This window comes from Corvus cornix, chromosome Z, assembly GCF_000738735.6.
Source record: "Corvus cornix cornix isolate S_Up_H32 chromosome Z, ASM73873v5, whole genome shotgun sequence".
NCBI lineage: Eukaryota > Metazoa > Chordata > Aves > Passeriformes > Corvidae > Corvus > Corvus cornix.
Window position 1 is genome coordinate 12,729,793 of NC_046357.1, and position 476,088 is coordinate 13,205,880.

Genomic DNA, 476,088 nt, shown 5'->3' on the forward strand with positions numbered 1-476,088 from the left:
AAAAAAGTCACAATGCCAAAAAATTAAAAAACTTAAAAATAAAATAACATTTAAAAGAAAGAACCCCAACAAACCAAAAACATCTCCTGGCAAATTATAAGTTGCTTTAAAAAAAAGGAATTAGGACTTGTGATCACTGGCAGGATCCACGACATTCCATCTATCTTCCTATGTTGGATGTTGCTTAAGAACATGGCCTGTCCAAATTCATAGTATTTGTGTGCAGTCACAGCCATTGGGAATAATGCTAGTCAACAAACATGGTCAGCCCAGCCTCTGGCCTGGAAAGCACTTAAGCTACACTAATGCTTGCATAAGAGCTGCAGAAAAAGACAGCATCATGCAATTTACAGCCCTAATTCAGCTTCTAGGAAGAGAAAGGACTTTGCTTCACACAGTTTGTACATGAAATACTGAATATTAGCAGAAGTACCTGTGGATCCTCTAACTGGCTTAAGTGCAGATCTCTACCAATAGCAAAAAGTAGTGGCATTTAGGGTTTGCTTTGTTTTAATTTGTGTCTCACAAAAAACCCTCAGAAATTTAAATCTATCTCAGGAAATATCTCCCTAAAGTGTAAAGTTTTTGCTGGGCACTCAGCTGCCACTCATTGTGGTGCTCAGGCTTGTGAATCCCCAGGCACCTAATGCTGAATAGCAACTCTAATTTACTGTCTTTTTGCAAACTCATGGACTTAGACTGACTGGGGGGGAGTTAGTCTTGACCCACCAGTGTTTAGAAGAGATTGGGCTCTATTTAAGTGGAATTTATTGCCATATTTCTTGCTAGGGCATTAATAAGAGCTTAATTCTGTAACCAAGAGGGTAACAAAAGAGTTCATTAACTTCTTTGAGACATGCTGTGATCCTCAGCTGGGACTGCATTGTCACTGCTCTGGATTAATCACATTTGAAGATCAAAATCAAAATTCAATTTCTGCTGCAGTGAGACTGCTAGCAGCATACTGAGTGCCAAGATAGGCTCCTTCTCACTGGAATGTAGGAGAACCCACTTCCTTGCAGGTATAGCATTTCACTGTGAGCAGAGTGTGTGAGGGAGATGGGAACTCACAGGATATAGGGAAACAAAACAAGAAGGCTTCAGCATCCTGCTTGTATTGGAGAAAAAAAGACATTCTGTAATTCTTGTGAGATTTACTGAATTTTGTAGAAGTTGGACATTGTGACATAGGCTTCCTCATTGTTTGGTGATCTCATGTCACTGTTAGGCAGCATCTGGGAGATGGTGTCGTCATTTAGGGGCTCTGGATGGGTCTGGCCAGAAGGATCCAGGGAAGGTGTGGAGAAAAGGTTGAAACCATCATTGTGCAGAGGCACCCTGTTGCTGAGGCAAACCTCGTAGGTGCTGGAGCTGCAGCTGCCCTCGGTGACTGCAAACTGGTTGGTGCCCAGGAGCCTGTGCAGGGCTTCAGCTGGCCAGACTCCTCCATAAGACATGGGTGGGTTTAGGTTGTTTTTGTCTGCCATTGCAGGGATCATCTTCAGGTCTGATCCACTCCTGAATTTTTCTTGAATGCTTGTCTCTGGAGCAGTTGATGGCTGAAGAAAATTTTCCAGTTCAGCTTTTGCCCAAAGGCCATCCACTTTATGGATATGAACATAACCAAAACTGTCTGGGTTAAAGCTTATATCAAAATTCTGTGTGGCAAAGGGAATAGCACAATTAATCAAAAGTGGGTAGTAGCTTAAGAGAAAAGGTTCTTTGATAATTTATTTGATTTTAGAAGGGTGTTTATTATTTCTTTAACTCTAGAGGTAACCCTGAGCAGGCTGAACAATAGGTTAGCACAGAATAAGCTATCATATGGCTGAAAATCCCTTTCCCTATTAACTTGGATCTATCCTGTGTCCTCCTCTGGGCAGTACCCCTGGAGAGTGTTTTATGCTCTATACAATGTTTCAGGGACTTTTCTGAGACACCATGCCTGCCATTTCACAGGAAGGAGTGTGCCCACCCAGGTGGTTTCTTTCAGTTTTACCTTCCTAATTTAGCAGCAAGGGAAGTAAAAATTTGCAATGACTTTCTGAAACATATTAGGAATCCCTGAACTGGGGAGCCCAGGGGCTGGGAGAGCTGTGTTAGGTCTCCTATTAAATAAAGAACATACTAATAATGTACCTGGAGTGAACAGCACTAATTACTTTCTTTGTGAAAAAAAATGAACTAGGTATATAGTTTTAAGACAACAAGTTAAGCCCACATCTTATGGTTTTTAGCCTTTGTCCATCTGGCTTTTAACTGGCAAAGCAGTTCATATACTGCATGATGTATGAACAATGCTGCTGGCCAGGTCAGGGTGCACGGACATCACCAGGGATGCTAGCGAAAGTTCCCCATCCAGACCCATGATCACAGTTTCATCAAATCACCAAAGCATCTTGGTTGGAAAGGAGCTGTGGAGTCCAACATTCTGCCAGAAGCAGGACCTGGATTAGGCTATTCAGGGCTCCATCAAGACAAGCCTTAAACATTTTCCCAAAGGAGAGCCTACTTTGTCTTTGGGCAGGCTACACAATTTTAAATTATTTTTACAAGGAAGATTCTTTCCTCATATCCAGAAGAAGTTTGCCCTGAAGCGACACATGCTTGTTGCCTCTGGTCCTGTCACCATACAGCCTTGTGGTGAGAGCACCTCCCCCAGCTCTCTACACACACCTTAGGTATTGGAAGTATAGTAGGTAGTATTCCCCATCCTGAGCTTCTTTTTCTTCTATAAACAACCTTAATTCCCTCAGCCTTTCTTCATACGTCAACTTCACAAGACCTCTGTAGTTACTTTGCACAAGTCAAACCTCAGGCACCAGTTCAATTGTGTGTTATTTCCATACCCTTGGCTGACATCTGCATGAGAAAATGTGGGCTCTCTTCAGTGAAATGTAGAATTTCTGAAACATGTCCTAGTTCATGCAGAAAATGTACATAGTGCCTCTCATGAGCATTAGTTTTGTCCCCAAGAATCTATACTCAGGTGGAAAGAACAGAGGAAGAACATACGTTTTTTGGCTTCCTGCATAGTTGCTCCAGGGTTTTTTTGTGGTCAGGAAGGTTTGGCCATACAGCAGGCTTGATCCTGAAACAGCAACAATAGACAAAAAGCAGCATAAGAGGGCTGTGTTGAGGTATCAGAGGTTCATTTTGCATCATTTGTACAAGTTCTCACAAAGCCTTAGGGCTAGCTGAGATTACCCAGAATAAAGACAGAGAAGTCTCAGAATAAAACAGAGGAGAGAAAAGGAGTTGTAAAGGTCACCAAAAAGTCATTCTTGAGTACACAAATTGTTACAGTCAAAAGAAGACACTTCACTAAGTACTGGAAAGGCAGCAAATTATGCTGGCAAAGAGCTTTTTGTTTGTTTTCATCTGGCTGTGTTAACAGGGTTCTGCATGATGAAACTGGTTTCTGCAAGCGCAAGAAGATGCTGTGGTTAAAGTGGAAATTTTCTGACACTTGCTTCTGTGTGTTAAATTAATTCAAAGAATGGCATATTGTCCCATTCCTTGGCCAGGAATTTGGGCTTCAGACATCTGTCCTGTAACCTTCCACAGGTCTCATTTTTACTGCCTTGATTAGCAAAGTGCTCATGCTGTGCTGCCTGCTACCCTCAGCTGTGATGCATCTAGAGAATATTGTCCAACTGATATTCAATCATTGCATTGATAGAAATATAATTCTACATGTATATGAATATGCATTTCATTTTATTTATGTGTCTGTTTGGCTGTATATACACACACATGTATAAATCCCTCTTCTTTTTAAAATGGAAATATCTGGGATCAAAAAGTCTGAGCTGTTTTTGCTGCAGTTTTCTATAGCAATACTTGTAGAAAAGTTAGAGAACTGCAGGTTCCCAGCAACAGTAAAACACAAGAACTAGAAATCTCAAGTTATCTCTATACTTGTGAACAAAGTAGCACCAGGGCAGATAACTCCAGTGGTCTAAAATGTTCCATTATTAAAATTGTTTGTGGCATGGGTTGGCTGAGGTCAACTAGCACTAGCCAGGTAATCCCCATGTTTAACATTGCCAGGTAATCCCCATGTGTAACTCTGGAGTTAGCACAGCCCAAGCATTGTCCCAAAAAAGCAGCTCACACACAGCTACCTCTCTTGATCTGGGTGTCATGGACAGGCTGCTCTGAATGTCATTGAACAGTTCTGGGCTTTCTGTCTTACAAGGGGTACATCTTCTATTGTTAAACTAGGATTTTTTCCCATCAGATCCTAGTTTCATAAGATTATCTACATATCTGTTCATTTTCTTAAGCTTGTCAGCTCTAGTGAGCCATGTCATTAAAAACATACCTACAGTTATCTATCTACTGCTGTGTAGCAAATATATGAAAAAACCCTAATGCAGACCAATGACTGCTTTGGTAATGAATGTATCCCTAGTCCCACTTCTGCCTGATCTCACCTCATGACTGGCTGGATTTGGCCAGGCTGGTGTCTGACACCATCAAGCCTCTGTTGCAGAGGGCTCTGCCCTGCTGCTTCTGAAAGTACTGCAGAGCAAACACCCCTCTGACTTAGCCTGTGAAAGGGAAAGAGGTCATCACTCTGGAATGCTGTTTCCACACTTCTTGGGTCTTCACCGAAACCCACAGGTCCCTTTCTTTTCTGGATTTTGGTTGAAGTTTGTGAGCCAAATTTGCCTCCAGTGGGACACTGAGTTTGTAAGCATTTTGTGGTGACTTTGGCTCGCCAAAGGTCCCAATGTTTTGAGCCCAAGACTGAAAACTGCTCCGAGTGGCAGGTCATCTTCTGCCTGCCAACACTGTCTCTTGTATTGCCCATTTGCTTACCATCAGCTTGATACAGAACTCCAGAGATGGAGAGAGAATAGTTCACAAGTATAACAGGGAAAGCAATAAGACTGTCAGAACAGTATTGGGTTCCAATACCTTTTCTGATACAAAGAGATTACCTGTTTTCCCAAAAAATTATGATCAGTGCAATCATAACAATAGACAGTATGAATCCCAGGATGGAGAATATAATCATGGCCACAGTGCTATCTAAAGGAAAACAAAGAACATGAGCCAATGCATGTAAATGTCTCACTGTTAAGCCACCACAACTGTGATGTCTTTTCAGACGATAAATTAGGAATTAACACCAAGCATTGCACTTGCTTGTCACTGGGCTGGTGCAATGGCTCATTTCTCCTGCCTCTGTGAAGGAGGTAAAAGACAGGCTGCCAGAGCATCAGCACGTGGCTGAGTTTTTAGCTGGGTTCACAGACTGGATTAAAGCAGCTTGAAATGTGCTGTCACCTCCAGTGCGTTGAAACCAGCACTCACTGTGTCCTCACAGCAGTACAGAGATGACTTCTAACACAGGTAATGCTGAGGTGCCCCTGGGGACTGAAGGGACCCAAGCACCACAAATATTATTCATGTGCAGTGATGAGATTTTATCCTGTGTTGCATTTGTGATTCAAGTGCCACATTCACACACAAACCCAGGCTACTGAAATGGTTTATGTTTCACAGCTCCTTGTGCCTTACCCAAAATGCCTGGTGCAAGCTCTTCCTTCTCCTTGTAAGCCAGCCAGCAGCAAGCAGTGAGTCAGCCTTCATCTCCCTCTGCACCCACGCCCTCATGCTCTCATAGCAGCATTTCCTCTGACCTTATTGCCCTCCAGAGAGATTTAAATTTTCGTGGAGAGCCAGCCCCAGACCAGTGCAATCCAGCTGTTCTGTGAGTCACCTCCTTGGAGTGCCTGTGTCTGTGAGGACTGACCCTGCTGTGGCTGCGGGCTGTTCCCTCCCCAGTCTCTCATCCCTGCTGCTGCCGACACTGGTCAGGGAGCCCAGGCCCCCAGCTCTGCTTTCCTCCAGGTAGACTAAAGTGTTTTCAGCACTTACAGCTCTCCATGGAGTCATGCTCTCTTTTTGTCTTGAAGCTCTTGGAAGTGCTCCATTCACTCCATGTGCCCTTAAAATAATCTCCGTCGGGCTGAGAACGTACTTTCACCTCATACGATGCTTCACTTTCAAGGTTTCTCCCCAGCAATTTTATCTGAAGGTATGGTGACTCTATTGTCTAAACACACACACACACAAAATCCAGTTATTTTTCCAGCAGACAGTGGAGAATTATCCTCGAGTTCAGCAAAATATGTGAGATCAGGTGCATCCCTGAAATGCTGTGCTCTTTACTCCATCTCTCTAGCTATGACACAGGTGCTTATGAGGGCATCAGCCTAGTTAAACAGAGGCGTAGTCCAGATAGTATTGAAAAGAGAGACAAATGCCGGGTAAAGGCTTTTTGGAGAACAGCTGCAAGTATTAACTGTGCTTTGCAGCAGCTGACACTGCAGTAGGAAATATATACTTCCCTGGAAAGGCTCAGAAGAGAGGTGTGGAAAAAATACATTTCTGCAGCATAAAAAGACAATGTCTGAAAGGGCAGTTACAGGGAAGGAGCTGAAATCCTGCAGTGCAGCTCCAGTGCTCTCCATTTCAATGTATTTGGCTGCCTGAGTCCATTTTTTTACCCTTGAGTTCTTTGATGTTTGATCTTTGTATATTTTCAAGCCTACTCAACAAGGAGGGAAATTTAATCTGTGAAATAGAGAGCAGTTAATAAGCAAGTGATGTCCAGCTGTTCGAAAAAAAATTACTTGTGGGTAGAATTGCCTTGTTAAGGTTTGGGTCTTGGCATGCTTTGATGATCTGAGACCTGGGGGAGGTTAACAAAGCTTGGGAAGAAGGATGTAGCACTGGTAATGGACACAAAGTGTGCAGAATTTATGGGCCATAATAGAGGACATTTGGCAGAACCCCCAAGATAAGGAAGAAACAAATAAAAACAACTCAGTGACTGTGCTGAATCAGCTCAGACTGCGTAGAAGGTAATTCTGGCAGGAGCAGATCACGACTGCTGACTCATGGCCCACCAGATCACAAGAGCCACTAACTCAAGAGAAGACAAAACTGAGCCTGCGGGCTAATTAGCATGAGGCATGAGAGAATCATTAACTGATAGAACACTAATTAATAAGAGAACTATGTACCTTGTAGCCAACAAACACTAATTAGTTTATTTGCTAAAATGTATAAATAGGAAAAAGTTTCTGCAGCTGGTGTGCTTGATTTGTGGAATACCACTGAGCACCCAGGCTGGAACAATCAATGTCTCTTTCAAGTGTGTAATTACTGGGTTGGTGCACTTCAGGTAAATAATCTGATTTTTGTGGACAACACTGTGTTCCCTCTGTAAAACCCAGGTGTAGTCCAGGCTTTCAAACATCGTGACTAGCTTTTGCATGGCTGCCCTGGTGACAGAGGACACAGAGATCCCTGTGGCCGGGCAGCCCAAATCAGACCCAGGTCACAGGCAGCTGCAGCCTCAGATAGCCTGCAGGGCTGCACTGGAAGCCTGGAAGGACTGAGAGAAAAAGGAGACTTGAGGAAACTTGCTAAATAAGTAAAGAGGTCACACATTTTGCTGACTGATGAGCACAGAAAAAACCAGCAAAATCACCGTAGCAAAGAGCAAACTTAGAATGGTTCAACACATTATGTCTTCTCTTCCCACTCAAATGAAGGAAACCTCTTTTGACTGATGAAATATCCAAATACCAATTATTGCACCTTTCCAAATTTTCAGATGGAGATCTGCAGAAGTGCAGATGTGACCATTTTTGCATGGTACAGGTAATTATCATAATGCTTAATTTTGGAAATTAGTGCAAGCACACCAGTACATCACCACTTACCTTCCAAGTACCTTCTTTCTGCCGATAGGCTACTTGGTGTACTAATTTGTCCTTTAAGTATTTCTTCCTTGAGTGTGGTGTACAGTAACGAATAAGATACTCATTTGCCTCCCTTTCATATGTGATGTTTATAGCGAAAGGAACTTCGGGCTTAACTGCAAATGACAACAAACCAGTATATAACAGGAGCAGAATAATGGTACTAGAAAATAAACAGGCTTTGAAATGTAAAAAAAGTCTACTTCAAGTTACAGCCCTGCAGGGTGACCTATCTTGAGCAAGAGCTGTCCTGAGCTGGGCAATCCTCATGCTGAATCTCAGCTCATCCTTACACCCTGATCCTGAGAGGGGCTTGGTTTTGTTATGCTAGAGAAGTTTGACCAGCAGGGGAGGTGCCTGTGAGGGATAAGGCATTTAGTCTTGGAAAGCAGTTCCTGAGCACGTCCACCCCTATGGCAGCTAGAAAGCCTGAAATTCAGTCCCTCTAGCTAGTGCTCTGCGATGGAGGTCCCCTGGCAAAACCCATCTGGGAGAAGGCACTGGGAAACAAACTGGGCTCAGGTACCACTGAGGCTGGCTGTCAGGGCAGTGGGACAGAGGAAGGGACAAAGTCTGACAATGATAGATAGAGCAGAGGGGGCTGTGGCTCTAGACCATTGCTATGAGCCCACACCTGACCTGGTCTGCAGGAGACTGTGCCAAAGACTATCCGTGCAAGTACATCAAATCTGAAATGCAGCCGTCAGGGCTCTCCCCAAGCTGAGCCTCAGCTGGATGTGCTTGAGACCTGCAGGGACTTGTGGCTGTGACACTGAGGTTTCCTGAATTCACCGTGTGTAAGTACATCAACTCTCACAACAACAGACAGCCCACGCCTCTCTCCTCTCTGGATAACACATTTAGCTATAAATTGTTCTCACTCCTTCTACAACCCCTAAACACTTAGTCCTTCCACAGTTTTTAGAGTAGTGACTGCCAGAGATGGTTCAGGTTCCCTTGTAAACTGAAAGGTAGTGTAAGGTTATTACAAAACTACTGGACTGTGGCAGAAATGCTTCACAACAGAGGGATGTTGCAGTGCCTACTGCCAACATGAGACAAAGCAATGTGGCACCAGAGAAGAACAGAGAAGAATCTGTCCTACATAGGCTTTTCTGCCACCTTTGAATGAGACTGGTTACCAAGAACAGTAGGTTCTGTGGATGCCCTCTTCCCCTGGAGTCTCCTATTCCCTGGCTCAGGCAGGTCCCTGGTGTGTCTTTGACTGGCCTGTTCACAGTCATCAGTGCAGGATGCACCTTCTTCAGACTACAGGATACACCACGATGTGAAGTGAGATCTTGCAACCTTGTGTTCCCAGTGCTACTGGGCTCATGCTGTCCATGGGGTGGCCAGTCCCTAAACTGCATTGTCCCTAGTCAGAGATGAACAAAATGTCCCTGCTTGACAGTTCATCCATACACAGGAACAGCTGCTTCAGCCATGGATGGATTCAGTCTATGTCCCAGTCTGGGCAGAGTGTCACAATAAGCCAGAATTCAGCTACGCATTTTGAATGGAGGTTAATCATGTTTGGCTTTGAAACACCACAGCCTGGTAACACCCCAGTCCAGGCTACACATCCTGCTAAGACACTATTTTATGGTGCCTCTACGTCATCCAAATTGGCACTTAGGCTTTCTGCTGGGCTATTTTTTCCCCAGTAACCCCTATAACTCAAAAACATCCAAAATGTTATGTGTCTCACCAATGTCAGTTACAACCAGACTCCTGCAGACCCTTCTCTTTGTCTCAGAGTACATGCAAACATCTCTGTTTGAGAGTATATCATTGAACTGTAAGAAGAATGCATCTTCCTGTTTCTTCATGTTGGAGCAGGCGTAATTGTTGTCTTCCTTGGTACTGTTGGCCAAAGTGACACAACATTAATTTCTTCTCAGCCTTATTATAACTTGACTACTTACCACAAAGGATGAATCCTGCTTGCTGATTTCACTTTCTCTGAAGTGGGACTCCATGTGAAATAAGAAATAATGCAATGCAAATAAGGAGTTTGAGAGACTGATAGTGTTTTTCCTTCTGGTCTTTGAGCACAAAAATAAAGAGATGTGAATCACATTAAGCATCATGGAGCTCTCCATGTCATGGAGAAAAAAGTGCAATTATTTAATTGGAGGTATATGTGTTAAAACATTTGTACCTTTAAAAACTACCTTACTGCTGCTATTTTTAAGTACAGGGCAATAGGTTTTGACGCTCTTTGAAGATAAGAGAAATTCCTCACTGACTTAAGTGGTAGCAAATGAGGGTCAACAGTCAGCCTGGCCATGAAGGAATCACATGGCAGTTTCAGAACTTTTTTTTCCATTTCTGTGGCTCTCATGTTTGAGAACTGCCATAAAACTTCAGTCAAAACCTATAATAAGTCCCATGAAAATAGAAAAATTCTACTAAACTATGAGGAAAAAAAGGAAATAATTAGTGATTAGTATATAAAGATTTTTTAAAAAAATATCCACTTCTTTTTTTGGCTGCCACATAACTTTGAGTTTCAGGAAAAACAGAAAAAGAGAAAAGCGTCAGTATGCTCAAGAAACAAAATTTGATTTTCAGCTTGGTGCAACAGTGAAAAGAAAAGGTGGAAAGAGTTTCACAGCCTTGATAGGAAGTGAAGATGACTGATGTGTTTGGTAGCTGTTGGGGGTTTGTGTACTTGTTCTAGTGTATTTCTTGCATGTCTGTGTGTGCAAAGGCAATACCTGAATTTTTGTCTTAACCTAGATAAAGGCATTTTCTCTGATGTGGAAAATGAACCTTCTGCTAAAGAATTTTCTGTGGCCAGGATCTCTGTCTTCAAAAATATTTTTTTAAAATACTATTTAATTTAAAGTAAAAAGTTCTCTGTTCATGCTGGGCTACATCCATATTACAGGTGTTCTGGAGCCACAGAGGCAAGATCAGAACTATTGGAGACATTATAGTCCTCTTTAAAAATCCTTCCAGCTTTTTTTTCTCATTAGGCGGCTATGTTCTGCTTCAGTGAACTCTTCTCCTTTGCTGAATATAGTAGTCAAACTTGGCAAGACACTCTGAAGTAGGATTTTGTCTAGCTTTGTTGCCCCTGTTTCCTTGCATGTGGCAACGTGACTCACTAGTGCTCAGCATTTCCCTTCCCAGGTGTTTACTGAGGGACAGACTGACAGCACTTACCACAGAGACAGGGTATAGTTAGTGTTGTAAGGAGGCAGCTCGGTGAAATTGCAGGTCAGGCTGCTAAAGGAGTCCTTAATTTCCAGCTGGCTGAAGCAATCAATGTCAAAATTGTCTGGCTCATCATCCCCGAGAGTCCCTAAGGAGATATTCACAAGATGTTACTGAAGTAGACCTGTGAGTGTATTGATTGGCAGCTCCATTGTATGGGATGCTTTTTCTTCATGTGGTTGCCTGAAAGAAAGAGGATCAACCCACCTGTTTTGTAAGAAGCAAAGAAACTTTGTCCAAAATGAAGTTAAAAGCCGTTTGCACCTTTCAAGGTTGCTCTCCCTGCATGCCAGGATGAAGTTCCCCGACTTGCAAGAGTATATGTGTGCCATGAGGAAGCTAAGCCACATTTTGGTTGTACTGAAAAGCTTTCTGAAATGTCAAGAATTTGGGCTGAGGAGGGAAATATAAGACCTTCTGCCAGAATGCATGGCTTCTTGCAAATTTGCTTCAATGACTAATAACACAATCATGATTTGACTAAGGGCGTAATTCTAAAATCCCACACTTGGCAGGTATGTGGCCAGCGACGCAAAAACTGATGCTTCTGAGAGGCATCCTCTCTGGCAGAAACTGTCATGAAACCTCACCCACTATAGCCAAGTGGATGGGGAAACGGTTATTGTCATGACTCCTTGAATGGATCTCAGGGGCAGGAATGCCTCTGACTCCTTTCACCAATGGTTAAGGGTAGCTGTCACGTTACATAAGCCTCTTTCCTGAGTCAAGGAATTATCCTCGATCCCCTGCTCAGTCCTCTGCTACTCATTCCTCAGACAGGTCCTTGCCATGTAGGGCACCTGATGCACTGAGAAAAGTAATCATGGAATCAAAGAAAGCTTTGGGTTGGAAGGGATCTTAGAGATGATTTACTTTCACCCACCTTGGGCAGGAATGACAGCCACTGGATCAGTTTACTCGGGGCTCATTCAAACTGCCCTTGAACACTTTCAGGGATGGGGCATCTGCAACTTCTTGGGGCAGCTTGTTCCAGAGCTTCACTGCCCTCTAAGTACAGAATTTCTTCCTAACATCTAATCTAAATCTCTCTTTTCACAGTTAAAAACTGTTCCTCCTTGTCCTATTGCTATCTGCCGTGGGGCATCAGTGACTCAGACTCGCAAATGGAGTGGAGAAATGCCTGTTGAAAAATTTCCAATGGAAAATCCCTCCCAGAAAAAATAATGGTCAACTCTCTCATCTGTAGTCAGATTTTGAGTAAGAGAAGAAGTCCAGAAGTCAGTCAGAAATGCAGAGAAAAACACAAAAGAAGTGCAGGCAGAGGCTAGGAAGGGGACTGCTGCCACCAGCACCTGTGATGGGATAGGAGCATCTGATGCTGTGCTAATCCACGGGCAGATCTCTTCCCCCATGAGCTAAGACTCAGTGGCCATTTGTCACCATGAACAACTGGTGCTAAGAAATTATCACTGGTCTTTTCAGCATAACTCAGGGACCCCAGATCTCCCTGAAGGACCACAAATACAGTGTCCTGTACCAGCATTGCTGCTTTGAGGGGAGAACCTGTGCAGCACAGACACAGACACAACAGATCCTGTACAAATCTGCTGCATTTAACCATCACATTCAAGACAGAGACACAGAGGTCAGCCCAACTCTCGTACAAGCCCTGCAGCAGTTTCACAGAGGTGACAGTCTTGTCCAGTGCAGCCGTGTGCCATAAGGGCAGACATACTTGTACAGAAATACATACCACATAGCGTTGCATATTTGTGGGTAAAAGTGCGTACATAAAAATGTAAGTGTTTTCAAAATTTGAGGGATACCAAGTAAGCTGAAATGAATCTGTTTAAAATAGAAAAAACCAATGTACCATATTTTGTATAGATATATACACCCAAAGCTGACATGCACAGATATGTCATGTTCTAAGCCTCTCTTAACATTTTACTTGCAACTACCAGGGACTTGCTTTATGCTCAAGGCAATACTAAAACTTAAAGATTAGGATGACTAATCTTCCTTTGTATAAGACTGCTTGGTGATCTCCATATATGCAAATTACATATACTGGATTTTTCATCAACACAAAAACCTGACAATCATCCTATTAATAAATGGCTTATATAAAAAAAAATGCAATTATTCACTACTGATTTGCTGAAAAGTTACACAGATTATAATTAATTTTCTATCAGTCTAGTTGCAAAATAAAAAGAAAGAAAAAGTTTAGTCTTGCAGTTCAAACAGCCATTCAAGGTTTAACCAATACAGCGCAGCTCTGGTGCCACACTGGAAGGAAAGCTGACTTTACCTCTTAGAACATTCACATTGTGATTATATGGTTCCTTATTCATAGAAATAACATAATAACCATAGAATATATGATAATTAAACCTCAGGAACAGTGTTAAGCAAGCAACTTGAAATGCTATTTTTTCTGTGGTTTTTCCATGGGCTGACTAATTTTTGTCTGACATAAGTATGCACATAGTCTCAGCCTCACTTCTGCCCTAAACCTCAGAACCACCACGCACAAATGTGTTTGCTATATAAATGGTTTTTGTGAGTCTGACATGACTCACACTGCTAAGAACTCTTCACTCAGTTAAAAATTTACAAGGCCATTGTAATATTTGCCTTGAGAAGCCTAGACCAGGCAGAGTCATGAACCTGGCTCTGGTGGAATCAAGGCAGGGCTTGGGAAGGAGTGATTCTAAAGTGGGATAAAAACTGCTTTCATAGCTACAGCCGTGGCAGATCCTTCACAGAAATTATTCTCTGTTGGGTTTGGGCAGCATCCAGCAGGATGGTTCAAACCACAGCAGGAATCTCAGGAACCTTTATGAAGAGTGTTACCAGAGGCTAAGGACGTGCTTCAGCTTTATGCTCTAAAGCCACCAGGACTGACGACAACATGTGACACTGAGGGCACAACTAAGCACTGACAGTCTCCATGGACAGAGTAATGTGAGACCTTTAGCACTGATGTGTTTCAGGCAGAACCTGTTTTAGTTTAGATGTGGGCTGAACAAACCGTACAAGTGTGGGTAGGAGGACCACTGAAGGTGTCCTGCCCATGAGACCCCACAGCCTCTTGTGCCTGCCTGCACCCTCCCTGCCTGCCCCTCCTTAGCTCTGTCTGTAGCTCTCTGAGGCCTTTTGGGGGTCTCCACCTCTTCTGCCTGGCTGGGGGACAGCAGCTGGGAGGCAGTCTGATGCTCAGAAGAGAAGAGGAGATGGAGGCAAGTGCTGCAATTAGCTCTTCCCTCGTCCGCCCATATGAGTGCCCGTAAGGGCAACTTCATGCCTGAGTTGGCTAGGGACACTTTGTCAGGAGGCAGAGTGAGTCAGAGTGGCAAACAGTGAAAGTCAAACATCCGTCATGGGTGATTTTACCCCGAGTTACTTAGTTTGTTGGCCAAACCCAGGAGATTGATGAAGAAATCATAAAAGCTTCTAATTGCTCAGTGGGGACTTTTTTTAATCTGTTTGTCTAAGGAAATTATGATTTACTCACGTTAGTGAGAAAGCAAGCAAAGGTCTGATCATATCTGGTTTTGGGAAGCCCTGAAGATTTCAGTGACACTGAACATTCATCACCATAGGTGCTTTCCAAAGCTGGCTCTAAGCAGCTGCCAGTTGTATGAATAAATGACAAATAAAACCCACAGGGTGGTTAGATGCAGTTCTGAGCCAGTCCCTGTTTTCTCTGAATTAAAAAACTTATCATGCATATCCTATGTACACACATAGGTATGTACAACTGTCTAGATACATGTATTAAAATAAACACAGGGAAAACTGAGATTCCCTGAGACATAGCATAAGAACACAACCATTCTGCTAAAAACTGAAAACTCTTTTGCTCCCAAACAATGGAGCTCTAAACTACCAGTGTCTGAGTGATAGCCCATGTCCTTCAGGCATAGTGCACACTCTTGTCATTGCTGTTTGTTTAGTATCAGACAAATAAGAATTTAACAGATTTGGGACTGAATCTCTAAATCAAATTTTTCATCTCCCTCTTGAGAAAAGGAATGGCAGCCTGAAACAGTGGTTTTATTTCTGCTTATTATGTTTTTATATTTGATCTTGATGCTGCTAAATAATTTTCACTTCTCTGAATGAGATCATAAAACCTACAGAAAGGCTAAATTTAAACTGTTATTAATTTATTATTATTTGCTGAGTAGGGGATGAATGCTGTTAGTGATGAGCTGTGAGAACCCCATGGCTGAGTTGTTGCATCAGCCATTCTACAAGGGAGACTGGGACTATATCCCAGATACAGCTGATGAAACTGCTTAAAGAAAACATAAAAATTTGGCTTTTGATGTGGAACAGTTTGGAACAAGTTTGAGTTACATCAAAACATTTTACTTGGAGGAGACTCGGCACATCACTCCTCTCTAATGGCAGCTCAGAGCGACCACTGGCTGCAGAAGGGTGAAGTTATCCCTGTACCCAGGCATAACTCCCCACAGGAACATTAGCTACAACAAGGTCTAATAGGTCTGGCCCTGCATGCCCTGTGCATATAGCTGTGGTCTCCCTTATTTCATATGGATTTGAATGTTACAAGGACAGCAGATTAGGGGATTAAATTAAATAGGTATCCCCCAGCTCCACCTCAGGCACTGGCACTAAAGAGAGACTGGAAGTTAAAACACTAATGTATTTAACCAGACAGTTGCATTTTGGAGCTCCTAACTGAGGATTTTCAAGATGATATGTGAGCGGAAAGATGAAGACGAAATGACTCACCATCACCGTCTGCTGAGGTGCAACCACTTTCCCCAAAAGTGGTGTGGAGGAACATGGCGAAAATGCTCAGTACTGTACTGGGCTGTGTCATCCTGAGCACGCTGCATGTGTGCAGTGGGGGTGTGTGCGAAACCCGCGCCGCTCCTTTATAGCTGGCCCCGAGCAGCCCCGCAGCCTGCCAGCGGGACCTCAGCGAGGGGAAATGTAAACATGCCTACGCACAGCAGGCTGGTGGTAGCGGGCAGGAAGCCAAGGTAAAGATAATTGCTGAGCTTTTACTGTGAAACAGCTTCCCGCTTCAGCACTGAGCACGTTCTGATCAGCCCCGCCAGCTCGTTTGGGCAAACCTGGTAAAGCCCATTGGGAAAGGGAGCACGTTTCATGGGCTGTGCTCCTGACTCGGCTCATGTGATTTGTGCTGCTGGTTTCCCTAAGAGCATGGCTTAGTCCTGGCATCCCCTTGGCTCCCAGGAGAGGCGCACAGGTCCAAGGGAGAAAAATCTTCCAGGTATGAACTATTAAGTATGATTGCTTTTGCTTATTCTTTAACTACCAGCATCAAAAGCAGCACTGCCAGCAGTTTTCTTTATTCTTGTGAGACCCTCCCTCCATTCAGCCCCAACATTAGAAGGACACAGACATGTTGAATCAAGTCCAGAGGAAGCCAGTAAGATGAGGAGTGGGCTGGAACACATCTCCTGCACAGAGAGGCTGAGAGAGTTGGGGTTGTTATCCCAGAGAAGAGAAAGCTCTGGGGACACTTTATCATGGTCTTTCAGTATGTAAAGGATGCTTTTAAGAAAGATGGAGAGAAATTATTTACCAAGGCCTGTAGTGACAGGACAAGAGGCAATGCTTTTAAATTAAAAGAGGGTGGATTTAGATTGGATATACAGAAGAAATTCTTCCCTGTGAGGGTGGTGAAGCTCCGGTACAGGTTGCCCAGAGAAACTGTGCCTGCCCCATCACTGGAAGTGTTCAAGGCCAGGCTGAATGGAGTTCTGAGTAACATGGCCTAGTGGAAGGTGTCCCTGCCCATAGCAGGGGGGTTGGGACAAGCTGATCCTCAAACCCTTCTGTGACTCTATGAAGTCCTGCACAGGCAATGCTGACCCAGAAAAACCTGTGATTTAAAAGACTAATCCTGCAAAACCTGGCTCCTGAGAGCAAAGTGGCACATCTCGCATTTTTTCAGGCTTTGGACAAAGCAAAGGTGGAAAACAAAAGATAAAGAGGTGTTAAATATTTCCTTTGCACACTTTCTGTGGCTGAATACACCGACGCACACTGGAGCGTAAAGCAGGGCCGTGCACAGGGCTGACAGATGTGGCTAACTACAGGTGAGCTGAGGGCCTGAAACAGAAGAGCAAGCTCTGGCACAGCCCTGGCTGCACCAAAAAAAGCTTCAGGTTGGAGGTGTAAAGGAAACTGAGGGCAAAATTGGTAACAGGGCCCGAGCAAACAGAAAAAATGATGACACTATAATAATGAGGCTCAATATGGAAGCTGCATCAGCTTTTTTGTTTGCAAGGAAATAATTCAAAGTGCTCACCAAAGTGAAGAAAGCTCAGGTCTCACAGCTAGAAAAGCGTCCTTCATTCCAGGACATCAGCGACTGTCCTGCAGTGTCTCTTGCTGCCCTAGGCAAGGGGCAGTGGGTAGTCAAGCACTGTTTCTGGGCTCCCCTGCCCAGTTTTTTTAGGAAGAAATGGTCCCCTTTCCACAAGAGTTCAGCAAGGCTGACTGGAAGATGGACATCTCCAAAATCTGTATCAAGGACCCCTTGTGGAACCTCCCCTGGGACGCCCACCAAAGCATTCCCTGCAGGTGCACTAAGCCTCAGCAGGTACAGAAGGGTGGGTCTGGGCTCTTTGGCCAGTGTGTAGGCATTTACAGAGTGTATTGCTGTGTCAGGACTCTCCACGCTTCGCTTCTGTCTGGCCAGGGAGGAGCACGATTCATCTCGTCCTAACACAGACATTAAAAAGATGAATACAAACCCCTAAAGGCATTTATTTCTCTCCACTGAGTTCAGAGAGAGCCCAGGGTGAGGCAGGATAGATATTTGCTGAGCAGACCTCTATGATACCTTCCACCCACCAATAGGAGAGGGACCTGCCTGGCCACCCAGGCAAAGCAGGAGCTGGACTCGGTGCAGGGGCCTTGGAGCCACTGGAGGTGGCACCACAATGGGCTGACTGACCCTCACTTAAGAGCTTGACTTCTTTTACAGGACTGTTTGTGTCACTGCCAAATTCACACAGTATCCCTTCAAGAAACTCCCTCTTTCTGAGGCAGCTTGGGGGGATGTTAGCAGTTATTTGTCCTCATCTCTCATGACAAGCTTTCTGTGCTTGACCAAAGTACATAGCAGGCAAATTTTAATTAGTGAAATTGAGTCCTGGTGATTTCTCATCCCTAAGGCCTACCCCTTGCTTGCTTTAGAAAGGACTATTTGAGAATGTCAATATTTTCCTTAATAATCTTGCCTCTCATATTATTCTAAAAACCCTCAAGGTAATTTCTACCTCATTTTCAGCCAGAAATGTCATTAAAGAAGGGCTCTCCTGTGCAAATTGGTCACTACCCAGAAATGACACCTTCTCACTTTAAATTTGTCTTGTTTATAATTGAGTGGGCTATCACTTTGATCTTCTTCTTTTTTCTTTTTTCCTGTTTCAGTTGGAGCAAACCAAAAGAAAAAGTCTGTCTTTTCAGACATAATATTTTTGTTGAACATGAATAATCTTATTATCAGAGACGTGCTGCTCAGGGGATTTCCATGTTGTCATGACTGCATTTTGTCTGGGTGGGGAAATGAGGGACCACAATGAAAAGAAAAAAAACTAGTATTGAGAAAACCCTGAAGCAAAAGTACATTTTGTTTTACTTCTGCACCTCTGCTTCAGAAGCTGTTTGATTTCTAGGAGATATTTGAGTCTATTTGTCTCACGTTGTTGCCTTCCTCTAATGTCTGGGGCATACGAAATGAAATCTATGAGTCTAAATCATAGGACAGCTGAAGGGTTACTACCCAGGAGAGGCTAAAAGAGATAGGATTACTTTGCATTAAATTTATACTGTTTCTGCCTCCTCGTTGAAGATTCCATGAAAAACCCCCAACAAACCAATAACAAAACCAACCCACAACGAAAAACCCCTCCAGTTTAAACAGGTAACCTTTAAAGGTCCAGCAAAAATGTACTTCACTGTGCTTCACTGGTATGGCAGCTATCTTTGGGTCCCAGCACTCTGTTTTGGGGCTTCTGCATCATCCTACACTGTCTTACATTTTTAGTCATTAACAAAGTCCCAGTTACAACCTCAATGACTGTGAAAAGAAGTGCTTTCAGTGGCCTGTGGTGCGTAAGTGTGTGCTGTCCATACAGCGTATCAGCCCCTCAGCACTTTCTGCTGAGGCCTACATATCCTCCAGTGCTTTCTTGGATTATCACTTTTGTTGCAGCTATTGACTAACCAGGCAAGTCATCCACAAGTTAGCATCTATCTTTGCCTCTTACACTGTTTCTTCACTCACGTTTCTTTTTCTCCTGAGGACACGAAAGTATTTTTTGATTCTGCTTTGACTTCAAAAATTGCAGAAGGCTTCTGCACACATGCTAAATTTAAATCTGCTATCAGTATCTGTTCAGAAAGATGACGTGAGTAAATCCCTTCCTTCTATTAACAACACTTTTCAAAGGCTCCAGTTCAGGGAACTCCCAGAGCCTCTGTGAGAGATGAGTGGAGTGGATCCTCCAGACACATCCCAGCCTGCAGCACTGGAGACAGGACGTGTACACTGATGGATGAGGATACAGACATCCTTGTGTTTGAGGAGCCCAGCTGGTGTATCCTGGTCAGATACCCATGGGTACCCATGGTCCAACATGGGACTGGGGGGGGCAGGGGGAGGGGGCAGTTTTTCAAATGTTGGTCATAGTTGGGCTTCTTGACCGTCTCTAAGGCATGGGGGTTCCTCTGTTCCCTGGGCTGTTAATAAATCATCTCATTATATCATAGAGTTTCATTAGAAATTGTATTATGTAAATGCTCAAAGAGACTTCACACTTAGACTTTTATTTTTTTAACCAGATATGCCAGGAACCAGAAATCTTCCATCCAGCCTCAGATGTGAAGAGGAGGACTTCTACATTAAAAAAAAAAAAAAAAGGGTCCAGAATTTTCTTTTTTTTTTTTTGTTGCTTCCTGACATTTCTTGCCCTTACCTGCTTCATAAACCTTGTTCCATGTATCTTCTCCCTGGCAGAGGTATCTCCCAACAGCTCCTCCACTGAAGGTCTGTGGGTTAGCCTCAGGCTGCTCTGGAAGTGTTTTGCTGGCCCAAGAGCAGGGGCATGTGGGAGCCAGTCTTGATTAAGGCAACACAGTCATGAGCATACTTTGAAGCCTTGGGTGAAGAACAAAACCCTTGAGATTAAATGGATTTACTCTGCAAGACATTGTGTTCCACTTATCACCAAATTACTTCAGTCTGCAGAATGTGAGAGCAATGCAGAGTGGAAGACACACAGTTTGTCACCTCATGGTCCTGAAGAATGGAGCCCTGTGTGACAAAGAGAAGAAAATTTTGAAAGTTTTTTTGAACTGTCTTTGAGGTTTTGCCACTTGAAATTGCTTTGAACTTCCTTCCCCAGGACTCACAAATTGGCACCATATAAAAAAGAGGACTGTTATACTGAGAGGAAAATACAGATAAACTGGAAAACCACTGCTGGTTGAAGTGTAAAGCAGGAGGAACTGAGATGCACTTTGGTGAGGCATTCATATATTCTGAGATCAGACTAAAAAACAACAGGATAGGCTGAAAAAGGCGAACTTTTTTTTCTCCTCTCCTTACGTAACAGATACAGCAATAGCAGAAACAAGAACAGTCATATTAACACTTCTGTGCTTCTTTTATTTACTTGCTTGTTTCTAAGTCTTCAGGGAGCTGAGGATATTATTTTCAGCTATCCTCTACAACAACCAGAGTTCAAGCATAAAGACATGAAAGCTTAAACTGTTTCTCCATTGCTTGTTTTAGGTCTAAAAGAGTATCTGTGAGCTGTATTACTCACTTTTGAGATCTGGTAGGAGAGCATCTGCCATATGAGAGCACCTGTACTTGCTCATTTTTCAGACAGTGTTGGGCCAAAACCTTGTCATTTTGGTGACAATGAGACAGTTTGTGAATGTACTTTAATTCTGTAAAATGCTTCATTCTGACCCCTGCAGCTTTTAATTTAAAGGTTTGTATTTTCATTCTTTTTAATGAATTTGGTTTTAGAATTGCCTTGAGTTTCAAAATGTGAATTACAAAAAACTGATTTGGTTTCATCTGAATTCTTTCTTTAAGGATCTGTCCACACCAGCTGTGGTTGCTTTTGGATACTTAATACCTCACCATAGCCTTCCTGCATGCAGACCCCATTCCAGAAATAAATGCCAAGGGAATGTAGGAGACACAATTCCAATATATGACTAGTTCATGACTCAGAGCAGAACTCTTTTATAAGCTTCAGATTAAAAACAGGCGTAGACCTCAGCAAAGAAGAAAATGAGAAGGAGCAAAGAGAGGCAACATGATGGCACGCCCCTGTAAAACAGAACAGATGGACAGAAATCATCTTGAGGAAGCTGAGCCTGGTGGCATTTGTGAAAGAGCAAGAGGAACCTGAAATAGTGTTTTTAATATTTATGTTTATTGTGCTCTGGATGTGGGGCTTCCCCACCCCCAGATAAGAGGGAGGGAGGCAGGGACGGTGTGCACACACCAGGAGTGGCAGCACTTCCTTGCGGCTCCCCTTTGCCACCTGGGCGGGCACAGGATCCACTCTGCCTGGCACAGTCCAGCATGTGAGTACTGCCATCAGTAGCTCCTGCAGTTGTGGAGGTGAACAACAGTGGGAACTGAAACTCCAGGGAAAACAACTGGTGTCAAGAGCAGGTGTTGTGGCAAAGCCAGGGTGCCCACGGCCTCCAAGGGAGCTGGGGACAGGTGGGATGGGAAGGACGATGGCTGCTGTGCTGAGTGCCCTGATGAGAGGCTGACCCTCTTAGCATTTGTCCTCTTACACCATTTCCATGGGTTTTGTGCTGCAGCTCTCAGATGCCAACCCCACCGTGTCCAGGTCCTCATCCCTGCTCCCAGAGAGAACTCATGGAGAGGTAAATCCTCCAGGGATGGGCTGAGGGGGGTGATGGCTTTCTAAACCAAGTTTTGTGCGGTTTAGGTGAATGTGAAGAGGACTTGGATAGCAACTTGGGTGGATCATGCTTCCGAAGGCAACCTTGAATATCTGCATATGTTCCCTTTGCTTCTCCTTGCTCATCTTAGCACATCCCAGTCTTCCAGTTGCTCAGCAAGCAGCACTGAAGAGGCAGCTACAGCTATGCTCACTGTTAACCACAGGGGTAACTGAATTTACTGGTTAAATATACCATGGTTGAATATAGCTTTGTTGGTAAGGTTAGAGTCACTAAAATATTTTTAAGACTGTTTTTTTAATAAAACATTTACCTTAAGCAGATGAGCATTAGATAAACATTAGACAACAAAAGATCACAAGGGAGACTAATAATTTAAATGCTTTTACACTTGAATGTGTTTAAAAAATCTCTTCCCTGGTATAAAACCAACTTAAAAGTAGAGGACCTGAGAAGATCAGACAAGAAAATGAAATCACAACTGATTGTAAAGAAATATTGTCAAAGGTAACAAAGAGGTATATAATTCATGTGATTTGGTTTGGCCCAAGTTTTATGCACTGAAATGTTTAGATGTTCAAAATTAATTACATTTATGTTGTACCAATTATATAGAAGTAATGTTTGAGATATCATTAAATTGATGTCTGTAAGCCACAGGAAAAGATATGTGATCTACCTAAAAGATTATCCTCCTTTTAAATTATGAATATGGGGGTAGGGAAATCTCCATAACAGGAAAAAATAGTTACACATTTCCTCCCCATTCAAATGCCAGGTTAACGAGAAGAAAAAGAAATATGCTGATAAGGCATTGATTTCAGAGGTCTGTGACAGGACCCCATCTGGCAGAGTTGGCACAAGGATGTGCTGTCATTTTGTCATAACAGAGAGCATTCAAAAGCCACACAGAGATGGTTTCACATTTGGAAATGCACAAACTCCATCAGATTTCAAGGCTGTCCAGGATAACACAGATGCATTCTTTAGTCTGGCTCTCAGCCCAGCTACGCAGCAAGAGGCTCTACTCTTCCCTCGGTGCCCTTTGGGAAACATCTTTTAATCTCTGTTAAAGCCTGCTCCTGGCTCCTTTTGGCTGTCTACATTCCTGCTGCAAAATACCCATTCGCTCTCTCACTCCCACTCCTCCCATCCCCTCCTGCTCCTCACACTCCACATTTCTCTTTGGTGAGGCTCAGGGGCAGAACCTCTCTCCCCATAACCCCCAAAGCAGGGTTTCACAACCACCACCACAAGGCAAACAGGCAATGCCTTGCCCTGCTTCTGCCAGGGCAGGGAACAAAAAATTTTATTCAATCACTGACAAGAAAGTGATGAGCCATGGAGAAAATGTAGACCGGGTGGACACCTCCTGTTGGGGTCCCTCCCCTGCCGTGTAGCCCTGGCAGAGGGGCCCTGAGGGCACAGACACGGGGTTTCCCTGCCCCTGCTCAGCCTCGTTCCCATTGGTTGGTTTGTGTTCCCTGCGCGGGCAGAAGGACCCTTGGTCCCGTGACTGGAACAGTTCCTCAGCAGAGCTCCGGCCATGCGGCTGGAGAAATAAACATCTCTGAAACATCTAGCAAGAATCTGTCTGTCCATATATATTTCCTTTCCACGGGACTCCTGGTTTGGTGCATTGTGTTACAGTAATCCCTGCTGTAACAACCTCCCTAATCCTGAGGGACACATTATTTGCTGTCAGGTTTTTGCGTGCTAGCTCAAGGACAGGCCGGAGGTCCAGCCGCACCCGACTGCCCTGCGGCAGGCACACACACACAGAAGCGCAGGCAGATGAGGGTGCGCTCCTCACCCAAGGGAGCCTTCCCTGAACAGGGTGTGAAGGCACGCAGGCAGAGACAAAAAACAAAAGAGAGAGGGGACTCTCCGTGTTAATTTCTGCGCAGAAGGTTCATTGAAGGGAGACACTGGGGGGGAGGAGATGGAAAGCCAAGGATCTGAAAAGGGTCCAGGGATTTTATAGTGGGGATTGGAAAGGCGGGGGATAAGGGATACGGCACATGGGATACTTGACAGGAGGCAGGGCTGTGTGCAAGGGAACCAATGGAAATAACACAAAGGAGGGATTTAGGGAAGGAACCAATGGGGCATCGAGGAACAAAGAACTTTCTAGAGCTGATACATATTAAACTTGGGAAATGAATATATACAACCTCATACATAAAGCAAGGAGGGAAAAACAAACATTAACCAATCAGGGGAAAACATGGAAACAGCAGAACAAAGGAATCATGGGTTCTCACCATGACTGAAGTTACATGCTAAACTTGGGTTGCTGACTACCAGAGCTGGTTGTCTGAGTTTTCCTCAGGAGACAGAGCAGCTGGAGCTACCTGCACTGCCACAATTTGTTGCATATTTTTTGTTTCATTTTTAACTGTCTCCTTCTCCATGCTGATCAAAGCAGGTGAGACCCCCAACCTGAGAATGAATAGTCTTTCTTTCTCTAGAGGATTAAATTGATTTGTATTAGTAATGTAAAAAAAAGAAAAATGGCCCAGGACTGAAATCTAGAGCACAGTGTCTGCTCAACAGAAATCTTCAGTTGTGGGGTCTAGCAGGTCTGCGTAGGACAGCAGAACACTGTTTGACATATTATTTTTAATTATTATTATTGTTACTGTTATCATCATCATCATCACCATTATTATCCTCACCATTATTATTCTCATTATTATGATTATCATCTGCATGGCATTTCTTTATGAGAGATTGCTGTGACAGTGTCTAATGTGTGGTCATATGGGACTAACAAGCCTTTCCAGCACTCCACTGCTTCACACTGAAGTATATCAGCAGAGTGACCAAAGATATACAGGGAATTTCACTACATCAATGCAGAAAATGTAAGAAAGAATATAATCTGATTAAGTGAGAATTTCATATTATCTGAATGGGAGAACTGAGTGAATAAATGGTACAGCCAAAAAATCTGCACCCAAATATGCTGAGCTTTCAATGCAATGTGTAAACTGGCCCAGCAATACTCTTGGTCCAGTGAAGGCTGGTGGTACAGACACCACCTCAGAGGCTGTACACCTGTAGTTATGAAAGCTGGTTGCTAAACAGCATTATTAGCACACAGCTCTGATTCACCTAATATGCTGTACTGAGAGGTGGGCTCAGAGCACTCTGTGTCAGCACAGCTGCATCACCGCTGCTGTTCACTCCCTGCATCCGGACAAGACGTGCTCCACCGTGTGCTGTGAATGTAACCTGAGATTTTTCAAGGTAGAACAGACTGTCCTGATGCGGTCTGTCCTGCAGCACAACATTGTCCTAAGAATATTACTCCCTGTCAGTTCTAACTGTGATGCCTGACTTATTACATTGCTTCTTCTCAAGACCTGAAGTGAAATAGGAATTAATGCGTACCTGTAAATTTGTCTAAACATAACTTTCAGACAGCAGACCTTGCCTACTTTGGTTTATAAAAATAAGTTATCAGAAATTCCTGCTCACACAGTTAATTGCAATCAACAATGAAATTATCATTTTATCATGTTTTTGAACACATAAGCTAAATTGTAAGACTTTAAACTTCTCACTCAGTAAAACAGGTCTTCCTGACATGAAATTTTCCTTCAGCTTTTTGCTGAAGTGCCCAGAGCCAGACACAACACTCTCAATAAGAGTCTCACTAATCTTTGTGTGGAGGGATATTGTCACCACTGCAGTTCTCTACGTTCTAGTGCTTATAGGCTTGCTCTGCATTTACTGGTAACACCTGCTGAATTACATGTCCACAGCCTTACCTAACTTCATTTTGGAACCATTAGCCCCATAAACTCAGCGCTTTATCTAAAAAAAAGGGTTGAGAGAGCGCAGACATTCACCAGATGGCATACAAAATCTGACTTCTGGGAATGTGAGGCTGCTGCTTGGCACCTGCTTTAGTCAGGTCCACTTGGGACAGTACTTGCTTAATTTCATGGGGCTGTTGCTTGCCTTGCTCACATGCCTTCCCTACAAACTGAAATTAACCTTCCTGCTGCTTGGTCTGCCTCTCTGGGGTGTCCAGCATGGGCTGGACAGACATCACCACAGTTAAATTTGTGTCATTAGGAAACACATTACCCAAAGATGTTCTGATGACCAAAGAAAGGGTCATTATTCTGTATAATTCCAGCACTATAGTTTAAGAGATATATTGCCTATATAGGGGGAGTAGAAGAACAAAATTGAAAGGAGAGTTATAAATTGTAGTGTAAAACAGCTCTCAGTGCCTGCACAGGCAGCAAAAGCAGGAGAAGGTGACCTAAAGTGGGATGTCCTACCCATCTTACAACTTCTGAGTGACCAGCTTGGTGCTTGTGGAGAGGTCTGTCAGGAACTGTATAGTGTCAGCATCACATGAGTGGGAGGCAGAGTCACAGAGAGAAGGAACAACAAAAAGACTGACCAATTTTTGGGTCTCTGCACACAGGCATAGTGCAAAATGCACTGGCCCTGAAGCTATGGCTTCTTGTAAATTAAGGGATGATCCCACCTGCAGCATTACAGGGCTTGTTCCTTGCTCTGGGTAGAGTGTAGGCCAAGAAGGAGCTTTTGGTTTGCTGTTCACCTCACTGAACAATAGTACAGAATCACAGAATCAATAAGGTTGGAAAACACCTTCAAGATCATTGAGTCCAATATTTGACAGAACACCTTTGTGCCAACTAAACTACAGCACCAAGTACCATGTGTTTCTTGAACACCTCCAGTAGTGTTTACTCCACTACCTCCCTGGGCAGCCCATTCCAATGCTTAAGCACCCTTTTCATGAAAAAATTATTCCTGATAGCCAGCCTGAACCTCCCCTGGCACAGCTTGAGGCCATTTGCTCTAGCTGCCTGGGGCTGATACCCTCCTAGCTATACCCTCCTTTCAGGGAGTTGTAGAATTATAAGGTCTCCCCCGAGCCTCCTTTCCTCCAGCTCCCTCAGGTTCTTCTCATCAAACCTGTGCTCCAGACATTTCCCCAACACCTCAGTGTCCTTCTTGCTGTGAGGGGCACAACTGGACACAGTGTTTAAGGTCTGGCCTCACCAGTATCCAGGACAGGGGTATGGTCACTGCCCCGGTCCTGCTGACTGCACCACTGCTGACACAGGCCAGGATGTCATTGGCCTTCTTGGCCACCTGGGAACACAGTGGCTCATGTTCAGCCACTGTTGACCAGCACCCCATGGTTTTTTTCCACCCAGCAGCTTTCCAGCCACTCTGCCCCAGCCTGGAGCTGCAAGGGGTTGTCATGACCAAGGGGACCTTCCTGCCCTCCAGCGATCAACACTCCCACCCAACTTGGTGCCATCTGCAAACTGACTGAGGGTGTTCTTGAGCCCCTCATCCAGATCTTTGATAAAGGTACTGAACAGGACTGGGCCCAGTGTTGAGCCTTGGGAAACCCCACAAGTGACTGGCCAACAACTGGATGCAAATATTGACTTTGCTGGCAAGATCTCTTTGCAGTCAGCAGAGGTGCATGTGCTGCAGGAGGAGCCAGCCATGTGCAGACCCTCAGAGGGGCCAGGCAGCTCCCCTTCCATCCTAGCATGTACTCTCTCTTTCACAGGATTAGCCAGAATTTTCTGTTACTACACAGAGCTGATTTCTCTCCACTATAATGCATACATATGTATATGCTGGTTCTTACTGTCTACCACAGTATGAATTAAAATCATGTACTGCTGTCTGACTTGCAGGAATGGCACCGAGTTTTGTATGAGACATAGTTTTAAACTTTGCTTTCCCTCCACAATAGTTTAAATGCCTTGAAAGTCAAGGAAAATGTCAAAACCAAGTCAGAAATTGGTAAGTCATATGAGCCTGTTCCCTCATATGAAAAGGAAGCAATGCTGGTAAAAGCAATAAACATGGATTGCTTGCAGGTTTTGCAGGCTGCCCAAACCTTTTGGTGACCTTGGCCTGAGGTTTGTTTGTTTGAACATTAAAACACACCTACATCCCCTGGTTTCACTTTTGAAGGCAAACACAAGCCCAGCCGCAGAGCAGCTGAAGTATGACTTCCATGGCACCCATCAGGTCAAGATGTCTCTGTTCAAAGCCAAAATGTTCTTCTGCTAAACTAAGCCTGCATGAAATCAGCTCACCTTGGAAAGGAAAAAAGGAAAAAAAAAATGGGGAGTGAAGTAAAATGTTGAATGTTGAGCAGCCAAAGGAAAAAACCAAGCCACAACAGACAGCAGCTGCTGAAATGCACAATCGTTAGAGCCCAAGATGAAGTGATCAGTGAGGTACTAAGTGCAGGTACAGTAGGAAAGGATGGCACTGACCACGGACTTAGGGGTGGAGAAGTGGTACTGTTAGTGTCCTCCATTTCTTCCTGTAATCAAGTAGAAAGGGAATTCATGAGGTGCATACTTTGTTTCTCAAGGAGACAGCGGTGAAAACTGTGGAAGGGTTGAGGAGTTGATGGTCTGGGGCGTCAGCTCTCCACTCTCCACAACTCAGCTGGAGGAGCCAAGCTGCTGCAGTGAAGGAAGCCGTCTGCTTCTGGGCATAGAAGAGAGCAGGTTCCTGCTCCTGTGAGGAGTAGGAAAGGCCAGGCAAGACACAGGGACACTGAGACAAAGGGCTCTGGCACCCAGCATTGCTACCTGACCTGAGGCAAGCCAGAAGGCAGGGTGCTGGAGTGCCTCATGGCTTGCAGCCTGCTCTGGTAGCAGTACAGTAAACTCACTAACTAGAGTGCAATATCCGTGTTCAGATATTTCCCCATGTCGCAGAATCATAGAACCACAGAATTATAGGATCACAGAATCCTTACGTTTGGAAAGGCTCTCCAAGATCATTGAGTCCAACCACCAGTGCAGCACTGCCAAGCCCACCACAAAACCGTATCTCAAAGAGCCACACCCTCATCTCTTAAATACCTCCAGGCATACTTCATGACAAATGCCATCTCTCCTTCCCAGAAACGGTGCAGTGTGACCAGGCCTTCACTTGGGCAAACTGAGGTCAACTAAAGCATTTGCATTCCCTTCCTTGAATGTTTCCACAACTATCAGATCCAGTAAATTTTAATAAACCATCCTCCATGGGCTAAGCCACACTTGGAGGAAAACCAGAAACTTTAAGCACTGGATGCTCTAATCAGTGAGAATCAGGAGTGTATAGTGACATCCTCCACAACCACAGATACATCACTTTGTGGTTCAAGACAATTTGTGAATGTTTACAGGGTAATGTTATAATTCTCTATAACTCCATCTCACCATTAAAAATTTTTAGTGCTTGCCAATGTTTCACTAATTGGCTTCTCCTGTCAACACCCTTTCTTGCATGCTAAAGCACTCATCATTTGTGTGTGTTTATGTGAAGTGAACTTTGCAGGGAAAAGGGAGTTGCATTGCAAATGGACAGGAATCACATCTTCACACCTTCTCAGCTGTTACATTTAAATTTCTCAGCTTTCTGATTATTACAGGGAAAAAAGTTCAAAGTGGTATTATCCAGTTTAACTCCCACTCAAGGAAAATATTTTCAAAGTAATTAAGTAAAAGAGAGGGGAAAAAGCAATTTCAGTGGGATTTGTGCTTTCATTGGGAAGCTTTCAAAACTCCCATGATAAATGTTTTGTTACCAGAAGTTTATAGTGATTTTCATAGCTGATCAACACCTTACATTTATCTGTTACAAGTTGATAAATACCTCTAAGCAGTTGACCATATATCTGAGTAACTACAAATGGATTTCTGTCCCTGAATTTTAGGAACTATTTTGAGAAGGACTGTTCATAGTTTCTAACACAGAATGATGTTCCTTCCATTTCACAGCCCCTTTGCCTAAGTGTGGGGCTACATGGGGCAGTTTTATTTACTGTGGATTATTATTCTGCAGTTAAAGGAAAACGTATGTAAAATATTTTGGAGAAATGCCCAAAATTGGGAGTAATTTTATGTTGACTCACTCAGGGCTTAGACTATGCACAAGGACTACTGATTTCTGTCTGCAGTCTGATGCAGTTGCCGTCAGCCTCACAGCAAAGAGGATGTAGACACCATCACAAGCATGGTTTGAAAAAACAAAGTGGAATCAAGCTATTTACAGCACACTGATTTGGAGCTATTGATAACAAACCCCACAAAATCTTACTTTTTAAGATAAGTAAACACTAACTTCATTTCACAGAGAGGAAACTCTGCAATGTGAACTATGAATCCTGCCAGCATCCTGATCCTTTAGCAACCCTATTTTTCTTTTGTTCACTTGTCTATCAAATTCAAATACCTGAAAAGGATGAGGAATTGAACATTGTTGGTTAGGAAAGCAGATTGGAAATGGCACCAACATTTGAACAGAATCACATGGTTTGGAATACTTCGTACTTCTGCCCTACTGGAGACTTAATGAAGACAATCTTCTTAACAGGAATTAGTAGCTAAAGGCACTAAAACGAATAAGCATTTCCAGTGAATTCATGGTAGCGGTCAAACAACATTTGGGAAAGTCTGTTACTTAGAAAGTAATAACAAAAATAAACCCTTTCATTTCTGCTCCTTTCTGAAACCACAGAAAGACCATACAAAAAAGAAAGAAGTGCTTTCTTGATCATGAGAACTTTTCATTTGCACTTTTGTATCAGTTTGACTTTATTTTCTCTGAAATTCCTCATGTAAGTAAAACCATGATGAGAACTCTGGATCTCACTACGTAACCAAGCCCAGCAACATGGGATGTAGTGTGGAAAATGCATTGTGAATCAGAACAGCACATGGCCATATTATGTCTCTGCCACAAATATGCAGCCTTGAGTCCTATATAGATGTACTCTATATACCCCAGGCACCTTTGCTATCTAACAGTGGTTTAGGCTGTCACAGAAGTGTTATTTTAACAAACACATGAAGAATCTAGAAGTTTCCTGACAATTGACTCACATGCACATGCAAACAAGAAAATGGTGTTCAGATAGGAAGTTATCAAAAAACTATGCTTTCCTGTTTATGTAGTGGGGCCAATACTTAGAGCTTGAAAAATTTATTGTAGTCCTGAATACTCTTAGAATGTTCTTACTAATATAAAAATTTCCAACCCTTCATGTGCACTGAACACCTGAACTTTTCTATTCCAAGGTAAGAATAGGCAGCTGATGAAACAGAGGGTTCAACATTAGCTAGAAGCTGAGAAGATACCAGCCCTGGGGACAGTGGAGAGTTAAACAACTTCAACTGGTTTGAACTCATTATTTAGTTGGGCTGGAATTCTTCAGAACAGAGATTCTGGAAAGAGAAACAGACTTGATAACTGATTAGTTGTTGGTGATCCAGGTCCATAAGTGTTGCTTCCGGTGCTCAGAGGCAGTGGAACCCTGAGGTGAGGGGGTGGCTTCCTGTGCAAGGGATTTTGTCATAGACACCAGTGAGGCAAAGATAGCTTCCAGCAGCTAATCCATGTAGCTTTCTACCTGTCTTCATCTATTATTAACAAATATTTTAGGAGGAGTGTTATTTTTATATAACTACTTGAAAATTGATGTCTAGTTTCCTTGCTACAAACAAGTGCATTATCCACACAAATTACTAAAAATATGTAGGACTGATACATACAAACTTAAAATTCGTATTCCAAAACCTAAATTAAGTTTATGAGTCATGAGTACATTGCAACATCTCAGTTTATGAATGCCTGGCAAAGATGAAAGGAGCTAAGTGAGCTTTTTTTCAAAAAATATTTGAAAAGAATAGTTTCAATAACTACAAACAGTGATGAATTTGATAGGTCTGCTAATGATGTTTGTCATGCAATTTACTCTGAAAGTCTTCCATCTACTATAAAACCACAAAAATCTAGTGCCTTCAAATCTGCTGCAAGAATTTACTACATTTGAAAGGACAGTCTATGACTGCTATTTTAGACAGCAAGCTCCAGATTCTTACCTTAATTAAAACTCAGCTCTCTTATTAGGTTTCCCATCCTAAAAGAGATACAGCAACTTGTGTTAGCATGTTTTGTTCCATGTCTTTATTTAAACACTAACAGTCTAATAGACTGTTTTGTTGTGTAAAAATAAACAAAAGTATTTCTGAAGAAAACATTTGCCTAGGTAGATTTTTTTTATTTACCCTACAGAAGCAGAAGTGGTTCATATAGGTGTGGGTGCGACGTGACACTTTTGCCTGTGGTTTTTGTGCTAGAACTGTTTTATCTAATGAGCCACTAGCGTGCAAGCAACCTGCTGCTGGCTGTACGTGTTGGGAATGAATGATTGTGGTCTGCATGTTTCTCATAGAGCAGCACTAAATTACTTAATTGCGTAAGAAAAACTCTGTCTTTTGAAGAAGTTTCACTTCTCACAGGTGATAATGGAAAAATCTAATGCTTGGCACAGTCCTTCTCCCTTCCCCTTCCTTAGCCCTTCCTTTCCCTTGCTTAACCCTTCTCTTTCATTCCTTAAACATTCCCTTCCTTTCCTTACCCCTTCCCATTCCCTTTTGCTTTCTCTCCCTTCCTTAACCTTTCCCTTCCTTAACCCTTTCCTTGCCTTCTCCAGAGCTGAAGAGAAAAAAAAATCATAGCTTCCCACTACAATGCCATCACCACTTTTAAAAAGCCATTTTTAACAGAAAAGGTTAACTACACCAACTTCATGCCCTCTCTAATCCTCCACAGCCACAGACCCTCTTAAGAGGCAGAGAGATACTTGCCCTTTCTGACTACACAAAGGCAAGAATCTGTGACAAAAAATAAAACCAACAAAAAAACCCAAGCAACCCTAATTAATGCTATTGATTCCACATTTGAAAACCACACAAGACTTTGAAAGGAGGATGAAGAGGTCCTCCAGCTGTGCACTGGTCTGACAATGTGTATCTTTGCCATTTTTTCAGGTAGGAGGAAGAAAACGGACCTGATATGGAGTTTCCTGATGACATTTCAAATGTTTAAAACATGGGTTAAACTCAAATATGTAAATTATTATATCTGAGTTTCTGCTGCTGTGGCAATTAGTGAGACAGTAATTTCATTTGTTTTGTCTATCTGAAAAGTTTGCAAAGCCCTTCACTTTTAAACGAACATGGCAATCAATTTAATGCAGGGACCTTTTAACCACAGTAATGCATGATGACCTAAATTAGGTCAGCTTATGTTTGTGAGTTTGTTAGAAGTGCAGCCTACTCAGATCAAATTAGGTCAGCTCACAGTGTCCTGCTTAGTGAAATGTGGCTCTAGAGCAGGAGGTGCAAAACCTGTCAAAACAATAACTGAGAAAGCCAGAGCAATCTGGGAGTCCATCACCTTGTCTTTCAGGCCAGCATACCACATCTGGTTCTTAAAAATGGGAGTGAGAAAACATACACCAAATGCCTTTCCTCAGAAATGTTATTATGTATCTCCTCCAATACCATTTACCTTTTTACTTCAATTGTATGTCTGCCTGAATGCAATTGCTTTTTCAGACAGGTAAGTATCATCCAGGAAATTCTACAATATATTTTCTGTTTGCACAGAAAAAATCCCCAGCAATAAAGAACTTGCTCTTTCTTCTTAATTCCACAAAAGTATTCCAGTCTTTACAAGAGTTATTTTTTTCATGTTCATGCATTCTTTGGCTAAGGAGAAGCAATAAGATAAGATATAGTGACATTTTCTTTTTGGGTATACAGGTTCTTCCCTCATTAAGCCCTTAAACATGTTTTTTTTCCCCCAATCATCTGTTTGTAATATGTGCCTACTGGCTATTTACATTCCTTCATTGATTAATACCTCTTTAATAATACAATTCTACCAGGATAAGATTGATTTTTTATCCTACAGCTGCTGCTTAACTACATTAATTCCCTATCAATAATGCTGACACATACAAATCTTTAGCTTGTAAACAGAGGAATGCATTTCTCTACAGAAAATGGGGCACTCCTTTAGATGAAGGCAAAGTATCTGATGTGCAAAACATTTTATGCTACTAGAAATTGACAAAACTTCTAGCCAGTCATCCTCAAAACCTGCCTGGCCTCTGTATTGTGTATTCTACTCTCAGTTGTCCTAAATAGCCTTTTCAAGAGCAGTAGTTTAACAGAGTCAGCTCCATTAAAACATCAATGCAAGAATGTAATCTTGAAAATCTCTGACAAAATATCTCTAATATACTGTGCAACTCCTGCCAAGCAAGTCTAATTCTACTTGATTTAATGGATGGATTTGTAAATCTTTGTTATGGGAGTCGAGTTTGCAGTTCTAAATATAGAGCAGGTAACTGTTCAGAACTGGTATCAGCACTTACCTGTAGATTAAAAAGGACAAGTGAATTGATCTGAAAACCCAATTTGCAATGCCTAACTCCATGTAAGCACTTAGCTTGTTCTCCCACTCTGAGAATGCGTAGATCATTTACATTCATATATAAATCTAACCTAGACGTGAGCTCAGTGTTTCATAATTAAGCTTACAAGAGCTTTAATGTGACCAAGATCAGCTGTAGAACTCACCAGCAAAGAATTAAACATTAGTTTGCCTTCAAGTGTTCTGTAGTGAAGTGCTAAGAATAATGGTCTCAAAATACATTCCTGTATTTATAAGCTAGACTTGTATGCGTCAGCATCAAAAGTCTTCATTGGGAATTAGAGAAGCTGCAGCTGCCAAGATACTCAATCAATCTTATTCTAGTTATATTGCATTATTTGACAGGCATTAATAGATAAAGGAACCTATGGTATGACATAAATACCCAAAATGGCACTTCCCCTGAATCCCCCCCACCCAGTCCAAGCAAAGCATATCTGCTGTCAGTAGAATATTTTAAAGAAAATTGCATCCTTATTCTGCAATAATATGGGCTTACTAATTTTCTAAGGGCATTTTTAGACCTTTGTAACACCTTTGTTTGAAACTAGCCTTTTCTACTTGAAAAACACATCAGAAATCTTTGTTAGCTATTTACTGGGGAGACAGAACAGAAGGTGGAAGAAGAATTGCTAACAGCTGATTTCTTGATGGGCTTAACATAACTGAAACTGTAAAGCCTGACCAGATACCTAGGATGCTTTATTACAGAATGTGAACTCATTAATGCAGAGAAAAGTCTGTACAGACATATGGGGAGAGGCATCAGAACTCCTGGTTTTCGCCTATAAAAGAAAGATTAATAAAACATGTGGTCATTTTATCTAGCTTCCAAAAGAAAAAAGGCTTTTCAACTCAGAAAAAAAAGCATAGCAAAGCTGCTGGACTATGGAGTTAGAATTCAACCTGAACAAGAGGGGAATGTTTTCTAGAATTGGAGTGTTAAAATAAATCAGTGTCTGATGTTCTGCATGTTCTTTTTCATATTCTCTTGCAATTGTAAATGAACACTTTATTAAAAACTGCCAAGAGTAATTACTAGGCATTTTGCTGAGAGCTTTGGGATGAACTTTCTTGCAGTCAAAGGTCAATCTCCAGATGTAAACTTGGTTTAGTTTGAAATCAGAATAAAACAGTCCACTGATTTTAGTCAAGAGAAAAATTCACCTTTTGAATATAAATACTCCAAAACAAACTCTTGATAGGAAACAGTCTTTGATTTTATCTGTGTATCAGCTCTTTTTTTTTCTCTTTTTTGAGTTTGTCCTCATTTTGTTCCTTGCCTTACCATTGTTTTTGTTGTTTGTATGTTCAGATGTGGGTAGTGGTAGAGAAGAGGAAACCTGTGTCTTCTAATTCATCTGTTTCTGAGAAGCCACCCTAGCCCTTCCTTTGCTCAGTTTTGGATCTTTCAAGGAGACCTGCTTTTTAGCCATTTGGGTTTACAACTGAGCATGAAAAGAAAGAAGTAACAGAGATTTTTCTTCTTTTCCTTAGAACCAGATTGAAGAAAGATCAATTCACACTAGAGTTGTTTGCTTGGGGAAAAAAATAAAGCTGTGCTGATTTCCACATAGCCTGTATAATTCAGATAATCAGAGGTGAAGATATGCCATGGGCTAAGCTTCAGAGTGCTCATTAAATTAAACCAATTTTAAAGGAAGTGGTGGGGGAGGAAAAAAGCCAAATAGGCTGAGGTACTGCAGATACATTTATTTTGAAGAAAAAGTCAATTGTTGCTAAAAGTGTTAAGCAGAAAACATGAAGAGGTTAATGTTAATCTCAATCTGAAAATTAGGAAAATAAGATTCTATGGGTCCTTTGAGATTCTTTAGAAAAGAAGCTTCTATTCCCTGTTCCATTTGCCAATGGCAGAGCACAAAAGGGCATTTTTTTGAAAACTGTATTTTGTCTCCTAAGGATGTATGTATGCTGCAGAAAAATTGCCAGCCTTTGATTGTTTCAGCAAGATTACAGTGTCTGAACTAGGTTATTAAGCTGCAACCAGTTGTGACACTCCCGTATTACATTTCACTTGACTTGGCTCCATCTCAGGCCCAGTTCCCTTCAACATCTCCATAAATGACTTGGATACAGGACTCAAAAGGATATTAAGTAAGTTTGCAAATGATACAAAACTAGGAGGAGGTGTTGACTCCCTCGAATGCAGAGAGGCCTTGCAGAGAAGCCTCAACAAATCACAGAGATGGCCAACCACCAACCATATGAAATTCAACAATGGGAAGTGCCAGATTCTGCACCTGGAATGGGGCAACCCTGGATGTACTGACAGACTGGGGAATGAGAGGCTGGAGAGCACCACTGCAGAAAGGGACCTGGGGCTCTGGGTCGATGGCAAGTTGAACACGAGTCAGCAGTGCCGTGGCAGCCAGGAGGGCCAACCCTGTCCTGGGGGCATCAGGCACAGCATCGCCAGCCGGGCAAGGGAGGGGATTGTCCTGCTCTGCTCTGAGCTGGGGCAGCCTCACCTCCAGTGCTGGGGCAGTTTTGGGTGCCACAGTGTAAGAAAGGCATTAAACCATTAGAGAGTAACCAAATGATGGCCAGGAGGATGGTGAAGGGTCTGGAAGGGAAACCGTGTGAGAAGTTGCTGAGGTCACTTGGTCTGTTCAGCCTGGAGGAGAGGAGACTGAGGGGAGACCTCATTGCAGTTAAAACTTCCTGATGAGGGGAAACAAAGGGGCAGGCACTGATCTCTTCTCTGTGGTGACAGTGACAGGACTCTTGAGGGAATGGCCTGAAGTTGTGTCAGGGGACGTTTGGGCTGGGTATCAGGAGAAGGTTCTTCACCAGAGGGTGGCTGGGCACTGCAATGGTCTCCCCAGGGAAGTGGTCACAGCACCAGCCTGACAGAGCTAAAGAAGCATTTGGACAATGCTCTCAGGCACAGGGTGTGATTCTTGGGGTGTGAGGTGCAGGGCCAGGAGTTGATGATCCCTGTGGATCCCTTCCAATTCAGGATATTCTATGATTCTATTAGACCTCACTGCAGAACTCTAACCACAAGATCTTGCTTCTCTTTTAGGCTTCCTCCCTGAAACAATGTAAATGACATGTCCAGTTTAAAAACATTCTGGTTTCATTGTGTCACTAGTAATCATTAGCAGATTAAAGAGGAAAACATGATACTAAATCAATTGCAATATGTACTATCTGAGTGTCAGCTGTTACAGTATTGCAAGGTTTTATGTTTAATCGAGGCCTGAGTATACTGAACCTTGACTTCCAAGAAATTTCAGCACATGCAGTTTTTAAAATAATGAAAATGCTTATTTGATTTTTGTACATGCTGTTATTTCCATTAACAAATTAAAATGTCCAATGAAAATCCTACACTGACAGAATTAAATATTATTTATCTGAAAGTAGTAACATTTCCACAGGACAAACTATAATAAAGATCTTCTCCTAAACTTGCTTTATCATAGCTACAGTATACGTGAAGGTCTGCAGTGGATCAGATTATGTGTTCAGCAGTTAAAACATTGCAAATTAAAAAAAAAAAAAAATTCAAAAGTCATCCTGAGCACTGGATGTCATTTGCTGGAAAAGCAGCAATTCACGGTTAACCAGGATGTAATTAAACTTCCTCATGTGAAAATGCACTCTTATCTGTAATTAAGCAAGAAAAGCTTTAGTTTTCTGTACATACATATGTATGTATATATGTGTAGATATATATTGACATATGTATGTATAGATGAGTACATGTATACCTGTATGCATGCATATATATACATATATATATATATATGTATTGGAAACAAGGATAAGATGAACCTCTGTCATGAGAAAAGTGAGGAAAAATGAAGGTTTTGCCTAATTTAAACAATTAATCATGCATGGGCACACTCTTTCTTACTGACAAGTACTGCCGCTACTTTTTAATTAACAGGTATGACATTCATAGTGTAAGAAAAGTACAAGTTTTTCACAAAGTACAGACAACCACTTTTGTTAACGTATCACGGTCATGAACTAGAAGCTTGTCAAGCCTTTACGTTACTGAATCAAAACTCTGCTATTATGAAGTGTAAGAATGTCCAAAGCATTGCTCCTGAAGCCAAGAAGTTGAGAAGTCTTTAACATGAAATCTTGGATGCAAGTGAGAAGCATCCTACATGTAAGTGTTGATGTCTTCCTGGTATTGGGAGGTCCAGAACTGTAGTCATCACTGTAAATGAGTGCTAATTGCTTGAGGCCAATGACTTTTCTCCATCTACTGCAAGCTGTGTTCCTGTTAACACATGCCAAGACTGCTCTTGCTGCCAGGGCACACTGCTGGCTCGTGTTCAGCTTGATGTCCACCAACATCCCCAAGTTCTTTTCAGCACAGCTGCTCTCAGCAATTATCATTGTGAGAGGCTACCCCTTTCAGAGGGCAACCTTTTTGCACCTTCCTTCTTGAATTTGCAGGGATATTCTATGATGAGATGTTGAACTGCAGAATTTTCATTACACATTATATTTAAAATAAACTGTAAAGAAAATGGTTTTTTTCCCACTGTCAAGGACATTTTGTAAAACTGGGAATTAAATTCAATTGCTTTTCTACTTACAAATAAGCATAGTTGTTATAGAATCTCTTAAAGATAATAAAAGCAGTATCAACCTAGGTAATTTTTACTGATAATCTGAACAATACTACAACTTTTGAAATTTTCTGATTAATGTTTCTTTGATTTCATAACTATAACATTGCAAAGAAGTTTGTGTAGTGTGCTTGATTTTCAGATTGCATTTATCACTCTGTTCTTTCAATGGTTTGGAGAGCTTCTCTTAAGCTGTCTTCACACACTTAGAAATTTCAGCAGAGCTAAGAGGCTTTCAACAAAACAGCTGGCTTCACTTATGAAGAATAAAAAAAGAAAGCATGTCTGAACCTCATGCTCAGTGGAAATTTTGAGGTAAGGACCACAGAGCAGATTGAGAAACTTTTCTTGCTATTATGGTGACAATGTGACAACACTCAGCCATTTTCAAGCAAAATAAAAGTGTTCTGGTTACTTGCAAAATTTTGAATCTTCCTGTACCAGAGTTTGCTTTCTGAGGAAAGAATCTGGAAGTATTCTACTTCCTGTATCTCTGTAAAAGAATGGATCATAGCCCTGAAACAGACTAATAATGGTGCCTGAATTCTACAGAGAATGAAATGTTGAGATTGATTTATGCAGGGAGATTGTATACAAATTAATAAAAGTATATAAAACATCCTAATTCAGCAGTAACTTTTGGTTTGTAGGTTTTTTTGAAAGAAGATTTTTGCAGGGATGAAATACAATTAATTTTAATTATTATGAGAGTATTGGTAATATAAGCTTCGTTGCATCTTTTCTAAAGCGTGCAAGGCATTTTCTATGCAGCATAGACAAGAATATCTGACATAAGTCAAGTTAAGGAGTAAATAAAACATTAAAAGATAGCAGGCTGTGAAAACAGGATTGAGCATGTTGCATACAATTAACTGAAAGCCAGATTAGTCTTTCAGGTTTAGTTTTTAACTCCATATGTTAATATCAAATGGGCAGTTATTCTTCTTTTAGTTCCTGTCACAAACTGTGTCTAAAAGAATTACTCATCTTGATTTTACAACACTGTGTTGAGGAAATTGGCATATTTAGCTAGTTGCTTCAACATTTCATCTACTTCCCTATTAAAAATCTGCATTTTATTTTGAAGCCAAGGGTTCCAGCCATTGAATCTAGATGGTGTCTACCAGAATGAAGATGGGTTCTTGTAGAAATGGTATTTGAAATGCCATTAAATTTTCCCTTAGTGAAGTAAAGAGACCAAGTTCCTCACACTTTCTTATACAAAACATGATTTCCTATCATTCTTGACATTATTCTCTGAATACGTTTTAGTTTCAAATATCCTGCTTGAAGTGTAGCTATAAAAGCTGAACATGATATAACTGTAACTCTCCTCCTACATCTGAATGCAAAACTACTCAGCATTCCCCCTTCATAAAAACAAGGACCTCTTTCCTATCTGGGTCACAGCTGGGCTGGGAACTCAAAATCTCTTGAATAACTCTTGAGATACTCAGCTATACTCAAGTAGTAACTGTTGAGAAAATACATTGCAATTGTCAGGGTGCACATTCTTTGCTTTGTATATTATACCTTTACTTTCCCATGGAGGAGTACGTGCTCACTGCATGAAGCTTGACACTTCATACAACCCACTTCACTTTCTACTCTTTGACACTGTTCTGCAATCTGCACTTAATTTCAAACTTTATCAGTAATGATTTTATGTCCCGTTCTAAGCCACAGGTAAAATATATAAACAGTGTATGAGAAAGGTGTAATACTTGAAGAATGTTACTTAAATAGCAATTTATCATTTCCAGTAGCTGAAGCTTCTTCTTCCTTCACTTGGGTTTATGAACTGTAGGGAAGGCTTTTTGAAAATAATACCTTTTTTATTTTCTCATGGAGATCTCCAGTATGCTAAGTCAGAATTAAACACTTACTAATTAAAGCTGTTTTTAAATAAGAAACTAAGAGTGTAACAAAAGAAACAATTTAAAGATTATGAAACATGCAAAAGGCAGAGAAATAGATTGCAATTCTTTTCTATCCATGTAATATTTTAATATGGAAAGTAAAAAGCCAAATTCTTGTATGAATATATACATGTGATGTTTAAAACATATTGGGGATGAAACTAACCAAATTGTACATGTTATGTAAAGAAATGATTCTGGTAACAAAGCAGATTAATTTGTATGCATATCATAAAGTCTGTTGTCACAAGCAGAACGAGGATGTTGAGGTTTTACCATGGCTTGCGGGGGCACAACAAAGTTACATCTGTTTCTGTGCTGGTGTGGTTAGCACAAACTATGTAGAGTGAAGAGACATACCATTTTTTGCCTGAAGTGATAAGCTGACTGGGTTCTATTCTGAGATTCATGTATCACATATAGATGCTTTGATCTGCTACCCCTAGACTCTCCTTTCAAAATGTGACTGTCTTTAATCAACAAAGAAATAAACCTGCCATTATTGACATCAGGTTCTAAAAATCTGAAAAAATATTTACTGCCAGATAAATTTTTTATCTGGTTTGTTAGTTGTTGTCTAACTGTAACTATGCCAGTTCCTCTGTTTTTGTATGCTGCTATTGTTTTTTTGATACAGAATTGTTTTATACCTCAAGAAGGTAATCTAGAAACCTTGTAGGGAACATCATCAAATGTTATGTGGGTACTATACTGTGTCATGCATACTTGGCTAAAAAGTAATAAAGATATATTAAAATATAAAAAATATTCTGTGCAGATAGCATTCTCAGCAAAGGGTAAAGGTTTGTGGTTCCCTAGGGGTTATATGACTTTGATGGGATTATTTGTATTCTTAAATAGCATCATATGTTTGAATACTTTGCTGAATCAAACCAGGGAAAAGAACCTTTAAACATTTTGTGCAATTTTTATGAGGGTAATGCTGAATGCAGAAAAAATATACTCCAGAATGAAGGAGCAGTGTTCAGATATGAGCTACTAAGGCAGGGTAGAATGCTGAAGGTATGCTAATATCTTGGGCAGCTGACAGACTACAAATAGACTATACTGAGTTCAGATAATCATAGTTACCAGTTTTCCTGTATTTAGTCTTCAGGGAACTTGACACTGTAGATCAGACTAATACCAGAATACCACTGAAAACTGAGAATTTATTAGGCATCTCCATTTTTAATTCCAGGGGAATTATTTACAAAGAGCGTTCTGGAATGTATGTCACAAAGGCTGATAAAAAAAATAGTTCCTATCGACTTATAGCAGCCATCAATAGACACAAGAGAAAGGAAAAATTGGATAAAACTACATTTAAACACAAACATCCTAGTAACAACTTCCATGAAAGCCAGTAGACTCAGACTTCATATAGAAAAAGAAACAACCACTTCAGCTGTAAGTAAGGAGAATATTTGAGCAGGACTCTGCTTAATCTGCCTCAGAAATCAACAGTCTCTAGGTGTCATGGTGTGCCATAGGTATTTTTAGACAAGCACCTATCACACATGAAAATCTGCAGCATGCATCTGGAGTATATGGTGCCCTTGAATGCACCGAGTGAATAAAAAAAGGACTCTTGTTGGATAACTGAGAAGGTTTGTGCGGAACCTCGCTGTGAATTTCAGCCAATGATGTGATGCTCAGATTCAGCAGTGGAGCCACAAACACTGCAGTGCTTGCTTGCCTACCCTGCTGCTTCACGTCAGGGCCTGCTTGGGGCCACATGCTGGGAGGGGACATGGCCAGGGAGCAGCACCTGTGACACCCACACCTGCAGGGGAGAGAGAGCCTGCAGGTTTTTAGCAGGTGGTAGAGCTGAGATATAATGCAAGGGTAGAAATAGAAAGGTTGAATGGCAAAGATTAATCATCTCCACTGTCAACAAACAATCCGTTTTCATGTACATGATGCCCCGTTTATCCTGATCTTAGAGAAAACACTGTTTTCATTTATTTTATTAGCTACAAATTGCAACATGTTTTCAAAGATTAACTGATTACAGCATTTAATTAATTAAAAAATTAATTAATTAATTATCTAACAAAAGCTGAATAGATATCTTAGTGCACTTGGAAGAATTGGACACATTCTTTTCTTAAACCAAATCTTAATGAACACACTACCATCTCTAATAAAGTTCAGAAACTGGTTTAATTTTATTTAAAAATATCATCAGACTGTTTAAGATGAGCAAACCATAACTTTCCCTGTTGGTGGTTTTGTTGGTTTTTTTTTATTTAAAGTAACAGAAAATGTGTAGTTGTAATGGGATTTTGCTCTTGCAACAATAAACAAAAAACCTTTTCTCATAGAAGAGAGGACTGGACTTGTAAGACACTTCTTACAGACTTTGAGAAAAAAGATTTCTTAATGTTCATGAACAACATTTCATACATTGATGTCTTCATATGTGTTTTTTTCCCCATCAGTTGATTGTGCTTCTTTGAATCTTTGGAGAAAGACTGTAATATCCTATGAAAAGGAAAAAAAGAAATTTTAAAAGATCATTTCATGTTGTAGCCTGAAAACTGCAGTAATGACACCTTAAAACTTGCGGTAGTAACACCTGTCTATCCATGGGGTGAGCTTTCCAGTGACTAGATTATGGTGAAAAACTAGCTTTGGTGGAGGTAAATTACACATTCCCCACATTACAGATAATGTCTTCCAGCAGGGCACTAGAACTCATTCAGCTGAGGTGCTGTAATATCACTGAGATGATATTTTCATGTTACCCACAGGAATTCATTGCTTTTGGAGGTTTTACAAAACGACACTGTGTTAAAATGCAACTCTTAAACAGAGATCTTAAACATCAGCTTAAAATTATTGGTAAAGAGAGGTATGAAGACTGTTGTGTAAACCAGTAAATGTTATTCAGAACATACAAAGGCAAATTCTTCAATTAAGGGTTCTTTTAAAAATATGTCATATTTCAGGCTGAACTTTAACAGTTCCAGGAAATAGATATAAAAGAAAATAAGTAACTAACACTTGGAATAATATATACCCATAACAGATTAATTTTCTGCTTAGTTCTTTGTACCATATTATCTGAATTGTTAATTTTCAATAATTTTGTATTAGCAGAATCTTTCCCATTTCCCATTTCAGCAATACTATCCATTGTAGGATGTGTAAGTAGGATGAACAAGGAATGTCTGGTTTAAAAAAATAACATGCTGAGTGTTCAATATAAAGATAAATATTTAACTTTCTAGCATTTTCTGATATTGTCAGAATATGCTTTTTTTTCCTTTTGGAGAATAAATAACAGTCAGACTTTTTATATATATATATAGTAGTTTTATATACATATTGTCCTATATATATATTTTGTGCATATTTTGAAGATACAGCCTTTTTTCAAAAGCAGGAGCTGCCTGAATGTAATGATGCCTCACAAACTTGCAAAATATCAGAAGCATTTCAGTGAATACAAAACTATGCTAAAAGAAAATTTTACCAGTCCCTAGTTTTAGAAGGTTTCACTAATATTTATCTTTGACTCAAGGAAATACTTCACTATAAGAAGGCCTTTTTCAGCAAATTGAGTCAGAAAAAGTAGTTTCAATCCTAGTTTGACAAAAATAAATGTTATCAAATGTTATACTAAATACTGTCAAAAACCAGGAGATAGAGAGATTTTATACGATTTTACTATTTACTATAAACAGATTTACTATGTCTGTCTTTAATGAAGGAAACTTACTTTTTTTTAACATGAACACATATAATTTATATTTCTTTAATATAAGAAACAACATCTTTTCTGTACCATTAAATTTTCTAAGACTATTTAGGGATGGGATACATGCTCAAGAGAAGCATAACATAGGTCTCTTTTTTTAATGAGGTATTTAAACACTGAGTTAGATTTTCCTTTTCTTCCACACTGGGACATTTAAAACACCACATGAAAAAAGCTTCTTGGGTTTCACAAGTATTACAATTACAGGTTATGACTAGACAGTGATACAGCAGTCCTCTTTTTATGTCAAAGCATTGATACATGGTCCAGTTCATAATTTGCATTTAGTATAATCTGCATGAACTCTCCCTATGACAAGAAGCACTTTCACTTTGTGAAATGATACATGGAGTTCTGAATATTCATTGAATTGTGTAATATTAAATGGCTGCTGTGGGTATAAACAGGTTTTGTAATTATTCTTCAACATACTAATAAGTGTTATTTGATAAAGACATGTTAACTATACATTAACAGCAATCCTGCTTCAATGGAACTGCTCTCTGAAAGAATATCTGAATTATATTACTGAAATGATTAACAAAATGACCAACAGTAACAGCAATAACCATATGACTATGACAATTAATTTAGAAAGAACAAGCATAATGCAAGGGCCTGTGCTAAATGTATTCAAAACAGAAACACGTAGAAATGTGATGTGACATCCCTATCTCCAAAACCAGAGCTTTTTAAAAAGGGCTATTCAGGATTTGAAAGCAGAATAAGAAATGTAACACAATTTATCCAATGCATAATATTTTTGATATAAACAAACTGAATTATCAAACTACCTTATCTTCAGTAATTATAAGAATGTAGTCCACCCAAATTAAAAAATATTGCATTAAGAAATATAGAAGCAGAATATATCCCTAACTTTTCCTTTAAATTAATCACTATCAAAATGTAGAATTACTAAAATATATGGTTGTTTCTGTATTACCATATCTGTGACAGTAAATAATGAGCCCTGTAGATAACCCCTTAATTGACCAAACCAAATAGACAAACACACGCAGCAGAAAAAGCAGATTGCTTCCTTTTCCCATCTGAATCAGCTGATCTAATAAAAATCTTCTCTCATTTTTTATTAAATTTATTTAAAGAAAATTTAATTGAGCATGTAATGAAATGCCTTCATGAACATACGTTTATGTGTCAGCTGCCTATTCTCAAGGAATAAATTTCATCTGATAAATGAAAAAAATGTGTTGATAATGGTAAACACTTGAAAGTTCTAGATAGGACCAGAAAACTTTGTAATCAGAACAGAAAAGACAAGATGAAAAAGTAATAGAATTCCTGGGCTTATTTATTTCTAGAAATTTTTACTAAGGCTGACAGAAAGATCATCATCATGTAGTATGTTGCCAGCCCCCTGGCAGAGAAAACAAAATCCCTGCAAAAGACAATATCTCTCACACGGAAAAAATATTTTTTGAGATATGACAGATAATAATGGTTGAAATTGAACAGGTCATCAAGATTCAAAAGAATCAGGTATCCTAACTCAAATTTAAAAATTTGTAAGCTAGATATTCCCTTTATAGTTTTCAGCAAAACATTTTACTTTCTGCTGTTTATGACTGCATTAGTAGAAACATTTTAACTTTTAGAAACCACACCCTAACTTGCTATATTTATCTTGTAAAAGATCTCAAAATAACAGCACTTTGGTTGACTTTCATTTTTATAGACATCTCTGAGGAGAATTTCTGCAAAAATAATTGATGCTAAAAATACTGTCTTGGAAAGAAAAAAGTTCACCTGTTCCCCAAATATGGAATTGATACAGGAAAAATCATCCTGGAGTCTGTATGCTTTAGACCAGAATTGTAACCTACTCAAAAGAATGGCCCCTTGGTCTCTATGCCTGTTTGCTGGAGAATATAACACTTTTTTTATAAACCTGAGTGTTGATTTCATGAATAAAACAAAAGTCTGTATTTAACAGTACGGTCAAGGAATGAAATATTCTGGGTTAAATACAGAAACCATAGAGTACTGTATTTGAGATACAGTCAGTATAAGCCTTTTCAAGAGGAAATGTTAAGTATTGCAAATGAGAAGTGAAGCTCTGTATCATCTAACTGTTGAGTCAGGAGATACAGGCATCAATGGAACCTGCCAAATAAGTGGAAAGATGTCTTATTTAAGTGGAATGATACCAATATATAAATAAGATGGGGAAACTCCTCTGGGATAGAAACTTGTGCACTGAAACCCTCAGTTACTGCCAAGATTCATATACACTATCCTACAGGTTTTCTCATAGGCTGACAATTTTTATAACTGTACTGCCCTGAATATCTCCTACCAGCCAGAAATAACACAGGTGATTGATGGTAGTAATCAAATTTAAACATGTACTACAGTCTACTCTTTAAGCTATGTAACAAAGCTCCTCCTAGAAATGGTAAGGGAAGATTAGAAATTTTAATAAAGAATAGACATTGTGAGTTTGATTTTCAGCTATTGGCCAGTGCGAAAAAGTTTTAACAGAGTCCCTGTAAATTGCCAAGCATGTAGATATGGCTTTACTCTGATTACACCCTAATCAAGCTTTAATTTAGGTTTCATCACGTTTGTTCTTCATGAAGAGGTTGCATCATGTTAAATGTTACGAAGTCAGTGAGGGTTTGTGTAAACAACAGTTCTTGATGTGGAACACATCTAGAGAGCTGGTTTAAAAACACTTTGGTCTACAAGAAGTTCAGTGAGGTTGGAAAAAAATCAAATCTGAAAATTCAGTATTCAATTAAATAAAAGGAGTCAGGAAGAAAGAATGCAGAAGGGAAGAGAGGAATGACCTAACATTACATGGCATCTGTCTTCCCAAATTGGCTGAGACATCAACATAGACAGGATGGATACCCATGTGTAGTTATAATCTTCGATTGTATTGTCTTTGTCTTACATTTTCTATAACTTTCTACTGTAGCAAATGAATTTTTAACCCTCATTTTACTGACTAAATACATTCTTTTATTCTTTTATCTTTTACTAACAAAGCTTATGAGTGATGTAGTAAATGCTGGGCAATTCACATCCTACAAGTGAGGAATATAATTAAGAAATAGCAAGTTACTCCTGAAGTATCATGTATCTTACTCAGATTTACATTTTGCGGGACACTATGGTGGTGATCATCTAAAATCTATGAAGACTTTATATCTGATGTGGGACATGCACATGCAAGAATCCTCTCATCTTCTCATGCTAGTTTCTTACACCATGTATATTGAGTACTTTTGCCATAGCTTGTTATCTTAAATAGGGTGATTCTCTGGCCCAAATCTGCCTTTTGTGCAACTGTTTTAAAGCATGTTTAAAGATAAGTGTGGGCAGCAGGGAAGCACTAGAGAATGACAGGGAAGAATACCTGGACCTGTACTACCTCTGCATGCCCTTTTCTGCTGCCTGGTTGGCCTAGGATGGAACAGGATCTACCGCATATCCTACAGTGTCCTGCAATACGATCCTGTTGGGAGGATAATTCAACCAGACTCCTTTCTACAGATAGGGAGACAGGCAAATCCTCATTGGACAAAGCAAGTGGAAAACCTGTAGGCAGCTCCAGGCCAGCAAGACTCGTAAAAAGAACAGGTCAGAATGCAGCACAGTCTTTGATGGATGGAATTTTCATGGGACACAAAACATCTGATCTACCCTACAGCTGCTGGGCTGTATAGCTGATCTATATGGCAAATTGGCAGTACCTGTATTAATTACATGTACATTTCTGGGATAATGCAAATTTAAGCATGTGTGCTTACAAAGTCTTTGGTCCCAGAAAGCAATACTTACAGGAAGTTTGTATTCTTGGCATGTGTTGATCAAATTTTCCATGAAAGGGTGCTTCAAAAGGAGTTCAACTGCAATGGGTGTCAGATCTTCAGCACCTAATTCTTGGTACATCTTGATGAAATGCTTTAAGTAAAAATAATACGTGGTCAATTTGTTGTTTAAAAGAATTGTGGAAAAGCAAATATTACAAAATATTTTTTTAACATATGATGCAAGCTACAAAACCTTTCTCGAATCACTCTTCCTACCTTATCATAGCTGTCTGCCTTCTCTAGAGGGCTAAATCTATGATTATTTTCATCTTTACTTCCTCCAGTATGAAACATTTTGAGTAGAGATGTCACTGAAATAATTTCTTCAGCTGTGTAATTCAAGACTTCTTTTTCATCTTCTATTAAAGTCTTGTCATTTGACAGTATGTTGGGGCTTGAAGAATCCTAAAAAATTAAGCACAGGTATCATGCTTGGGAATAAACAGTCTGTCAGTAGATGATCTGTTTAGGTTAAACACTCATGAGAACCAGTGGATTACACTTCCAGACTTCAGTTCTTACAAAACAAAAATCATCAACTCACACAAAATTATCTACTACACTGTAGGAAAGAGGAATAGATCCTGAGAGTCCAGAAATATCCATAATAGTGGCATTACCAGAAATTTAATAAACAGCTTTTTCCAGGAAATGTGGCCAACATTGCACAGAAAAACTAGTATTTCTCAGAGCAACAAAACATAAAAATATTTAATAGTTAAAACTACAATACCAAAAACTTTGTGTTTATTTAAGGAGCAAACTGGGTAATTCTGGATGTTATCATGAAAAAAACAGTATGAATTTTCTAGTCCAAATTAAGGAGTCACTGCAAGAACTGTGCTTTGGCCAACAGTTAACCATCTCTCCACAGAAACATATATTTTCTAGTTTATGCAGAAAAATTAAGTTTACTTTAAGCAAGCAATTAGGTAATTTTGTGGTGATATTAGAGCTCAAAGAGAAAAAAACCCAAAAACTAAACAAAAAACCTGCTGTAGAGATTTGTGAGCACAAAGATGAGAAAGGACCTCACGAAGGTGAGCAATGCTTTGACTAGGTTATGCCACCGTGTAGACTAGCCAGTAACAACAGGAAATTGCATTTAATTGAACAAACCATTTCTTTCCCCATTAGGAGGGAGAGACTGCTGAGGTTCAGTCACACCTGTGCTATGTGCCTTGGGCCTTAATGTATTTTATTTTGAGCACAGGAGGACCAGAGTCATTCATACAGTCTTTTTAATACACAGTAGTCAGCACTGAAGTTGCTCTGTCTCTCACAGCATTGTTTACACTGAACTGTGAGACCCACACAAGCGATAACAACATTGTTTAGACTTAGAACAAAGTGAGCAAAAGAAGTCTCAAGAATGTGTGTCTGAGCTTCTCTTAACAACATGAAGGCTTCAGTTGTATTTCTGTAGACAGATACCAATGAGAAGTGGTTACAATTATAAGCACAGAACAAAAAAAAGAGAAGAGACAAATTAGGTGCAGTTCTGTTAAGTGCCTACGTATGAGCCAGCTACTTAGGATGTAAAACTTCTTAGAGATGAGCTGGATAGCTCTTTATATTTCACAGATGAATGTTCCACTGACAACATTTACTAAATTTCCAGTACCTGGAGTGAGAATACTTAGTTCACATGTAAACAGCCACAGAGAAACAATGGTTTGGGTTCTTAATTTGATCCTGAAAACCACTTTGGATGCCTTCAGGACTCTGTGTATTTGATGGAGCTTCGCTCAAACATGACATGATATCAATGCACAGTTTAGTTTTTGCCCCCTTAATGAAATGCTGGCTCTACTAAAGCCTATAGAGAAACTCATTCACTTCAGTGGAATGGGATTTCTTTTCTTGTCTTTTGTCTGTATTCAACATTATTGTTTAGGTGCATAGGCAAGGAACACAAGGCAGAAGAAAAAAGAAAATATTAAAATTATGTTCCATCAGTCCTGTCATTCTGAGCACCAGCTTAGACAACTATAAAGTCAAAGAGAATCCACATAAGCAAGATTAATTTAACATCTACTTCTTGGATATTCCTCGGTTTCCGAGGGGACACTCCAAGGTGAATTAGGCACACAATCTATCTGTTTAATACACTGTGAGACATGTATCAGACATAGCACAGATTCACAGAGCCAACGCCTCCAGTGAGAAAGAAGGCATGAGGAAATTCTCAGGTTAGATGGGACATCTCTTTCTTCTCAGAGATGCAGTTAATTCTGGCTGAAGGTAAATGCTCCCCATCATTCGAGACTCGCAGCCTTAAGAAGTTGTTGACACACAGATGATAATGACAGTGCTATTACTTATATATTACAAAACTTCCAACAAAACAGATTAAACCAAGCAGAAAGTGAAAAAAAGGAGAACAGGTGTAGCTTTATATCCAGTGAGATGAAAGTTAGAACTTTCCACTGAAATATGGGAAATTAGGCACTGGTCCATAATATCTAACTGGGAGCATTCTGTGCTCTCCTTCCTAGAAAACGTGGAAAGGAATTTGTCTTATTCAGTCTCTTCAGTGTACAAAAACTCTGTTGTGCCAAATAAAAGACAGGGAAGCATAATAACTTCTGTCATTTGAAATGATAAAATGCTATTTTGCAGATGTATATGATTATCCTGTGTAGTAAAATAATGCCTTTTCTGTACTGTTTCTAGAGATCCGAACCATACTTTAAGTTCTGGGCAAATGCTAGTCACTGTGGTTGCGACAGGGCAATGAATCATTTTATAATCTGGAGCAGCAACCTCTTTACAAGGTGTGTACAGGTAAATAATTTAAGTCTCAAAAAATGACTTTTACTTCAATATTAAGTAATTGATGCATGCATTGGACTAATTGCAGTTTTAAGACTTTAACAATAACAACAGACTCCAGAAATACTCATAATGTTCAAAAGACAAGTTTAATTTGATGTGACAATACATTCATCATGTTTGAAAAAATAATTTAAAAATTATTTTGTATAAAACTATTATTAATCCTTCTGGTTTATAGATAAACCTAAATACTTGGAAATAACACTACAAAGATGTGTCTGAGTATCCCAATTAGTGGGTAACACAGTGGAAAATAAAGTAAGACCACCAATAATATCAGGTTTTGTATCTTGAGATAATATTACTGTAAGTCACACTACAGGGAATGACAGCTGGCCTAAGATTAAGCAAAAGAATTACTACCATTCGTAAGTACAAGAAGTAGTCACCAGTAAGTATCTTAAACTTTCATTATTATTTGGCAAGCAAATTTCCAGACTTTTGAAAGAGTCCTTCTGAGTATTATTACCAATGCAATGTTCCCATGAATTCAGTGAGATTACTTGTAAGGACTAGAGATACTCAGGATAAGCAAATATAGAGAAACTTATTTCATTTATAATTTGGCAGCACTACTATTATTCTCTAGTATTTTTCTGTAATATTTTACCACACATGGAAGGGAAGCTTCTTTTTTTCTGCGAATATATGTTCCAGTAGCAATGCTAAATGCTCTGTATACACCTTCAACTGGATCAGAGTGGGAGGCAAAATAAAGCAGCATCTCAGTATAGTTCAGCAGAGCAGGGTCTTTTCTGGTATCCGCAAATAAACTGAAGAAAAGCTATAAAGGGCAAAAATACACTAATTAATTTCTATAAGTGGAATTAAGCAAAATGCAAATCAAGGACTGTAGGGAAAAGGATGAAATACAGTAATTACTGCTAATAAGAGCCAACTATACTTAAAAACATGTTGAGGCTCTACAAATCAAGGCTGTGATAAATCATAAATATGTGTTAAGTAATTCAAGGAAACAGAAATTGAATTTCACAGAAAAGGGAGAAATCAATAAAGCCTTGTATCATGACAAATACGTTGAAAGCATTTTTTGTACTCAGATTATTATTAGTCCCCTCTTTCATGGAAAATTCTATGAGCTCAGATGCAGTGATCATTTGCCTCCCATTCTTAACAAAGCTGGTTGTTTTGCAGCAAAATTAATGTCATTCAAATAAAAAGAGGAATAATTAAGTCTTTCTGAGCAGACTATGATTTAGAATACTCAAGGATGATTCTTGGATTCCTTCCTACATTATCCTGAAGCACCACTTAACCTGAAAAAAAAATCGAAAAAAAAATCAAAATATGCAGCACTTACTGAAAAACAGAGACCCAAAAACCTCTGAAATGAGACCTCTCATGTTTGAATAGTTATCTTTTCAAAACACCTATGTTTTCAGTTACCTTTTTGAGGTATTTCAGCCTATCTAAAGGCACAGGTTCCTTGCAACTTTCTGTTATGCTTAGATCTTCATTTCCATTAAACCATAAGCCAGCCTGATTTAAAAAAATAAATAAATAAAAAGAAGTTTGTTTATTTTCACACATTGAAACAAGGTGGTCTTTATACTCTCACTGTTCAACAGAGAGCCTAATTTCTGGACTTAATCAAATTGAATTTGTTATTAATATACAATGACATGAGAATAATTAAGCTGCTGTTTATACATCATAATGGATACTTGAGAAATTACTGAAAATCAAGTAGGATACAAGTGAATATATAATTTTGAAAAAAGTGAAAATTGACTACGTAGTTTTAAGTCTATGCTGCCAAAGCAGCTGAATATGATATGGAGTTTCTATGCAAGTATAGGTGCAGAGAGAGAGGACAGCTGAAGCAGCTCAAATTCCCAGTGGAAGGTTATTCCTGCTATTCTCAGTGAACATTCCTTGTCATTATTCTTGTAATGGCAGTAGGACCTCAAAACAATTGCCATAAATTGCTCAAAAAGAATACAACAAAGATTGCAATAAAACCAATTCAGATTTCCTAATCAATCCAGTAATTTGAAATTAGAGGGCTAAACTTAAGTGTGACAATTTCTGTTCCTGTTCTTCTCATAACTGCATATGCAAGAGTTCCAAACCAGAATACTATCAGTAACACAAACTGCAGGCCATCACATACAGCAGATACACAGGCAGTATGAATCAGCTGCAGACCAAACTCTTCAGAGCAATGCAGGTGGTTGAACTGAGTCACTTTGGACAGTCTCTGGACATTGCCAAAACGTTCTCTAGAGCACATATCTTATGTGCCTACCTATACAGTTCTATTCTGAAAAAGGAGCTTCAGCTGTGTTCATATGTGCGTTCATGAACTTTTAAAGTTCTTCTCAGTCTTAAAGTGAGACTGTAGATTCAGAATTAACGCTCTCATGGAAGTTTGGAAGAACCAACAGGGAGTATAGATCTAGAAACAAATTAGTTGTTTACTGCATGTTTACTACCTTGTAATACTGAAGCAATGAAATTAATTGCTTGGTTATTATTATATTTGAAATAGGATCCTGTGCTAGAAAGAACATTTCTGGTCTGTATGTCTTGTAACGGTTAGTTTATTTGCAAGCTCTCACACTTCAGTAAAACTTAATAGAAAAATAAATGCACAAAGATCTGCACTTTTTGTGGGTTTTCTGGCTTTGCAGAGTTGTTTCTTGGAAAGTCTGTGGTAGGCAGGGATTGGCAGGTGCAGCTAGAGTTTTAGATGAACCAAAGAAGTTCTGAAAATGACAAGCCTCAAGATGAACACAGCCTTTAGTATTTTTTTTAAAAACCAACACTAGGTGATTGGAAAAAAATTACAATAGAGTGTCTATGAAATTTATTCAAAACAGTTTGAAAATTATTTTTAGTATCACCAAAAAAATCTAGAAACTGGCAAGACTGTGTAGAATACACACATAGATATGTTGTAGTGGGTTCAGTTTGTAACCAGGCAGAAACACCAATTTAGCGCAGTGGTTTGGTCCAAAATACTCATTACTATTTACCTTCAGTGACATAAGAATTAGGAGAAACGCAAAGCAGGCACCAAACTTGAAAGAACAAAAAAGAAATTTATTAACAGACCTAAAAGAGGGAAAAAGAAAAAAAAAAAATAATACTACACCTTCAGAACTCTTCTCCTCCCCCCACCTTCCTCCCTTCTCCCACTGACAATGTGAAAAAAAACAACCCTTGAGATGTTCAGTCTGTTTACCACTTCCATAATAACCTTCTTCAGTCCATTTAGGAAGAGGAGTCTCTCTTATCCATGCTATGAAAACATTATCACAATCAGCCAGCCACCCAGGCTGGTTCTCTGCTCGCATGTGAGTCCCTTCCCCCGACTTGCAGCTTTTCCCACAACTGCTTTCGAGGGCCCACTCTTGAATTACTGGGGTACAATTTTAAGGCTGAGCCCTTCAGAAACGAAAGCTCTCTTCACCCATCTCTGGGAGCATTTCACTGCTAAGAATAGAGGCCCTTCTCCTTCCCTGGGAGCAAAGGGTCCTCCTCATCTTCATCTCCAGGACTATCTCTGGAAGCATCTCTAGGAACTGAGGTCTTCTTTTCCATTTGGAGCAAAAGTCCTCATCGCTTCCATCTCTCCCTGTTCAAACTTCTCATTAAATTAAGCTGTGTCAGCATCTGCCTATCTCAGTGCAGGTGCTTTTGCTCACAAGTACAAGTTGAACGCTCCACCCCCCATGCCTTCATGAAATTACAGCAGGTACTCTGATATATCATAGCTTTACAACAGAATTTCAGCTTTAAGCATCTCCTCTTTCTTCTCCCTCAGGTTTTCAGCTCTTCACAGCACTAAAAGGGTTAATCCCACCTGGGCCTTGCAGCTGGAATTTCGCTTATCACTGTTGGTCACATGATCTCTGCTGGACAGTGGTGCAGTTTCAGCTGAATTTTGGCTGCACTGGAGAGGGGGAGCCAAGCGGCTCTGGCTGCCCACAGCAGGGCTGTGGGGGGGTTCCGTGGGTGGAACAGGGCCCATCGGCTCCAGGATGGCCGTGGCCTGGCCTGGCCTGGCCCAAGCAGGGGCCTGCAGCCACCTGTCCCAGCACTGGAAACGAGAGAGAGCTCTGCCTGGGGTTTCTCTATTCTTAAGTGTGGATCACAGAGGCGGTCAGAATTTAAATGGCTAAAAAACTTGTCCATATTCAAACAGGCCAGCTGATAGGTTCTGTCAGATCACAGAGGAAGATGTAAGCACCCCTTAGCAAGAACATCACTTCCGGGACTATGCTTGCTAACCCATGACAGATGTGCATCTATAGACAATTATATGTGCATATATATGATACTTACAGCTATTATGGCCTACGAGAGAGAACCAGCAGTCATTCTAAGTATGATTAAAAATGCAAAGTAAAAGTAAGTGAAAATGAGCAGAATCTTGCTTAAAGAACAAAAATGTATTCATTTACATTTGTTATGTAAATGTAAATATACTCTTTTACAAAACTACCTTCCTGAAAAATCTTGCAGAACTATGTGACAATTCAAATAGAAGTTGTCTTCAGAGAAATGATCGAAGAATTTTATAATTTTCCATGTATTCAAGGTTTGAGGAATGATCTTAACTTGAGAAAATTAATTATTGGAAAAAATCTAGAAATATTTAATTAAAATGCAGCTGATGAGATGAAACTGAAATCCTTATTTTTGCTTGGAGCAAATGATCTTATTCAGTGTCAAGTAAGTTAATAGTCATCAAAGTGCACATGGAATGGTTTCTTTAAAACAGAAGGGATTTTCACTTGAGATTAATTTATGGGAAAAGTAGGAAAATCAAGTAAAAAGTAAGTTTACTTAGCCTGATTTGTGGAACTGGGGACAAGACACATACTAGGCTATCAATTTCCTGAAAACACTTTTCAGTAGAAAGCTCCCTCAAACCCGAAGCATTTAAAATTCAGACTGAGTTTCTCAAAGTGAATAAACCAAACAACATATCATTTACCAGAAAAAAACTTGCTAGAAAAGATAAAAGGATTATAACCTGCATATAGTGCTCCTCTGTAACAAAGCCTGATCCGGTGACATCAACAGACTGGAAGCCATGCAGTGTTTTGAGGAGTTGTGTCACAGAAGGCACTGGCCAAGGCTGTGCTGCTGCCAGCAAGAATCTGCGCCAGTCAGTAAGTTCTGAGTTCACTGTGAATTCACGTGCCAAATTTTGGAACTATAAAACCAAAATAATAAATATTGTCAAATACATGTGCATAAACACACTCTTTCAATATGCTATGTATCCTTAGGTCTTTTCCTGGATAAGATAGACAAGGTTCTGCAGTGCCATTTCATATTTCTAAAATGGGCATGTATAGCTAAACGAAATAGGGCATGGGCCACTGTGTGTCAACTGTCATGTGCAGTTGGTATTCTCTAAATAAATACCCTAAACAGGCATCTAAACTGCCTATGAGATATCATTCCTTAGAACATGCTAACCCCTGAACCATGCTCTGTTTTGTGAGAGTACCAAGAGTACCAAGAACTGAACCGACAATTCAGCAGCATGAGCACAAAATCCTTGGTCCTGTGCCCTGGCCCTGTTACTCTTACAGGTGTCCACCAAGCAGCTTTTCTCTGCTCCAGCATTATTTATAGTTGGAAAAAAGCCATGCTAGAAAAGCTGCTTTGCAGCTTGCTGTGTATGTCTTTGCACCAATGAAGTTGTTGCATGTATGCAGCAGAGGAGAACGCATGCAGAGGCTGTGTCTGAGAGGGGGAACCAAATCAGCGAAGGTCAATACTGCCCTGTGTCATGTCTGCACGGCCTTCTGCCCCACACCCAGATCTCTCTGTCAAGGGAAGTGTCTGGGTTGCTCCAGACTGCAGTCCGAGAGGAAGCAATGTGTTCACAAGAAGAAGGGCCTGGGGCAGCACAGAGTGACACAATTTGGTGACATTGTGGATAACATCTGTCCTAACATTGGCCAGAACAGCACTGATTATTATTTATTGAAAATTTGTTTGAGATTCTATTAAGTCACACAGTGATGAAATGGTGAGTTCAGCTCAGAATATCTTGTGCAAAATAAATATATACCTTAGCTTATGCTTTGTGAGTTCCCTTTTGTAAGTAAGCTTGTGCTTCCACAATAAATTTCAAAGTCTAATTCAAAAATGGTTAAGGAAAGAAAATTCTATTATTAAAATAAAGTTAGGATTTATAAGCACTAAAAGTTCTCAAAGAATACAGAACATGAGATACATGCACATTTGGTCTATTAGTAGACAATATTTGATGGATAGCTTTCCTTGTATAATTAATTTATTGTACTAAGATTAGGTTTTTATATAGTCAACATGACAGATGGGACTAGTTTTCACTAAACTCACTGGAACTACACAACTTTAAACTTTAACTGTAAAATGTTTTACTCATGCAGTTCATCTGTGTGAAGAATATATGAATAATGCTGTGAAATGATGTGGAATCCAATTAAAATTTTAATGTGAATCACAGTTTACTGTCAGAAATAGTTATCAAAACTGGCTGAAACAAGTAAAGATTTCCACTCCATAGGCTTACCAGCAACATCTGACAGAAAAATTGACTCAGTATGGAAGATCTGGAAAGACTAAATTCTAAGTTTTTGTGTTCCTAAATCTGAAAACCTTGGACGATGTCTTAAGAACTGATATAATTTGAAAATTCTAAATAAATACACTCCTGACAAAATTTCTGGTACAGTGACTTCCATAATCCTTCTCTAGGGAAACAGAAGAATTTTAAAGAAAAACTGATCCTGTCCTATAATATTATAATCTTCATTTTATCATAATAAGGACACTGCTGCATCTTCTACACAAACCAATACTCCAGGTGAAGAGAATATAGGGGTTAACTTACATCTGGAAGTGTTAAGCTCTTCCATGCATCAGGAAAGCAATTTATTCCAAGATTCAAATTAACCAAGCCACTAAGAGTTTCAATAAATAATTTCTTTGGTATAAAACCTAATAAAAAATCAATATAGAAATATGTTTAGCCTTCTAAATAGACTTCCTCTGTTAAAAAAAAAAAAACAAACTATTTTTTCATTTTAATGCTCATATGAAAAAGTTGTTTATTTTCCTATTATGTACTACTGATAATGCTAATATCTTCCAAACCAAACATAAAATCTCCTCATTTATAATTAATCATGCGTGACCTATCTAATAGCAAAATTTCAAATATTTTTCCGCACTGCAATTCTTCTCGTACTTGTCCTGATCTGAATTAAGACCACTAATCCATCCTCACACAGTCTACACTGACAATTAATGAGCTCTTCACAGACACCAATCACACAGAGTTCTGTGTATGGAATACCTACCAACCTTTTCTTCCACTCTGCTCTTTCTAATTAATCATAAATCTATCTTCACTCTTTAAAGCAAGTGCATGCTAGACAATGGGCTGAAAAACATGCACTGTTGAACTCTGAAACAAACTTTAACTGTTTGAAAAGCTTCTCAGAACTGATGTGTGTGAGTTAAAAACAGCTCCATTAATTTTATTTTAAATAAATCCTAAGAAAAAAATAAATAAGTGCAGTAAATCCTATTTGTTTCTTAACCAGGAATAGATTTGCTTATGAGCAAACAGAAACTTCAAACTTCATGTATAGTATTAAAAACCAAAATTATGTATAAAAAAATTTAGCAGACAGATATGAGTCTTTTCTTTCAGAAATGCACTTTGCTGGCTCAATGAGAGTTCACTGCAAAACAAAAACATTAGCAACAAAAATGTAAAATAAGTTTCAAGTTCTTTAAATTTTTAGAGATAAAGCTGATTTGGTCAGGTTGTGATCAATTCCATTGCATCAAAACAGGAGTTTTCAGATTACCTTTAAAAGCAAACACAATCACTGGAAAGACTTCTTTTTTTCCTTTTTCTAGTAAAACTTCCTGTTCTTTTGAAAAGGCATAGCTGTGCACATTCTATGGCTAAGACAATTTGTTTGAAGTGAAACAGTGAAGTAAAATTTAAGTTTATGAAAAAGATATGTGGTAGGAATATAAAGAATGTGTTTGAATACTAATTTCATCACATCATTTATTCAAAATCGAGTTGCCAATCTGAATGAATGGTCTGCATCTCTGTAGACCGGTTTACCTCCAATCAGGATTACCTCCAAATCCAGGACTAATGCTCTCAGCATCTTAAAAAGCAGAGAAATCCTACACATATATAAGCTTGGAGAGAAGAGGACGAAAACAGATTTGGAAAGCTCAAAGTCTGTTGGAAGAGAAAGAAGGAAGGGAGAAACACCTGGACTTGAAGCCTTAGTATCCTCCCACATATTTCAGCATGAAACCAAAAGCTGGGGAAAAAATACCGTCAAACTATAACAGTGTTCTGATGTGACATCTTGAAAAGTTTTTGAGTTATCTACATTGAGAAAGAACATCTTCTAAAAATCGTGATAAATCATGTCCTGTTTACTGAAGCACACTGGATTGCTAATATAATAATATATATATATAATATAATATAATATAATATAATATAATATAATATAATATAAAAATCAGAAATTTGGGTTCTTTTATGAAAACTTCAAGCTTCACGAATCAGATCATTTTCATATGGCACAATGAAGCCTACATCACAGAAGCAAAATTACTGGGACACTTCATATAAGGTTCAATAAGCCAGGTAACATTTTAGTGGTTCATGGGGAAAACAGGCTACGGTCCATGAAGGAGCCAATGAACAACAAAAAGCAATAGGGGAAATTTTTACATCTTCTTTGAAGACTCAGATTTTTTAGTGCTTTACCATGAAGATCCCAGCTATGATAATTTTTATTTCATTTTTTGCTAAACATTTCCCTTTCCACATTTGATCACTGGCAATCTAACTTCGCTTTCTGTCACACTATCTTATGTTTTAAACTGTTCAACTCCTACTATGATTTCCCTTTATGACAATAAAAAATGTAGTTCCTGTATTTCTTAGGAGTTTCTGACTTCCTGAAATAAAATTTGGTTTTATGCACAAAATTTTAAAAGGATACTAATATTGTCATATCCCTTTTTGTGAGGCTACATGACTTCAGAAACATACATGAAAAGTATCTGAGGTGTTGGGGTTCCTCCGGGGGGGAGGGGGGGGAACCCTCAACACATGGAATTTAAAGAACTTGCATCAAAACTAATGTCTGAAATGGGATTAAAGGATTGCAATTTCAACTCTACTCACAATTTATATAAACTATATAATTGTTTATATTAACTATAGAATTGCTGATGTGCTGTACGGCAATTACTTTTACTTTACTACCTCCTCATGAAACATCTGATGAGGGACAATTCCAAAGTTATAGTAGTTCAAAGTCTTCAGATGGACTGTGACTTAATTCCTCCTGATATACATAGGAGGAATGAGGGAGTCTCTGAGAAATGGAGGAAATCCCTCATAAACAAGAAAACAAGACATGAAATACTTTCCTCACTGTGTTTTTAGATATTTTGTCTAGATTTCATGGATTTAGGTATATAGTACAGAGCACAGAACTGTTTTTGAGTATCTGATTATAATGCCAAGCAAGAGGTGACTCATCATTTCAGCTCAAGGGCTGTCAGTGCTTCATAGTCACGGAGAGACGCTGAGAGTGGGCAGCTACACAGATGATAACCAATAAAGAATACTGGTGTCTGCAAATGGTACTCTGCAAGCAGTGAAAGAAAATAATGTCCTCTATGAAGGAAAAAGGAAAACAATTCCCAGAACTGGCTTTTTTCCACTTAGCAAGACTCATTCCAAAACAGGTATGCGCTTTACAAAATCCTTTTGTAAGTACAAAATAAAAGGACCCAAACCTAATAAGTTTTAGTTTAATAATGTAGGAGACTAAAGAGAAAATTAAACATTTTTAATTAGAAGGAGTAGCAAGCATCTTGTAAAAAGAATCAGTATTCATGAAGATTTTGAAAAACTGGAGGGATGGTCAGGATCAGTAAGTAAGTTTCACCAGCAACAGACCAAAGTGCTTTTTCGAAACGGACTGCGCAAATTGATGCATTTATTACATTGCAGATAAAACAATTCAGGAACAGACTTCAAGCACATTGGAGAACAGGATTAGAATCCAAAGTGAACTTTAAAAATTGTAGATAAAATCTAGAATAAAAGGAGAGTATCCAATAAAGATAAATGTCAAGTGCCCCACTGGGCTGAAATAGTGAACTGAATAAATATCACAATGGGAATCTTACTGCAAAAGTAAAATTTCTATAGAAAAGTCTCTAGGGATTATGGCAGATCACAATATCATCAGAAAGTACATGAGAAGTCATCAGAAATAACGCTTTTTTTTTTTTCCCCAGACATTAAGGCTTCTGCTATAGTATGATTTTGGAATCTCTAGATCAAGAAGGATGTATGTAAACTAAAGACTACCCAAAACAAAGCAGCAAGAATCATCACAGGCTTAGAAAGCATGTCCTGAGAAGTGAGGTTGAAGGAATTCTGCTGGTTTAATGGATGAAAAGAAGATGATGAGAAAACATGCCCCCTCCCTCCATCATGGAAGTGGCCTCAGTGTTACAGATACAAACCCACCATTTTTTGGTTTTTCTTTCTTTTTTTGTTTTCACCTGCTGGACATCCTCGGGACATATTTTCAAGCTTTTTCTAATCTGAACATAGTTAAAAACCTCCATTTGACAACTCTGAGGGAAAAGAACCCTCTCGGTAATATGTGATTCAAGAGAAAACCCTTAGAATTAACGATTCTAATATATAATAAGCCTCATATCTAATAAGGCACCCCATGAAATATATATCCTGTTGCTTATTAGGCAAACTATATCTAAACATTTTTCTTTTTTTTTTTTTTGCCTGAGAAATCACAAGTTCAGATATTTTATATAACGCACAGTACTGATCTCTTTTTCTGACCCCTACAGATTAACTCTCCTGGAGCGGACTAATATCCTTTAATGAGGCATTCCTTCAAAACCTACTACTTCACAACCTACTCCATTTCTGACACACTGTTTATACACAGAAGTAGCATGAACATCTATGCAAAACACCAAAAAGAGACTGTATGTGTACATCTATCTATCTATCTATCTATCTATCTATCTATCTATCTATCTGTATGTTTGTGTGGTATAGCATGGCAGAGTACAGAGCAGAGCTGTAGTACAGTAGGGTGTGGGGTACTGGGTATCTTCTGCTGTTACTACATTATGTTTTAAATTGAAAGTAGAGAGCTTCTTGATTTAGAAGAAGGTTGATTCAAAGGTGAATGACCTCATATTAATTTCTCCCAGATTACCTGTAGTACATCTTCATTTTCTGTTGGAGGAACTAATAAGGGTCTTTAACAATTTAATTTTAGCTATCTTTTGATAAAAATCATTGCTAATTCCTTGATGGTAGAAATATATGCTGCTGGTATGCTTCACCTTTTGAAATGTCAAGTAGAAACGTGCATTCAGAATATTTAGGATTATGAGAATATATATTCTCTAAGCCATACTCATTCTCAGCTCCTAGATTAAAAATCAAGATACAGCATTCTTATTGCAACCCTCACAAATATTCTTACAGGTAAACAAAAAGTAGTTCAAGCTGTGAACTGTATTAGTAATATCCTGTCTGTAAGAGTACTTGTTATGGAAAGACTAATCTGTGCAATCAATAATCAGCACTGGAAAAAAGGATCGGTTCTGCCTTTGTAGGGAAGTTTTCAGAAGGACAAGTCTGAGAAAGGTCATGTTAAAGTTTATCTGGTTTGCACATTCCATCAGGGTCTGTATGGGGACAGCCAGATTTAGCAATAGCATGGTATCTTCTAAAAATATTTTCTACTCTACCCAATGTTATGGAGTTCATGCTCTTCAACATCTGCTCAGCAGAAGCTGTATCTGGTGAAGCAGAACTGGCAGCTTCCATGCAGGTAGCCCAGGCATGAGCTTCACTACTCTGGTGTGTATTTATAAGTTCAAGTTTGAAGTCATCAGTGCCAGAACAAAAATTATTAATATTTTCCCCCAAATCCACGTTATGTTTACGACATGGTACACAAAACATTATTCCCCTTTCATCATCATATTTTAACCAGGAGTATTTCGTTAGCCATATTTTTGGAAACTGGTGATTCCTCTTTGTTTTCTGACGTTCCAAATCTTTCTTCTCTTTCACTCTGTCACCAACTTCTCTGTTGCTAGAAGAATTATTCTTGCTTTTAAATTGCTTCAGTGCTCTTATGGCTATAATTTAAAAAGAAACAACTAAATATAAGATAGTTTTTACCTGATAAAATATCAATTGTATGTTTTCTTTTTTTATCCATATTTATCTTGTTAATTTGGAACTAGACTGTGACTTGAAATGAACAGCCATGAAAGAGAACAAGGAAAACAGATCTGCTCTTAAATAATTTGAAGGCTACCCAGGATTCTTGTAAGACATGGTCAGTTTTAAATTTTGACTATCAGAAGTTTGTCAGTATGCAACCCGTGAAGTGCAGCAGCATCAATGCTATTTTTGAAACAGAGAAGAGCAAAGTTAGGAATTCAGAATGGTCTTATAGGCAAAACGCCTCCAGAAAATACTGCTGAAGTCACAAACTTACTACAATGTCCATTATACCTGGCATTGGCAAAAATGTTAACTTGGAGCAAGTCTGGAAATATATAATCAAAAACCTGAAACAGAATGCCTAAGATGCATATGCAGTAGCTGACATGATCGTCTTAAAATTTATTTACCTGCAAATGGTATTATTACTGCTTTCAGAACTGTATAAGCACTCTTAATGCACTGAGATTGTTCTCAGCTTTTCCCCAATTTTTCTGAAGATGGTCACTCTTGTATTTTGTAGGAGCAAATCCCATAAGCAGACATTTTTGAAAATTTTATTTCTAGACCTAATTTATCTCCTACTTTTGGCCTGTAATTTAATGATTCTTTTAATACACATTCACCATACTTTTAGGACTTTGAAAAGAAAACAATCAAATAAGCAAGAGAAATTTCATGCAGAATGGAGGCAATAAAACTAGAAATCTATTTTTTCACTGGGAAATCACAAAAGTAACACCCAGCAAATGACCTAAAATCTGACTCTCCTTATTGTGATGTGTACATCAAGAAACAAAATTAATGAGTACATTAAGCTAATCATAGAGAGAAATGCCATTTCTGGTGCTTTAAAAGGTCTTGAGAAAAAGAGTTTTTGTATGCCACTCTTCTCTATTTTAGAAGAAGGAGCAAATTTTTATATATATATATATACACTATACAATTTGTGAGAACTGTTTGTTCCCACTGTTAAAAAAAGTGACAAGTTTGTTCCATTCTATTCTAAGCATCCTGAAAGGCCATAATATTAATAAAAGAAGTTTGGAACATGCAGTTTAAATACATTTCCAGTATGAATGATTCTTGTAAAGAACTTAAAATCTGAGGTAGCAGCTGTGATCCACATGGTCAGCAAAACAAACTGTCACAGGAGGTTTTTCTGACATGTGCCCAGGTACCATACCCAGAATTGAAAAGAGGAAGAGAAATATTCTTAACACACAGTAAACATCTTCATTAGGCAGACACAAAACTACAAAGAAAGGTGAAAAAGAGGTGGAGGGCTGGATAGCTGGATCTACAACTTCAGAAGTCAAAAAGGTGTAAAGGACAAAAACATTTAAACACCTCTACAGTGCCTACTGCTCCTTTAGGCATATGGAAACCTGTGGAAATTTTCTGGTGATTATATAAATAGGGATTGGAGAAGACCTGTGATCCACTATCAGGGATAATATTCCATATAAAATGGGCCTTCAGTGTTACCAACAGTTTTTCAATTCACATGGAGAAACTGGGAACATAGAAAAAGATGGGATCTGTCACAGAGGTACCTTGGAAAGAAGAGAGGATACAAAAAGAAGCCAGCCTTTACTACTTGTGAAGCAACTTCTTCACATAAAGTTTGTTATCAAATGAAATAAGGAAGAAAACTAATGTAGGAAAAGCTACACTAGGTAGGATTGTTTTTCATTAAAATGTTCTTAAAAGGCAGTATCATTCTCTGACACACATGGTGACTGGCAAGCCTTTACATGTTTCAATAAGCAGCGCAGAAACTTCATAAACAAATGCAAAAAAATTAATTAGTGAAGAAATTAAGATTATGACCACTAGTGAAACTGAAAACAGAAAAAATAAATATTTTAAAAGGAACATTATGAATGACAGCAGCATAAGTTTACACTACATCCTGTGAACCAGGACCATGACATTTTAAATGGAACCTGTTACATTTAAATAAAGAGCAATCACCATGCCTCAGTTATAAGGCAGATACACAAAAGAGACTATTTCTTAATGATACACCAGTCAGTAAAGTATTTTCTATAGGCACAGTATAAAAATATCTCCATAAACTAGTAGTAAATCTCTACTAAAGATTCTGATTATAAATTTACAGATGCAACAAAATATGAAGAGATTGTAAACTTATACTAGAGATGAGAATTATGTTAACATTTATTATTATCATCAAATTTTCCAAAACATTTGAACAGATTCATATTCCCTTCTATTTTCACTGAGAAAACTGTTTCCATAGCAATTCCTGACTAGAGGTTTGGATAATGATCCATTGCAAATTACACACCAAACTCTGTAGCAATTTTACAAGGATGAATGAGTAAAATAAACCCCAAGGCTGAATTATATTCTTTTAACTTCAGGACTCTAAAAGGTAGTAATATGGGATACTTCTACCCTTAGATGAAAAAGATGGGAGTCTCAAAAATGTGGTATTTTCATCCAAGTTGTTGATAGGCTCCTCACTCCCTACAGGTCAATTTCACTGTAAATATTTACATAATTTATTCATTAATTATTACTGGTGCTGCTATATGTGTGATCTTCATTAAGTAGCAAGAATTGGGATTTTAAACTTAGAACTACTGTGAGTTAAGGTTCTTTCGTTGCTGCAGAGATGCAGTGAGGGGAGAGGTCCTCTGCCATGCTGAGTGAAATTTTAAAATTATATATATATATATGTATTTTCAAATGCACAGAAACATATACAAGCATATTAAATACATTCCACAAATTTCTGAACTTAAATAACATACATGACATAGTAAGAGACATAACAGGAGGTGGAAATGGAACTATTGGTAGAATTACTAAGTTTTCGCCTCCTCTGTCCACAAACTTACAAGCTTTCTTATTTCCAAGTTTTAAAAAAACACATTGAAGATAAATAGTCTTTAAAAGATGTAAGTTAGAGATGATGAAGTTATTCCTATGCTCTCATATGGACTTCAATCTCCATTTGCATCAAAGGCAGGCAATTACTGTTCTAAAACCTTGAATTGTTTCTACAAAAGTGGTTGTGGAAAGAAAGCATAATCTATAGACATTATCCAGGGTAAGCATATAATTCTGATTCAACAAAATATTTAATTAAAAAGGCAACATTTCAGCTGAGTCGGCTCAAAATCTATCAGTTGTGGAATTTAATTGACAAGTCCACAATTTGAAAACAAACTGCACTGCAAGATGGTCATAGGTTGTCCCTTACGTTTACATCTTAGCAGACTATTTAACAGTTTTATAAATAAGATTTTAAACATTTTTTGGTTACTAGGTATAGAACTTTTTAAAACCTGACTGATTTCTATCTGTTCTATCTAACTATAGAATAATTTCTATAATTAAACTGGAATGGTTCATGACTGTGAAAAAGAAAATAACATTTAAAATTCTCTTGTGCGATTCAGTAATAAGATGGAGAACAATGTTGTGATAGAATCTGCTTTGATCTGCTTGCTAATGCAAAACCACACCCAAACTGCATTCTCTGAAACAGCTTTAGACGAAAATGAAGACATTCTATATGTGTGCTAATTGAAATTACAAGAGATAGGGTCACAAAAGATCACAGTGTTGAAGAGAATCAAAGGGATGAGATCTAATAAATAATATAATTTTGTTGATAAGAAAAGCATACATTCAAAAAGACTGTAAGAGAGAAAATAAAAAAGTGAATGTTATTAGCTCCATTTAAGACTTGTCACAGCTCTTCCTACGAAAAAGGACTCCCAAGGTAATATATTAGAGCACTGTTAACAACTTGATCAAAGAGTTAGTGAAATTAGTCAGTGCAGACTCATGTTGACTTTAGGCAATAGCACTTTGGATAATAATAAAACAAAAAATAAATTTCTTTCTAAAATGAAAGACCGTCAGTAGGTAGGAAGGTCCAGCACAGACTGGTTTTTTGTCCACTGGTGCTTAGAATAAAGAGTAATGTGCTTCCATGGAGAACCAAGTGTGCAGGACAGCACAAAGTTGTCTGTGAAGAATCCGCAGTTCTTTAAAACTTTAGATTCCTAGGAAATACAAAACTGTTTCATAAGAATTCTTCCATGAATATCAAACATTTTTTAAGTACACTGCCACTCCCACTTTGATTTTGGCAATTTGTTAAACATATCTTGAAAATACTTCCTTCTGACATTTACCAAATATCTTGTTAGAAACCTGTTTATGTATCATTTCTTCTACTATAATCAGCTCTCCATTGTTACTCTTCGTTTGCTTGCATTTCTAAGCAAAAACTGCTTCTTTTAATCTCCATGATGCTTTAGAAAAGCCTAATTTCCAATTTTCAGAACAACTTTAGGAAATTTATTATTAACTACTACTTCTACTACAAGGAGATTGGTAGATTTATTCAATTTAGACTTGCCCAATAACCTACGCACCATGTGCTTACTTATGTGGATTTCCACTATGAATGCTGAGAGATCTGTTGGGGTGGATAAGAATAAGGAAAAAAAAGATGTTTGTCAGGAAATCTAGATCTGTTTGGAGGTTTTCCAAGGTTGGGATTTGTCTGTTACTTTTTGGTATCTCCTTTAGAGATACTGTTCATCAACTTCATTGCCACTGTGCTGGGTGTTTTAGTGTTTTTCCCTCTTTTGTTTAGTGAGAGACTAACCACTGAGATAATATTTTCTGTTGACCATTCTATTGAACAAGGGGAGACAGAAGGCTATGAAAAATTTTCCTGATGTTTTAGGAAAGAAAGGAGTCTATAATGAAGGGAAGTGGTTGCCTTAGGAAACCTACGATGTGATTTATGTTGTCTTAAAATGTGTAAGAGAATGGGAGGAAGTATTTTAAAGGTGACTTGCACAGCTTTTGCTTTCCATCCTAATTCAGCTATCCAAAACCAGTAAGCATCTTAACTTAATAGTCACCAAACAGAAGATAAATGCATGGGGTTTGGGACCTTGTTTTAAACAATTCTTTCCCGTTGTCTTAGAGAACAAGAAACAACATTCTTTTACTGTCTCAAGACTGCTAAGCCAAGAAATTTCCTTTTTTGGATAGTCATGCAAGTCATGTTGGGTCCTTTTAGTGAATATAATACTATCAAAAGGGAAATACTGTAGAATGACAAAGATTTAAGTTGTTTTCTTGCTAATTATTACACATTTACAAATAAAATAGTTGTTCTGCCTTAAAAATGTCAAGAATATTAAAGTTTGTAATAGACAAAATTTTTTAGTTTTAAATATCTTAATGATGAATGATCTAAAACCATAAAAACCTTTTCAACTGGAAGTACCAATCAAAGTGGTGTCTCTATTTCACTTCTATGGCACTGTAATGATTAAAAACATACAGATTTTTAGTTCCATGTGCCATTATATATGCAATACTATCTGCAGAATAGGTCTCTACAGAAGATTTTGAAATGCTTACACACACATCCACACTCCTACACCAGAGATAAGATGATATGCATCTCTCTAAGGGAAAACTGTATACATCTTTCTCCCTAAAATGGTTTTATATTCAAAAGAAAATTGGAATTGCTCTATACAGATATATGAAAAGCATTTCCGAAGAAAGAATTAAACTCAACTTCATTGTGCCTTTGTGGCCTTATTACACCGGAAGAATTAGATCTTAAATTGTAAGCACTTTTTTACACATTGTATTTCACAACCTTAGTGGCAATAATACTAAAATTATAGTTATAATATGGAACACTGGTAATGAAACACTCTGCAAATACATGTGTAACTACTTTCCATCTCAGTTTAAAACTGCCTTACCTAAATTACTTTGTAATATTTATACAGTCTCAGGAACTTTTGCAAGTAAGTCTTTTTAGGCATCCTAAGCCTTAAGTTCCCATAATTAGAGGGTAGACATACAGTAAATGCATGTTTAAAGGTAAAAAAGAAATTACATCTCTGAGTTAATGCTTGCAAATCACCCAAACAACAGGCACACGTTGACCTGAAGAATATAATAGTTATAATAGATCCTACAAAACAGTTTCATGAAAATACTGATCATTTAAAAATTGTGTTTTAAAATAATATAGCCTGAGTGTTCACTGAGCTCTCAGTTAGTAACAAGTTAAAGACTTGCATCTTTAAGCAAAGTAAGCATGATGCATATTGTACTAAAAACCTATTACAGAGACACTTGTCAGAGGAATACTAAACATGTGGTCTTAATGATGAAAAGCCCATAGTAAAGTCATTAAAATCTTTCAAGTGGTCTGTTATTTCATATTTTCAATATTCCCCACAACAACTTTGCTTTTCTATGTAGCAGGATCTTTAACTGTAGTACAATCTTTAACAATATCAATAACTAATGTTTAGCAGTTCCCAGTTACTCTAGATTTTAAGTATGTAACCAACAGTTCCTTGGGAGTTAAAAGAAAAAAAAATTCTTACCTTTAGGTGCCAGCTGTAGAAACTGCTTATGAAGTGTAGTAAGCTGTGAAATAGTTAGAGTATTACTTCCAGAGTTTTCTATGCGTTGAAATTCTGGTGGAGGAACAGGGTCAGGAACAGGGTCAGGAACCATTTTTACATCGCCATTGATGAAGAAATCTGTTTCTTCTAAAGTCATTTCATATTGGATTCTGCTAGAACTCTCAATATGATGTCGTGCAACCTCTACCAGCTTTTCAACACTGAAAGTATAAATGCAGAAACCCATGAGTACTTATAATACACAGTGTTAATAACAGAGCTTTAAATTTTAATGTGCTTCCGCTTTTAAAGCTCTACTAAAGTAAGCATTATGAACCCTCTGTGAGAATTCTGTAACTACCAAAATCATAATGATGTCTACTTTTCCTCTGGGTGCAAGAAATCTTTTGACTGTAGTCAGAAATTTATATAAAGTCAGATCTAAGGCACAGAAGAGACTTGATGGAAAAACATGAAAGTACTTTCTAGGCTAGCATAGTGGAGAGGCATATGAACTCCTGTTTCAAGTGCAATGAGTACAATTTATACAGGGAAATACATCAGCTGTCTATAATGTTCAACTAGACATAGCTTTGGCTTGGAGTGTCAGGTCAAAGGATATGATATTCTGTAAATACTGTGTCTGTCAAGAGAGCAAATAAAACTGGCTGGAAGGAAGAGGCTTTTTCTCTTTGAGCTATTGCCCATTAAAACTTTCACATCCCCCACTTATGCCTTTCTTCTCGAACACACCCTGACACGGATCGAGTAGCACTGTCCCAGGTATGATTCAAAAGTTAGTATAGGCCAGACTTGCAAAGCGCAAAGTGACCCCTTTCCTTTAGAGAGGAAAAGCCCTTTAATGATAAGGACATTGGTCATTCTGTGCCAGATAGTCTAATGTGCTGTAGTGATGCCAAGTACATTTTATTTACTAGGACAGAAAAATTGTGAAGGCGGACTTCTTTTTTTTTAACAGTTCTTGAAATAATTTTGGGAAATGCAGTATGTGGTGATAAGAACAATAAGGTAGATTTTTCCAGTGTGTGTAATAATCCCACACTCCAAAGTGACAGAAGCTACTGAAATGATACAGTGCTTTCTACTAAATGGAGTAACTGATTGCTCATTAATCTGCTAAACCTGTAGTCTAGAAAAATAGCATAGCATGATAATCACCTTTACAGCTACAAGCAGAACCTTTTAATCAGCCAAGAAATGAGTTATTAGCATTCAGGATTTTAAGATAAAACTAAATGAAATTATTATTTTCCAATTTTTTTTCCAAATTACTTCTTTCTATGTAAACAACTATATTTACTACCACAGTCTAGGTTAAAAAAAGAGAAAAAAAAATCCTATTTAAAATTGATATACATTACCAGGATACTTCTGCCAAGAAGGTGGATCCAAGCCATTTTTCCATATCTTTATAAGCCTCTTCTGCTTTACATTTTAGATCCTCAAGAAATGCTAAAGCTTTTTCTTTTATGAGTTCTAGTCGAGATTTTGTGGCTGCCTCTGTTTAAATGGTAAAGTCGTAATGAATACTATTTATAAAATGTGAGGCATGCTCTCATGTCTAAGCACCTGAAGTTCAGCATATTTAACTGTTTTTAGCAAAAAGTACCTTAGAGAATACTTGGTGCCTGGCTAGTCATCTTTCTGTAGTACAGTTAAGGCTGCTTTAATTGTGGCTTCTCTACATGTTCTTAGACTAGCTGCTATCAGGGTGTTAGGTAAGTGTATGACAATTTTTGTCTCCCTGTATTTTCAGAAGTAGGTACTGCATAGACCACTGATAAAGCTGTTCTCTTAACACTAACAGAATAAAAGGCAAGGTACATTGATGCAACAGAGAAATTACAAATGAAACCAATGTTAAAAACTTAGCAACTATACACAACTAGTGCCTTTGCTAGATTCAATGTACCTGTATAATGAAAACCAGAAGTTACCAAAAGGTAACTGGATAACAAAGCTGCAAGTGAAACAATGATTCTCAAATACCAGCTATGTGCCTGTGCAAATAGGAAATAGAGCTCAACATGTTCAGCCTTCCTTAGGTTCCTGGCTTTTTTTCTTAAATATAGGAATAAAATGAAGTAATGTCAAGGGGGAAAAAAAACCATGTTAATGAATCCCTAAAATTTATCTTCTATCTATTAGGATCTTCAAAGTTATTACTGTTCTTCTCATTACCCCAAAATCTTAGAATATTTATTCTTGAACTGCTTTTGTATTAAACCACATTGAAAGTTCTAAGTGTCCAAGGTTCACAAGCATTTGGCCTGATTGGATCTAAAGAAGCCTTATGAGTTTTTGGTTTGTTCAATAACTGCTGTCTGCCCTCTACCTTTCATAATAAAATACTATGCAATAGTTAGCCCACCAAAGAGGTACCATATTAGGAAGGGCTTGCCAACTGTTGCCAAATAGAATCTATAAAAGCTGTGTTCTATCTTCCCTTTAGTGACAAAACAGCCTTTCTCTAGTCTAAACCTATCTCAAAAAAAAATTTTCAAACCGTTTTCAGTTTGGGACTTCCTTTTTTCAAACATCTACTTTTGGCTTAAATGAACCACTTGGTTTGGAAGTTACTGGGTGAGACACACAGAGACAGAATGACTGAACAACACGTAGGTTTTGGAAGAGTCTGTCCAGAAAGCAATTTGGAACAACAAACAAAATCTACGTCCTCCTGCTTGAATCCCATGTTGCTTGATGAGGGGGGAATCAGAGAAAAACATCAATGAAATATAAAACTGCCAACAAATTCTTTCCCAGAACATTTCAAATACAGAATCCAATTCAATTAAATATTGAAGTGTGAGTAACAATATTTTCTCTCAGGCTGAATATTTGCTTAGTCATGACAAATTAGATTCGATGAAATGAAACAGAAGACAAAAGGAATGAAAATCACATTACTTGCTTAAGTATATTTACCACAGAATCACTGTTGATTACCACACTAAAAAAAATTCCTGATTTCTCCAGACATGACTCTCTCTCCTTCTTTTTCTTTTTATCCATCCATTTTCCCTAGAGTCTCTGGTTAGTATTGACTAGCACACTAATCAAATTAGGAATAACAATCACCTACCAAGGTAAGTAACCAAATAGTAACATACCCTCGTGTTTCAAGGCACTGAAATATTCTTGCTTTATTTTAAGTGCCAGTTCTTGTTTCCTTAATTCTTCTGGGTCTATAGGAACTGGACTGGCTTTTGGTCCTGCAGGAAAACAGGCTTCTCAGTATTTGGACTTTGCTTGTAAATTTGTGTATCATGAAAAGCTACACTTTCCACCTTACTTGGTGTGACCATTTATGAGAATACAAAGGTGAATACTCAGCTGTCAAATGTGATTTACATCTGCAAGCCATGCTAAGATTAACACTGCATAAAAATATCCCAGCAGATACAACTGTATTAAAGTTGGTTAAACAGCATCCTAAAACGTATTTCTGAATGGAAAATCATGACTAAGTGTGCCTCTTGTTTGATTCTAGATAGTCAGAATGTCCTGTCTGACCTTCGTATCTACAAATTTATCACAATCAGAACATAAATAAATGTCTTTTGAATGATATTCATTTCTTCTGGAATAAATTCAAGTTTAACAAACTATAGTAAAAATGTTATGGTAGTAGTTACCATCAAAGTAGCGAAAAGAAATACGCTATTAAAAAAAAAGGAAAAAAAAAGAGATCTGTTATTTCATGCCTCTTCAAACCTACATTTCCACCTTGTTTTGACTTACTTATCTATGAACTGATACTGTAAAGGTATTTTATCATGTTTTCAGAGGTTGCATGGAATTCTGTAGCCACGCCATTTTGACTATTACTCAAAAATATTAAAATATTTGTAATTGCTTTATCCTAGAAGAACAGCAGATGGAAATGTTACAGAAAAAAAAAAAAAAGACATCTTCATGATACATAAGGTCAACATAAAACAAATGGTCAATTCTAGAAGTTATAAAACTACATGTGGTAAGTTGTATCACTCTGTTAGTAGCCCATAGCTCTCCCCTAGGGAGTTCTTGTGCTACTGGAACTCTACAGTAACACTGTATTTGAAACTAAATCAAAGTCAAAACATCAGCTACAAATCCATCAGTTCATAATTCATCTTCTACTAGGAAGAATGCACAGCTGACTTGTAGCTGCAGTTCTGGTTTTGTGATTTCAGGTAATTCACCTTGTACCAGGTCTGAACAAAAATTTCATTGCAAGAAGCAATCCACAAATTCCAAACTAGCCACTTAGCATACAACAGCTGCTAATTTTTTAACACAAAACTTTTCTAGAAGTCTGAAAATCTGCTACTCTCTCGGCTGAATTGAGATGCTAAACTAAGCCTAAGGCTCCCTGGGGCTCACAGCTGGCTAAGTATTTGCAAGGCTATGCTTTTGTTCACTCTATATGGACAGAAATAACCAGAGAGAGAACCAAGCACAGTGCAAATAAAACATCTGTCGAAGAAAAAAGTCAACTGTGTTATGCACAGTAACTCTGCAGTTACAGCCTTCTCATTTAGAAATGAAGTACCCAGATTTCAGGCTATCCTACACCCACCACAGGGCTTGAACCTCTCTCTTGCTACATAGAATGTCTTAACAAAAGATACAAAGATTTAGGCTACAGGCCTCACTTCCTAATGAAGTTATGACACATTGCAGACAAAAGGCGAACATTATATAAACTACAACCTGCACAAGGAAATAGTTGTGAGAAAATGTATAAACAGCCTTGTATTCCACAAACTCTTCCAGCACACTGCCTGTTTTTCTCTCCTGCAAACAAATTTTGTATTTTCACCTGGTGGGAGAGGCCTACCTCAATAGGAGTCCACTCTTTTTTAGGACTTCAGCTGTCAGGCAGAATTTAATAGAATTTTATTTAACTTGATAAACTAGTTCTAACTGTTCCATTCCAATATTGAATATGAAGAAAAAAAATAATATTTACTTTCAATTTAGAATATTTATTTCTACATGTAATGACTACACATGTTTAAATAAACGCAATTGCCATTCAAAAGCCTTTCCCCTTCTTTATCACTACCAGCTTTTCATACTGCTGTCACACTTGACATTTTAAAAGAGAAATTAAATCCAAATTAAATGTCTTGGGTTACTCATTTCTGTATTACTCATATATTTACATTTCAGTAATTTCAAGCACTGCTAAAACAAAGCCTGCATTTTAAATACCTTTTTTTTTAGTCGGTGATTTGGTAGATGCCTTTTTGACACCTTTGGTATCTTTCCCAGCCGCTTTGCCTGGTTTTTTCTGCGCAGCTTTTGAAGCTTTCGGTTTTAGCTGACGTTCTTTTTCTTCCTCCATTTCTCTAGACTCGATTTCAGCTGTTACCTTGACACCACAGTCACACATAGTACAGTACATAGTATCAGCTCTGTGCAACTACTGTTTAAAATAGCATATACTTGCTGAAAGTACTTGATGAGTAGTAGGCACATAAAAAAAAATAAAAGAGACACTTCAACTAATTGATTAAATTTTGATTATTTCTCAAAAATAAAATTCTGCAGCAAAAATGCAAGACAGACATATTTGGTTTAATACTTACAGCCATTTTCTCTGCTTGAGGAAAACACTGGAAATGCAAGAATCAACAGTATACAAAGCAAGTCTAGAGTTACATGGTAAGGGTGCAGAAATTCTTTTATTTTTAAACGATCAAAAAGAAAACAAAAATTTAACTAGAAACCAACCATTTGAAAAGCTCACCTAACTTACTTTTAGCTATATAGAAAAAAGAATGTAACCATGGGCTCTGAACTTGTGAAAGGTTTGAGCAAACACTGTATCACAGGATTAAACTTGTCCATCTTCTCACATTTTTATTGAGGGATAAGAGAAGAGTTTATCGTGGAAGAAGAAGATACATAGATGCAACATTTGAAATATTTCTCTCAGTAATGGCATGAAAGGCTCAGCTATAAATAGGGAGGTGCTGAAAATACAGAGATTCCAGAATTTTCCTCATAGAACTACAAATATATTCAATGGAAGTATCAATGGGGGAGCAAGACACATGAAACGGAGATACACAGTGCAAAGATGATTTGTTTAGGCTGCCTACTAAATGGGGGCTTTGCCTGCCCAATCCAGAAATGTTTGAGTAAATTAAACATTCCTTACCATATCTGATACTGCTGTTACTGCTGTTTGCCATGTATCAATAACAAGATTTTCATCATTGCTGCAAGTGGCCACTCCATTTTCTGAATTCTTATCCTTGGAACACTCCTGTGGAGTTCCACTGCTTCTTGATTTGGTATTACCTGGTGAAGGCAGTTTCCAAGAAACTAGAGGAATCCTCAAAATAAAATATAAAGAATAATTTACATACCCCTTTATAAAAAGTGTTAATAACTACATTGGAGAATGTGCTGAAAGAATGAAAATGTTATTTTCAAAATTTGCAATAAAAAAAAAAAGGGAGGAACTTTCCTCATGATAAAAGTGATGAAGTGTGTGCATGGCAAGAAAACTGTCCAGTTTAACTGTAACTAAGAAATAATAACAGATGGATAAAACTACATCAAATGACTGTGATCTGCTGATGAATTCCACATGGGTTAGACACAGTTTCATTACTCAGATAATTTCTAAATGCACTATAATTAAGTTAAAAAAGCAGTTGTTATTACTGATGGCATTTTCTATATTGTGAAAGTATCAGGTGGTAACCCTTATCTTTTAACATGGCATTCAGTTTGGTTTGTCTTTGTAGATTGCTTTGATTTACATTTGTTATTACATAACAATTAATTATATTCATATTTACATAAAATTTATAACATTTAATTATATTTATTGGCTCAAATTTTAAACCTGCTAATGTTCCACAACAATACTTTAACTTACTTATGTGAGGATTGTGCTGTAAACTACCAGCAACACAGAGGAAAGTAGGAAACATTTCTATAATAGTAGATTTCCTCCTAAGGCAGTTTTTAAAATGTTTTGCAATTCAGAGATGCATAAATGAATATGCTACAGGTGAATAAGTAAAAAATGAGGGATAAATGTAACTGCTAAAATGATTTAAGAGTCATCATTTCACCATAATCCCTGGTTAAAAAATTCTTATGTCTCCATCCTTTGAAATATGCACACATATAATTCCACATATACCAAAAATCTATCAGTGCATTGTATTTGTTCATATTTGTATAATTTCATAATGCATTTCTACCTTCTTGATTCCTCTTGATCATCCTTCTGCTCTCCATTAATAATATCTAACAATGGGATTCTAGTAAAATCTGGAGTGTCTTCTGTTGGGATTTTTCCTTCCATTGCCCTATAATATTCATGAAGAAGACTCTTTGTATCTTGGAAACGATCCAGTTCAACCTCAAGAAGAAAGGACAAAGAGACTGCCGTTCAACATAGGGCAGAACAAGTTCTTGTTATCACATGTTAGCAGAAGCAATTCCAAATCCTAAGATTTTGAGGGAGAGTAAGAAATACAGCCATATTTGTTTTAAAATTTATAGTATACTGAATGCATACTTCTACTTGCATCTATAATGTAATCACACTGCCATTTCTAAGCAGTAAAAAGAATCTTAATTGTTAAAATAGGAAAAACTATTTATAATAAATAATGATCAATGCATTAAATTTAATTACATTTTGATGTATATATATTTCTATAGTAGCAAATATGCTAGTGCCAAGAAATTATATGGATCATCTTTTTCAAAAGAAATAAAACCATAAAAGCATAAAATAAAAAGGGTTATGAAAAGGAGAAAATTTTAGAAGTCATACAGTTTTTCTGGACTTAAGTAATCAACAGACTTTAAACACCTAAGTATTTTGAAGATCTTTTTGTGTGAATCATCTCAGGAGAAATCAAGTAAGATTCAAGAAACATTTAACACCTGTCATGTTTTGATTTATTGATACAGTATGGTGTTAGTTTCTAACTGACAAAACAGTACTAAATATTCATGGGAAAATGCACAAAACCACATTCACAAAACAAAGGATAAAACCTTTGTGGTGTAAACCAGCATTTATCCATAAGTTAAGGAGGAAATATCTTCTAGTATAACTGTGTACACAGAAAGAAGGAATGAAATCTGATAAACGGCATTTATACAAATCTATGTGTTTACACAGTCACAGAGCCACCTGGGGAATACATGTAACTTCCAACAGAAAAACCCACAAATGGAGAACTCAATACCAAAGAAGCCTATTTTTGGCTGCTTCTAAAAAGGTCATTACATAAAGTTATAGTTTTTATTTTTTTAGTTCTGTAGTTTTAGGATTAATAATTAATTTATTTGGGGGAATATGTACAATGTAAAGCAAGAAGTAATGTTTTCTATTAAACCTCCCTTTATGAAAACAAAAGCTTATATACAGTTAATACATGTTAGTAATTTTAAACAGTTATTGTGCATATCCACACAAGACAGATCAAATTAGATTCATAGTGAATCTCCACTAAACTCCATCATACATGCCCATAAAATCCTGTTAGAACTAGGATTGTAAAGATATAACTGAATATAAAAGGAGAATAATAAAATATTTAAGCTCTGTAATGTAAGTTTGTCTCCTTTATGCATATAATTCAAGATGTATTTTTTAAATATTCAGGACTATAAATACCCTAATTACAGGACCAATGTGGTTCAGATAGTCAGCAATTATTTGACATTTTGACCTCTCTCTTTAGTCAGTCACCCAAAATCTTTATTTAGGGCATTATTTAGACTCTTTGAAAACAAAGTTAACAATTTCCTTACTATAGTACTATTTCACAAACTTTGCTTGAATTACCACAACACTCATATGATATAGGAGAGTGGTTCCCTTGTTTATTAAACATATAAAAATAGCACAGAGAATTAAAGGGCTGGAAGCCCACCCTAAACTGCTTAGGCCTGGCTTTTTCAGCTAAATCAGCATCACAAGGCATGTGTTTAAAACACTGTTTTCATTGTCTTCTTTAAATTTGCCAAGACTTTCACAGGATGTGAAAGCTTACAGAAAAGCCTGTCTAGCCTAGTCTAGTCCAGAATACTCCATTCCAGTTCTAAACTAAATGTATGCACCTAGAACAGCGGTAATAGGGAAATCTTACTTTACTGCAGGACTGAATGGACTCTTGAAAACCTTTAGGTTACATATCTGAAAGCTGGGTCATATTTAAGAGGTTTCCTTAATAGCAAAAAATGACATCTCATTCTCAAAAACGTCAGTTGATTTTTTGGGGTTTCTTTTTGTTGGTCTGTTGGTAAAATTTCAAGACATATTTGTGAAGTTACAACTGAAATAAATTTGAAGTATGGGAAATACTGTAACATCAAGCAGGTTTACAACAGTTGTGAATGATGTAATTCATAAATTAAAAGGAGATGTCAATATGATCACTGAAGAATAAAGACCTGTAACATCTCTGTCACAGAACTCAAGAAGATTCATTGGAGCAATAAAACTGCAAAAAGCAGCAGTTTATAATAGAGATTGAAAGTTTTGGGGGTTGAACAAGAATGGTATTTTTCTTAATCTTTCCTGTCTGCCAAAGTTAAATGTATGGAATGTCATCTACTTTTTGTCTCTTAACTTTCTCTACAAATTCAGAAAACACATGAATATTTGCTTAATTAATTTTTAATCCTTCACATTTTTGGAGCCAACCATATGAAATTCCTCTCATGCTCAGTGTCTTCCAAATCTAATTCATTGTTCCCTTCCATTTCAGACTCTGTAGCAGTCCATACCTGCATAAGTGTAAAGAAATGGTTCATTGCAAGCCCCCTATGATCTGGTAGCCACTCTTCATTCATGATATTAATACGTTCCTGCTCTGCTTCTTCCCTTCTGCTGTCACAGATATCCCACAGAAGATCTTTGAGGTTCTAAAGCACAAAATCAAATATGATAATTAATTATGAAAGAAAACTTTTTTTTTTTTTTTTTTTTTGCCTGTGTATAGGGCATCTTTCTATCTGTGACTTTTTCTATATTGCTATAAATATCAACAGCTGGTCAGGTCATATGCCTACAGAGTGCTGACAGAAAATTTCTTTACAAATGTGGTGGAGAGAATGCAAAGATATGAGTTCAGTGTGCAAGCTGCCTTGCTTTCCTTAGGCAGAGATGATCTACCTAAGCTAGACAAATAGGAATAGCTAAGCTCCCAACTGCACCTACAACTTTCCACTTGAATGGTTTGCTAGTTAATACACTAAGAATAGTTGTCTAACATCTAAAGGGATGTGCAATATGAAAAATACTGAGAAAATTGTGTCAGATTTCAAGTGCTTTTCAAATTTGGGTAGCTTCCACACCACTTTTCTCTGATGTTCTTTTAATTAAGGGCTCTTCAGCTGGTGACTATGTCAAATAGCAGCACTAAGTGGCTCACTGGCAGCACTGAGGACCTACTAAGCATGCAACATTATGCAAACCCTTTGTTCCCTATTGCAATCTCTGCATGGAAATAGTGTGACAGGCCACTATGTGTACGAGGCCATGGGAGGAGAGTGCTGTTAAATACAGTGCCAAGGTAGGACAAGATGAGCTGTCTCTTTGGCTCCAGGCAGCTCTACCCCACTTGACCTGTTCTGAGACAGAAGAAAAGGAGAGGAGCTTAGGCTTCCGGTGAGGTGATTCCATATTCAACAGGTCTTGGTTGCAGCCTATTATGTTAGATTCTATTTCTCTCCCCCGTCTAAAGACCAGATAAATCCACTTGTCCTCTGTTGGACAAAAGCCACAGGGAAGTCCCTGGGCCACCTAACACATCAGTGGTGGCTAAAAGGTAGCCAAGGTGCAGGCAATCAGATATTCAGGGCTGTTCACATTGTAGAGTATGTACATAAGGATATGCTGCTGGATGAAAAATACATGAGCATACAACTTATCTATTGGCAGTGGTGGGTTGCTCTTGGCTGGTTGCCAGCTGTCCAATAAACTGCTCTATCACTCTTCCTCACAGGAAAGAGAGAGAGAATATGATGGAAGAGTTCATGCATCAAGATAATGATGAGAAGATCACTCACCTATTACTAGCATATGCAAAATGGACTTGATTTGGGGCAATTAATTTAATTTAATATCAATTAATAACACAGCAGAATAATGAGAAATAAAACAAAATTAAAATACCATTCACCCACCCATTGTTCTTCCCAGGCTTAACTTCACTCCTGACTCTTCTACCTCCTACCTCCTAAATGGCACAGGAAAAACGGGGAATGGATGATTGTGATGAGTTCATTATACATTTTATCTGCTGCTCCTTTCCCCTCATACTCTTTCCCTGCTCCAGAGTGAGGTTCCTCCCATGGAATACAGTCCTCCATGGATTTTTCCAATGCGGGTCCTTCCCACAGGCTTCAGTTCTTCAACAACTACTCCAGTGTGGATCCTCTCTGTGTGTGCAGCCCTTCAGGACTGTACTGCTCCATCATGTGTACCCCATCGGCCACAGCTCCTGCCAGGAACCTGCTCTGGTTGGGCTCTCCACAGGCTGTTGTTCCTTCACAGCATGTCCACCTGATACTGCCTGGGTGGACCGCATGGACTGCAGGGTGGAGATCTGCTTCCCTGAGGTCCTCCATGGGCTTCAGTGGAACAACCTGCATCACCGTGGCCTTCTCCACAGGCCACAGGGGAATCTCTGCTCTGGTGCCTGGAGCACCTCCTCTTCTTCCTTCTTCACCGTCCTTGGTGACCACAGAGCTGTTTCTCACATTTTCTCACTCCTCTCTCACAGCTGCCACACTTTCTTACAGAAGCCACCTCTGCAGACCCTTTGCCACAAAAAACTTTCACATAAACCCAATACCACACCAAAAAACACACTAATGTTTTGTACAAATTGATGTACAGCTCCTTCCAGTACTTTTCTTAAACATGTAAGAAGAAGAATTTTCCTTTTTGCCCTCATATTATTTAAATCACAGTTTTGATTAACTGTAAGCCTTGGAGAAAATTGGAGAGGAATACAGTGAGTTATATTCCTCTGGCAGAAGCTAAAAGCATGTTTTATGATTATCTTCTTTTTCTTCCCCACTGCTCTTCTTTTCACAGTGAAGCAGCTTCTCTCTCCTTCTTTTCTTGTAGTCAGGTGGTGAAAAAAACTAAAAAATGGATGCATTTGCTAAGTCCTCTCCTATTTGGAACAAGAGAAGTAGTGATAGCAATCATATTCAATGATAGCAATGCAGTGAGAGCAAAGTTGGAGAAATTGCTGGAAGACAGACAGAGATGTGCTGCTGAAGTGTATTTTACCCACAGTAATTCTGTGTTTGGATATTTAGGATGTGTGCTGGTTTTGGCTTGGAAGAGTTAACTTTCTTCAGAGTGGTGACTATGGGTTATGGTTTGGGTTTGTGCTGGAAACAGTGCTGATAACACAAGAATGATTTTGTTACTGCTAAGCAGCACGTGCACAGAGCCAAGGTCTTTTCTGCTCCTCACCCCACCCCACCAGAGAGGGAGCTGGGGGTGCACAAGGAATTGGGAAAGGACACAGCTGGGACAGCTGACTCCAGATTACCAACAGGACATTCCACACCACATGGCACGATGCTCAATATATAAAGCAGAGGGAGAAGAAGGAAGCAGGGGGGATATTGGGAGTGGCTGTGTTTGTCTTCCCAAGTTGCCATTTTGTGTGATGGCACCCGGCTCTCCTGGGGATGGCCAAACACCTGCCTGCCCAGGGGGAGTGGTGGAGGAATTCCTTGTTCTGCTTTACTTCTGTGCACTGCTTTTTCTTTGCCTGTTGAACTGTCTTTACCTCTGCCCAGGAGTTTTCTCAATTTTACTCTTCTGATTCTCTCCCCCATCCCACTGGTGGGAGTGAGTGGCTGCATGGGGCTTAAGTGCTGGCTGGGGTTAAGCTGCAACAACAGGCCAAAATCTTCACTGCCCTCTGGGCTTTGGACCTTTAAGGAATTTCACATACTTCACAAAATGGGGTGGGTTTTTACATTTCCCAGTTGACACCAGAGAAATTTGTTTTTCAGGTATTACAGCTGGCGCTTTCCAGTGTTTTAGAAAGGGTCCAGCTGAGATGACAGTGCTGAGCAGTCTGTGAGTTTGAGGAAAAACATTTTGAAGATTATCACTCTTCTCATTTCCTCTTTTTTCCTAGCAGCAAGGAAGGATGGCTGACAGAATTCATACATTCAGGGAGATGCAGTGAGCATGCCTTTAAAAGCATAGAGGCAGATCATCTTCACAATCACCCACAGGTTCGGGATTCACAAGGAATAGAATGGGTTATTAAAAAAAGTTCTGAAAATCCTATGTTTACTCCAAACAGCTTAGGCTTATCACAGTATCTGAGTCTCAGTGCAAAATATGGGAGTATAACCTCCTCTTCACGTAACTTGAATTGGATAATGTCAAGTATGTTTTGAGCAAAAGGTTAGATATTTTAATTTTATCTGTCTAAAATGTAGGACAGAGTGATTCCAGTCTTTTTATATTCCATTTAGTAGAAATTAGGAATATAGATGATGATCTTTCAATCCTTTACTCCATTCTCTTGGAATATTTCTATGGAAAAGGAGGTCCAATGCCTTTTCCATCTTAGCTGGATTAATCCATTATTCCTCAAATGTTCCTTTCAACTAACAGTGTTGTCTGTATTCTTCTTCTCTTTTTTGGGGAATGTTCCTGATACGACTCAACTAAAAATCAGGTCTGTTCTGAAATGGAGTCTGATGAATACAAAGATAGCTCTACTGTTGGCTTACGCTAAATCTAGCTCTGAACTTGTTAGGACCTTTACTGTTACGGATTTTTGTGAAAAAGAACTCCCAGGACATGTATGACCTAGAAAAGATCTACCTGAATCAAAACATCCCAAGAAATTCTCTGTACTTTGTAATGATCAGTTTTGGAAAACATATATTATCATACATAATTTACAGAAAAACTAAAATACTGCCAAGATTTGTTAGATTGTGATAGGAGCATCCAACTTGTAAAATCTCTGAAAACCACAAAATGTAAAGAAAAAGAGAGCAGAAAAATATTTATTTTACAGTGTACCACAGTGTAACCGAAAAACCAAAGCAAGATGTAAGAAAATTATGGCCAAACAACAGAGGAATAATTTTAAAGGACACTTTATACACAAGAGGAAATTAAATAGCTTAAGAAGAACAATAAAGAGGGGAAAAAAAAGTAAATAATAATATCATTCATGTTGTATCAAGCTTGTATACAATGAAATACAAGCTTGTATACAATGGTATATTGTAATTTCTACCATTTACTTACAGTAACTCTTTGGTGTAGTTCAGCTTTTGTTTCCTCATCATCTTGCAGGTCATCAGCAATTGAATTAAAATCTGTTTGCCACTGAGATACAAACTCCTGCTTAAGATGTGGACGTTTCAAATAATCTTGAAATTTTTTTCTGTAAATTATGGTAAAAATAACTTTGGGGTTAAAAGACATACAGAAAGCCATATGAAAAATACAAAACACTAATATTAATGTAATAAGATACTATTTCTACTTACCTAATATCTGCTGTGTAATGAATTATAGTGTATTGTTCATCCCTTAGACATCTAAGTACAGTTTTGATAGTATTCATATATGTATTTTCTACCACTTCCCAGTAACATACTAAAAAATCAATTATCTCCTGTGAATTAAAAAAAAAATCAAAATTAATTGATAAATTTCTTGGTAACTCATTTATCTGTAGCATTAGCAAATACACAAAAAAATATTTCATTAAATCATATTACTGATTTTTTTTTTAATATGCATTTCTTTTGGTTTACAGCTGATTACAGACATTGTACCAACATATAATTTTATCCTGTGAATTTCTTTTGGAAAAAGTGGTAGGTGTCTAAAGGAACAGGAAATTCCAGCAGAATACTCTAGAATCTGTTGTTTTGGATATGCTCGTAAAATACGTAGTGCTACAGAGAGGGCACTGAAGTATGAAAATTTGGTCATTCATAAATGTTTGAGCTTGTAAAAATCTAAACTGACTGTCTAGTGTTGCAAGAGTGATGTTTGACTGACTGACTGTCATGAAATGTAAATAAAGACCATGGCCAGAGGAAACCCAGCATATGTGAGCTGACTGCAGTCAAGAAGGAAAACTGCTAAACATTAGGAAAGCAATTACAGAACAAAATTCAAACCATCATTGTCTGCCCTTAAAAAATCTGCATCTCAAAAACTGCATGCAGTCCTAGCTTGTCATCTGAAAAAATTTACAGAAGAACTAGAAAAATTATAACTGGATTGGAGAATAAAAGCGACATGAAATAAAATGAACATTTAAGAGATGCTTGTCACATTTTAAATACCTTCAGAGGTTGATTATAGAATTATTATTCATTGTATCTCTCAATATGAATTAGGGTCACCAAATGATCCAAGCAAAGATCACAGTTTAAAGCAAAGAAACAGAAATACTTTTTCAGAATTAACATAATTATACAAGCTATGTCATAGAGAACAAAAACTAAATTACTTCAAAAAAGCTACTAAAGCAACCAAAAAACACACTCATGGAAGAAAAGTCCATTCAAAGCTACTAAACACAAGATGCAGATATACAGCCATTTCAGAAAACCCCTAAATTTCAGATCACTACAATCTGAGAAGACCTACTTGGGGAAAACATATTAGGACAAAAAATATACTAGGAGAAAGATTAGTGCACACTGTTATTACTCTTTGTATGAGACCCACAACTTACCCTTGTCAGAGAAAGAAAAGTGATCTAGTAAGTTTGTGTTAGTATTTAATAATAGTAAAAAGTATTATTATTTTGAATGCTGTGTTTTTCATCATAATTGCAAAGAATTTAAAAAAATCTAAATTTGAAAGCATGATTCCTTATTTTATGTATTTTAGTAGCAACTGTTCTTTGCATATTTATTAAAAAGTAATAGCATACCTTTTATTAAAAAATATTGAAGAAAACAACATGCAATGATGCAAAAGGTTTAGGTAGGACATGCATAAAATAATAATAAAAATACATACTTTGATATTAAGATTTTCTGTCATGAATTAATGTACCTGGGGAAGTGGTTCATCTACATAAATCCATTCATCTGATCCTGGTTCAATCGGTTGTGGTGTCTCAGGAGAGGGAGAAGGCTGACTTATAACTGGTAAAACCTTTTCTTCTTCTCTAGCTGGTAAAACCTCTTCTTCATCTGTAACTGGTAAAACCTCTTCTTCTGGCGCTATTTCTTCCACAGGCCCTTGATATAAATGTAGAATTAGTACTTTCAAATGTATTTTAAGTCTCAATAAATAGATTAGATATCTATGCTACTCTGACAGTTCAAAAAAATGGAACAGATCCACTGTTTCATTGCTTAGGTGTTGTCCATCAAAATATATTCATGGAATCAGCAATGCTCAAGGAAGATTGGATCAGTTAACCCCTAAACAAATTCGACATCCATAAATGCATGGGCCCTGACAGGATGCATTCCCGAATACTGAGGGAACTGTGGGGCACCATAGCCAGGGGGCTCATGGTTATCTTTGAAAGGTCATGGAGACCAGGAGAGGTGCCTGAGGACTGGAAGAAAGCAAATGCCACCTTGGTCTTCAAAACAGGTAAGAAAGAGGACACAGGGAACTACCAGTCAGTCAGCCTCACTTAAATCCCTAGAAAGGTGATGGAGCACCTCATTCTAGAGACTATCTCCACCCACATGGAAGACAAGAAGCTGATCAGGAGTAGTCAGCATGGATTCACCAAAGGGAGAACATGCTTGACCAACCTGATTCTCTATTCTGCTTATATGAACCTAATAGTGAAGGACAGTTTGGAAGCTATCAACATAAGTATTAAATTAAACTTTATTAATTGACCCCAGGTATTATTTCTTCTTAGGGAGTAAATAACCCTTATAGTACTTCTATACAACAGCTGGATTCTAACTAGAAAATCTCCAATCCATTTGCAACAATAGAAATTTTGCTATTGACTCTAGCAGTGCCATAAATTATATACCAAGCACATAAAAAAACCCCTCCATCCAATTTTCTCTCAGGTGTGGTATTTCCAAGAATTTTTCACGAACTAGAAACCTTGCACAGAAGTAGTGGGATAAACTTTTACTGTTAAGAGTGCTTTTCGAGTTTGGGGTTTTCTTTCTTTTGGTGGTAGAAGACACATGAAGATTTTCTCATAATAATTATGAAAAAAACTGATTATTTAGAGGTCACTATTGCTGGTTTACTTGATGCATTTTTCCCCCTGGATGCTTCATCTTTTTTCTTTTTTTTTATTATTTTAAACGATTCTTTCCTTCTGGGTGATAAGAAGGAAAAATCAAATAAACATGTACCAAAATTAAATGTCAAAACCACTTCTACTTATCCAAATTTTTATGCTGTTACTGATAAAGCCCTCTATGTTGATAACGGCGAGTTAGACTTTCTTGTACAATTATGCTATCCCATATGATGAAGATGCTAGCTGTAATTTTTAAACCAGGAAGAAAGGACTGAATCTAATGCTTTAGTTTTTATGTGAAATTAGCCCATACACTCTGAAAAGGTAAAAACACAACAGAAAAGTTCAGGGCTCTGGTGCAGTTATCACCAACTAGCGCATCCTCAGATTTTTTCAGGGGCAGCAAAAATGTAGGTTGCCATGTAGTTTTATATAGTAATTACTAATGTTAAATATAAAAAACAAAGTCTTTTATTACTGACTTCTAGCAAGTAAGAATACGAAAACTTACTTGTCCTCTGCTTTTTCACAATTTCTTCTATTATAATTTCCTTCACTCTTTCACACACGAGACTTTCTTCTGTCTCTGCATTTACTTTCACTAGAGTGTTTTGATGGACTGAAAACCATTTCTCTAATTTTGGCCATGTCTTTAGAAAGCCTGCAATTCTACAAAAATCATATCAATGTATAAAATTAAAATCTAACTAATGGAAAATCAGACATTTTCTAAAATTAATAAATGAAAGAAAAAGCAGACCATCTAATTTAATACTTAACTCCATCCATATCAAACCCCTCATTTTAAATATAGGAAAAAATTCAAAATTCTATTGTTAGCTAATCATGTATTTCTTACTCTTTCATGTCACGACCTATATTTAATTTCTAATATCAGAATTAAACCAATAATAATAGGTAATGTAATAGTCTGAAACAGTTAATAGTATTGAATATTCAGAAACAAGAATTGTTGTTCTTGATTTTGCTCTTTGTATAAAGTTAAACATCTAGTGGTTCAATTAAAATTAGAAAACTAAGGGTTTTTTGTAAATGTAGAGGTGGAAAATACCATTTTATAAAATTTCTAACTCAAATCAACTGTATTTCACTCAAGGGCAGTCACATCATATGTGACACACCTCAGATATATGTGTACACATAGAGACACACATATGTATACACAGAATATATACATATAGTTAATGTAATATATACCTGAAAACTAAATTCTCCTTGGAACAATATCTTGGAAAACCAAAACATATGAATTCTTATTTTCAAGGATGATTTATATTGTGCAGAAAATGAAAATACCCTTTAGGCCCCACATTATAGAAAGGTCTAAGTAAATTCTTAACATTAAGCGTATCAGTATTGGCCTGGACCACATATGAGATTCAGATCAGTTAAATGTCTAAATGCCTGGCTGAAGCAACTTTTTTGTACTTCATATAACATACCTGTGCAGCACCTGCTCCCTGGCTAAGTCAATCTTCTCTTCTAAGATTTCAGCTTCTGAGTTTTGATCGCTGCTCTGTTCAGCCCGAGATGCCTTTCTTTTATCTACTGTGTGGAAAAACGCATATATAAGCATATACTGAGCAAGGATCAGACAGTTATTCACCCAAACTAAGATAATCATAAGAACAAATTCAGTGTTCCTTGATCTTAAATTTCTTCACTTAAATGCTGGGTACCAAACTGCCTAAAAGAAAGGAAAAGTCAGAGAACATCACAGAAATATAGAATTAAGCTGCAAAGTACCTAAGACACTGACTTGCCTCTTCCTCTGTTTAAGTGCATAGCCAATTATAGCACTAACATTTCCTGATGAATGCTTTTCAGGTATAGAAGCCTCCATTTGAAGAGATGAAGTATTCCTGTGGGCAGACTATTTCAGGCCTACCTACTCTACCAGTTAGAAGATATTTTACCAATTTCATACAAAGTATCTACTTTTCACAACAAGCAGACATTTCAGTTCATGAAAAGACAAGGTATTGTCTCCTCTGAGTCTTCTCTAAATTTTAAAAAGCCTTTAATTCATTAGAAATATGCCATTTTAAAAGAATTCTGATTTTTAATTGTTTTTTTGACTCTATCATCACATTTGCATCTTATGAAATAAATTCCATTTGTATTTCTGAGATTATATTAAATGTCACCACATGTTCCAAGTGTTTTGGCAGCACAAGGTCTTAAAATTAGCAAGAGTTTCAATTGTCTATATATTTATCCTCACCAGACTTTTAGCAAAAGCTCTAAAGATTTTGTCCCTTCCTTACGCCTCCCTGTACTTAAAAGCTAAATGAAAATGGTGCTTTAATTCAAGCTATTTGCCATCTATGCACTGCAGTGAAAACAACGAAGAAGAATCTCCTCATAATCTGGATAATACACGACATACTCATTAAAAAAACTTCTGTTTCACCAAGGTCTTAAAATGTGTGGTCTGGAAGTGAAGCAGCTGTCAAAAAGCCTTTGATGCCTTTGCCTTGGCTGGTCAGAACTGACTTTGATGCCTGATCATTCACTAACTGAAGACAAGACAAAGGCAGTACAAATTTATGCTGGCACTCTCAGGGAATTAATATTGGCACATCCCTCTGTTCATGATTTCCTTTTTTCCAAGTGTGTATCCTGAAGAAAAATACTATTTACAGACACTCGTTTGCAATACAGCATATTCTGTATCTGTTACAACTTGTGCTTTTTCCAGCTGCTGTTTTGTGTAATATCTAACACCACCCACTGTGCCATCTCAGCTGTAGTGAGAATTCAGTACAAATACTAAAAAGCATATACACATGCACTTGCACACTGCTGATGTGCCTTAGACTGAAACAAACAGAAGTATCTGAAATAACTTGGAAGTAATCAAGGCACAATTAACAAAAGTGATACTGTGATATATACAGATGTTGCCCAGTAATGTTATTTTGCATTAATAAGTACAACTTACAGATACCTGCTTGTCATTTTACTTTGTTAATAGTAGTTGTAAACTTACATTTCACATTAGCTGCGCGTTTCAGTACCACACTGTCTGAAAGATCCAATAATATAGAAACATCAAATGCAGGTGAGGTAGGAGCAGGCTTGTTAGGGACTCTGGGATCTATAGCAAGGGACGCCTTTTCAGAAATTGGATGCTTTTCTTCTACATCAATCCCTGTATAGGATTTTTCAAATAGCTTTGCCTGATTAATTGTCATTGGAAACCCTTCCACAATCCACCCCTTCTCTGGTGGTATTTGGCTAAAAGGAAATGAAGAACCAAAATTACACAGTGAATTGATAGCCTAATAATAAAACCTAAAGAACAGTTTGCTCTAGCCATCATTCATTCTTATTTCAGTATATTAAATTTCCTGATGAATAAAGAATATGACAGACATTATTAAACTGTGAAGTAATGGATTTTAAATCAGAAAAAATAACATCAAGTCTAATCAAAGTGAAAAAAAATCAGAAAAAAACCCAATCTTTGCTGATAAATAAAGTTTTCAAAACCACTCTATAGAGACTGCTCAGAGCTATAATTTCAGTTTTCTCAAATAACTTTTGTGCTAAAGTAATAAATAGGTCAATCTATCTTATAACTTACAGTATACTAATGGGAGTAATACAACTTAAATGATATTCATGTAGGAACTTAAGTGCTAACTGCACATCAGGGTAGTTGAGACACTTTTCTGTCAAACAAGAGTAGATAAAACCAAGTATCTACACAATTTCATACGTAATGGCTTCCAAAAGGATGTCAACTAGTAATTCATCAGGAACACTTTTTCCTTTCTTCAACCATTTCTGGGATGCAGCACCAAGCTGGGCACGTACAGATAGCTGTGGAAGAGTGCAATATATGCTCAGAATGTTCATAACAGCCATTGTTGAAATTACTCCACATTTTATATTAAGTACTATTTATTTATTTATATTGGGGGTGGTGGCTTTTATTTATTAATATTCAATATTTGGGGGGTCTATTAAGGAGAATAGTTTGAATACTAAAAATTCCTAGTTCAATTGAAATCTCCAGATGATTTCCATGATTACACTCTTAAAAATGATGAAAGAAACAAGATAAAGAAATGAAGGATATGAAGGCCAGAAATTAAAATTAAGTGTTCTGGTTCTAAGCTTATTCTGATTTCCACTACCACTGATGATTTCATACAGCAGCATATAAATTCATTACTTTTACAGGGATTCTTTTATATCTTAGCTTTGGAAGTAAGCCAAAGAAATCACTGCAGAATTAAACATTTTTAACATAAAAAAATGGAACCTTGTCATGGGATGAATTAGCTGCTTGGCAGCAGCAAGCAGGAATACATTTTTGCTAACGCAGAAATGTCATTGAAAATACCACATCTTATGTAAATGTGGTATTTCACAAGAAAATATAGAATTTTAACAAAATGTACAACTCTAAACAACATACAGAGGAATAAATTTTCAGAATAAGCTCTTTTCATATTTCATACAGAAAATACTTGCATTGAGGTCAGTAATTCAGAATGATGAAAAACCGGCACCATTTAATTAACTTAACCATTTTAACTAACGTCTTTTTATAAAGTAGAAACTAAAACTGGACTACTAACCTTGGGTAGGTCATCCTGACTGTCATCCAATTCAAATTCTTCCTGAGATGGATCCTTCTCAACAGGACAACTGTCTAAAATAGATTCTAAAATACAGTTTAATGATTCTATTACTATAAAATTTATTACTATAGATAAAGAATAAAAGTACACATCTTGATGTTCTTTGAACAAATCAATACAGAAGGTACATAAAATTGTTAGGATCATAGGACCATTAGGTAATTCAGATTAGAAGCAACTTCTGGATGTTATCTAGTTAAAGTTACAAGGTAAAGTTACAACCTTCTGCTCAAAGTGGCATCAGTTTTAAGGCCAGACCAGGTTTCTCAGCTGTTTACCCTGTGTGACCTGAATAACCTACAAAGATGGAGACAACACTACCTCTACAGGAAATTTGTTTCAGTACTTGACTGTCCTCATGGGGAAAAGGCCTTGTCTTATGTCTAGGGTAACAAGAAGGGCTTATACAGGTATCTCCACAGCAAAAGGAAGGCTGGGGAAAATGTCTGCTGGGACATGCAAAGACTGAGGTATCCCAAGGCCCTGACACACACAGGAAAATCTGTGGCAAGAAAGATTTACCTGTGGTGGTTTCTGTTTGGAGTTCCTCTAGAAGATTTGGTGGTGAATTTGGTAACTTCTCCTGGACCTTGTATCAATTATGACAGGAAGTGGATTAGAATGAAAACTACATATTACAGGAAAAAACAAGCTGTCAATTCAAGATGACTCTTGCAGTCTTACCTGTCAAAACTTAGAATTAAGTTTGAAATTGAGTAAAAAAAATGAAACATGTTTTCTTTCTTACATGTTTCATTCCCATCTACCTGTTAGAGCCAAGATCAAAATTTGGAAATATACTTACCTCACTCTGTTCTCCAGAACTCTCTGGTTCCTCTGAAATCACGTGGTGTTCAGTTTCCATTTCATTTTGAAGAAAAGCTTCAATGGCCTCCTGAACCAGAGTACCAACAGATAGTACCTGAATATTGCAAACTAATACACAAAAATATTAGATAGCTACAATTTGAGTTGAACATACATACAGAGCAACTATTACAAGCAGTTAAATTAATTATTTCATTGGGGCTTCTAATGTACATTGTTTCTACTATGTCTTCTCCATAACTACTTCATAATATGTATCAACAATCACCTAGCTGTCTTGCTAGTCTCCTCTAAAACAAACTATCTCCAAAGAAGTTTACCAAAAGCATTTTCAAATTCTGAATGAAGAAGTATTAACATTACAATACAATATTAATATTACTTTCAAGTTCCAGTGTTTCTAATCTTATTTTGGAATATAACAAAGGAATGACATGCAACCAACCACAGCAAAATACAGAGGCATCTGAGGTTCAAGAATTAGTCATGCAAGGATTTGCCCAAGCAATTTTCATTGTAAGAGTGGGATTTTAAAACAAATAAAAATTTTAAAGAATTTTAGGCAAAGAAACAAACAAACAACCTCTACCTTTTCCAAGAAACTTTGCACAGGTAGTTTTTCCACTAAACATTTTTCCCAAAATACATCCCTTGATGGGAAATGAAGGAAATTCAGGTGAAGATTTGGGTTTTGGAGGATAAAACTTCTCCATCAGTCTACGAAGCACATGACCCAGTATGTTATTATTAAGAGGAGGTTTGTTTTCACTGTTCTCTTCAGTTGGGCTCCATTCCCCTGTCATACTCTGTAAAAATGACAAATTAGCAAATCTCAATATGTCTTGTCTTCCATCTTTCTAAATATATGCACTTAAACACAATACATAAAATAATGAAATTTGAATAGTATTAAGTAATAACACAGTTTTTAGAATAGAACCTAGTTAAAACCTTTAATTATGTCATAATCATTAAACATTTATAGATATTCTCTAATAACTAGTTGAGAGACAAGTATTTATACAAACATTTTCATAGATTCCGTGGTAGTTTACCTCTGGATGGATGTCATAGAGAAAATATAACAAAAGGTTCACGATCTGAGATAAGAACAGGGAGGGATCACTCACCAGTTATCATAATGGCCAAAACAGACTCGACTTGGGGATATCAGTTGAATTTATTATGAATCAAAATCAGAGCAGGATAAGGAGAACTAAAACAAATCCTACAAACACCTTCCCCCCACCCCTCCCTCCTTCCCAGGCTAAACTTTATTCCAAATTCTGTAGCTCCTCCTGCCCAGCAGAGCAGGAGAGCAGGGAATGGGGGTTATGACCATTTCCTCATGATGCTTCTGCTGCTGGTGCTTCCTCCTCAGAGAGAGGAACCTTCCCCTGCCCCAGCATGCAGTCTTTCCCGCAGGAGCCAGTCCTCTACCAATATATCCAACCTGAGTCCTTCTCATGGGCTACAGTTCATCAGCTGTTCCAGCTGGGTCCCTTCCATGGGGTACAGTCCCCCATGAACAGACTGCTCCAGTGTGGTTCCCTTGTGTCTTGGGGTGACTTTATGATGCGTATCCCATATCGCTGCCTATGCCCAGAAATTAATTCCTGTGCCTTTCTATGCCTCTAAACTGAGCCTGAGAGGGGGAAGGAAAAAACTGAGCAAAACTTATTCAAAGCAGTTTGCAGCTTGTTCAAGGTCACACACAGATAGCAATTGGTTTCCCAGCTGTGGCAGGGGAGGGAGGAAGCACCCGGCTTGCTGCTCCTAGGACAGTTTTTTTTGGCCAGTGGTTCAGCTGCTTTGTTCTCGGGAGAGAGACTGAGAGTTGAATTTTTCCTTCCCTGGAATTTCGGATTTTCTCTCTTTTCTACTGGACTGCTTGATTGCTGTAACATCAGAGCACATTGGGAGGACTTTCCACCGGGCACAGAGGGCCTGGCCCTGGGCCAAGCCCCAGCTCCAAGGAGACCAAAGGGAGGACTCTAACACTTTCCCAGGTTTTTCCTCCACAGCGAAAGATTTCATTATTTAGCATTATTTTCCTTTTCCCGTGTGTTTGTTAAATAAATAGTTTTATCTTCTTCACTTTCCTTCGAGGAAAATTTTTTTTTCCTGAACCTGGTGGGGGAGAGGTGGTTGTGCCTTCTCTCAGAGGATATATTTCTAAATTTGGCCAAACCGGAACACCTTGTGGGGTCACAAGTCCAGCCAGTAAACCTGCTCTCTCGAGGGGCCACAGGTTCTGCCAGGAGCCTGCTCCCACAGGATTATAGCCTTCTTTTGGGCACCCATCTGCTCCGGTGTGAGGTCCTCCATAGGCTGCAGATGGATTTCTGCATCACCATGAGCTTCCATGGGCTGCAGGAGAACCTCAGCAACAGTGCATGGAGCACCTCCTCATCTCACCACTGACCTTGGTATATGCAGAGTTGTTCCTCTCACATTGTCTCACTCCTCTCTTCTCTGAGGTCTGCGTAAAAACCTTTTTTCTTCTTAAATACGTTATCACGGAGGTGTCACTGCCATCACTGGTTGGCGCAGCCTGGGCCAGTGATGGGACCATCTTGGAGCCAGCTGGCATTGGCTAGTTGGACATGGGGGGGGAAGCTTCCAGCAGCCCCCTGCCACCAGAACTTTGCTGTGCAAATTTAATACAGATTCCTATAACCCCTTTTCTAATTCCATAAACATGAAAAATAATTTCACCAATACTATAGAATTGATCAGTAGCAGATTTTTGTATTAGAAATCCACTATCCTAATATTCTGTGTTCTAAAACTGGGCAACATTATTGCCCAGTACCACACTTAAATCTCCGAAAATTTCATGAGCAAAGATTTCAAATATATGTATTTGCCTAACACACATTCAATAGAGAGAAAAAAAAAATCAAACCAAAGCCAACAACTCAAACCAATCCAAATATCTTTAAGGGAAGGAGATACTGAGTAGAAACTTCCAGTTCATGTACCCTGAGATCAACAGAAATTTATCAGTTGTACGATTTACTAGGTTTTACTAGTAAAGATGATTTTACTGAAAATCACACTGGAAGAAAGATAAGAATGAAAGGATGTAGTCAAAAGAACGGAACACAGAATTGTACTTTCGCTCTCCCAGTTTTGCATCTTATAGCACTAGGAAAGTCCTGATGTCCTGAAGTTTATGCTGTGAGAAGCTAAAAGACATTTTAGTACACAGAAAAATACTAGTCCTGCACTAATATTTATTTGGTTGAAGGATATTATACAGCTGTTTGAAAGATGTGTAGACTAATACTATTTCCAATTAGAAATAGTCACTTCATTTTGGGTGCACAACAGTGTTGACAGCGAAGTCAAATGTTTCAACAAGGAACATTCCAAGCAGGACAAAAAGGAAGAAAAAAAAAGTTCACAATGAGACTGGTAAAGCATGGGAACTGATTGCACAGAGTCTCTGGAATCTCTATCCTTGGAACACTTGAAAGTTGACCAGACAAGGTGCCAAGCAACCTGACCTGACTCAGAAGCTGGCCCTGCTTAATGCAAATGACCTTCACAAACCTTTAAACCCAAACAATTGTGTCATTCTCTATATTGAATATTTCATCACCATCAACAGAAGTGGACAATTCTAAAGTTCTATTGAAAGACAAGGTTTTGAACTCATTCTAGGCAGCATATGCAACCTCTCCCTGAATTTACTACCTGAATCATGTATTGCAATAGCATCCATTCTACTAGTAGAATTTGATCAATATTGATTTTGAACACATGCATATTAGACAGAAAAACACAATTTAATTATCAGCCTAAAATAAATTTAAAGTCACTTATTTTTAATCGGTAAAAACAAATAAAGAAAATATTTTTGAGTTGCGCAACATCCCCTCTCTAACATATCTCAGAAAACATACTTTATGTGCAATTGAACAGACATCCTTAAAAAGCCCCAATCTTTGCACTATCTGAATAACTTTTCTTTAAACATACAGGTAGGGATGGATCAGTTGTTTTAAATTCTATTAGACCCCTAGGAAAAATTAATTCCAAGTGGAATGGGTTCCCCCACCCTTCAACTATCTTCCTCTTTCAACCAGAAGATTGCTAGACTGTATCTGTCATGAGGTAAAATAGTTTACCTGTTAGAAACAAATTTTCTGGCCTCCAGGTGGGAGTTATATAACTCCTGGTCAAAATTTTTGGATGAAGCTGGAAATTAATAATGCTATGCTTGGTTTTGGGTTATTCCATGAACTTATTAAGTGATTAGGCACATCTTATAACATGGCAGTTTCAAAAAATATTCTAAAAATAAAATGTAATAAGTAATGTGCAATGGACTGATCACATGGAATTTTCTTGTATTTTATCAAATATATTTGACACTTGTAGCTGGTATTACTAATGTAAGCACGGTATTCTTGAGAGATGCCAAATTGCCTGTCCTGAGCTTTTTTCAAAAGCACTAAGAATATCAGCATAAATGTTGTCAGAATGGCCTGTCAATAAACTTTAATCTAGAAGTAATACTTTGAAAGAATTAGATGTTCACTTAGGTTTTTAGAAGACGTAAGTATGAACTGGTGCCAACAATTTTACATGTCATATGATGCCAGCTTTTGATGAATAATTCAGAAAGGCATAAGACTAACAGCATCTGGGAATAAATCAACTATTAAATAATTTGAAATAGCCTGGAAGGAAAAAAGAGGTTTTAAATGTGTCAATAAATTTTTGTGACCTTCAGTGATGTTACAGTTAGAGAAGACTACTGAGGCTTCATAATATAAACAAAAATATGACTGAAAAACTTAATTTTTCATTAGTGCTCTCCACTGTTTCCTGCCTGTTTTTTATGTCCTCCCTGTTGACTTTGTGTATAGCCCTTTTTTCACCTAAGAAAATAATCACAAAATTCATACATGAGTTGGTATGCTGTGAATCAGAACCTTATAAAGAGATAAATCAGAAAAGTATGTGTTAAAATTGAAGCCACAGTAAATTGAGCTGTCAGGCATTCATCACAGAAACTTAAAATGAACATCTAGACTCATGGCAAAAGAAAAGGTACCAATTGGCTCAGGCTGTGTATAAAAAGCGAATATATATTGTAGTTATAAATTCCCAACAAGACAAAGACTGGGTATTTGCCATGATTTTGCCACATTCTACTCACCAGGTTATTTGAGAAGTCTAAATATGTAATGGGATTTAACTAATATAATCATTAATATAATTTTGAAAAAATTGAACAATACATATTAACAGGGAAATGTCAATCCTTAATCTTTCAATTTTGAAATTACATCAAAGTATTGAAAAGTTGAAGTAAAGTTTTAATGTACCCTGAAAAATATTTACTTGTATTCTAACAGAAGATTAAGAAAAATGTCAGCCATTATTAATAATTTGAAAAAACATTACTATCTTAAAACAAATGGATCATTCAAACCAATAAATCTTGTTAGAGAACTTTTACTCCAAGTTGCTGAAATCAAGAATTCAGGTTTTGTAACATACACACTATTTAATTTTACTGCTTTTACTGGTTACTTTTTGTTGCATTTTCAAATCTGGTATTATTAATTGTACCTTCAAATTTCAGTTAGCTGAAAATTCATTGCATTGTAATTAACATGATGATCCTACAACTCAAGAAATATAATTAAGGTTATATATAAGAATGGAATTATAATTGCTACTAACATCAAATATAGTTTTCATATAAACAAGCAATGAAAAGAAAATGTGTGTCTAAATTTGACATTAGAAACCAGTAATAGAACAAAGTGCAAGATCACAACATAAAGTTTATGATTATGAAAAAGCAAGGTGTATTATCTTCCATTATGCCTTATCAGTTTGGTGTACCTTGTATTCACCATAATCTTTTTCATCTAACAGACTCATTTTATTCAGCTCTACAAGTTGTTCTGGGCTAGGTTCATCTGGCAAAGGCTGAATTGAGGCTTGTTCATATATTGGTTTTCCATTTAAAAAAAGTTCCTTCCAATCCAGCATCAGTTTTAACGGAACACGGCTGCAGAAAAAAGGAAAAAAAAAAAAGAGGTTTCAACCAAAAATTAGAGTGTTGGATATTTGACACTAGTGTATTCAAATTTACAAGAATCCCAATCATGAAACAAGCATATGCTAAACTAGTTATAGTTTATAATGCATCCTGTAATTATTACAGCCATTATAAGTGCTTGCTTAGTTTTATGACAGCTGTAGGCACTTGTAGGCTTCAGTGTTTTCACAAATGTGTCATCACACAATATTTGGCTGGCAGAGCTGTGCCAAAACTGTGTGTAACAGTTTCGCTACAGCTACTTTTCCCTGCCCCAAAATATTCTTTCCTTTTCTGGTGTAAGGCCTCCTCTTGCCAAAAATCTATAGAATATTTTTCCTCAAAGTTAAAATTAATTCAGAATTATATGAATTAAACCTTTTCTTTAGCTAGTAATTTCACTAAACTGTGCCTAGGCTGACCATTTTACCACATCCTAAATAAGCCGAAATGATATAATTTCCATGAAATATAACCATGTGTATTTCACATGGTTACAATTTTATTATTTTAACATACAATTACACTAAAAAGCAATAAGATTTTGGCATACTTTCTAACACTGTAAGTCTAACCCCATAGTCAAATCACTGAATACTAATGAAAGAACCACAGCAATAAAGCCCCATTCCATGGTTTTTTAAACACTTCTACTGTAGAGGCACTTGGAGATTACTGCCTTTATAGGACCATCTCAGAAATCCTGTGCAATTAGGGCATGTCAGAAGATGGAATCACAGCATGTAGAACTCAGAAGAATTTGGGCTCAGTTGCTAAGCTTTGGACAGTCCAGGCAGGTTTATCTATCCTGAGAAATTCATCCTGTTTGTATTACTCTGACAAAGTGTTAGTGGAACGGTCTAGAATGAGATGAGCACCATTCAGTTTTTAAATTCTAACTAAGGAATTTGGTAACAAGAAAGGAAATCAGCAGTTTTAAAAGCCGTAGCACTAGTGGATTTTGGTCTCCTAAGAATTCAAGTTAGTTGCGTTTTCAAGAAATTACGCTAAGGCTGTAGCATTTGTTCACCCTGTACTACACACCAGTGAATCCTCACATGAAAGTAATGTCACCATTCTCGCATACAAACTAATTGCAGCTGCCATGTAAAATATCTGAGAAACTACATAATTTGCTATAATGCTTACACCAGCCTGAATGACGCAGCCTAACAGCTACCTAACAGCTGTTATTTTTGCCTAGCAGCTACATACTCACTTGTTTGTCAGTTGACAATATTCTCCTACTTTTGCCGACAAATCAATGATTTGGTCTATCATTTCCCAACATATAGAATAATGCTTTTTATAGCGTGCCTGAGCTCTTTCAGCAGCAATTTTCTTATGGTGTTCTCTTTCTCTGATTATTTGTTCTTCATTATAAATATTTTCTTGTTTTGCAAGAGCCTAGAATTGTTTTTAAGGAGAAAATTTGAGACAGCAATGAAAATGGAAGGGCAGAGGTACACAGTCCTGAAAATGAAAATTAACTTGTTCATTTAACTCAAGAAACAAAAACAGCTTGATCCTCATCAGAGTTGCACAGCCAGAAGGCAGACTAACGCATAAACGAGTCTAAAAATTTTTATTCACTCTATAAATTCCCACTCATTTGCTTTCTAAAACAGAATAAAATAAAGGAGAAACCCATTACTTCTTTTATGACAAACAGATTAAGACATATTCAGTCCTTGAGGGCAGTGAAATTGCAGCTTTCAGTGTAACAACCCATTTAGAACATGTAATTTATATTACTAGATTCTGATCTTCAAATAATTTCATATTATTGGTGTTGTTCAATCTTTAAAAGATTTCTGGTCATGGTAGAAAATTACCAGTAGTTCCTGTGGTGGTGTGCTCCATCACCACCTCCTGTGGTGGTGGCTGAAAGCATACTTAAAGAGGTGATGTAATCAATAGCTATAGCTGCTGATTACACAGGACTCCAGCTGCATTGGAGGATTTGGAGCTGCTGACTGTTTTTGACAGGACAAAAATAAAATTTCTAATATTACATTATGGCCTACTATGAGCATAGCACTTGGCAGTTTTCCACAGAATTATAAGTCCTTTTAATCAACTTAAAGCTTCAAAATAGGAATTAGCACTCATGAGTGAAACTACTCCAGCATTTGTCCAAAACAGACCTTAACACATCATATCTAAATGAAATTATGAACATGAATTTCAAAACAAGACCTTAGGTTATTGTCCTGCTGCCTCTGCAAGACTGTGCCTTTTAAACTAAGCACACAGAGATGTTTTTCTACAAAGTTAAAATCAGTATGGAAGAAAAAATCAAAATCAGACTTTAAGTTGCTCAGCTTTATCCCTTATTACAGGACCATGGAACAATAGAATGGTTTGAGATGGGAAGGGACCTTTAAAGGCCATCTAGTTCAAGCCCCCTGCCATCGCAGGCACACCTTGCACTAGATCAGGTAGATTAGCTGTTCTTTCCCCCTGCAAAATCCCCCTAAACTTCTAACACAGTACAAAATGCACTCAGTCCTACAGTTACAGTTACATGCTTATTGCTTATAGCTGTACCTTTGAACTCAGATAAAAGAATATATTTATCACAAAGTCATCCTGTCCCTAGGAAAGTCCTGCAGTCTAACAGTTGACAACACAGATTCTATTTTGTAACATGAGGGTATTCTAGCACTCCTGCAGCAATTCAGAGATCAAACAATCTTTTACCGCTTCTCTGTCAAGAGCTTCCTGGAACTCCTTCTGTCGTCTTTCTTCATATTGCTTTTCCCTGAAAATTCTGTTTTGCCTTAGCACCTCTTTTTCATGCCGAACATGCATGAGTTGAGCAGCAATCCTCTGCTCATGCTGAGATTGTTTCATTAGTCTGTAAATGAGCTGCTCCTCCCGGTAAGCCTTCTAAAAGATAAAAAAATAATGGCACAAAGCACAATTTATAAACTATTCCCTAGAAAACTCATCAGTGCTAATATGAGAAATAGGACTGCTGTCATATGACAGCACTCACCTGCTTATACAGGACATAAATTCAGAACAACGTTCGTATCTGTTTATTAGTACAATTTTCACAAACTATGTAAGAATTCAAAATATGTCTTAACTGAGATACCCAGTAAAAATATATCTGGTCAGACTAACTCCATTTTAATGTGGTTATTTCCTGTGTGTAAAGAAACTGCAGCATATTTCAAATAACAGCTTCTTGTCTGAAGATATACCCTTTCCTCAAATCATTAATTTAACCCTGTTATTCACCAGTCCCCATTCTCAAAAAAAAATCTACAGGACCCTCAAGCAGTCTATTTTCTACAGATTTGAAATTTGTCCTTCTTTTTGGAGAATTGGGCAATTATCTTCTCCATTCTTCCCTATTCAGCAGATTAGGACTATGAGGAAGAACTCAGAACAGAGCAAAATACAGGACCTCTGGGTAATAGTTCCAGTGTTCTCACTGGGACATGAATATAATACACTATGCAGTACTAAAAGAAAATCATTCTGAATCATTGCTTGAGACATGGTCTGTGTGCACAGACACTTGGAAGGCTGTGAATTGTTATTTTTCAAAGTATTCTTGAAACATAATAGTATCTTCTCACTGCTACACTTCTCCAGACTGTTCTTGGTATCTAAACTAATGCTTAATCTAACTAAAAGTTTTGCCTCACTATCGCAGCCCAAAACTCCTTTTGAGTCCTAAGCAAAAACACCGGCTTGCCTTACAAGCCTCATTCCAAAGACGAATGCTACAGCAGAATTCTAGAGGAAATATTTGCTTCAGATGCATCAAAACTGCTATGAAATGTATTCAAATTTAAGGACTTAAATTGGGATCCGATTTGAAGATTTCAAATTCATTTTTCTAAAAACAGAGGCACAAGTAAAGTCAGTTAGTAGTAATTTAAAAAAATGAAAAACAAAACACACCAATATGAAGTATCACTTCTATTTTCTATCAGCTGTCTGTGACGGAGAGGGCAAAACACATTATGTAACTTCACGTATAAATGGAAAATCCAACTTGATTGCATATGATATATACATTATGATGATAAATATAAAGAGGTCTAGATCTGTCCTACACAATGCAACCAGGACACTTGTAATAGAATTCTAATGCACAGGATGACTATTGTAATTGCAACACTAAGAGCAAGAACTTTCTAAATAATTTAGATATTTAATGCTGATGTTGGGGTGAAGCCAATTTAAAACAAACAAACAAACAAATAAATCTCTTTCCATATTTTTTAAGTTCCTTTCCCTTCACAATTGCTGGGAAGAAAGTACATTCCAATTAAATTCTGGTGACTTGAAAATATTAGGCTGATATAAAAATGTCTTAACATTTTTCTTATTTTAGCCAAAATATGGGCTTTGAACTCCCCTTTCCTAGCACTGAATCTCATGACACTGCATGATAGTCCTAGTGACAAATGTGCACTCATCTTGGGCCTTAATCATAGAGTCCTTCACCTGGATGCTATATTATCTCTCTAGAAAGCTTTTCACTAAATGAGGATCTAATTTCAAATGTGTCTTGTTTTGTTCTTTATCCGTAGTATACTGTTTGTAAATAATTTTTCTATGGAGGGAATTATCATCATACATACAACTGAAATGGAAAACAATGCAATCACAACAATTTCATTCTAAGTGTCATTTGATATAGCTCAGGTGATAAAATTTTCCAATAGTACTGCCTAATGAAGAGTTAATCTGTCCATTTCCTCTTACATTCATGAACTCAAGACAATAACAAGAGGTATGGTACCCTTTGCTGCCTCAGTTCCAGACACTGTTTCCTTATACTTGGTATTTCAATTAAGATTTCAAAGAAGAGCAGAAGTTACACAATTTACTTCTTATTGCAAGTAAAAATCCTTCATTTTTTTCATTAGTTGCTGCTTACCCTCAGCCATGAATTACTGCAGCAGTAATAACCCTTCACCAGCAGAAAATGGATGTTAAAATCCTTATTCACAGAGAACTGAATGAGCCACCCTAAAAGTGGTGATTTGTCAAACCATCAACTGTGTGGTGCAAACAGTTGGTCCAGTGAGAAATTAAAACACCTTTTCTAGGTGAATTTGCTCTTCAAAAAGGAAATTGGAAGAGTCACTTCACATCAGCCATAACAGATCTTCTCTTTTTAAAAGAATAGAGAACTTCGGTATTTTAAGTGATCAAATACTTTGGCATGCTAACTAGGCCTAAAAACAGCCAGCAGGAAATTTTTGAGGAACAAGAAATAGTGAGAAGGCAATTCAACCTACACATCAGATAAGGAAGGATTCAGAACACCAAACTCCAAACACATAGTTTCAAAAAGGATCCTCATTGGATGGTTGGATGGGGGAGTGAAGCATTAGTAGCTATTCTTTCATACAAAAAGGAATGCACAAAGCACTCAAGCCAAAGGCTGGTAAGTTTTGAAACTTCTGAACTTACAAAGACACAAAATAAAACTTGTAGTAAAAGGTTTTGACCTAACATTTTATGTAAACATCTTCACAGTGAACTTTGAAGTGCTTGAAGAAATCATAAATATGACAAATGGGACATCTTAGTAATACTTCGAAAAATTACTATTGAGAAAGCATAATAGACACCTTTTTTTTAGTTTACCTACTTAAGACAACAGTGGCATCCAGTGGCCAAACATTAACGTGTTTATGTTTCATGTTGTTCATACATAGTTACTATATCACGTTCTTCTATTTTTCTGTTTCCTTGTTTGATTTACATACAAGTGAAAAAATCCTGTGCTGTTGTGTGGTCATAAATTTTATGACCAAAACTTAGAGCTTAGCATACATAAATCTACTTGATTGACAAGTAATAAGCTACTAACAATTAGTTTCTCCTCCCACTTTCAATTTCTTGATTTATTGCTGATAGTAGCTTACATCTGATAACTTTTTAACTCAGAGAGATAAAATCTGAACAGAGCATTGAAAATAACAAGTACAAATCGCCAATAATGTGTTGAAATGGTGGAGATAAAGATTCAGAAGCCATACAACTGTCAAATACTTTCAACACCTGCCTATGAAAATCTGACTTCCATCATGCTGTGCTCCACCTAGAGTACTGTCATGTAATTGTAAAGTATTGTCTCTCCCAAGCTCCAACTTGTAGTGTACCAAAAAAAGAGAGTTTGAACAAGATTCTTTTAATAAACGTTTGCAAGTATGGATACAAAACACAGCACTCTAAAGGGATGAAATTCCTTTGACTCTAAATGATCCCATGCTGTGTTCAAGGTTTATGCAGTATAGGTAAGAAACCAGACCCAAATGCATATAAACTGCTGCAATTTCAGTCAGCAAACCCTTTCCAGTTCAATATCTAATGGAAGAAAAAAGCGATTTTGAACTAATTTGTAAACTCATTCATTTTTAAAGAAAATACCTCAGTTTGCTTCCCACTTCTCTTAAGTCAACTAACATCTAATTTCTGAAATCCCATGAAGTCCCAACAAAACAGGTTTTCCTCTGCTAATTTAGAACCAAATTACCACTAAATAGATTCTCTGATATGGTCACATTACTGTTTCAGTCAAATGCTCATTTGTCTTTCCTTCTAGTCCCTGCAGTCTGTGATTTCAGTTGTTCCTACATCAAAGCTGATTTTTCTTCCTGGGAAGCTAGGAACACTATTGCTAGTTTTTACTTGATTTGGAGCTGCTCTGGAACTCAGCTGCTGTATCCACCAAGTGCTCTGCAGACTGGTAGCTGTGGCTTTTGGAACCACTGGTCCACACTGCTGGGGCTGCAAGAGCTGAGAGTGCCTAAAGAGCAAGTTCGGGGTCTGCAGTGATTTCAGGTAAGTGGGTTGCAAAACTTCTTCATGGCCTATGCATATCAACAAGAACATAATGTAAAATCTCTTTGAATGAGACCTCAGAGACAGGATATATGAGAAATGGACTTTTGGTCTTAGCCACTACAGGCGTTTTTCAAAAACAGAGGTCTGACATAGACACTGAGAAGCATCTAACTTCTAGATGTTTACCCCAACAAATTAAACTTTTTCTTAATATTTCCAAAAATCTCCAGACATTAGATGTCAAGGCTTAAATAAATAAATAAATAAATAAATGCAATAGTCACATTTTCAGAGATGCTACACATCTGAAATGCTATTATTATGCAATATTATTATTATTACTACTATAGTTAGTATTATTATTACTAGCAGTGGAAATAGGATCAGCTATGTAATGTTCGACACATATGATCTAAACTAAGGACTCACAGGGAAATACTAAAATAAAAAATAACCAAAAATAAAAAAAACCCGAGTAAGTTGTAAGGTTGTATTTTGATAGAACCATTCTAAAAAACAGAAGATCTGTGAAATCAGTAATCTAAAAGCTGCTCTTTAAAGGAAGAATCTATGAAGAGGAATCCTAAAATCCTTGTGCTTTATGGGACAGGATTAAAACAGAATAACCTGCAACATTCATTTTTGGACACAACGCAGACATTCTTCAGAGACATATCTTTTATTCAATAACACATCAGACACCAAAGCTCTGACCTGAAAATTAAATTTTGATTCTTCATATCACCCAGCACAACCATTTCAAAATTCATCAGTCCAGACCAAAACCATCATATGACACATTTGTAAATACAGGTATTCAAACAAGGACTGCCATGTTTTCTGGTTTTAAATGTGTCTTCTTTAGAACCAGTATACATTTTGATACCATAGGATGTTCAACTTTTGAGGGAAGGGGCAGGGAAAAGAAGGCAGGTCTACAACGGATTTTTAATAATCTTTGTTCTGCTGCCTTAATTTCATCCTTTAAAGTTTATAAGTATGACATAAGGGCGGTGATGAAGAAAGTCAACCTTCCATATTTTTCAGGGGTTGACACAAAAGAGGTATTCAGACATAAGTGTATGTAAGTCCCTTTATCCCCTTCAAATTTTATTCAGCCTTCCAGAAGTACTCATTTTATATTTATAAGCACATTTTAGATTACTAATTAATTGCACATAGACTATGTACTTCAGCATACAATTTCCCACCTCCTGTGCTTCATGTGCTGCTAACTGATCCACAAGCATTTTTTGTCGTCTCTTTGCTCGTTGTTCTCTAGCAAATGTATCTTCCTCTACATGTTTTTGAATTTTCCTTATATATTCATCATCTGAATAAATACTTAACAGCTCAGTTCTCATCTCTGGTATAGTTTCTAGAGTTGTTTCTTGAAACTTCTGTGTTTGCAATAATTCTTGCATATCACTGATTGAAAAAAGAAAGATAGGAATTAATGTTCTTAAGCGTCTTTTCATAGAGATGCCTGTATACTTATGTGCAAGTCTAACAAATGTAGAACATCATTCTGTGGGCACTGTGGCTACTTCTTGATGCTCTTGTGCCCCACAGTGTCCACTAGGTCCAGAGAAAGGTTCCAGCACTGACTTGAGCCAACTAATCATTAGTTTCTTTGTCAATATGAAGCCAAATTCTGCAGAAACAGGAAGTCAGAATGGCTCACAAAATGCCAAAGAAAGATGGGTCACTCCTGAATATAGCGATACACTCTGAGTAGTTTTGCAGCTATTAATCACAGGTTTTACACCCAGAAATATCCATAGCAGTATGTATGAGTGTCACATCTTCTGAGTAGGGATGCATATCACTAAGGGTGACAGAATGAAAATTACTTGCAACTATTCACAAATAAATCAACATGCAGATAAGTTTCAGGAGAAAAGTTACTTCTTTTCCCTTTGAAATATATTACTGTGTACGTACATTCACAACCATTCCCATTTTGCTGCAAGGCTAGCTGACCCTACAGACCCTATGACTAAAACGAACAGAAAAAAAGATGCATTTTGAGCCTTGCTGCATACATGGCAAAAACTATTGAAGGAAGTTTGAGCCATCACTACTACAACTAAAGGTAAGTTAAAGACACTGCAACTGTGTTGGAGCTGAAATCATAGCTAGTGCAGTACTCATTCAAAGGATAATCACAGTTTAAACTAAATGAGATATTACTCTTTTTTCAAGTAGCTGTGTACATAGCAGACACCTGAGGTAGGATCCTGCCTATTCTTAACAATTTAATATTCAAATGTTACCTGTCAGTCACCTGGCCGTGTACTGCAGAGGCACTTCCTGCCACTTGAGACTTCTCAAACTGTTCTATCTCCCTGTATACATTCTGAAGAAGTAACACAAAATTTTATGTTTCCTTTCTCTTCACAAAGCAACGTAAAGAAGGTTCAACAGAGCAAGTACTAGGGAATTACTTTCATGTCAGGTTAGTACAACAGAAATGCTTACACTGAAAATATTGTAAGCATCAGCCAACCAAGAATAAAGGCAAGATGATTTCTTACACTTTTCACTTCCTTTCCCTCTTCCCTCTTCCTAGCTACACCTACTTCCACCAGCCAGAAAATCCTAGAATTTTGCAGCAGTTCATTCTGCAGGATAATTCTGATTTTGCATAGGGCTCTAGCAGAGTATATAATTCTCATCATGTGGGTATTTGAAACAAAATATTCTGAACTATGATCTGCTTTAGATTTAGTAGCTTGAATGTATCCCTGATAGTTTTTTCAAGCAACTATGCTCCTATAGGTTACTATACATTTAAATGCATCTGTTACTGTTGCCCCGTTGCAAAAACTGGTAATAGTTGCACCCCTAAGGACAATACAATCCATGAACTTGAATTACAATCCAAGAATTTTTTGGTACCAGATAATGCAGATTTTTTTTTTTAATTGCTGCATGTCTTGATTTGATTTAAGATTACTGTCAATTTTAGTTGTTACTAACATTTAATAAGCAGACAGTTTCATAGTGTGTTACAGAACAATTCAAACATTACGGTGCAAAATGTCATCATGCACAAATCAGAAAGGAACATTAATGTTTTTATTTAATTTATTCTTTTTAGTAGACTTGTATCTACTTTCAGCAACCAAATTGCTACCTATCTATGGTATTTATTCAGTATGAAATTTCTCTTAACATCAAAGCGATTCTTATTAAAAACCAACTGCAAAATCATAATCATGCAAATATTCAGCCCAATTTTCACTGGTTGAACTGATATCAGTTTGCCAGTCAGCAGCTTTTGGATGGTGCAAGTACAACATTTGTAACTATAAATGTTCCCAGAAATTATGGGATTTGCGTTAATGTAATTAGCATTAAACCAACAGAGATGGTAATTACCTCTGCTTCCCTTTTCTTCTTTAAGAATCTTTTGGCTTCAACAGATTTTATGGTGGGTCTTGATGGTTGTTTTTGAATCTGTGTAACAGCTGCTTGAATCCTGGCCATTATTTCATTTTGTCTCCTTCTTCCTATGTAATGCTGGTATGAAGCAAATATAATTAAGCCGAAAATTATCTTCCAAGAAGAAACTAGAAGAGATTATCAGGCTCCAGATTTGAGCAAATGTCGGAGACTGAAACCTTATAGTTTATGACTTAAACATCTTCATGAAGGACCTTTGCTTATTATAGCAAAACTGTACGACAAAAGCTGCAGAGAAGACCACCACGCCCTGAATGGAGCCCTGACTGAGGTCCTGAACTGCTTGCTGATGAGCATAGATAAAGTAACAACTCAGGGCTGGGGGAGAGGAATACATTCACAGAGCACAAGCTTAACACCTTCAGAGTGGAGACCGGAATGGAGACCGCAGCCCAAGGGCTATCAGCTGCCAGGCTTTGCACAGACCCTCACACCAAAGGGTGGGGGGAAAGAGGCTTTGGGTGTTGGAGAAGTCTCTGGTTCAAGGCAGTGAACACCCATCCTCCGCTGTACAGAGGAGCACAGCTGCAGGACCCCTTCACCCTGGGGAAAAAGCCTCACCCATGTGAAGGACAGCAGCGGAGGTGTCATGGCCCATCAAAGGCCCCCCCCAAAGGGGTCCCCAGACCCTGCACCAGAGCACCAGAGATGATGCAACAGATCCACTGTGTAGCAAGGGACTGTGTCAAACTGGCCCCCTGCAAGGGAAGCACATGGGTGTTCCCACATGACCCAAAGGTGTATTAATCCACTGGATTTGATACATTTGGCGTCGCATGATGGCGCAGAAGTGGTGGGGGACCCTCACCACCAGAAGATCCGATGGAGGGGAGCAACGAGACGTTGTTGGGGCTCTCAGATGGGTGATATGCTTCCTTATTTAACCTCTGTCACACCATCCCCATGCACAACTCTTTTTCTATTTCTTTCTTTCTTTCTTTTATTTTTCTTTCTCTTTGCCTATTTTACCATGAAATAAAACATCAATTTTTTGGCACCAACATCTAATCTCATTTGGTTTTAATCACATTTTTGGGTATATTTTGAACCTCTCTGGGTCTGATCCATTTTATTTACAGAGGCTTAGTTTCCTCTGGTTTTCTGTGTTAAACTAGTTCATAACATCAGATAAACAGTGTTTAATAGGCTTTAAAGGGCTTTCATTGAATTCTAGTTCTAGTACAGTACCTGTTTCAGGTCTGATTACAGCACAGAAAATGAGAATACCAGTTTCCTGGCACAGAAACTGAGAATACCATTAGGTAACACATTAGGTAAAACTAGCTCAAATGATCGAGAAGTAACAAACATATAGATTACACTCATTTAAAGTGCACCAGATACACATGCAGGTAAAGGTGGAACAAAGAAGAAAAATACTTTTTACACAAAGAAGTCAAAGATATTTAAAAACATATAATACATCAAAAGAGATATTCAAAATTTCTCTTTCAAAATGTTATTTTGAATATTTAGTATATTGCTTGCATTTTGTTTTCTAGACACATCTAGTCCCTTCTAGATGAAGGGACTTCTTTTCATTCTTGTTCATGCAGTGGCAATAGAACAGCTAAATAACCACAGCAAGACTCTCTTCCTTCATTAGCCATATAAAATATACATCAAATTAGTCAACTACTTTGTCAATGTGGTTCAACACCCCCTGAATACCAGGCCATTTCCTCTATATAAACTATGAACTCTGCTTTGGATGAGTGTTTCCATGTCTAAAGAAATTTCTTCCTCCTTTTTTACCTCATCAGAATAGCTACACAGAAGTACAAGATGTTCTGAGGCCATACCCACTATAGGTGCCCTTCTGTCATTTTCCTGCTTTTGTACAGCGCTTCACCTTTTCTTCACAGAAGAAGAATGACACAGACCTCTTTTACAAGGACATCTCAAACCATACAAGGTGTGAAACGTGCACTTTGTCTTCAAATCTATAAATATTTTCCATGCTTGACAATATGCAAATACTCTCAACTTAACATCAAGTGATGCTTAAATACGTTTTTAAGGTCTCACAAGAGTACATTGGCTTTATTTCCATGCACACCACTTTTCTTTGTTCTTAGATAAATGTGAGTGTGTAGCACAGAATCAAGAAGCCTTCACACTGGCTTTAACTAACTCATTAAGCACATAACCTTCAGGAAATACTTCTTCAGAAGTCTATAAAAATAAGTAGTCACTTTTAAGTATCTTGGGCTCTTTGCTCTTCTTGGAAGTTCTGAGCTCTCAGCTGCTCTGCAACATGCACATGAGCTCTCTTATCTGTTATCATCTTGGATTTTGGTTCAGAAGGCTCTGAAATCTGCTGTAGTTGCAAGTCATTCTGATGTCGTACTACAGTTTTCAAATGCTAAAGCTAAAGATCAAGCAATGAAGAGTCAGAAATAGTAATAAACATATTAAAATATGATCATTTTGAGACCACTGCTTCAAACTGTGTTTTTCTGTGTTAATCTACACAGAAAAACCTCTAAACATGTTCAAACTGAAAATCAGAACTAGGTCCATTAAAAAGAACTCAGAGATTTGAGCTTGAATGATGCCAAGCTTTGTTTAGTTGAGAGAAAAGGACACCTCATTGCTCTGTACAGCTTCCTCTGGAGGTGAAGTGCAGAGGAAGTGCTGTGCTCTTGTCCCTGGTATCCAGTGAGAGGACATGTGGGAACAGAATCACAGGATGGTTTGGTTTGGAAGGGACTTTAAAGATCACCTAGTTCCAAGCCTCCTGCTCCGGGCAGGGACAGCTTCAACTAGACCAGGTTACTTAAAGTCCCATCCAGCCTGGACTTTAACACTTCCAGGGATGGGGCATCCACAACTTTTCTGGGCAACCTGTGCCAGTGCCTCACCACTCTCACAGTAAAGAATTTTTCCTAATATCTAGTCTAAACTACTTTCTTCAGTATGAAGGCATTCCCCCTTTCCCTGTTGCTCCATGCCCTTGTAGAAAGTCTCTCTGCATCTTTCTTGTAGGCTCCCTTCAGTTCCTGGACGGCTGCAATTAGGTCACTCTGAAGCCTTCCCTTCTCCAGGCTGAACAATCCCATTTTTCTAAGTTTGGCTCCTCATAGCAGAGGTGCTCTATCACTCTAATAATTTTGATGGCCTCCTCTGGACTCACCCCAGCAGGTCCCTGTCCTTCCTGTGCTGGGACCCCAGAGCTGGATGCAGTGCTCCAGGTGGGTCTCAGCAGAGCGGAGCAGAGGGGCACAATCCCTCCCTCCCCTGCTGCCCACGGGCTCTGGGTGCAGCCCAGGACACGTTTGGCTCTCTGGGCTGTGAGTGCCATGGCCGGGGGCATGTCAGCCTCTCCACCCACAGCACCCCAAGTCCTTCTGGGCAGGGCTGCTCTGGTCTGTTCATGCCCAGCCTGTGCTGATACCAGGGGTTGTCCCAACCCAGGTGCAGCACCAGAACTTGGTCTTGTTAAATCTCATCATGTTCCCATGGGCCCACTACTTGAGCCTGTCCCCCAGTCTCCATCCTGCTGTTTATCCACTCAAGCGGTGTGGATTGAGAAGTGAAGACTGAGGCAAAAAAGTTGAGTATCTCAGCCTTCTCCTCCTCTGTTGTTACCAGTTTTCCAGCATTGTTTATTGACCTTCCTTTTCTGCTTAACATACCTGTAGAAGCTCTTCCTGTTATTTTTTGTGTCCCTTGCCAGGTTCATTTCCAGCTTTGCCTTGGCTTTCATCACTCCATCCCTACACAACCATACTTCATCTCTATACCCTTACCAGCTCACCTTCCCCAGCTTCAGCTGCCTGTGTGTTTGCTTTCCCAGCAGTTCCCTAACTCAGCCATGCCAGTCTCTTGTCTTCCTTGCCTGATTTCTTGCTCCTGGGGATTGCTACCTTTTGCTCACTATGGAAGAATTCCTTAAAGATCTGCCACCTCTGTTCTCCTCCCTTGTCCCTGAGGGCAGCCTCCCAGGTGATTTATCTTCCCAAAGAGCTGGAAGTCTGCTTTCCTGAAGTTCAGGGGCCTACCTTTACTCCTTACCTGATCCCTCAGGACTAAAACTCCATGAATGCATGGTCACTGCAGCCCAGGCTGCCTCCAGTCTTGATGTCTCCAGTTATCTTGTTTGCATTAACAGATCCAGTATCACATCCCCTCTGTCTATTACCTGGCTCAATCCTCCATGCATTCCAGGAGTCTCCTGGATTGCCTACAGCTCCCTGTGCTACTTTCCCAGCAGATGCTGGGGAGGATGAAGTCCCCCAGCAGGACAAGAGCCTGTGAGCGCGACGCCTCCTGTAGCTGGAGCAACACTTTGTCAATAGGCTCCCCTTAGTCAGGCAGACTGCAGTAAATACACAGGGCTCCCTTTTTTGTTTTGGTCTCTGATTCTTATCCACAGGCTTTCAACCTTCTCATGTCAATCCCTGAGACAACTCTTCACCCTGAATCAACCTCTTGATTTAGAGGGCAACCCCTCAGCCTCTCGTTCCCCTCCTGTCCTTTCTGAACAGCCTGTAGCCATCCATCAGTCACAGCATTTGTCCCAGGCTGCACCAGGGGAGGTAAGGAAGCAATTCTTTACTGAAAGTCTCCAGCTTTGTAGATATTCAAACCCCACTGAACAAGGTCCTGAGGAACCTGCTCTAGCTGGCTTTGCTTGGAGCAGGGGGGTTAAAATAAGTGAGTTCCAGAGGCCCTTTCCAACCTCAACCATTCCATGACTCAAATGCCATTCGGAACTTGTCTAAAGACAGGACCTCCTCTCAGTTGCTCAATTTCTTTAAGCTGTCTCTCTACAGGTGAAGAGATATTTCAACTTTCCAGTACTATCTTTGTACTTGTTGGTAAACTTTCTGCTTGTAGACTGTTTTTCAGAAATAGAGCCAGAAAAAAAAAAAAGTGAAATTTCTCCCAGCTGAATATAATCAGTGATATATATCTTCTTAAAAACTCCTCATCCTGATAACAAATAATGGTCTGGACATACTGAATATTACCACTGAAAACAAGAAGGAAGTCTTTAACAGAACCTACCACATCAACACTGACTTCCTCTTAGACATTCCCTTTTCCCTTTATTTTTCTCTCTTTGTATTTCTCAGCATGTGGTTATTACAGAATGGAGTGCAGTATAAATATATGGAGAGACATGCAACAGAATGAACCAAACCACTGTGGCACAGAGTTCAACATAGTTATAAATAGGTTTCCTGGAGGGGAAATTAGTCTGAGTTGATATCTAGACCGCAATGCAGTCTACAACCTGTACTCATCAAAAGAGTAAAAAGGCAGCTGCTGAACAACTACTAGCCTTTGTTGTTACAATATTTTAAGTCTGGAGAAAGCTTGAAACTAGAGCAGGTAACACAGAATGAACCAAAACAAACACAGAACACAGAAGATCAATATCCTATTGGGCTCCTGATAAGCTGTGCAAACACACCGTATAACAAAGGACTGCTTCTTTTCCTTATAAGTACTGGGTTTTGAATAGGATATTTACAAAGTAGAGAGGGAAAGCACACAACATGCTTGAAAGGTACATGTAAATATGCTACCTTTTTTGTATTTATTCGAAAGGGGCATAGTTAGTTACCTCTCGATTTCCACTTTCAGTAGACTTAAGCTTTACAGTTGCTGCAGGTCTCATTGCTTCCATGGCTACTCCAGTGAACTTTGCCTTCCTCTTTTTTTCTAAAGCAATATACAATTCATATAAAAGATTTGTTGCAGCCCCATGCTGTCCTGTCATGATGTCTTGGGCCATATTCGCATTAAACTGCACACCAAGGAGGTGAAGTGTGGGCTCCAGGCGAGAAAAATTGTTAATTTTTGCATCTGCAACTCTATATAATTAAAAACAACAACAAAAAAAAACCAGAACATAAACTTATTTTCAAATTCAACTTGCTGCATTAAGCATGGTCATGACATTTATCTCATACCAAGATAGGAGAAGAAAAAAACCAACCCACAGAGGACTTCCTTAAATAATGTGATACACACTTTGGCTTAAATTTTATGCTGCTGTACAGGTAACTGCATTGATTACTAGGCAAAACTTTTTGAAAAGACAAAGACCACATTGGATTATATAAATCCTGGTACATGTGCACACAAAGTGCATCTAACAGCAAAAGCTAATCTGGATTGCAGCTAATGGTATACCATCCACCAAACACACAAGGAGTTTGAATGAAGTTTCTGTATTAGCTGTACCAGTCACTTGAGCTCTCACCAGTTAAAACATAAGGAAGTACAAAAAAAGTCAGTATTATCTATTAACCCTTACAACACTTCAACATATTTTTTCTCCAATAAAAAGAAATGGACACACAGGTTAAAGCAGTGTTGAAAACAAAGTCTATGTTCTAAATGAACAATTTACATTTGAAACTAAAATAGTGGCTTGCAGGCTAATATTTCTCTTGATAAGTACATTCTCATGAAGAAACACTCGGGATCAACAGATACACAGGGCAAAACCAAAGAACAATAAATTATCAGTTTATAACAATTAACACATCAAATTTCATCAAACAAATCCATAACTTCAGTCTGAGTCAGAAGATCATGCTTTCTACTGCTCTACTGCTCTACTGCTTAGCAACAGTTCCCTCACATGGACCAACAAGCTTTTGAGGTCAGCCAAGATCCAGCATAATTCTACAGAAATGCCTAATTTTAGCTGAAGACCTTCTGCTATGTAGTGGTTTGGTCCAAAATACTCATTACTGTTTATCTGCTGTGAGATAAGAATTAGGAGAAATGCAAAGCAGGCACCAAACTTGAAAGAATATAAAGAAGTTTATTAACAGACCTAAAAGAGGAAAGAAAAAAATTATACCACCTTCAGAACTCTCCTCCTCCCCCCACCTTCCTCCCTTCTCCCACTGACAATGTAAAAAGACAACCCTTGAGATGTTCAGTCTGTTTACCACTTCCATAATAACCTTGTTTAGTCCATTTAGAAAGAGAAGTCTCTTCTTGCTCATGCTATGAAAACATTATCACAACGAGACAGCCACCCACTTCCAAATATTGTTCAGTCCATTCAGGAAGAGGAGTCTCTGCTCACGTGTGAGTCCTTTCCCCCGACTTGCAGCTTTTCCCGCAACTGCTTTCAAGGGTCCACTCTTGAAGTTTTTTGGGGTACAATTTTAAGGTTGAGCCGTTCAGAAACAAAAACAGAGGCCCTTCTCCTTCCCTGGGAGCAAAGGGTCTTCATCATCTTCATCTTTAGGACTATCTCTGGGAGCATCTCTAGGAACTGAGGTTTTCTCCTTTCCCGTTTGGAGCAAAAGTCCTCACCTGGTCCATCTCTCCCTGTCCAAACTTCTCATGAAATTACAGCTGCGTTAGCATCTGCCTATCTCAGCACAGGTGCTTTTGCTTACGAGTTGAACACTCCAGCCCCCATATCTTCATGAAATTACAACGGGTACTCTGATATATCATAGCTTCACAACAGAATTTCAGCTTTAAGCATCTCCTCTCTCTCTTCCCTCAGGTTTTCAGCTCTTCACAGCAGTAAAAGGGTTAATCCCACCTCGGCCTTGCAGCTTTGCAGCTGGAATGTTGAATCTTTCTTATCGAAGTGGAGAGGGGGGAGAGCCGAGCCACTCCGGCTGCCCATGGCAAGGCAGTGGGGGGGGGTTCCACGGGTGGAACAGGTCCATCGACTCCAGGATGGCCGTAGCCCGGCCCGGCCTGGCCCAAGCAGGGCCTGGCCGGGCCCGCTGGCCCCCACACGGGCCCCGCAGCCACCTGTCCCAGCGCCGGAAACGAGAGAGAGCTTGGGGGGGAGTTTGCCTATTCTTAAATGTGGATAACAGAGGTGATCACAACTTTAAGTGGCTTAGAGAATTGTCCATATTCAAACTGGCCAGCTGATAGGTTCTATCAGTTCCCAGAGGAAACTGTAAGCACCCCTTAGCAAGGACGTCCCTTCCGGGACTATGCTTGCTAACCTATGACATGCTAACACAGTATTTATCTTATTTCTACATGAAACTGTCCAGGAGCTCATGATTGTCACTCTAATTATTCCCTACGCACCTATACTGAACTGAAGCTTGCAATTATGGAGCATTTCTCTGCTATTGATTCAAGGTTAAGATGAGCCCTCTCACCAGAAGTCATCTGACATGCATTGAGAAGCTCTTTTCATTCTGTGAGGCTGACTGGCTTGTACATCTCCACTTCTCCTTTCTTGTACTCCTTGAAGAGAACAGCAGCAGTTGCAGTCTTCTGGTCCGTGGGACTCCTTCCCTCACCACAACCTTTCAAAGATTATTGAGTGGCCCAGCAATGGTATTGGCCAGGTCACACAGCCCGGGTGAATATGTGCCATCAGGTTCCACGGATTTGCACATTTCCAGTTTATTTAAATGTTCCTTAAACGGTTCCTGCTCCATGGGTAAATCTTTCTTGCTGCAGACTTTCCTGTACATCTCACGGCCTTGGGATACCTCAGTCTTTTGCATGTCCCAGCAGGCCCACATTTTCCCCAGCCTTCCTTTTGCTGTGGAGATACCTGTAAAAGCCCTTCTTGTTGCCCTTCTGCCTAGACACAAGACAAGACCTTTTCTTCATGAGGGCAATCATGTATATTGAAATAAACTGCCTGGACAGGTAGTGAGTGTAGTCTCCATCCTTGGAGGTTTTCCAGACCACACAAGGTAAAGTTCCAGATCACACAGGTGCAGACTTCCCTGTTAGCTTTTCAGGCACTTGGGATTTCAGAGTGTGAGTTTTATTTATGATAGGCATTAAGTATCTCAGCCTCAGCATGGCAGATATTCATTTGGGAATCTGAGAGGGAGGCTGATGAATGGAGCCATAGTCTGCCATCTTTTTGATGCAGGAAGACAACTAAGAATGGCCACCACTGAGGCAGGTCTTGGATCTTCCCTGCTCTCTCACTTAGAGGGCAGCTCCTCTTTGTCCTCACCTTCCCAGCCTGTTGCAGTGGGGATACTGCAACACGCATATATCAAACCAGGAGTCCCGTGGAAAGGAAATATATACGGACAGACAGATTCTTGATAGCTGTTTCAGAGATGTTTATTTCTCCAGCCGCATGGCCGGAGCTCTGCCCAGGAACTGTTCCAGTCATGGGACCAAGGGTCCTTCTGCCCGCGCAGGGAACACAAACCAACCAGTGGGAACGAGGCTGAGCAGGGGCAGGGAAACCCCGTGTCTGTGCCCTCAGGGCCCCTCTCCCAGGGCTACATGGCAGGGGAGGGACCCCAACACCAGCCTGTCCCTCCTAAGGAGCCTAGACCAAGCACGGCAGTGCACCAGTCCTGGGACCTATCCCACTGCCTCTCTGTGATCACAATGATTACCCAGCAACTGCTTAGAGGCCTCTAATTTCTTCTGTTTGATCCCCATGCTGCATGCATTAGTATATAGGCACTTCAGAGAGGCAGCCAGTTGTGTGATTTAAAAAAACTTTAGAATAATTCAGAGATGTGAATGCTTCTCCCATAATCCCGTCTTCTCAGCACTTCCTTAATTGCATGCATACATTTGGGGTGGGCAGCCTTCTGCACTGTTTTGATGCTCTTATTCACGCCACCTTCCTCTTGCTTGCCAGTCTAGGCCACCACTTCCTCTTGTTTGAAACTGATTCTCTCCATCACCTTCATTCCTAGTTTAAAGCTATCTTCACCAGGTTTGCCAGGCTGTTAGCAATGATTTCCTTGTCCAGCTTGGTCAGGTGTATCCCACCTCTTCCTAGAAGTCTTCCCTCTCAAAAGAGGATCCTATGACTATGAAAAGCAAATCCCTGCAGTGGACAGCAGATGCACAACCACTTGTTGACCTGTAGGACCTATCCACTCCTCATCAAGCCCATCCACCAGCACAAGCAAGGAAAACAAATACTTCAGCCCTCATGCTTTTGGTTCCAGGTCTCTGGCAGTATCTTTGGTGCCCACAGAGAAGAAAAGCAGGGATATCAGTGCAAGGGCTGGACAAGTCTCTGTAGACCTGGACTGAACCCCCAGCATGCAGCAAACCTCCCTGGCTAGCATGTGAGGTCAGCAGATGGCACTTCCATCTTGTGCAGGAGAAAGTCTCCCACTGCTATCCCCTACCTGTTCCTCATGGTGCTCCGGTGTGGTTTAAACTTCACCTGCTCAGATGTTTTGTTACACAGTGCCACCAGCACTCATCTGCTACCACCGCAATGAACCTGTTCTGCAGCAGTGTTCAGCAGGTGGAGAGGACACCGACCTTTCCCTCACAGAAGTCACGAGCTGTGTTTTCCTAACACAATTCTGCCTGCCTCTCCCTCAGTGCAGCTGTGGGTCCAGGTTCATGTATCTGCAGTGCCTCAGAGAAGATCTAGTGTACGGACCTCATTCTGCAGCAGCGTGACTTGATAACACAGCTCCTCCATGAGCACATGCCTCTGCAGGCAAAGCCACCATGTCACCCTGATGAAAGCACTCCCATCAGTCTGAGACTGGGAGAATTGACTCCTTTCACCAGAGGTAAATTCGAGTTGAGGCCTCTGACACTGAGTAGTTGCTCCAGTGGGTCTGGCTATCATGCCCTGTCATGCATCACCGTCTTCGCTTAGCACACATACACTGTCTCAGCAGAGTTTCTAATCATTTCTTGCACCTACTGAAGTGCATCTTCACTAAATGCACCTCCCTAATCAGCAGGGAACAAGATCTCAAAGCACCCTTTTACTAGGAACAATTGGGAGAACTTTTAGAAGCTGCCAGAGCTTGCTAGAAGAAATAAAAGCCTCCTGAAGCTATTTTTCCCAGCAACAGCAGGCACTCTGAGAGTTACAAGGGGTTCTCCAATGATCCCAGAAATTTCTGAGAGATCTAGAAGTCCTGCAAGCAGAGTTCAAAAACTGCTGTGCAAAACTGCTTTTTGTTGGCTGCTTTTATTAGCTGTGCTCAACCTGCTCTCCTACAATTTGGTGGGACTTGGGATAGAATAGGGTATGAATACACAACAAGTTCAAAGAACATAAAAGCAGAGGTTCAGAAGAAACAGGAAAATTTTGTACAGCCTGGAACTCTTGATGTACGTGTGTACCATGGTCTGACAAAACACAGCATAAGCCAGCCTCAGGAATTGCATCATCAATGTACCAAAGCTCAAGATGTCTCAGCTTCCCATTTTACACTTCTTCTTGATTATAGATATTACACCAGATTACTTCTAAACATAAATTCTTACATGATCTTCTGCCAGAGCTCCACTCAGAGCCTCATGTTTCTCCAATATTTTCATTTTAGTGAAGGTGCAATGGTCACCACCAAAACACAGCTCTGTATTCCTGGCTCTACACAGCTTATAGGCAGAGTGCCACTATTCCCAATCTTAGAGACATACTTGAAAGGCTTTTTGAACCTTTGGTCTAACCTGGTACTTTTGTAGTTACAATCAAAATGCATAATTATCTTGAAGAAGTATGATCAATTTCTCTGGAAATACTAAATCAATTCATGCATCAGACACATTCAGCTTTTGATTACTTAATGTTTTAAATCTCAGTAAGTTCTACATGTTTTTTCCACTTTGCATTAGCAAATCCTAGCTGATTTGTATTTTGTCTACTTTATGTAAGAGACCTGTTACTTTATATACTTTATATAGTACATATGTACTAACCTGCTCTTTGAAAATTGTTTAAAGTCATCCTGAAGACCGTATTTGTGAAGGAGTTCTCCTAGAAGGTAGCCAGTAGAAAATGCTTCTGGAAATGATCCTGGAACTAAATTTGGGGTTTTCTTGTTTGTTATGTTTTGGGGTTTTTTTTAATCAGATAATTAAAAGAATACAAATGTTAATCTTAAGAAAACTTGTTATTTGTTTATAACAAAACTAAATCCAAACTTTATTAAATAATTCAGAGGAATTTTAGGAGATTGATCTAGCAGTAATAGTTTTCAACTCACAAATAAATATACTTTCTGTGTAGCCATTTTGCAACATCAGCTTTAGATAGTAATTTCTAATTTGCAGTGGTAAAATGCAAGCATTGTCAAAATTGTCACTGAGATTGTGAAAATATCTATAAACTATAATTACTAAATTTTCCATACAAAATGTAAAGGAAAAAAAAAGCTAGCTCTAATGTGCTCCTCTTCAAACAATCACAGAACCATAGAATAAGCTGAGTTGGAAGGGACCCATCAGAATCATCGAGTCCAACTCCTGGCCCTGCACAGTGCACCCCAAGAATCACACCCTGTGCCTGAGAGCATTGTCCGAATGCTTCTTGAGCTCTGTCGGGCTGTGACACTTCCCCAGGGACCCTGTTCCAGTGCCCAACCACTCTCTGGGTGAAGAATCTTCTGATATCCAACCTAAGCCGCCCCTGACACAACTTCAGACCATTTCCTCGGATCCTGTCACTGTCACCACCGAGATCAGTGTCTGACCCTGCATTTCCCCTCGTGAGGGAGCCGTAGCTGCAATGAGGTCTCCCCTCAGTCTCAGCCACTCCTCACACAGCTTCTCCTCCAGACCCTTCACCATCCTCCTGGCCATCATTTGGTTACTCTCTAATGGTTTAATGCCTTTCTTACACTGTGGCACCCAAAACTGCCCCCAGCACTCGAGGTGAGGCTGCCCCAGCTCAGAGCAGAGCAGGACAATCCCCTCCCTTGCCCGGCTGGCGATGCTGTGCCTGATGCCCCCAGGACAGGGTTGGCCCTCCTGGCTGCCAGGGCACTGCTGACTTGTGTTCAACTTGCCATCGACCCAGAGCCCCAGGTCCCTTTCTGCAGTGGTGCTCTCCAGCCTCTCATTCCCCAGTCTGTCAGTACATCCAGGGTTGCCCCATTCCAAGTGCAGAATCTGGCACCTGACCTTCCCAGAGCTAGTGATTGCCCATCTCTCTAATTTCCTGAGGGTTTTGCTCCCTCCTTGCAGTGCCAGCACAACCCTTGCCATTCAAAACAAAGCACTACTTTCCAAACATATTAAAGTATTTTTTATTCTCTAGAGTCCTTATTAGCAGGTTGCGTTTGAGCACATTGCATCTCCCGAGAGCACCTGCCCCTTGAGGAGAATTAACTTCAGCTCGAAAATTTTCAGGCATTGGAATATATTGTCCAGGAAGGTGAAGGAATCACCATCCCTGGAGGTGTTCAAGAATTCTCTGGATCTGGCGCTGGGTCATGTGGTTTAGTGGTTCAAGGGTTACAGGGGCACTGCCGGGTACGCGCGTGGACTGGATGGTCCTGAAGGTCCCCTCCAACCCTGACGAACCTACGATTTTGTGGTCCCCGCCTTGCACACGAAGATTAAGAATGTACCTGCGGAGGCACGTGGCCGCGGGAGGCGGGCGGACCCGTCAGGGGAGTGGCCGCGGGCGGACCCCTGGCACAATGGCCCGATCCCGACCTCGGCCCCGCTGACCCCGCTGACCCCGCTGCCCTCGCGGCCAGGGACTGCCCGTCCCCGCCCAGCGGGGCCGCACTTACCGATGCGGCGGGAGAGCTTCACGTCCCGGTTCAGCCACTCGCACAGGATCTCGGACATGGCGTGAGGCGCCGCGGCCGCCGCCGCCGCCCGGCTCCGCGTCCCGTTGCCGCGGCGACCACGGGCGGTGCCCGCGCGGCGGGGGCGGGGCGCGCGGCGCGGGCGCGCAGGCGCGGGCGGGAGGGCGGGCGCGCGGGTGTCCCCGGGCGCGGAGGAAGGTGAGCGCGCGGCGGGGCGGGGCGGCCCCGGGGGAGGCGCTGGGCGGGCGGGGGCTGAGGCGGGGTCGGCGCGGCGGGGCCGGGCCCGGCCGAGCCCGGCGAGAGGGGGCGCGCCGCGGGCCCGGGTGTTGGTCCGCTTTCTGCCCGCTGGTCTCACGCCCTGCGGGGCTGCAGGCGCGGAGCTGCCGCCCCGGGAGCGCTGCCTGCCCCAGGGTCGCGTCCCACGTGTGTTTGTTTAAACAGCTACTTCCCTGTTCCGCCTCGATCCCGGCGCGGTCCGTGTTTGCTCGTGAGCTGGTGCGGGTGGTGCGGGGCAGAGACCAAAAGGTTGGAAATCAGGAGGAATTTCTTCGCAGAAATGGTGACTAGACGCTGGAGTGGGCTGCCCAGGGAGGTGGTGGAATCACCGTTCCTGGAGGTGTCTAAGGAAAGACTGGATGTGGCACTCAGTGCCATGGTCTGGTTGACCACGGTGATGCTGGGTCACAGATTGGACTCGATCACCTCAAAGATCTTTTCGAACCTGATTGATTCTTGTGATTCTGCGAAACGCAGCCTGGCGGGAGAAAGGGAATTAATCCAGAGTGATTTTCGCATATCGTTCTCATAAGAGCACACATTATTACTGTGTTGGCGCCGTGTGGAAAGGGGGAGGGAGAGCGAAGGAGTGCCGAGAAGAGCTCTGGCAGTCCAAATGCGCGCCGCACTTGCAGAGGGGTGTTTTCCAGCAGCTCTGTCGGTGTGCGGCTCGGGAGCGTCCCTGTGCCAGACAGCTGCTCGTCCGGGAGCCCAGCCGGCTGTGGAGCGAGGCTCGCCGAGAGACTCTTTGCTCTGCTTTTGTTTCCGTTGTCATCTTTGTTTTAGAGTCACACTCAAACAACCGTACGTGGTTCCAGTGCTTCTCTTTGAAGCGTGTGTAATAAAACTGTAGAGCATAGGGAAGAGAACTACATCTGGGAAATGCAGTGCGCGGTGTTGGTATTTAAATTGGCTTTTTTTTTTTTTTGTCACGGAAAAGATATTTTAGCTACTCAAGTTTTCAAGTGCCTTTCAGCGCACTCTAGAATTGTGAAGGATTCTTTTTGCTACAAAAGGCAGGAACAAGATGATCTATTGACTAATGACAGACAACAAGCTAATCGTAATTTTCAAGTGACAATTATCAACAGTGGGCATAACTTGGAATGTTACAGATTCTGTTCCTAGAGAACAAACAGAATTCCTCAGATTAAATCTGTGTACTTTGACAGAGGAAGTGCTTTAAATCAAATTAAATCCTTGAGAATAAGAATATAAATGTATAACTGACCAGGTGCTTATGCATCTTGAGAAGGTCAGTGTAGAGTTAGTGGCATATGAATGAGTGAAGTAACAGGAAACCTCAAGAAAGAGGAAGTACTTTTAGGACAGATATTTCAATTAATATTTATATTCTTTTAAAGATTCAAAGTTTTGCATATATATGAAGTTATAAAGATGCACATACTTCGGGGGAATAAAAAAGCTCGAATTTTTTATATTTTTATGATTGTATTTGTGGTGTGTGAATCTACTACCAGAGTGTTTTTCTGGTATGTCAGGGAGGAAAGAACAAACATTTTAGCTTCATCATGGAATTTTTCCCATGGCTCCAGCAACCAATGTATATGTATTTATGTTTATATACAGTTAGGTGTTGCTGCAAGTAGTCATTAACAAAGCTTACGTTGATTTAAAACATGCAAACCACAATTGATTTATATTACGTATAGAATTTCTTTCTGTTATCACCTCTTGATTGTGAAAGGCTGGTACTTCCTGTGTCTTTAGATATTTTTTTTAATAGAATGTATTCCTTCAAATTCATGATCTTATTCAGTGAATTTCTAAACTCCTGATTTTGTTTAAAACGAGAACGAGTTTTTCTGTCTGCTGGGATGACGTAATAAAATCTTACTCAGATAAGCTAGAATTATAAGATGTGACATTTCATATTTAAATTCAGTAGTGGGTCGCTGTTCATCTGTTTTAACTTAACAAATTAATGTAACTTTCTTTATTCTGAGAAGTGACGGGATAATGTATTAATGAAATTTTACTTCATTCTTCCCTTGAATTTAAGAACTTGGAAAGATGTCTGTGTTCTGCACTGTGAAAGCTGAGTCCAGAGAGCAGTTAAAGGAAAATAATTACAGATAACAGATAAAGTAAGTGTATGCCTTCTTCTACTCCTGCTGAAAACACCAGTATTTTTAAATAATAAGGTTGTTTATTTACAGTGCTCTCAATTTTTTACTTTTCTGCTAGGAATGCCACTGGGAATATCCTGGAGATTCCAAACTGATTTTTCACAGGACTTTGTACTTTGGAAAATGTAGATTTTTAAACAGTAATAAGGGGTTGTGGAATACATATAAATTTTTCACCTAAAAATCTGTCTTTATTTTAAACTTCATGCATCTTCTTGTGGACTTGCTTTGAAAGAGAAGAGGATTGTTTACAAGCTGAATTTGTAATAGTCACAGGAATAGAAGACATCAGGCAGCAATTGAATTGTCAGAAACTGAAATGTCAGGGATCATCTGTTACATTTCATTCCTTTTGCTTCCCTGAAAGAAACTGCACATATGATGAACAAAAAATCTATGATGTGACCAAGCCCATGGCTTTTTTGGACATTAGTTTTGAATAACATGGACATAATAGTGCTATAGAATAAAATGGGAAAATCCAGCTTTGAAGGTGAATATCAATAAACTGTTTATCACAAAAGGACAATCAAAATACTTCTAAATGTTGAAGATAATAAACTGAAGGGGGAATTAAGTAGAAGGAATTACTGCAACTTAATGCAAATAAGATGAAGAAAAGTCAAATAAAGCAGTACCTGAATTCTCAAATTAAATTGCATTTAGATTGAAGTTGTGCAGACAGTAATAGCAGTAAACTGATATAGAGTAATTAAAGAATATGTGGGTTCAGGAGTGCACCAAAATTTGTTTTTTCCTATATCAACAAGATTGTTTTTAAAAATACTAAAGTATAGTTTTTTTACTTGTGATGTTCTGGTTTATATTGTTTGTTTGGTTTTTTTTCTTTCCTGGGAAGTTACAAAGAGGCTAAATAGCCTCCACGTCTCCTAGGGCTTCTTGCCACTCTTCCCTCTCTAGTTTATTATTCATTTTACTTGATTTTATTTGAATCACAGAATCACAGAATATTCTGATTTGGAAGTTGGATCCACAAGCATCATCAAGTCCAACTCTTCAGCAAATAGACCATACTGGGATTGAATCTGCAACCTTGGCATTATTAGCACAATGCTTTAACCACCTGAGGTAATCTCAGGGTGTTTATCCACGCTGACATGAGCAAATGATCATGTCCTCTTTGAAACTTAGTTTTCACTTCATTTATTCTTCACAGATACTCCCCTCTGGTTATTTCTGGGTCCTCATGTCTGTACTGAGGACAGAAAAGGATCAAGCTCTAAACAAAAAAATCGTGATCTTGAGGTTTGTGCTTACCACATGTTTCCACAGGTGCTTGCTCCGTGCATTTCTCAGCTCCATGGCCCCTACTGGCTCTTAGAATAGCACTATGGAAACTCGTCCTGACTTCCAACTTGGTTTTCTCTGTTGCCACAAGACAGCAGTTATATTGAGTCACACCCCATGTAGGTCTAGTCTGGTCTCCTATCTCTAACAATGATCAATAACAAATTTAGGGGAAGAAATGGGGAGAAATCATAAACTAAGATCTGTTAGCATGTACTCCATTCCCATACAGAACATTCTCCCTGCCACCATTGAATGTGGCAAAGGACTTTATGCATTGACATAAGTTGATACAATTAACTTTTCCTTCCATGAACACATGCAGACTGTTCTGAATCTCTGTAAATGTTTAATATTGACAGTGGTCTGTGGTAAGGAAATCCATAATTTAACCTGGTTTTGTGTGAAAAAGTTAGATTATCCTTCGTTATACAAAGAATTTCATTGTTTTGTGTAGAGATTGCATCCTCTGCTTATTTTGTTTTCTTCAAACCTCTACCTGCTCAGTTTTTTTTAAACAAGGACTTTGGGCATCTGACTTGCAGGTTGAACTGATGCTTCAAGTGCTATCTTGCTTCCAGTAGTCGTTTAAAAGATGCATTTTATGTTAACATTTGCTGCCCATCTTTATTTTGTCTCAGTCTTGGTTGTGGGGTTGTGTCTCTGGAGAACTGTGGTTCCTATGGCATATTCTAATATTTTTATTATCTACACAAAGAATGCTAGGATGTGAATGTGCTGCACCAGTCCTGCAAAAAAAAAAGTCCTCCACTTCAAGCAGTTGCAGAGCTAACACTTGGCAATTCTAAAGTGGCTGCATACAATAGATATGCAAGATCTGCTTTTACTGGTTAAATAATCTCTTTATATTTTAAACAAGCATATTCAAATACTGATAAGAATATGTAATGAAGTCTGGAAAGTTACAGGTGTGCTGTGTGCAGGAGAATGTTGTGACTGGGTGCGTTGTTTTCTGTACTGCAAAATGGATTATTAGTATGTAGGTTCAGCTTGAGTAAATCTCAGTAAACTACTGGGCAAGATTAAAGCAGGAGAAGTGCAGAGAAGTTCTGGCACTATTAAGAGACAGGGCAAAGTCCTTCCAGTGTGAGCCAGTTCTATGGCTGACCGTTGTTATGATTCTTTTTTCTACTGGTACCCAAGTAATGAAAAAGACAATTCGATCTTCTTAAGCAAGATCCATAACTTTCTGGTTGTATCTGAGACAGTATGGTTCCATTTAGTTCAGTTATAGAAATTGCACATTTAAATCAAGGATTGAAGGATTTTTCAGCTTCAAGTATGAATTCACTATCTCCAGTATGATGTGCTTGGCAGAGTTACAATCTACTATGGCAGATAGTGGAATATGATACTGAATAACATTTGAAATATCGATGCCATCTGGCTTAAATTGTGAGACTACTTAGAGACTTATGAAAGCAGAGGGGGGTTTCATTTGTTTTTTGTTTGTTTGTTAGTTTGTTTGGTTTTTTAAAAAGCCACTACTGACTTTGACTGAAAGTATTTGGAGACATTTTGTAGCTCTAAGGTAGACAGTGCTTCTTAACCATTTCAAGCATCAAAACAGTAAAATAAAGCATCAAAACAGTAAAAGCTGAGTGTAAATGGTGGAAAGAAGAACCAAACTGCCAGACATATTAAAAATTCACATAAGCAAAACGAAAGGAGGTAGTAGGCTCATTAGAACCTCTCTGAGTAATGAGTACACACATGTCTTAAGGACACAGTAAATTACGTGAGAAATAGAGACTGGCATGTCGATACAGCTTTAAACAAGTGTGTGAAACAAAGAAATGGGGAATTAAAGACATTTTTATTTTGGAGAAGTTGCTGTTATGCCACTGAATTTCTTTACCCATTTCTGAGCATCTTGTTCTTAATAGGTTATTTTTGGGTTTATTACCACTTTCTTTACAGTAGTTTTTTTCTGTCAGAAAGTTGGGCATTTTGGGTTGAGGATTCTGTGCTTCCTTAGTGGGATAACAGCAGTTTAGCTGGGAAAGCAGTAGGCAAGGGGTAAAAAAAGTTGATGATTAGAGACTGGAATTGCACAAAGGTTCATTGAGGAATGTGACTGGTACAGGTAGCTAGCCAAGTAGAGGGTTCCATTAGGGCTGGAACAAAGAAGATAAAGGCAACACAATTTGCCTTAGTTCTATCGCTTAAACAGAGTCTTGAAATTCTGAGTCACTATTTCTCTGCCTTAGGAAATTGTATGTAAAACACACTGTCAGAAGATGGGTTTAGTCAACCCCAGTAATTACATATATCCACTCACATCTGTGTCACAATACAGTCAGAACTGAAATGATGTGAACATTTTTCCTGTAATCATTCTTTTATGTATAGAATAGTTGTATGCTTGGTGTAGATGAATGAAAGCTCTCTCCAGTTGTTTTTTTTTTTTCAAAAAATAAAGCAGTGAAGTAGTGAGTAAAGTTCAAATGGTTCGTTTTTGTCATGCACAGCTTAATTCATTTTTTGGCGTAGTGTTTCTGCATGATAAAAATCCAGTTAATAAATCAGATTTTTCTAGGCAGCTACAAATTGTAAGTATATAATTTTATGGATGGATTACTTTATATACAATGGTCTGAAATATTTTGAGTAGTACTTAGAATACTCTCAAGGTGTCATCAGCTATTATTTTATCTTTTTCATTCAAGAAATGCTCATTAATTGTGCACATTTGTCCTACATTCTTTTACTGTGGTTTTTGTCTAGCATTATTAAAGAATGTGTGTAATGTAACTAGAATCCTCTTGGAGGTTACTGAAATAAAACTGCTTTTTCTTTCAGAAACAGTATGGCTATTGTGTACTAACAATTCTGTTCAGTTATGTTTTTAGAGTATAACAGTAAGAATAGTGTGTCTGTTTTTGGAGTAGAGAAGGAATGCAAGTAAGCATAATGTAACCAAGTGATCTGGAATTTGGCTAGCGTTCTAGGAACGAATGCCAGCACTTAAAAGCCTTGGATAGCTCTTTCTTGTTATGTTGAATGAGAACACTGGTCAAGCATACTCTACATTAGAAGTATTCCTGGTAAAACATCAGGTTTTCAAAATTGTTCTTTAATCCACAGTACTTAGCTAATTAGGGTAAAACTGATGATGTGAATAGTTGAAATCAAAGTGATTTTGATGTAGCTAAACAAAGGAGAGACTGTGGGCTAACATGCCCAGTTGCTTCTTTTAACAAAAAATTAATGGTACATCATGGCACAGTAATGCTAGTACACAGAATATAACTTCTTTTCTATAATAATGATTTATCTTTCAAGTTGTTCATTTTTCTCCTCTTATGCCAGTATAATTTTGTTCTCAGGCTGATTCCAATAGATGTTTTCTTTTCTTCTTGATCCAGTAGATGTTTTCTTTGCTTCATGAGCGTAGGAGTTGCTGATAATGACAGGGATATTATTACGGTTCTGCTTAATGGCTATGGAAATACAGTTTTAATAAAACTTTGAATTATTCATAAGCAGTTTCTTATTTGATTACATGTGCTCTGACTAGAAGATTTAAACAGGAATAAACAGTCTGTCTTAAAATAAGTAAAATTCTGTAAAAAAAGTTTAATTTAATGTAGAGACTGAAAACAGGCCCTAGTGAAAGATGCAAAAAAAAAGTCATCCAATTGTTCATACTTTAAGCTGTAGCACAGATAAGCATTTTAAACAAATGACAGAAATTTTGCGACTTGTGTGTTGAAGCATTGACTGCCTTACTGTTACTGATGGATCACTTCAAATCATGAAACAATGTAGAAAATTCTGTGATTAAACCAGTAGTAAGCCTCTGAAACAGTGTGCTACTCTGCCTCTGATTTTCTCCAGCTGTTTTACTTATTCCCATTTCCAGGTCTTTTTGCTCTGTTGGTTCCTATTCTCTCCTGCAATCAGAATTATTCTTACCCATATATTTCTGTTTATTTCCTACTTCATATTTCTCAGGTCTTCACATCTGATGATGTGTCTTTCTTCTCCTTTACATCTAATGCTCCAACCCTTCTGTCCGATCAAGGTTTATACATGCATTTTGTTTTGAAAGTAATTTACACACATTCTGAATTATGTGTTACGTCAGGTTTCTAAAGTAGCGACTCTAATCATTCCCTTTTCATTCTCCAGAGTGATGGTAGATACTGTTAGAATTGTTCTTTAGGTTCAAATGGCAAAAATTTATCTCTTTTGTCCATTTGAGTCATGTGGAGGGAGGTAGGTCAAAATCCTTTCAGTGCCTTTTCTGCAGGCACTTTGTAAACTCTTTGGCCTATGTGTGTTTGGCACCTGCCATCTGGACAGATCAATCTCTTTGCCGATTACAGTTTTGAAATTCCTTCCCCAGAGGCATGATAGATATCCTGCTTCATCCCAGAGAAATGTTGTATGAATGAGATTTGAAATTAAAACCCAAGAAAATCATGGTTGGGCTGTCAAGCATCCATAAAAGCGGTTGGTGAATACACCAGCTTTAAAAAAACCTTATGACTAGACAGAATATCTGTTTGCTAAATACCTTGGGAAACCATTGATCATGTACATTCAAATTTGCATAATTATGCCCATGTTCATATGTAGCTTGTGCCTTATTCTGAACATATGCTTTAAGTTCTAACTCATCATACACAGTTTATGTTCTAAGTCTAGCACATCATGTGTTGCCTGGGTTTCAGAAGCTGTTTTTTCACCTTAGGATCAGCTCGTTGTCAGTGTGTTTATCTTTTTATGCAGAATGAGTGCTCCCAAAGAAATTGTATCGATTACAAGTTCTTTTTTAGCAGCAGAGGAGCATCATTTGTCAGAATGAATCATTAACAATAGTCGGAATGCACTCTTCCTGCCTCTTCTGGAAACCTTACTGAATTTGAAGTATCATTAATCTGGGTATATGCCTAGGTAGATGCATTTTTGTTGTCAGTGAGGAGGTGACTCTTTCTTCTTTTCAGTGGTAGTTACTGACAGTAAAGCTCATTCTGCCCTTTGTGTTTTTGTACCTCTCACGATACTCTTACTTCTCTTTGGCAATAACAGATGCGGATGCTAGGCTGCGCTATTCAAAACAGCTGTTTCAGCTGCAGTTACAATAGTGAGTACCTGCTGGTATTAGATGTTTTCTTATACAAACACTGCTAAGTTACTAGTAGAATTTCTTCTTTATTTGTAATTCTGTTCAGCAGAGGATTTGAAAATTTACTATTGCCTTGAATAGAATTCTTGCTCTTTGTAACAATTTAATAACTTCTTCTTTTCCATTCTAAAAATTAGAATTTTCATGTTTTCTGTGACAAGAATTCTCTTGCATGGTAATTAATAAGATATGTAAGTGGAGTCGATTTAATCTATGTTTTGGTCAGTTTGCCACTGGATAGCAGCATAAAATTCTTTCATTAAAGCTGATACCTGTTGCAGATACATGATCAATACATGCTGCACACATCAGAAGAATCTTACTGGAACAGAGTAGCCCTTATCCTCCACTTTGAGAAAGGTGCCTTTCTAAGATTTAAGTATACATTTTTGTTTTCTATGAGTATATGATTCTTTATTATCGTATTTGGAATAAGAAAGCTGTAAAAGGCAAGCGCAACTAAACTTATTTTAAACCAAATAAATTCTGTCCTTTGGTTTGAATTTTTTTTTTTTTTAACCGATTAATGCATGATATTGATTGAATGGGCCAGGTAAAGCACAGAAAAATAGTTCTAATTTTGAAACAAGAAATAAGCGTATCTCACAGACCTTACAGCTGATACAGTGTCAAATTAATCCTATAATTGTGTATAGGTTACGTAAATAAAATTTAATGGTATACTGTGTAGTATGAGACGTGGAACCTAAGGTGCACATAATTCTGTTTATGGAGTTACACAGCTGCTGCTTGTGATTAGCTGCCTAGGGAACCTGTGTTCAACAATCCTTTTTAATGAGTGTTTTTAACAGTTTGGGTTCCGTGGTAAAAGAAGAACCAGATATAGAATGTCAAATATAACTAAAATAAAAATAAATGAGGATTCATAATGTAATTTAGGTATAGATTATGTATGTGTGTGCAAGCACATGTGTATATGCTTTTAAATATTTTTTTGAAAACATTCAGTGATTTTGAAAGCTCTTTTACAAACAGTGTTCAGTGTTTCAAATGATAAAGAAAAAAGTAGTGATTGCTTTCTTACTGCTGCAGTTAGTTTCTTTCCCATAAAGTTACTTATTGCAATAAAAAATAAAATAAAATAATCACATTTTCCCCCTGAATTTTAAATGTAATTCATTGTTTTAATGATGTTTTTCTTCCATCATGACATTATTCGAAGTCAAATAACTATAGAAATACAACTTCTTTAAACGTTTTGTTGGTCCCTTCTAACTGAAATACCTTATTCTATTCTTTTCTGTTGTCCAGTGCTATGCATCTTTTGGATTTGTTTGTGCAAAAGGAAGAGAATGACTATAGCATTTTTATTAAATATCTCTTTTTATTAAATATCTTTGAAGTAGAGGAAGTAAAATTGTTTTCCTCGTGTGAGTTTTTGATACTTAGATAATTTGTTTCTTTTGTCCACTTCACTTCTGTTTTTGTGAGCTACTACTTCCAGTGTTTTTGTAAGATTAAAGTAGGTATTTCCATCCTGTGTATGATGTCAGCATGTAGAACAGCCTCTGCTAGAAGTAGTTTTTCAGTAATTGTAACTTCTGGTTTTGTTGAACCTTGTAATTTATTATACTCTGTGTCTCAATTACACAACAGAAACTTTTAAATATGGTTAGTTTTCCCCCTTTGTCTTGATAGCTTTTGTTTTCTCTATGATGAACATATCCTCAACAGGGAAGAAGACTTTATTGTTGATCATTCATTTTCAGGGAGGATCCCTTAGAGTGTTCAGAGTATGCAGGTGTGGTTCAGCCATGGTTTATGATGCCATAAATTGTAATGTGGATTTTAACAAGCAGAAAAAACCCGCATGTTTTGCAATGTGATAAACTACAGGAAATTCAGGACAAATAATGGAATAAATGATGTAATTACTAAATAATGGAGATGTCAAATCTGTATAAGGAGTTCATTAACTGCAATTACAGTTTGGCTTAGCAACAGATATTTGGAAGTATTTGTGTTATTTAAAGGAGGAAACTGTTTGGAGTTGAGGGACATTTTGGTTTTAATCCAAGTCCAGTCATAATCAGTAAAATACATATGATAGAGATATAAGATGAATGATAATGCTTAGCAGAAATTCTTACAGAATTCTGTTAATCTATTGAGAGTTCACTTGTCCACTCACTGTGTAATGGTCTGGGCTGAGGTACAGTGGCCATAACCTTTAAGCAGACCATTTAGAAATTTATGCTGACTTGTAGTGGTGATCCATATTTTATTTTTTTGAAAATTAATCCTATCACAAGGTATTGCTGTTTCCCAGTTACCCTGGTGAGAAAGTTATAGTTGTCCTCTTCATCCACAATGAGATGTTGACCCTGTCTGGCTGCTGTCTTGTCACCATTTGGAATCTGGGTTATTTTCATGTAGTTGAAGGACTTGTCTCAGTTTCTAAGCTCGTTGTCAGAGTTGAAGCATAAAGCATTAAAAGGGAGAAATGGAGAGAGAGAGAGCAAAAATCTAAATTATTTAATTTTTTCTTTTGCATGTATTGTCCTTGTATGGATCAAGAAGTTCTTAAGACAACCGTAGATACTACACCATATTATTCCTTTTGCAAGCCTTATTTACCCTTATGTTTTAGATAATCGGGTGTAGTGTATATTCCACATACATTCTATTTACATTCTTAATGCTGTAATTGTAGTTCTCTGGAATAGTATTTCAGAAATAAATGGAGTACTAATTCAAGCCCTGTGGTGTGAAAGTGCAAAATTGCTAAAAATAAAAATAATAGAAAACCCACTGTCCTTCCTACAGGAGCTCCATTTCAGGCCCTAGCTGAATCTTATTAGTATTTCTCCAGCCTCTGCTTCTCTTATGATCCTGACTTCCTCATCATCAACTGATGTTACTGTAATTTTTACTGATGTAAGTACTCAGGAAGCATACTAGCTTTATTTCTACAAAATTTATTCTTGTTTTCTCTTATGCAAAGCCTGCTTATTGTCCTTTGCATTTCTTCCTGCTATCCCTCATCTTTGTAAATTGTCTATTTTCTCAGTGAAGAGAGGATTTTTTTCCACTTTACTCAGTTGAGATTCCATTTCTTTTCTTATGCATTTAATGCTTCAGAAATACTAGAAGACCAAAAATTCTTATATATCTTAATCGGTCTGTAAAAGTCACTTATTTTCCACAAGGGTTCCATATTAGAGGCACCTGGATATGGCACTTGGGGTGATGATGGTGGTACTCTGTTGACAGTTGGACTGAATGATCTTGAAGGTCTCTTCCAACCCTGAGGTTTCTGTGATTCTGTGATGTTAGAATGAGTTTTACATCAGGTCTTGGCAATGTAAATCCTAATCTGAATATATAGGATACCTCCACAAAAGAAAGAAGGCAATGTGTGAGTTTAGGAGAAATAATTTTACCCTACAATTATAGAGGGTAGCAAATCCTATCAGCAGCTCTTTAGCAATCTGCTGATCTACAGTAGCTGGAAAAAAAATACTTACAGGGAAAATATTATGTGTAAAGTTTAACTGGTGATCAAAGAAGTTGAGCTTAAGGCTCTAAAATGTCATGCTTACGATTTTGTGAAGTATTTTTATAACTGACAGCTTAAAAATGCAGGTATATCGCAGTTACAATTTTGTTAAGGTAAACAGAAATTTGCTAGCAAGTGGCTTAGTGGACCTGGATTTATCATGATGTTCTCAAAAACTACCAATGTATGATAAGCACATTCATTATGTAATATGAAACACATGCATTCTGTATTGCTGGCACGCTGAAAGCTTGGAAACATTTCAACAGCTTCAAGGCAGCAAGTATGTAAAGCAGTAAGATAAAATCATTGATAATCAAGTTCTAGACAGAGGTTACACCACTGTTAATGAAGCAATTCTCATTAAAGCAGTTTTTCTGCATAGGACGTGCCTCACAGAATAGGAATGACTCTTTCCCAGAGAATGTAAGCAGTGACTAGTAACCCTGAATGTGAGCAAATTGGAGGAAGAGGTTCTGATTAATTCTCTTTGGGGAAAAAAAATCAGCATTTTCACTACAATCTTAGGTGTGAAACTGTGTGAAAAAAACCCAATAGAATAATAAAATAGATGAAAAACAGGCGTTTTAGTTCAGAGTCCATTCATAAGCAATAAGAAAGTGTATTGAGAGAGAAAAGAGAATTAAAGGAAGTGAGGTCTATTTGTTCAGCTGGAGAATGTTGATATATTTCCTTGCTCAGTCCTTAAACTGACACTAACCTAAGAAGGATTTTATGATGAGGTATTTTAATGGAAAAATAACCATATTTGCTATACCTATATCCCAGTCACATAGACTTAGAGGCTTAAAGTGACCATGTTTTTCGTGCCCCAGTAAGATACCTGTTTATACTGTTACAGCTTCTGTGCAGAACAGATATATAGTAATTGATTGTTGAGATACAGTGTAATCTACTTAAAGTATTTCTATTTTCTTCTAATATTTTGGCTAGAGTACTGTAATACTGAACGTGAAGATTTGCTTTCAGTCAAGTTGTAAACTTGGGAAATTTTTTTCATATATGTGAACAGTTTTATTTTTATTCTTATACAATTTAATTTTTTTTAATTTACAATTTAAAATCAGGTATAATATGAAATTCTGACTTTTTGAATTGTGGGGGTTTTTCCCCCTAATTCAGGAGCTTGTTTGTTATTTAATCCATTTCATGCTCAGTTTTTAAAGAAAAGAAAATCAAATGGTATGACACAAAACAGTAGTCCTTGCAACAAAATGCCAGCTGTTAAATCATTAGGAACCAGTCTGACTTGACATTATGATCAATATGCTGGATCTCATTTGTGACAGGTGTGGTCCTTTTGTGGCTTGCATAGGAGATTATATGTTTAAATGAAGTAGAAAATTATACATTGTAATTTATAGCTATTGCTAGTAATTACTGTTTATTGCATTGCTGTGACTCAGAAATCTATTTATGATAGGAGTTAAATACAGAAGATGCTGATGCCTGAGAACATGTGTGAGGTGAAGGTCAAACCATATTTTCTAATTTGTTGTTTCTTTTTTAGTTTAGCATTTGACTTTAAACATGTTTTATCTGTAGCAGCTCATCAGTTGATGTAACTTGGGATTAATTCTCAGTGTTCTATGCACAGCTGGATACTGAACTATCCATTCATTTTATTGTCCCTACAAAAATAGGGTGCAGTCTATCTTTTAACTGAGGGACAATCTCTGAAATCACAACAGCTTAAACTAGCACTTGTAGCAGACGAAGACCATATATTTGTTGTTGCCTAAACTGTGCTGCTTTGGTGGTCTTGCCAAGCAGCCTTTTCATTGGTCTAAAGCCTAGTTTGTTTGTTACAATTTCCTAGAACCATAGAACAGTTTGGGTTGGAAGGGACCTTAAAGACCATCTAGTTGCAGCCCACCTGCAATTGAATTTTTACATCATTCGATGTGGATATGGTGTTACCATCTTTCAAAGCTGTATTCTTTCATTTTAAGTTAGACTGCAAGATGTTTTCATAAAAGAAGTTAAGCTATAAGAGAATCATCAGTCTAGTTCTCTCCTGTTACTTTTTGTGTATTATCTCACTTTGATCCTATTCTGGTCAGTCTAAAAGAGTATTTTTACTGTATACAGCCTTTAAAATTTTACCTGTGCTTTTGCTGTTAAGTTACTTTTTAAATATATCTTAGTTTCTTAATTTCCTTTGAATGTTTTCAGATGAAGTGCTGAATTAAATATTATTATGAATAGATATAGTTTTATATATTTTTGGTATGGTTTTTCTTGGTTGCTTTTTGTTTGCTTTTCTGAAATGAACTCTCCGTTTTTTTTTAAGAATATGAGCTTTTTTGCACACATACCATTAAATTTTGGAAGCAGATGATGTGATTATAAAGACAAATGCATGTTTACGTCATGGTGGGATTTTTTTTAACATTGGTAGATCACATGTGTAAATGTTTTCAGTATTTCAGAATAAATCTCAGTGAATATATCTATTTTTATGTATATATGTATCTGTGTCTATGTAAGCATATATAACTCGTATATACATACATAGTGTTACACATTTTATGTTAAGCTGTCTCTTTATAAAATGTAGCTTAGTGTTGTGAGAAAATGCTCACCATTAACAATTTGCTGTCGCAAATGAGTATTTTATATCACTCAAAGAATCGCCAGCAAAGGTGCTGGCCCAAGCAGGTTTAATATTTAAGTGAAAATGTAACAAAGTTCATGGGCAAGGTTCATTCTACTTACTCAATGATTAAAGCACACACAGGAAAAATTGAACTAGAACCTAAAATCAATCAACCTAAAACTAAAACTAACCAAAAAGCATCTACGTGTAAGCTGGGAAAGGAAAAAGGGCAAGGATAGGAAAGGATTAAGGATAAAAATGAGTAAAGGAGACACTCCTATAGAGTCACAAGATTTTGACTAAACCACTTGGCCCAGACTTGACCAATGGTTTAGGCCTAAAGGTTTTAACAGCACTTAAACGTAACAGCACACTTACTAGATATTTAAACAATCTATCAAAAGATTCTATAGAATTTACTGTAAGCATAACAATATTTCACCTCAGGCCTAACTTACAAATCTAAGTTACTTAACAATCTAAGAGAGCAACATTCGTAGTACCTCTGCTTTAGCTTATTCACACTTGTACACACGCCGACCTGAAGGTGTATGTACAAGGTAATCGCTTGTGAAAAACTTCCCTCAAGGTCAGGGAAATACTCACATTGGATACTTTTGCATCTTCTCAAGAGGTGAAGGGCTGGGCCTTGAGGAGTGGGGGTATCAGCCCAGGATCCATTGTCATTGTTCACTGGTCCTCCGAGTACAGCAAACGTGCTGAGAGGTGCTCCACTCAGAGGAAGATGCGATCGCAGACCACTGCAGGCCAGGAGAGCGGAGAATCATTTATGAGGTTGCAAAAGATCTAAGATCATCAAGTTCAACCTCTGACTGATCACCACCTTGTCTACTAGACCATGGCACTGAGTGCCGTGTCCAGTTGTTTCTTGAAGAGCTTCAGGGATAGTGACTCTACTACCTCCCTGGACAGTTCAATCTAATGAATTCCAGTCAAACAATCCGTTCTGAGAAGAAATTCCTTCTGAAGAAAGGTTATGCTTAGGACCACTGTATCTAGGATCACAAAAGAATTGGCTTAAGTTATAATAATCTTCCATCTTGGCCACAATTCAGGTTGGTAACTTCAGTGACAAAAACGTTGTTTGACTTAAGTTGTTATTCAGGCAAGAAAAATAAGTTTCTAAAGTGGTTTGTGTTAGACAGCACAAGTTCCTGGGAGCAGACAGTATTTCTAATAATCTCAAGAGCTTAGTCCAGGTGCTGTTTGTCAAGGCTGAGGCCTAATGAGCATTTCTGAGATCACAGTGCAGCCCAAGGGGCAGGGAGCGAGGGGAATGCACCATCACACTTATTCAATGTTTTTGCTTCCTGCATAAGACATCCTTAAAAAGATACATTTAAAGAAATGAAAATGGGAATGACATGCAACTTGCAATTACTTTTCTTGGCCCTGGGAGAAAATCTTTATCTTCAATTCAGCAGTAGTCACTGTCAAAAGAGGAAAGAACAATAATATTGGAAAGGGAAAATTAATTTTGAACTGGCATAAGAATCTGCTTATTTTCCAACTAGTTGAGGGTTTTTTTAATAATACTCTATTGATGTTGGGAAAGAAATAATGGCTTCTACTGTCTTTTAAATATTTTGAGCTATTAAGCTGGTACGAGAACGACTTGGTACTGCGTAATTTAACTGTGTATGAGGAGAACAACCTGCTCTAAGAGATTATGTGCTGTCTGTTAATTACTTCTTCCTAAAGTGAGGTATATGATTTTAAAATCAAGGGGAAACTTGATGCAGACACAGCCATAAAAAGTGATGATTTTCTAAATTAGTAGTGAATAGTATACCTGTAAGACTACTGGGTTAGCCTCTGAGGAACACGAAAAGCATTAGTAGTATGTCTTAAACACTGAGCAAAATGTATTTCCTGCCCTCCATGCACACCCTCCCCCAATCACTGGAAGTAATATTCCTGTCAGACAAACACAGCCATGCAGTCCAGAATGACTAGATAAATAATTGGATACAGAAATACAAGTCAATACAATGAGTTGCTATTGACTCCCTTTACTCCTTATTCGCATGAACAAAGTAGATGGCGATTTTGTATTCTAGTGGTCAGATCTAAATGGCTTTGAGTGATGTTTTATTTATAGAGCACTTGGTTGCCTATAAGGTGAGTTGAAGTGCAAATTGTGATCAGGATTAAGACTGACTTTTTCATAGCTGGTAAAATAGCATCAGTAGCCAGGTCTGGATGCGTGAATAAAGTATAGACTAGTAAGAGGAGTTTTGCTGCTGTACTTCAGACTGTCCCCCATATGTGATGAGTCAGAATTTGTTCTTGGAATCTGAAGAAGTTATGTTTGTAATTCTGGAGTCAAAAACAAATTGGAGAGCATCATGACAAAATCTCAATCCATTAAGTATTTGGTCTTGATTTTGAACAGATGTATCAATGTGTGAGTGGACCATGTTCTAGGCAGCTGCCTCTTAAGACTTAGGAGCATTTTTGGAGTATGATCTATATGATGAACACTGAAAGCTGAAGAGGCGTATGTAAAATCAACAGCGATTTTGGTATATGTGATGCACTTTTTATGTTACACATGAGGTTTACTTTCTATAACCATAGCTTTTTTCCTAAATTAGTCACTTTCTTTTTGCTTTATTTAATTCTACTTGCGGTAACAACAGAACCAAATACGGAACATGAAACAATTGTATCATTAACTAATCCTCTCCAGCAATATTAGTACAAGTTATTGATATGTTAATCACATCAATAGTGATCTGTAGATAATGCCAATTGCTCTCCAGACATTAATTGGGCTAAGGCTTTGTGGCAGTTAATATTAGAACTAATTCATGTTAGTTTAAATCCTCAATTGCATTTAATTATAGATTTGTTTGTGAAAAAAACAGCTGCACCTTTTCCTCATCACTGTTAGTCTGCCAATTGAAATATGCAGCAGAAGTTTTCTGCACTGGGCAGAGTTATCAAAAGTTTTACACATGTAATCACACAATCTTTGATTATTTGTTGGCCACTGAATTATCTTCTCCGATCTTTGAGACAGTAGTGAGAAAAACTATGTATCTCTATCTTTGCAGATAGTATTATTTGTATTCATAATTATCACAATAGATAGTTTGTGGGTGAATTACAGATCCATCATCATTACAATTCCAAGATTGTATGATTGGGACAGAAATTTGGCTGCTAGCCATCACAATGACATGGCTTAACTAATGTAATCAGTCTTGAAGCAGATTGAATCAGAATTTTCTTTCCTCAGGGAACAGAAGTCCCAAGGTATGTTCTAGCCAGCTGATATCATAAATTACTAATTTTTTTTGTTCTAACCAGGGATGGCAAATATGCAATTTTGTACCTTTCACAGAAAGAGATCTAAGGAGCAGCTTGTTCATTTTTTCCTTCTTTGTTTTTTTCCATTAATGTATCTTCTCCAAGACAGTGAGTGCTAATTCCAGTAAAATGATCCTTATGAAAGGGAAGCCAACTCTTCTGGAAGTGCAGTTTTGTTGAGTTGAACTTTGCTACAAACCTTTGCAAAATTCAGGTCTGCTGAAAACTGAACTGAACCTCTTCTTACTGCTAAATAAAGAAGAAATAGTATGAAAAGGACCTGTACTGCAAGAGTACAGTATATGTATTGCATATATGAAATAGACGATGTGGGAGGTATCCTGCCACTTTATATTAAAAAAGGTAAAAGTTAAGCCACTTTCCATTAAAAGCATAGCATTTCTGTCTCAAAAACAGGTTCCATGTAATGGAGATGATGAGTTTAAGAATGAAGTGAATGGGGAGCATAGGGCTGGGAGCCATGCAAGGGACAAGAAACAGCAAGGAAGCTACGGCATGATAGACAGTCACTTGGTTTAAGGGGATGGCAGTACTGACAGAATTTGGAAGAATGTAGCTTGCTAGTCAGAGTGAAAGGAATAGACAACAATAACTGAGGTGTGATGACAGAAAGGAATGTAAGAGACAGATTTGTATTATTGTGGAGGTTGAAATAGAACAGCCTAGGCAAAGCAAACTTGAAAATAATGTTTCCTTATGATACTTATTGTGATTAACTTGTGCAAGTAACCAGAGTTTCTTTTTCTTAACTATCATTAAAATTTAATTTTTTCCTCATGTTGAGAATCCTGTATTTCTTATTACATTATATACTTTATCACCGTGTGTCTTGCCTTTAGGCCCACCCAGCATCTTACAGATGAGATCGCTACTGATTGGTTGTAAATATATTTATCCCTCTGCTTAGGAAAGGATGAGTCTCTTTCAGAAGAACTGACATAGGAAAAAATACATTGTTGGAAGATATATTAGCTCACATCTTTCTGGTTCTATCACTATTTTACAGATAGTAAGAAGATCAAGATTGCAAAAAATCTACACAGCAAAATAGAAAAAAACTGTTTGTGGATTGGTTGTTTTGGGGTTTTTTTAGTCATTCGTATGGGCTTCTATTTTTCATTAGGAGATCTTTACATAACTTCTGATCATTGAACACTACATTCTTGTTCTTTCTAAACATTGACTACTGCGTAATTAATAACTTCAATATAACCTATTTGGCTTTTAAGTTAGCAGCACTGAAATTACTAGAAGAAATTTTATGGCATGGAGTTCATTGTGTTATTTAATTCTGAAAGTGAGAAAAAGAAACAAAATGTTTAATACTGTTTAAACTTCCTCTTAATAGGAAAATGCAATAGATCTTCTGCCCTATGTTGAAATATATTCACTGTATAAACAATATTTTCTTTTAAAAACAGCTCTAGAAGAGTCTCTAACTCTTCAGCAATGGAATATGCCATTTAAAATTTGTAAAATTTTAGCAGCCTTCTCAATGCAAATAGAGAAACGAAGTCTACACAAAGTCTTTGTTTTGTTTTAATCAGTTGCTAGCATTGAGTTTGTAATGTTCTCTGAAATGATTAATTTTATCAACCAGAGACAATCACTCGATCTGTCACATTTTACAGACTGTGTCAGACTTTGTGTAGATTATCTTTCTCCATTTGCATCTAGAAGGATGATGAAATTTGAAAAGTTCTAAATGGCATATACCTTTGATGAAGAGTTTGAGACTCAGCTAGGACTGTTTTTAAAACAAGACCGGTTTTATAAAGCTTACTCTACTGGGAGAAAGGTGAGTCAAAAATATCATTGTATGTCCATGCTTCCTTGTATGACGTACTGACCACAAAATCAACTTCATTCCTTTATTGAAAAGGGGCAAATTATGCCATGCCTTTCTAACTCCGCAATCCAAAAAATATTCTCTTGAAGGAAAAGTATAAACAACAAATATATAGACAAGCAGGTAGTTAAACATGAATTACTACTGTAAAACAGTTAAGTTTAGTGCAGATTTCCTGTATGTCTTCAAGTAGGTGCTGTAATGAACAGTAATTATAACAGAAAAATCAAAACTGGAACTGCAGTGATTGAAAACTTTTATGACAGATACATGGAAATGCTGGCAATTTAGGTTGTTTTGGTTTGCTATTTTGTCTGATAATTACCTCAGCACACTTGAAAAGGCATCATTAATATTACAAAAAGAAAAATCTGTCATCATCACATTAAAGTTTACATTCTCTAATGCTGAAAGCTACATCCCTTTTTAGGAAATAGAAAATTTTATGTCTGATTTTAGTGTCTGTGTCTAGTGGTCCCTTTTTAACCTGTGCTTAACTTTCCTTTCAGGAAAAGGAGCCTGAAAGAATACAGAGATTTTGAAACAAGAAGTGTGAAACAAATCCTTCTCCTGCCCAGGCCCCCAGCTGTGCTACATGATGTAAGTTATTTAAACATTTTGTCTCTGTTTTTTTCCTTTGTAGACAATGAAAAGATACTATTTTCTGTATGTTTAATAATGCTTCGTTTTGATTAAATTCTTTAAAAATCATGGTGAAAATTTTAATTTAATTTTAAAATTTAAGTTAATTTAGTAGATATAAAAGATGTTGAAAGACATAAAAGATGTTTTGGAAAAAAATATAAATTGAAGCCTTACTTCATTACTTTTTCAGCTAAAACTGTTAATTAGACTTGTAATACTTTCACAAATTACTCCAGCTGACCTAACCCTGAGGTATGTGAGACTGCTTATTACTACTTTCTTTGCATTGTTACTGTGTGCTTTTATAATGTTTTGAGCATTTAGAAAGTAAATGTTGTTATTGGTTGAAGTTCTATAATCTTGTTGTGTGGTTTAAATAATTTAATTCTTTTGTAGCTGTTAAAAAAATATTTCAGTGTTTCAGTCCCAATGGTCTGGAAGGATCTATTCACTAGTGTATCCAGGAAAAGAAGTGATCTCATAGGAAAGAGATCAACAAATTCCGATATATAAGTTATAGAGAATATGGGGAGGTATCAGAGAACTTAAAAGAAAATAAATATTTAATTCTCTGTATGAATCAAAAAAGTCTGACAAGTTTCAGTTCAGTATCCGTGTTAACACAGTATTAGCACACAATCTGTCTTGCAAATCTTTCAACTGATTTGTGCTACAGTATGATTAACATACATCCATAGTAACTTAAGGATAGAGGCAATAAAATTTTAGAGGAATTTCTTGGCTACCTAGATTGGTAGAACCCACTCTGCAAAAGTGAAGAAATAAGTAAGTTGTTTAAGAAAAAGAAGTGGGAACTTGGAATCCTGAGTAGCCTGTATTTGAAGGAAATGTTCATAGCTCTAATGATTCTCAGTTAACTGACAAGACGTGTTACTTCCGTATGTCTTAGAAAAGCCATTCACTGAAGTCCTCACTGTAATTATCACAGTGGGGATACTGCAACACGCGTATCAATCAACGAGGCCCGTGGAAAAGGAATATATATATGGACTGATTCTTGATAGATGTTTCAGAGATGTTTATTTCTCCAGCCACATGGCCGGGGCTCTGCTGAGGAGCTGCGGCAATCACGGGACCCGAGGGTCCCTGCCCGCGCAGGGGAACACAAAACAACCAATGGGGAACGAGGCTGACCAGGGGCAGGGAAACCCCGTGCCTCCCCCCAGGGCCCCTCTCCCAGGACCACATGGCAGGGGGAGAGACCCAACGTGTAATGAAATATCAGTTGTGATCAATATGTTATTTTATTTGGAACCTGATTTTTAGTGTAGCTTTGGTTTGTTTTCCATACATTAGTACAAATATATTTTAACATAATTTCTATCTTCATTCTTACATGACTTGTAGGAACATAAGGACGCAGGGTTCCTCTAGAGTGGGTGTAAACATGAACTACCATGTGAGAATCTTGATTTTAGTCATGAACTAACCTTGAGTGTGCTTGTGTTCTTTTTGATCAGTGTCTTTTCCTATTTCTTATTCCTTCTTCTGTTGCAGAAAGCCCTATGTCCTTTTAACCTTTGATTTTATCTTGCCCAGTATTCCTCCAAAAGGAATGAACTTGAAATCTTTGTTGTTTATTCACTAGTAATTCTTTTAAAAGAATTTTAAGTTTAGATTTGTCACATCAGTCATTATTGTTTTCTAAGCATTTGTAGTTATTTCTTTCTTTGTTTTGCAGCTGAAAAGGTACTTACAAAAATTAAGTAATTAATTAAATTTTAAGGTAGTTGTGAAAATTAGCTTCCTTTCCTAACTATAGTCCTATTCTTTTCTTTTATACAGATGTAAAATACATGATGTCAGCACAACTGTGTTTGCAACTGTCACTTGTTTCAAAGTTGCTAAGAATTAATGCTGGGGGTTTGCTGTAAGTGCTTTGTCTAATAACATCAGCTGTCCTTCTAAATGTGGTTGTATTTCCTATAAAAGTCTAACTCCTAGATTAAACTCCTTCATCATTAAGGTTTAAAATGTCTAATTAATGGTTTGGTTGTGCATTAACATTATTTTTAAAATGTGTAAAATATTTTATAACAGTGATTTCACAGAGCATTGATAATGCAAGATGCTTGTAGTCTTTATAGACTGAACACTCTTTTAAAAAATAATTTAAACAGTCTGTCATTTTCCAAAAGCCCCTTAGTTTCTTTTCAATGTATTTTCAATGTGCACATTTTGTGTGGTTCAGTCACCTGTGTAAATAACAGCTTTCTCAGAACTGAAATGAGCAAATAATTACTAACAATTTTGCATAAGCATTATTTTATTAAAAATAACTTTTCACAAGTTTACTCAACAACACAAACCATGAGGAGACTAAAGTACAAAGAGTATACAACAAATGCTCTTACTTTTTTTAACTGTGGTTGTGCTACTACACCTACTACATCTTGCTGATCACTGTACTATCTTAGCATATAAGGAAATTGATGCTGTCTCCCTTATTGCATTCTTTCAATCTGGTTTACTTTATTATTTATTTATTTATTTATTTAGGATGTAGTCTGTAGGAAAATAAGTCAAACTATACATTCTACTTTTTTTCTGAAAGTAATAGAATTTATAGTTTTTCCAACTTCCCAGGGCTAAATTGACCAATGTGGGCCAGTCAGATGAACTCTTCATCATTGTTTGTTGGGAGTTTAAAAACCAAACTAAGCAAAGCCAAAAAGACCCCCCAAATCCCACAATAATTTTCTTTACATTTTAAGCCACTGTTCCTGAAGATGGAAGGTCAGTGTCACGGGAAATTGTCTTCATAGTTGTGCTAACCTGATCTTTTTTGTCATCTAAGCTTGTGCACTTGAGGTATTTGAAAAGGAAAATTGAAAACTGATGTATAACCATATTCAATAGGAAAACAATTATATGAGTGGAGTGATGTATTCTTGGTGACCTGTGTTGCTTAGAAACAAACTACTGTCTTGTCAATTGATTAAATGCTTGTCTTCTAATTGTTTTTTACTGGAAAGTCCATTGCAATGCCTGACTCAGGCTCAGACATTCCTCCATTAACCACGAGGTCAAGCTACTATCTGCTGCTTTCCTTTTCTTCAATCTCACTTCATCTCAACTAAAATCACTCAGACACCTCTCAGTGAGCATTTCTTACATAAAGTTACAGTTATTAGTACTGAATTTACCTGGTGCAAGTTGGGTTAGAACACACATGATCACATAGTGCATTTCTGTTACATTAGCCAGTGCACACAAGAAAGGATTTTAAACAGTATTTTATTAATATTAAATTAGTTTATATGTGGCCAGGTAAATAATCTGCCACTAGAAAGTTACCCTGTCAACATTGTTTGAACAAATTTAAACCAATGAAGTAATTTGATACAAGATCTATTCTATGTGTTGTAGTACTGCATGCTTTTGGTGAAGTACAAGAACTTATCTGGCTGGACTTAGAGTTTCAGTTGTTTTGGTTTTTTTTTCTATTAGTTACTGAAGAATGTTTCTAGAATCACAGCTTCCTTATTCAGCTACAGATCTGATATGTTTCTTTTCTTTTGTTTCACCCTTTATCTTAATTATTGTAAAATCCTTCTTTTGAACTGAAAAACATAGCTGTCTTCTGTATATATTTATGTAAAATATTGCTGCAGTGTGTAGTTTCTCACCATCTCATTTCTATATCTACCTTTAAACTTGTTCCCAAACTTCTCACTTTAGACCCCAAATGCCTCCCTTTCTACGCTAGCCATTATTGTCCACTTTTTAAATTTTCAAGTGGTGTTTTTTTTGCTTTCTCTCATTTTGTATTTCCCACTTGGTAGGAATTTATGCAAACATTCAGTAATTCCCTTACATTCCATGGCTTCTTACTGTGACTTTTGGTCCATGTGCTCATTAATTCAAGAACTGAGTTTCAGAAGTGTTCAACCTGCTTAGGGAATGTCCTTGAAGTAAGTAATAGTAACAAGCTCAGTAGAATTAAGAGCATACAAGAAGATCTTCACAGCTTTTATTCTTTTCCTTACAATGACCTATAGAAAATAGCATTAAATAATCTATTTTCAGGTGAGATATACCTTAAACCTGGACATCATATGCGTTTCTGGATACTGTGGTAACTGCTGTTGTGTTGTCAGGGAAACAGCCTTGTGCTGTAGGCAAAACCAATGAGGATTAAGCAAAGCTATAATATAGCTAAGTCCCTGTGACCTTATCAGGATCAAGATCTGTCAGTTCTTCACTTTGCAAGTGTCCCTCAGGAGTGAGAGAGATATACACAAGTAAAAGCATACCTGCAGTATGCCTGATATAAGTATCAGTCTTGGAGTATTCTAAGAGGTGAAAGCATTTCTCAGTTAGATGGATTAAAAGACTCCGTTTGTGTAAGTAAAATCTTTATAAACTAAATGATAGAAAAGTTTTCATGTGAGCTATGAATGTGGATGAGATAACTGAAATATGATGAACTCTGGAGTCTCATCTTTGTTGAAAATTCACACAAAAATATACCAATATAAAAGTAAATTAAAGTCGCAGTGATAAGAAACAAAGTTTATAGCACTCTGGGATGCAGAGTAGTTGCCAACAGTTTTCAGCACAGTGTTCTTCTTTAGTAGTAAATATTGATGCATGTGTCACTAAAGTAAACTCACACTCCAATATAAATGTATTATTTAATCCCAGTTTTTTTGTATTAAAAGAAGTTAAACATTTCTGTGTAAGTGTTAAATTATTTTTGGTGTTTGTTTCTAATGCAAAATAGAATGTTACACATTAGCTGAATTTTCATAAAAAATACGAATGAGTGAAGGAGCAACTCCATTTTACATGCTTTGGCAGAGTCTCTGGAGTTTATTGTGCTTTTCTTTCTTGTATTGTTGTGTAACATCAAACATGATTTAATGTCTTTCTTAATTAGCCCTAAGTTTTAATTATTAATCTGCATTTATCAACCATTGTATTTTCTTTTCAAGTATCTCTTGTGTTACATGTCCATTATAAAAAAAAAATTAAATTCAGTGTTAGTTCATCTGGCAGAAAATGCCATATGAATCTTTTTCATTAGTGATACTGTCCCATGTCTTGTGCTGAGAAGGGAGCATCTGAGGCAAAGTGTGAAATGAGATGTCTGATATGATAATGGCTTGACTTCTAACATTACCTTGTGATATATTTTCTTTCTTAGTGATTTGTTTTTTTCCTTCAGGTTAATCTAAACCTCTGGCCAAAGACAGTGGATTCTGTTGATTTTGATTATTCCTTTCTGCCATCCCAGTCCTTTTTCTCAGTGGTCCTATATTTCATTCTTTTTAATATCTGATTATTTAAAATACCTGGGTGTTTGGCTCAGAATGATTGTCTTTACCATTTCATCAAAGTTACAGAAAATTTCTGTGTATAAGAAAGCAAGTGTATTATCAAAATAATTGTATTATCAAAGCAAGTTCAGGCATTTTGCATCATGTTTAAAGCCATTATAGAAAACTTGAAATTGCCCTGATTTTATTGTCTCATTTCTGAGAGCAGCCACTTTCCTGATAAGGTATTTCTATCAGAACATCAGGGGAATAAATTAAGCAAGAGGACAGTGAAGATTTGGCCACTGCTGTGAGTTCAATATGATATCAGCCTTCTTAACTATGTAAAATGAGCTGTAGAAAAGTTAGAGATGAGACCATATTCAATACTTTAAATATTTAATGCTTACATATTTAAGAACAGAACAACATCAAAGTTTTTAGAATACATGCAGCAGTTGACTTAGACTGCAGCTTATTTTTTGGAAGAAAAATGCACTGTGATGAAAAACAGAACATTAATTTGCAAAGTTAAAGGATTAGGAAACATGTTGTACCTTTCTCCTTCCTGCTTCCTCTTTTATTATTAATTTTTTACTTTTAGTTTTCAAATTAAGTACAGAACTGCATACTTTTCTTAACGTATTATCTACATCTCAGACTTTTTTCCCTTCTTGCATTTTTTTTCTAATTTTGTACAAATAAATCTGTCCTTATTTTCTCTTGGTCCACCCTGTATTAGAGCTCACTAATATGAATGACCTTGACCAGTAATGACTAAATTAGAAAACAATAAGTAGAATCCAACTTTTTCTTTTTCTTTTCTTTAAACCAACTAACTAGTTCAACAGTGTTCCAGTAAATTACTGCAAGTTGTCTACTACCCTGCTGGTTTCTGGGATAATCTGCAATCCTGAACAATAGTGATAGCAGCAGCAGTCTCTCCAGTTGTTTTGTTTGTGGACAAAGAGGCAGATCAGCCTTTCCCAGCTCATGGAGTGCATTAGGTGAATCCAGGACATGTCATCCTCCCTGTGCATGTGCTGTGCAACTGATCCATGAGTGCATAACAGGTCTAAGATATTTCTGAAGCTGTCGATTTACAGCAGGCCATCTGTGCATGGCCCAAGGCCATGTGTCCAGGTGTTCCAACTTGTTTAGCAGATATCTGTTCTTCCATGTGAAATGCTGGCAAATACAGTTTTCTCTGTAATTTTAAATTACTGGTGTAACTTTGGTCCATCTATTCAAAATACCATGTACCATGGACATTTAATTTTTTGGATCAAATTCAGACATGAATTCAGAACTAGTCATTGGAAAAATGTTATGGTGAAGTCAGCTTAATTCTGTAATATCAATATGGAGGAAACCAGAACTAGACTTACAGTACTCTACTCATGTCTGATTTTTTCTTCCTCTTTTATCTTATATGGCTACGGACAGTGCTGTAAAATACAAGAACAGTTTACAAAATCAAAATATTCACATTTGTCATATATTGACAACACAACCCCAGAGAAAAATGAGGTTATGGAAGACCTCAGGTGTTTAGGTTGCTGTTTTCAAAAGACTGAACAGAGAACTGTAGGTTTAATTGAAATAAAGAAAAGCATAATGTCCAAGCTCTGATTTAGTCCAAAGATCTCCTCAAATCTAATTCTTGTGAATTATATCTCCAAAGATTACGGAACATTAATTCCATGATTTTTATGAGATTGTGTGTTTATAGGAATAGACTGCATTCATTATTTCTGCACTGCATTGTAATATGTTGAATTTGGTGCACTATACATAACACAAGTATACAAATCTGTAGGTTGGATGGGTTTTTTTCCTATGCTTATTGTTTTCTAATTTACTTTTAGACTTCTGATGTACATGTTTAAGAGTTAAATTTCTCATGAAGGTAACTTAGTAGCCATAAATCACCTTCTGAATAGGTTTGTATGAGTGAAACACTCAGCCTTGGAACACACTTATTCAAGTTATGAAATACAGATGCTATGGTGGGTATATTAATTAAGTAATGTGTGGTTTCTTAAAAGAAGGACATATAACAATATGCTGTTGTCTATCAGTTTCAAGTGAAAGACTGCCAGCCACAGCAGCTATCTGTGAACAACTGAATGTATTTGTAGTAGCTGTCTTTGTGTCACTGCAATAATAAGTAGCAATAGATAGATAATCCTAACAGAAATCAAAGACACTAACAACTAACCAGGAGTATCTCATGCTTTTGCAAATTCCTTGCCCTATCTTTTTTATATGGAAGATGATGCAAAATGCTTATATCAGCATATTCATATTCGTCTGCATACTTGACTGCATGTTTTATCATTTGCTCCATTAGTATTTATTTTACTTGTGTTTTGTGTACAAAAATAATCAAACAAATAGAAAAATAGGTAGCGGTAGGCTTTAGATCTATGGATATTCTTTACAAACAACTCACTGTGGGTGTGTTTTTGTGTGTGTGTGTGTTTTATACATTGATTTTCTGTTTGCAAACCAGTTTAAACTTAGAGAGAGGATCAACCCAAAACTTCAGTTATAAGGCTGTTATCACTATGTTTGACTTTATATCCTCCTTAAAATCAAACTATTTGACAGCAGCAGTAGTTAATCATGCCGCCTTGAGGCTTACTGTGATCCAACAAGCAGCATGCAAGCTAGACAGTGCTTAAGGGTGCTCCCTTATGGCTCACTTCATCTTTCAGGAGACAACAAATGAATTCAAGTAGGGAGTAGTAGCTAAATGCCTCCTCTCATGCCTGTCCACATCCTAACTCAGAGAGCAAGGAGGCTGCTGCAGAGGTACAGAACAGTGAAGTCATAGCTCTGCACTGAAGGAAAGTGAAGTGTGGCTTTCACAGCTGTCCTCTCTCTGTAAAAGGGAAGGTGTTTCATTTCAGAATCAAAGTCGTTTGGCTTAATTACCTGTGAAAACTGTGTAATACTTGACAGCAATATGTGGCATGCTACCCTGTAATTTCATTTTCAAACTGTTTAAAAAGGGAAAGTTTGGGGAAGCCTCAATGCTTCTTGGGCTTTTTGATCTCTTGGTAAGTGTTGTGCACATTTGCAGATTATTTATTAAAACAATATAAAACATGCATGTTTTCCACTATTACTTTTATTTGAAGCACCAGTGTTTCAGTTTAATGTTTCAGAAGTGATAGAATCAAGTCCAGAAAATAGGAAAATCAAGAAAAATTCAACTGCTTTGCTAACATTCTTTGTTGTCCCCATTTTGAGTCTGCAATTTAGGTAAAACTTGAGTAAATGCTGGTGTAAATATCTCTGAGAGATATTACATTCTTCGGAAGCAATAATATTCAGCCTACTTCAGTCTAAGAAAAACACACAGAGGATCATTTAGCTTAACAGTTCTGTTTTTTAAGGGTATTAACAGGCCCACATCCAAGAAAGTGATTATTTCAGTGCTTGTTGCTTAGGATTTATATTAAGGCACATGGTTGCTAACATAAAACCGTTCTGCTTCCTTAGGAAAAGGTATTTAAGTCCTCTCAGGCACGAAAACACGGAAGTGGCTGCAGTGGATCACAGCTGTTCATTTTTCCTATATTCAGCCTGTGGTTGAAGTTCATAACCCGTTCTACAGAGAAAAAGGAAAGAATATTGCATTTACAGAATAATCATCTTAATAAAGAAAATTTCATGTTAGATTCTTGCTGCTTGTGAGGCTTGATTTATATGCAAAGACTGCTCAGTTGAGTAAAATGGAGAAAATGAAGAAATGGTGAAAGTTACTTCTCAGTTTTCTTGAGTAAAGGAGAACAGTATGACAAATAGAAGGAAAAAAACCAGAGAGGCCCACAAATTGACAGTGACACAAGTAGCTGACTGTCTTCTGAATAGTCAGTATTTGATGGATATTGCCTGACCAAGTACAACAAAGAAATTGGGTAAAATTCAGGACAAAATTTTAGGGAGGGGATATGATTGTCTGTCAAGAACATAGTGAGAACGTTGGATATATCATAAAGAAACTTTTGGGCTATTGAGTGATGTTAATTACATGTCCTGATACATAGGTTAGATAACAGTTGTAAGAGTTCTGATATGAGATGTCTGAAAAGCTCCATGTTCAGCCTCTGATAGCAAACAAGACAAGCACTGCAATGCTGCCTTTTAGCATTTCTTTCTGCACTTTGGTATTTACAGTTTCTGAGTCATAGAAGCCCAGTATATTTTCATTGCATCATTTGTTGTTTTATAAGCCCACATTGTCATCTCCTTTCTAAGTTACACAGTCCAGGTCTTTTTTCTCTTTTGTATGGGTTGTTTGTTTTTTTTCTTACATCTTTCCTTGTATTTTTAACGTTATATTAAAATTCCTGTCTGAATTCCTTCTGTTATTTCCTGTGGTTTTTTTCTTTTTTGATAGAGTATGTTTTAAACTGAAATCAGTAATACTAATATATAGATACGGCTTTGATTTCTGTAGTCCATATGAACACTGATAATACTGTCCAACATTCTATTCTTAGAGCATCTGTATAAAAGAGAGGGATTTTTTTGTTAGTAGGTTTCTTTCTTAGTACATCCATTTGATTTCATCTTCATTATAGGTACAACTACTTGGGTTTTTTTCTTTCAGTGTTCACTGAGTTTGTAGGTACCAAGAAAATTGTATTTGCTAATGTGATTTTCAAAGTGGAAATGAAATCTATGCATGTTCTCTTGGTTATAGAGCAGAGCTCAGATACAAACCACAGTCAACTTGCATGTCTTATACGCTGGTGCTTGTGGAGATTGGACTAGAGTTTCCTGCTGTTATCTCAGTAGTCATTTGAAATAATAGAACTTCTAAGAGTTGAGGTTACAAACACCCTGTTTAACAGAGCGATATGGTGTTTGGACAACCAGAATCACAGTTAGGCAAGCAGATACTTTTCATCCAGTCGTCGCTTTTATCAGGTGTCTGATATGTTCTTAAGTGTTCAGGATCTTGGGTTTCAAGCCTATTGAATTCCTTAGCCTATGATATTAGGTGTAGTTTATAGGTCCCACACTGTCTAGCAGGGCACATTCATTTTGCACAGGGTAAATGTCACCCTGGAACTTCATCCAAGAATTTTCAGCTTATGTATCTTTTAAATCTTCTAAAAATATAATATACAAGCTTCAGTAGAACCCAGCAGAAAAAACCTAATTTCTTGCATATTTTACACAGTACTAGACAAAAGTGATACTTACCCTACTTCTACAAGTCAAACATATGCTTTTTCCTTTAAAACTCCTTTCAAATATCAGACTTCAGTTTTGGATAAGGCAGAAACTTAGACTGGTTATAACAGGTATTGGGTCTGCAGGAACAACAGGTATTAGATACATAAGTTTCTGTTTTACTGACCATGTGAACCACACATAAACCTTTAATATAATCTGGCATGTGTACATGACTGCTGCATTACATTTTCTTAACAAGGTTCTGTTTAAATTTCCCATTTATTCACTGGCATTTTGACAACTCCAGAAACAGGTCTGGCAGGATTTTTAAAAATAAATATTCTAATCTGTTTTACAATGCTACAATTTTATTTTTTTCATAGTAGTATTCAACTTGGCTTTCCCATACAGCTGCGTTAATGTCTTTGATTACTTCATTTCAGGTAAAAATTCCCTCTAAATTTTCTTTTCCTTGGCATGTCTGCAGTAGATACCTCCTATACACTATCTTCATGAAAGGAATTGGGTATGACTCTAATGGCCTGTGAATATTTGCCAGTACATGATCAAAAATGTAAACAGAACTGTGTTTCAAGTTCTGCAATTCTTGGATTGAGTAGCTCAGTTGGAAGGGACCTACAATGATCATCTGGTCCACCTTATTATCACAGAATCATAGAATAGTTTGGTTTGGAAGGGACCTTAAATATCACCTAGTTCCAAACCCCTTGTCATGGGCAGGGACACTTTTCACTAGACCAGATTTCTCAAAGTCTCTTCCAGTCTGGCCTTGAACAGCTTCAGGAACAGGGCGTCCACAGCTTCCCTGGGCAACCTGTTCCAATGCCTCATGACACTCCCAGTAAAGAATTTCACCCTAATGTGTAATATAAACTTACACTCTGTCAGTTTAATGACACTCTGCCACGTCCTGTCACTATACGCCCATGTAAAAAGTTCTTCTCCATCTTTCCACATATTATGTATTGGAAGCCTGCTCTAAGGTCTCCCCAGACCCTACTCCTCTCCAGGCTGAATATACCCAACTCTCTCAGCTTGGCTCCAACAGGTCTGTGTCCTTATGTTGGCGGCCCCAGAGCTGGATGCACCACTCCAGGTGGAGTCTCACAAGACCAGAGTAGAGGAAGAGAACCACTTCCTTTGATCTGCTGGTCACATCATTCTTTGGATGCAGCCCAGGACACAACTGAGTTTCTGGGCTTGCAAGCACATGTCACTAGGTCATGTTGAACTCCTCATCCACTTATAGCCCCGAGCCCTTATCCCTAGGTCTGCTCTCAATCCTTTCTCGTCCCGGCCTGTACGTGTGCTTGGGATCGCCATGACCCAGGTGCAGGACCTTGCACTTGACCTTGTTGAACTTCACAAGGTTCACACAGACCTACCTCTCAAGACTGTCATGTACATGTCCAGTCCCTCTGGATGCCATCCCTTCCCTCCAGTGTGGTGACCACACCACACAGCTCAGTGTCATCAGTGAGGGTGCCCTCAATCCCCCTGTCCATGTCACCAGCAAAGATGCTGAACAGTGCTGGTCCCAGCACTGAGCCCTGAGGGACACCACTTGCTGCTGGTGGTGTCCCTTACTTGGACATCAAGCTATTGACTACAACTCATTGAGTTCAACCATCCAGCCCATCAAGATATTCAAGACTGATTCCTGTTCTTAGGACTCTCCAATGGTTCCTGTGCCCCCATGAAATTTGTTCCTTAGGATTTGGGGATTTTCCTAAGCATAAACCATCTACTGATCATACTGATTTGCTTACCCTTTATAATTGCAGTCTTTACTGATAATTTTAAGTTTTCATAGAGTCTAATATAACCAACTTGTATGCAGTATTATTTAAATACACGATGAATTTTACTTTTTCTGAAGAAGTTGAGTTGGTAAGCCCTCAGGTTTGTGGTCTTTTTTAACAACTCTCTGGGTCTTGAGAGGATATGATTAAAACTTTCATTCATTTTTTTCTAACTTGGAGTATTATTAGAAGATAGTGTAAATTTATAAGTCTGAATTTTCATCTGCTTAAAATCATCATAAGTCACTTTGAAACAATGCAGCCAATTACCCTGTTGGGTTTTAAAAAAGAAAAATAAAACCTTACAAAAAGTATGTCTATTTTTGGAAGATATTTAAATATAGAATAGTTGGCTTTCTCAGGTATGAAAAACCTGTATTTAGTAGAATCATAACTTTTTGAAAATATATTATTAGTTATTTATTATTGTGGCTTCTTGATGGCTTCTTTAAAGAATAATTCTGTATTCTTTGTCCAACTATATTTATCATAGTTTTTCCATTCTTTTCCACGATTAAAAAATACTTGTATTTTCTTTTATTCTTTATCTTTCTTATCTCTCTTAAATTCCTTGTGTTCCATTCTGTGGATTACTTCACATGTATAAGTTACTTGTTAAACTGTCCCTCTCAGAAATCTAGGGAAGGGTGATACAAGTCAAATGTTGTTATTGATGCCAAAACAAAATACATTGCTATTGAATTGATTCTAATAGTTAAGCTAGGGGCACAGTGTTGTAGATACAGACTCATGGACTCATTTTCGTTGGAAATAACCTTTAAGTTCAAAGAGTGCATTAAGTCAGCCTGAACCAGCAGCAAAAGCAGTAGCTGTGAGAGAATGAGAGAACATCAGGATAACATTGATTCAGTGTTTCTTTTGTGTATGATTTGTTATTTTTCTAAGATACTGCAGAAATTGATTTAATAAATTGTCTGCTTAGTTGGCATTTAATATTCACTTATCTTGCATTGCCGTGGCTGTTCTGTTCTGCAGTTTTTCCCACGGTGAACCGAACTAATTTACAATGTTGTCAGGCTGCAAATGAGTAGGAAAGAGAACTAGTGCTTATCTTACATTCAGGGCTAAAGGAGGTGAACCTAGGCATGTACACTAGCAAAGTGCTTTGGAAAATGCTGTAAATAAGATGGGTTGCATATCAACACTAATAATTTAGTGACTTTGGAGTCATGTCCCTTCAACACTACTGAGTCCTTTTCATTTAGTTTTGACAATTTGCAATAGTTCATTTTATTATTCTGTTCCAGATCTTGTACTGTTATGTGCATTTGAAACAGGTTTTCCAATATATCCTCTGTAAGGAAAGCTCTTTCTGGTTTGGTTTTTTTTCTGACAGCCTCTCATGGTGCCACTGAAAACTCTTCATGACACTTACAAGTCAATACTTTTTAACAAGGTCACTCATTTAATTTTTTTCTTGAAAGTAAACCCTGGATTGGTGGATATATGAATTTTTTTTTTTGTGTTGGACATGAAGTAAAGAATATGATGGATACAGTTGCAGATTAGTTCCTTAATAATATAAATTTGGACGTAAATGATGTCCTGTCCTTTGCTGAGAACTAACTGAGGACCTTTTTCACCTCTTGTGGGTTTACTGACTGGATTCACGGAAATAATCCATTATAATATTGTAAACTTTTACCTCAGCAATGCACCCCTGTGTAATTTACCTGGTTTACATTATTGTTTGCTTCTTGCTCCTAGGTTTCTTGGTCTCTCATAGTATGTCACAGGCACTGTCATCATCCTAGTCCCCCTGTCAGTATTACAGTCTTAAAAATCCTGTGCTTTCCTACTTAGGTGAGAAATCCCAATCCACACTGATCCTATTTTCCTTATTAATCCTGAGAACTCATTTATCTGATTTGATTCAGGTATTTTAGTGTTTAACACTACTCCTCTGTTGCAGTGAACAGTTTTTCCGATGTTTTGTGTACTGAGCACAATAAGCTTTTAATTTATTATTTTCTTTCACTGTGTTTTTATGTGTTTACAATGTTATTAAAGCAATTTAAACCCAGCCATTTTGGTTCCCCCATTTTATTTCTTGTACTGTGCTTTGTATGTGTTTTCCTACCTTTGGTAGTACTTTTTGAGTTACCATACCAGGTTTAAGTGCAACTCTATTCTTAATCAACCAAATCCTCACATATCTGCAAAACAATACAAGTAAGTAATTTCTTAACTTCTTTACTTGCCCTTCATTTCCACCAGTACAATATAAACTTTATAACATTACTGTCTTAAAATTGAGTATGCCTAAAAAAATTTTACTTGATCACTATGAGATTAGGAAAAAAGGGAAATACAGAAGTTAAAGAAAAGCAATCAAATCTGAATTCCAGAGTCTAAGTGGAGAACCACATAGGTATGAATATGAAATGTTTATGGACTAATATATGTTTTATGGGAGGAGGCTGAAATTTTCATCATGCACAGTAGTAGGGACAAATTATTTTTGAGATCCGCTAAGAAATGCACTTATGCAATAGATCATACATGATTCTACACTTTCCTGATATCTTGAGTCACTGTTCTACACTTTCAAGAGACTGAGAAGGTTATGAAATAATAGGATTTCCAGTATTAAATAATAGAAGGTCTGTACAAAAAGTTAGAGGAAATTGCAGGATTTTTTGTTTTGTTTCTTAAATATTAATTTCCTACTTTAAACCTTTTCTAATTTTCTAGGTATTGTAGAAGCCATTTTAATTGAGACTGTGAGATTATTTGCATTAAATGCTACAGTGGTTTTCATTCTCAGTCTTCTTTTGCATGCTTGACAGTACTTCAGATTTGAAGTAATGATGAACTGCACAGTTACTGTTTTGTTGTTTCAAACTCAGAATATCTTGGAAAGACAACTTAGATTTTAGCCTGGTTCTGGATGCATGAAACTCTCCTTTTCCATCACATTCAAGCATGAAGTTTATTTTTATGTTGCACTCTTTGGCTATAGCCTCCTGGAAATTATTTTGATTTGCTTTTTTTATTCAGTGCAAAGGAAAGGGCATTCAGAGAAGGAGTTTTGGTTGTATTTTTGGTCTGTTTAATAGCAGGAGAAAACATCAAAACAAGACATTTGATCATGACAGAAATAGAAAAAAAAATCAAATTAGAAGAATTTTCAGTATAAATAGATGTATAATTGCAATGCCATAGCCCTTGAATTTCTGTAATTACACATACTCAAAAAAACCTCTATGTCATTGCCATAATGAAAAAGCCATCATTTCTCTTCAAAAGCACTTCAGAAAGCAAAATTCAGACAGTCTGCCAGCATATTCAATTTGCCCATCTCTCACAAAAATCGTACACTATCTTCAGTAAGGAAATTGGTCTTCTGTCAAAAGCAAAGTAATTACAAGAATTTCTCAGAAAAAAAAGCGTTGCTCTCATCACTTCTTGGAATTAAAATTTTAACTATTTCTCTTCCCCTTGCTCCCTCATCTGTTTAATTTCATGAGTATATAGGTCCCTGACCTTGGCCTGATTGACAAGGGAAGTTAAAACTGCAAGCACTTACTATTCCTTTCCACACATCAGTGAAATGATGTTAGGAATATTAAATGGATGAACACAGCTTAACTAATATTTAAATTATGGAAGGTATAATGTATGCCATTTCATAGTAAACAGTTTACTTTATAATATGATTTTTTTTTCAGTCAGTAAAAATCTGAAATACTATGATTAGAAGAAAAATGGATTAATTGTTTTTATGTATGATAAACATGTCAGTATATTGTGTACTTCCTGCTAGAATTTACTTTATTTGTTTACAATTATACAATTAGCAAATATTAGTAAACATGAACCTACAGACTGGTTATGCCCTCCATGATCCCTGAACTGCTCCTTTCAAACACAATTTTACTCTCTCTCATCTTTTCCCAGCCTCCAGATAGTAACAACAAGGCTGCTGTTTGATCAGCAGTTGTGTACATTCCATATGTCAGGTTATGAATTCTATTAGAGAAGTAAAATTGAACAGAATGTGGAAGTTGCCAAAAATTATTAATAAAAATTGTCAGCAAAGCTAAGATTGCTTTCAAATTGGGCATGAAGTGTTCTGTAGATACACTCACAGTTTTGGTTTTTTTTAGAGACCTCAATATTCATACTAAGATCCCAGAACCCACAATAAAATGTGTTGGAAGAAGAAGACTAAAGGAGAGTTAAATTATCAGGCCGTATTGCCTAGCAGTGATTTCTTTAATTCTCATTTGAACTTCTCTTTCTAGCTTCTGTGTTCTTTGAAGACTCTCACTCATAAACCATAAAAAGTGTGTTGATATTACAGCTTGTATTTCTTCCCTACTACAATATATAATTCTTCATCCTTTCTCAGTCCTTCATTACTATTTTATTCGAAGAATGTATAACCCAGCATCTCATTCAGAGTTCAGTTCCAAGGCTTAAGTTCATCAAGATGAACAAGATTCTCACATTATTTTTATGCTGGTCATGGGAGAAGATTGAAAAGAGATGAAGGGATGAAAAGAAGGCTGGGTATCCCACTGGACACAAGTGAAGTCTTCGTAGTCCATTGGACCTGATGATATGCGTCCCAGAGTCCTGAAGGTATTGACTGATGAAGTTCCTAAGCTGCTCTCCATGATATTTGAAAGCTTATGGCAGTCAGTTGATGTTCTAGGCAACTGGAAAAAGGGAAATGTACCCATTTTTAAAAAGAGAAGAAAGAACAGCCCTGGAAACTACTAACCTGTCAGCCTCACCTCTGTCCCTGGGAAGATCAGGGAACAGATTCTCCTAGAAACTGTGCTGAGGCATTTGGAGCTCTATTCGGGACAACCTGCACAGCTCCACCAAGGGAAGTCCTGCGTAACCAAACTGTTGACTTTCCATGATGGAGTGACCACATCAGTGGATGAGGAGTGGGTTACAGATTTCATTTATCTGGCCTTCTGTAAAGCCTTTGATATGATCCACCACACATCCTTCTCTTGAAATTGGAGAGACATGGGTTTGATGAGTGGACTGTTTTGTAGGTAAGGAATGGGTTTGACGGTCATATCCAGTGGTCAACTAATGGACATCAGTGACAACTGCTGTCCCTCAGGGGTCCATGCTGGGACAAGGGTAATTTGATATCTTCATTAATGACATAGACAAAGGGATCCAGTGAACCCTCAGCAAGTTTGCAGGTGACACCAAGCTGAGAGATGTGTTTGACACACTTGAAGGACAGGATGCCATCCAGAGGGACCTGAACAAGCTGGAAGAGTGGGCTTATGGGAATCTCATGAGGTTTAACTAGACCAAGTGCTGGTGCTACATCTGAATTGACACAACCCCTGCAATCAACCCAGTTTGCGGATGAACAGACCCAAGAGCAGCCCTGCCCAGAAAGACTTGGAGGTGCTAGTAGGTGAGAGGCTGGACATGCCCCAGGCATGCCACTCACAGCCCAGAGAGCCAAACGTGTCCTGGGCTGCATCCAGAGCCCCGTGGGCAGCAGGGGAGGGAGGGGATTGTGCCCTCTGCTCCGCTCTGCTGAGACCCACCTGGAGCACTGCATCCAGCTCTGGGGTCCCAGCACAGGAAGGACAGGGACCTGCTGGGGTGAGTCCAGAGGAGGCACATCGATTTGTTCAGAGGGCTGGAGCACCTCTGCTATGAGGAAAGACTGAGAGAATTGGGATTGTTCAGCATGAAGAACAAAAGGCTTCAGGGCTACCTAATTGTGGCCTTCCAGTACCTGAGGGGAGCCTACAAGAAAGATGGAGAGCAGCTATTTACAAAAGCATATGTCTTAGTTTAAGACAATTTAAAGGGGAACACTCTAAAATGAGTTGCCCACCCCAACAGGTTTAGCCAATCCCTTTCCACCAATAAGGAGAAAATGAATACGGGCAGGTGTAAGTGAAAAAATTAGTTTGCCAACAAATGAAACTGCAACAGGCAAAAAATAACAGTAAATAATCACTAGATACAAAATTTCTAAAACATACTCCCTGAGAACGAAGAGAAACTCAAAATGCCAGAAATGCCTTTTTCGGGGCTGGTGTCTGCCACAGGCAACTGGGTGAGGGGAGACAAAGGGAAAAGATGGCAGCAAACTCTCCCCCCAAGATGGCGGCAAACCCTCCCCCAAGATGGCGGCCTTTGCACAGCCCAGGAGACAAAGGGAAATTATGGTGGCAAACCCTGACAAGAAGGTAGGAGATATGGAGCAGTTCTAGTGGCAGATGGAGACCTGCTGGTTTGTGTGGGGTTAGCTCTGCTGCCCACCGCCTCTTCCTGCCACATCCAGGACTCCACCACTGTCGGTGGTGCTGCTGTCTGCCAAGCCACTGTGTGGGGTTAAAACTGGCCTGTTGGCACTGACCTGGCCCCAGGGACCAGCTCAAGCTCCATGCTGCTCATAGGGTTTGCGAAGTTCACTTCAAAACAGTTTTTGCTTGTGAAAGCCCAGAAAAAACCCAACCACCTGAAGCAACCCTCTCCAAAGCGGAGCCTCCACCTTCTGCAAATGCTTCCATGAAAGAGAGGGCTCCTTGCTTCCAGGCTCCAACTTAAAAAGGATCTGAGCAACACCACTCTTCCCTTCCCCCCACCTCAGTATCCTGTTCTGGCTGCGATACTGGATCATAAGGAGACAGTAAGGATTTTCTGGGACACAGACAGTTACGGAATACAAAAACGTTTTGGGTTACCCATGACAACATGGAGTGGCAGGACAAGGGGGCGTGGCTTCAAATTGATAGAGAGTAGGTTTGGATTAGATTTTGGGAATATATTCTTTACTATGAGACTGGTACCTGAACAGGTAGCTCAGAGAAATTGTGGATGCACCATCACTGTGAGTGTTCACGTCCAGGCTGGATGGGACTTCAAACAACCTGGTCTAGTTGAAGGTGTCCCTGCCCAAGGCAGGATGCTTGGAACTATGGGATTGTTAAGGTCCCTTCCAACCTAAGACATTCTATAGTTCTATGGTTCTATTCCCACATGTCCTCTCACTGGATACCAGGGACAAGAGCACTGCACCTCCCTCTGCACTTCACCTCCAGAGGAAGCTGTACAGAGCAATGCATTTCTCTCAACTAAACAAAGCTTGGCATCATTCAAGCTCAAATCTCTGAGTTCTTTTTAATGGACTTAGTTCTGATTTTCAGTTTGAACATGTTTAGAGGTTTTTCTGTGTAGATTAACACAGAAAAACACAGTTTGAAGCAGTGGTCTCAAAATGATCATATTTTAATATGTTTATTACTATTTCTGACTCTTCATTGCTTGATCTTTAGCTTTAGCATTTGAAAACTGTAGTACGACATCAGAATGACTTGCAACTACAGCAGATTTCAGAGCCTTCTGAACCAAAATCCAAGATGATAACAGATAAGAGAGCTCATGTGCATGTTGCAGAGCAGCTGAGAGCTCAGAACTTCCAAGAAGAGCAAAGAGCCCAAGATACTTAAAAGTGACTACTTATTTTTATAGACTTCTGAAGAAGTATTTCCTGAAGGTTATGTGCTTAATGAGTTAGTTAAAGCCAGTGTGAAGGCTTCTTGATTCTGTGCTACACACTCACATTTATCTAAGAACAAAGAAAAGTGGTGTGCATGGAAATAAAGCCAATGTACTCTTATGAGACCTTAAAAACGTATTTAAGCATCACTTGATGTTGAGAGTATTTGCATATTGTCAAGCATGGAAAATATTTATAGATTTGAAGACAAAGTGCACGTTTCACACCTTGTATGGGTTTGAGATGTCCTTGTAAAAGAGGTCTGTGTCATTCTTCTTTTGTGAAGAAAAGATGAAGCGCTGTACAAAAGCAGGAAAATGACAGAAGGGCACCTATAGTGGGTATGGCCTCAGAACATCTTGTACTTCTGTGTAGCTATTCCGATGAGGTAAAAAAGGAGGAAGAAATTTCTTTAGACATGGAAACACTCATCCAAAGCAGAGTTCATAGTTTATATAGAGGAAATGGCCTGGTATTCAGGGGGTGTTGAACCACATTGACAAAGTAGTTGACTAATTTGATGTGTATTTTATATGGCTAATGAAGGAAGAGAGTCTTGCTGTGGTTATTTAGCTGTTCTATTGCCACTGCATGAACAAGAATGGCAAAAAAATGTCCCTTCATGTATCTAGAAAAGAAAATGCAATCAATATGCAAAATACCCAAAAATTTTAAAGAAGATTTCTTAATATCTTATATGATATATATTTTATATGGTTTTGACTTTATGTATAAAAAACATTTTTCTATGCCACGCCACCTTTACCTACATGTATTTGTAGTGCCGTTTAAATGAGTGTAATTTGTATGCCTGTTACTTCTGATGATCTGAGACTCACTATTCAGCAGTACTGTTCCCTCCTGGTATTCCCAGTTTCTGTGCTGTATTCAGACCTGAAGTATGTGAAACATACTGGAACTAGAATTCAACGAAAGCCCTTAAAGGCACTGAGCAAAAACTCTTTTTCTTTAAGGATGTTCTTCTATTGCACCACATTATTTGTTAATGCAGACAAAGCATATAAAGATATACCATTTTCTGATAATTATAATTAAAAGATACATGTTCATCCTCAAATATTGAAAATCTACTAGGATATTGATAAGCTGTCAAAATATTTACAGTTTATGGTGATACTCTAAATGAATTCTACAACATCTACTTCCTGATATAAAAATTGTGATTTATGGGTACAGTGGCTGAAAATATTTTAGGTCAAGTTTTAACTATGGACAAAAGGGAGAGAATTTTTTTTTCTTTCACAACTTTTAGTGATCCTCTTAAAAAAAAGAGAAGAAAAAATAAAAGAAAGAAGGAAAAGTAATTTGCTGAAGACTATAGCCTGATAATCTCTTCTACTTTCTTCCTGGAAGATTGTTTTCCTTCTTGCTTAATTACATTTGCTTCATATATATATACGTAGTGTATTACTTCAGACTTATTAAATAGTTTATTGGGGCCATGTGTTGTCTTTTGTTTCAACATACATATTTGAACACAAGATGTTGAATATTCAGCACTGCTTAGGAAAAAGGAGACAAAATTAAATAATAACCAAGATTCAAACAGCAATTATAGGGGTTACAAAGCCACCATCAAGACCCATATAAAAGCTAGTGAAGCCAAAAAATTCGTACACAAGAAAAGAGAAGCAAAGGCAATTTTCATCTATAATCTTTTAATGTTAATTATATCAACTCAAAAAACATGATTTTAGCGAGCATTTACTCCTACAAATGCTGCAGTTGTACCATCCAAAAGCTGCCATTAAAATGATATAGTAGACTCAACCAGCAAAGATTGGGCTGACGATTTATATGATTATGATTCTGCATTTGTTTTTTAATAGGAATTGCTTTGATGTAAGAAGAAGTTCTTACTGAATAAATACCATAGGCAGGTCTAATTTGATTGCTGAAACTATTTTAGCTTCTAGTCTACCAAGTACAATATATGAAATAAAAACATTTGTGTTGCATTCTGATTTGTGCGTGGTGAAGTTTTGCACCGTAAGGTTTGAACTGTTCTGTTACACACTATGAAACTTTCTGCTCTACCATTTTTTACAAATGGGCAACAGTAACAGATACATTGAAATGTAGACTATACTAACATAGTTGCTTGATTAATTATCTGGGGTATATAAAGCAGATCATAGTCCAGAATATCTTGTTTCAAGTCTTTGCAGGGTGAGGATTATACACTGTGCTAGAGCCTTATGCAAAATCAGAATTATCCTGCAGAATGAACTGCTGCAAAATTCTAGGATTTTCTGGCTGGTGGAAGTAGGTGTAGCTAGGAAGAGGGAAGAGGGAAAGGAAGTGAAAAGTGTCAGAAATCATCTTGCCTTTATTCTTGGTTGGCTGATGCTTACAATATTTTCAGTGTAAGCATTTCTGTTGTACTAACCTGACATGAAAGTAATTCCCTAGTACTTGCTCTGTTGAACCTTCTTTACGTTGCTTTGTGAAGAGAAAGGAAACATAAAATTTTGTGTTACTTCTTCAGAATGTATACAGGGAGATAGAACAATTTGAGAAGTCTCAAGTGGTAGGAAGTACCTCTGCAGTACACGGCCAGGTGACTGACAGGTAAATTTGAATATTAAATTGTTAAGAAAAGACGGGGATCTAGATCTAGAGATCTAGATCAGCCCTGCCCAGAAAGACTTGGGGGTGCTAGTAGGTGAGAGGCTGGACATGCCCCAGGCATGCCACTCACAGCCCAGAGAGCCAAACGTGTCCTGGGCTGCATCCAGAGCCCCGTGGGCAGCAGGGGAGGGAGGGGATTGTGCCCCTCTGCTCCGCTCTGCTGAGACCCACCTGGAGCACTGCATCCAGCTCTGGGGTCCCAGCACAGGAAGGACAGGGACCTGCTGGGGTGAGTCCAGAGGAGGCACATCGATTTGTTCAGAGGGCTGGAGCACCTCTGCTATGAGGAAAGACTGAGAGAATTGGGATTGTTCAGCATGAAGAACAAAAGGCTTCAGGGCTACCTAATTGTGGCCTTCCAGTACCTGAGGGGAGCCTACAAGAAAGATGGAGAGCAGCTATTTACAAGAGTGTGTTTTGACAGGACAAGGGGGAATGGCTTCAAACTGATCGAGAGTAGGTTTAGACTAAATATTAGAAAGAAGTTCTTTACTGTGGGAGTGGTAACTGGATTGAGTTGCCCAGAGAAGTTTGGATACCCCATCCCTGGAAGTCTTTCAGGCCAGGCTGGATGGAGCTCTGACCAACCTGGTCTAGTGAAAGATGTCCCTGGCCATCGCAGTGGCATTGGTGATCTTTAAGGTCCCTTGCAATTCAGGCCATTCTATGATTTATTCTCCATAGATATGCCTGTACAGGGTGTTGGCAGTTGTCTGTCATGAGTGAAAAAAGTTACTATCTCTTTTTCCTTTTTTTTTTTTCTGACTTTTTGTTGTTTGACTCTCAAGGCCATCCCACCTATTGCTGTGATTGCAGTTCTTCAAAGTGTGGGCGCTTAAAACAGCTGGTTTCTTCATAGGCTCTTTCTTCATAGTCAGTAAGAAGTAGGCACTTGTCACAGAAATCCTTTATTTAAAACAAGTAAAGACATTCTTTAAGAGCCAGTTTCTCTTCATTGACCATATAGAGACCCCATAGAACTCAGCTACAAGCTCAGCTATAGGCATCTGGTAAAGTGAGGTGAAATTTGTCATTTTGAAAGTGTCATCTGATGGGGAATACACAATCAACTCAAAGTTCAGCTCAGTTGGACCCGTTAAGAAGAGAACATTACTTCCTTGTCCCAAAATGGCCATGTTACAGTGACTTTTCTAGCGTGCAGTTTACTTGGCAGAGTTGAATGTTTTGCTGTTATCTAGTTCCCAGTAGTACTTTCAGGATTGCTTCTTCAAATTACAGATTTCTCTAAATCTCCAGGTTTTCTTTTCTTAAATTTATTAAACAAAAATCCTTTGCCTTCATGTGGCAAATATTAATAGGTCCTGGAACTGGACCTAATAGGTCCTGGAACTGGAACAAATATTAATAGGTCCCTGCAGATATTAATAGGTCCTGGAACTTCAATACAGGCTATGAGTTAATTAATAAAGAGTGTATTTTTTAAAATACGCTAATAAGACACAGCGTGATGTAGACACATTAACAACTTTCACAACAACAATAACAACTTTCCGGGGCAGGAATGGGAAATCCTCTAACTTGTTTCTATTTTCCGAGCTCACTAAAATATCAGAAAACTATCTCGGGAAATGTCTTGGTTTGAAAGACAGGTGTCTGCTAAGGAAGGCAGAAGCCTCCCGTGGAATGGCAGATGTAACCCCTTTCCCTCCGAGTTATTATAATTTTGAAATCAAGAGCTTTTAGGCAAAGATGTGGGAAATAGGAATAACGGTTCTTTACTATTATATATCTCTATGTGTATAACCAGTCAAACAAACAGCAATAACCATGGCAGTACCAGCAAACAACCACAAACCCAGTGCCAGCCTTCTCGGCTGTCGGGCCCTTTCCCCTCGGGTGCAGTTCCGCTCGCAGCCGGCAGGGGCGCTGGCGGCTCCCGGTGAGCAGGGCAGGTGCGATGGTTCCCCCGCGGCTGCAGGGGGCGCTCCGGAGCGAGCTCGGGGAGCACGCGGCACCGGTGCCCTGGGATCCTGGGAAGGGATGGGACAAAGGCTTCACAAACCCCTGGGCAGCTGATCCCAGTGTCCGGCCGGACCCTCGGGAACAGCAGGCTGGAACGGCAGGCTGGAGCGGCAAGGACGAGCACAAATCCCGGGTGGCAGATGGGATGTATCCAAACGGGGAACCCCCCCGGAGGTCTGGGCAGGCAGGGCAAGCACGGCTACAGCGCAGCAAAGGCTCGAAGCAGCGGCGGGGCAGGGCGGCCACGGCCCTGCTCTGAGCGGGACAGGGAAGGCGGCTTTGGGATCCCGGGGCTTCTCCAGCAGAAGGAAAAGCAGCCGAAGAGAAAAAGCCTCCCTCTCTGTCCGAATGCTGGAGACTGAACTGCCCACACACCCAGGTGAAACAAAAAGGCTAGCGAACTCTTTTGTTTTTCTTAAGTGCCCAGCCATTTCCTTCCGTAGCAACATGTATGGGGGAAATTCCTTTAACAGAAGAAAAACTAAGAGAGCTCCTAAAACTCCAACACAGTGACTACATGTAATGAAATACTTGTACAAAATCATCTTGATGTTTTAAAGAGCATATATCTGTCTTTCATTTCTGGTACTGTCTTGGGGCCCTATTGATGGTCACAGATGTTGCACAAAACCAGTGTGTTTTCACAGTAATGAAGTTTTTGACTACCAGAGGCTTTGGCTGGGAAAAAAAAAAGTGTTGGACATGTTGCTGTAGTCTTTTGCACTATAATTTCTGTATTCCATAGTGGTCTTGCTCTGTGACTCAAACAGGAAATTTGGCTGCAATGATGCTAGAAAGTTAGACATGTTTGCAATTGATTCCACTTCTTATCTATCCAGAAACTTCATGCATGATTCTTAACTCATGGAAAAAATATTTGTTCTAGCTAGCTGTGAGAGAAATTGAATTAATAGGTTAATCAGAAAAGAAAAAAAGGAAAAAGAAAAGGAAAAAAAAGGTAAATAGCAGGAAAGAAAAAGAAGCAAGCTTGGAAATTCATCAGTGCACTGTCTGGTGCATAGAGGGTATACTTATTCTCATAAGCAAAGTTATTCTCAGAGAAGTAAGCTAAACACAGGGAAAGTGAAGTCAATAGGAAGGGACCTGAAGGTTAAGAATAACTCAGGAGTTCAACATTTATTTCCATTAAGTGATTTCATGATTGATTGGAATTAAAATCAGAGCTGCTGTGTATGTTGATGAGAAGATGATTACATGTAAATGTTCTTGAGATATTGTCGATGCTAATGGTTAATTATGTCTGAGAAGGGTTGAGTTCTAGTAGCTGTCTTTAAGTATCGAGATCATAACTCAATTTCTGTTTCAAAAGAGCTTTCCGTCTAATTCTAAGAATTAAGTGAGAATCAAAATTATTATTTGTGTGTGTATATATATATATATATATATATGTATATGTATATCTAAAAGTAAGGATTCATGTAAATTGGTGTTTCTGGCTCATTCCTTCCAAGGCAAATGGGTTATTTTTGAAGGAGGTAGCATTTTAACCATCCAAAATTACTTTATACACCCTTTTAATTAAGGGGGTTGTGATCAATGAAAGGTGGAATGTCTCAAGTCTTTCAATGCTTAGAGCTTACTTTGGTTCACTCAACTTTGAATGCACACATGGATGTTGAATCTATTGTCTAGACTATAACTCTGGGGTGTGGATAATTGAGTAGCCAGAGATCAAACGACAATCAGCAACATAATGGACAATTATTTACTGGCTGCATATATAACTATGCAAAACTCACCAGTGATGTATAATTCCTGTTAACAAGTTCTTGCCTCTGTTCCCTAAATGTCCTATGAGTCTGGACAACTTAGAAATCATGTAGCTTAGAAGTACACTTAGCTTTTCTTTTTTCTGTGTGTTCCCAGGTTTGCTGTTCTGATCACTTTCTGTAATTTTCCCAGTTCTTTGTCACTTAATTCAGCAGTTGCTCTACTTCTTTGAGGTGTTACGCTATTTTGTTTATCTCCTCCAGTTTTACTTAAGAAGTCATAAGTCTCAGTGGCAGCTGCTCATTTTCTTGTTAGATTCTGGATTTGCTTTGGTTACTTATACTAACTGCCAGCTACTTGACCGGCAAGAAGCCAGGTGGCAAAATCAGCTTTTGCTTGGGAGTGAATTATCTGTGATTGTCTGTCAGTGACAGTTATTCACTAAGGTAAAAACTGTCACCTAACTTCCTCCAATTTTTGTATTCAAATACAACTTTTTTTCTTGGTTTTGTTACTCTTCCTTTTGACTGTGTGTGCATTTCATGTGCATGGCTATTCTTATTTTGGCTATATTAAGATACAATTGGACACCCAAATAAAAAAATAAAAGCAGACTACAAATGAAGAAATTACAATGAATAGCCAAAATCAAAACTTCCCTTTCTATTTCTTTGTTCGGCATTTGGTTTGAATGTATCTCAAGGTCTTGGGTTTGTAATGTTTCTACATACTTTTCTATTTCAACAAGCTAAAACTGTTAAGATTTCTAATACAGAATTTGGGTTAGACTCTGCATTAGTAATTTTAAAGGCATTTTTCTATTTCACATTGCCCAGCTGAAGTAAAAAGTTACTTTAACAAAATTGTTAGTGTCAGTGTCAGACAACCCCTTGTATACTCTAGGAGTTTGACTCGAGGGAGGTTTTTTTAATCCAAAGACGACATTATTGGAAGTTTTGACTTCACTGAGAAAGAGTTTAACCTTTTAAGTAATCTGATTGAAACCAAAGCTCCCTGATGTTTATCTTAATTAGTTAATACGTGTTAAATGACACGTTGTCTGGCGTATGTCAGCTAATATGTCAGGTTGGGATTCTTTAAATATCGCCAGCTCACCTAATGTCATAGGACAAACATTTTCTTTCAGTTCCCTGACTTCGATTGTCTCATGATACCATGATTTCCAAGTGACATTTGAGACTGCATGCAATTTTACCTTTAATGTTAAGCTGAAAGAAAAGATCTTCTTAATTCCTCAATAAATCATAAAGAGCCAAAATAAAACCTGATCCCAAATCTTTTTCTCTTAAAAAAAAATCATAAAATTCATCTCTCAGAGATATAGCAGTGCGGGTAAAGAAGCCCAGATCCAGTTATATCCACACTGCACCTGGTAATAGACTGACCAACACTTTTACATATATTATACATTTGTCATTTGCCACAGCCTTTCCTATTCCTAACAGGATGCATACTTAATAAGTAGGTTTTCCAGTGATTTTCTGCTTAAAGAAATTAGTCAGATTTTCCTTACATAAATACAAGTAAGTATTGATTCTTTCCTAGAACATTATTTTGGTACTTGAAACAATTTTAAATGAAGATGAGTGTGCTCAGCTCCTTTTAGTATTTTGTTCACTTCAATGTTGAAATGGTTTATGCTTGTAATGTATGTTTGTGGTTGCATGACCAAAATTAGATAGGATTCATTACGGTCTTGTTTTTCTTTTTCCAGTGGACAGTGTAGTATGTTTGTCAGACCCAAAGAATTTTTAGGGAAAAATAAGAATATTTTAGTAATAGACTAGGCTGCTAATAAGTGGTATCATAAGTACTGACACAGTTTTTCTGATGATGATATGCATTCATACTGTGTTCACTGAGTGTGTCTTGAGCAGTGCACAGCTCATTCTGTAATGGGATTATTAGTTCAATTTTATTAGAGTACTTTATACTCTGAGGGTATTCCCTTATTCCCATTCCTTTAGCATGCAGAGAAATGGCAAATAGCAGTAATAGCCATTAGGGTCAAGTAATAGTCCCTTGCTCTCCCCCCCCCCCATTTCTGCAGCTATAGAATTAAAAAGACTTTGCTTGAGTATACAGGAGGAAGAAACGAAAGCCAAACACTGACACTTAAAATTCAGTTTTCTGTCCTGCACTCGTAACTGTTGAGACCTACTTTACCAAATAACCATTTGGACACATAGGAAAGTTACATTAATGGAATCATAGAATCATTACAGTTGGAAAAGACCTCCAAGATCATCAAGTCAGACTTTTGACCAAATACCACCATGCCCACAGAACCATATCAGGAAGTGCCACATGTACTCATTTTATGAATGCCTCCAAAAATGGTTACTCCACCTCTTCACTGAGCAGCCTAGTCCGGCACTTAACCGATCCCCCAGTGAAGAAATTTTTTCTTCTACCCAACCCGAGCTTCCTTTGGCACAATTTGAGATCATTTCCTTTTGTTCTGTCACTTGTTGCCTGGGAGAAGAGACTGACCCCCACCTAGTTACACCCTCCTTTGAGGTTGTTGCAGAGAGTGATAAGGTCTCCCTTGAGCCTTCTTTTCTCCAGGCTGAACACCCCCAGCTCCCTGAGGCACAATAATAATAATTTCATAATATAATGTTTATAGTAATATAATTATGATTACATAATAATATTTATAATAATATAAACTCATAGCATTTCTATTACAGACCCATCATCAGCTCCATTGGCCTTCTCTGGACATGCCCCAGCTCCTGCAGTGAGGGGGCCAGAACCGGACACAGAATTTGAGGTGTGGCCTCACCAGTGCTGAAGACAAGGTGATCCCTGCCCTTGTCCTGCTGGGCACACTATTTCTGATATAACTCAGGACATATATATTTTACATACAATATTGGTAGACTACTTCCTATGCATATTAAAAAGTTTCAGCCTTTCTGGCAAGCAGTCATTATGGCTGCATTTTTTTTAATAAAATAAATGTGCCGAGGAATATTGTCATGGAGGCCAGCTGGCATAAAATACCAGGTTCATACTTTTAATTTCTCTTGCCCTCAAAAACATTGTAGTTGCATGCAGACAACCTACTGGGAGTATTACATATTACAGATATTACAGATTTGTATTCAGATCTGCAGTTCTTTGGGAGATTGGCAGATGGTTTGGACCAAATCTGTATCAGGAACCATTCAAAAAATTTAACAGTATAGACAATCAGGTTCCAATGCCTGGGAAAGTTTCTAGATTTAAAGACAAGTATGTAGTCATTACATGTAGCACAAAGTAGTTTCAGACTATAAAAATTCAAAGTGACCTTGTTAGTATATGAGTAATATCTGTGGGCACTTTCTGGATGCTGTTGCTGTCTCTATTGAATTCTCCAATAGTTTGATGTTCTGAGGAAATAATAATTTCATAGATTCCATTTGCTACCTTCAACATGAATCAAATTGACCACTTTTACTGATGCATTTAGAAAAAAAAAATACAGCACCTGATTTTCTTTGTGTATGCTTTTTACATTTCAGTGGGTGTGAATGAATTTACATACCCATGATGCTGTCATATATATTAACAAATGTATTGTGAAATGTTTTGATTGTTGCAGTGGGGATCCTGCAACACGCATATATCAAACCAGGAGTCCCGTGGAAAGGAAATATATATGGACAGACAGATCCTTGATAGCTGTTTCAGAGAGATGTTTATTTCTCCAGCCGCATGGCCGGGGCTCTGCCCAGGAACTGTTCCAGTCAGGGGACCAAGGGTCCTTCTGCCCGCGCAGGGAACACAAACCAACCAATGGGAACGAGGCTGAGCCGGGGCAGGGAAACCCCGTGTCTGTGCCCTCAGGGCCCCTCTCCCAGGGCTACACGGCAGGGGAGGGACCCCAACACCTCACCCGTTTTATTTTAATAAAAGGAGAATGAAAACAACTGGATAAACATAACAAGAACAGTTTCAAAACAAAACAAGCCACCCTCCTGAGTCTTTAAATGTCCAAACAGATTCTGTGGAACATCTTAGGGCTGACAGAAGGGAGACAGAACTCTCTGAGCATGCTTTGTGGGGAAACTGAGGCAGGAGAGGGTTTAACTTCTTCCCTCCCCCTTTTCATCCCCCACTCGGCATTGGAAAGGGATTTTTGGGGAAACAATTGGCAAAAGCATGGTTTTGTGAGGGAAACCATGGATGAAAAAACGGATTGGGAATACACTGATTTCATCATCATCTCAGTAGTTGAGCACCATGTCACAATTTCTGCTGATCTTGACTGAGAAACAAAGTTTTACCTCTCAGTTTGGCAGTACTTATTTTAAAAGGTTTGCACATTAAAAAAGTGAATGTTAAGCAGTCTTCTAACAAGTACCAGACAGGATTTAGTGAAGGATAGATACCTGTCAGCTTACAGGGAATATTCCTGTTAAATGCTTTAACCCTTGGACAATCCTTTTTTGCAGATCTGTAATGAAAATTACCTACTTTAAAAACAGTAACTTCTCCAGTCCACGAACTGCAGAATTCCATCATGGCATCAACAACCACTTCAAAACCATGAAAGTGTAACATATAAATAGATTTTATGAATTTTTTATTCATGAAGAGACAGTGGCAGACAAGAATGTAAACAATTATAATGGTGAGAGTCTAGTGAACACAGTTAAGCTAGAAAGGTAAAGAAAAACAAACTTCTGGTGAGCAGCTAGTAGAATAATCTACTATCACTGGTGATACTGAACCATTTTGAGTTCTCAGATATATTTTGATGATAGGAATGCAGCAAAATAAAACCACCAAATTCCAAATTAGCAGACTTCAGCTCTGAAAATTATTATATAATATTTCACAGGAGGGGTGCCTAAGAAAAAATTAAAGTATGTATCACCTTTAATAAGGTACACTATTACAGTAACTACACACTCCTCTGATGTAAGAGATATACAGTGTATAAATCAACAGCCCAGACAAAGCAGAAGTTCTTGTGTGATCTCAAATATAAGAAGTAAGCACTAAGAAAGCAGAAGCTAGGTCAAATGGCAAATATTGAGTAGAAAAGAATTGTAAAAATCTCAAACCAATCCAGAATATTTGGAGCAATCGAAATAGAAGAAACCACTGATTAATTAGACAGGAGTTAGTGGCAGTGGATAGACAGTCACTGTATGTATATTGGTGCATAAAATGAACCAGTGACAATTCTGTAGCCCCAAGAACGTGTGGTACCACACATTCAATATCCATATAATTAAATTCTCTCTCTTTTCTCCGAAACAGTATGGCCTTGTCCCAGTCTGTCTGTAAGGAACAGTAAGTGGTTCATGCTTCTTCCCAAACACTCCTGTGCACCCCCTGGAAGAGTGCTGTTTTGAACAGGCTAAAAGTGGACCAGAAGTGTGCTAACTGTTAAGTAGTATGGACAGATGAATGCTTGAGCCTGAGCTTGTGCCATGACTGTGTTTTGTTTACCACAGTAAATATTGCTGGCAAGTCCTGTTCACATTTTAGTTTCGAGTGTATTTGTTTTCCTTAGGGACATCCTTACATGCTTTGCTATCCTATCCCCGAAGGACCATTTTAATACAGCACATTTATCAGCATGGGTTTAGTCCCTGTTTAAACCCTTTGAATAGGAATAAATCTTCCCCCACTTAACAACATCAAATCTTGGTTTTCTTATAAATCAAGCTTTCCCAAGCTCAAGACACTACATGAGAAGTGACTAAAGTGGGACAATTTTGAAAATATAGAATGTGTCTCTAGTACTGTAAGAGCAGTAAGAGAAACAACAACAGAATTTTTGTTCTCTAGCAAGTGAAAAGGCCAAAGATGCGAATTATCTTTAATGAAAGAAGTCAATTTCTATGAGTTGCTGGATGCTGTTAATACCAAGCTGAAGAGCTAATGGTACTTTTAAATTCTGAAGGAGAGAAGTAAAACAACATAATCAACTACTTGACTATAAACATTACAAAGGGCACCAAGGAGATGAGTAACGTGACTGCATTGTCATAAACAAATTATGTCATCCCAGCTTTATTTCTTTCTCTAAGAGGACAGCAGGCCTTTGAGATAGAGACCATTAACTATTAAATACCTTTATTTAATAAAGCCTGTAGGGAATAGGTTGTATCCTTTTATGCTGTATGGCATGCCATTTTCATAGACCACCAGGGTAATTCGATCAGGATTAATTTATATTAGAGTAAAACCAAAACTAGTAGGAAAATCAGACCAGAGGTAGTTATCAATAGTTCAGCATCAAAAGTTTGTAACAACTGGAGTTCTATATGCATCTGTCCTCTATCCAGTACTATTCAGGATTTTTATTAACATCCTTAAACATTGACTTGAAATTAAAGAAATTAAAGAAAACTGGTGTGGTGGAGCTGCAAAGGTAGATAATACAGAATATATTTCAAAAATTGAAATTATGCTAGGAAAAAAAAGAGATGATATAAGAAGAAAGGGTGGAGACTTTCAAATTTATGTAGGAAAAAATAGCCACACGATAATAAGATGAGATACAACTAAATACCAATTCTGCAAAAGTAAAAGGGTCTCTAGACTACAGCAGCTCACAAGATGAGAGTGTTAAGCCTGTTGAATGCAGTTTGGTGTTTATCCCTTCAAGTATCTGGATATGAAATTCATTTCCACATTGAAACCCTACTTCGTTTGCAAAAGAAAGACTTTGTGTTTTGCCGTATGTTTCAGTTATTCTTTGCAGATAAGCATATTTTATCAGAGTTAGACGTATGGCTACTTCCTGGTTTACTAGAGAAAAACTACCTCTATTTGTGAGAAGGACAAGTATCATGTCACATATTAGGACGAGTATAGTTCTTGAGATGGGTATTTTTCCTTCAGCATTTACTCTTCAGCAATGCTAATGTCTAAATTGAAGTACTTAATCCATTTTTTGGAGTGTTTCGCTTGAAGAACAGATAGAATAATTTTGGAGAAACTGCGAGAAAGCAACAAGCTTTGCCAGAAATTCAGAGATATCTATGACAAGGGAAAAACTTGAAACGTTTGATCTTGAGAAGATAAGAGAGGAGGATGAGAGTGGAGGCATACGGTAACAATTGTCGCATATTTTAAAACTGTTGCATAAAGGAGCAGGTTGATCTGTTCCCTACCTCTGGTGCATAGAATAATAGGTCCAATTCACAGAACAGGCTATTTCTTTTATGGTAAAGTATTTAAAACCATCTGGCTTTTGCTGCATTACACAGTTAAACCCTCTGGGTTTACCACAATGGAGACTTCCTGTGATTCCTACCTTCCTTGTGCTATAGCATTTAGATAATTTCTCTTTAGCACCTGTGCCATGGTGTCTTAATTTGAATTTATCTTCCTTTTATCTGTGATTGCCACCTCTGTCTCACAGCTTTCTGTTTCAGTGAGTTTCAGGGCAAAAGAATCTTCTATCACAAGCTGCTGGAAGTGCTCAATAAGATGGATTTTGAATAAACAGAATTTATTAGTTCTTGTATGCTGAGGCAGCCTTCCTTTCTGTCTCTTCAGAAAGTGTATTTACGTCTGTTGGTGCACTCCAAACTAATGTGCTCCTGCTTCACTGCTCTTTGTGCGTAAAATTCTTGTTTCCTAAGAATGTTTCTTCAACTTACCATTCAAATGATTTCCTCCAAATGTAACTAACTGATGGTTGCATTGTTTCCATGCCAGACTCCATGGTTTCTTCATGATCTGGTTTGAACCATCAGGCCCCTGCAGTAGCCAACTCTCAGATCTCTATGGTCTCTCTGGTATCCAGCCCAGACTTCGGAACAGTCCAGTACCTGATTCCCCAGATTTTTATCATAAAACAAAACTTCAGAAAAATTCCCATCAACTATATGAAATGTCTTGACTTGAAGCAGAAAATTAGGGAAATTTGAATTGAAGTAAAATGCAGCAAGAAGTGCTGTTGTCCACAGAAGTGCAGAGAGTTACACTTGCAATATTCTGAACATTTTGGTTACCTTAGACTATAAAAGAATACAAGTACCATGTGCCTTTATTTTTCATGTTTTCTATGATCTCTTTGAATTTCAGTACTCTGTAGCTTTGGTTTATTTCAAATTTTAATTTTCTCTGTGTTTACTCAGTATTCAGTTGTTTCAGTTAAAATTCTGTCCGGGGCATGATTGATGTTTTTTTGTTCAACAATGACTGTATTACTGTGCAAAAGTTGCAAACTACTAAATACTGATTGAAGCAAAAAGGTAGATATTGCATCACTTTTACTAAACTTGTGAATTGCAAGATTTGCTTTTAAGCAGACAAGGATTATGCAAGGAAACAAAGATACACAAAAGTAAATACATGCAAGGATCACTTATTAAAATAGAGCCCAAATATCAGGAATTTGCTGTAGGCATTGGTAGTACCACCAGTGTGCAAGTACCACCATCATTTGATGAAATTCATCCCCTTGTGACGCTCAAACACACAGTTGCACAAAAACAAGCTGAGCTTCACAGACCTCACACAATATGCTGGGAAAGTCCAGCAAGGCAGAATTACAGCCCAGTACTACCAGCATAAGAATGAGAGCTCCCACCAATTTTTGTCCATGCAGAAAGCTGAAGGATGAGACAGGCTATTAGTTTGTTTTCACATTCAGACAGAAGTACTCTTTAATAACTGCAGCTTAAGAAAGTTGGCAGTCTCCTAAAGGAACAAGATGAAGGCACCCACGCAAATTACTCTTGAGCAAAAGAAAGAGAGGCAGTTCAATGAAGTACCAAATTGGCTAAATTGTGAGTTCTTCAATGAAATGAAGAACCTGACAAGTGACCTGAGAGTCACATAAAAGACAGAAGATAGGTGAAAGGCTAAATTGAAAATTAAGAGCATATGCATATACCTCCAACATAACAAGGTGCAGAATGATATACAGATAGGTTTTATTTTCTCTGACCCATTTTCTGAGAAGACAATTATCTACCAAAGTATTTCTATTAATGTAAATCCTCCTTGTAAAAGTTGGTGTTTTTTTCTTGAAAATTGCATTAGAAGTACAAAATAATTCTCAGCAAGTACATTTCAAAGAAAGTAAAAATGTGAGCCTGACATCCTGAGAGGGAAAATTAATCAAAGGGTGGGGTTTAAAAGTATTTTTTGGTTAGTATGTTCTGATGTGTTTCACAAATGTTTTTCTTGTAATAAAAATTAATTATTATTAAACAAGTGTTCTACATGGACACCTCTAAATCATTCTAAACTATTTACTGAAAACCAGTATATTAAATAGTCACTTTCGACAATATGCAGAAAATGAGAAAACCATGAGGAGAAATTATGGGATTATGCCTTGGAACTGAACAGTGATTTAAAAGAACCTGAGAATATCAGCTTCACACTGTGCCTAATTGTGTAAAATTGAAAACTTTATTACACAGATTGGCTTTTTGCTTTAAGAAGCAAGATAAAAACTCAGCATTCTCAAAAAGCTTGGTAGATGCTAATTTCCTCCCACAAGGTGACTTGTCCTTAGATCACCCATTTCAGAAGCATTTCCTGTCTCTTGTACATATGGGTAAGAGAAGGCAGCCGATTTCGTACATCAATAACTTCAATACTTTCACTTAATCATCCCCTGCTAATGAAGTGGAGTGCATATGTCAAATGCTGTGCATCAAATTGTAAAGGGTGCCGGGAACAGAATGCATTGCAGTCTTTCAAAACTACTGTAAGACTATGAACATAAAGCTGTGGTTTTTAACAAAGGAACAAACCTATCACAAAACCACCTTTGTGTCTTTGCCTCTGATTAGTGATCAGTGCATATCAGCAAATTAATAATAACAGAGTTTTGCTAAGAAGCCAGCATTTTAATTTTCCTTAACTAAAGTACCTTCTGCAGCAGATAAGCTCTTTACAAGGGATCTCACTTAGTTTTTTAAGAAAGCTTCTGATCTCACAATAATAAAAGATGATGTAGAGCTGGAAAAAACAACGTCATCTACTATAAACAGGTACTGAGGAGTGGAATTTGAGATGCCAAAATGTATTTGAAAGTGAATGTTTCCCTACGTAATTACAATTTGTTTTCCTCTGCCATTTTGACGTACACAGAATGAAAATCTCTTCTCTTGTTTGTGCAACAGGCTTACTGAAATGGAGATCAGGCTATTAGACTGTTAGCTTTACTATGCTGAAGGGAGTAGCTATAAAAAAGGTTTTAAGAAGCAAGAGTTGTTCTCAAGACAAGAATCATTACTAAAAAATAATCGTATTTTGTAACAATAAACTACAATTGTAGAAATCTGAAGTTTGTGCATAATGATAAAACACTGCTTTAAATTTTTACCATCTGTTAAGCACCTAAATCCTGTCTAAGTCATGTGAGTTGGTCATATACTGCCACTTGCTGTGTCTGAGCACCTGGGAATTATTCTTCTAGATCCTCATGCCCATTCGTGGAATGCTGTCAGCTGGACTCTAAACTAGGGCATCAGCTCCTGTAGCTCATCCAAATCCCAGCAAGGAGTGTGGCTGTCTGCTTTTCATCATCCTCATGTGTCAGTGCCTACCTTCTGTGCTGGACATTCTCCCAGCACACAGCTGTGCACACCCAAACATGTTCAGGAGTGTTTGTTCTGCAGAGCCAGACTCTTCTAAAAAGAGAACAACGAGAGCACACTGTGGTCATAAGTTACAACAAGGGAAATTTGGGTTGAAATAAGGAAAATTATTCAACAGACAGTGATTAAACTCTGAATTGGTTTAGCTAAAGGGGCCATTGAAATCTCCATCTTCAAAATCCTCAAAGGCACCGCTCCCCACTGGATTATGAGGAATAGGAACTTGTCCTGAACATTCTTTTCCTAAGGTCAGAAGTTTGATTTCAGGTTTTATTTATTAGAGAAGCAGTACCTCAAATGGATTCTTAAATTAAGCAGAGCATGTTTGGCCTTAGGGAAATGTAGTAATCATTTAATTTGAAGAAACTGCTTTTTCTGCCCTTACAGTTTATTTTCTGTGCACTACATTTTCTTTAATTTTGTGATGGTAGTTCATTACCCTTTGCTAGGAATATCTCCGTGAGAAACAGCGTGAACAGACAAAATTAGCATTATTTTTTCTATTTGTTTCTAATTGAGGATGATTCATAAATAGTCTTATAAGTGTTTGTATTTTTAATGATTATGCCCAGATTTTTTTGAAGTCTTTATAGAGGTTTTTTTCAAATATGTAGTTCTATTGAAAAGGCCATTTATGTTATGCTGAAAGAGCAAGGCATGTACATTCAATAAAAATTCTTATTTTAGTTTAAAGAAAACAAAAATAAATAAATGAAATAAATAAATGAAATAAATAAAAAACAGCTGCTGTCCTTGCAGATAGGCAGACTTACTGGGCTATTAAAGATCAAGTACCAAGAAAACAAGCATAAGTTCTGCTTGTCAGAATTCTTAGAGTGTGCATTATACTATTAATTTGCATATGTTTTATTTTCAATTTTGCCTTCCATGGAAGTACTTCTGATTAGTGTGCTGTGTGCTGTATCTCACAGATGACCTGAGGAAATTATGTGAAGTTTCTGTTTTTCCAGTCCCCAGAATTTCTCTCTTCAGGTGGTATCATTGTGAAGTTCCACGTGTTGGTTCCTTCTTTTCAGTCTGTGGCTTGTAAGAAACTGTCGCAAACATTTCCATTGCTAGGTTTCTACTGTGTGGCTGCCTTTTTTCTCTTTGCAGAACTTAGATCTTTGTGTTAGTGTACAGATAAAAAAGCTTCAAGTCAAAGTAGGGATATCCCACTGCTAAAACACTCTTCTGGTTTTGAAAGATGATAATAGAACAGCGTCAGTTAGAAGCATGGCTTATTCATTGTAACTATTTGTTTCTTGTTAACAAACTATCACATGCAGAACTGGATTGCGTCCTAGAGAGAAAAGTTGTTTTCTCTTGCACTTTTGTCCATGACTCACAGCGCAAAGGGAAAAAAAACAAACCTGAAACACAACAGAGAAAAGGAGAGCTAAGTAAAGATTAATTATTAGTAATTATGTCAGTATTAAACTGATAGTCTAGAATGCTTTTAATGTACTAGTGGTCTTTATGTGGTTTCATCCAACTAAAAGATATCATTCTGATTAAAAGGCAAATCAGTGCCCCCAGATGATTCTGAGTAGCAATTAAATTATCTTGGTAGAAAATAATTAAGTGGAAAATTGCATAGTCTTGATGGGAGGGAACTATTTCAAAATTTCCTGTTTAGGACCCAGCTGGTTTTTTTCTCTAGTTTCTGAAAGATCAGGTAGTTAATGATGGCAAAGACATCTTCCTTCAGGTTATCTCCATGGATTAGGCTTAAGAACGTTCATGTTGGAGGAAAAGATGCCTCATACCTCCTGTTGTTGTAATTTCTTGATTTAAACTGTGTTAAATAAATACTATTAGAAAAGCAGTCATGCTGGGTCATATGAAAGGTCCATCACTGTCTCTTCTCCAACTGTGGCCAGTAAGAGTTACTTGAGGGAGTATGGCAAAACTTTACAGCTTTCTGGTTAATCTAAAGAATACTAAATAAGTGATGAAATACATTTTTCTACACAGTGATTATTCAAATGTTAAGTAAGAGAGCATGTAGTGGGTTGATCCTGGCTGCATGCCAGGTGCCCTCCAAAGCTGCTCTGTCAACTCCCCTCTTCAGCTTGACAAGGAGGAGATAATATATGAAAAGCTCACGGTCGAGATAAGGACAGGGGCAGATCACTCAGTGATTATTATCGTGGGCAAAACAGACTCAACTTGTGGAAAATTAGTTTATTACCAATCAAATGAGAGAAGAATAAAGAGAAATAAAAGGAAATCTTAAAATGCTTTCCCCCAACAACTCTCATCTATCCAGGCTCCACTTCACTCCTAATTTCTCTTCTTCTTACCCCCAGCAGATCAGGGGCGTGGAGAATGGGGGTTCTGGTGAGTTCATCACACATTGTCTCTTCTGCTCCTTCCTCCTCACAGGAAGGACTCCTCACACTCTTCCCCTGCTCCAGTGTGAGGTCTCTCCCACGAGAGACAGTCCTCCACAAACCTCTCCAATATGAATCCCCTCCATGGGCTGCAGTGCTCCATGAACTGCTCCAGGTGGTTCCCTTCCATGGGCTACAGTCAGAAAGGCTGCTCCAACACAGGTCCCTTGTGGGCTCACAAGTCCTGCCAGCAAACCTGCTCCAGTGTGGGCTCCTCTCTCCATGGACCACAGGTCCTGCTGGGAGCCTGCTCCAGCACAGGCTTCCCATGGGGTCACAGCCTCCTTTGATGGCATCCCCCTGCTCCAGTTTGGGGTCCTTCCCGGGCTGCAGGTGGATCTCTGCTCCCCTGTGGACCTCCAAGGGCTTCAGGAGCACAACTGCCTCACCATGGGCTGCACCAGGGGCTGCAGGGCAATCTCTGCTCCTGCACCTGGAGCAGCTCCTGCCCTTCCTCCTTCACTGACCTTGTGTCTGTAGAGCTGTTCTTCCCACACTCTCACTCCTCTCTTCAGCAGAGAAATTGCTTGTCAGTAATTTTTCCACCTTCTTAAATACGTTATCCCAGAGGCACTGCCACTGGCACTGTCACGGGTGGGCTCAGCCGTGGCCGGCATTAGATCCATCTTGGCTGTCTCTGTTGGACATGGGGAAAGGTCCTGGCAACTGCTCACAGATGCCACCCCTGTAGCCCCCACCAGCAAACCCTTGCCGTGCAAAGGCGTACAACAGTATGATTCTTAAGGACCTTATAACGTGATTTTGAATAGCAATATATTTTTTGGAAGAGAGTATTAATTTCTCTTTCATAATGGTATTAATACACTTACTGGAAAAAATTCTTAAGGAAGAGTTTTCTTCTAATATAGATACATCTCATAACTGAGTAGCCAGCCATTCTACTCTTAATTTGTTTATGCTTATGATTAAACATCACTCAGAGGCACCGCCATCAGTGGCCATCAGTAGAATGGCATGCCATGTACATTAGGCTAGGTTCGTATCTGAATGGAGTCAAAAGGAGTATTATCATCATTGTATAATTCTGCTTCCTACATATTGCATACTTTATTGATTTAATATGTCCTCATCTACTACAATTTCTGATTGATTTAAGGAGCAAAAAACTCAATGGAGTTCTAATATTTTTGCATTCAAAGAGGATAAAATGTAAGAATATATGGCAGTATATAAAATATACTTTTGCAGCTAATGCTCATAAGGCAATCGTGTAAGTTAGCAACTTGGTATCATTTGTGTTTAGTGTCTTTTAAAAAGCTGTATCTGCCCTACAAAAATGGATGAGACCATTTCCTAGAATATATTAAGAGATGAATCAGTTTGAAATATAAATAACTAGGAGACAAGTCCTCTGAAAGCCTGTTTTTGTAACCACCTCTTTTACTATTTGTCTTTTTGGACAATATGAGATTCTGTGGGACATAACTGTGCTAATTAGATGTAGGTTTTTGTGGAAATGCGTCCTGGTTTAGAAATGCAAATAGGCTTTCTGTAACAGTACAAATATCCAGTAAGAAATGGCTTGTTGTATGATAGTGTAACTTCACTTACAGATTAGAGAAAGGAAAACATTTAAACTCTGAAAAGGTTGGCTGGTTTCTCATTTAACTACCAATACAGAGAGACCTTGTTATTGGATAAATACTACTCTGTGTTCATAGCATAACTGTTTATCAGTTACATCTCAGGTTGTTAACCCAGTATTTGTATATATATATATCTCACATCAACCAAGCTGTTGTGATACAGAAATTGTTTTGGTTATAATTTAAGCAAAAATTTCAGTCAGGATGAAAGTTACAGTTATTTAATGAATGTTCTTACAAGAAGAAAATGTATTTCTAGAAAATAAATAGGGTTCATGGTTTTTCTCCTCCTCTGTGTGATTAAATTGGTCAGTGAGAACTTTTGGCACAGACACATAAGAAATAATGAATTTAAATACAAGTAGAGGATGCAGTCTGCATTTCTTCCACTATGTTCCAATTTTGTTTTGATAATAACCATAATTAAACTATGTGCCAGCTGCGAGAGAATGAGACACTCAGTGAAGGCGTCCATGAAAGCTATGGGTTTGTTACAAATCCACAATTAAAGGAAATAGGAACATTTCATTAATTTCTTTAGGAAGTAGTCAAGTGATCAAGCATGGTTTAATAAAGTAGAAAGTTGTCACATTCTACAGTAATCCCAGCCTAGATAAGAGTTATCTGTATTAACATATAAACTCAACTGAATGCGCCAGCCTTGTACACAAGAATTTACAGACATTTATAGGGCAAGGGATACAAGGCTGAATTAGCAAATGTTAATTTCGTATACAGTCTATACCAAAAAAAAATTTTCGAACTATTTTGTATGTATATTGGAAATCATAAGACAAGGATGATTTCTGAAGAGCAGCTCTCAGTGATGGCAGCTATATTCCTTATAGTTATGTAAATTCCAGAGATGTGCTTAACATTACTTTTTATTTCAAAACAAAAGTAAACAGATAGAGATAACTTCTGTAAAACTAGAAGACTTGGTTAATTCATTTGTTCATTAATTCATTCAGGTCTTATAAAATTTTCAGTTTTCTTCAGCACAGTTGGAGGTAGCTTTGAATATCCCTCACCTACTAGGAGACCCATTTTCTCCATTATACCAACACAGATCACAAGTTGCACTGGCTACAGGCTTGAGCAAGTGTGGTAGTAGATGGAATATTTTTCACTAGTTGATGGACAACTTTTACACAAGATGTGTTCTCACTCCTGGCAGAAATCCTGCATGCCACGGTTGCATGGCAGGCTCACCCAGAGAGTGCCAGGTCCTTCAGGACCAAGCAGTCTCCCTTCCTTTGCTTCTCTCAGCCTCCGCATTGCCACCCTCAGTCACACACTCTGATCTTGAAGCTTGCCATGGCTGCCTGCCTCCTGGAGCCATGCCTGCTTGCCAGTGTGGTCCATGCAGACGGAGGTCACACTGACTGAGATCTTTCTGGGGGCATCTGCTGCATGTTAGTGTAAAGATCACCAGCCTGATGGTGGTCTTTTACCTGAGGGTAAAAGGACTGGGGATTTCTGCAGCAAATGGCAGTCTCGCACATCCAAAGAAAAGGAGTGCAAGAATAAAGTACCGTAAGTGGAGACTGCTGTGGAGGGCTGGGGAAGGGTTACAGTGTCACACAGCCCTGGCTGCTACAGTGGTTGTGTTTGTCTGTAAGAGGCACAAAGGATATGTGGAGAAGAGTCATAAACATAATGACTGGAAATGTGGTACATGTTAAGAACAGAATTTGGAAATAAACCGCATCAGTGAATTGTGACCATGACCAAAACTACAGGAACAAGGAAGGAGTATATTTCTGATAACACGGAATACATGCAGAGTGTCCTGGACTTGCTGGCCCACGAGCACATATGGGTGAGCAAGAACTTTACAGGTGTATGGGTGAGCAAGAACTTTACAGGTGCCAGCCATTGTTAGGCCTTTCTCAGACAGCATTAGCTACAGCTGTGTCGAAAGGATGATCGCCACGTTCTAAGGACATCCTGGTCCTGCAGGTCCTTGCTGTACTTCTTGGGTGAACTTTCTGTGTGATGAAAGGGGCAGGACTTTAGAGGCACACTGCTCATGTGAGGGGAATTGAGCAGCCATGGCACCTGCCATGTGTTCTCTTATGTAACAAATGTCCTGAAAGTAAATTTTGTCTTTCTCCAAGGACACATCAGATGTTTTGGTGGCTGCTTCTTCAGAGGAGGTCATTGTAGAGAAAACAGACAGCAGCAGAAAAAATACTGTTCTCTCTGTAGTTCCATAGCTTCTTATTTTGTTTCTTAGAGTATTTCTACATTTTAAAATAGAGAGTTGCCCTGTTTTCCTGTTTGATTTCCTCTCCTGCCTTTTACTTTTTTTTCTTCTTGAATTAGTGGGAGGGTGAGGAATGGCGGGGGCAAACTGCCACAACTTCTCAACAGTGACTCTCCAAGGAAGGCTGGGCATTTTTGATAGATAAGGGCTGTGGGAGAGATAAAATCAAGACTGCAGTCTTCTCTCTGTACTCCTCTGAAGTACATGCCCCTCACTACCTGCATGCTCCTTTTTGCTCTTTTCCCAACTGTAAAGTCCTTTCCTTATTGATTCCTTTGACTAGATCTTCCAGCTTTTATCTTCTTTCCTGCCTTTCTCCCAGTCCTACGTGCTTCCTTTTCTGCCTAGATGTCAGAAGTCTGATGGAGCTCCTATGCAGAGTAACTTCAGGTTAGTGCAGTTGTATTGATACGAGTGTCGTTATATTCAAAATAAAGTTAGGCCCTTGCACTTTAATTTACTAAATCTTGCTTTCCATAAATGATCTGTTGGTGTTAAGGACTGTTTTTTAGAATGTAGTAGGTTATTTTAACAGATTCCAAGCCTACAAACTCTTCTCAATGAATCATTCTCTAGAAATGAAATTATTATGCTTCTAGATCAGCCACAGAGGAATCTTTCTCTCTTGATGATAGGGCAGGTTAAAATCCTGACCTAAACCGGATTTCTGAAGTTGATACACCAGTTACATGAGATGGGATGAGTCAAGCTGATAATCTCCTCAGAGACTGGCTGAGATCTATTCCAGAAGTAGCTGTGCTTTTTTATACCCTACTGAAAATCTGCTTCAATTTTTCATACTTTAGTGGTCAGTATCCTTGTAGTTTACTGTCTGGTTTTATGTGTGTTCTGTTTCTACCTGTTGTTTTTGCTCCAGAATTGTTCGTTAGCCTAACTGCTCTTCACTTGTCCAGTGTTTACTCTCTTTTGTATTTATAGACATAGATTACCTTTATAGGGACACGTAAGTGCCTGTTCCATTTTCTGCCTCAACCTTTACTTTGCCACACTAGCCCAGCCAAGTTCTATCAATCATCTTTTAATAGATAGGCTTTAGAGCCTTTACATCATCCTGGTGACCTTTCTTTTCTTCTGTCCTAATTTGAAAGAATCTTTCTTGAATGTGGGTGAGCTGTCTTCTGTGCATAAGAGATTTTACTACTACCTTAAAATATTCTCCTTAATCCAGTGCTCCTAGGATCAGAGTTGCCTTTTCTTGGCAGTATTCCACCAGAGGCTGAGTGTGCTTGTATTGACTTGCCTGACTGGCTTAAATCTTGCTAGTAGTGTAGCCACAGGCACACAGTGTTCATTAAAAGCTGAAAAAGCTAATTCAAAATCATGGGGAAATATTTAAGAGCTATCTCACGGACCTCTCCCTGCTGCCACAGTTACTAGGGCTGCATTACGTCAGCTGGCTATAAACTGGATAGTGCAGGTATAAATGTCTAAAGTTATCATTTTTACAGATCCCAGTGATAGTTCTTCACTATTACCCCTCATCTTTCACTGCTGATCTGTTAGTGATTTAGTTTTTGTTCTCTTTTCCCAATCATCCAGACTCTGGGGCTATAAAGCCTGTTTTGATTAGGGCCAAAACTGTACATGCAGACCTTAACAATACATACTTCTCTTACAGAAATTAACATAGTGATGGTGTGAACAGTACTGCTTGGTTCACCTTCATTTTGGAAGTTTCCTTCCTAGGCAAATCTTAGCTTTCTCATCCCTTCTTCCATGTTTTGATCTCCTTGTGTTTAGCAGAGTCAAGCAGATACAGAAATAAGAGAACTGGGCACAGCCTGCTACAAGGCTGGTTAAATACATATTGGGTTCTATCTTGCGTTCCTTTTCTTATTTTTGAGGTGATAGCATCTGTTCAAGCACACATTCCATATTTATCAGGAGCAATTTTATCCCTTTCAACACAGAGAGTCACTGGTAGAATTTGTTCAGAGATGGCTGAATGCTATGGGCATGTGCTGAATCTTCTCTGCCAGCTATACATTCTGTTCCCCTGCATGCTGTCCCTAGCATTTGTTTGATCTCAGAGTGAGCCTGTTCAGAAATTTACAAATAATAATAAAAAAAAAAGAGAATTGTCTTCCAGTACCAGCTGAGCTCCCTAACCTGTCTTAACATGGAGTCAAATGGGTAACACAGCACACATGGTGGGAGCAATGCAGGCAGAGGTGCAGTCTGACACTGATCCTCTGAACAGCAGCTGGTACTTAGCACAGCCAAACCACACTGAAGGAGCACACCTGAAGTTTTGTGATTTCTGTGTGGATAGATCACAAGGCACATACTCCTTACCTGAAAGTGTTTTTCAAGAAACACAAATGTTTGACGCTGTTCCTATGATTACTGTTTTGAATAGTCTGTGGACTGTCCGTTTGGTCACAAGATGTGAGCAATGCTGACCTGGATTGGAGAGACTTGTCTCTAGTAACAACTTAGCATCTGCATGCCTGAAATCTCGTTTTGTTATGAAAAAGAGCCTTCTTGCTCAGTCTATTTCATTAAAAGAATCTTCACTATACATGCATACATTTAATTTTATATTCAGTTCACTGGCTTGAATACAGAGAAGATAAAAATGTGATTCAGTTGAATCATTAATAAGAATATGTAAAAATGTTTTTACTTAAGTAGAGATAGATGAGTAGTGAATAGTTATGTTAGTAAAATTCACAGCCTCATTGCATAATGTGAAACTCTCTTCAAGTCACAGGAAATACCTCTCAAAATTACCCAAAAAAACTCCTTTTTTCTTTCCTTCTGTTTAATCAGCTTTTTGATGTAAAGCCAGCACCTTTCACTCCATTGTAAATGTTTTTTCTGTTTTTCTAGAATATAAAACATGGGCTACTGGTACACAAAAACTATTATGGGTGCAGTTTATGTTGAAGGGGTATTAGATTTCCCTTGGAAAAAAAAAATAATGGGCAATAAGCATTCAAAAGGAGCCACAACAACCTGTAGAGTATGTAGCTGATGCTTCCAATTATTCTTTTTCTGCTGCAGCATTCCTACACTCCAGAGCACACCTCTCACCTTTATAGCCATCACAATCCAAACATTGCTTGCACTGAAGAGAATCACTGTTTTGCCTGAAGCAAGGAACATAAGTGTTGCAAAACTGACTCCTCCTCTAATGGGGTGAGCATGTACAAGTACACAGAGTTGTATTTCTCCCAGAGCTACCAGGCTGAATATTTTGCAGTCAGAGCTCTAAAGCTTACAGGCTTTTTCTTTGTTTATCTTTCTTTTGGGTCTTTCCCCTTCTTTCTTTCTGGATTTTTTCCTTTTTTAAATATATGAGAAACTCCTTGAAACGCTGGATTTTCAAGTCCTTTTTCAGGAAGCATTCATAAGCTGGCATGGGTCAACATACATTTCATTACCAGGCAAAAGTAAGTACTGCAGTAAAATCTGTTCCTACTGTATGTGTACCTTACTATAAAGGGTTTGGTGTTGTATGAAGGACAAAGTAGACTGTAGTTCTGTTAGCAGAAATTAAAAACTTACAGAAATAGGTAAAACTAGGTCAGCTTAATATGGTATGCTAAATATCATGTGGCTCACAGTCAGAGAAAGAAAAAAAGCATTTTTACTTGTAAGTCAGTGATCTTTTGAAATACTGAAATAAGCTGTGGACACAGGGATGCCACTCCTTCTGTATGTTTTTTTGTAAGTGACAGTTGGCCTGTGTTTATTATTTTGAAGCAGTTTTAAGCCACTTGGTAGTACTAATCTCATTATATTACTGCTTTATATCATTTGCATTCACTAAATATACATTATTTTTGTTTTTCATTAATGTAAATATCCTCCTGGAACTCTCATAACTGCCATCATATTTTCCACTATCTCATGTTCCCTAGCTATTATTTTTTTCAACCTGTGTTACCTTCTCCTGTGTCTGCACATACATTCACTAGTTATCAGATTCTGCTTTGTGTTATTATCTTCATAATGTGTTGTAGTGGCATGGATTGGGAGGGAAAGGCTGAGGGGAAATGGATCTCAAAAAGAAGAGAGAGAAAGGCTGGTAAATGATGTAGCAAGGAATAAAGAAAACAATGTGCTTTGATCCAAAAAGCATTTTTTAGCCAATTTTTCATGCGTTTTATTGAAACGCTGTACCGTCAACATATGTAATATTTTCACTGTTCCAGCAGTCACCTGGGAATTCATTAGTACCCTGGGAATGAATACAGTTTCCCTTGCTATGAGTTCCCTCTAGAGAGCGCAGCAGCCTGCGAGACAGTTGTGCGGATTCTGTGTCTGTGTTCCCGGCGTAAGACTTCAGCTGCGGAAATGCTGTGCTGCAGCTCTCAGTCTTTTCCTCTTTTGAGAGTTGGCTTGCTTTTGTTGAGCTGCACTACGCGCTCCCACAAGGCAGGCAGATGGATTGCCCAGGCAGCGAGCAAGTTTAGCAACAAGTAATGCTCGAATGCCTGTGTACGAAAAGCAGCCATTTACCATACGCACATTTCGCAGCTCCAGGCACCCACAGCGAGTCTGCAGCGTGAATGCACGTCAGGCTCCTGTGACAAAGTGCAGCCTAGTCAAAGTCCTGCACAAGGACTAACCTAAATCCCTACTGTGGCTTGGAGCACGCAGACCATGGAGGGAAACAAAATCTGGAGAAATACAGTTATCATAAAGCGAACAAGGAGCAAAAAACTGGTGGGTAATCCTAGCATTTTTGTTGTTGTTGTTGTTAAAATTGACCTGGAAATCTGCCAGACTAAATTTTTATGTCTAAGATGTGGTGCTTTGAAATGGCAGGTTTTCCAGTGGACTAAACTGAGTAGGATAGTTCAGTCTCAGAATTTTCCTCTTTGTTTTTCAGAAGGGCTTTAAAGTTTTTAAGCTATTTCCATTGTTCTATCATTTTTTATTGCTCAGCAAAATATACTCTTTTAATGTGTCAAGTGTTCACGGCTCCAGCTGCAATTACCACCCACAGCAAGTGAAGCTCAGCTATCAGAAACAGGGTGCTTGGGAACAAAGGGGGCTTTTGAAAGCTCTGGCCTTCGTTTAGAGATTGAGGAAGTTTGACTTCCACACATTCCTTATGGCAGTGAAGCAAATGGAGTTTGGCCACTTAATTCAGCTATATCACAGTTTGAGTTGAAACCTTTATTCTCCCAGGTGGTTTTCTTCTCCAGAATCAGACACAGGTTAATTGCAGACTCAAAGAACTAGAAATGCTTTGTTCCTACTGCCTCTTTTGTTTGTCTTGTTTGAAACTAATATTCTGGTCTTTCCAGACACTCAAATTTACAAGCTCCAAGTTTTATATATGTACCTGCATGTACATATCAATACACTTTTTATTCTTCAGGCAGGATTTTTTAGGGTGTTGTCACAAACTCTTGCTATGTAATACCCTTCTTTCGAAGTTCTACTCCTCCCTGAAAACCTTAGTTTTCTATGGTTTCAGCACCACTTTTGGTTCCCATTTATTTCTTCAGTACAGCTCCCTTTCAGAGAGGTTGTAGGGTTGCTTCACAAGGTAAGATAAAAGGGCAGCTCAATCTATACCTTAAGTTTTTGGTTGTACTCATAAATTGGACTAATCTAATTCTCTAATAACTTCACTTACAAAGACTTCCTGATTGAACTTTTCCTGATTGTTCTACAGTTTGGGGGAGATGCATTGTTTGGTCTCCACTCTTGTTTATCTGTGCTTGCTATCACATTTCTCCTCAGCCTAGCTCTGAATTTAAAATCTCCGATCACATGAGTGTATACTTAGGCTGCATAGACTTAGTTCATTTGAGGCTGATCTTAACCCTTTTGAAGAACCAACCCATGTTATTTTAATATAATTTATTCATTGGTCAGCTGTAGCTGTACCTATTCTGCAATCTTCACTCTCACTGTGGATCAATTTAATTAAACATTATGAAGTCAAGGTTGCAGGTTTTTTTACAAGCTAAATGATGAGAGAAGGATGGTTTCTATTGTCTTTCCTATCTTTTATATTGCCTGGTCTCACTGAAGAGGTGATGACCTCGTTCTGAGACCTTGCTTTATCTATCACAGATAGATACAGGTTGGTAATGGTTCTATTTAACATGAATTTTAATCGTAAAAACTTACTTGTTAAAAAACTTTCATACCCAATACATTATATTTACAGCCACTTTTTAGGCCTAAAACTTTATAGCTTCCAGTAGAGCCACTGGTAATTCCCCTCCTTGCACCATGTGCCTGCCAAGTGCAGCTGTGGCTCTGCCTGACCCTTCCTTTACTGCATGTACCCCATACCTAGCAGCAGCATATGACCAAGAAAGCAGAGTTGTTTTCTTTTCCTGCCCCACTCTAAATTAGTGAATTAAAAATAAGGAAAGAATGAATGTTCAAAATAAACACTAAAATATCTTTGCTGCTTAGAATTGCATTTAGGTTGAGTCCTCTTGCCATTGTATATAGGTTAGAGTATCATTATGATCCCTTCAGATTTACAGGTAATTATCTCTGAAAAGATCTCATTCAGCATATTTATTACATCTGGCATAATTTATTTTCCTTGTCTTGAGAAATTTTCTAATCTCCTGAATTTCAAACCCCTTACAACCTCAGGTAACCCGAGATTTTTGGCATGGCAGTTCTCTTTCCAAATTCATTGTTCCCTCAGGGCAAAGTCATTCCATATTAACAGTACTTTTAAATTGTCACATTTCCACTTCTGGTGAACGTGTGATCCATAACATTCCCTGTGAGCAAGCATGGACTGGTTCATAAAAAGAGTCAATAAACTTGGCAATGATAATTTCTGAAAACTTTCAGACCTCTAACTGGAGCAAGAACAATCAGGACTAATCATGATATAAAAACAGAGGGTTTAGAATTCACAACAGATCATCTGTTTGATGAATAGCACATTTTGGATGCTGCTATATGGTGTGACCCTTTTTTCTTGGACAAAACAGGAGATGGTCTTTGGAAAAGCAAAGATGACTTGTAGCCAAATCTACATCTGCTCTCAACCTCATCCAAAAATTGGATTGCTGCTGTTGCTGTTTCTTCACCCCTAAACATTTGCTGGTAAATAATGAGAGTTCAAGAAAGCCAATCCAAAAGGAGTAGGCTTTTCGTTCGGAAGATTCCTTTTACTTAATCATGATACAAAGAGAAAATAAAGAACAATTCGCTTCAGTGATTATAGGGCAAATTCCACCTACCTTTGGAAAGGTAGGTGGATCATGGTTTTGTGAATACAGAATAAAAATAGGAAAAAATAGAAGGTATGTACTTTAAGTGAAGAATAAAGATTAGTCTTTAAAACATCAATATATAAATTACTTATTTAGATGGAAGTGTTAACTAAATTACCTTGTTTAACTAAACTACTAAGCTACCAGGTTCAGTGGTAAAGTCTGGTCATCTGAAGTTAGGATCCTCATGTGGCCCCTTTGTTTTAAGTAATAATACAAAGTATTTTTGTTTAGACAAGGTAATTGGGTATGATCATCCTATTTTGTCTTAATATAAAGAAGACAAAAAATAGTTTCTTGTCTGTTTGTCACTCAAGGTATGTCTTCTAATCTTCTCTTCCAGAAAAGCCCTACCTCACATGACTTGTATCATCTCTTTATCCTAATCATCATATATCTGCTTAGTCTAAGTAATGCCAAATTACCCCAAACTCCCTGTAATTGTTACTGTTGTATGTTAAAATAGTATTCATACAGAAGTTCACTCTCTAATTATCATTATATACTGTTTCCTAGTTATTTTATGTCTAGCCTCTCTTCATTCCTCGTTTGAGTGACAGCAATGTAGATTTCTATTGTGATTTAGAAAAATGAGGAGAAGATGAGAAAAGGCTACAGCCAAGGGAGATGTCATTGGTCACAGTTAAAGAACAACTTTGGGGCCAGATGGTGCAGGCTCCATTCCTCCAACTCCCGCTGGAAACCTGACCCTCAAAAGTCTCATGACCTTTGTCACTAGAAGCCCTTACCCCTGTTCCAGCCATATGACCCACTTAGCCCAAAAATGTATCCGATCCATGAGGTCTCAGAAGTCCCCCCTTTGTCCACAGGAGTCACCATTTTGTCATGGTCATGGGCATACCCCATGTGATCTCTAAACCCCCTGTACTTGCTGAAAACCTTGCCTTTTTCTTTGCCACAGAAGTATGTTAAAGACCCCCACACATACACACACCTATAGACATTTTTGTGTATTTACAAAGACAGAAGTGGAAGTGTATGAAGTTTATAAATGTATGTTTATACATAGTTATACTTCTTCATACTATACAACGATTTTATTAATAAAGTGTGTGTATAAAATGTTTAGTAAAAGATAGTGAAATTAAGTGAAAATTTAATGGGAGTAGAAAGAAAACAAAATAAAAGGAAAGTACAGTTAAATGGTGTGGGAATATGTCAAAGGGAGTGGGGGGGCCATGAAAAGATCTGAATATGCATTGGGCGAAGGGGTGAGCGTGTGAAGCTGTCCAGGAGGCTGTCACCCAGCCCCAGGTCATCCAAACAACAGACCAGACCTGTGAATCTGACCAAGAGGCCCTCTTCACCTACCTTCAAACCAACCAGGTCACTTTGTGGGGTTGTCCTGCAGCTTTGTCCTATTCTAGAAAATATAGTTAATATTACTTACTAGAGTTGAAGGCCAGAAGGAAAAAATAACTTCATGGGAGCATGTTTGTAGGGACACCTATATCCCAAAATGTTTTCCTAAAAAGACCATGTACATTGGAGATGGTTGGGCTGGGATTATGAAAACAAAAGTTTGTGTAAGGGGAGACGAGGCAACTCTTTTCTACATCTCAGTGTTCCAACAGCTACTTGTAATACCATGACAGGGATTATGCTCTGTATATTCCCTTATCCTTATGTTGATGTGGGGTTCATAGCACTTTCTGAAAACAGAGTCCTGGCTGAATACGCAAAGACACAATTTTTCTGTGAATTGTTTTTGTTCCTGCTTAGAACCACAGTATTTAAAAAAAAAATAAACCAGCCAAAAATCCCAGCTTTGAAAGAAATGAAATGGTAACAATGGGAAACCGGTCACCATCACCCCAGTGATCAATTAATAAATAAAGTTACATTGAACGTGACTGAAATGTTGCCTAATGTTTGTTTCTCTGTGGGCGTGTAGTAGTGGCATGTTAATAGACCGCAGCTTCTGTTAAAAGGCATCTTCTGTGCTCCTGGAGAACTGGGAAGCTTTGGGAGTTTAAGGCCCTTTTCTGCAACAAGCAATACTGTTGATCGGAACATAAAACAGGTGGCCTCACATCATGTAAATCAAGACTCGGGATATACATAAGGCTGTGAAAAAGTCTTTTAGAAGTAACAGGTATTTGTGGCCTATTCTAAGCACAATAATGACAGCATTAAGTTCGTTTTAATGGTGGTGAACATATTATCCAAGTGTGCCTGGACTGTGTGTCTGAAAGGCAGAATGGGTTCTCAAGTAGCTGAAGTTTTAAAACCATTTTTCCTGCCTCAGTAATTACAGACCAAGCAGGGAATGGATGTTCTTAAATCAGCCTTCACACAAGCTGTTAAATTAAAATAATTTTCATGTCTTTGTTACTAGTAATGAAGTAGATGCCTCTGTCACAGATTGCTTTAACAGGGTGCTCCAAACCAAGACATGGAGATGTTTTACAGCACACAGTTACCATTTGCTACATTGATATGTTACTGGAGTTTATAATAAAGAACAACAACCACAGCTTCTTCGTTACTGTCAGAGCCGGACCTGTATGTGAAACATTCCGGCTGTGCAAGGAATTGGAAAACTATGTCTGGTAATTGGTGTAAAATTAGACTAAATATACTGCCACTCAGAAAGGAAGACCATTAGGATGTTTAGGACAAAAGAAAGATTTTACAGTGTTTATGAACAGATGTTCACAGGTATTAGTTGAAAATGTGAGAAAGGGTCAGATGTACTGTTTAACAGACTACACCAAGGTATCAAGTCACATTCTATTCCAATGAGCTTTAAAAAGTGAACACTACTGAGGGCAAAATTAAAAAGTTTCTAGCGGTAAAAAGATGAGGGAAGAAACAGCTGTTTGTAAAGGGGTGTTGCTTGCCCTAGAAATTTAACAGCTGGATAAAAGTCTCTCAAGTCCATGATGTTTAGCAGTTGGAGCCAGAGTGGGAGAAAAAGAAGGATAGTAAACCGCAGTTTTTACATCATGCTCCCCAACAAAGCTTGCACCGAAATATCCCCACAAAACACCAGTTTGAACTTTACCAAACAGCCATTCAAAGCCCCTGGAAGCTGTCAGACCAGTGGGAGGTGTGGTTAGCAGAAATACAATACCCAGACAGCTGGAATAATATTAATAGTGCTGCTGGGTAAGACATGGCATTATTCTTTGTGGCAAGTCCATTATTCATCCATATGCATATTGCTGGAATTTATAAGCACTTACTGGCTCCAACAACAGAACTATAACTGTTGACCAGCCTTGGACCTGGTCTTCAGTCCTGCAATTAGGAAAACAAAGCTTAAAATGGATGAAAATTCTTGTACTTTTTCTACAGCTGGAAAACTAGCAAGGTTTTTGGAAACAACTTCTGAGGTTGCCAGTGACAGTTTCCTTTTTCATTGACATGCCTGGAAGGTTTTTATCTCCATCTACCTCTACACAAAACATTGTTGAATACCAGCTGGTTTGAGATTTATTAGTCCCATTCTTATGCTGAGTTCTGGAAAAAGGTAATACCAGTGAGCACATTGCAACAACACAGTACAAACTGGATTATGTGCTATTGAACCAACCTCATATTGATAGAGAAAGCACTGAAATAAATACAGATGAAAGCAAGCATGTTGTATTTCACAGTGGAAAGGAGGTTGTGAATTTTATCTGTTGACCTGAAAGGTTCTGGTATTTCAACAAAGCCACCAAATAGTAAAGAATAAGTAGAAAAGGGAGTAATAAAATAATTAAAAGGACCCCTCCTTGTACATTAATTATTAGACATCCCAAGTGGAGTGGAAGCTGGATTCTACAGCCTCTTTTCAAAAGTGATACGATTTTTCTCAAAGAGTTTGGGAATTATTAAGCCACATGTTAAAAGCATGTCTAGAAACATGGCCAGAGATGTGATCAGATATGTCTCCAAAGCAGTTGTGGCCACGTTGAACTCTGGCAGAGCAGAAGGTCTCTAGGGCTGTTGAGAGACACGTCACAGCCCCAAAGGGCTGTCCTTTCTCAAATCCTCGAAAGAAAAGGATGGGTAGTGCTCTGTATTCCAGCCACCAGAGGAAGTAAAAGCTGTAACTACTGACTTCAGAGTATGGTTTCATTTGCACCTTAATCTGGGCAGAGGGACCTCTTTAATAATTTAAATAATTGGATCTGAACAGGTAAAAATTAGGGGTTTAATACTACAGAAGAGGAACAGGAGTCAATACTGTCATCCTGCTGTGCAAAAAGTAAATACCATGCCAGGATTTACAAATGGGAGTGTGGTTTGCGTTGTGAAAAATGTTTCTCTTATTCCCTGTCAATATTTTCAAGGCCTCAGCTACAATACTTTGTATTTCAGCGGCACAGTGCTTCAGAAAAGATAGACGGGGAGTCAGCAGCAGAGTAAGAAGATTTAGAGAGCTGGAGAATGTGGTACATGAGAAAATTCATCAAGACTGTTACATCTAAATAAGAGAAGATATATTTGAAGTGTTCAAAGTAGTGTCTCAGCTCTGCAGTGAAATGGGAGCAGTTTGGGTTTTTTTTGCTTTTAGGCTGCAAAAGAAGTGCTTGGATTAAGTTGTAGCAGGCAAGATATAGAACAGATATTAAGATCATTTTATTAACAAAGGTACTAAATCAGTAGTCTACATTGCCTAAGGAGGTTTCAAAATTCCCCTAGTTGGAAGTTTTTAAGAATAGATTAAGCAAATCTAAGGTATTATATTGCCATTGTTGAACTCTTCTTGGAGCTCTTGGGGTCTAGATGACCTCCTGAAACCTCTTCTAGTCTGAATTACTGGGAAGCTTTTATGCATGAAATTATGAGGTTTCACATTCTCTGGAAACAGAAATATAGCTCTGATGTTTGTACAGTGCCCAGCAAAGCAATTAGACCTAGAGAGTCTGGTCATCATAGAAACTGTACAGTAATAATGATGTCTAATTAGCATGCTGTGTTGAAGTGTAACTGTAAAACTGTGATTCCCTGTGCTATCAGTGATGTGGTGGCTTGACCTTGACTGGCTGCCAGGTGCCCACCTAAGCCATGCTGTCACTCCCCTCCTCAGCGGGGCAGGGGAGAGAAAATAGCAGAAGGCTTATGGGTCAAGACAAGGACAGGGAGAGAATCAGTCATCAATTACCATCACAAGCACTTTGGGAAAATTAATTTATTGCTTAATATCACAAGAGTAGAGAAATAAGAATAATAATGAGAAAACAAATCTAAAAGAAAAAATCTCCCTATTCCATTCTACTTCTTAGGCTCAACTCCACTCTTTATTTCTCTCTCTTCCCCCAAGCTATACAGGGGACCTGGGATGGAGGTTGTGGTCAGCTGATCACGCATTTTCTCTGCTGCTCCTTCCTCCGCATGCTCTTTGTCTGCTCCAGCAAGGGGTCCCTCCCACGGGAGACAGTCTTCCATGTATTTCTCCAGTGTGAGTACTTCCCACGGGTTGCGGCTCTCCACAAACTGCTCCATTTTGGGTCCCCTCCACAGCGTACAGTCCCTCAGGAAGGCTGCACCAGTGTGGGCCCCTTGTGGGGTCACAAGTCCTGCCAGCAAACCTGCTCCTCTCTCCACAGGCCACAGGTCCTGCCAGGAGCCTGCTTCAGCCCAGGCTTCCTATGGGGTCACAGCCTCCTTTGATGGCATCCCCTGCTCCAGTGTGGGGTCCTCCGGGGGCTGCAGGGGCAGCTGCCTCACCATCCACCTCCTTCACTGACCTTGGTGCAGAGCTGTTGCTCTCATACATTCTCATTCCTCTCTCTGGCTGGAGGCGCTGGGGTTTTTGTTCTGTCTTTATAAATCCATTTTCCCAGAGGTGCTACTGCCATCACTGATCCTGGCACTCAGCTGTGGCCAGGACCGGGTCCATCCTGGATCCATCTGGTATTGGCTCTGTAGGACATGGGGAAAGCTCCTGGCAGTTGCTCACAGAGCACCCCCTGTAGCCACTCTGCTACCAAACCCTTGCCACACAAACCCAGTACAACCATATTTCAGAATTACCTGGCATCATTCAAATTATCTTGGCTGGTTTGAGCTTTATTGGAAACTCTGGCAGTGACTAGTATAGGTAAAAATCATTTTTTGGAACTAGTACATTATCTATACTAGGAGTCAACCATGATAACCTTTAGCTTATAATTTTAATATGTTCTTGTCACAGTAGTCACAAACGAAATTTAAGTCTAGAATGGTTGTAATCTGTATCATACTTGTGGGGCCTTTAGTGTTTCCTTTCAGAGTGCTGAGAAGGAGGTACTCAGCTCATCTGATTGGTGATAGTGTATCCTATTAAACTCAGGGAGCTCATGATGTCCAATCTGTTGTGAAATGCCTTCATTAAAATGAATTTTTTTAGGCACTCTTTTAGACTCTTAACTAGAAAGAATGTATTAAGTATAGCCTTTAGTGCCACTGCCTCTGCTAATGCCAGTTACTGGAAGCCATAGCCCAGAAGAAATTACAACAAGGCTAACAAATGCTTTATGCTGAAGAATTTCAAAACAAAAACTTTGCAAACCAGAGCAGTTTAGAGCAGACAGCAGATGGAAGTGGGAAGCTATTTACAGTACACAGTGATGTTACACAACAGTTTTTGGAAGAAAATGTGGAAAAGAATCTTTCGTTAACTGAAATTGTAAGGGGAATTGGCTACATTATACAACACTAAAAACCAGCATATATTGGCCCCTGTGGATGGTTATATTAATGCAGTAATACTAATTTAAATGCTCAAGCTAATTGATTCAGAACTATATGGTTTATATGTGAATGGCACTGATACTGGCAGAAACATTTTATGTTTCAGACACAAAAAATCTGAGTATTATTTCACAGCAGCAGTGTAACCCAGAGGTGCAGCTGATGAAGTAAAGAGGTGCTTTTAAAGCAGATGGTGTTTTATGACACTCAGGTCTTTTGAAAGCATCACCTGACCCCATAAAAAGCATGAAGGGGATAGTGCAGCTATTGAATTAGTGTGTTTAATATCTGGTTTGATAAACAAGTTCTGAACTTAGTTACAAGTTATTTTCATTAAAAAAAAAAAATACTAGCCTATTTAAATGAGTTTATAATTCTCCTAAGATTGAACTCTTTTGTTTTTAGAACAAACTTCCGTGTTTCTTTGTCTAATCCTTGTGGTTCTTAATATAATTTTTAACCAGAAATTTTAGCCAAAGTAGTTGAGAAACTAGGACATTCATTCTCATGGATTTTTAGAGATTCAGTTCCAGGTCCTTGCTTTCTTTCAGCTTTAGCCTATATCTTTAATAATCTATCCAGTAGAATAAAAGTACTATGATATCATTTTTTTCTAGTTTGAAAGAAATCTGAATAGCTACTCTGGAATCATTTTACTTCACATCACCAAGCAGTTAACAGGTGTTAATATCTAGTATTAATGAAAATGAAATAGTTTCATTTCTTCTGTCAGTAGTTTAATTCTTCATAAATGATACAGTGTTAACTATAGCAAGTATCCTGGCTGTCCAGTATTGCAGATGAATGTTTTTGCTGCTGTACTATGCTCTCTGGTTCATTTAATGTTTAATAACTCTTCAAGGAGGAATAGTTCGAACAGGCTAAGTTGAGATACAGAAGTTGAGGCTTGTCCATAACTCAGTAGTAACGACATTGGATGGGGTCTGAGAGATGATCAGAGGGGTCCCTGGTATTTTTAATCTAATCATATCTATTCTTGATGCAGGCCATGAGTAGAGTCCTGTAAAGAGAGGTAGAGAAAGTGTGGACATACATAATTAGCTGACTAATTAGTCTGACTTCATTTCTGCAGTGCATTCTGTGACAAGTAAGGAGTAGCATAAGGAGAAAAATGTATTGAATTTAGGAAGGACAGGTTGTTTTGCTGCTGTATTGTAGAAAATTAACTGTAATTGGTGTAAGAGCCTAATAATAAGAGAAAGGCTCCAAAAAGTGCTTCATCATTATGACCGCTCAACACCTGAAAGGCTTCAAAAATGCTCTGTCATTTTGACTGCTCAAAACCTGAAAAGCTCCAAAATGCCTCATCATTTTGTCTGCTTGTCATAATACGGGCGGTTTGGACCCTGGCTAGCCCGGATTGAGGCCCATAAAAAGGAAGGTGAAACTGGTGCAAGTCGGAGGGAAAAGCCAGGGGCAGAGTCCCTGACCTTTGCCTCTCCCCCCCCACCACCATCGCCTGCTGCAAGACTCTCTGAGGCCTCCTGGAGCCGACGCTGCCCGCCTGAGGAGAACCCCCCGAACCTGCACCCCTGGAGCGGAACCACGAGTGAGTTGTGGAACCCCTGCCCTGCTGCTGCATCCCGTGCTGGGAGCACCGCGAGTGGGCCAAGGCTCGGCTGCAGGACCAGGCACCGCGCCTGCAGCTCGGAGGACGGGAGGCCGCATTCCAGCCCAACTGCTCCAGAGATTGGAGACGGCAGAAAAGATGCTTCGAACAGCAGCAAAAAAGGGCAAAGACTGTTTTGCTCCCCCCACCCCATCTTGGCAGCACTAAAGGTAGCACAGTGTGGTGGTGACCTATCCTATGATTTTATTTGTAGTTACCTTGGCTTTTTCTTACTTTTCTGTACTTTTCTCTTTGCCTCTTTTACTATTAAATAAAATATATCAATTTTTTGGCACCAACATTTAATGTTGTTTGGTTTTAATCTCTTTTCTGGGAATATTTAGAACCTTCTAAGTTCTTTCTGATTTATGCACAGAGACTTAGCTTTCTTTGCGTTTCTGTGTTTAAACCGGATCATAACAATGGGCTCTTTAAATCTCAAGAAGACCTGGATTCCTGTGTAAGGTTGTTAGGAGTGAGATACGCTCGTGATGCGGCCCAGAGATGCATTAAAATCATAGTGTATTATGGAAGTAGGACAAGCATTGTTGTGAACATTTGGGAGGAACAGGGACGGAAATACAAAAAGATTTTTTTAAAATTACACTTAAGTGAGTTTTAGAAATTGCTGCAAGGAAAGCAGTCCAGAAAACCTGGGAGATAGAAATGGGTATGGCTTGGGGATTTTTATGCCTGATAAAAATTGGGTAGTCTAAGTCTGGAGGATGGAAGCAACAAGGAACCACCAGAAAGGTTTCAGAAGATTGCTAATGCATAGGGAGGAGTGTTTTCATTTTTCTTTTTGTGGAATGAAGGGACAGTACAAAAGTATTGTGTCAGGGCAATACAGAACTGTTGAAGGAAAAACTTTGATGGAGCAACATACCTAGATTATGTTCAAAGAAGCAGGGACAGGACATACCAGAGGACCTCCCATTCAAGTGTTCATATATGATATAGAAGATTAAGTAAGGCATCATCAGAACAAGATGGATTTTCTTATAAAAAGGTGGACACAACTATTCCACCAAAGCCAGGAGCTCTGTAGTTGAGGAAAAGAAGACTTACATTCAGGTTCTTGATCTGAATCAAGAAACAGAAAGCCTTGAGCCTGTATTTTCTATAATCTATTATGCTATTTGAATATTTGGAAAAAATGTTTTCTTAAACAGAACAAACTTGTAATGATCCTTGTTTTCCTTCTTCAAAGCTGAATTTATCGAAGGGCAATGAAAGCTCTGCTTCATGCTGCAGCCTTGCCAAAGAATCTCGCTTCTTTACATCTGTTAACATTGTTCCTCCCATGTCAGAACTCAGGTTTGAGTTCCATTCCACAGTATCCCAAAATACAACTCTGAATTCTCCAGTGCCAAAGTCTTGAAACATGGTCCTTTACAGTATACAAATTGACAGATCAGTTTCCAACAAAATACACCATTCACTGTCACAGAATCACAGAATCAATTAGGTTGGAAAAGACCTCTGAGATCATAGAGTCTGTAGCAGGGCATCTCATCCCACAACAAGAGCTTATCAGTTGTTTGTTAACAGTCAGATAACTCAAACAGGACAAGCTGTCTTGTAGTGAGGTATTTTAGTGCCGTGGGGTTAACAGCGATCTGGCATCTCCCAGCTGCCAATAAACATCTTACTGTTGGAGAGAAATCTGGAAGATAAGGTGGACTTCTGACTGTCAGACACCTCACTTTACAAAAGCTACACCAAAATTTTCACGAAGCAGAAATATTCTACACATTCCCTGGAAATGTGTGGACTTTCTCACCTGAGCAGGGATGCCTGCTTTGCAGTTACTCCTCTGGAGGCTGAGTGAAGAAATCTGTGTACATTATTATTCCTATTATTATTATTATTATTATTATTATTATTATTATTATTATTTTGGTGGTAAGTTACATTTGGCCCCTAATCAGTACTATTTCTTTTTCTAGCTTTAATATAGGTGCAACCTTGATGTTGTGCACTGTTTTATGTTATGCAGTAATCTACGAATAGTGCTTTCTACTTTTATACTTTGCAGTAAGTGACTCTGATTATTTTATCTATCTATGGTCTGTTTAATAAATAATTAATTTTATAAATAGACCTGATCTACCATCCCTTCGAATCTGCGTACCAGAGTGATTTCTTAAATTTAAGCAGTTGCCAAAAATCCAAGGCTAAGGCGGGGCTTGTCTGAAGCTCCCTCTCATCCTGTGACAGGGTCCAACCTATGACCCAACATCATTATGTCAACCAGACCTTGGCACTGAGTGCCACATCCAGTCTTTCCTTAAGCACCTGCAGGGACAGTGGCTCCACCATCTTCCTGGGCAGCCCATTCTAATAGCTAATCACAGTGCTGTGAAGAATTTCTTCTTAACATTCAGCTTAAACCTCATCTGGAACAACTTTAGACTGTGTCCTCTTGTCCTGCCACCAGCTGCCTGGTTGATGATGCTGACCCCCCACGTGGATACACCCTCCTTTCAGGGAGCTGTAGAGAGTCATAAGGTCTCCCCTGGGCCTCTTCTTCTCCAAACTGCTACCTCCAGCTCCCACAGCTGGTCCTGATAGGACATGTGCTCCAGACCCTTCCCCAGCTCCATTGCCCTTCTCTGTCACTGCTGAGTGGATCCTGGAAGCAAAGGAATGGTGACGTGATTGCTCTTTCCTGACTCATGTAAAAATTAATTTACAAGCTCAGACCAGGACTCTGGAATGCTCCAGAAGGAGGAGGAAAGCAACTTTTTTCCTCCCTTTTCCTGGCCCTGCAGTGCAGGGCCAGCTAAACAGCTGTATTGGTGTTCATCATTGTGTTGTAGAATTAAACCTCTAGCATTTGGAAGAGAGGTCACTGTAACCTACACTCCTTGTGTAAACAGTGTCTGCATTGACTGTGACCCTGTTGCTGGGGAGCTGCTGCTCAGTTCTGACCACTGATAGTGGATAGTGCTTAACACAAACCTGAAATTTTAATTTTCTACGTATGAGGAATCACAACTTTATGTGGACTATGCATCCAAAGACAGTGTAGAGTGTATGGGCTAGATTCTACAAATAGAAGATAATTTTTACTGGATCTGTAGGACTTTGTCCCCCCTGAAATTTTTTCCACCTGGCCTTAAAACTTTCTTTTTCTGACTATGGGAAGACCAGTAGCCATAGCTTAAGAATCAACACCATGTTCCCAATTTTTTTCTTCTCAGACTTTTGTCTTGTTATCCCATTGCGTGGGGATCCTTTCAGCTACTTGATAAAAGTTTCTCTTTATGTCTTTAGCTGATTTGAATACTCACAGCAAAATCTCTCTATGATTCCCTCAAATAACATCTATGTTTTCCCGTCTCAAGGAGGAGTGTGTGGCTAACTTCTGTGATTCAGATAGCTGAGCCAAAGGTCATCCAGGCTTAGAAGCTCTTCAGTTATGTGATGGATGCTTTTTACGACTCTTGTCTAGTAAATCCATGGAAGTCTGGTTATGTCATCACAGTTGTACTGGGATTTATAGCATCAGCTGTTTTCATTCAAAGAGGCATGAGGGATTATTGTTGCAGGTAATAACCAATACTCATGAGTACCTGAAAAATGTTTTTACTGTATTTCCACTCTTGTTTTGCTTTTCAGCTCGTTGCTGTCAAGAGACTGCTGCTTACTGAGTTCAACAGGTCACTCACTATGTAGGGACAGCCTTAATGGATATAAACAATCAATTTTCTGTTTGAAGAGACATATTTTAATAGTACTTTGATAGCAGGCAGTAAAAAACTAGTTTTTCATTGGCTTTGACATTTTTACCTTTTAGCTACGTCCTCATAGCTGAACCAAAACTTCACAGGGATTATCTTTAGCGTTTGCCTGAAACAAAGTGGATTTAATTGTTATTGCATAAGAATTCAAACCATCTCCACTTCCACTCTTGTTCTTTGACTGATATTAATCTGATTTGTTCAAGGAGATAAAAAACCAACGAAAATAATTAGCTCTGCAAAAAGAAAAGCAATTAGTTTTAGTTCCTTGAGCTGATTCTTTGTGGATTCATGGGAGTACAGGAAATGATGCTAAGAGAAGTAAAAATATCTGGAGTTTATTGGTCAGGACTGCTGAAATTAGTTTAAGAACCGTACTGTATAAACTGACTTTACTGTTCAGCACCACCAAAAAAGACTAGAACAAAATCACCCCCTACTCCAAAATAGGAACTTTTTTTTCCCATGGGTTGACATCTGTAATTTATGAGTAGGCTGAACTTTATTCTAGTAATCACTGTCTGTAGAGAGAAATTTCTTTTGAAGGTGGATGTCCATTAGCTGTGTTGACCCCCTTCTGTTTTAGAGTTGGAGTAATTCTGAGTGTTGAAAACCTGTGCCCTATTTTGGTTTATACCTCAAATCATGCTTTAGGTGTTTTAACTTTGTTCTAATCCAAATAAAGAAAAAGTTAATATTATATTTTTATGAGAATAGCTTCAGACTGGTATAACTAGAATGATTGCCTCTCCTCTGCTCAAAATGTCTGATCTCTTTCCTAACTAATAATCTCAATCCTGTTGTGCTGCCAGAATGAAATAAGCACCTATATTGTTTAATCAGCCTCTTGAATGTGGATTGCTCAGTATCCAATGATGAATGGCAGCTCATTAACTGCCTTATTAACTGCTTCATGGGAAAAATTAAAAGAGATTAAATCAACAAATTAAGGAGTTTGTTGCCATTTATTAATTTCTTTATTTCAGCTGCATAATTTTAATGAGTTAGTTATTTCCTTTTCCTTCCAGTTCACATCCTCCTGCTATAGGCACTGGTGTGGATTAAGCTGAAGTGAGAAACATTTTAGTAAATCAGTGTCATGCTAAGAAAAGTTTCATCAGGTTTGATACAGAACTGATAGATTAAAATCTCCCTCTGGTCTCCTCAGTTCTGCTGCTTTCCCCCTGGGAAGCCTCCCATGTTTATCTTGGCGGGAGGCTGGCTTTCCATGCGCCCTGAGAGCCAGGCCCAGGTGTCCTGGCTGGCAGGATGGGCTGCAGATCTGGCAGCGCAGTCCTGCTCAGCTGCAGAGCAGCATAAGGGTTAGCTCTCAGCTTTGGTTGAGGGCCCAAACCCTGCATGAGCGTTTCCCAGTGGTTGGGACATGAGCACAATGCAGGGCAGCAGCCACCAGCCTGCCAAGCGCACTGTTCCACGTGGGGCAGATGACGCATGTGCCCCTCTCCGCCTTTTGTTTCCCCGTTGCCTTGGTCCCCAGCTGTGCTGAAGGGATTTGCCTCAAGAACTTGGTCATATTTTTTCATTAGAGAGGCTCTCTTAATGCAAACATTCTGGGGCATTTTACAAAGCAAATACCTTACCCTGTAACACATAAACTGAAATCAAATGGCATGACTTGCACTGAAGCTCTCTTCTGTGTTGCCTAAAATAGATGACCAGAGTTAAAAAATACACAGACTGTGTTTCTCTGTGTAAATTTTAAAGTCAGGCAGAGGCTGTATCTTTGTGTAGCTAGTTGGAGAATGCCACAGGCAAGGTACATGGTACAGTAAACCACCATGCCAGCAAAAAATGAAGATTGCAGGTGCAGGAAAAGTGCAGTTTGTTCAAAAGTCCAGTTACAGCTGAACATAGAGATCCCCTGAAGACATGCCAAAATAATACTGATTTACAAGTATGCTTTCTGCTAGAAAACTATTAACTTACATAATCTTCAATTTCTAAAGCTTAAAAATATCCTGAGACTGTTACCACTGACCAGAAGTCAAAAGTAAATTTGGTCAGATGAATGGATATTTAAACAACTGCATTGTTCTTTAAAAAAAGACATATCATGATGACCCTTACAGGCTAGCTCTGAGGTCTGATCTTGTTCTAGTTACAGAGAAAAATAAAACGAAAAATCATTCTAATCTGAAGATTTTTGGTTGTTCCTAAAATTTTCCACTGGGCATTTTTATAAGAAATAACTGATTTTCTTCTTAATCTAAGTATATTTACGATTTTTTTAGTAGAAGAAATGGCTTTTCACAAGCTTTTAAGAGGGCCCAGTACTAGTAAAGTTTCGTCTTGTCTGCATCCTTGAGTGGTTTCAAATATATTGTTGTTTCTGGATTACATTCTCTAGTCCTCTCAGCTCCCACAAAAATTGGACATGATCTAGCAAGCAGAAGCATTAGATGAAGGTGTAGTTCTTTTGAGTTCAGTGTAAGAACAGAGACAAGCCAGTTGTTTTTTGGCGGAATCAGGCTTTTCTGGATCAGAATAGGCTACGGTATCTAACGCAGAAGACCTGAAATTTAGATTACATTGGTTGTGTCTCAATTTGATTTTGTTAAACCGTAACAAATACAGATTGGAAAAGAATACTAAAGCTCTTCTTAAGCTATAGGGACCACTTTAAATCCCAAAGCACTATCTCTTTGTAATGGTTCTTGAAGTTTTGAGTTACATTAATGATGTTAAGTTCAGAAAAAATACACAGTGAATCTTCAAAGACTATAGGGTTTCTTAGAGGTGTTCCCAAAAGATCACTGGAGAGAGCAGTACTACTTTTGCCTCTGCCTGGTTAAATCTTCAAGATGAAAGAGAAAACAAAATCACATGGAGTTAACTGGCCAACAATTGTCATGAAGTTAAATAAAGGTGGGAAGGAGGTAATCCTGTGTGGTAGTTTGGGTCGCACCATGGCTTAGAGGTCTTTGTACAGGAGATGAAGCCCCTGGTTACATACAAACCAGTAGGTAGAAAGTAGTGAGTAATGAAGGTAATCTTTACAGAGAGGAGACTATCACTGACTCAGAACTGCTGAGAAAATGAGCAGCTTCCAGGATAGCAACACCCTTTCAGTGCTGAGCATGATTCTTCCCGCCAGATGGGTTAACAGGGATGATGATAAGGACTGCATGGTAGGCATCCATAGGGAAAAGAAGGGCACAGGCTGACTACTCACATGGCATATTCTTTGTGCCAATTGACAGGGGGAAAGCCACAACACTGCACTTCAGCCAGGAGATTTGGAATCAAAGAAGGTTTCTGAAACCAGTGGAGACTGCCTCAGAAGAGACCGTGGTAAAATCAGTTACTTCTGACTTTTCTGTGGATGAAACAGATTATCTTGAGTTACTTGATTAAGTGCATGAAATGTATTAGCCTCAAATGTGCAAATGGTACTGCATGTTCCGATGTTTTTCCTTTTGTCCTTGAACTTTGTGTCTGGAAATAACTTGGGATTTGCTTACGTAATAAGAACCAGGGTATGTGGAGTTATTGGATAGAGCCCTACTGTGAGTACCCCATTAGAAACTTAAGCTGTGGGCAAACTACTGCTGACATGAAATTCATATTAGCCTAGAGTTACAAAATATTTCTGTATCATGCTATTACCAAAAATTTGTATAATCTTGGAAATTAGTTTTAAATGGAGCATTACCCCAAGAAAATTAATTTCTCATGTTTTAAATTAAACTGTGAGGCAGGTAATTATTTGAGTATTGGAATAAACAACCTAGATGTTAGTAAGTATCCACTAGGTTTTGCGTTTATTGAAAAGAAACACCGAGTTGAAAGGAAAGACTTCAGTGGAAACTCTTGAAAAACACTTCAGACTTTGTTAATAAGCAGATTTAGGTCAAGTCCACTTAAATTATTTGCAAGTAAATTTTGTTCGATATAATGGAATTCCCTGTGGGTTTGAACAGGATGTGTTATTTTGCTATTTTATTATTTGGTCTTTTTTCTTTCAGGTAAACACAGGACTAAATCTTTGTAGGCAATTTCTTTCTAAGTATTTCCCTCAGGTTTATGTAATGAAGTTGAACAAACAAAACCGGAAAGGCCATCTGAAAACTTCGTATTTCTTTAGAAACTACTATCAGCAGACAAAAAGCTATTTTTTTACAATAACCTGTTCTCAAAAAAGCTGTGTGTGTTGGCTTGGCATTGTCATTTTGATGTAAATGTATATAACTTTGTGGGTTTTGTGAGAATTTTATTCCTTGAACAGAAGAAACAAACCTGAGTATATAACTTGAATCTTTATGTGAAAAATCAGATATTTCAATTTTAAAAAAAACCCCAAACATTTGCTTTTAAAATTGAGGAAGATTTTTGAAGGAGCTGAAATGATGAGTTGATAAACATCTGGGCTAAAGCCAGCTTTTGTAAGACAATATGAGATCTGAGAACCACAAAACCAAGAGTGTTGTAGACACTGTGACAGAAAACCAGGCTGCTAATACAAAATATACTGCCTACAGATCTTAGAACAATGCCCCAAATTGCTAACACACAGCAACACACTGAGTTTGGTTTCAACATTGTTTTTCATTTCATAAAAGCATACAGTTTTTAGTAGATGTTTAACTTTTCTCCAGCATTGGTTTGCACAGTTATTAATTACTTGCAGTCTGTATTTTTCAAGGTTTTTGCACAAGATTTCTTTTCACAGATGATTTGGTGAGTTCCGAAGTCGTCTACTAATGTTGGGTAATGGGGAATCTCCATCACATAATTGTATGGAAGTGTTATACAAAAACAGAGCATGTAAGGATAAAATCTTTTCTCAGATATTACAAGATGACTCAAGAATGTTGTGTACATAAAATATATATTAAAGGAGATGTTGGAGAGAATTAAGCAGACAGCTTTGTAGTGGCTAGAGAAATTTAGAAAATATGGGGAACTTCAAAACAGCTCTGAGTAGAATGAAGTGTTGAAGCAATGTGAGCTAGACTGATAGCTGTCTATCCAGAAGTGCAGTAAATCTCATCCATCTTCAGTGAAACACCTTTCCTTAATAGATAGGAAACTACAAAATTGAGAAGTGGGATTTAGAAAACATTTGTAGGACTGTCTCTCTGTACATAATAACACTAGCAATGAAAGGAAAGCTCTTGTGTAGGAGAGGGTTAGCTCTGGAATTCCTCAGGATAAGTGCTGGATCTGAATATTTAATATTTGTTTGAATCAATGACTGAGACTGGACTAATAACAAAAATTACTGTTTCAGCCAGCAGCTCATTAGTTGGAAAAACAGACTAATTACTTTGACACTCACAGATCTAGGAGTGTCTGCCTGATGTAGCTGAATTATTTCTAGTGGAATTAGAGGAGTGTTAATGATGCTATTCAAAGTTTTAGTGAAAATGTCAAAGTAATTTGTGAAGTTCTGCTCATTCTCATTCAAGGAACATGAATTAAAATTCGATCAGGTGCAAAGAAAGCTTCTATTCTTGGTATTGAAGTAGCTTTTCTTACAAGAAAATATCACAAAAATAATCTTTTTAGCCTAGCAAGAAATACAAGGGACAAAATCATAGAATGGTTGGTGTGGAAAGGGACCTTTTAAGATCACCAATCCTCTGTACCATGGGCAGGAATATCAAAGCCCCATCCATCCAATTGTCTGCCATCTGTAAGGGGGTATTATATCTCTCCATAACATGTCGTAGAGGGCAGAAAGAATGCCAGGAGAAGGCTGTAACACTAAAGACAGGGAAGAAATGAAAATGTAAAACTCTGATGTGAACTATAAACAAGCAGACGTAAAACAGAGAATAAATTTTAGGGAAAAATAGGAAGATTATTCTTTTCCATTAAAGGAATTAGAGACCAGATCACTTCCCAGTAACAACAGTCAGAGCCAAAGAAATAGCTGCTTAAAAAAATTCTTGAGTAGCTAATTAAGAAGCTTATGCAATATGATTATTCATAATAGCAGGTGATTTGGGTGACTCGGGTGCTTTTGTCCAGCAACTGCTCCCAGTTGTTGTCTCTGTGAGGGTGGATCTACAGAGAAGCCTGTGGATGACAAATCACAGATACTACAGATCTACCTTAACTCAAAAAAAAATTTTTTGAGGACTGAACCATGATGCCAGTGTCAGCTCTTTGTAATTGTGTGGTTCAGCTATTATTTTGGTTGCCTTAGCACATACTTTCATTGCAGGTTTAGGCAGTGGTCAGAGATGATTCTTGTATGCAGGAGTATTAGATTATCTCACTTTAGAGCCTTTGACGCATCAGGAAAAAATATGAAAGGCTGAACTATAGTTTTGTGAAGTTAAGGTGCTGCCTGTTGTGGGAAGAAGATAGTTTCTGGCAGCTGGGGAGGCTGCGATGCCCTCAAGCACTTCCTGCTGCTACAGTGGCTGGGCAACACCTGCAGGACAGGTCTGGCCAGTGTTCCTGCTGCTTTCTTGACTGCATTTACCAACGTGTATGCAAGCGAGGGGGGATCCTTGGGAAAAAAAGTGAAAAAAGGAAAAAGGCACAGGGTTATAATCACCTTTCAGATACCCCTTCTTAGTCAGCATTGGCCATGTTAGGGATAACTGTTGCTGAGTTTCTAAAGCCCTGTTTGGTTGACCTCTTGCTCAGGTCGGTACAGGCTACCACACTGATAAGTGGCGCAATTGCCTTGAACTTGCACTTTCCTTTTTATGCACTATTGCTTTTCTTCCATGCGTTAACCCATGCTAAATGTTTTGGGAGCTTTGTTTAGAGAATGTGCCTGTCTCACTGCCGAAATAAATAGAGGGTTATGAAGAAGAAATGTTATATATACATATATATATATTTTCTGCAACCCAGATCTGTGCAATGGAGATGGGCTTTTCACATTATTCTCTTAGTTTCTTATCCCGTTCTTTTAATCAGGTATCCAGCAACATTCCTGACCATGTCCAAAACAGTGGAAATTTGCAGTGTGCACTCAAGGGGGAGTAGTGATTACATAAACACTTCTGGGGTTTACACGCTTCCCACAGAACTCTTGGATCCCTTGAGTAATAATCTTTTTTCCATAAGGAGAACTGTATAAGCATTAATCATCCAGCATAGCAATATCCTATACTTCAGTGGGACAGGCAGCTTGCCTGGCCTCTGCAGAGTGCCATTTGACATTTTTTTGGCATTGGCAAGTTCAGGAAGGGTTGGCTTGGGTGACTTTCCCCATAGCAGCCCTCACAGTGCTGTGCTGTGTATTGGTAGCTAGAAAGGTGCTGGTAACACATTGGTGTTTAGGCTACCACTGGGCAGCCTCACTCAGCATCAAGGCTATTTCTCCAACATTCCCCCTCCACATTCTGGGCATGGCCAAGAGCTTGGGAGAGGACACAGACAGGACCCCTGAACCATGCTAACCAAGGAGATATTCTATACAGTGTTTTCTGCTTGGCAATAAAGCTAAGGAAAAGGAGAAGAGGAGGGAACAATAATTGTTAAAGCATTTATCTTCCAGAGAAACCTCCATGTATAGTGAGGACCTGCTTCCTAGAAGGTAGCTGGACATCACCTTCTGATGGGAAGTACAGAATTAATCTGCTTGTTTTCCCTTCCTTCTGTGTGTAGACTTTGCTTTTGCTTTACTAAAATACTAAAGCTAGTGGCTTATTTAAGTGGGCAGCCTGGTGAGAACAAACACAATTATGTATTATATTCAAGAAGCTGAGCTACTTCTTCTGTATTGTCTGCTGTCTCCATTCATAAACCCTCAGAGAAATGTAGCAGAGCACAGTTTGAATTCAGAGTGATCAGTCATATAATTTGCTGGGTTTGACACTGTGACTGAGTTCAGCTAGCAAATGCTTCTGTAAAAGGGAGGTTCACCCACTCCTCCCTCCACTTCTTTATTCCTACCTACCTGTGAGCTATCACCTTTGCACCATCTTTGGTGTTCACTGTACCTCTTATGAAGCTGATTTAACTTGTTAGCCTGACAGAAGTCCTTTGCCAAGGTAGTTTGTCGGTGTGGATCTCAGCTGGCACACGGAGAAGTGGGAGCACATGTCCAGGAGCAAGGTGTGTGAGGGAAGGGAAACCCCCATTTCATTTATCCACTCTTCCACATTGTCAAGAATGTAGTTTGTAGTCTCAAACACAAAATAGGCTGCCCAGAAAGGAACTAGCTGGAGACAAAAGTTTGTCATGGTGTCAGACATATGTATGTTCATAATTTGTGTCAGGGCACAGCCCACAGTGCCCAAATAGGCCTAGTGACAGTAGCCAGGTTCAGCCATGATGCCAGACAGCCAGACAATCCATAGAAATGAGGCACACCAGGGATCAAGCTGGGAGCTCAAGTTGAAGGGTCAGGATCCAGATTAATGGGGCACCTGGCGCAGCACAGGTGAGCCAGAATGAGGCCTTGGTTTATAGCCACTGCAGAGAGAAATGGGAGAGACCACCCATGGACACTTCTCAGGAGATTATTCTGGAAGATCTGTTTTCAAAGCTGGGCCCTTAGACCCTTACTGAAGCTGAGCCTGAGCTCAGGCACCCAACAGCCCATCTAGGGGGAAGGGAGAAAGGGAGTGCTCGGAGCTCTGGAAGCTTTCACAGAACACCCATTAGCTCAGAGCTAGAACTGTAGTGAGGAAAAGTTTTGATGGGTCAGGGGACAGAGTCTGCAGTACATTTTATCCTCCAGTACCTACAGTATCTGCATTTTCTCTTCTCCATAGTGTAGAGAAGTAAACAGTACAGTAACTCTAAACAATGTTTGCTTTCATCCAGAAGAGGATGGTGTGTTTGGAGAAAGATAGTCACCTACAGTTGAATTTACCCACAGCATCATTTATGGTAGCTCCTTTCCCACACAGTTGATAGAAAGTTCCCATAGATGGGTTGTTCTGTGTATTCAAAGTGAGCAGTCTTGTTCTTTGCTGTGCATCAGCCAGGAGTGGAACAGCTGGGCCATAGGATCCAGGATCTCCCTTTCACATATTCATTTACCAGCCATAAACAAACACCACAGTATTTACATGTGTTCATAAGGGACTGTGGTTCTCTTTCAGATTCATAAAGCCTTTAAAAAACCCCACATGTATGAAAAAAGAGATCACTGTTACGACCCACCCACATAAAGGAGAGTAACCCAGCTTCTTGCTGATAGATCCCTTGGGGCAGATTAGAGTGGTTTATTAGATTGGTTTATAATAAACATGTAGGATTTATTTTAGAACAATTTGCTTGCAATTGAAGGTAGGGATGTACCCTTTTGGTTATTATTACCTATAGTAATATGATAACATAAAAGCATAAAAATACCACTTAAGAAAACATATATGGAAAAGAAAGAGAAGGAAAGGATAAGAGTAGATGATCTCACCACCTGAAGGCCTCGCAACCAGTCTTGGTTGTTGCAATTTCCGTATCTGTTTGTCGCAGTCTTGCCAGGGATGATTGCAGACTGGATTTGTTGGGTGGTGGGAGTAATTCCAAGAAAAATCCACAGAACACAAAATCTACTGGGTTTATATCTGCTCGGGTTCAGGTGAGAACACCCACGTACCTCCTCTGGGGCAGGGAGTTTCACACTTGAGGGATATAATGTTCTGGGTCATGGGACACTTCGGGAGTCTTTGACACCTTCTAAGATGTTACAGTGCCTATGATGTCAGCACAGTTGAGTCCATCATGGCCCATCAGCAGAGATCAATACCTTTACGCTACAGTGTCCTGGTACTTCCCTGGCAGGGGAGTTATCACAGTTGAGTTCCCTTGAGTAAGGACAAAGAGACAGGCCCACTTCACGGGTTTGCCTCTTTCTGTGTCTCATTCAACAGCCAGCTGTAGCCTGAGGTGGGCTGTGCTGCCCTCTCTACCGGGGTGGTTACTTTGCACAGTATCACTTGTGGATACCCTCTTCTCCTCAGCCCTGGGCTGATTGGACAGTAGTACACTCCCTTTATCTTATCTCAGGTCCAAAGTCCACTTAGTAGGTGTATCTGGGAAAGAGTGGGCTTCAGTGGTCGCAGATAAAGAGCTGCTTTGCAGTTTGCAAATGATTTTAGCAATGTTTTAGCCATTAACCATTTCAGTCTCTCACAAACACAAAGGTTGATAAATTCCTGTTCTATCTTTCACTCAATTAGCACATACATGGTTATTACACGGTTAACCAACGATGCACAATGTATTATGATATTTAAAGAAATATGTGGTCTAAAACAAGCTTACATTTAAAATGTTCTGGCCTTTCAAAAGAAAGTACTTGTCATCATAACACAGTGGAATTATTCTCTTAAGTAAATTGAAATAATATACTTGGTCTTTAGAAATGTCTTTGGGTGATCAGAGCTCTCTGTTGAATTAATTTTACAAAAGATTTTCTTATATTTATTCTGCTTTAATGTATTAAAACTGTATTTGGTCCACATTGAAAAAGAGCAAAGTTTTAAAATCCCAGTATCGTCACTTAGTAAATAATTGTGCCTCTCCATCAACAGTCTTGACCTAGTTTTAGAGAACATCCCTGATGTAATTCTTACTTCATGGTGCCTGCCATCCTGAGTCAGTAAGATTGATTCCAGAACAATGTTCTGTTCCAATATCCTGCAAGTCAGCCAAGGCTAGATGGTGATGGGAGAACAAAAAGGTCATACTTGAGTCATTCTTTTCAGACTACAAGTATAGGTGATCGATCCTTTTTCACTGCAATCAGAAAACACCTAATTTTTCTGTTACACAGGAATAAAATAAAAATACGTCTATAAGGAAGACATATTTGTAAGGTTTCATAATCTTTTAAAGTTTATAAACTATGTGTCTCTTACTAGATCATATTTAATAAGTAATATGTGAATGTGTGTAATTCAAAAGAATTCTCACTCAGATCCAATCTAAAATTATGTTAGCTGCTAGAGGTAGAGCAGTAAGACAAGATTAGTAGTGGCTGCTTTAAGTCTATCAGACATTTTAAATGAAATTTATATCATAGGTTCACTTTTTTGTAATGCTTCTAAGGATGAAAATATACTTATTTCTTCAAATTCACTGTCTCTGTACATGAGATTTGAATATATGGGCAAAGGTAACTTGATAGTCTCGATTTTGTAAGATTCCTGCAAGACTTAAATTTAGAAGACCTGAATGTGGTGAAGATGACTGCCTCCATTTCCATAGGAACACCTCTAATTAGAGGTATACTAATCTCTAAGTGTTTTTATGCAATTTTCTCTCTGTTCCTCTTCCCCCTCAGAGTAAGTAAGAAGTAAGTAAGAATCAAAGGGTTTTGATCATCATCTCTCATTGTCTGACTCAACTCACCCCATTCTACAGTGATGAAATAACTTCTCACTTTGAAGTACAAAGTCTTTGATTTTGCTTTTGTCAGTTAGGATCAAATCATCTTTCATAATCTTTATATAGCCTTTCTAAACCAATTGCAAATACCTGTTGATAGCTGCCTCTAAATTGTTCTTCTCAATTGACAATCAGATTTGACACGACCTTATCATGGTACTCATGACCATTTTTGCCTGAGTCAGGAGCAAGTGTTCTAGCCACACCACACAGGCTGCAAAAGGCAAAGGCAGGGACTGGGAGAATGAAGAACCATGTGCTGTAGAAGAAGATGGGGTTCAAGAACATCTAAGGAACCTGAAGGTGCACAAGTCCATGGGGCCTGAGGAGATGCATCTGTGGGTCCTGAGGGAGCTGACAGATGAAGTGTCTAAGCCATTAACCACCAAATTGGAGAAGTTGAGACAGTTCAGTTAAATTCCCACTGACTGGAAAAAAAGATAAGCATAACGCAAAGGGGTCAAAAAAGGGAAACTACAGGCCAGCCAGTCTCACCTCAGTGGCCAGCAAAATCATGGAGCAGATCCTCCTGTAAGTTGTGCTAAAGTGCATGGAAAGTATGGAGGGGATCGGTGACAGCCAGCAAGGCTTCACTAAAGGCAAATCACACCTGATTAATTTGGTGGCCTTCTACAATGGGGTTATAATGTTGGTGGGTAAGGGAAGAGTGACTGGCAAAACATCATTTACCTGGAGTTGTGCAAAGCATTTGACACTGTCCCCCACAACATTCTTGTCTCCGAACTGGAGAGACATGGATTTGGTAGACGGACCATTTGGTGGATAAGGAATTGGCAGGATCAACAGCTCAACATCCAAATGGAGACCAGTGACAAGTGGTGTCCTTCAGGGGTCAGTGTTTGGACCAGCAATGTTCAACATCTTTGCTGGTGACGTGGACAGGGGGACTGAGGGCACCCTCAGCAGTTTCGCTGATGACACTGCGCTGGGAGGTGCAGTCACACTCTGGAGGGCAGGGATGCCATCCAGAGGGATCTGGACAGGCTGGAGAGGTGGGACTGTGAGAACCTCATGAAGTTCAACAAGGCCAAGTGCAAGGTCCTGCACCTGCATTGGGAAAATGCCAAGCACAAGTACAGGCTGGGTGGAGAATGAATTTGGGCAGCCCTGCCCAGCAGGACGTGGGGGTGCTGTGGGTGAGAGGCTGGGCATGCCCCGGCCATGGCACTCACAGCCCAGAGAGCCAAACGTGTCCTGGGCTGCATCCAGAGCCCCGTGGGCAGCAGGGGAGGGAGGAGATTCTGCCCCTCTGCTCCGCTCTGCTGAGACCCACCTGGAGCACTGCATCCAGCTCTGGGGTCCCAGCACAGGAGGGACAGGGACCTGCTGGAGCGAGTCCAGAGGAGGCCACCAAGATATTTAGGGGGATGGAACCACTCTTATGAAGACAAGCTGAAAGAGTTGAGGTTTTTCAGCTGGGAGAAGAGAAGGCTCCAGAGAGACCTGATAGAATATTTCAGTACATAAAGGGGCTATAAGGAAGCTGGAGAAGGACTTTTCACAAGTGTCTGTAGTGACAGGACAAGGAAGAATGGCTTCAAACTGAGAGAGGGTTGCTTTGGATTACATATGAGAAGAACTTCTTTACTGTGAAGACAGTGAAAACACTGGCACAGGTTGCCCAGAGAAGTTGTGGATGCCCCATCAGTGGCAATGTTCAAGGCCAGTTTGGATGGGGCTTTGAGTAACCTGGTCTAGTGGAAGGTGTCCCTGCCCATGGCAGAGGGTTGGAACAGGATGATCTATGATCAGCAACCCTTGCCATGTCTGCATTTGTTCCTCTTTTCTGTAAGTATGAGTTGTCCCAGTTTTTAATTTCATTGGGTCAGGAAAAGAGGGTGGTATATAGAGGGCTGTTGAACAATGATCTGGGAAGAATGTACTGACTTTATGAAGACTGCATATACTTATGCCTGTGAAGTGCAATTATTACAGATTGGGTTTTGTGAATTTACTGTGTGCATTCATCAAGCTTTAAAGGAGCTGTGAGAAGAGTAAACCTGAAGACAATCAAGTGTCTTAACATCTTTCAACAAAGCTTTGGAGGATTTTGCTTTCTCTATAACAATGCACTTCAAAGATTCTGCCAGAGTGACACACTTGTGTAGTTAGGTCTTGGAATTAAATAAGAAAAAAGAGCACTAAAGAAAAAAACCTTTTTTGGATTGAGGAAAGGGGAGTGTGTACTTGTCAGGTGGTGTTCTCATTGGAGCAGTTGCAGGTCCTGAAGTGTTGTCTGAGAGAAGTTGAGGCCTTCACTTGCTCTCAGGGAATGACAGGGCTTAGGGAAAGGGAGTGTGTAAATGGACTTTTTAGGAGGAGGCAATCTAAGAACCATTGCTTTCAGAGCATGCCGATGCTGTCCCAGTGCTTAAGAGGAAAAGCTGAAGCCATGGAAAGCCATGGAAAGACTTAAGTCAAGGAAAGAACATTTCCTTGGATTCAGTCTCCTGTACTTGAGCACACTGTTTTGGGGAACCTAATAACATCTGCAGATAGACCACACAATTTTTCAGGTGTTGGAATATTAGTAATGGAGTATTAATTTGGGAATGTGAAAGGTCCTTCTGGGCCTTATTTCATGCATTCTGAATTAGCTAGTCTGTCTTTTTAGAGATGTTTCTGGGTGTTCCTACTGACCCAGAAGTCAATCGGCATCATTTGACTACAAGGTACTCATTAAAGATTTGGAGATATTTTACCACTGGCAAACTCTGACCCTGTAGACTTTCCTGTACCAATCCTGCTCAAGTTCATCCACTAGCTCTGCATTTCTGTGATCATTGCTGTCCTAGCATCACTCCTTTTTCCACAGAGGGACCATTACCAGCTGTGCCAGAAATTTTGTTAAGAAATACATAACTATAGCTGTTCTCTGGAGAAGTCCTGACAACATAGTGTCATAATCTGGTAATTTACAAGCTGATCTGAACAGTTTGTGTTCAGCTTTATTATATACTCCATGAAGCAGTGTGATTCACATATTTCAGGACTTCAGAGTCTTCCTGTAGGCTGTGATGCTAGCTTGTTCCCATGCAAAGGTTTACAGTCAAGAAGTTAATGTTCTGACCTCGATTGTTACTGCATGTGCTCAGCTCTGCTCTGATAGGGAATGACCCCATAAATCAGGTTGGCACAAGCCTGAATAAAATACTGGAAAGCAGGTGAATGTTTTGCAGTCTGTGAAAGGACAGCAAAGAGCAATGGCCCTGGCTGTTTGTGTCTCCTGGCCCACATCTAAGCTGTTGCCAAGCCTGAGACTAACTTCGGTTACAAAGCCAGGAGTCTATGAGGAAAAGATCATGCTTCAGTTTTGCAGCACCATGACTGTTCTTGCCTTGGCTTTTACCTAGTCTTGAGACTTTAAGTCTACTCTTCACCCCTAGCAAACCTTTTTCATCTTCCTTCTCATACCCATATTTTCATAGTTACAGACAGAAAAGAGATAGAGCCAGAAAGCCAGCTCAGACTTTACTGCCTTCACATCCCAAAAGCCAGAGGATGGTGTAGGTGTCCAGGTGTCAGCATCAGGGGTGGCTTCTGTGAGAAGTGGTCCAGGACTGCCCTGTGCCAAATGCAGCTGGTTCCAGCTGGCTCCACAACAGCCCCACTGTAGGACACCACTGAGCCCATCAGCCAAGCTGGTGGCACCTCTGTGAAAGCATATTTAAGAGAGGGTAAAACATTGCATGGCAGCATGAGGAGTAATGGAAAAAAACCATGAGAAAACAGCAGTGTGAGCACCAGCATGTGAGAAGAAGGGAGGAGGCGCTTTGGGCATCAGAGCAAGTGTTCTTTTGCATCTTGTGGGAGGGACTGTGTTGGGACAGATACCCACACAGCAGCCAGAGGAGAGACCTGTGCTGCCACAGGTTGGCTTTTCCTGAAGGAACCACACTGGAGCAGGTCTTGAGGGACTGCAGTGCTAGGGCAGAACCTATGCTAGAGCAGGGGAACAGTACAGGGGAAAAATACAGGAAGGAAGGAGTAACAGAGATGAACTAGTGTGTATTGACCACAACCCCTCCTTCCCCAATTCCCCCTGGTCCAATTTAGTGGTGAGGAGTAAAGGACTCCACGAGTGAAGGAGTGAAGTTGAGGCTGGGAAAAAGAGATATGAGGAAGAAGGTATTATTTTAATTTTGTCTTTGTTTCTTCTCATCATCCAAATCTACTAAATTTGCAATAAATTAAATTAAATTACCCATATTTAATATTTTTTACCTGAGATGTTAATTGGTGGGTGTTTTCCCTGTCTTTATCTCCATTTACCAGTTTTTTTAATTTTGTCTCCTGTCTTGTTGAAGAGGGGCTTAAGAGTGGATGTCTGGTTGTTTGGCAACTGACAAAGGTCACCCACCTCTTTTAAAAAAGGGCTTTTTCATTGGTTTGATTTCAGTCTTTTTATGATAAGCAAGAGGGCTTGCTTGGATTTGACAATAATGCTTAGATAATGCTTAGGTAGCCTTCATTTCTGTATGAGCTCAGAAGATTCTCTGCATCAGGTGCAGTCTAATGGGGCACACAGGACATTTGGCCATATCTAAATGAGATTTTGCCTCCAATAGCTTGTTGCAGCAGGGCTTTTTGGTTTTATAGTTTTCTTTATTTTTCCCCTTTTTTTATTGCTGCCCAGACTTTTTCTGTTAGAGTATTTTTTCTGTCAAGACCAAATGAGCAGCTTCCGTAATAGCTGGCAAGTTATTAGAGACCCAAGAATGACATCCGTATTTCCCCTTTTTCAGTTGTTACGCTATGTAATCCAGTTCTACTGCCCTGCATCTTGCTCTGCTATTTCTGGCATAAACAATTGGTGCTGCCCAGTCTTCTATAGGACACTGCTGGCCTGCCTTTAAAGCAGCTCATGACGCACTGACTCAGAGCGAGGACTGCCTTTCCCAGGCAGTGTAATAGTAGTGTTTGAGTGAAGAGTTTATGCTTGCAGTGTGGAATGCCTTAGAAGAAAAGATGGCATGATATGACAGGGTCCCTGGCCATCATCTGAAATAATTCTTTGGAGAAAGCACAGGGCAAAGCTGCCAGTCCTTGTTGTTCTAATCAGCCTCCTCCAATTGGCCGGAGCATCTCTGACAGCCTTGCATGTGTCTGCTTGCTAGCACACGTGTTTTTCCACCGTGACTCAAAACACATTCAGGAAGCCTTGCAGTGGAGATTTCACTGTGAGAGCATGACTAGGCATGGTGCTAGCACTGATCAGGTGCTCAGGAACCACTGGCTCAGGAGGGTGCCCCATCCCTTGCGGCATCCTTAAAGGTGCCTTTTTTCCCGAGCTGTAATCGATCACACTGTCTTGAATTTTTGTCCTTCATATTGGGTGATAATGAAACAGACTCCCTGCAGCTCTGCGTCTTTTCGTGTTTGGCTGAAGTTTGTCAGACTGATCATTCCAGAGGGAAGGGAATTTCTTTATGTGTGAGGCAAAGGATGGGTGGGAGCCAATAAGCTCAGTAGCATTCATAGGCCTTGCCAGAAGGAGGAAGGAGTGTCCCAGCTGGATGGATTTAGCTGGTAATTGTACCTCACTGTTTTTGAATTGCAAACCTAGAGGAATTGATGTCCGTGGAAGATTTATTTGAAACACAGTAAAAAGATACCAGGAGCTATGTGAATAGAAGTTTTGCCTCTGCTCTCTGGGTAGGTATCTACAGACCTTTTCGTATTCTTCTCCATCACATTGTGGTGATGAATTCGTGCACAGTTATAGGCTCGAGGATATTTAACTAGAATTATTCTTCTCCACTCCTCTCCCCTCCCAGTTGTCCCTGTACTGAGATTTGTTATACTCCCTTTTTATAGTCCCTTTGCTTTAGTTTTGCAATTTTGCCCAGTCCATTTATGGCACTGATGTTCATGTAGTAGGTGGCATTTTCAAAACTTCAACCTACCTGCACAGACATCTTAAAAAAAATAAGGCGGATGCTGTAGTACAGCTGGATTCATGTTGTCTTTGTCTCCAGCCCCGAAATGATGTATTACAGCATGTTTTCTCTCCATTGTGCAGGAGGATGCTGTGGAAAGTAGAATAAGCATTGGGCACTCAAGAGGCTTCACTGTTTGGTGCTCTCAGGGAGTGTGTTGGACGTGCAGAATCTTGTCTCTCTTCTGAATATGAGTGCCAGAAACCCTCTGGTACTTCAGATGCAGAAAAAGACTGGGCATTCCCCATTGCTTACAGATTTTCTCCTCTTGTTGGCAGTACAAAATGTTCTCTTTTTACATAATTATGAAACTCTCTTGTGTTTATACATAAGCAAAAAATTACACTCTTTTTGACAATGAGCAGCAGGCCTAGCCACTCTATAGATTGTTTTACTGGGTTTTTTCCTTCTCCTTTTTTCTTAAATCAAAACCTTATCCACTAAGCTTCCATTTTAGCCTGACAGACTTAGGTCATTAATCTTCCTGCTGTGGTCTGGAAAATATTCCCAGACTCATTCCCAGATGTTTTGTTCACTTTCTTATCCAAAATGTGCACCCTGTTGGTGAATCTAAAATTTTAACCCAATCATGGGTAATTTCTATTCACAGTGACATTACAAAGTGCATGTTTTTGAGATCACTTTCAAACTCAATGCATAAATAACTTCACTAAATAATGAAATTTGCCAATTTGAATTTTCCCAATTTGTCTGCTAAATTTATCCATCACCACCACTAATACCACACAAACACACACTGGTTTCATTTTTATATTCGTTTGTGTCTCTGCGGGGAGGATGAGAGATAATTAGCTGGTCTTGGTGACCAAGACTGCTTTAATGAAGACACATGTATTTGCTGAGGAGGTCCGCTGGAGGAAGACCAAGCCCCCATTTTGAAATCCTCTCAAGCTTTCATTCAGAGTAGCTGTTTTCCTATGTGCAACACAGGGTCTGCAAAAAATATCTGCATACTATGATGTGGGCCACGAACACTCACTCCTTAGAAATCTGAAGTAAAAAGTCTAATGTTTGTCCGTGATCTAGAAATGTGTTCTTCTGGCAACTGGACCCTGAGAAGCGCTTGTTAAAAGTGAAGACTCTCTTATTTTCAAATTCTTCACTATTATTTGTGCTGTTTATGACTTTGATTTACCTTCCTAGTCCTTCAGAAAAATGGAAAATATTTTAGAATGCTTTAAAATATCCTTGTCTTCTCCATCACAGCACCTCTCTCTGGTTAATGGCTTTCAGAAAACTGTATGTTCTAAGTAATGTGTAAATGATATATGACATGTAATTTCATCTTTTTAGTTGCTATAGCAACATCACACTAAACTATGCATTAGTCAGTAGTCCAGACCAGCAAATGTCTTGTTTCTAATGGATGGCTTACACATTATGAAGACCATTAGAAATGAATGCTGAAACAGATAATTGACTATATAAGCAATTCCAGCAGAAGAATGTGCACATGAGAAAGCATTACATTGAATAGGTTTAGAACTGAATCTGTGTGCTGAGCTCCACATATAAATCTTACAAACATCTCTCACCTCCTCTTTTTTCATGGAAGTACATATACCAGTTCTATATGCATGCAATGGAAAAACCCCATGCTTCAAAGGCAGGCAAATAAAGCCCAAGACCCAGAAGTTCTTTGTGATGACGTGTGTATCTCTGTCCCATAACTGGAATACTCAGTTACATGATGCCACTGTGTTTGCCTTGGTCTTTCTGCTCCTGTGTACAGCATGATGGCATGATCTGGTCTGCCTCAGGCAGAGGTGAAAGGGGAGCAGTGCAGCAGACAGTCAGTGCTTCAGATCTTTCAGAAGAGTGAAATATTGATGCTGTGGTCACTTGCTGTTTTCCACTAGGAGGAATAGGTTATTGCTTTCTTCATTCCCTTCCCCTAGGATAAACTTTGAGCCATTTTTCTACGTTTGCTAATCTTCTGCACCTTGCTATTTACTCATTGGTCTGATGGTTTACATTACATCAAGGTTTACTTTTGGGATTTATGTATCTCAGATATTGTTCTTTGTAACTTTGATTTCGTTCAGCTCATTGTGGGGATTCATTAACAAGCTGTTGGTAAGTAGTTTACAGACCTTGGATTGGGTCAGTTTGTCCCCCATTTCTTACAATTCCTTCTCATGCCTGACTTTGCTCTGCACCCTCTGTCCTTATTCACGCATCAGACCAGGCTTGTATTCTTCTAGATTGGGTCATTGTGCCATTATTAAACATTTCATCATATCAGAATAACTGCATGTTACTTTTCTATATAAAATTATAATCATAACATACAAAAAAAGACAAGCAAAAACTGAAATAAATTCAAAAGATTAATTCTTCACCTAAACAAGCCCCCTAAAATGTGCAGGTAGACTAAGAAAATTTCAAAGTAAGCCTGAGAAGCCTCCATCTGCAGACTTGCAATGTCAGGACACTCTGCTGCCTGTTGTCACCAATGGCTATAGTGTGTTTACAGAGCCACAGGGCTGCAGTAGAAGACAGCTATACCTTTAGAGAAAAATGGAATTGAATTGGAGGTGCAATTTGATCCTAGACCACAGGTGCTGTGATGTAAAGTATCTGTAAACACAAATAAATAGGAAGCCTAACATTAAATTAATATGTGGAAACCAAGTACTGACATGAATTGTTCAGTTTGCTTGTCAAGTAAATGCAAGATAGCTATGGCAATTATTCAAAGCATGACCATTCTTGAAAGAAAATTATTGAAGCTGTTGTTCCCTTGGTAAGCCTTTACACAAATAATTGCTCCATAGTTAACTTTCGTGAGTTACCATTCTTTAGAATGACAAAGAGGTTGAAGATTTGAAAAGAACTTGGTTAGCTTAAAATCTTGCTTGAAATTCTGTTCTAATTAACAAATACTTAACAGTTCTGTTTTCAAGGATGATATTGAATGTGTTATTATGTGTGCAGTTTTCACATGGTTTGTTTCATAATTTGTGAGGCATTTTCTTGCATCACATTCTTCCTCTTCTTTGAAGATGTGCTGCTACTTATTACGCTAGAATCATTTCAATTAATGTTGGCATAAGTGGCAGTGAGATCGGGGGATAGCCTTGATCTTCTGTCAAACTGTAATTTTGTTTTTCTTTATTTGTGCAAGGTTTTCAGGCATTCTGTTTCATTGAAAACTGTTAATTTGAGTTTTGTGGGGTTTTTACATTTTGCCCAATGAAGTAGAAAACTGTGTAGACATCAGATGTCAGATGCGTATCTTCTGCTAATGCTAAATCCAGTGAGATTTGTCTACACTATACTGAGTGTAGACAATGCAGAAAAGAAAAGATTACTGTATCCATGGGGTTGATATAGCAGGTGAAATTATTTAACTTAGATGACTGCTTTCCATATTCTTATTACTGGCCATGGTTAGAGAGAAGGTAATGGTCAGAGAAAGTGCAGTAATTTGCAAAAAGAAGGATGTATATTAATTTTTTTCCTGCAACATAGTAGTATTAAGGGATAGATTAAAAACAAAGTTCATTATTGCTGTTTCTTTATGTGATAATTGCAAAGTTTAGTTGACTTAATTTCCTGTGTTTGCCAACCACCCCTGTCGTTTCTCTATCCTTCTTTCAATGGAAAAATCATGGGCTTTCACTCACAGACACTGAAAGATTGAATTAAAACATAAATAAATCAAATCAAGGTTTTGCACTATACGGGGGAAAATGACGGCACCAATGTCTTTTTCTTTTGGAATTCATTTTATTTTATGATTCAAAGCTGGCAATCTTTTCCAGGATTCATGGAAAATTTTAGTACTGAATTTGGTGTTCAGCATTAAGAGTGGATCCTGGCAATGTCATGGAAGGAGTAAATCTGTAATTAATAGAATTTCATTAATAGAGTCAGGTCTAAAGAAACTGAATATATGTGTTCACTGTGTATATTCCTGGTAAAAATTTTTCCTATTTCATTTAGAGTTGTCATTTTTTATTGTCAGTAACACTGATTTTAACAGCAATAGCTGCTGCAGACACTTTTGCACATTATATACATAGTTTTACAGGCAACTTGGGCTTCTTGCAGTGTCATTGTTAGAGTGTGTCTGAGCTCCAGTTGGTGCAGCCACTCTTCTGGTGTAAGAGTACTTCAAATCCAATGCTTCTTTTGTCACACAGGGTTGCAATATCTAGCTTAATAGTAAAGAGAGTGGGTGAGAAGGAGAATCTCTGTTCTTAGTACAGAACCAGGAAGTAAATGTTATTCACTGTTTAAATGTACTATTAATAAACAGCTGTTGCTCTATCTCTCAAAAAAAAGATACTTATATAAACTTTAAGACACTTTAAAGGTGTGTATTTAAGCCAAACCTTATCAAAATCAAAATTTTTCTCCTTCAAATATCCATCTAAGATCAGATCTATTGATCTTGCATCACACCAGTCTTAATTATAAGTATTTTAGATAAGATCCATATTTTTCCTGGTAGTCTCATTATTAGGTATCACTATAATCAAGCAGAATAGAAGAGGATGACTTTTTAAATAACGACCTGGAATGTCTGGAAAGACTGGCTCTATTTCGCATGCTGAAAACATGGCTAGTTCATATCAGCAGTACAGCTCCTCTTTTCCCAGTTCCAAAATACGTTCATTATTTAGGAGTGCTCCTGACCCAAAGTGATTTCTTATCATGTTCTTGAGGTTTGCAGATCAAACACTGGGACCTGTATCATAGAATCACTGAGGTTAGAAAAGAACTCCAGGATCATCAAGTCCAACCATACAAAAAAGTGTACCAGGAATAGAGCACGTATCTCCCCCTTATATGCCAGTCTCCTTGAGCTCTTGCCTAACAAGCTGGAGACCTCTTCTCTCTGGACAGCATTCACAGCAGGAGCTGCAGGCGGGACTTGATCTGTGCCTGTGCCCACCTGCTGAGCCTCTGTTCCCTGCCTTTGCTGCAGCTCTTCCTCCTACGTGCACAACCTGTAACACAGTGGAATAAAATCAGTACTTGGGATCTGAAGTCGACAAAATTTTTGGGCAAGTGAAAACAAACCTAATTCATATCTCTTCCTTTTCAGGACTGTATAAGATATGCCTTATCAGGCAACAAAAGCTATTTGTTTCATCACTGTATAAGTAGTTGTTATTTTAATTGGAGCTCAGTTACCTATCTTTCTGTGTATGTTCATAGATAAACATATCTTCATCTAAGATCAGATATCCTGATCTTGCATCACAGCAATCTTAATAATAAGTATTTTATAATAAGTATTTTACGTAAGATCCTTATTTTTCCTGGTAGTCTAATAAGAGTATCAGTATATTTGAGCAGAATAGAAGAGGATGACTTTTTAAATAATTACCTGGAATGTCTAGAATCATGCATATCATATTTATGTATTTATCAATACACACATATTGTGTAAGTCCTAGTTCATCCCTTATTTCTAGTCTTGCTTAAATAAAACCATTGTTAACAGGATCCTGGTGTTTCCAAGGATTTTGGGAACATGAGGTATCCAGTGACTTAAGTACTTTGTCTCTAATGATACCACCTTTATTTTAAAGTAACCTTTTTTTTCCTCTTAGCAGCTTGCCCATGGCTTGTTCATATTTTCTGTGTGCCAGCTCTCTGTATAGGAAAAAAAAAATGCTTGAAGTTTCACATATCATGGTAATAAAAATGAAATATATTATAGCAAGTTTGTTCATAGGTATTTTATGTGGTTTCAGGATCACTTGTTTGGCAAACATCTCGATTCAGAAAGAAAGAGTTCCTGCACTAAGACAGTATTTCTCTGCATAATCTTCAGTGATTTTTTGAGGAAAAAATAGATTAAGCTGAATGGATCAATGCTTTTGTGACCCAGTCCCATATTTGCTGCATAAAACCTAAAACAGTAATTTGAAAATTTGAAACCCCCAACAATTATCACCTCTAGTATCTGTCATTTTTTCAACAGAACATTTTTCAGTTCTGTGCTTTAGGCAACAGTCTTCTTTTCTCTTGTGGGAAGGGCTGAAGTTTCCATCTACAGTGCAGAATTCTGGGCTGCTGAGATTTACCTTTTCATGTCATTTTTTTAGGCTACAATCAATCTCAGTTCTTAGTGTCATGTATACCTTTTTATCTACATCTACCTTCTACATGTCTTTTCTAACTAACTTTCTTGCTGCTTTTCCCCATAACTTCCTTAATTTGATCTGCTGTTTTGCTTTCAGTATTGTCTGCATGGTCTCTTTTAGCTTATTGGGTGTTGGGATAACCAAGACAAGCTGGTGGTTTCTTCTGGTTCTTACCTGGTTGATGCACATTATCCTGTGATGGAGCAGGGCTGCTTGCTTTCCTGTAAGGCAGCTCAGATTGGTGAGAGCAGGCATGCTACAGCGGGGATTACTGTAACACGCATATATCAAACCAGGAGTCCCGTGGAAAGGAAATATATATGGACAGACAGATTCTTGCTAGATGTTTCAGAGATGTTTATTTCTCCAGCCGCATGGCCGGGGCTCTGCTCAGGAACTGTTCCAGTCACGGGACCAAGGGTCCTTCTGCCCGCGCAGGGAACACAAACCAACCCATGGGAACGAGGCTGAGCAGGGGCAGGGAAACCCCGTGTCTGTGCCCTCAGGGCCCCTCTCCCAGGGCTACACGGCGGGGGAGGGACCCCAATATCTCACCTGTTTTATTTTAATAAAAGGAGAATGAAAATGACTGGATAAACGTAACAAGAACGGTTTCAAGACAAAACAAGCCATCCTCTTGAGTCCTTAAATGTCCAAACAGATTCTGTGGAACATCTTAGGGCTGACAGAAGGGAGACAGAACTCTCTGGGCATGCTTTGTGGGGAAACTGAGGCAGGAGAAGGTTTAATTTCTTCCCCTTTTCATTCCCCCCTCGGCATTGGAGAGGAATTGTAGGGAAAGGGAATTGTATAGGGAAGCCATGGGGTGAAAAACAGATTAGGAATAAACTGGGGATGGGGTAAACTTAGGAAGGGGCTCATATTGGGTATAGGGTAAAAGGGGAAAGTAGGTTGTGGGTAGGGAAGTTGCTGGGATGGATGTTGTTTATAATTTTGTGCATAACGGCTGCCTTTGACTGGAATACCTCCAGGCCCAGTAACATTTGCTGCTTGAAAACCCTTCTTTCCTTGCACTACATCAAATTGTACAACTTCCCCATCTCCTACACTTTGCAGGTAATTTTTAGGGTTATTCCTTTTAATAGCAGTTCTATGGATGAATAAATCTTCCCCTGTATCATCTCGTGTTATAAATCCATAGTTGCTTTTTACATTGTACCATTTCACAGTTCCTGTGACTTTCGTGGCTACAACTTCTCCTATCACGTGCTTGCGTGTTCGTCGTGGCTGCTTGTCCCACGTGGCTGCTGCCTCCCCTGTTCCAATGTCTCGGCCGGGCCCCCATGCTGTGGCTGCTCCGCGCTCTCCGAGCGGCGCTGCTCCGGCGCGTGTCTGGGCTCTGCGCGGCCCCGCGTTGCCATCGCCGCTGGCTCCGTGCCCTGTGAGCGGTTCCGCTCCGCAAACTCCACGCTGCTTTGAGTGCGGCCCCGTTCCAGCTCGGTGCTGCGCTGCGCGGCTTCTCGTGTCGCTGTGGAAACCGCCTCTTCTCCCTCCGCAGGGCTCTCTGAGCCGTGTGCTCAGAGCGGGCTGCCACGCCGATGCCCGGTTCCTGGCTGCTCGTGGCCGTCGCTCCCTCACTCGCAGCCGCGTGGCCGGGGACCCCGAGACAGGGATGGGGTCCGCGATAAGGCGCGCGCTCCTGAGGGGGCCGGGTGGATCCAGCACAGGCACCCCCGCCGGCACAGCTGCAGTCACACCCTCCTGGGATGGCGGCTGTGCGGCCTCGGCCACGGGATTAGTATGATCCTCTGCTTTAGGGGTAATGGGACCATACAAATGCTCGTCAAGAGCTTCACTGATTACAAGGGATGCACAGAGAGCTTCTATCTCTAGTCCATGTTCTGTTTGATCCCTTACCTTATCCCAGATCTCGTCCCAAAAACACCCATGACAAGTTCCAGGAGGTTCAATATCAAAAAGTAAGTCTTGAGAAATATAGGAGAAACTTTTGAAAAGCCAGTTTAAAAAATGTTCTAGATCTCCCGGTTCCAATACTTTTTTGTTTTGTTGTTCAAGGATTCCTTTAACTTCTAGATACATTTTTTTTCTGTGGCTCAGAGAGCCACATTTCCCACGATTCTTCCATAGTCCAGAGAGAATATCCAAACCAAGATGAGAAGAGAGAGATCTAGAGTGGTTTTTACTCATGAATTTTCTGTCCTTAGGGATCGGTGTCTTGCCGGCAATTCCCCACTATTTGCTACAGCGGGGATTACTGTAACACGCATATATCAAACCAGGAGTCCCGTGGAAAAGAAATATATATGGACAGATTCTTGGTAGATGTTTCAGAGATGTTTATTTCTCCAGCCACATGGCCGGAGCTCTGCTCAGGAACTCCCCCAGTCACAGGACCGAGGGTCCTTGCCCACACAGGGGAACACAAACCAACCAATCGGGAATGAGGCTGACCAGGGACTCAGGAAACCCCCTGCCTCCCCTCAGGGCCCCTCTCCCAGGGCTGCATGGCAGGGGGAGGAGACCCCAACACAGGCAGACAAATGTTTTGTGGCTGAGCAGGGTTTTGGTGCTTCTGTATAGAGTAACAGAGTGAAAGAAAATACTTTTTTTGTTACCTTATGGCTGCAGAATTTATCGCAGATTTGCTTTACAGAGCTGATGTACATATATCTGAGGGCTTCCTTTCTGTGTAAATCATTAACAGAACTGTGTGTGTAGTCAGTATTCAGCTTATGGTTTAAGTAAATAGTGCTTACTTTTATCTAGGGCATGTGGATAGAACAAAGCATAACACTGTTGAAGGTTTGAATTCATCAATGCCTCCTCTCTAGTTGCAAAAATGACGCCTGGAATTTTATCTTTTATGCATACAGTAGTGGTTCAAAATACGAAGACTCCTTTTCCTCACAGAAAAATCCAGCTACTGAAAACAGTTCCTGCATATAATCTGCTTAAACTAAGCTTCTTCTCCGACTTCCCCCTCTTCTCCTGGAGTCAGTGCACTCAGGCCCTTTATTTTCTTGAAGAGCGTTTAAACACCTTGTCCTCACCATTGAGGATTATTCAGCCCTGCTGCAGTTACTCACAAATCCCCTCCCTGACCTGTGGCTCTACTCTTTTGTGCTATCCTGTGTCAGGATTATTGTTACTGTTCTTTCCATCAAATACATTTAGGTCAATAAACTTTGTCTTTCATTTCTTTCCGTAGCATAAAAAACATTTAAAGGAAAAGTTAATATTTCATCTTGCTGGGACAGGCAGTGAAGGCTTAAATCTATAATCTGAGTTTTGTGATATTCAGGTTTATTTCCTTTGTAGAGGTTTTGGTGAAAGACTCAGTGTCATCATTGTTGGCTTCCAAGAATACTTTCATCAACAGTTATTTCTTCTACAGGTTCTTCCAAACTCCTCCTTATTGGTGATTTTCTGCTTGATCCTTCTCAGCTTGTAAGGCGTTAGCTATAGGAATGCATCTCAACCTGAGGTTTGAAAAATAATGTGTAAAAATGCAAAGTTACACAAATTATTTTCGTCAGCAGCTCATTTAAGAATATTATGCTGTGCAAAAACAGTTTGCATGAGTTCACTCTAATTCTTAAAAGTCTAACTGTACATCATCTTAAAAACAGAATGCAAAAGGTAGAAAAAATGCCTGTGAAAGGAAAGATTGTGTTTTTACTTCCTGTATCATTTTTTGAGCAGGAAAAAATACATACAGTATTAAAATAAAAAAATACCTACAGTCATAAAAGCTTTGATAGTGAAATAACCTTCCAAGTTTCATTTTCAGCTGTACTCAATGTATTTCCCTCACTGTGCCATCATAGAACATGGAAATAATGGTAATTTCTGTACAGGTGATGACGTGTGAGAGGAGTTGTGAAGCTTTTGTGAAATTTGGCAGGGAAAATTGTAAGCCGTATTGACATGTTTTATTTTTGTATTGGAATTACCTCCGTGGAGTTGAAACCAGCTGTTTACTATAAGAGATGTACGATTTCTCCACTTATTTATATCAGTAGCTCCTTATTTATCTGAATAAGGGGAAGCATCTGAACAATTAGACCAGCTGATGCAATAAGTGGCTTTTCAGAAAATACAGAGTGGGAAAATGCAACCAGAGAATGGAAAGAACAAGTACATAGTTACTGACATTCAAAAATAGGGAAGGTAGATATTTCAAGAGAGGAATCCCAAGAGTTTTATATATTGGTTTATTTATTGTGAGGAAGGGGACACTTTAAGAACTTGCTTTCAGGTTTTCATTTCAGTTTTTTATGCACGAAAAATAGGGAGATTAATATTTAAAATCAGTTTAATCACTGAAAGTGCTACTGGAGCTCTGCTGGATTATAGTATTAGAAATTTTCTAAGCCCATTTCCAGACTTATTGCATATAAACAGCGTGGTTTTATTTAAAATGAAGATGTTAACTTTTCCTATAACCTAGAATACATTCTGAGTCAGAATGGAACTTGTTTAGTTTTTCCCAAGTATTCACAAGGTACTTATATACTCATGTTTTGTGAGGAAAAGGGCATTGCACTCCCCATACAAACACAAAAATCAGCAGCACTTGCAAGGCTTATGCAACACAACCAAAACCAAAAAGAAAAAAAAGAAAAAAAAAAGAAGTGGGAAAACATATGAGAATTTCAAAACCTTACTGTATTTTCTGTTGCTGAGTGAGGGCAAGGTGATGTCTTTTCTTTACACATCAGCCTTAATTGTATCTATCCTTGAAGAAGTAACATCAGCCTCTTGCCACAGTGAAGAGAATCATGGGTGTGCCCCCAGGGCCGTGGGGAGGTATCTCTAGCCTTAGGATCTTAGAGGTTAAGAACAATGAACTGATAATTAGTTGTTGATATAACTGCATTCATTTCAATAGTTGTAAACCTGACCATTTGTTGTCAGTGATGTTATTGAATAGGCAAACGGTCTTTCTCTAACAGGCCAGTTGGCCACGTGGCATCTCCCCTAACAGGAGACAGTGACATTAACAGGAATGCACTAGAGCTGGGAACATGCAGGTCTCATGAAAATGACAGAGAAAAAATCATTGCTACCTATGCTAAACTTTTTCATCTGGAACAACAGGCAGCTGCATCAGGCCAAGCTCCCTCTAGTCTTGCCGATTTCAGAATTACTTTTTCCCCAAGCACAAAATGTTCTTGAACTGTTTCTTCTGCACACAAAGTTTGAATAGGTTTTGGTTTAGCAGTGGGTTGGCTTTTTTTTTTTTTTTTTGGTGCTGTCTGTTCTTGTGCCGTTTATGGAGTGTTTATCCCAAACTGGCTAGGCAAGGCTGATAATATTAAAACAGTCAAAATATATAGTCCTTTCCTGAGCCTATGAAAAAATCCCTGATTTAAAGGCTGTTTCATTATCAGCTATTTGTCCTGAGTGTGTGAGAGCCTACAGGCTGACTCACAGTCTTTGCTGAACCCCTGGTACTGCTTATCCTCCCTACTGACACCACCCAGTTTATTTGCAACAAAGTGGATTTCTAACTGCCTCCATACACAGACGATATGAACAGAGGGAAGTCAAAATGCACAGTGTAACAAGGCTAATAGTTCAGTGTCAATATATGACTTGGTAATTATCTCACACATTACTGCTTTTAGTATTTTTTGGGGGGGTTAGATCTGTTTGCTGTCCATAGTTGACAGTTCTATGGAAGTTGATGAAATTTCTTTTCTTTAATAAAACTTATTCCAGAAAAATTAAACAAAGTTATCATTTCAAGTTAAGACTGTTTTGGAGAAACAGCAGTAGCTCATTAGAATTCATTTTCATCATCTATTTCAATTTCATTTCCTTTTATAGATATATTGATATTCTTATTAGGCAGGTGCTGGCATACCCTTTTTCATGTAGGTCAAGTGCTTTCTTCTTTTTTCCTTGATTGTTCTGTGACTGAATGAATTGCACTTTTTGTTTCACACTTTTCATTTGCTTCCAAGATGGAGAAAGAGCAACAAACGTCATAGAATTAATATGTAATTACTGTATCACAAAGACAGCCTAAAAGGCAGATAAGTTCTCCAAGAAAGTAAAGGGTTTGGATTACAATGAGACAGTGACAATAGGATGGTGGAGCTGTAAACAGAAGGGAAAAATACAGGCCTCCATTTTGATGGCAGTCTTCCAGTACCTGCAGGGAAGCCACTGGGAGGATGAGGGCAGGCTCTTGCTGCAGTGCATGGTAGGAGGACAAAAGACAACAGGCATATGTTGAAACAAGAGAAGTTCTAACTGAGTATCAGGTACTGCTTGTTCACCCTAAAGACAGTCAGGCAGTGGAACATGTTGCCTCAGAGATGTTGTGCAGTACCCATCCTTTGAGATTTTCACTCTGTGAATAGATAAACCCAGAGCAGCATGTTCTGGTCTCGTGGGTAAGTGCCTTCAGCAGAGGATGGATTAGAGATCCTCCAGCATGAATTATTTTTTAGTTCTGTGGTCTTGTGCTGTTCTGCTAAACCTTAATAGGCCCCATGAAATTTAGGTGGCACTGCTGTGTCTTTCTACTGCTTTTGTTTTCCATTTTTGGTGCATTTTTTTTACAATCTGCTTCCATACAGACACATGGTCTTTTTCTGTGTTCAGCATTTCCTGAATCAAGTTATTCCTGTATGCATGTCCTGCACAGTTACCTCTGCTTTTTTAGTCCTTCGTTAGCAGTGCTCTCAGTAAGATGTAGCTTGTACTTAACTGATCTTTTCAGTCTTGGCAATAAGATTTGCCTGTCATATCTAACTTAGTGTGATTTAACATATGCAGGAGAATATATGGATGTCACTCTTCCTAATCTTGCAGGTTTGTTTACTCAAACATTTAAGCTGCAAATGTTCACAGGATTTCATGGAGTTCTAAACAAACATGTACTTGGTTTTCCACATTCCACATTAAACAGCTGTTGTAAGTCTAGAGTTAAGGTCACCTAGCTTTTTTGACTTTCTTATTTGTGTTCAGGCAAACAGTATTGATTGCTCTTCAAGAACATTTTTAGAACATTTCTTTTGAAAGGAAAGTTAAACAAATACATGCTTCTGCATGTCTAATTTGACAAACAGAAATAGTTGGCTAATTTCAGTCTACCAGGATGGCGACACCACAAGTCCTTGTATGCAAACTTTCGATGTTTAGTATGCAGCTTGTGAAACACCGATTAACTGCAAAGTATTTGATTTCTCTCTTTAAAAAGATTGCAAAGGTAAGTAATTTTGTCCTTTTTCCCCTAGCACAGTGTTGTCTTTCTCAGCCTCCCGTCCCTTTTGCATGCTCACATGTACAGACACACATGACAGGAGACAGTTCTCCTTTCACCTTTGTCTTCCACAATTCTACTACTGCGTGTCCTCTCTCTTCTTTCTCTGCAGGAGTCTGTTCTTGATCCTCTTTCATTCTCCCTCCACATCTTATTCTGCATTTCATCTGAACAGATAACTCCATCTGTGTTCCCTGTAGTAATTGCAATGAATCTACATCTCCAAACCTTTCCTTCTGACTTTTCTCCAAACAAAACTACTGGCCTGTCTCTTTGACATTTCTTTGTGAATTTGTCATCAGCAGAGCAAGCTAGAAAAGGCTCAAGGACAGTTCCTAATCAGTCACACAAACCTCTTTTATTTTATGCTCTTCCTTAACTTTTGCAGCAGTCTCAACCACCCTCCCAGTTAAGCAGCAAGTAATGTTTCACATCTGCGTTCAGATTCAGGCTATCTTGCACATTCTTTTGTATTACTATTCTTAAGTAATGTGTTTCCTTCCCTCAGATCTCTTCATGTATTTTACATTAAGCCGCCACTTTAAAATAAAGAGAAAATTTGAGCAAGGATCAAGCAAACCTCATTCCTTCCCATACAAGTACCTTAAACATGAATCTGTAGTTAAAGTCTGTCCTGGTTATGTTTTTCTGTCACTTTAGCTCTTGCATTTGCAGCCAGAATGGAAACAAAAGGACTAGAGAACAGTTTTAGCATATTTTACTATATGCCATAAGAAATAAGATATTTGTGACTGATTTTCCTAGAATGAGATGATAATTTAACCTATGCCTTCTGATTTCAGGCAAATAATGAAAAAAGTCCATTCATATCCAAGTGAGACAATAATTTGTAGTTCACATGATTTTAAAGGCCTACGCCCTCTTTGCTCTGGTGGCAACATATAAAAAGAGAACTGCATGATCAGAGGGAACAGAAACACTGTTACAGACTTACCAGAAAAATAAAATTAAAAATAATGACCGAAGATTTGGAACATGGAACTGCTATTGGTTTACTAAGGAAGAGAGGCTAACTGATCTCACAATCCATAGGCCCATTCCTTCAAATACTTTATTATACTGTTGCCCAGTACAAATCTTCTATAAAAGTAGGTAAAATTCCCAAAGCTAATACAAATAAATCCTTTTTTCTGAAAATTGTCAAATGAATGGAACAGAGATACTCTAATTACTGTTTCTGCTGATGTGAAAGATTGTACAGAATTTGTTTAATATGGGGGTCTTTTTGGCAAAATCCTTTAAGACTGTCAGCATATGCATGCTGGCCATTTAAGCCAAGTTGTGTAGAAGGCACCCATTGGTGTAAGTTTATCTCCAGCCCAGCCATAGCCTTTCAGTCTCTTGCCCAGTGAAGTATAACAGAGGATATCAGGAAGAAGGAAGCTAGTGTTGAAGTGGCAAGGTGAAATAATTTCTTAGAAAATCAGGCTTTTTTAGTTCCACTGCATGGAAAAACATGTTTTTTCTTCCAGGCTGGTCTCAGCTTTAATCATGTGTTATTGACGAGTTTCAGAGCTTAACTTCTGTTGAGTCAGTATTGCAAAACTGTTACTAAGAAAGCTTTTGTTCTCACAAAATTACAGACTTACTATATTCAAGGGCACAAAGTGTTATCAGTGGCCAAGAAATGTTCAGTGCAGCTGAGGGTGTAAGGGATAAGCAATGTCCAAAGCCACTCATCACACCCTGCCACCATCAACAAAGGCCAACACCACTGTGTAGAATGGAATTATTTGAAAACAATTTTGTTTCATACCAGCTGTCTGTGATTCAAACCTCATCTCCTGGCATGAGAAGAGGGATGGTACATTAATCATTACAAAAACCAGAATGAGTATTTTCTTCCTCTATGCTGCCATGGTAGAGCTGGCAGAGAGCCCATTTCCTCAATTCACAATGTCCTTAGTCAGTGTATTGGTTTCCTGTGAGAAGGGTTTCGTAGCAGGGGATGAGAGGGGTGGCTTCTGTGATAAGCTGCCAGAAGCTTCTCCCACATCTGACAGAGCCAATGCTGGATGGATCCAAGATGGACCCACCAGCGGCCAAGACTGAGCCCACCAGCAACAGTGGCAGCACCTCTGGGATAAAAACTGCTGCACACCCACAGAGGGGAGAGAGGAGTGAGAATGTGTGAGAGGAACAGCTCTGCAGACACAAGGTCAGTGAAGGAGGGGCAGGAGCTCTCCAGGTGCAGGAGCAGAGATTGCCCTGCAGCCCCTGGTGCAGCCCATGGTGAGGCAGCTGTGCCCCTGCAGCCCTTGGAGGTCCATGGGGGACCAGAGATCCACCTGCAGCCCGGGAAGGACCCCAAACTGGAGCAGGGGGATGCCATCAAAGGAGGCTATGACCCCATGGGAAGCCTGTGCTGGAGCAGGCTCCTGGTAGGACCTGTGGCCCATGGAGGGAAGAGCCCACACTGGAGCAGGTTTGCTGGCAGGACTTGTGAGCCCACAAGGGACTCATGTCGGAGCAGCCTTCCTGAGGGACTGTGGAGGGGACCTGTGCTGGAGCAGTTCACGGAGAACTGCAGCCCATGGGAAAGACTCATGCTGGGTAGGAGAAGTTTGTGGAGGACTGTTTCCCATGGGAGAGACCCCACACTGGAGGAGGGGAAGAGTCTGAGGAGTCTTTCCCATGTGATGAACTGACCACAGTCCCCATTCCCCATCTGCCTACTCTGCAGGGGGGGAAAAGTAGAGAAACTGAGAGTGAAGCTGAGCCAGAGTAGAAGGGAGGGGCTGGGGCAAAGTGCTTTAAGATTTGCCTTAATTTCTCATTATCCTACTCTGAATTGATTGTTAATATATTAAACTCATTTCCCTAAGTCAAGTCCATTTTGCCTGTGGCAGTAATTGGTGAGTGATCTCTTCCTGACTTTATCTGGACCCAGGAGTCTTTCCTTGTATTTTCTCTCCCCTGACCAGCCAAGCAGAGGAGTGACAGAGCAGCTTTGGCGGGCACCTGGCATCCAGCCAGGGCCAACCCACCACAGTCAGGTACTCCACACAGACATCATAACCTAGTACTATTTTGATCATAAAAGTAGGGGGCTGTGCTGGGTTTTAGTGTCAAACATAATTGTGTAAGCAAAGCTGCAGGAAAAACCAATCTGCATATTCTGTAGATGCTATAAAGAGCAAAGAATCATGTTCCCCAGCAGTAAGATGTGTGCTGTCAATCTAGGATTTTTATAAAGTGATTATCATTAAGACATTCTGGGATAGTTTCATTGCAATCAGTGAAAATGACACTCAAATAGAAATGCCAGGCATGTAGTTCTTGTTAGGGGTTACCAACCTGAATGTTAATGGAGGGAGAGAAAAAAATACCAAGAAATGACAAAGCTTTTATTTTCCATGCAGTTAGCCAAACACAAACAGATGATCTTTCTGAAGAATGACAGTTTGTTCCCAGGTTGAGAATTTATATGACTTATTTAATGGTTTGGCTGTAAAGTTAAAAATAAAGTGGTTTGTAAAGGAATTCAGTCATTGGCTGATGCCATTGTTATGAGCAGATTTCCTCTAAAAAAGGAATCAGATTTTGACTAATGGAAAAAGATCATATAAAAGTAAATAGGAGATTCAGGATTAGAACCAGAATTTTTTGAACCTCAGTGCCAGTTCTTATATATATATACAAGTGGAAAATGAGCATTGCAAAGCTCTAAAGCAAAGTTCTTCTCAGAGCTGGCCTCACTCTCTCTTGCTTTCTCACTCAATGGAATTAGCTGTATATTTCAGTTTTATTTTTCTAGTATTGTCCTGAAAGGTTAGACAGCCTCAGGTTAAAGCACCTGGAGTTCTATTTGGGGCTCCCTAGTAGAAAAAAAACCATGGGCATCCTGCAGTAAGCCCAGAAAAGGATGTCTAAGATAATAAAGAGATGGAATTGTTCCACCAGGAAACAGAAGTTTCAGGGGAACTTCATCAATGGGTGAATGGGGAAGGTATATTGATGCCTTATGCAGCAGCAGCAGCACCTGTCTGAACTAAGACTCTGGTTTCAAAGGTTTTGAACCCATGAAAGTTCCTACCAATTTCACTTGCAGACTATCTGCAGAATTGCAAATCATTTTAACATTTGCTGTCTGTATTTCTGCACAGGTTTTTAACACAGTTGTTGATACTATCAGTGCAGCAGAGCATCCTACTGGTAGTTTACATCTCCATTTGATGCATTTACCCCATAATTTGTAGTATTTGCCCTGCCATGGTACCAAAAGAACAAATAATTTCCCGTTCCTTTTAGTTTCTAGTAAAGAATTGTTTCTATATATTTAATTCACTGAGTGGCAAAAATGCATGAATTCAGTGACAAAAAACTGATTTCATGTTAAAGTGTACGCTAATGAATTTAATTCCATAGCAAAACAGATATTGAGAACCTGCTACTAAGCCTTCTAATTCCTGAGAATTAGAAGAATAAAGGGTCATACTTTGTATAGCAGTGTGGTTGTTACTGTGTACTTGTTGACGTGGAGATTTGCTGCTTGTCTGTAGTGTTGTATACACATAATTGTGAAACTCTTCTAGATACACACAGGTTAAAAAAGTGAGGACTCTTGCTCACGTCAGAGGTTTTGAGACCTGGAAAAGGGTCCATACCTTTTCCTTTTCTATGCATACGTCAGTGGTTTCAAGTACCTGTTTCACCTTCCAAAGAATGAATTTTGTTTATGTGATTAAAGAGTTGATCAGTGAGAGTGGGAAACTGAAATAGTGGAGCAGATTTTGAAATGCAGAGTGCATCAACAGCTTGCAGAACCACTGTTCTTTTTCACCTCTGGAGGAGGAATGTTGCAGAAATCTCTGTTAAAAGCACTGTCCCCTTGATTTCTCTTTCATATCAAAGACTAAGTGGTCTGTGAGCAGTGGCTAAATGTTGCTGTGTTTATGCAACCTTCAAAAGCTGGGTTCTATTTCTTATCTGGATAGGGCAACATACCATTCTGACTGCACTTACAGCTTCTCAAAGGGCAGCAACATATCCATACATGAGGTTAGTGACTATGTGTTCAGATCTGTATGCCTGTATCTGACTCTCAATCTGTGTAATTTTGGATGACTGCATCCAGAGGAGTTTACACTGTGGTCCAGAATGGAGAACAGAGGTAGGCTGTAGGCTTCTGAAGCAGTTTAAGAACACCACAGAGGTGGCTGCTGAACTGAAATTATTCTTATGTGTTTGTTGCTCAGCAGCATTTAACTCTGAAGAAGAATTGATCCATATTATTGAACAGCTAATAATTTTTGTACCAATCAACATACTATATAGAGCATAGCTATGCAAATGTCTACATGTAGATAGGGCTCTGAAAGTGAAGTAAAAACCAGCTTTAAGAAAGCTGAGTTTAAAAAGCAGAAAAATGGTATTTACAACCCAATGGAATTCCATTACTCAGTCGGTCTACATATTTCTAAAATGTGTGTTTACATGTAAAGATTTCAAAGTGTCTCCATTACCTGTCCGTACTGCCTGCAACAGATTTGCCCTCTTAAGGTTCTGTTGCTATTTGTGCCTTGAAAGACCATCCTGAGCCAACCTTCAAAGCCTGTTCTTCATCCAGACAGCAACTTTGCAAGCTGAGTCCCCTACTCTGTCTCAGCTGCATCTGGGACAAAACTCTGACACAAGGAAAATTTTTCTTCTATGCGCTTTGGTGGCTGTTTCTTAGAGCCTTAGTATTTTCTGGGAGCTCAAGTCCACAGAAGAGCAACAGAGTCAGTGAAGGATCTAGAGAGTAAGTCTTGTGAGGAGTGTCTGAGGGAGCTGGGGATGTTTATCCTGGAGAAAAAGCTCAGGGGGACCTTACCACTCTCTACAACTCCGTGAAAGAAGAGTTTGGCCAAGTGAAGGTCAGCCTCTTCTCCCAGGCAGCAAGTGACAGGACAAGGTAAAATTGTCTCAAGTTGTGCCGGGGGAGGTCCAGGATGGATATCAGGAAGAGTTTCTTCATGGGAAGAGTTGTCAAGCATTGGAACAGGCTGTTCAGGGAGGTGGTGGGGTCACTGTCCCTGGAGTTGCTTACGAAATGACTGGACATGGTGCTCAGTGCCATGGTCTGGTTGACAAGGTGGAAATCAGTCACAGGTTGGACTCAAGGATCTCAGAAATCTTTTCTGATCTGTTTTGCTCTATGTGCTGGTGTACATCACACAAGACAATTGACAGCCTTGTCAGAGGTGTAACCATTTGCAGGATGCAAAAATTTCAAGTGGAAGCAGACCTTAAGGGAGATAGAAACCTGAGCTGTTTGGGTCAAGGTTTCTACCATGCTGTCTTGGGATGACTTTATGATGCTGCATCCCCTATTGTCTGCCTTATGCCAGACATGAGTTCTGTGCCTTTAAAGCTAGGTCCAGGAGAGGGGGAGAAGGCAGTGGAATTCTTTCAGCAGCCTATCCCAAACCGAGACACATGCCCAGTTAAAAAAAATAATCTGAACTGAACTTGAAATACTGGTGCCAGGATTTTAACAGTGTCAGATCATATATTCAACATATTCTCAATGTGGCAAATCAAAGATTAAATTAAAGGAAGGATTTAAAACATGGTTGTGTTAATCTTCAGAGATTTTGCCCTTTAAGTGATATAAAATATGCTGTCACCTAGGGCATGCAGCCATGCAGATTCAGACATATGAACATAAAGGCATCACTGAAAAAGTAACTTGAAAAGATGCAGGTAACAGTAATGGCAAAAGGGTGGATCCAAGTTTCAACAGAAATCACTTTTATATCAACGGAAAAGGTCAGCATTTATGCAAGCAAGGATTTAAAAGCCTTGCTGTTACTACCTAAAGTAATACCACAGTTACAGCGTTTTTCCTCCTGCCATTTCATAAATGTCATCATAAGGTTTTTATTCCAGGGATTGTGGAAGAAATATAGTGGATTACACACAAAATGAATATTTTTACCATTTGAAATACGACTGGGTAACTGGGTGCCTACAAAAACCTAACGATTATGTTGGAATATGAAACAAAATGGGTTGATGGTAATTATAGAGGCTGATAATCGATTTCTAGTGATCTAAATTACCATGTTTAAAATTATATTTTAATTCTTACTAAAGACTCCTAGTTTGCTGCAATGTAACATGAAGTGCATACTACAGAGGGCAAGCATGAATCTGTCTGATGCTTATTCTTTGATCCCTTGTAGATATTAAGTACTTCTAAAATAAACGTCATTGCTATTTCAGATTTATTAACTTCAAATTTAGAAGAGGGGCATAATGATTCTGTGAGATAGCCTTTGTAGGACTAAAACATGCAGATCTGACATTTCAGATGCTTGGGCATTAAAAAAGCTAATCTTTGTCTACCCGCAGTGATTGAAACTTTTAAATTTTGGTTTCAGTTTCATTTAGGTGAAAATCAGATGGTTTCTCTTCCAATTAGCTCTGAAAGGATCACTCCAATACCCCTGCCCCACCTTCCCCTTTGGCCCCTAAATTGATTGTGGTTTTATAACCTTGAATAAGCACGCCATTTCAAAGCCACAGGATGCCAGTGTTGACTCCAGTGTTCCTAGGTTAAGTCATTACACAGTGTAATAAGGCCTATAAAACTTGTACTTACTTTACACACCATAGGTCCAGTCTGAGACTTTGTGCAGATAAGAAATTTCACAGCCACTAAAGCTGTACAATATGCAGTGAATCAAAAACTTTTGTTGAAAAAACAGGTGTAGCCTGATGCATTGATACACGCTCTAGCCAAAATTTCTTCATTTCATTCTTTTTTTCACCAAATAGCAGAAGGGTACTGAAGAGAAGTGATAAAATAGATTTTACTCTGGCGTAGAACATATTTTTTAATCCTTGAAATATTTTCTTCTCCAAACTGTTAATTAGCTATTTCTTCATTTTTTAACCAATAAATGTGCAAACTCCACAGAGGAGCAGGACAAGCTTCTACATTCATGTTAATCTAGTTGGACACATATTTTGTTGCAGCAGAGGTAAGACAGAAGTATTCTTTTGTCTAAAATGAAGCACTATCCATAGTCTGAAACCTAACATCCCATAGGTAGTTGACCTATTTGTGAAGCTATTTATTTCCTTTGTTGCAAAATGAAGCACTTTTTCTTGCAAAATAAATTTTTTCAAATAGATTCTTGACACGTTAATTTATGGTTAGAGACACAAATATTACCATTTGTCAGCAGGAGACACAATGCTGTCATTGCAGTTCCTAAGGAGCTGAGCAAACGAGTTAATGAATGAATGGGTTAATGAATGAATTCATTAATATATTTACCTTTAACCTCCAGAGATTGCAGTGTTAGTCTTTATTCTGTAAACAAGTACATAAAAATCTCCCAGTCTGCAACCTCAGGGTCATTTCCTCATACTTCAAAACCAAGGAAAAGCTTAAACCACAATTCACCATAGCTGAGAATCTCCAAAGCTTAGCAACCTGAGTTGAAGACGAGGAGTAGAGCAGGTTAGTGCTGTACTTCACTCAGTTTATATATTCATCATGAAGAAATCATGAGGGAGATTTGTACTCCTGATCAAAGGGTGAATCCAATTCCTTCAGAATGCATATTGCAGCTTTTAGGAACGTCAGCATTCTTCCACTGCTAAAGTTATTTTTCTTTGTCTGGAAGACAACAATCTGTGTAGAACTTAACAGGGTTGTGATAGAGCAGTATTGTAGAAAATGTAGAAAATGTAGAAAAGCTCACAGTAGCTTGAACATCTGACTTTCTGTAATAAGACTCCCTTCATGAGGACGCTGTGTGTTTTCTACTGATATTAGAGATAAATGCCACCTATCTAAACTCCTGTAGAGAATAATTTGTTTATAAAATTTGTTGAACACATGTCTACTCAGGAGTTAGGTACCCGAGGAAATCTATAAAATGCCACCAAGATTAGAGCTAGGCATGATAAAGATACCTCTCTGCATATCCACGTATTTCAGTATTAAAGGGGGTATAATACTTTAAGAGTGCCAAAAGATAATTATTTTAAGTTCAGTGCACTGAAGGCTGAAGGTTTACTATTGTTGTGTTCCCATTATTGTCAGAAATTTCACTTGAATAATTGGTTTTAGATTTACCAGGATAACATTGTTTCATTCCTTTAGCCAACCAATGTGCCACTTATCTGTACATGGCATCAGTGGTGGTCTTTAGCATGCAACCACAAAGCTCTTTTATCAACAAGTTTGAAGCTCAGGGAATATACTTGAGAAATATTCATGCTCATAAATAATACGACATTGAGTGGTTTTTATCAGTTTGATTGGAGTAGTAATTTTTGGTAATTGTGTTCTTTTACAGAATAACTCTGCAGTTACTTGAATAATTCAAGTGTAAGCATACAGTAAGTACTCATAAAAATACAAAGAAACAGTTACTTTTACAACCTCATACTGAGGATCTCCTGAAAAAAAGAACACTGAAACACAAAACGATTGTTTTTCTCTGCTCCCACTGATACTGTTAATTGCTGAGCATATTTGTGATTGAAGAAGAAAATTCGCTCCCCTGCAGCCAGGCTCTTTCTCGTAGAGTCTTATCACAGTCATAAAGCTTTGAAGAGAGACTCCAGATCCAGACTCAGCCAAAATGGGCTGTCTCACTACAAGGGAATAAAGAAACTGCTCTAGAGCTAGGGTCACAACTTTAGCATTGCCTCACTGATGCTTGCAGGTACTAGGATGCAGGAGATGCTTCACCTCCACCCAACCCCACAGCCTGAGTTCATCAAGAAAAGGCTGTTGGGGGTTGGCATCCAGTGGAAGGAGCTTTGCAACTCACACAGGATCATGCAATACATGCAAAATTACAACTTCGTCTGACCTTCTACTGCCCGGTCCCAACAGATTATTTGATCTTTCCCATTTCTGTGTCACTCCTCATTGTCTTATTCCCACTAACCTCTCACAGTTTTCTCCATTACTGTGTTCCCTTTACTACATTCAAAGTCCTGTTCCTTTGCTTTCTCTAAGGTTTTCATAATTTCTGTCTCTCTGCAATAAATCTCCTCACCTCTACACCAGCATCTTCCCCCAGAAATGTCAAAATAGCAAGATTTTCATGCCATTGCATTACTCATTGAAATTCTGTGTATAATTAAAAATTATCAGAAGTTTTTCATCATAGCATGATTTTATTGGAAAATCGGGAAAAAATGAAAATATTTAATTAGATTTCAGAAAATGTTCTACTGGAAAATTTCAAAACAAAATGCTTTATGTTGATATTTGCTGATACTTGTTCATTTTAGAATTTTGAAAATTTGCATGCATTGGCTTTGGTTGAAAAAGGGTTTGTGACATTCTGAAATGAATTTTCTGAAAGTGATACTTCATAGGCAGTTTCCAATTTATGGGATATTTTGAAAATATTTTACCAATAAAATAATCTTTAGTGTCAAACCAAAAATATGCAAGTTTTGACCTGCTTTTTATATCCCTTTCTTCTACACTGTATTATTAATTTGCTACTTACATTTTCAGTTCTTAAGAGCAGGAACTCTTCTTTGTGCAGTACCTAAGATGGCAGGATTCTGTCTTTGTTCTCAGGACCACCACAATAAATATGATTCGAATAATGATTGTTTGCTGTAGAAGTACTTGGATGAGAGTCATTGGTCTGGTTACTGCAGAAGATTAAGGTTTGCTCTATCATAAGCCTTTTCAAACAGTGATATGATGAAGCCAGTGCTTGTGGCACTGTTGCGACTTTGGTAGAGAACACATTTTACGTCAGTCACATTATGTAGGGACACACCACTCTTCATAATATCACTTCCTGATGAAGGAAGTAATGAAAGCAGAATAAAATTTGCTGAAAGGATAGAATTGTATGTTTTGATGTAGTACCAAGTAGTAGAAGATTCTGTTTAGCCAACCTTGAATCAAACAGTGTTCCCAGCATGCACACTCTCAAACAGATTTCTGTCCTCTCTAAAGCAGGAATCATTTATTGAGCTCTATCTTTAAACTGCATTTCACCTTATGTTGTGGTTGAGTAACTGCAAACACTATTTCTGCCATATTCAGGTGCACATTATTGATGCCCTTTTAAATATGCACATTCAAAAAAAAAAAAAACATTTATGGCCCTCAATTAAACCTGTTGCTCTCTAATGGCATAATGTCTAGCTCCCAAATAACTTCATGGTATTTTTATTGCTCTCGTTAGCTTTACTGAAATGGAACCGAAGAATACCTTGGTAACTAAGTAATATGTCTTCCCACCTTGTCTCTGGGAGATACAGACCATTCTTAATCTTAGCTGGAAAATACTCTGTTTTGTTTCAAATTGTTTACAGAGAGATTTTGTTAGAAATAGTATGATGAAGTTAGTGATTTCATAATTACCTAATGTATAAGCAGGTTTTTTTGCTCTGGCAGATAAGTTGCCCATTGAAGTTCATCCAAATTCTTTCTTCACAGAATAGTGTGGAGTGGATGGCAGAGAGCAGGTGGTTAAACAAAGTAGAGGTCTTTTGGTAAAACATTGCACATCAGTGTGCTAGAGTCAGCTCAATCAGGTACCCCATAGCTGTGAGGCTGCTGTAGGTCTGTATCTTCAGTTTCTGACTGTAGCAAAGCTGAGCATCTGCTCCCAGTGGGTGGGTACATGGACACAAAACCCACACAGAGGCCACGCACATCAACAAAGCCCTAACATATAGATCTACATATGTATGTGTGGATTTGTGCATAAAGAAATGGATTGCTCTAGTAACTGCTTTTAGATGTTTAGCTGACCTAGTAGCTGGTCCCAGCTGTAGGGGAGCTGCATTCGAACCTGGAGGTATGCAGTCTCTTCCTTCACTGGCTAATCCAGTGGAAAGTTCAGTGGCATCCAAAAGTATGACTCAGAGCAGTCTTCCCAGATGGGAGACAGAAATAGGGTTTAATGAGCGTACAGGTAGACTGCACAGTGATCCAGCACACACTTCAGTCTGACAAGCCACCAGTTTATACTGAATACCTTATTCCCCTTATTTTTCATTGTTGTTTCTCCCCAGTCCACTTTGGATCTTTCCTTTTCTCTCCAAAACCTTTCCTCCCACTGCATCCCTTAATGAGTATTCTACCTCTTTCAGTCAATGAGTCACGGGGGGAAGGGCATTAGTTTGGTGGGCTACACACGAGGACAGTGGTCTGACTCTGCTTTGGTAGTTAGGTGTAGCTCATTCCCAGCACCCTATTTTCACTGATAAGGCTGCCAGAGTTCCTCCCCCAGCCCTTTCAGTTTTTATCTGATCATATCCTGGTCTATGCAGATGTTGATTAGCCTTTAATTGAGTAGCCTAGCACAGTCTACAAGTAAATTTAAATTGCATCCAAAGCTCATTGCTACAAAATTTTGTTTGAAATAGATAAAGGAAAGCAAGTACAATATTTTACCACTGTCTCTATTGTTCTCAATGTTTAAGTGTATTTACTTAGAGTGTCAGTATCTACAGTAGCCAATACAAAGAGTGACCTTTTTTCCTCTTTATGTTTTAGGAATAAAGTAGTGATACTTTTGGTAATATATTATTCCTGGATTTTTTTTTTTCAATTTATCAAGTAATCTGACATTCATGAAAGAGAGTCATAAAAAGCTTCCTCACATACATGAATCCTCTGGGTAGAAAATTCAGTTTTATACTTTATGACTATGCTATATAACAAAAATACTTAAAATTACTGCAAGAAGATAATGACTGTGGAGTTCATCTTGGTAGTTGGTAGAGATGAATGTACGTCATATTTCAAGTTCTAATGTAAATTCTAGCTTTCAGTCTCTAAAATTTTACTCTTTAGAAATTATTATTTTCTTTTCTGCAAGAGACTTCTGTAAAAATAAATCCTGAAATTATGGCTAAACATACAAACCACCAGGGAAGAAAATGGAATATTCAGGAGATATGAGACTGGTAGAGAAAGATAACTACTGTTAGCTAAATCATTGGCTTTGTTTTAGTGGGAAAACAAAGGCAGTAGCAGTGGTATAAAGAAAAGAAAAGAAAAGAAAAGAAAAGAAAAGAAAAGAAAAGAAAAGAAAAGAAAAGAAAAGAAAAGAAAAGAAAAGAAAAGAAAAGAAAAGAAAAGAAAAATTGTATAAAATTATCAGGTTTTAGCTTTTGTTACACTTCTACTATGAGTTTGTTGGTCATTCTTTATTTTTGTTCACTCTCTGTAAAGTAGGGATAATGGTAATTTCTTCTCTTGGCTTTTTATTTTTTTGTCAGTTTAGGTAGTGAGAGTTCTTAAGAGAATTTCAGGCTCAGTTCTGTAAAATCAATAGGAATTAAGAGCATAAATACTATGATGGAGATGTAAGGGTCTAAACTGTTTTCAAGAATCTGGGGGTTTGTGATTTTTCTTTTTCAAAATTGACTCAAGTCTTTAGACTGTGGAACATATCTCCATGGGTGAGGAAATTTGTTCCATTCATCATCACATCTTGACTGCTAATCAAAGGAAGGACTCCAAGGGTTGTTAGGAGGTGATTCGTGGAAGAGAGAAATTTAGGAAAAATATATTATAAGCCCATATATAGGCTTTTCAGATGAAATCTAAAAGGCTTTGCCACTGCTCCCATTTTATGCAACACAGAAATACGAAGCCCTTAGTCACAATAAATTAACGGGATATGTAGGTTCATAGCCAGCAGCAGGTACTAAGCTTCCTCACAAAGTACGCCACAAAACCTATGTGCTTAAAGTAGCCAGCTGGAATCAGTCACAAGAAATTCAGATCAGAGACATGCCTGAGCTCCTTATCTTCTCTGGAGCCTGTACATCACCATGAAGGCAGTACTGGGTGCCTGGGGGATTCAGAGACATCCAATTAGGGCTCTTTCAGAGAGGGAAAGCAGAGCTCTGGTCACACTGCACATCTACATCTTTTAATTTGCAGTATAATCCCAACCATCACCGTCAGTCAGAAACACATCTGGCCATGATGCTCAGGCCATGGCTAGGAACATGTATCCAGGTTGGCATCTGTGATCTCTGTGTGGGAGGGCAGACCTCTGCCATGTCCACAGTACACAGTGAATGTTCTGGATGATCTAACAGACCGTCACATTCTTGCTTTACTGAGTTCTTTATTTGTATTTGGTTTCATATATCTGTAGTTCAACCTTTCAAATGGTAATGAACTAGGGTGCTTTGAGAACTCCTTAAACTGCCTTCCCCCAGGCCTGAAAGATGAACATTGTTTATCATCATGACTAATGGAAATGTCAAACTTTTTCAGTAGAGATTGGTAAAGTACTTTTGGCTTTTTATTTCTTTAGCCACAGAAGCAGAACTTGTGTTGGACATAATGTCATTGCCAGTGGGTGATACACAGCTGTTCCTGTTCCTGCAAGCCTGAAAACATTGCAGATAGAAAATTTTTCCATCTGTGCAGAACTGAGTAAAGACTTCTCTGTCAGTCTCAAGAAATTTATCCATCTGCATAGCCAAGAAAGAAAGAAAGAAAAGAATGCAAGAACTAAAAGTCAATTAGGACAAGGACATGTTTCTCTCAACTCTGCTTCACAACACCTCATTTCAGTATTGGTGTTTAGCTTTCATCTTCATCTAGTAGCATTGTCAGCACAGTTTTCAAACCTACAATTTCATCATACTGTTAATTCTAGAGCAGCATTATTTTAGAGGAATATCTAACTCTTCTGTGCATTCTAAAACAACAGTCATAAGTTCCATTTCCATCAAGGAGCACTGTAGTCTGGCATGTGATGTGCAGCTGTTGAATACTATCTAACAGCTGTGTTAAAAGGGAGAAATTCAGCTCGAATGTCAGAATGCAATAACTCGGTTGGAATTAAATCAAAACTTTCAAAAGGAGGCGTATGATCTTTTAATTAACAGTTACTCAATCCTTGGTTTTGGATGACATTCTGGCAAATCAATGTCCACTGTATCCCTTATAAAAAAGTGCATTCAGCCCTAAAAGTGAGACATTACCTCACAGCATCTTCAATAACGCTAATCACCCTTTTATGAAAACATTTTCATGTCATAGATAGGGCAGATGCACTTTAGATACAGTTATGACAAAATGGGCATTACCTTTTTATTAAGCAAGTATTTTCAAAAGAACACGACATCTCTCCAGAAGCCTTTTAAGTTCTATTTGAGTAGCAAATACCTAATAGCAAGCAACCATGGAAACTTTTTACACATTCTTATTTTCCCTCTTTTGGTGCTTATCTCCTGCTATGGTTACAGGTGACAACCATGCTTGCATGGAGTACAAAGCCAATTCTTGAAATCACCATCATGAGACAGTCTGTGTGTCAAGTTCGTAGTCGTGCTCTAAAATCTGTTTGGTTCTTTTTTCCAATATAAGTTACCAGAATTGTACACAGAGCTTAGTCTGTGTCACTGATAGGTCCATATTCTTTCCCTATGTCCCTCTTGTTCTTTTTCACGCAGACACATTACAGAAGTGGTTCACAATCATCTCATTTTCAAATGCTCCAGAAGAAAAATACTTGGGTTTAAATTCATTAATTTCTTCCTCTTGCTATTGATTTAGTTCTTTAGGTCTTCAGTTTCCAAAATCATCCCATTTTCCTTGAAGTGTGCTCTAATAAAGATCTTTCTTGATGATGCTTCTCATCTGTTGTATTAAAAAATTTCATTCTTTCAGCCACTGTAATCAGTTTCTCTTTCTGTCAATTTTTCACATAGAAAGGTACATACATAAAAGTAAAACCAAAAAATCATGGTATTAGTTCCTTATCTGTATGAGTCTTAGCTTGAAAATAACATGTTTTGCAAATGTTCCAACTATTTTTACAAGTAATAAAATATTGTAAATATTATCATATGTACAAGAAATAGTTACTGTTTGTAGTTTCATTATTTCACCTTCACCTGAGAAAAAGGTGCCTTTTTATGACCACAATCATCTGTGTTCCTCATTATATAACCCCAAGTTTTTGGCTAATTTCTGAAGTCAAACACTAATGTTTGTGCCTGTTGTTTGTTTACAGTAATAAAGATTGTGTGTGTTTACACCAAACTGGAGTTTATATTTAAGTGGTTCTCTCTTCACTGTCTGTATATGCACAAAATGCTCTGAGTGAGTTTAAAACTAACCCAGATGCAATTTTCCAGCCTGTAGCTCAGTCACAGGCCTGAAACATGCCTGGATATTCAGAAGTGGCGTATGGGAATGTAGCCAACTGTTGTTCTCTTCCACACTGTCCCCAGTAAACATGTTTTAGACTTAGCTGCATTAACTGACACTTGGCTTTGTGCTTGACAAACATTTGTATGATGATGGATTATAGTTTCTTGATAAAGAAAATGACTTGCATACTGAAAATTCAGTCATCTGATAAACCACAAAGGACTTTTCCTTACCAAGAACACATTTTGTTCCCATGCTGTGCTACATGGAATGGGTTGCAAGCATACAAGTACCTGTAAATGTACTAGGGGTAGGAATGGAAAGCTGAGATAAGGAGCTCCCTATTTAGATAGTAAATTGTTCTTCTTTAGTGTCGAAGAGTGAGGTTGGCTACTGAGACTGCAGTTGTCATCTCCAAGCAGGGAGCATACTGGTGGGAGAAGCAGGAGGTTTGCTTTAAGTCATTATGTTGTTTCTTCAGGCTAAGCGAACAAGATTTAGCAGCAACAGGGACTCCAGAGCACCCCGAGTTGTAACCTGAATTCTGAGGACATCTAGTGGTGTCAGCCCACTTCAGGGACTGGGTCTTGGTCACAACTGGTGAGCTCTCGCACATCTGTATTTCAGCTGAAATTTACTACGAAATCAAATGCAGTAAAGACAATTAGTTGAATGAACTGAAAGAGTAGCATTCTTCAGCTCAAATCCTGAATTCAACATTGACCGTCCCAAATATTGAGAAGTTTTGAGACTGGATCAAAAATCATAAACTTCTAAATATGTATTGGACATTTTCTATTTGCCTGCTGTTTTCAGGACTTTCAGAGTTCAAGTATGTTGACCTCCTCTTTGCATCAGTAGGGATAAAACTATATTTTTGTTACCAAAAGGCTGCTTTCTTAGGTTAATTAATTAATCTAGAAGTTAGAACTCTAAGATAAGAACCAGGATCCCAAGGTGCCAAAGAAATATGCAAGACTTGTTAATGCTAAGAAACTGTAATCCTAGTCCTGCTAACCATTCAAAGACCTCTGGGAAGACCTGCTTGCTTCTCTGTGATTCAGGTTTTCAGCTTCCAAAGTGGAACTGTTGGTGTTGCCTCACCTTTTTGAGAGAGAACAAGAATCAATTAACTGCAATTCAAAAAGGACTTTGATCAAGTCAAGTGATACGTATTACATGCTGAGCATTGTTACTGATTGTTGCATGATGGCGTGTTTTTCAGTGAGCCCTTGATCTGATACTTCTTCCTGAAGAGAGACGGGCATCATGAAACAGAGATTCATTTCATCAGTTCAAATTATTTTGCAGCTTGCTCTGACTACAGTAGGTCTGACAGGTAAGTACAACACTTCTTGAAACACTTGTTTTTCCTTAAGACACTTTCTTTAAAAAAGTCTGAGGCTTTACCCAATCTATCCTGACCACCACAGGAGCATGTACGTATTTAAATTTCTTTCTTCTGAAGTTTGGTATGGCAATTTTGAAAATGCCTGGAGTTCTCTTTTCTTCTTATACTATTAATTTAAAGGTTGTTTGGTGGCAATACTGAAAGGCACTTACTCCACCCCTATACTCACTTTATGCCTGTCACCTTCTTGGGAATTAGCATATGAATAGTTACACTATCTGAGATAATTACGTGAAACTTTAATGTAGCAAAGATAAGCTTAGGTTAAAAGGTCACATGCTTTTCATTTTAAAAATGGTCTGTATTCTTGGTATAAGTTAATGACAAGTAGTCTTAGCAAGAAATATTCTTAAATGTATTTGGATTAACAGGGAATATTTGAATAATTAATTAATATATTCAGGTTGCTAGTACCCAAAAAACTCCATCCAGACCATTGACTTCCTTCTTTTTTTAATTTTCTGACCTATAATTTTCCCCAAATACGCACAAAGAATGGAATTTTAGTTCTGTTGCAAAGTTGAAGGTGAAATTTAATCTTAAAATTATCTGAAGATGAAAAAATTTCATGTTTATGGGGAAGAAGACTAAAGGTCATATATTTACTTCCCATCTCTGCAGTTTAATTTGGAGATAAAGATACAATTTTGAGTTTAGGTAAAAATTAAATTTTCTTGTTAAAAAGAGAAGCAAAATCATTCTACTAGCTGTTTTAAAAGTTTGAGGTAAAATGTACTTTAGAGAATATTTATCCTTTTCCCAGGCAGAGTTATTTGCCCAATTCAGTTTCATGTAATTTTATTGTTTTCGAAAAAGCATTCCATGGTGGACTTATTATTCAACAATAGCATCCAAAATTATTGACCACCACTAATTTAACTAGCTGGGTTTTTGCACTTCCCTAGGACAAACGTATCCTGGAAAACCTCAGATAATAAGATGTCGTTCTCTAGAAAAGGAAACCTTTTCTTGTTGGTGGAAGCCTGGCTCAGATGGAGGACGTCCTAACAATTACACCCTGTTCTACAGCAAGGACAGGTAACAACTGGTGCATATGTATTCTGTAAGTGATCAAGTGATGATTATGACAGACTGAGAGAATGACAACACTAATTTGTAAAGTTGTTTTTATAAATCCATTTTAACCTCAGATTGACAACAAGGGCTGCATAAGATCCATGGCTTCCCTTGTTGGAAGAAAATGTGATCACTGTCAGCCCCAAATCTTCAGCCTGTCCCTCCTGAAACTCATCTACCGAAAATCCCACTTGTCTGAAGATGTGCTGGGAAAAAAGGCACATCTTTTCAGGAAGCACACAGCTTTCAGCTGAACAGGGTCTCCTCTGAGCGGTGGAGCATGAGGGCACCGTGGGGCAGCAGGTCTCCCACCATCCCAGCCATGGAGCAGGGCAGGAGGGGGACAGCCCAGCCCTGGGCATCAGTCACCTCCTTGGGGATGGGGACAGGGACATGCTGAGGCCAGGCTGGGGTGGGACATCAGCCTATGGGTTGGGGGTGTCTTGAGGAGCCTGGGGCTGGGAAGGACAGGGCTCTATGGAGCTGGAGACCAGCTGAACTGGTGACTTGGGAGCCAGGTAGAACATGGAGGGGCTGGGCAGGGGCAGTGAGGGCTGGTGGGGCCCTTGGGGCCATGCCAAGGAGCTTGTCCACTGCCATGCACACCAAAATCCCCATCTGGACTGTAGTCATTGTTCCGCCTTTTGGTTTTGTGGTCAATGGTTCCCAAAACAGAGTGAAATCAGACATGGGTATCGCATCTCAAAAGTTAATATTTTGGTAAGTACTGTGACTGCCTCATTGTGTTCAGGAATAAAGTGCGTATATGTTTGGCAACTTTAATTAACTTGTCCATCTTTGTATAACTGAACTTTCTTCCTAAAAACAAAAGGCCTTTCAACAGGCACAAGTAAGCAGAGAGGCTCAGACACTAAATTTTCTTTTAATAAATCCAGTGAGATTCAGAACAGGCAAGGTAAAGCCTCAGACATCCCTGCTGAAACTAAATATTCCAAATCACTGAGCAGAAAAAGGTGCAGATTTTAATGAAGTTGCCCCACTCAACAGTGATTTGAGAGCTTTGATTTTATGAAAGCCCAGATGTTTCAGTCTTTATCAAAAAGTTTAATTAACATTTTAATTCATACCTGTCACTGCCCAGAGCAGTCCTGCTTAGGGAAAGATAGGGGTCCTTATCCATTTCATCAAATCTGCTGAACCCAGGCTCTGCCAAGCACTTTAGACAACGGCCATGACTGTGTTTCTAGGCTCATTGTCTCTTAGGTACAGTCCCCTTCTCCCATCTTTTCTTTGTCAACTGTGACAAAACTGCCTGGAAACTAAGAAACCTTATTATTGATGATGCATAGAGCATAACTGTGGGACTAAAGTGCATTCTTGCACATGAGCTGATGCTTTGGGTATGTATAGTTCTTCACACCTGGGGTAGGCTGTGAGTACATCACCCAGGCCAGCTTCGACTACAAAACAATCCCCTCTCCTAAAGAAGCCAGAGACCCATATAAAGGCAATAAGTAATCAACTGTGAAGTAAATTTTTTTTTTTTCGAGATAGTTGTGTTGATGATCATGTTAGATAAATTGACATCACGAAGGTCATGGAACAGATTGCCTTGAGTGCAACCACAAAGCACATACAGGAGGGATCAGGCCCAGCTACATGGCTTTCAGAAAGGAAGGCTGCTGCCTGATCTCCTTTTATGACCAGGTGACCCAGTCAGGAGAGGCTGTGGATGTAATCTGCCTGAACTTCAGCAAATCCTTCGATAATGTCTCCCACAGCATTCTCTTGAAAAAGCTGACAGCCCACAGCTTGGACAGGAGCACTCTTTGCTGTGTTAAGAACTGACTGATGACTGGGTGTCCTGGGTTGCAGTGTATTCTTTTACCGTCCTCATGAGCTGTTGAAACCAGATGGGGCAGTGTTTCCTTGCCTCTTCCCTCCGGACTCTCTTTCTGTTAATGGCCCATCAATGCCTTGCCCCATGACTCAGAGATAACTCCCTCCGGACCATCTTCTGTTAATGAGCCCATCAACACCTGGCCTCATGACTCATCACCCCATTGTGAGATGCTCCATGCAGAAGGAGGAACCAAGCATTCCATCCTGGATATAATCTGAGATTCCAAACACCACAGACACCCTTTCCACTGGATTCCCAGAGGACAGGAGCTACACAGCACCACTGGACCTTCCAAGGAAGAGCAGACCCTTCTACAGGATCACTGCTTCAACAGAACCACATCCACCACTTCAGGAGGACTGCAGCCACCATCTTATCGGACTGCTACTGCCACCCTGACTAACAGGGTGTCAGGTTGTATCCTGACTCTGTCAGTCTGAACCAGTGTTTTCTGCCTTTTTTTTGATTTCCCTATTAAATTGTTATTCTGACTTGGTGCCTCCCACTGGTTTGTTTCCAAACTAGTACACTGGACCTAGGGAGTGGTGGTGAATGGAGTTACATCCAGCTGCAGCTGGTCACTAGTGGTGTCCTCCAGGGATCAGTGTTGGGGTCAGTCCTGTTTAATATCTTTATTGGTGATCTGGATGAGAGAATTGAGAGGACCCTCAGTCAGTTTGCAGATGGCACCAAGCTGGGCAGGAGTGTTGATCTGCTGGAGGGCAGGAAGGCTCTGCAGAGGGATCTGGACTGGCTGCATTGATGGGCTGAGGCCAATGGTGTGAGGTTCAACCAGGCCAAGTTCCAGGTCCTGTCCTTGGTTACAAAAACCTCATGCAGCTCCAGCCTGGGGCAGAGTGGCTGGAATGTGGCTCAGCAGAAAGGGACCTGGGGGTGAACATGAGCCAGTGTGTACCCAGGTGACCAAGAAGGCTAATAGCATCCAGCCTGTATCAGCAATAGCGTGGCCAGCAGGACCAGAGCAGTGGTAGTCCCCCTGTACTCAGCACTGGTGAAGCCACACCTTGAGCTCTGCATTCAGTTCTGGGTCCCTGACTACAAGAAGGGCATTGAGGTGCTGGAGTGACTCCAAGGAAGAGCAAAGGAGCTGGGGAAGGGTCTGGAGCACAAGTCCTGGGAGGATCAGCTGAGGGAGCTGGGGGTGTTTAACCTGGAGAAAAAGAGGCTCGGGGGGCAACTTGTCACTCCACAACTTCCTGAAAGGAGGCTGTACTCATATGTGGGTCAGTCTCTTCTCTCAGGGCATACTGATAGGACAAGTGGTTCAGGTTGGACCTCAGGAAGAATTTCTTCACTGAAAGGGTGGGTAAGCACTGGAATGGGCTGCCCAGGGAGGTGGTGGAGTCACCATTCCTGGAGGTGTTCAAGAAATGCCTGGATGTGGCAATTGGTGCCATGGTCTGGCATGGTGGTCAAAGCTTGACTTGACAACCTTAGAGGTCTTTTGCCACCTAAATGGTTCTCTGATCTTTCTGAGAACAAACTAATTCAACAATAAAAGAGATCTCTGCCATAGGGCCCATCAGTTTAATTTCCAGGGCTATTATGCAAAGAAGATATTTAGCAACTTACTGAAGTAAATTTTTCATTTCCCTTTTACTTGCTTATAAATATTGTTAAAATTTCTTTGTTCTGTCTCTGGAACTTTGTTTCTATTCTTTTGTTGCTTTATTCCTATGTATAAAAAAAAGGGGATGAAAGCATTCATCAAAACAATTGCTGTAAAAATATCAATGAAGTGTTTATGGTAATAGCATTTGACACATACCAAAATGTTTCCAAGGGATTATAGATAGTATCATGTAAGATTATAGATATGATTATGTATTTTATATATGTAATTTAAGTTTATATATAAACATTTCAGATTTCTCCTGAACCTAGGCCATTTCTAGAATGTTATCTGCTTTGCTTCATTTCCTAAACTTATAACTTTTAAATCATTTTATTTCAGTGAAGAAAAAGTCTATGAATGTCCAGACTACCTAACATCAGGTCCAAATTCCTGCTACTTCGATAAAAACCACACTAATCCCTGGACAACATATATTATCACTGTAATGGCAACAAATGAGATTGGAAGTAACAGCTCAGATCCTCAGCATGTGGATGTAACTTCCATAGGTAAAAATAAAAGAATGAAATGGAAAACAAACTAGTTGGAGATATATGCAGTTTTGAATCCCAGAACAGGTAGTGGTGAAAGATTTCTTTCCTTATGATGTGAAACTTGCTATTGAGAACTGTTAATTTACAGATGATCTAAAATATGCATATTAAATATATGTGAAAACTACATTTTAATTATAAGTAACTACATACTTGATTGTATGAATTTCATGTATGATTATGTATAAGTTTTAACTTCAGATGAAAATTTTGCTTCAGTTTCTAGTAGTCGGCAATATTTTAATTAGACTCAGTGTAGATTATAAAATTTTCAAATTAGGTCAATCTACATAATATTTCAAATGTAAAAATCATTCTGACTGCTGGCATTGCAGACTTGAAAGGGTAAAAATAACTGCCTGAGCATTATACAGGCTTTTAGTATTTTAGTAGTATTTTATATTCCTGACTCCATTCTACTTTCTGCACGCACATAATATACCCATTTTAATTATAATGTACTTAGTTGTTCTAGCTGTGAAATAGCTGACATTTTAATTTTGCAAGAATGGCCTTATGAAATTATGGTTTGTATTTTCTTAGCCTGACAAATTCAGAGCAAAGTTTAAGATCTGTTGATACTGTTGGAAATCAGTAGCTAGTTAAACTCATTAAGGAGAAAGGAAAAATACAAGACTTCTTTATTATTCTTTTACAGAAGTGCTGAATTATCTGAAATTGATGTGATGACATACAAAACAACAAAGGAGGTGTCTTTTCTGGGAGAAAATTAAGTCATTAACAACATACTTTTCATTCATTTATACAGTTCAGCCAGATGCTCCTGTGAACCTCTCTCTAGAAACAAACGCATCTGCTAACATGTCATACCTTTGGGCAAAATGGTCTCCACCCCCATTAGCTGATGCCAGCTCTAATTCACATGAATATCACTATGAGCTACGACTAAAGCCTGAGGAAAAGGAAGAGTGGGAGGTAAGGGAAAAATATATTTATTTTATAAATGCACTATTCAGTGAAATCTCATCTCAATTTAATTGGTCCTATAAAAATGTTAGTTTGTGTAAGAGTAGAAAAATTAACATAACCAAATCTGATTTAAGAAAGAAAAGTAATGGAGTGGTCTGTAGAGACTGTGAAATTCAACATATTTACATAATCATCCTAATATCGTATATGACAAAACCCAGTTATTGTCATCTTCTTCAACATGATCAGTTAGAGGCAACCTGCCCCTCAGAAATTTTGTTGTGTCCTACTCACACACGCCGTTTCCATTGACATTCCCCACCTGTTGCCATATTTCTAGGAGTCAGCTACAGTACTGCCACAGCTGAGTTTTCAGGACAAAAGATCATTCTTAAAGTTATAGTCATGTGTCCTCAATGCTGCCTAGTTTGTTGATGCCTTAATGATGGAGAAAGCTATGCATTTTGAAATAGTTCTGAGGAGAAATTGGGAAGGTCTGAGAAAGGCACCTAAAGCCACAGAGAAGAATTTCACAGGGGGTTTGTATGCTGGCTGGACTACCTATAACTTTGCTTGCATTGTGGATCTGACAGAGTAGTAGGAAGTCTTCAGTTCATATGTTCTTGAGCATCAGAATCAGCAGTGATTTTTTTCTGCTAAATCACTACTTTTGTTTCTTTGTGATCCATATCGTATCAATACCCAACTTAAATTCCTGACTTTCAGAATTCAGTAACTAATTCACGCCTATTCATTTTTGGTTTGTTTGTTAAATTTGTCCAATTCTTTGTTATTTCCCAGTCCATTTTCTTTTCCAGACAGTATCTGTAGGAATGCAGACACACTATGAGGTGACCAGCCTGCAGGCTGGGGAAAAGTATGTTGTTCAGGTGCGTTGCATGTTAGACCTTGGAAAATGGAGCGAATGGAGCTTGGAAAGAAGCATTCAGATCCCCAAAGGTTAGTGGATGATTGCTGCTCTGTAAACTGCTTTTAAATTGTAGCAGGTTCAATGCTGTGAAGGTGCCTAAATGCCAGTCCTGAAAACATGGCCTCCCACACAGATACTTTGCGGTGCTCAGTGCTTTTTACCATACTTTCTGTGTACTTGCTTTGTTAGTCTTGTTGATCTGCTCAGGATCCTCTGCTGAAACTGGCTATGACAAATAAGGTGGGATTTACTAAGAATATCAGATTTTCTGATACAGGCATGCCTAAATAATTTATTGTCCCTGTCCCTTTATTTAAAAATCATGTTGATTTTATCTGTAGCTATAAATATCAGGTAATATTTTTTGTATGAGGGCCTGGACTGAAAGCATGGATGTATCTAACAGAGCATGGCACTTACAGATGCTATCAAATGGAAGTCACTATCTGTGTTTTCTTGGATTTGAGTAGACACACTAAATATGTATGATATCATGTCTTGTTTCCAGACACTTTAGCCAAGTTGTCTCAAATCTCCTTCTTCTGTTACTAGTTGTATTATTCATTATTTGATGTGGAGATTGCTGAAGTACTGAAAAAATAGAAAAGAAAAATTAAATATCCCATTTTCAGATCTGCCTTAGGCACTTAGGAATTTGGAAAATCAATGTGTCTGCTCTACATAGTAGAAAATACATATTATTGATGTAATATATTTTTGCCACAAATACATAACTGCTAAAGTTTCAATCACTTCAGGGTTTTGACTAGCATCATCCTATTCAAAATTTGAACATTTTTCTCCGCCCAACTCTTAAGAGATGTACTTGAAACTATAAAAACTTTCTCAGGAGCAATCATGCAAGTAGCCTGAGTACTGAACATAATAACACTACAGTGAAATATGAGAGCTGCTGCTTTGTGTATTTGGAGTACTTCAGAAGAAAATTCCTGGCAAGAACACAAACAAATAGACAAACGTTTACATTCTTCATTTTTTTTACCTGAAAGCAAAGCAAATGACAGCGTACCTTTCAAACAATCAGAATCATCTCAAAACACACCTTCTGAAGAAAAAAAAAATTGTTTGTGTATGTAGTGGTTTAAGCCCAGCTGGCAACAAACCATCACACATCTGCTCACTTATATGTGACCATGGTGGAATGAGGGGAAGAATCAAAGGTAAGATCTAAGGGATAAGAACAGTTTAATAATTGAAACTAAGTAAAATATAATAATAATAATAATAGTAGTAGTAGATAATGATGATGATGATAATAAAAAGAAAAAAAAATTATGGACAATACAATTGCTCACCCACTGCTGATCAATGCCAGACCCCATTTCTGAATCCTGATGGGTGGTGGTTCCAGGCAACTCCCAAATTTGTATACTGGAAATGATGTTCTATGGTGTGGAGTATCCCTTTGGTCAGGTCACCTGTCCTTGCTATATTCATTCCCAGCCTGTTTTTTCTGTTTTGTACCTCTTCACTGGCAGAGCAGGAGACACAAAAAGGTCCTTAGTTTAGGATAAACATGACTTAGTGACAAAATATCCCTGTATTATGAAAATTACTCTCATACTGTATCCAAACCACAGCACTATACCAGCTACTGGGAAGAAATTAACCCTATCCCAGCTGAAACCAGGACAGCATAGAAAATAGATTGGATAGTAGAGCATATTTTAAATAATTTTATAGAGCCTGCCATGACAGTATTTCAACATTCCTTATGAGATTTTGGGGCCGAAGAAAGCTACAGGCAGAAAGCTAAAACAGTTCTTCAATGTGGCTGCAGCGAGAGAGTTCTGAATCCAGGTGAAAGTAGCAAGTTGTTGCCCTAACCAGTGAACAGGGCCTCCTTTCCTGTGCTACTAGGAAGCAAAACTTCTTCTTTATTCGTATTTTCCTGTTCTCTGCTTGACATTGTTTTACGAATTCAAGATGGACCTAATGGATTAAACTTACTAATTAGTTCATTTCTTTATCTCTTACAGAACGGTTACCTCCTGAAAAGCCTACGATAATAAAGTGCCGTTCTCCTGAAAAAGAAACATTTACTTGTTGGTGGAAACCTGCTTCAGATGGAGGGCTCTCTACTAACCACACTTTGCTTTACAGCAAAGAGGGGTAATAAACTCTGTGTAGTTATTCAGTGTTTTGTTTGAAGGACCTGAAAAATCAATCCTCATTGGTTTCTTATTTAGGGAGACACCATTTTCTGTAGTCCATGCTTTTGTCCAGTGGCATATTCTGCCATCACAATAAAGCAACAACATATTTAAGATTGAAATCTTAAATCTTGATCTCTTTATAATGTCAGGTGAATTATTGTGAATTCTGTCTTGGAAGTTGCCTTTGCTCAGCAGCTGCACGTTAGTAAGCAATACAAATGCACAGTCCTATAACTCTTCAACCCTGCAGTCTTAGAAATAAAACTTTCCAAAATGACCAGATACTAAAACTTTTATCTTCCAATAAGGCTTATTTTGCACTAGTATTCATAGGCCATGAATGCCTCCTGGTTTATGTAGTAATCTTTCTTTGGAACTCAGATCAAGTGCTAAACATTAATTTTAAAGAAAGAGTCAATATATTTTTTTTAGGTCCTGTGAAACTTTTTTGGTTCTTTTTGGTTCACCTAGTACTGCTCAATCTTGCAATAACCTAACTAGATGCTAAACTCTGTAACTGTCAGCTGAGAGCCCACTTTTAGTGGAAAAAGACAGATACTGCTCCAGCCAGGTATGGCAGAGTAAGAGGTCCACATCTACAGCTGTCTCTTTTGTTACTGTGCATCTAAGAGGAGCATGGAAACAAATACGACATACTCAGCTTTCTCTCCTACCCCTCCTCTGACTTTGGGAAGCTTGAGTACGGATGTGAAGGAGAGGTACAAAGTAGAGGTTTCTTTGATGAACAAGAGGTGAAAGATCAAATACATTCTGAAAGCGTATTAATGTAATATGCAGAACTCCTGTAAGTGTGGTATGGACACTGGAAATAGATAATTTTTAATAGATGGGTTAGAAGGTTTCAGCAATCACTTCTACTCAGTCTCTGGAACATGTAAGGGCTCTGGGCTATGCAGTGCACAGTGGCTTTCAGAGAAGTAAGGGCTGTGCTGTACTAGCCCACAGCTGTATCTACAACCGCCTAAATTCTTCAGGCTTCATGGTGTTTACTTCATGGGGAAAATGTTTAGTATAGTCTCTGGAACTGTCCAATGACTCTTTAGTCTGGAAGCAGTTTTCTAATTTTCTTCACATTTCCAGGTGTGAAAAGTCAGATCCCGGCCTAAATAATGCTGAAGTACTAGGAACCAAAATCAGGTGTTCCAGTCTGTGTAACCTAATCACTGGGATTCTTTCATTTCAGAGAAGAAAAAGTTTATGAATGTCCAGATTACAAAACTGCAGGCCCCAATTCATGCTACTTCGATAAAAAGCACACCTCTTTCTGGACCATATACAATATTACTGTGAGGGCAACTAATGAAATGGGAAGTAATGTCTCTGATCCTCATTATGTGGATGTGACTTACATAGGTAAGAGTTAAAAAGTAGTTTCTGTGGAACCAAATATTTCAGAGTCATGGGTTTTAACACAAGAATTTTAATTCCAGCTCTCCTCCTATATAGTATTATATCCAAGTTAAAAACTTGTACAAATAAGGTATTCCTTCTTGTAATAACAAACCAATATTCATCCCTTTACCATCTTATTTTCAGAAGAAGCCAAAAATGCTAAAAGCTTTAAAATCATGTTCAGATAACCATTTATTGGTTTTCCATATTTCTTGTAGTCAAACCCTAAGAAACATCATCCAGCTAAAATCTTTTTTCCACTGTACAAGCAACTGAAATCAATTTGATCTTTTAATTAATAATACTTAAATATGATTACCTAAAAGTAGTTTCCAGACCAAAGAGAAGCTGCATTAGTGCTTTTAATAGCAGTGTACTGATAATCTCTTTATCAGACCTTTTCTACAGAGTGACTGTGGACAAGTAATTAGGGTTTTATCTAAGGGAACGGAACATTATCTGTGATAACAATTTTGTTGTCAAGGATCTGACTGCCAGGAGTCTGGCAACTGGAAAAGGGCTGCTGAAGAAATGGCTTTGTATTATACGTCCATGCCATGACCTGATGAATCTTTGATCAGACAGTGGTAAAATGCATGCGTAATATGCAGAAGCTCTGACTGTAGCAGAAACCTGTGTTCCATTTTGGTTTCTTTTTGATATATAGACAGAGCTTAATTATGGCTGTTTTGGTTTACTTTTAAATATCCTTACATATGAGTGTAAGGATCATGCTGTTGTGTTTTCTGAATATGAAAGATGGAGGGAGCAATTTTCATTAGCTACATCCATGTTTTCAGTGTTCTTCAATGTTCCTAAGTATTTATGCCAAGCTTTGATAAGATTATAGTAGAACGCAACTTTCAAAACACAATATTAAAGATGTTAACTTTGAAATATAGTTGTGGGGAAATGATTTTGAAAGGGTACAGGTAAGTCACCATTTCACAATTACATGGCATCCAAAATCACAGAAAACTTTTCAAAAATAGACTTCTAATATTTGATTCAATTTCCTACACCAATAAATGGTAATGTAAGAAAAAATGTAAGAAAAAGTATTTTTGATGATAAATGATTAAGGCAAATCTCAACATGAATTCAATATATTTACTACTATTCAGGGTTTTTTAAAAATTCATAGATCCATACTTGTTTTATCTGAAAACTCTTGGTTTCTATATTCTTGCACCAGTTCTAAATTATTAGACACAATGGAGATGGCAACCCTTCCCTCACATAATTTTATATTTCTTCCTAAGATGCAAGGAAAAAATCACTTAGATTCTTATTGACAGTTCTTTTATTTCAACAGTACAGCCAGATCCTCCTGTGAATATAACGCTGGAATTAAGAAAGTCAATAAAGAGAAAACCGTATCTGGTCCTGACATGGTCTCCACCCCCGCTAGCTGATGTCAGGTCTGGGTGGCTTACCCTTGAATATGAATTGCGACTGAAGCCTGAAGAAGGAGAGGAATGGGAGGTAAGGATGTTGCAAGTTTTGTTAGATAGAATTTTCTGACCAGCTATATTTGGCCAGCCAAGTCCCATGCCTGAGTGTAATGAAGCGGACATACTAAATAGTTCATCATTTTTCAAAAGTGCTTGTGTGACCTATGATTTCCTGCTGAGAACACTGGTATCTCAGATGCTGTTGTACAATAGCAGGTGATAAAGTACTTGTTTTTAATTGTGGTCATTATTTATTAATCATATTGGTATTGTAGTTTAAGTTGTTCATTCTCACTTAGGTTTCTTTTGTGATAATTTGTTCTTAACCCCAAGCACTTCTTGGATAACCGATAGCTCAGTGACATTACATAAAATAATTTAAATTTATATAAATAACCATTAGGTTGTAATTGTAGTGGCCACACAACAGTAATAATTTTCTATAGCCAGGATCTACAACTCGAACAACTGAGAGGCAAATTAAAGACTCCAGCTATTGGTATTTGATTCCATCCCCTTCTTGTCTGCAATACTTCCAAACCACCTTTGTGTTTCCTCCTTCCTTCCTCCTCCCATGGCACCTCACAGCCCTCTGACCATTGCAAGATCTACTTTTTACTACCCTGTGCATTTCCACCACTCCACATTCCCTCCTTCTACCCATGTTTTCTTTCTCCACCTCTGTTTCTTGCCTCCTCCTCTTCCTGAACTATCGCAGTTCCCACCATCACCACAGCTCATCCCCTATTTGCCATATGCTCATTATGTGTTTTTACAGCAGTTTAATTTGCACTATAAACCAGAGCCAGATCTCATTCCCACCTGCTAGAAAACTATAAAAATAAAATAAATTACTATTATTCCATGCCTGCTTAACAATTATTAGGAAAAGCTATCCAGACTCATTCTATATTCCCATCTTGATTACCAAAACCTTAGCTGCGACTTTTATTTAATTTCCAGACTATTTTTGTTGGACAGCAAACACAATGTAAAATGTTTAGTTTAAATCCTGGAAAGAGGTACATTGTACAGATTCACTGCAAACCAGACCACCATGGATTGTGGAGTGAGTGGAGCCCAGAAATGTATATTGAGATCCCTACTGGTGAGTGGCCAGGCATCACTTCAGTAATTGTTATTACATGCAAATTCATGCTGTATTTTCGTTTGTTAGCTGTTTGTGGCACCCATGCAGATCCCTTAGTTTCCCTAGGACAGACAAGAACATCATTGCTAAGGTAACCAAATCCTTATCATCCCCACACCATACTCAGTTAACTTCCCCCTTCACTACTTTTTGATAGAGCTAAGAAGGTGAATAACTACTTTGCTTATTTAAAGCGTGTTCTTTCTGTCTATTGCCTCATTTGTTCTCTTTACAGTAATTTTTAATTAAAAGAACCCTGGCAGCTGCATTAAAACTGTGACACAGACAACAAAGTGTGACTGCCTTCAGACAATAACAGCTCTTCATTACTCTTTATCTGGAATTAATATGAAATAAGCACTTCAGTATAAAAAGTGTTACATTACAATAAAAATCCTTAAAAATATCGAAGCCTAGATCACTTTACCCAGCATTTAATTAATTGTATGGTATGTATTTAATAATGAAATGGCTACAGTTTTGGTACAACTGGATTTGAACCCAATCTGTATAATTGGCTGCGACAAAATTTTCCTCTTCATGCATTTTTATATGATTTTTCCAAGACAGTTTATTTCCTGTGCAGTACCATTAGTAAAAATTATATTCATTATTCGATATTACAGGGATTGTTGAGATCCATCTGTGCTGGGGAAGGTCTCTAGGTTCAATACCAAATTTGGCAATTTTGGCCAATTTTAAAAATAAAAGTAATTTGCAACTCTTTTTTGCATGCTGACTATGCATATTCTGGATGCATGTCCTCAAATAATTCTGTTTGTTTCTTAGATTTTAGAGTAAAAGATATGGTTGTGTGGATCATCGTTGGTGTCCTGTCATCCCTTATATGTTTAATCATGAGCTGGATAATGATTTTGAAAGGGTACAGGTAAGTCACCATTTCACAATTACATGGCATCCAAAATCACAGAAAACTTTTCAAAAATAGACTTCTAATATTTGATTCAATTTCCTACACCATTTGTCTTATCTTATGAACTGTTAGTTATAGGTTTTTGACTTAATTTGCAACTGATAAAGCAGTATTTCTGCTCCTTAGGGAAACCAGGCTAAATTCTCAATTGGTAAAGGTCTGTCTTTATTAGATCTGACTAATCTTGGTTAGTCATGTAATATTCAGCAAACATTACTTGGAGTATCCCTGTTCCTGTAGAAGACATGTCTTTGGGTTTTATCGTAATTTCCTAAAGTAAACGAGGTTATATTCTGAGATTGTCTTTCTGCCAACCTCTCTGTCAATTTCCCAGATGACTTCTTACAGTGCTGACTACTTTCAATCAGATGTGAAAGAGAGAAGTGTTGCAAAGATTATTGCTTTTGTAGAAGTCTTGCAAAAAATACTGGCTGATTAGGAGAAAGAGATAGAAACTGTGGTTGGAAAAGCCACATCCTTCACCATGAGTCCTGTTTACCAGTAGTCAGCTGACATTCAAGGGCACACAGGCAGGCCCACTAACCCTCCTGAACTGTGCCCCACTTCACTGTTTCTTGGCAGTGATGAATTTACAGTGGTATTAGAGAACTGGAGGTTAAGGAACAAATGACAGTTAAAAGGACATTAGTAATTTTACTTTTCCAGTTGAATAACTTTTGTACTGCTAGTGTTTTTTGTAAGTAGATCTGAGGGGACCTTATGAGCTGTAACTGGATTTGTGAATTACACAGCTTGAGAGGCAGACAGGAGACAGATGTCCAACTGGGATGCATAAGATATGGGAGAAGTGTTTAAAATCTCAGTCACATGCTGAAGAAATGGGAGAAGTAATAGTGAGATATGGTCTGTATTTACACCTGTTTTGTTTGTTCTGGGTTTTTTTTCTTTAGAATGATGGCCTTTATCCTGCCACCAGTACCAGGACCAAAGATAAAAGGCATAGATACACATCTGCTGGAGGTGAGTACCACAGCTAACAACAAAAGAATTCACCATTACTCGCTTTTCCAGCTTATGTACGAGCAAACACAATTACCATGGTAAAGTGTAAAACTGCTTCAATTAATCAACATTGAAAATAAGCAACACTTTCAGGTAAACATGTGAAGGGTATGTGTGAGTAAGAGTTTTACCTCGAACTTGTAGCTGGAGGGTGTTTAAGAACACAGTTTGTGACTGCCCTGTTTCCTGGGACACGAGGAAATGCCTCTGTGAACTTTCTCGTAGCTCTTACGAAGGATGCTCTCCACAGTCTCTTGCCATGCTGAAGAGGCAGGGCATGTCTGCACTGTCGTTCTCCCCCATTTCCTTCTTGTTAAACTCAGGAGACCCATACCTGCAAAAAGCTCCCTGCTCCTCCCACATTAGAAACATGAATTTTGGGGTTGTGTCTCCCCACCGACGAAACTCAGATTTGGGTCTAGCAATATAAATATCTAAGTGTTTGTATATCAAATATAAAGATTGTTCACAATTGTTCTAATCAGATAAACCTTAAGGTTGACAGTGAAAAATCATATCCTCTTCATTATACCTTCAGACAGGAAAATCTGAAGAATTGCTGAGTGCTCTTGGTTGCCATGGTTTCCCTCCAACATCAGACTGCGAGGAGCTGCTGATAGAATATCTGGAGGTAGAGGACAGTGAGGATCAGCAACTCATGCCAAATCATGACACTCCCAGTAAAAATACAAAAATTATACTCAAGGAAACAGACAGTGACTCAGGCCGAGGGAGCTGTGATAGCCCTTCTCTCCTCCCTGTGAAGTGCAGGGAATCCCGCGGCCTTCCATCTACTCTTCAAACACAGGTTGTAAGAGCCAAACAAAGGAAAGGAGGAAAGGGGAGCTGGGAAGCTCAGTCTATGGCCTCAGAACAGGAAACACTCCCTTGTAACAGTGAGAGTACCAAGTCATGCACGTGGCTGGCAGCTCAGTTACCCAGTAATCAGCCTGTTATGTTTGCCTACCACAGCACTGTGGAGGCATTCAAGATAACACTGAATACCACAAATGTGAACACTGCACCAGTTTTGGTGGAAAATGAAGAAAATCATCAGTCACTATATCCAATTGCTGAAACTGTCTATGATGATGTAGAAAAGATAAGCGATATGGAGAATTCCAAAACTGACCAAACCACAGTGCAGGTCAGACAAAACCAACATAATGACAGGTCACCTTTCCTGAATCCTAAACTAATGGACTATGTAGAAGTTCATAAAGTCAGAAAAGATAAGGAACCAACACTATTACTGAAACATAAAGAAAATAGCGGAAAGACCAAAAAATGCGCTGTTCCAGGAACCAACAAAGAATATACAAAGGTCTCAACTGTTGTGGACCATCACATTTTGGTATTATTGCCAGATCAGCGCACCCAGAACACACCTGTATCTCAAGAACCTGTAGCAGAAACATCTCAGAACCCTCAGCAAAGTCAAGCTGAGAAAAATACGAGCTACAGCACGACAACTCCAAGTGACTCCAGAAGAGACACCAGTGGATCAGACTACATGGACCCATCTTCCTTTATGCCCTCCTTTAAATAACATTTTAGTGCAGCACATACTTAGTAGTTACACACAGTAAAACAAAATCACATAACAAACAGTTCTTTAAAAAAGCCTGGTCTGCAAAAACCTAGCCTCCTGTGTGCATTGTACAGGTAATAAAATAATCTGTGGGATGAGGGAATAGTCATGGGAGTAAGCCCTGGATCATTAGCACACATTTGTGACACAGTGAAATGAGGAAATGGATCTTGTCCATCATGAAAAATACATTGTAAAATAATTATTCAGCTCTGCAAAACTTCTGTTGGTTGATTAAGCCTGAGGAAATACTGCAGATTCAACAAAGATGAAAATTGTTATGGGTCAGTCAGCAAACCATAGTGATTTGAGCAGTTCCTACATTAGATAAATCACTGCACAACAGTATTCTTGCCTACAATGCATTTTCTTCTGAATGCATTCTGACACCCAATTAAGTTTTCTTTATCTTTTTTCTCAATCCTTGAGAAAAACGGAGCTCTTGTATATGACAAATCATGTATAAAAGAGAATATATTCTACAAAAAAAGTAAAGTTTGTTACAGTAAAATAACAAATTCTTCGAAATATATTTTTGCTTTGTTTCAATGTGACAGAAAAATGCATCCCATTCATATCCTAGTCCAGACAAACCAAAATGAAAAAAAAGGATGATATTTGATATACTGCCTTACTGTATATAATATACAATTCTACTTTAATATAAGCCCATATATTTAACAATCTATTTTTAAGGCTATTTTTCTATTACCAAAAAAAGAGCAAAGTAAAATATTTTTTAATTTCCCAATGCTATTTAGCTATCTAGGAACTTTTCTCTTTCCTTCTGCTGAGACAGTAACAAGTAAAGCTATAATTTCTATACAAAGCATAAAATTAAGCTTTATATTAATTAAGAATATGAAGATATTTTAAAACTATATTTCAAATATATTATAGATATATTACTATTTGAATTGTAAATTATTTGTTTCACAGGTTTTTTATTACCTGTAATTATATAATTAAAATAGAATTTAGGTTTTGAGAGCCAAGCATCTTCCCCTTTGAATTTATACTCTGATGCCAATTGCAAATGAAATGGGGTTCTCCTGTATCCTGCACTTTTCTGTGAGCCTGGAAGGAGAGTTTGAAGTCAGACTTTTCATAACAAATTTATGAACACCAGTTTTGGAACCCGGCCTCCAAGGTCTGATTCAGAGCCCCACTGAAAAAGCAGTGGGAATGAGGAGATGAGTCCATGTACTTGGGCGGGCCGTGTGTCCCCGGAAGAGCAGTGGGAACAGTAAGGATCCATTACATCCCACGTAACTGAAGACAGAATCAAAATGATACTGTAGTGGCTGCAAAGTAACCGTGGTCCTTTCTTCCTGAAACAAAAGTTTAATTTACTCCAGAAAAGTGTGACTATGTGATGACTGATTAAGACTGGGCCAAGTATTTAGCCAGCATCACTAGCTTCAGGGGAAACTGGAAACTTAAGGTGCGGGAATGGTCCTGTACCTGTGAAGGAAAGTGTATTTGATAGATGGGCTTGCTTTTGTTAGTCTCCTTCCTGAACAGCTTTACTTTTCTCCATATTTTTATGATTTTATGCACTGAGCCAGCCTTCTTGTGGTATCAGGTACCTGCTGCAGAGCCAGACAAAAGAGAATTTCAGATTTTGAAGGTCCTGGAAGGCCGCATTTGGCAAATCACCCTTTACCTTCAAAGCCATGGAACTGCTCAAGCACAGATTAGTAGATCTGCCTAGCCTTTCCACAGGCAGGACTCTGGAATTTAACTAATTAACTGTGTGTCTATAAATATACGCAGTAGTGTAGACTGTAACATTAGGGTGGCATCAGGTTTAGAGCCTATGTCCTCCGTACAGGCAACTGCCCACCTTCAGAGGCTGATCAGAGCAGTCTTCTCTGAAGGTGTGGGAAGGTATCTCAGTTTCTTAACTCAGCCACTTATTCAACACATGATGACATGAAGGGGCTACCCCAGATATCAGCTGAACATAAAACTCTGTTAAGTTATATTTACCAGAACAATTTTACCATAGAGACACTGTTTGTAGTATAGCTTACAAATTTCTAGAGATGCTAGAAGTACTGCAAAGAAACTACTGTGCTATGAGGAAACGTGTGTGTGTGGAAGTGTGTGAGCTGATAACATACTGTGTCTGACAGTGTTTTATTTACCCTTCAGTTTTCTGACAGAATCTGACAGAGCTAATATGATCAGACACATTCTCTTTCTTTACACAGATAGCTCTAGCTGTGTTGTTTCCTACATCTCATTAGATGCACGAGGATATTCTGCGACAGGCCTTCAGGGATGTATCTCGTGGTGCACAGAAGTTGTAGTACCTTATTAAGCCTTCAGCCTAAAGATGCTCCTTATAGAGTAGGTTTTTTAGGTTAGAACACAGGTGACTAGCCAGATGTAGCACAGCAACAGGCTGTTCCTGTCCTATCTTTTTACCTGAGGTTACTTTTTACCTGAAGCAAGCAGAGACAACATTTAGCAGATTTTAAGTGTGTGATTCATCCTGCCTAACTGTAGGCATGTGTGCCTCCAATAATCCACAGAGAAACAGTCAAGGAGTTTCTCTGTTTTGTCATAAATGAATACTGAAACTGCAAAACAGTTGTAGCCTAAATTACATCGTGTGGTGTTGAGCATCTCCCACCTTTGCTGATGAATGTCTCAATATGCCAAATCATCATGGCTCTCTGTGAAAAGGAAAAGTCAGCCACAGTGGAAAAGGGGTGTTTGCTGGCTGCTTTGAAGTTTTGGGGGATTTGATAGCTAAATGTAATTTGAAAACATTGCCATAAATATATTTAATTCTTGAAGCTGGACAAATATGCCGATAGATTAATTTCCCCTGAGATTTGCTTATATTCTCCAAAACACCTTGTTACTCCCAGTGGCAGAGCTTCTGAAAGCGACCTTAAACATCTGAAAGTACATTAAAAAAGTAAAAAGTCAGGTTCTGTAAAATCAAAATAACCTTCAGCTAAGTGTTTGGTCCTCTGAATGTTCAAATACTTAATTCTTTCTGTTTGCAATAATATTTTTGCTTGCAGGTCTTTAAGCTTTTCATTAGGAAGTACATGAGTTTTTGCATCAGTTCTACACAGTCAATCTGTGCAAAATTATGACACACTGTGGGGAAAAACAGGCTCTTGACACCTCCTTTGATATCCAGAGGGATGAAGTATATAACAGAATTTACCCCAGGAACAGGGATCAGCCCTCTAGCTCTTGTACCATTAGTTGAATTTCTCACTTGGAATAATTACTTCAAGAATGTGAATGATGTTTTCAATGTCAAAGTTATCCATGTGTCATTTATAGTGTGAACTACTTTGTAAAAGCATAAAAGTCCTAAAAGGTAGCATAAAGACTCTTCTACATAATTAATTTTATGAAATTCCTAAAATTGAACATATATACTTTATTTAATTACCTTTCCTTCCAACTCAGACTAATTTTATTAACATTTTTTCTTCAGTATTGGCAAATATGATTCATTATCATAAATTTTTTATTAGATTTTTTTAGTAGAGATGTATTTGATGTACAATTTTGGTATTTCTCTGTAATATTTCAGACTTTAAAAGAAATACAAGCTAATGAACAGTCACACATGCTCACAAAGCTCAATATCACATATGATGAGGACTTAAAATCTGGTCTTGATGATACTATGTAACTATAAAGATAATTTAATAAATATTCAGTGAATTAACCTTATATGATATTAGTAAGAGGATATATGTGTTTATGGAACAATCTGTAAAACAAATATGTAATGATGATTTATGTCAAACCAGTGAACTCTGTAGTCTATCTGTCTGTGTGTCTATGTTTAAATGGCTGAAAAATAGACAGCTGCTTTAAATGTCATTCAAGTATTCAAAGTGTAGTGGCAGCAGGTGCTCAAAATTAATAAGCAGATTTTTTTTTGTGCTCTCTGAAGCATTGTATATGTGGGGTTTACATCATGAAGCCTGTAAGTGTATTTCATGATTTCATGGTAACTGTAAATGATCTGAGGGTGTTGTGCAAGGAAACTGAAGTCATGTAGGCCAATTGATAGACATCAGACATCTTCTACAAAGCCATAAGGACAAATAAAGTAAAAAAAGTGTCACGAGATCAGGCATCACATTCTCAAATAATTGCTACCTCAGATATTTTTTTGTCTCCCTTTAAAAGGCAGGCAAAAGCATTTTGCTTTATGTGTAAATCTGTAACTCGTTCTATCAAGAATTTAAAAATCTTATTTGTAAATTCAAATTATTTTCCTTAACAAACCACTTGTCATAGAATCATCACTTGTGATTCAGTGGTAGTATGAGGATGGGATATTTAAGATGTGTAGCAAAATTAGATGTTTTTAATATGGGAAAAAAAAAGCCTAAAGCAAATTCCATTTTGTAAGAAAGTCCTCCGTGCCCAGATTGGCAGTCAAGCATCAGTCCCATTCCTGACCTGAAAAGTTTTTTGCCACTACTTACATTCCCAGGTCACAAGGATTGAATGAGCCAATTTTCCAGAGATGCTCTCATTCTGGATCACAGCTGTGGAACTTAATATTTATCAATACTTGCTCTTTTGAATTACCTGTTTTCAACTGAGTTCCTAGGAAGCAAACCTTTCAATTCTGTCTCTAAATGAGCAAAAATGGAAAGCCCTGGTCTCAATTATCTCAAACCCTCACGCTAAAATCAGGCTCCAGTTCCTGTGGGTGTGGAAAGATGGACTGAATGACACTAATTTGAACAACCTTGTGGGCCTGCCTTGAAAACCATTTTGAAACAAATCAGGGATTTTCTTCATTTTTCTGCTGTATGTCAAGCAGGAAAATATGGATAAATAGATGCCTAAACACATAAAAATGGGGATATAAAGAGCTTAAGTATCATAGAAGCATAGAATTGTTCAGGTTGAAAAAGACCTGTAAGGTCATAGAGTCCAAAGTCCGGCCAGGTCCACCACTAAGTGACAGGACAAGGAACAAGGTTGCTGCATGTGGCAGAACAGAAAAGGAGCACAGTCACTATGGGATGGTACACAGCAGATGACGAGAGAACAAGTGCATTTTGACTACAGCTGAGAAGGAGGAGAAGAACAGAACATGACAGCAAAAGAATCAAATGTAAGAATAGATAGTAAAAAATGAGAACTAGAACAGAGAGGAGTGATAAATGAGTTAGTGAGGGGGAAAAAAAGGAAGAGAAGAAAATACTTTTATATCAAAAGTGAGAATATGCATAGCTACCTGATAGAGTCCACAAAAGCAGTAAAGCCTTACAAAATGCTAAAGAGTTGGCAAAATGGTGAAATCAGCTACTCTGGATCAGCTGTTACATATGAGCAGAAAAAGTCCTATACATGAGAAGTGGTCATTCACTTTCTACCAGTTATGGGATTTTTCTTCCCCGTATCTGACATTGGTCCCAGGCAAACACACAAAACTTGAAGAGTCAGGCTCAGCATCTGACCTGCAGTTGCATTTCCTACTTTCCTAAGGAGAAAAGGGAGAAATAAAGTGTACCACACTCTCTTTATGAACAACCTTCTGTTTTTCAGACAGGTATACAGGTGAGGTTTATTTATCCATTTACATTGTCCCACACATATGCCTACCATTCTTAAGCATTGTTCTGTTTTTATTTAGTATATGTAATGCAATGACCTAGAAGCTCCAAGAGAAAAAACACTTTGGGGATATTACTAAACAGTCTCTTGGTATTTCTGGGCATTGCTTCAGTTTGTATCATTGACAATGTATCTGTTAATATTTTCCTTAGTCAGACAGTCCCTATCTTGGTGATAAATGCTGAAAATTACCAAGATAGGCTTAAAATGCATCTCTTCAATATGTTACATTTTTAAGAGGCACTATTGTATCTGTTGGAAGTAGTTAAGAAAAATACCTGAATTAGTTGTGTGGTCTCTTACAGTGCTGAAAGCTGATGTTATACTCAAGATGTTGGTGCATAGAGCAGTTAGATACAAAAAAGTCTTTTTTTATATATTCCTCTTTTTGGATGGTTTATTGTCCTTTTCTACTTGGTGATGCTGCTTGTCTCAGATCTTGACATTATTTAACTATTTTTTTTAACAATGCTGCTTTTGGATCTATTTTTCGTGAGCTGCTGAGTACCTTCACCTCATTTTGGCATCAATAAAAACTGAAAGATTTCATTTCAGTTCCTGCAATGGTTAGTTTTAGAGACTTATAGCACTGAGTAAATTTTTAGAGGATGCTGGAAATCATTGTACAAGTCACTTGTAGAAAATATCCCTTTGGTAGGATGGAAAACTATACATGTTTAGAAAAAGGCAGATTTTTATACAGGCAGAACTATAATGATGTCATATCATATTTTTTAATATTCATAATGCTGTAGACTACTCTTAATTCTCATCCCTTTGCCTTTCATTCCTAAAGGGAGAGGAAACTACTGCTCAGCTAAACTCAGAAAGACCTCCTGGGCTGCTTTATTTTTATTTTTCATTTTGGAAAGTAATTTTTTATTCTGACTACAAAAATGGTTCGTCACCTGATATAATACAACCATCAGTCTTATATATGAGTTATATTGCTCAGAGATACTCAGCATTATCTCAGCTTCTGAAAACTTTTTGTTGTGCTTTGTGTATGTTTTAGTCATTGTGTAAGACATAGCAATACAGAGGGCACTGTTACGAAAAAGTAGGTCCAGAAAAAAACATGTTAGCAGCCATTAACTAATTGTTCAAAATTTTGATGTGCTTTTAAGTGAGGGTAGAAGTCTCTGGAACTCCCTTGCCTTTAATTGTGTCAGCAGTCTCTCAAATAAACAAAAATTGCATCTTCTGAATAATATCCAGAATAAACAGTGTATTTTTCGCAGAGAAAGAGATGACCAAATATTTAGAGCAAACTTATTTCCATTTGCATAAACCATTTCATTGGTAGATTTGCAACACTAGCTAGGCATTTTTTCCACTACAATTTCAGAATTTGTATGCAACGTGGAACATGAGAATTATCGCAGTGTCATTACTGTAGCAACAGAATGACTTCAAGCACAATTATTCTATGAACCAGATCCAAATTTTTTTGTAAATTTCTAAAATACAAGAAGTTTTAAGAATTAGATTTCATATGTAGTATGTACATTGTTTGGAGAATACTGGTATAAAAGTAGTTGCTCAGGAATTCTTCATTGTTTCTAAGTATATCTAAAGGAAAGTGCTTTCAAATACATTTTTTAAGTTCTTAATATTGAAAATGCTGGCTTTACTAAAATATTAGTGTTTTCACTCGTAAGATCAATATTATTATGAAGTCTGTAGCTTTCTGATGAATTTTTCGCTCTTTTGTCATTGTAAAATCTCTTTGCAGTGGTGTTCGCATTTCAGTTTAATAAAAGTTCGTGAATAAAAATCCCAAATTGTGTATTTCTTCATGATATGCAGCACTTCTAATATATAATGTATAGAAAGAAAAAGGAAAATCCAGACACACAACACAGTCTGTAGGGCAGAATCCTGCTGTCCTCCATGGGGAAAGCTCCATGATATGTGTGGATTTAACCAACTTCATGTGCATTGAACAATTGAACCAGGTAAGACAGATGGCTCACATACCAGGTCACAACTTTTGTGTTTCTTTATGGCTCATTGTGTTGATGTAAATTATCACTGAAATTCAGGGATTTAAAGTTGGCAGAGGTAAAGTTTGATCAAGAAATTTGAGGGTTTGGGAGAGTCCTACAGTGTGTGAGCACTGTCCTTGTCCATAGAAGGTACAAATCTCTGACCCTATACACCAACACTGGGCAGTTTTCCTGCAAAACTGGGGCAGCCCCTCGGGCTACGTGCAGTCAGCCTTCCTCCTTAGGAGCAGACAGGGTCATCAAAAGCACTGTGAAATACCTCTCATTGGCAACTGTGTCTAGTTACAGCGTGTGCCAGTTACTGTTCCAGCTGTTGAGCCTTTGTAGTTCTTAAGTACTACCAAGGATGCGTTGGTTTTGGCAAGGGCGGAGTTAATTTTCTCCACAGTAGCTGGTATGGGGGTGTGTTTTGGATTTGTGCTTAACATAGTGATGATAATAGAGATGTTTTTGTTGTTGCTGAGCAGAGCTTACACAGAGCCAAGGCCTCGTCTTGGGTCCATGGGAGGCTGGGATAGATGACCCCAGCTGACTGAAGGGATATTCCAGACTATGTGGCATCATGTTCAGTACATATAGTACTGAGTAAAGACAGGACATTTGGAATGATGGTGTTTGCCCTCCCAAGTCACCGTTACACGTGATCAGCCCTGCTCTCCTGGAGATGGCTGAACTCCCGCCTGCCCATGGGAAGTGGAGAATTAATTCTTTTTGCTTTGCTTGTGTGTGCCACTTTTGCTTTTCCTATTAAACTCTCTTTATCTCAACCCTCCCGTTTTCCCACTTTTACCCTTCCCTTCCTCTCCCCAGTCCTGCTCATGGGAGATTGAGTGAGTGGCTGCCTGGGGCTTGGCTGCTGGCAGGTAATGGAAGAAGGCAATAGAGCTTCCCACTTCTCCCATCCCTGTAGGAGGTTGTGCTACACCTCTTCACTGACAAAACAAAACAAAACCAAACCAAAAAAAGGAAAGAAATGGCTCATCAATTTCTCTCAGCATGTCTCAGTTTCTCCTCATCCACCCAGATGTATTTAACATAATAGAATTCACAGAATCGTATACTGGGTCAGGTTGGAAGGGCCCTGGGTCATGTGGCCCAATCTCCCTGCTCAAGCAGCGTCATCCCAGAGCACACAGCACAGGATTGCATCCAGACAGTTCTGTAATATCTTCAATGAGGGAGACAGAGGGAAATCTCTTCCACTTCACAGTCACACACGTAGTAAAGAAGTTTTTTCTCATATTCAGGTGGAATTCCCTGTGCATCGGTTTCTGCCTGTTGTCTCCTGTCCTATTGCTCAGCACCACTGAGCAGAGCCTGCTCCATCCTCTGACCCTTCCCTGCAGACACTGACAGATACCAGTGAGGTCCCCTCTCAGTTATTCCTTCTTGGGGCTGAACAGAATCAATTCTCTCAGACTTTCCTTGTAAGAGAGCTCCTCCAGTCCCTTCATCACCTTTGTAGTTCTCTGCTGGACCCACTCCAGGACCTCCATAATCTCTCTTGTACTGCAGAGACCAGAACTGAGCAGAGACTCCAGGTGAGACCTCACTTGGGCTGAGCAGAGGAGCAGGATCACCTCCCTTGACTGCTGGCATTGCTCTTCCTAATGCATCCCAGGATTCCATTGGCCTGGGGCACTGCTGGCTCATGGCCAGTTTGTTGTCCACCAGGACCCCCAGGTCCTTCTCCACAGAGCTGCTTTCCAGCAGGCTGGCCCCCAGCCTGTGCTGGTACCCAGGGTTGTTCTTCCCCAGGTGCAGGACCCTGCACTTGCCCCTGTAGAATTTCAGACAGTTCTTCTCTGCCCATCTCTCCAGCCTGTTGAGGGCCCTCTGAAGGGCTTCCAGTCAAACCGTGTCAGAAGACTCGGGATGGGACAGCGCAGGGTGACATTAAGGGGACAGCATGCGATGACACCAGGGGCACAGCACAGGATGACACCAGAGGCACAGCACGGGATGACACCGGGAACAGCCCGGGATGAGAGCAGGGGTACAGCACGGGATGAGAGCAGGGGTACAGCACGGGATGACACCAGGGGGACAGCACAGGATGACACCAGGGGCACAGCACGGGATGAGAGCAGGGGTACAGCACAGGATGACACCGGGAACAGCCCGGGATGAGAGCAGGGGCACAGCACGGGATGACACCGGAACAGCCCGGGATGAGAGCAGGGGCACAGCACGGGATGAGAGCAGGGACAGCCCGGGATGAGAGCAGGGGCACAGCACGAGATGACACCGGGGACAGCACGGTGTGTCCGGCCGGCTCGCAGCGCACGTGTCGGGGCGGTGCCGCTTCCCGGGACGGGCGGACATGGCGAGGCGGCTGCGGAGGCTCGGCAGAGGTGAGGGAGCGGCGGGGAGCGGCGCGGGGGGCGCGGTACGGCGGGTGTGCCGGAGCTGGGCTGGCCGAGGCCCGCAGGGGTCCCTGCACCCACTCCGTGCAGATTTGGGATGGATGGCAGCGCCGTGCCTGTACGCGGAGCAGTGCGGGGTAGAAGCCATTTCGGTGTAGCTGCAAATCCCTTGGAAAGAGTTCCAGGGGCAGAACTTCCCTAACTGATGGGTTTTCAACTAGTTTTTTGAGACTGGAATCTTGTAGATTCTTGATTCATTAGTGCTGTAAGTGGTTGTAAGGGAAGTGACATTGTATGTAATTAATTCCAGGAAACTTTGTTCTTCAGTCATTTGCATTTCACATGTGTTTTAGAAATTGGTTAAAACCCTCGACTTTTATAAACAAATGTGTAACTCTCAGCAGACAGTGTTGTAGGTACAGAAAGAGAGTGTTTTCAAATAACTCTTAGCAGAATCACGGAGTCACAGAATGTGTCAAGTAGGAGGAGCCCACAGTGGGTCATCCGGTCCAACCTCCCTGCTCAAGCAGGGCCATCCCAGAGCACACGGCACAGAAATGTGTGCAGATGGATCTTGAATGTCTCCAGTGAGGGAGACTCCACAGCCTCTCTGGGCAATCAGGTATCTCTTTCTGATACCTACTGAATTGCATCTGCAGTTAAATGAAAGGCAGGATGGTGTGCTGTTCCCAGGATTTTGAAGCAACGATGGAGTTGTCAGGGCCCTAAGCAGAGTTTGTGTCCCTTGAGAAGCCTCCCCCAGGGCTGTACCCCCTGCCCAGGAGCTCTGGTTCATCTCTATCCTGAACCTTCAGTCCCTGCCTCAGCTAAGCCATGAGCCTTGCCCTAGTCCAGCCCTGGCTCTGTCTCCTGGATGGACCTTGGACTTCCACTGTAACCTTGTGTCCAGCCCTGTCTCTGGCCCCGTCCGCTACTGCTCGGGCCTGGGTGCCCTGGATGGCCTCTGGACCTGACTCAGCTCTGTTTGTGCGGGGCATTCTCAGTGAACCCTGCTTCGCCCACCTCGTTCAGGTCTGTTGGGCCTCTGCCCCACTCCTGGGAGCACTGCCTGTGCTGCAGTCACCCTGGGCTCCTGACTGTAGAGCATTCACCCACTGCTCCCAGAGAAGAACTTGTATTAGAAACAGTTTTTATTTTTTAAAAAAAATTCTTCTTCTGTCAAAATAGAAGTCCATGTGACACTGAAAACTTGACTTTTAATGGATGAGACATAAACGTCTTTTTTTAAAAATTACATATATTCTGCCTGTTACTTATTTTTCCCCAAAGAAAACTTCTCAGACCAAAAAAACAATCCCTCCAAAACTTTCTGTGGCTGTAGGTTGTGTGTTCTCTGAACAAGCTTATTGAACAAATCTTGTAGATGTATACTTTGCTAAGTGATAATTCTCTTACTCTTTTGTAGTTGCCTTTAGGCAGCAGAAATGGAAAAGTTCTGTCTTCACACAAGCAAAAATGCCTCCTTGTGATTTTGTACCTGAAAAATATGAAGTAAGTCATGGATACTACACTGACTTTAAATAAAACTGCATTACTGGGTTTGAGTGATAGGCTCATCTAATAAATAAGATCACAATATTTGCTTCTTTGGGCACAACCCAACTGCTACAACCAGGATATAAATTGTAGATGTACCTGTGTGACAAATCTGTAATTTCTACGTTGTTAATTTGAAAACATTTTAGAAAGAGGTATGTGCAGAACAGCAGCCTTATTTCAAAAAGCTGAATTTCAGAGGTTTGTAGAACAGCCTTCTATGTGCCAGAATTTGTTACCATCTCAGTCCTGCAGGCAGCTGTGTAGTCTGTGTGCTCCACTACAACTCCATGAGTCTGGATCTTTGGAAGGCACAGAAGGATACTGACTGTTTTATTCCGCTCAGTCCTATCCGTATGAACATATGCAGAAGATCCGTGAACAAAATATTGCTCCTTCACTGAGAACGTATTACAAGAAGCCATTGCTGCTGCACCAGGGACACATGCAGTGGTTGTTTGATTATGAAGGACGAAGATACCTTGATCTCTTTGCTGGGATTGTCACTGTCAGTGTTGGACACTGTCACCCGTAAGTGTGTTGCTTTCTGATTTATGGTATAAAATACAGGAAGAGACACCCGTGTTTGTTTTGCTCTTCATTAATCTGCAGCACTGTGGGCCTAAAACCAGAATATAATTCACTGAATTTTCATGTATCACAGTAGGTTCAATTTCTGCTGCATTTTGAGGAATTCATTAATTCGGTCCATCTGGCACACGGTGCAGCATCTGCATTTGCAGAATCAATAGCACAGAGGTATGTGCATGTATGAGTGTGGAATTCAATCCCTTTGTCTCTCCTTTGCTACACACAGGAAGGTAACTATAGCTACCCAGAAGCAGCTGGCTCGCCTGTGGCATACCACCAATATCTACATGTACCCAGCAATCCACGAGTATGCTGAAAAGCTAACTTCTCTTTTTCCAGATCCACTGAAGGTAAATTGCTTCTGGCTGGAGCTGGGGCTGGTGAAGAGGGTGTCTGTTCATAAGAAGTATTTGTTAAATAATTGAGAGCCATGATATCTCTAGAGAGAAAATCTGTATGGGGAATACAGACTGTCAGTTAAAGAGCATGAGGGCCCTCAGGGCCTTTTCTTTAGACCTAGCTGTAGACAAGCACAATATCCCCAATTCCTATTCTGTTTGTTTTCTCCCCCCACTTGTCACTGTGAAGAGGCATTGCCAGGTTAAAAATTACTGAGAGAAATAAGTAGATGTTTACCATTCTTGTATATATCCAGCTTTAATTTTCTTGATCTCATGAAAATTCACAGTGAGAAGTGTTCGACAGTATTTTGTGTAGTGAGCTTTACTGACATTTAATTAAATAAACCACATAATTGTCATGTTTCATATGCAGCAAAACAGTAAGAAAAATAATTTTTGTTTTCAGGTAAAATAAATTGGTGATAAAATGAAATTGGTCTAGCAGAAGAGTACAAATCTGCTGCAATCCTTAAGATGGAATGAGAGTAAAAAAAAAAATTAAAATGTGGAATGCTTAGGTTTGACCCAACACTTCAATTTATTTCAATCAGAATTCCATCTTAGGAAAACCTGTAAACTGAAACCCTTTGAGATTTTTCTGTACTCTCCCAGAGCACATCAGTTGAATCTTTGTTCTCATTCATAGTGTAAGGCCAACACTAATTTTACTGTGGTGAGGTCACCCTGTGGCAGTGCTAGGTTATAGCTTATTATGTTATTAAGGGACATGGTCTGATGCTGAAGAAAGTGATGTTTTTGTGCCGTATTGATGCCAAGTGTTCTCCCCCAGGTGGTTTATCTCACCAACAGCGGGTCAGAAGCCAATGATTTAGCTATGTTCATGGCAAGGCTGCACACCCGTAACTTTGACATCATCTCTCTCAGGTAATGCCAACAGAGCTTTATAAAACTCCTCTGCGTGTGTGATCACTCTCTACATGCCTAAACCAAGGAAAGACAGAGAACTCTTTCACCCCAGGTCTGCAGAGGAGAATGGTATAAAATTACTTTATTTGACAACCAGGAGCTGAAGTTTTGATGCAGTATGCTAGGATTAGTTTGCAATAAAAATGCAACCTGCAATTTTTGCTTGTGTTACCTAGAAAATGGTCTGATATCTATATTCAGAGTGTGCTTTCGTAGACTTTTGTTCATGGCCAGAGCAAGATCAAGTAACTGCTACATTCTTCCTTTGTTTCCCTTCTGCAGTGCCCCTTTGTGAGGGGTGCAAAGGTACCTCTGGAACAGTGGTGCAGTGAACCTCTGCAGGGAACTGCTGTGGCTGGGAGCTGGTTTTTGTTTTGTTTGCTTTGCTTTGTTTTTCTGTCAGAGCCCTGAACCACAGCTCACTGCACAGGTACACAAACAGCGCTTCTGGCTTAATTCCAGGGATCGAGGTGGGCACCAATGCACCACAGTTCACTTTACTGCTCAGCCCAGGGAGCCTCAGATATTAGAATAAAAGGCTGTGTTAATGAAGAGCTGTATTTTTCTGTTACTGTGTTCAACAGAACATTGGGTACCTACCTTGCTTGTGTTTCTCACTAACCAGTTTTGATTTGTGTATAAAACTGACAGCAAACCACCATTTAGTTTAATGATTGACAGCATCTGTTAAAGACAGCAGCTTTTTCCAAGATTCAAAGGACAGAAATGTTTTCTCTGTAGGGATCAGGTGCTACAGCAGATCTTCACAAGGCGCTGTCTGAATTGCTGTTGGTTCCAGTCATTGTACTCATCTCCTTGCAAACATTTCTTCACAATTTTAATATTTGAAATTGCAGTCAGAGTCAAAGGGCAGAGCAAAAAAATGGTAGTGGGAAACTTCTTAGTTTCAGTACAACAATGCACATTTTTCCCAACAATTCGTAGCTCAGAAGCCTGCCTTCTCAGAACTGATATTGCTCCAGACACTTCTTGGAAATGAGTGATGTTGATCTGCTTTGTTTGTTTGAACAGAGGAGGATACCACGGAGGCAGCCCTTACACGTTGGGTTTGACATCTCTGACTCCTTACAAGCATGGTGTTGCCAATGGCTTTGGCTGTACAGCTGTGAGATTTTTGTTTTTAATTTTTTATTAATATTCTGGGTAACTAACAGCTTATTTGAATATTTCAGCAATTGCTATGTTTTCTGGCCTCAAGTGCTTTATGGTCACTAATCAAAACTGCAGTGTAGCTGTTTCTGCTGCCTAAGTTCAACAAGAGCCAGAATCCCCTTTTCTTCTATGTATAGTTCAATTCCTTAGTTAAAATTTTGAGGTGAGACAGCCATAATGCGAGTGGTCGTGATTTGCAGTTCTTTAGTCATGCTTGATGCTTGCATGGGAGTCTGTGTAAGGAGCAAAATAACTCCTTTCTTCAAGTTTGGTTTGGCAGATCTGTGCAAAGCTGCTTTCAGATGGTCTAGAGCAGATCATTCACTGTAATGAATAGGAACCCTATTTCAGCAAGACAGGAGACATATCTGTTAGGGAAATCCACTGAGGTTAAATGGCAATATGTCATGTCCCGGCCCTAGAGCAGATGGGAGTAACCTTCTGTCTAGAAGCTGGCATTGGTGACCCAATAATTACAGGTGACAGCTTGGCCCCAGTATTAACCATAGGAAGGCTCATTTACAGCCACTTCCCAGCCTGTCTCAATGAGTGGCCGGAAGTCGTGTAGTATTCCGGCAGCAGCACAGATTAGAAAGCCGCAGCTGTCTCTATTAGATCTGCCTGCCTCCCTCTATTTTGCAGATTTTTTCATACTTAAGAGTACTGAAATGCTACCAGCAACTCTTAAAATGCTGGCATTACTCTTTCCTAGCCAATATGCTGACTAAGTTAAAGAACAAGAGAAGACAAAAAATCAGTTAAGTGACTATTGCTGGAATAGTCTAAACTTGTCAGTCCCAAAACTGTCTTTGTTCCACCAATTTGTGAGGGGGAAATTTGGTGTTATTCCCAAGTGTTCTTCAGAAAAGTTCCTTGAACTGTATTTGCCTCTTGACTCTAAGAGATGGGTTTTTTTGTTTTGCCATTAGTCATTAGATCAAAAGATCTCTTAGAAAGGTGTCATCAAATCTGTAGCTATTTCTCTTATATTTGACAGACAATGTTACCAGATGTTTTTCGTGGTCCATGGGGAGGCAGCCATTGTAGAGATTCTCCAGTGCAAACTGTTCGAAAATGCAGCTGTACTGAAGGTTGGTCCATAACAAAAATTTGGCTTTCAGATTACAAAATATTGAGGGCTGTGAAAATAGGTTCTAATTACCTCCTCCAGACAAGCAGATGTCTGGTTAGGTTTTGCAAGGGCAACCAAAGAAAATATTGCAGAGAATCTCACGATCCCACATCCCAACGGGAAAAATTTGGGACAGATGACACCACATTCTCAGATTTCCTCTTGAAATCTCAGTCTTTGTTTCCAGTATTTGTCATGATCAACTCTGGAAGCTGTGGAACTCACTTCAGCACATCTGCAAGAACAGAAGTGTTGATGGTGTTTTCTGCTGTTTCTGAAGTTTAGGCAGCTTTCCAGCTTTTATACTGGAATAAGGCAAATAGTAAGGACAACCTGCAGCCAGCAATAGGAAGAAGTCTTCCATACACAACACAGTGTGAAATCTCCTCTACTGCTCTGCATCTAACAATTCCAATCAGTTTTTCTACTGTTTCAACAAGCACTTTTCAGTATTTTAATTCACATATACACATAACAGAGTGTTTTGGTTTTAGCTTTGCCTTCCCTAGTGAATGGGAGCATTGGCCATACTAATTGCTCTGTTCTTTATTTAAGAACAGACTGTTATGCAGCTGTATTATCCAGAATCTTCCTACCTGCACTAACCACAGAGTACATGTCGTTTAAGAGAAGAGACTCTCTCCTTTAATGTTTAGCCTTCTCCTGTTCATTTGAGAGGTGAATATTTACCATGCAGTCACATAACACTTGTTGCTTTGATATGTAATTTCATGTTTTGAAGCTAGTTTTGTGTCATATTAAGTCCCTTCAAACTGTTTCCTCTGTAAACAGGTGCATGTCATGCAAAAGACCAGTACATTGAACAATTCAAAGATACTCTGAATACCTCCGTGCCCAAGACAGTAGCTGGATTTATTGCTGAACCAATTCAAGTAGGTAGTTTGCTGTTTCTCAGTTGTGATAGCACAAATAGTGTGATTACTCAAATCTGATATTCTTTAGCCAGAACCTGAACATAGACTTTTGGTGGTTTTTACTATGATTTTTTTAATGCTTTAAACACATTAAATGTTTGAAAGATTGGATACACTGCCCTAAAATTTCAGCTTTTATCACTGACTTCAATGGAGCTAGAATTTTTCTCATGAAATTAAACACAGAATCATGATTAAACATACACATTTTTTCTGCATTTAAATAGTGAGTATGATGGATGCTATACTTTGGTTTCTATTATCTCCTTCCAATTTTCATTACTATTTCTGTAAACTTTTAACTCAACCCCCTTCCCCCTCTTTTAGTCATGTTGTCCACTGTACTTTTAACAGCTGTCTAGCAACTGGTGGCCACAGGATTCTTTCTCCTAATGTTCCACCCTATGTTCACAATTGCTGGATATGTGGTTCTTCAACAGGAAAAATGGAGAATTTATCCCAGGCAAAAAAATATGCGAGAACCGTGACAACAAGGAAAACTGGAGCGGTTCTCTGGTTTTGCTGTTTTCTAAGCAGTTATGTACTTGAGTCTAAAAAGCTGTTCTGGTCCAGCTGCAGGGTAGAATTGAATTTCCAATCCAAATGCAAACTGACAAGGTGAAAAGACGTTGAGGAGGCAATGTTCTAAACAAATAAACCAAAGAAGGAATGTGAATTCTCTGGTCAACTCCACCAGGAAACAGAGTTTCTGGGTTTCACTGTGTGTAGATTTTCAAGGTCCTTGTTTTGGCACTTTATTGTTAATTGACTTGGTCTTACAGTGATCATGGCCTCATAAACATTCATGCCAGTACAACTAAAGGAACAGCAGGCAGCAGTGTGGAATGGGAATGAGTGACCTGAGCAGGAGCTTTTTGAAGCAGCTTCATTGCTGGAGCCAGAAGCTTAAAATAGCAGTCTTGCTGTTACCTGAGGGCTGCTAAGTTTTTTCCCCAAGTAGAACTCCTGTTTCCTTGTTTGTTCCTTGAAGACATTGTGTTTCTCTCTTGGCAGGGTGTTAATGGAGCTGTTCAGTACCCAAGAAATTTCTTAAAGGAAGCGTATCAGCTGATACGGGAAAGAGGGGGCCTTTGCATTTCAGATGAAGTGAGTCAGATCTTTTTACCTAAGAATTCTAGAGTGGGGTACCTCTGAAAGTTACCATAAAAGAATCCAAGTGAAGCCTGGAAATAATCTAAGTGAAATGCTATGCAATTCATAGCTTAATTTTAACAAGGTGTTAAACTGCATTTTTCCAAGCATAGGAGCCTCCCAGTTTTTACTGCCTTTATTCTCATTTTGGGCAGAGGTAGTATTTGTAGCAAACTTCAATCCTTACCTTCTGGGAGCAGTAAATTTGCACAAATATGCAACAAATGATACTTGTGGTGGAAATTTGTCAAAATAACCCTTCCTTTTATGAGTATTGTTGACATAAGTAAAATATAGAAGAGTTGATTGCTGTACATCTGCAAATAAGTTTAAGAAATTGAATTTTCTTAGCTAAAACAATATTAAAATAGTATCAAATGCTTCAAATGCCTTTACATTTCCTCTCCACTTTGAAATGGAAGCTGCATCTTATTTGTGGATCTCACCAGGCCTAAGACACGATGACATGTTATCACATGAAAGAAAAACCCAATTACAATAAATAGCATTTTGTGCAGAGCCATTTGAATAAGGATCCTAATACAAGTTGACTTCAGAGGTAGTTGCTCTTTAATGCAAATCAGTAACAATAGAAAGACAAGAAAAGAAACTATATCATAAAGTGTGAGAAAGTGATGGTTATTTCTCTGAATTTTGCCTTTGAAAGGTACAGACAGGATTTGGACGGACAGGTAGCCATTTCTGGGGATTTCAAACACATGGTGTAGTCCCTGACATCGTTACTTTGGCAAAAGGAATTGGTAATGGCTTCCCAATGGCATCTGTTGTTACAACAAAAGGTATAAATGTTCTGTTCCGCTATGATGTAAAACAGAGTAATTCCAAACTATAATACAAAATAATTATTTACTGAGAAATCTGGGTTAAAAAGCTGAGTGTTACTTATAAACTTTATTTCAATCTATCTTTTGACAGATGAATTGGATCCTCATTATATCACTCATTTCACCACGTGTTGTGCTATATCAGTACCAAGCTGTATTTAAATAGGGTTAGTTGCAGAAGTGAAGCAGGAATGAACTTGTGAGTTAGTAGGACGGGTAAAAGAGCCTGGAAATCCTCACTGAAGTCACTGTTTTACTGATAAACATACTGTGAGTAAATAGGGCAGGATGTTACCCAGCTGCTTGATTCCTACAAATGGCTGGTTTAATCTAGTGAGGAAGATCTGTAGCTGTCAGGTAACAGCGTATGTTAGAAGCACACCTTTTAAAAAAAGCTGTGTTTTGGCATCTGCTAGACACTATAGTTTTTGTAAATATTCATATTTTGCACAGACTGCTTTCAGGAAATCTTGCTGTGTTTTCTCCAGTAGAATCAGAGCCGAACCACAGCAAATATAATTGTTGTTACAGTAACAAATGTTAAAGCAATTAAGTACAGTTGCCAAACAAGGCAGACGAGGCCACCAAGATGATCAGAAGGGTGGAGTACCTCTGCTATGAGGAAAGGCTGAGAGAATTGGGATTGTTCAGACTGGAGAAGAGAAGGCTTTGGGGTGACCTATTGTGGCCTTCCAGTGTAAGAAAAATGGAGAAGGACTTCTTACTAGAGCATGGAGTAACAGGACAAGGAGAATGGCTTTAAACTGAAAGAGATTAGGTTTAGATTAGACATTAGGAAAAAATTCTTCCCTGTGAGGGTGGTAAGACATTGGCACAGGTTGCCCAGAGAAGCTGTGGATGCCCCATCCCTGGAAGTGTCCAAGGCCAGGCTGGATGGGGCTTTGAACAACCTGGTCTGGTGGGAGGTGTGCCTTCTCATGGCAGGAGGGTTGGAACTGGATTATCTTTAAGGTCCATTCCAACCCAAACCATTCTGTGCTTCTATGATTCTGTGATTCTATGAAATGATGGAGTAACCAGTGTTGTTCTTTTTCTTTTAGAGATTGCAAATTCCTTGGCTCAAAACCTTCACTTTAATACGTTTGGAGGAAACCCTTTGGCCTGCGTAGTTGGAGCTGCAGTTCTTGATGTAGGGAGAACATAACATAAATTTATCTATACCACAAGTTTTTTGTATCAAAAGATGAAAAATGCATGTATAAATGTCTATGTGGACAATTTAAAAAATAATTAAATAAAGTGCATAAACATACGCATGTATACATGCATGGCCAATGTACCCTATGCACAGGAAACAATCCTGATTAGTTTAATTGCAAAAATTTTCAAATCTCTAGAAAGAGCAGGAGCCCTCTACTTATGATTTCAGAATCATCTTTATCTCCCTTAGGTTATTTACTTTGTTAATAAAATTGTAGGAGAGTACTTTCTCAAAAGAATTAGCTAATTCTTTCATAGCGCTGCACAAATCCACAGCTAAAGCAAACCTATTTTCTGGCACACATGCTTAGAAAAAAATTTTAACTCAACAGCTTTTGCCTTATGCTTAAAAAAACCTTAATGACCAGACAGTTAAAATACCTAAGGTCAAAATTCCTTTTGGGAAAAAAATCCCTCATGAAAAAGAAAATAGAAAAATTTGCAATATATTTCACTTATTATCCAGTAGAAAATCAGTCTATCCCCAGAAAATCAGTGGGTAGTAGGTCACTATTTAATTGTCTTTAATTGATTACGTACAGACTATTAATTCCTGAAGCTCGCTTCATTACAGCAGACAGTGTTTCTATTCATGTTACTTTCCTGAGTGGTTTGGAGGGTTTAAGCTACTAATAAGATGGATGATTGTATAAAGAAGCCATGTTTTGGGGTTTTTCAACTCTAAAGTAACTTGGAGCCTGGCTCTGAAATAATTCCAAGGAGACTGTTAGATTCAGGAAGAATAAAATGGAGTTGAAAGAAAAAAAAAAAGTAGAAACAACTTTATCTTCTGTAATTAATTTTTAAACGTGATTTTTCTAAATGCAGATGTTAAGTCATCTAATGGTTTGTGTGTAGTTGCCAGTATGTGCCTGCAAATAAAAACTTTGATTAAGGAGGACAGAGTAATGAACAAAGAAAAGATTGCTATTAAAAACATGTTGTTGATAAATATAATTAAAGCACTCTAGTTGTTCCTTTCCTAGTACACATAGATAAGCCTTGTCTAATAATATTATTCTCATGATACTAAGAAAGAATTAAAATATTTTGGTAAGATTTTGAAAATAGTCCTTCTGGTCAGGTATTTTCCAGTTACAAGTACATGTGAGCAGGAATTACTGGATTAAATATAAGTAATAAGTAAAATGTGAAAAGTGCCACAGAAACATTAAAGTATTACGTATGATTGTATTCTGATGTCATTAAGAGGATTTTAAGAGAAGGAGAATGTGACCACTGAGGTAGTGAAGGAACATAGTAAGGAAGTGAGATAAATACAGTGTCAAATTCAATGGGGATTAACAGAATGTATTGAAAGCTTTTCCTGCAACACTGTCATGGTACTTCATTTTAACCAGGCTATTGAAGAAGACGGTCTACAAAAAAACAGTGAGGATGTGGGAACATACATGCTGCTGGAGTTGGCTAAACTACGGGATAAATTTGAGATTGTTGGAGATGTCCGTGGCAAGGGACTTATGATTGGAGTAGAAATGGTGACAGATAAGGTTAGTGACTTTTTCAATCCTTTCAATTTACAGTGCCATTGAAAGTTTCATCACATTTTATTTCAGTTGAAATAATAGAAGTATTTCCTGCTAAAAAGCAGACAGTGAAGTGGGAAAACATGGTTCTGGCTAAAAATGAGCCCGAACATTCCATCATTCACCTGTTTCACAAGCTTTGAGTAAACAGTGACACGCACCTTAACTGCACAGACTCATGAGAGCAGATAAGTTATGCAGCTAACATTTTCAACTAGAGGTGGGATTTATTGGAGAGACTGATATATACATCTTTGTCACAGAATTAATTTTGAATATCTAAGTGAAGTTTAATATTTCCTTTCCTTAGGACAGTCGACGCCCTCTTCCAGCTGAAGAAATCAATCAGATCTGGGAGGACTGTAAAGACATGGGGGTTCTGATCGGCAGAGGAGGGCTCTACAGTCAGGTACTGAACCTCTGGTTATAATTAAAGCTTATTTTCTATCCTTATTTTCTATCCCCATTTCCCTCAAGTTAAATTAATTCAGCTTAGTAAATAAACTAGAAAATGTATACTCTTAGGAACTTAGAAAATGTATACTCTTAGGAACTATCTCTGTTTAATGTTGCTTATTTTTTTCAAAGAACTATTTGATTCTTTTCAAGTATTCTGAAAAAGCTCAAAGCTTGGAGTTTTCCTTCAGAGGGACAACTTCCCCTAGAAAAGCAGGGTACTACAGTCTCTGTAAATTAGAAGAACTCAGCAATACTCAGGACCAAGTCTTTGCACAGTTTAGGTTATCACCTGATACATCAGAACAAAACTAGTAGTTCTTTGAGTTTGGGGAGCTGGTAATGTTCTAATTCTATGGTAATTAAAAAAAAAAAGAAAAGATGTTGACAGCAAGTTCAGCACAAAAGAGAAAATTGGATGTGAAGGCCATCAGCCCACACCAGCTGAGGATGTACACCAGAACACTGCACCAGCTCCCTACAGCACTCAGGTAATGGCAGAGAATTGCCTCAGGGCTGGCCAGGTGAGTGAAGCCCTCTGACACAGAGGAGGCAGCTTCTGTGTGAGATGGATGGAGGGCAGCTAAAATAAATCAGACACTGCGGTGCGTCTGTCACCTCATCGGTTCTTCCCCAAATCACAGACCAGGAGGCAGGTAACAAGCTGCAGCTCAGTGCAGTAAAATCTCATTCTGCCTGATGAGAAGGCCGTTTATCTGTGAGTATTTGCTTCAGCGGGGGCTGTGGGTGGGAAAGACCACTATTCCACTCTTGCTGTATTAAGCCCTGTGATGTGATAATAGAAAAAAATCTGAAATTTAAGATTCTTATGGAAGATAAATACTCTTGTAAACATAGATCAAACATTCAGATTTAAGAGCCCATGTTCTTGACAAGTGTAGCTGTATATACATCCCTTCCTGATCAACATGCTTTCCAGCTATAGCACCCTAACTACACGATAGTATTTAGTGATTCATTCATAATGCATTCCCTTAAAAGCCTTTAAAAACAGCTTATAATGAAACAGCAAATCAGCTGACACAATGCAAGAGCCTGCCATTCTCAGCAGATACTACTTTTCCCTGTAGTAGAGCTGCAAGAAAGGAAAATACATCTGTCTGTTCTTTCTTCGTACAAATCCATCTGAGATTTTCCTCTGTCTCTGTCTGCAGTAACAGAGCTGCAGACATGACCTACTCTACTTAGGTCTTTTGTGGTGGCAGTTAGGTTATCAAGAGGGGGTCGTGAGTCAGATGTAATTCAGTGCAGTCAAGTTCAAAATTGCTCCACTTCAGAGTGCATTTATCATAAGCCTCAGTGCCTGCACTGCTGTTCTCCTTTTTTCCATACTTTTTTGGGGCGGAAGGGGAGTGCTGACCCAGATATGCTGCTTTAAACCATATTCTTTCCATATGACTTGAGCATTTATTTTTCTCTTTGTTCTCTCTCCTCAGACATTCAGAATTAAGCCTCCTATGTGCATTACTAAAAGAGATGTCGACTTTGCTGTGGAAGTATTTCATACTGCTTTACAGAGACACATGGAAAGAGCCGCTGCAAAATAGACTTAATTTGTTTCCTTGCATGAGAGGCACACACAATCCCTGATACTTGCAACCCAGACTGGGCACTAATCTACCCTGGAAAATAAAATCAGTGTGATGATTACATGCTTGTTCAGTATCATAAGAGTGTTCTGACAGATGCAGTGTTCAACAAAGGACATGGTCTAATCTCTTTTGTAAATGTACAGTTCAGTTCTACAGTGGTGATTTGTATTAATTGCACACCTATATTGCCATTATCAAAATACCCTGAATGAATTAACTGGTTATCAGATGGAGAGGCAGGCATATGTTCTTCTTTTATCTGGGAAAGTTGTATCAAAATCGGTAATTTTTAGAAAGTGAGAGAAACAGTTGGGGAAGAAGTTTCAGAGTTAAAACTGTTTACCCTGCCTACAAGGATACACTGTAATTAGAGCACTACTAAAAGTCTGCAGACATTTGAGATGTTTCTAATTACAGTGATTATTTTTATCATGGGGATAAGAAATCCAGTCATAACCATCTCCAAAATACACTTCTCTTTTCCTCCTGATGCGTCTGGGAGTGCATGGCACACCCACTCATCATTTTGTAAAGGTGCAGACTCTGGAAGATGGAGTAAGATGTTCTTTCTTTCTTACATAATCACTTTTTAATGTGTAAGGTCATTGCTTCCTTCATTTTCCAATAAAAAACCAGATGTTGTGGACAGCAATAACTGTACATTTATCATTTTACTTTCATTCCAATTTCAATACTTGAAAAATTCCTTGACCCAATAAAGTACGTCAGCTTTGGGGGGAGTATTGTGCAGGTACTTTAGAGGAACTTGGGTAACACAGTATCAGTGCCTCTCCAAATCTTATTCCATGGGTCCTAAACAATATTATACAGCCTTTGCTGAGCACTGCCTTCTCCAACTCCACTGACAACTCCTGTGAACAATCCAATTCCACTCCAAAATCAGGTGTTTGTTTTCGTTTTTTTTCTACTCAATATCAGGTAGATAATCCCTTTAAACAGAAGTGCAGTGTTTTTACTTAGAAATCAGAAAAAAATAATTCATTCATGTCAGGCATTTATTTCTCCCTCACTTATTCCAGCAAGGCTGTTCCACTGGACTTTTTTCCCCAACACCTGCTATGGAGGTAGATGTACAAAACAAATAGGAATTGTGAAAACTGATTAAACAGCTTTGTCATTTTGCTCCTTCCCTTCTGTCTGCTGCTTAATGTAATTAAGTCGTTTGAGGATGGCAGAAGAAAAGCATGTGTCTTGACGGTGTTTCATATTTGATAGAGGATCAAAGAATTAACGGATATTCTGAGCTGGAAGGGATCCACAAGGATCACCAAGCCCAGCTCTTAAGTAAATGGCCCATAGAGGGATTAAACCCATAACCTGGGTGTTATTAGCACCATGTTCTCCCCAGCTGAGCATAGGCCCTGCTACTGGCTACACTCACCCTGAGCTGAGCCCTCTCAAAAGAAAAGCAACAGCACGCATGTCAAAATAATTTATTATTTCCTCTGTGTGGGTACTTCATCCATGCAGGTTTCTACAGGAACACAGGGTGAGTAGCTTTGAGTTACTATTTCCCCACCCATGGTGTGAAAGGTGCTGCAGGGTAAGGGGCTTTAGACAAGGTGGCTCTGCGGAAGCAGCACCTGTGCCATGCCACCAAACCATTTTGTGATTAAAGGAAGGTTGTTAAAAACAGAAGAAAGCACAGATTCCTTCACAAGACAGTATTCCTTTTGTGCATCTTCGTTTTTTTTCCTAAATTGGTACTTCTTTGTTTAACTCCAGACACAGGCAATGTGCATGTTTCAGTTCTGGGAGAGTGTTATTGTACAATTCTGAAGACTGTCACTGTAGCAAAGTTCTATCTGTTTTTACGTTTCTCTTTTTTGTTTCTGGCATTCACCGCTCCATTTACAGTCGGTGTTGTCGTTGCTCTTGCATGTCCTGTGGCTTTTAGGTGTTCAAACAATTTATTTCGGGACGGAAATGTACAATTGCAGGTTACACAGTGGATGGGAACTTCATTCTACAATGAGAAAAGAACCCCAGAATGCTTCACATTTGTACGGAATACACCAATTTCTTGTACGCAGTTTCTCCTTGACAATGAAGCATGAATAAGCTGTTTGTTTCTATCATCAATATTCCATTATGCATTAACAATTAAACACAGACATTTTTAAAAAATAATCACAAATACAACTTCACGAAATTTCAAAGAGCTTTAAGTAAAAACCAAGAATGGAAGCCTTACAGATCTAATTCAAAGTAAAGAATAGTTTTGATCACACCTGACCATACAGGCAATGCTTTGGGCTCTGAGACGTAGTGAATTTATTATGTCTTAGCTGTAGTTACTACAAAGATTCACTCTCCAGCAAGCATCAATATTGGAAAGATGCAAATAGTACTGCCTGTCACCTGCTGGGTGACAACAGCTCTGTCCTCAGCTGTTTAATTTATCTGAACTGCCTTGCATACAGAACTTTACCAACTCTCTTAGAAACTAAGCTTAGTCCTGTGTTTCTCTGTGAGAACAAGAGCTGAAGTTCCAGTTCTATTAAAACCACAGGGGCAGAATTTGTGGACTGCAGGTGCCCAAAAAACCAGCCTTCTTTGTAGTAATATGATCCCCACCTTTTACCCCTCCTATGAAAACAGGCTGAGAGAGGTGAAGAGAAGGCTCCAGGGAATACTCACTGCAGACTTCCAGTGCCTTAAGGGGGCTTATATAAAGCAGGAAGAGTGACTTTTTACACAGGCAGACAGACAGGACAACGGGCAGTGGTCTTAAATTGGCAGAGGGCAGGTTTAGATTACACATTAGGAAGAAATTCTTTACTGTAAGGGTGATAAGGCATTGGCCCAGAGAAGTTGTAGACACCTCATCCCTGGGAAGTGTCCAAGGCCAGGCTGGATGGGTGAGCAATACAGTCTACTGGAACTAGACGATATTTAAGGTCCCTTCCAACCTTAACAATTCTATGATTCTATCTTAAATAGCATAAGTAACTTGACATACCGTTGTTGAGCTCTCTGAAGATGCCTTGGCAGACTTTTTTGCTTCCTTGGCTTTTTTCCCTTTAGGCTTAATGCTGCTAACAGACAAAGAGGAACCAAGATCAGTGCACACGAACATTCAACATCTACAAGCTTCTGATGTTTTTCAGTTATCAATGTCTCTGCTGCTTTCCCCTGTTCTTTCTTCACAAAACAAAATACCAAGTGTTTCCAGGAAAAAAAAATTAATTTATACAATCAATTGTTAATCTCAAGATGTTGAATCAGCTCCTGGGAAGTGATATGGCAGTCTGCAGTCAAATGTCACTTCAAAGAGGTTCCTACACTCTTTGCTTAGTATTGTATTTATTTAAACCTGTTTTGGTGAGCAGCCCCCCCAGAGTCCACATTTGTGAGTATATCTATCCTTGTTTGACAGTATCAACCATGACACAGAAGGATACAGTGACTGCAATCTTGCAATCCAACACACCTTTTTTCTTCACTTTTTGTTTCATTCTCCCGGCTGACATCATCTCTAATGCCTGTGTCTTCTGACACAGCACATCTTTGGCCATCATTTAATAATTCTTCTGTTGAGCCACTGTCCTTCTCCATGCTGGGCACCTCCTTTTGTTCAACTGTTTCTTCATCAGCACTTTGATCAAAAGAGTCCTCATAACCCTGTACAAACAGAAGAAATCCAAGTTAAATATTTTCAGTTCGTTAGTGACTATGTTTATAGTATTATACTCATTTACCTCAAACATGGGTGGGTTGGGAGGAGAGAAAGCCATGGACCCTCTTAATTTTACTGTGTTTTTTCAGTGAGACTGTAACAGGTAAAACTTTAGTTCTCCTGTTTTGAAAGATGAGGCCACCTGTGGTGAAGGGAAGAAACACCAATAAAACAGCCTCTGAAACTACAGAAGAGGAGAATGAAGGTAGCTTTTAATTACGCACGGGATTCATCCTGTTCTGACTACCATTTTTATTTCCCAGATAGTGGCTTGGCTTTTAATCTTTGCAAAAGGTTAATTACTTAGATTACAGTTTTCTTTGCCAGACAACTGCACTAGGACACTTGAGCCAAAATAACTGAGCTGACTGAAATTAGATAGACACACTGTATTTTCCTTCCCTAGCATTACAGATACTGACAGCCTTTTCCATGCGTCAGATTAGACTCAATATACAGAGTTTGGCAAAATATCAACTCCCTGTCTGAAGCAGAACAGCAAAGCTTCCAAAAGCAGGTTAACAAGTTTGACCTAACACCCCATTGTTACAACTTTTATCACCTCTAGTGCACAGTCTCAGCTACTTGAAAAAAAATTTGGCTTATCTCAACTTCAGGAAAAGAAAACAAAACCCACAGAGATTCCCTGTACTCCTGCAGAGGATGGAGGTTAGGATCTCTCAGCACAAGTTTTCAGCTCGTGCAATGCAAGAGTGGCACCTACTGTCCAGCCTGTTCACCAGGCTCTGCGGAACAGAGCCACAGTGACTATGTTCCACCTCTGCAGTGAGAACAAACCTTCTGGTCTCAGACAGAGGAGGGAAGAGGTCACTAAAGCCTCACGGTCTGCACAGAAACATGAAGGTCAAGCCAATACTTGGACTATACAATTGGACCAGCCAATATGAAGCCAGAAAACTTCAGTTGCTTGAAAGTCTCAGGAAAGTTTCTTAAGAACAAGAGAATGATGGAGTGGGAGAGGGCAGAAAAGGTGAACAGAAAATAGGTAATTAGAGGGGAAAGCACAGAAGAGGCAGGACCTGGTACAGACAGGTCATTGGAACAAGGCTAGAACTGAGGAGTAAGTACTTGGAAAGGATAAAGTTTGAGGAAGGCAGACAGAAAAATGTGCTGACTATGACACTCCTGCCACTCAAGCCTGAAACAGCTTGCACTTGGTGAATTTCACCTGTTGCTGTCAGCACAGATCTGTCATATCAAGCACAGACTCAGATCCTGGAGTACAGCAGATTACAAAGTAACAGTGGTATTTGTGTTCAAGAGAAAGGTGGAACTGATGGGCTCATTCCAACTGCTACAGTGTCAGCAGGAAGCCAATACTGTGGCAGCTTTTTCCACTCCCTCTAAATTAGAAATTAACAAACAATGCATTATACCAACTCCTGCAACTAAAGCCAGAAGTGACCACCAAACTGAGCTGTTAATGCCCCAAGGCCACTACTAGTCTTCCTGATCAATTCCTTGCATTCTCCCTATCTGCCTGTTTCCATCTGTTTTTCTTACACTTAAGACTTCAGCCTTTTTAGAGTCAGCACCACGTATTAGCATCTGCACCAACAGAATGAAGTGAGGTCTGTGATGTTATTATCATAAAATATTATTATAATAAGTCTAATAAAAGTTATTCTGAGGCAAAGAAGAATTACAAATATTTTTGAATAGTCTTCAAATTCCATGGAATTTCAAGTTCTCCTATTTTGCAGGACAAAAAAATAATTTGTCGGGAGATAACAAAACTGGGTTGTAAAGTTCCCAGAGTATCATTATGACTACGTACCTTCATTGTTTTCTGTTTCTTCCTTTGTTTCTTTGAGAGTCTGTAAAGATAATTAAAAAATTACTTTTTTTACAGAAAACCCCCAAAAACTAGTAGGACTCCTAAAAAGGTATCAAGCTATACTTTCCCTTATCCTCTTAACATATTAGGTAGCCACAAAAATAGTTACTCATGCCTGAAACTAAAACAATAGGTCTCCCAAACTACTCATTGCATTTAGTAAAACATTTATGCTGCTCAGACTGAACCCAAAGATACTAGTGAGATAGTTGGGATTATGCTTTGGCTATTTAAAAAATGAACTTGTGTAACAATTCTGATTTTGAGCACTCTCATTTTCCATTTATGCCAAAAATCAACTGACAGTACCAAATCAATCAGCACTAGCTCTGTGGAAGCCCCTCTGCTTGAAAAATAACAAACCCTTCTTTTCCTTAACATGTAATTTAAGCAGCAGAGAAAACATGAGTCTGTTGTTCTACAGCACTCAAATGCAGTCATAAAAATGCATGTGTTTTACTGGAACTCTGATACTAAGAAGTATTTCAAATTGCACAACACTGAGAGCAATACAGGGGCAAATCATCAGGAGCTCCCTCTGAAGGCCACTAATACTTAGTAAATCAGGAGTCATGATAAAATTAAAACCAATTTGAAGTACTTCTGTTTGGGCATGTCTTTTGTTTCTTCCTCCTCTTTGGTCTCTATTCCATCTGCATCATCCAAAGACACAGGAAATTTCTCTTCTTCCTCTTCCAGTTGCTGTCGTAAGAGTGATACCATCTCTCGATGCTTCTTTGATTTTTCATGATTCTTCATGCTGTGAAGAGCAGATTGTTACCGCATGTTGCTCTGAGCAAACATCATTATATTTACACGTAAATTAATAACAGGCCCATTATTAAGCTCTACTAAGTACGGAAATTTCTGCACTGACAATGTCTCTACTGGAAAGACCACACTGACCATTATGTGAAGTTAAAAATTCTTTAAAATGCAGTTTTAAAGGACTTAAAAGCCAACACCTCCACCCCAAATCCCCAACCACAAGCACTTACGCTTTCTCAGTTTTTAACAATTTGTCACAAGCAGGGCAGTACAGACCATCAACAAATTCAGCTTCTTCAGCTTCATCATTCAGTTTGTCTGAAGAGATTAATGGGGATCAGAGAGACAAAGTCAGATGAGTAATTTTTGAACAAGCTGCTCTTTAAGCCCCAGAAAATAGTCACAGCACTGACATTCAATTTCTCTAGTACTACTGACACACAGACAGATCAAGATCACCCCACCAAATCAGACATTAGTATAAATTAACAGCTGCAGCTTGTTCAAAGGAAAACACCAGTGAGGAACAGACTCTAGCCCAGCACCCTCAGAGGGAGGCAGTGAGTTGCATCACAGTCAGAACTGTGAATCTGATGCTCTAAGTGAGCCACACTCAGACTGCAGTGACTCAGTAAACATCACCTCCCTACACACCATACCTTCAATGCCTTTTGTCTCCTGTTCTTCTAATTCATCTTCACCACCTGATCCATCTCCAAATTCCTTTTCATATTGTGCCTCCATCTCTTGCAGTTCTCTCTCCAGATCTGACATAGTTATCCAGCTCTGCTCTTTGTACTGCTCAGCAAGTCTGCAAGCAGAATAATACAGTAACTTCTACACTGTGTCTGTGAGATGGGAACTACAGGAACAGTGTTACTTAAAGGTAACTTCTACTTAAAGATAACTGTTCCTCTCGGGCACTTCAGGAGGAAAGTTCTGAACCTACAATGATGGAGCAAACAAGTGGAATTCTGAGCAATCTGAGTTCATTTGTGATGTCAATGGGCACCTCTACACTGCAAGCAGGGATATTAACGCAGGTGGATCCTGGTTGAATTTCAGGCAGAAAGTGCTGCGCAGAATGGTCAGTATCAAGCTGACAGCAGGGAAGTCAGCTCAATCCTGCTCTAAGATCCAAACTCACAAACAACATCGGAAAACAAAATCCACAAGCACATTACTCCTTGACTGTGCGCTATGGGAATGTACCAGCTCAGTTTTCCCAATCTAAGTGTACCCCAACTTATCAAACAGGGCATTACAGGACAGCTGAATTTTGCTCCAGCTGGCCTCTGGCCTCAGAATTATCAAGCCACCTGTCAGTAAATGCATAATTCTTCTTTATTGTCCAAGGGAGAAAGTATATATGTATATATATAAAAACAGTACATAATATACTCCATATATGTTATTACATAATTTTAATCAATATGCCATTATTTTGCAAGTGCACTCTTAATGAGAATTGAAGCTCCTCCCTCATATGTGCAGGCAAACAGTTCTTCCAGTTGAAAAAATAAATTGTGGTTATATCAGGAGACCACCTCTTCCTCTTTTGAGAAAAAAAGCATCAGATACTGCATTTAGTCCAATGAAAGGGTCCTTTCTAAAAATAGGAAAGGTAAAGCTGAGCTCATTTTCCCCTCTTTCTTTTTAGCAGGTACAGCTCCACGCAGATGAAGGTGATCTAAGTCCAGGTTGTTATAGTCCTGTTCGCCCTTATTCTAAAACTTACATTCTTTTTTCTTTAAAGAAACAAAGACAGCTATTAAATTTTACTTCCCCAGCTAAATAAAAGCACACCGGGTTCTGTGCTATTACAGCCATTTACTCACAGCACCCAGATAACCATTCCCCACTTATCTTAGATCTCTACAAGTCAGTACAATGCAGAAAGCTGAGTTTTAAACAGCTCAAGACTTGAGACCAAAATTAATACCTAATATTTTCAAGGATGTTTAAAAGAGTAAGTGGAGCTACTATTAGAATCTACGTCTATACTATATCCTCATGGTTTCTCCAAGTTAAAAAGCAAAGATTTGTTCCACATGTACATACTTGGCTTGTTTGAGCTTCTGTTGCCTCCGAAATTGCTCTGCTTTCCTAGTTTTTTCTGCATTTTGTTCTTCTACAAGTTTTCTGTGAGCCTGTACTCTTTTATCCCTTTTACGAATAAAGGCTACTAGCTGACGGATCAGTTCATTCCTCTCTTTCCTTGCTTTCTCCCTCGTTTTCTTGTTCTCTTTTTCCATAGCTCGTTTCTCCCAGCGGTTTGAGGCTTGTCGTGTGTCATACTCTTCTTTCCAAGCGAAGTTTTTCTGAGTACAAAAACTCTGCCAATATGCATAGAAAGGGTGGACTACCTGTAAGAAAAAAACAAAACTAAGCCGCTTGTTTAGGAGGGGACACAAAAATCATACAAATAATTCAGGACTTTTGTAACAGTTTTGTTCTGAACTTCTATACAGGCCACAGTTTTGCCTCAGAGCAATGAAGGTTTAGAGAAACTTCTAACATCATCCTTGAAGTTTGAAAGTGCGTCAATTCAACAAACTTCTCTAAACTGTTACAAACTGCAACTTCTAAAAATATCCCCCTGTAGGACTGGATCATGCTGACACTAGTGTCTGTTGGGGTCCCTCCCCCTGCCATGGAGCCCTGGGAGAGGGGCCCTGGGGGGGAGACACGGGGTTTCCCTGCCCCTGGTCAGCCTCGTTCCCCTGCGCGGGCAAGGACCCTCGGGTCCCGTGACTGCGGAGTTCCTGAGGAGAGCCCCCGCCATGCGGCTGGGAAAATAAACATCTCTGAAACATCTACCACGAATCTGTCCATATATACTTTGTTTCCACGGGACTCCTGGTTTGAAATATGCTTGTTGCAGTAATCCCCGCTGCAACAAGTGTCCAGTTACTTAGCTGTGCTATATTTCTCCTGTCAAACTGAAAAGCACAATCAGAATCAGACATGCTGCCTGCAAGCTGGTACTTGCACAGACTGCCTAGGAACCTCCACATTAAACCACATGAGAGGTCAGCCATACATTTGCACAGCATAAAAAGAGCAGCAAAATAAATACATAATGTTATTTCTTCCCTGTATATTGTCTGCTTCCTGAGCAAGACAGAAATGAATAGCCCTTGATGATACAACAGCAAGGAGCCGTGACTTCTACAGTTTAACAAGGGGCTATGTGAAGAAACATTTACTCCTGTTTTGTCAGTAAACTAATGACTGTCAGTTAAAATTATGCCCCCTAGCTTTCGCATTAAAAGAAAAAGTAAGTGATCGTTATTTATTCTCCTCTCTTTTCCGATTCATGAGTAAATGCTGGACTAACAACATGGCATCATAATCACTTTGGGTTTGTTCTTTATTTCTCTCCAAATAATTATTATCCTTCTGCATTTTGTATGTTTAGCCATCATGATATGCCCAAACTCCCTTCTTACACTACTTGCCCCACCAATCTTCCTTTTTACTACTCACTCCTATATTCCCTACTGTTCATATTTTAGGATACCTCACAGAAGTATTTAACCTAATGGTTTGATATGTTTTCTTCTAGTGAGTCATCTTCTCCTTCTGCCATTTTTTGTTCACAGGAACTACAACTATCAATTTTTATTCAGAGGAACAACACAACAATAACTTCCAGCAGCCTATCTACATGCAAAATTCATGGCTGTGGCTTCTAGCAGGTAAGTCACTACAGTTTTTCTCTGCTATCACAAAAAATAACCAATAAATCAAATAACCAATATTTCCTCCAATAACTTAAGTAAGATGAGACTAACTACCTCAGATTTCTGCTGCAGAAGAGGATACTTCTGTGCAAAAGGATGCACACCTATCAACTGATAACAGGGATCATCCTCCCCTTCATCAGATGTGTAAGTTGAGACTCTCCCCATTCTCAACAGCTACCTTACCAACCTGCACATCTCTGGCATTCCCCAGCAGCCTGTACAGCAGCCACTGCTTAACTCCCAGGTGGATTTTGTTTTGCCTACTACTCATACTTGGAGCTGATCACTTTTGTTTCTGCACCTAATTGACCTACAAGTGTTCTCTTCCCATGAAGGCTTGTGAACTCATGGCCTTACGAATATCTTTCCTGGCTACCTGGCACTGATCAAGCTGCCTCTCAAGCTTCTTGTGAATTCACAGAGTAGACCAAACCAGAGACTATTCACATCACAGATTTTGAAGCCTTTGTAGAGTTTTTGTAGCTCTCTTCTAAAACTCTTTTCCCATTATATTCCTACTGTGTAGAAAAGTGAGCACTGCAATGCTGGAATCCTCTGACAGTGCTCTGTCTTTGTCTGAATATAAGACAACAAGGAAAATTACCGCTCTATAAACAGAGGCTATTTCATATAAAATATCCCTATGAATCCCCAGGGGGGGAAAAAGTGAGCACTCTGCTTCCAGAACAGCGTGAACAAGGCAGATGTCAAAGTATGTTGGTGCTAGAATTCCAGCCCTTTTTTGCAGTTATTAATTGAGGTAAGCATTAAAGCTATTTTGAGTATATAATCATATTTATCCCATGGCCTCAAAGCAAGCAGTTTTCAAAAGATGCTTCAAGATAACTACATTAAAAGACAGATTTTAGCTGGTTCAGAGATACTATATTTTCCCTGGGAAAGATTTCCACTTGTTAATCAACCCCGTAACTTTTCCCTGCCTCCAAACACCAGTTCTGGCACTTCTTAAGAAGTTTGATTTCTAACTTTTGTTTCCAACTCCAGCCAAGTTTTGTACCACTGAAGCTACTAACTTTTAAAGGATGTATCAATTTAAATTTCATAAATAATTAGCCATACAGAGAAGGTGACAGCGAGAAGTACCAGACTAGAAGCAACATTTGAGTGCACTTCATACTGTGCAGTTATTCCCTAGGGAAAGTGTTATTACCTCATTATTTAATTTCGACACAGACATACTGGTAACTTAAAAAAAAAAATCCTAATTCTGATAGTTTATAACAAATAGTTGGCAAACCAGGTGACAAGAATTCAAGTCATACAAGTCCCCATACACTTTCTCTTCTTGCTTCACAGAGGAAAGCATGCAATGTTTTCCAACTCAAATCTGACTACAGGCTAACTGCGGATGACAGTGCTATCATAGTGGAAGCTCACACTGCAGATCAACACCACATCTATTTTCTAAAGGCTGTGCTATGCACTAAGTGCTATGCAGTTTTCCTATAGGAGGCAAGATACTACATGTTATTGGAAAAAAAAAATTAGCTCAATACCCCTTTCTGTAATGTAAGTTGTGTTAAACACTGGTAAACTACTCTCATCAGAAAGCAAAGAAAACATCCATTATTTTGCTTTATAGGTCTTGCGCTACACTTAAGTTCCACTGGCATAATTGATGGTTAGCCCTGTGAAGTATCTGTCTGACAACTCACCCTATAGGCCTGGCTAATTCTATAGTCCAACAGGAAATACCAATCTTAATTCAGCTAAATATTATGAATCAGAGCACTTCCTTTACAGTAATGGTCTACAACAGCAGAAAACAACCACAGTTACATGGGTTTGTATGCACCTCAGAGATCAGCAGGAGCCTTTCCTCTGGGACAAAGTAATGGTTTAACTCCGTTACCTTCAGTTCCGTTTTACGCTTGCCCTTACCGTATCATAGTCACTATGGGAATATCCAAACATAGGGAATTCTTCAATATCTTCCTGGGTCATATATTCCAACTCTTCCTTCACAATCTTCTCAAAAACTTGTCGATAGACTGTAAAGAATCCCTGAAATCAATCAATCAATCAATCAGTCTTTTGCACAGCTCAATAATAGATGTACAAATGCTTGGGTGCAGTCGTGTATTTTAGAGAAACGTTGCTACTCTGCAAGAGCAACTCAAAACCTGGGTAAAGGCCGTGTAAGCACTTGCTGTAGGTACAAGACCCTTCTTAAAAGTTCCACTATCTCTCCTGCCTTTTATTTTCACCTCCTTCACGCCATCTCTGTCTCTCTCACACCTGTAGTCAAATACAAATTTCAAAAAAGTTTCCACATACTGGAGATGGCGATAAGTTTCTAATTACATGGGATCAAGTTTTGTGAAAGTTCCAGATATAAAATTCACTGTTAAATATCCTATCTTCTTCTAAATGAATATGTTACTGAGTCCTAGTACAGTAACACAAAGACAGGTAAGTATTTTCTCTGGCAGAGGTTCTTCTAATCACCTGGAGCTTTTCCATATATGGTGAGTATTTTAAAATCTAACAGGGAATTGTAAATGCCAATAGGGAATTCAATTATACACACCTTCCTCAACGACTGTTGTTACATTGCTTTTCTGTAATTTTAAGTGTTCTAGCTTGATAAAGTATTTCTAAATAAACAGATGGTATTGCAAGCCGTGGAATGCTTCACTGTAAAGGATAAATAAACAATATACACATATCTGTAGTTGTATGGTATAGTTGGATATTATGATCAATTAACTGTTGGACAATATGCAGGAATTAAAGCTTCCCTGTACATCTAGATTAAGTTTTGTCTTAGATTAGTATAAGCTGTGCTAACAATTCTACATATAACTTAAACACAAAACAGATGCCAACACTTATAATGGAATTTAAACTGATTCATTAAAGACTAATTGATTCATTACCTTTTCATCATCCCCATATCCAGAGTAACAGCTAACAGTGAAGTAGTGCAGCAGATCCAAGCTATCATCCTGATAGTCTCCATCAACTCCCCCTTTCAGCAGAGCCTCCCTGTGATTATCATACCTGGAAAAAATTCACAGCATCACGGATGTAGAGACACAGAACACTCCTCAGTGCTCATAAATAACACAGTACACCTATCTCATCACTGTATAGCTTAACCCACTGTCTGTAATTTGTTCCTCACATCCAAAGTCTTCAGAGAGAAAAGCATGACAGACTCAGTAAATATTCTCTCTTGACCTTTAATTTACTTAGTATTACTTTATCTGCAATATCTATAGCAGCAATTCCTCAACAGCCACCTACCAAACAATCACACTTGAGCAAGATGCCTCAACAAACTTCCAGAAATGGGTAGGGCACTATTTAAATCACCCAGTACTTGCACACACTCAAAAAAGGCCCAAATCATACACTAGCACATAAAAACTGAGAAACAGTCCTGTATTTTCAAGGAGGGCAAACTCAGTACAGGCAGCTTTGGTCGCATAATTTGGGAGATGTTTCCCCCAGCCCACGTGAAAAACAAGCTTCAGCCCATGTGAAAAACAAGCTACACAGAACATTCAGAGCAGCAATCCCTCAGAGATGCGTGTGTGTGTATTTTACATTAGGACTGAACACCTGTACGCACTGCCCAAGGCCTAAGGCTGACCAGAGCTGCCGTGCAAGCTGCCCCGTGCTCGGGGAGGAGCACCAGGCCAAGCCTGGCTGTTGGCGGGGCGCTCCTCGGGGCCCAGCACGCCATCAGCTCCCGGCACACCACGAGGAAGGTGAGCGTGCGGAGCTGCGCCTCTCCAAAGGGCTGCATGGCTCTCAACTCCTACAAAGCCTAAGCCAAGCGGCTGCTCCTGCCCACGGATGCCCGCGCTGACTTGCAGCGAGGCCCAGGAGCAGGACAAGCCCCGGCAGAGCCAGGGCTAATACAGCCTCTGCCAGGCCAAGCGCTGCTCACCAGGCCCGTTCCTGTGGGTCGCTGAGCACGTCGTACGCCGCCTGGATCAACTTGAACTGCTCCGCTGCCTCCTCCGCGTTCTCGAGGTTTTTATCTGCAGGACAATTTAACGAAACCGTGTCAGCGGCGGTAAGGCTCGGCGGCAGCAGCCGCCCCGCCGCCCCCGGCACCGAGCCAGGCGACAGCGCGGTGCCTCCGCGCCGCGCGGGGCCGGGGCCGCGGCCGGGCCCGGGCCGTACCCGGGTGCCAGCGCAGCGCCAGCCGGCGGTACGCCCGCTTCAGCTCCTCCTCGGCGGCGTCCCGCCTCACGCCCAGCACCTCGTAGTGGCACTTCATGGCGATGGCGGCGGCGGCGGCGGCGGCCGGCGGGCCGGGGCGGGGCGGAGACACCGGGACACCGGGCACCGCCGCCCCGCGCCGGGAGGAGCGAGGCCGGCAGCGGGAGGAGCGAGGCGGGAGGGGAGGGACCTGCGGGGCGGTGTCACCCGGCTGCCGGCAGCACGCTGGGGACGCTTCTCCCCGGCCCGCGGCCGGGTTTGGGCGCTGCAGTCACGCGGTGTCAGATTAACGGGATGCCTTGTCCTGGAATTCACAGGATCAATGAGGACGGAAAAGATCTCCGAGATCATCGAGTCCAACTTGTGACCCAACACCACCATGTCAACGAGACCATGGCACTGAGTGCCGCGTACAGACTTCTCTTTAACACCTTCAGGGACGGTGACTCCACCTCCCTGGGCAGCCCATTGCAGTGTCTAATCGCCCTTTCTGTGAAGAAATTACTGCTAATGTCCAACCTAAACCTCCCCTGGCACGGCTTAAGGCCATGTGTTCTTGTCCTATTGCCAGTTGCCTCACAGAAAAGGTTGACACCAACCTGGTCACACCTTCCTTTCAGGGAGTTGTAGAGAGCATTAAGATCTCCCCCGAGTTTTCTCTTCTCCAGGGTAAATACTCCTGCTCCTCTTAAAACCTGTGCTCCAGGCTTTTTTGTGCTTCACAGCTTGGTTTCCCTTTTCTGGACTTGCTCCAGCACCTCAAAGTCCTTCCTGAACTGAGGAGCCCAGACCTGAACACAGGACTCAAGGTGTTACCTCACCAGTGCCAAGCACAAGGGGAAAATCGCTTCCTTAGTCCTGCTGGCCACACTGTTTCTGAAACACATATTTCTGATTCCTGTGGGTGCTGAGGAGCTCAGAGGCACAACCAGCAGCACACATTCTCAAGGTAGCTTTTTTTTTAATATCTGTGCTCTTCAGAGGTCTTAGGGTTGGTCAAAGCCACTTTCCTTCTCTAGGTCAGGTGTGTATCAGTGGACAGTATGCAAATGGAGCTTCAGATCAGACAGTGAGATCTGGAGGCCCTGATCTCACGGTAAGATCTGGAAGTCCTGATCTCTTTCTGATCCAAAGATGGCAAGTTGAACATGAATCAGCAGTACCCTGGCAGCAAGGAGAGCCAACCCTGTCCTGCGGGGCATCAGGCACAGCACTGACAGCCAGGCAAGGGAAGGGATTGTCCCGCTGTGTTCTGCAGTGGGGCGGCGTCACCTCGAGTGCTGGGGGCACCTCAACATCAGAAGGATATAAAGCTATTGGAGAGTATCAGGAGGAGGGCAGCTTGGATGGAGAGAGGTCTGGAGGGCAAGACTTGGGAGCAGCTGAGGCCGCACAGCTGAGGCCACACAGCTTATTGGAGAGAAGGCTGAGAGGGGACCTCACTGCAGTGTACACCTTTGTCACAGGAGGTCTTGGCTGGAATGGAGTTAATTTTCTTCACAGTAGCAGATACGCAGCTGTGGTTTGGATTTGGATTTAATAACAGAAATGTTTGTTTTTATTATTGCTGAGCAGGGCTCAGAGTTATAGCCATTTTTACTTTTCACCCAGCCACCAGGGAGGGGTACACAAGAAACGGAGAGGGGACACAGCCAGGACAGCCAATCCCAACGGACTGCAGGGCTATCCCACACAACATGGCACCATGCTCAGCATACAAAGCTGGAGAATGAAAGAAGAAAACATTCAGAGTGACACATTTGTCTTCCTAGGTCACTATTACATATGATGGAACCCAGCTTTCCTGGGAGCTGAACACCTGCCTGCCCCTCAGGACACAGTAGATAAATTCCTTGTTTTGCTTTGCTTCTGTGCACAGCTTTTGCTTTACCTATTAAATAGTCTTTATCTCAACTCTCAATCTTTCACTTTTATCCTTCCAATTCTCTTCCCCACCCCACCAGGGGAGAGTGAACAGACAACTCTCTGGGGGTGAGTTGCCAGCTGGGGTTAAACCACAAGTGTGCCAGGGAAAGTTCCAGTTGGACACCAAGGTTCTTCATGCAGAGGGTGGTCGGCTCCCAGGGTAGTCATGGCACCAAGCCTGTCAAGAGTAAATGAGGGTCTGGATGATGACCTTAGTCATATGGTTTAGTGTTGCACAGTTCTGCAAGGAGTTAGTTGGATTCGATACTAATGGGGGTCCTTTCCAACTCAACTGTGACTATACATTAGGCTGCATGAATTGAGCACATGCCTGTATTCACCAGTCTTTCTTTCCAATCCTATGGCACACAGACCACTTTGTTGCAGAAGTAATACTGGATTTCCCTTGCCCTGCTGGGTGGAATGGTATTTGGAGCTTAAGAGGTCAGCTTCCTCTTGAGCCAGTTGTGTCTTTTCAGCATTAAGACACTGGAAATTGAAACAAAGGAATCAAATAGAAATAGGGCATGAGCAACACTTTGAAACTCAAGAAAGTTTGAGGGAGTGCACAGGGAGACACAACTAGTCAGTGGAAGAACCACGTCATGAGGTCAGGAACTGTGAACTAGGTTAAAGGCATGTAATAAAGAAATAGACCCAGAGAGGTCTGTAACTACTCATTAATAGTCTACTACTACATCAGTAAAGAAACGTTTCTTGGAATCAGACTATAGACATTAGGAAAAATTCTCTCCTGTGAGGTGGTGATGCACTGGAACAGGTTGTCCAGAGCAGCTGTGGATGACCCATCCCTGGAAGTGTTTAAGGCCAGGTTGAATGGGATGCCACGTTATTTCTCAAAACCCAGAAGACAATAAAAGAATGCAAACTCAATCTTTATAAAGAAATGTGTGTTTTGTTTACTTAAAAATTGAAGTTCAGACATGTTTGTCTGTACAATGTAAATTCAAATATTTACAATATTCGGTCAATATTGTATCAAGTTTCATCCCTTGTAACATCTATGCAGATCCTTCAGTTCTGAATAGCTTTTTTTGCTTCTTCCTCTGAATTTTGCGTAGCTTCTTCTTATCTTTAACAATTGGCTTTGTCTCTGGTTTCACAAGCTGAATTTCCACTGGCTTCTCCTCAGCTGGAGTTTCAAAGACCACTTCAGTAGGATCTTCTTCAACAAGGACCTTAGTCCCTTTTTTCTTAATCTTTTGCACTTCTTTGACTTGCTGCTTTTCTCTGAATTTAGCAGCCACTGACAATCTTACCAGCCGGCGATGCTATAAAAATAAGAATTTAAATTTCATCATGTTTCAAATAAGCAAGATGGAAAAAATCTGGTATTAAAGAAATATATGGTAATTTCTCTGCTTAATGGTCAAGATCCTCAGAGTAGAGCCATCTTTCCAGTGACAATGACTTCTGCATACATTTAATGACTACAAAACTACTCTGTTCTCAAACTGTCATCAGTTTAGGGCTACAAAGGGTCATGGGAAAAGGCATACTGTGCTCCTGCACAGACTGACTGCAAGATTGTTTCAAATTAGTTGCTAAATGAAAAAGAAAACAAAGAGCTGCTTACCATATTTGGGGACTGGTAATGAGGATTTTCATACAGAGTTGGTCCTCCAAAGCTACCTTGGAAGATTTTTATGAGGTTCAGGACAAAACGAGGCCCAATTTCTACTAGAGATGCATCTTCTTCTATTATCTGCAATAAAAAGAAAACTTTCTCCATTTCTCATTGATTGAATCAAAGCATATGACCTTGTAGGCACCTTGCATATATAGTAATACACAACTGAATTTAAGTCTCTGATACAATACCTGATTAGCTAGATTTGTATAAACCCAGTTCTCTACATAAAGCAATTCTCTGAAGTTCAAGCAAGCTTTTGGACTACTTGGTACTTGTAAATTCCTTCTACAGAAAGTAAGCTCTAGATCACTTTGGGTCAAAGCAGCAATTTAGATTAGAAGGCACAGTTTAGGCCTTGTGTAGCATGTCCTGCTACCAAGACATCCTTCACAGAATCACAGCTCATTGAATGCAAATCGACTGAACCAGATCTCTTCAGAGATATGGGAGAAGGTAAGTCATTTCAGGACACTGAATCTGCAAGCACTAAGGGCTGGCATATTCTGGTAACAATACTGATGATTCTCCTCATTTTATTTTGATTAATGGATTTGATATGAAATTACTCCACTGAGCTCCTTCTGAAGAGCTAAGAAAGAACACTCACCTGGTAATTGCGAAACCAGATCCTTTCATCTGTGATGGTGAAGGTGAAGACGTGATCAACAAAAGGCTGGCTTTTGGGGTGGTACTGTGGTGTACTAAATATCTGTAATAAAAGGCAGTATTTCTGAATATTGGCAATTTAAGAGGTCAAACATAAATGGCTTATTTTAAATTCCTTTCAATTTTCTAAGATTCCAAACCTAAGTAACGTTTCATAACCCAAAATTTAAGTGTTGCAGTCACGTTAAGAATATGATCCCAATCCTTTGTGACCTTTTCAAAGTTCAGAAGTGTAAAACTGCTACTTGAAAAAAACATTTTCGATTTTTAAGTATGTTGCCAAAATACATTTCCAGTGAAGAAACACCAGGCAGAACTAGAGACTGACCTGAATAAACAATTCTTTAAGGAGGGCATAATGTGGCTCCTGGTCAAATATCTACAAAGAATAAAAACGTAATTTTACATACAAGGCTAAATGCAATAGTCATGCAAAGAGAATAAAAACATACTCAATAAAATAAAATCTGTACTTACTGGATCAAAAGACAAAAGGGGTCTTGAACCCCTTAGGCAATTTCCTGTCATCTTCAATTCAGCCAGTGTGTGAACTATAGTTGATTTTAAAAAAAAAAAAGTTATTACTTACAGAAAACTGTTCAGAAAAAATAGCAAGAGTACAAACACAATAACGTCAACCAGCTTACCATTCTGCACCAAGAATTTAGCAGATGGTCCCTGTGGTGTGTTTGAAAGCCTGCAGAGGACAGGTGGCAGGGAAGAGAGAAAAGAATAACATTAACAGCAGCCAGAAGATGTGCTAGATTTCCACACTACACCCCAACCAGTTATTCCTGCACTGAAGTAGTTCCTGTCACTTTTACAGCCATACTGAGTTCCTTTAACATGCTCATAAACACTTGCTTTCTAAATAATTTTGTAAAATGCTTCTGCAAATAGTCTCCAAAAGCTGGTCATGCACTAGCCACAGAAGTGCAATATCAGAACAGATTTAACTAATCAGCACTATTTCATGCATTTTCACTATTACAGTAGGAAACTTCAACTAGAACTAAAGCATCTGCAGCTATAAACAGAAATTTAACAAAACATAATATTTCCTTACCACATGTAGAGATCCTGTTTCTTTTTGGCTTCAAAGAAGATGCACTTATTGCAGTTTTTCATTTCACACACCTACACAAGACACATAAGATTAGCTGTTTACAAACATTCTGAAGACATTTTTGAAAACTTTCCACCTTCATCTCTAATATTTTCTCCTCTCCAAAATGCAAGTTCAAAAGCAAAGATCTTGTCTTATTAAGTGACACCTACTGATCCCCAAATTTCAGCCATTTAAAAAAAAAAATCTCACGTACTTACTCTAAGGAGTAATAACTTCATTAAAATGACAAACAACCTGATAGGAACAACCTCTCCAGGGTACAAACACAAGAACAGGAGCTGAGACATTAGGTTCTAGGTTCAGAACTACCAACGCCTTTCTACTTATGGGCTGGCTGCCTACCTGTGTCCTGAATTGTTCAAGTATAAGCTGCACTATACCTTTCACCTATACAGAAAAGCACATCATGCTTTATTTCTTCATGATGGGAATCTTTATCTAATTAAAAGTTTCGTTCTGGTTTTATTAATCAAAAGTAAACTTTCTGTTTAAACACAAGTGCTTTCTGAATATCAGTAATTTTTACCTATGAAATTGCACAACTCCTATAACTAGTGTGACATCCTTTGAACTTTATTGCCCTTTTCCCTTGCACACTGAATTTCCATAGAAGATAAAATAAAGAAACACTAGATAAATCCTTGATTACCTCATTGATCACAAATAACTGGTCTTTACGGTCCATTTTAGTATCTGGAAGACAAAACCAACATTTACAAGGCTGGAAAACAAGAGATGCTTTTAACAGTCAGTCCTCTTGCTAAAAGTTGACTAGTTTATAAATGAAATTTAATTATCAATTTGTTTCTGTCGTATTATGGAATAAATAAACACAGCACCAAAACTAACTGTGCAGGTTCAGGACTGATGCCTTAGGATTCATTTCCCAGAAAATATTATGATACAACAACAACTGCTGTACTTGTTGGCTCAAAATGGGTTTGTTTGTTTAACATACAAGTTTCATCAAAACTCTTCTGTACCACATTTAAAAAAAAAATAAAAGAAGAGGTTGTTAGCACCTCTTGGCTTAAAAGTATTTTCGAAATATAAGTCAGGAATGATGTTTAACCCCCACCTGCTTTAGAGTGAGGCATCAATGTTCTTAAGTCTTGCATTAGGTGTCTTGTTCTGAAATTAATTCCACGAGAGGAGAATATCAGCACTCGCTCCTTGTTTTTCCATTTGCCCTATTAAAGAGACACAACAATTATGTGGGAAGCTTCTAGCCTTAATACTGTTATAACAGAGAAAAAAAAAAAATAGGTTTGGACCGTAAATACAGAAAGATACAGCAAGAACCCTTGTTTTTATCTGCCCACCCAGACAGAACCACTGTCTCAGCAAGGGTGGAGACTTCCCTACAGAATGGAAACACACTGCCTTTACAGGAGGAACCGTCCTCATCCCGGTCGAGTGTGCTCCCAGGCACAGCCTTTCATTCCCACCGAAGTACTAAAAAGCCACGTGCATAGCTTATTCTCCTGCAAAATGGGCTCAGGCACAATTCCAGAGCACAACCCAGCTTTTACTGCCGGTAAGCACATTGCAAAATCTTTGTGTTTACACGCGGTACTTTCCTTTTTTCTTACAAGCATTACCGAGACCTTCTCCAGATGATTCTTAAATGGAACAGGCACAATTTCCATACATCCTCTGTATACAAAAGAATTGCCCAACTCTTTCAAACACTTCTAAGACTGAAGTAACACATCTTATTGGCATCGACCAGAATAGAATTCGCGTATTCTCACGGAAACAACGCACCGCCAGGTTTACTTTTACTTGTGCTGGGACTATAAAAGATTACGAATAAACCTCTCTGCCTCGGCTTAGCAGCCGTGTTCCCTCAGACAGCCCGAGCCCCGGCGCGGCGGGGAGGCCGGACCCCGGGCGGAGCGGCGGTACCTGGGACACGGGCGGCGGGATGCTGTATTCCTGCGGCGGGACGCTGCGCTCCCGCGGGCCGCCCTCCGGCACCGCCTCGCCCGCGCTCGCGGCGCTCCTGGCGCGCTTCGCCTTCCCCGCGGCCAGCGCTCCACGCTTTCTCTTGGCCGCCATCCGGCCCCACGCCATCCCGTGCCCGCTGCTCGCGTGATCCACTTCCCGTGTCACATTTCCTGCGTCACATTTCCTGTGCTCGCGGCTGTGTGATCTCACTTCCTGCGCTCGCTTTCCCAGTGCTCGCGTTCCGGTTCTTGTGCTCCCGCCTGCTGTGTTCCCCGTCCGGCCGCGCTCCCGCTGTCCGGCCATGCCGTTCTCGGCGCCGCCGCCCGCCAGCGGCGAGCGCTACGCGCTGTCCGCCAGCCTGGACAATGCCCGGCACCTATCCAGCCTCCTGCGGGCCGTGCACTTCCAGGACCACGCCACCTGCTTCGCCACGGCCAGCGGGCTGCGCGTGACGGTGGAGGATGCCAAGTGCATCCAGGCCAACGCCTTCATCCAGGTACGGGCACGTCAGCGCGGGGGAGGGCACCGCTGCTAGAGACCTTGCACAGGCCCCGGTTACCGCCGGTGTCGGAAAGACAAGGAGCCACTGGGCAGGGTCCAGCGGAGGCCACAAAGATTATTGAGGGACTGGAGCATCTCTGTTTTGAGGAGAGGCTGCAGGAGCTGGGCCTGTTCAGTCTGGAGAAGAGCAGACTGAGAGGGGATCTCACTAATGCATATAAATACCTCAAGATGGGTGCCAAAAATTTCGTGCCAGACCCCTTTCAGTGGTGTCCAGTGACAGAAAGAGGAGCAATGGCCATAAACTAAAACACAGGAAATTCTACCTCAGCATGAGGAAGAACGTCTTTCCATTGAAGGTGGCAGAGCACTGGAACATCTGCCAGGGCAGATCTCTCTCTGGAGACATTCAGACCCCACCTGGATGCATTCCTGCGTCACCTGCTCCTGGCAGGGGGGTTGGACTGGATGGCCTCCGGAGGTCCCTTCCAACCCTAACAATTCCGTGATTCTGTGTTGACCTGCAGAGAAAGGAGGACCTTGCTGGACCAAGGCAGGGGTGTGTGAGCTGATGTGGAGGAGGGGCCGTGGTGACGCTGCCCTTATTTATGGGTGTTCATACTGGAATTCCAAACCCTGCACCCCATACATCTCTGCACACCTGGCAGTGTGGTGGGCTTGCGCCCTTGTTTGATGTGTTGGTGCCTGCCAAACCCACAGCTCCTTCTGGCCATGCTGTGCTTAGTTGCACAAGCAAGCACTCATAGTATCCATCTTTTAAGTGTTTTTATATCTCATCCAAAAGCCAAAAGGTTGGATTTAGGTCACCTGTGAAAGACTACAGATTCACAGACACTTGATTGAAAATGGTTGTGCTATGCTCAAAGCACTCCAGGTTGATGTTTGCCCCTCTGGGCTGCCAGGAAAACATGAAATGGCTTTTCCAAAAGCAGCTCATGCCACCCTGCTTTATTTCTGAGATACCCTGTTCTTGCAGGTGCCAGAAAGCAGTGAGTGCCAGTGACAAACAGGATAGCATGAGCAGTTTACCCCCATCAGGCTAGTCAAAGGAAGCATTCAGCACATATTCATATTTCAGTGAACTCACTGTTCTGTTCTGTTCTGACATACTTTTAGTATTGGGAATGTTTATTCATGCTCTGAGCAAGTGACACATTGTATAGTTCAATGAATGTTTCCAGCTCCAGAAGTAAGTGGCTTTAGGCTTTAACGTTTGTAGCTTGTGTTTAAACTGTAAAAGACAATTGTTTAGGATTTCATGTTTATGCCATCCTGCCTTGTTTCAACTGTGACCTGATTGTGGTTTTTTTAGTTTTGAGGATGAAGACCCATTTTTCTATAATCAATGCTGTGCTGCATGTAGAAATCACTTCATGTTGCATTGATTTCTGAAAGGGAAGCTCTGAAGTGCAAACCATAAAATAATTGCAGAAACTCCCCACTTTTTATCTCTTTACTTTCACTTACAGGCAGAAATTTTTCAGGAATTTTCTGTTCAGGAGGAATCGGTGATGTTCCGGATCAGTTTGTCTGTTCTTCTGGACTGCCTGACCATTTTTGGAACCAGCTCAATGCCAGGTGTGGTTCCCTGAATCCGTGAAAGGCTGTGTGGGTGCTGCAGGATGCACTGTGTACTCAGGCGGAGGGGAGTGATACCATGACAGCTTTTTGGGCAGTTCTACCCTTGCAGCTTTGTGTTGAACTCCTTGTTCCTCTGCAGTTTTGGTTGGGACTCACCAGATCTAAATCAACTGTACTAAAGAGTGCTGTGATTTTGGGAAAAGAGGTTCAGGTGGTGACAACCTGCTACAGGAAGGTGTGGCTGCAGCACAAGCTCGGCCGCGTAAACTTCAGTTTGGGTTGCACAAGTAGCAAGAGTAGTAAGGAAAGATGATGTGAGCCAGAGAAAGACAGAGGACCATGAAGATTTTCCAATTCCTCTAAACTATATGTAACGTGTGTCTTCATTGTCACAGCTGGCATTTCCTGTCTGGTGGGTGAAATTATTTGTTTACACACAAGTCATTTAATTTTGTTGCATAACCATTAGCACTTCAGAGGGTGTATAGAAGGCTGCACTTTGAGGGCTTTAGTAGCATATTGGGAGGCTGGACCAAACACGGTGAATCAAATTGACCTGTGCCCCATGTGCCAGAAAAATGAGTTTTCTAAAATGATCAAAAGTCCTAGCTATTCTATCTGCAGAACATGTATTTCATTCTCTTTTTCAGGAACATCAACCGCCCTTAGAATGTGTTACCGTGGGTATGGGTATCCCCTGATGCTGTTCTTGGAAGAAGGAGGAGTAGTAACAGTGTGCAAAATCAACACTCAAGAACCGGAGGAGTTGTTAGATTTTGATTTCTGCAGTACAAAGGTTGTTAATAAAATTATCCTGCAGTCGGAGGGACTACGAGAAGCATTTGCTGAACTGGATATGACCAGTGAAGTTCTGCAGATTACCATGTCTCCAGATAAACCCTACTTCAGGTACTAGAAACTGCTTTCAACTAAATGTTCCTGCTTGGCTTCCTTTGGTGAGGACTAGAAGTTTTCAGGGTGGAGAGAGGGGCACTATTTTAGAATACTGGTTCATTTCAGGAAGAATTGTAATGAGTATAGCGAATCACAGTATGTATTCTAATTAACATAGTAATGTGTTTTGTGGAACAGTCATCAAGATATGTACAATGACTAATTTTGATGAGTTTTTACAGAGCTCTGATCAGGTATTTTGAGATGCTGCTTTTTGTCTTTCAGGTTATCCACTTTTGGAAATGCTGGAAGTGCACATCTAGACTACCCTAGGGACTCCGATTTGATGGAAGCATTCCACTGTAGCCAGACCCAGACAAACAGGTTAGAAAGTCTGTGACTTATTCCCTCTATGCCAGGTTGTGTGTTCTTGATGGGAAATTTAAAAGCTGTTTTTGCATTACTGTAACATTTATTTTATTAGTGGGGGGGGGGCAAAAATACTCCCCATCTGATAAAAGTCTGTGTCTGTAATCAAAAGCTAAGTGCTGACAATGACATAATGTTGTTACCAGGTAAAGACCAAATAAGCATGTTCCTAAGTGGTTTTTATTTATTCTGTGGCTTTATTCATAACTAATGTCTCAGCTCCTCTTTGCACAATGTATTTTTTTTCAGATTACTGTTTTTTCCCCTGCAGGTACAAGATTTCTTTGCTTAAACCATCCACAAAGGCACTGGCTTTGTCTTGTAAAGTGTCCATTCGAACAGATGCTCAAGGATTTCTTTCACTGCAGTATATGATTAGGAATGAAGATGGACAGATCTGTTTTGTGGAATACTATTGTTGCCCTGATGAGAACATCACTGAAGCAGAACTGTAGGTGTGTGTGCTGGTGTCTGTAATATATTTTTGGTTATATAAAATACTATATTTTTTTACAAAACTAAATGAAAGCTGTAAAGTTTGATAGAGTTAATATTGTCTTTATTTTTTAACTCTGGAATAAGAAAGCTGAAGACTTTCATTTTTCTTTGACTGCAAACATTTCTTAGCCTTGACTCAAACTGAAGCTGAAAAAGCAGAAAGGGGAGTTGATGTCCTATAGGCACTGCTTCCTGCACAGATGTTAAAGTACTGTTTGTGTAATACATTGATGCTTTTTACAGTGTTCTCCAAGAACTTTTGGTTTTGTTTTGTTTTTTTGTCTTTGGCTTCTAGTAAGCAATTACACAAGGGAAAATCTGAATACTAGCTGTATATTAGCCAGTTAACTTTCAGTGACTTAAAACCAAATTTCTCTTGAAAGAGGACAACATTTTCAAACTGATGTCTCAATAGCAGCAGGTGGTTTCTTTCTGGCAAATGCTGACATGTTTTGTCAGTGAAGCCAGTAGGGTCCTCCTCATCTTGATTAATTCTTAATATAATTCAATTCCTTGGAGTTTCATCTGACACCAATTTACCATTTTGTCTGCAAACTGATGTTGAATTGGTAATTTGATATAGAAGCCTCATTACTCATAACTGTTCTGGCAACATCATTGTTTTGGATCAGTAGTTAATTACACATCTGCGAGAATGCTCCAGCTGAAGTGTTTCTGTACGTTCCTGTCCCTGTTCCTACCATGCTGCTCTCTACTAATGCTGCTAAGAATTGTAAGAGAGAAAAGTTTCATATTTAAAATTATTTGTGAAATTCATTTGCCTTCTCAGTAGCCTTTTTCAGCAACAGGAGTTGCTCCTAAACAGCAGCAGGGGAATATCTGCCTGTGTCCCATGGAGTGGTATGTTCATATCTCTGCTGAAAATGGGGCTGACCTCATACTCATTGAAAAGGGAGTGTGGATCCTGGGCAGTTTTCTGCAGTGTCCCACCTTCAGAACAGAAGCTGAGTTGTGTTTAGGTCAAAAGTCCACTTGTCCTTTCACACCAGACAACCTGCTCAGGATAGGAAGTACCTGGGACCAGCCAGGCACTGGACTGGATGCAGAGTCTGCAAATCACACACAGAGACTGAGCCCTCCCTGCTGTGGGATGTGATCGAAGAGTCAGCAATCTGCAGGTGTTTTCTACGGCCTCAGACTGTGGTCAAGTTTTATTGTTTGTCACATGAGGTCCTGCTTTGTTTTCTGTGGAAAACAGTGTGTTTGTATGTTACCAAGTTGATTGCTTCATTGTTCAACAGAACCCTTTGGGTTTATTTTGAGTTTAAAATGCTTTTGTGGATCATTTTTCACCTCTTGTTTATGTCAGCAAGAGTATACTTTTAAAATGCAAAGTCTTAGCCATTCACTTTTGTTGGTTTTTGTGCAAGTCATTCATTTATTGCAATAAAGTTTATGTTTGATAAAACATGAAAAATTTTTGAACTACAAGGCTGAAATAGATACCTAATATTCTAAGTTACTCTTATTTATTGGGGTTTTTTTCCAAATGTAAGTATCCAGTATGAATGAACTTCCTTCTAGCTTACTGTCTCAATTTCTTCAATCAAAAAATAAAAGAAGTTGTGGTCTCACTGGGAATTATTAATGTTATCCCTGACTACTGAGTGTTAAGGATGATTTACATAATCCCTAGGTGACGGGATAAAAGTGCAGCTGAGCACACCGCTTTCTTGGCGGTGTTTTTTATTTATTTATTTTATGTTATGTTATGTTATTTATTTTAGAGTACCCAAGTTTCTTGTATTGTGTTCAGGAACTGTGGCTTAACATTTGAATTTTTATATAATTGCCTACAGATGTACTGTGTTACTTCTTGAAGTAGTACTTTTAATGATTTCTTCTGTAGCCTACCAACAGTGGTCATGGAAGTAATACCCTAAGAAGTCAGAACACCACAAAATACCAGAAAGTAACTTGCATTTCATAGTTGTTATGTATTACAGGCACGTATGGTTTGTGCAGGACTTAATGTCTGTACCCCAAATGGGCTGAGTCCCAGCCTAGACTCCCAGAACTGGGGACGTGCTTGTGCTCTTTTGCCTTCATGGATATGGTTGTAGGGGTACAAAAATGTGGGCTACAGACTTGTTGCTGAAAGGCAGTGAATTGATTTAGGATCCATCTGTGAAGTATTCTATTATATTTCTGCCTTCCCACACAGTAAAATAAAAAGGGTGAAGAGGAGGATGCCTGGAAAGGCACTGTTTTGACCTAGTAAGCTACTTGAATTCTGCAGATTTCCACTTTTGGATTAAATTTAGCTTCCTGCCACACTGCATGGGATCCAGAACTCGGGTTACTTTTACTACATTTTGTCTCTTGCTATTTAACAAGACTTTTCCCCTTGCAGAGTGCAGGAAACCTGCAGCAGAAGAAATGTTTAGTTCATGTTATTTCCCTTTAGTAGCATCATATAAGAGGCTTGTCGTAACTCAGATTTTGCCCACCTGCTTCCTTTTAAAATGGTGCGTGGGAGTACTTGGAATTCTGGTCATGTAAACTAAACCAGTTCCTGGGGTAGGAGCTGTAACCAGTGCCTCCCACCCTGGTTCAGTGCAGCTGTGGTAGGTGCAGCCTGGCAGCTCTGATGGGCAGCACTGGGGGCTGTGGGCATCCCACATCCAGAGGCCACAAAACCGGCAAGTGATATTCCCTGCAATTACTTTGATTTGTGCTTTTCAGAGTAAGAACTGACCTCATGCCTTCAAGAAGGCACTTCTTCGATTCTACCAGAAAACTACTGCCGGTAGGCCTTGAGTCCCCCACCAGTCTTTGAAGATTCCAGAAGTCAAAATAATGCCTTTGGCTCCCGGTGCTGACAATCTTTATGCAACAAAACAACAGTGCTGGTGCTAATGTTATCTCCTGCCTCCCAACATGTTGAATTTTTGTGTCCCCTTGGCTTTCTACAAACATTTTGATCTGTAAAGCACAAAATTCCGTGGGGGGAGTTCAGTTCTGTACCTCTGTTTCAAAGTTAGTAATGGGAAAGACCCAGTTGTTTAATTTTTATTTACACATGGATTTATAAGGAAATAGTATTCTTGCATACTCGACTAGATGGGTCTTTAGTGAGGTTAGTGGAGCAGCTAGAAAAGTTGACATAAGCCATATGCTGTTTCCTGTAGGTGTCGGTTTTTGACTTCATTTTATAGCAGCTTGAAGAATCCAGCAGGTGGGTCTTACCAAAATAAATATGTAGAAACTGTGTACAGTAGCACTAAATAGTGCTTTTGCTGAACAGTAGCATTAAAGAACACTAACATTAAACTGAACAAATACAGAATTATTTTTAAAATTCTGCTCTTACAAAATAGTCACTTGATGCCTTCCTGTTGAGATAAAAACTCATGTGAATCTCGCTTTGAGGGGGGCTAGGACTGCTTAGGTATAAATGGAAGTGACAACAGGTGGGTTCAGCCTCTTTCTGCCCTGCTACTGCCCTTAGCCGGGTCTGAGGACAACAGGGCGGTTCATTGGCATTGCTACAGCTAATTGCAAGAGCTCTTCCAGGCAGAGAGTGTTGGAGGGAGATGTAACCAGGTGTCCCGCACAGCTCTGATCTCTCTGGAGTAATAGACTCCCACAGAAGTGAGAAATGGGCTTGAATGTCCTCCAGACTGTGAACGTCAATCTGTGCAAGCACTGGAGGAATGCATCCAAGGAAGTCTAGAAAGAGCTGCACTGTCCAGGAAGAGCTTCCCTTGTGTTACACCGTGTAAAGTCTGGGCAAAGAGACAATGGGCATTTCACTCCCACTTTCACCCCCACGAGGTGGGGTAGTGGGTGGGGAGGCTATGTCTGTATGTGGGTTAAAACTCTCAATGGAAAATTGAGCAGCCTCCTACCCCTTCCAGCTCAGATGGGACTATGGAGTCGACCGAAAAAGAGCAAGTGAGCAGAAAGCTGGAGGTCTTAGATAACAATCTGTCTGAACATATGTTAGGATTTTACCCCGTAAATGCCAGTGGAGTGCAGTAATGGGTTTGCAACATAAGGGAGGGGTGGAGCGACTCCAACCAATTAGGCGCTTGCAACCCTAATCAACAAGAAAGGGGACTTAATCCATGAGACAGATAGCAGCTAACAAGCCCTAAGTTATGTCCAGGTGTTAGGTAAGTTCTTGGTAGGATTTCCTTGTTAAGGTTTGTGGCTTGACTTGTTTCAATGATCTCATATCTAGGGGGAGGTTAAGAAAGTTTGGGAAGAAGGATGTACTATTGATAGTAGGTAGACACGAAGAATGCAGAACTTTAAGGCCAGAAGGACATTTGGCAGAACTCCCAAGATAAGGAAGAAACCAAGAAAGCCAACTCAGCAACTGTGCTGAAACTGACTCCGACTGGGTAAAAAGAATTCCAGCAGAGAGAGATCATGGCAGACTGACTCATGGCCCACCATGTCAAAAGAAGATGAAGAGTTAGAGTGCGGACTAATTAGCATAAGAACTGAGGGAATCATTAACCGATAGGGGATAGAATACTAATTAACAAGAGAACTATGTACCTTGTAGCCCATGAACATTAATACCTGTGTTTGCTTATGTTCAGGGATACATCTGCTGCAGGCAGCCGTGTTTGCGATCTGAATTCGCAATGCAGATTGGGCTCTGAGTGGGAGCCCAGAGAGACAAGAGGCCGTGAACTGCCAACCCTTTGATTAACAAAGGGCACAAAGCCCGGTGATACCAGCCAAGGTGGGTGGACACTGGGAGACACAGCTGGAGCCGGGAATTGCAGACATTTTGGATAACAAAGGAGATGAAGAGATGAAGCCAGGTGAATTGACACGGAGAGGGTGGCAGGAGCTGACCAGGAAAGGAAGAGCTACACTTGCACCTGGCTAGACAGTGAGGGTGTAAAAGTCCCCGGAGTTCCTATTTGGGGGGTTCCTTCCTCGGAGGCATCAGCACGAGCTGGTTCTGTGTAACTGCTCCTGGAATAAACGGCTTTGTGGAATGAGACATCTGAGACTGCGATGGGAAAGCTGGGGTGGAACCAGCAAGGTAACGTGGTCTGACTGTGAGTGGGGCATCAGGGAGCCGCCTGCTGTGAAGGGGCTTTGGTATCAGCCGTGAAAGTCTGGCCATTGGGATTGTGACTGCCAGAGAGGCTCAAGAATGGTCAGACTGGGGAGTTTCCTTAACACTAGAATGTATAAAAAGTTTTGATGGTTAGCGTGCTTGATTTGTGGAATGCCACTGAGCACCCAGGCTTGTGCAACTGGAATAAGTAATCAGTGTCTCTCTTGAGTGTGTAATTAGTGGCTTGTTGCACACCGGGTAACGAACTGATTTTTTCTAACAACAAGTTGGTCAGAGACTTGCACTCTCCTGATAAACCAAATAGTGGCATGGAACAGATTCCGGAGGAGCTGGGGTATACCCAGGCTGCGACGGCAAGCAGTCACTCTCCGGAGCTGACCAAGGCTCCCGGAAAAGCTGCCAGAGAGGCACAGGCTGCACAGAGCTGTGCAGAGCTGCATGCCCTCCTCTTCCTCCATACTGCAACCCAGCCTAGGTGATCCAGCACGGCTCTAATTATGCAGGTATTTGCAAGGGAACACGGTGCCAGACATCGACCAGCCAAAGCATCTGCGGGGGAAACTGCCAGCCTGCCCCTCGCCGATCGTCGGACCGTCGGACGGTGACACGATTTCCTTATGTGGCAGCAAGGGCAGGAATTTTAGAGACACTCTGAAAACCATACAGCCACCGTCAGGCCGTGCAGGGCTTCGGGACAGACCCGCTCCCAGACCCTCCGCACACGGGCGGGGGACAAGGCAGGAGCAGAACAACTAGGGAGCACATGCCGACCCCACCGGTGCCTTCCTCCAGGCTCCCGGCTCTGCAACATCTGTCCAGCTGTGCTCACACCCAGCTGTGGCCCCAGCAACTGCTGAACGCAGCGCTGGTTTTTTGGGAGCTGCACTATGAACACCAAGAATCCAGACAAATTATTTCTAGTAATGGGGCAGCGCAGACCTTTGTGCTTTGAGTTGTCAGTCCCCACAGTTTTCCAGCTGCGAGGGAGTCTCCGAGGGGAAGGAATGACAGGTTTCTTTCTCACGAATGTTTCGATATTTTTTTTTTGTCTGGAAAAATGCAGTTTAATCCAGCACCCGCTTTGCTGCCCAGACTCTTTGGGGGATGACTCCTGGTGGGCAGCAGAGTGTTTACAGAGAAGCCAATGCATCCAAACATTTTTGGACAGGGCTTCTGATGTGCAGCAGGTGGGGACTGTTGCTGCCCTACGACAGGGAGTGCAGAAAGACTGCTGTGGGCCCGAGCTCAGCCATCACTAAGGAGCACTTCGGTTAATCCCAAAGGGAGGAGTGACTACAGCGGAGCAACGGCTTCCCTTACAGGCACACTGGTGTTTTGATGCAGGCAATGCCAGTCTCCTGAGGGTCACTGGGTGCAGGCACCAGCTGCAGCATCCCCGCTGGCAGGGTTAACAACAGCACACCGTAAGCACGCCAGGCCCAGCCAGGCAGGAAGGAGCAGACGGCCACCCGCGGGAACAGGGGGAGACGGGCTCCAGCCCTGAGCTCCTTGCAGGAGATGATGTCACTGAGATGTGCCTGTTTCCAATCTCCAGCTGCTGGTAGGAGGCCCCATTACCAACTGTCTGAGCATTTCAGGCTGTTGGAAAATGTACAAAGAGGGCCAACACTGTGAATCTGGACAGATCAGCATGCAAGCAGTCTTTTAAAATAATAGACTGAAAACCCAATGATTGCGTAAATACCCGTGTTAAACTCATCAATTAAGAGTCTGTCAGGGCAGCCAAAGGTTTGTAAATACCTACAAATGCATTGCCATAAAATGCCCCAGGAACTAAGGGTTGTACCACAGAACAGACCCTCCTGAAGCCACCAGTGGGATGGGGACTGACATGAGCAAGGCTAAAAGCACAAAGGCTAAAAGCAGCACTTTGCTGCTTGTGCAGAGGCAAAAAGTGATAATCAGAAGAGCCATATGTTTCTGACAGTCCAGGCAGGATGCCACCACTGTGTCTGATGTGACATAGGCTGTCATTTCTCCTAGAAGATTTTTTGTGACACAGTACCATAGCCTGGGGAACCTTACTGATGCTTGTAGGTGTTGGGCAAAGCACACAGCTTTCTTGCCAGCAGCAGGCTTGGCTGGTACATCTATTCTGTAGCTGCAAAAATTGTAACTCAGTTACAATTAGTAGACACTTATTGAATCACTGATTTTGGTTCAGCTGCAATTCCACTGTAATTCTAAGACAGGGGCTTTAAGGAAATGACCATTGAGGAGAATTAATTTGTTACTGCCCTGAGCAGAACACAGATATAAAACGAAGATAAAGTATGGTTTTAGTCTGTGCTTAGTGTCTGTTACTTCTGTTCAAAAGGACCGTGAAGGATCCAAAGAGAGGAGGAGGCAGGGATGAAGAAAAGCATTTGAAACTTTCACTTCTATGAAATGCTTTGCTGAAAATTGGTAAGCATCCACAAGCACTCCCAGTGACCCACATCTCCAGAACCAAGTGGTGTTATGGATGACGATTTCAAGGTACTCAAACTCTTATATTGTGCTTTGACATTAAATTCAGTACTTTTAGTATTTTCTGTGACAGACCAAACCCACAGTTAATAGATGATTTAGGTCACTGAACTGTCTTAAAACTCTTGCACCCATTCTTATTTGAAAAAATTCACTGTGTTACAGCTGTGCCTGCAGAACATGTGCTGGGGTACATCACATCTGCTTATGCTGATCCACACCTAATTTCCCCAGAGCTTTTCCATAGTTCAACAGGCACAGCTGCTCTCACCCTGGGTCCTGAGATGTCCCACAGCAGCAGACTGAGGCCCTGACCCCACAGACAGCCAAAGCCATCAGCCCACCCAAAGACCAGATTTATGGTCTAAACACAACATACATACAGCAGCAGCTATTTATGTAGCTCTGAAACACTCACCACTGAAACCGCACGCTACCTACCTCCTTCCCCCAGACAGCTACTCTCAGGCAAACACAGAACATGAAGCTGGCTCTAACAGCTCCATATAGAGAAGTGGCATCTGCCAAGGGATTTCTTGCCAGCTTCTCCACTGGCCCTTTCTTGGCTGCTTCTCCTGGGGCCCTGCATGTGGTTTGCTGCAGCACAGAGCAGTGTGGTCTTCCCTGGGCTTTTGCTGTCTTATGCTGACATGCAGTACATCACCATGTAGCTGACATGAAGAGAGGTGGAAAGGCAAGCAGCAGGCCATTCTGCCATCCCTGAGCCCCCTGCTATCTCAGTTTTTGAGACAAAGCTTCAGGAGGAAACACTCCAGAATGAGTATTCCCCTTTTCTTCCATCAGTGAGACAAATGGGTCACAAGGAGTGAAAGTGGGAAAAAGAAAACAAACTGTTTATTAACACACAAACAAAACAGGGTAGAACAGGATAAAAAAAATCCCCCTCAAAATACAACAAATGCCCAGAAAGGGAACAGACACGTGGACTCAGACCAGCCAGGGCCACCCCGCAGGCCCGCCAGGGCTGCCCCCACAGGCTCCCTGGACCGGCGAGGAGGGAAGGCAGGCAGTGAGGCAAGGGGAAGGAAAGGGGAAAAAGAACAAGAAAAAAACCAACAGAACCTTTTCCCAGCTAGCTGGAACACAAAGGAAACCAAAAAGCAGCACAGTGCTCCCAGTGCACTCCCTCCCGAACCCTGCCAGGACCCTGGAGCCCTTGGGCCGAACCGTTCAACGCCCCCTCGGGTCCCTGGCTCCAGCCCCGCCCCCCGGGTCCATCCTAAAGGCACAGAGTCCTCGGGCATTGAGTGGACGGTTAAGGAATAAAGCGGCTTCATAACGTCACCCCAGGACATTCCACCCCTTATTCCATTACCGTCTGCTCAATGCCCAAATTAATACATTTCAGCTTTAAGCACACACGTTTATACATATATACATAGCTATATTCAAACAGTGGCAGCGACATTTGACAAACATATATATAGACATTCCAACATTACAAACAGCTCTCACCCACCACCAAATCTCCCTGTGGTACACGTGTCTCTCCATCCTTCTGCATTATTCACCATTCTGCAACCTGGCCCCTGAGCAAAGACAACTCCATGGATGGGTTTGTCTTTACTCGATGCAGAAGTAATCCAAACAGATTTTCCCAAGAGTCCCCTGATATGTACTGCTGGGACTTTGTCTCCATCTACTGTATGCAGGGGTTCAGATTGGGCAGGCCCTGCTCAGTTAGTGGAGCCTCGGGTGTTCACCAACCATGTGGCCTTAGCTAAATGCATCTCCCAGTTTTCAAAAGTTCCCCTACCCAGTGCCTTCAAGGTGGATTTGAGCAGGCCATTGCACCGTTCCACTTTCCCAGCCGCTGGTGCATGATAAGGGATGTGGTACACCCATTCAATACCATGTTCCCTAGCTCAGGTGTCTATAAGGCTGTTCTTGAAATGAGTCCCATTGTCAGACTTGATTCTCTCAGCAGTACCATGCCTACAAAGGATCTGCTTTTCAAGGCCCAGGACGGTGTTCCGGGCAGTAGCATGAGGCACAGGATAGGTCTCCAGCCGTCCAGTAGCAGCCTCTACCAATCTGAGCACTTAGCGCTTGCCTTGGCGGGTTTGAGGCAGTGTGATGTAATCAGTCTGCCAGGCCTCCCCATACTTGTATTTGGACCATCGCCCACCATACCACAGGGGCTTCACCCGCTTGGCCTGTTTGACTGCAGCACATGTCTCACAGTCATGGATAACCTGGGAGATACTGTCCATGGTTAGATCCACCCCTCGGTCTCGTGCCCACTTATAGGTGGCATCTCTGCCTTGATGGCCTGAGGCATCATGGGCCCATTGAGCTAGGAACAACTCTCCCTTGTGCTGCCAATCCAAATCTATCTCTGACACCTCTATCTTCGCAGCCTGATCTACCTGTTTGTTGTTTCGGTGTTCCTCATCAGCCCGACTCTTGGGAGACATGGGCATCTACATGGCAAATTCTCATGGGTAGCTTCTCTACCCAAGTGGCAATATCTTTCCACTCCTCAGCAGCCCAGATTGGTTTTCCCCTACGCTGCCAATTGGCCTTTTTCCACCTTTCCAGCCACCCCCACAGCGCATTGGCTACCATCCATGAATTGGTGTAAAGGTAGAGCTTTGGCCACTTCTCTCTTTCAGCAATGTCTAGAGCCAACTGGATGGCTCTGAGTTCAGCAAGTTGGCTTGATCCACCTTCTCCCTCAGTGGCTTCTGCAGCCTGTCGTATGGAGCTCCATACAGCTGCTTTCCACTTTCGTTTCATCCCTACGATGCAACAGGAACCATCAGTGAAAAGAGCATAGCGCGTTTTTTCTGCTGGCAGTTGGTTGTATGGTGGAGCTTCCTCAGCACATGTCACTTGTTCTTGTTCCTCTTTATCAGTGAGACCACCTTTCACCTTCAGGCCAATTCATGATTATTTCTAAGATCCCACGGCAATTCGGGTTTCCAATATGGGCGCGTTGTGTTATGAGGGCAATCCGCTTGCTCCATGTGGCATCGGTGCCATGGTGGGTAGAGGGAACCTTTCCTTTAAACATCCACCCCAGCACCGGTAGTCAGGGTGCCAGGAGGAGTTGTGCCTCAGCGCCGATGATCTCTGAGGTGGCTTGGATTCCTTCACAGGATTTCTTTCTCTGTTGGAGTGTAGTTGTCTTTGGACCCCCTGTAGGCTTCTGCTCCGGAATCCCAGTGGCAGACCCTGAGTCTCACCAGGCACCTTCTGCCAAAGGCTCCAGGACAGACCCCTGTTCCCGGCTGCAGAGTAGAGCACATTTTTCACCTCTGGTTCTGTCCTGACTGGGCCAAGGGCTACCGCATGAGCCATTTCCTGTTTGATCTGGGTGAAGGCCTACTGCTGTTCAGGGCCCCAGTGGAAATTGTTCTTCTTACGGGTAACCAGATAGAGAGCGCTCACAATTTGAGCGTATTCAGGAATGTGCATCCTCCAAAAGCCTATGGCACCTAGCAAAGCTTGTGTTTCTTTTTTGTTGGGTCGCTGGAGACATCGTGGTGATTTTATTGATGACCTCAGTGGGGATTTGACATCGTCTGTCTTGCCACTTCACCCCCAGGAACTGAATCTCTCAGGCAGGTCCCTTGACTTTGTTCTTTTTGATGGCAAAGCCGGCTCCCAGGAGAATCTGGATGATCTTCTCTCCTTTCCCAAATACCTCCAATGCTGTGTTCCCCCACACAGTGACATCATCAATGTACTGTAAAAGTTCTGGAGCCTCACCCTTTTCCAGTGCATGTGGTGGCTGGTGAACATACATTACAAGGGACAGAGAGTTTTCAGCAAGACAAGTGCCTAGCACCACAAGAACCACTTCATGTAAGGGTGACCAGAAAGGCTTCTCCCAGGATGCTTGCTCTGTTATGCTAATCTATCCCAGTTTGAATTCCCTGGTTGGCTGTCAGCCTCTACCCCTCATCACTCCCCCAGAGCTTCTCCATTGGTCTCCATTCCCTGGTCCTGCCTTTTCCCCACCCCCAGATAAAACTGTGAGCTTCGGAATCATGTTCGTATTTGCTTCTGCAACCTTCGACAGTGTAGAAGCAATAAATGCTCCTGCTGGAATGCACGCAAATGCCCTTCTCGACTCTTTGCTACTGACTATAATACTGAACCCATCCGTGCTTCTGTGGGTGCACGTGGGACCCCATGGAGCCGGACAGGGACAGTATTAAGTGCAGTCTGGATTAGTCTATGACAAATGGTGGGACTGTGCTTCCACCCCTGGGGCAGTCGGTTCCAGGTGTACTGCACGCCCCTCCAGGTGAAGCCAAACTGAGGCCTGCACTCTGCTGCCAGAGGAATGGAGAAAAATGCATTGGCAATGTCAATAGTGGCGTACCACTTCACTGCTTTGGACTCCAGCTTGTACTGGAGCTCCAACATGTCCGGCACAGCAGCGCTCAATGGTGGAGTCACTTCCTTCAAGCCACAATAGTCCACAGTCAATCTCCATTCCCTTTCTGACTTGCACCCAGGCCAAATGGGGCTGTTGAAGGGTGAGTGGGCCTTGCTGACCACCCCCTGGCTCTCTAGCTCACAAATCATTGTGTGGATGGGAATCACAGCATCTCTATTTGTTTGGTACTGCCGGCGATGCACTGTCGAGGTGGCAATTGGCACTCGCTGCTATTCTACGTTCAGGAGCCCAACTGCAGAAGGATTTTTGGTCAGCCCAGGCAAGGTGTTCAATTGCTGAATGCCCTCTGCCTCCACAGCAGCTATTCCAAAGGCCCACCTGAGTCCTTTTGGGTCTTTGGAATACCCACTCCGGAGAAAGTCTATGCCCAGAATATTGGACCCTGGGCCAGTCACAATAGGATGTTTCTTCCACTCTTGTCCAGTTAGGCTCACGTCGGCTTCAAGCAGGGTCAACTGCTGCGATCCCCAGCACTCCAGAAGTAGAAACCAGTTCTGCCCCCACGTGTCTTGATGGAATCCAAGTGCACTGTGCACCCGTGTCAACCAAGGCTTCATATTCCTGTGCTTCTGATGGTGCCAGGCCATCGGACCCACACTGTCCAAAAGACATGATTTTCCCTGGCCTCTACCTGGCTAGAGGCAGGGCCCCTCTGGTCCTGGTTATCATTCGAAACTCGAGCTACTTCCCTTCTGGTGGAACTCCCTCTCTCAGCATTACCATCCTTTAATTCATGCACCCATGCCGCCAGGACAGAAGCTGGTTTTCCATCTCTCATTCCATGTCTTCCGCACTGTCACACAGGAAGAACCACAGTTCAGCTTTTGGGGTGTACCCTCTCTCCCTAGCTGTGGGATGTCTGTTTCTAGTAACAGGGCCTCTGGTCTGCACTGATGCGATTTGGAGAAGGCCCTCTTTCAGCTCCAATTCTTGCTTGTGTTGGGCCGTGCACAGCATCTGCATACACCCGGAGCCTCTTCACCATAGAACTCACTGTCTCATCCCTGTCATTCTATGTCATCATTGCCAAAGCAGGGGTGTATTCTGCAAGTTGTGCAAGTTTCAGCCACATCACCAGTGTACATTTTACCATGTCAGGGCTCCTAATTGCTTGGTCACTTGAGAATATGATCTCTATCACTGCCAGTTCTCTCAGGCATTGAATCCCTTGTTCCATGGTTTTCCAAGTTTTCCATGGTTTAGCTGAAGCTGGAGATCTTCTCAGCACAGGGGTCTTTCCTTCACACTTCTTAAGAGCCATGTCCAGAGACTGAGAGCTTCAGGACCCCTTGTCGTCCCTTGGTCAAGACTTAAATCACGTGACACAGATCCCAAATGCCTCGCTTCAGTGCCATCTAGAATTGTACCATCGCCTGCAGCATCCCAGATCCGGATCATCCAACTTAATATAGTCTCATCAGGCAGTTGGGTGTAATCCTTCCTCAGGGTACAAAGACTCTCTATGGACAGGGACTCAGTGATGATTTCAGGTTCCAATTCCTCTGCTGGCTGTGAAGGTCCTGGATGCCCATCATCATCCACTGGGCAAATGGATTTGGTTTTGTGTTTCTTTCTCTGGACAGGGGCAATTGTTATTGGTTTAGGCTCCCCATCTGCTTTAGCTGCACCTGGAGTGACTGGGGTGTCTGCTGGCTTTTTCTCTTGCTCCTCTGGCTGTATCTTCTGCCCTACATTATCTAGCAGCGTGTGGTAAGCGTTAGCCAGGACCCAGCACATGGCAATGAGCTTTTTCTTTTCATCCATGTTGTTATTGCAGTTTTCCTTCAGATACTTCCCCACCTCAGCTGGATTCTGAATTTGTTCAGAGGGGAAGTTCCAGGCTACCAGGTCAGAAAACTGCTTCAGCGTCTGGCCTATAGGGAAAACCCCTTCAGGGTCCCATACCCCACACCACTTAGGATTTTCCACAACTGGGGCAGGTGTCTGGGCAACCCCTCTGGAAATCTCAGCCCTTATTTTAGACAAGCTGGAGACCACATAGAGAAACCCTGCTAGATAACATAATAAGAAAATGGTATCTTTAACATCCAGGGGAAACTGGAGATGAAGGGCTGGGAATTATCATCCCCTGCTTTTTCCCCTAACAAACTGGGTGTAATTGCTAATACATTCCAAAAGGGAACTACCAAGGCCAGAATGGAAAAACAACGACATACAGATTCTCAACGGTTTCCATTACATCAGCCAAACTTCGAGAAATCACTAGCACCAGGCATATCAAAATGGCGGTCCTGATTCTTATTCCTGACTTATAAAAGGTAGGAAGCCAAGGACTCGACTGCCCATAGCTGTGGACATGTACTGATGGTTAGGTTCCACAGAAAAATTATTAGATCAAACAGCATGGTCTTACTGCTGTACCTCAATACAAAATGCTTCAAACCAAAATGTTGTGGAGGTTTTTTTCCACTTTCACGTGCCCCTTTAATTGGGCACCAAATTTATGTCCCAGTTTTTGAGACAAAACCTCAGGAGGGAACACTCCAGAATGACTGTTCCTCCCCTTTTCCTCCGTCAATGAGATAAATGGGTCACAAGGAGTGAAAGTGGGAAAAAGAAAACAAACTGTTTATTAACACACAAACAAAACAGGGTAGAACAGGATAAAAAAACCCCCCTCAAAATACAACAAATGCCCAGAAAGGGAACAGACACGTGGGCTCAGACCAGCCAGGGCCACCCTGTGGGCCTGCCGGGGCCACCCCCACAGGCTCCCTGGACCAGCAAGGAGGGAAGGGAGGCAGTGAGGCAAGGGGAAGGAAAGGGAAAAAAGAACAAGAAAAAAAAACCAACAGAACTTTTTCCCAGCTAGCTGGAACACAAAGGAAACCAAAAAGCAGCACAGTGCTCCCAGTGCACTCCCTCCCGAACCCTGCCAGGACCCTGGAGCCCTTGGGCCGAACCGTTCAACGCCCCCTCGAATCCCTGGCTCCAGCCCCGCCCCCCGGGTCCATCCTAAAGGCACAGAGTCCTCAGGCATTGAGTGGACGGTTAAGGAATAAAAAATAAAAAATAAAGCGGCTTCATAACATCAGCTGAGGACACCTGCTCAGCCAGCATGGGGGAAGATTGGCTGCCTACCTGTGCCTCTACCCACGGGGCTCCAGCAGGACATTTAGTGTGCAACATGCCCAGGAACCTCGACTCATCTCAGAAGATAACGACCCCTGAGCTCAGGTGTTGGCTATCTGCCCCTATGTGCTGCTGCAGCCAAAGGATCTGTCCATCAAGAAGAGATGGCACACTGCAAAAAGTTCTTCTCTGATTGCTGCTGAAATCTTCTGGGTTTTCACCTTCCACCATCTTCTCATGTTGACTCAGGCTGGCAAGAGACAGGTGCTGTGAGAGCCAGATGATAAATAACCAGGGTAACACCTGCTTACAGGAACTTGCCCTTAGTTTACACAGCAAGAGAGGGGACAAAAAAGAAAAAAAAAAGATGATACAGAAAAGGTAATCTTAATGCAGATCTAGGATGTTGTCTCCTTCCAAATTCCACTTGAAGCCGGCTACCATCCTTTGTCATTATTCCTTACTGTGACAGGGCACAGGGTGGGTGAAAAGAGCCAGTGTGCTCAAGTTCTCTGATCAAATTATCTCTGTTGTGTGTAAGCGGCAGTAAGCAAGTTTGACAAGAGCTCATTTCCAGTACTCAAACATTGAGTGGGGAGAGGGAAAGGAATTCACTATAAAAATGCTGCCCATGCTGTCTTGACTGATCATGCAGGGGGCCAGAGACAGGTCTGGAGGTTTCAGAGTAGCAGCTTAGGCAGATGTACCCCACAGGCCCAGATTCTGCATGTCAGTTTGTCCATCTTCAAAGGAAACCTGGCGCTGGCTAGCTTACAGAAATTTGCTACAAGAGGCTAAAGAGCCCTGGGATGTAATCACAAGAGGTGCAATTCCTTCAAGCAAGAATATACTAGCAAATCAGTTACTGACAAAACAGTTTCTCCAATAAAACTGAGAAGAGAAGAGAAAAGGCAATGGGGCTGACTGTGTAACTGAGTTGAAAAAGCAGACATATCCATATATTCATACGCATATACCCTTCCGTATGTTCCCACTGTAGTTCTGTGTGTGAAGTGCTAAGTGACAGAGAACCACAATTTTGAACAATTGTGGGACATCACTGATCTGTGCTACAGCTCTAAAATACTTTAAACTTAGCTAGAATAAATCCAGCAGCAAATAGGAAACCTGTATTACCTCTAGAGCAGGATGTCCACGTGAGAAGTGGTGCCTAACTTATCAGTGAGACAGAAGGCATCATCTGCAAAACTCACTGCATGGGGTTTGGACTGGATTTATTCCATAAAACAGATCAAGATAGTTAATAATGAAGTTGCAACTTCAAGGAGGAAAACCCAGTTCTGGTGGCATCTATGTAAACAGACATTATAGAACACATCTGTACTACATTAGAACAGTGTAGTGAGATCTCCCTCAATACAAAAAGTAAATGAAGACAAAAATGAAAAAAAAAATTGGAAATAGTTTATTTGCTGCATAAGGAAACTTCTTGTAAATTACATATAAAGAAACTTGTTATGCTGTAGTATATAATTTCCAATATTCCACAAAGATAATTGTAATAAATATACAAACCAAACCAAAGTAGAAGACTAAATCCATCAGGCAACCTACAAAATGGTTCATCAAGTTTTATACTTGCAGCATTAGCATGCTTAAAATCTTGTTCTTTCTGAAGTGATGCAGCAAAATTTTTTTCACATTTCTTTGGAGCATTTTCAAAGCTGTCTAACTACAAAATACTGTTCAAAATTAGACGGCATTAGTTAAACCGCTTAAGAAAAGTAACACCAAGGTCTAACTGATGCAAAGGTGTTTTCTTTCTTCTTGTTTTTAAAATCCATTTAGTTTTGCCAGAGTTAGGAATTATCTGATATAAGTGCACTATGAGTCCAGTCAGCCTGAGACACTGCTGACTCTTGTCATATTATGACTCCATATAAACTTCATAGATTATATAGCTCTGAAAGATTTCTCTATTAATAGAGACATATCCCCATAGAATAAAAAGAACACAATACCATATTGAAGCCGCAAGCTTGTTAAAATGGTTGTACCCTCAAGTGCAGTGTGTGCTTAAAACATTTTTCCATAGTTTCATTCTATCCCACATCAGGCATTTTTATTTGACTTTAAATGTAGAAGTGCTGATAAAGGCTTTAATGATGCTCCTAGCCTCTAGAAACAACATACAGAACTTTTTGACACCTCCCGCTGTTTTCTACCGATCATTTCTCAATTTTTTTTCAAACAGCAGGCTCAATTTTACACTTCACTGCTCTGGACCACACTGACAGACAGGTCTATTATTCCATACAAATCTCTTACAAACCAAAAACACTTCACTATGCTTCACTATTACTGAATACTTGGGGGTATAAAAAGAAACTCCCTAAGACACAATTACCTAAAAATATTTGTTAATAAGCTTAATGCAAATATTATGTAGAAAAAATGGTTTAGTTACAAAAAAGTTCATTAGAGGGCCAGTAAAAATATACTGAAGAGAAGATCTTTACAAAAGTGAGGTTAGGAAGTATGAGGCATTGACATTCACTGTAAACATCCTGTGTTCACTAGAATCCCTTGTCTAAAGTGTATGTCCTGGTTTTGTTCCTGAGCTTCATGGCCAACACTTGCATAGACAGCTAAACCTACCATAAAGGGCTGTTTATAGAGACAGGTCTGTAACTTCAGTAAACTAATGCTTTTACCTTTTGAAATAGTTTCATTCCACTACCAGGTAGTTAAGGAAACTAGGAAGTATGGTATGGTTTTTGTGTACTCAGTGCATTGGCTGAATTGGCGCAGCTACGTTTTAGTGTATTCATCTTAAATAATATTACACTAGGAAGTGTAGCTGTTTGACTTTCCAGCTTAGCATAAATATCTAGTCCTGCTTGCTGCTGCAAGGCTCACTTCTGCTCTGCCAAAGACTGCATATGGCAAAATATCAGCAATCTGAGTGCTACAGCATCAAACATACTCAGTAACGAGATGCAGCTTATAATCAGTACAGAAGACCTCACAGAGAATTTCACCTTTACCCAGGCAACACCAGTGCTTTCCTCCAGGAAAACCTGCTGCTGTTGGAGGAAGCTGGAAAAGTACTCACAGGGTAAACATGACATGGAGTGGCCTATGTAAAAAGTCTGAAGAACAAACTTGCATTTTGGGTATGAAAAGCAGGCATGTGTTTAGCTACTGCACATGGAAGTGCACATGGAAGTCGTACAGACAGACAAATATATCCCCCTCACAAAGAGCACAATAACACAAAAGCAGCAAATTGCCAATTTAAAATCTTATGTTAAGGCAAATCTAGATAAACAACCATAACAGGATTAATAAAAATAGGGAGTTTTCCTTGGCTTTTTTGTTCACTTTTTTTGTGACTGGCTTTTACACATTGATAAAATTTGTTTAAGCACTTTCTGGACATCTTCATCCATTTGACCCTAGACAAAGGGTGAGAGAAAAAAAGATGATTTAATTCATGCAGCTCTAGTCTTTAAGAATATTGATAAACTATTTTTCATGTACAGTAATTAGACCAATTTCCCAAGTGGAAGCAGTGTTAAATTTGTTCTTGAACTGTCATACCTTGCAGGAGGGATGTCTTAGTTAAAACATGCAAAATTCTTACTCAATCTGCAGATGAAATATCTTCAGTTAAAATACTGAGTGACTGGCAACATGAAACCATACCTGCACAGCATAGAGAAGGTGCATCCTGTAAACTGAGACAATTTCCTGGTGTTGTTTCTTTGTTTCCTAGAAAACAGTTAAGTAGAAAGGCACAGAGCATTCAGAACTATTGAACTGAGAACTCCCCAACTAGATTCAGACTGGGGAAATAGTACATAGTCTTATGTAATGCACTGAAAACTAGCTCAGACACTGTTGTGTCACCAGGCACTCTAAATTTGCTTGGAAGCATGTCCAGGAAAATGCTGTAGTTCTACCTACCCCAGTAAAAAGAGCTGGTGCGATGACCAGTTTTAAGAAGTGCTGAGCTGCAAAGGTGTGGAAGAAGCACATACTCTATTTCCAAGCTTATCAGCAACCAGAATTGAGGAAAGCCAACAATACTCTGACAAATAACTCTCAGCTGCCACTCAGCTCTTCCCTGAAGGCAGTGACCCCTCTGCCAGAGCTGATGCCTTCCCAGGGGAGAGGAGGTGCTTACACGGGTCTTACCCTGTAAGACCCTGACTTAATGAAAGCCAGCCTCCTTTTCAATCATCACAGACTGCCACAACTCAGAAGCCATCTTTCCAAAGAAACATGAAGCTGTTATGAAAGCTAACCTAGAAGAAGGAAAGAATGTTTCTGTCCTGTTTTAAATTCTACCTGCTTTCCTAATGTGCTGCACACCTTTGCACTTTACACTACTTCGCTGGTCCTTAATCAGTGGGAGATGAAGGATCCTTTCAGACATGAAGGACTGGAATAAGAAGGTCTGGGCCTTCACACTGACAGGATGCTCTGCCTGATATATCTCTCAGCTGCAAGACAACTTTTCTGGCATACTGAGCCCTCTTTCTTTCTGCTGGGAAAGGTAGGAGGCAGACACCACTTAGCATGTCAGTCTGGGAATTCTCCTTTTAGAGGCACTCCAGAGCCCTCAACAAAGGCCTCCAGTGGCCAATTCTTTTCATCCTCAACAGTGAATCAAAGTGCTCCTTTGGGCAGGCAAGCTCTAGGAAATATCAGTTATGGCTTAACCCAGCTTGGAAGACTGGAACTTTCATGCACAAACAATACAATTAAAAAAAAAAAAAAATCTGTAAGGCATTCAGAATTTCAAAGAATAAACTATTCTCCACATGAACAGATGCATTTGCTTGACTTGAAACCTCATGCTTTCTTCCAAAAAGCTTAAAAACCCAAAACGGCTCCAGCTGATGAATGTTACTGAAAATCCCCTGCACACCAATCATACTTTTCCACAAACTAACATCTGAGCAGCAAGTTTGGTCACTCCATTCTACTAGAAGAAATCTGTTTCTCTATTGGTCTGAGAAAAATATGTGGAAAACCATCTTTCTTTAGTTAGGCTCTTTCTAAAGTGCTATTCATGACTAGCAAATTCCTACATGTTTCAGAGAAACAGAAATTATTGACATTTTGAATGAAAATTCTTTTCCATGTACTCACTGACAGTACTCTGTTCTAAATAAGGCAGATTGAAGAATAGCACGTGTTTCTTTGGAGAACTGGGACTAATGTTAAGTTTACAAATTATCACACTTACAGTCAGTTGGTTTTGCAACTGCTTCACTTGTTGCTGTAACACCTCCAGCTGCTGGCTTTGTCTTTTGGGGGCACTGGTTGAGTAGGAGAGCTGAGAAAGGCTATTCAATGCTTCTTTTAATTTGCTGATTTCCTTGGACATTTCATTCATCTAGGGAGGCAAAAAAACCAGGTTTTCATTAAAACATGCAATGCATACTGTATTCCTGTGTGTCTTACCTTTGAGTTACTTGTGACTTAAATTTAAGAAGTGGGGAAAACCAAATTGTAAATAAACTCTATGGACAGATGTCATGTAAGCGAGGAGTTACAGTGCTTCTCTCTTTCCCATCCTAGTCCAGTCTATTCAAACTGCACTCCTTGTTCTGAACATCAGAAATATTTAACAAGAAGGACTGCATCTACTGACTTTACAAATTCTGTTGCTGAACCAAACACAGGCCACTATTCCCAGCTACCAAAATGCATAGCTCTCTATAACGAGATTTGTAGTGACAGATATGGTAGCTGCATGGGAAAAATCAGTCAAATTATGCTATGGTTGAGATAATGTAGTAATATCACAGCAGTGAATTTTTGCTCCTTCCTGATATTTCATTTTCTTGTCCCCTCTGCAATCTCTTCCTGCTGTAAATCTCACTTCTTTGACTTCAGCTGCCTGAACAGTGTGAACCCAACCTAAACGTAATTTAAAAGAGGTAAATTGAAAGATCATGTATCTCCACAGGGAGGGAAATCAACTGCAAAGCCAAACATACTGAAAATTTCTCTGACTTCAATACCTGGATTTTCAGAGGGGCAAATGCACTCAGAAGTTACTTGAATCAACATTGCCTATTAGGTCACTCATGCACCAGCCAACACACTTCGCACTCTGAACTCACACTACCCCTCCACTGTAGTGAGTCACTGACCTTTTTGTCTTTATCTTCTTCTAGTTTTGATGAGTTTTTCATTTCAATAAGAGCTTCTTGAACTTGATGGTACTTGTGCTGAAGATCAGTCACCTCCCGTTCCTTTGCTTCAAGCAGATTATGCATACCTTCCTTTGCTTCTTTCAAGTGCAAAATTTCATTTCTCAGTTTCATGGCATCTAAAGATATATTTTCCTTCTCTCGGATTACATCCTTCAGTTTGGATGACAAAGCACTAACTTCACCCTCTAGGGAGGACTGGAGCTTTTCGTACGTGGCCTTGGGTACCATTGCTTCATTAATTGCAGCTTTTTCTTCCAGTAACGCCTTTTCCAAGTTTCTTAATTCACTATCCTTGTTGCTAAGCAGTCGTTTCAGCTCATTTATTTCTTCTTCCATCTCCTTTATAGTATTTCTGAGCGCATTGATTACCTGACGGTGCTCAGTAATTGGCAAAGAGTTTTGTTTCTGAGTGTCTAGCAGTTGCTTGAGTTCTTCTGCTTCATCTAATACTTTTGTGTACTGGGATTTCATTTCTGATAACTCATTTTCTGCTTTGTATTTCAAAGAATTTGTTACTTCCATCAGTTTCTCATGTTCTTCTCTAGGAATGTAGTCCGAAGCTATATCATCTAGTGTTATTTTCTTCCTGTAGTCTTCAAGCTCTGTCTGTGCTTCTTTGTACAACTGAGACAATTCACTAAGCTGCTTGTTGAGCTCATCTATTCTTCTGTGCATCACACCTTTCCTTTCTCCAGCTTCAGCACTAGATTCCAAATGCATCTGATTTGTCAGCTTGTCCTGTAGCCTTTTAATTTCCTCTTGCCCTTCCTTGTACCTCTCAATCAGCAATGCTTTTTCTTGATTAATGTTTTCAATAACTGAACAATATGAATTCTTCATTTCCTCACACTCTTCCACAGACAATTTGCTTGCCACATTCTGCTCTCTGTCTTCAAACTTTTTCTGTAGCTCTCTCACTTTTTCTTTTTGTCTTTCACTTTCCTCCAATGCTTTCTTCAATTCTTCCTTGAGTGCTTCAACTTCTCCATATGTAACCTTCAACATACTCAGATCAGAACTGGTTTCTTCACTTTCAGAGGAAACAAGACCTGGCTTCTTTTGCCTTTGTACATTCAAAACCTCTTTCACAGCTTCCTCATACCTGTTTTGAGTTTCTTGGAGCTTCAGATTAAGATCAGAACCATTTTCTGAAATGTCTGGGCTATTTAAATGATCTGTTTCTGGGACTCTAGACTGAACCTGAGTTTCCACATGCTTTCTTTTGGCTTCAGAATTCTCTAATTTTCTCTGCACATCCTTTAAGTCTTCCTGGAGGTATTTAATTTTTATTTCTCTGGGGCTTGTCAACTTTTCTTGGATTTGAGTGGCATTTAATGTAGGCTTCAGCTCCTGAACTAAGAACTCATTTTGTCTCTCTGCTGTTTGCTCAAACTGTGTTTGGGTTGAATAAGATTCTACAGTTGAATCCCCTTCTTTAGGTGTTCTTTCCTGTCCAAAAAGAACCAAAGATTGCACAATAAAAACAAGTACATGATTCTACTTTTTTAGAATAGAGTAAGCAAGGAAGTATTGCCACATCCTACAGAGAGAGATGATTAAAAAACCATGGAAGAAAGTTTTAGAAAAATTCAAAGCTCAGCTGCTCCCATTTAGCCATCTACAGTGAGAGAAGGCAGCAAGTGCCAAGCTCCTCTGAAAGTCTGGGCTGAGCTCCATAAGCTAATAATCAAAGCTATGTAAATTAAAATTCTGCTAGCACAACTGTTAGCAACATCTTTTAGAATGCGGTTATCATAATAAACAAAGTTATTAAGTAATTTATGGGAAAAGAGAAAAGATCAAAACACTGACTTAATCCTTTGGGGCAGAGTGTTTCCATGATCTTACCCACAAGCTCGTTAAAAGATCTTCACAGCACAACTCTTTAAAACAGTAAGCAGCTCTTTGTTCTGCCTAGCAGATTAAGAGAGCACCAGAACAGCACAAAAATATGCCACCTGTAATTTGTCCTGCAGCTCCTTATTGTGCAATGTCAGAGAGGCAATTTTTGCTTGCATCAACAGAAGTAGATCTTGTTGGTCACCTTCAGAACTCACATCCAATAAACTATCAGCACCTTTGGAGAAAAAAAATAGATTCAAAAGTTTTCATAAAGCTGAAGTTCTAGCTAGTTAGTTATTCTAACATTTCAAATTAAACAGTTTGTTCCCATTACCATTAAACACAGTGAGCAAGCAAACTGTTCCTATAAACTCCCCAAGAATGTGTTAAGTTCATGCAGTAGAAGTGGGATGTTTTGGTGGGGAGCTGCTTGTGGAATTACAAAATACCACTCTCAATACTTAGTGTGTCTCATATTCTAAGTGGAAAGGTACAGAGGTTTTCAGCATTTCATGTCACCTAAAAGACCTAATGAAATAAGGATTAATTGCATACCTGTTGTGCTGTCACTCAGTCTGTCTTTACTGTCCCTGTGCAAGGAGCTGAATTCTTCCTGCTAAGACATCAAAAGAAAACATTTTCACAGAAAGCAGACGTAAACCTGGACAGTTCATCAAAAAGAGATATAGACAGTATAGAAAATATGTCGGAAAAAGGCTGTCCAAGTGGATCTCTTTTATTTCTGAGATCTTGTTTAATTGTAGCATGTGTTCAGTATTTCAAAGGCCGCTACAGCCATTCAAGTTCCATTGCCCAATTCCCATCAAATACTAATGAAATACAGCCAACTATCTTGTAAGTAGTTTGGAAGATTGCAGACCCTGTGATAAGTATTAGCAATATATTGACATGTATTTTAAAAAAATCTTCAGCAACATAAGATAAAGATCAGACAGGACACACTCAACCCTTTCACTGATGCTTTTTGGTAAAAGGGTCTGTTTTTGCACTGCCCAATTCCATGCATTTTGCTGGTATTAGAAACTGATCTCTTGGAGCATTAATACTTTCATAACCATACTCCTAAACACTGACTCATCTATGACTATTTATACGCACATATTTGTTACACATTGAAGCAATCTTTACACTTGTTTTATGAATTGCATTGAAATAGATTTGGATTCATTTTTGCTCCTAAAATTCAGCTAATTAAGTCACAGGAGACTCTGCAGCCATCAAAATAGAATATCAAACAAAACAGATCCTGTACTTTCCTTCCCTAAGTTCGTAAGAATGGAACACTGATACCTTGCACACTTGATCAGCAAAGAAAGCTTGTCCTTTTCCAGTCATGGGAGTTGAAGTTGATGAGTGTGGAGAGGACAAATCATTACCCTGTAAAAAAATTTATATAAATAGGTATGTATACCTACATGCACATACAGCTACCTCTCTAATATATGCCCATGTATATATATACATATAGATAGATATACACACATATATATATGGACACAGATGCATTAAACAGTACTTTCACCTGGACTAACATAAGTCACAACTCTAGATTATTTTCAGAGAACAGACCTAATTATTTAGTGCCCTTCTGAATCAGTATTACATAAGTAGTGTACCTGTTACACCGGTAACATTCTGGTTTAAGATTAAACATAACTATTAAATAGATTTATATAGTATCAAAATGCAGTTTAAGTATTTTATTTTGATATGCATATAGGCTCACAATAATATGTATCCATATATATGTATAACTAAAATATACAGAACTATTTTCTTATTGAAATCAGCAAAAGGGATTCAACTTTAGTTGGAAGAAGCAATTGCACAGTAAAATTGGTACAGTTGTATCTTAGGCCATGCTGTATTTTAAGCAATTTTGCTTAGTTAACCTAACCAACATGTGCTTTCATTGTGTCATCCTAAAGTCAGGAAAAGCACTCATGGTAAGACAGGTATATAAAATAACCATGACAGAGAAAATCCTGCCCACATAATTCTAATAATATTCAAAATGCTTTACATCCCCTAAAAGCATCTCAAAATCGGTCTTTTCTTTACCTGAATAGGACTGATAGGAGGAGGTGGGGCTTTGCGTTTTTTTGGAGTTCCACTTCTTTCTGAACTTAATTTAGAGCCTTGATCATGCTGAAAGTTTCACCAGCCAGAAAAGGTAGGTTTGTTAGTTTGGTTAGTAAAGTCCGAGCAAGTTGTTTTATAAAAATAAATAAATAAATAAATAAAACCCCACATTAATATCAACTTTAGCAGCTCATGCAGTGCCTTTTTTCCCCTATGTAAAGGCCACATCTCTACTAACACAAAGATATTAAACATGCCTGGCAATAAGAATCTGCTCCCTTGTAATCCATGCTTCAGTGAAAACAAACAAGATTTAGTGAAAAAGCAGAAGCTGACAATGGGTTTAGCACCAGTGACCTTAAAACACTTCCATTCACACACAGCCCAGTCATGCCATTCTTCACAGCTACCACCTTTCCTCTCCACCAGCTTTTGCCTGAGCCCCCTGAAAAACCCCCCTCTTCACTCAGAGACGGAATGATCCATTGATTTGCACCCTTGTCTACTTCCCAGCCACCAGCAGGTCTACAAGGTCTACTTGCACTCCCAAGATATGACACTAACTAAAAATGTAAGAAACTAATTTAATTGCCTAATTCTGCTGGGATTCTCACAGGAAGGGGTCTCCAGCAACCAGGGATAACCTTCAATTTTGTTTCTTAAAAAGAGAGAATTTTTCTAGATCCTCTTTTTTGCAGTTTAAAGAGACAGGGTGTCCAACAGCCGAGCTCCTGCACTACGCATGAAGAAAGCGGGAACCGTCCCAGCACACATGCACATACACACTCGCCCTCCCTTCCTTCCCTCACCAAGGGTGTTGGCTGCTGTTACACAGAGAAACCAAGTCTAAAAGTAATTTTCCTGAAACACATTTCTTAACTAAGCAACAAAACCCTTTTACATTACATAGTAGTCGCAGCAACCCATCTCACAGTGACATTTACTGGTGCTTCCAGTTACTGTTTTTTCTTATGTTGCAAGTCTAGAGAGGCACAGTATTTTCAAAATCAAAAGGACAAATACCTGCTTTGCTTTTGTTGGAGACTTTGCATCTGCGGAGCAGAAAAGAAGAGAGTAGAAAAGAAATAAAAGTTATTAAAGGAAAAGCTATTTGCCATTCTCAACCCACCTCTCCACTCTACTTCCCATACCATAGATAAAGGGTTTGGTTTTTGAATTCCTGTCTGAACCTGATAAAAATAATTTGCAAATTCCATTTCAATCACATCCTCTCTGATACTGTCTGGTTTCATTTTCAGAAAAAAATCTGAAGATTCATGACAATTCTTACTCTATTATAGTCTTGCATCATTCTTACACATTAAGCTTTAGAATCCATTATAGTTTGACCATAAAACCCTCTGCCTGCTTCAGTTCCTTCTCCAACCCTTCTACTGAGGGGTTCTATGTATAAAAGAGAAGCCATTCCAAATTGTATGCAAAACTTCACAATGCTGATACATCAATTTATTTTTTATTTCTCCAAAACATCTCTTTTTGGCCTGCTCAGGGCTTTATCCCATGCTAAATATTACCATCTATGGCAAAGAGTTTTTGGGAAGTCTCACCCAGATGATCTTGAAAATGGCTTTTGCAACATTTCATGCTACACTTTGAAGGAAATTTGTTCAGTGCTAAACATACATGTAGCCTGTTCAAGAAATGACAAACTGCAGGTCAGCCTCTCTCACATACCCACATCCTGTGATATCTTTGACGACAGGAGATTCTGGATCCCTGTATTCTCGGAGAGCTTGGCGTAATGCAGGGCATTCTGTCCAAAGACATCTACTAAACTGACATCTGCACCTCTCCTAAGGAAAGCTTCCACCATGTTAAGGTTACTGGCTTCACAAGCCATCATCAAAGCAGTTCTGAACAAGAGGAAAAAAACCAAAACACAAACAGCAAGTCTTCAGCAACTCATTTTTTCAGGAAATAAACAGTGTGACTGTTATCATATAATGAAGCCCAAGATTCCATCAACATGTGTATTGGTACATAAATGTAACTGCTGCTTCTCCTTACAAACACCTGCCAGCCCCTCCTCTTCTTCCTCATACACTGCAGCTGCAAACACACGTCTGCAAACATTTCTAAAAATGACTTCCTGAGGCTGAGAGGAGAGCCATAGATAGAAATGGCTGCAGGATAGAGTCAGACTAACAAACCTCACTGCTACACTCCAACTGCAGCAGTGGCACAACATGAAAGCCTTTTTTTCATTGCTGCTCTCCTTCACATGCTGTGTTTGAGACAAAACAGACAAACAGATTTCAATCAAAAAGACAAACAAATCTAAAAGATCTTCAGTGAGTCCAAGAGATGACTTGTGCTGCTGTCAGCTTAAAAAAAAAAGAAAGAAAGAAGTTTGTGAGAGCACAAACAATTCCCTTTCAAGCACAGGGCAGCTGCACAGAGACAGCTCCTAGATTAAGGACAGCATACAGAAGGAATCTTTTCCTAACAGGTTGTGTCTGCTATTCTTAATTATTTGAAGGGATCGTAAGAGACATACAGAATAATTACAAACACATAGAAAACCTCACCTTTCAAGCATGCTCTAATACTGCCTTCCTTCTTCGGCATAGTTCTCCTTTCTCGGCATGAAAACATGTCTAATAGTTTGACCAAGTTTACTGCCAAACACATTCCTCAGTGCAGATACGAAGCTGAAAAGTTACTACAGTGATAATACTTGCTAAATATTAAGACAATACTTTCACTAATGAATTAAACATACTCCCTGTAATGGGTGAGTCACTTGGAAAAGTGATGTTGTTGCAGTGCTGTGGTAAAAGGAGTGGTAAGTGATAACTCAGATAACACCTCCAGAATCACAGGGATGGTTTTAATTTACCAAAATAATTCACTTAGTCTGGACACAATAGGAATCTGGAGATGCCATTTTCAAAGGTTATCCCTCTCTTCTCCCAACATGGTTTCTCCTGTTTCAGTAAAATCTTAACTACTTCTGTGGACATGAAGAGTAGTCACACCCCTCACCACAATGAAAGCGAGAAGTAAACCAGCATATTCCATATTACAGTGTTTTGTTGCTTCTACACACAGTACTACTGTTAAAAAAAATACAGAAATGGGAGTTGTATCTATGACAGAAACTCCTTTATCCAATTAAAGCAGAGAGTCTTAACACTGTCTGCTGATTAAACACTTGGAAGGTGAGGGGAAGGCAGAGGTCCCAGAGTGTGCAGCACCTCAAGTTCAAAGCACCAACGAGGCCATTAAAACTGACAGACAACAAAGGGGTTTTCTTCAGACAGCTGGAAACAAAGAGCGCACTAATGAACTTTGGACTGATAAAAAACAAGTTAGGGCCCAGTCTTATATTCACAGGTGCTACCAGAGAACAGAATCAGTATTGTGTCACACAGAATAATCAAAATTACTATAAAGTGTAAGTGCCAAATCTTCTCAGTATCCTACCTTACCTTCACAGTTTAACCAACTGTTTTATAAAACAGTCCATGATTTTGTAAGACTCGATCTTTGTCAGTAGCATCAAAACAAGTGCATTTTTCACTACAAGGATGTTGCTTTTTAAAAAGTTTTCTGACACGTGTATCTATTAATGCAAAAAACCTCTAATTGGCACCTTCTAAAACAACAGCATCTCCACTGTAGAGCTTTACCGTATTTTTTTCTTGCTGCTGTGGCTGCATTATGGCAGAAAAAACAACTCTCCACAGATTTTGCTCACAAGTAGCAGTTTTAAGGATTTAAGTTGGAGCTACTAGCTCATTCCAAGAAGAGAGCAGCATTTAAACTGGAACACTTAGAAACTGATGTGTGGGTAAGTGCTATCAATCAGATGTGCATAGGAATAATTTAAAAATGGGATATACTGCTCTGGTAGCCCAAAGGAAATCTTACAGGCACATTAGTTTTATAGTTACATAGTTTCATCTTTTGCTTTAGTCAGAATTCTGTAAGCCTTCTCAGCCATCAGGATACACTGTCCAGTACAGAAAGCATTATTTCACCTAACATCAACTATTTTGGGAAGGATTTGAGAAGAAATCTTCATTTGACAGTCAGCTTTGGTGAAGAATCAACATGTTAACCTGCTGTACCTTCCATTTTTATCCCTGGTGTTGATGTCTGCTCCATGATCCAGAAGGTATTTGCAGACTTCTACATGACCATTTTGTACTGCAAGCAGCAGAGGTATGTTGCCATCCTAGAAATGCACATGAAGAGACTATGAACGATATTCCATTCACTTAGAAAAACACACTGAGATTAAAAGTCAGCTATAAATTTTACCTTTACATAGCAAAAATGAGGTGCTATCAGTACATTTTTCTTGTGCACCATAAATATAGCTGAGTGTGCTATAATTCCTTTCTTGTCTGCTGGGGATGATTCAAAACATAGGAAGGAGGAATGCTTTTTGCTTTTGTACTCCCTTTGCTGTTTGCTTAATGCTAAAACACAATTATTTTGAAACTACAAAATACCTTTCAATAGCTCTGCAACAAAAATTATAACTTTAACTAAATACTAGGCAAAAATACAACATTTCATAAAGTCAGAGAATAACACAGTTGGAAGACACCTTTAGAGGTATCTGGGGTTTCTCCCACTTTTTTCCTCAATCCACAGCTAGGCAAACTTCAAATCGCAGTACATTGCTCATTGTCCAGCCACATTTTAAGCATCTCCAAAGGTAAAGACACAGCTCTGGGTACCAGTTCCAGTGTTTGACAACCTTCAAGGTGAGGATATTTTTTACTAGTAGCTAACTGGAATTTCCCAGTTAGGTCCACTACCCAAATTCTGACCATTGCTTATCATTTTGTCATGCACCTCTGAGACTGGTCTCTCTCTTTCCTATAACCAGCCATTATGTAGCTCAGGACATTTTTATTATACTCCTACAGCCTTTTCTTAAGGCTGAAGAAACCTTTTATGCCTTTAAAATGCATCTGCTGAAATCTTAGATTGGATGTCTGTGACATATTTTTTTTTGTTAGGAAGACCAGAGAAGACGGAGATAGACCAAAACTGAAAACAAACAAGTTCAAGTAACTTTATCACTTCCTGCCTGGCCTGCGCTTTATGGATCCCCTCCCTTCATCATTATGTTTTCTATAAGGCAGTTGCATCATTCCCAAAACCAGACCTGGTTGGTTGTAGACATTTCACAGTAGTGAATGTAGTGTCTCTGAACCTTTGGAATATATCAGGTGTATTTTTTCCCCTCAGGCTTATCATTGTCTGGTTGGGCTTTGTGAGCATTTTGCAGCCCTTGGCCACATACTGGGCCTTTTCCAAAGCCTCCTGGAGACAAGGGAAACACTTTTAATTGTGTTTTGAATGTGTAAGAATCGATTGTAGCTACTTGTGCCAATGTCTCAATGATCAGCAAATCCTGCCACTACAGTATCAGACTGTGAAGTGCCTCCACACCGCTGCAAAGGCAAGCTGCAAAAGGAATTTCCTCCAGCAGAGAAATTCAGGAAGGTATATGAGCACAGCATTGCTTTGAACTACTACACCCGAGGTGGAGGGTGGTAACAGCTGGGAATGAGGGTGATAAAAGCTCTGAAGTATCTGCAGTACACAACAGAAGAGGTACATACCAAATCTTTGATGTTAATGGGACATTTGTGTTCACACAGAAGTTGAACTGCCTGAAGACACCCACATGCAGCTAAAAGAAAATAAAGATAAGTTAAAAAGACAAGACAAGCACGAAAGTCCATTAAACCCCAATTTCAAAAATTGTGTCCCACTCTTCCACTTGCAATATTGCAGCATTACATTGAGGTACAAAAAACAAATTCTAGGCTGATGAGCTAGAAATATCAAGCACAACAAAACAGTACAAACTTTCATCCAAGAAGTTACCTGCATAATGTAAAGCTGTTTTCCCAGAATTGTCAGTGATGTCTGCTGGACATTTACTCTGCACAATTCAGTAAGGAGAAGGAAAAAAGCAATTAGAGAAGTACAAAGAAAATAAAACATATGTTTTATATTGACGGAGTGCTTAACATCTCTACAAAAAGATTTATGTGCTGCTTCAGATAAGAACACTGAAGGAAGGTACAGCTTCTCTCTCTACCAATCTGGTATTTCCTGTCTTCATACCAGCTCAGATTGAAGCCATAGGAAATCCTCATGATCAAGAGAGCTACTCCTAAAAAATGTTATAGTTTCAGAAAAATTTAAGTCAGTAAATAAAAAACAAAATAAACTCTGTCCTTTGCCTCAGAATTGTATTTTTTTTAACATTAGAACAAAAGCTAAAGCAACAATGTCCTAAGGCAATCTGTCCTGCATTATTTCATGGAACTGTAGCATGGTTTGGATTAGAAGAGTCCTTAAACATTATCTTGTTCCAACCCCCTGCCATGGGCACCAGACCAGGTTCCTCAAAGCTCCACCCAAACGGCCTTGAACACTGCCAGGGATGGGGCATCCACAGATTCTCTGGGCAACCTATGCCAGGTGCTTCACCACCCTCACAGCAAAGAATTTCTTCCTAATACCAAATCTAAACCTGCCTTCCTTCACTTTGAAGCCATTTCCCCCTGCCCTATCACTACACACCAGTGTAAAAAGTCCCTCTCTGCCTTTGTTGTGTGGTTCTTTAGATACTGGAAAGCAGCTCTAAGGCTTTCTGGGAGCCATCTCTTCTCTTCAGTCTCACCCTTTCCTCATAGGAGAGGTGCTCCACTGCTCTTCACAACCCTACTCTGGACTGGCCCTGTCCCTCCTGCACTGGGATCCCAGCACTGAATGCAGTACTCCAGGTGGGTCTCAGCAGAGCAGCAGAATCCCCTCCCTCCCCTGCTGCCCACGGGGCTCTGGATGCAGCCCGGGATATATTTGGCTCTCTGGGCTGACCCAGGTGCAGCTGGTGTTGCCCTGACCCAGGTGCAGCACCAACACCTGGCCTTGTTAAAGCTTATGAGGTTCCCACAGGCCCACTGTCGAATGCAATAAGGGTTCATTCACATTTTTAAAAATAAGCACCAACAATCCAGTTATATCTTCTTCTATTATAATTAGCAGATGCTACTGATCAATCCAGACTTCAAACCAATAAATAGTAATGAAAAAAACAATTCAAATCCTTATCAAGGCTTGTTTTGGTACAGATTTTGGTTTTAATTACAACAAAGAGAAAGTAAAATAGAAATTTAGATTCATTTGGTTTGGAAATAACCATCAAGATCATCAAATCCAACTACTAACCCAGCACTGCCAAGTTCACCACTAAAATATGTCCCACATCTACACATCTCTTAAATCCCTCCAGGGATGGTGACTCCACCACTTCCCTAGGCAGCCTCTTTCAATGCTTGACAGCCCTTCTGGTGAAGGAATTTTCCTAATATCCAACTTAAACCTCCCTGGGCTCAACTTGAGGCCATTTCCTCTTTTCCCACTGTGATATGGTCTACCCTGAGCCTCCTTTTCTCCAGGCTAAACACCACCAGCTCCCTCAGCTGCTCCTCACAGGACAGGTTCTCTAAACCCTTCACAAGTTTCAATGCTTTTCTTTGGACAGGAGAAGACAGGACCCTAAAATTATGTGTTTCTAGAAAACAAACATTATGACTTTTGACTTTTACATGCAGCACTGTCTCCAACATGCCTGTGATTATGTAGGAAAACAGGATCACAAAGATTACTACATTCCGTGTAACAAAAATTTCAGGATTCTGCCTGTGTGAAATTGTTATTCAGCCTCTTTAATTCAACACCAGTTAGACATTCCTCACACACACACACTTTGGTCCACAGAAGATAATCCTAAGAGCATGAATTACTGGAGACTATTACCAACAGGTTTGCACTTAGGAACATACTTAGAAATCTGCACATGGAAATAAAACAAGAAATAAACATCAACAAAAGCACTCTGTGGTTGCAGCAGGCAGGTGGGAAGGGAGCAGGTATCTTGGTGTTAAACGCTGTTCGTTCTGAGGTGGTGCTGCTGCTGCCTGCGATGCCACCGGTGACGGCCTGATGGCGATGTGGATCCTGGCAATGGGACGGGCCGCGGTGGCTCAGGATAACCCTTCCCGCCTGTGGAGCAGCAGGGGAGACAGCTTGCAAGGAGTATGGAGGTGGGAGTCAGTGAAACTCGACCCTGTGTTGTCAGAGACACTGACAGAGGTCAGTCACAGGACAGCTGGAGAGCCCTGAGGCAATCAGGGAAAAATAATCTGGAGGTTGGGATACAGGATCCATTCTCTTTCTGCACCATCGTGTTCAAGCAGGGTTGTTATTCATTATTTCATCTGTATTCTCAGTCTGTATTCATTATGTTGTCTGAGACCTATTGATAAGTCCAAACTTAGAAAAATCTGTTCCATTTCTCTGATCACCGCCATGAAAGCTTACCTGTATTTCTGAAATGGAGCTGAGATAGACCATGTTTTTGCTTACTAACACTCATCTTCAACACCATGAGACTCTTCTGTTCATCTTCACTTTTGGTTTTCTTATTTTCTCTCCCCATTCTCTCAACTCCCTTTCTAACCCCTCTCTGTCCTTTACCTCATTTCACAGAAGATTAAATTATTTCCATTTTATTTTTGGATCTAAACTACTTTGGTTTCGTCTCTCTTTGACTTTAAACTTGAAAACATTTCTATGGTGAACAGACAGAAAGCATTCCAGTGGAACGTTATCAGAATGCCCCCAGAAGTGAAAAGTCCTTTTCCCCCGTAATTCATAATCCACCTAATTCCAAGTCATCCAACCACACAGACAAAACATAGGAAGTTAAACTGAAGCTACAACCTGCTTGAAACCCAACCAAGCTATGTCAGAGCAGCTGGACATGGAAAACTGTACCTGCAGACCTCTCAGTGAAGATATCTGTTTTCTATCATACATTCACAGTGTCTGAAAGGTCCTTAAACTCTTTATGTCTAAAATCTTGATGAGCCTCTCTTGATGTCAAGGAGCTAGAACAACAGTATAGAAGTGTGGTGCAGATTATTAGCAGAAAATGTGTCAACATCTAATGGAACCAAATGAAAATTTCAAAAATCAATATTAATTTGATTTTTCTTTTACCTGAAGTAATCTCTTAATGCAATCAGGGTGGCTGTTCTTTGCTGCAAGATGTAAAGCACTGTGCCCTAAACGAATAAAAGCAAAGCAAATTACTTATTCAATCATGCCAAAGCACAGGAATAAACCCTTCTATGACAAAGGCAAAATCTTGAATTATGTGACACATAAAAAGTAAGGGCAGAGAAAACAAAAACCTACATCAAGCAGAATGTCTTTACTACAGACCGTTGTTCAGGCAGGTAACAGAATAATCTTAAAGTCTTGGTTCATATAAAGGAGTGACACAAACATTGTGTCAGACTACATCTTGGCAGACGTAAGTCTAAGACTGTACATTATGTCTTGTTTCTTAGAAAACCATTTTCCAATATTACTCAGCCTCCCTCTCACACAGATGTCTGTCGGTGTCTTCCTGATATTTGCTATTTGGCAATGAAAAAGTAACCCAGAATCAAGAGCATAACCCGCCAAATCCACCACCTACAAATGTATTAAGTTTGTGTCATCCGTGAAGTGCACATAGAAGACTCGAACACAGGTACTTTAGTTTGCACCTCATAGATTCCCTATTCCCTATCAAACACAGGTCTGCATTGGTTTGCATTTCAATTAATTTAGCATCTCTGAGTTCATATTTAGCTATGAAATGCCATGATTTACTGACTATGGATTTATGATGAATCACTGAAGACTCTCCTCCAGTTTCATCTTACAGAGCATCTGAAAAATTGAAGATGACAAGACAGCAAAAGAACAAATTATCCATGCAACTAAGAAAAGAAGGAACCAGGATTTAGTACTTAATAAGGACAAAGACACATGTGACAGGAAACTCTCATTGCAAGTGATGTGACTTTTACAGAGAAGGATTTCACTAATGAGCACTGGGCCGACACTCTCAGGTGGAAGTCGACAGGCAGCCTCTTACTACTCAAGCAACTAATAAATCATCAGGCAAGGTGAAGCAGGAATTCTGAGTAATAGTCTGCATCAGATACATATATTCCCTTATCATTGTGTAAAATATGAATGCTCCTTCCAGTATCACAGACACTTTTTTATAAAGGCAAATCATTCCGATGTATGACAGAGGTTCCCTCAGGCTGCAATAAGTGACCAAAAGCAGAACCCATGAGCCCAGCATTTATATATCATTACTGGAGAGACAGAATGCTGACAGGTCATCCAGGTGGCTCAGCTAGCCAGAGAAAATGCTGGGTACAGATTCCACACATGTGTCAACTGAAATCTACTAAAGAGTTTGCCAGTTTCAAATTCAGCTCCCATCATCCTCTCAGTGGAGAAGTAATTAAGCATAGGACTTTTGAGAACTGAAACATCATACTTAATAGCTCTCAGCTCTGTTTTGGCCTGTATCAGCTGTTTTCACTATGCCATAATCCTCAGGAAATGTCTTACTGCAACTCCTGTAAAGTTAATGGGATTAATAGCTTGGATGAACATAAAAGCAAAACTGGAGATCTTGATGCAACCTGTAATAATAAGAGCTGGGGGAGGAGAATTATTTTCTTTTTTTTTTTTTTTAACTTAAAAATAACAATTTAAAAGATTGAACAACTATTTTACATCTGGAGTCCACTACAAATGCTGAAATTTGTAGTATTAGGACAAAAGTTTTTGAGGACTTTAGAATCTGAATTCTCTGTGTAGGGAAGCAATTATGCCTAAACATGCAACTGTTACAGCTGCTTTTCCTACATGCTGTGTGGGGAAAAGCAAAGTTGTCAAATCAGTTTTTTCACTCTGAAAATCAAGAGTATTTCATCAAGAACTACATAAGCAAATTGAGTGTATCATGCTACTTGTATAGGTTCAGAGAGGCATACCTGCACCATCTTGAGCTGTCACATCTGCACCATGTGTCACCATGATCCTGAGACACTCTGCATGCCCTTTCATGGCTGCCAGGTGAAAACTGGAAGAGAACATTTACATGTCACTTTTCTTATTATTAAGATATCTTTTCTCTTGCATTCACAAACCACATACTGGCAAGTTCTTTCCTCCGTGTCCTTAGATCTTTTGGCATCCCTCCACTGCCTCCCAAGAAGATAACAGCTCTGGCAGTGAGAGGGAACATCAAAAAGACTTTGTAGTCATACTTTCATACTGCACCTCAAATAATGTGCTCATTTTGGGACCCTTGTTACAAGAAAGATATTGATGTGCTGGAACATGTCCAGAAAAGGGCAATGAGGCTGGCAAAGCATTTAGAAAACCAGTTCTATGAGGAGCGGCTAAGGGAGCTGGGGATGTTTAGTCTGGAGAAAAGGAGGCTCAGGAGGGACCTTATCACCTTCTACAGCTCCCTGAAAGGAGGGTGCAGCCAGGTGGGCGTTGGTCTCTTCTCCCAGGTAACTTGGGACAGGATGAGAGGAAATGGCCTCGAGATGCACCAGGGGAGGTTCAGATTGGACATGAGGAAAAATTTCCTGATTGAAAGGGTTGTCAAACACTGGAAAAGGCTGCCCAGGGAGGTGGTGGAGTTACCATCCCTGCAAGGCTCTTGACCATATTTAAGAGATGTGTATATGCACCACAGGGGGGGGAACACTGTTTAGTGGTGGACTTGGGATGCTGGGTTACTGGTTGGACTCAGAGATCTTAGAGGTCTTTTCCATCCTGAACAATGTCACGACTCTATGATTTTACACAGGCTGCTGTCCCATTAATCCATATCATATACTTTATGTACATCTGGTCCCACACAATTTCTAAACTTATGTCCCTAGTGATGTAATATATCCCCAAAGAATGCCTGGGCTTGGGGAATTAGTAAAGAAAATAGTCACAATAACTGACTTTGTTCTAGTCATTTTAGTCAGTCAGATTTAGTTAGATTTAGTCAGATTTACTTAGGTTTTCCCCTTTCAGTGGACAAAATTTAGTTCCTCTAAAACATGATTCTGCAATTCCTTAATTAGACGAAATGAAGTTGTGCTTCTGTACTGTCCTTTATAGAGCTCATCTTTCTTTTGTGTATGGGCGGGGGAAAACACTTTGCTGTATCACCTGGAGAAATCAAAGCTACTGGATATTCATGAGACTATGCCAGAAATGTATTTTTTCCACTTTTGGTTTTGCTGTTCACCCCAATCACCTCTTGTTTAAACGGTGTGAAACTGCAGACATTACCAACCACACCGTGGCAGGATGCGCTTCCAAGCATCAATTACCTAAGATGTAATTACAGAACAGACCAAGGAAATTACACTGAATTCGAGCATTTTTACAGCTGAAATTTCATGTTTGACATCCTCAGGCTGGGCACTTCAAGATTCACAGGAGCAGTGCTATGGAGATGCTGCTGACTTAATTTTGCCCTGAAGCAAAACTGAAGGAAAAGCTTCTGAAAACAGAGAAGTTTATATCCTCCTGATGCATAGCATGCCGATGTTGTCAAGTCTTAAGATATGGGCAGACATCCTGTTACCATGTGGGTCCTACCAACCTCAGCCTGATGCACACAAAGCAGTTTTTCAGTGGGAGTAATGTAAAACACAAATTCAGGACAAAACACTTCTAACTGCTATTTCTTTAAGTGTGGAAAGTTAGGACCATCATCAAACATGCACCAAACTGAAAGAGTCAGAATTCCTGGGAGGGATTCTAATATCTTTCAAAGGAAGGTATTAATTTTTAACATCATGCACCCCTGCATAAAAGGGATTTTCCCATGGAATGTAAAAGAAACATCATAAATCATGGAGCCAGGTCAACTACTTTTAGTTGTATTTAGAAATTTATATTTTGAACAACTGCTTCCTTTAAGTGTTAAAGCTAACATTGAAAGTTCAGCCTGCTAACCAGGAAAACTTGGAACAAAAGGCAGGAATGAAATGGGTATTTCAGACACAGAGTCTGTGGACTGCAACACCATGTTTCTCTGAGCCATAGACTTCTTTGTCGCCTTCTTGAAAACTCAGCAGAGAAAGAGACCTACACATGACATCTGGCAAAGAGAGGAGGACTAATCAAAACAGGAGAGCTCCTGGAACAGAGTCCTCTATCAAGGACAGCAACCACCTCACTTCCTACAAGGAGTCCTTCCTTCCACACTGGCTGCTGCTGATTGCAAATGGCAGACAGGCAGCACTTAAGCTTTCAACCCTTCTCTGCAAATATAAAAGTATTTTGTATTCATCCTGTGAATTCTACTGCCATGAACAAATTGAAGAGTTAATGCTTCCAAGGGCACAAGAAGCACTGCTGCTGTCTGTTCCCCAGTCATTCAAAATCAAAACTTCATGTACTTGGTGACCAACGCAAAGTTGTGTAAACATTCTTCTTTGGAAGAAGTGGTTTCTCAGGCTCTGGGAAAATGACTGGGGGAGGGACACAAGAGGAGTCTGACAAATTCCAACACCTCTAATTTAGCCAGCACAACATACCAGCAAATACCAAAACATGTTCAGATACATTTGTATAAACACAAAATACAATCAAATTCACTTATGTATTAGGAAGATAGTGAAGCACGCACTTGGCTAACTTACATTTGACAATATTCATAGTAATAATAAATACCTGAATAATAATAACTTGGCTAAATCTGGGGCACTGAGGTTTTATGGACAGACCGTGTAGGATGGTGCCAAATGCAACATGAACACGCAAGTGCTAAAGGAGTTTTATTTAGGTAAAATCTGACTGCAAAAAAGTATCAGAGAAAAGAAAAATTAACTCTTTTCAGGCTATGCTTCAATGAACATATGAATCCCACCAAAAAAAACCAACTCTCATGGCAGTTCTCAACAAGTCATCACACACACAGATGTTTTATTTCACAAAGAGCTGCTTGCTGTGTGTCTCCTCCCTGCATCATTGTACTGCTACCATCTCTCACATAAACCTGTAGTGAGATATTTTTTCTTAACAGTCTCAAAATAACTGGAAGGGAATGGGGGACACAGTTACTTAACTGCTGGTTTAGTAAACAGAAGTCCTGCTCAACAGAGAGGAGAACGACTCCAGACTGGGGTGAACCTATTATAGTCATATTTAAATTGAACTATTTACAGAGTATTGGGCAAAACCTCCCCATTAAGGGGCAATTCTGATTTTAAAGTTAATAGCCCCTGGTTTGTTTGTTTGTTTTTTGTTTGGTTGGGTTTTTTTAGTTAGAAAAACCCAAACAAACAAAACACCAGACCCAAAACAAAGAAAACCACAGACCCAAACGTTTGAGTAGTAGGTACTGAGGACTCCTATGTAGCAAGGGAGGCTCTTGAAACAAAGAAGCTTGTCGACATTCATTTCAGTACAGAAAAATTCTTTACAAGCTACATAATTTCCTAAAACATTTGAAAGAAAAGTTGCAGGTTTCCAAACACTGGAGTTCTCACCATCTGGACGCCTTAAGGAGTGGCCCATTTTACTTGCATCTTCCATGAATAAACTTTCCTTGACATGAAAACTTTTCCTCCCATTTCCTGGTTGTGCAATGACTTAGGTAAACAAAAACAAGCATGTAATGATTTGGACCAAGGGCCACACTGAGGGTTGGATTCTCATTCAGCTGAAAATCCCATTACAACATAATTCATTTTCCCTTCACAATAGATAAGCATGTTATTGCCACTTAGAGCCACATCTTGATAGCCCAGCCTGAACTGATTTGAGACAGACTTCTTTTATTGCTGTAAAACATTTCTGTTCTTCCTGAGGGGCAGGATGGTCTTTTATTATTGTATTGAGACCTTTCAGTGAGCAGAGGAGCAGCTACCATTCCCAGTGGTTCAAGACCCACCTCTGCAGCAGATGAAAGATCATTAGGTTGACACTGCTTTTATCCTGTTGGGAACGTACAAGTCTCATAATTACTCAGTCCTTAATGAGAAAAAGTGAAAAATTATGTTTGTTGTGAGGAATGCAAAGCCCAGTTGGTGTAAACAGGCCTTTAGAGTAAGAGCGAACTCATTTCATGAGATTCAGGTACAATTGGAGAGCAGCTACATGACTATCACCTCAAAATCTTGTCAGGACCTCAAATTTCTTGACCTGAAATGTTACTCACATAAAAATCCCACATTGATATATGTTTTTTATGACACTTGCTGGCTGAACAGAGGGCACAGCTGTGTATGACATCCCTGACCTAATCTGAAGCAGCAGATTTCTTAGGAATCTAAGGACAGATAGGAGATGTCAATGGTGGAACACTTACAGCTGTCCTAAACAAGCCCATCCCTTATTCAGGGAAAAGGACCTTTTCCACATTTTGGTTACAAAATTAAGCCAGCGAGGGAATGAAGACTTCTTTAACCAGCATCTGACAGACAAAGCGCAAGAGTTCTGATAGAGCCAGTCTTTGTCAAAAGACCAATAATGAGTGTTTTCAGAAATTATTTAAATGTCAGTCTAACTTATATGAAAAAGGACTTTAATTTTTAGTACTCGGCTCACATAAGACTTTTCTTTACAAATCATTACACCATAAGTAGAAGAACAGAAACAATCCCCATTTAGGGGTTAGACCTGTAAAACTATAGCTGATGGCAATTGCTAAGGTGGTATTAGCAGTAAGACATGGGTCTGCTATATTCAGGTTCTCTGCTTAACCATTTGCAGAGCTACTTCCTGCAAATCCTCTTACTGAATGTTATTTTGACAGCTGGCTTAAAACAACTGGGTGGTCCATATATCTAGGGGAAGTGCCACAAAAGTAAAGCGGAACATGATAAAATCAGAAAAAATAAATATCAAGTCTTAATTTAAGACAGTAACCTTCTAACAAGGAAATTTTCATTTGTGGAAAGAAAAACAAGAGGGAAAAAAGCAGAAAAATTATACCAAATCAAAGGGTTCAATCTCTGTTTGGCAAGGTCATGCTCCAGAGTTTTTTTCTGGGCAGAATTAGCATTCTCTGTAACACAGATTTTCTCCAGGGCCTGAAAGTAGTTCAACACACTACTTACCAAAATCCAAAGCAAATAAAGGACATGGCTGAATTATGGATGCTAAGTGAATACTGTATTTGCTGTTTCCTATTATGACAAACATGGAACCCAGTCAAACTTACATGCAAGTATATAATACTATTGTTCTCTGTCATTTTAATCGGAGTGCTCTGAAAATATTTTAAGTGCAAGAATGTTTGAAAAACACTATGCACTCATATACACTCATTGTCAAGGTTTATTTTGAGTAAAAACATCCCTCCCCAAGGCAGATCACTCTTCTTCATTTTCTAATGGATGTCAACCCTTTGTTGACTTTTAAAAAGTCTAACTTGTCTGCCAGCAGTTTGATGATTTATAGTTTCCCCACCGACCAATACCTTCACACAAACAAACAAGAATAGTAAAATAAAGATACAGAGCTGCCTAGAGACCTTGTATTGCTGATTAAAAAAAAAAAAATATATATATATATATATATAAATGGAAGACATTTAAGCTTTACTACTACCAGATCAAACAGGCAAGCAATTCACCAGCTATCTCAACCACAAAGTGACTTACTGATAACCTGGCTGACTTTCTGAACTGACTAGAGCTTTTATATGTTTTAGAAGCAGCTCCTCGCTTACACTGCTATCCCTCAAGGCCTCAACTCCTCCTTCAAAAACAACAGCTAAAATAAACACAGTAGATGATATCTAGCTTTTGATTGCTTTCCACCACAGGCTGAGTGGCAGAAATGCCAGAGTTCCCAAGACCTGACCTGAAGGAGAAAGGGCCATGAGTCACTACTAGAGCAGCACCTTCTGTGCATGAAGAAAATACCTGGTGTCACACAGGAGGAAGTCCAATGTGGTTTCCTCTCACATGTGGCACCATGACCAGTCACTGTAGAAGAATACGGTTTACTGACCTGTGAAGGGCCTGAGATTTTATCAGCATTAAAACAATCTTGGAAGTAAGCCCTTTTTGACACACCCTGAACTTAATAATAGAAAAATTACCACCTTCAGAATAAATGATTGGGAAAGTCCCAGGACCAGAATGGTCCTGAAACTGGAGGTTTCTGCTTTCCTCTGCAAGCCTTCTCTGGGTCCTGCCTCCTCCTTGCACCAGCACAGGCAGGTAGGTCACTGTGTGGCTGGTGAGCTGGCACAGTGAACAAAATCAGTTGAAAACCAAAGCTGCCTTCCACTGTTTCATCACACAGCACAGATGCAGTCTGTCAGTGAAAAATAAGGAGCAGCACATAGAATTTCACCTTATACCTAAAATTAAACCATGGATGTTTCACCATGAAAGTCAAAAGAATCTTCATCTTTTCCTGACTGCATTATCAAGATACTGTCACTCATTTGAGACAATACATGCCTCAAGGAGAACCAGTCATTTAATTATGGAGGACCTCTACAGATGTTTGGCAGATCAGACTGCCTTAAATAAAATCAGACATCTACAGGTAATCACTATCAATACTTACTAGTTCTTTGGGGTTTTTTATTATTTTCTTTAAACAAATAAAAATTGCAGCTTCACACTGCACCCATTTTATCTCCTCCCAATAGTAACTGTAAAAAATGTGGCTTTTCAAAAATGGTGGCAGTCCATGTCATTATCCTGTCATTCACATACATGAAGCCGAAAAAGTGCAAAAATTGTCTTAGGAAAAAGAGAGGAAATACATTTTGTTTTCATATCAGAGGTGGTACCAGTACAAGCTGGGAAAATTATGTTTTCAGAGTTTTAAAACATTCAATCAATGAGTTGCTGCAAACAACTTCTAGAGTGCAGTGCAAGATCTTAAGAAGTTGACAGAGGCAGGTATGAAGTTACCAGGAGCTGTGTGAGATTATTTTCCCCTCTCCCCGCTTTAGCACCAGCCACTGCAAAGTTTACTGCTGCACACAGCCTGTGTCCTTCTGTTTTAACATGAGATGGCATCTGCCCTGTCCCAGTACACACAGAATCCTCTGGTAAAAACCCTGCATCCACCTTCTGTGTCAGCCTGCATTCTGGGACAGCTTTCAAAAAAACAACAAAACCAAGAAATCCACCATTGAAACCAAAACAAATGCAGTTTTCATGCTTTGCATCATAGCATGAAAAGTCTTGCTCCAATCATACACACCTCGAGCTATAGGACATTAATAAAAGGCAAGCCTCTTTAATGGCTGTTTTCTTATTAGAAAAGAAACAATTGCATCATGCAACACAGGAGCTGGCAAGCTACAGACTCCTGATTTTAGCCTTCAAACTCAGCAAAATATCCACCCAGCTGCTCTTCAGAGAGATTTCTGGGATCCCTAGCAGCTTTATACTTTTCATTCTCAGGTTGTGCTCCAGCAGTTCCATTTTCATAGAGAGTTTTCTTTGGCAAACTCTATTACCACAGTAACACAAACTCCCATTTCAAGTCTGAAATGTATGGACTTCCCTTCCATGTACCATTAATTGTAAACATAAGTGCTCACAATTTAGATTTATCACATAAAGTTTCTTGCACAGTGTCTATTTAAAATTCCTCAGTAACTAATGTCAGCAAAATGCAACAGAGATTCTGCAAGCAGAAGCTTCAGGGCACTCCTAGGTGTTGACAGAAAGTCTGTAGTTTTGACATATTTCTTTTATTTTTGGAGTTGTAGGGCAGGAAAATTAACAAAGTACAACAAACGATGAATTCTCAAAAAGCTTAAAGAACCCAGAAATCTGTGCAGTGTGGCCTGAGCCTCCAAAGACAAGTACTGAGGGATAAGGAAGGCAGATAAGTAAGGAAGATTCCTTCTGATAGTTTAAGACCACATCCCACATATAAAGTCCAAACAGGTGCACAGTTACCTTCTCCATATACCTGCCTTCTGGCATAACATCTTTTTAGGGGTGAAATCCCTGAGGATGTGCCCAGGTCAAGATGACTTTCCTCATGAAGCTGGATAAAACCAGCTAGCCACCTTCAGCCCTTTCAAGACCCAACAGAGTTCAAAGTTAAAATTAAGCCCAAAAATGAGGGCAATGATTACTGTCTCCCCCGGCCTTTATCCTCCAACACAACTCACTTGTGTAGTGAGTACTGCTGTCTGTGGGTCAGCAATTGCAAATAATCACCACAGTATATGGAAAGTCATGAATATTAGAGCAACAAAATCCCAAACTGTGTTGGCATAACAAGAGGCCAGGAAAAGGCTGGAAAGAGTGAGAGCAGTTGAGTAAAGGTTAATCTAAACCCAAATATTTTTGTAGCATGAAAATCCAGCAAGGCTTAAGAACTGCACTTAGTGCTCCAAGAACTGATGAGTATGTATATCCTTATGAACCTGAGGGACATTGACAAAGGATGGCTCAGGGTTATGTGTTGTGCTTCATGTTTCTGTACCTTTTACACTCATAGTACTTCCCATCTCTTCAGATTTGAAGCAACAGTTTGGATTTACTTTTTTTTATTAAGCTGTACAAAGTGAAATTCTCTTACTTCATAGGATAATTACAAAGCAAGTGCAATAATATGTACACATACTAATTAATCTACTTATAACACATTCCTCAAAGACCACTCATTAATATGACCTCTTTATTATTTTTTTAAATAAACTCTTTAGATTATTATGACAATATCATTTTTATTTTGTATTTCATAGTAACTATACTACTTAAGATTCCATATTTCTGAAGAGGAGTAGGGACTGGACCACAGTCTTGTGCAGGAAAATGCAACTTCAGAGCTTTTCTACATTTTTCAGTTAGTTTCCAGCTACTTTTCAGCAGTTTCCTAACACAGACTGCACCTGTAAAGAAGGTAGCAGAAAACAGATTGAAACATAAGTCCAATAAATAAGCAGCCACCATCACAGTCTATTGCCTGAGACCTCAGTTCAAAGTTTAAAAAAAAATTAAGTAAATTCAACATTTGCACATTGCTCTGTTTCGGCTGTCTACTCCCCTTCCTAGATTAGAGTACATTTTTAAGCCAGTAACAGCCAGTGGGTATAATTAAAATCTACACATACAGCTCATTTGGTTGCATAAGTCTTTGAAAAACATGTAAAACAACTGCAGCCCATTATGCAGATACAAATCTGAAGAACAACTGCAGCCTTAACCCTGTCCCCCCCAGCCTTACAGAGGCTGATTCTGGCCCAACCCACAAGAGGCACGCTTCCTTCATGGCTCTCCTGCCAGCTCAGATAGGACAAGTGCAGAGAGCAGCCACAGCGTTCCCCACGGGAAAGTGGGGCGCTGGGTTTTGCCTCCACTTGAGCCAAACTGCAGCTGTTTCAACCCAGGCATACAAAAACTTCCAACCATCCAGGCCGTGCTCTGATCCAAGCAACTGACAAACTTGCTGAAAGCTGGCCAGGTCTGGCAAAATCTGGGTATTTGGCAACTCTGCAAATGGAGCTGCTTTAACAGGGAATTCCAGCAGCTGCCTGATGCTGCATTACAGGTTTGGCTGATCCTACCCGTGGGCAGGAGGCTCACAGGCTACCCAAACATGAGTATAAGGGCCCTTCAGAAGAAGATTTGCTTCCCTCTGAGATTACAGCCCTACTAAAAGACAATGAAACACAACTCTTCTCAAGAATAGCCATCAGCTGTGTGAAAAAGCAAACATAGAACAGAAGACACAAGCTGGCTCCTACAAGAAATTGCAGACTGATTGTTTTGTCTTTGAACTTTAGATATCATCTGCACAAAGCCCCACGTATGTAAGATGCAAAACCCATCGGGAGGCTTCTCAATGCTCAGAGAACTTTATACGGAATAGGGAGTTTGTTCTTTAAATACATGGAATTTGTTTGATTTACAACATAGGAAATCACTAAAGAGATAATGTAAAAAGTTTCAGTTTGCCAGAAATTTAGGATCATTGTAACTGAAATCCAACTAAAGATGATTAATTTCTGTCTCTTCAGAAGATGGCCCCTTCTCTTTTTTCTTTCCCTTAATAATAAGAATGTATAAAAATGCTAAAATGTCTTGTAAAAATTGCTTTTAAAATGTGTATAATAGAGCCTGGATGCTGTTGATTTCAAATCCTGTCAAAAGTGTAGGCAAGAACTAAAAACTGGAATATGAAGTTTTCGAACTCTAGTTGAAGGGGTCAAGTGAGGGGTCATGTGCTCAAAACCAACAGAAATGGTCTATGCAGTTTAAGTCAAGAGCCTGGAACAAACCACTGTCACAAATTCCACTGCATGGATCTCATTTAAAAGCCTGCATGATTGTCAATACAGTGGTGTTTGTAGGCAATGTGGATTTTTTCATGTATTGCCAAATTATAAAATCAAAGTTAAGTATTGCTCCTCTGTTGTGGAGATAAAAGCATTCCCTCTCACCCTACATTAACAATCAGCTCATACTGAACATAATAAAATGTTAATTAGCCCAATTTAGCATCCTGGCAGTGGACACATTCATCCAACCATGGCCTGGAGTTTCATTAGCATTTCTGAGCATTTGTCTAAAGTAGAAAGCAATTTTTCAGGAAACTTAATATCAACATCTAAATTAAATTACATCCCTAACAATGCTGCAGGGCAGGGGAAGGGACAAAAAATGAACAATCATGATTTGAACCTAAAAAGAACTTCAGAAAAGATTTAGAGAGACAAAAGCTTTTACACCCAGATCTCCCATGGAAATAAACTTTACAAGAAATTTTGGAATAAGAACCAGATTTTAGCCATCTGTTGGCTAGAGATAGAACAAAGGTTGAGATCCTGGTGGTCTTTCTTACTTTGTCCATATTTGGAAACCTAGACATTATTGCGAGCATCTGGACCATCATAAATTAAACACTGTGATAAAAGTAAATTAATTTTTTTTTTCCTCAGAGATCAAATCAATCATGTACAGCTCTTCAGAAGCCTGACTCTTGTATTCATGTGAATCTACATGACATACTTTCACAGCCAACTTCTCTACCTGGGCAGTGATGTCTTGCCACAGTTCAGCAGCCCAGATAGGTTTCCATCTGCACAGCCTATCGGTCCTTTTCTGTTGGTCCAGCCACACCCACAGAGTGTTTGCCAACATCCACAAGTCAGTGTAGAGGTAGAGCACTGTCCATTTCTCTCATTCAGTGATACGTAAAGCCAGCAGGATGACTTTTAGCTCTGCTTCGGTGCCCATCACTTCTGAGGCAGCTCAACCCCTCCATAAACTACTAGAATCTCTTACTCAGTTGGGGTATAACTGGCTTCAAATCCTCTGTATCCCAGACTCCATAACCCAAGAGGTTGTCCTTGAGTCTCCCCAGGTCCCTTCTGCCACAGGCTCCAGGAAGGACCATTCTCCCCGGCTGTAGCGTAGAGCACATTCCTCACATCCTGCCCCGTTCTGACTGGCCCAAGGGCTACTGCATGGGCAATCTCCCACTTGAATTGTTCAAAAACTTCTTGTTGTTCATGACCCCATTTGAAATCATTCTTCTTCCATGTCACTTGATAGAGAGGGCTGACAATCTGACTGTGCTCTGCAATATGCATTCCCCAAAAACCCACAGTGCCTCAGAAAGCCTGTCTTTTCTTCTACCTGGTTGACAGGGACATAGCAGCTATTTTGTTGGCCACACCCACTGGAATCTGATGACTTTTATCCTCCCCTTTTACTCCTAAAACTGAATTTCCTGGGCAGGTCCCTTGATCTTGCTTTGCTTTATGGTAAAGCCAGCCTTCAGGAGAATCTGGATCATCTTCTCCGCCTTACCAAACGTGTTCCCCCACACAATGATATCATCAATGTACTGGAGATGTTCTGGAACCTCACCCTTTTCTAGTGCAGCCTGGATCGGTCCATGGCAGATGGTGGGACTGTGCTTCCACCCCTGGGGCAGTCAGTTCCAGGTGTACTGCACACCCCTCCAGGTGAAGCCAAACTGAGGCCTGCACTCTGCTGCCAGAGGAATGGAGAAGAATGCATTGGCAATGTCAGTGGTGGACAATGACATTTTGCTGCCTTGGGCTCCAGTTCATACTGCAGTTCCAGCAAGTTGGGCACAGCAGCACCCAGTGATGGTGTGACTTTGATCAAGCCTTGACTGTCCACTGTCAGTCTCCACTCTCCACTGGACTTATGCCCTGGCTGCACGGTGCTGGCTATTAAAGGGTGATTTGTGGCTTGTTAACAGAGAGGGTCTCATGAGTGAAGTGGAGACTGGTGGCCATCTTGGCCACAGAGATGATAAAGCAATCAAGTTTAGAATCTCTGTTGACAGGAGGAGAAGTGCCAGCAAACCTCTAGCCCTGGACGTGAGGAGAGCAGACATCAGGCTGCTCAGGGAATTAGTGAGTAGGGCCCCCTTGGAAAATACTTTTGTATGTGCTGGGGTCCATCAATGCTGGTCACTTTCTAAGCATCAGCTCCTAAGGGCACAGGAGCAGGGAATTCTAAGAGTTGGAAGTCAAGTAGATGAGGCAGAAGGCCAGCTTGGCTAAGCAATGAGCTTGGAAATAAGGTGAAAAAAGGTTTATGTCCACCTTGTGGTGTGGGTCACGTGATACAGGAAGAATACAGAGATGCTGCTGCCACTGCAAGGAGAAAATTCATGCAGCCAAAGCTCAACTGGAGTTGAAGCTGCTCAGAACCGTGCAGGACAACTGAATGGGTTATTTTTAAATACATTAATGGCAAAATGCAGGGCAGAAATAAGACCAGCCTGTTACAGGATGAGGATGGCCACCTCGCAAACAGGGACATGGACAAGGCAGAAATGTGTAATGTCTGTCTTCAACACTGACAACAGGCTAAAGGGTCCCCAGTGGCCTGAGCTGGAGGACATGGCTGCGAGAAAGATCTGTGCTCAGCTGACCATGAACTTGTGCGGGATCTGCTGCTCCAGCTGGATCCCTATAAATCCATAGGGCCTGATGGGATTCATTCAAGAATACCCAAAGAGCTGGTTGATGTCATCACAAGGCCTCTCTCAAAGACTTTTCAACTGTCCTGGGAATCTGGAGAGGTCCCAGCTGACTGGAAGCTGACTAATGTTGTCTGAGTTTTCAAAAAGAGCAAGAAGGAGGACCCTGGAAATTACAGTCTCACTGCAGTGCCCAGTAAAATCACAGAAGAGATTCTTCTGGGAGGTATTGAAAAACACCTGGAGGACAAGGCAGTCATTGATCACAGCTAGTGAGGCTTCATGTGGGGAAAGTCCTGCTTGTGAAACCTAACTTCCATTCATGACAAGGACTTGTGAAACCCACCTAGCTGATCAAGGGAAGACAGTTAAAGTTATTTTTATCTATTTGCATTTCAGCAAAGCTTTTGATACTCTCTCACAGGATCCTTCTGGACAAAATGCCCAGCTCACAGCTGGATAAACACACCATGTGATGGGTGAGCAGCTGGCTCACAGGTGGGGCACAAAGGGTTACAGTGAATGGGGTGACACTAGACTGGGGACCTGTCACCTGTGGGGTTCCACAGGGCTCCATCCTTGGCCCTGTGCTCTCCAATATCATCATAAATGACTTGGACACCTTAGTGGGACACCTTGGAAGGGATACTAAGTAGGTTTGCAGATGATTGTGAGGAGCTGTTGACTCCCTAAAAGGCAGAGAGGCCCTGCAGAGAGACCTCAACAAATCAGAGGGCTCAGCAATCACCAACTGTATGGAGTTTAACAAGGGATTCTGCACCTGGGATGGGGCACCCCTGATTGTGTGTATAGACTGGGGAAGGAGATGCCACAGAAAGGAACCTGGGGCTCTGGGTCGAGTTGAACACAAGTCAGCAGTGCCCTGGCAGCCAGGAGGGCCAACCCTGTCCTGGGGGGCATCAGGCACAGCATCGCCAGCCGGGCAAGAGAGGGGATTGTCCTGCTCTGCTCTGAGCTGGGGCAGCCTCACCTCCAGTGCTGGGGCAGTTTTGGGTGCCACAGGGTAAGAAAGGCATTAAACCATTAGAGAGTAACCAAATGATGGCCAGGAGGATGGTGAAGGGTCTGGAGGAGAAGCTGTGTGAGGAGTGGCTGAGACTGAGGGGAGACCTCATTGCAGCTACAGCTCCCTCACGAGGGGAAACAAAGGGGCAGGCACTGATCTCTTCTCTGTGGTGACCAGTGATAGAACCTGAGGGAATGGCCTCGTTGTGTCAGAGGAAGTTTAGGCTGGATATCAGGAAAAGATTCCTCACCCAGAGGATGGTTGGGCACTGGACAGGCTCCCCAGGGCAGTGGTCACAGCACCAGCCTGACAGAATTCCAAATGTTTGGACAATGCTCTCAGGCACATGGTGTGACTCGTGGTGGGTCTGGTGCAGGGACAGGACTTGCACTTTGATGATCCTTGGGGGCCCCACCCAACTCAGATTATGCTATCATTCTATGTGTTCTTCCAATAGCTTCTTTTAAGGTAAATATTATTACATACAAGGAAACATTCTCTCTCAAACGTAATTAAAACATTATCTACTTTTTGAAAAGTGATGTTCTTCATGCCACTTGTCCCCACCTCCTTATACAGTAAGATCCAAAAGGAAGAAAACAAAAATGAATACTATGTACATAATAAATATCAAGTATTTGCAGTTGGAATATGCTCCAAAATTTATTTTTAGTTCAGCCTCCAAGACATGAACATTTTCTTTCAAATGAAAATACATCTTTTCTATTAACTGCTATTGGCAATAGTTTTGTGAAAGAATCCTTAAAGAGAAAATTTGCAGAGGTTTCTAAAGCTTTTTTTGTACTATTGTCAGAGTAATTTTATTAAACAACAGCTGATTCAATTGCAATTCTAAAACAATGTACAGAGATCTATTTTTTTCACTTAACAGCCAAAAGCATTTAATTCTAGTTTAGTACCTTGCAGAAACATGTAAACATGGCAGTAATGGATTGGCACACTGACAAAATAACTTCAGGACAAGGAAGTGCTATCATTTATACACTGTAAATCCCTTCCAAATTCATTCCCTCACCCTCGTCCCTCCACTTCCCCTCAATAATGGCAGTAGCTTCTTAAAATAACAGCCTATTTGAACACTTGATCTTGTGGAAAATGCAGCACATGAATTAATCCAATCCTATCTTTCCTGAAAGGGATCTCTTTGAAAACCCTTTTTTCGTTAGTTTAAGTGAATTTAAATGATCAAATTCCAAGCTGGAAAGCCTCATTTTGTTGTTTAAGGAAGCTGGACCAAAAGAAAAAAACAACCAACCTATCTGGCAAAGTAAGACTACAACGACAGAGTCAGATTTCCAGATAGGTTCTATTACAACTATGCTTGGCAATAGTCTCTGCAATGTAAGTGGGAGCAACAATGGGACTGTGTCAACTTATGCCAAAGGTGGATTTGCTCCATGGCCTTAAAAGTGATTTATTGTGTAGAGAAAGAACTTAGGCAGGGTGATGGTGTGGAAAGTCAAGTGAGTCTTAAAAAACCATAATTTCATTACTCTGACAAGGTATTTTTTAAACACTTTTTTTTAAAGAGATACTGCTGAGGAGTTAAACGTCCTAATGAAAATTTGTAAATATTATCTCTAAGAAATACCTACCTTAATACTAATATCTAAATTAATGAGGTACCCAAATCTTATTAATTTAAGCATCTCTATTTTATTGCATGTAGACAAGTCACAAAGTAAAAGTCCTAAGGGACAGGGACTAAAGAGGACACAAAAAGGAAATTTAGGTGGTAATGTCCAAAACTGAGCCAAAGCTGCAGTACATCATAGCAGGACTCAGTGGGATGATATATACAGTACTCAACAGGACAAATAAAGAAAATCCTCAGTTCTGGTCTCTGTTCCTCTCAGTCCAAGCATTTATAATAGGAAGCCATCTGATTATAAAATAAGAACTTAAAAGTGCCTCTCTAAGCATGAAAAATTATCCTCTCCACCTTCTGTTTAAAATAATGCACTACATTATTAAATCTCAAAAATCAGGACCGTACTGAAAACTTTGTTTGTAGGGTTGTTAGCAAAAAGAATGAGAAAGAAAAGTCTTAAAAGAAACATGTCACACCTTAAGGGAACAATGATGGAGCTAACAAGCCTGTATTGCAATGTGTAATTGTTTCTCCTTTTTGTTTTCAAGCACATTCCAAGTCTTTAATCACATTATGCAGTCTGTTACATAATTGAATCCATCATGTTCTTCTGGTTAGTCAGCTTCATCCTAACTCTGTAAACAAATGAATCAATGTACACTCACAGGGATCAATAGACCACTCATCCAAAGAGCTCCCTTCCCACACAGCACTGCAGATAACTTCCTAAAACATAACCAATGAAACCACATGAGCCTCACGAGGTTCAACAAGGCCAAGTGATGGTCCTGCACCTGGGGCAGGGCAAACCCAAGCACAGACACAGGCTGGGCAGAGAATGGACTGAAAGTAGCCCTGCCAAGATGGACTTGGGGGTGCTGTTGGACAAGCGGCTGGACATGAGCTGACAGTGTCAGCTCACCGCCCAGAAATAATATCCTGCTCTGCATCAAAATACTTCTGTGGGCAGCAGGTCAAGGGAGGTGATCCTGCCTCTCTACTTTGCCCTCATGAGACCCCTCCTGGAGCACTGGTCCATCCTGTAAATCCATGTCTCTCCAGGCTGGAGACAAGAGTGTTTTGCAGGACAGTGTCAAGTGCTTTGCACAAGTCCAGGCAGATGATATTGCTGCTCTTCCCCTCATGCACCAGTGCTGTAACCCGGCTGTAGGAAGCCATCAAATTTGTCAGGCACTATTTGCCTTTATTGAAGCCATGTTGGCTGTCACCAATCACTGCCTTATTTACCATGTGCAAGGCTCATAGGAGGAGGGTCTGAGGAGACCTTGTAGCACCTTCCAGTACCTAAGTGGGAACCTACAAGAAAGCTGGAGAGAGACCTTTTACAAGGGAATGTAGAGATAGGACAAGGTGAATGGCTTCAAACCAAAATAAGGGTGGGTTTAGATGAGCTAACAGGAAGAAATTCTTTACTGTGAAAGAGGTGAGGCACTGGAAGAGGTTGCCCAGAGAGGCTGTGGAAAAACCATTCCTGAAGTGCTCAGTGCCAGGCTGGACGGTGCTTTGAGCAACTTGATCAAGTGTGGGTGTCCTTGTGCATGGCAGGGGGATTGGAACAAGAGGATCTTTAAGGTCTCTTCCAACCCAAGCCATTCTGTGATTCTATGAAATCTCAGCACAGGGGTGGACAGCTCTCCCCAAAAGCCCTGTGCAGATCATGATTTCCCAGCACAGGAGTCACTGATGTTACAGGTGGGGTAGCTAACAAACCAGCACCATGCTCTTGCAGCACACCAACAGACCCCAGTGCTGGGCTGAAGAAGGGTCTGTGCTTCTAAGCAGAGCTTCTGAGGCCAGGCAAAACAGCTGTGTCAGGCACCCAGACACACAGCAGGAATGAAGCACTGGCATCCCACTGCAAACATAGGAGAAACAAGTCTATACAGAAATGATGGCTGCACTCCATTTTGTACACACCAAAAAATACTCTGGAGTGATAAAAACACAAAAAAGACACAGCCCATTATTAATAAGCCATGCTAGAGAACATTTCTGAGCCACCTTTGGTAGCTATGTCTCTCCAAGTTAGTGTCATTGCTTCTACACCTGCCAGTCTGTATCTCTCAAAACGTAGACAGAAATAACCTGAGCAGGTCTGCTAAATTTCCCAAAGCACTGGGAACAGAATGAGAGTTGGCATGCTGTATTTCTGCATTACCGCAATGCTGCCTTTCTTTCTTCTCTCTCAAGCTGTCTTTTAAACCATGAAAAAAAAAAAAGTTAAAAAGAAAAAAAGTTAAAAGTAAATGACAGTTAAATGAGCACACAGAACAAGGAGAAGCAGAGATCTTTATAGCACTAACTCACATTTGTTCCAAGCAATTGAAAGTATTTGCAACTGCATTATTAGTAAGAGCATCATTCATATAAATATATGCTTACTGACTTCTTAGTAGCTGCAAATAAAGGATGAAAATGGGAATTTTTTTATTGTATCCACATGAAGTTGAAAAATCATTGCACCAATACCCAGCTACATTCTTAGAGTTAAGAGATACTATAAATTCAGTCTTGGGAGGTTCCCTAGAAAAATTAATAGTATCAATTTATAGGTGAAACTTGCAAAGTAGGTGTTACACTGGATACACTGTACAGAGTGCAGCTTAAGAAGAGTTTAAGAATCCAGGTCTGAAGTTATGTTGATTGTAAAAACATGAAATGCTAAATATAGCCATAATTACAAAGATTCAATGGCCAAAAGAAAAACATATGTATGCAACTTTTAAAAATTAAAAACCGATTAAAGCATGGAGGAGAAAGCCCACTTGACATAATTGATGACTTGGCCTTCTGCAGTAAGAAATTGCAGGTCATTATGAGTGAATCCATCACTCAGTTTCCTCAGACGCAGAGCAGAAATAGAGCAGATGTAGGAAATTGAACCAGACCAAGAAAGAAGCAGAGCATGACTCAATAAATGTAACCCAGAGGTAATTTATCAGAACTTATAGTTTGGTATAAACTGCCTTGTGCTACCCTTCCCATGACTAAACTGCCTTGTGCTGCCCTTCCAAGTCTTCCTTTGACCACATCTATTCAGAATTTTATGAAGGTTTTGGTTGTCACAGGATGCCTATTTCTCATTTATCCACTTAATCATCTTCTGTGAAATAAGGAAGAAAGTTTAAGGATACCAATCTTTTGGCTGTAGTTTTCTTAGTGGAATATTTTATCTTCCACAATTCAGAATGTTTGCAGGAGAACAAGAGGAAGGACAGAAGATGAAAATGCTACATACGAAATACATTGAAAGTGCAAAAGGAATCTCGTTTACACAAAACTTTCACTACCACACTTCAATCAAAACAAGGAACACTAAGCAAATTCTTAGCATCTGAAGGGTTTTTAAACTCTGTCACTATAGTTTCAGTTCAGACAAACCCATTAGGATGAAAATCTATCTTAATTTCTGTCTTATTAAAATAATGTCCATGGGAAGAGATAGCCCCAAAGGTGGAGAATTTTTGGAGTGTGCAATCTTCAGTGTGCCATGAAATTCGAAAATACCCTGTCCTAAAATGGTGGCAATCTACCCAGTAATTTGTTAACGTTCAAGTTAACTCAGTGGGTTTATGCTTTTGAAATGGCATTTTAAATGTAGAATTACAAATCAAGACTTCCAGAATGTGTTGTGCTTCAGAAGAAAAAGAAACCTTCATTTCCAGGGTAGTACCTGGTTTTTAATTCACAGGAGTGGCATGTGCATCTAGGGCTGGGGTTTTCCAGAAGTTAAATCACAAGTTTTGGTTGGACTTACGCAGTTTTGCCCTCACTATCCTGTTTGGTGGCACTGGCTCCCTTTTTACCCAGCAGTGAAGCCACTTTCTCAGGGTCTCCATTCTCCACTGCCTGCAGCAGCCGATCGTCATTCTTATTCCACTCGTTGGTCTGAGTAAAAAGAAAAGAAAGGAGAAATATAATCAGTACCACCTCTGTGTACAGGCTCTCCAGAATGATCCTGTACACATTTATCACCACTGAAAGCTTAAACAAAAGCCCAACCCAAAGAAATGGAACAGAGAAAGCCACATAAAAGTAATCTGCAAGCTGTGCAGCAGAGGTTCCCAAGGATTTAACGGCTTAAGCCAGGGCCTAAGCGATGCCTGAAGATGAACTGTAACTTGGAAACTCTGTAGATGAGTAGTGCAGGAAAAAAATACCATATTTTCTTACTGTATTTTCAAAAATTCTCCTTTATTTTTCTAGTCCTGGTTTCTATTTCAGAGCTGTACCGGGCCCCATCGGACCTTCACAACATACATCACAGGGATAAGCAGTGAGGTGCCTCATCTTATCCAGACCACACCCTAACAACCCAAGCCAGCCAAAACTTTCCATATTAAAGGCTTTTCCCTACTCACATTTTATAGAGGGGTAATGGGTTAAGAGACTGCCCTTTGCAGACTGTAACTAGCTTTACTGGGGTTTTTATCCCTTGCGTTGGTCTTTAAAACAAACAAACAAACAAACAAACAAACCAACCCACCACTCACATAGTGCTACTGAAAGAAAAGAAAAACACCCTACTTTCAGATCTTTCCAAACTTAATCCACCAAATCTTTTTGATCCCTCTCAGCAGCTGAATCAGGAATAGGACATGACTTCCCAACTCGATGACTCTCCCTCCTCCTCTGAATGCTCAGGACAATGGTCTATTTCCTCTAAAAGACCTCCAAGTTGAGTCTATCAAGATCCTAAGAAAACAGAGGACAGCTAACCTTCTGTATGCCACGTGATCACAGAAAAATGAGCTCTGGAAAAGGAGTCAAAAGTTGCCCACATGCATTCTAATCTGGACCAACAACAGCATTCAGCCTCCAGGAAAAACAATCTGGTGCAGTTAAAAGCTGCATTTGAACCAGTGTTAGCATCCTGCTACACTCAGGAGAGGTACCTTCAACATTCTGTGGCTTTCTCTTTGACACCAGTCAGCTCATCTCCAGCATGACTGCCTGTTCATGAGCACCTGATTTGTACACAACTCCTGGAATTACTAAATTCATATTAATACATACCTTGAGAAATACTCATGAAAATGTTATAAAAAACAGTATGTTTTTATTAACAACATGTTAATAAAAAACAATAAAAAACCACTCTCCCCCTGCTTCCTCCTTTGTCCTGATGCTCTATACAAACTTTTTTCCTCCAGATACATAAGAGCTTTCACATTTCTCTGTCTGGGCTTGTGAGGAAAAGTATATGATATGCACACTGATATGAACTAACTCCACAGGCTGTTCACACCCTGAGAAACCAGAACAGGGGGAAAGTGTTCCAGGTTAAAAAAAAGCATTTAAAAAAAATTTTAAAAAATTAGGGAAAGCACAGTATGGGCAGGAGAGTAGACAAGAGCTGAAAGAACACCACCTGGAACCAAGAGTATGAATGGCTGCTGTGTCAAAGGAAGTGGCATGCAGACAGAGCAGTTGCAGTCTGTTATGGCAGTGGAATGACTGGTGGGTCAGTGCACATCCTGCAGGTTTTAGTCTTTATCCTTATTGCGCTGAAATAAACTCCTGTAGACTCTAGAGCACTAATTACATCAGCAAAAAAAAAATTGTTTCTCTAAGCAATATTTCGACTCCATGACAATGAGTGGCCAGCCAAGCAGCAGGTTCCACCCAAAATGAGACTCACTGCCTATTCTGCTTTTGGGGAATTTCATGCTTTAAAGGCAGCCTATTATTAAAAGCAGATGTTTTAAAAAAAAAAAAAAAATCTTACTTGTAAATAAAAACCTTTAAAGTTAACACTCTTTATTTGACAGTATATTACGTCTCCTGTTTTGCAGTTTGACCTGTTTCTGAGCTTTTTTATTATTCAGTCATATAAGATATTTAAATATAGGCTATTTGATGAATCAGCCTTTATCTACACACAGCACACACACACGTCCAACCCAATACTAACCTATGCTTTGAAGAAAAAAACCACAACACCTAACTTAAGATTTTTTTCCTGACCTGAAATCACCAGTTTACTTCTGAAACATGAAACAGAATAAACTACAGGAAAATGTTAAGATTAAGGTCTGCTGTAAATCCTTAGCAGAACAGCTTTCAGAATAACATTCAGCTCTGTAGTACAAAAATGGCCACATCTTCAAGAAGCGGTTTCATGAACATTCCTACAATAGTCAGCTATTAAATTGAAACATTATTGACATATAATCCAATACTCAATGTTCTGGTACAAGCAAGTAAGCACACTAATACTGACTCCCAAATTTAAGAAATATCTGAGATAAAGTGTCAATTTCCCCTTTGAAAAGCTGCTGTGGTAACTATATCCATCTATAGTTACACTATCATTAAAATCCCAGACCAAAGAAGAACTGATATAGTTGGGTCCCAAATTACCCTCAGTTTTTACAAAGTATGGAATCTGCACTGAGGAGATAGACAGATACTGAAGGGAGGACCCTGGCGTATTCCGAAAGTGATTCTGATGGTGCAGAGTGATGTTCATGCTAACAGTAAAACATTTTGTGATATATGGAATCATTCTTTTGCAAGAACAGATGCTCTAACTCATCTTTACTGTAGTTTTCAACCATATCCTTTCTGGTATCCTAAAATGAACACTCACACGCAAACACAATTAAGGAAAGACTTAATGATGCCTCAATTATCTGTACAGCTAAAAAGATTCCATCATACTTCAGAAATAAATAGAACTGAACTTGGACAAGCCATTAAGTGACCCTGAAAACATACTCGATAATATCAGAGGTATCTCAGTGTCAGGGAAAGGCTATCAGTGTACATTTCTTTATTTTTTCACACAGAGCTGGAAAATTAATTTCTTTTCCTGCTTAGAGGAAAGTGGTAGAGGCTGGTGGCTAGGCTATATCTGTATTTGGCAGTCATTTTAGATTCCTGTTTTCAGTACTATATCTAACTAGTGTCTCTTCTTTCAAGCATTGTGACTCAGAGATGTTAAAGGAATGAGTAATTCTGGAGATTGTCACATATCCAAATCCATTTATATTAGCTCTTGCAATTGCATGTTTAACATCTGTAACACTACTGTACCTGAAACTTTGTTTTACTCCTGGAAAACAAACGGATACGTGCAGTTTCTCTTCATCATTGCACAGCAGAGTTATGCTTATTTATAAACTAAAATATCTGTGTTCTACCTAAGATGTTTAAAAGCCATCACACTCTATTGCTCACATAAAGTTATTCATCTTTTCATTAAAGCAATAAAGATTCCATCCTAAGGCATCAATAATGGGTCGTTGTAGATGAAATATCAATTTTATGCAAGTTACATAAATCTATTTACAGACCTAATTTTATTTTTGAAATGAAATTATGCATAAATCTGTTCACACAGAAGAAACAAGTATGCAGGCATCAAATGTTGTTCAAGTATTCCTCTGATAGGATCAAACTGGTTTTTTTCTTCCCCATTGCACTCAAAAGACCAGCATTGTACAATGCATTCCAAAAACTAAAGGTACAGCTAATAAAATAAATGGCACACAATAGACTCTCAAAAGCAGCCATTTCAATACAGAATTGTGGCCTTACTGTCCATGTTCTTCAGGGGAAGAAAAATCTAGAAGGACAGAGAACACATACGACATCCAGAAGGACTCTGTGCCCAGGATTTGGCAAGAAAGTAGGAGGCATTTAAGTCAGGGTGCTTAAAATGCCTCATGCAATCAAATATTGCACAGGCACTGCTGCCCATAGCAGACCAGAAAACACAGACTTCTGAACAGAGGCAGAGGCTGTTGCATTACACACATTTTTGGAAGCTCTTGTAATATCAGCCTGGTTTTGACCCCACAAGTCACATATCATCAAGCATACACCAAGTTCTTGGGAGGTTGGGATGATGCAAAACATGGGTGTACTGCCTGTTACTGTTCAGGGTAAAAGCCACCTTGAACTGACACCCATCATGCAGCACCAGCATTTGTCTATCCTGGAAAACCTGCACATGGGAGATGCTCTCTCCTGCCAGGAGTACAGGATGGCCAGCGTAACTGGGGACCTGAACTGCATAAACCAACTGCATCAAGCTTCCTCCACTGCAGTCCCCAAACCATCCCATTCCACCTTTCCAAGCTGTCCAGACACTTCTGCAAGGCCCCTTCTTCAGCTCTATGCCACATCCTGTTTCCTCTATCACAAGATTCCTCACTTTCCTTGCTTTCAGATCTCATCCAAATAGCACGACACCATCCACCACACATCCCTTGGGAAGTTTCAGCTCTGTTATACCACTCGTTCAGGTAACAAAAAAGGGTGTTTTCTTTTAGGTCAGAGAGGTCTCCACGTGCAACATTCTGAGCCAACCCATGTAGAGCACTTCAAACTCAAGGTTAGCACAAAATAGTAGTACAGTCTTCAGGGAAATTTTTACTGTAGCACAAGAGCAACAAAACCAACAGCTAAGCAGGTACTTTTCATCACCAATAAAGCTGGGGGCTCTTCTGCTTTGTTTTGTTTGGAGATTTTTTTTGCTTGCTTTGCATTAAGACTGCTGCAAATACACAAATTAGTCAACTGAGTATGTAGCATTCAAGCAAAAAACCCAAACCTGAGCATCTCAGCATAGAGATAAATACATATGTGTAATTAATTTGGAAGAATCTAATCCTGGAAAAGACTGCACATGTGAGTTCTCTTCACCTCCACCCCCACCCTACACACACCCCCCACTCCTGTAGGCCACATGCCAAACAGATATCAACAGCCTTCCTTCAAACAATTAACATTTTGCAATAACAATGGTTTGTGAACACATGCAAAACTGATGAAACACACACTTCATCTTCACAGACCACAGCCAGTGCTCCACTCAGTACTACGTCAGGTTTGGGCAAGGGGGAAGAGTTGGTTTGTTGTTTGTTTTGGTCTTTTTAAACGTGTATAGTGCTCAATATAGGTAGCAATAATGAGTATTACATATGCAGAGACAAAGAAAATCTGATCAAAGCTCAAGAAGTGCAAGTTTTTGGATAAAGCAGGTGTTTTTCAGCCATGCCCAAAAATAGTAAATATTTTCCTATTAATGTGCAGGGAACCAGATAGTCTGTCATCCCTCATAGATCCTAAGGTGCAATACTGACAGCGGAATGGATGGCATGCTAAAATCCAAACATCAGGTGGCATTGAACATCCCTCTCAAGCACGCTTTTTATTGTTGATTTTCAATTTTGAGATGGAAAAATGTGCTGTAGGGCCTCACTCTCTGGTAGCAACTCTCTGAAGCAACTCTCTGGTAACAGTTCAGTGTTTTTCATACTGAAACACTCAGGCACCTGAGAAAGGAGCTGGCAGGAAAGAGGTAGCCACAGTTAGGATGGAAAGCCACTCCTACACAGGGCACTGCATGGTTGGTGTTAATGAAGTGAGGCTGAGAACTTGATTGACTTGATCTACACCACCAGTTTTTGATTAGTGATTAAAAAAGGCCCATGCAGAGTGCTCACAGCATCTTCAGTGATCACCATCAAGATGACCTCTCAAAGCCACGGCTCCATGACAAACTTCGGCAGCAGTCACTGACAGCAATTGCACAGACAGCTGTTGAGTCTCCTGTAAGCTCCCTCTGTGCACAATTTATTTCCAATTTTATCATTGCAAAATACTAATAAAGTACTTATCATACTCGTGGGGCTGAAACCATCCAACAAAAATCCTTCATATTTGGGATCACACACAGCATGTTGACAAGTTGACAGAATTTGAGTCCAAAGAGAAACCTTCCTATCAAAGCTTATTTTCCTACATCGTTAGAGCTTGCACTACCTATTTTATACATTGTTTTCTCTGTCACAAAGTGAACAATTTCCTTTCCAGAAGAGAAGCTGAGGAATCAAAACACGTTCAAAAAAGGTACCTATTCTTTCTTTCATCACCACCATATCAGGATATTAAGCCTCAATTGTCTGAGATTACCAGCACATATCATGCAAGAAATAATGTATAACAAGAGGTGATAGTTCTACTTAGCACTTGTACAACATTTTCCATGAGCAAATACCTGAGCAAACATTAACTGGCAACAACTTTGTTTCTTTATCTTTGGCATGCAGCCTACAGGAGATGATTTAAGTGACCTTGCATTGTTGCAAACCTACTGGAGACAGAGTTATGTTATCTCCGCTGAAATCAGAACTGCAGGGAAGCTGAGTAGCAAATTGAAATTCCTGATAATTTCAAACTCAGCAACTCAGTGTCTGAAAAGGAAAGGAATACTTAAAGTCTGGCGTCACAAACAATCGCATGGCAGAGACACTGAACACCACTGCATCACAAGGTCATGCACAAAAGTCCACATGTGCTGGACTTCCCAAGAGAGTTTTAAAAACAAGAACAATCTTATTGTACTGAATGCATTCACTAAACAAAACATCCCTTGAAGTTAAAACAACAGATGACAGGTTTTCTCAAAAGAATGGCTTATCTGAAAACACTTATAACCTAGGAGTCAGTAGTATGTAGGTAAGGAGCCTACACCTTTCCCGGCCTTAACAACTGCAATTTACAGATTGTATTTATCAGCAGCAAGCTTGGGTAGTGGGAGTGGAAATCTTACTTGCAGAAGGGCAGGATGTTGTTGACCTTATCAGCAGCAGCTTATTCCAATCTGCAGCAGCATCTCCCAGGACACTCAGAGCTCAGCAGATGCCAGGAGCTGTTGCCTCCCGGGCTCCTTTCAGTTGCTGCAGCTCCAGCTCCTTGCTGTGACTTCCAAAGCCTGCCCTCAGTGCAGATACAGCACAGTGGCACTTCGAGCCAACCTCTGCTGCACTGCTCTCGACCGAGGCAGTGCCCTGAAAGGCCATGCCAAAAGATGCTGTGCTCATTAACTTCACCACAAGTAAGGTCTAGACCTCTAATTATGTTGTCAAAAAAGCAAGCTGTGACAATGGCTTTCAAAGTAATTCATAGTGATATTATCTAAATGTCACTAATTGCTGCAACAGTGTCTTTTCCAGCTTCACTTGACCATCCATGTTGCCTATTTTATATGACTGATGGTTAATAACATTAATTATACTTACATAAGAAGACAAAACATTTGCAGCTCACAAGATTACACATGCCATTCTTTAAAGGTGGAAACAGCAGCAATGCAAGTAACATCTGCACATCTCACAACCAGAAGCATCAATCCATTGCCCTCCTCCTGCTTCTTCAGCTATGGTGCCTAGTTGGGGTAACTGGCCATGTGAATCGCATGAGGTCTGTTTGGTACTGCAGATTGTATTTGTGTCAGACCATGAATTCCATTTGAATTGGAGATAAAAAGAACGACAGGGAAGGCAGGAAGCAGTTGGAGTGAATGAACAAGGAATGGTAACAAAAGACTAACGGCAGATTGTCAGTAAACCTTGATAATTACCCATTCACTGGGTAGCTTCTGTAGATAAAGAAGTGATTATTATCCAAGAAAACCATTTTTTCATGCTGAACCCCAGAATAATGCAACTGAACAGCAAGTCACTCAGCAGGGCACTTCTATCAGCCAGTGAGGCTGCCCGGAAACTTTCCCGGCAGAAGGGGGCCACAGGCTGTGAAATGAAAGCGTCTTTCACCAGCAGAGAAGGGGAAAGATGACCTGACTAAAATGGTCATCTGAGACTGCAAGTCTGGGGACTGGGGTGTGGGGGGAGGGAAGTTGTAGAAAAAAGTTAGTGTGGTCTTTGCTTAAATGATGACTGGAATTTGCAGCAGGTTTGTGAGCTGTGCTCCAAGAACACTCAAGAGGGAAATGAAAGTGGAAATAAGTTTGCTGTATTGCTGAGAAATCTGTATTTCTTGTGTGTGAGTTTCTTGGGTGTTTTTTGTCTGTTTTGGTGGGGATTTGGTTGGGTTTTTTGAGGGGTTTAATTTGTTTGCTTTTTGTTTGCTTTGCTGTTTGTTTGCTTTTTTCTAAAAAAACCCTGTGGTTAGTTTCACAGTTTCAGTCAGGCTTTGAATGCAGAGTAGCCACAAGGTCAGGAAGGGAACATCCATAGTTAAAGCACAGAAAAGCAGCCTCTTCATAACCCAACTGCAAGATTTCATTTCTGTAAGAGTAGGAAAGCGAAGAGCCTGAGAGCAAAAGTCAGCAAGGGAGGCCAAGAGAACGTGACACAGTTCACCCAGACCAAGGAACACAGCTGGCCCATATCTAGCGAGTTTAGAGGCACATGGTGGAGTTTCGTGTGGATTGAGAGGCGCACAGCTCACACATGCTGCTTGTGTGAAATTCATACTAAAGGCCACGATGGTTTTTTCATTCAGATACTAATTTTCAGCATTTTTTGAAGAGATAAATCAATCTTTGCATTTTACGAACAGTGGCATTTCCTGCTAGCATAACATCTAGGTGTATCAGGCCTTCTCTTTTAAGCAATTACTGATATTTTCAAGTAACCCACTTCATTCCATTGGGTAAAAAGGAAAAGTGATGAGCAAAAAGCTCACAACATGCAAGGCATTAGAAGAAAACAAGAAAAAGTACATCTAAATCATTAGTAACATACAGCCAGAGAACACTGGCAATAAGTCCAGCTACTGTCCATTGTTTATCATCTCACACATCATCAATACAGCAACTGAAGATTTATCTTTATTTGCAGATAGCAAAGGATGTAGCAGTAACCACACCACATGCAAACAATCACTCTCAGTAAGACAGAAGAAAGTAAAGCCAAGAATTAATTGTGTATATTTGTATAAATGAAACAATGTTTATCTTAATACAGGAAAAAACACAAGGGACTTTCTAAAAATAAAGAAGTTAAATCTATCCTGTTTGAAGTGACCATCTCCCATTGTTCTGTCTTTTCTCAAAGTTCTAAAGTTCTGCACTACAGAGAACTCAGACGACTGTTCTCATATTGAAATGACTCAATAACTGTACTAAAACTAAAATATATCTAACAAATTACTGATTACTGCTGGACACATGGGAGCTCTTCCCTTCAAAAAAATGACTTAAAAATGACTACACTTCTCAAATGGTTATCCAAGGATCCTCAGGTTTTCCTTACCCTTAAATATAAAAACATTTATAAACAAGAAACTGATAATCAGCACGAGACATATGAAAAAGACTGCTTCTAACAAAGTTTTAAGACTGAAGAACTACTTAATCAACAGATTTTAGTTACTTATCAAGGTCAAATAGCAACTCACATAAAGCCTTTCAAGTTTTGGGATTTCCGCTGTCCAGAACTGATGTAAGATGTACTGCTGTAAGCTGTGTTCATAAGGTACAAGCCACCATGGCACTTTGTTCTTGTGTTACAAATGCCTACATGAAATTCCAGCTCACAATGAAAGCTGTTTCCTTTTTTTCCCCTCTACTAGCAAGACACAGTAGATTACTTGACTAAACTTCACCATCTTAATTCTCCACACGTGCCAGAAAATATCTTAGATGGTTGTTTCTAAAAACACTTCACAATTTTTTTTTATACCTATTAGAATGCTATTGTAGGAAGCAATACAATTTACAAATTCATAACAAAATATGTATTAACATTTCAAAACTATTCAGAGTAGAAAAAGAGTCTATGTATAGTTGAATTTGTTATTCTTGTAAAGGACATAACCACTGTTACAGGATTACAGACTTCTATTCTGAAACCCACGACAAAGCCAAACAAAACACATTGCAAGCATAGAGGCAAATCCCTATTCCAAGAAATTATTTTGTTAGGAGTCTTCAAGGACTCAACTCAATCTCCAAAAGTACTTCATGACTACAGAAGAAGGCAAAAAAGTTTCACTATCTGTCTGATCTTCCTGAGGCCACTAACAGATGTTAGTTCTGTGGATTGACCTCTAGATCTAATATTTGTCAGTTTCCAAAATCAAATATTAAAGAAGGAAGGTAAGCTTAGCTGCTTTTGCTTCCATGACTGCAATGGAGGATAAATCCAAGAGTCACGGGGAAAAGCAAGCAATTGTTTTGCATGAAAATAAAATCCACTTCAGCTGCCAGTGAAGAACATGTGGGATTTCACACCACCACATCTTCCCACGTTGTTTATCCTCCACATCACATGCACTGAGAATCAGAAAAGTCTTTTATGCGTCAGACTCTCTGTATGCAGAACATCAACTGCCCACACATGGCAGGCCTGAAGCAAAAGGAGAGAAGGAACAAGCAGGCACTCACCCTGGTTCCTTCCCTTAAGACTCATCCGAAGAAGGAGTTCCATTTCTCTGCAGACATGAATAATGACATGCACAAATATTCAGGTCAGCAGGCATGGATGGCCTTGCCTTTCATCTGATCAGAGCCACAGCTTGCACACCTTTCTCCAGGCAGCCCTTGGGAACTCAGTTTTGGTTGCCCCAAGCCACTGCTGGGGGCTTAACTTTTACCCTATTTGACCAGTGACTGAGCTATCTGCTGCCAGGCACAACCACCACAGCTCACTATTAATGGACCAGTCTGCACATCAATAACCTGTCTGTTCTCATCTGAATATTCTTATCAATAATGTGTGATTTACTAGAACACTCAGTCCTCTCATTGCAGTGCTTTAGCTAATTTGGATACCCTGCACCTCACCAAATGCACTAGGATTGCTCACACAAGATGACAAGAGATACAAACGAGTATCTGCTTTTTTGTTTTAATTAAAGATTCACTTGGCTCCTACTAAGTAGTCCTCGACTGGACTATATTTCATGTCACAATCGTCAAGATACTCTTTCATTATCAAGATAAGTGCTGCCACTGGTTTGCCTGTCCTTTCCCTCTAAGGAATACCGTTGCTGCTGTATCGAGACACCCTGCTGCAGGTTGTCTAGCTTATATTCTGATTTCTTCACAAGATGAACACACGTTTTCTGTAACAGAGCTCAGCAGCTCAACAACCCAGAGATTTTCAACTTCCCCAGCACAAAGCTACTGCAAATTAAAAATCTGTAATAAAAAGATGCACAAAGCACAAAATCCTGAAGGGCAGTCCAGTGCCCAGAGTCTCTCCAGAGAAAGAGCACACAACCTCAGGAAAAGTGAGTGGGCTGGCTGTGCTACCAGCCCCTTTCCCATCATCAAAAACATCCCTCTTACACCTATAACCATTGCATCACAGTTCTTGGAGGGGCTGACATGAGAGAGAAATCCCTAGTAATATCATGAATCTTAAAAAACATTTTCCCCATGATGCTTACAAGCAAGAGTGACCTGACCAATACCCCCAGTCATGCTCCCCATTAGGATCATTTTAAACTCATTTCAAAGACTGAGACTGCACACCAGGGCTATGTTGGGTTCTGTGGAGTGCATCTAACATAACAACTTTGAGTAACTGCTGAATTCAGACATGGTCCCACGAGCAAATGGCCAATCAGTGGTGAGATAATTCTCATCTTTTTTCAAAACATGCTTTTCAATAATTCATGTGAAAGGTTGGAGGAGCAGAAGAAGGGCGAGGATTTGTAACAGGTTTTAAGTCTTCATGGAAGAAGAGATAACCCCTAAGAGCTTTATAGGTCGTGACAAAAATGCAAAGAATGTGCATTTGTTGGTTTTTTGGTTTCTTTCAGGAAACCACATCACATATCTTAGGGGTTCCCTCGCATCCCATGAGATAGAAAAACCAGAATAACATACAAGTATCCTATTTTTTCACCCTGTAACAGCATCCTTAACAGATTCCGTTAATAACTACAAAAGATTATATAAATAAGCTGAAATTGAGATTGTTTTCATTGCCAGAGAGAGCAGAAGGTTTCCAAATTTTATGGGTTAAAAAAAGCCAATAAATTTAACAATCTTTTGAAGATGCTAGTATAATCCTTCCAAAACTGAAGAGAACAGATGACTCAACCATATGGCTACGTTCCACCAAAATTCTGTCTTGTAATCATAAAATATGATGTAATGCAGTTTGGTCCCAGGAGAAGGAAAGGCGTTAGACATATGTGACACGCACAAGCGTTCCCTGGATCCATCTGGCTAGCTGTTTTAAAAAGGTATTACACAAATAAGCAGGGTTTTCTAGAAGACTCCAAGATAAATATTCTTAAGCCTTCTCTTGGAAAAGAAATGGGTATTGCTCTTAAAAGCTACATTAAAGCATCAGCCACTATCATTACAAACTAAACAGGTAAAATGAACAAGTTGTTACACCTTTCTGCAGCAATGCAGCTTTAAAAAAGTTTGCCTTTATAAACTTTGAAAGCAACCTGTGGTTTATTACTACTTCACACTTAATAGCATGAAGCTTCTTGGAAAAGAGTTTAAAGGACTATTTGGAAACCAAAAGAAGCTTACCTTTTAAAATATCTGGGAAAGAGAAAAGAATACACAAATTCAGAATGCACATCACTAAGTGGCAAAGGATGTAATTTTCTGCATTACGTAAACACTGAATGGAAAAATGCTGCTGAGAAGAAAATCAGAGTAATCAACTGTAAGAGGTAAAGTACTCTTCAATTCATTAATTAGTAACACATGCGTAACAGAAGCCATCAATATCTCAGTTTCACATAATCCCTTGGAATTAATGGCAACCATTAAGCACGTTGTTATCACTCTGGTCCTCATTGTAGTCAGGGTGCCATTTAAGAAGGTATGCAGAGATTCCTTAATTAAGCATGTAATGTCTAAGAGTTATATTTAAAAAAACCTCCACTTTTTATTGTAGGTGGTTTAAATCCACCCACAACTCAAGGCAGGCTCCCAGAAAAATAAATTGATTCTAGCATGAAAACTGAAGAAAAATCACAAGCAGGAACAGTTGTATTTCTCATGGTGACAAAACCAGCAAGGAAAAATTACTGGGAACTGACTGAGGTGTTAACTACTCCAAGTCTTTCTAAAAAACACGATGTTAAAATTGCCCCCAAGTTATAATACTTTGCTCTGCAAAACAGACTGGAGCCTGTCAGCCTGAGCACACACCGAGTATCCTTTTTCTGTAACAGTGTGTACACTTAACCACACCAACAAAGTAGTTTAGAAAGAAACTAGGTATCAGCAGAAACCAAGAAGCCAACAGACCACACTAGAGAACCAGGAAAAGTACCCTGGTTTCCTGACTCCCGGTCCAATTCATATGAAATCAAAGTGCTGGGAATCATCAGGTAAGGCATAAAGAAAGAAACAGAACAACTATGGACTGTATTCACCAACGTGCAGTATTGGTCTCTTCCTCTAAAATTGTGTTAGAGCTGGAAAAGTTTCAGAAGGGCAAAGATGACACAACGCTTGTATGGAGATCAACTAGGCTAGGGTACCTCAGCCTAGTTAAACTAAGGGGGACACAAAGATGACAAAAACCAGTGATATGGGGGATGGACAGGGATCAACTATTACAGCACAGAAGAGAGACCATCACGTGAAGGTGGGACCAGGTCACAGTAAAACAACAGATAGACAATACCAGACTTGTGGAAGTCCTTTCCAAGGATCTTGCAGACAATAGGTTTATGTGGGTTCAGGGAGCGACTGATCAAACATTAGGCAGAAAGCTTTGCTACAGGTTTGGAAGAGTTTCCACGTGCAGGAAACTGTTTGAGCTGAAAATACTAAACAAGTAGGAAAGTATTAAGGAGAAGTGTCATACACACTTGCTCAGTGCTGGCTCTACCCTAGATATGCCCCAAAAGGCACTGCTGGAAACAAAAGACTAGGGACCCTCAAACTGACTATTCTGTTTGTAACAGAACAGAAATTTGCTCAGCTCCATTGTTTTTTTGTGCCACAGCCTCTATTCCCTCTCCTGCTCTGCAGAACAGAAACCAACAACATATTGGTGTCTGTACAGCCTGATAGGCACGAGGACCAAGTCAGGCTAAAAATACTGTCCTCAACCAGCGGCTAACTACACATGACAACACTGCTTTTCTTCATTAGTGAAAGATGGAAAGTAGAAAGAAAAAAATTCGGAATTGCTACCACTCGTGTGCTTCACTTCACCAACAAGCACAGTCCTAAGCAAGGAGCCCCTGTGCTGAAGCAACCTCTACACAATAGGTCTGTACAGATCTCTTTGCTCTTTCTCAAGTATCTGAAGACAACAAAGAAAAGCAAAGCAGCAATCTTGAATTCAACATATCAGCTCTGTATCACCAGACCAATATTTTTTAAAAGACAGCAGAGCAAAAATGGTTCAAAGCTACCAGATTTGGCGATGCTGCCTTAACCACTGAGGCAGAAAGCTGATTGTATGGTCTTTTCAGGCCCCAGCCACCAATTTCTATAATCTTCTGGCAAGAGATTTTAACTTGAGTCAAGGGATGAAGTCTAAACTGAGGACAGGCTACAGCCACAATTTAATTCACGGTTTGAATAAAAACCTCAGCATGGATTAAAAAGGTCATTCTGACATGGCCTGAGGACACCTCTTTGCTATGAAAGGACACAACTTCAGTGGACTACCATAATTTATATTAAAGATATATTATGCTATGCACATCCCATTATTGAATTATTTGTTGAACCTGCTATTTTGAAAGCTAAATATCTTATTCATGTACCTAAATATGGATTTGAAAAGGAAGCTTTCAAGAACCCTCGTGCAAGTAAAAGAATATGTTTTAAAACTTTTGAATTATCAATTACCACATTTCAGTTTTGTTTCATCCTTCTAAAAATCTTCACTGCTCTAAGGAAAAAAAGAAAAATCAAGGACTATTTGGAAAGCTCTGCATAGTATTTCACAATAGCCCTTCAATTACTTCTGAGAAATCAAATTCTAAAGATTTTGGCCTGGTATGTTATTTGAATGGGAAGAGGCTGACAAAGCTAAGAAAGTGAAATCAACCTCCTGTTACTCTTCCAGAAGAGGTTACAGTGAAGACCCTGCTATTAGCAAAATCTGGGAGTAATATTACTGTAGTGACTATGGAAATTACAGTAAAGTGTGAACAGATAATTCCTTCATAATCTCACCAGAGAACATTGCTACTGCTTGAGAAAAAAAGGCTCAAAATGCTCTTCAGCATCTCTAAAGAACTCCACAAGGCTGAACGATTATGCACTGGAAAGTGTTTCCTTAGGAATGAGGAAAGTTTTGGCACGCACCCTGCAACGTCACTATAAATTAAACCTCTGTGCTGCAGCTGTCCAAGGCTTTGTACTCGGTCCCTGACACAACACGTTGCCTCAGGCTGCTAGCTGAATGCCTGCCCAGCCACTGAACTGGTTTTATTGTGCTCCCCCTTGTAAAACCGGGCTGCTACGCTCACTACAGCCTGGCCATCCCCAGTACCACTTTCTTTTAGGCAAATGCTCGTGATTGAACAAGACGTGATTGCTCAGTGGTTACCTGCGGCCTCCATGGCATATTAAAAAGAACTTTTCTGCAATATAAGCTTTCACGCTGTAAATTAAAAGAAAGAATAAACATCAGGTATAAATGAGGGAAGGAGAATTCCACCATTTCGAATTTAGTTTTGTTTTGGTAGATTGTTTTGGTTTGTTTTGGTGTGGAGTTTTTTGAGTTATTTTGAGGGTCTTGTTTTGTTTTGTTTTTTAATGAAGGCAGCAAACATCCTGGCAAATGAGAAACATTCTGAGAATATTACATTATTTGGAAGTAGAAGTTTTAGATTAATATTGAGCTTCATGGGTAGCTAGCCACTTCCTTAGCTTTGTTTTATTTTAGAATGTGTCATTCTTTTATTTCTATGCCTATGCAAAAAGTTTTCCAAACATTTAATGTCAGACAGGAAAACTGAAGTGGAAAGTGGATGACAGCCAGTCTAACTGAGCTTTATCAACACAGTCCATACATCCTGACACACTATACATGCTCTAAGTTACCTCAAGCACTACAGCCAGTCATGCCACTGCTATTTGAAGAGACGTCACAATTTTGCAAACAGAAACGATAAAATTTCAGTGTAAAGTCCAAAATGACATACTATGTTGTTTATGATCCTGATACACTGTTTGCATGGGATCGGAACATGCAATAAAAAAGCCAATAAAAATAATCCTTGCATGTAAGCAGAACTAGAAGTCAGGTGCTGTAGTGCAACACTTTTATTACTTTTAAGCCATCAAAAATGATTAAGAAGTATATTATTAGCCTGCAAAACTCCAGGCTTCATTATGTACTTCTCTGTCTGTACATGCACCTCCCACCAAACCAAGTCGATTCTGCTTTTCAGCTGGCTGAAAGAGCAATCACTGTGGAGACAAGCAGAGAAAAGATTTATTCTCAACCCAAGAAGTTAACCACATTTCAAGACACGGTCTCTTCTGACCTTGGCAGCTTGGGAGTGAATTCTGAACACTTTAAGAGAGGTGGCAGAGCCTGTCTCACATGGATGATTTCTACAGAAAACACTGGAACAAAAACAGAGAGCTAATTACTTGCGCTCAATAAAAACCGACGTTTCTTGCTACTGCACCCAGGCAGCCACTACCAGCACTTATTTTAGATACAGCTACTGAGTTATGTCAGGAAAAGCCTGGTTACCTTGGAGACCACTCCCAGACAGCTCTGGCAGAACTCACAAGATGTATTTTACCAAAATTTTTCTCTCTTTTGCATACAGTCAGTCAATTTCTATGTGCTTGAGCAAAACACAAGGACAGCAAAGAACAGAACCACCAAATTAGTTCATACTTCAACTACTCTCCCAGCATAGCTAGAATTTCAACATGAAATAAAGGAGAAAATAATTGTGTCCAGATCCTACTATATAGGTGAGTATTATTGCCATGGTGTGACAGAAGGCTTCTGTACACACAGGGGGTTTTCTTTGTTTGTTTGCTTTTGTTAGGGATTGTACAGACAACAAGTAAGTATCATACCAAAATTATTCATTTAAGTAGACTTTCTCCCCACCAAATGTAGAAAATGTACCAATGATTTCATTGGTTTAATACAATCTCTGGAATGGAGAACCGGTGTTTTGGGACACATGATGGAACAAATACTCATGTTGACTTTTAAAACAACAGAAGAGCAGACTCATCTTGAAATTGCCCCTTCTAAACTGAACCTAAAATCATTTGTATCTGGGAAATAAACTGTGGAGTTCCACAATAAACACAGTCACAGGGGAACTGGAAGGATCTATAAAGCAGGAGTTCAACACATCTACGATGATGCACAGTATTCAAGAATACTTTTGTTCTGTTTTCTGAAGACAGCACAAAAGAGCATTTCTTGCACCAACAGCTGAAAAAAAAGGCAAAGAATCCATTCAGATAGTACAATTGTATCTGATTTGCACGGTTAAGCATTCCAGTTTCCTTAACTGTTTAGGTGGGAGGATGCAGAGTGTTATCCCGGGGACCTTTTCCACAGTCAGCCAGACTGAGCTGTATGCTCTGTACTTACCCGTCTTCCACACTGCTAGGTCAGCTGGGCTTCAACAAAGTAAAAAGATTAACTATTTGCAAACTATTCACTTCACAATCAATCTATGAACACAGACACAGGAACGTTTATAACCACTCAATTAAAAAGAAAAAAGCACACATTTACACATATATATTTTAAAACTGCCACAGGGAATTTGAACCCAATTTTCACCCATTATTAAGGCACACGTACATCTCAGGGATAATCAATAAGCCAGAGTAACAGGGTCAACAAAAGCTACAGGCTGGCCACAAGGAAAATATCATATGTTTAGAATTCATTGCATTGATTTAACAATTTCCTCCTATTTTAGCATTTCTTCTGAACAGACACATGTATCCATATTTAGGTTTCTACCTTTTCTTACTGCACCTGTGCAGCTCACCTACTCACAAATCAAAGCATATGTGATGCTTGCACTTTTTTTCTTTTTTTAAGAAACACAATGTTTATCACCAAATTGTCAGAAGTGAATTCCTTCATAAATCAGGCTTTAGGAAAACAGACAGCTCCACTGCCTCACTTTAATTCTGTCCACAGTGTTGTCAGACAGGGTTTCTACATCCTTTCAGCTGAGATATGTTCCCTATTATGTTAGCACTTGTAACACCCTCCTGCTCCACAAGACTGCCTAAGGAGGAACGAGTGATCTGTGCCATCTCCTCTGCCCTACTGACACACAGCATTCATGCAGTGGATTTGCTTTTGCAAAAAACTGACTTGAAGTTTCCCTTCTCTCAGGAAGTCAAGCAGACATTTACAGAACTCTACAAAAGTCAATCCACCACCACAGTTTAAGCTCTTTAGCTACTTACCCCCAACTTCTCTCTCAAACCCTCAACCCTTATGTTTTACCAGAAGTAAAATTGATACCTCACTTACCACTGCAGCTACCTCTCATGATGCTCAGTCCCTGAGCTACAAAAATCTTCAACCACACCACACCAGCAAGAACTTCTCTCCCACTAGGCAAACCGCTCATCTTCTGCTTGGAGCACAGCCAGGCGAGCAGTGAGCAGCAGATACATCAGGAGCCTAAATTAACCAGCTCAATAGCGTGCACACAACTTGTAGACAACATGCTTTACAAGGTGTGAAGAATGTCAAATGTTTTCAAAGGAAAACACTGGTTGCAGAAGGTTGCCCTTCCTATAGGCCAAAATGCCAAGGCTAAGCAAGACAGTCAGTTATCTTTACATATTATGCATAATTACAGATCTATTTTTAGACTTGAAAGGTGCATTTTCTCTCCACCATCTAAATATTGTGAAGTTGTACACAAAAATAAGATGGCTTTTTACCCATGACTTACATTCCAAACCTCAAACAGGCATCAAGTTCTTCTCAAGATAAAAATCCTTTTAAAATTCTTTCTGGTTTTAATTTCTTTTGGTGAGAATGCTCTGAAGAACAGAGGGTTGGGAATGGAACATATTTCTGTTCATATTTTCTGAGTTAGCCTTCCCCCCTCACCCTGAACTTTCACCTCCTTGCAGACGTTCATGCCTGTTGAAAATTAAAATGTCTGCATTGCAGGATGGGCCATTATAATTCAACACATGCTGTTTTGGAGGAGAAAAAGCATGTTTTTGAAATAGCTCTGTTACAGGTCAGGAATGTAAAGCAGAGTTCATATTTCAGATGACAATGGGAACTGGAGCTATTTCTTGCAAACCCAACCCAGCTTACAAGCAATGAAGGAAAAAGAGATATGTGCAATAAGGTCTCTGCCATGTTCTGCATCAGGCATTTAAGTGTACTAATGAAGAGGCCACTGACTGCTTGTGTTTTACAAAGGGCAGAACTGAAAAGTCCCATTTTTACCACTGAATGCAAGTTTTCAAGACTTGCTTTTCCAACATACTTTCCTGCTGCAGTCTTTGCTCTGCCATAGATGACTCGATGGGCAATTGCTGGCCCTGTATCCTTCCAGAGAGCATCCCAGGCTCACAAAACAACTGCACCATTGAAACACCACAAGCAGAAACAGTACGGCTCAAATGAGATGGTATCACAACTATGTATTATTTTCCTCAAAGCTATGCAGTCTGTGGTTTGATGCATTTTGCTACAAGTCCCAACAACTCCCCACAGAAGAGGGCAAAATCTCACTGTCTCAATAACCTGATCCCACAACTCTTTTAGTTCATCTACTCCAAACAATCCTTTTTTGCACTTAGATTCATGTGTGTGCTTAAGAGAGAAAGATTACGGAAGTCATTACATCTGTGCTCTTTGAAATACCTGCTTCCAAAATTTCTTTTCTACAAGATGTTTGTTTGTGTTACTTAACTGGATGTTCTAGGCGACAAGCAAATACCAGTGTAGATGCTCCCTACAGTGGATCATCTTGCCTGCTGGTCTCAGAAGACAGAGGGGAAGCTAAGCAAAGTCAAATAAGACCATGAAGAGTTCTTTCTCAAAGAAAGAGCATCTCCCAAGCTATACCACAGAACCTGTATCGCAGAATTAGTCCACCCCTCACTTGTGTTTTGTCTGAGATGCAAGAATCTGTCAGACAGATTTGCTATCACAGTAATACGTCTTGACTGTTCACTGGGTTACAGCACCTTGTCCAGGTAACAGGCTCATGGGAAGAAATGAGAAAAACAGGGAGAATGCTGTATGTATCTCCTGTACAGAAGATGCAGGTTTTGCATGAAAATTATCTAATGACTGCCAGATTTTAGGCAAAGTCTCCTGAGACAAGGCATCTCAATAGCTTCCTCCCCTAAAACCTCTGCCACCCTGACAGGTTTGAGGAGGCAGCAACATGGACAGACAGGCACCAGGCAGACAGCATTCCTCTACATTCATCATCAGACATGCTAGAGTCAATAACCTCTAAAGAGTGAAGCTGGAAAATTTATACCATACAAAAAAGCAAAATTATGATAATGACAAAATATCTTATTCTCTTTCATTTCTTGTCTGAATCAACAGTGTAAAAGTAGCAAGAAACAGGATGCAAGTTGTACTGTTAAAGTTCTCAAAACAATGTCAGACAGTGACAGAATATGACTGTTCTTTGACAAGAGGTTACACCTATCAGCGTAACACACATGATCCTACCAACGTAACATACATGATATCACGTAGGAAAAAAATTGTAATGTTGCAAAAGGCAGAGGTCTACTTATTTTATTAGAAACAGTGCAGGCAGATGTGTGTCAGAGTTCAATCCTAACGTTTCCATCAGGGTTGAAAGTGCCATTGCACAAAGCACTAGAGAAAAAAATCTACCCTTAATTATTCTCAAATTGCAAGTATAGCCAGATGCTTGATGAAATCAAGACAGTCTTCAAAACAACCATGTTAAGTAGCTTTATTAAACAAGTTCAATGCAACACTACTTTCATAATTCCAACTATTTTATGGAGTTGAATCAGATCTCCTAACAAGTTTATTTAGCACAGGAAGAAATCACATCCCTATTCTTAAATATAAATTGTCAGCTTCAAAAACAAGGCCCAGCTGGTGGCTTTCTGTTAGCACTACTTTGTGACCAAGAGAAACCTTCAGCCCTTGATAAAGCTGGTTTTAGCAAACTCAGCAATACAGGTTTGAGGGTCCTGTTCCTGTTCCAGAATTGCTTCTCTAGAAATAAAATTTAATTCAGTGCCATTTCCTTTCCCCCAACCTGCCCAGGGGTTTATGCAATCATTCTATACCAGTATACCTACTCCAAGATTACTGAAAGCTAGAAAGCAGTCTCCAAGATAAATAAGCTCATGCAAGTTTCATGAAAAACTGATTATATTGACAAGAATAATACTGTGTTTCCACCAAAGGCTGCAGCATGAGCTCAGCTGTTGTGTTTGATCTGTCAAATGCCACACAGCTACCTGCTTCAGCAATTTGGAACAGCCCCAGCAGACACTGTGTGATGCCAGGCAAGCACTTGGGGGATACTGGAGAGAGTGATGGCAGAGAGTTGCCTCTGCACAGATGCCAGAGAAAGAGCAGAAGCAGCAGACAGTGAAGGCTAGAGTGGGAAAACCACAGGTACTCTGATAAAGTGGAGGAGTACAAAACAGCCATGCAGGGAGGCCACACTTCACTAGCTCTGCTTCTCACAAAGGACCTTGTGCAATCTAAGGAATCTAAGACTGATTCTGCCCAATCACAAGAAACACTGCAAACGCTCTTAAGATGTTTCCTAAATGGGTCACTTTACTTTCTTACAACTTCTGCAGGGTATGTGGTCACATTTGCAACATAAATTTTTGCTCAGAAAGGAGGTTTAAATTGTGGGATCAAGAAGGAAGGTAAGAAAGATTACAAATAGAACTTTTTAACACCAATGGCAGCAGCTCCGGCCCTCACCTTACTTACAAAAAAAGTTAATTGATTAACTCCCTTAAAAGCACTTTCTGTATTGAGTCATTGAGGAGGGAGAACTGCATGAACACTACGCTGATTTCCACTACTAGAAATAAGATTCTCTCTCTGTCATTCTCATCAGCTGAAATAACATTCTCCCCAGAAACTGCTGTGCATGGCAGCTCTGACAAGCTTACATACTAAAAGACTGAGACAGTTAAGTATTAAGTAAGAGAACACAAATTAACTTTAACTGCTGATTTTCCCCAGCACTGCTTTCTTGTAACAAAGACTAAGAGCATTGTAATTAACTTTCCTCATGAAATGCTATGTTCTAAAGTTGGGCCTAATTAGATGCAATATAATTCTTGCCAGAAACAGATAATGTGTGTCTTTCATCGACTTGGGTGATTGGAATTTATTAATGTTCGGAATGTCTGCATAGCACAAATTACGCTGTACCCTCGGCTCCACAAACAAGCACGGTGTCTCTTTTAAGGTAGGATCATCTGCATTTGGTACTTTTATAAGCAGGAAATGTGGCTTTCATTTCAGAACAAAACCTCATAAAAGAAGAACCCCTCAAACTGGAAAGACAAGAAGGGAAGATAAAAATAACAGCATTAAGCATAGCAAGATCCTGGCCCAGTACAAGCTCTCTGTGGTACAGACAGACACACAATAAGCTTCTGGGAACAGCAAAGGGATATGGAAAGAGGGAAGAAGGCAGGGCTTAGCAGCGATGCTTTTCATTATAGCAGTAACAACAACTAAGATGTACTGGTAAGCACAGTGCCTCAAGGGCAGTGTGAAAAAGCCACATGAAGAAACGCCAAAAAGATCCTCAAAGCTGTAGGAGGACAATAGAGGCCCAGGCCGATAGTAACTCACTCCCAGGCTGGTGTCTTCTGAAGTTAGTTTAGCTTGAAATACTTTTGAACTCCACCCACTATCAGCTGAAAACAAGAAACAGAACATGGATGATGATGATGATTCATGTCAGTGCAAGCTCCTATTTTTCTATTTCAAATAAAACTCAGACTCCATGTCAATAGACATATTCTCTTTTCCTCCAGTTTTTTTGTTTGTTTTGCTTCCAACCAAGAACTTTTCTCCAGGGCTCAGCAGTGGTAGGCAATCTCAAATGTCTTAACCCTTTTCCCACAAAGGGAGACTGAGGTGACCTCCCCACCCCTGCAGGAAGCAAGTAGCGTTAAAGATCCAGCAGAGGTCTTGCTGATTTGGCCAGAGTACTCCTGAAGGAAAAAGAAATATGGTAGGCTGTTTCCTCTGCTGGTGCCTTCCCCTACCAAAAGAGTCCAGGAACAGACAGAAAACTGCCCAGAAATGCAGGCTGAGGGAGGGGGTGTGACACCAGAAGTTCTATGATTTTGAGTCTTCCCTTACAACCCCAAGCTACAACAAATCACACATTTGATAAGGATTAATTGCATGGAAAAACCCAATTAAGTCTAGAATTACAAGTGTCAGAAAGACTAGAGAAGACCCTCTAATTTCATTATAAGGTCCTGTCCCCATGTTTAGTAAGTTACAGTGTTCAACAACCACGGTTTTGATCTCATGTAGCAGGCACTCAGTCCAGATTGTAGATTCTTAGCATACTCCATGCCTTCTACACAACCATTCAATGTTAATTATTGTTATGGGTGATGGATTTCATAACCACAGCTCCTAGTCCTCTTTAATAATTACTGTTGTGCAAATATTTCTGACTTCTGTAAACACTGTCACAAGAGATCACCTAAGCCTGGTGGTCAGCAAAGCTGCTGAACCCTGGAAAGCCAAATCACTGCATCCAGAAGCTGCAACTGCATATTCCTAACAGGACAGGAGCTGAAGATCAGTAAGTTTAAACTCCTGGTCGTGTACCAATGCTACTGGTCAGCTTATCTAGTTTTGTCATACTTTAGACATCCTGGCTTGATATCCAAGTTTGAAAGAGCCCAGGATAGTACCTGATGTGACTATTTAAGGACGTATTAAGATAAGCAGTAGATTAGTTTTGGAACTTACATTTAACACATATGTGTTTGAAATGACTCATGAAGAGACAAGACCATAAAAAAATCCACATCACACACACTCTGTGAAGGAATTTGGTTCATTTCTGGTCTAGCCTTGCATGTTCATTGTGGCAGCACTCTGGCAAACATTGTCAACGTTTGCAAGCTTTGCCCTATTAACCAACCACCAAATGCACCCCTAGAATCAGCCAGCTCAGGTACGAAAAGATCTATGAGCTTTTAGACCAGAAACCAGGTGTTAGGAGAGCCTCCACTACATCTGTTCAAAGCCTCAGAAAGCGGTGACTTACTCTAGAGCAAGTAACCTTCCCCACAGAGGAAGGGACTTACCCACGAATAGCAGGAAGCCCAAGTTCATGCTGCATACAGATCACTGCATCTCCAGAAAACAGGCTACTTCCCCTGCAGCTCTTTGAAATACCTGCTTCCAAAATTCATTTTCTACAAGATGTTCATTTGTGTTACTTAACTAGATATTCTAGGTGACAAGCAAAACCAGCAAAGAGGTATAAACAGTCTTAAACATTTTAGTTAGTGTGTAATATTGAAACATCTGAATCTGGGTTTGGGGTTTTGGTGGGTTTTTTTTGGGGTTTCTTGGGGGATGGGAGGTTGATAGTTTGTAAGAGCACGGATTTGGTAATCTGTAAGTTTTTTTCAATTTTCTATACCTAGACCTGGAGACAGAAAAAAAAAAAGAAAAAAAAAAAGGCTGCTTTGAAGAAAACCTATCTAGAAACAGAAGAATTAGAATTCAAGAAATAAAGAAATAAAGTCAACAAATGGGGATAGTACTGCATAAATTCACATCCAAATTCCTGAGAACAGGGGTAATAATTGGAAATTGTGATGAATATTCTTCTCACATTAATAGTGCTAATAGCATAGCACACCTACCATTTCTAACAGATCAGAAATGCATACAGCAAGATCTCTGTTTCAGCATGCTTGGTCTGTATACAGTTGTATTTAAAATCCAGACACTTTTCTTCTTTAAATTGCAGGCAAAGGAACTTGGATGTTGTAACTTAAGAACACAGTGAAACCTGCCCCTATACTCAACCCAGAAATGCTCACAGCAGCTGAAGCGTGCAATGTGAAATAAAGCTGGTTAAGAGAAGACAAGGGAATTGGTTAGGGAATAGGGGCTTCTTGGCATTCCTTTAAACCATTTTCTGTTCACCCTTGTGGAGTGTAACATAACACTAAGAAAATATATCTGACCTCACTCCTTTCAGCTGCATTAAAAAGGTTTTAAAAGCAATTTAAATATCAGATTGCACATTCATAAACAACAGAAAAGAAAGAGGTTATACATATTATTGCCTTCATCTTCCACTAAGACAAGTTGGGGGAGTTTTTCTTGGTTTTGTTATTTTTTATTTTAATTTAATGAGAACTTTTGATTTTCCCTGGGAGACGAGGTCAACAGACTAGGGCACTTCCTGTCTGCAGCAATGTCGTGTGCTTATGCAGACATAAGTCTTCTGACAAACAACTGATTTATTTCAAATGGGGGTCATTACAATCATGGCATATAGCAAGATCACATTCTTTCCTACTTGTTTTGCCTAATCACTATGGATTACTCAAACATACTTGAAAAGAAGATGCATTTCAGCTGTGTGTGAAAACTGACAATTCATCCAAAATCCCACACACACACTGGAAACAGGAGGAGGAGACATGTTCTAGGTCAGACCATGATCATGCACTGACAAAAACTGTGAGTAATCCTACAACTGAACTACTAAAATGTAGAAGATGTGGTCCTACAAAGTTTTTATCACCTTGTCATGATAAAATCAGGTCTCAGCTTCTCAGAAACAATGATTAAAGGAGACTATCATCAGGGCCATTTACAGCTTCTCTATTTAAAGTCACCCCTCTGAATCTTACTAATGGAACCCTCATGCAGTCCTATTACACACATTTGAGACAAACTCAAGTGCCCTGCAAAGCAGGACAGATCTCCAGCAGTGTGCAACACCAGCTACCCACTGAGTTTAAACTGGGGGAGAATCAAGAGACGGAGGTTTACAACCACAGCCAGCTGACATACCAAAGTCAGAACAGTCTGGTGAGACTCAAGCTATGTACAGCTCAGAAAGTTGTTCATCTGGGCGTGGTAGAAACTGCTTGTCTCTCCTTAAAGAGAATTTACACAGTCCCCATGTTTCCACAGTATTTGAGCACTGCAGAATTACTATTCTATCCACAACAATTACCCCATTTAAACATTTTTCCACACCTCTCCCTTATTTTTAAGGTGTGAAAGTGGGATAATAAGTCCCTGCACAGGACTGCAAAGAATTGCATTAAAAGATGAGGGGTAGAGCCCTTTTTCCAATCTTCTGACCTTTCCTTCCTTTACTGCACTGCACTGGCAGTTCTCATGCTGTTCAACTAGCAGCTTAAATGAATTCCAATGGCAAGATTTACAGCATCCATTCACACACACCCCCCCCAAATCAGATGGTACTAAGTTTGTTTACAGCCACCTTCAGTGCATGTACCACATACAAGACCGTTTTTCTTATGTCAAAGAATGTAATTTTCTAATTGTCTTTGCTGTGTGTACAGAGCAAAAACAATCCTACGTTCATAAAACTGAAGATACTGAGCACCGCTAAGGTAATTTACAGACCAGTGGAGGGTGGGAGGAGGGGACCCAAACATCAGAAAAACTATTAGTGTTTAAAAGACAAACATAAATTTAAGAAAATTAAAATTCTGCCCCAGCCACAGTTATTAAACCTATGGGAGTTATCCAGGAGACGGGAGAGGAAAATGAGTGGAAGAATTGCTACTGCCAAAGAGCAGGAAGAAATTTGTCATTAAATAGTATTTATGTACAATTTCCAGATAGCAGACTTTTTTTTGTTCACTTATAGGGAGACACAACCCCAACCACCACTGCAGCAAACAGGCAACTTAGCATTTCAAGAGTAAATCATAAAGTGACTTGATCTTCACCTAAACATATCAGGATACTTTGGACTTGGAAGTGGGAGGAAGCAGATTATAAATCTAAATTCCAGGCATGGAAGCTCCCCTGTACGGAGTTCCATGGCATAATAATTACATTCTTATGCTAGCAGAAGAAAAACACTAAAAATGACAAATACATTTCAGCTACAAGTTAATTTACTAAACTCGCCTTCCCAGTCTCTGAAGAACACTTCATGCTTCATGTTCTTCTGTTTTGCATCAGAAATTCTCAGACTGGACTGGGTGCCTTCCCTCCAACTAAGCAAGTCTAAATGAAGTAGATACTGTGTATTTTACAGATTGAAACAGCAGCCATAGTTGCTCATTTGCCGAAAACTATGCAAGGTGAGAATGAGTGAATGAGAAGAGTCTTGACACAAACTTCTATGGCCAAAGGAGGGGGTCCCATGCTCCCCCAGCTAGCTTAAATTAAAAGAAGAAAATAATAAAGAAGCTTTGGTGTTTACCACCTCATGTGTAATGACTGAGCAAGCATCCACATATAAAAATGAGAGAAAACATATCATACATTATCCCAAAATCCTAGGCCATTTAACAGAAACGTGGCCACTCTTCAACAGAAGAAACTTACCTGTAGCCATTTTCCCCACACTGCTCAGGTTTGTCCCATCCCATTCACTATATCACAGTTTAGAAAGCAATATAAATTAAAGTAAATTACATTTTTTCCCTTAAATTACCCTCTAAGGAAATTACTCACAAACCTAAAAAACTAAGAGCCTACATGTGACCTCATGCATCTTACCATCATCTGAGTAAACGGAGATAGCTGCAGTGCATCACCACCGGAAACTTTCAAGAACTTTTTGCTGTGACATTAATCTGAGCAAGTGTTCCTCACAAACACGTGGAAACACAACCTTCCTCTCGAGTGCACAACATGCTTAATAACCAGCACAGCAATCCAGCTGAAACGAGACCTGGCTTGCACACAAGGAACCTACACTGCAAATCACAAAACCAAAACACACTGAGCAACTCCAAGTTTACAAGCAAACAACATATGCATTAAGAAGTGGTATTCACTACTGGAAAAAAACTGCTGCCCAGCATGAAGCCTAGGGCAGCTTCTTGCTGTGCAGCACTTCACATGCCCAGCCCTATCTGCCACACCAGGGCTGCAGGGATGCACAACTGCTGCTTGCTGCATTTATCACACTTTGATGCAGGATGGGTGACAGTTGTGGGACAAATCCAGGAAAATAGACAGCAACAGGCTGTTTGTACCAAGTGGGACAGGAATACAACAGGGTGGTCAAAAAGAAATCCACGAATATCCCATCCTTAAGTATGCTTTTACTGTGCCAGTAATACACTCCAAGACAGCTTGAACTTGCAGTCCTTCTCAAAAACGTAAGGCATAAGCACGTGGTATGCTGCTCAGTTCCCTTAGCCACAGCTGGAGGAATTAAAGAAAAGTGTCCTGCTTCTTACCCTGATAAGCACATAGAAATAATATGATTAACACATGGCCTCTCCCAGCATTCTACTCTCTAAACTGCAGAGGCATGACTTTGATAGACTGATTAGTAGATAACGAATTGGCTGGATGGCCGCATGCAGGAGGTATTCATCAATGTCTCAATGTCCAGATGGAGATCAGTGATGCGTGGTGTCCCTCAGAGGCCTTTACTGGGACCAGTACTGCTCAATGTCTTCATCTGTGACACAGCCAGTGCAATCCAGTGCACTCTCAGCAAATTTGCAGATGACACCAAGCTGAGAGGTATGCTTGACCTGATGCCATCCAGAGGGACCTGAACAAGCTCGAGAAGTGGGACTGTGGGAACCTCTTGAGGTTCAGAAGGATAAGTGCTGCACCTGGGTCAGGGCAACCCCCGGTATCAGCACAGGCTGGGCATGAACAGACCCAGAGCAGCCCTGCCCAGAAGGACTTGGGGGTGCTGTGGGTGAGAGGCTGGACATGCCCCAGCCATGGCACTCACAGCCCAGAGAGCCAAACGTGTCCTGGGCTGCACCCAGAGCCCCGTGGGCAGCAGGGGAGGGAGGGGATTGTGCCCCTCTGCTCCGCTCTGCTGAGACCCACCTGGAGCACTGCATCCAGCTCTGGGGTCCCAGCATGGGAAGGACAGGGACCCACTAGAGGTCAAAGGGCTGGACCACCTCCCCTTTGAGGACAAGCTGAGAGAGCTGGGGTTGCTCAGCCTGAAGAAGAGAAGGCTCCAGAATAGTTTATTGTGGCGTTTTCATACTTTAAGGGGGCTAGTACACAACAATGGAAAGGGACTTTTTCTCCAGACAATAAGACAAAGGGTTACAGTTTGAAACTAAAAGAGGATAGATTGAAACTAGATGTAATGGGTTGCCATTGTCCTGTCAAACAGTATCACATCATATCATAAGCAATCCCAAAGGAAAAAAAAAGCTGGAGGATTATCATTACATAATGAAAACTCAACCTCCTCTAGACCCCAAAAAGAAGCTACTGTTGGATAACATGCCAATCTGAGCATCTTCAATATCCAAGTGTATTCTTATGCTGCATTGAGGGGAAATCCATCCCTCACTGGAGCCCACCATATGCATCCATGGAGCCAGAATTTTGGTTTTCATTCTTGATTCAATGGTCAGCCAAGCAGACTGAAATCTTTCTTCTGACTTCAAAGGGCCCTGTTTCAGGCTCTGGATAAGCAGACAGGTTAGCCAAGTTTGTGAGACTCCTAAGAAGTTTCCACCACACACAGCAAAGAAGCAAAGATGAAAGGAAAGAGGTAAGCACCCATGAACTGAGCCACACAGGTATGTCAGACACATACACACGCATCGGTAACCACATCATTTGCAAAGTTATTAAAATACCTTTGCTTTTATCATTGCAATCAAGTCAATGCAAGTGCTCTGGACAGTTAGCTGTGTATTTCATCCGAGACATACACACACAGCACATCTGGGGAATGAGAGTCCTCAGACAGCTATACAGGAGTAAATTTAGCTGAAGTTTCAGATTATGTTCTGTTAATTATACTATGCCACCTCTTAAAATCCAAATCGTATAAAGTAGCACTAGTGTCACGTGGAATAAGAACACCACTTAAAGAGTTTTCTACCTCAAAATATTTGAAGGTAAATATTAAGTCCACATAACAACCTCAATACAGGAAGAGATAGTACCTGTAGTAACAATAAATGTGGATATAAACTGTGAGTCTAAGAAATTAAGACAACTTGAAGCTGTAGTTAAAACACATTCAATTGTGATGGCTTTTGCTACCACATGTTAACAGTATTTTTAAAAGCTTAAGGCTGCAGCTTTGTCTAGATAATTTAGGTCCTAAAGTAGGAAAAATAGCTCAATAAATAGGTTTTCAAGTGTCAGTACAGCTACACAAGTCCACACTTTCCATTTCCTGGGAAGAATAGCCACTGACACCAATTCTACTCCATGCTTTAGCTTCACAGATATTTAGAACACATATGACATATATTCGTACTCCTCAAGTGTGACAATGTGCAAGGAAGCAAAAAAGGGCAAAAAATCAAAAAAAGCAAAAAATCCCCTAGTGCTGGGGATTTGCCTGGACTACACACAATCAGAACAGCTTCTTGAAGAATTGCACTAGAACACATTGCTGTAATCAGGTAAACAACACACCTCTTTCAGCCTGACTAACTCCCTAGCATTTGTGGTCTGCTTGTACTATTCACAGTCTACCAAAGTATAAGCACAGAATGAAAAGGCTCAAATCTCCCCTAAAATAAATCATATGGGTGTTATATTCACCAGGTAATATTACAGCAGATATTCACAGCAAATTGTCTTTACTAACAACAAAAAACAAGACAAAAGCCTTCAAACATAAAGACTGGGCCATTCCTTAAAATCCTCTCCTTTACATGAATCTTAACAGACAACTTCAACAGCTGGACATATCAGATCAGGCATGAGCAATGCCAAAAAGGAAGAGGGGATATAGTGTACCACAGTAAGGACACACAGACTGCTCATTTATAATTTTAAAATTTATTCTACTTTACATTTAATTCTTACTAAATATAAACAAACATATAAACTAAATATATAAACAATAAAAATAAAAAAATTACAATTGCATTTTTCCAACTCTTCCAAACTCAGGCCTTGGAAACTTCTGTGCTCCCTTTAAAGGGACACAAAAGAAATGTTTCTACACAAAAAGATTCCTTTCTTGTTACCCATATATTTAAAAATACTAGTTTTTTCCAGTTTGTATATGCCAATTTGCCTTTGTTCTTCCTACTCCCTCCCATTTCATAATCCTGTTTTAGGAAGTAACCATGTGTTTATTCAAAGTAAACTAACTCCCATCCAGGTTTGTCTACTGTAATTCCAAACACCAGAGCACAGTTCTCATTTAACCGATTTCCTTTCCTTTCTGTCTCAAATATTTGGAGATGCAGCAGGTTGTTTACAGAATATCTGCAAGTATTTAGTCTTAAACACTTTTCGTACTTTCCCATCTAGAGACAGATGATCAACAGGCAACCCACAGGAGCCCAGTTGCTTTTCTTCTCACAGAACAGTTACCAAAATAGTAACTCTGACCCTTCAACTGTCCCTCCTTTCTCATCCCTTTCAGACCTTCTTGCTTCCCTTCTGTTTTCCCATACCCTTATTGGTCAGTCTTCACTTGTCTTCTTCATTACATTTCCTTTTCACTATTAAAAGAGATGCTACATAACTTATGGGCTGATATTGGCCCCCTCACAGGGGGCTCCTGTACACCAGAATTACAGTTCCCCTGGATAAGATAATTTTATAAGTTCTCTGAGGACATTCCTATTGTCAATAGTAAAGAAAATACACTACCTGATGGCAAGAGGTTCACACTGGACTAACTGGAAGAGGCAGCAGGTCTTATTCTAATATACACAGAACACATTTAATTTCTTTCCTGGACAAAGCAGAGCAAGCTGAGTAGAGCAGAGTCTTATGCTGTCCAGAACCAGAGGCATGAAGCCAAATAGCAGAACATGGGGTGGAAGGTAAAACCCTTGACTCCTAACAGAGGGAGGGAGAATCAGGAGCCACAGCACCTGTTTCAAGAGGGAGAGAAGGTTTAATTTTCCATTCCCAAGAAGAGGTGGTTGAGGGCAGTCCGTACACGCCAGAGATCAAGCCTTCCATCACACACTGTATAGTGGAACCAAAGATTACTACTGAAGAACACAATAAACTGAGCAAAAGCTACAGTCGTGATGATGTGTTTCAGGCTGATTCAATCCAACACACAATAAAAGCAAGGCACTGAAATAAAAGCAAGCTTCAGTAGTTCGTTTTCTAAATAATTGTGCACATTTGTCAAACAACAGTCATTTCACTTTTCTGACAGAGTGACCTTTGTATGTGGGGGTTTCTTTGTCACAATTACCCTGAAAGTATCTATGTACAAAGCAGATACCGCAAATTTCAATCCCATGCTCCTTTTTAGGTTAATTGTAGTTTTCAGTGGACAGAGCAATTTAAGGGCTGTTTGCAGGAGATCCTGCTTTATTACTTTTCAAGTTGCCCCACCCAAGTTTTGTTCTCTCACACATTCAGCCCAGAGCACACACCAACACAGGTTTCCACTGAATGTATCCCAGCAATCTTTCCATTCCAGACCCCCAAGTAACTTAGCTTTTCATACTTTAAAAACTGCTAAATGGAAACTCACTACTTCGAACATTTGGCATTAAAAAGAAATGCCAAGGCTTAATTAGCATAGAGTCCAGATTAAGATTGAGATTTTACACTACAACATACCTAACTGCCTCATCACTTTGAGATTTATGGAACAATGATTACAGCAAAGGCCAGAAAGCAGAAATTTTTATTAGAACTGCAAACTTCTCAACCCCCGCATAATAGTACAACAAATGGGCATTTCCAGAAATACCAGAAGTTAGAGCTGGTAATTAGCATTGGGAAATCCCCGCCTGTCTTGGCTCTGATTCTGACAATAGGTACCTTTTCTGCTGAACTGCACAGTCAATTTTCAATTTCAAAAGACACTCTACTATTTTAATTATTTAGTATTGAAGGTATTTGGAAACAAATCGCAATTCTAACCTTCTCGTCCCATTCGACAAGATAGCAATTGTCAAACGTGTTTTTCAGCTGATCTTCAATACCCACAGAAAAGGGTCCTAAAACTTTTCAGTTTTTCCTATAGACAAGACACTGAAAACAATCCAAACCATCAGAGCCTTCAGAAAAGCTGCCTTTTCTAGGGTAACCCAGAACATGGTTAAAAGCCAATCTACCTAAACAAACCACTTAAACACTTACATAATCCTCGTATCAAAGAGCTAGATACTTAAATGTGTGTAGGTGCCTAAAAATGTTGACGAGCATCTTGTCATATATAAGCAGTAGGCAAAACATGTTTAGACAGGATTAATCTTCACACATTTGAAAATCCACTTTGCCACTGTTTAAGATTCTAGATGCTTTTGAAGTCAGGACACAAACTGACAAGTTACTACAGAAAACACTCCAATCTCAAGTATTAGAGACCTAATAACACATCAGTAGCCATATTTTTAATTGGAATTTTTCAAAATCTGCTTTTCTAAGCAGAAACAATGAAGAACTTCTGTCTTACTGGGTAGAGACATTCATTCTTCACTGTGCGAATAAACTGTGGACTGTCTGTAAACAAATTCAACTCTGAAATGATAGTTCCTGGTAGCAACTTTCTCAAGTGTTACATTTGATAGCCTCTATCAACAATTAAAATGGTCATCCTTTTAGGTGGTCAGCTTTTATGTGTTTAATGGCAGGTTTTGAGTTGGATAACGAGAAGCAAGAGCTGAGGAGAGTGGAGAAAATACAGCTCCTCAGACAGAAGAGACTTGTTGCTTTGTCAAGACATGATTGTGGTTTCTGTTGCCTACACATTCTTTAAGTGTGCACATCCACTGCTTAGCTTCCAGTCTTGGCATTTGCTCCCACCCAGGCACCCTGCTCACAGATTCCCAGTCTACAAGCATCCTCCTGTGACTACACATCATACTTTGACAATAGTCATTTGTGACAGAGCGATAAATCCCATTCCTTCTCTCCAAATACACGTGTTCACATGGCAACAGTCACCCCCAGGAAGGATTTCACAGCGATTAAGTGTGTCAAGGACAAAGGATTCTCCAGTTAATGGGGCTGGCTTCACACACAGTAAATCAGGTGAGATACAGCAATGCAGCAAGAGCATGAAGTGAGGAGTCTCTTTTCCATCTAAGAGTCATACTCTTATCTCTCAGCTGTGGACTGTACAAATTCTGCTAAATATTTAAATTAGCAGCCTTATTTACTTGTGTGTTCCTGCAACTCCTCTGCTGGCATGCCCACCTTTGTGCTTTTGGGCCAATATTCTCAGGGTGTGATCTGACAATGTAGCTAAACCAAGCAACAGCTGGAGGAAGGGACGGCCTGCTGTTCCTCCTACTTCCACCATTCCTCTCAGGGCTGACCCTACAGTAACACAGAGCAGGGAGTTACCCAGCTGACACTCACTCCACAGAGTAATTTTACATCATTTCTTGTGCTTGACCTGGCTCACTGCAGGGTCAGATACCCTCAAAATGAGAAGAGTAGATGTGAAAAAAGAGGGAGCAGGGCCATCTCTTCCACAAGCATGGTGTCATTCAAGCACCAAAGCAATGCCCTTTGGCAGGGACACCAAGAAATACACTTGAATATCAGTAGTTATACTCATTTTCAGTTCAGCCACTGCAGGAAAGCCTAGAAAGCTTCAGTACATCAGTGAAATTTCCTTCATTGTCTTCATTCCAGCACAGAGTTTCTCCAGCCTTACTGCTGGAGAAGTGTTGTGTAATTCCTATGTCTCACACACACCTTGAAGACTTCCTACTCTTCCCACTCTTTATTTTTTTTATGCTAACAATGAGGTTACAGAGAAGCGCAGTCTTCCTTACCCCAAGACATCTTCAGTTCTAAACTACAATATATTAAAGATTTCCTTTAGAAAGGGATGAGAAAAATACTCAGTCCATCCCTGATTTTACCCTCATCTCCAATCCAAGAGCAGTTACCACATCTTGTGAATTGAGATACAAATACAACTGACTAATTCCCATTAAAAAGACATCCTTTTTCTCCTCCTCAAAAACTGTAGCTAAGAGCAGCTTCTGGGAACTGAAGAGAAGGATAATTTTCCTTGCTTATCTTGCACAAAATATAGGACAGCTCCTGTTGGTTGCCTTGAATTATGCCCTTAAGGCTTGGCTTCAAAACAGAGGAAACCAGACTGTCATGGATTTAGACTGTTGTGCTCTTAGAGCTGCGTATCTAAATTTTAGGTATCTGAAAAATCCTTTGCGGTCAACCTTGTCTCCAGCCAGTAGACAGCAGTAGTACCAAAACAGCAATTATGTTCAGACTGCCCTTGATTTTGGGGAGAGGCGTACACAAGTTATCAGGGCTAGATAAGTAAGGAATAAGTGAATCAGTGCAATTTATGACAGTGGCTGGACCCGCTACAGCAAGGTCTGGTTTCATCACACATGTCACTTAGCCTTTGCTCTAGAGCAGCAGCCCAGGCAAGCAGCATAAAAGTGTGCATGAAGTCATCCTAACACATGGGCACACCTGACTTCCAAGTGTGTTCACGTATTAGCCAACAGACTGCTCTCGTTACTTGAGCAGATGCCTATTAACAGTTTTAGTGATGTGGGTGAACTCAAAATAGCAACTGCTGCTGCTTGTTGCAACAGGAGCAACAATGTCTGGCCATGGAACTCTAGCAGTTCTAAACTGAACAGTTAGATGGGACATGAGAGACTTGTGATACTATTTTTACTTGTTGTGAATTGCCACAAGACAATGTGGCACCGGCTGATTCAGTCTGATGACCAGCAAAACCAAATACTGCTAAGTAGTGAAAAATGTTTCCCTCTGCACCCAAAATTACAATATTTCTGGAATATTCTAGATGTTCTAGAAAGCAAAGGTTGGTTGACATATTTAGCTTGTTTATAGAGGCAGTCTTTTAAGAAATACCTCTTGCTAAACTGAAGGAGTAAAGCATCCACCAGCACTGCTGCAAGGACGCCAATTCAGCAGCTGTACCAAATGCTAACCAAATGCTAACTTGTGGCTCAAAAGTAGTAGTCAGCACATCTGCAGGTTACACCACAAGAGTAACTACCTTCTGCTGATGATGATGTGCACTACAGGCTGGATAAAGACACATCACTCTAATGGTGTACCATGAGACCATCTTTACATCAAAACACCCACTGAGGGCACTGTGTAACTTTATTCCGGAACATCAAAACTTCTTAAGATGCTCCATTTTCAAACCTAAGGATCTTAAGCTCCAGGACACCATCACCAAATCTGGCGATGACAAACAATACATCACTTCTTTCAAAAGGGCACAGAAATTTAGGATGAAGAATGAAACGCCACATTCTTCACAGATCATGAAAATTTGTTACAAATTCCACACAGTATCTGGAAAGTCAATTAAACACAAACGCACTTATTTCAGACTTCTTACTAGCAACACAAAGACTTGGAATGCATAGTAGTAGGAATAGAAGGACAAGAACAGGACTGGACTACAGCAGTTCCACTGCTCCAAGGGAAGTATTGCTTACAACACGTAGAAGTTTGGGTCTCCACTGATACATCTACTACAAGCAAGATGATGTGCAGCCTAATGTCTCTCTAAATGCTGTTCTGAAGATTCTCCTGAGAACCTCCATATTTATGTCTTCCTTCCTCACTGCTCCAGACTCAAATCCACCCCTCCTGTCGTACTAGAACTGATAAACCACAGCTGCCCTAATTGCTCAGCTGGTTCCTGTATTCTTGCTGACAAAGAAACCCTGCCACAGACTGGGGAGACAGTACATTAAGTGCTCAAACATCACACTGATAAGAACAGCACTCGGCTTAGACAGAAATATGATTGGGTAGTAAAGTCCTTACTAGGCTTAATCCTAAACCTGGAACAAAGTTCCAATTTGGACACCAGCACAATCCAACAGAAGTTCTGCAGACCCCACAGACGTGTGCATGATTCAGCTATGGGACCAAGGTAGCAAAATACTGTTACTTTGCATAACAGATAATGGCTCTACAAATAGAAACAGCCTACTCCATACTGTACTCAGCTGTTGCCTTTGTGCTTGCAAAAAGGTTTTCTTCTCTGTAATTCATTAACCTGCAAGCTTATCAAGGTGGGAGTGAAGAACTTGTTTCCAGCATGAAAACCAGCAGTCAAACTGAGCAGAAATACTTACGTCACTCTTCCTGAACTTTGCTTTTAAGCTCTTCATGCTGATCACATTCAACCTTCCAAACCTTTGAGGAGCTTTTTACTCTTCTTCAATATCTAAACAAAAAAGAAAGAAAGAAAGATTCCAACTTGATACTATTCAGTTCATTGGCAGGCAGGTCAGAATTGAATTTGCATATCTCTATCACCCTTTGAGGATTTAGCCCTCAAGCTCTAAAAAAGATTAACAGTCACCGAAGGGAAACTTTCTAACTGTTTCTCTAAACTTAGAAGTAAGCCTAAATCTGACCAATGAAGAACAGAACAAACATTTACCAAAAACTCAGTTGTGTATCCTGTTATACTAAATACATCTCCACATAATTAGATCACCAACTTGTTCATACATGAGCAGATTTCCCTGACCACTGCCTATTTTAATATTATCATCAGGACAGCCATTTGTAAAGTGGCAAAATCATAATTAAGCAAGCCAAGTATTCATTAAAACTTCACCATCCTATCACCAGGGGTCTGCACTGGGTAGGAGATACCAACACTATCATATGCACAAGTCTAACCACTAACCAAATTCAAAATTGTACTTAAACCATGCAGGACACGTACTAGGACAGCTCAACATAACACAGCAGACAGAATTGCCTGAGCAAGACAGAGGTTATTGCTGGAAGAATTGTTTTGGATTCTTCCCCATAAGGAACTGTACGTGTATTCTTAAGAGCCATAGCTGCTTTTACTTGGCAGGGCACTATCACAGTCATGTTCCCCCTTCCTCCCTTTCACATGAAGGAAAGCAGCAGTTGAACAAACATATAAAACTAATGCAACAGACAAGCTGCAAACTCTCACAGAGGAAAGTGAGTGTCTGGAGAAAAGTTTCCTACAGAAAGCTTCAGTGATACCACAGGTTGCCAATCCAGGGCAAACATAACAGGTAACAGAATACTAAAATAGCATGGCAATGTGCTTTTTCCTCGAGCACAGTAGAAAATCTTAATGAGAGACCAACGTCTGGATTGGCAAATGCACCTAAGTAAAAATGTTCCACATTTCTAGTTCTACAGTATGCTTACTGAGATAGTTAGCTGGTTTCATCTACAAGTTTTAGCTGCTATACAAATTCTTTCTGAAGAAACAGTTTAAAATTAAGGATGTTCAGCTGTATAAACTTCCTCCCTCCACCCTAGAAAAAAAAGTAGAAAAAGTTTTACAAGTCTAATCAGACAAATAAATAACTGAAATGAGGACTGGAGCATAAATTCAAATAGGTCATGCAGGGTCACTATGTTTCACATCACTCTTCAGAAACAGCAGATTACAGTTTGATAACCTAAGGGCGATTCAGTTGTTTCATAAAAGTACATCTCATTATTATAGGGCAAGTTGCTATGTTCTACATGATCACTCTTCTATGAGTTTTATAAATCCAACTACACAGTATACCGTTAGTAGAATGATTGCTTCCACAAAATACAACCCTAACTACCATTCAGGAATAGCAAACAGTGCTAAGTAAACATGTTACTTAGTTCAAACCCATATTTATCTGGCACCCATTTAAGACAAACTCAAGTACATTTCTTCAAAAAAAAAAACCCAAACAAACAAAAAAATCCCATACTCTATATACACACAAACACATTTCCCACAGGCCAAATCCCTCCAGTAGGTAGCAGTAGGTAATCTGGATGGAGTTATTCTGTAGGTTGTTTAAAAATCATTAAATTGAATTAAATTACTCTAAGTCTAATTAAGCAGTCATTTTCAAGCCATGTCAGGTCCCTGACTGCTTCCAGGTATATGAAAAAGGGGTTTCATTCAAAATTCTTGCGTTTAATCACAAGGAAAATGGGCTTGTGGCATTTTGTTTAATTCTTTAGCAAGCAAAAAGAAAAAAGGAAAATAGATTTTGCAGAACCTTGTCACTCCCTGACGTAGGTGAAAATTTCTTAGCTTTTTCCTGGGTGGAAAGGAATATTTGTAAAATAGTAAAAAAAGTAAATTAAAAAAATTATAACCAAACAATCAAAAAGAAGGAGTTATTTCTGATTGCTCTGAGAGAAGCATACCACTTTGTTTCTGCTACACCTACCCAAACTTTGGAGAAAGTGTTTAAATTGCAAATCAGCTGTCATAACCTGCATTGGAAAGGAGCCTGAACCTCAACAAGAGCCCAGTAATCTCCCAAATCATCATCTGGTAACACCAAGAATGATGAGAATGGCAAAGACTAGAAATGCCAAGGTACAGACAAGACAAATACCGTTATCTACCTGGCTTTCTTTACATAGCACACCAGCAAAAAGCCCAAATCAAACCAAACCAAACAAATCCCAAACTGCTAAGAGAAAAAAAAAAAAACCAACAATGTAAAGAAAGTTTAAAGATGTGAAACATAACACAATATCCCACAAAATCCAAAACTTAACAGAATTTTGTGTTTTATAACTTAAATATACTTTGACTAAAAGAAGTGAAATGTTTAATTGGACCAGTTAATGAAGTATAAATAAATCCTGTGCACAGGGAATTAAAAACAAGGAATCTTTCCTCACATACAGATTGACAAAGAATTGTCTGCTGTAGGCTGTCCTTCCCCCTTCCCACTCCCTCAGCATTTTTGGCTCCTATGGACAAAAGATTTATTATAGCTCCCAAGGAAGACAAAGTGCTCAATTACAAGGCTGTGGGAGAGATGAAAACTCCTTGTAGGTACACACATGCAGCAGCTGCAAAGCTGGACTGTCTTCTCTGAGGAACCTGTAGCAAAGTCTAATTAACAAGTTTTGCAAGCACTCATAGTATGTTACTCTCCCTCTTGAGAGAAAGGAAGAAGTGTTTCTGTCAGAAGACGTGTTTTTCCCACCACATACTTCACCTCCTGCATAAGTGCATTTTATACATTGAATGTGAAACTCAAATCCTCAGTGTAATTAAAAAAGCATGCTCAAGCATTCAAAAACAGCATTCCCAAGCTTAGTGTGTTTTTCACATCTGTATTTTTTCCATAAGATATAGTTAAACATAAACATTAAGATTACAGTTTGTGCATCATAATGCCCATAACCCTTCAACTGTAGAGATAAAAATGCATGAAGTGGTGAGGGCTGCATTTTCTTGTCACTGTTTAAAGAGGAAGTCCCCTCTCAAAGGGTGTAATTATTGGAATTGATGCAAAAAGAGGTCAGCATCCTGATTCGGCAGAGCTTTATGACAACTGTTCATTTGCCCGAGGGGGGATAAAGGAAGCGCCATTAATACTCTCCTGTTTTACAAGATAGGAAGTGACTACTAGAAATTCACTAGAGAGCATCAAGACACTTCAAAACAATATTTCTGCAATGAATCACAGGTATTAACAAGAAGCAATCTCTACTAACAGAGGCATTTCTCCACTTTCAGAACGAATGTGTAATAAATACCGAGCACTGTCATTTTATAGCTGCAGCAACTTAGCAGCAGATAAGTGCTTAACTCCGGGGATTCTCAACAGCTAATGCTGATCACGTGCTTTTAACCATTAGCTCCAAAATTAAATATCTACTCCTCTATCTCATCTTCCTTTAGTTTAATGTCAAGAAACAGCCTTGAGGAATACAAGCCACAAAAAACAGCTTTAGGTCAGTGGTAAACCTATCTAGCTAAAACAAGAGACATTGAAGTGGTGGTAATCTTTGGCCTCAATAATTTCATTGCAACTGTGTTTTAATACACAATGCAATCTTTAGGTTTAAATGTAGGAAACAGATTAGGATAATCTTCCCCACTGATTTATAGTGAGATTTGTGCAAACCACAGTAAACAAAAATAATGACATTTTTTTCCCCTTTCATTCAATTGCATTAAAACCAGAGCAAGGCCTTTCAAACAATGTTACAATTAACTCCTTGAAGGGGCCAAAGATCCAGTGATGCAACAAGGAAAAGCCTTATTTTCCCTAAGTAAAACTGGAAGTTTACAGTAAAACCGTATATTATGCACAGTGTTCATGCTAATGAGTCACTCCTCACTGGTAAGTGCTGAATTCAATTAATTTAGGTGTCAAAAATCTTGCACCTCTTTCAGAACACCCTGAGAAGACTCCATCTCACACAGAGCTCTTTCACAGCAAAGCATGACTAATATCAACTAATTTCCCCTTCCCCTCCCAAAAACACTTCAAAAAAACTTCTTTAACCTTGAAAGATTACAGGAAAGATTTACAGACTCTACGCAAGATCTGGCAACACACACAGAGGTGTGGGGGAAATGAAAAACGGGTCTGGAGTGTGGAAGAGTACTACTGCTGCTATACACTTACAACCTCCTTTGTGTGACTACACCTACTCTCATGGGGAAAATAAGGGGCCCCAGAAGCATCTTCCCCCAAAGCACACCATCAGTTATCCTCTGGGTGATCACTTTCTAAATCACAAGCCCAGTTCTGACCCAGAAGCACAGCCGAGCAGCAGCCAGCACTGGGAAGCAGCCAGAGGCGTCAACACTAATGCATCCCTTCTGCTGATCACCTTCAGTATCCAACATCATAAATGCTTCCCATCCCTGAGCTTCCCTGACCTACCCTCCAATACCAAGAATGTGCTCCAGCCCAAGCTTCTCTTCAACACTGCCAGAGTCACAGTACTGCCTGGAGGCATTAGCCATTGCTCAGCCTCTTTGGCTGCTCCCACATAAATGCAGCAAGTCCACTCTGTCCTAAAAAAAAATCCACCCAACACTCCACCTCCCCTGACTACTTCCTATTTCCATCCAGCTGAGCATATTGTTCCACTTCTCAGGCCAAATCAGAGAAGCATGTATGATGCGACCAAAAGCTACAGGAATATTTCCCCACTCTTCATCAGCACAGCTCAGTTTTTCCATCTTGAGTAACCCACCCTCCTATCATAGGGAAAGTCAAATGAAACAGAATTTTATAAACTCAGTGTTACCTATAAAGACAAATAATTCTTAGCTTGGTTAATCTACTATTACTTACTAATGAAAATGCAGTGAAAAATGCACTGAGAAGCCCAAGCACTACACAAGAGTGGGAGTGATTTATATACAGTTAATCCCACTCTAAACAGAATCAGACATCAGAGATAGCAAGGGCCTTGGGTAACTTAGTGCATTCCCTCTTATCTGCTCACAAATCACTGGCAAGGATGTGCTGAACTGTACAAATTTAAGCGTCTGAGCCCAGAAGTTAGAGCGCCAGAGACATTGCAACACTAACAAGTCTACAGCTATCACTCCTCTCTGTGATATACTTTGTATCAACTCTTTACTCTTACACTTCCTTTGATATTTGGAACTTGTAAATGTTAAATTTCCTTTCAATGGATTCAGGTGAAGCAGTACCAGCCTCTGAGGATACATATAGCCAATACATATCCAGGCAAGATGGTTGATCTGGAGATACGTGCAGTTTGTTTAAATAGTGTATTCAAATGCAGTTCTAGACAGCCAGAAGAAAGCTAGCATCAACAAGGCCTTACACACAGTGAATTACAGGAGCAGCTTAAGAGAAAAATCAAAATGTGACATCACCCTGATTTGTTTACTTGTCATATTAGACAGGACTTAGAAAGTCCGGGCAAATTTGCCGTTTGCTCCTTACATACAACTTTATTCCAGTCCCACTCCAGTTCTTTTGTCTGGAAGTGTCTATCAACACACACCCAGGCCAATGAAGAGCACAACAAAAGAGACAGGACTTGTTGCATGAACTGGGACATACTGCTGCTCCTTCTCTGCTTTCAATTTCCCTGTCTCTAAACCAAACACACACACACACACCCACACACACACACACCCCTTGCATGGCCCTCAATTTTGAGACCATCTTCTTTAGTTTGATCATACATAAAACACGTTGCAGTTCCACAGACACTTCCACGTTCAATATTCAGTTCAACTAGACAAGATTGGAAATAAATCATCTAGCTACAATTAGCAAGAGAGGAAAATGCCTTAGAGTCCCACTTCTGAAATTTCAGTTCTTAAATGAGAAACCCACACAGATAACAACACCTAGTACTTGTTTATACTTCCTCCCTTCCAAGTATTCTGTTATCAACCATTCAACTTGATGTTCTTCAGAATCATCAAACACAACAAACTGAACGGTTGCAACATTAAATCTATGAAGAGACATATCCATGACTTTATGGATTAATTCTGGAACAGCCTAAAGCAGAGCAGTCATCCACTAGGGCTGGAGTTAGAAAGATAGGAATATCAAAGCAATTTACCTAAGACACTTGACAAGCCCCACTCTCATAAACACCTTGGAAGGGTATCCTACTGGAAACTCCTTTAATCTAGGAACACCTTCAGGGACTGTGCTGATAACACAGCTCCTCTATTCAGCTACCAAGTTCTTGGGTAAATATTTCAAGTGATGAAAACAGAGCATTTTTTTTAACATTACCCAAAAATTGAGAGTTTCATGTGTTTCTATCCTTCAATAAAAAGCACTAAAAATTCAGGTATTTTCTATTCTGGAAGACTATCAGTGCTATAAAGGACATCAGCAAGATCAATATTTCTACCTTGCTGGATGATGTCTGTGGAATGGTATCTGTGCTGCCATTCAATGAGATCTGGACAGGTGCCAGAGCTGGGCAGAGAGGAACCTCATGAAGTCAACAAAGACAAGTGTGGGGTCCTGCAGCTCATGACGAATACATCTCATGGACCAGTACAGGTTATGGGTTAGCCTGCTGAAGTCCAGTTCTGTCCAGAAGGACCTGGGAGTCCTGGTGGACAAGTTAACCATGAGCAAGCAGTATGTCCTTGTGGTGAGGAAGTCCAATGGTATCCTGGGGTGCTTAGGAACAGTGTGGACAGCACGCTGAAGGAGGTTATCCTCCCTCTCTGCTCTGTTCTGGTGAGGCCATATCTGGAGTGCTGTGTCCAGTTCCAGAATGCCTAGTTCAAGAAAAGCAAGGAATTTCTGGAGAGGGTCCAGTGGAGGGACACAGATGGCTGGGGAACTGAAGCATCTCTCTCATGAGGATAGGCTAAGAGAGCTCAGTTTGTTTAGCCTGGAGAAGAGACAACTGAGAGGGGATCTTAACAATGCTTACAAATACCTTAAGGCTGTGTGTCAGGAGGATGGGGTCAGACACTTTTCAGGGGTACCCAGTGACAGGACAAGGGGTAACAAGCATAAACTGAAACACGGGAAGTTCTGTCTGAATATGAGGAAGAACTTCTTTACTTTGAGGGTGACAGCACTGGAACAGGCTGCCCAGAGAGGTTGTGGAATCTCCTTTTCCGGAAATATTCAAAACCTTCCTGATCATGATCTTGTGCAATGTGCTCTAGCTGAACCTGCTTTGGCAGAGGGGTTGGACTAGATGATCTCCAGAGGTTCCTTCAAACCCCAGCCGTTCTCTGATTCTGAGATCTTAGGATAGTCAAGTGATTTTTATCTGATTTTATTCAGGTTCTTGAAATTTGTATTCTATATCAGCAGCACTAGGTGCTCAATAAATATTGCAGAAGAAGATACAGTGTTAAAGATACTTCTTCCATCCTTCACGGGCTTATGAATCTTCATATATCCCTTAGAGTTAACATGTTGGTGTCTCAGGCAACTAGTTTTAAACAAGGTCCTCAGAAAGTACTCGAGTGTCAAAACTCTGCAGAGATATTTCAGGGTGTTCCAAAGTGCCTTTGGGAAGTCAGACATCTGCAAGAACTAACAGTAGCTCCCTGCCTCTCAGAGTTATGAGAAAAGAAATGGAACATCCTCAGCTACTGAAGTTACAGAGTCACAAGCAGACCAGCATACAAATTCTTTTCCTTTTATAATGACTGAACAAATCTGGCTTTCTCTCTCCTCTACCCATTCCCCCAACAGATTCATGTGGGAGGAAAAAAAAAAAAGACATGTCTTGTTTTACAGTATTTTAAGTACTAGCAATGGCTTCCAAGCAGAAAGCCAAAAGAAGACTATGACAGCTTTAGAAAATATACATAAATTACTACAGCATTCATCTAAAATGCAAGTTCTGCCTGCAGAGGAAAGACCTGTCAAGACTTAAAACTTCCCAGGAAAATGCACTAACCACATGGCTCTCCCTCAGATGAGACCATCTCAAGTTCAGCACACAGACAATTACCATCACCTCCAGGTGCTACTGGCCATCTTGTTCTGGACCCTAACACAGAGGAAGGATGCTTTCTTTCACTGCTGTGTTCTTCCACTCCAGTAGTCCTTGGCAAGTACCTGGACTGTTAGTTTGCCCAAAGTGCCAGTGGAGAGCTTCAGTTGCTCCCAGAGTTCACCAGACTTGAATGTCTCTGGCGGCTGGATAGAGACAATCTCTGCTCTAACATATTACCAGAATTACACTTATTTGCACTACTTCCTCTGAACCCTAAAACCTCTGAACCCTAAAAGCCCATGACCAGGAGACTCTAAATGTAAAGAGTAGCCAGGACTGACAACTCTGAAAGCAAAGCCCAAGCTACATCAAATACAGCTATCACCTGCATGCATCCACAGGCACCTAGACAGCAGCTCCAAAAAATGCTGGGAAGTGAGCAGGCTTCTCAGATATGCAAGAGGTAGACACACAGCAGGAGCCAGCTGCTCAAATCTATAACCCCAGAAGATGGTATGGATTGACACGCTTCTACCTTGGAAGTTTTAGTACTCTTCTATGTCTGCCATTAAGCAAGGCACTAAAGATTTGAATTTATTTGTTCTGGTTTCCCTTGGTTTTTTTTTTTCCTCTATACTTGTTTCAAACATTATCCCTGTGCAAAAAGAACTAGCCCACAATCAGCTCCCCAAAGGAATGTGATTAGGGTATTGTTGCAGCAGGATTTAGAAATTACCAACATCTTACACAAGAACTAGCTTTCATGTTTCTCCAGTCACAGCTTCTCCCTCAAAAAAGGCATGAGGTTCTCATCAGAGAGGGGGAGAAGGAAAACTGAACAGAAAGAACAGAAAGGAAAAAAAAAAAGGAGATGAGGCAAGTGAGTGATGAAGTGCTTACATCACTTCATGAGATGAGCAGCCTCCCATCTAGTCTCTTCTTCACCTGATGTTATCCATCTCTCTGTTGGTTCAGGGAAGCAGAGAGGAGGAAGTAGCATTTTATTGCTTTGCTAGCACATGCACTCTTGGAAGGGGAGGAGAAGTGCAAAGGGACAATATTTTTAGAGACTGGAAAGATGGGTGTCTGCTACTGAACAGTGACTTATTGGCACTGAGCTTGGCTTCAAATCAAGGGAACCCTGAGCTCATATGGTGTGTTGGTCTACTCAAAATGCTCTTTCACTCTGGTTCATATGGCTGTTATGCAATTCTTCCAATAGTAAATAAAATCTCATTGACAGCTTCCCATGAGTGTCCCAAGAGAAGAGTCAAGCAGGTCATTGACAGATATTTACTAAATTCAGTTACTCCTAGTTAATCGTGGACACCAGCAAACCTTTCTAAAATGGTGCATGTGTAATTTTTGGCATCTGATCTATTTTTTCTTTTAATGACACAGCTAATCTACAACCTGCTAGGGTAGAGGAGAAGAAAAGAAAAAGGCAAAAAGAGACTACAGCTTCTACAAAAGTAGCAGTAGACTGGAATTTTTTCATAGTAGTAAGCACATTCATACTCCTTACAGAAGCAAATGGGAGAATTCGTTAGAGATCCTGCAACGCTGTTAAAGAAGATTTTAACTACTCTTTTCACAAGGAGAAAGTTAAGAATGTCACAAGTGGCAACAGCAGACTGCAGAAGGCTTGTGCTGCCAAATGCTGTGCAAAAGGAAGACAAATCTTTCGCATGCCCTGTGGGAAGTTAAAAGCACAGGGTCCCGATTAAACTCAATGCTACTCCTAAAGCAGACTACTAATTTTTTTTCTTTTTAACAGCAACAGAAGATCTGGATCTTTTAAGCCCGCGCTGCCGTGGGAAGGCGCAGCCCCAGGCCCGCCCGCGGGGTACGGGGATCCGCAGCCGGCAGCGGGGCGGGGGACCGGCGGGGACCGACAGCGACTCTGCCCTCCACGGGGTCCAACCAAACCCCCCGGACAGCCCCGGGACAGCCGGGGCCACCCTCCTGGTCGGAGGGAGGGATCTGAGGGTTCCCCCCCGCGGGAGGATCTAGCTCCCACCAGGGCGCCCCGGGACCGGCACTGCCGCCGCCGGGGCTCAGTCGGACTCGCGCTACCAGGGACCCCCGACCCCGGGGCGGCTCGGGCGGCTCCGCTCGGGGCCGAGGGACCCGCGGAGACCCCTCTGCGGGCGGGCAGGGGTGCGGGGCGGTGAGCCGGTGCTGCCATCGCTCACCCCTGCGGGCAGCTGTCACTCCCCGCCATGCATCTTGAGAGGAGAACAAAACAAAACAAAGCAACCAAAACATAAACTATAGAGTAAATGGAAATAAACAGTCAAGCGGCAGCAACTCACAGGCTGGGTCCCCCCGGTGTCCCCCGCTCCCCCACACCAGGCAAACGGGTCTCTCCGGCAGCGCCCGGCGAAGAGAAGGGAGAAGTTCCCTCGTGCTGCGCCCCGCAGAGGTTTCCCCGCTGGGGCTGCGCCGCGGAAGAGCCCGGAGCCCCCCGCGCCGGGCGGCGGAGGCGGGAGCAGGTGGGCGCCGCACACAAAGCCCCATTCACCGCGCCCGCCGCCGCCGAGCGCGCACGGACCCGCGCCCGGACCCGCGCCCGCCGCCCGAGCCACGCCGCGCCCTCACCTCACGGAGCGCCCGCGTCCCGCTACGCCGGTGCCGGAGCGCCGGGAGCCGCGCACCGAGCGATCCGCGGCGCTGCCGAAGGGCGGAGCGGCGGCGCCGAGCGCCCCGGGACACTCGGGGGCGGGGTGGGGCGGAGGGGCGGGCGTGACACGGCGGCCACGTGACGGCGGGGCTGCGGCCCCCCGCGGGCAGCGGCGGGCGGGGAGGGGGCTCAGCCCCGCCCCGCCCGGGGAGGGGCTGCGGAGGGGAAAGGGAGGGAGGGAGGGGGTCTCGGTGGGGGACGCTGGGGGAGACCACCCTGCTGGCTGAGGGCCGGGTGCGTGAGTGTGAAGAGGGAATCACAGAATCTCTGAATAAGCGGAATTGGAAGGGCCCCACAAGGATCATCAAGTCCGACTTGTGGCTGTGCACAGGACACCCCAAGAATCACACAATGTGCCTGAGAGCATTGTCCAAACGCTTCTTGAACTCTTTCAGGCTTGGAGCTGTGACCACTTATCTGGGGAGCCTCTTCCAGTGCCCAAGCACCCCCTGGGTGAAAGACCTTTTCCCGATATCCAAGCTAACCCTCTCCTGACACACCTTCAGGCCATTCCCTCAGACCCTGTCACTGATCACCCCAGAGAAGAGATCAGTGTCTGCCCCTCCTCTTCCCGTCATGAAAAAGTTACAGACTGCGGTGAAGTCTCCCCTTAGTCTCCTCCAGGTTGAAGGTGGGTGCCAATCCACTGTCATCTCTGGATGCCTTCAGATCTCCTTAGGAGAAAGCTGGGCACAGGGGCAGGGGCCAAACATATGTCAAGTTCTTAAAGAAGCACAACTGCTTCAGCACATGACGGAAGTTCTGCATTTTGGTTCTCTCCAAAGCTTCCCTGTGTGTCAAATGCCTCTTTGTCAGACCTATAGGTAGGAAGGATTGTTTGAGAAGAAAGAAGTGGCCACTTTTTGTTCAGGATCCAAATTAATGACTGGTGTAGTGTTTGGCTACATAGGAGCTTAGAGATCAGAGAATCACAAGTGGGCTTTATAGAAGTACCAATGTTCTGATTCACTGGATATGCTTTAGGAGTCTCTTTCCTGTAGGCCAAACCCTTCTTCTCAAAGTTGAACCTCTGGAGCGCCCTTTCTCTTCTGTCAAGCCAATGGCAAACAACCTTGAAATCTCACCAAAAAGATCACCTATGCAAGACCTTGCACATTTTGTCGATGAGTTAACCTGTTAAGTGAGTCTCTGTGTACCATCCCACCACAAGAGTCCTGCCAGAGCTGCTTCTCATCTACCAGCCCCACTGACCACAACTGGGCTCCTCAACTGAGAAGTTCTCCTTTAATCTCTATGATCACTCTTATCTTCTCTGTTCTCAACAGTATCCACACCTTCTGAAGTGGCAAACAGTACAGGGAGGAAATGAGCACTTCAAAACTTTAGGTCATTATTGTAACAGTGACAAGTATTGTTATTAAACAAATACACTTGATTATTATCACCAAAAGTATACTTTCCTCTGTAATCTGCAGCGCTTACCTTGGTCAATTTGTTCTGCATGTGTTTTACATCTGAGAATAGCCATCATTGTGCCAGCAGTGTTTTCTTTCTTTTTTTTTTTTCCCTGTTAAAAAGACACACCCAAAAATGTTGACCTAATATAGTTAATGATGAGAATTTAATTTGCGCAAAACCAATAAAAACAGGAAAAGCAAACTTTCCCTGTAATGCTAGTTCATCAGCTAGAAAACCTGTTCCATTTATTATTGAGTTATCTTGAATTCCTGCTATTTTTTAAAGCCAAATGCATGTATACAGTATTGTTAGAAAGTCTCCTGCCTACTTATAGCAACACCAACAAACATCTGTGTGGTCACGACCTGAAAATGTTACTTAGTCATTATCTCTTGCATTTGCATAGTTTGACCAAGTATGATTTTTGTTTCTGTTCTCAATGCCAGTATATAATAAAGATGGAGTTTGGGTATGTTTGCATGGGATGTTCGTATAAAATGACACATGAATAACAGATAGTACCTTCTGTCTAGAGTATCATAAAATGTTCACTTCTTGAGAAGTGGAAAATACCATACTTCTTGAGAAGTGAAAAATACCACTACCCAGAGAAGTACTGTTCATCATATAACCTGTGGACCAAGGTAAAGGCTTTGGGGTTTGTTGTGGCAGCAAGCTTAAATGCATTAAACCAAACTGATCTGTCTCTCAGAACCTGACTGCCCTCTAGGTTAGTCTCCTTGCATGGAAGACTGTCCTTCTCTCTCTTCTTTCCTGAGCCCCCTTTTTGGTCCCCTTCCAAGGGCCGGGCACTGCCTTTTATTCAAAACACTCCTATGTAATTTTGTGGCTGGAGCCTCTGCAGGCAGGGGACAAAGCTGGGAGCTCAGCTCTGTTCCAGATTTTACCCTGATTGTGCTACAGTACTCTGCCATAGTCATGTTCTTCCACCTGTGCTTCTACTCTGGGGCAAACACAATTCTTTGAGAGTTTCATTAAATGCTCAGCATAAGCTAACAGAAATTGTTAGCTAGATGGAGAGAACCTAATCTGCAGGGTAAAGTACATCCTACACAAGCAGCTTCTCTCGAAATCTAAATATTAGCATGTTGGCTGTGTGACACTCTTCCCGTGCCCCTCCATTTCTTTTTGTAGGCATGATGTTAGGATGGGAGTGGAAGAGAATATCCTCCTCTGCTCAGTGTCCTGCAAAATGTGAGAGGTTGCACACAGTTTTGACTGGGAATTGGCTGCCCACAGTGAGGATGTAATGAAACCACCTATGCATTCCTAGCCACTTCTCCAGTGGGGAGAGGCCTGGAAGTGGCTTAAAGATGTCTTTAATCACACCTTATCACTCTGTCTTGATAGCATCTGCTAATTAGCTTACCTTGTCATTGTTAATTTTTTTATGTTGCTTCTGGCTAGTTTGTTTTGGTTTTTTTTCCCTGCTTCTGGCTACTGCCTTTAGCAGAACACTGAGCACTGGCTACATCTCCATCTAGAAATTATTTGCGAAGGAAATCACACTCCTGAGATGGCTGACCATTTCTTGCTATCCTTCAAGCAGCTTAAACCTATTCTATAAGCTCTAAGTGCTGCGTTTTCAGCTCCCTTGTTGGACTTGTTCTGGTCTGATTATTTTCAATTGGAATATAGTTTGGTTTACTGATCCTGGCTGTTATTTTTCACTGAAGTACAATTTAAGAAAAGTTTAGTTTAGATTTTGAGACATGATTTTGTTTCCAGACTGTTCTTTGCCTACAGTAAAATATTTTTTTCATCCTTTGTAGCAGATGTCCCCCATAAATGCAAGAATCACTGTGGTAACAAGTGAGAGAGTTAAAAAATGTAATTTTTATCTGTTTCCACCAGAGTGCTTTCTTTTTTTAATAGCTTGTTAGCACAGAAAGGAGGTGATTGATGCCTCTTCACAATATGGCATGTTTAGAAAACTTGGTTGGGAATTTTTTGTCTTTACTGTTTCCATGCTCTTTGTATAGCAACAGCAATGAGGCTGACAGGGTCAGCACAGGAAAATACTAAAAATTGAAGAAACTCACAACTAGAGCTGCACAAACTGGGCTCTTAACTGAGACAGAATATTCAGAGAGAGGAAAGCCTACCTAGGGCCTTCTTTTACTCTGAACTGAACTTTCAAAGAGCGAAGGAAAAAATCCAGTAACAGTTGCAGGGAATTATCTAGATTATTTCAACTTTCTCTTTCAAGATGTATTTGCTCTGTCTCCAACAACCGTTCTTTTTTGTCATGGTTTTTACACCTGCACTCGCCCTTGCACACTTTTCTGCAAGGAGCCCCAGTTTATAACTTGACCTCTTCACAGTCCCAGGTGACATTTCTTAGAAAGCTCCACTGAAGTTCAGGTTGTTCTGCCTTTGTGATTGTTCCTGCACCACAGGGTCCTGATTTGCCATGGCCTCAAGTGGTGCTGTGAGGCTGGGCTGCCCTTTAAATCTGAATATTCCTCTTCTGCCACAGGAGCAGAAACCAGGAGCCGAGGGAGGAGGCCCAGGCTGTCTGTGTCACTGTGGCTAAACCCTTCAGTGGTTTTGCAGCAGAGATCAGGTGAACCCTGGGGAGCCAGCCCTAAACAGCAGCTTTACCTGAGTGGGAATGAATGGATGTTCCAGTTAGGAGGGAACAGAAAGGTATTTTACTGTTCTTTCTCTGTGAGAGAAAGGACATTATCTGCCTCTGGTTATACTTTTCATTTTAGTTTGTAGCTACTGGAATATACAAAAGGAATTAATGCAATCTTTCTTAAGTACAAAGAGTAAAAATTGTCTTCTTTTTTCCTTTCTTTTTCTCCCATTATTATGGAAATCTGTGCTTGCATATTAGTGTCTTTGATAAGAAAGTGATTTATGTAGGTTTAACCAGGAGAAAATTATTTTCTTGGCCTCTTCACCAACATTCAGTGTAAAATAAGTTAATTTTGTTTATCTTCCCTGTAGGGACAAACTCAGCTTTGTGTTGCATGGAAGTGGGCTTGATGATCTAATGCAGCTTTCCCATAGAGCCTCAGAATTACTCCATAATATATTTAATTCTGAAATTATTTTAAAAGCACGAGCCCATGGAAACAGCAAAAGAAAATTACATACTTTTTTACACAAACAAATTGTGCCTGAAATGGCAGAGCATCTATGCTTTTTTAAATTTAAAAAGGAAAAGGTGTTTCATTTCTTCTTATAGAAAAGCTAATGAAGCAGAAAGACAACTTACCAAACAGATATCAAGACCTCTGCAGGGAAAGAACAAAGCTTTGTTAAAAGCCTATCCCAGAACCAACAGGGTGTATTTCAGGTCTCAATACCACGAATACTGTTTATGTGTAGCATCTACTGCTTTGTCCTTGAATCAAGAGTACTTTGCTCTCTCTTGCACAGGGCCATAGCAATTCTGTGCATACGGGCTTGTTCAAGTTTTCTCCATTCTTCTTCTTCAAGAGAGGAAGATTTCTCTCTGCTTGGCCGCACAGATACAGATGGGAATCAAGATCACTTACGAGAAAATCCCCTGCTACCCAGCCCCTGCACAACCTAGAGGCTTCCCTGAAGGCTTGAGGGCTGGGACTTCTCAAAAGCCTGGTGGGAACACCTGTGTGAAGCCACCTGACTACCACAGACAGGGAGACCACACCTCATGCAGAGCTGACTTCCACCCCTCCACAAATGTAAAGGGCCCTTTGAGGGCGCACCACTGAAAGTCCTGAAAGGCCAGTTGCCCAAGAACAACCAAGAAGATGATTATACTAATCTGAGGATCACTAAAGAGCAAAATTCCTAGTATTTAATTACACTGTTGAGCACCTTGATAATGTTGTAATAGCACAAAAGTCAAAGCAGTTCCCACAGAAGGAGGAAGCTACGTGCCGTATACACTCCACGAAAGGAGTGCAGGGAGTTGCTTTGTCTTTAGTCTTGCTCTAAGGTTCCTATTCCAGTCAGAATTTGTAAATCAATTTCCTCTTCCCATTCAAACCTGAAAAAACCACATTCCTGCATATTTTATATGACTATTTGCATTACAGAGAAGCCAAGCACCTTGCAAATGGCATTTCAAACTGCTTATTTTTTGTCTTTGCTCCTCACAGGATTTCTTAATGCGCTTGGCATCAGCAAGCTGAAACTCCAGTTCTGTCCCATGCTGTATTCCCACGACAAAATTTCTGCTGCTGATTTTGTTGTGGAGGTACAAAATCCTCTATGCATTCTATCTTTGTTGACACTCTTCCAGGTTTTGGAAAAGAAGTTTCCTTACATTTCCAGAGGAACCAAATCTCACTTTGTCAGTCATCTGTTTTGTTTTTTTTTTTAATGCTTCCTCTGATGCAGAGGGTTTCTGACCATATTAAAACTTCTACAAAAAGAAAAAGAGAAAAGAAAATCCAAGGGTTCTTTACACTGTATCATGACAATCAAACTTTGGTCTCATTCATATTTGCATGCAAAGGTCCCTGCCTCTGCTGGGGTTGGTGTAAATGAGTGCCAGACATTCCTTTTTACTTCTCAGAGATGGCTACAGCATTTTTCCTGGATCACAAGAAAAAATATCAGAGCATTGGAAAGTGGGATGGGGTCCAAGTTTAAGACTGCGATTTAGTGTAGAGACATTGGAGATTTCTGCACTTTGCACAAGGACAGATGTAAATCTTAGGTAATCCTGCTCCAGCAGAGAGGTTTTTCTTAAGGACTTGTACAAATGAAGCATCTAATTAGCACCAAATATGTAGCAAACAAGGGAGTGAGAGTCAATCTTTGGTATGCTGTACTAGTCCTTAAAGACTGTGACAAACCAAAACATCACAGAGGAATGCAATGGTACTTAGAAGTTTATAAATATGGACCCAAGGGCAGAGTTTCATGAAGTGATGAGGTCTGGCTTTGGCATTATCGAAGTTAAAAAACGCCAAAGCCACATTATCCAGAGTATAAATTCACTCCACTCAATAGAAATCATTCATGCTTTCTTGAAATGATTTCTTTAAAGTGATTTCTTCTGTCTAGTAGGATTTTTGTCATGTGGAATATCATGTGTCTGTACAATGCATCGCTGCAATGAACTCTATTCTCACGGTTTTACACTGTGTGCTTACTCTTTGCTTGAATATTCAGTCTCAGGGACTTCACTGCCCGATGCCAAAAAAGCTTCAGTTCATCTGTTTAGCAGGCTCCTCTGGTCTTGAGGGAAGAAATCATTTGCCTGCCATGGAATGATCCACAGGATCACATCATCCTCTGTGAGGGTTGTGTCAAATAGTCAGTGGTCATCAGCAGGGTGATCCTCCTTCTCCTTCCCACACACTCACCCATCCTTCATGACCAGTTGGGGATTCAGGGATCTGTGACTGAGTCTAGGCCAAACTTTACTCTTCTCTCCAAGTCAGGGAAACACAAACCCATCTGCTGCTTTCCAATTACACCAAACATACCACAAGCCTTTGTTTTCTAGGAACCACTAGGTCCCTTGTGCACATCAGTGTAAACACCATGTGGTAGATGTGATGATCTGATGCCAGGTTAGATGTGCTCACATTTAAGGCAGATCATGTTTGTGCTGAGAGGTGCCTAGCTGTGCCCAAATCCACTAATAATTACCATGAAACCATGGCTGTTATAACTGATGGTATGCAGAGTTCCTAGAAGTTAAGGCTCTTCAACTCCTAATTGGGATCAGCATCATCATCATACTGTTGTCTTTCAATAAACAAAACATACAGATTTCAATTTGCTCCTACCAGTTCTTTATGAGGAGAGAACTGTTTGTTGAGTTTGAACTGCTGCCCAAGAAATGAGAATAAACCTGGGGGTTTTTTTGAGAATGACAACGCATGCAGAGAGATCTGATCTTACAAAAGCCTCTGGTGGTACTGACCTCTAAGGAAATAAGGAGCCTGACTCTGGAACCTGTTAGTTTTAACCCTGGGCACCAAAGTCTGTTCTTGCAGATTGTGTCAGTGAGAGCCCAGCTGACAATCCGGTCAATGCCGTTAGCTTTCAGGATTAATAAGAATCATTAAATACAGAAAAGGAACATTTGTTTCTAATCAGTTCCCCTACTTCTGATGCCCTGAAAGTAAGAATATGATTGCTGAGAGATATGGATACAGTTTATTAATCAATTTTTACAGTTTCTTAATCAATTTTTAAGTACATTTAAAAAGAAAAGCCAAGAAACCATAGCCTCAGGTTGAACTTATTACTGGAAGGAATGGAACCATTTACAATAAAATGTAAAAATAAAGCACAAAAAGTAATTATGAAAGAATTGCTTGCTTGGGTACTTGCTTGTCATTTTATTTTACTGTGCAATTTGAAAACACGTATCTTTGCAAATAAACAGTGCATACTTATTAGCAGTAAGGATGTTGTCAATTCCATTCTAAGTGGTTGAGTAACAAAATCATAGCTGCAGTTGGATGCTGAAGAGTGGAGACAGATGGATACAGTATATGTTTTTTTCTATGAACATTAGATAGTTGGTGATTGTTGGAATGAAATAAAAACCAAGTACTTTAAAATAATTTTACAGCCTTTTCTCAGCATTTTTTTCCGCAATCATATGCAAAACCAAGGGGTTTTTCTTTAGAAAATTCAAAGAAAGGAAGAATCTTGAGGGCATTTGTGCACATGCTTCTTAAAAAATCTTAAAATGCTTCTTAAACCATCATTTTCTATAATTTTATTTTAAAAGAAGTGTAGGTCATCTTCCCTCCTTTATCAAGTGAGCCTTCCAAACACCACCACTTAATTTACTCTTGGCAGCTATCCCTGAGGAACCATATTTAAACCAGATTGCTAAATAGTATACTACGTTATTACTTGCAAATATTTTAAATGGAGATGGTAAAATCTCTGTATTTGGATATATTTGAATTTTCTGTCATTAGCTGGGCCCATACTTGATCTCTGTCCAGAATTTAATTCTTGCTGGGCAAAAGTCTTAGCCTCTGCTATTCTGCCTTTTGGATCAAGTTTCAGAAACATCTCCTTGTCTCATCAAATACCCAAGAAATTTCAATTTGGGTCAAAACTTCACGATTTCATTAAATCACTCTTAAATTCAGCCTTGTTATTTATTCCAGAATCCTGCATATCAGTGTTCTAAGTCCAGTTTTTACATGAAGAAGTATGTAGAATGAAATTGGAATCACATTCACCATTATTATATCTGGATGATGCATCATCCAAAGGCTGCAGTATCTGTTTGGAATGAGAGGCAGACTGATGAAGACTCAGTCTCTAGTACCAACTTCATCCTTCAACACAGTCAGTGCTTTGAGAGATTTGTTTGAAGTACTGTATTATTTTCTGGAGAAAGCAAATAGGTCCCTTTGCCCTGAGAGTCTTTATTAATGTAAATCACGGAATGAGAAATTCCCTTGGGAATGGCAGCTTTGCCTTTGAATTTCATGTTCACTTTTATTTCTGACCGAGCTTTCATGCAGTTTTTGAACTTCCCTTCACCTTTCTTTCTCAGCACCACACCTTCCCAAGACTCTGCTCTCAGCTTCAGGAACCTGTGTCCCACATGCTGTCCTTCAAAATATGTCAAATCAGACCTTTTTTCCATGAATGAGGAATGAATATTACACAATGAATAGCAGGGCTCAGTGAGATATACCTTCCCAGAAGGGACAATTACTGCCTATGCCTGCTTTAGCAAGACATTTGAGTCTAAGGCCCATAGTCACACAATACCTTTGGGAGTTTTTCCTTCAGACAACACTTGGCCTTGTTTCCTGAGCCAAGTGTCCCTAAAACAGGAGTTCAAAGATATCCAAAGAGCAAATTGCTGATTTATACCCCTTTACTCTCCTCCTTCCATGCCTCCAAGGAGTTAGAATACATTTAAGAGGCATTTGGGATGGACTTTCTTCCGAATCTAATTGATCTCTTCTCTGTGGTGACCAGTGACAGGACCCAAGGGAATGGCCTGGAGTTGTGTCAGGGGAGGTTTAGGTTGGGTATCAGGAAAAGGTCATTCACCCTGGGCACTGGCACAGGCTGCCCAGGGAAGTGGTCACAGCACCAGCCTGACAGAGTGCAAGAAGTGTTTGGACAATGCTCTCAGGCACATGGTGTGACCCTTGGAGATGGTCCTGTGCAGGGCCAGGACTTGGACTCAATGACCCTTGTGGGTCCCTTCCAATTCAGCTGGTTCTGTGATTCTATAATTCATATGCACCAAAGCAGCTCTGCAAGTCAGACCAACACGATGGCAGATTAAGTCTGTAGCCACACCAAATCACAGTGTAAATGTAGACACAGTACAAGCTTCCTGACTTATTCTAAATGTGATTACTTTAACCCAGTTTAGGAACCAAAACCAGGAAATTCCCTTCTTTGTCTTGTACACTATCGCAAATACCTCTCCAAATCCTCTCTCTGCACATGAGAAGGAAGGATTGCATGATACACATGCATGAGAGTTGTATCAAATTAAACTGAATCCTTGCCATGCCAATAGGCCTTTAGGTTTTAGTTCAGTTCATGATGGAGTGAGATTGCCATTAGTATTTAGCAGAATTTAATCCACAAAGTAGCACGTAATTCTGTATACCCCTGGTATCCAAAGAAGCATTTGTCCATCAAGAATGGTTTTCTGCTTCACTAGTCCAGCAGGTTAGTGAAGAATGTGATTTTCCTCATGAAAGGTGTAATTGAACTAAGATAATTTGTTTTAAAAAAGTCTTAATTATGTTGCCTTCATTATTTTTACCTGACCTCTGTAAGAAAAATTATACGATTTATCACTGTTTATGCTTTTTGTTTGGTTTGGAATTTTTCTTGTGGTTTTTGTTTGGTTTGTTTTTGTGTTTTGTGTTTTGGTTTTTCCCCCCCACTTCTTCCTCTCCTGCATAGTTAGAATACAGTCTCTTCCCTTCAGTTTACTGCCCATTTGTGATCAGTCTCAGGGTAAGGAGATTAGCATAGAGTTCTCCTTTGTGGGCTTCTTGCTGCATATGGAATTGCATTTAACATCAACACTTTTATTTTCTGAGGATATTTATTTGTCAAGAACTTCATGAAAAAATTACAAAAATTAAAAAAATCTTAATTTAGTGCCAATTTAATCCAATACAATAGATTATCTTCTCATTTACAGGCATGATTTGTATTATTTATTACAATTTAAATTCTTTTGAAGTGGATCCAATTACATTTTCACTGCTTTTCTTGCCTTGGTGTAAACAAGAACTTATCCATGTGCTCCATTCTTTCCTTTAGCTAACATTTCATAGGTCTCTAGTTGAGGAGCCAGCTCTGCTTCCATTTACATGGTTACAGCTCCCAGTAACAGTAGAGACTGGGCCCTTAGGTATTATCTCATTATTAAAACTAATTATGGGAGTGTTAAGAAAAGCTGAGTAAGCACTGAATCCTAAATTCCTGGCTATATCCTTCACCAGCATTCCAGCCATACCAGTATAGGTGGCAGACTTGAATGCTTCTTTTCATTGGTTGTGGTTTCTTAATGCTCTTTACTTACCAACTTGGAATCTATGGTCTTCAAAACAAAATAAATTAAATGGAAACCCTAATAATCCGAAATCATGATGTACCATTAACACAGAGCTACTTATCTGATTATGTACTTGTTCTTTGGGTTAGGTTGCATCACCAAAGACCAGCTCAAAACTGGCTAAGCACACAGCTAAGCCAGCCACATCTTTGCACAGAAATGTTATAATACTTTTTAGCAAAAGCAAATTATCCTTATAAATTGTAATGTCAATAAGAATTCTTTTTACTGCATATCCCATCAACTAATAATTGTTACAGTATTCAGTCTGGAATAGCAGAAGAGGCTCATTGTTACTTTCTGGTCCTTGAAATTCTCACAGGACAGGCATTCATTTATGGAATTAGAATGAAAAAACACAGATGGCCAGAACAGATAGTAATACTAAAAGCAGTTAAGGACCAGTCCTGGAAACATTTACTTAGGTAGCTTCTTCTCAAGAAAATAGTTCTACTAAAATAGAACAGATTATAGATATAAGAATGTGATGCATAAATGACAGAAAAACACCTAAAACCTGTGGTGGTGTGTGTATTATATCTAGTCAAAAGCATTCCAACAAACAGTCATATTCTTCAATCTTTTTATTCCATCTAAATCCACCATTCTAAGGTTTTCCTTTCCCTGCTATAGAAGTGCTCTGAAGATGTGCTTAAGAGAGCAAGTGCTTCTCATCATACCTCCAAGTAGTGGCAGGTTGAGACTCCATAAATAGCTAATCAATAGGAACAATTTATGTTTAATTCAGATTTTCATTGGTAGGAACACATCTTAAGATTTTGTTGCTCTGAGATGAGATGAAATCTGTAACAAAAGACTGTAAGAAGAACATTCAGTGTTTCTGTTGCATATATAGGCTGCATCATTAAACTGGGATTTCGGTGTGTAAGATCCTTTCATAGTCTGTTTCCTCAGGGCTATAAATCAAATGTGCAGGATATCCTTACTAGTGTCAAGACCAGCCATTAAGCATCATTTATGCTGACAGTTCTCTTCACTGATCAGAGAACAATTTGGGTTTCATAGCCATGCATCTAAATAAATTCAAAACCCTCCCAAGCTACATGAGTACATTTTTGAGAGGACCTTGCATCCATCAGGGTTTTTAAAAAATATTTCCATTAGTAATGACAATAACTGATTTTAAAACTTACTCTAGTTCCTCCTCTCCACCACCCTCCCCCCACACTTTCTGTCTTTCAGTCTCCAGCCTGTTTGTTCTCTGTCTGAATTTTTTGCTTTACACTTCCCCTTCATCCCTTTGCCCTCTTCCATGTGTTTTCTTTTCCCTGTGGGGTTTGTTCCCTTCTGTTTGCCTCTGTTTCTCCCACTCTTGTTTTGATACTGGCTCTCTCTCCTCCTCCCCTCTCTCTCCTTCCATCCATTGTTTCTTCCCAGGAGCTGTGGCAGAGAGGGCAGTCTTCACAATGAGATTCAGCTTTTCTAGGCTGCTGATCATGAGCTGATCCTTTTTAAGATTATGTTTTAATTAATACATCTAGAGTTAAACCCAAGTATGAGTACCCAAGCAATGAGAATCTTTATATTGTAGAGCAGACAACCAGAAAAAAGGAAGCTTACATCTATCTGACTAATTTTCCAGACCATCACTCCTCAAAATATACTCCCTTCCCAGAGCATACTACCTTCCTGGAACACAGATCTCCTCACTTCCCCCATTAATTACCTTAGAATGCAGAAGGGCACTTGAGCAAGCCCTGAAGGTAAAAGGAACATGAACAAAATATCAAAGCTGAGGATAAATTCCCATTTTCTGGTAGGCCAAAGTGGGCACAATTTTCATGATGTAACAGAACACAGTTTGCCCCTGGGCTTCCCCACTAGCATGTCAGGTAGCTATAGCTGGCCCTATGTATACTTGGAATTTTACTTATTTATGCATTTGAAACTCCATTGCATTCATATTAAGCCTTATCAACATGGCTCTGCCAGTGAAAGGAGATCGCTGAACATCTGTAAATTACATTAATATCTCAGACTGTTGTGATGGGGAATTAGAGGAAAGTGATTGCTGTCCGCTAGCATTCAGCACAATTCCAGAAAGGAATTTCCAAAGAAGACCAAATTTCCAAAGAAGACTGATATCCTCCCAGGACATGAGTGTGAGTTCTTGCAAGTTATTGGACTGGATAAAAGATTAACTGAGAGAAATTCTGAAATACAGGCTATACCTGTGATGAGATTGAATGTTCACAATGGTCACTTGTAACCATAAAAATACATCCATCTCTTTTTTTCCCTGTAAATCTTTATATTTTGTTTGTTTATTTGCAAACAGCTCTAGAAGTTACAGAATTTTTGCAATGATAGGAGAATAAAAATACAGTAACATTATTTGCTTGGTTTGCTTCTTACCCTTGAACAGGGTTTACAGGGAAAATCACAACTAAGCTTTTTAATAGGAGAAAGAACATGTATGGGGGAATGTCAATCTGATCATTCTGTTGACTTGTCTTCTATTTATAAATTTTGATGTTTCCAAAGAAGATTTTTAATAGAAACCTCATGTTCATACCCAGTTGCTGATAAAAATCATTGCAATTTGGGTGCTGTGATTAACTTAGATCTGTGAGGCACAACTCCTTGTCCTTTCCCATAGGCTGAGATCTGCCTCCATTAGTCCATCTTCTGCCTCTGAGGAGTAACAATCTGGGAGAGACAAATAACTTATGACTGTGATTAGGGCTAAGTGTTCTATAAATATTTTTAAAAACAATAATAAAAATGTGCAAGTAACAACGGATGACACTGGAAAACCTCTCTAGTTGCTCTAAAGACATCACTGAAATGTATTTTCTTTTTCTAAGTCAACAAAAAGAAGTTGCTTAGGAATTTAGGTCTAGACTGGGATTTCCTATAGTTTTCATCCTGGGTAGATAAGCAGAATGGGTATGAGACTAGCTAGAGGCTTCATCAGAAAATTCTCCTGCACAGCCTCAAGTAAAAGATCCCTCTGTGGCTGTTACAAGTTTTTGCAGACTGCTAGTAGCCTGAGAGGAGGAGAAGGGGTTGGGAGAGCATGTTTGGAAACTCCTAAGCTAATGATAACCCTGATCTGGATCAGCTATAAAAATACAAAGGTCATATTTCAGCAAAACTTCCACGTTGGAATGGAAAAGTGTTCTGACTTTGAAAAGCAGGGAGGATTTTACCTAGATAGTTTCCAAATAAAATTAGGTATTTTCCAGGTAATTAGGTATTTTTCTATACTTTCCAATACTTTCCTATAATTTCCAACACAGCAAAACTGTGTGCAGCATGACCTCCCAAGTAACTCTGTCAGCTCAGCTGGGGAAACTGTGAGCTCAAATCCCAGAGAGTGTACACTGGGGATTCTTTATGCTGGCCTTGCCACCAGGAAAAGTAGGAAAAATCTGTAACTCTGCCCCAAAAATTGAGCTCTGTGTGCATTTTTGAGCTGTGGGTATATTTGGTTTATGTACACAGCATGATCAACCTGAACTTTAAATGGAAACTCCCTTCGCCTGGCAGGAGTACAGAGAGGTGGTCTGAGCAGCCAGGGATTGGGTTAGGGAAAACAAAGGCCTGACAAGATTAAATCTGACCAAGGTCATCAAGTGCAACAAGAAAAGCTTCTACAGATACATCAGTGATGAAAAGAAGACTAGGTGAAATGTGAGGCCTCTCCAGAAGAAAATAGACCTGGTTACCCAAGATATGGAAAAGGCTGAGGTACTCAACAACCTTTTTTGCCTCAATCTTCACCAGCAAGTGGTCCAGCCACACTGACTGAGTCACAGAAGGCAAAGGCATGGACTGGGAGAATGAAGAACCATCTGCTGTAGGACAAGATGAGGTTCAAGAGCATCTACGGAGTCTGAAGAAGCACAAGTCCATGGGGCCTGATGAGATGCATCTGTGGGTCCTGAGGGAACTGGCAGATGAAGTGACTAAATCACTGTCCATTATTTTAGAGAAGTTGTGACAGTGTTGTGAAATTCCCACTGACTGGAAAAGTCATTCACACACTATAAAATATACATTTTGTAAAATGGGAAATAAGGGAGAACCAGGGAACTACACATTGGTCAGTCTCACCTTGGTGCTTGGCAAGATCATGGAGCAGATCCTTCTGGAAACTGTGCTAAGTCACATGGAAAATAAGGAAGTGCCAGGATTTCATTAAGGGCAGATCTGGGAAGAAGGACTTGGGGCTGTTGGTCAACAAGAAGTTCAACATGACACAGCAACTCATGTGCACTCACAGCCCAGAAAACCAACCTCATCCTGGGCTGTTTCCAGAGCCCCGTGGGCAGCAGGGGAGGGAGGGGATTGTGCCCCTCTGCTCCGCTCTGCTGAGACCCACCTGGAGCACTGCATCCAGCTCTGGGGTCCCAGCACAGGAGGGACATACAGAGAGTCCTGACAAGTGCACAAAGGTGATCAGAGGGCTCGAGCACCTCTCCTGTGAACATCATCTGAGATGGGGCTGTTCAGCCTGGAGAAGAGGAGTCCCTGGGGAGACTCCATAGCACCTTCCAGTACTTGTAAGCAGCCTGCAAGAAATCTGGAAAGGGACTTTTCACAAGTCTTCACAGCCTGGTCTGGTGGAAGGTGTCCTTGCCCATGGCAGTGGGGCTGGAACGAGATGATCTTTAAGGTACCTTCCAAGCAAACCATTCTGAGATTCTATTCTGTGTCCAGAATGGACAAAAGAAAAGTAGAAAATATATTTTAAAGATTAAATAAAGTATTTGACATGGGCATCTCTATTGAACATAGTGGCAGAAAAAGGGAAACCATTATGAAACAAAAAGAGAAAAATAAGGGAAGGTCATCCTGGGTTTTGTGGGTGTCAATGCACATCCCTGTCACCAGCTATCAAGTAGTTCTCACAGGCTGGCTTTAGGAGCTCATCTATGAGCGCTCTGTATATCCTCATTGTGCCTATTAGTTTTTTAATTAATTTCTTAATATTTTGGAAAAGCAATTTAGAAAAGCCTCTCTGTCTATTCAATGCAATCACAGTCAGCATAAAGTCCTGATGCATTGAAATAAATCTGCCTGTGATATTCCCCCCCAGCACAGACAGGGTAGTAAATCCTTATCTGGTTCCAGAGAACTGCTGTGAAGGCCTGCTGTTAGAGTCCTTACAAGTTCTTATGTCCTCTTATTTTGAGAAATGTAAAGGGCAATAACACCAGAAGTCTGCATCTCCTACCCAGCCACTGGGGAGGTGGGTGAAAAGGGCGTTCCCAGTCTGCAGTTTCTAGAAAAATCAGGTATCTGTGTGTCTAATTAGAGGAGGGAACTGCTGACCTCCAGCAACAGACCTTGGCCTTTGTCAGTTCCTTTGTCCTTTTCCTACAGCCCCTGAAGCTGCGAATCTTGTTATGACTGCCCAGAGGGTGATCAATAATGTATTGGCCTTACATTGATTCAGTTCAGCCTCACCACAGAGAGCAGCAGCATCGACAGAGGAGGAGGCTGCTTTGGGAGCAGAATAACTGTTTTCAGCCCATCACCCTCAGCAGGGAAATACACATGTTTTTTGAGTTATAAAAACCTAGACCCTGCTGCTAGCGGGTATTTGAAAGCTGTGTATCCTGATACTTGGGAGGAAAACCAGAAAGAAACCAGATGACACATCACAGCTTAAAATTAAGAGTGCTTGACTTGGGAAAATCATACCATTTCTGCATCACCTTTTTTTCCAGACAGACAGGCACATGCAACCCATAAACAGTGTGCTGGGAAACTCCCAAATTCTTAAGGCAATAGGCAAGTTAGCCTCAAGCAATATCAGATTAATCCATCCCAAATAAAATAGAAATGAATGGCACAAATCTTGACAGCATTTTCAAAGGGAATTGTAGCTGCCAGCCATCTAATTATGTTTACATGTTTCCCTGCCCAAAATGCAAGTCATGGTACACTGGTGAACAGGAAACTTACACATTCCACAGGGTCCAGACAGCACAAAAACAACCGTGAAGAGTTCACACGACAGGTCAGCTCGTCCTGCATTGCTTCAGCCAGGCATTTGTGAACTGGGAAACCCATGTGAGTGCAGCCCTAGCAGGACTGCAGGCAGGCCAGAAAGGGTGCCTGCACGCTGCTTAGGGCTGTGTGGGTGTGCAAGTGAGCTGCTCCTTAAAACCATTATCTGTCTAACATGAATGTGCTCACTATTAAGTAGGAATATTGTAGTTAGACAATCCCTGTTCAAGCTGATTTTCAGTTGTCATATCTCTTTTATTAGGCACCCAGTACAATTCTCGGCTCCTCCCATTTCCTTGACACAATAGTACTATAAAATGATAGAAGTCAGTCTAAATTCCTGGTATGATGAATATAAATTCTTTCCAGTAAAAAAAAAACCAAAAACCCAGACTTGTTTTACAGGCATGACCACAAGTCCATTTAGCTTTCAGGTTTGGTTATTCTGAGTAAATTCATCAAATAGGGGTTTTAAATTAGAGAGGAGCCAGAATTAGAAATCTGGATCCTCACCAACACTCTGACCTTGGGCATGTTTCAATTATTGTTGAAGCATTTCAACTGGGCCACTGTCTATTAAAAAAAAGACCAGATCTAAATGCTTAATCTGGATATGCTGAAAATGCAAAGCGATTCAGTTTCAGATTAAGCTACAGAGCTAAATTTTGCAAAGACCTGATACCAATTTGTCATTACGAAATGATGTCTTTGGGTGACTCCTTTTTAGGGTGTTGGATATGAGAGAAAATTAAGATCTGGATTTTTTTGATGTGAGTGCTTGAAATATTTTGAACATTCGATTATTTTAGAAAGGCTTACACCTGAAGTCACTTATCCCATTTAAATACTTCTTCCTCCATAGCACTGTTTAATGGCAGCCAAGACCTACTCAAAGGTATTTGTTTCACAGATAACTAATGGATTTAATAACAGAAGAAGAGTGATTTTGTATATATTAACTCCTCCGCCACACTTCAAAGTATTTGGAAATGTAATTCAATGTGTACAATTCCATGCTTCTGCTTTACCACTGTGCCAGCAGTACAATCCTTATAATTCACTCAGAGATATCCACTGAGGTTTCACACTTCAATATGTACTAAGAAAATCCTGTAAATAAGCATGTAGCTTTCCCTGCATTTTGGCACTACAAGTAGATACATCCTGAGCCTCCAGACTGTAATCCAGAGGGCACCCTGAGAAAAACAAGCCATCTATCATTTTGTGCAAAATGTTCCTTTAGCCTGCAAGAGCATCTAGCAGCAGGCTAAGGTGAAGGTAGCATTCCTCTGCAGATCTTGCTGGTCTAATGGTATCATGACAATGCAAAATGTTCCTTTAGCCTGCAAGAGCATCTGGCAAGCAGGCTAAGGTGAAGGTAGCATTCCTCTGCAGATCTTGCTGGTCTAATGGTATCATGACAATGAAGCATGGGCAAAGACAAAATTTTTCTGATTTGTGCCTTCTGAATTGTAACTCTGATGACACGGAAATTATGCTGGTCTAAATGGCAGCAAAGCTCAAGCCCACAGTAAGGTCCATCCTAAACCAGTTTCAGCACATTTAATATTGATTATGCCATCCATTACATTTCAAATGAAACATCTTGTCCATACAAGTCTGTTAAAATCTTTCAGCAGAGCAGCCTCTACTTGCATCCAGCTGTCCTTAAAATAGCACTACACCAAGGCTTTTGCTGAAACACACTTGCTGTTTACTGGCCTCTCTCTGCTAAAGGCTGCGCTTTTTATATGAACCCAAAACACACGTTTTTCATTTCCTTAGAATAGTAAGAAATCTTTTTACAGAAACTGCTGCCTAAGCAAATTACAACTCTATAATATTTCCATTAAGAGATCTTACTTTTCCCAATGTCGAGTGCTTTTGGTGGTGTGTTACGAAGTCCAGAAACATGGAGTGAAAATTGTTCTTGTGACCACAGAACCGTTTTAGATTTTTCTGGTGAGGCCCATGTCCAGGTCATTTAAACTTAGGTTTGTTTTGTGCTTCCTTTTTCCTTCTGTAAATTATAGGGATTTAAAAGAGAGACAGATTTCTTTATAAAGATTGTTGTCTAAATGAGAACAGAATAACTTTCACAGGACTTATGTTACCTTTTGCCTTACTGGGCAGAAATGGGCTCATCTGGACGGTAGCTGCATCAGCAGGACACAGATATATCAGCCTGGGGATCCTTGGTGGACAGTAGAAGTCGAAGGCATCAGTGGCTTCTGAGGACCTGGTGGGGTAAGAGATAGTGCAAGCAAACAGAGATATAAAGCCTTATTTGCTGAATTGATTCATGCCCCTTTTGCTCCACACAAAGCTGCTTCTCTTGGGAATAAAATAACTCAGTTAGATCCAACCTAGTGGAGCAAAGTGTCTGAAGTTGAAAGCCATCTACACTTAAACCTGTATTACAGACTCAAATATGTGCCCTGAGAGCTGATTTACATATGCATGCAGGAGGCTGTTGGCTTTTTTATATGTGCATTGAAGATCTATGCCAAACTGAACCTCACATTTACTTGCCAGGTTTTTAGCAACTTCAGGTGTAGTTTCACATTACATCACACTGTATTACGTAACCATGTAATCACAAAACAGCTTTTGCAGGTGCTGCAGTTGTGTGCCTGTGCCCTAGCAACTTTGCAGACTGCCTGGTCGTGTGCCCACAGGCTGATAAGAACCAGTTCCTGATGTGTAAGGCCTCTGACAGAGTATGTCTGTGTATACAATGTCTTGCTTTTCTTTAACTTCTTTTCCATGTTGTCTACTTCCCATTTCATTCAGCTTGAAGGAGTCAAGGGAAGGTCCTTGTATTTTATGATGCTAAACAGATGTCACAGTGCAAACACCCAAGATGGGGAGGGTACACAGTGCTTTATTTACATTAGTTATCGGAAACAAAAAAAAAAGCTACCGAGTCTGAGAGTCCCATATGGACTCCCTCCAGATGCAAAGGAATGTAAGGATAAAGACAGAGGAAGAGTTTAGTCAGGAGGAAACAGAATCTGGCTTTGCATTACAAGGCTGGAAACAAGGTTACAATAAGTAAACAAAATAGAAAATGTCCTTTACTGCTTTGCTGGCCGGTCCCTTCTCTGTAACTCCTCTGGCCTGCTCTCTACTGCAGATGCTGGGATACACGTGCTGGCATCCCCAGCCTCAGCAACCAGGTGACCCAGACCCCTTCTGTCTCCTCAGTTACAGCCCTCTAGCTACACTGGCACTTTCATGTCCATGAGAAAGCAACACAATTTAATCAAACTGTGATATTCAAGTCCTGAGTCTTGATTCCCATCTTGCCTGTCCCTCCATTAGAAAGGCCCCTGTCTTAAATTTTTCTTGAACTCCTCCTTCTTGGCTCCACTGTGTTCATACCATGCTATGTATTTTCTGCAAAACACTTATATTTTGTTTAGTGGTTTTGGTTTGCTGCTGGAGATCTCACACCCGTAAGGCAGGTCAGGCCACTGGGAACCTCTGCCCCAGCTTGCTGTGGGCTGCAGGACTTCCCTACATCACAGGTGAAGAGGTCACTGCTAAGAACTCGGGTTCAGGCTGGTTGACTTCATAACCCACTTAGCACCGGGTCTGGAAGGGAAAAACAGGAAGCGATTGCGTCAGAAGATGTGTGAGTAGGCGGGGGGGGGGGAAGGCATCCCTGCGCTGAGGTCTGGATGGGATAATAAATAAGGGTGTAATGACAGACTGGGAAATTCAGGTTGTCAGACCTTGATTCAATTTGACATCAGTTGTGACAGGAAGGGGAAAGTCTGATCGCGCTGATTAGACTGGGAGGGATTCATCCCAAAGGACTGCAAAAGGTTAGGGCTGATGCTAGTGGGGACAGGCAGGGTGGCTTTGAGCTGACACGGTGGCAAGGCAGGGATTCATCCCAGGGGCACTCAGAGACTGTTTCAGTTGTCAGGAGCTGATGAATTGGGATGTGGTTCAGAGGTGGTGCTGAGCCAGGGGAAGCAAGTAGTTGAGCTGTGTCTCAGTCTGACTCTGCACACACGGCCTCTGAATCCATTCCTTTAACCTTCTCGCTTGCCAGGAGTCAGTAGGCAGCTGGTCAGGCAGACTTCCTATACCTTTTGGTCTCCTGACTTGGTGTGATTGCCTCTTTATCCAGACCACAAGTCAGAAGGAAAGATGGCATATGGAGGAGAAAAGAGAATGTGGAAATACTGTATGTGCAGGGAACAGGAACTTTTACTTGAGCATCCACAAAGATTTTAAAACAGTGTCTTCTTTACCAGTGCATCCACTCAAGTGAGTTAGACACAACTGCTCGATATATTCAGCTGTGGCCTCCAGCAATGGTTCTTGAAAATGCCTGAATCATGGTGTGACAGCAAACAACCTTTCATTTAGTAGGCTGGATAAAAGTAGCAGTGATGCACAAATCAATCACTTCTGCCTCAGAAACGGGATCTGTAACTTCATTTTAGATTTGTCTCTTCCAGAACTGTTTGACATGCCATCAATCTGGCTTCTGTTCATTCTCTTCACTCAGCAGCCTAACTCTCCTCAAAATGGTGTTCTACCTCAGTTTCACTGCTCCATCCTCTCCTGGTGCTTCTTAGACCTCCCTGATTTTCCACTCCTATTCTGTTCCTGTCTTTGTCCACCCCACCATGTTCAGCTGATCTTCACATTATTGCACCTTTCTCCCACTTATTCACAGATTAACCCCTCCATTTCAGAGCCAAACTCTGTAGATGTTTTACCCAACAGCTACACCTGCCTAACCAGTTTGTACCCACGCTCTGGTTACCTCACCCTCACGCCTCCCTGTTACTCATGTTTATGGTGCCACATGTGATATTACGTGCTGGAGAGGGTCATTACTGTGAGGAGAAGCAGGAAAAAGCAGTGCCCATTTGCAATTTGCTTCAGAGCTCCTCCGGCTGCTGCGTGGGAATACCATGGGGGTGGCGATGGGAGAGGAGCGAGTGCTCGGAACACTTGGAAACCACAGGCTTAACTTGGCTTCATTCAGACAAGCCTCTTGCTCCGGGCATCTGCCTGTGTGGTGCATGGTGAGCAGAACAGCCTCGCCCTGCCTGCACCCGAGGCTGCCTGGGAGCCGTGTGACCGGGTTTGTGTGGCCCAGAGTCCAAACTAATGAGCTTCCATTAAAGACAGGTTATACTGAACCAGCCTCAAACCTGCCTCGCCTGCGCTTCCTCTGTTCTTCTCACCACTGACAGAGAGAGAACTGAATTCATCTCTCTCTGGCTTTCTTCCTCGCACAGCACACAGCACCACAGGGGCTCCAAATCAACTGTGTCCAGCACATTTTTCCCGTGATTTTGTGCACATTCCTCAGATGTCAGGCTCATGGTCTTAATGCAGTTTGTGCATGCTGATGCCTAGAGTGGTACTACCTAGCAGATCCTGTCAGCTGCATTGCTTCTTCTTCTATGGAAAGTCTTTAGCATGCCATAAGGATGAAAATAATGCTATAATGTGGGAACAGAGTTGGAAATGTCTGAGATGTACCCAACAAATGAAAATTCAATACTGAAGGAGATCCTTCCAGGTGAACTTTTAGCCTCATCTAAGGAATTTAATAGAAAATTCTATCCATATTATAAAATGTTATAGACTGGTTCAAATATTTTGTCTGAAGGCATTAACCTTCTGTGAAATTCACTTGGCCCTTTCCATAATGTTTCTCAGCTGCATGCATTTGATATTCTCATTCTAATGGACAGCATTTTCTAGACGACACTTTTGGTCCAATGGTCTAAGGGCAAAATTAAATAGAAGTCTTAAAAATATCAACTGATTCACATATTGGTGAGAAAAGATTCAGAGCTGAAGACTAAAAGGTTGCTTTGCTCCAAGGTCTGAAATTCTTTGGCATGCCAACAAAGTTGCCAGCTGGCTGTAAAAGAACAAAAATGAGCAGAGCATCTGCAAGATATTTACAGTAAGGTTAGAGGGAGGAGGGGGGCAGCCCTCAGAGTTTATCAGTGGTATGCAGAGGTCAAAACGTTTATCAAACCAATTTGATGTGAAAAACCCTAACGAGAAAGTAGTTCTGAACACTCTGAGCGAGTCCCAGGATGATGAGTTGCATCTTCCTAAGTGCACTTTGGTTCCCCCGGGAACCGGATGGAGGGGAAGAGAAGGGATCAGTGGGAGAAAGGGGGAGGAGGCTGAAGGAAGCCGAGTCCTGTGTGTGAGGGTGTATGACAATGATGTGGCCTGCACACAGCCAAGGCCTTGACTTGGGCTGTCTGGGATGCCTTACCTGTCATCCCCATTCTGCCTGCCCTGAATGGATTTCATTATCCCTGTCTGGAATGTAGAAGACATTTCTTCCAGACAGTGATACACATATATAAACAAAATGAAAATGCAGAGGAAGCAGATGCTGGTCCCGCTCTGTCTCAGATGGCCCCTGGTAACTCCTGTCCCACATGGGAGTCTGGGGAAGGAGAGGAAAATCCCCTCAGCCATCTTCATTTTCCTGGATTATTCCCTGCTGGAAAAGCCCAGGCTCCTTTCCACCACCCTCTCCCATTGTCCTTCACCACCCAGCAGCTCCCAGTGCTGCTGTTTTACAACATGCCCCAGTGACTGTGGTGCTCTGTCCCTCAGACCCTGTCCAGCCCAACAGGCTGGTTGGGCTTTCCCAGAGTGCGATACTGGTAATTTCTGGCTTCTCTCTTCAGCCTGGAGCTGCTGGAGCCACAGGGGATTTCCAGGAATGGGTTAGTTTCCCAGCTTTTGCTGTCATTGCTGGAGAACAAGGGGCTTTCCAACGCACAGACTCTTATTTCTGACACTGACTTAGAAGGAGGGCCACAGGGGGTGGGTGTTTTAGCCTGACTCTACCCCAAGAGGTGAAATGTGAGGTTTAGATCCCCTTAGATGGTTTAGATGAATTCAGGTCTTCAGATTTGAAGGGTATGAAAGTAAGTACGAAGCAAGTTTTGTCTTCCCATTTTTCTCTTTCCAGCTCTCCCCATCAATGAAAGCATGCAGCTCCTGATGGTCACTTCTTCCCCAGTAAGGCATAGCTAGTGTTCTCCTGGAGAGGAAATTTCGAATTTCATCACCAGGAGAGTTCAGTCCACCCCTTTCCCTGTTGTCTGTCTGACCACTCTTCATCCAGCATCTCTGTGATAATCAGTTCAGCCAGAGGTGAAGTGCTTGGGCTGGCAGGGCTGCATGGGAAGGATCAGCATGAGAAACAGCGATGTTTTCGCAGTTACTGGGCAACACGAGGAAGTGTGCTTACTGTGGAGCTCCTCGGAGCCCTGTTCAGCCCACCATCAGGGGCGAGCTGAGCTGTGAGGCAGCAGCACTCTGCAGCAGCCATCTCCCACCCGCAACCATTCCTCGGGGATTAGTCACTGACTTCCCAGAAAACGAGATCCAGTCCTGAGGGTCTAAAACTTTGCTCTCTGGTTTGTCCGCGGTGCTGGGGGTGACTCCTCAGAAGCAAATGCAAGCACAGGACTGGTTTAAGCAAGAGCCTTTGGCTTTTTTCCTCCACACCCCGCCTGAGGACATTTCTTAGCCACTGGTGGGGGCTGTTCAGAGGGAGATGAGTGAAAGCACAGTCTAGACATTAGCCGTGAGCAATGGCAACTGGTTTCAGGTATGTGACTACCTGGGAGTAGTGGCACCGCCTTGTTCCTCAGGTTGTGCCTACGCTGCTTGCAGCTGCAGTGTACATTGGAACTGTTTTCTGGCTGCTCTCAGTGAAGCTATTTAATCCTAAGAGACTAAAACCACAGCAGTGCTAGACTGTGTACAATCTGGTATTCTCCTCACCCTGGCCCTCTTTCCCTTTACAAGCTGCCCTACCTTGAGCTCTGACCTGGTCCCCTGCCTTCAGCTGTTTGAAAACCTATTTATAAAAACCTGTAGTGAAGTGCTTGAGTTAAGCTGGTCGAAATTAGTACCTGACCTCCTGTAAAAATTACATGAGCTTATTCACAGCATCCCGCTGGTAATTTCAGTGTTGTAAAACTAAAACCAAGTAGAAGTTGTGGGTGGATGTTTTAATTAAAAATCTACCAGCTGCTCACTGAGTGCCAAGCCTGGGTAAGTGACTGATGGAGAAGAGAAAAACAAGATCCTTTGCTGCTCCTCAAGCACCCCACACTAAGTTTTCTTGGCATTTACAAGTCACTCTACTGCCCACCTCATCCCCTGAGATAATCTGTTTTGAGACAGGAGTGATTATGGAAAGTTTTGGAGAAAATACGACTTGTCTGTGCAAAGCATTGTGAAGCCTTGAGGACTGGTATGCAGGATGTTTGCACCCCCTTTTCTCCACTTCTGGTGGACGATTTGATGGGGGATTTAGTCTAAGAAGACAGTGACAAATGACCAGTCTGTGGAGAAGGGATTAGGAAGAAGGGGAAAGGAGAGAAAAGAGAAGATAATACCGAAGGAATGTTGTTTTTGGAAGAACATTTTAAAAAGGAAGCAGATCATGTAACAGCCATGGGCAATACCACTTGCATCTTTCATAAAAGCAGGGGAAACCAGCACTATGATTCACCTCATAGCATGAAACCACCAGTCTTTGGACAAAGAGGCTGTGAGGGTCAGGGCCAGCTGTGCATTTGTGTCTCTTGGGCAGCCACAAGCCTTCTGCTCCCCCTGTGATATGATTTACCTAGGAAATGACAACATATCCCTGTGACTATCGCTCCACAGCACAGCTTACTACATAGGACGGCTTTTTTCCTATATCTCTCTTGAAAGCAGGACATAAACCCACTTTGGGGCTCCATACTATGCAGGCAGCCCTGCTCTGCTCCAGCTCTTCACAGGGAAGAGGAGCGAGGGCTGCCAGCCCACGGAGCAGAGTGGCCAGGCATGACTCCAGCTCTGAGGGAGCGGCCGCGCAATGAGGCAATGCAGAAAACAGCTGTGTCAGGCCATAATGCCACAGCAGGGTGCACAAAGCTGGTATCAGCATCACTTTGATATTGCTGTACTTCATTGCATTTGGAATCACAATTACTGCCCCATTATATGTTCTTCCTGTAGCTGGGACTCCTTCCCATGCTCATAACCTATTTAAGTGCCCCTGTTTCAATTTGGGAGAAACCAAACCACCTCCAAAAGCACTGAGCCCTTCAGCGCCTTCATCCCATGTCTATTTTCAAACCTATCATCGTACTGCCATGAACTTTGCATGTCCTTTGAAAGGAGTGTCAGCTCCCACCTGCAGCAGGCACAGAGGAGCCATGCAAACCTTTCCGCTTCCTCCAAGGTCAGTGCCTCTGCTCCGTAACATGGTTCCTTGGGGCACAGTGATGATTCAAAATACAAATTCCGTCTGGAAGGGATCTGAGAGCTCATTGTCTGGCAGAAGTCATTTCCTTTAGGTAAAATGCTTTTTTTTTTTTTTTTTTACACTTGGCATGTTTGAGTGTTTGCAAAAAACTCTGCATGGAAGTGTTAGCACAGAGAGTTTTTCTGCTGCTGTGCCTCTGGACTCCCAGTAGGAGACATTCAAGGAGACTGTTCAGATGGGGACATCTCAGAAGAAAGCACAGTCTTCTCTGAGCAGCTCAATGGGGTCTGACTCTGCCAGGCTTCTCCGTGCCTCTATGCAGAAAAGCAAAGTCTGTGCCACTTGTCCTTATGGTGTGAGAAAAACACTGCCAAATGTAAATAGGAAGGCACACCCAGAAATGCTGGAAAGGGAGTTCCAAGAGGTATTAACTCACTCATTTCATTATTCTGCTGTTTCTTTGACAAGTCCTATGTTTCTGTTCCATGAGGTTTTTCAGAGACCTATTTTCTTGGCAAGCCACATAGTCCAGGGACAGGAAGGTACATACAGAACAACCTGGTGTGGACAAGCCCATCTCCCTCAGATGTGGGCTCCTGGGGGACATTACGTCCCAGTGCAGCTGCAAGTGAAGCAGGAGCTGTAAGACCACTGCCAAACCATCAAGCAGCCTGCGGCAGCCTCACCACACTGGTCTCCCCCCACACCACAAAGGGTGGCCTGAATCTCTCCCAGATGTCCACATACCACAGCCTGCTTTTCCTTCCAGGCAACCACAGAAAGATTTATTTGTCTAAAGAAAGGGGAAGCAAGGATTTTAACTCCTCACGACTGCAACTGTCCAGTGGATTGCTCCCTTATGTAGTTATCTACTAGGTCTTCTGAGCCTACAAGTCAGGTAGCCCTGGGATCCTGGGATGCTTTTATTTAACTCTTCCTTAACTTGGGAGTGATGGAGACCTCCCTCATCACAGGAGGTGATGTAAACATACTATAAATTGCTACAAGTGTTCCAGAAGTGGTCGGGCCCAGGCAGCTGTTTGAAATTTTGGCTAAATGGTCTCCCCAGTTTCAATACAGCTGTGGTGAAGTATATTTGCTTTGGTTTGTGTTCTAGACACTGCCAAGCAGCAACTCACCCTTTTTTCTTGAGGTCTTAGTCTATACCCACATAGTGTCCCTTGCAGCATGAGTCACAGGCCTGTTGTTTATGCTGGGGTGTTTCAATTTCCACCACAAGTTCCAAAGACACTGCCACTGTCCTGAGACCTTATTCTTCTCCAACTCTTCCCCCTTGGCAGATGTCATGTGGAAAATGCAGTCAAAGCCAATACTGACACTGCAAGAAATGTGCTTGGCAGTGCAAAGGCATCACTCTGCTCTCTGCTAGAAGCTCTGCTCTCCCTCTCCATCCCACTGCCCCAGTTTTTTCTGGGCTCTGATATTTCACCCTCATAATCAACCTGCTCAATACTTTATCCAGCAAAACTGACTTCACTTGTTTTTAGCAGCTTTGCCCTAACCAATGCCACAGGCCATTATTTATTATTCTGTAAAACATGCTGAAACTTTGAGAAGCTTTGAGAAGAGTAGGCTATATTCCTACTCTTTTGTGGCAAACCTTACGCCTCTTCTCTGTCAGGAGGAAAGAGATTTCTTAACATGTAGACAGAGGAGAAGAGACTGCAGATTTTACACAAAATGCCTGCAGAAAAAGGCCTGGGTTTCGGCATCTTGTCGTTTTCTAGCACTTCAGCTGGTTCCTTGTTCAGTGTCTGCAGAAAGTATCCCATGGTGTGTTTGTTCAACTGCAAGAGCAAGTGGTGCTGGGGGACCACAAATGCATTTTACTAATAATAAACACTTCCCATTCTGTTAAGTCACTATGGAGCACACATAACTTAGACTGGATTTTCTTCGTGTCCTGCTGCCTAGAGCCCTATTTATCCTCCTCTGGAATTTCTGCTATTGTGCTGAGAGCTGAGACCTCTGTTTGGGCTACATTTCTCTAAATACACAAGAACACTTGATACCATTTTATCAGAAGTGAAAGATGGAAAAACTTCCCTCTCTCAGAAAAATCATTGGGCCAGGAAACCTACAGACCTCTGTGATTACAGAGTGGGATGCCACACATTTAATTTTAGCCATCTAAAAGTCATGGCATCTCACCTAAGATATTTGTCTGGTCTCTCTATAATCAGTGAAAGGAGATAAGCCTGTCTGGTCATGACTCATTCCATCTATTTTAGGGTGAGGTGAATCAGCCCTTTGCAGCTGCCTTGCTCTATCTGTTGACTACAGAAGGAATAAAAAGAAGTCCCTTAGACCAGAGATACTTAATCTGAAGTAGCTAGAGTTACAGCTGGAATCACCCACTCTTGGTAATACTGAGAAGCACAGTCAAGGAACCCTTTCTTCTGCCTGGATGTTGTTGTGTGTGGGGAAACGATTGAATGATACCAAAAATAAAATTACGCATCTTCATCTCACGTTTCTATGAGGGACCCTACTGTTCCTTTTAGCCTGTTATATTTTCATCTCTGTACCTTCCTTGGATGCTAGGGAAGCTTTTCAGCAGTTAAATAAGTTGTCTGACTGCAGCAGTTCCAGTTGTCCCAGCCCACGTCCTGCATGCTCCCAGAGCAGCGGAGAGATCTCCACAAGTCACACCGGGGACAGGTGGAAGACCTAAAGGCCATTTCCTCAGGAACTTGCAGTTCTGGATTGCTGGCTGACTGCAGAGGCAGGAAGAGCATAATGTATAATATAATGTATAGAGTACCTATAAATGCAAGTAAGCATCCCAGTGCCTTTCCTATGACTTTGACCTAGGGCTGCCTCCGCTCTGTATTCTCTTTCGAGCATGATAGCTCACTTTGATCTCTCTCTCCACAGCTGCACACCAGTATATGCACAAGTTAAATGCTAGCCCAAGTGAGATGTGAATCTGGCCCAGCTCCTCACTCTGTTTCTGCTGCTGCCTTGCTCAGTAAGAACAGCCACAGGGTGAGACACCTTCCCTGGCCCAGGTGGCCCAGCTTTTGCTCTGGCTGGCTGGCTGCAGCCCCAGACAACAAGGCCTGTGAAGGGGCATTGGATATATGCTGGGGGATCAGCAGATTCTCCATGGGCATGTGCCCTGGGCTGGCCCTGTGGGAATGTCATGTGAAGCTGAAGTGGGGTGCACCAAAAGGAAAAAATTCAAGAAAAACAGTTTGGAGGGAGGGAAAGGCAAATGGTTGGTTTTTTAACACCATGTAACATCAGTTCATAATTGTTGTCTTTATGTCTTAGTAGGTGCTTGTGTGGTCTTACTACTCTTGTGCTTCTGTCACTGTCTAAAATTCTTTAAGCAGTGTGTAAATTACAATTAAAAAGTATCCATGCTAACTCGTCCCAGGGGCTGATGTTGTTACTCAGAAGGACCTGGTTCCAGGCCAAGGCCTTTTCCTCAGGATGCCAATGCGCTACGTGGCAAGAGCTTCTGTTTCAGAATTTTCCATCCGGGCTTTTGAATGCTAGGCAATTGCCAAGCCGCCTGCCAGGCTGGTTAAGAGTTTGCTCAGGGTAGCAGACCAGAGCCTGTTAGCTAACATTTTCCTACAGTTACATAAGGAGGGTGTAGAATACCACTTAGGGAGGAAAATATAAGCTTGTCTCTAAAAGGCAAAGTGAATTTCCCCCATCTCCCCTGGTGTATCTGACCAGTTCACTGTCACTCGATAGCTGTTTCCATCATCTGTGCTAGTGCTGGTGCAGAAACCTCCTGTAAGAGCACATTCCCTGGCCAAGAATATTTGCTTGTTGAGTACTTCTTTATCAGTCCTGGCTGATTTGTGGTCTCTTGGTTTGCAGCTTCTTCTTTGGCTTCCTTTTCAGTATGTCCAAGCTGGCAGCATCTTCTGCACTGGTTCTGCACTGTGTTCGGTTCCTCCTCAGGACCTTCCCCAGGCTGCAGCTGCACAGTCCCATCTCGGCCAGGCAATGCAAATCCAGCCACTTGTTCTAACATTGCCTTTTAAAGAGCAATGATGTGAACTCTGGGATACCTGGGCAAATTCCAGTTGGAAAATCTTATTTAGAAGAACTTCCTTTAGTAGTGATTGCAGGAAATGTTGTTCTTCCCTCTCTGTCTAACCAAAACTGGGTGCGATCTCTCTGTTGTCATCCCATCCTTGGCTGAATTTCAATAGGAGGGTGTGAACAGGGTAGAAAGGGCATCACGACAGATTTATTTTTAAAACCTGTCCTTAAATAATTAATATGAGGATCAATCTAGGGGAAAACTGTTATTAGCAATGCACATGTAGGTGTTAAGTGTCAAGTCCCAAAATCTGCTTTCATGAGTCACCTTAGAGTATCCCAGTGCCTTGATACAAAGAAAAATCTATCTGCAAAAGAGTTGTCATGGAAACATAAAAATAGCTCTGGAAGGGATGTTGAAGGGCCAGCTAGTCTCTTCCCCTCCTACAAGATAAGATCAAATATAATTTAACCATTTCCGACAGATGTTCTCTAACCTATTCTTAGAAACCCCCTCAGCTTCTCAAGGCAACCTGCTCCATTAGTTCAATTTTTTCTGAAAAGGTTTCTAGACAGCTAATCATTCTTCTTGGGATCCTTATTCCTTTTGGGTCTACAATATTTCTGAAGAACATTTGACTCAAACAGACTCAGGTTCAGCAGGTGAAGCTTTAGTAGTGGCAATTTGAGGCAAATTATTACTTTCTGCATCTTATTTATTACACATCAATGTGGGTGCTTACATTTTTGCATCAGTGTGGCACTGCTGGCACAGGGCAGAACCATGACTGCCAGAGCTCCCAGAGAACATGCTCCTTCTCCAACAGAGAGTGAATGAAGTGTGAATACATTGCTTAGCTCTAATAGCATATTACCAAGGGGTTCTTCCCTTCCCACAGCTCTGGAAACCTTTCATAGTGGACTAATTTGGTGGTAGGAGTGATGGTGAAATTTAGGTTTGGACTGCAATGTTTTTAGCCAGGACAAACACCACATCCTTACATATGGGTTCAGAGTTCCCTGCCTAAAGCCGCAGATGTGTGTGGAGCAACAGGTCTGCAGTGGCTGTTCCCATGCACTCAGAGGTGACACCTTCCCTCTGGGAAATCAGTGTTTGCGTCCTGTGTTTGCCTGTGAGCAGGGCTATTGGCAAGGTTCACGTGCGAGATTATTGATTAGGTTGTGCTGGGAAAGTTGAACCACCCAGAGTCCAGAGACTGTTTTTTTTCCTCTTGGAATGTGTCTGCTGGGGGTGGTGTGTCTTCTGTCTTAACCAGTTTTTTTCATCTTGGTATTATTTGAAACAAAGTTATTTGATAAAATTAGTTGGATTGGTTTGTTTAAACTGTTTTACCACTGAAAAAATATGTGTTTTCACTGCATGTGCTTTTTAGGGGCGAAAAATGGTGTTTTTTAAAAGTTCTCTTTACTTCATATCACTGAAATGATCTCATTTGGACATTGCATTCAACATTTCAGGGAAATGGTGCAATCTTGTTTCTTTGTACCTCTAAACTTTTCTGTACTCAGGCTTCTCAGGTGATCTGCATCTCCTGTGATACGATTCCTGCAATATAACTGTCTCTCTTTATCATGATGGATGATGGTGATATTTACAGTTTGATAAGCTTCTATTTAGGACACAACTGAATTCCAAGTTCTGTTTTTTAAGGGAAGTATTTCAAGGTTCAGCCTCTTTGACAGTGAAAAGCTATCTTTTTTCTCCAGGGAAAATTAAATTATAATGTTCTACTGAAAATGATGTTCATGCCCTGAGCACCTCTGGATCTGACTGTGGACTTGAGAGGTATCCAGTTGCAGCAGGGCAGGTGGGATACCCTGCTGTGATGACACCTGTCCTTTATCGAGGAAACCCTCTTAAACATGTTGCTTGAAAATATCTCCTGGCACCCACATCTCCTCACCCAGGAGGCACAGTCCCTTCACAGCAGCACCACCCTGCTCCCCTTCCCCTCTGCAGCTGCATTCTCCCTGCAGGTGCCTGCTGGGCTCACAGTAGTGCTGTCATTAATTGGCAGTACTGCCCATCAAGTTCAAAGGGCTGCAGCGATTTCATGTGGCAGAGGGGCAAGAGGAAAGCTTGCTGCCAGCTTTTGTTAGCCACAAGTGAAACATTAAAGCTCCTTGGCTATTGCATAGCAGTGCTGGCCATGAAAGGAATGAAACTCTGCAAGGTCATGCTGTTTTAGTTCTTGGACAGGCATTTGACGTCTGGTGAGGGGTGGATGAGTACTGATAAGGTGGAAACCTAGATATTGTTTAAGGAAAAATGTGCCTGGCCAGGGCAGCTTCCAGTGACCCCATTCTCACCATGCCAAAGGGTACAAGGGTACAAGAGTGCCATCACAAGCAGACCCTAGGGAATTTGCTGCTCACCTTAGGGCAGGAGAGGACTGCATGCAGGGGGACTGTGCATCCAGGACACATCTGCCTGTACCAGCTACAAAGGCCAGAGAATAGGCTCTCCTCCCTCTGCTGTTTGATCATGGCTTTGTGTCTCACACTCTCAAGGACACCAGCAAGGCCAGCAGGTAAGGTGAACCAGGGACAGTTTTTGCTAGGCTGAGAATGTGGGTGGTAACTGAACACGAGTTTTTCTGTGCCTTTTGCTCCCAGGACACCACCATTTCCTCCCTGAAGAAAATGAGGATCCAATGAAAGTGTGGGACTCAAAAGATGCAGCAGCCAGCCTCTGAGCTACGATGGGCCACACAGCCACTGCTGGTGTCTGAGGGACACATGCCATATCCTCCGCTGCAGCATCTCATCAGATCTGCTCCAGAAAAGGACTGGCTCATCTATGACCAGAGACTGTTGTGTGGGCAGATGGATGTGTGTCCATCATATCCAGGCTGAGTCACAGGACTGAACATCAAATCAGCAACAACAGGCAATTGCAGGAAGACACTCACGTCTGTGACCACATGGTTGCACATCTGGGGGACTGAGGAGCACAGTACAAATGGGTCCTGTGGAAATACGGTGGAAGAGCTGGACAGGTGATCTCTGAGTGGCCAAAGGAGGTTACTCTTGCTGCTTATGTCAGCATCTGCTTCCCTGTGTCTCTCCTGAGGCTCTGTCCTGGCCTGTCTTAGCACAAGTTGTCCTGTGCAGGCACTTTTCCATGATACTCTGTCTAGTTTCTGCTGTGGAAAAATACAGCAGCGAAAATGGTTTCCCCTTTTCAAAACAAATGACAATAGTGAGGATAAATGTGATTTCTCTTCCATTCATAGTAAGGACTAACTTTTGCATAATAAAGTTATGGATATCCAAATGAAACGGGGACAATATAGTATGCTCTAGATCAGAGGCAAGATTTCTTAACTAAGCAATATGACTCAATTCTTTGAATACCTATGTCTCTACACAATATAAAAGAAAAATTGTTATCACCTTCCTTCCTGCAGCTGGTACAGCCAAGTCTTTTGAGACTGTCTGCCTGAAGTTGTGTCCCCAAGCACGCTGTTCAGCCATCTGGATAAGCTGTCTGATTTTCAGACATTCTGAGCCTTTTACAAATTCCCATGTGATTCTGCAAACAGAAAATCTTGGCCTCTGAGCTATGCTGTTAAATTAAGCAGCACCAGGTCTGGCTGTGATTATTAGAGCTAGAGAAACCTCCATTTGTGTTCCATTGCATGCCAGGTGGAGCTGGCTGGTCTCCCGAGCAGACCTATGTTAGGTTGCCTTTTCAAGCAAATTTGCACAGCTGTAGTCAAAACAACCCCCAAAAAAGTGGCCCCACATGTACAAATACTGTGATAGGACTCTTGTAATTCCAGTATCAATGCAAAGCGGCTCTGAAACTGGTGTAGGTACAAGCAGTGGAAGTGGTGAAACAAGCAGTGGTGGAAAAGTCTGCTAGGATATGGAAATCTGAGGAATTTGACATGCTCTGAGAAGTGGAACTGAATTTGCTTATGTTTCAACTCATGAGATGGAAGAAGAAGTCCTGTTTCAACACATGTTTCTAGTTTGTATACTGAATTGCTTTCACTTTGATGTTCTTGAATATTCAAACATTTTTCAATTCTGTGTTACAACACAAAATACAAACGCTCCCATTTTGTCAAAATGAAATCATCATAGGCTTGAGACAAGGTTTTTCTTCACAAAATAAATTCAGAAGGTTTGTTCCAGCTTCAACGGAATCTGAAAAATCTTTATGTCTTTCATGGAACAGAATTTTCTTCCTCCAGACACATGTCAGCAGCTGCTGCAGCTGGTGTGTCTGCCTGGATCAAAGGGATCAGGAAGGGGTGGTGAGACGGTGTAGCATTCATCCAGCATGTGATAGCAAGTACGAGGGTTAGTGACTGGAATCATGATGTCATCATATAAATTACAGAAAATCATCAGAGTCAAGGGAGATCTTTGTGTCTGTTTCCTGGTTTGGAGAATATTTATTTTGCAAACTGGCTGTGGAAATATTTAAGCACAGGTTGCAGACAGTAAAACCTTTACGTTTCAATGGGAGCTTTGAATTAATCAGGAATAAAGGGTTTAAAAGTTAGACTGATATTCCTGCAGATCAGCTCTACTTGCATATAGACATTTGAATATTTGAATCACTAGATGTGATACTTGGCAACCATGATGGCTTTTAGAATGATACTGTTCTTCTTGCACTCTGTTTTTTTCAAGGAACATTATGCTGTCAAGGTTAATTCAAAGTAGTGCAGGATTTGCTACCTCCCAGGTTGCTTAGCTCAAACATGGCCAGTGAGTTCATGTGACTTTGAACTCATGCTGTTCTCCTCCCTCAGCTTTAGCTCTTTAATGGTGTCATTTTACTGATTCATTTCCTGCAAGTGCAGAGATAAGCTCTCCTTTTCCTTGTAGCTCAAATCCTTGGCGAGCACAACATAGCCTGTATGATTCAGCTGTCTGAATACCAGAGCCCCCTGAATTTGGAAATGAAGCATTCCATGCCCACCAAGTTCCAGATAATCAATGGGAAAAGCGGTTAAGAAATTACAAGTTGCAGTCCTGTGGCTTGAAAGAGAACCGAAATCGGTCCTGGACCTTAGCATGCCATGTACTTTTATTTTACTGGTTACATTTTATGCCAGTTCGGGAGTGCTTGAGACATTTAGCCATGCCTGCAGCTGGGGAGCCAACCTCCAAACGTAGGGAGGGGATAGAGAGAAGGGCAGGCGGTCAGGTCAGCTCTCCCATTCTTGCCGTAAGCCCATGAGGTGAGTCATAGCCCTCACCCCCTGAAGTCATTAAAGCCTAGCGTGTCTCTGCTGCTCCGGCTCTCACTGCCAATGTGGGTGTCAGCTGCCAGCCCTGCAAACTGCGTGTTCTTCCTGCAGCGGGTGTAGGGAGCCACCGGGGGAACCACAGGCACTGATGTTCGGGAAGCAAGAGAAAAAGCTTTGCTTCAGGACACTCATCTCGATTGGGTTTGTGTAGGTACCTGCCCAATGCTTTGCAAAATGTCTTTCGTTAGAAAAATAACATTTTAAAACAAAATGCAGTACTTTTTGACAGCAAAACTCTAGGGGTAATACTGGGAGTGGGTTCTCTGGAAGGTGAAGGGAATGTTATCACTGCCTATCTCGTGCGAGGGTGTGGCTGATCTAGGCAAGTACAAGTCCCTTGAAGTGGTATGATTGTAGAACAAGAGGCACAGACACAACCTGGAGCATTAGAATGAACGAGAAACTGTTTCATCACGCGGATAAACAAATACTGAAGAAGGCATCAGAGATGCAGGGAACGTCCACACTCTGAGATTTTCAATATTCAGACAAAAAAAGCGTCTGAGCAACCTGATCTCACCTACTTGGAACAGGGTGTTGAACTGCACCAACTCCATTTGGGTGTTTATCCCAAAATTATTCTTTTTAATGATTCTATGAGTGTGACCAGCCGACACGTGGCTTGAGAAACCACATGTGTTCCTCAAGAAAAAAAAAATTTAAAAAAGAAATTCCTAACAAGAAATACCAGCAGTCCTTCCCTCCTTGCTTGCCCCTCTGCTCCTAGATGTGTGTTGCCTTCTTCACTGTGTTTATTCTGGTGCTCATTGAGCCTTCCATGGGGCTGCCCTGGCTCCCAGCCCCAGAGTGCTGTCAGGAGGTGGTGCAGGCTCGGGGCAAGTCGGGTCTCTCAGACCGAGGATGGTCACAGTGTTTGAAGCAGCTGGGATGTGGCAGAGAAGCACCCTTTTCCGTGTTTTCACGGCGCTTTCCAAGGGAGCTGCGCAGGGAGCTGCTCCATCCCAGACCTGTCACTGCCATCCAGCGGCCTCTGCTGGAAGCGCCGTGTGCTGTGTCCTTCCCTGCCTTCGGCGGGTGGCAGGTCCTGTCCACCTGTGTGTGTCCCTGCTGTGATCTGTCCTGCCGGCCTTTGCAGACGGAGGGGCAGCTGCCAGGCCACTGCCCAGCGGAGCCCAGGGGCACTTGTGCCAGGGCGGGTGACCAAGGTGTCTTTTCATCGTGTTACCAAAGACACTGTGTTTATCCCCTGCCACATGAGGCTGCTGAGATAAAGCAGGTTTGGGGTTTTTTCCTTCAAAGAGAGTAATCCAGGGCCTTTTCTGAGCATGGTGTGTGGTTTAACCCCAGCCACCAGCTTGGCCCACACAGCCTCCCCCGACCGGTGGGACGGGGGAGAGAGCTGTAAAAGTGAGAAAACTCCTGGGCAGAGGTAAAGACAGTTCAACAGGCAAAGAAAAAGCAGTGCACAGAAGCAAAGCAGAACAAGGAATTCATCCCCCACTCCCCTTGGGCAGGCAGGTGTTTGGCCATCCCCAGGAGAGCCGGGTGCCATCACACAAAATGGTGACTTGGGAAGACAAACATAGACACTCCCAATATCCCCCCTGCTTCCTTCTTCTCCCTCTGCTTTATATATTGAGCATCGTGCCATGTGGTGTGGAATGTCCTGTTGGTCATCTGGGGTCAGCTGTCCCGGCTGTGTCCTTTCCCAATTCCTTGTGCACCCCCAGCTCCCTCCCTGGTAGGGTGGTGGGGAGAAACAGGAAAGGCCTTGACTCTGTGTGAGCACTGCTCAGCAATAACAAAACCATTTCTGCGTTATCAGCACAGTTTCCAACACAGCTCCAACCCACAGCATCATACCTGCTACTGTGAAGAAAATTAACCCTACCCCAGCCAAAGCCAGCACACAGGACCAATGGATACGTCGAGGAGACTGGTTACACCCTCACAGGGCATAAGACAACTTTGTGAGCTCCTGCTTTCCCACTTTGCAAGCTGCTGGTGTGGATGGTTTTCTCCAGACACACAGAGACACATCTGGCAGCAGCAGGCTGGTGTGAGCTCTAACAGGGCCTCTGCTAGACTGGGCTGCCAGAGAGGCTGCACCTTTTCCACAGGACTGGTGCTCAGAGTAATGAATAATTCAGACCCTGAACCAGAGCTCTGTCCTGCAGACAGGGATGGGAACCACGGGTCATCAGGGAGGGACTAGGGCTTCCCAGGCGCTGAAGGAGGCAAAAGCCTGTCTGAACATGGACTCAGGGGCTGCCTCCCTGCTCCCAGGCATCACTAGAGGGAGACGGAGCACTGTCTCGTGGCAGTGCCCAGAGGAAGCTCCTTAAGCACCATTTTCCATACCTTGTCTTTCTGTTTGAGATTATTAGCGGGAAATACGACATGGCGGAGTCTGCTGGAGCACACCGGGATCACTGGGCATCTGGCACCTTCTGCTGGGACCCTGCTGGGCTGCCCTTGCCTTGCACCGAGCCTCCACCAGCACAAGCACGCCCAGTCTGTAAAGGAGTGACTCTCTTAGGGTCTGTAACAAACGCGTCAGAGTACATGAGGAAGACTCGGCTGTGAAGGGCTTGGGAGGCTGAAGAGAAAAGCAGAAAGGGGTGCCACCAAGTAGAAGTGACAATGGGGGGGGGGGGGAACACAAAGAGCTGAGCATGGCTGAATTGAAGGAAAAAAACAGGGTTTGAAGACAAAAATCTGTTCTTGCTGAACGATATTCATACAGATACAGCCAGCAGCGACCACTTTCCCCATACACAACAGATATCCTGGTTAAAGCAGTGGGTGGGTGGGAGCTGAGGGGAGCCAGAGGGAGGACAGCAGGTGGTGGAAGCCACTCCTGCCTGGTCACATCAGATCAGAAGGGACCATCAGGCAGAATTGGGGCTTACCTCACAGAACTTTGTCTGAAGGTAAAGTTTCTAGAAGCTGTCTCATCTTCCAAGCATCAGAGAAAGACACCCGTATAAGGCAACTCACCATCTCTTGGGGCTGATGTCTGAGATAGATGGTGTGCTTCATTCTCTCAATTTACTGTCTGTATTGGCTACAGAAAGAGCCCACACACCTCACCGAGAAGAGCTGCCTTGTTGCTGGCTTGTGCTGGACAGACTGAGCAAAGCTTCTAATTGGATCTGCTGTGTATCTTTGCCCACTCCACACCAACCTGTTTCTCCTCCTTCATGCATAAACAAGCACATTTGCAGCAGGGCACCTGCCAGGTACACCAAAGACTGGGCAGTGCGCTACTTGCACAGCTTTTGTAGTTTCTGATTTGAATTCAGCTGGGTGTAGGTTCTAGTAACAAGCAGTATGTTTCTCTCCTAGTGTTTTCTCCACATGAGTTTATTTAATCGCTGTATTCAGATGCACGCTCAATTTACATTTTGAAAGCATTTTGGTTATTTTCAGTCCTCTTAACATCCCCAAGTCTTTTGAAAACTTTGAAAACAACATTGCCAGCAGAACAGTTTGCCTGGTTCCAGTGCTGGACTCATCAACGCTACTCCCAGGATCAAGATTTCTCCCTGATCACGTGCTTTTCCCTTGGGTGCAAATTCAGTCTTATCACATCATGCTGGGAGCTTTTGCTGAGCTCTTGAACCACTATGATTGTTGTGTTGTTGTACTGCTGAGGTTCCCTGGAGAGACTTCACAGCATATGTCTGACATTTTTGTCTACAGCTTTGTAAATTTACTTTGGCTGTGTTAGGAATACATTTTTACATAACACTTCTAAGAGAAATAGTAGTATTGGAAGTTTTCCCCCAGATTTTTTTCTATTTCATTGGAAATGAAATAAGGACTTTTGAGAAAGTTTAATTTTGTGTCTTCTCTATTTCACTTCCTATGTCTCTTTTATTTCTGCATTGCATTTGCCTGTCCTCCTGCCTTTCTGAGAACAGGTCTGCAGATACAGATGAACCTGCTATCTCAAACATTTGTTTCCTAGTCTTTGTCATGTGGATTTCATTCCCAATTCAAAATTTAAGCAAGTTGGAGTGCTTGAATTTTGAAATATGTATGCTACATTACATGAGAAGATTATTAGCAAACAGCATGCAATCCAGCTATCATGGTGTTCTCAGCAGTTATTTTTCTCTGGCACACGATATTTTTAAATTTATGCAATGTAATTATGATGTAATTCTATCTTATCTATGAAATTGCTACAAATTCTATTTGAGATGTTCTGGTGTTTCCTTCAAACTTTGTACTGGAGTTAATAAGAACATACCAGTCCCAGGACTGGAAGCAGGAGATGCCTGGGAAGGGGCGGACTTTGCCACTCTATTGTATCAATAGACAAATCAATTTTCCTTCTATTTGGTTTATCCACTTGTCAAATAATGACAGCTGCTGTGCCATACTGCCATAACTCATAAAATTATTTGAGACCTGTGAACAGGAGGTGCATTTATAAGCAGGGACTTACGATTAGAAAGGAACAATTTGCAATATATAAGCTGTGAATGTGCATAAAAAGGCAAGGCAAAATGCATGCAATTGTCCTCACGATGCCACCACAGCCCTGGGTAAAAAAAACCCCCGAAGTGCCTTTCTGCAAAGAAGCAGCAGTGGATTAAGAGGAGGGAGTGCTGGTGTCTGGCAAACAGCTGGCTCTGCTCCAAGGACCACACCAGCCCAGGATGCTCCAGCCTGGCTGGCAGCATGATGGAGTCACCTCCCTTCAGCTGCCAGGATGTCTGGCCTGGCCAGAGAAGCCCCTGTGCTCTCCTCCAAGTCTGTCACTTCTGCCCCTGTGGGTCCACCAAATTTTTTGCAACCTGCCCCTTCAGCAGAGCTTGTCTGCTGGCCCTGCCTGGCTGTGCCAACTCTCAGTGAGACCTGCATGCAAACCAATCTTCTCATCACTGGAAATCACTGCTCAGGGACCTGAAAAACCACCCCGCAGCTTTCTCACAGACCATCCAAAAGGTTGAGGTACTACAAGTCTCTCTTTTCCAGCTCCATGCAGTTAAACCTGGCTAAACAGAGCCCCTGATACTTTCAAGCTGAGTGAGAGTGATGCATCAGTGCCACAGCCTCCCAGAGCCCTCTCCCAAGTAGCTGGTGTTGCTCTGTGTGCTGTCTCCAATTTCAAGGAAATGATCAGCTATGGAATTGACAGGGTAGGTCACTAGGCAATGAGGGGAAGGGAAAGAAAAATAAAAAAAAGGAGAAAAAAAAAAAGGAAAGTGAAAGAGAAGGAATGAGAGGAGAAGAAGAAGGAGGAGGAGGAGGAAGAGGAGAAGGAGGAGAAGAAGGAGAAGGAGAAGGAGGAGAAGAAGGAGAAGAAAGAAGGAGAAGGAGGAGAAGAAGGAGAAGAAAGAAGGAGAAGGAGGAGAAGAAGAAGAAGAAGAAGAAGAAGAAGAAGAAGAAGAAGAAGAAGAAGAAGGAAATAAAAACAAAAAGAAAAAAATTACATAGGAAAAAAAAACCCAAAAGGAAACGTCCCAGCCCTCAGGATCAATACAGTGAAGATAAGTTTATGTTTGTCACAGTGTCATTGCATCGCCTGGAGGTGACCTCTGCTCAGCCCGAACATCAAAATGGAGGAACTTTGACTGCAGGAGGGACCTTGACTACTTTCCAAACCTTCTCTTTGGCAACATCTGGCTGAGCAACTTCAAGTATGTGCCAGAGGATGTGGAGCATCAGTGAAGATGCTGCCATTACATGAGAACACGAGAGAGCTGCAGCTGGTTTTCCTCAGGTCATCCCAAGCCCAAGGTGAGGCTCCTCTCCAGAAATCTTCTCTGAAACAGGACCTATCTTCCACTGGGCAATGGCCAGGCTCCTTAGCTCCATGTGAGCCTCCCTGTTGCACTCTGAGCAATGAGTCATCTACATGTCTCCTTCTGATTCCCAGCTGCACAGCTGGTGCTCCCCAAAAGCCCTGGGATGTCTGTTCCACCCCTGCTGACACCACAGTTCATCTCATCTTTCGGGATGAACACCAGCCCTCTGGTCTGCCTGACCCTTTCTCTGCTGTGGTGTGCTGTCTCCCTCACTCCTTTGCCCCACCACACAGTTTCAGATGCTTTCAGAGACCACAGCAGCTTCTGCTTGTTTCTCCCAGAAGAAATCCAAGCCATGCCCCTGTGTGGCAGCTCATGGCCTACCCACCCAACACTGACACCTCCTGTTATTCACCCATGGGTTAAAAATGCAGGAGACAAGATACCTGCATGAAGCAAGACTAAATTGTGCCTATGAAAGTGAAATCTTCTGGAAGCAGTTAACTTGCATGGAGGACATCATGTGCTCCATACTTGCATGGATTTGCTTCTATTATTTCCAATACACATGCAAATATCCACTCTTGTCTCCACATCTCCTAATTAGGGAGGCTTTAAGATTCACAGTCATTGCATTTAGTAGATGTCTGTGAATAAACTTTAAAATATCAAGATTCCAGGGCACAAAAGCTCTTTCATAGCTTTCATTCAGAATTGGGCTTCTGCTGCATTCTTGCCATTTAAAAAAGACCCTGATCTTGAACACTGCATCTTGTGATGCACAAATTGGCTACAGGAAAAGGTTTCTAAACCAACATAACTCATTATTGATAATACAATAGTTGTATTTTATCTACAGATCTCTGATCTAGGAAGTCATTATTTTTCAGAGCCTTTGCCATAGCAAGGGAGAAACACTGAACAGCATTGTTCAACATTATTGTGTAAGAACAGCATGTTATTTGACAATATCTTCTTAACCCAAGTCTGTTCCAAGTACAACTGGAACATGCAGGAGTGCTTTTAAACACTAGCTACAAATTCCCCGTTGGCACCCGCTTCAAAGTAGTGAAACCTCCCCTTTCCTCATATGCAATTCTCATCTCATCTGAAATGCACATATTTATACAGAGCCTTGCATGACTCCAAGGAATCTGTTGAAATTTATCAAGTGTGTGTCCCAAATTCAGAAATTATCTGTATACTTCCCTAGGCAGTGGGTTTCTCTGCTACATGAACCCTTTTGACACAGTTCCTCCCCCAGTTCCCCCCACCAGTTCCCTCCCCCAACCTCTCCTCCTGTTTCCCTGTTTATTCTCCTGCACACTGGCATTTCTGGCTGTGTGTCTCCATATTCCCACATGACCTTTTGGGAACAGCAGGTCAGAATGTTGTGTGACCTTGTTGTGTGAGTGTATGGTGCTGGAGGAGCATATCTTCAATTCACAAAGAAAAGCCTGTTTATTTTTCGAGGTCTTTATGGCTCAGCGTAAATGTTGCTGAGGACCGTCAAATTCCTGTTGTATTTACAAAGTGCCTCCTTTATTTTAAGCAAGAAAAACCTTGTCTTACATCACAGTTGTTTTCATAACAGATCTAGTATCCTTGTATAAATTATATTTCATTTTATACTACACTAATTACTTAACTGATACTTAACTCATACAGGACCATGTAAAGTGCAGACTAAACCAGTCCCCTAACCCAAAAGTTCACTCTTCCCATGTGAACCTACTCCCAGCATTCCTCTCCTTCCCCAGAAACCTTTCAAAACACACAGCCATGTGAAGTAGTTTTTTTGGTTTTATTTATGCTGCAGAAGTGAATCCCTGCATGGTAGGACTCTGGCTGGGCACTGCTGTCACTCTCAGCCAAAGCCATGGCATCAACAACATGGAGCATCCGTGTGGTTTTCCCAGACTGGGCACTGAGGAGGGTGGGGAAAGATCTCTCTCCTGCAGATACAGCAGCAGGGCCCTCTCCATGCATTCCAGAGATGCAGAAACATGCAGGAGAAACCCTTGCAATAGTAACAATAAATGACAATGTTCACAGTTGTACAAGATCACTTCCCCACTGTGCTCCTGCCTTCAGGTGGGTGCACCTCTGGCAATGTCAGTCTGTGGCAGATAGATCCCAGGGCTACCAGGGCAGCCCTATAAAGAGGGCACAGCTATTCTTGCTTACATTGGGGTCCTGTTTTCCAGCTTCTCTTCAAAGCTGCAAGAGGCTGTGTTCTCAAAACAGAAGGTCAGAGATGAGCCTGGAAGTAACAACTTATCTAAAGTGTTTGTCCATACAGACAGAGAGAAGAGATTGATGCTGTTCTCAGCCAGCCTAATTAACAGGAATCCCACTGCCTGCCTGTATTTTAAGATAGGGTAGCACCAAAGTCTTCTATGCACCACTTTGGTTTTTAACTCTAGCACTGAGATGTTTAAGACTCTCACATGGCTGTTCCATGGACTTGTAGCTCCTTCCAAGCTTGTCTGTACTGCAGAGAGAGCTCTGAATTCAGAGTTGCTGTTTGACAGCTGGTGGAAATGGGTGTTGCAGGGTTCTGAAGGTCAGCTTGAACTAGAAGGAGAGGTGTAGCCACAGTGGTTCCTGGCAGTGTGCAGACTGCTGCAGGAAGAGAGATGGACTTTCCACCAGTCAGTCTTCAGACTATTCAAACCTCTCAAGACTATTTCATAAAATGCCTTTGACACCAATTTTCTGCTGTGACTGCATGTGAAATCTGCAGGGAAGTGCCTCTGTATCATCACAGGGACATGCAAGGGGAAGGACAGTGCCAAGAACGAATCTTCCCCTCAGGGGTGTGGATGAAAGACTGTTGTAGCCTAAAATGGATGCAAAGCCAAAGCACCAAAAATATAGCTGATATGAGCTTGCTGTCAGCTCCTCTTCCAGACACATTTTGTCCTCAGTTCCTTCCTACACTACTTCAGGGACTGCAGTGCCTTCAGGCTGAGTATTATTCCTTTTTATTTGTTTGAATGAAGGCCTTAGACTTTGGTATCAGACTGTAGGTCTCATCACACCAGGACACTAAGCATACATGTAAGAAACAAATATCAAGGTTTGGACAATACAAAAAACTGCTTGGACATGAAACTCCGAATTTTTTTTTTTACTCTAAGAATATGTTTTTATGGCTTTGTAGAATCATTTTTATATTCATTTTCAGGACATAGAGAATATAATAGCCCTGGGTAAAGTACAAATTTAAGTACTGAAAAGGACTTGGATGTGCACAGACTGGCATGACAGGTGTCTGTCCACCAGCAGCCATCCTAGCTATTTTCAGAGATAGAGGTGCTTCAGAGAAGGTGCCTGAGCTTGAGATTTCAGTATGTGGACAGGACAGTTGAAGCTGTTCCTCTTGCTGGCCAGAGGAACAATGTTGGCTCAGGATAACCTGCAGCTGTGGTTGGTCTCTGTGGACTCCTTGAGGCCAGGTTATGGTTTTCCTTGCTGGCAGCTGTACTGATGTGGAGGTGAATAGTGCTGGGTGACTGCAGAGTGAGGGGTGCTGGCTCATACAATAGAGAAAAAGACTTGGAAACATGCAGACAGTGCTGGTAAGTGTCCTGGAAGCTACAAGCAGTCAAACAACTCTCTGTTGACCTTTCTTTCTTTGCCTTGAGGGTAATTTTGAGAAACAGATTTCTTCTGTGGGATCTAATCAATGTTTTCCACAGGGCTGGGGAAAGGGGAAAGTAAATTGTGGAGGGAGGCTGGCATGAGCACCACATTCCGGACTTCAAACAGTGCCCAAGAAAGAAACCAAAGAGGCAAGATTGGAAGCTTCTCTCAGACTACTCTTTCTCTCACACCTCCCCCTGGGCTCAGATGATCATGAGTACGTGGGGGCTGGTCCCTGAGGTGTGCTGTGCTTGCCAGAAGCCCTGGCTGTGTTGAAGCAGAGTGAAGCTGTTGAAGCCAACATTCAGGTTTCTGTGTTAAGACTGAAGCAAGGAACAAGTCCACACTTAATTAAAATAATATGTTTATTTGGGGTTATGCAAGTATCTTGTGGTAACCAAGGCACAAAGCTGAAAGGTGCCTGTGTAACAAGGGTGTTGCACTCACATTTTAACAAGCTTATACCTCCTGTACACACAATACTCCCTGGGCATCCTCACCAGTGTATGCTCTCAGAATTGCTCTCCCCAACAGTGACGTGACCTCTGATTTATTCTGTGGGTAAAATCCAGCCTTGGTGGCCTTTCTGATGAGAAATTTTTCTGATTTTAACACTACCCTCTTGTGTCTAGAACTCCAACATTAAGCTTCCTGCACTCTTTCCCTGCCTGGTGCCTTTTTCTGTGTGTCAGTTTCACTTGAACTTGCTCTGTGGGAGATGTTTCCTGCCATGAGAGGGCATCTTCAGCTGTAACCTCCCATGCTGTGGAGCTGAGACCCCACCACTGGAGGCTGGAGTATTTGTTTTTTAACATTTTTGTCTTCCTCTGAGGTATTCCCTTTATTTTATCATAACATAAAAACTGGAGCAGACAAAACTCAAGCACTGATGTATATATTTACTTTCTACAGTTTCCCAAATCTCACAAAGGACACACCAGTGTTCCTACATAAAGCAATTTTCCCTGGAGGGCAATGATATCCTTATTTTGCATTTAATATTTCTTTCTCCAGCAGCAGTTGCTTCCCTGATCTAGATGGGAGTGCATAAGGAGGGGGTTAATCGGCTGTGTCTGTGCCCTGTGTGGCTACAAAATTCAACCACTTCCAACATCTTGTGCTAGTCTGTGCTCATCAGGTGTCAGGGACATCCTGAATGGGTATTGCCAGCTCCAGACAGCCCTTGCACATTCTGTCTACACAGGAAGGAATCCTCAAACAATTTTGATGAGTATTTTTCCCTCAAAGTCTGTAATGTAATTGAAGTTGCAAACTTTTGTGAAACAGCTTTGATTTTGGATCAAAATCTCAAAATGAGAAGTGCAAATAAGTAACCTAGTGTAGTTCTGAAAAACAGATAACAAAGAAAGTTTAATTTGTGAACTTTAGCTTACCCTGTTTCTGCCTTTTTAAATCTTCAATTATCGCTCTTTTTTAATATTGTCCCAGTTTTTCAGCAGGATGACAAAAGGAACCATTCCAAAAAAGCAGGAAGAAAATCACCTTTTTTTCTTTCTTATTTCTCTTCACATTTTAAAACTTCAGGTGAAAACTGAGACTTGATGTGAAACAAATGTCAGTGTTATATTTTATGTAAAGAAACCAAACACTTGAGTGTGGGGAAAGAGGAGGGGATTGGAAGAAGTCACATTTTCCATCAGGCACCCTTAAGGTATCTCAACCGTAACACCGATATCCAATTTTCCAAACACAACTTTGAAGTAAAGGAGAACAGCAGCTGCCAGTCTCCTCTGACTCTTTCAGCGCCCTCCTTCAATTGCTCAGAACAGTGTAATTTGTATTCCTCACCTCATATACAAAATTCATACAAAGGAAACTATTGGCACTCATCCTGGACAAAGCAATAGGCAAGGAGTGCAGTGGGGTGGAGGTGTGCAGCTCGTGGTAGCTCTGCTCTGCTCTGGGATGGATCCTGGTGGTCCTGTGGCCACACATGCCACCAAGCACTGTGCCCTGAAGAACACAGGACTGATGCAGGACTTCTGCCCTGAGTGTCCTGCTGAGGGCTACTGCTCTGCCCTGCAGACATGTGGATTGCAATTACATATGTTATTCCACTGCCTGCAAAAAGTACATTCCTCGCTGTGACAGTAACAATCAGACCTGAATATTATAACTGCCAAATGTTTTTCTGAATAACAGACTGTAAGGCACTCTTTACAGCAGACTAGTTGAAATAAAACATCCCCTCTCCCAAGCCTGGATCTGTGAGCACGCAGAGTTTGCCCAGCTTGCCTTGGCTCCAGCCATCTGCACTGTCTGGCCTCCCCAGAGGAAGCTCTCACTAAAGGAGAGCAGCAAAACCTTGATAAACAGCAGCATTCCTCTCCCAAGCCATGGACAAGGATCTCCACCTATGAGAATGCACTACAGGATGATGAACAGCAGAAGCGTAACAGCCCAGGAGATCCCTGTTCGCATTCCATGGTTTGCCCACGTCTGCTCCATAGCCCAGACACTCTTTCATAGATTGGCTCATACTGCTCTGAGGAAAACGGAGAGGAATTTTCCACCGTTGCTATCAGGGGTTAGCCACAGCAATGCGAGAGCCTGGCTGTCAGACAGCTTCCAGCTGGAAACAGGCTTTCAGCATGGTGTCATCTAACCCTTCTGGGAGCAAGTGTCAGGAAAGCAGTCCAGAGAAATGCAGCTCCTCAACCAACCTCATAATGATGGGTGGTGCTACTTGGATCAGATGCATCCTGAGGAATATACTTGTCCTGATGTTTAGGCATCAGAATAAGCCTTGAATGTATTTTCCATTCTCAGTGGTTACAACTTTTTGAGGCTCATTCCTACACTGCAAGATTGCTGGAGAAATGTGAAATCAGCAGTGCTTTTACCAGGTTTAAAAAAAACCCTTATAGATTGGGCATTGTTTCTGTTAAATGAAAAAGCAGTTGTGATTCAGCTTTATGTGTCCAGTGGATCAGGTTAAATTATTTTGGTCTAAGCCCACCTTGAAAATAAACATTTTCCTCCTCATTTAATTTCTCTGGCATATGGTTCAATTCTCCTTATCTTCATCTGGGCAGAAAAAAAGCTCCTGTGATTGACAGCACAGAGAGCAACAGATGGTGCTGTTTTTTTCAAGCAAGACTGAGAGAAATACAGCTATTCAATAGCATTGCTCTACCTCTTCAGTCACTTTTTTTTGTGATGAGCAGCGTCATTACCTTTTAAGTCAACTATTCAGATACACACCAACTTTAAATTAAAAAAAATAAAACAAAATAACCCATATTTCTAGTTTTGTATTCTTTACTGATACCTCTCACAAGTTTAAAAGCAGATTGTTTCTCACACAAGCATCTGTAAGTGTGCTGTAGTACCCAGCAAGAGATTCATGGTGCAGAAGTCCCTAGTGATTGCTCAAGGATGATGGTACTACTCTTTACACTGTACCGTGTAATGCATGTAAAGCACAAGTTTCACAAGTGCAAAATAAGTTAGTTGCTTAAGTATATATCCAGAGTAATTATACCCACTATTTTGAAATGGATTGACGTAAGAGGGTAATTTAGATAAAAAGTGTTCAGCAAGTGTCTGCCTTGGATTTCTCAAAGAATGGATTTTCTACACACAGTATTTTCTGTGCAGTCAAAATACAGCAGGGCTAGCAAGCAAAGCCCCAGTAATCCTGATGCGCAAGAAATGTTCTGTGTAAAGGAGAATTTCAAGTTATTAATCTATGGTTTTGGTCATCTAAACTAGTGGTCTCTCTGTGTTTTCTGATCTTGCTCTTTCCCCCTCAGAAGCATAGCCGACCCACATGGCTGCTCAGACACATCCTCTTCTTGTGGGCCAGAGGAAGTTTCTGAATGACCTTCACAAGCCTCCACAAGCAGCTCTGAGATACAGCTTAGCATTGAATTCCCAAATTCTCCCTGGTCATTGGGGCCAGCAGCAGCTGCTTGAGCCCCTTCAGCATCCTACCTGCTGAGCACAGAGTGCAGCTCCTGAAGTAGCCCCAGAACAGAAAAGCAACGTAAACTCTTGGCTGAGTGAAGGAAGATGAAAACACGGGTTTAAGGACTTCCATTAGGTGGGACCAGAACTGGAAGTTTGGTGCTATGCTGGAGAAAACAGGGTGTATAACTCACCCATGCCCACCCCTGTGACCATCACAGAGCCAGCACAGGGAGAACAGCTGCCAGCAGCGCTTGGCAGCAGCAGCTCCAGCTGGCCCAGGCTCCCTGGCAACATCCTCCTGCAGACCCCACTGCCGTGTCTCATGCCAGGTTCAGTTCCAGTTTTTCCTCAATTAAAAGGGATGCGTGGCACCGGGCAGGATCTGTCTCCTTCGTCACCAGGCTGCAGGCACGCAATGCACTCCGGGCACGGAGGCAAGTGGGGCTGCCTCCTCTCTCTGCTGACGAAGCTTGTATCAAATAATGAGTATTTTAGATAGCTGGGTCTGGCCTCAGCTGAAATCTGCATTTCCCCTTTTTCACCCTCCTTGCCTTTCCTCCAGTGTCTCAGTGCACTGCAGGGATCCACACTGGGCAGTGCTGGAAGCTACTGTGATAGCTCCTGCTGCTCTGCTCACTGCTCATGGAGCATCCTACTTGCTTTGATAGTAAGGTCAGACCACTAGAAATTCTGGTCATTTGGGGTTTCCCCTCCCCAAAAGCAAATATTTCCCCTCCCCAGAAGCAAATATTTCCTCTCTGCAGTGCCCATCATAGCAGGATCCCATGTCAAATGGCAAATTTCTTCAAGGCATGAACCTCAGTTTGGATGCAAAAATTAATTTACAGCAGGACCTCAGACTGAGCCAAGCAGAAGAGTGTGTTTTAAAAGAAATTTGCATATATGGTGGGCAGTCCCTGGTTGATAGTGCTTTCACTGAGGACTCAGCTCAGGCTTGCTGCTAGGAAGGAGGTGGATGAGGTCCCTTTTCCCTGTGGCTGCTGTGCTGAAGGAGGCTGGCACAGCTGTGTTTGACAGAAGCTGTGAGCCTAGCAAAGTGTTTGTGGCCAACTATAATTTAAACTTTAGCAGATCAGATCAGATTCTCCCAGCTCCAGCTACATCCACTGCTGTGGGATGGTAAATCTGTGTTTCTGACTTGCACAGGCACTCCTCCCCTGCTGGGTGTCAGTCTTTGATGCTCCTCTTTGCTCTGCCTGGGTAACCTCCTGGCATCATTCTGATGAAGGGAATTGACTTTTCCTGGTTTTCAGGAAAACATGTGCTTGCCTGTTTCCTAGGTACTCTGTGCCACGTGATATGTTTCAGGAGGCAGGGGGAAATGGGACTGAGAATCCCATCAGCTGCAGCACATGGTAACGATATCACTTTTAGAAATTAATTGAAAGGATTGAGTTTTATCTTTCAGAGGCACCCTGAGAAGCGCAGTTTTTCTCTGAAAAAAACCGCAAAACCTTAAAAGTGGGAACTCTGGCTGACCTCCTGCATCAAATTTGACAGTAGACAAGTGAAACTGAGTCTCAGAGGAGTTAAAACTGCTGCCCTGGGGAAAGGGGGTAAAATTTGCTCCAGCCCCAAATTGCCCAGCCCCTCCTCAGCCACTGGGGAAGGAGGTGGGGATGACCTTGGCCAGTTCCCTAGTGGGGTTGTGGTCTACCAGCTTCCTGCAGGCTGGCAGGCAGGCAAGCTCTGCTGGCTTTGCTGCTGCAACAGCAGATATATGTCCCAAGCCTGCAGTGGGGCACAGAGTTTCTGTCCCTCGCTCACCCTCGTGATGCTGCTGCACCCTGTCAGATGCCTATGGCTGGCCATGGGGTGCAGCAAAACAAAGGAGCTGATGGCAATGATAGCATTGCTTTTCCTACACCCCATCCTCATAACTCAGCTGAGGTGGAGGTGGAGGCTGGGCTTGCTGCCTCATACGTCGGGAGTGTCTCTGCTCAGAGATTTGCTAACAATCCTGTGGCTGAGCCTTTCATAAAAATACTCAGGTTTCTTTCCCACCAGAAACTGAATTTGACTTTACTGAAGAAGTTAATAGAAATTACAGATGTAGAGTGAAACTTGCTGAGCCAAAAGTGTCCCATTGCAAATGAACTCTTGGCCATAATTCAATGTCCCATCAGTTTTTCTTACAAAATAATGAGCTACATTAAAATCAGATAATTCATTTAATGTCTGCTTTAACAGCTTCTGTGTCCTGAGGTTTCTGGGACTTTTCTAGAAATGTGCTAGAGAAATCAGCTCTCTTTATTTCTCTCCAAACCCTGTGTTGCCTGAATGAATCTGAGCCATATATGAAAAAAATTATACCTCCTATGAACACATCCAGACTTCCACTCTTAGAGTCATAGAATGGATTGGATTGGAAGTGGCCTATAAAGGTCACCTGCTCCAATCCCCTGAAATTTAATCTGATCTGGAATGTTTTAAGTGATGGAATATCTACCACCCCTTTGGGAAGCCTGTCCTAGTGTTTCACCACCACCACTTTTGTCTTTATATCTAATTTAAGTCAAACCTCCTTTATTTTAAGGACTCTTATCCTATCACAGCAGACCCTGCTAAAAAGTCTGTCTTCGTCTTTTTTATAAGCCTCCTTTATGTATTGAAAGGTCACAAGAAGGTTCCAGGAGACTTCTCTTCTCTGAGCTGAACAATCTCATCTTTGTCAGCCTGTCTTTACAAGAGAGATGCACCAGCCCTCTAACCATTTTCATTCTCACCAGACAAGAGACCTCCACCTTGTTATCTTTAAATTGCCAAATATGCCAAGATTATTGACTTCTTTAAAAAAAAAATAAATTAAAGCCATTTTTCTCTTAAATAGAAACAGTAATAAGTTAACAAAAAATTAAATTAGTTAATGCATCTTAGCAGCAATCAGTTTGGAACACAAGACCGATCTCTGTCAGCTTTTACCTGGTAAGGGCTGTAGAAAGAAATATTTTCTTTCCAAAAAGCATTATTAAAAACTAAAAGCAATATATCTTCCCATAGCATATTCCTAAGAAAGCAAATTGACATAGTCATGCTGTGGGTGGCCATAACACAACCATTACATTGGGAAGGTGGTTTTGAAACTGAATCTTTCGGTAGGAGAAAATAGTAAAGGCACCAGGTCAGAGTCCAACCATTTCTTAAATGAATGTAATACTTTTTACTCATAATTTGGAGTAAAACCTCAGAATGTGTGCTCAAACCTGCACCTTTGCAGGCGTCATTTTCACCTGGAACTGGTGATGAGGCAGCTGTGACAGCACCTCGCTGTCCAGTCTCTGTGTTTGTGGGTGTGTGGCTTACACCATACTGGAGAGGATTAATTGCTCATACAAGGTCCTCAGCCTCTCATGTGACTTTTAGTTGTATGTTACAGAGAGAGAAGCTTTTTGGCTGCCCCATTTGTTGACAAAACACCAGCACGGGAAGAGCAAAGCAAAGATTCCTGCTGACCTCAGCAACAGGTTACAGAGCAATTGTGGGGTGAGGTGGCATGATCCACTGTGGCGTATGCCCAGCCCCTGCCCTGGAGGGATCTCTGCTGAGATAAGACATTTCGAAGTCGCCCAGCAGGACTCCCTGGAAAGGCAACCACTTCTTTGGTCACGGCGAGAAAAGACAGACCCACAATCCTTTAGGAGACCCTATGCAGATCCTTTGTAACCCATTGGCCTGTACCCATCCCAGATCCTCTGTAATCCATTGGTCCTTTATTGATCCCCTGTATCCCTATAAAAGCAAGCCCTCTGGGCCCCTGTGGCTCAGAGAGGGCTCTTGTCCCTGGCTTCCCCCTTCGCCGGAAGGGACCCTCAATAAAGCTACCTCCCGTGCAGAACCAGCCACACGGGCCTTCTCGTCTCTTTCTCTGGTCTGGCTTGGCCTGGAGGCTGCCCTGCAGAGCTGAGCTGGAATCACGAGCTGATAATCACTAAAGAGCTGAC

General features: G+C 40.2%; 8 protein-coding genes and 2 long non-coding RNA genes across 38 annotated transcripts; 4 read left to right on the forward strand and 6 right to left on the reverse strand.

Annotated features, from left to right (window-relative positions):
- Positions 1-1,099: 1,099 nt before the first annotated feature.
- On the reverse strand, positions 1,100-15,907 carry IL7R (interleukin 7 receptor). 2 transcript variants are annotated; one of them, XM_019283493.3, is made up of 8 exons: positions 15,738-15,907; positions 10,959-11,097; positions 9,496-9,650; positions 7,749-7,903; positions 5,893-6,070; positions 4,950-5,040; positions 3,016-3,091; positions 1,100-1,559 (listed from the first exon to the last, which is right to left on the reverse strand). In XM_019283493.3, exons 1-8 carry the CDS (start codon positions 15,826-15,828, stop codon positions 1,155-1,157), a joined length of 1,290 nt encoding a protein of 429 aa, XP_019139038.2. In that variant the 5' UTR covers positions 15,829-15,907; the 3' UTR covers positions 1,100-1,154. The 2 variants fall into 2 exon arrangements, with proteins under 2 accessions (XP_019139038.2, XP_010393460.2); XM_010395158.4 differs by having other exon boundaries at positions 1,100-1,658; positions 15,738-15,904.
- Positions 15,908-17,592: 1,685 nt separating this feature from the next.
- Positions 17,593-21,033, forward strand: LOC109144092. Its single transcript, XR_002044601.2, has 2 exons — positions 17,593-19,596; positions 19,833-21,033. It is a non-coding gene; the product is annotated as an uncharacterized LOC109144092 (long non-coding RNA).
- A 20,907-nt stretch (positions 21,034-41,940) lies between these two features.
- On the reverse strand, positions 41,941-122,679 carry SPEF2 (sperm flagellar 2). 8 transcript variants are annotated; one of them, XM_039567438.1, is made up of 35 exons: positions 122,564-122,679; positions 120,744-120,846; positions 114,694-114,943; positions 109,035-109,175; positions 107,927-108,009; positions 106,862-107,078; positions 101,529-101,717; positions 100,045-100,232; positions 98,627-98,795; positions 93,348-93,564; positions 92,736-92,866; positions 92,453-92,519; positions 91,868-91,953; positions 91,000-91,103; positions 90,268-90,515; positions 88,718-88,823; positions 87,766-87,923; positions 86,078-86,265; positions 84,547-84,674; positions 84,302-84,440; positions 79,780-79,917; positions 77,232-77,392; positions 76,172-76,349; positions 75,220-75,379; positions 73,131-73,232; positions 71,379-71,517; positions 69,976-70,217; positions 58,100-58,206; positions 56,240-56,422; positions 54,234-54,278; positions 52,642-52,734; positions 51,845-52,018; positions 48,613-48,801; positions 48,365-48,487; positions 41,941-43,275 (listed from the first exon to the last, which is right to left on the reverse strand). In XM_039567438.1, the coding sequence occupies exons 1-35, from the start codon at positions 122,619-122,621 to the stop codon at positions 43,192-43,194; spliced, it is 5,088 nt and encodes a 1,695-aa protein (XP_039423372.1). In that variant the 5' UTR covers positions 122,622-122,679; the 3' UTR covers positions 41,941-43,191. The 8 variants fall into 8 exon arrangements, 7 of the variants coding, with proteins under 7 accessions (XP_039423372.1, XP_039423374.1, XP_039423373.1 ...); XM_039567440.1 differs by lacking the exon at positions 54,234-54,278; XM_039567439.1 differs by lacking the exon at positions 54,234-54,278 and having other exon boundaries at positions 90,988-91,103.
- A 78-nt stretch (positions 122,680-122,757) lies between these two features.
- PRLR (prolactin receptor) lies at positions 122,758-278,178 on the forward strand. 13 transcript variants are annotated; one of them, XM_039566602.1, is made up of 19 exons: positions 122,882-123,106; positions 124,881-124,965; positions 143,326-143,416; positions 143,652-143,713; positions 145,268-145,352; positions 209,040-209,130; positions 245,810-245,852; positions 253,853-253,966; positions 254,944-255,076; positions 258,955-259,124; positions 259,939-260,105; positions 260,918-261,059; positions 263,031-263,163; positions 264,412-264,581; positions 265,936-266,105; positions 267,038-267,182; positions 268,014-268,113; positions 269,070-269,139; positions 269,720-278,178. In XM_039566602.1, exons 8-19 carry the CDS (start codon positions 253,897-253,899, stop codon positions 270,728-270,730), a joined length of 2,481 nt encoding a protein of 826 aa, XP_039422536.1. In that variant the 5' UTR covers positions 122,882-123,106; positions 124,881-124,965; positions 143,326-143,416; positions 143,652-143,713; positions 145,268-145,352; positions 209,040-209,130; positions 245,810-245,852; positions 253,853-253,896; the 3' UTR covers positions 270,731-278,178. The 13 variants fall into 13 exon arrangements, with proteins under 13 accessions (XP_039422534.1, XP_039422536.1, XP_039422535.1 ...); XM_039566601.1 differs by lacking the exon at positions 245,810-245,852 and adding an exon at positions 253,109-253,227; XM_039566600.1 differs by lacking the exons at positions 122,882-123,106; positions 245,810-245,852 and adding an exon at positions 122,758-122,779.
- A 2,477-nt stretch (positions 278,179-280,655) lies between these two features.
- On the forward strand, positions 280,656-294,971 carry AGXT2 (alanine--glyoxylate aminotransferase 2). Its single transcript, XM_019283392.3, has 14 exons — positions 280,656-280,757; positions 282,196-282,281; positions 282,673-282,857; positions 283,144-283,267; positions 284,109-284,203; positions 285,278-285,371; positions 286,416-286,509; positions 287,343-287,443; positions 288,500-288,592; positions 289,305-289,437; positions 290,544-290,632; positions 292,065-292,214; positions 292,561-292,659; positions 294,164-294,971. The coding sequence occupies exons 1-14, from the start codon at positions 280,727-280,729 to the stop codon at positions 294,272-294,274; spliced, it is 1,485 nt and encodes a 494-aa protein (XP_019138937.2). The 5' UTR covers positions 280,656-280,726; the 3' UTR covers positions 294,275-294,971.
- Positions 294,972-295,757: 786 nt separating this feature from the next.
- Positions 295,758-308,720, reverse strand: DNAJC21 (DnaJ heat shock protein family (Hsp40) member C21). Of its 3 annotated transcripts, none has more exons than XM_039566760.1 (12): positions 308,553-308,720; positions 308,314-308,407; positions 307,295-307,418; positions 306,297-306,419; positions 302,707-303,011; positions 301,305-301,456; positions 300,876-300,963; positions 300,479-300,637; positions 299,818-299,857; positions 297,774-297,964; positions 297,303-297,375; positions 295,758-296,306 (listed from the first exon to the last, which is right to left on the reverse strand). In XM_039566760.1, the coding sequence occupies exons 1-12, from the start codon at positions 308,647-308,649 to the stop codon at positions 296,142-296,144; spliced, it is 1,611 nt and encodes a 536-aa protein (XP_039422694.1). In that variant the 5' UTR covers positions 308,650-308,720; the 3' UTR covers positions 295,758-296,141. The 3 variants fall into 3 exon arrangements, with proteins under 3 accessions (XP_039422694.1, XP_039422693.1, XP_039422695.1); XM_039566759.1 differs by having other exon boundaries at positions 297,303-297,378; XM_039566761.1 differs by having other exon boundaries at positions 296,296-296,379; positions 297,303-297,378.
- A 2,675-nt stretch (positions 308,721-311,395) lies between these two features.
- On the reverse strand, positions 311,396-316,238 carry BRIX1 (biogenesis of ribosomes BRX1). Its single transcript, XM_010395153.3, has 10 exons — positions 315,875-316,238; positions 315,045-315,156; positions 314,616-314,659; positions 313,904-313,974; positions 313,485-313,534; positions 313,315-313,388; positions 313,166-313,216; positions 312,779-312,880; positions 312,115-312,243; positions 311,396-311,809 (listed from the first exon to the last, which is right to left on the reverse strand). Exons 1-10 carry the CDS (start codon positions 316,217-316,219, stop codon positions 311,540-311,542), a joined length of 1,248 nt encoding a protein of 415 aa, XP_010393455.1. The 5' UTR covers positions 316,220-316,238; the 3' UTR covers positions 311,396-311,539.
- Positions 316,202-321,442, forward strand: RAD1 (RAD1 checkpoint DNA exonuclease). The gene is made up of 5 exons (XM_010395155.4): positions 316,202-316,412; positions 317,908-318,016; positions 318,670-318,928; positions 319,199-319,297; positions 319,614-321,442. The coding sequence occupies exons 1-5, from the start codon at positions 316,218-316,220 to the stop codon at positions 319,795-319,797; spliced, it is 846 nt and encodes a 281-aa protein (XP_010393457.1). The 5' UTR covers positions 316,202-316,217; the 3' UTR covers positions 319,798-321,442.
- A 14,884-nt stretch (positions 321,443-336,326) lies between these two features.
- RAI14 (retinoic acid induced 14) lies at positions 336,327-423,295 on the reverse strand. Of its 7 annotated transcripts, none has more exons than XM_039567056.1 (18): positions 423,190-423,295; positions 412,494-412,585; positions 375,318-375,448; positions 355,973-356,061; positions 354,126-354,190; positions 350,937-350,994; positions 350,669-350,739; positions 349,157-349,263; positions 346,758-346,936; positions 346,086-346,114; positions 345,042-345,128; positions 344,271-344,357; positions 343,515-343,572; positions 343,076-343,194; positions 341,055-342,566; positions 340,142-340,291; positions 338,593-338,658; positions 336,327-338,342 (listed from the first exon to the last, which is right to left on the reverse strand). In XM_039567056.1, exons 2-18 carry the CDS (start codon positions 412,527-412,529, stop codon positions 338,265-338,267), a joined length of 2,922 nt encoding a protein of 973 aa, XP_039422990.1. In that variant the 5' UTR covers positions 412,530-412,585; positions 423,190-423,295; the 3' UTR covers positions 336,327-338,264. The 7 variants fall into 7 exon arrangements, with proteins under 7 accessions (XP_039422990.1, XP_039422988.1, XP_039422989.1 ...); XM_039567054.1 differs by having other exon boundaries at positions 343,515-343,575; XM_039567055.1 differs by lacking the exon at positions 423,190-423,295 and adding an exon at positions 422,904-422,992 and having other exon boundaries at positions 343,515-343,575.
- An 18,205-nt stretch (positions 423,296-441,500) lies between these two features.
- LOC109144056 lies at positions 441,501-461,879 on the reverse strand. The gene is made up of 4 exons (XR_002044546.3): positions 461,784-461,879; positions 461,145-461,299; positions 442,337-442,461; positions 441,501-442,242 (listed from the first exon to the last, which is right to left on the reverse strand). It is a non-coding gene; the product is annotated as an uncharacterized LOC109144056 (long non-coding RNA).
- Between the last annotated feature and the right edge of the window lie 14,209 nt (positions 461,880-476,088).

Bases quoted from the DNA above. Each gene is read 5' to 3' on its own strand.
- RAD1 (XM_010395155.4), top strand. From the start codon at position 316,218: ATGCCGTTCTCGGCGCCGCCGCCCGCCAGCGGCGAGCGCTACGCGCTG. The intron at 318,017-318,669 runs GTGTGGTTCCCT...TCTCTTTTTCAG, and splicing joins TGGAACCAGCTCAATGCCAG to GAACATCAACCGCCCTTAGA. The intron at 318,929-319,198 runs GTACTAGAAACT...TTTGTCTTTCAG, and splicing joins CCAGATAAACCCTACTTCAG to GTTATCCACTTTTGGAAATG.
- AGXT2 (XM_019283392.3), top strand. From the start codon at position 280,727: ATGGCGAGGCGGCTGCGGAGGCTCGGCAGAG. The intron at 284,204-285,277 runs GTAATGCCAACA...TTGTTTGAACAG, and splicing joins TTTGACATCATCTCTCTCAG to AGGAGGATACCACGGAGGCA. The intron at 292,660-294,163 runs GTACTGAACCTC...CTCTCTCCTCAG, and splicing joins GAGGAGGGCTCTACAGTCAG to ACATTCAGAATTAAGCCTCC.
- DNAJC21 (XM_039566759.1), bottom strand. From the start codon at position 308,649: ATGAAGTGCCACTACGAGGTGCTGGGCGTGAGGCGGGACGCCGCCGAG. The intron at 301,457-302,706 runs GTATGTACATGT...TTCTGCTTGCAG, and splicing joins CAGAAGCTCAAACAAGCCAA to ACTTGCTGAGCAGTACAAAG. The intron at 300,964-301,304 runs GTATGGTGTGTA...TAATCTCTTCAG, and splicing joins GGAGACAAAAGGCATTGAAG to ACAAACTGAATGATGAAGCT.
- PRLR (XM_039566600.1), top strand. From the start codon at position 253,897: ATGAAACAGAGATTCATTTCATCAGTTCAAATTATTTTGCAGCTTGCT. The intron at 253,967-254,943 runs GTAAGTACAACA...GCACTTCCCTAG, and splicing joins GACTACAGTAGGTCTGACAG to GACAAACGTATCCTGGAAAA. The intron at 266,106-267,037 runs GTAAGGATGTTG...TTTAATTTCCAG, and splicing joins AAGAAGGAGAGGAATGGGAG to ACTATTTTTGTTGGACAGCA.
- RAI14 (XM_039567054.1), bottom strand. From the start codon at position 412,529: ATGAAGAGCTTAAAAGCAAAGTTCAGGAAGAGTGAC. The intron at 350,995-354,125 runs GTAAAAGAAAAA...TGAATTGTGCAG, and splicing joins GCATTAAGAGATTACTTCAG to AGTAAATGTCCAGCAGACAT. The intron at 346,115-346,757 runs GTATGTGAGAGA...TCTGCTCCGCAG, and splicing joins AAAGATATCACAGGATGTGG to ATGCAAAGTCTCCAACAAAA.
- IL7R (XM_010395158.4), bottom strand. From the start codon at position 15,828: ATGACACAGCCCAGTACAGTACTGAGCATTTTCGCCATGTTCCTCCAC. The intron at 11,098-15,737 runs GTGAGTCATTTC...ATATCTCCTTAG, and splicing joins CACCTCAGCAGACGGTGATG to GGACTCTCGGGGATGATGAG. The intron at 6,071-7,748 runs GTAAGTGGTGAT...GTGTGTGTTTAG, and splicing joins AGAAAGAAGGTACTTGGAAG to ACAATAGAGTCACCATACCT.
- SPEF2 (XM_039567438.1), bottom strand. From the start codon at position 122,621: ATGTCCGAGATCCTGTGCGAGTGGCTGAACCGGGACGTGAAGCTCTCC. The intron at 84,675-86,077 runs GTACATTAATTC...TTTAATTCACAG, and splicing joins TAGATGAACCACTTCCCCAG to GAGATAATTGATTTTTTAGT. The intron at 58,207-69,975 runs GTAAGAATTTTT...ATTTTTTATTAG, and splicing joins TCTACAGCTGGCACCTAAAG to GTTTTATACCAAAGAAATTA.
- BRIX1 (XM_010395153.3), bottom strand. From the start codon at position 316,219: ATGGCCGGACAGCGGGAGCGCGGCCGGACGGGGAACACAGCAGGCGGG. The intron at 314,660-315,044 runs GTGGGGGTTAAA...TTTGTCTTCCAG, and splicing joins GATGCCTCACTCTAAAGCAG to ATACTAAAATGGACCGTAAA. The intron at 311,810-312,114 runs GTAAGCAGCTCT...TTATTTTTATAG, and splicing joins ATTACCAGTCCCCAAATATG to CATCGCCGGCTGGTAAGATT.